The sequence below is a fragment of the Eulemur rufifrons genome, chromosome 15 (genome assembly GCF_041146395.1).
Source record: "Eulemur rufifrons isolate Redbay chromosome 15, OSU_ERuf_1, whole genome shotgun sequence".
Taxonomy (NCBI): Eukaryota; Metazoa; Chordata; class Mammalia; order Primates; family Lemuridae; genus Eulemur; species Eulemur rufifrons.
The window spans coordinates 36,164,996-36,741,711 of NC_090997.1; the positions used below are offsets into that span (position 1 = coordinate 36,164,996).

The 576,716-nt window shown below is 36.5% G+C and overlaps 3 protein-coding genes, 1 non-coding gene and 1 pseudogene across 13 annotated transcripts; 2 read left to right on the plus strand and 3 right to left on the minus strand.

Moving 5' to 3' along the window:
• The first annotated feature begins 37,530 nt into the window (after positions 1-37,530).
• Positions 37,531-142,832, plus strand: SENP6 (SUMO specific peptidase 6). 5 transcript variants are annotated; one of them, XM_069488986.1, is made up of 24 exons: positions 37,531-38,205; positions 54,651-54,744; positions 56,719-56,779; positions 69,388-69,530; positions 70,392-70,496; positions 75,741-75,761; positions 86,625-86,695; positions 98,208-98,353; positions 101,668-101,965; positions 108,578-108,807; positions 112,051-112,215; positions 116,356-116,389; positions 116,763-116,957; positions 117,957-118,183; positions 121,111-121,220; positions 121,338-121,454; positions 128,501-128,620; positions 129,822-129,914; positions 132,920-133,350; positions 137,751-137,854; positions 139,374-139,462; positions 140,735-140,803; positions 140,910-141,060; positions 142,350-142,832. In XM_069488986.1, the coding sequence occupies exons 1-24, from the start codon at positions 38,154-38,156 to the stop codon at positions 142,554-142,556; spliced, it is 3,333 nt and encodes a 1,110-aa protein (XP_069345087.1). In that variant the 5' UTR covers positions 37,531-38,153; the 3' UTR covers positions 142,557-142,832. The 5 variants fall into 5 exon arrangements, with proteins under 5 accessions (XP_069345087.1, XP_069345089.1, XP_069345091.1 ...); XM_069488988.1 differs by lacking the exon at positions 54,651-54,744 and having other exon boundaries at positions 38,146-38,205; XM_069488989.1 differs by lacking the exons at positions 54,651-54,744; positions 56,719-56,779 and having other exon boundaries at positions 38,160-38,205.
• A 17,998-nt stretch (positions 142,833-160,830) lies between these two features.
• Positions 160,831-297,857, plus strand: MYO6 (myosin VI). Of its 5 annotated transcripts, XM_069488911.1 has the most exons (36): positions 160,831-160,997; positions 218,049-218,191; positions 222,397-222,466; positions 228,173-228,246; positions 230,392-230,521; positions 232,453-232,558; positions 234,671-234,726; positions 238,320-238,417; positions 238,944-239,108; positions 242,907-242,987; positions 246,068-246,248; positions 251,401-251,545; positions 253,386-253,543; positions 255,475-255,566; positions 257,471-257,543; positions 259,065-259,192; positions 261,607-261,702; positions 261,993-262,166; positions 265,469-265,507; positions 267,240-267,333; positions 271,202-271,332; positions 271,429-271,506; positions 273,402-273,531; positions 275,789-275,879; positions 276,675-276,825; positions 278,379-278,587; positions 279,230-279,308; positions 280,194-280,354; positions 282,781-282,807; positions 283,201-283,230; positions 286,002-286,040; positions 289,092-289,195; positions 290,177-290,308; positions 293,581-293,607; positions 296,033-296,251; positions 296,793-297,857. In XM_069488911.1, exons 2-36 carry the CDS (start codon positions 218,075-218,077, stop codon positions 296,990-296,992), a joined length of 3,885 nt encoding a protein of 1,294 aa, XP_069345012.1. In that variant the 5' UTR covers positions 160,831-160,997; positions 218,049-218,074; the 3' UTR covers positions 296,993-297,857. The 5 variants fall into 5 exon arrangements, with proteins under 5 accessions (XP_069345012.1, XP_069345010.1, XP_069345013.1 ...); XM_069488909.1 differs by lacking the exons at positions 282,781-282,807; positions 283,201-283,230; XM_069488912.1 differs by lacking the exons at positions 282,781-282,807; positions 283,201-283,230; positions 293,581-293,607.
• Positions 179,161-179,263, minus strand: LOC138396129 (U6 spliceosomal RNA). Its single transcript, XR_011235608.1, has one exon. It is a non-coding gene; the product is annotated as a U6 spliceosomal RNA (small nuclear RNA).
• A 5,644-nt stretch (positions 297,858-303,501) lies between the features above and the next one.
• IMPG1 (interphotoreceptor matrix proteoglycan 1) lies at positions 303,502-431,212 on the minus strand. Of its 2 annotated transcripts, XM_069488551.1 has the most exons (17): positions 431,146-431,212; positions 412,143-412,376; positions 403,243-403,409; positions 402,941-402,969; positions 398,874-398,938; positions 394,981-395,084; positions 390,430-390,579; positions 383,624-383,682; positions 376,603-376,623; positions 374,981-375,228; positions 373,566-373,642; positions 372,603-372,681; positions 331,534-332,066; positions 328,840-329,059; positions 311,541-311,739; positions 305,409-305,481; positions 303,502-303,579 (listed from the first exon to the last, which is right to left on the minus strand). In XM_069488551.1, exons 1-17 carry the CDS (start codon positions 431,210-431,212, stop codon positions 303,502-303,504), a joined length of 2,403 nt encoding a protein of 800 aa, XP_069344652.1. The 2 variants fall into 2 exon arrangements, with proteins under 2 accessions (XP_069344652.1, XP_069344653.1); XM_069488552.1 differs by lacking the exon at positions 412,143-412,376.
• Positions 391,604-392,604, minus strand: LOC138395705 (protein SGT1 homolog pseudogene; annotated as a pseudogene).
• Positions 431,213-576,716: the final 145,504 nt, after the last annotated feature.

A 576,716-nucleotide genomic window follows, 5' to 3' on the forward strand; every position in this document is an offset into this window, starting at 1 on the left:
CAGGATCTAAACTTCTGGTTTAAAGAACAAAGATTAAAATAGGTAATTCCTTCTTCTCCTCCCAGAAAACCACCACTTAAAAACCACCAAGATAATAAGAAAAGAAATGCATAATTCATTTTTTATGAGACTAGAGAAAGCTGATATCCAAGCCATAATAGAGTTGGAAGAGAGAACAAAACCAGAGAAGAGAAAATAAAGTCAAGAGGAAACAGAAAAAGGATGTCTGTTGCTGCAAATCTCAGAAACAATCAACAATGTTCATTTCTCATAGGTAAAGGACACCATTAGTCAGGGTCCTTCAGAGAAACAAAGAATAGGAAATATATATGTACTCATAGACATCCATATATAAATATATACATAGTTTGTATATATTAATATATTACAAATTTATATAGTATCTATTTTATTATATTATAATCTCCTATTGATTCTGTTTAAATGTTATATAAACACAGATTTATTATAAGGAATTGGCTCATGCGATTATGGAGGAAGACAAGTCCCAAGATCTACAGGATGAGTCAGCAAGCTTGAGACCCAGGACAATAATGCATTCTCGGTCCAAAGGCCTGAGACCCAGGAGAACCGATGGTGTAGTTTGCATCCCAACTCTGGCAGGCTCGAAACCTAGGAAGAGTTACTGTTTCAGTTCAAGTCCAGAGGCAATCAGGTAAGAAGAATTCTCTCTTATTTGGAAACTGTCAGCCTTTTTGTTTTATTAAGATTTTTAATTAATTGCATGAGGCCCACCCACACTGGAGAGGGAAAGGTTACATATCTCCATCACTACAGAATTGATCACTGGTATATTATCTAGTTATTTTGGTGAGATCATCGTTTTCTGGATGTTCTTGATGCTTGTGGATGTTCATCGATGTCTGGGCATTGAAAAGTTAGGTATTTATTTTCATCTTCTCAGTCTGGGCTTATTTGAACTTGTCATTCTTGAGAATGCTTTTCAAATATTCAAAGGGAATTAAGTGTTGTGATCTAAGTCTGTGGTCACTACAGCCATATCAGCACTGCGGGTGCCCCAAGATCAGTAATACTGTGACTCTTATAGACTCCTGGTAGACTTGGCTAAGATACAAGAGAATTCCCTGGATTACCATGCAATGTCTCTCACTCTCTTCCCTCACTGTCTGTGCGAGGCTGCTGGAGTTGGGGGAGAAGTGTTGTGGGCACTTCCTGTGGCTACCAGCCCCAGATCACACCTGAAGCCAGCCCCGTCTCACCCAAAGCACATGGTGACCATTGCCTGGCTCCCTCTGGTTTATTCAAAGTCCAAGGGATCTTTAGTCAGTAGGTGGTGAATCCTACCAGGACTGTGTGCTTCCTTTCAGGGCAACATGTTTACTTCTGGCCTAGGATGGGTCTCTAGAAATGCCTTCCAGGAACTAAGACCTGGAATCAGGGGTTTGGGGAGTTTGCTTCGTACTTTATTTTACTGTAGCTGGTACCCAAGTTGCAAAACAAAGTCCTCTGAACTTTTTCCTTTCTTTTTCTTTCCCTGAGCCACACTGTAGTTGTAGGTTGACACAGGCACTGGTTTGGCCACCACCACTTGTGTCTCACTGGGTCATATGCACCCCAAATCCACTTGCTATGAGTCAGCACAGCCACAGGAATTGCCCATGGACTGCAGCATTTGTGGCTTGACCACCTTACAAATCTAGCTCAGGCCCCAGACTGCTTTTTCTCAGTCAGTGGTGGGGCTAGCTGGAACTCGGGTTTCTGTATGGAGGATTTCCCTCGGGCCTGGCTGGTCTAAATGCTCCCTCTGTGGGTACTGGTGGAATTCTGCCCTGTGCTGTGCTCCCCTGTGCCAGGGTGGTCCTGAGTTTCAATGCAAAGTACCACTATCACTCCATTCTCTCTCCCCTGGGCACAGAGATTCTCTCTCCACTTGGCGAGCTGGCATAGCACTGCCAGAGGGGATAAGGGGAGCGATGGTGTAGGCAATGCAAGATTGTCTTTTCTGCTTCTTCAGTGCCTTGTTCCTTGATACAATGTTAATACCAGGTAGTATAATTGCTCCCATGTTTGGTTCTTCTGAAAGTACTTGCTTGTGTGGATAGTTTCTGAATGTGGTATTTGCATGGAGGGACAATTGCTGGAGGTTTCTATTTGGACATCTTGCTCCCAGTCCCAGAAACTATTTATATTTACTTTTTACTAAACTGGTTTTTCATATAATTTGTCTATTTTTTCTATAGGGCTGTTGGGCTTTTTCTTAGTGATTTATAAAAGATGGATTTAGATATAGATATATTAGTAATTTTCCAGTGCTGTGAGTTGCAAATATTTTTGCCAATGTGTCTTTGTTTATGGGTTTTAATGTGTAGATATTTTAGATTTTTAAAAAAGTGATTAAATTTATAAATCTTTTATTCTTTGGTTTTTGAGTTTGTTTCATATTTAGAAAGACTTTCTTTTCTTTTCTTTTTTTTTTTTTTTGAGACAGAGTCTCACTCTGCTCAGGCTAGAGTGCCATGGTGTCAGCCTAGCTCACAGCAACCTCAAACTCCTGGGCTCAAGCGATCCTCCTGCCTCAGCCTCCTGAGTAGCTGGGACTACAGGCATGCGCCACCATGCCTGGCTAATTTTTTCTATGTATATTTTTAGTTGTCCATATAATTTCTTTCTATTTTTTTAGTAGAGACAGGTCTCACTTTTGCTCAGGCTGTTCTCAAACTCCTGAGCTCAAACGATCCACCCGCCTCAGCCTCCCAGAGTAGAAAGACTTTCTGAAGTAGAGATTCATCTTTGAATGCTTGGAATAGACATTTGATCATACTATGTTGTTCCTTTAATGTGCTACTGAGTTCTCTTTGCTAATATTATGTAGAGTATATTTATAAATATGTTTGGCTTATTGTTTTCTTTTGTGTGTGTGTAATCTTTAAATTTCAGCATCAGTGTTGTGTTTCACAAAAAATAATTTGTTAAATTTTCCTTCTGTATGCTCTAGAACATTTAATAATATTAGAATATCTAATCTTTAAATATTTGGTATATTTTAAATAACTTCACATTGATATTCTTCTTTTTTACATTTTATAGCGCTGACTAAAATATGTGCAGAATCATAGTATTTTCATGTTCACCTTTATCTTTTCAGCATTCATTGCATTTTATGTTTGGAGGAACACTTTTGAAAGAGGCTTTTTCACCTCCTCATAAGTGTGTCAAAATTTTCTGGTTTTACAGCTTTGCTTGACTAAGTGAGGGACTGGGATGAAAAATTAGGAGGCCTGTGGTAGGCAGCGGGGCCAGCTTCATGAGCACACAACCTGTGCAAGTCAGCAGGACCCACACTTAGAAGGGTCTAAGACTTGCTTAATGCACTGTTGTCATCATCTTGAAAATATTCATAGTTCTTGCATTGGATTCCACAAGTTATATAGATGGTCATGGTCAGCAGCCTTTAAGACATCCCCTAATTATCCCCACTTCCTGGTATTCACACCCTTGTATAATTCTCTGCCCTTGAGTGTGGGCTGGACCTAGTGACTCACTCAACTGCTAACAGATAGAATACCAACAGTGATGAAAAGTCACCTCCAGTACTAGGTTACAAATAGCCTGTGACTTCCCTTTTGTGTTTTCTTTCTCCCTCTCTCCCTCTCTCTCTCTCTCATTCTAAGGAAGGCAGCTGCCATGTTGTAAGCTGCCCTGTGAGGCCCACATGGTGATGAACTGGCATCTTCAGTGAACAACTAATGACAAACTGAGGCCTGCCAACAACCATGAGAGTGAGTTTGGAAGCAGACCATTCCCCAGTCAAGACTTCAGATGAGACTGCAGTGCTGCCTGATACCTTGTTTGCAGGTTGTGAGAAACCTTGAGACAGAGGTACCCAGATAAGCTGTACCTGGACTCCTAACCCACAGAAGCTATAAGATAATAAATGATTGCTGTTTTAAGCTGCTAGATTTGGGGGTAATGCATTATGCAGCAATAGATAACTATTACAAATCCCTGAGATAAGATCATTACCATATGGAGTTCTTAAACAGATGATAAAAATTTTAAATGTGGATATTACAAAAATATAACATTGTGATAAATTGTTAAGACTCAGAGAATCTGGTCTGTACTTGACTTCTGGTGCAATCTCACTTTTTCCTGAGATTCTTGCCATTTGACAAAACCTCAGCAAAGTAACACCAATGCCCTTCCCTACCTACCCTTTCCAACCACTTCCATTAACGAAGTGTGTACTTTAATGATTTATGTCTCACTTCATTAGGTCCCAAAGCCCACATTAAATTTTGCTTTTCTGGGTGAGTACAGTAGAGTGATCCTTTTCTTGAGCTCTGGGCAATGGAACAGGAGCTACACACTGTTTGCTTTCCTGAAGTTTGTTTCAGGCGATCTTTTGTGGTTTCTATGCCATTAACATTCTATATTTCAGTGCTGGCCTTTCGATTCAAGGAAACTAGTTTGGTTATTCTCCAAAGGATAAACAACATGAAATTGCAAAACCACTAGCAGATGTTAAAATTTAAATGTTTCCAGGATTCCAGGAGAGTAAGCAGTCTGGCAACTGAAGGTATGACCTAGACCTAGTTAAAGCCATAAACTCCAAACTGCATGTTGATCACATTGCTCCCTATTACTTTCCAAATCCAATTATTTCTTTGAGGTTTTCCCAGGTTATCTCTAAGTAAATGACCCAGTATGGCAAAGCAACCCATCTTTTAAAGGAATTCAGCTAATTTGAAACACCAACATAGGTTAAATAAAGATAAACCACAGATGCAAGCATTATATCCTAAAATAGACTTTATCAATCTTGTATCAACACTGGAGTACATTTTCAACTTCTTGTTTTTAATCTCCTACAGTGCCTAATATAGTCCTAAATAAAGTATTTATTTACTGGTAAACAATTGTAGAAGGAAGGAAGGTGAATAGGGAAAGAAGGAAGGGGAATTTTATTGGCTTGAAAGATAAGTATTATCTTAACATTTTGCTTACAATTTGCTAAGTGCTATGGTGTGACTATGTCCCCCAAAATTGATGCGTTGGAAACTGAATCCTCAATGCAACAGTGTTAGGAGATGAAGGCTCCACCTCATGAATGGATTAATGCCATCATAAAAGGGCTTGACAGACGGAATGCACCACTTTTGCCCTCCGCTCTCTGTCATGTTGAAGACACAGTGCTCTTCCCTTCCAGAGGACGCAGTTTTCAAGGCACCATCTTGGAAGCAGAGAGCAGCCCTCACCAAAAAACTGATGTTGCTATGCCTTGATCTTGGAATTCCCAGCCTCCAGAACTGTGAGAAATAAATTTTCTATTCTTTATATATTACCCAGTCTGTGGTATTTTGTTATAGCAGCATGAACAGACTGAGATGCTAAGGAATCCTTATTATTTTATGTATTTCTTGTTTATTCAGCTTTCATATGTCCAAAGGTAATTTGAAGGTTAGACAGAAATTAGTAACATGTTCAAAGACACTGAATGTACTTTTATATGCTTGCATACTGATTAGATTATTTGCATAAAAGTATTTTTAAACTGTTAAAACAATATAGGTGTGGTATTAATTTTATCATGATTGTTATTACTTATCATTATCAAAACTGTGACTTTTCCAGTGACCCACACTGTGTAAAAAAAACCTTAAGATTAACAGCATATAAAGCAAGGAATTCAGAAACACATATTTCCTCTATCAAAATGTTTCATATGTTAAAGTAATCAATCTACAAGAGCAAAGAGTGTCTTTGCATATGCAAATCACTTAATCCTTAGCATGTTCAGTTCTATGGGTTATTAAAAAATTATTACAAATTATTAAAATTATATTTGATGAATAGAAAGTTATAAAATCATTGCTCTGTGGTAAAGTTTTAAAAAATGAAAATAAAAAGATCCTACTGCAGTAAATTAAGGATTGAGTTGAGGCTGTCACAGAAATATTTAGTCCTAATTGTGTGATATTTGTAGATTTAAAATCTTGAACGCAGGCATCCAGTTAAACACAGCAGATTGAAAATATAGAATTTACTGTCTCTCCTCGTAAAACCCCACTAAAATGACAGTAAGCAGATTTTTTTAACCACGAGGAGAAAGAGGATTTGAAAAAAAGATCACAGCAACATTTGGGAGGCTGGAAAGCAGATGGATGAGTGGTAATTAACTTAAACCAGAGAATACTAACACTTAAGCCAGCATAAGGGGAATCCAGAAACAGACTGCAGAATCTCAGAAATGCTTAGAAAATTGAGGCATTAATTACCCTTGAAAGTCAAAGTTGGTACAGATGGATTTTAAAATAGAAGATTAGTTTTAAAAAATTGTATACTTTGACACCTTCCCCTCCCCTAGAAACCTCTCCCAAAACTCAAGTTTCTATTGGTTCCCAACCCTGGAAGAGAAGTAAAGATCTGCTCTCTGGAGAAACTGACCCATAAAGACTTTGAACTCAGGGATAAGATACTGAAACAGAATGATCAAGTGAAAGTTAGCTTCCGGAATAATGAGATCTCTGACACCTGCTCCCTAGGAGAATAGAGGATTTCCCCTAGCCCAAGGAAAATTACCTAAAGATCCTGATATCTGTCTCTGCTAGATGACCCTACAGTAAAGTCCACCTGTTGCCTAGTTCTCCATACACATCTAGAACTTCAGATCAGCCTCACGCTGCCTTATTACTTAATAGGAGCTGATAGCCAAGGATTACCCGATATGTGAGGGAAAATCTCTAAAATGAAGATAGTAAAGAAAAAAAAGAAATAGAATTTGGGACAGAAGAAAATATACACGAAGAAGAATAAAACATTCAAGAATTTTTAAAAAATTCTTAGAAATTAAGTATAAGAGCAAATTCCTCCCCTTCAGCCCACAACAGAGTAATTGGTCCTAGACTAAGCACTCTTAGCATTAAAACAAAAAAAACAAAACTATAAAACTGGGCAAAATGTATGAATTAGTTGTTTTCAAATGTTAGACAACTAGAGCACAGGATGGTGATCACTAAGAAAAGTCAAACGCATGAGGGGAGTGACCCCAAAATTGACTGAACTTTCTCTTTGAAGAACATCCCAGACTATGGCACAGAGGCAGGGAGGCCAAGTTGAATGGAGGTCTCACTGCCTCTGAGAAGGCAGAGATCAGAGTCCTAAGGTTGGAATTTGTGGAGCAGGGGGCTAGAGAAGAGGGAGTTATGTAGGGAATGAGCTCCAGAAATCTATACTACAGACCCCTTAAGATTTTGGCTAAATACTAATAAAACATAAGACAAGGCCTGGCATAGACCAGCTACTGGACAGCTGTGAGGAACTGAGATTGTAGAGGCTGTATGCCTGAGAGATGTTGGAGTTCCAACTGCCAGGGTGGACACACTTAGCCTAGGCATTCAATCGAGACCCCAGAAAGTCTGCACCTTAGAAGTAGAGTTGCTTAAGCTGTAGAGTATAGGCTATGCTAGGCCTGCCTTAACCACATTTAAAAACAAGCCACAAAAATATCAAGACCATTTGGCAAGTAAATTAACCATCTGCAAGAACAAAACTCAATCCTCTTGAAAGGAAAAAAACAATCTGGACTCACAAAAATGTACCAGCCAATGTCCAGTAGAAAATTTTAAAATTCTTACACATATAAAGAAGCATGAAAATGCTATCCATAAGCAAGGAAAAAAAGAGAATTTACAGACTCCGAAATGGCAAAACTTTGGAATTAGCAGACAAGGATTTAAAGCAGCTTTTATACATATATTTATAGATTTAAAGGAAAAGATGGGCCAAACGAATGAACAAATGTAGGAGATATCAATAGAAAAATTGAAACTTCACAAAAGAACCAGTTCTGGAACTGAAAAATGCAATATCTGAAATGAAAATTTTATGGGATAGGTTTAGACAGATTAGACACTGCAGGAGAAAAAAAATCAGTGAACTTGAAAGCAAAGCGGAGGTGTTAGGAATTATCCAAACTGAAGCACAAAAAGAGAAAATGTTGAATGTAATTATGAAATCTTTGGTGACCTGTGGGACAAAGTCAAATTGTCTAAAATGTTGTAATTGTTTTTTTTTTTTTTTTTTTTTTTTTTGAGACAGAGTCTCTCTCTGTTGCCCAGGCTAGAGTGAGTGCCGTGGTGTCAGCCTAGCTCACAGCAACCTCAAACTCCTGAGCTCAAGCGATCCTCCTGTCTCAGCCTCCCGAGTAGCTGGGACTACAGGCATGCACCACCATGCCTGGCTAATTTTTCTATATATATTTTTAACTGTTCATATAATTTCTTTCTATTTTTGGTAGAGATGGGGTCTCGCTCTTGCTCAGGCTGGTCTCGAACTCCTGAGCTCAAACGATCCGCCCACCTCGGCCTCCCAGAGTGCTAGGATTACAGGCATGAGCCACCACGCCCGGCCTAAAATGTTGTAATTGAAGTCCAGAAGAGAGAAAGGAGAAAGGTTGAACCAGAAAAAATATTTAAAGAAATAATGGCCAAAGTTTTTCCAAATTTTTAAAATTTTTTCCCTTAATTGCGAGGCTATATGGGAAATTTTTCCAAATTTGATGAAAACTATCAACCCACAAATCCAAGAAGCTCAATATACTCTGAGCAGTATAAACACAAAGAGAACCACGTGAATCCATAGTAAAACTGTTGAAAACCAAAAATTTTTAAAGAAAATCTTAAAAACAGCAAGAATAAAACAATACATTAAATACAGAGAATAAGAATTATCACTGACTTCTCATAAGAAACAATACAAGCCACAAGACAATGAAGTGATATCTTTAAATTGTTGAAAGGAAAAGAATCCTAGAATTTAGCCTACAATTTTATCTCTAGTGAAAACATCCTTCACAAATAATGATGGAATAAAGATATTTTCAAATAAAACCTGAGAGAATTTGCCACCAGCAAACCTACATTATAAAAAATATTACAGAGAATTCTTCAGGCTGAGGAAAATGATAACAAATGGAAACTCGGATCTACACGAAGAAAAATGAAAAGCACTGGAACAGTAAATGTATTGGAGAACAGTGGCTGGTACTTTCCCAGGCACCTAAAATCTAACAAGACCTAACTGAATTCATCACCTCCTCCCTACTTGTTAACACTTAGAAAAGCAACTTCATCTGGGACTCAAACAAATCCACATATGATGGCAGGCTTTCTAAAAAAAAAAATTCTGCATAAACTATCTTATTGAAGCATTGAAGTTTGTATACACCTTTCAATAGCAGAGGTCCAATCTTTGCTGTGCTCCCAGAGAGTGGACAGTTCCAAATTTGAACAATGTTCATAGAAAAGATGAATTAGATAGACAGCTGTAACATCTTGCCTACAGCCAATGAATAATATTTCCCCTGGAAGTTTATCCTGTTCTGATCCACTTATTAAAGTTCCTCTTTTTTGAAATATTGTGGGGGACAGGTGAGGGTAGGGATAGTAAAATTTAAAAGTTCAGTAGAAGATTTGGAATTTAAAGTTGAAGAAATCTTCCAGAGCATAGAAGGAAAAAAAAAAAGATGGGAAATAGGAGAGAAAAGGTTAAGAAAATTAAAGGATCAATATAGAAAATTCAACAGCGTACAAATAAGAGTTTCAGAAAGAATAGAGAAAAAGAGAAAAGAAAATTTTCAAAGAAATAAAGAAAACTTCCCAGAACTTTCTAAACTGAAAGAGACTAACATATCCCCAGTACAAAAAATGAAAAAGAGATCCATATGAAGATATATCATAATAAAATTTCAAAACCCTAGGAAAAAATGGTCCTAAGAGATTCTGGGGTGGGAGAGGGAAAGAACATATTTAAAAAATCAGGGATCAATATGGCTGGTGACTATTCAACTGCAACTGCAATGCTTTCAAAATTCTAAGGTGAATATTTAATAATTTATATCTTAGAATTATACACCCAGCCAAACTTCCAAACAAACGTGAGGGTAAAACAAAAACATTTTTAAACATTTAAGGTCTCAAAAAACTTATCTACCTTTCACCCTTTGTATTAGTTATCTATTGCTGCACAATAAATGCCTCTAAAACTCAGCAGTTCAAAGTAACAAACATTTGCTATATCCCAATTTCTCTGGGTCAGCAATCAAGGGATGGTTTAACTGTGGGTTCTGGCTGAAGGTCTTTCATGTGATTGCCAGTCAAGCTGTCAGCCAAGGATGCAGTTATCTCAAGGCTCCATTGGGGCTGAAGAAGCTGCTTTCAATATTACTCATGTGGTTGTTGGCAGGTCTCAGTTCCTCCCTGCTTGTTGGTAGGAGACCTCAGTTCTTCAATACATGGGCCTCTCCATAGGGCTGCTCAAAACAAGGCAGCTTGCATCTCACAGAGTGAGCAATCCAAGAGAGGGAGTGTAATTTCCCAAAATAGAAGCTGTAATTTTTCTCATTTAATCTCAGTACTGAGATACCATCACTTCTCTCATATGCTATTGAGAGTGGATTGCACGAGGATGTGAACACCACCAGGCAGGGATCAAAAGGGGCCATCTAGGCGGGCATGGTGGTTCACGGTTGTAATCCTAGCACTCCGCAAGGCTGAGGCAGTCGGGGGTGGTGGGGGGGTGGGATTGCTTGAGCTCAGGAGTTCTTGAGGTCAGGAGTTCGAGACTAGCCAGAGCAAAAGTGAGATTCCATCTCTAACAAAAAGAAAGGTAAAAAACAAACAAACAAACAACAACAACAACAAAAACAGCCAGGCATGGTGGTGTGCACTCGTAGTTCCAGCTACCCGGGAGACTGAAGCAGAAGGATCGCTCAGAACCCAAGGAGTTGGACTCTACCCAGGGCGGCAGAGTGAGGCTCTGTCTCAGCAATAACAAACAAGGCAACTGAACACCCCACAACCTCCCACCCCTTTAAAAAAAAGAAAAAAAAAAGGAAGAAAGAAAGAAAAAAAAGAGGGGGGCCGTCTTGGAGGCTGATTTCCTGGAAGCTACTGAAGGATATATTCCGCCATAACAGGGAGATAAACCAAGAATGAGGAAGATGTAGGGTACAGGAAAAAGAGAAAGAGAATCCCCAAAAAGGTAGTGAATAGAAAACCCAGGCTGACCGTTGAGCACAACTGGTAGGTATTGAAACAGGAAGATGGAGGTCTCCAGGAGGGCTGTCCCTAAGAAAAACATGAATTAATAATATGGAAGGGGTGAGGGAGAAGGGATGAACAGATTGTGCAAAGATTTCTACTTCTAGCAAAATTTGGGAGGTATTAATACATTGTGAAAAATATATTAAAAACGAAGCAACCAAAAACAATTACTAAGTTGAGCAAATAAATTATAAAAGAAAGGAAGTGTAATCCCAGTATGCTGCATGAATAAAGTTGTAATAATTTAAACACTAAAAATAGAGTTTACAGAAATTATTATGTAACTAAACATGGTAGGAGGCTGAAAAGAAGAAATGTTTGTCAACCTGAGGGTGTATTTGGATAAGGAACTAATCATCATCTTTCATAGTTGAGAGTCAGTAGAAAATATCAACTTAAGTTTTAATTAAAAGCTTAAGTATAATGTTTAGATATATGAAGGAAAACATCAAGAAAAAAGAGCTAGAAGATTTGAAAGTACTTGCTTTTGGGGAGTAGAACCTTGGGTAGAAATGGAGAGACATTAGACTGCTGCTTTTCTTTCAACTTATAGAACTATTTGATTTTATTAACTATAATATACACCTGTAACTTAGATTTTTAAAATACAGTGGCCTTATTTTTGCTTATTAAATATAATTTTAAATTCAAGTCAATTTTAAGTACAGCACCAAGTTAGGTAAACATTATTTTTTTCTGTTTTATTCATAGTAAAATAATTTTATTAGACTGTATATTTAATATTCTGAAAATAAAGTTATACACATTGCAAAATATGTGCAAATGGGAAATTATCTTTTTTTTTTTTTTTTCCTTTTTCAGACAGAGTCTCATTCTGTTGCCTGGGCTAGAGTTCTGCGGCATCAGCCTAGCTCACAGCTACCTCAAACTCCTGGGCTTAAGCGATCCTTCTGCCTCAGCGTCCCGAGTACAGGCATGTGCCACCATGCCCGGCTAATTTTTTTACATATATATATATATATATATTTAGCTGTCCAGATCATTTCTTTCTATTTTTTTAGTAGAGACAGGGTCTCGCTCTTGCTCAGGCTGGTCTGGAACTCCTGACCTTGAGTGATCCTCCCACCTCGGCCTCCCAGAGTGCTAGGATTACAGGCATGAGCCACCACGCCCGGCCAGGAAATTATCTTAAGAAACTCAACTATAGTGTTTATGGAGGTAACTAAAATGCAGTGGTACTATATAGGATATACTGTCTTTAAAATCGCTACTTTTCAAAATCCTGTTACAAAACAAGCAAAAAGGGATGCTATCATATTGGTTGTTTGTGTAGAAATTTAGATATTATGAATTTGACCCCAAAGAAGAATTACTCATTGTATTATTAAATTATCACTCAAGCTTTATATTAAACTCCTTCTTAAATGATTATTCATGAAGAAAACCTCAAATATTTATTCCCTCATTTATAACAGATATAATTTTACTGTTTCTAATACTTTGGAATAGTCACACTTTTTGCTCCTCTTGGGTGTAACAGAAGATGATATAAAAAAATAGTTTGTATCATGTATCAAGTAAACTCTTTCTACAGGAAGAAAGGAAGGGAGGGACAGAAAGAGGGAGGGAGGGGAGAAAGGAAAAGAAAATGTTTCAGAGAGTACAGATTCTTGAGCGTAAGTCAGTTCATTCCAAAATAGATTAGAAAAGAAAGCTTCTCTGCCAGCCCAGCCTATTGTTCCCCTTGCTTACTTTCACAATCAAATCTCAATAAATTAGAACCCAAGCAGAAACAACTAGTCAAGATGAACAAAAAGTATGTTCCTTGCCCAAATGTAACCCTCAAACAATAGAATAAATTTGTGTATATCACCAATTTTTACATAGGTTAAACTAAAAGTGCTGCAGTTTCTCTTATTGCTAGAAACTTTGGAGTCTTCAGAAGTCCTGATTATTTATAGATCTAATTACTCACTCTATTGTTTCAGTAAACATCAAATGAAGAGCTTTAAACTCATCTCTTTTGTTTCTCTCCTCCTTTCCCTTCGTATTTCCTTTCTTTCCTATTCACTTCCATTCTAGTTCCTTTTCCTTCTCTTTCTTTTCCTTTCCCTTCTTAGTAGAATGTAATGAAGAGGTGAATGGGGTGTTGTGCAAAGGTATATCGGCTGCCAGGGCCCCAGGCGAGAATGCAAAGTAAGAAGGAAGTCATGATGAGGCTCACCAGCGGTGTGCACACTGGCACTGACAGATGGGGTGGGGAGATTGCACAGAGATGGTGAGTTAAGGATAAGTCAACCAACTGAGACAATGTGTAATGAAAATGAAAGTAAGGAGAACCAGATTTCCCACTGTTGGAGAAGACGTTTACATACATGGAAAGGGGGAAGACCAAAAAGAACTTTGATTTGTTGAATTGGAACTGGAGGTATCATATTAAACATGATTTTAAGATTTTCTTCAATAGAGCTATTTCCAGATGATTCTTTCCTCAGTGAGCAACAAGCTAGTAGGCACTTATGATAATGCCTACAGAGATCTTCATTATAGCAAAAGAGGGGTAAAAAAAATATTTTTCTTCTTGTTTTCTCTTAAAGATCACCAAATAAAATCAAAGACTAAAAGAAAGAGAATATCTTAAGTAAAAATTTAACGAAAAAAGAAAACAAAATGCCAAAACATTAAAATTATCCAGAGAATATAAAAATCAATGCAAATAGAATTTACTTCAGTATAAATGTAATGATTCAGAATATATGCAATATGTGATAAAATATACATGAGTATCTCATACACAAGTGAGACTGACAGTGACTAAAAAAAAAAAAGAAAAAAAAAAATATATATATATCATGCTGTGGCAAAAGCAATAGAAAAAAAAGCCTGCAGATTGAGTGCAAGAAAAAACATCCAGTGAAAGTTGAAAACAACATTCTGGCTGGCAGTAAAATTGCACAGCTGGTGCCATTTGGGGAATAAAAAGGAGAAAATATTTTTAAAGCCTAGTGATTTTTTTAGAAGGCTCTCAAAAAAAAAAAATCCTCCAGCTTCTTAAAAATATTTTTTGTTAACTTGAAACCTCATGCTCTCTGTTTTCCCCTTGGATTTAATAACTTCAATCTCTATTTCAAGGGGATTTTTATTTTAGAACTTGAAAAAATATACTGAAAACCATATAGTATGATTATGTGAGAATAGAAAGCAATGAAGGAAAAAAAAGCCTTATCAATAATTCAAATATATTATAGAATAACAATAATCTGGCCAGGAGTAGTGGCTCATAGCTGTAATCCTAGCACTCTGGGAGGCCAAGGTAGGAGGATCCCTTGAGGTCAGGAGTTCAAGACCAGCCTGAGCAAGAGTAAAACCCCATCTCCACAAAAAAAATAGAAAAATTATCCGGGTGTGCTAGTATACACCTGTAGTCCCAGCTACTCGGGAGGCTGAGACAGGAGGATTGCTTGAGCCCAGGAGTTTGAGGTTGCAGTGAGCTATGATGATTCCACTGCACTCTAGCCAGGGTGACAGAGCAGTACTCTGTCTCCAAAAACAAGAAAAGAAAAGAAAGAATAACAATAATCTTAAAAGCTTGGTGGTAACATTGGAATTAAAGATCATTAACAAAATAAAATGAAGAGTATAGAAATAGACTTTGTTTTAGGATTTAATATAAAATAAAGGAGAAATCACAAATCAATAAAAAGGAGAAAATATTAAATAAATAATGCCAATTTATAAGTTTTAATAAAAAATAAATAAATTAAAAAATCAATTTAAATGTTCACCTCACCCTATATTCCCAATTAAAACCCAGATAAATTGAATATTAGAATCTTAAGGAATTGAAACCAAAGGAAAAAGGGTAAGAAAAGTAAAAAATTGTCAAACATCTGATGAAACTTGTTAAACATATAAGTAACATAATATTGACAATATAAAAATGCTATATGTACACACCTAAGAAAAATTAAAATATAAAAGAATATAACAAACTGGAGAAAGAAAATTAACAGGAAAGATGACCAAAAAGAGGGCTATTACTTTATAGAAAGTTCATACAAATCAACAAGAAAACTGCAAATGAGCAAATGATATCAGGTAGTAATTCTCTAATGAAGAAATAAAAGTAGCCAAAAAAAGTTAGAAAATGTCCTCACAACTATTTAAAGAAATGCTGTAATTTAAATAACAATACTTCTACATCAGAAACTAAGACAAAATTTGTGATAGACACTTACTTTGGAATCCCTCAATGAACATGCCTTCCCATACTCATTCTCTGTGCAGTCCTCTCCTTCATTGACTCTGGCTTCAGCCATGTGACTTGCTTTGGCCAATGAGACATTAGCAACAGTGATGCAAGTAGAGGCTTGATAAGGATTTGAATATCAGGACTTGCTATGATCCTTCCAAAATTCCTATGTTGAAACTTAACCCCTAATGTGATAGTATTAAGAGGTGGGTCTTTTAGGAGCTAGTTAAGTCATGAATGAGATTATGAATGGAATTAATGTCCTTATAGAAGAGATTTGGGCTGGGCGCGGTGGCTCACGCCTGTAATCCTAGCACTCTGGGAGGCCGAGGTGGGCGGATCGTTTGAGCTCAGGAGTTCTAGACCAGCCTGAGCAAGAGCGAGACCCCATCTCTACTAAAAATAGAAAGAAATTATATGGACAGCTAAAAATATATATATATATATAGAAAAAATTAGCCGGGCATGGTGGTGCATGCCTGTAGTCCCAGCTACTCGGGAGGCTGAGGCAGTAGGATCACTTGAGCCCAGGAGTTTGAGGTTGCTGTGAGCTAGGCTGATGCCATGGCACTCTAGCCCAGGCAACAGAGTGAGACTCTGTCTCAAAAAAAAAAAATAAAATAAAATAAAATAAAAGAGATTTGAAGGAGCCCTTAGCCCCTTCCACCATATGAAGACACATAGAAGGTGCCATCTATGAGAAAATGTCCCTACCAAACACTCAATCTGCTGGCCCCTTGGTCTCCAACTTCTGTCTGTAGAACTGTGAGAAATAAATTCTCATTTATAGATTATCCAATCTAAGATATTTTGTTATAGAAGCTCAACCAGACTAAGACAGGACTTGTCTTCTTGGAAGACTCCCTCTTGGGAGTCTACTGGAAAGAAAATGATTAGAGGCTGTGTTGAGAGAGAGACTGGAGAATGAGAGGCCATCTTGAATGTTGTCTCTCTGGGCTAAACTCCCAGATGAATAAAGCTACATGGGGGATCTCAGCTCTATGATATAGAACAGAACCTCCCAGTCAGCTCACAGAATGGTGAGAAATAATAAATCATTGGTTTTTTAAATCACGAAGTTTTGGGATAGTTTGTTACGGAGTAGTAGAATACTAAAACAATATATATTTTTTTGATATCACTAAAGCAAAAAGATACCAAATTCTGGTGGGAGAGTAAATTGGTACAGTAAGACACTTTTAGGAAGTAACCTGGCAATAAGCTTCAACAACTGTTAAAGTTGAACACACTGAACTCAGTAATTTCTCTTCCAAAAATCTATTCAGAGGGAAGAAAACACTAAAATACAAGGAACATATATATGTACAAAAGATATTCATTGCACTATTATATATTGAGAAACAAAAACATCTATTCCCACTTCATTTTACCACTCAACCATTTTAACTAACATGACTTTACTATTCTATGAAATTTTTTTAGAAGATAAAAGTTGGAAATAACTCTATTTCTGCATGTCTTGCAAACACATTGAAAGAAACTTCATATTGTTCAATTTTTCCCTAGACAACACGAAACCGTTTTTCAGTCTCTCCTCAAAGCCCTAGCCTCAAAACCTTTGTCTTGCCTGTCCTGGAATCAATCTTAAACTATAATATTATACTATGATTCTTACCCTGTCTCAGTCAAACCATCTTATTGAAAGATCTGTCTTCAACTAGATCCCCCCAAAGACTTATAAACATGCCCAAATTTGCCCTCATCTTTTCAAGATGTTATTTAGATTTGTCAAGGTGGTGGTCTCCTTTACTGCAACAAGCAATAAATTCAACTTGGCACCAGGTTATGCTGTTGGTATTTCAGGGGAGGCATCATTTAACAATACGAAAGCAAGACTGGAAACAATATTCATACAATGTATAATTAAAGGAAAATTATTAAATAAAATGCAGTACATTACTTCAAAAAAAATAGAGAAATACAGAATAAGTGGGATATGCTTAGGTTATAATGCTAAGGTAAATATAATAAAATAATTTATAACTTCAACTATGGGTGCTATAAAAGTATGGTAAGAAAGAAAGCAAGGAAGAGAGGGAGAGAGGGAGAGAGAGAAGAAGAAAGAGGAGAAAAAGAAACATTCAGTGTTTGTCTTTGAATATTGAAATATAGATGAGATTTTTTCTTTCTTATTTTCAAACTTTCTTTAATGAACAAATTTAATAAAGAAAACATTAGGAATTTAAAAAATAACATTAGCTAAAAATGGGATTTGATCATCTTTCCCAGCTTTGCATGCAAAGGGTACAATGACTACCATGGTATATGAATGAGAAGGACATAATTCATGCAATGCTGTCTCTTCAGGCTATTGAAGCATCCCAGGACCATCAACAATCAAAAGTAAAAGACACTGGTCAGAGCACTAGTGGTGAAGACAAACCCTATACAGTAATTAAGGAAAATGACAGACTATTTATTTAGGTCAGGCAAGTATACATCTTTAAATATAAATAATCATCACATTACCTATTATAAAATCAGGTGGTTTCCATAATCTCCATAAATAATGGGGCTTCTCTTATCTCATAAATGTGCCAAGATTAAAAGAAGCTACACATGGGGGATGTGTAGCTTCTTTCCTTCCCCTTTCCTTCCCTTCAGCTGCTTCCACGAAGCTTTCAGGTACGGCCTACTTAACCTTCTTGCTTTCTCCCTTAGGAGTGGAAAAGAAAGGCCTAAAAAGAACAATAGTCCTCAAAGGACTCCATGTTTCTGAGAGCACATGGCAAGAGGCTCAGGAGCTGGAAGGAGAAGCTGGCAATCAAGGGACTGAGAACATTCTTTTAGGGTAGGGAATGAGTGGACAGGAGCTTTTAATAAGAGTGTCCATGAGCTAGGTAATTGGACCCCCTTAAACATTTGAAAGCAATATACACCAAGATGGGAATTTATTTTGGAGCTGTGCTTTATATGTGACACCGCTCCCATACTGAACCACATGGGCCTCCTTTTGCTTCCTTATTGTTATAACACACTTTAAACTCTAGTAATGTCCATGATTTTTTTTAAAGTATGCATACTGAAAATAGAACATAGAAATGAAAAGCACTACTGGATTTTTATCTAGAATTTACATAAAGAAGGAGAGAAATCTTGCACATAGTAGTTTGGAGAGGTAGGTTTGTTAGTAAAGAAGGGCTCCTTTGTCTGGATCTACACAGCCTGGATGAAAAACCTTTGCAACCACTAAACTCGCTTACTCTGCTTTCTATACTTACCAAACCACATTATTTGGTTTCCCAGTTACTTTAGTACCAAAAAATGGGTGTTAGACAAGATGATCCAGCTGATGGATTATTTGATTTATCAAGTTTCCAATGATGAAAACATTAATCTTTTAAAAAATTATTAATAAAGTGATCCTCCAGCACACACAGACACTCACACAGGCCTATTATGAAATTGGCTAAAGTAAACCAGTTATTTGGAGAGCTGTGATTATTAAAATTCCAGAACTCTGGAGAAGAGAGACCACATCCTGGCCCTGTGGAAATTTACCAGAATGTAGTGCTGATGTGCCTGGGCCAAACATCACTACAGATTTATTGAAACAAAGTAAAACAAAGGAAAAATTCTCCGATGCTTTTATGATCACTAAAAAACTATTGAGTATTGATTTAAACTTCAGAGAATTATTGTGGAATGTTAGTCAACAATAACAATAACAAATCAAATTAATATGTAGCAAAAAGTCAGATTGTTTCTTTGAAGAAATTTCATATGTTGGATGAGGTAATGCTGGTATCTGCCAACCAAAGCACACCCTTCATACATGGAGAGCTGATCCTCTATTGGTCTCACCAGCCATTAATAATTGGGAAAATAATCACATGAATTTTGATCACATTAATCACATTAGTGATAAGTTGTATCAGTATTTCTAGTAATAATCCCATCAACATGAGTCTGAAGAATATTTAGTGTTTGTTTATATATGTATATGTGTATTCTGAATCATCCTCTTCCATAACAAATTATAGCATGGACTAAACCATATAAAAGATCTAACTTTAAATCATCTAAATGGTTTTTTTTTTAAAAGACCTTGTTTCATCACTATGTCATTTCTAATACTTTGGCATAGATCTAGGAAAGTTTCATAAGGGATTTCCTGTGAAATTTTTGTGTGTTTAAAGCTCATGGGCAACATGCATTAAATAAGAAGTAGGGCTGAGTTTTTTTAAAATCAAATATTGAATTATAATAAATACAATATAAGTATATAAATACAAATATACATACAGGAAGGCAAGTAGGCAGGTGGTTAGTATTTAAAGTCAGTGCTATATTGCATCATGATTAAGATTATTCTTAGTTTGTTTCAAGGCTACACCACATATTTAAAATAATTTTGTGGCTAGGAGTTTAATTTTGGTGACTAAAGATTAAAATAACTTAAAAAATATTAGAAATATCTGAAAACTGTAAGAATACTTATTGAATTGTTCTGGTCATGTTTAATAGTAAAGGAAACTTTATTTCAATAGCTGCAGATCAAATGTTACCTTTATTAACAGCTAACGTTACCTAAAAATAAAGTATGTATTTAGCTTCCTGTGGTGTTTCTATGCTACACTCTTTGGTTCATCAAGTCAAATAAACAATTATTAAATATCTTCCATGTTAAAGATACTATACCGCAGAAGGTAAAAAGAAATCTTTAAAAAACAGTCCCAGATATCCTTAAGGAACTTCATTTTAATTGATTCCACATTGTAGTTATTTGATGTTAATCATATCTCAATTATTATTCTTTTAGAATAAAATCTCCAAATTGTAGTTATTCGATGTTAATCATATCTCAATTATTATTCTTTCAGAATAAAAGCTGGATTTTTTAAATAAAATACATTGTCATCATTTTAGTGTCAATTGTCTTTGGCCCATGGTTGAGATGGTGACATTCAAAGATGTTAAATGTAAGTATTCTTGAAGAGTTTACTTTAAATATGGTAGGATTGAGATATAAGAGCTCGTCAAAAACAGAGGCATGAGTATAATTTTGAATGTGAGAATTGATAATGTTTGTGCTTGTTGTTAGTTACAAAAAGAGGGAATGAACATGAATCATTAAAAATCCATTACTACAGACTGACAACTGAAATAAACACCCAGGAGAAATGGCTTGGTAACATCCTTGTCATCATGTATGAAGTGCATCAGTTTAGAAGGAGGTGAGAATCACAAAAGTGTCTGGAGAGTTTTTTAGATGACTACAATAGCATCAATTTAAAATAAGTCTCATAAGGTGTGATGGTGCATGCTTGTAGTCCTAGCTACTTGGAAGACTGAGGCAGGAGAATCACTTGAGCCCTGGAATTTAAGTCCAGCCTGGGCAACCTAATGAGACCCAATCTCAAAAAAATTTTTAAATAATAAATAAAAAAAATTATTTTTATTAGATAACATGCATATATAAGGTACGAATATCAAAAAGTAGAGAAAGACATGCAGTGAAAAGTAAATTTCCCTTCCATCTTAGTTCTCCTTTCAGAAGAAAAGGACTACCACCAGTTTCTTATAGCTAAAACTATCTTCTTTTATGTGATTTTTTTCCCCCAAACTTCTTATTCTTTCTGTACTTCCATTTTAGTTTTCTACAACCTTAATCCACACACTTACTCTACATGGTGTAGTCATAAAGAGGACTATGCTACACTACAAAGTTAACTCTCTGAAACAAGATACTATACTAAGTAGGAAGCTGTTAAAGCCAGCCAACTGTCAAGAAGATGTTGTTAAATGGGCTTTAGATCCTTACCTCAATATGAAAGAGAACTTCTCACTTTTATCAAGGTGTATTTTAAGATTAGATTAGTTTATCCAAACCAATCCTTATGCCAAGGGGAGTGGGATTCACCTGAGTTAGACAAGTCAGGTATGCCCTTTAGAGCTGGGATCAGCCCCAAGCGATAATGGTTACATACTGGAACAAGGTGGAAATGCACCTGTTGAGTCAGCCTCAGTGCCAACACACCCAAAGTCTATTTGTGATGTTGACACAAACTTAAAGAAGTCACAACCTATTTGATTCTTAATTTAGAAGAATAAAAACAAAGTACATGAGCTGCCTACGGTTGCATGGATAAAATAAGTATATTTATCTACACAGGACTAAACAAAGCTCTTCTGTGGATGTAACAGAAAATTATTTAATTGTTATAAAATTACAGTAGTCCACCTTATTTGTGGGAGACACATTCTAAAATCCCCAGTGGATGCCTGAAACCTTGGATAGTACTGAACCCGAATGCTATTGATAACCTACAGGTCATTGGGAAGTTCTTATGATTCAGGGTGACATCTTGTCCCTGAGTAAAGAATCTTATCATAAATTCCTCAAATAATTTACATACTGATTAATGCATAACCTACTGACTCTGAAAAGGACACTGACTTATTTCTGAATCATAAAATTTGCTGCTTGTCTTGCACATAGACATTTTAGCCTGTATGTTGCAATCTGTATGCAATGATTGTAACCTCTCTATTGTACCCTCCAATGAAAAAGGACAACTTCAGTATGGGGAATTTAAAAAAATTCCTCCTTTCTCTTAAACTTTCCTATAAAAGCCTTCCAACTTGTAAGAGACTCCAGAACACTCCCAACTTTGTTGGTGTGTTTGATGAGTTGGTGAGTTGATACCACATTTGGCTTCCATTAGAGCTTTATAAAATTATTTCTATCCCAACAACCTTAATTTTGGTCAACACTATCAATTGGAATACATTTCTGTTCATGTCTTCCACCCACAAATTTAAGGCCTTTTCCATTAAGGTATAGCATGTAGTATCAGCAATAGCACAGATGTTTTCTTATTTAACCAATGGATACTAAAGGATTTCCTAGGTTAGGGTCTGTTAAGTTACCAACAAAAGCTACCGATTGTGAAATTTCAATTATACCGTTATCTTGCCCAGTGAAAAAGGTAGCATTAAGAGAGGTAAGAGACTCATCATGATATGAAGTCTTGTTCCGATGTCTTGGAAAAAGCTGTCTTCAGCATGAAAACATCAACTTCTGCTCCTGCTTTATAATTTGAATGTCTGGTCATGATATCAGGTGGTTTGGTGAAAATTTTGTGTGGCCCAAACACCATCTAAGAGGAGTATTGTAGTTTTTCTTTAGAAACATAGCTTTTTCTCTCTACATTGACCCATATAGGAATCTTGAGTTTAAAAACTTCTTGAGGCTAGAAAGCAAATCAAGGCAGAATTTAGATTTTACCTACCGGCTTAAGGTTCTTGGGCCTGCCAAGAATTGACACTTTTTATTCACTCCCTGTTAGGCTGGGATCTCTTGAAGCCAGGCATTTTATATGCATTCTTAAATAGGACATTTCAGTCAAAGTCATGGTAATATAACCAGTGTTTCCAATTATGTCCTGCATATAAAGAGAGAGAAGATTTTTACTGAACTTGTGTACATAAAATAAGAATACTCAGGAATATTTTCAAAATTTTGGAAGAATTAAGTAGGGAGATAAAGCAAATGCCTCCATCTTTGTTCACAAAAGTATACTTTACCAGATTGCTGTAAACTGTGAGAAACATTTTCTTAAATCTGAAAAACAAAATATTAATGAATATATATTATATAAAATAAAAGTAATAAAAACATTATCTTTATTAATTACTTAATTTCATTTAATTATTTTTTTTTGTTTTGCTTGATTGTGATTATCAGTTTTATGAACCTATCAGTTTCTTTAATAGACTTTTGAAAATTTTGGCCTGGGTGTGGAAGATCATGCCTATGATGCTAGCACTTTGGGAGGCAGAGGCTGGAGGACTACTTGAGGCCAGGAGTTTGAGACCAGCCTGAACAACATAGCAAGACCCTGTCTCTACAAATAAATTTTTAAAATTAGCCTGGTATGGTGGTGTGTGCCTGTCGTCTCAGCTACTTGGGAGGCTGAGGCAGGACGATTACTTAAGCCCAGGAGTTTGAGGTTGCAGTGAGCTATGATGATATCACTGCACTCTAGCCCAGGTGACAGAGAAAGACCCTGCTCAAAAAAAAAAAAAAAAAAAGAGTATTTCAGTATCAGGTCATAATAACAGAGTTGGAACTGAGAAAAAAAAATTACAGGAGTTGACAAAAAGGTTGAAGGAGAGAGTTATCTCACCCTGTCAAGCAAAAAGATACACCTGTTCAGGAGGAGAAAGAACAGAGGGCAGTGATGTTTAAGATGCAAATCACATGCAATGAGGTACAACAAAAGTTAAACTTCTGAGAAGTTTCAAAGAGAAATGAAATTATCATTCTGAATAAAAAAAGACAGTTTATCAACCTGAAACTAGGGAAATTAAATAAATTTCAGGAAGGAATGTGACAGAAATAGAAACTGTCTGCAGTTTAGATGATGAATGTTAAAAAAATAGACTCTGTCTTTAAAAAAAATGAAAAATAGATTTCAGAATTAAAAATCAAAACCTCTTAGCTGGGCACGGTGGCTCACACCTATAATCCTAGCACTCTGGGAGACCAAGGCTGGAGGATCGCTCGAGGTCAGGAGTTCGAGACCAGCTTGAGCAAGAGCGAGACCCCGTCTCTACTAAAAAAAAAAAAATAGAAAGAAATTATCTGGACAACTAAAAATATACATAGAAAAAATTAGCTGAGCATGGTAGCATATGCCTATAGTCCCAGCTACTCGGGAGGCTGAGGCAGAAGGATTGCTTGAGCCCAGGAGTTTGAGGTTGTTGTGAGATAGGCTGATGCCATGGCACTCTAGCCTGGGCAACAGAGCCAGACTCTGTCTCAAAAAAAAAAAAGAAAAAAAAAAAATCAAAACCTCTTATAGTAGAGGACCAAACTTCTTTAGTTTTGTATTAGTGTATTTTTTAATATTAAACCTCAATCTTTAAAAAGACTTGTAAATATTTAAGCATTCCCTTCTATTTATAGCCAACTTGCTCATACATAAAATTCCTTCCGGCTGGGCGCGGTAGCTCATGCCTGTAATCCTAACACTTTGGGAGGCCGAGGTGGGCGGATCCTTTGAGCTCAGGAGTTCGAGACCAGCCTGAGCAAGAGCGAGACCCCATCTCTACTAAAAATAGAAAGAAATGATATGGACAGCTAAAAATATAGAAAAAATGAGCTGGGCATGGTGTAGTCCCAGCTGGCGCATGCCTGTAGTCCCAGCTACTCGGGAGGCTGAGATGGGAGGATTGCTTGAGCTCAGGAGTTTGAGGTTGCTGTGAGCTAGGCTGACGCCACGACACTCACTCTAGCCTGGGCCACAGAGTGAGACTCTGTCTCAAAAAAAAATAATAATAATAATAATAAAATTCCTTCCATAAATTCCCTTTTCACAAACCTTATCACAACTTGCTCAGACCATAGATACATCCTTGGATTTTCTGCTTTGTCTTGCACTTCCTCTTTCTTAAATAATCAGTCATTTTATTCTAGGACAAAAATTTACCACACGAGATTCTTCCTCATACAAAATTATTCTCTTTTCAACTTTCCTTACCAAAAATATATCTTCATATCCATAACTTTCTTCAGTATTAATGTATCTACTTCACTGGTTTAAATAGCTCCAAAGCACTCTGTTAAAAAGAAGTTCCATGATATATTTGATCATTTCTCTGTCCTTGTAATATTAGAAAATAGTCAACATTTGTATTAAACTATGTTCTTCAGAAATAAAAGAACAGAAAAATAAAAGCAATAAGAAATTTACAGGTATATACACATATACACATACAAAGAGGGAGAAAGATAAAGTGATTATCTCACATGTATGTATTTATAATAAAATGATATTAAAAAGAATTAACAAGGAAGCTAGTTATAAAATGAGACTTTTAACCTCATAAGGCAAGGTGTTCAAAGTTCAAAACTCAGAGTGCTAGTTAATCCTTATATTGTTTTACATTCTGAAGACTTAAGTTTGTCGACCTGCAGAAGAGAGGAAGCAGTTCAAATTGTAAAGTGAAGTTAATGAAAAATGCAAAATCCTAATCAGCTTTAGTTTGGAGTCAGCATTAGAGAAGAACACTTTCAGAAAAAAAAAATTTTTTTTTTTTTTTGAGACAGAGTCTCGCTCTGTTGCCCGGGCTAGAGTGCCATGACGTCAGCCTAGCTCACAGCAACCTCAAACTCCTGGGTTAAGCAATCCTCCTGCCTCAGCCTCCCAAGTAGCTGGGACTACAGGCATGTGCCACCATACCCGGCTAATTTTTTTTCTATGTATATTTTTAGCTGTCCAGATAATTTCTTTCTATTTTTTAGTAGAGACGGGGTCTTGCGCTTGCTCAGGCTGGTCTTGAACTCCTGACCTTGAGCAATCCTCCCGCCTCGGCCTCCCAGAGTGCTAGGATTACAGGCATGAACCACCGCACCCAGCCACTTTCAGAAAATTGTGTTACAAGCCATTACTGCATTCATTCTGCTGTTATTAATTAGAGATAAGAAGTGAAGAATAAATAGCCAGAAAGATGAAGGCCATCAGCAGACTACAATAAATAGGGCAAATACAACAATGATGATCTAGGAAAGTACCACTTTTATGCATTAGTTCATGTTTTAAACTTTCTTCTAGGCACACTGATTATATTACCTATCATTACCACATGGTAATGATAATAAGAGCATGAACTTTGGAGTCTAGATGGATCTCCGCTCAAGTTCCAGCTCTACAATTTTCTAGCCGAGTCACCTTTGGCAAAGCTATTTAACCTCTGAGTCTCAGTTTCTACATAAAATAACAGATGTTCATCAAATGTTGATTAGGAGATCTGGATAGTATACCTAGCAAACCATAATGGGAGCATAAAACAGTTATATTACCCTGAAAGTGTGGTTCTCAAACCAGCAGCATTAGTATTACCTTTGAGCTTATCAGAAACGCAAATTCATGGGTCCTACCCAGACCTACTTAACCAGAGGATCTGGGATAGGGCCCAGGAAACTGTTTCATACGCTCTTCTTTTGATTCTTATGCAAGATAAAAATTTGAGAACCACTGCCTCAGAGTTCAGCTAGACATGATTTTCATGTGATCATTTCCATTAACGAACACGAAAGGATCCAGTAGTCATCTGCAGGTCCAATTTATCCATTACACGCAGGAGGCACAGTGCCCAGGGCCAATGATACTTTTAAAGTTTATGAAAATGTTTTCATGTTATTTCTTTTAAAATCAGAAGAAAGACCAGGCATGGTGGCTCATGTCTATAATCCCAGCACTTTGGGAGGCTGAGGGAGGAAGATCATTTGACCTCAGGAGCTCAAAGTTACAGTGAGCTATGATTGTACCACTGTACTCCAGCTTGAGCAACAGAGCAAGACCCTGTCTCTAAAAAAATAAAATAAAATCAGAAGAAAAAAATGAACATAATGATAATAAATATATAACAATGAATCCAGTCATGATTACATTTTGTTTTTATACCAAAGCAGTTGTAAAATTAACTAACTTAAAAATTAAAAATATTATTTTACATATAGCATTTTAAGTCTGGCTAAAAATGTTTGATATATTTCTTATGAAGGAAGGGCCCCACGAAGTCATAGTGTCTAGGGCCCAGGAAAGTCATAATGCAGCCCTGGTCACCTGGAAACTTCCCTGTTCATTTATAAATGTTGACACTGAAGGTGCCTGGTAGGAACTGATTATATATAAGAAATGTGTGTTATTTTGAGGATATTTTCACTCATAATTTTAAAAAAAGATTAGTTTGAGCATCACTTAATTAAAAGTTTAAAATTGTAAGCATTAAAATGGCTAAAAAATTACCTGCTAAAACCCTGGGAAAAAACTGCAACATGGAAAATTGACAGAAAGAATTGACTAAAGAGAAGAACTGGAAATAAAAAAGGAGCATGAAACATGGTAAGATTAAACAAGAACAAAATAAGATAATCAGCAAGTTAAAAGTGAAATGGAATATTATAAAAATTATGTTAAACTGAAACATACTTATTCTATAAAAGAAACTTACTATATAAAAGATACAATTTTCATGTAATGCTCATAATCCTTTTCATCTGACAGAAAATAACTGAGCTCTTTAAAACCATCAACCAGTAACGAATTGCAGAATCTACTATTGTCTTCTGAAACTTGTATTTATTCACAGACTAACTATATCCTGCACATCTCAGTGTAGCATTTAAAAGAATAAGATTAATAGTTGTTTTTCAAAGAAACATATGTATTAAAACTGGATTGCTATTTTATTAATAACTATTAAGTTCTACCAGCATATGTGTCAGCTTGTCCAAGTAGTTTTATATACAGCATTTTAAATTTGGCTAAAATAGAGGAAACATCAGCTATGATACAAAAGAAGAATTTTTAGCTTTAGGGATGCACATATACAGAAAGGAAACTTTGTTATTATATGTCTACCACTAACTCAAGTCTTCCTTCTGTCATTTCCCAGCCTTCTCGAAGCAACCCCAATTATTTCAGCCTTTTAATTTTCAAAACCAAGCCCTAGGTTCACACCTGGACTGCTGATCCATTTTAGAGTATCTTTCCTAGATTTCCACCACAATGTTATTTGGGGCATAGACATTTTCTGCACCTCTGAGAAGACTGTATTACACAGTTTCTATGGAGTCTGGGTTCTAGAATTCTGTGATTCTAAATTTTACTTGGGAAAAATTATTTTAAATGTGTTGTATTTATTTGTTTATTCATTCAGCAGATATGTCTTAATACCTACTGGTGCAAGATTCTATTAAGACAAAAAGTTAATTGCAGATAAAGGGTAAAACATGCTCAAAGACTCTGATATGGAAAAGAAGAACTGAAAGAACCGAAAGTGGTTGGAGCTTAAAGAAGAAGGTGAGAATGCTATATGCTATAAGATGAGCCTAGTAAAGTAGGTAGGGAGGGCCTAGGATTTCGGATTTTATCCTAAGAGCAAGAAGAAACCTTTGAATGGTTTTAAATTGAAAGGTGCTGTGATCTGATTTACTTAAAAAAAAAAAAAAAGATTATTGTGGCTTTTGTGAGAGAAATGGGGAGACAACAAGGAATGACTTGTTTGAATCTATTACCATAGTGTGGCTGAAAGGTTATGATGGCTAAGACTAGGGTGGAGACATTGACAAAGTGGAAAAAATATGAATAGATTCAAGAGATAGGAAGAAGATTTGTTTAAAAAGAAAGAGAGGGGAAGTAAGGGAAAAAGAAAGAGTAAGAAGAGAAGAGAGAGAAGAGGAGAGGAGAGGAGAGGACAGGACAGGACAGGAGAGGACAGGAGAGGAGTGAGTACCAGTTTTCTTGTTTGTGAAACTGGGTAAGTGACAATGCTATTCACTGAGCTAAGAATTCCAGGAAAGCAACAGCTTTGGGGAGGCATCCCGCAAAATCAGTCCTGTCTTCCTGTGAATTGTTTGCATGGAATGTTTAAGATTATTGGCCCCTTTGGTCTTCACCATTGATTATTCTTTCATGTAGGATTTAGACTTCATGGAAGACTGAGTGGGTCCTTAATATGAGGATTCATAAATATATGTATCTTTGAATCAATTTAAGTAGGCTACAACTATGCTGGTGAATTGCCTGCAAAGCTCTCAAATGTATGGTGTGGTGAAACATCTTAAAGGTTATATAAAGAGTAGGACCAACATTTTCTGCTACAAAAGAAGATAAACTCTACTGTGTTGAGGAGAGTGGGGATCTTGATAAGGCACTAGGGTAGGGGACCCATAGGATATGTGACACGATTGAGTTAAAGAAGGAGGAACTCTATTTCTAACAGTAGGAAATAGAATGGGTATGTACAGATGCAGATAGTTTTTGGTAAACTTAAGGAAATACTCATCTTATGCCATGTGTTTCTCTTTAAAGTAGGAAGCAAGGAATTATGCTGAGAATGATGGAGAAATAGTTGAAATAGCATGAAATAGTTGTCATGGACAGTTGGAGATCATATCAATTTGGTAGTAGAGAAATTCCTGCAAGGTGGCAACCATGACATCTTAGTGGAACCAGTCTTCTTTACTGGATGACTTGCTTCAGCCATGCTCACTCTCCTATGTCCCAACAGGGAAGGTGAGTAACAGGATTTACTCAGGGTGAGAGTTTTAAGAGAAGAAAGCCAGGAAATAGCAGAGAAGCAGGAAGTTGAGAATATAATCAAGAAAGTAAATGAAATAATGTACCATGGAGTCTAAACTAGGTAGGGAGAGAAGTAGAGAGAGAAAATGAAGGAGTTAATGGGTTTAGGGATCACAATGAGATTGAAAACGGTCACAGTGGTTGTAGCTGTAGATGGGATGTTTCAATTACAGGCATAACTTGGAGATATTGCAGGTTCAGTTCCAAATCATCACAATAAAAAGAATATTGCAATAAAGCAAGTAATGTGATTTTTTCCCCCAGTGCATATAACAGTTATGTTTATTCTATATGGCAGTCTATTAAGTGTACAGTAGCATTATGAATAAACACACAACGCACATATCTTAATTTTAAAAAGTTTATTCAGCCTGAGCAACATTGAGAGTCCCGTCTCTACAAAAAAATTAAAAATTAGCCAGGTGTGGGGGTATGTGCCTGTAGTCCCAGCTACTTAGGAGGCTGAGGTGAGAGGATCCCTTGAGCCCAAGAGTTCAAGATTATAATGAGTTATGATCATGCCACTGCACTCCAGCCTCGGCAACAGAGTGTGACCCTGTCCTTAAAATAAAATAAAAGTTTATATTTGAGCCTTCAGCAAGTTGTAATCTTTTTGCTGGTAGAGGTTTTGCCTCCATGTTCATGGCTGCTGACTGATCAGGGTGGCGGTTGCTGAAGGTTGGGTTGGCTGTGGCAATTTCTTAAAATAAGACAACAATGAAGTTTGCTGCATAGATCAACTCTTCCTTTTACAAAATATTTCTCTGTAGCATGCAACATTGTTTGATAATGTTTTACCCACAGTACAACTTCTTTCAAAATTGGTGTAAGTAAACCCTTTCAAACTCTGCTGCTGCTTTACCAACTAAGTTTATGGGATATTCTAAATCTTTTGTTGTCATTTCAACAATGTTCACAGAATCCTTACCAAGAGAAGATTCCATCTTAAGAAACCACTTTGCTCATCCATTGAAGCAACTCCTCATCCATTCAACTTTGATCATAAGATTGAATTCAGTCACATTATCAGGCTCCACTTCTATTTCTCTTGCTATTTCCACCACATCTGCAGTTACTTTCTCCATTGAAGTCTTGAACCCCTCAAAGTCATCCATAAGAGTTGGAATCAACTGAAGAACAGGAATTGATAGTAGGAAAATGTGTGCTCTCTTTGATTCTAACTGATGCTATTTGCTTCTGTGACTGTGCTTGCTTTTAGTTGTTTGATAAATATAGTTAATCAGAATGAAAAACAGGTATAAGAGCAAGGGTAACTCCATGATAGGCTAGGCTTCCTGGATGTGAGAAGCTAACAGCCTAGTTCTACTTCTGTATATATGGCTTGCTGGCTTGGTGCTTAGCGTAAGTGGAGCCATGGCAGGCTTCACTAAAATAAAGGAAAACAAGGTCCCGGGGAGTTAACTGCAAGTTACTTCCTGATAAAGGGCTGGAGAGTCCAGGGGCCCTCCAACCAACTAAGTAGATAAGAAGGGCAAGACATGATCAGCACATGAACGGCTTGTGCAGGGCGTGTGTTCCCAGTATTGCTTGTAACCAAAAACTAGAAGGTATGCAACAACAGCCCCCCTTCCCCCGTCGGAGACCCTCCTCTTCCCCTAAATGACGTTAACTACAACTGGCGCCAGCTCGAAAAGCCCGAAGCTTAGAATCAACCAATCAGGAGCCAACGCAATCAGCCACGTCTAAAAGAACAAATAAACTAAAGGAGGATGGAGTACAGACCAGTATGTCGTGTGCAGACTAGTGTGTTGTGTGCAGACTAACGTGTGGTGTGCAGACTAATGTGTCGTGTAAAAACTAGCATACAGAAAAGTATAAAAGCTTAACCTTTACCCCAGGGCGGGGTCCTAGTTCGTGGAGAGGCCAGTGCATTGGCGCTCTGGGACTTGGAACCTAGCTCGAGCTAGCCAATAAACTCCTTTGCCTTTTTGCAGCCTCAATGACTCTGCCTCTCTGTTCCTGGGGCCAAGGGGAACCAGCTCTAACACAACTTCTTCCAAACTCTTGTTAATGTTAACATTTTGACCTCCTCTCATGAATCACAAATATTCTTTTTTTTTTTTTTTTTTGTTACTTGAAAAAATATATATACATATTTATTGGTAAAACATTTTTAGAGATAAGTGATTTTTATTTGTCAAACTCTGAGCTTTAGTTTGTATCAAATAAAATATAAATAAATCAATGGTGTCTAATATTTGATGCATGTTCACAGAATATTAATTGTAAGAGAATATCATTTATTTCACTAGGAAAATTGGAAAGGCATTTGTTGATTCTTGAGCAAAGCAAACATACAGACTATGTGTACACTCAATTTGTACACATTTTTTTTTTCCTTTTTTTTTTTTCAATTTAATTTTACAGAATCAAAGAGTCTAACAGTATATCTTGTTAGATACAGTATGTCCTCATAATGTATACATTATTTCTTGTACAATGATATGAAATAATATGGGAAATATTCATGATAAATTATTAAGTGAACAGTGCAAGTTAAAAACAATAGTTTCATATTTTTTCCCCACCCCCCTTTCCCGAGTCAGCACCTTCAAGTGTTACCACTCCCCAAACGGTGCGCAATGCACTCATTGTGTAGGCATACCCCCATCCCCTCCCCCACCCCCCACCTCAGTCTGATGTCCAATTGGTGTCGTTCCCAGATTTGTATTTAGGTGATGATCAGGGAAACCAATTTTCTGGTGAGTACATGTGATGCTTGTTTTTCCATTCTTGGGATACTTCACTTAATATAATGGGTTCCAACTCTCTCCAGGAGAACCATAGAGATGTCGTATCTTCATCATTCCTTATAGCTGAGTAATATTCCATGGTATACATATACCACAGTTTACTAATCCAATCATGTATTGATGGGCATTTGGGTTGTTTCCACATCTTTGCTATTGTGAATTGTGCTGCTATAAACATTTGGGTACATGTGCCTTTGTTACAGAATGACCTTTTTTCCTTTGGGTATATGCCCAGTAGTGGGATTGCTGGGTCAAATGGCAGGTCTACTTGAATTTGTTTAAGATACCTCCATAATGCTTTCCACAGGGGTTGCACTAGTTTGCAGTCCCACCAGCAGTGTATTAGTGTTCCTGTCTCTCCACACCCACGCCAACATGTGTTGTTTTGGGTTTTTTTGATAAAGGCCATTCTCACTGGGGTTAAGTGATATCTCATTGTGGTTTTGATTTGCATTTCCCTGATGATTAGAGATGTTGAACACTTTTTCATATGTTTGTTAGCCATTTTTATATCTTCTTTTGAAAAATTTCTATTCATGTCCTTTGCCCACTTTTTGATAGGGTTGCTTGATTTTTTCTTGCTGATTTTCCTGAGTTCTAAATAGATTCTTGTTATCAGTCCTTTATCTGATGTGTAGTAGGCAAAAATTTTTTCCCATTCTGTAGGTGGTGTGTTTATTCTCTGGACTGTTTCTTTGGCTGTGCAGAAGCTTTTTAATTTAATCATGTCCCATTCATTTATTTTTGTTGCTGCTGTGATTGCCTTGGGGGTCTTCTTCATAAATTCTTTGCCTAGGCCAATGTCTGTAAGAGTCTTTCCTACATTTTCTTCTAGAATTCTGATTGTATCACGCCTAAGGTTTAAACAAATATTCTTAATGGCATCTAGAACGGTGAATCCTTTCCAGAAGGTTTTCAATTTACTTTGTCCAGAATCATTAGAGGAATCCCTATCTAGGGTAGCTATAGCCTTACAAATGTATTTCTTAAATAATAAAACTTGAAAACTGAAATCACTCCTTGATCCTTGGGCTACAAAATGGATGTTGCATTAGCAAGCATGAAAACAGTATTAATCCCCTTGTACACCACCATCACAGCTCTTGGATGACCAGGTACACTGTCAATGAGCAGTAATATTTTGAAAGGAATCTTTTTTTCTGAGCAGTAGGTCTTAAACAGTAAGCTTAAAATATTCAGTAAACCTTGCTGTAAACAGATGTTCTGTCGTTCAGTCTTTCTTGCTCCATTTATAGAGCAGAGGCAGAGTAAATTTAGTATAATTCTTAAGGGCCGTAGGATTTTGGGAATGGCAAATGAGCATTGTCTTCCACTTAAAGTCCCCAGTTCCATTTGCCCCTACCAAGAGAGTTAGCCTGTCCTTTGAGGCTTTGAAGCAAGATATTGACTTCTCCTGTCTAGCTACGAAAATCCTAGATGGCATCTTTTTCCAGTAGAAGGCTGTTTCATCTACATTGAAAACCTGGTGTTTCATGTAGCTACCTTGGTCAATTATCTTAGCTAGATCTCTGGAGAACTTGCTGCAGCTTCTACATCTCTGCTTCACTTTGGACTTTTATGTAATGGAGATGGCTTCTTTCCTTAAACCTCGAGAACCAACCTCTGCTAGCTCCAAACGTTTCTTCTGCCACTTCTTCACCTGTCTCATAGCTTCATTAAATAGAGTTGGGATCTTGCTCTGGATTAGGCTTTGGGTTAAGGGAATGTTACGGCTGTTTTGACCTTCTATCCAGACCACTAAAATTTACTCCTTATCAGCAGTAAATCTACTTTGCTTTCTTATTATTTGTGTGTGCGCTGGGATAACATTTTTAATTTTCTTCAAGAACTTTTCCTTTGCATTCACAGCTTGGCTAACTTGGCTAAGAGAACTAGCTTTTCAGCCTATCTCAGCTTTCTCCATGTCTTTCTCACTAAGCCTATTTCTAGCTTTTCATTTAAAGTGAGAGACAGGACTCTTCCTTTCACTTGAACACGTAGAGGCCATTGTACAGTTGTTAACTGGTCTGATTTTAATGTCCTTGTGTCTCAGGGAATAAGGAGAAGTGAGGCAAGGGAGAGAGATGGGAGAATGGTCGGTTGGTGGGACAATCAGAATCACTCACAGTATCTGTTAAGTTGTCTGCTTAATTGGTGCGGTTTGTGGCACCCCAAAACAATCATAAGAGTAACCTCAAAGATGACTGATCACAGATTCACAAATCACCATAACAGATATAACAATGAAAAAGTTTGAAATATTGCAAGAATTACCAAAATGTGACACAGAGACACAAAGTGAGCCAATGCTGTTGGAAAAATGGCAAACCTTCAATTTGTAAAAAAAATGCAGTATCTGTGAAGGACAAAAAAGTGCAATGCAATGCAATAAGATACGCCTGTACTGAGTTTGAAAGAGAAGCAGGTTCAGGGTGCGACCTTGGGAGTGGGTGATCAGAGTAAGAGTATTAATAAAAAGACATTGGAGAAGATATGGCATTAGGGTTAGAATCCTGTATGGCAGGACACTGTTCTGGTTTTTTCTTTCTTTTTTCCAAATTTTGTTTATTAGAAAAAATAGAGGCCTGGCGCGGTGGCTCACGCCTGTAATCCTAGCACTCTGGGAGGCCGAGGCGGGTGGATCGCTCAAGGTCAGGAGTTCGAGACCAGCCTGAGCAAGAGCGAGACCCCGTCTCCACTAAAAATAGAAAGAAATTATCTGGCCAACTAAAATATATATAGAAAAAATTAGCCGGGCATGGTGGCGCATGCCTGTAGTCCCAGCTACCCGGGAGGCTGAGGCAGTAGGATCGCTTAAGCCCAGGAGTTTGAGGTTGCTGTGAGCTAGGCTGACGCCACGGCGCTCACTCTAGCCCGGGCAACAGAGCGAGACTCTGTCTCAAAAAAAAAAAAAAAAAAGAAAAAAGAAAGTAGCTTATTATCTACTGTAATTACCCATCTATTCAAATCTAAAAGTCTATTTTTCCATTATATAATATTTATTCTTTATGCCAGAATTAAATTTTCCTTAATATGACAACAAACAACTTAGCTGGCAGCTGAATGGAATTTGCTAAATATAAATGATAAAGATATGCTAGGTTTTTAATAAAAATTGAATAAATAACTCAGAGAACTGGTTTGTAATTAGTCATATTTCTGATATTCAAAGGCATTCACCGTAACATCCCTGAGCTTTGAAAATGTATATATAAAGAAGGGCTAATTGGAGTATTTGTAAATACACTAAATATATATTTATATGTATACCAAATACACCTAAGTTTCAAGAGCATGTCCTAAACCTGAAAATTTCTAGGCCCTCAATACTGGATAACAGATTACATCATACGATCAATTCTCAGTTGATCATACTCATATGGCAGAACATTGAGTTTTAGAAAATATCTTTAATGTATATCTGAATATGGAAACTGGTAATTTCCCTTGTAATTGTAGACTCACAGAACCTGAATAATTGGAAAAGAAGTTACAGATTGTTTAATTTAGTGGTTCTCAGAGTGTGGACTTGTGAGATCAGCAGCTTCTGCATTACCTGGGAACTTGTTAGAAATGCAAATTCTCAGGTCCCACTCCAGAGCCATGGAATCAGAAACTGTGGAGGTGGGGTAAAGCAATCTGTATTAACAAGCCCTCCAAATGATTTTTATGCATGCTAAAGTTTGAGAACCATTGGTTTAATCCATACGTCTCCTTCAAAATTGGAATTATGGAGTCCCATAGAGATTAGCTGAAATTAATAAACACTTAAAACAATGAACTTTGTTTGAAAGATCCTAACTCAGCTTGCTTAAAAGACATCTTTTATACAACACTATCTTGTTTCCTTCTCTATGCGCTGTTATAACAAATTACCACTAATTTAGCAACGTAACCCAAATTTACCCTCTTACAGTTCTCCCTACTGGGCTAAAATCAAAAGGGTGTTTTCCTTTCTGGAAACTCTAGGGGAGAATCAATTTCCTTGCCTTTTCCAGCTCTAGAGGCCACCCACATTCCTTCACTCCCCTCACCTTCCTCCATTTTCAAAGCTAGCATGTGTGCATTTTAAAATGCATTTTAAAATAAATCAAAGATTTATTTCATTTAAACTACACTTTGGAGCCTGATTAAATGACCAGTCACCCACATCTGCCTAGTTATCTAGTCTACACACCTCAGTATTATGCTGTCATTGGCACAGACTATGTCATAGAACATCACAACAGGATTATGCAATGTCCTCAGGCAACAAAAATAACAAATAATAATAAATTATATTCATTACACTACTCTTGCTAGATCAGGAAAGATTACGGGTTCATTTTAGAAAAAGATTTTAAAGTAAGTTTTAAACAATAAGGTTTCCTGCTTAAGCCTTGGTTAACAGGACAAGTGAATTAGAACAATTCATTCCCCAAAGATTGCACTTAATCCTAGTTTTTCTGCATCATTTTAATTGTTGTTAACTTTTCATTAACATATAGCATAGATTTTTGCTCGTTTTTGTTTTTTAAAGACGGATATTGAAGGACTTAAGAAAAATGCTGATTTGAGGACTACATACCTAAAGGAGTTGAGTTTCGGTGGTGAAACTATGAGGTAACTTATGATCATTTTTTGTTTTCTGTAGTTTCATTAATGAGAATGTATTATTTTTATAATAGGAACAATGAAAAAAAAGGAAGAGAAAAGAAAAACCAAAATACAGTCATCTGAAATTGTAAGGTCTGACTTCTAAGACAGGGTATGGTTTTTGAAATCTCAGGCAAATAAATGACAAAGGGCTTTTCTTCCTAACACTGCCATCCAAAGCGTCCCGGTAGAATCTTCCCTGATAAATTGTTTTGAACACTTTTTAAAAAATAAATGTGCACCACAAATCATTTTCTAAACATGTGATTGCCCTACCTCACTACCTTTTTCTCTTCAGTTGGCTGTGGTTTAAATTGAGGCCTCCTCAAAGAAATGAACTTTTAACACTCGTAGGCATTTGTGCTACCACGGGAGCAAACACATCACCGGCCCGGCTTAGAAGCGCTCACACGCCAGGTCTGCCATGGGGCCCTCGGCGGTCGGGATTTTGGAAGTAGCGTGTCTAGGCCTAGCCGGCGCCGTGAAGGGCCGGCCCTGCCAAGAGCCCGGGTGGCGGGCGCCCACACGTCAGGGTTCGGTGCGGCGCCGCAGCCCGCTCTGCCCGCGAGCCGAGTCCGGGCTCCTGAGGGGGAGCCGCACTGGGGGCGGCAGCGTCGGGTCGGGGCGGGGGCGGGAGCCAGGCGGCAGATCCAGTGCCCGTGGGGGAGGAGCGGCAGCAGCGGCGGCTGGAGCTGCTGTGGCGACCGACGCGAGGCGGTGGCAGAGGAGACCCACCCCTGTCCACATGGACAGTCGCAAAGGCCTCCGCTGATGCATTCACGCCTGGGAGGGGTGGGCGGACGGCCGTAGCGGCGGCGGCTGCAGAAGGAGCCAGGGGCCTGCGGGCGGCTGTCGGTCGCGGAGACCTCGCCGCTCCCGCGAGGCGGGTGCGGCCATTTTACGGCCTTGGGACGAAGAGAGGCGTGTTTGTGTGCTCGCCTTCATCCTTCTTTGCTGGGGGCCCGCGGCTCGGAGAAGCTTCTCAGGCTGCCTGGGTGGGCGGTGGATGGGGAGTCGTGGGCCGAGAAGAATCAGGCCCGGGAAGCGCCGCCGCCGTCGTCGCCGCTCGCGTTGCCCCGGAGGGGCTTGAGGAGAAGAAGCCCAGGCCGCGGGCCTCGTCGCCCGCCAGCCCGCGGACAGGCCCGGGCGCGCCTGGCCTGCTTTTGTGTAGGCCTGTCTGGACGTGGGAACGCCGCCCGCCTGACGGCTGAGCCCGAAGCCCGCAACCCTGCGGCGGCTACCCTCCTGCGGCGCGGCCCCTCATCCCGGCGAGCACGGCGGCGGTGTGGGCCATGGATTAAGAAGGCGGCGGCGTGGGAGGAGGAAGATGGCGGCCGGCAAGAGCGGAGGCAGCGCTGGGGAGATTACTTTTCTGGAAGGTATGTCTATTTCTGCCATTACGGGGTAGGGGGAGAAATACAGGAAAATGTGGTCCCTGGAACCTCGGATATTCAGTTATCTGCGCTTGGTGGGTTTGGGGGACAGCGGAGGGACGAGGATGGGCGATGGCAGGGAGGGAATGTGTTGCGAGCGCGCCGGGTTCGAGTCTGCTCGGGCTCGGGGCTCGGCTGTGAGCCGGGAAGGCCGAGGGGGCGCGAGTGGATCGTACTGAGAGCTGCAGTTGGTGGGCATCGTTTGAGAGTGCGCGCTTAAGTGTTTGACATTTTTTAATTTTTTTTTTTTTTTTTTTTTTTTTTTTTGTGGTGGTGGCTTAAGGATGAGAGCAGCCTGCATTCAGATTTTGTTTGGCGTTCGTGGAAAGTTTCAAATTGTTAAGGTTGGGTGCAGCTGGGGGCCAGTCTAAGTAGGAAGGGGATGAGTAGTTGAAGTGAGGTATGTGTTATACCTCCTGGTCTTTCTGTTCCACCGCGCTTCAGGCTCCCTTTTGCAGCCAGTGTTGAGATTGGACCTGGCCTTGTCTGATACTCTTATGGCATGTGTTTTGCTGAAACTATTTTATAAAATAATTTATTTGAAGAAAGAGAACGAGGTTTACAGTGTCAATTTTGGGACCATCACTAAAGCGTATAAACAAAGTTTGGGTGTTTTATTCACTTGTGAGGGGAAAGTAAAACATTTACTGTAAGTGGACTAAGTCAATTTTAAGAAAAGCTGTATGTTTTTGTTGGGAATGGTGGTAATGGGTAACAATATTGGCTTTTTGCCCGTGTTTATATAAAGACTCCAAAAATACAGCTAAATTTTATTGCAGTTCTGGACCAATAACTTAAACGCTCACGTTATGTAATTTGACTGTGGGTTCAGTGTTTGCACTGGCAATTGAGTTTGTAAATATGATGTTTGGGAAAATGAGCCTCTCTGCGCAGTGTTTGTTAAAAAGAATTACTCTTTGCATAATTTTTCAAAGATGATTTTCATTGCAGTATGTCATAAGCAATACTTTTTAAAAAATAACTTTAGAAACATTATCGAATTAAGAATGTACAATTTACCTTAAAATTAAGAAAGAACCTTGGTGGGAACAGGTTCTATAGAAGGGTGTCAAGGGATGGGAATGCCTTGTCTACTGCTTTATTAACCGCACCTCAAACAGTGCCTGGAACACAATAGGTACTCAATGTTAGTCTAGTGGAAGAATAAGAACTAATGGAGTTGGGAGAAAGTAATTTTCTTAATTCTTCCCACTTGAGTATAGTGCAGTGAAAAAAATCTAATCTTGCTGTGCAAGCCAGCCTTTCTCTAAAAGTGATGGGAGCTTTATATGAGATTCCTAGTAAGAAGATAATAAAAGCTTGTGCATTTTTCTGGGTTCATTTCTTATTACTTCCATTCTAGTTTGTGCAGCATAGGTACCTGTCAAGAGGCTGAGTGGTGCAGCTTGTATTACAGGCAGTGCTACCTGAGTTGATTTTGTTTTGGAATTGGAAACTCAGAAGATGACTTACTGGTGCTTATTATATTCAGTATGCTGATGATTATACTTTGAGCTATGGGAAATTTAGGGCTTCTGATTCAGTTTAAGTTCTGATTGGATGAACATAGGAAGAATAAAAAAGCATAAATAAAGCCAGCAGATACAGAGGTAATGTGAGTTTCAAACTATTGCTTTTAGTTTCTTCTAATTTAAGGATCTTTGAATGTACAGTGTAATAAGTTTGAGTTTCACCATGTCTTAAGCATTTTCATAAAGAAAGCAAATGATATTTAGAACGTAAGAATAAGGGAAAGGAAGGATTTTAGTTCTTCATAACCAATTTTCATATATTGTATTGAGTCTTTCCAAATAAACAAATGGTATTTAATACTATACCTCTGTTTTCTGTTTAAATTTCTAAGATTCTTTTGGTTCCTTACACTTCTAATAATAAAATTCTCCACTATAATTTGCCATACATTATGTATTATCACGTTGTAAGTTTTCAAAATGTTTCCCCATAGGCTATCAGGATTTTATATTAAAATATTTACATATTACACTTTCTTTGCTTTCCAGTAAACTTCCCGTCCCCCCCCAGCCGCCAAACTCCTCCAGTAAACTTCTTGAAAAATTGAAATAGGTTTTCATTTATTCATCAAATATTCACAGCAGTCTATGAGTCATTGTGTCAAGGTGAATAGAACAGTGCATGAGATAGTCAACATCCCTGCTTTCATAGAGCTCATGTTTTAGTGGGAGAGACAGTCAATGAGTAAAAGTAATCAATTTAGAATGTTACCCAGTTTTAAAAATTCTTTTTATTGATGCATAATAGGTATACATAGTTTCAGGGTACATGTGATAATTTAATACATTCATATCATTTGTAAAGATCAAATCATTGTACTTGGGGAAAATCCATCGCATTAAATATTTGTCTTTTCTTTGTGCTAAAAACATTTGAATTATTCTCTTCTAGCTATTTTAAAATGTACAATAGATTACTGTAGAATATAGTCACCCTATGATCTAACACTAGGTCTTTTTTCCTTATTCTGTCAAACCGTATGTTACTTCAGGTTTTCATATAGTTCCCTTCTTCACTTTATTCAGGTCTGCTTAGACTTTATATTCTACTTAAAATGTCCTGGTGCCACCAATGTACACACTATTACCTTTTACTGTTTTATTTTTTGTATTAGCAATTATCATATAATTTATTTCTTCATGTTTTTTAATCTTACTAACTCAAGTCTGTCATAAGCTTTGCGAAAGCAATGAGTTTATCTTTTCACTATCATATTTCTTGCACCTGAAACATTTGTTAATGAAATAAATTAGATGACAACAGTATGATAAAGACTATGGAAGAATTAAACAGAGCAATGACAGGGAAGCCATTTTACTTTGTGTTTAAGTCAGGAAAGGCCACTCGAGTTAAGTAAACACCTTAACTAAGAGACACTTGAGAGTATGGTAAAGGAGATGATATGTGTGAAGGTTCAGAGGTGATATATGGTTTCATTTGATAAACAAAAAGGAGATCATTATGGCTGAAATGCACCAAGCAAAGGAGAGAGTGATTTGAGAGATCTGTCATGCAGGATCATGAAGAATTTTTATTTCATTTTTGGTCATGGGAAGTCATTAAAGAGTTTGAGGCAAAGAGGTGTCATGATTTATCTTTTTGAAAAATCACTTTGGCTGCTCTGTGGAATTAATTAGAGAAAATCAACATTAAAAACAAGGAGATAAGTTAGGATAATACTGTAGTAGTCTAGGTAGAAATGATAGTGGCTTGAATTAGGATGGTGGCAGTGGAAATTAGAGAGGAGAAGTGGATAAATCGAGATATATTTGGATGTAGAATTTACAGGTCTTGATGAATTGTACAATGATGATCAGAGAAAGCGAGGAATTGAAGGGTTTTGCCTTGAAATGTTTGGGAGATAATGCCATTTACTGAAATAGAGTAGACTGGCAGAGGAATAAGAAGGAAATTAATAGCACTGCTTGGTTGTATTTTATTTGAGATGCCTATTTGATCTTTGTTCTACAATATATTTTATATCCTTGTAACTAAGTGAAATTCTAATTTTGTTTCCTTTTATAGCTTCTCTAGGGAAAAGGAGACCTATTGGCTACTATTGTACCTTCTTTATTTTGTTTGTATAATATCTATCACAATAAAATTGTATGAATTTCATTAGGTCACAGCTTGTGTTGAATTTTTTACTTTCTCCTCTTTGACTTGTTTCTTTCACTTCTATTCACATACCGTTGTCTCATACCCCTTTTCTACTCGTGATAGATGATTTTGGCAGGTTTCTCTTCTGTGTTTATTCATTTGTTCAACCGGTATTTATTGAGCCCCTACTATGTTGTAGGCATGGCACTGCACTGAGAGGCACGATGGTGAGGGGAAAAAAACATGGTTTCTCCATAAAGTCTTCAGTCAGTCTAGTGAGGAGAATCAATAATCAGATAACTACACTTGTAAATGGAAGATTACAACTGTCAGGTCAAGCATCCCAAATCTAGAAATCTGAAATGCTCCAAAATCCAAAACTTTTTGAGCACCAACATGACACTCAAAGGAAATGCCTGTTTTGGATTTCAGATTTTGGGATTTGGGATGCTCAACTAGTATAATGTAAATATTCCAAAATCTTAAATCTGAAACACTTCTAGTCCCAAGCATTTCAGGGACGAGAATATATATAAGGTATGCTCAACTTGTAATGATGAGAATTGGATCTAATCAGCATAGTTTGAAGGATGTATAGGATAAGGGAAGGTGGGGAGACAGAGCTTTCTAGGCAGAGGGAATAAAATAGGGGAGCATGAGATGTTTGGGGAACTTAAAGGAGTTAGATATGATACCAACATGGAGAGTGGTGCAAGATGAGGCTGGAGGTTGCATCATCAAATTTGTTTCGAAAAAGGTCATTAGCTACCACCCAGATAAAGCTTTAGAAGAGGGCAAAAGATTATCAGGGAGACCACTTAGGAGATGATTGCAGTACAGGGTAAAGGTAATGGTAGTTAACTTTTCTTTTGATGTTCTCTATCTTCTTGTTTCCTCTGTGGGAACTCTAACAAGTCTACTTAGTCTCATTGGTTTCTTCTTTTTCCTACTGCACTTGTTCATATCTAGCTTTCTTTTCCTTTGCCTTTTTTTGTTTCTTTACCAACTGAACTGCTTCACCTATATTTTCTCCTGTTTTTTTTTTTCTGCTTTTCCTTCCTAATGTACATATATTACTACTTTAGTTTGTTTTCCTTTTCATTTTGGGTCTCTCTCGCTTTACGGACCTTGTCCACAATGTGGTTGAAAAGACTGATGTTAAACTATTGCAGTATTGTCTTTCTTACAGGTAGCAGCAAAAATGCTTGTCTCCAAATGAAAAATCTTTTCCATTTCCACTTAGCTATACTTTTATATGTAAACTCAGTTCAGAATCCAATCAATTTTCCAGTTTTACTGGGGACAGTAAATATTTCACGCCATCTGTTGGACGATAGCACAGTTTCTCCTAAATGATTGGCATTCCATGGAGTGTGAGCGAAGTTTTTAGTTTCTGCCAACTCAGGGGAACACACCTCTTTTTCTTTTGATTGCACGACTTTTGGAAATTACATCATAGTGTCATTCCTTATTTACTCCTTAAGTATGTTTACTTACTGGTTTCATGCCATTGAAGTGATAAATTCTGTTTATCAGTGGATTTCATGTACTTGCATGAAACAGTGGAGTAGAACCTCACTTGAAATAAAAGTGATTTTCATTAGGAATGCATTGAGAGCATGAATTTATAAGCCAGAATCCTGAGGTTCAACATCTGACTCTATTACTTATTAGTTGTAGACAGATTATGTAAACTCTGTTTTCTCATCTGTAAAACATGGTTAATAATTGTTACCTTGTAAGATTGCCATGAGAATTAAATGAGTTAATATATATTACATACTCAAAACCATTCAAGGCATGTGTTAAGCCCCTCTGTTAGATGGTATTATTTTATTTCTTCTCTTAGCAGATAGAGAAAAGAAAAAGAACAACTTTTCCTCGCTTCTTTTCTTGCCTTCTCTTTTATTTGAATTTCAGTTTTTATTGTTTTTCTTTTACTTACTACCTTTCTTTTCCTAGATATTAACTAATTTCGATATTCTAGGTTGATTGGTATAATAAGAGAGGCAAGAGAATGAAATTATGTCCTCCATTTACCTAGACTTTCATAAATTGGTTGTTCCTGTTGCCATTATAAAAGTATGTTGGATATTTGAGGAACTCAAGAGGTATAGAATGGTTATGTGACCCAAGTTAGTGGGGAAATCAGAACTGGAGCCTGGGACCTGACTTACAGCTTCAGCTTTCTTCAGCATTTCCTTCCTCCCTTCCTTATCTTTTTGCTTCCCCATTCTTCCTCTTACCTCCTTTCCCTGCACCTCCCCAAAAGGGAGAGGAGATTGAACAAGAGAAGGAAAAATAACAAGTAATTATGGAGAATTATCATTTATTGATGAAGGAGCACTTGAAGAGGGCAAAAAGGGAAAGCCACAGATCTCTTAAGGCCCAACTTCAGAAATCACAGTGTCACCTATGCCACGTTGTTTTGTCCAAAAAGTCACAGAGCCAGCCAAATTCAAGGGCAGGGGAAGTAGACCCACCATTCAGTGAGAGTGGCGCAGAATTTGTAGACATCTTTAATCTATACAGCTGTCCTACCTCTCTCGTACTTACTTGGTATTTTTTTCCCCAATCTTTCAACAGTCATAATATTTCTTAAACCTGAAAATGACAATTCTTACGAAATCCAAAAGTTTCTAAATTTTGGACAGTTTAGGAAGCTAAAGAAAGGAAAAAGAAGGTGGGCAACACAATTTGTAAGCACCCAGGTATGTGTGCAGAAAGAAAAAAATTATAGGAAATTATAAATATTTTAAATTAAACAATTTGTAGTTTGTTTCAAAAGTATAAATAGCAACAGAAACAGTTATTAGTTTAACTTCTAGTTGATTAGGAACTGATTCAGGAATTTCTGAAATAAGGCAAGCATAAGAAAAAAAGAGGAAGTTTGTTAGAACTTTTCCTTCCTTTCCTTTTTTCTGTCAGTGATGTCTGGGTTATGCTGGAGTTGTTATTGTGTACTTTCTCATTTTCATTACCTAAACTCTTAGAAAACATAGCCAAACTTTAACAATATTAAAAATTAAACCATATCTTGATGCAAAACATTGGTTAATCCACAAAGTCAAGGAAAGATTGTTAATGCTCACAATTACAACACACTTTAAGCTGCATTACTTGGAGTGATGAAACAATGCATGATTCATTATTGTCAACTGCAAATTGTGGTTGCTAACATCAGGTAAAAAAAAATGACAGCAATTACAGAAAGTGGTAGATAACCTGTACTATATCCATTTGACAGTAAAAACACAGGAGCACTTTTCTCTCAGTGGTCCTCATAAAAAGGACTGCTGGGTGTGGTGGTTCACCCTATAATCCCAGCACTTTGGGAGGCCAGTGTGGGCGGATCACTTGAGGCCAGAAGTTCGAGACCAGCCTGGGCATCATATCGAGACCCCATCTTTAAATAAATATGAAAAATTAGCTGGATGTAGTGGCATGTGCCTGTAGCCCCAGCTACGTGGGAGACTCACTTGAGCCCAGGAGTTGGAGGCTGCAGTGTGCTATAATCATACCACTGCATTCCAGCCTGAGTGACAGAATGAGACTCTATCTTTGGGGGAAAAATTTTTTTAATTATAATCTTTGTTGTTGTAAAATCTTAACAATGGTAGTTTAAAAATTGTTAGGAAATATTTCATATCTGTGTGAAATATAAAGAATGATATAGCAAACTCTGTGTTCTTCCTAGCCTAAAGAAGAAAACATTACCAACAGTTGAAACTTAAGCTGTGGTACACCCCAACTCCCTGCCCGCCCCTTTGGTTTTTCCGTTTTATTTTTTGGATTTTCTTCCCCTCCAGAGGTAACTACCATTTTTAATTTGGTAGTTAGTAGTTGTTCTCATGCATTTCTTTATACTTTATTCCTTATGTATGTATCTCAGAACCATATATAAGACTATGTATATACAATTATATGTATCATTGTTTTGCATGTTTTAGAATTTATAGCATGCCATAGTGTTTTTGTTCTTTTATAGCGTTGTAGGAGAGATTCAGCAGTGTTGATAAAAATAGTTCCAGTGCTTTCATTTTCATTGTCATTTAGCATTTTATGGTATGACTATAGTAACTTATTTATACATGCTTGTATTTGTGTAAATTTAGATTGTATCCAACTTTCTACTCTTACATACATTGTTACTATGAACATTTCAGTATGTTTCATATTGCTACTATGAACTTTTTTTTTTTTTTAAGATTTGTTTTCTTGTGCACATGTGTGTTTCTCTAGGGCAAAGGATGGCCACCTTTTTCTGTAAAGAGCCAGATAGTAAATATCTTATACTTTGCAGTCCATACAGTCTCTGTTGCAATTACTCAACACTGCCATTTCAGTGAGAAGGCAGAGATAATAGAAATGAGCATTGCTGTTTTTCAATAAAACTTTATGCATAGTGACACTTGAATTTCATGTAATTTTCATGTATCATCGAACATTTTTCTTTTGATTTTTTTCTGCCAGCTATTAAAAATGTAAAAGCCATTTTCTTAGCTCACGAGCCCAATAAAAACAGGCAGCAGGACAGATTTGGCTGGGTCCTAGTTTGCTGACTCCTAACCTAGAGTATCCTGTAGTAATAGAATGATTGAGTCCTAGGGCATGTGCAATTTCAGCTTCAGTAGGTATTGCCAGATTGATCTCCAAAGTGGTTTTAGAAGCAGTTTTTAAGTTTTCTTGTTTCTACACATTGTCACCCACTTGATATTTTAATTTTTGCCAGTCTGATGGGGTTTAGATACACAAATGGTTTGAATTTATAATACTCTGATTTGTAGTGAGGTTGAGTATTTTTGTTGCTGTATTTTTAAAAAAATTATTCATTGTTATTTAACATTAAAAAATATTTATTGAGTGCCAACCTAGTGTTAGTCCCTATTCTGTGTGTTTGTGATACATCCATAAACTAAACAAAATACTCTGAATATCTTTTCTTTATATATATAAAAAGAAAATATGTTTATGCTTTTTCTGAGTTGCTTGTTCGTATCTTCTGCCCATTTTTTTCCCTGTTGGAATATTGATATTCTTTATATATTCTGGATAGTAATTCTTGGTTGGATTATATAGATTGAACATATCTCTTACCAAATTATTACTTGTCTTATTTTTTTTTTTTTTGAGTGGAATAATTTTATAAACATAATTATTTAATGCAGTCATTTGTTTTTCCTTTAATGGCTTGTGGTTTTTTTTTTTTTTAATTTAAGAAATCCTTTGTTCTTATTGGTCTTCTCTGTATTATAATTTTTTTTTTTGTTTTATTAGTTTCTGTCCATTTCTTTAGTTTTTGTGTCAGGGTAGGAGAGTGCCAATTACTATGTAGGCTGGGGGAACAGGATTTGAAAATCTTGTTTTTTTGTGTGTTTTTTAATATATTCTTTATGTTTTCTTTAAATTTTTTAACTTTTTATTTTGAAATAATTTTACATTTACAGGAAGGTTGTAAGAGCAGTACAGAGAATTCCCATTTATCTCTCACTTGTTTCCTCCATATGTTTATTAATGTTTATCATAACTGTTTTATCATAGTCTCTCTTTCAAGTCATGTGTCACTTAACAGGGATATGTTCTGAGAAATTCATCTTAGGTGATTTTGTCATTGTATGAACATTACAGAGGTACTTACACAAACCTAGCAGGCATAGTTTACTACACACCTGGGTTATATGGTATAGCCTATTGCTCCTAGGCTACAAACTTATACAGCATGTTACTGTAGTGAATACCATACGCAGTTGTAACAGAGTGGTTATTATTAATATTTGTATGTCTAAACATATCTAGACATAGAAAAGGTACAGTAAAAATACAGTATTATGATCTTATGGGCCTGCCATCAAATATGCTGCCCATCATTCACCAAAACGTCGTATGTGACACATGACGGTATATATATTTATATAAACATGCACACTTTTTTTTTGAACCATTTGAAAGTAAATCTCAGACATGCTACCCATTTACCCCTACTTACTTTGTCTCAGCCCCTCTACTTTTATTTAGGAACTATAGATTCTCTTAAATTACCGCAGTGCAGTTATGAAAATCAGAAAATTAACATTGATAAAATACCATTATTTAATCAGCTTTCACTGGTTTACCTAAAAATGGTCCTTAATAGTAAAAGAAAAAAATTCTGGTTCAGGATCTGATATAGAATCATGTATTACACTTATTTGTCGTGTCCTTTTTGTCTCCTTTAATCTGCAAATAGCTTTTAAGGCTTTCTTTGTCTTTCTTGACCTTGACATTTTTAAAGTAAAGAGGATGATTATTTTGTAGTTTGGGTTTATCCCAGTTTGGGTTTATCTGATGTTTCCTCATGATTAGATTGAGGTTATACATTTTTTTTTTTAATAAGGAATGTCATAGGAGTGATTCTGTGTTCTTCTCAGTGTGTTGTATCTAGAGGCCCATGGTGTCAGTTTGTTCTACTACTGGTGAGGGTAACTTTGATCACTTAGTTAAGGTGGTGTTTGACAGATTTCTCTACTTAAAGGTACTGTCTTTTCCCTTGTAATTAATAAATACTGTGTGGAGAGATGGTTTGAATCAATGTAAACATATTGTTTCTCATCAGATTTCATCTACTAGTTTTAATAAGCATTGATGATTCTTGCCTGAATCAGATATTAGTATAATTGTTCCCAAATGATGATTTTCTTATAACATCCTTCCTTATACATTTATTAGTTTACAATCTACTAAATATATGTTCCCTTACTGTAACCATGAATTCCTGGGCTCAAGCCATCCTCCTGCCTCAGCCTCCCCAGTAGCTGGGACTACAGGCACATGCCACTGTGCCTGCCTAATTTTTAAATTTTTTTGCAGAGGGTAAAAATTTTGTAAAACTTTTTTGTAGAGATGGGGTCTCATTATGTTGCCCAGGCTGGTCTTGAACTCCTGGCTTAAAGCGATCCTCCTGCCTAGGCCTCCCAAAGTGTTGGGATGACAACAGGTGTGAGCCACCAACCACACCCAGGTGTTACTAAATGTATGTTCTTAAAAAAAAAAAAAAAAGTCCTTCTTTCCATCAGATCTACCTACTGTCTCCAATTTTTGAGCTTTTTTGGGGTTCTGTACATGAATACGTTTTCTTACTTCCCTCACCCTTCATAGGCTTTGCTGTATTGCACCAACTAGGACCTTCACTATGTACTTGAATAGATATGTTGGTAACTTACTGCAGGGGAAAAGTTTGGTGTTTACTGAAGGTTTTTTGAGTTACTTTTTTTCAGATTAAAGAAATTCCTTCCTATTCCTGGTTTGCTGAGTTTTTGTTTTGTTGTGAATGGATATTGTGAATTACATTCATGATTTTCTTTCCTTTTTTTTTTTATTTTTTGAGACAGGGTCTCACTTTGTCGCCTGGGTAGAGTGCAGTGGTGTCATCATAGCTCACTGCAACCTCAAACTCCTAGACTCAGGCCATCCTCCTGGTTAAGTCTCCCACGTAGCTGGGACTACAGGCACGTACCACCGCACCCCGCTAATTTTTTTATTTTTTGTAGACATGGGTCTTGCTCTTGCTCAGGCTGGTCTCAAACTCCTGGCCTCAAGCAATCCTCCCTCCTTGGCCTCCCAAAGTGCTAGGATTAGAGGCATGAGCCATCCAGCCCAGCCACATTCATGATTTTAAATGTTAACTCTTGCTTTTTAGAATAAACCCCATGTAATGTTTTATTCTTTATGTATTATTGGATTTGTTTTGCTCATATTTTATTTAGGCTTTTATATCTGTTTTCATGTGAGATTGATTGCTTGATAATTTTTCTTGAATGTCGTCAATTTTGGGATCAACTAGTCTAACTTCATAAAATGAGCTGCAAAGTGTTCCTTTTTTATTTTCTGGAAAAGGTTAGGTAAGATTGGTGCTATTTCTTAAAAGTTAGAAGAAATTACTGGCAAAGACTTCTGAGCCTTAGTTCGTCTTTGTGGGAAGATTTGTAATAATTCAATTTCTTTTATTACTATAGTAATGTTAAAATCTTTTGCTTTTTGTGTCAGTTTGGTAATTTGTGCCCTCATAGGCATTTAGATGTTTGCTTTCTTTGGTCAACTAAATTAGTTCCTACCCATCTATCAAATTTTCATCTATTACTTTTGTTACATCTCTCATCTACTATTATCTCCTCTCTGGCTTCTTTTTGTTCTTACAGGTTTGTTTTTTCTCGTCTTTCCATTATTGTCATTTTAGCGGAGGATATGGAGAAACATCTGTGTATTTAGTTTGTGATATTTAACTGTGATCTCTTTTTTTTTTTTGAGACAGAATCTTACTCTGTTGCCTGGGCTAGAGTGCCGTGGCATCAGCCTAGCTCACAGCAACCTCAAACTCCTGGGCTCAAGTGATCCTTCTGCCTCAGCCTCCCGAGTAGCTAGGAATACAGGCATGCACCGCCATGCCCGGCTAACTTTTTCTATTTTTAGTTGTTTGGCTAATTTCTATTTTCAGTAGAGACGGGGGTCTCGCTCTTGCTCAGGCTGGTCTCGAACTCCTGAGCTCAAGCAATCCTCCCACCTCAGGCTCCCAGAGTGCTAGGATTACAGGCGTGAGCCACTGCGCCCAGCCTAACTGTGATCTCTTAATCTTTTTCTTTTCTTCCCCTCCTTAATTTTGTAAGTAGAGTACAGTGGACATAATTTTTCACTCTCATAGGTACAAATGTCAACCATAGCAGGATATTGAAATGTGTCCTCTCAAGGACTTTGAGGATTTTAAGTTTTTATCCCTACTCCAAGTTGTCCTAAACTTATGGTTTATAATTTATTTCCTCTCATTGGCATTTATCTCTTCCATGAGATTATTCTTTCACTTACTTGTATCAATAGATTCTAATCTACCAGTTAGGAAATTGTATGATCAGGTTTGTTAGAATTATGTGTGCAGAACCCTAGTTCCTTTAGTGGATAAATATTATAACATCTCTTTTGACTTTTGAAACAGAGGTTCATTTTACATTCAATGTTTTAAACTTATTTGGGAATACTTTTAGATTTACAGAGAAGTTTCAAAGATGGAATAGAGAGTTTCTGTATGACTTTCACCCAGCTTTCACTAATGTTACCACCTAATATAGCCATTGTACCTTTGTCAAAACTAGGAAATTTAACATTGCTATCATACTATTATGTAAACTACAGACTTTATTTGGATTTCACCAGTGATTCCCTTAATGCCCTTTCTGTGTTCGAGAGTCCAATCTAGGAATTTGGATTTGGTTGTCATGTCTCCTTGGTCATCTACTGTGTTCTTTGACAGTTTCTCAATCTTTCCTTGAGAGTTTTAAAGAGTACTGGTCAGGTATATTGTACGGTGTCCCTCAGTTTGGGTTTGTCTGATGTTTTTGTGATTCAACTGGCATTATGAATTTTTGGGAAGAAGACCACAGAGCATACCATTTTCAGCACACCATAAAGTATACATTCCACGAATATGATATATCACTGTTGATGTCACCCTCGATCACTTATCTGAGATGGTGTTTGTCAGATTTCTCCACCATCAATTTGTTTTTTCCCCTTTTTATGGTCTATTCTTTTTAAGTTAGTTACCAAGTCTAGCCCCCATACTCAAGGTAAGGAGAATTCAGTTCTGTCTCTTGGAGAAGGTAGTCTGTGCATACATTATTTGGAATTCTGTAAGGAAGATGTGCCCCTTCTCTCCATTCATTTATTTATTAAATCATTTGTTTTTGTCAGTATGGATTCAGGAATATTTAAAACCCAATGCTACTGCTTATTTTTGCTAAAATTGTTCCAACTTTAGCTATTGGGAATTCTTTCAGCTTGATTTCTGTAACTTTTTGACATGCTTCATCTTTTCTTTTTCAAAAAAGCACTTTCTTGCATTCTGACATTGCACAGTACTCCATCTTCATCCTATATTTTTCCTGCCCCTGCCCTAGACTCAGTCATTTCTCTTAGGAGCGAGCCATGGCTCCTTTTATTGGAGAGAATGGTACTTGGAAACCAAGATCTGGTAGTAGGTATGTTTATTGCTGCTACTGGGGTGTCACTGCTTCTAGACCTTGTCAGAGAACAGAGCCGTAGCTCTATATACTAACCCATGTTACAACACATACATATCTACCTATTATGTGTTAAATAAACATGAGTTCAGTGACTGAGTTCTGACTGTAATCTAGCATCACAGCGTTCCTTCTAGCTTTTCCCTCTTGCTTACTTATAACTTCTTTCTCTGACAGGAAGAAACTTTGTTCTCATTATCTACTATTTATTTGCTTACGTTTTCAACCCCAGTATACATTAAAGAAGTTTCAGATTTGCTATTGACTTGTTTTCTCCTGTTTCTTGATATTGTTTGAAACTCTTTTTTTGAGACTTATATTGAAGTTTTATGTATTTTGGAGAGGATTTATGTTTGCTTCTGTTAGTCATTTTGAAGCTTTTTTTCTTTTTAAAAACATTTTTTATTGTGGTAAAATAGACATAAAATTTACCATGTTAACCATTTTAGGTGTACATTTGTACAATTCATTGGCATTAAGTACATTCACAATGTTGTGCAACCACCACCACTATCCATTTTTGGAACTTTTTCCTCATCTCAAACAAAAACTCTGTATCTATTAAATATAATTCTCCATATCCCCTCCCTCCTACTACCCACCCCCGCCCCCAGTCCCTGGTAACCTGTTTTCTACTTCTGTCTCGATGAATTTGACTATTCTTTTTTTTGAGACAGGATCTCACTCTATTTTCTGGGCTAGAGTGCAGTGAAATGGTTGCTCACTGCAACCTCAAACTCCTGGGCTCAAACCATCCTCCTGCCTCAGCCTCACAAAGTGCTGGGATTATAGGTGTTTGCTCCTGGCCTGATTTGCCTGTTCTCATATAGGTACCTCATGTAAGTGGAATCATACAGTATTTGTCCTTTTGTATGTGGTTTATTTCACCTAGTGTAATGTTTTCAAGGTTCATCCACGTTGTGGCCTGTATCCAAGTTTCATTCCGTTATGGCTGAATATTATTCCATTGTATATGTGGTGTATTTGTGTGTGCACACATACCAGATTACTTATTTTGTTTATCCATTCATCTGTTGATAGACATTTGGGTTGTTTCCACCTTTTGGCTTATCATGAATAATGCTGTTGTGAACATTGGTTTACAAGTGTCTGTTTGAGTTATGCTTTCAGTTTTTTGGGGAACATACTTAGAAATGAAACTGCTGGGTCATATGGTAAATCGATATTTAACTTTTTGAGGAACTACCGCATTGTTTTCCACAGTATCTGCACTGTTTTACATTCCCACCAGCAATGCACAAGAGTTCCAGTTTCTCCAACATCCTAGCTAATACTTGTTACTTCCATTTAAAAAATAATAATAGCTGTCTTAATGGGTGAACAGTAGTATCTCATTAAGATTTTGATTTACATTTCCCTAATTGAGCATCTTTTCTTGTGAAGCCGTTTTAATCATGGACTTTTCTGGGCCACATGGGTTGTGAAAATTCTAGCCACAAACCTTAGTTAATTGTTGGCTTATGATTAGGAATTTCCTAACTATCTTAGTCTGTTTGGGCTACTGTAACAAAATACCAAAGATGGGTAGCTTTTAAACAACAGAAATTTATTTCTCACAGTTTAGGAGGCTGGAAAGTCAGGTCAACATGTCCTGACAGTGTCTGGTAAGGGCCCACTTTCTCACCAGTAGTGCTTTCTGTGATGGAAGGGACAAACAAGCTCCCTTGGGCCTGTCTTATAAGGGTATACTAATGCCATTCATGAGGGCTCTGTCCTCAGGATCTAATCACCTCCCAAAGGCCCCACCTCTTAATACCGTCAAGAGGGGTTGAAATTTCAACATAAATGGGGGAGGACATAAACATTCAGACAGTAGCTCTGATAGGTACAGTTTGTCTTTAGTTCAACTCAAAAAGCCAGAGCCAAGGATAAGATACCATAGTTATCTCCACTCTTTCTTCAGTGAGTTTCTTTTATTTTTCTTAGTTCTCCCAGTCAGATTGTTGGCCTTCAGGTCTTCTGATTTGCAATCTGACCTCTCATCTTGCTGGAGCCCTGAATTTAATCTTAAAGCCCAAGCGCTAAGACATCAGGTTTTTGTTAAATGGCACCAAGAGAAATGCCAGCTTTAGAACTTCATTTGTCTCTCTGGTTCCCACTGTCTATTAATAGTTGTTTATGGTTTCACAGTGTTTCAGCTGTGTACTTATAAAAAAAATTTTAACTCGTGATGAATGTATTTGGTGTTCTGATTTTGAGTTTTTTGGGTCATCAAGTTAACCATCTTGCTAACACAGAAAACCTTGTCTTATTTTTCTTATATTGAAAGGCAGGGATGATTGAGTTTAAGGAAAAGTCCTGTAGTCTAGATATAGCTCTTATAAATAAGGCAAGCAGACTACTTATAGGTCCTGATTTCTAGAATCACTGATCAAAGATTGAGATTTAGGGCTGATTTTATATAATCATATATAGTCAAGTACCCTCCATTTTTATTATTATATCTTATTTATTTGAGCTTCTTTGTGTAGCAAGCACACATATATGGATGCCTATAAATTAGTAAAAATAAATTTTAATGTGTTCTTTTTCTCTTTATTAATAGGATATTAGTATTTATAAGAAATAGACAAAAGGCAAGCAAATTAAAAGAAAATCTAGAATAATCAAAGAGCCTGGGAAATGCTCAAATTTGTTTTATATTGAATAGCTATATTAATGAATACTTATCTCAGTTTGTTTTTATTTCAGCTTTGGCTAGATCAGAATCTAAGAGAGATGGAGGTTTTAAAAATAATTGGAGCTTTGATCATGAAGAAGAAAGTGAAGGAGATACAGATAAAGAGTAAGGATTTTTTTTCCCTCAGATATTTTATAAGAATGAAACTTTTCATAGAAAAACAATTTATATTCCATGGAAAGAGTTTTAAGAGTGTGGTATTCTTTACTTAAGAAAACATTAACTCTTTTATAGTAGCCTTAAGGGAAAGAAAACACAACTCTTTATTGGTAAATAGTTTGAAATGTGTAAATATATACATATAATACACATAACCTTATGATTAAAAATTGACCATACAACAGAAGATTTCAAATTAAGAAAATCGTTTTTCTTTGTTGTTGTTGTTGTTTTTCAAAAAGGCGGTCTGTTTAGACAGTAATTTGAAAAGCTACCATTTATCATGGGTAAGTGAACCCAGATAAGACTCTTGGATTTTGTATGAAAGTTTAAGTACTACAGTATCTTTCTTCCCCAGTTGTGACCACCACATCCATCTTAGATCAGATTCTCACCAGAGAAAGCAGAACCACTATAAATGATAAACACAGGTGTTTACCCAGACAGAAGTTAAGCAAAGTGTTCATTACACTTTGTTAATGTACTTGGAATGACTGCTTTGTAAAAATTTTTAAATAATAGTTTTAATAGACCTTTGTGAATGTCATGAGATTTGTATTACAAATTCAACATTGTTTTTAGTTTTTGATTTATCTGGTTTTCTGCTGGCCAAAAGAAGCAACAAATTCAGAGAAACACAAATAATATATACACAGAGTTCTACCAAAACTATAAATAGTTTTTAGAAATTTTTATACAAGAAGTCATTCAGAGTATATTGGCTAAATATTGTAGGTGCTTCACTTCTGTCTGGGCAACAGCTCCATTCATCATTACCACTTTATGTGCCTTCACCTATGAGATGTTGACCTGAAGTGAAGTTTTATTTGAAGGAGAGCTTTGAACTGGTAAGTTTCTCATTTTAAGTCAGTACTTTATGATCTTCTTTCTTTCATTTCTTTTTTCTTTTTTCTGATTATTTTTTAATATAAAATAATTTTTTATTACATTCAGTATACAGTTTTGAAAAATTAAAATTTTAAATCGGAACTTAAGCTAAATAGAAAGTATACCACTTTTTGAATATTTTTGTACAGTGTTTACAAGAGAGAATTTTTAGCATTAAAAAGTTGGGATACATATAAGCAGTGATAATACAAAACATTTTTATTATAAATAGCTAGCATTTTACTATAAATACTTTAGTAGACTTGTCTTCAAAAAGGTGTATTTGACTTTCTTTGTTGGCAGATTTGCCATAGTTATATTATTAAAAAATTGTCTTTTAAGGTGCTAGCTGTCCTATATATCTCCTTTATGAATTGTACTGTTTGGTTCATCATGGGTCCTAAGGGACTTCAGCTTTTTGAATATGTTGAGATTAACATGAGCTGTTTATAGATATATTAGTCTGATCTTTTAGAATCTCAGTACAATGATTCTCAGTAAAGTGTTGATATTTCTAAGAATGATAGAAGTATAACTAATTTATTATGGTAGTAGCATTGGAATTACTTCCTTTTGATTAGCTAAGGTTTTCTTCCCTTACCAGTTTGTTTCTTCTCCTTTACTTTGTTTCTCTATCTTCTGTTATTGTCAAACCAAGACAGAAAGGAAAAATGAGTGAGAATAAATAAAATCCATAGTTTGAAAAAACAAAAGTATGTGTTCATTTGTGGTAGGGGTCAGCAGACTATGGCCCATGGGCTCGATCTTTCCTACTACCTGATTTTTATTAATAATGTTTGTTGGAACATAGCCACATTTATAGTTTATGGCTGTTTTCATACTACAATGGCAAAGATGAGTAGTTGCTATGGAAACCATATGGCCTGCAAACCTAAACTATTTACTTTCTGGCCTTTTACAGAAAAAGTTTACTGATTCCCTGAATTAGGTGAACATAGATGATAAAACTTCTGAATTTAGTGTATGGACTGTGATTATTACTAAGGTTTTTTCCCTTTATTTTCTATGTAGTGGAGCAAATCTTCTGAGTGTAGATGAAGATGAGGATTCTGAAACCTCAAAAGGAAAAAAGGCAAGTGTTGCTTTAAAATTTTTAGGTTATATACTAAAATTTGTTACCTCAAAGAAGACTTAATATTTTTTAATTGTAAGCCTCAACCACCTACTTCCCTACCCCAGAAGCGAAGGGTATTCCCAGTTTCCTGTTTATCCCTTCAGAAATATTTGATGCATTATAAAGAAAATATATATTCCTCCGCTTACACGATTGGTAATATACTGTGTGCAGTTTTTCTGATCTTACTTTAATTTAATATGTCTTAGAGACTGTGGTGTTACATATATATTGGTTTTTGTCCATGGTTCATGGCTCATAACTCCCATAGTCCTTGTTTAATCTTGGGGCTCTTTAGGCCTCAGGAAACAATCTCTCTGGCTTCCCCTGCCTTTCTGATTGTGAGTCATAAGACCCTCATTCCAGAGAGGGTCCCATGCTATACCCTGAAGGCTAATCACATTTCCACACGATTGTCCGTAAAAACCCTAGAGGACTGGATTCAGAGAGCTTCCAGGGTGGCATGCTCTGTGCCCCTTCCCCCAGACCCCCCCCCATGCATTTCTTCATGTATATCTTTTTGTAATATCCTTTGTGATAAATCAGTAAACATAAATAAATGTTTCCCTGAGTTCTGTGAGCCACTCTAGCAAATTAATTGAACACGGATGGGATTGTGGGAACCCTGTTTTTCAAGCTAGTCAGTCAGAAGTTCTGAAGGCCTGGACTTGGCAAATGGAGGGAAAGAGGGGTTAGTTTTGGTGACTGAGCCCTCACCTGTTGCTATCTTGGGGTAGATAATGTTGGAATTGAATTAGGGGACACCTAGGTGGAATCTGCTGCTGGTGTGTGGGGAAAAACCCCACGTTTGGTCACAGAAGTCTTCTGTGTTGATTGTTGTGGAGTTTGGAGGAAAGCACAGTTTGAGGGGAGTTTTTTCTATCACAGAGACCACTCATAATAGCCTTTAAGAAGCACCCTCATTCTTTTCAATGAGTGCATAGTATTCCATTGTATGAAGTACTGTTAATCAGTACCACCAAACTGACAGATATTTACAGTGTTGCCAATTTTAATTTTTTTCCTAATACAATGTATAAATTAGCCTGCTATATGGGTTCTTTTGCACACATGCAAGCACATCTGTAGGGTGATTTGTTAGAAGTAGGGCTGCTGTGTCAGGACAGGTACATTTCTTATTTTGGTATACCTGATTAACACTTTTTACCAGTAGTATCTGAAAGTACTTGTTTCCCCTCACTTTTGTTAGTGTTATTAACCTTTTAATCTTTGCTAATGAAAAATAGTATCTCAATGTAGTCTTAATTTGCAGTTCTTTTATGAGTGAGATTGAACACCTATTCATATGTATAGTCCATTTCTGTTTCTTTTTTGATAATTGTCAGGTAATATCCTTTGCCCATTTTTCTATTTGGTCTTTAGAATATTATTTATAGCAATCCTTTTTATTTTATTTTTAGAGACAGGGTCTTACTCTGTTGCCCAGACTGGACTGTAGCAGTACGATTGTAGCTCACTGCGGCCTCCAACTTCTGGGCTCAAGCAGCCCTGAGTAGCGGGGATTATAGGCATGAGCCATCATGCCCAGCTGGAATTCTTTTTATATGGAATCTAAGGCACTTTTTTCCCATGTTTTGCCATCTCTGAAATCTAGATGAATCTTATAATGGTAGCATGACATGGTTTAATTATAAAAAATTTTTTTGCACAGTAGTACATACAGCCAGTAATAGTGTATCTTATAATGGTTTTTATAGGTATGAAATACAGTATTTTGTAGTGATATTTGCCGTGACACTAGTAGGTAATATTTTAACCCAGTTTGTCCACTAGTCTTTTTTCTTTGTTTAGGGTAGTTATTGTCTTGGGGAAAATGTATTTTTCTTATGTTGTCAAATATATTATTTTTCTTTTAGGGCTTTTGAGTTAACAGCCTTGGTTCCTAATGATGTTAATTTAATTACTTATTTGCTTTGTCCTATTAGATGTATAAAGTACTTTATAATAGTAATACCTATGTAATTATTAATGAAATGGTTTTCAAATTATTTTGTTTGTTTCCTTGCTGTTTGTTTTTGGTGAAATCACCAGGTGTGTCCCACTAAGAACTTATGTTTAAATTAATGTGATTTTTGTTTTGTTTTGTTTTGTTTTGTTTTAAGAGATAGAGTCTCACTCTGTTGCTCAGGCTGGAATACAGTGGCATGATCATAGTTCACTGCAGCCTTGAACTCCTGGGCTCCAGCCATCCTCCTGCCTCAGCCTCCCAGGTAGCTAGGACTATAGGCACACACCACTATGCCTGGCTAATTTTTCTTATTTTTTGTAGGTAGGGGATCTTGTTATGTTGTTCAGGCTGGTCTTGAACTTCTGGCCTCAAGTGATCCTCCTACCTTGGCCACCAATAAATTACTGTTTTGAAGTCACTAGAAATTATTTATTCCTGGTTGGTATTCTACAACTGGATAGAAAGTTAGGTTTATTATTTATTATTTTAACTTTGTTTTTTATTTTGAGGAATTGCTTTTTCTTTTCTTTTCTTTTCTTTTTTTTTTTTTGACAGAGTCTCACTCTGTTGCCCAGGCTAGAGTGAGTGCCGTGGCGTCAGCCTAGCTCACAGCAACCTCAAACTCCTGAGCTCAAGCGATCCTCCTGTCTCGGCCTCCCGAGTAGCTGGGACTACAGGCATGCGCCACCATGCCCGGCTAATTTTTTCTATATATATTTTTAGCTGTCCATATAATTTCTTTCTATTTTTAGTAGAGGTGGGGTCTCGCTCTTGCTCAGGCTGGTCTCGAACTCCTGAGCTCAAACGATCCGCCTACCTCGGCCTCCCAGAGTGCTAGGATTACAGGCGTGAGCCACCGCGCCCGGCCCGCTTTTTATTTTCATTTGCATTTATTTTATAATTATGTAAAAAAAAATTGTACATGGTTACAATGTCTCATCTACAAAGAAGTTTTATTCAGAAAAATTTTGTTTTTGTCCTGATTCCCTTTTCCTTCCTTTTCCCCTGTAGGCAACCTGTTTTAAAAAATTATGTGGCTTAGTCTTCCATTACTTTTTCTTTTTTTAAAAATACAAGCATGTACCACCCTTTTTGGAGAAACTGTCCACATTGTTTGGCACCTTGATTTTTTTTACTTAACATTATATTCTGTAGATCACTCTACAGCAAAATATTCAGATATCTTTATCATCCCTATTATTGTTACATAGTACTGCATTTGATGGATTTACTACAGATGTTTAGTTAGTCCCCTGTTGATGAAAAGAGAGTTTTCCCAGTCTTTTGCTGTTACACATAGTGCCTTAATAAAAGCCTTGTGGATATATTTTTTTCATATCTGTGCAGTTTGTTTGTGGGATAGATTCCTAGAATTGCACTCACTATTTCAGAGGGTGAATTCACATGTAATTTTGCTAGAAATTGCTAAATTCCCTACTCATAGCAGTGAACATTTGCTGTTCCCACTAGCATTGTATGAGAGTTCCTATTTCCCTATAACCTTGCAGAATATGTCATCAAACTTGAATTTGTGCTGATCTGAACATAGCACCCTCTTCACGTATTTCATAATTTAATAGAATTTTAGGGACTTTTAAATTTACCTTTTTCCCGTCTTTCTGGAGTTTTTTTCCTTTGCAGCAACTCTTTTGTCATAATTTTAGGAATTTATTGAATTTGGTGTTTTTCTCTCAATACTGTAAAGTTTTTCTTTATAAAGTTATTCACACTGAAAATCTATAGAGTTTTTCATGCTACAGGTGTTTCTAACCTTTATTTAACACCTTAGTTCCCTAAAGTGCTGCCTTTTAGGTGTTCTTTAGGTAGACAGAAAAAAAGTGAACTTCATAGGGCAAAATAAAAGATATTTTCTGTCACTAAATTAGGGCATTGGTCTTCATATATATATATATTATATATATTAATACATGTATAATATATATGTATTATACATGTATATAATTTGCTTGCAGATTTCCCATAATATTTTGAGAAAGTATATGGAGGTTTTTTTAGGACATAAATATTGATGTTTTAAAGTAAAACGTACAGGACACTTAGATGTGTCCAGTAATCTCTTCTTTTTTTTCTTTTTGACACAGAGTCTCACTCTGTTGCCGGGGCTAGAGTGCCATGGCGTCAGCCTAGCTCACAGCAACCTCAAACTCCCTGGGCTCAAGCAATCCTCCTGCCTCAGCCTCCCAAGTAGCTGAGACTACAGGCATGCGCCACCATGCCTGGCTAATTTTTTCTATGTATGTTTTTAGTTGTCCAGATAATTTCTTTCTATTTTTAGTAGAGATGGGGTCCCACTCTTTCTCAGGCTGGTCTGGAACTCCTGAGCTTGAGCAATTCTCCTGCCTCGGCCTCTCAGAGTTCTAGGATTACAGGTGTGAGCCATAATGCCCGGCCTTTCCAGTGATCTCTAAAGAGCATTCCGATTTGCTGTTCAGTATCATCTAATTTTAAAAATACATGAACCATCTCTTCTTTAATAGTTGGAAATTTTATATTGTGCCTTTTCCCTCTTAAATTCATATTTCTGTTCAGTTTTCCCACAGAATTTTAACTTAATATGATATATTTTTATGTAATTGAAAATCTTTTTATTGTCCTGTCATACTTTATTGTAATAAAGAGATACACATTCACTGAAATTTAACATTAAATAAGATTTCTGTTGCTGAAAGTTTCTACATTTTTAAAAGCTGGATTGAGTTATTATTAAGAAACACTTGATCTAAAAAGTACATTACAAATATTTATAGTTATTAAGCCTATTGTGTAAACTAATATTGGAAATGTTTCCTTTAAAATGTATGGGGCTGATGTTTTCCCTTTTATTCATTTAGTTCATGTATTCATGATTATATTTATTTATTGCGTGAGTGAAACTTTCAAAGAAATTTTTTTTCTTTTTAATTGACACATAATGTACCTATTTATGGGGGCATTTTCTTTTTAAAATCTTTTTTAGATATAAATGCTGAGAAGTCTTGGTCACATAATAAATAGATAAATATGGAAAGAATTTTCCTATGGTATTATTCAGTTCTGTCCATTTGAATTAAATGCCAAAAGTGACATAGTAACCATACATTTAAAAATTAAAAATAATTTGTAATCCAGTCACTAGAATTACTGGCTTTCTGAGTTATGGAGAAATATACTAAAAAAAAAAAAAAAAAAAAAAAAAACTTCAGCAAGATTTGAGTGGCTAGAGAATTATACTTGTTACTTTTAGGTTCCTTTTTGTTTATTTTTTAACCAGATAGTCCAAATCATTGGCAAAACTGAAATCTTGTTAATTTTCAATATGCTTTTGCCAAAACAATACTTTTGTTTATTGGTTTTTTTGTCCTCTGTAGGCCAGGAACAGTACTTTTTTGTAAAATATATCATATTTTGTGGTTTGTGTATTCTTTTTAAAACACTGAAGCTGCATATTTAGTTCATTTAATCTGTGGAAAATGTCGGTCTTACATATAACTTATTTGACAAGGCCAATTTACATAGTCAAACCAGTCTTTTATCTGTAAAAAGTCTGTTCTCATCTTTCATTTCAAATATGCATATAAATTCCTATCTTCATGACGATTATTTCACGTTATAATTATAAGATAGAAAAATACAACTTTGGTTTTTGAACTGAGTTTGCTAGCTGGTTGTGATAAGGCACAGCAGATTTCAGTCTTTCTCTCTTTTTTTAAAACCTGTACTGTCTTTGAATTGTTCTCCCTTGGTTTTCTCCCAGGAATAATGCTTTTTTTTTTCCCATGATAATTGGAGTAGAAGATACAAAGTCAGTGAATGCAAATTTTCCTCACTTTTATTAGTTTTTCATTTTGCAATGTAACTAAATTAAGGAAATCCCACTTTGGACCAAAATACCCCATTTCTATCCCATGCTTCATCTTTAACAGAAATATATACAAAACAAGGAAAGACACAAGTCCTACCATTGTTTTATATGCCAGAAGAGAGTTCAGATACCAGTATATCAAATAGTTCTTTGCAGGAGGTTTAGACCCTAATACAATAAGAATTATTTCTTTTTTTTGTTAAGTGGGAAAGGGCTATTGTGAAAGGGGAGATGGGAAAGCAGATGCCTTTTCTACAGTTGAGTTTTAAAGTAAATCAATTTTAGAGAAGTATAAAAATGGGGATTGAGGATTTGGAAGTTAATTACCATGGCTAAAGCTAAGCTATCCACGCAAGTTTATCCTTTATACACAGAAAGTCTGTATATCCCAGAGTTTTATGTATACCTGGATTTGGAATGGCTTGTGGGTAATATATATGTTTTTCAACCTAAAGGAAGAAACTGAGGCAAAATTAATAAAAGTAGAGACTTTATTTGGGCCAGGTTTGAGCATAGATTCAAGTTGCCTTCAATATGTGTTCCAATTAGCAGCAGTTACAAGTAGGTTTTTAAAGGAAAAAAGAATATGGTGGCTCATACTTGTAATTCTAACACTTTGGGAGGATGCTGAAGAGGGAGGATTGCTGGAGGCCAGAAATTGGAGAACAGCCTGTACAATGCAACAAGACCCCATCTCCACAAAAAATAGAAAAATTAACCAGGCATGGTTGCACACGCACACCCATAGTCTCAGCTTCTGGAGAGGCCGGAGGCAGGAGAATCACTTGAGCTCTGGAGATTGAGGTTGCAGTGAGGTATGGTGACATCACTATAGTCTAGCCCTGGCAACAACAACAAAAAAAAAGTGGGGGGAGCAGTTCCTAAATTGGTTACCAAAAATTTACATTAAAATAACATAAGCTATTGATTGGCTATTCATTGTTCTTTGTGTCGCAAATTCTAGGAACTTGAAGATAATGGATTAGGGTCACAATTTGCAACTTGGGGTAACATTTTAGATAATTTATCAGTTAGTCAAGAAACTACATGGAAGAAAAGAAAGACCAAAATGCCTTTAAAAATTGTCTCCAAGCAGGGTTGAGGGCATGACTGAAGTCCCATACACAGGTCTCTCTGGGCCTGATAAATTTTGCATACCTTGGTTTAAACTAATATTATGTAAGCCCATATGGATCATTAGCATAGCCCCTTTTCTCCATTTGCAAATGATCCTGGAATTAGGAGATAGCTTTTATTTTGGTTCACAGTGACTTTATATCCTTCCCTTTCTGTTTCACAGAGTAATCTTCTCTCTACCTTTGGGCTTCTGCAGTTTCACTGTGCTTCTTTAGGTAAAGGATTCATGTCTTTTGTTATGAAAATTTTAGCCATTATCTCTGTGGATATTGCTTTTCCACAGTATTCTTTGTGGGCCTCCCGGTAGACATAGGAGGACCATCATTTTTTTCATAGCCTTTTACCTATATTTTATACTTAAAAGCAAAAAGGGGTGGGGGAGAGGATAAAGGAACAAAGAAAGAAAACATCCCTGTACCATATTCTGGGTCATGTCCTCACCTCTGGCTTCCAGTTCACTAACTTTTGTCTTCAGCTGTATATGTATTCTGCTCTTTAATCCATCCATTGATTTTTTTTTCTTTTTTTAAATTCCAATGACATTTATCATTTGTAGAACTTCTTTTGGTTCTCTTTCAAAATTGTGTGTTTCTTGTATGGTGTATCTAGTTTTTTCTTTACTGTTTCAGTTCTCATTTTGTTTTTAAGAATTTACATGCTTTTAATGCACATTGTTAATGCCACTAGTCATTTAATGGATTCTTTTAGGTTCTCTTATTATTTGAAATTTTTAGGTGTTAAACTTGAATATCTTGTGCTTTGTTTAAATTGATATGTGATATGTGATAACTTTGGGTAGAAGATACTATGTATTTGATAATTTTTGCACTTTTAGCAGTCTCAATGAAATATTTTCATTGATGGAGCAAATATGTATTGAGAACTGTGTTCTAGGTGCTAGGGAGCAAAACAGACAGGTTTTTGATTGTTGTTGTTCCTGTGGAACTTAAATTCTATTAACTGGCTATTCATTATTACTTAATGAATACTATAATACAGGGGTTGGCAAACTAAGGCTTACAAGCCAAATCTGGCCTTCAGCCTATGGTCCATAACCTGGAATGATTTTTAAATTTTTAAATGCTTGAAAAAGAAATCAAAAGAATACTATTTCATGACATGTGAAGATTATATGAAACTCAAATTTGTGTCCATGAATAAAGTTTCATTGTAAAATAGCCATACTTATTTGTTTATGTATTGTCTGTGGCTGCTTTTGTGCTACAATAGATTTGAATATTTGAACAGATTTGAATATTTGAACTTTCTCACAGAAAAAGTTTGCTAATCCCTGTGTCTTTGTTTATACTGTATAAATGTACTCTGTAGATTGATGTCCAGTTGAGATATCCCCTTATCCATGGGGGATACATTTCAAGACTCCCAGTGAATGCCTGAAACTTTGGATTAGCATCAAACCCTGTTTACTGGGATGAAACATTGGTGGAACCATACCATAAACAAAATGGCTGTCACCCATGCTTTATGATTTGTAATTTTTGTTTTTGAGAGTATTTGGCTTCTTAGCTCTCTGTACACTACTCCTGGCTTAAATAATATGCCCCAAAGTCTGAAAGTTAATCTGTCCATTCATGTTTTATGCCCTGGTGCGTCCTTTGTACTTCTGTGAATTAGTATGTACTTCCCTTGCGTGACCATTCTCAATCTCTGAAAAATTCAATTATGATATCATAGCAAAACTTTAGAAAAAATCTCAGTATCTGCTAATAGGGGAATGGTTAAATTAAAATATTTTCGGACTCACAGTGTAACTGAAACCAGGGAAAGCAAAACCACAGATAAGGGTGGACTACTATATAACATTTTTGGGTGAGTGGTGTATTATAGTAGTTAATCAGACAGAATATCAGATTCTAGGCCTGCTAATAACTATCCACTTTATAGAATTGTGAGATTTATATAAGACTGTAATTCATACAGTGCACGGCACTAGCAAATTTCCATAAATAGCTATATTTTATCATTATTACACACAGTGTTATTGAACCTTTGTAAATGGGTGTTCACTTGTAAATAATGATATGTTTATAGTTGCAGATCTGATGTCAGTAAGGCCCATGTTTATAGTTGGTTTTCCAGTCATGTGATCTGTTTTCAAACAGATGAGTCATTTTTTCACAGTAGTTCTCCTGATGCTGTGCTTGCATTATTTGGAAAACTGTCTTAGGCTGGTGGGGGGCAGATTAAAGTTTTGCAGGGACCTTCAGACTGCATATATCATCTTGATTTTATTAATAGACATGCTCTAATCTGAGAGGTAATTAGCCATATATATATTTTTTTACTTCATTATACCTTATTTCCTCCCAGTAATTTGATGTAGATTACTAGGATAGGAGCACAAATAAAATGATGGAAAATAAAAACAATTAGAAGAGAAGTAAGTATGCCAGATCTGAAATAACTTATATGTTGTGTTTTACTTCAACAATTGTCTATGAATTTTCTGGCAACTAGAATTGTGTTCTATAATTTTGTAATTGTATGATAAGAGAATTTTTACAGATTTATACCCTAAGATGCTCCTGTGGAATGATTTTTTTTCCCACTCCTGGAGCTATATATCTAAGTATAAAATGGTAGGGAACCTTTTTCTAAGGGAATTTGACAATATAATAAAGACTTTGTTTTCATGAGATACATAGTTATCTGACAAAGTTAGAAATACTGGTTGTATTTTTATGGAGTGAAGTATATATAGCTTTTGATAGCAACCTCTAGACAACAGAATTGGGAAATTTAAGAATTTGACTTAATATAGATCAAATTCTTTCTCTATATAAATTCAATTCTCTATATAAGTTGCTTTGGTGTGATTTGGGTTGTCAATAGCTTTACCCAAATGCTTTCTCAAAAAAAATTTTTGAAAATATATGGTCACTTCAGATACTTGGTTGAATTAGCTATTATATGCCTCTCTATATATTGGGATAGATAATTTTGGCTTAAATAAGTCTTAAGAGGAAGGATTAATTTCCACATTAATATAAAGACATTGATAGTATATATAGTTCTATTGATTTTTGAGATATTCTGTACCTTAATGGTTTTCAGTCTTCATTGGAATAATATTGTTTTTACCTCTTGTTAAGAATCACCATTTATGTTTCTACAAACAGCACTGTAAAAATTCTTCGTGCAGTGTAGTGTGGAAAAGCATAGGCTTTGGAATCAGACCAATCTTTGTTCTAATCCATTTACTTAGTTTGGAAAAGTTACTTTGCTTTTTAAGCTCAATGATCTTTAAAACATAGGGATAGAGTTGTTATAACGTTTAAATGACATATGGTGGGCTTTTTAATTGAAGATATCTGTATTTCTAATTGGGAGCTAATAGTTACTGAATTCCTACCTGTATGCCCATTCTTGGGCTAGGCAATTTGCGTCTGCTATCTTTGTTAATGTTAATGTAATAACTCCATGATTACAAGGAAAGTTACCTGGCTAGAGAGACAGTCCTATCTGAGTTTTTTGTATAAAGAGGTGATCAAATCCAAAAGTGATTATATTCCTTTACTAAGGGTAGTAAAGTAGTATGTTAACCCATTATCTTTATCCCCTATACTTCTGTTCCTATTATCAAATTTTTCTCCTGATTTTTTATTACGTTGTCTTCTTTCCTATGAATGGTAGGTACTGCATATAAAAAATAGAGTTAATTTGTGGCCTAGGATAATCTCTTCCTCTAGAGAGGATATACATTTACTTTAGTAAACGTATATTTACTTTAGTCCTAGTGACTAGGAGCGCTAATGTCAGATTATGTTAGTCCATTGATACTCAAATGTGGTCCCCTGATCAGCATATCAACATCAACTGGGAACTTAGATGTGCAAATTCTCAGGCCCTCCTGAGAACTCCTGAATCAGAAGGAACTGTAGGGGTGGGGCATAACAATTTGTTTTCATAAATCATCCAGATAATTCTTGTCTACTCTAAAATTTGGGAACAACTGCCTTACTCCAACTGGGAGAATTGAGATGATTGGAAGCTGAATTTCAGTCCGTGAGTGCTATAATAGTTCTAATTCACCCTTGTTTTTAGGCTCTAAGCCTAATAATCCAAATTTTTAAATTTTTTAATTAAAAAAAATTTTTTTTTTGAGACAGGGTCTCACTATGTGGCTCAGGCTGGATTTGAACTTCTATGCTCAAGCGATCTTCCAGCCTCAGCTAGGACTACAGGTGCATGTCCCTGCACCTGGCTCCTAATCCAAATTTTGAGGTGTTCCTGAGGCCTTCTGTATTTGGTGGATCTAGGACTCTACTTTTGTCTCCCTAGCTATGTGAGTCTGTTGGAAGTTTAAGCTCAGCTTCTCAACCCCTCAGTTACATCTTCTGGAATCAACAGGTGCCCTCATGGGAAAGTAGCCTCACATCTGGGCTCAGTTCTCTGGGTTTCTTGTTCCTGATAGTCTGTTATCTCATAAGAGATTAGGAAATAAAGAAATGCTCAAGGAGGAGAAAGTGATAAACAGTATGTCAAAAATGGATATTTTTGGATTATGGAATGTAGTTATGCCATAAAATAAGAGTGGTGTTGGCATAATGAACTCTCTCCTCAGGATGGCTTTTTTAATGAGAGATATTTTTATTTGAGCACACTGAGGAGTTTCTATAGAAATAACTGGGGAAAGCTAGGCACAGTGCTTATAGTCCCAGCTACTCTGGTAGGGCGTAAGGATTGCTTGAGGCCACGAGTTGGAAGCTGTAGTGTGCTATGTTTGTGCCAGTGAATAGATAGCCACTGGACTTCATCCAGCCTAGGCAACATAGTGAGACTGTCTCAAAAAAATTTTTTTAATTACATTAATTTTTAAAAAAATATCTGGGGAAAAACTTGTTAACATTCGTAGTATATTTTCTTGCAAAAGAGTAAAAATAATATTAAGGTATTGTTTCAAATATAAAATACATAGATAAAAATGACTTTTTAAGTATTTTGGGGAAATTATCACTAACAACTGAGGAATTTTTTATCTTAAAGATTCTGAAGTTACCTTTTAAATGTCTTGTGCAATGACTGTAACAAAGGCAGGTTTCTTTGTTGAGAAGAGGTCGAGGGGGCATCCTGCTATACTGTGATCTCCCCAAGGTGATGGTTATCATTTGCACCTATGAAAATATAAAGACATTATCTCAGTATCTGGGTTTATCTCAGTTTCTGTGTTTCAATCAAAACATTCATATTAAGGCAAAAGTCCTTATAGAAAAGCACCACGTTAAAATGACATCTGATTGCCATATTTGGTAGTATTGTTTTACAGATAGCAGCAAGGCCTGTTAAACAGAAGAAATACTTATTATTTACTCTCTGGAGAAAGCTGTACTAAGATCTTCTGCCCTTATTTTCTCAAATATCTTTGGAGAGATTTACATGAACTCCATGCTCGTCTTTAGGAAAAAAGTATTACAGTTGAATTGGTCTTAGATCCATGCCAGTGCTGCCCGCCTCCCTCATCCCTGGTAGCTGTACCGTTTTACTACCTTTTTTTAAATGGGTTTTCAAGTAGTTGTTGATAGATTATCTTATTATGGTGTTTATTGACTCTTTAACATTTATGGATCTTTTTTACAGTTAAATCGTCGATCTGGAATTGTTGCTCCTAGTTCTGGTGATTTCTTGAAGACATATGTAAGACGAAACAAGACTGAAAGTTTTAGAACTTTGAAAGGCAACCCAATTGGACTTAACATGTTGAGCAACAATAAGAAATTGAGGTATAGGTGCTTCACCACACATTGCTACAGAAAAGATAAAGAAAGGGTTTGACACCAAAAGCTAACTACCTTTGTGGCCAATAGGCCCAGCCTATACCATTTCTTTTGAATTTGTCAGTAGAGATAAGAGATAGGATGGTTCCAGTATGTGGATTCTTTGCTTTGAATCTTGGGAGTAGGATTGATTGCAATGATTTCTTCATTCTAAATAAAATATATTGCAAGAAACATTTCAGTAGGCTGGGATCTCATGAGTTTGCTTTCATACAGTTAGTAGAATCTCAGTCATAATATGAGAAGTAGATGGCAGCATAGGGTGGGTGGTCATCTTTAGGAGGTGCTAATCAAGATTATGTCCATGAGGAACTTTTTTAAATTTAATTTAAATTTTTTTTAAAGATTTCTATTTCTCTTGTCTTCCAGAAAGAGCCCACCTTTCCTAGTGGTTGACATAGTGAACCACTGCTGATAGGATTGGTCTATCAGTAACAACCCGGGAATAAGGTTCAAAATTATTATTTTATGTGTCAATTTATACATAGACAACTGAGGTGTACATAACGGCTAAGTAACTTTCAAGTCAGTGGCAGAATTAGAAGTAGAATTTAGGACTCCTGATTTCTATTCTTGTATTCTACTTAAAAAAAAAAAAAAACTGGATTAGAAACATTTATTTGAAAGACGAATGCAGGAAGTGGAGAACTCCTAATGGACAATTTAACATGGCCAATTGGGTTTATCTTTAAATAATTTTTTTTAATGGTAAAGGTTTCTCTGTGTGTGCTATTTAAAGGATTTATTTCATAAATGTGTATGTAATTTTTCCCTGTTGAAATTATTTTTTGTTTCTTGAATCTGCAGTGAAAATACACAAAATGCATCATTATGTTCTGGAACTGTAGTTCATGGTAGACGTTTTCAGCATGCTCATGCACAGTCATCAACAGTAAAAACAGCAGCCCAAAGGTAAGGATTCTAATTGTCTTTGTTTAGAATATACATCTATCCTCCTTAATGAAGTTTTTCACTATTTTTTTTAAAAACAATTTTTTTCTTTGTGAAACTTCACTGTTTTCACTGTCTGTAAAGAGATATATTTCTGAAATAATTAATGACCTGGAATTTTATTATTTTATATCTGCTTTTGAATTAATCACATTCTGTAAGAATTTTTAGGTAAGAGCCATTCTATTGCATTACAGTCTAGAAGATCAAAGAAAATATTTAAATTAAATAGATTTTTAACATTGACTTTACAGTGTTTGACTAAGATATCTTCCCCTGGTGGTTTAGCCTGAAAGGCTAAAACTACAACCATTAACTAAATCTTACCTTAGTTTATAAGATTTCATAATAACAAAACAAATCACATTATTAGTTTAAAATGTTTGAGAAAATTTTTATTTTAGTAGCTTTAGTTAGATTCATGAGTTCTCATTGGTCTTGAAAGTACTGCTTGAACCTTGAAATAATGAAAGTTACTGTTGAGGAAAGCTTGGCATTTTAATACTCTTGAGGTTTTTTCAGAACCATTTTTGGAATGTTACATTCCTTTTCAGTTGACTCAAATTCTTAGGCTCCAACAGTTAAATACATAATCTATTTATTGCATTATAAAGAATTTTTTATAATTAGTAAGATTTAAAGATTTGGTATATATTTTAGATGCTGTTCTTCATTATCTTTGAATGTCAATCTAGGCTACTCCTTCAGAAAACGTGTCCTTAACTTTAGGAACCCTTACTATATTTGCTATTTACATAGATTTGCCATAATAAAGATTTTTGACTTAAAAACTTTATATTTCTCTCTCACTTTAACTTTTATTTTGCTTAACTATTTTATAGTTTTCACATAAGATACTTGAAAAATTCAACTAAAAGGATGGAAAGAGAAATTACTATACATACCAAAAATTGGCTTGCTCTATTGCAAGGTACACAAACAAATCAAGCTCTCTGACCTACATGTGGCACAAACATGAGAAAAATAATTAAAGTAATTAGGGGAGGGAGGAAGAAGAGATATTCTTTCTCACATACTGATCATTGAAAATACTAATAGAAACCATTGTTGGTAAAGATATCTTCTTAATATTCTGAAAATGAAAATTGAAATACTAATCAAGTTAAATGATACATTTACAACCAAAATTATTAAATTATTATTGCCTTTAAAGTTATTAGTTAGTTTGAAATTATTTGCACTATGCCCTATTATTCACCATCCCTCATTTCCTTGTTGGTAATGTTAAAAAAAAGATTATAGTCTGGAAATTGGGTTGTGTTCTGTTTTATTCCAGGTCTCCTCACCTATTATACTTTGTGTGTCATTGCTCATCTTCGTCAATGACTATTAACTATTAATAGTTAATAAGAACTATTAATAGTATTTCTAGTGAAATGTTGTTTCTTAAAAAAAAACAATAACCTGAATTCATTTATATTTAAAGAAATGGGCCAGGCGCGGTGTCTCACGCCTGTAATCCCAGCACTTTGAGAGGTCAAGGCGGGAGGATCCCTTGGGCCCAGGAGTTCTAGACCAGCCTGGGCAGCATAGTGAGACCTCGTCTCTACAGAAGATAAGAAAAATTACCTGGGCATGGTGATGTATGCCTATAGTCCCAGCTGCTGGGGAGGCTGAGACAGGATTGCTTGAGCCTAGGAGTTCAAGGCTGTAGTGAGCTATGATCCTGCCAGTGCATTCCAGCCTGAGTGATAGAGTGAAACCCTGTCTCTAAATAAATAAGTAATCAATATGAGTGACATACTTCACAAGAATGATTAGGGGCAGTAAAGAAAACTATAAAGGGTCAAGTCAGCAGAACAGATTTTACTTATATCTGTCTTTTTTTTTATTCTGTATAAGACTAAACATTTCTTATTCCAACTGTGGTGTGGCTGTCATTAAAAAGATTTTGATGTTCAGAAACAAGTTCATTTAGAGTTTTAAAATTTTCTTCCTTCAAAAACATTGAGTGATTTTGTGCTATATACCAGGTATAGATGAGGTGCAGAGTATTCAAAGAGGAATATGACAAAATTCCTGTCCTTGAAGTTCTAGTTTGATTAGGGTAGAGATTGGTTAGGGTACAGAAAGACAAGTAAACAAATGAATATATTGTAAATACAGTAGTAGAGATACACAAAGTATATGTAGTAATATTACAGAGAAGGGAGCAGGGAAGAATTCACATAGGAAGGATTAAAGGAGCTTTTGAGAGTGTCTTAAGTAGAAAAGGACACTCCATGTAGTAGGAATCCCATTTTCAGAGGCACAGAGAAAGACTTTACCTAAGATAGTTGTTACCAAGCAGTTAGCACAATTGTCAGGCCTCAGGTGAGGGTGAACACACTGGCTTTTATGGTTTCTCCTAATTTTTTTTATTTTCTCCAGTCTTAATTTGAAATAAAAAGAATTGCCACCAGTTTGGTAATTCATGCACAGAGTATTTTGGGGGCGAGTGGTATAATTTATCTTTTTAGGTAAATTAGACCTACATTCTATGTAATTTGTACTTCTTTATAGTAAGACATGGAAACAAGTGCTTCACACTTTTTTAATCTATAAAGAATGAGTGAAAATTGTTAAATTATCACATCAGATTAGCTAGTCTTTGGGACATAATTAAAATTCCAATCTGTTTTCTTATTGCTATTCTAAATGTTAATTTAATTGCTATTTAAAAGATACGTTGTTTATATACTAATAGTGATAGAGGAGAATAGTATTAGAATGGAAAAAACAAAATGCAGAAATTTAAAAATCCATATACTATCCCCACGCCTAATTTTAATCAAACTTGCTAAAACAACACATTTTATGAGTTTGTTTTATTTACATTTTTACCTTTTTCGGGGCTTTTTAAGGGTAGATGAAAAGATTTATAACGACCATAGGGGAAGATGAATGTCTGCAATTCATATATAATCCATAAATGGGAAAATGGGTTCCTAGAATAAGCAAGATTATTAATGAAAATCGCCACTTTGAAGGAATTTTTGAAGTCCTAACTCAGGTCATGGATATCAGAATTAATCAGCTTTTTCCTCTTTCTTTCTTTCTTTTTTTTTTTTAATTTTAAGACCACTAGTACAGCACTAGTTCAAGGTAATTTTTCCTTTCCATTTTGTATGAAGTAGTTCAATAGCAATGTGAGCTGATATTTTTTTTACAAAGTCCTACATTACTAATAATGACTTCCTCATTTTTTATGTATTTTTTTAATATGTAAGCCCTTGTAGGACAAGACTTGATAATAAACATATAGAAGATACTTGTAAAATGCTATGACTTACAAATTAGATATTATATCATAAGAAAATTGAGTGTAGGTGTGCATGTATGCCCGTGTGTGTGTGTGTGTGTGTGTGTGTGTCTGTGTGTTTTGGTCTTCCTAACTCCCTTGATTTATTGAGAAGTACCGAAGCTGTTTCTTCTATCTCTTTTCTTTCCTCTGTACAGGTGAGTTTGAAAAACAATAAAAACAAGAGAACTAAACTATTCTCTCTTCTTGGGCCCAACAGTATAGTATTAGAATTGGAAGTGGCTAGATTAGGTATTAATGCCTAACTTCTGGTTTTCATTTTACTTTTCCTAGAAATACAGTTCCATAAGAAATAAATATATAGGATAAGGTAGCTTACATTTAAACTTTTATATTTACATTTTGCTTCGCTTTAAAGCGATGTGATAATATTCCCCCCCCCTTTTTTTGTCAGTTAGCCAACATAGATTTATTTTATATTAGTTTTTCTTTTTTAATCACAAAGGTAAAATTTCACATGGTATTAATGTAAGTTTATGGTTCTTTTCCTTACTGTTGAAATTTTTTTTAAATACATGTTTTTTGTGAATGTTGTTTATGTAAAAAGAAGTTACCATATTTCTTTTTTCTTAATTTGCTAAGATTGAATTGATACAACACATGATAGAAATATATGAGTTAATATGGGAATTTGAGGATTTTTTTAAACTATGCTTTGCTTACAGTTCTGCATATTTAGTTCCCTTTTGCAATAAAGAGGAATAATTTTAGGATGTGAATCTTGTTTTATTCTAAGTTGAGGGCTTATATAATTTTACTCTTGAGTAACTGATATTGATAGCTTTTTGGAGTTTCTATGAACTGTGGAGAAAGGTAGAACTTTATACATTGGACTTGGATAAAAGGCCATGATTTTAAATTGCAGGCCTTTCCTTGTGTCCTAAATCATATACTGTATTTAATCTAAGACTTTTGTACAAAAGTTTCAGCCTTAAAACTTTTTTTCTCCCTCAAAATCAAATAATCATACCTGATACTAGGATTGGAACTACTAAAAAATTTATAGCTTTTAGGAAATGTTATTATTCCTTGAAAACTGTTTATATACTACTATAATAGTCCCTCTTCTCCCTTTAATGGTATTGATTTTTGAAGTTACAGTTACCAGCAGTCATCTATAGCCCAAAGAGCATTTAATTTAACCATTCCCCTATTAGTAGATACTGAGATTGTTTCTAAGTTTGCTGTGATATCAACATTGAATTTTCAGAGATTAAGAATAATGTTCAGGCAAGGGAAATACATACTAATTCATAAAAGTGCAAAGGAGACACCGGGGCGTAAAACATGAATAGACAGATTCATTCTGGTACTAGGTGGTAATGCTGTGGGGCATATAATGAAGCTAGGTGTAATATACAGAGCAAAGAACCCAAATACTTTCAAAAATAAAAATAAAAATTATCTGCCCATGTTCTGGCAACATAAATCAGAAAGCACGGGTGACAGCCATTTTGTTTATGGAATGGTTCCACCAGTGCTTCATTTCCAGTATATAGATTTGGTACTATCCACAGTTTCTGGCACCCACTGGTGTCTTGGAATGTATCCCCTGAGGATAAGGGGGGGACTTAGTACTTATACTTTCAAATGTTTGATAGTTCAGTAAAGCCCTTTCAGGAGTTTTCCATAGTTATGTATATTCATCTTTCTTCCTGTTAAATATTTAAGAAGATTGTTTAGATTAAATTATTGTGTATATTGACAAAAATTGAAAAACAATTTAGACAATATTCAAAACATAGTAAATATATATATAATCTGTTTAAAACAAATTGATCACATAATAGTTTTGCCTTAATTGACTAAGTTACTACAAATACAGTGATATATCAACAATGAGGTCTTGCCTCTTACTTTTTTTTTCTTTTTCATGTTTTAAGCAGTCTGGACCGAAAAGAAAGGTAAGCTTAATATTAATGAAATTAGAGCATGAATAAGTGCTTAAATATCAAACTATTTATATGCTTTGAAAAATATCCATTGAATTAGAATTCATCACTAAAGCTTATTAATTTAAATTTTTTTCCTTTTATTCTTATTTGACACATAATTGTGCATATTTATGGAATACAGAGTTATATTTCAATACGTGTGTACAATGTTTAATGATCAAATCAGGATAATTAGCATATCTATCACCTCAAACATTTGTCGTCTCTTTTGTGTTGGAAACTTCAAAATCCTCTCTTGTAGCTCTTTGAAAATACATAATAAATTATAGTTAACCATATTCACCCAACAGTGCTGCAAAACACCAGAACTCATTTCTACTATCTAGGTGTAATTTCAAATTTATTTGTTAACTAACCTCTCTCTATTCTCCCCTCCCCTCTCCCTCACTATCCTCTAATACCAACAATTCTCTCTATAATAAAAGAAAACTCTTTAAGAGTACAACATGATATTTGGTTTATGTGGGTGATATTTCAGCATCCTTCTCAATATACATTTTTCTATCAATGATTATCATATATTTATGCTGATATGTGACTACTTTCCTTTAAAAATAGAATATTACAATGCCTTAGTAGTAAAGTTGCTTTCAGATACAAAACAGAATATTTGTTCTTATAGTTTAGTGACAACACTCTTGTTTTTACACTTTAGTAGACTTGGGGGGAGTGAGGGAGAAATGGAATTAAAACACCTTAAGCTTGAAGTTAGAACTTTAAACATCAAATGTATGCTATTCTGACCCAAAAATTTGTAACAGAATTTTGTGACCAACCTTCTTCTATCACTATTTGTTCCTCTTGTAAGAATATTGACAGATACATATTCTTTTCGGAGAAATTCGAATAATATAAATGACATGAAAAAGTTTTTAAGAATATACATTTCTTTGAATAGTGAAATAGTTTTAATTGTTTTAAAGCAAGTGTCTGTAAAAGTAGCTTCTCTCCCTAGAGATATGTATGCAGAATTTTTTTGTGCATGTGCATTTTTTTCTTGCTTTGATGAGATTCTCAAAAAGTCCTTTGAGAAAACTCCTCATTCTCCCCTCAAACAGTTTAAGAGCCTTTGTATTAAAGCAATACTTTCATGTAATTTGTGAGTGTCAAAAGAAGGGACATTCCATAATTTTAATTCTTTAACTCTGTAATTTTGTTTAAAGGTATAAAGGAGGTAGAGAGGACAATCTGCAATATTTTATAAAATGCATGTGTTCCACATTACTTCGTGAACACCAAGTTTCTGAAATACAAATTTCAAGGTGATCCTTCCAGCAAAAAATTTAAGCATATTTTATAATTGTCAAATACTTTACAAGTCTTACATGTTTTAAATGAATGGGTTATTCAAATATTTTACTTAACCTATTTCCTAGGAAAAAAGTATTTTCCCATTGTGTCAGTTTTTTCCTTTGAGTAAATCATTATTTCTTGCCAGATATAGATCATTCATTTTATATATTTTTAATTTATAACTCCTAAGTGACTTTTTTTTAAGTAAGTTCATTTGTAAGATATTTTAATAAAATTGCCAGAAATATATATTAAATAATTCTTCATAAAATCACACATATGAAACAGACTTTTGGTTTAGCCAAATAAATACATTCTTTCTGAATGTTATTGTAATTAAAATGTAGGTACAGTTATATTACCAGAATAATAGAAAAATTTTAAATTATTCTTTTTTACAATAGCCTGGGAGGATTTGTGGTTTTTCTACTGTTTTGACTTCTTATGCCTATTTCTGTGGTGGGAATGTATTCATTGATACCTTCAGCAAATATTTAAATGACCGTATGAGCCAAGCACTCTTCTAGAGGCAGACAGATATACCTGCCCTCTTGGAGCTTACATTCTTGTTGGAATAATACTGGAATAGAAATCAGATATACAATTAAATAACCAACATAATCACTAGGCACATTATTTGCTATAAAATGGGAATAATAGTATTTGTCCAATTTTTTTTTTTTCACTTTTTTTTTTTTTTTTTTTTCCTTTTGAGACAGTCTTGCTTTGTTGCCCGGGCCAGAGTGCCGTGGCGTCAGCCTAGCTCACAGCAACCTCAAACTCCTGGGCTTAAGCAATCCTTCTGCCTCAGCCTCCCCAGTAGCTGGGACTACAGGCATGTGCCACCATGCCCGGCTGATTTCCTTCTACATATATTTTTAGTTGTCCAGATCATTTCTATTTTTAGTAGAGATGGGATGTCACTCTTGCTCAGGCTGATCTTGAACTCCTGACCTCGAGCGATCCATCCTCCCGCCTAGGCCTCCCAGAGTGCTAGGATTACATGTGTGAGCCACCGCGACCAGCCGTATTTGTCCAATTTTAAAAGAGTTTTGTGAGGAACAAATGAGATAATTATTTACAACTGACTTATACATTATAACAAATTTGAAATTGCTGAACATTTAATAGTAATAGATATTGAAATTCTTTCAGTCTTTTGTGTTAAGATTACATGAAGGGACTCTAAAGCTCTTGAAAACTAAATGTCAAGCAGCAACTGTTTATAAAAGACCTTGTAACAAATATAACCAAGTGCTTTACTCAGCAACTTAGTTACTGTTAGGCTGAATTTAGCCCATAATCTTTTGGATACCTACCTAAAATTATTTTGTGCTTATCTTTATCAGAGATCAACTGAAAGGAACTTTTGTGTTATCAGCAGATTTTACTTGGTACATTTTTTTTCAAATAGTCTTTTCTTTCTCGTGAATAGTAAGCTACATCTTTTTTCTGATCTTTGAAGAGTAATAGAAGATCTTTTTTCTTTATCTCTTACCACATGAGGGACAATGAATATCTGAAATAAAAGATTTATTTATAGGAGAATGATTTATCTTCAAAAAGCTAGGTAGTTGTAGAAGGTTAATTTCTTCCAGGTTTTTTTCCACTTGTACTATATACTAAGCACATTGAAGTATGTTTTATGCTTAAAACCTAACTAGAATAAATAAATAGCAATATTAAGATGCAGAGCTTGCAGACTTAAAAAAAATTGCTGCCAATTCTGTGTCGTGGGCGACTGACAATTTGGATGACTTAAATTCCTTTCTAACTCATGGCCACATGGGACATAAATACGGTGTGGTAGCACCAGTGACCTAGAATATTTAATCTGGTATTTGAACTGCCTTTTTTCCTCTCCCTGATAAAGAATCTCTTGACCTATTATAAAACTGAAGCACATAGTGGCTTTTGAATTTAAAACATTTTTTAAGTATTTTTTTAATTGCAAAACGTATGTACATGTTGTAGAGAATTTTGAAATAAAAAAGGCAAGAAGGTGAAAAGAATACAATAAAAACATGAAATACTAGAAATGCTTACAGGGTGTGTATGAAAAGACAAGTATGGTTAGAGAATGTATAATTTTTTAAAGTTCTCATAATAGAAAATTACATTGATAGGATTTTGATACATTTCTTTCTGATCTTTTTTTTCCTATGTACTTTTTAATATATCTAACATACGTGAAGTCATAATGAAAATGAAGCTATATATTCTGAATTTTCACCTAACACGTCCTGAGCATTTTTCCTTGTCATTAAGTTGGCTTCTAAAGAATAATTTTTAATGACTATGTAATAACTTCTCCTGGAGATATACATAACTTATTTACCCATTAGCCCATAGCTGGTTGTTTTTTACTGTTATATATATCACACTGATGAAAAATTTTGTTTGCATCTCTTAGAATAAATCTCTGGAAAAGGATTTTTTTTTTGCCAGGAATCCAAATATTTTTAATGCTTTTGGTAAGTCCTGCTAAATTTTTTTTTTTTTTTTTTTGAGATTTGGAACTCATTCTTAATAGCAACATAAATTGCTATCTGAAGTATCTGAAAATAAAATTATATTCAGATGATAACTGTCTTCCTTGGAATAAGAGTTGTCTGAACTCTTAAAAATAATGAGTGGAGCAAGATGACAGGCTACAAGACTAATAATAATAATTTGACCTCTAATCAATTGAGATATATATTGGAGAGGCCACAATATTCACAGTAGCAACTAAAATTAAATAGTAATAAAATTAATGAGTAATCCCTTATAAATGTACCTAAAGAACCTAATCTGTGGCATATATTACGTTCCCTGTTGGTATAAGACTTTGTTATTCGATGCCTGTGTTCCTTAAGATAAAGTGAATTTAATGTAATTCTAGTCAGAATCTCAGTGAGTTTGTTGTTATTTTAAGAAATTTAACAAGTTGATTCCAAAGTTCATTTAGAAGAGTATTTGAGAAGAGTAATAGACTTATCTTTAACTAAGAATAAATGAGGGAAGAGAAGAATAACTCATCTTGCCACATAATAAAACCTACTATAAAGAAAATAGTGATGGCACGTGGAAACTCTAGTAAAAGACTAGATAGTAAGATAGTAAACAAATTAGAAAGTCCAGGTGTATTCAATTTCCAACCAACCTGGCCAATAAATAAGAACAAGTCTATAGTGCCTTTAAGTGCTTGAATTTTGAAATTTGTACATTGGCTGACAAAATTTTGGATTACAATATGATGGTTCTGCATGGTGGCCAGTGATTCAGTTTTGGCAGCAGTACCATCCTTGGTAATGACATTGAATATCTGTGCACTTGTTTGAAATGATAAATACACTTCTCATTACATACTGCTTTTTGGTGTACATTTTTGCTTATTCCAAGTGTTTATTGAGCCTACTGTGTTCTAGACATAATTGATACAGTGATTAACAAAACAGACAAGATCCCTGCACTTCTGTAGTTTATATTCTGATGAGGCAAAGACTAATAATTAACAAGTAAAACATAAAATAATAAGTTCTATGGAGAGAAATATAATTGGATGATGTGATAGAGTGACAATATGGTTTCTTTAGATTGCGTGTTCAGGGAAACTCTTTACTAAGAAGCTAACGTTTAATCAAGGACTAAAAGAGAAGGAGTCTGCAGTGTCCTGATCATAAGAATGGCTTTCCCAGATAGGGAAGAGGTGGTGCTAAGTTACTAATGAAGTGATGAGCTGTCATGTTCAAAGAACAGAAAAAAGGTCACCTGTGGCTGGTGCTTAGAGAGCAAAGGAGAGAATGTTATGAGATGGGTTTGGAGAGATTAGCTGGGATCTCGATCACAGAAGGCTTCGTAAGACGATGTGAAAAGTTTGGACTTTTTATTAGTGCAATAGAAGCTTTCAGAGCATTTTAGATAGGAAAGTGTTGTTACCTGATAAATCTTTGAGATTTTTAAACACAGTCTTCTGTATAGGATTTGTAATTTGGCACAATTAAAAGCTTAAGACAGTGGCAATTCAATTAAATTGGCTGTTAAACATGTTCCCCTTTCTAAATAGAGATGTGCTGCAAAGGAAAATCAGTAATAGTCTATGACTAAGTATTCAAAACTAGCTCAGCAAAATCTAAGAGTAGAGGAAGTAGAAAAGCAGAAGAAAAGCAATCTTCCAATCTTTTTTTGGAGGGGATTGGAAGATTATGGGGGAAAAAATAAAAGGATTTTGAAGGTCTTATGCCATTAAGGATGCAATAGAACTTAGCTTGAGGAAATAGTTTGAATCTTGATAGATGTTAAGGAAACAGAAATATGCAAGTGTAATAAGGGTTGAGAGTGGGAAGGTAACTATTAATTTGTTAAATTAAATGGGGGATGGGGGAAACAAATGAACAGTAAATTGTGCAAGCAATAGTATAAAGTGTTTAAAAATAGAAGAAATGAGAAAACAATGAAACAGTGGTAAACATACAGCTAATGAAGTAAGAGGAAAGGAAAATATGAAGTCTGTCAGCTGTTTTAATAATTGTAATCAAGTTGAATATATTTAACAGGAGACAAATTGGTTGGATTAAACCCAGCTATACTATATTGTTTACAAGAATCAGGCTAAAATAATAATATGAAAGTAAAGGTTTGTTTGGAGCCATTAGAGATGCAAACAAAAAGAAAGCATGAGTGGAATTTTAATAAAAAATGAGATGGAATTAAGAATTAGAAGCACTAGACAAGATAAAGGAGCACATTTTGTTAATATGCTAATTGTGTTAAGGTCCAATTTATAAGAATGTAAGAAGTAAATACATAGAACTCCCATATGGTATTTAAAATGAAAGAAGTTTTTGGTTAGACTACAATTGTGGGAGATTTTAATACATCATCTTAAAAATTAAACTGACTTACCAGTTTAAAATGTTTGGAATAATGGATTGTAACTGTAAAAGGAATACATTTGCTTGATAGAATTTATATCTTTTGACATCTGTTTTGTAATGGAAAAATCAATAAGAAGAGCTATCATTAAAGCAAGGCAAAAAACAAACAAATAAAATACCCAGATCCTGGTAGTTTGTAAATATCATTTTTCTATAAAAAGAACATGGAGAAATGACTGATTCTAGGGACATGATAGGTAAAGCACAAAATGAATGTGATGAGAGAAATCTAGCAAGTACTAAAAAAGAGGGTGCTCACTTTAGTAGCACATATACTAACATTGAAAAGATAGACGATTGGCATGGATGACACACAAATTAGTATAGAATTGAGAGAGAGGTTTGTTTACATATGTTTACACATATTTTTGGAAATTTTGTGTTGTATATATTTTATTAATAGTACAGTAAGAAAACAACAAAAGGATGATAGGGTCACATCAAAGGAATATAGGAGCCAACTGAAAGAGCTCCCAAAAGCTGGAACTGTAACAATTGGTTTATAACCCTAAGTATAAAATATCCGTGAGTCATATTGATGTAAATGTATAAGTAAATCATTTATTTATTGAACTATCCTAGCAATCTTGAAAGTAATACCACTTTGGATACAGTACTGAATTTGCTAATAAGATTTTACAAGCTGCATAAAATGTACTGGGAGAGAACTGTTTCTTACAGAAGAATACCAAAAATATATGTAGATGTTCCCCTCTTCAGGAAGTGAAGCTTAATTATCCCCATTCCTTTTGAGCATGGGCTGGACTTGCTTCCAAGGAGAGTATGGAAAGAGAAAAATAGTAACTTTATAGTGGAGAAATCTGGCAAACACTTAGGCAAGAGATCAAGGTTAATTTAACATCACCAGTGATGTCATACTGATCACATTTACCTTATGATACAATGTGATTAGAAGTGCACTTCACATCTGTGATATTCTCCTAAACCCACAGCTTCAGTCTAATCATGAGAAAACATCAGACTAGACCTAGATTGGAGGGCATTCTATAAAGTACCTTATCAGTTCTCTTCCAAAGTATCATGGTCACGCAAAACAACAAAAAGCTGAGAAACACAGAGGGGAGAATAAGGAGACCTGATGACTTAATGGCAGTGTATCCTGGATTGGCTCTTGGAACAAAAATAGGGTGTTACTAGGATAGCTGGTAAAATTCTAATGAAGTCTTAAGTTAGAAATAGTGTACCAGTGTTGGTTTCTTTTTTGACACATTTGTGATGGTACTGTTAAGGTGTTAACATTACGGTGAGGAATATAAGGGAATTCTGAATTGTCTTTGCAACTTTTCTATAAATCTAAAATTATTTCAAAATTATGTTTACAAAAAATAAGACTTTTTTTTTTTTTTTTTGAGACAGAGTCTCACTCTGTTGCCCAGGCTAGAGTGAGTGCCGTGGCGTCAACCTAGCTCACAGCAACCTCAAACTCCTGAGCTCAAGCGATCCTCCTGTCTCAGCCTCCCGAGTAGCTGGGACTACAGGCATGCACCACCATGCCCGGCTAATTTTTTCTATATATATATTTTTTTAGCTGTCCATATAATTTCTTTCTATTTTTAGTAGAGATGGGGTCTCACTCTTGCTCAGGCTGGTCTCGAACTCCTGAGCTCAAACGATCCGCCCACCTCGGCCTCCCAGAGTGCTAGGATTACAGGCGTGAGCTACCGCGCCCGGCCAAAAAAGAAAAAAAAATAAGACTTTTGCAGCTGATCTTATCTAACCTTTAACAACAAAGCATTTTGATGTTATGTAAAAGGTTTAGGATAGAGAAATAAAGGCTGTCCATCTTATGCAGCTTATAAAATCTTATGTTTATATAGTCAGGTTTCTAGAACTTCTACACAAAACACAAACCCTGAGAAGCAAAAATCCTCCCCACCTACAGATGACAAAGAAGCATCTCTGCCTCTGCTTAGTTTGGGTGGAGAGGAAATATCCGTCGAGATTAAATCCTAGGCTTGAGCTTCATATGAGTTTGGAGTTTGAAATTTGTACCTACAAGAGTAATAAAACCCTCAAATTAAGAAGTTAACATAAATTTTGATTTTGGGTCATCTAGCAAAAATTTGCAAAAACAACTAAATTTTAAAGAAAATAAGATAGCTTATGGCTAGAAAATTATTTTAATTCTCTCATCAAACATACTATTTTTATCTTGAAATTCTTGTATTTAAGGTATGCTTTAATTTCTTCAACTTATTTTTTTGAAAATAAAACTTAATTTATTCTGTTTATGTAAGAAAACATGGGAAATATTGAAAACAGGGTGGACATAAATCTGAAAATATAAGGAAACATATGTAATAGTTTAATATTGCATTATAATAAATAAGGTTGTGTATATTACACGATGTATTTAGCACGTTGTCCCTTATTAACAATGAATAGTTCAATACCCTGTGTTAAACTGCAAAGAATACAGAGAGTTAATGTAGCATTTTCATCACTTTGTATGTTTTGCCATCTCAAATGATTTGTCGGTTCCTTTTATGGAATAAACCTGTACTTTTAGTACCCCAGAAAAGTAATCAAGCAGGTTTGAACTGAAAATAAAATCCATATTTCCAAATTTTGTGTTCACTTATAACTGTCAATTATTTTCCCTATTGATAATCTTCGCTATTTCAAAATATGTATTGTCCACTGTTTTAAATACATATGATATACTCAGTTACTGGGGAGTTTACCACAATAGTATATTTTGCTGCAGATTTATTGCCTCTGTGTTGCATTTTAAAGTTGGAGTTTTAATTTTTCTAAAGTATACAGTTATAAAAATTGGGGGTTAAGAAATCATTTATTCAGTTTGGAGATAAGATACATTATATCCTCTTTAAAACAAAAGTGTGTGGAATATAAAAACATTCATTTTATTTTAATCCTGATAGTTAGGAACTAAAAACCTACCTATCTTCTTTTTCCTTTTTTCAAGAGACGGGTTCTCATTACGTTGCCCAGGCTGGACTCAAATTCCTGGCCTCAAGCGATCCTCCCTCCTCTGCCTCCCTAGTAGTTAGGATTACAGGTGCATGCCAATGCCTGGCACCTACCTTCTTTCTTGTAGGACTGTTACTATTCTCATCTTCATAACTTATATCCTCACAAAGCTTAAAATTTTGGCAAGATGGAAATTGCCCACTTGCTCCAGATATTGCTCTGCTCATCAATATTGATGCAGTTTGTTAGGATTCATACTCTAGCATTGCCATTGAATGTGTGACAATAGGCAACTTAATTAACCTCATTGTGCCTCATTTTCTTCATCTACAAAGTACTAATAACTTTATGAGGTTATCACGAGGATTAAAGGAATTAATAGATACAAAGCACTTAGAACAGTACCTGACACATGACATTTAATATTTGGTAACTGCTATTACAGTGTACTATTATCACCACTCATTATTCTTTTATGTCATTTTCATACTTTGTTTTCCTTTTAAGTGCTGTAACTTTTATAATGTTAAAATATGAAATTCTTATAAGAAAATTTCTTTGGGATTTTTGTTTAATTAAAGTGAATTGCATCACTCTAATAAATAGAAGATACAGATCACTGGTGTGAATAGCATTATAAATAAATAGAATAGCCTCTTTTATTTTTAATTCCCTGGTTAAATAAAATGGGAATATTTTTAGAAGTTTTTATTTAGGGTGGGAAAGTATCTAGCTATTGTAGCTCCCTGGTCTATTGCACTTTTTTTAGGTTCTCCTTATCTATTCCTTTTATCCCACAATTAGCTATAGGGTTTTTGCTTTTTTTTTTGAAAATTAGTGTCTATTTGGATTTATGACATAGTATTTAGGACCCTTAGTTACTAAAGATTATGTTTACAATCATTGAAATCAATTGTATATGAAATTTGACAAAGTAATATTTTAAAACAAATATACTAATATCCCCTACCATAATGTAGTCATAATTTGAGACTAAAATACTTGTTCCATGATTGCTGGTTTTGTACATAACATTTTTTTTGTTCTGATTTTAGAATTATTCTCAAGACAATCTTATTCAACCTTATATTCTTCAACCTTATTCAACCTTATTCAATCTTATATATTTCTTCATTCATTGATTTATTTTTAAATAAGTAAAATACATTTACAGTAAAATTGGACAAATTGAGTATTAAGCTGAGAATTTTTTTATTCAAAATATGATAAATGAATATGAAGTATTAATGAGTTTTTAACATAATTTTTATAAGCCGATTGTGAAGGCAATTCCAAAAGAAAAATTCTAAAGATTTGTGCATTTGAGGAATAAATGTATATAGCTTTTCAAAGTGACTACTTTGAAAGGATAATAATTCGGATTCATTTATTAAATATTTATTCAACAGTCTGACTTACTTGCTCTGATAGATTGACATTCTAAGTAAAATAGAGTCACTACTCTTAGGGAGCTTATAATGTATTCAACATTAGTATATTTGTGTAATACAATTTTATAGTATCATTTTTATATTGCTAAGAAGCTGTGATTTGCTTTTAATAACATATAAGTATGCACTTAACTTTTTAATTTTGAAAACTATATTTTCTGTTAGAATAAAACTATATGAATTTCCTTTTCTAGGAAAGAATACCCACCTCATGTCCAAAAAGTTGAAATTGATCCTGTAAGGTTAAGTCGGCCCCAAGGTGCTGGTAAGTGTGCAGTTTTATTTGTTATATCTGTGAAGGGTTTTGGATTACTGCATGAAAAGTACAGAGATAACATGGGCTTTAGAATATTCCCAGGTATGAGAGAAATATGTAGAAAACCATCTTTTGAAACTGATTTGAGAATTTCTTTAACTGTGATCAGATATCATCAGGGGATGGTTGCACAGTCAGGTGAGTACTGTTTGAAATCTTTTGATCATATTAGCATTTTTGTATTATAAATCTAAATATTAGCTATAGTTAAATTATTAGCTTTGAGATTGGGTTTTATTGAATTATGTTATGATGTTGTATTATGTAATTGTCTTTTCATTTAATGGTTTTGATCCTAAAACTTAGAATACATTAGGGAACTACTTGATTAAAAAGAGACCATACTTGATACAACTGTGTTAATAGTAGATGTTGGAAAACCAGTGTGAGTAGAAATTTATATTTGTATTGAAATAATTTTTAATAAACTGGTATTATGGTAATATAAAAATAAAATAAGGGCACATAACATTTATAAAAAATATTGCCATCAAATCAGTTTTCATTATTTAGAATAATAAATTTTAATATGTGTCTAGCTTGTTTGTCCCATGCCTTTGCTTCTCTGATGCCTCTTAATTCCAAAATCTAATGATTTTACACAGCTGGGTTTTCCTGATAGCTGAAAGTATGTGTTTTAAAACACTCATGTTGTTTTTTCTCCTTTGGTGAAAAATCTTTTGTATGTGTACTGGACATACCTCTATTTTATGAAGAAAATATCCAAACTTAGTTTTATTCTTTGTTAGTTACCTGCAGTCATTATGAATGTGAATTATTGTACTTTGCAATGCATATTTATGCTAAGTTTATTAAGTTTAGCAACAAACAGTGACTCCCCTCTTCAGCATTCATTTTGTTATGCCTTAAATCTTCATTGAACTCTTACTCTGTACTACATGCAGAGTCAAATGCCTTATATTAATTATTTACTTTTATCCTACCTTTCTATCCAAGATCCCTGTAAGCTAAATTCAACATTTACCTGCATTTTGTACAAAGGAGGAAACTGAGGCATGGAAGGATTATATAACTTGCTCAAGAACACAGAGCTAGTAAATAGCAAAGCTGATATTGGAACCCAGGTCTGTTTGATGCCAAATCATATGCTCTTAACCACTGTGCTTTGCTGTTTTCTTGCTCAATCACAAAGAAAGTTATTTCTAATCCTCAGAGAAGAACTAAGTGTACAATAGGTATTATTTCCATTTTATAAATGTATCTCAGAGAGGTTTAAGTGATTTGGCCCGTTAATACAGTTTTAGATGGCAGTTAGCCAGGCTTGTTACAAATAATTTTTAAAATTTATTTAACAGTATTCATTAAGTAGATAAGAGTACTCTTATTTCTGTTAACTTATTTTGAAATAATTTTAGACTTACGGAAAAAATGGCAAAATTAGTACGGAGAGGTTCCCGTTGACCCTTCACCCTGCTTCCCCTAATGTTAACATCTTTTTAATCATAGTACATGTATCAAATTAAGAAATTGGCGTTGCTGTGAGATTCTTGACAAAATTATAGAACTTGTTCAAGTTTCACTAGTTTTTAACTAATGTCCTTTTTCTGTTCTAGGATCCCACGTTGCATTTAATTGTCATGTTTTCTTAGTTTCCTTGAAAATTTTGAAGACTAACTAGTCAGTTGCTTTGTATAATGCTTCTTGATTTGGGTTTGATGATGTTGTCTTATTAGATTTAGGCCATGGATTTTGACAGAAGTGATGTGTCAGGGATTGCAAGATGTTGATACGTCTTATTATTGGTGATGTTAACCATGATCACTTGGTTAAGGTAGTTTCTACTAGGTTTCTTCATTGTAAAATCACCATTTTTTCCTTGGTACTTAATAAAGATCTTGGAAGAAATATTCTGAGACTCAAATATTCTGTTTCTTCTCAAACTTTTACTCACTGATTTTAGCATCCATTGCTGGATCTTGCTCACAACAGTTATAGCTTGATGTTTGTCTAATGGTGATATTTTTATTTTCCTCATTTCTTTAACATTTATTAATTGAAATTCTTCTGTAAGGAAGAGATGTACCTTCCCTATTTGGTTATGTATATCTGTAGACTCATGGTTAATAAATGAGGTTCTTATTTACAGATAAACTTTAGGAGAGGAGTATTGGTATATTTAACTTGTAAACTTTGCATCTTCTTTTATGTTAGGTAGATACATGAATATTGCATTTTATTTTAGGATTTCCTTTAGAGATGGTTTTGAGAACATTGAGATTTCAAAACCAAGATCACTAGTTACTGGCATAGCTCAAAGAATAATTTTCTCCTACAAAGAAATCACTGTCGTTCTATAGTTCTTAACACCCAAGGTGATTTTCTTTATCATTATTTCTGCTCCCTTCATTTTGAATTTAAGAGGCATTTAATATGAATTTTGATAAGTTATAGCCATATTCCAGCACTTACTAACATTAATAGGCAGTTCTTTAGTATAAAATTAAAGGTGTAAACTATTAAGTATAATTTTTGGTCACACTACATGTCCTGTTTGTTATTTGTTATTCTTTTTAAATTTTTCTGAACATATAGAATAACAACTATATGACTGTATTATTAAGATATCTTGGCCTGGGCATGGTGGCCTACGTCTGTAATCCCAGCACTTTGGGTGGCCAAGGCTGGAGGATTGCTTAAGGCCAGGACTTTGAGACCGGCCTGGGCAAAATAGCAAGATTCCATCTCTACAAAAATAAAAAAAATTAGCCAGGTATGATGGCTCTCACCCGTAGTCCCAGCTACTCTGGAGTTTGAGGTGGCAGGATCGCTTGGGCCCAGGACTTTGAGGTTGCAGTGAGCTGATCATGCCTCTGTACTCCATCCAGCCTGGGTGACAGAGCAAGACCCTGTCTCAAAAAAAAAAAAAAACCTCATGTTTTTTCCCTACTTTTTTTTTGTTGTTTCTCAGACTTCCTTTTTGTTTTTCCAACCTGTTTTTTTAATCTTTCACAAAGAGAGTGAATAGACATTTGCTGTCTCTGAATATACATTTAATTACATTCCTGATGTATTATGTGATTATAACTCAGTCCCCTGATTTGGCACTATTTAATTCACATGTACAGAGGATAAATATACCCTCATGCTCAACCAATCAGGGTAGTTGCTATTGGCATTTTAACATATAACTTTCTAGACCTTTTGTATGCATGTATTCATACTCTGTTCTGTAACTTGCTTTTTGACTTTGTTATGATATTTCCTGGTTTCTCTACTCTCATTAAAAGATATTGGAATGTCAGAGTAAAACCAGCATGGAAAACACAATGAAGAACTTTGAAGGAAGTTTAAGAATCAAGTATGGATTAATTCCTTATAAGTAGGAATAACTTCCTTACAACTTAATGTGTCCAAGTCTCTAATCAAATTTTAATGAATGTATAGTGGCACAATATAAATTCTGTTTATTAATATAATTTAGTTTTTAATGTTTCGATATTATAAATAATATGATTGTTATACTAGTACCTGCATTTTGTGTATTTGATCTATTTCTTTAGATCAAATCCCTATAAATGAAATTACAGGGTTGAAAGCTGCATATTTTTTTTTTTTTAAGAGAAATAGGTTCTCGCTTTGTTGGCCAGGCAGTGGTGCGATCATAGCTCATTGCAGCCTCAAAGGGCTCAGGTAATCCTCCTGCCTCAGCCTCCTGGCTAGCTAAGATGATAGGCTGATACCACCATGCCTGGTTAATTATTTGTTTTTATGTAGAGACAAGGTCTTGCTACATAGACCAGAATGGTCTCAAACTCTTGGCTCAAGCAGTCCTCCTGCCTTAGCCTCCCAATGTACTGGTATTACAGACATGAGCCACCATGCCCAGCTGGTACACATTTTTTTTAAGACTTGATATGTTATTGCCAAAATGCCTTGTGTAAAGATTGTTAGCTCCTAACAAACAGTGTTATTTGAGTATGCCTATTTTCTCCTGCTTTTCAGTAACACTAGATATTATCATTCCTTTAGGCTTTGCCAGTCTAATCAAACATGTATTTTTCACATTGCCTTCATTGCTGGTAAGGCATGGGTTGTGGTGTTTTGTTTGTTTTTTTTTTTTTTTTTAGACAAGGATCTTAGTATGTTGCCCAGGTTGGTCTCGAACTCTTAAGCCCAAATGATCCTCCCCTGATCAGTCTCCTGAGTAGCTGGAATTACAGGCATCTTACATGTTTAATGTCCATTTGAATTTCTTTTATTCATGTTTGCCCATTTATTTATTGGGTCTTTTGCCTATTTATCACTTATTTATTAAAGCTTTTTATAAGCTGAAGATAGTAACTCTCTGTTATCTCTGATGTAGATGCCTTTCCATTTTGTGATTTTTCTTTTACTTTTTCTAGTGTTGTCAAATAATACATTTTAATTTTGTTGAGATCAAATCTATTTGTTGTTAAAGTTAGGTTTACTTCTTTAGTCTCATGTTTGGAAAAGCTTTTCCTACCCTGGATTTCTAAAAATATCCACCTTTCTTTTCTTTTTTTAAAATTTTTATTTTAATTAATTAATTTATTTTTTTTGAGGCAGAGTCTTGCTCTGTTGCCCGGGCTAGAGTGCCGTGGTGTCAGCCTAGCTCACAGCAACCTCAAACTCCTGGGCTTAAGTGATTCTACTGCCTCAGCCTGGTCTCAAACTCCTGAGCTCAAACGATCCGCCCGCCTTGGCCTCCTAGAGTTGCTAGGATTACAGGCCACCTTTATTTTCTGAAAGTCCTTTTAGTTTTATTTTTATTTATATACACGTTTTTACATTTAAATTATTTTTATTTTTAAACAACATCCTTTTATTAACTTTATTTCCCTTCAATATATGTGGGTGGATGTTCAGGAGTGCCTAAAAAAGTATTTAATTGCTTTAGGAGTAAATTTCAACTGTATTTTTTCCTCATGCTTTTGGGTTGTCAAACCTTTTTTTACTAGCTTATTTTATAAATATTAATATTAATATATTTGTAAGTTTTCCACTGATACATTAAAGTTAGGTGTGACTTATTAATGCAAGTTTGCCTTGTGCCTCTATACCATGAAAGTGGTGTTCTCAGGAAGTTCAACAGCTAGAGAGACTACAAACTTGTAAGCATGTTGCTATACAATTGAGAAGTACTGTATAGAGGCAAATTCAAAATGTTGTCGTGTCATAAAGGAGTGGTCACTGACCCTTTCTTGAGGTTGAAATAAATCCTCACCAAAAAAAAAAAATGAATAAAGCTGAGTTTTGGCTAATCAGAGTTTGACAGACCAAGTAGAAGGGAAAAAGCATTGCTACTAATGAGAATAGAATGCAGAGGTACAACTGGTGAAAGAGTCTTACCTTATTTGAATAAATAATGTATTAATATTTGATTGGAGACTAGACAGAGGATAGCCAGAATGAAGCCATAGAAGTAGGTAGAGGTAGGTTGTCATGCTAAGGAGTTTTTACTAAATTCCATAGACCAAAAGTATAGTATATAGCCAAAAGTGATTTTTAAAGAGGTTGTAATGAGAATATGATACATGACTTTAATTTTATTTTATATTGAAAATCAGTAGCACCTACATGATAGAGAAAACCAACTGTTTTTCTAGTTTGTCTTTTGAAAGATAGTAAAAAATAATTTAAAAGCAAATGTGTAACTAGAATAAAGATAGTTTATGTTTTGTCACTATTCTCTGGGTATGTATTTTCCAGCATATTGTAATGTCACATCTAAAACCTCAAGAAAGTTAAGGCCTTTCCTTGTCCTACCCCATCTCCAAGTTCTGTTATGAAAATTTTCAAACATGTAGAAAGTTGACTTTTATATAGTCAAAATGCACATATCTACAACATAGATTCTACAGGTAATACTTTTTTATTCTAAACACTTCAGGCATATCATTAACTTAGAATTCAGTATTAGTTTACAGTTTTCTTTTGAAATAAAACTTACATACAATGAAATATACAAATATTGAGTATACTATTCAATAAATTTTTGACAAGTATTTGTCTCTTTCTAATTAAAACCCCTATAAAAACATAGTACAAATAGTATTGTCACCTCAGAAAGTTCCCTCATGTTCTTTCACAGTCCCCACCTGGCCCCCTCAAAGGTAACCACTGTTCTGATTTTTCCCAACATGGATTAATTTTACCCATTCTAGGACTATATATAAATGGAGTAATACAATATATATTCTTTTATGTAAAGCTTCTTTCATTCAGGGTAATTTTTTTTGGGAATCATTCATATCTTTGCATGCATCGGTAGTTTGTTCTTGTTTAGCATTCTATTGTATGGGTGTACCAATTTATCCATTTACCAGTGGATGGATACCTGGGTTGTTTCCAGTTTTTGTCTATTATTAATAAAGCTGCTATGAACATTCTTTTTATGGAGGATTTTTTTTTACTTTGGATTTTAAAATTTGTTCTATCTATATCCAACCTTTATATAGATTACTCTTACTTATCCGATAATATCTTCCATCTTACCTTTCCTGCATATCTGGAAATAGTGTAGTATATTTAAAAAGACATTTTGCCTAGGCACCGTGGCTTACGCCTGTAATCCCAACACTTTCAGAAGCTGAGGCAGAAGAATCATTTGAGCCCAGGAGTTCGAGGATGCCATGATCACACTACTGCACTCAGCCTGGGCAACAGAGTGAGATTCTGGCTCTAAAACATAAAAATAAATTTAAAAGACATTAAGCTACCAGCCTGAGCAAGAGTGAGACCCTGTCTCTACTAAAAAAAAAAAAAAAAGAAAGAAATCAGCTGGACAACTAAAAATATGTATATTTAAAAATTAGTCAGGCATGGTGGCGCATGCCTGTAGTCTCAGCTACTCGGGAGACTGAGGCAGGAGGATTGCTTGAGCCCAGGAGTTTGAAGTTGCTGTGAGCTAGGCTGACGCCACGGCATTCTAGCCCGGGCAACAGAGTGAGACTCTGTCTCAAAAAAAAAAAAAAAAAAAAAAAAGACATTAAGCTAGAAAATCCAGCAGAAAGTATCTTAACCTTGATGTTCCTACTGGGTGATCTTGGGTAAATACTCTCTGTTCTCTTTCTTATCTCTAAAAGAGGGATTCATCTAAAGCAGTAATGTCACATCCATCTCAGGTACCTTCCTGGAGTAATCTGTTAAGGATTTGCTACATCATGGCTTAGCAAAAATCACTTCCATGATCAGTTATCTAGTAAAACTTCCTTGAGCCACCACTTATCAACTGTTTGCCATCCTTGGACCTGTCACGTCTTAAACCTTTTGCCATTTTATATTTGAGACTACCTAATTTTTACCTGAGTTATCATAATCTTCTCAAATGTTTTCCCCTTCTTTCCCTAGAAGATAGAATCCTAAAGGAATTCCTTTTTTAAAATTTTTATTTTAATAGATGTAAGGGGTACAAATGGTTTTTTTGTTACATGGATGAATTGTATAGTGGAGAAGTCTAGGCTTCTAGTATACCCTTCACCTGAACAGTGTATGTTGTACACAGTGGGTAATTTTTCACCCTGTATGCATCCCCGCCTTCTAAGTCTCCAGTGTTCATTATGTCACTCTGTATGGTCATGCATACCCATTCCTTAGCTCCCACCTATTAGTAAGAATATATAGTGTTTGGTATTTTGTTCCTGGGTTACTTCATTTAGGATAATGGCCTCCAGTTCCATCTAAGTTACTGTGAAAGATATTATTTCATTCCTTTTCATGGCTGAGTAGTATGTCACAGTCTATGTACACTACATTTTCTTTATCCGTTCAACAGTTGATGGGCCCTTGTGTTGGTTCCATACCTTTGCAATTGTGAATTGTGCTGTGATAAACTACGAGTGCAGGTGTCTTTTTTAGAAATTGACTTTTCTTTTCCTTTGGGTACTCAGTAGTGAGATTGCTGGATTGAATGGTAGATCTACTTTCAGTTCTTTAAGAAATCTTTATACTGTTTGCCAGAGAGGTTGTATTAATTTACATTCCCACCAACAGTATATAAGCTGTCCCATTTCACTGCATCTGCTCCAGCATCTATTGTTTTTTGATTTTTTAGTAGCCATTCTGAGGGGGGTAAAGTGGTATCTCATTGTGGCTTTCATTTGCATTTCCCTGATGACTAGTGATTTTGAGCATTTTTTAATGTTTGTTGGCCATTTGTTTCTCTTGAAAAATGCTCATGTCCTTTCCCACTTTTTGATATAAGGGTTATTTGTATTGATGGTTTGAGTTCCTTAATAGACTCTGGATATTAGTCCTAAAGGAATTTCTTAACTCTCATACTAACATTTTTATGTCTAATACTTGTCTCTTTGTAGATCTACCCTGGTTTCCTATAACACTGTAGTCATTAGCCATTTCACCACATCACATTGGTTTCAAAAGTTTTATCTTAATATTTTGAATTATGTCATTCCTTGCCATTTTCCTTCCTTCAAAACCTTTTAGATAGCTTTGATTTAGGGATCCATACTTTAATATCATTTATCTCTACCTATTACCAATAAAAATCCTCAGTTATCTCAAAGCTTGGGCCATTTAAATGTTTCCCCCCCTTTGTTAGTTATGATGGTAGGTAGAGAAAACGTGACATAGACATTATATGATAGCTATAGTGGAGAGCAGAGTGTGATTAAATAATCATAAATGAAGTGATACTGTTTTTGTTTTGTGGGAAGGGAGCTGTGGCTGTCCGTTGTGCAGCTGAGCTCCCTGGTACTGATTTTTTAAAATGTCAATCTCTTAAGTAGGATCTGTCAGAAAACTAATTAGATTCATATTTGAGCAAAGTGATGCAAAGATATTGTGTGGCTTACAAAGATTAATTATGTTTGTAAGGATAAAGCTTTCCTTTGTGTAAATTATAGAATTTTGTAAGGCCAAAAAAAACTGGTGGGGGGCGGTAACCCATGTTTTAAGACTGCTCTACAGTAAATTAAATTTTTTGAATAATTGATTTTCACATAACTGTGGTTATGTATTTTCTGAATCCCAAAATGTTATCTGCCTCCTTTTTTCCTTAGAGTGTCACATTATACCTCTTTAATAATCACTTGTATAGAAACTGCTTTATATATCTACACAATCAACAAAGTTTGTTAGCCCTCATAGAAATAATAACTCTGGACTGCATGCTCTGGACTGGAGCAGCTTCTCTGTAACCTTAGGGGAGAGAGGAAAAAAGAAGCACCGTAATAGTAACTCTCCCCAGCTGAAGGCTAAGTCGTTATGCTTCATTATCTCTGTGTGACAAAGGATAAGCCATTTTCAGATATGATGTAGTGATCTCTTCCCCTGACCCCTGTAATTTTATTTTTTATGTGTCATGTGATTTTATCTTTCTCACGTGATAACATTAATCCAAGTAAGCATTTGTTGAGACCTTACCTTGTGCAGTTTCTAGATGCTGGGAAAACACATGACTAAAACATGATGTTTTGCTCTTTCAGAGCTGACAGTATGATGGGGGAAATAGAAGTACAAATAAATGCAATAAAATAAAATTAATGCTATGGAAACTCTGAGGATCACTTAATTGTGCCTGGAGTGGGGCAGAGGCAGCTTCTTGACTAAGAAAGGTTTGAATTCACCAGATAGGTAGGGCTTCACTTGCTTGTGAAGAGAACAGCATTTGTAAGAGGGCTAAACAGAGAACACCCTGGAGAAATGCATTAAGACTGGAACATCACCATGAACCTTTGCTTGTCAAGAGATGGGGTTTAGAGTTTTTTCCTTAACTACTAGAATCATGGAAAACATTTAAGTATTAGAATGACAAAGTCATATTTTTGTATTGCATCATTTCGGCAGTAGCCAGGAAGGATTTGAAGGTAGCAAAATTGGAACAAAGGAGATGAGTTTAGGCAAGAGTTAATGTAGTGGCAGTGGGTTTGGAGAGAAGAGAGTGAATTTAAGAGCTATTAAAAAGTAGAGTTCTCTTGAAAGTGAGGAAGGAGGGATAAGGAGTAGTCATCAATTATTTAAATTTCTAGCTTTGGTGTCTAGCAAAATAGAAGTACGAAGATTGAGAGATGATAATCACTTACTGGAACTTTGTGTGATTACACTAAGCGAGAATGATTATATAGGTTTTTTTTTTTTTTTTTTTTGAGACAGAGTCTTGCTCTGTTGCCCGGGCTAGAGTGAGTGCCATGGCGTCAGCCTAGCTCACAGCAACCTCAAACTCCTGGGCTCAAGCAATCCTTCTGCCTCAGCCTCCCGAGTAGCTGGGACTACAGGCATGCGCCACCATGCCCGGCTCATTTTTTCTATATATATTTTTAGTTGTCCATATAATTTCTTTCTATTTTTAGTAGAGACGGGGTCTCGCTCTTGCTCAGGCTAGTCTCGAACTCCTGACCTCGAGCGATCCACCCGCCTCGGCCTCCCAGAGTGCTAGGATTACAGGCGTGAGCCACCACGCCCGGCCTATATAGGTTTTTAAAGGCAGTATTGTATGTCAAACTAAATATTAGATAATGTTGAATTTTATGTATATATAATCTTATCTAAAAAATAAAAGGAGGAAATAATAAGCAGAAAATAGAAGTATTTAACAAAGCTGGGATTATTCAGATAGGATGTTTTGGTTTGTCAATTCATTAACTTTTGTTTTGGAAACATGTTTGCCTCTTGCATACTTTAACCTTTGCTGATGAAGTTAGAGTGTAGTAAGTTTTAAATTGGCCTGTTTTGGAGTTCATCAAATCATTTAAAATTTTTAATTATAGTCTTATTGAAAATTATTAAATGTACATTGAAAAATAATTGAAAAATTCTTTTTTGTGTATCTTGAACTTAAAAAACTGTTAGTTTGAGGGTTAGTTTAATTTCCTTTAAGCAGTTGTATCTAATTTCAAATTCAGATTTTTCTTATTATTAATCTAAGAAGAGTAACGAACTTGGAAAAAAGATATATGAGTGGTTCAGCAAAATGTGCTTCTGTTGTTACCTTAGTAGTACAAACTAATCTGGAGAGAATATTGGTATATTTGATGAATTGGTCCACACTGTGGATAATCTTAAAAGTTCTGATTATTCATTTTTCTTTTTCTTTTCTTTCTTTTTTTTGAGTCAGTCTCGCTGTGTTGCCCGGGCTAGAGTGCCGTGGCGTCAGCCTAGCTCACAGCAACCTCAAACTCCTGGGCTCAAGCAATCCTCCTGCCTCAGCCTCTCAAGTAGCTGGGACTACAGGGACTTGCCACCATGCCTGGCTAATTTTTTTCTATTTTTAGTAGAGACAGAGTCTTGCTCTTGCTCAGGCTGGTCGAGAACTCCTGACCTCGAGCGATCCTCCCACCTTGGCCTCCCAGAGTGCTAGGATTACAGGCGTGAGCCACTGGGCCCAGCCCTGATTATTCTTTATTGTACCTGTTGAAACACTAGTTTATTTTAACTAAAACTAGTATTTTTTTCATAGCAAAGATCATAAGAAATTTATACAATTTAATTTCATTGCTTTTATTTTTTCTCCTTCCTTTAGAACGTATAATGAAGAAAACAGAAGAGTCTGAATCACACGTGGAGCCCGAAATTAAGAGGAAAGTACAACAGAAACGTCACTGTAGTACATATCAGCCTACTCCTCCTTTGTCTCCTGCTTCAAAAAAATGTTTAACCCATTTAGAGGTAGGTAGAGAAATTACTCTTTATTGCTTAGTCAGACAGTATTTTTATTATTTTTTTAGTACTTACTAAATTCTAGGTGATCTTTTCTTATAGGACCAGAAGAGACCTAGAAATGTTATTTAGGCAGACTTTTCAATAGACCATTTTTTACCTGTCCAAAATATAGAATTTTTTTTTCTGAAAAGAATTTATCAGTGCCTTTCTGTATGTACTCCAGGTTGTAACGCACTCCAAATGATTGCTCTTGACCTGAAATTTTTTGAAATAATTTTAAATTTAAAGAAAATTTAAATAATAGAGTACGTATATGCTTCTCTCCCAGATTTCCTAGTTTTTCACGTTTGCTTTATTGTTCTTTTCTGTGCCTTTCTCCCTCTTCCCTCCCCACCATAAACGTTTGTGTGTATATATTTCTCCATTACCATCTGAGTATAAATTATAGGCACGATGCCCATTTACCACTTAATACTTCAGTGTGTTTCTTTTCTTAAAAAAAAAATTAATAAAAGGTTGGGGGTGGGGGCATCCTCTTATATAACCAGAGTGCAGCTATCAAAATCACAAAATTAACATTGGCTCAAAATTATCATCTAATCCATAAATCCTATTCAAACTTCACCTAAATAATGTTCTTTATGGGTCCAGGATCCAATTCAGGGTCATCTATTAAATTTAATTGCCATGATTTAGTCTTTTTCAGTAAGGAGTAATTTCATAGTCTTCCTTTGTCTTTCGTAGTCTTTATATTTGTGAAGAGTATAGGCCACTTTGTACCTCAGATTAGGTTTGTCTGATGTTTCTTTATGGTTTCCAAGAATACCTCAGAAATGATGCTATAATCTTCTCATTGCATCATATAATATCAGGGGATACACAGTGTTGATTTTCACAGTAATGATATTAACTTTTACTTTAGTTAAAACGTTCTACATTTCTTCACTGCAAAGTTAATTAATATGTATTTCTATGCTCATTTATTAATAGGACTTCTAATGTAAAGTAGAGCTTTTCCTTATTCCACATTTACTTATTCATTTATTTATATCAGCATGGACACATGGGATTCTTACTTTACTGAAAGGGTTATAGTCTGTAACTTTCATTATTTATTTTGATACTAAAATTGTTCCAGACTTGGTCCATGGGAGTCCCTTCAAACTGGCCCATGTTTTTTTTTTTTTTTTTGATGTGTCCCCATCATTCTTTGAGCACTTCTTTACTCTTTGGTGTAACAAGACTTCTATTCCTCTGTCTAAGCCCTAGAGTCATGTATTTCTCCAAGGAGCCATTAATGGTTCCCTCAAGTAGAGGAAAAATATTTCAGCATAAGTGATGTTCATTGATACTGAGTGTCATTGATTCTAGGCCCTCTCAATGGACAGAGCTAGGAAATATATTTATGTGTTAATATTTAATACATATTAAAGTCTGTGAGTTCACATTGGTGACTCTAATTCTAGTCCAACGCCACACTTTGTCTTTCTCACTTTGCATGTTTGTAACTCCCTTCTCTGACAGTAAGAAACCTAACACCCTTCATCCCCAGTATATTTACCTATTTGCTCAGTTTTCCTTTATGTGATCAGTCACCTGGCATGCCAGCTTAAGCTTGTCTCAGGCCATCCTTACAACTCGTACTGCTTGGCCTAGGTTAAGGAGGAAGGAGGAAAGATCCTTCCTAGACACAGCATCCTTCCTCCACTAGGCATGCCAGCTGAAAACCTCAGAATTTTTTTTTTAATGCCTAAAACAAATCTTTCTTCTTTTACTCTTTACTCCCATGCCAATTGTTCTTATTTTTTTCTTAGTGGAGATAAAGAACTGTAGCCAGCCTCTATGTAATCTTTAACTCGTGAACAAGGTTAGTGGTTTTTCTTTCCATGTATAGTTTGTGAAATTCCACACTACGTACTGATTATATAGGAAAACAAGATTTTGAATTTAATGGAATTAAACATTTTTAGGATATGTAATAAAAATGACATTGCCTTAGTGATATCTCATCAATCAGTGATAGGTTCATTCTTTTATTAGTGTAGTTGGTTATTTGTGGGTAGAGACTTGCAGATGGTATGTCATATGTACTTTGGAATTATTTTATTTTGTAAAAGTCTTCCACTGACCAAAAGGGGGAAATGAGATTTTAATCAATTTTTGTTTTCCAAAAGAAATTATACTTAATGTAAAATATTATGAAAATTCACTACTTTATATAAACTCTACTAAAACTAATGGAGCAATGTTGAGATTCTAGTTTTTAGACTGTTAGGTTAATAGAAATCTTAATCTTAGGTTTGGTTTTGTTTTGTTTTGTTTTGTTTTTTTGAGACAGTCTCACTCTGTTGCCCGGGCTAGAGTGCTGTGGTGTCAGCCTAGTTCACAGCAACCTCAAACTCCTGGGCTCAGGCAATCCTACTGCCTCAGCCTCCCGAGTAGCTGGGACTACAGGCATGCGCCACCATGCCCGGCTAATTTTTTATATATATGTATTTAGTTGTCCAGCTAATTTCTTTCTATTTTTTTTAGTAGAGATAGGGTCGCACTGTTGCTCAGGCTGGTCTCGAACTCCTGAGCTCAAATGATCCGCCTGCCTCAGCCTCCCAGAGAGCTAGGATTACAGGTGTGAGCCACCATGCCTGGCCTTAATCTCTAGTTTTTATCGTGAAAAATGTCATATCTTATTTAGTTGAGCTAATCAGCGTATTGTTCCTAATTATTGCAAAAAGTTCCAAGATACGTGTTTCTAAGCTGAGGGAAGGCATATACTAATAGCTCAGGATATATTTTCTTCTATATTTTAATATTGGGAATTTTAATAGTAGGGATATACTTTTTCTGTTTGGCATCAATTTATAAAAGGAAATATCTGGAAGTATCACTTTTCCATGGAGCTCTTTTCATTTAGATATGTCCTATTTATCTTTATTATAAGACAGTAAAGTGTTGGAGCCAGTCAGTACTTAGCTTGATCATATCCTCAGATTCTTAAAGATGGAATTAGTTTATATATAGCTGACTGCTGGGCTAGATGGTCTTGAAAATATCTTCCAGCATTCTGATGCTAAATCCCAGGTAACATCACTTGTTCAGGCAGGGTCTCATGATAGCCATGGTGGTGATGATGAGGAAGAGACTTAATTTTGAGACTTTTGGAGGGGGGAGTTCCTTGATTTTGAAATAAAATGCCAAAATCTTTTATTTCTTTTGTTCTTTTGGAACTTAAAGTTTCTGAACAGCGTGAATATTGTCCAAAATATGGAAAAGAAAAAGAAAATCAGACCAAATGCCAAAGTTGTGGTGTTCTTTTTCCTAAGGATTTGCAAAGAAATTGCAGACAAGCTATAACTTTGAGTGAATCTACTGGACCATTATTAAGGATGTCAATTCATCAGAATTCTGGAGGACAGAAGTCACAAAACACAGGATTAACAACCAAGAAGTTTTATGGCAACAGTGTGGAAAAGGTTCCAATTGATATTATTGTGAATTGTGATGATAGTAGACACAATTACTTACAGACTAATGGAAAAGTCATTTTACCTGGTGCAAAAATACCCAAAATCACAAACTTGAAAGAAAGGAAAACAAGCCTGTCAGATCTAAATGATCCAAGTAAGTATTTTACTCCCTTTAATATTACTTATTTCAATCTAGTATTTTTAATATATATATATTTTTACTGTGAGTGTGACCATAAAGAAAACTTTGTTCTCATCTGGTCCATCTTAAATAGTTAAAAAAGCACAGACGTTGGCCCCAGTCTTAGGTTAAGTGCTGGTTATGCCTACCTTTCTGATTTTGGCCACGGTAATTTAATCTCTCTGATCTGTAAATGGGTGTATTTCCTGCTGATAGTGTTTTTAAAGGAATAAATAAAATTACATATATAAAGTGCTTGGTGTAGCCCAATAAAATATTTGACACATAGAAAGGATTTGGTGAAAATTAGTTTCCTTACCACTTTGTTCCTCCCCTAAATCTTTTCCCTATATTTGGACACATGCGTACATGTTTGGATGTATGTGGAAGGCAATCCAAAATAGCAGAAGATTGGAAATAATTGGAGATTGGTTGAATAGAGAATGCAGCTGTAAAAGGGTGAAAGATCTGACATGGTAATAATAGTATGTAGAGTGATTTCCAAGATATTTAGTGATGGGAATGAAGCAAGCTGTCGGATGGGAGAATGGATATAGTTTCTTTTAAAAAACAGAAGCCAGACACAGTGGTATGCTCCTGTAGTCTTAGCTACTTGGGAGGCTGAGATGGAATTCGAGTCCAGCTAGGGCAATGTAGCAAGACCCCATTTCTTATAAAATAAAATAAAGTAAAATAGAAAGAGTATAAAAAACTAATAGGAAAAATGATTGAAAGGGGAGGAAACAGATATTAAGAAAAGTTGAGGATGTGCCCTAGAAAAACACAAACCACAGACAGACCTGTGGCTGTTTTTCTGAAGGGGAATTTGGAAATTTCAGAATTTTAAAGGCATACAGTAGATAAAAAAAATCAGGGGAGTGGGGATAGTGAGACAAAATGGTTACATTCCTGTGAGACCCAGGAAAATCTACATCTCTGTTCCGCCTGTGAAGATAAACTTGTAATTCATTATTAGTGTGGAATCGAACAGACTTTAGTTTTAGGAGCTACACACAGCCTATGGATTTATAGTTACAATTTACATGTCCTTGCTTATGGGAGGTCAGCAAGGAATTTCCTGAATGATCTGTTGGGCTAGTCCTTCACAAGGTACCTGAGGCCTTCACCTTCCCTCTTGCATATGGGGTTGAGGGGATGGCCCTGAGATTTTTATTTCCTTTTTACAAGGTGTTAGGGGTAGATGACAAATTTTTCCAAATATACCTTCTTTTATAGGTTTGACTTTGGACCTATATAAATGTTTTACATAATTATAAAACAAAATCTTAAAAAATTTTCAAAACAAAATAAAAGAACAAATTCAAAATGAAACAAATGAACTTAATTATATATTTAGTTGGTGGCTTGAACACATGGAATTATTTCAAGTAAATCTAAATTAAAATAATGTTGTGGCTGACATTCCTAATTGTGATATATTTTAAGGTTAAATAGAACTGCAGAAAAATCGTAAGTGTATTCATTAATACTGTTAGTAATATTGGTATTATTTTTAAACACACATATTGATAAAGCAAATAAGTAATTATGTTATTGTATCTAAGAACCAAGATTTTTATAGTTAGAGAGAAGGGATACAAAAGTAAAATCAAGCTGAGCTGGTGGCTAATGCCTGTAACCCTAGCACTTTGGGAGGCAAGGCAAGAGGGTCACTTGGCCCCAGAAGTTTGCGTTTCCAGTGAGCTATGATGATACCACTGTACTTTACCCAGACAACAGAACAAGACCTTGACTCTAAAATAAAAGTAAAATCAAGTAAAAATTCTATAACTTTGAGTTGGAGATAATAGCATGAGCTTACCTATTTTCTCTTAAATATAAATATTTCCTAGCTTTATCTACAGAAAATGCCTAGAAACAGGAAAAAAAAAAAAAAAAAAACCAACAAAAAAAGCCTCCTAGTGCCCATATCTTTGATTTTAAATACCATCTCCCAGTAAAAATAACCAGAGCTCCTCAGAAAAATAGATGAGTCCAGGTCTGGAGCATGAAATATATGAGAAACCTAGATCATCTAGTCATCAGGAAGCTGTTGGAAACTAATGTGGACATGCAAAAAGACATGGAACTAAAGTGAAAGGGCTCACACTAACCACTGAATGGGACTACTTGAGTCACAAAAAGAATCATGGCTACTAGTCATTTAAATATGTCAAATATGTTAAAGTCAAATAGTTCCTTAAGATGCCCTCCTATCCCCTTAAAAAGGAAAAAAGCCCTCCATCGGTTACCTTTGGAGTTGCTTAGGGTTCCAAAGCATTATTTGGAAAACTGGTTAATAAAGGGGAAAATACTAAGAATTTTTTTGAACATCAGAAATATGTCAAGTTATATTTTAATTAATTTCAATATGAAAACCTCAGTCTACACCAGCACATTAGCTTATTTTTCAAAAAGAACTCAGTCAAGTAAAGAATTACTGTATGATAGATATGTAGCTAAGATACTGTGTTAGGATGTTATGATGATGTTTTTTGACAAATATTTTATAATATATTTCCATGTTATACCTATACTATATTAAATATTGTTAACATCCTTTGAATCTTTCTTAATGATGAAGTTTTGTATTTTAAAGTTTAAGACATGGAAAGAACTCTCACTTATTAGGCAGTTTACTGGGTATTATCACTGAGCCAAATTTTGTATAGGAAACTTAAGATCATGAGGTTTGCAGGGTTAGGGGAACTGGATGTTGATAAGGCTAAGTTGGTAAGTGTAACTTTTTAAAAAAAATTAAGTATTATATCTACATTAACCATGCAGGTTGATAATATAGGGAAACAAATTCATGTAGTTCTGAGGTACCTTAAGCAGGCTTACTATTCAGAGCTTAACATAGGACCATATAAACCATGATTTAAAACCATATAAAGCATAAATTTGCTTTCCTGAAAAAAAAAAAAGTTAATTTTCCATTAAAGTATATGGAAAAATATGCTCCATTATAAGAACATATTAGTAATAATAAAAGATGTCATTTATTGCATACTTGTGTGCCCTGCTTTGTAAAAAAAAAACAAAAAAGTGTTGTACACTATCCAGTTTTAATTTAGTTTTCACAATTGTGTGACATAGCTACTGATATACCCATTTTGTAAACGAGGTAACCCAGGCTTACAGGAGATTGAATAAAATCTCAGTATTATATACATTTGGACTATTGGAGTTTGGTTTAAAAAAAAAATAACAGATTTTTCAGATTCCAAAGTCGTGTTTCTTAATATACTTATTCTTAAATGGTTTCCCATTAATGTAATTTATTATGAAGAGGCTTTTATTCTGTTAATAAAATGTATGTCTCAGGTAGTGATGAATTCCATGCAGAAGAGTGAAGCATGTCCAGAAAGTGGAGAGTTAGGTGTCAAGAGGAAGGAGAGTGCTGGGTAGGTGGCAGAATAGGAACTTTTAATAAGGTAACTTTTGAGCAGAGTCCAGAATGAAGTGAGTAGGAAGACGAGCTGTGATATATATGGGAACAAGTTTAGAATCTAAGCACAAAGACACTGTATTAGTCTACTCAGGATGCCCTAATGGAATACCATAGATTGGGTGGCTTAAACAAAATAAATTGTTTTCTCAGAGTTCTGTAGGCAGGAAGTCTAAGATCAAGGTGTTGGTGTCTGGTGAGGTCTCTTCCTGGCTTCATATGTTTGCCTTCTCACTGTGTCCACACATGGCCTTCCTTTTGTGTGACAGCAGAGAGAGAGCTTTGGTATCTTTTCATCTTCTTTATTACCTCTTTAAAGGTGTTATCTCTAAATACAATCACTTCGGGGTTTAGGACTTCAACATGAGAATTTTGAAGGGGGATAGTTCAATTCATTGCAGACCCTAAGGCAGGGTCCTAGATGGATATTTATTTAGCATATGTTCTATTTTTTTAAAATAAAATGAAAGCAGCCATGAGGACAACCTTTTAGCTATATAATATCATCTTTGCATACTCTTCCCATTTGCTTTGCGATTACGGTGATATTAAGCACCACCCTTATTTATTTTAAGTCAATTAAATGAAAACTACATAATATAGTCCTATCTATTGCAGCATTTGGGCTTTAAAATAAATTTTTATTATAGTAGATACAGAAGTTTTAATCCTCTTCAAGCACCATAAAGATAATTGTAAGCCAGGCATGGTGGCACACACCTGTAGGCCCAGCTACTTGGGATGCTGAAGCAGAAGGGTTGCTTGAGCCTAGGAATTCAAGACCAGCCTTGGCAACATTGCAAGACCTTATCTCTAGGCCAGGCGTGGGGGCTCACGCCTGTAATCCTAACTGTCTGGGAGGCCGAGGCAGGCGGATCGTTTGAGCTCAGGAGTTCGAGACCAGCCTGAGCAAGAGCGAGACCCCATCTCTACTAAAAAAAAAATAGAAAGAAATTAGCTGGACAACTAAAAAATATATATATAAAAAATAAGCTGGGCATGGTGGCACATGCCTGTATTCCCAGCTACTCGGGAGGCTGAGGCATTAGAATTGCTTGAGCCCAGGAGTTTGAGGTTGCTGTGAGCTAGGCTGACGCCACGGCACTCTAGCCCAGGCAACAGAGTAAGACTCTGTCTCCAAAAAAAAAGACCTTATCTCTAAAAATAATAAAAGTAATAATTTTATATAGAACACTAGGCTTCCCTTTGAATATAATACATTTTTGTGTGGTTTTTTTATAAACAGTATGAATAGTTCATGGACTTTTTTTAAAAAAAAGATATATATTTATATGTGTATGTGTATAAATATATATACCAAGCATTGTGCTAAGCTTTTTACATATCATTTGCTTCTTACAACAATTCTGTGAAATAGGTACCATTATTGTCCCTAATTTCTCAGAGAAGAGAATATGAGCTAAATAACCAGTAAGTGGCAAAACCCCAACTTTCAAATACTGTATATGTAAATCTCCGTAGACCTTCTAATCTGGCCTGTTAGTTTTTCTGTTAATAAAAGACCAGTTCTGAAAAAGATACAAGCATAGCATTTACTCCTGAGATTGGACAGCAAAATAAAAAAGACAAGTGGAATAATGCTGGGGATGATGCTCCTCTGGGACATGCACATTACTCAGTAAATATTAATTTAGCATTTATGTGTGGAATACTAAAAAGGAAAATTGCTCCTGCAAGTTCATGCACTCTTCAACACTTGATTTTTTAATGTTTTTTTTTGTGTGTGTGTAAGGCACTATTTTAGGCCTGGGAATATAGCTGCAAACAAGACAATGTCTGCGCACTTGTAGTTGATATGTAGTAGGGAGAGACAGATGAGCAAGTAAACATAACAACAAAGAACTGAATCATATAAATCAGTTTATATGACTGAGTACCTGTGTGCTTATTTTAGATTGGGTTGTCAATCAAAAAGTGATATTTAAGCTAATAATTGGTGACAAAAATGCAGTGTTGGGGGGAGCACAATCCAGGCAGGAATAAGCTTGTGGTGTTTGTGGGACAGAAGTATTGGCTAGTGTGCCTGGATCATAAAGAGAAAAAAAAAATGTAGTAGAATGAGAAAATTGGACAGATTTGACAGGGGGCCAGATTATGTAAATTTATAAACCAGAGTAAGGAGTTGGTGTTTAACTCAAGTACAATTGGTGTTTAACTCAAGTACAATATGGGTGGTTCTGGGGAGTTATATAGAGATGGATGTGATAAGATTCAGTAACGAGTACAAAGTATAAGAGCAAATTGCTTTTATAATGACCACGTTAATTTCTTGCCCACGTTAATTTACTCAACAATATGTGTGGAGCATTAGGCACTGGTCCAGATTTTCCCAAGGACCAATTATGATTTTAGTGATTTCCTGTGTAGCCCAAAATTATTTGTTTACACGGAGTTTCACACATATTTAAAATGCATGCTATTTTGTAAATAAGCTGTATGCAAATTATTTTCACACCTTACACTTTTTGAAACTCTGAAACCTATGAATAAACAGTTCTTCTTGTAACTTGCTAATCTTGCTGTATGGGTGAGGGGCAACAGGCTGTAGAAACAATTTTATATTTGTATAGTATTTTTAAAATGATTCCAAGTCTTATGCTTTCTTCAAATTTAACTTTCCATCAGATAAAGTGGATTGTATCTTCAATTTTTTTTTTAAGACATTGTCTTGCTCTGCTGCCTAGGCTAGAGTGCAGTGGCATCATCATAGCTCACTGCATCCTCAAACTCCGGGGCTCAAGCAATCCTCCTGCCTTAGCACCCCCCCCCCAAGTAGTTTGGACTACAGGTGCGTGCCACCACACCTTGGTAATTTTTTCCTATTTTTTGTATAGACAATGTCTCACTATGTTGCTCAGGTTGGTCTTGAACTCCTGGCCTCAAGAGGTCCTCCTGCTTCGGCCTCCTAAAGTGCTAAGATTACAGGCCTGAGCCACCACACCTAGCCCATTTGTTTTTATTCTCAGATCTGGAGGAGATCCAAAAAAAATTTAGTGTATTTCTCACTGTGATAATTTATTTACATTTTTAACTGACAGACATGAAATAAAAAATTATAAGTATAATGTTAATATAAATTTTAATATAAGATGTACATTTTTTTATACTTTTAGTTATTTTGTCCAGTGATGATGATGATGACAATGACAGGTCTCATAGAAGAGAGAGCGTATCTCCTCAACCTGCTGATTCAGCATGTTCTTCCCCAGCACCATCTACTGGCAAAGTAGAAGCAGCACTAAATGAAAATACCTGCAAAGTAGAGCATGAACTAAGAAGCATTCCAGTTGACTCAGAGTTAAATACAGTTACATTGCCAAGAAAAGCAAGAATGAAAGACCAGGTACTTTTCACATTTGTTGACATTTGTTCAGATTAAAGTCTCCCTTTTGGGATGTGAATATTTTTTCAGAGGGCAATTTGGTGGTTTCAACAGGAGAAAAAGATTGATTATGCATTAAGTGGTGCTTAAATACCACGTGGAAGATTATTTGGAAGAACAATAAACCATATACAAAAATAAATTTCAATTAACAATAAGTCTTAAAGTATAAACAATTCAACAACAACAAAAAGTATCAACCTTACAGCAAAATATTAGTATATATAAGGAGATTACTTATAAAATCTAGCAAACAGAGAAGTCATTTTAACTTGGATGCATTTTACTATAATATTATGTTTTATCATATTGTTTCATTTTATAACTTACTGTATGGAAATTTCAAAATGGAAATAGGTAATATAAACAATGTTATAACTAGGCATGGTGGCAAACTGCTGTAGTTCTAGCTACTCAAAAGGCTGAGGCAGGAGGATTGCTTGAGCCCAGGAATTTGATGGCATCACTGTACTTTAGCCTAGGGCGACAGAACAAGACCCTGTGTCAAAAAAATAAAAAAACCACGATGTCAGTAGACAGATCCAGAGAGAATATATGTAATATAGATGACATGCTTTAATATCTATAATGGATTAAGAAGTCTTAAAAGTCAGAGGATAAAAAGAAAATGAACAAAGGGTAGGAATAGACAGAGGAGAAAATTCGTATAGGTAAACTATCACATTAAAAGTGCAAATTAGTAAGGAAGTGCAAATTAAAATGAACTATAACTGTACTTCACAGACTTACAAAATTGATACAAAATCAGCTAATATGTACTGCTGGCAAGAATCTAAAGGAAAAGGTTACTTTCCTAAAGGAAAACATTATTATTATGGCCTCTTGGGAAAGCCATGTGAAAATGACTATTAAAAAATTTTTAAATATGTACTGTTTGACCAAATAGTTACTTTCTTAGACTCCATCTCAAAGGAATATCCCCTCTTCTCCAGTATGTGAGGCTGCATATACAAATATGATTATTGGTAAATAACTGCAAACAAAATCTTTGCCCATTAATATGGATATGGCTGAAGAAGTTATGGTACATCCATACCATGCAGCCGTTGAAAATAAAAACTAGAGCTATATTAATGACTTTTAGCATTTTTACATGGTACTGTTGAATAAGAATGCCATTATACAGAAATATGTGCATATTATTTTAGTAAAGACATTTTATAAAATAATAGACTTATTGTTAAAAATGATGTAGGTGGACTGGGCATGCTGGCTTAGGCACAGCACTTTGGGAGGCCAGGAGTTCAAGACCCTGTCTCTACAACAAAATAAAAAAATTGGCTGAGTGTGGTGATTCATGCCTGGAGTCCTGGCTACTCCGGGGCTGAGGCTGGAGCATTGCTTGAACCCAGGAATTCCAGGCTACAGTGAGATATGATTGCACCGAGGCACTCCAGCCTGGGTGATGGAGCAAGACCCTATGTCTTAAAAAAAGTAAAAAATTATGTATTTGTGTATATATATGTCTGGATTTATAAGAGTACATATGAAAATATGGAAACACACATACTTGGTTAAGATGGGAACCGTACGAAATGAAAAACAACAAAAAGCAACCATAAGGATAATAGAAAAAAATATGGATTAATATTTTTATGTAATCTTAAGGAATGCCTTTCCAAGCATGACAACACAAGCAAAAGTAGTAAATGAAGAGATGAATATATTTGATTAAATGAAAAGTACCAAACAGTGTAGCAAAACACCAGAAGCAAAATTTGATAGGTAAATGCAGTTGGAAAAATTGTGAACTTCGTGACAAAGCATAAATAGATCCTTTATATATTTTTAATTTCCTAAAATCAAGAAATAGAAGCAAACCATAGGAAAATGAATAAAGGAATGAATAGAGTTTCAGAAAAGGTAGTAATCAGAGTAGTAAAAATGAAATTAAAATACCATTTGTTAACTGTCCAAATTACCAAAAATATTTGTAGTATGATAGTGTCTCATCAATGTTTGGGTATCTAAATTGGTATGACTTTGCTGGAGGGCAGTTTGGCAATAATTCTGTATGTGCACCACGGTTGAACTGCAAAAATACTCTTTGACAAATGAATTGTCATGGGGAGAGATCAGAAAGACCTTAGATGTCCAGCATAGAAGAATTTAGTTAAATAGTGGATTTCCGTGTGATGAGGTTTTAAGGTGAGCACTTTTCAGACTGGCATACTGAATCATAAGGGTACCTTGTTCTTCTCAGTGATTCTCCATAAGAGAGTGTGTACCATCCAGATTCTAGCCTCAGTCCCTCTACTGTGGATTCAGCTGAACAGCTCTTAAATGATCTGTTTTATTAGTGAGCTAAATACCCTCTCAAACTCCTGACCTCATGTGATCTTTCTGCTTTACCCTCCCAAAGTGCTAGGATTATAGGCATGACCCACCACACCTGGCTTAAATGATTTCTCATATTAAAATATAACCCTAAAGCTTAAAAAAAAAATCTTTTAAACTTAGTAAGTTGATAATAATCTATGGAGAAGTATTAATGATAAATCTGTTAACAAGCCTGAGAAAGCAGTTTACAAAATCATATATATTATATATATATATATATATATATATAGTATATATGATGATCACATTTTGTTATAAATAAGTATTTTTTCCTGTGACATAGGTCATAGAAATGTCTCTAGAAGGATAATGAGGATGGTGCCTATTTCTATGCAGTGGACTTATCTCTCCTTTTATTTTATGGTCAAGCTCATGTTTTATATTTGTGATGATAATAAAGATAATATAATTACTGTTAATTAAAATTATGTACTTATATAAAATATTATTTATTATGAAACATCTTTTTGTAATACAAAATAACCATTCTCCTAAATTACTTGTTTAAGTTTTACCAGATCAGATCATTAAAAGGTAGTGTGGCTGTTTGAACCCAGGCAGTCTGATTCCCAGAGTACTATTCCTGATGTAGTACTGCTTGAGCTGCAAACTATATATAGATTGCTATGCTACTACTTGAATTTGAAATAATAACTAAGGTATATCTAGATAAAAATAGAAGGGATTTACTATTATATAAAAACCATGAATTTCTATTTTATCTAATGCTATTGAAGGAAAATCAATTTAATGTTGTGATAGTTATTGGATCTTGTTTTCATATGTGTACTTAGTTTGCTTGTTTTAGTAAATTTTAAGTGAAAATTTTCTTTTCCTTTTCAGTTTGGCAATTCTATCATCAACACACCTCTAAAACGTCGTAAAGTGTTTTCTCAAGAAACTTTAGTTGATCCTTTAAGCTGCCAAAAACCCTGTGACAATGTCATTTTAAGTTGTCGAAGTATACGAGTAGGAACTCTTTTCCGGCTATTAATAGAACCTGTAGTTGTAAGTACATTCTTAAGCTCCTTACTGTATCAATTATAAGATTCAAAATTTCATTCCTAAAGCTAATATGTAATATTTAAAATTTATAAATTAAAATATTTAATTTAATAGAATATAAAAATTATTTTAAGATTTCAAATTGCTTTAAGGGTATATAAATAGTAGCTCCTTACCATTAAAAATCAGTGGATAAAAATCTATCATAATGTAATGTTTGAAGTAACAGTATATTCATTTTAGGAAGATACGACTCTCAGTAAGTTAGAAAACCTTCCAATTTGTTGCTTTTCTATTATAATGCTAGCTCAGTGCATGAAAAGAATATATTAAAGAATTACAGAGAGAGAAAGAAGAATTCAAAAGCTTTGGAGTCTGCTGAAAGATGTGTTATAGCATTAAGGATCCTAGAAATAGATTATTGGACTACACTGACTACCCAAGAGGCATTGTGCTTTGGAGTAGTTCATTGTCCATATGCCAAAAGAACTTTCTGTAGTTCCTTTATCTTACCTGTCATACCTATGTACTTCCTATTCTACTGCTGCCAGTCCAATTCAAGTTTTTATTTTCTTTTTGAAATTTTAATAGTCTTCTTAACCAGCCTTCTTAGTCATTATTTTTCTTTCTAATATGTTCCGAACATTGTTGGTTTAAGATTAGTCTTCCTAAAGCACTATATTTATTCCGTGAGCCTTTATTTTGCAGTGCCATAACTTGGTGTCCCTATTTGTTTCCAAACACTGTCTCCTAGTACTGTTTCTTATACATAAAGCAGTATCTTTAAGAGAACATATTTTATCTCAGCAGGAAAGTTAAAAAGTAGTTTTATTATTATTTAAATTATAGTGAACAAATATCTGTTTGTTTTCTGGTAAAGGTTCATAGTTCTAGGATACAATATGATCAAAAGAAAAAAAAATTACAGGTTTGTTTGTAGGAGCAAATGAAATATGAACTTGGTTTCTTACCAGAACAAAGCTCTATGGGAATCCAGCAATTTTTTCTTTTCCTTCAAAAAATTTCAGCTTCCCACAGTTTAAAAACTAGAAAGTTATAGAAGTACTTCAGAAATTTAAAGCAAATTATGTATGAACTGTCCGCCCTTTATTGCTCAATAACATTGTATCATATCTCAAGGTTTTCAGGGATTTCTGAAATTCCTGTTTTGTTACAATCCTCTGTAGTCAGATTATCTTTTCTGGTTTCCTTTAGTTAACAAAAATATCACTCTATGTTACTTTGTACCTCAAAAATTTGCAGGAGTACCCTGAAGGTTTTATGGCTTTCTCCCACATCAAAACAGTTATTTATAACTCTTGTTTGATGAGTTAGATTTTGCTGATGGTTTAGACATTTAATTGAAAGTTGCATGTTTAGTCTCAAAAGTATCAAGAACTACATTAAAATTTGAATGATTTTTTTATAAAAGTTACAGATTAGGTTATATATGCTGCAGTGAAGACAGACTTCGTAAATTTAATTGAAGAAATAAAAGACAATATGTGTATTATAAAAGATGCTGAAACACTTTTTTAAAAAACTAAAGTGCTAAATGAAATATTTAGCCAAAAAATATAATGTGGAAATTTTCAGTGTGGTGTTTACCTTCCTTGTAGCGTGGAATTTTCCCAAAGGATGTTCTTCATTGAAGTACACTTAGTGGATCTGTAATTTCTTTCTTCTTTTTTTTTTTTTTTTTTTTTTGAGACAGAGTCTCACTCTGTTTCCTGGGCTAGAGTGCCACAGCAACCTCAAACTCCTGGGCTCAAGCAATCCTTCTGCCTCAGCCTCCCAAGTAGCTGGGACTACAGGCATGCACCACCATGCCTGGCTAATTTTTTCTGTGTATATTTTTAGTTGTCCATATAATTTCTTTCTATTTTTAGTAGAGACGGGGGTCTCGGTCTTGCTCAGGCTGGTCTCGAACTCCTGAGCTCAAACAATCCACCCGCCTCAGCCTCCCAGAGTGCTAGGATTACAAGTGTGTAATTTCTTCTTATGGTGTAATTAAAAAGACTATTTGATATTTTGTTCTTGAACATAACTTCCTTATGTTTTGTAGTGAAATTATTTATCTGCCAAGTTATGATTAATCTGAGAAACAGATTTTAAATGTTTTACTGTTTTAAATGTTTTATGAAATTCCACATTCTTATTATTAGATAATTTAAATCATTTTAAATTCACTCAGTGATAAATTGGCACTATCTAGAAGTGTTGATTTTACTTAAATACTTTCATTAGAAAGTAATTTGGCTTAACATTAGTAGGAATACTATATACGCTGAAATACAAAGCAGTCCCTCATTTTTCTCAAGAGCAGATACAAAATCAAAGTTTTCAGCCAATTTAAATTTAGAAACATTTGTGATGTAGATGAAATAGCCCGATATCTGTTTACAGTGTTGATGTGTGTGTAATTTAGTTATGCACAAATTTTTAAATGACAAATATTTAGACATAGCTTTCAATTCCTTCATCTCATGCAACAATTTTATTTAAATGCCTTGTGTCATTATTTGTCATTATTGTTGTCACTTTTTAGTCATGTGACACATTTTTCTAAAGCATGTAACTTCAGCTTCTACATGTGCTGAAATGTTTCCAAGCTACAAGTACTCATTCTTGATATCCCCAAATAATGTGTTACTTTCCATTGAAACCAATTAATGTATTACTTTCAAATACAATCTTTAGAAGGTATGTTTAGTGACATTTTAGACTAGGGAATTATTGTAGCAATTATTGGATTTATTTCATATTTCCTTTCTTTTTTTACATTATGAAAATTTTCAAACAAAAGTTGAAAGAATTTTATGGTGAACATTTATATACCTCCAAGCTAACTTCTACCATTAGCATTAGTAAAATTTGCTTTTCATATAGTTATTCATCCCTCTATATATCAGTCTATCTTTTTAAAAATGTAGTTCAAAGCACGTGCTGCCTCTCTTGATTCTCTTCTGTAAACATGAAAAATTATTATTAATTTAGGTTGTATTAGACTTAATGTGTCTTCTCCACATTGAAATAATTAGTTAGAAAATCACCATTTTGTAACCACTAATAATAACTGATTCAGGCAAGGATCTTTAATGGATGCTAAAACCATTGTGTGAAAGATTATTAGGGAAAAGGATATTTACAGGGTTTCAAGTATCTCTACACAGATTTTTCAACTGCAAAGGGAAAATTATATCTTTATAGTGGAAAAACCTGGCAGTCACTGCCTTAGCCAAGTGATTAACCTTGTATCAATGGAAGGACAGTCTGACATGATGTGCCTTCTGATGTGATACAGTGAGAGGTATCAGCACATCACCTATGTGCTGTTTTTGCTGGAAATGTATGGCCTGATTTTTAAAACGAGGAAACGCAAGTCCAGGGTATTGGATGTTTTACAGAACCTAATTCCTTAAATTCCTTAACAGAACCTAGATTCCCTAAAGGCCATGTTACAAAGAACAGAGAGGGGCAAGTTTCTGGTTGAGATTGGAGTAGACAGAAGAGATAAATATAGCCTTGACAGAATTGTGGATTGGGGAAAAATTAAAATAGCAATAAAGGACAATTCTGACTAGTCAGGGAAATTTGAGTATGAATTATATGTTGAATGAAGTTAATCTTGATTTCTTAGATGTGCTAATAATGTTTGGTTGTAAAGGAGAATGTTCTTGTTCTTGTGAGATACACGTAGAACGATTTGGGGATGAAATGTTAGGACATCTGCTGCCTGCTTTGTGATAATTTAGCAAAAGAGAAGTGAGTATATGTATAGAAAGAGTGATAGAGGGGATATGGCATGGTATTAGCAGTGAGTCTAGGTTAGGGGTATTGAGGTGTTCATTGTAATGTTATGTCAACTTCCCTGTGAGATTTTAAGAGATAAACCAGTAATATAAGACATGTTCTAAGTAATATAAGACATGTTCTTCTCTTTTGAAGAAAAAAGGTGAAGGCTGCCTTTCTGAGAGAAGTGGGGAGGGGCAGTAATAATTTCATCTTGTACTTAAGCACATGGTAGATGGCTTAGCTTTTCTGCCCTCTACAGATTTAAGGTCCAAGTAACATGTCATTTGGGCTATGTGTAGCAAAATCTTTATAAGTCTGTGATGAATACTAATCTCTCTTATTTTTTAGTTTTGTTTAGAGTCTATCAAGATACAACTACATGGTAAGCTACTTTCTATCTTTTTATTCACTAAAGCTTTATTTACACTAAAGCACTTTACAGGAATAAAAGATTAATGATATTCATAGAATTCATTAAGATATCTTCTTAAATAAAGAGCATATATCTTGGTGTAATTTCATTATGTAATATCACAAAGCCTAACTTTTTAGAATCCCTTTTTCATATAGGAAAAATGTAGAAGCCTCTTTAAGGTAGTTATAAAGATTTTTCTTCATTTCCCATGAGAGTTATTTATAGAGCATAATAAATACATGCTTAACTTTGAACTTATATTTCCTCACAATTGCCTGCATTCGTGATTTTGCCCTCTTAAGAATTGATTCCTTTTCCATTTCCGTATGTTTTCCTTCAGAACCAGAACGTGATCCTGTAAAGATTACTTTAAATACCTCTGATCTTACTAAATGTGAATGGTGTAATGTCCGAAAATTACCAGTAGTGTTTCTTCAGGCGATACCAACAGTTTATCAAAAGCTGAGTGTGCAACTGCAAATGAATAAGGAGGATAAAGTTTGGAATGATAGTAAAGGAATGAATAAGTTAACAAGTAAGTTATGTAAAACAAATAATAATAATAAATACAATCTGTTGAATAGAAGAATATGAGTGCACTTTGATAGATGGCCTTAGATGTATATTATCTACAGTCCTTGTATTATCTACAGCTACATTGTTAAATGGATATTACTTCCTCCATTTTACAGATGAGGAAAAACCCACAGAAAGTGATAGGGCTGAAGGTAAAACCTAGGTTTACCCATTTAGGAAGTTTTCAAAATGGATTAAAACTCAAAAGATTGGGCAGGGGGGAAGAAGAAAAACTGAAAAGATCTGCAGTCTTTCACACTGTGTAGTCTGAGTAAAATGAATTTTTTTAACTGGTAAGAATATTAACTAAATAAACCATATGAATCTGGAATCCTTGAAACTTGGCCTGAATAGGAAGTTTTTGTGTTCATAGAATGGGGTCTTTAGCCTTTCCAGTACATAGATGCGATTCTCTGGTTTGTTTCCCTTCACCTCTAACATTTATGGCATGGCATACCTGCTTATAAAGTAAATACATTTCAGCAGTAATTGCTGCTGCAGCTTAATGATGAATAAATGTTAGCTACCACTTAAGCTGCAGGAGTTGGCACATTAGTGAACAGCAGTTTTGGAGTTAAATTTTCTAGAGATACTTCTGGTTCACTTGGCAATTTCCTATTTATGTTTGACAAAAATGTTAACCAATATACTTTATGACTGTGAAGAGATTTGGAATTTATTAGGTGAAGTAAATAATTACAATCATGAATAGATTTGTTCTTGAGCTATTGCTAGAGTAATGTATCCTGGTTCCCTTCTCTTAATAACTTAGGGTGACATTGCCAGGTAATATTCACTGGTCTTTATTCTAGCATTTGTTGTGTATCTACTCTGTGCCAAACATTATTGTGGGTATTTATACCAGGTTCCTGGAAATAATTATTTGTTACTCCTTTTTAAGGTATCTATTTACTTATTTTGTTCTTTTAGACTTACAGTTATATTTGTTTCTTTTCAGATTTGGAAGAACGATATATAATTTTAATTTTTCAAAATGGCCTTGATCATCAGGCAAATGTGATATTTGAAAATATCTTTACTGAGATTGGTATAAAGAATAACGTTTCCAATTTTTTTGCAAGAATCACCTTTGACGAAGCCAATAGCAGACTTGTTGCCTGTACAAAAACCTATGAAGAGAGCATCAAAGGAAGTTGTGTGCAAAAAGAAAACAAAATTAAAACTGTAATTATATTTTTAAATGTTTTAAAATAATTTTAAATAATGAGTAATTTTAACAGAAAATATGTTTTATTACAGCACTGCTCATTTCAGTGTTAAATCTTTAAATTCCATTTCAGAATTATTTGCTGTTATGTGATTTGTAAACTATCTTGGGTCAAAACAATGGTGGGTATGTGTAAATTAGTACTTGATACAGGTCTCAGAAATAGTTTTTGTTCTTCACATTCTAATCTTTACTTTTCATCTTTTTTTCCTCTCCTTTTTTCTTTGAACCATGCATATACTTGCATTGCTACATTCAAATTGATTGTTACCCTTTGTCTTGGGTTTGAAGGAATTTTCATCCCTGATGTATTGTATGTTTATATGTAATGTAGGCATACATGGTTGAAAACTTGGGAAATGAAGAATATATAACTGTTTGACCTCAATTGTCAAAATATGTATCCAGTTCTAGAGTTACTATTTGTTATTCATGCAGTTAGGAAACTCTGAAGCTACCTGAACCAAAGGCCATAGTACTACTATAATGCATAGTATAATATTAAATAATAGTACAAATATAACTTAAAAATTCCACATTTATCCCCTACCACGGCAACTGAATTTTTCTGTCCAGATTTATTGGGACTAAATCTCTCAACCTGGTCACAAACTTGGAAATGTGGACGTATGGTAATAGTTGAGCAAGCCCTTACCAGAGAAGAGGTGTTCACACAGTAGGTTGGCAAAAGAGCAGAAGGAGGAAGCGGAATTGTTCTCCTTCTTTTGCAGAGTTGGCTACAAGAGATAATGTCAAGGCCGGGCGCGGTGGCTCACGCCTGTAATCCTGGCACTCTGGGAGACCGAGGCGGGTGGATCGCTCGAGGTCAGGAGTTCGAGACCAGCCTGAGCAAGAGCAAGGCCTCATCTCTACTAAAAATAGAAAGAAATTATCTGGCCAACTAAAAATATATAAGAAAAAATTAGCCGGGCATGGTGGCACATGCCTGTAGTCCCAGCTACTCGGGAGGCTGAGGCAGGAGGATTGCTTGAGCCTGGGAGTTTGAGGTTGCTGTGAGCTAGGCTGATGCCACGGCACTCTAGCCCGGGCAACAGAGTGAGACTCTGTCTCAAACAAAAAAAAAAAAAAGAGATAATGTCAGAGGAAGAAAAAAGCAGCAGAAGCCATAAGGCAACTAGGATTGGACTCAGATTTCAATGGAAGGCTCTTTATTCTAAGGACTGCCTGTTTCATTTGGCCTTGTAGAGGGCCGAAGCTCACTAGGCTGTGTTCCCTGGGCCTCTCCTTCCACACCTTATGGATTGCCTAGCCATTGAACATAAGTAGGCCTCTTCTGCTAGGAGAAAAAAACACTTTGGAATTTTGAAAGGTTTCTCGAATTTTGTTAGCATAATGTTAGGGTAGAAACTTACTAGGTGCTCATGGTGAGTTTGAGAAAGAATTCTCACACAGAATTTAGGGTAGAAAAAAGTACAAAGCTTATGTATTTTCCCAAGGAAGAAAGAGAGAGTGAGAGAGAGAGAGGAGGAGGGAGTGGCCGAGGCACAATGAGAAAGGAGTGAAAATGCCAGGCAGCTGAGGAAAGTTGCTTGTTGCTTTTAAAGTGTAAAAATGGCTTTTCCTCCCCTGCTTCAGCAAGGGGGATAACAGGAGTGGTGAAATGTCAGGGAGTTCTTTATTTTTTATTTTCTCTGTGAGGCCGGGTTATCTGAGTCCTTGAAATCTGGTTTTTTGAGCAGGAACTGAGGCAGAGAGCTGGAGCAGGCAGGTCGTACTCCTACTATCTGCTTCAGGCTCTTCAAGGCTGAGAAAACAAAGTCTTAGAGATAACTAGTTAGACCACAGGTGTTTTAATTATACAAAACAAAGCGGGTAGTTGTGTTGTGAGTTTATTTCGCTTACTTTCTGTTAGATGGGTTATTTTTCCTCTGTTAGATAGGTTGTTAGTAAGGCCATCTTTCACATAAGCTAATTTAATATGGTTAGTTGAGATCTTAAAGAAATAAGTTACTGGAAAACCATTATTATATAAGTTGGGAGAGTATCACTGCTAGAGTGGCCGCTAGTTTTGCCTGTTTCTTGTATTTATTGTTAAATATCATGCATACTTTTTAGATTTATATTTTTAATCCATTTTTTTTGAGACAGAGTCTCGCGCTGTTGCCCGGGCTAGAGTGAGTGCCATGGCGTCAGCCTAGCTCACAGCAACCTCAAACTCCTGGGCTCAAGCGATCCTACTGCCTCAGCCTCCCGAGTAGCTGGGACTACAGGCATGCACCACCATGCCTGGCTAATTTTTTTTTTTCTATATATATTTTTTTTTTTTTTTTTTTTTTTTGAGACAGAGTGTCGCTTTGTTGCCCTGGCTAGAGTGAGTGCCATGGCGTCAGCCTAGCTCATAGCAACCTCAAACTCCTGGGCTTAAGCGATCCTCCTGCCTCAGCCTCCCGAGTAGCTGGGACTACAGGCATGCGCCACCATGCCCGGCTAATTTTTTCTATATATATTTTTTAGTTGTCCATATAATTTCTTTCTATTTTTAGTAGAGACGGGGTCTCGCTCTTGCTCAGGCTGGTCTCGAACTCCTGACCTTGAGCGATCCACCCGCCTCGGCCTCCCAGAGTGCTAGGATTACAGGCGTGAGCCACCGCGCCCGGCCTTCTATATATATTTTTAGTTGGCCAGGTAATTTCTTTCTATTTTTAGTAGAGACGGGGTCTCGCTCTTGCTCAGGCTGGTCTCGAACTCCTAACCTTGAGCAATCCACCCGCCTCGGCCTCCCAGAGTGCTAGGATTACAGGTGTGAGCCACCGCGCCCAGCCAATCCTTTTTAATTGAAAACCATTCTTGCCTACACTTGTTCTTTTTATCGAAAATTTTCCCAGTTGACTTTGTGAATTGCTGATTTGATTTCTTTTACTAGGTATCCTTTGAATCTAAAATACAACTTAGAAACAAACAGGAATTCCAGTTTTTTGATGATGAAGAAGAAACTGGAGAGAGCCACACCGTCTTCATTGGCCCAGTAGAAAAGTGAGAGACTTCCTTTGCATATGCAATGCTCTTACATTTCTTTAACTGTACATTACATTTCAGTTGTATATATCTATATATAGAGATTTATTTGCTTGTTTCTTTATTTTGTTATAGGTTGATAGTATATCCACCACCTCCAGCTAAGGGAGGCATCTCTGTTACTAATGAGGATCTGCACTGTCTAAATGAAGGAGAATTTTTAAATGATGTTATTATCGACTTTTATTTGAAGTAAGTTAATTTTCTGCTTACCTGTTAGCAAATGTTTAACATTCTATCATATGGTTTATTTTTGTTTTCTAGAGTCAGATTGTTTGGGTTTTGAATTTTATCACTGTCACTTCCTGTGTGACATTTGGGAAGTGATTTAATGTGTTTCTACATTTTAAAAATGAGAATAATATCTAAAAGAGTTGTAAGAATTAAATGAGATAATACATGTCAGGCCCTAGGAAAAATGCTTAGCCACATACAAAGTGTTCATAAATAGAAGCTTATTATATCATGTTGTTACTGTTACACTGTTTTAAACATTTAGAAAATTGTTACTACCATAGGTTTGGTAAATGTTGAGCAAGTACAAAAGTATGAATTCACTCATTTCCTTTAATGTATGTTCATGAAGTGCCAGCTGTGTGCCAGGTACTATATTAGAAGTTTGTGGTCTTACAGGAAACATAAATGGGATTAAAGCAATGGTATAGACCACAGCAGATGAGTGAATGCTTCATTCTCTTTGGGGATTGGAAGATATGAAGGACCAGGAAGCTTTCCTAGAAGAGCTTATGTGATGACCCAATGTACACACACATACACACCTGTGTGCAGTGTGTTCACACATATGTAAATGTGTGTGTGTTTACTGGTTTGTGGTATAAAATGGGCATGTATATGAAACAAAACAGAACTTAGCATCAGTATGGCCAGTACTCTCTAATATTTTCTAGTTTCTTATAATGTATTTCATTATAAAAACAAATTTTTAAAAACTAGTGTTGAAATCTGAATTGATTTTATAGCCTCCTAATGGTTGCTGCTCATAATTTGGTGGAAAAAAACCACATTGTTATAAAGAGTGAAGTTTTGGTCAGAGAAGTAATATCATAATTGAATTTCCTTAAGGCCATTTTGATAGGCATGTGCATTGTGGAAGTATAAATGAGAAATTATTTAAAGGAATTAATGTGATTTAAGAAGCCTAATTTAGGCATTTAAGTTGGAGTGGAAGAGGAAATGATGAGATGTTTTATGAGGTAGAGTTGTTTAGGATATAGAATTAGCAGGATTCCAGTACTGATTAAATGGATATTAAGAAGGAGAGAAATGGTACCAGATAAGTCCTAGTTTTCTGGCTTGTAAGACCTGCTAAGTGATGTTGGTACTTACTGAAGTATTGAGTTCAGGAGCAGAGCAGGCTTGAGTGGGGAAGGGATGAGTTCCCTTTTAGATATCTGTGATACAGCAAAAGGGATAGTGCCAACAAGCAGTTGAAATATGATTCTAGAGGTCAGTTGACTTCTGGCCTGGAGATATATAGATTTAGGAAGCTTTGCTTTGTAGGTTTTTGTTTAATTATGAGAAATTGCTTAGGTAGGGATATAGAATGAAAAAAAGTGATACAAGGACAGACCCTGGAGAATAGTTTTAAGAGACAGGGAATAAAAAGGCTCCCATGAATAATTTCTGAAGGCATTTGAGGGGCAAGAAGAGAAATCCAGAGAGTGGTGTCATGAAATCCAAAGGAGGTGAAAGCTTTAAAGGAGGATATATTCAATGAAAACAATATAGCAGAGGTCAGGACAGATAAGGGCTAAGAATAAATTTGAGGTCACAATAACCATAAGGTAATTAAAGTCAAGTGTAGAGCCTACACTGTTTCTAGGGGGTAACAAGTTGCCCCTCCACTCCAATGGAGATGGTATCAGTGGAAGCCTACTGGTGAGGCTCCCACCCCAATAGACTTTACCCATCAAGGGCAAAGAGCCCTCCAATGTCAGTGGAGATCTAGGACAGAACATGTACTTCCAAGCTTGCATGGCAACATTCATCTTTACCCACTAGAGTGTAGTGCCAGAGGAAGCCTGCTAAGACACAAGAATTAAATAAGACCTGTATAGTTCTGTATACTTGCCAGCAATAAATAAGATCCAGAGTCTTATAATACTCACACTGTCCAGATTTCAACTGAAAATCATTGTGTCACCAAGAATCAGGAAGATCTCAAACTAAATAAGAAAAAGAAAATCAGTAGACATCAACACTGAGAAGATGTGAATGTCAGAATTATTTTACAAAGATTTTAAAGCATCCATCATAAAAATTATTTGATGAACATAATGACCATGTGTGAAACAAATGAAAATATCAAACAATATGAAGAAGAAACAAGTGGAAATTTTAGAACTAAAAATACAAAAACTGAAATGACTTCAGTGAATGGGATCAATAGCAGATGGCGAAGACAGAGGAAAGGATCAATGAACTGTCTACGTGAATGTCCTAACAAGAAACTTCAAAGTTAAAGATATACATAGTTTAAAAGGAAAAGGATTTAAAAAGATAGACCATACAAGCATTAGTCAAAAGAAGGCAAGGATAATTATATTAATATCTGAGAAACTTCTGATAAAGGAGTTATCTACCAAGAAAATGTAGCAATCCTAAATATATAGGTACTGAACAATGGAGGTATGAAGTATGTGAAGCAAAAAGTGGTAGATGTGAAAGGAGAAGCATGTAATTCAACTGGATATGTCAGTACCCCTCTCTCAACAACTGATAGAACACCTAGAAAGAAAATCAACAAGGGAATGGAAGAACTCAACAACACCATCAACCAACAGGATCTACTTAACATCAGGATAATATATTCTATTTAGGTTAACTATATCCCCTTTTCAAGGGCACCATTTTTCCTTTTAATGATGGAGTATGTTTCAGTGAGATGAAATGTGTCGTATACTTTGTGGTAAGAGAAACTGCCATAGATTCTAAGTGCCTAACTTTGCAAGACCCCTTAAATCTAACACGCATTCAAGAACAAATTTAAACAAAGTTCTTCATAGTTGAGTCAAAAGATGTTATCTGGCTGGGCACAGTGGCTTATGCATGTAATCCCAGCACTTTTGGGGAAGCTGAGGCAGGAGGATTGCTTGAGCCCAGGAGTTCAAGGCTGTAGCAAGCTATGATCGTGCACTCCAGCCTGAGCAGCAAAGTGACTTTAAAAAAAAAAAAAGTCATCTCCCATAAATGCCCAAGAAGCATGTGAAAAGATACTTGAGGTTGCTAATCATCAGAAAAATGCAAGCAAAAACCACAGTGTGATATCAACTCATATCCATTGGGATGGCTACTATTGAAAAAAAAAAGAAAATGAGTGTTGGTGAGGATATGGAGAAATTGGAACCCTTGTACACTGTTGGTAGGATTGTAAAATGGTGTAGCTGCTATGGAAAACAATATGTAGGTTCCTCAAAAAATTAAAAATAGAAGTACTCCATGATCTAGCAATCCCACTTCTGAGTATACAGTCATGCACCATAACTGACATCTTGGTCAATGATGGACCGCATATGTGACCGCAATCCTGTAAGATTATAATATTGTATTTTTACTGTACCTTTTCTATGTTTAGATACACAGATACTTACCATTGTGGTACAGTTGCCTATAATATTTAGTACAGTAACATGCTGTACAGGTTTTTGTAAGCTGTACCATCTAGGTTTGTGTAAGTACACTCTATGATGTTTGCACTACTACGCCTAACACCTTTCTCATAACATTTCTCTGTCAGTAAGTGATTCATGACAGTATGTCTGAAGAATTGAAAGTAAGGTCCTGAAGAGGTATTTGCACACCCATATTTATAGCAGCATTAATCACAGTAGCAGAGAGGTAGAAATAATAACTGTACATTGATGAATGGACAAACAAAATGTGGTACATACATACAGTGGAATATTATTCATCCTTAAAAAGGATGCTACAACGTGGATGAACCTTGAAGACATTGTGCCAAGTGAAATTACTCACAAAATAATAAGTACTATATGATTCCACTTATATGAGGGCTCTAAAGTAGTCAAATTCATAGAAACAGAAAGTAGAATTGGTGGTTAGGTTACCAGAGACTGGGGGTGAGGGGAGGAGAAAGAGTTGTTATTTATTGGATATAAAGCTTCAGTTTTGCAACATCAGAAAATTCTGGAGATCTGTTTGTAACAATGTGAGTATACTTAAGTATACTACTGTACACTCAAAAATGGTTAAGATGGTTAATTTTATGTTTTTACTACAACTTAAATAGAAAAAGTTTTCTCTCAGTCCTCATGTATATACTTTAACAAACCGAGCTACTGAAAGGCCAGAAGTGAATATGTGGTGTTGGATAGAGTGGTCTATGCATGTCAGTTAGGTCAAGTTGGTTGATAGTGCTGTTCAGGTCATCTTTGTCCTTATTAGTTTTCTGCATACTTGCTCTACCAGCTTAAGAAAGGGTTGTTGAAATCTCCAACTATAATTATGAATTTTTCTGTTTCTCCTTTCAAACCTATATCAGTTTTTGCCACATGTATTTTGAAACTCTTATTAGACATATACACATTCATGTCTTGGAGAATTGACCTCTTTATCATGTAAGGTCTCTCTTTATCCTTGATAATCTTCCTTGTCCTTAAGTCTACTTTGATCAAAATGGATATGGCTATGGCTACTTCAGCTTTCTTTTGATTTGCATTTGCATGGTATATATTTCTTTACCCCTTTATTTTTAACCTATTTAAGTATTTATATTTAAAATGATTTTTTGTTTTTGAAAGCATTTAGCTGAATCTAAAAAGTGAGTTGAACTCCTGTATTTTTTTGCATTGTAGTTTAGTCTATTTCATATTCAAATTATACTTTTTATAGTAGAGATTAGAGTAGAGATTTTATAGTTACTTGTTTATAATCTTGACTATTAATGTTTTCAGGAGGCTGCTTCATATTTTACAGTTACATCTTAAAACAAATTTCACATAATAAACTTAAAATACCTTCAAGGTCCGCCTTCTCTGGTGCAAATCTACATATGAAATAATAAAGAGAGCCTAAAAAAATTCATGATTTTTTAAAATCACATGTGAATTAAAAAGAGGAAACTTTTTTTCCTTAACTAACACCTTGTTCATGGGAGGAAACTTTTTTTAAATTCACTATGAAATGAGTAACTCCTGCTGCCAGGCTCATTCTTCTCCATTTCTAAATCTTACTGTAATAATTAGAAACAAACTTTTAAGCAGAGTTTACCAACGTTGCAAGAAATAGAAGGGCATTGCATCTGGAGAATGTTAATGCAGTGAAGAAAAGGATTATTTTAAAAAATTACTTTCAAAATCACTTTCATAAAGTTGCAGATTAACCTTAAAATCATTTTTTAACTTTGTCTTATAATTACAGAAGTCATGGTGTTGTTACTAGATTTTCCACTTTATGAAATAGCAAGTGAACAGCTTCACCATGACATTCAAAGTTTAAGTTATTTATGCGCTGATAGAAATTAATGCAACCAAATGGAAGAAATTCCCACAAATTTTTGTGATAAACTTGGATTTTTCCTTTAATTCTAAGATAGAGTTAAGATTGTTCTTATTAAAATTAATAGTTGTAACACGTTTACATTTAAAAAATCCAGACCTGTAATCACAGAAATTCTTATGGTTGTATATCAGAAAGACAAAATAGTTACTTTAAAAGGCATAAATTTGTTTACATTATGAAGTAGGCAGTTTCCTTAAAGATATTTTTCCTTTTTTAAATCGAATTATCCCTTTGTTTATTTGGTTCAGTTTTACAAAGTAACCATTGTAGTTTGGGCCAGCAAAAGTAGTATGGTTCATCCATATGGGAGTCCCTGGACTCATAGCTAGTTCACTACACATTCTATTTTGAGGATATTATTATAGAATTCAGCAATTGATTTAATCTGTGAGTGGAGCTGATTTGCTGTATTATAATAGCTCAGTGTGGAGGGGCACACTGAGTTGCCTGAATGCAAGAAATCTTTTAAGTGATGTCCTTTTCATTAGAACTTGAGCTTTGGAACTAACAAATGTTAACGATAAAAGTAACAGGTCTCACTCAAGAATGTGCACTCTGGGAGGACAAATCTCTTAAGCATTTACTGTTTCTGTGTAAGATTTCACAGACTTTCAGACATCTTCACTTTGATAAAATGAATATGGTTATAAGCTTCAATTTGCTTAGCTCCTATGAGAAAGTTTGGAACATAAGCAATTAAATTTAATATATCATAATTTCCTTTTGTGAAATAAGGACCATTGCTATTTGTTTTGATATAATAAGGCAAAGAAAAATTAGAACCAATGTAAGATCACTTTAAAGAGTCATTGTTACAACCTAACCACTGTACATGTTTCTATTTCTTTTCTGTTTTTGTAAAAAGTAGTATATGGCTGGGTCTTCATGGTTTATTAACTGAACTGTTTAAAATGAAATAAACAATACATATCTCTTTATTGAGATATAATCCATGTACCATACAGTTCACCCATTTAAAGTATACAATTCAGTGGTTTTTAGTATATTCAGAAGTTGAATCAATCAATATTAGAACATTTTCATTACCTCAAAAAGAAAACTAGTACCTATTAGCAATCACTCCCCATTTCCCTTCAACCCCACCCCAGCCCTGGGCAACCACCAGTCTCCTCTCTGTCTCTATGGATTTGCATATTCTGGACAATTTATATAGATGGAATTATACAACATGCAGTCCTTTGTGAATGAATAGCTCCTTTCACCTAGCATAATGTTTTCAAAGTTCTTCTGTGTTATCACAAGTATTAGCACTTCATTTATTTTTATTGCTGAATAGTATTCCATTATGGATATAACACAGCTTATTTTTCCATTCATCAATTGATGAGCATTTTTGTTGTTTCTGTTTTTTGGCTATTATGAATAATGCTGCCATGAAAGTTTATGTACAAATTTTTGTGTGGACATTTGCTTACTTCACTCGTGATTTAGATGTGCCCTTGTTTTAAAACATTTCAAATTATAGTGTTACTCTCAAATATCACTTTCCATTGCCTGAAGGTAATCTAGTGGTTATCATTGCCTAGAATATGAAGTAAACTTTGCTAATAACATCTTTCAGTTCTAAGGAATAGCGATTGATGGTAGTGGCTAAATAGATTTGATAATTGATTGACTTTTTAATATAAAGTGAATGGTTACATTCATTATATTTGAATTATGTTTGTATAAAATAGATATTTGGTGCTTGAAAAACTGAAGAAAGAAGAAGCTGACCGAATTCATATATTTAGTTCTTTCTTCTATAAACGCCTTAATCAGAGAGAAAGGAGAAATCATGAAACAACTAATCTGTCGTAAGTCAAACTCTGAAAATATTTAACAGGTGTAGTATGTCACTCAAATTTAACTTAGTAAAAAAAATCACGTATTTGAAAGAAAGCACAAATGTTTGCAATTTACTTTTTTTTTTTTATTCTGTAGCCAGGAAGGGAACATACCAAATCACTCAGGTTCATTTTCATTCTTCGCAGATTCATGTTCTGCTACCTTAAACTAACCTTGTGCTGGTTTGGGGGTAGAATTTTTTTTTAAAATATCACTTATTTACATTGAGACATCATTTAGTTCTATTACTAGTTTCCAAAATTAATATAATTCATAATATTCTAATACTTTCAGAATACCTGGAATTCATAAATGTTTTAGGCCAAATATCTAGATCAGTCTTTACCAAATATGACTGATAGTTTTTTCAAAAAATTACTTACTCACTAAATACAGATTGCTCTGTTTTACCCTGGGTGTTCCATCCTGAATGTCTCAGAGAGGAACCTATGAATCTGTACTCTTAATAAGCTCTTTGGTAGATTCTTCTCAGACAAATTAAGGAAATACTATTATTTCTATATATTACTCCTGAGTTATTTTGTTTATAATTCACCTTCATATAAGTGATGGCATCTGGTTCTGATACTTGCTGGTAATTGGTCGAAAGAGAACACTTTAGAGTTGGTACATTTTTTCATAACTACTGTTAAATGTCTTGAATTGATGGCTGCTGTGCATTATATGAATAATATTTTCTTCTACTTCAGCAATTCCTGATTTTGCATCTTAGGTTGATGGTAATCATTGATTATGACCAGTAATCATAGTCTATTACTGTTCCATCTGCCATCAGATAACGCTTACTTTTCCTACTATCTTCTCCCCAGTTACCATAAGTCATGCTGTGATATACCTCTCAATATGGTTGGTAGTACCAATTCTGCAGTAATAAAAATAGTATAGAAATCTAGGCAAGATAAGCACTGGAACCCTTCAGATGTAGTAGCAGGAGCTAAATATCTCTTTCCTCCAGCTTCAATGATGGGAAGTCCCATGCCTTCCTAGTTCCTATCTAAGATGCTCTGTTTTCTTTCTCCAACTTGTCAAACCATTTTATACAACTGTTAACAGCTGTTATATCTGAATCTTCATAATTTATACATCACTGCATATAAGCTGAAGCACTGGAGATACTTCAGAAGCTTATAGTTTGTCTCTCTCTTACAGCATACAGCAAAAACGACATGGGAGAGTAAAAACATGGACCCGGCATGTAGATATTTTTGAGAAGGATTTTATTTTTGTACCCCTTAATGAAGCGTGAGTATGAATTTCCTTGATGTAAATGTGGTAGCAGTTTTTTTAAAATGCACTTGTGAGGTAAAGAATTCATTCATTTTAAAACTTTCTGAAATTTGTTGTGTATATTCATATTTGTACTGCCTATTTTATGAAAATTCATGCAGCTTCCTAGTGAATCATGTAAGATGTTGAAGTTTGCAAACACTACACTATTAATAGATACCTTTCTAATTTCATTTTATTGGTCAATGTGAAATAATGTCATTTAAAAAAAACCAGTGGTGCTTATGATCTAGCAAATATCCTATAGAAAAGATTACTTTATACAAAAAAGATGATTAGGTTATATAGAGGAATTTGAATGTTTATTTATTTATGAATGAATGACAGGATCTTGCTCTGTTGCCCAGGCTAGAATGCAAAAAACAATTTGCTCTATAGAATAGTCAAACTCTGTTTATTTAAAATCATATTTTAATCATGAAACTTGTGCTCTTTAATTAGACTAATCAAAGGTAGGGTAGGTGAAAACATTGGTTATAGCTATAAAGCACAACTTCTTCAAAGCTATATATTTTTTATATCATAGTAAAATTTAAAATTAATTAATCTTTAGTTTCTTCATTCTCAAAAAAAAATCTTTTTTTTTTTTTTTTTTTGAGACAGGGTGAGTGCAGTGGCATCATCATAGCTCATTACAAACTCAAACTTCTGGGCTTAAGCAATCATCCTCCCTCAGCCTCACAAGTAGCTGAGACTACAAGGGCACGCCACCATGCCCAGCTGATTTTTCCCTTTTTTGTAGAGTCAGAGTCTTGCTATGTTGCTCAGGCTGGTTTCGAACTCAAGTGTTCCTCCTGCCTCAGTCTCCCAAAGTGCTAGGATTACAGGTGTGAGCCACCATGCCTGGCCTAGAAAAAGGTTTCTTAACACTAATTTATCATATAAAGTAACATGTGAGCTGCCTACTGAATGAAAGGAAAGCCATTTATTGGAAATAAATTATAAAAATTTAAAATGGAAATATAATTGAGGTACACATAATTTGGAGATAGAGGTACATCCCTCTTAGTCACTATATCTGTGGATGGAAGTTACTATGAGTGCTTATAGTCATCTTGGTGAGGGGTAGAGAATGATCAAAAATGTAGGGCCAGTAAAAGATTGTGTAAGAGGGCTGTACCATTTGTAGTTGAAAAAAATGGCCTGCAAATCAAGAAGACTTGTTTTGGTTTGTGTTTTGTTGTTGTTGTGTTTTGAAGAGGTGAAGCCACAAATATTTATATACACTAATTATATTAGATAGGCTGCCATATGTTTGTCATGTTTTTAACTTTTCTAGTGATGCTAATTTTTTTAAAACTTAAGTTTCTAAACTATTTGTTTAAAAATTGTCACAGTATTAAGTCCAATAGAGCTTAAAGGGAAAAACAAAAAGTCACAGTATTTGCCAAGGGAGCACAAATTTGATATTTGTATCTAATCCATCTTAAGATAAGGGAAATTGCCTGTTTTTGCCTCTTTTCCACTCTTGATTTAAAGTTAATGTAGCTGCTGTTGAAAGGGATTATAAAAGCAAAACTCTGGCTTTTAGAGGTTAAAAGTGATTATCTGATTCAGCTTTCTCTTTCAGCCAGACCCCCCCCCCACCCCCCCGCCAAAAAAAAAGGATTTTTCATAGTTTTTAGGTGAGGCAACAGAAAATTTGTAGCTTATCCATATTGGCATAGCTACAAAATGTTAGGAACTGTGATAGGTTACAGGTGTAGGTAGAGAATCACCATATTATAGCATATTTCATCAATTTTTAAAGTACATTTTTTCACATCTTAACATTTCTAAAATTGAGATGTGACTTATATTCAGCTGTGTCTTAGAGTTGATGAAATGAGGAAGTTGGCATGCTCTTTCTTTCACCCCAACCTGACCTAATCCATAGGATACTGAGGATTAATAATCAAGAACTAGAGAGAAGCATTCATCCATCTGGACTTTACTAAGGATGAAGCCAGCCTTTATGACCTTTCTATTAGATGCTATCTGATGAAGTCATAGATAGTACTGTTTCTTAGTATTACCTTGGGATACTCTAATATTTTGCAGAAATGAGAATGTGGAATAACTTTTATCCATGCCAAGATATTTATTTTTTCATTCAGCAAATAAGTATTGAACACCCTACCATATGACAGATATTATTGTGCTTGACTAATAAGCTGTCTGACACCTATAGCCTGTTCGTTGTATCCCAGCACATAGCACTGTGCCTAGCAAGTAGTTGGTCTTTAAAAAAAATTGTTAGTTTAACAAATACTAGCTGAGACCATGCAGCTTCTTATTGGTGGCATATAATCCACTGTTGGGAACTGAGATATCTAAATTCAGCTATATCACCAGCACACACTTGAGTCAGAGCTGGAACTCTTTACTAATACTTGAATTTTTGTAACAATGACTAGATTAGATATGTTATTTCCTTTTAATGTATTTACATTTCAATATAGCATGAAACAAAAGATTACTTATATACATATTTTCAATATTAAGCCCCTTCGTACCTTATTAATAATAACCCAAATACAGTAAAAGAAAACTATATATACAATACTTACAAAGTGTTGAAAATTATACAGTTTAATTAGACTTCTGAAGACATTTTAATCTTACGATTAGATAGATTTCTATCCTTTTACATAAAGATGGCAAAGGGAAGGCAAATGGGAACAATGAATTGCAAACTGACATAATTGCTAGAAAAAGCAATGAATTTTTCATTCCACAAACAAGGAAAGGTTCAAAAGATTGTTTGCAATAGTGAATGCAGGCTATGAATAGACATTGTATTTTGTTAATGAATCAATAATCATATATAAACAAGCTGATTAATATGAGAATTGAAAAAATTGGGCAGTCTTAATAAATTTGTTATCAAAAATTTTAGAAAACTATTTCAATTGATATATATTACCAAATATAATAAATTTTCTAATAATATATTTAGTAGTTTCATTTGTTTTTTACAGTGCACACTGGTTTTTGGCTGTTGTTTGTTTCCCTGGTTTGGAAAAACCAAAGTATGAACCTAATCCTCATTACCATGAAAATGCAGTCATACAAAAATGTTCAACTGTAGAGGATAGTTGTATTTCTTCTCCTTCAGCCAGTGAAATGGACAGTTGTTCACAAAACTCTTCTGCCAAGCCTGTAATTAAGAAGATGCTAAACAAAAAGCATTGCATAGCTGTAAGTGATTCAAATGCTGGACAGGAAGAAAGTGACTCTCGTTATCGGAGAAACATATGCAGTGTGAAGTGTAATGTGAAAAAAATAAATCATACTGCAAGTGAAAATGAAGAATCAGATAAAGGAGAATCTGCATGCCCAAAAGTTGCTGATAGGACTAAAAGTGAGAATGGCCTACAGAATGAATGTTTAAGTTCTATGCCCCATACAGGTATGTATCTAAATTTGTTTTTTGTTTGTTTGTTTGTTTTGAGACAGAGTCTGGTTCTGTCACCCTGGCTAGAGTACAGTGGCAGTGGCAGTGGCAGTGGCGTCATTGTAGCCCACTTGCAACCTCAAACTTCTGGGCTCAGGTGATCCTCCTGCCTCGCCCTCCTGAGTAGTTGGGGCTACGGGCACATGCCACCACACCTCGCTGATTTTTCGGGGGGGGGGGGGAGGTTTTTTTTTTTTTTTTGGTAGAGATGGGGTCTTGCTCTTACTCAGGCTGGTCTTGAACTCCTGACCTCAAGGGATCCTCCCGCCTCAGCCTCCCAGCATGCTAGGATTACAGGCGTGAGCTATCACACCCAGTTCCTAAATGTTTTGAAAGAATGAAAGAATTCAGAATAAATGGGATTTTTTAATAAACAGGATTAAGATCTTTTTTTTTTTTTTTTTTTTTGAGACAGAGTCTCACTCTATTGCCCAGGCTAGAGTGAGTGCCGTGGCGTCAGCCTAGCTCACAGCAACGTCAGACTCCTCGGCTTAAGCGATCCTACTGCCTCAGCCTCCCGAGTAGCTGGGACTACAGGCATGCACCACCATGCCCGGCTAATATTTTTTATATATATTTTTAGCTGTCCATATAATTTCTTTCTATTTTTAGTAGAGATGGGGTCTCGCTCTTGCTCAGGCTGGTCTCGAACTCCTGAGGTCAAACGATCCGCCCACCTCGGCCTCCCAGAGTGCTAGGATTACAGGCGTGAGCCACCGCGCCCGGCCCGGATTAAGATCCTTTTTAAAGAATTAAAGTTTTTTTTTAAAAATTGGGTTTATTGAGGTATAATTTACTTAAAATGACATTCACTTATTTAATGAGTATAGCTCAATGAGCTTTCATAAATGTATACAGTCATGTAATCACCTCCACAACCAAAATTTAGAACCTTTTCATCATTCCAAAACAATCTCCTTGTGCCCCCTTTGTAGTCACTCTTTTCCCCTCAGCCCTAGAGAATGCAGTTTTAAAATTATAGTACCAGGTTTACATTTTCCATTTGTAGAAACTTGAATTTATTTTTATTTCATAGGAAATTTATTCACCATAAACAGTTGCACAGTCTTAGATTTATAAGGCAATAATTCAGTCTTTTCAATTTACAGATTGCTAAATTGAGATCAAGTGGCCAAAGGCAGAAATTAAAGCTTTCTCCTCCAAAATAGTTGTTAACGTTCCAATTAAAGCTTGATTCCTCTCATTTCTCACTCTCCACCTTTTTCAGTGAGAAGAGGGCCACTGGTTCAGTCTCTGCTTTTTTATTTTCCTTCGGCTCTAATGAGTTGGTTTTTTTCCTTGAGTCAGTTCCGTATTTCTAGCACCTGTTAAAGAAATGTAAAGTTTCTGTTCAAATTCTTAAATTTAATATCAAGTCAACTGTATTCTTTTAACCCATTAGTAAAATAGGCTACTTCATAAAATTCCACTACATGTTGTAATGTGTGCCTTGCAAACTTAATAAACTGTGAATTAGATATAATACATTCTCTTTGGATAAAAAAAGTTGGTATAAGACATAGAAGAAATAATGTGAATTGTATACTTTAAATGGATGAATTATGTGGTATATGAATTAAATTTCAGTAGAGCTATTTTAAAAAAACGAAGTCTCCCTCTGATCAATAATAATCTTATGTATTTTAAAGTGAATTCAAATAAAAATGAAGCCAGGCACAGTTGCTTGTGCTTGTAATCCTAGCTACTCTGGAGCTTAAGGCAGGAGCATCACTTGAGGCCAGGAGTTAGACCAGCCTGGGTGATGTACTGAGACCCTGCCTCTGAAAAAATAAAATAAAAAATAAGATAATAAAAAATGAATTAAAGTGCTTGACTTAAAGCAATGGGCCAAAGTGCAAAGTGTAGGGCTTCATATACACAAACTCCAGAGATTCCTAGTGCCCTCTGCTACAAATTAATGTTCTGGTCAAGTAATAGCCAGTTAAATTTGAAAAAAATAGCCTCAAAAATCCTAGTGGAGACTAAAGCAAAAACTAATCTGTTTTTTTTAGAGACAAGATCTTGCTCTGTTGCCCTGGCTGGAGTGCAGTGGCATAGTCATAGCTCACTGCAGCCTTGAATTCCTGGCTCAAGCAATCCTCCTGCTTTGGCCTCCCAAGTAGCTGGGACTATAGGCACACACCATCCCACCCGGCTAATTTTTTTTTTTATTTTGTATTTTTTGTAGAGACGGGGTCTCGCTATGTTGACCAAGCTGGTCATGAATTCCTGGCCTAAAGTGATCCTCCCGCCTTGGCTTCCCAAAGTGCTGGGATTATAGGCATGAGCCACCATGCCCAGCCAAAATAATCTGTTTTATGTAGTTTGCCTTCTTTATATCTGTTTATCACATTTATTCATTTTTATCATAGTTTATGCATTTATTTTGTTTTGGTTTTAGTATGTGTATATGATACCAACTAAATCTTCCTTTAAAGGCAAAGCCTCTGAAACAAATGTTTCACAAAATAGGGATTTATCATTATTGTGTGTGTGATATTCTGATATTTTCTGGGGTTTTTTTTTTTTTTTTTAATGCTTGCTTTAATCCAATCCTGATAGTGTCCCACACTTTGAAAAATGTTGCTTTAAAGTAGGTCAGTGCATTTTTCAGTAAGGAGGTCCTATTGGCTTTCATCAGATATTTCTAAGAGATCACTGACCCAAAAGTATTTTAAATAAGAGTACTCTCTAGGTGTACCTTTACTACCTCAAAGAGGATGGGTTAAGCAATATGTACTATGTACAATGATAGCATATTAAAAGTTAGGATAAGAAGAGCTTATAAAAATTTTTGTGATCTGATTAATACCTCCATAATTGAGTTCTATATGGTCTGGGAGTGTAGTTGACAGGATTTAAATGATGTATTTTAGACAGTTTTAACATAATTTTAACTGTCAAACACATATAGTCACAGCTGTTGACTACTAGTATTAGATAACATGCTGTAGTTAGGGGAATTGTATCTTATCCTAGAGATTAGGTTTATAAGGTCAGCTATAGGAAAATAATGTGTGGTATCACTACTTTCACTTGTTTCTTATATCGGTACCTATTAAAAAGTTGACTTGCCATGGTACACGAAAATGTGTATGTTTAAATTTGAGAATGATGCTCAGCATCTTCAAATGGTCTTACTGTATGAGAAGCTCTCAAGAACTGCCACTGAGAGAATAGCTGATTGAGTTATCACTTCTTAATTTACTCAAAGTCATTTGTTTATTGAGTAAAATAATGGAAGGAATTGCCTGCATAATTTGTTTTTCTCCTGTTTTTGAAATGCACACAGGTTAGTTTGTATAAGGTAAATACTCATATGACCACAGTTTCTATAGGCAGGAATGATTTGCTGCTAGAAATAACCTGCTTGTAATTGACTGAATTGTCTGAGGATATGGACAAATTGTATTCAATATAGGTGTTTTAGCTTTAAACAAACATAAAAGTACAGATTTTTGAAGAAGATAAATTGACAAGGTTATTTTTTGTATAATAAAATGATTTACCCTAGTGCTTTATAAGTTATTTTAAAGAGTATATTGTCTGATCACAACATTTAGATTTATATATTTTCAAGAATACATTTTATTTTGCTTCCTTCCCATCTCATCTTATTTATATTAATATTCTTAACCTCTTTTAATAATGTGTACCAAAATAGATTTTATCCTGTGTAAAATACCTAAAAGTCTTTTTTTTTTTTTTTTAATTTTGAAATGGTATTCTTTGTAGTAAACTATATTGATGTATTTGGCATTAAAGTCTTTGACTCTTTTTCACTGTTTTCATGTAAATCTTATGTTTCTTTCAAACATTTTATGTGATTAGCTTTCAGCAAAATAATTGATTTTTATTATTTGTCTAAAAGCAAGGCTGTTAATTTTAATCATGTTTATTTTTTACCCTGTATTGAATAATTTTCCATATTTTCACAATATTAATTATAATTCTGCAATTGTATTCTATTTTATGTTCTATAATTTGCTAACTATTCCTGTTATTTGACATCTAGGTTATTTTTAGACTATTGTAGCTTCCATTATTAGTTAAAGATATCTAGCATACCTAGCACAGGAATATTTATCTGTACATATACATACATATATGTATTTAAGTATACATATATCTAATCGTACTACCTAGTTTTTAAATTTTAATAAATTTTGGGGCCTGAGTAATAGAAACAGGTCCGTAATTGACATGTCAGTCTAAGTAACTTTATATTTGGGATATTACTTACTAAGGCAGATTTTGTACTTTACTATATCAATTACTAGCATTAATTTCAACATCATATACTATGAGTTCTAGGCATGGCCTTTTTTATTATATAATGTTTCTTATTAATACAGATGGCTTAAACAAAATCAAAGTAAACTATGATGAAGAATCAGCTGAAAGTGGTAAAATGCTTGAAGATGAACTCATCGACTTCTCAGAAGATCAGGATGACCAGGTAAAACCTAATGCTTGGCAAAAAGTTCTAATGTTTTATCTAAATAAAAATTTTCCTGTAAAGTTTTATAAGCACTTCCCTTCATCCAGTAACTCACTGTGGCATCTGGATTTGGATCACATCTCAAAATACAAATTCAGTTTTCAAGTCAAAAGTTTCCAGGATAAAAGTATCAATGCTGCTGCTGCTATTGTTGCCGCTATGGTGTGGACTGAACTTCAATATAAATTTAATTATCTCACTCCAACTTAGCCACCACCTTAAACATTTATAGTCCATATATAACTTTGGATTTGACTTGACATTCAAGAGGCAGATGTATAAATTTTTAGTTATGTGCCATACCACAGAGTTATTTTTTTTCCATTTTTCCAGTGATTTTTTTTTCTGTCCAGTTTAGTGTATATCTATCATAGCAGAAGCAGATAATATTTAATTAAAATTAACATAGGTGAATTCTAATATTTCCTTAGATTCTCATTTGCCCTAAAAACATTACTAACAGGAAGAATAAAGTATATTTTTGAAAATGTTTTATAGCTTCAGTTAATGAAGTTTATATCTAGAGAAAAGTTTATAGAAATCTTACAGCATACCATACCTTTAATTCTCTGACTTTTCTTTAGTTTTTAGGACAAACTGGGTCATTTGTCTAATAGTGAAGATAGCTTTATACCGTATCATTTTTCCTTTTTTCGTATTACTCTCTTCATGTGAACAAAAGCTATTTTTTATGATATCCCTTGGTTTACAATGTATGGCTGTAAAATACAGTTTTTCTCTCTAACGTGGAGAGATTACATTCATGGTTTATAATGAGCACTTAATCTTTGGCTCTTTTGGTGGTAGCAGTTACCTATTTTGTGAACTAGCTAATCTAACTGTGCTTTGTTATTGCTATTATTCCTATTGTTGATTATTCCATTCATAAAGTTGCCAGAAGCTGTCTCAAAAAAAGCCTTATTTATTTTACATTCAAGAAAACCTATAGAATAAAGATACAATGTCCTAAAGCTGTCTTCTCTCAAGTGAAGTGAAAGAAAATACTGGTGTCTCAAGGAAAACAATGTTTCCAAAAAACCTTTAAATATTAATATTTCTGATGTGAAAAAATTATTCATGTAAAATAATAGTAAATATAGGTTATTTATGTCCTATTATGAAATAGCTGTCTTAGCTAGCAAACTAAATTTTTGTAAAAATAAACTAAAATCAGAGTAGTAATATTTTGCAGAAGAATCAGTGATAATATATTCAATCTTTAAGATTTCTTCTAGATTGAGTAAATAGATTGTAACAATTTCTTATAAACCTCTGGTTATTTTTTTTTTTTCCACTAAATTGTCATTAGATTTTTTTACAGTATTAGGTAATTGGAATTAAGTGTCTGATCACCTAAACAGAAAATTTTTTTACATATTTGTTACAAAGATGTTTGTCTCCAGTGATGCTATTTTGTTAGGTTATTAGTTATTTAGATTGCATATTTTCAATATTAACAGGAGGCTGTCTTTTATAGGATGATAGCAGTGATGATGGATTCCTTGCTGATGACAACTGCAATTCAGAAATAGGACAGTGGCATTTAAAACCTACTATCTGTAAACAGTAAGCATTAACTGTTTTATCTTCCAGACTACATGATAATTTTTATTTAAGTATATTCATAAAATAAAACATAACTGAACAGTTTTTATTTAAACAAATACTTAAAGCTCACAAATGCTGTCAGGGTCAGTGAGAAAACTTGGGGCATGCTATCCAGGGATTAAGGGAGGAAAAAATAGGTATTCATTTCAGTCCTCCATTTGCCAGTTTTCCTAGCCTCTGCTTGCACTTCTGCGCATACAGTTTTGATCATGAAGCACTATTCCTTTTGATATATAGTGCTTTGGAGCAGAAAACATTATATATCAAAATCATAACTTGGGGTTGGAGTTTACACTGGTTACATAGCTACTACATGAAGGCTGTAGAGTGAATCAAGGCAGTCCTGAGGGACATGTTCCAGATGGGAACCCCAAACAGCAGTGAGTCAGTTTTGGTTTTCAGAAGTACATGATTCTTCTGAAGTCTCTCTAGAGACTCTGAACTTCTTAGATAAAGTATTACCAATTTCTAGGCTTAATCTCCTTTGACAGTTTTGTAGAAAAGTTTAATGGAAACTCCATTAAGAGACTTTGAAAAGCAAACTTCACTTTTAATGGAAAATATAGAGACCTAGGATAGTTAAGGGATCTCCTCCAAATTTCATAAAATTTTAGCTAGGAAGAACCTGGATCTTTAAACATTTTGGGACTTTTGGCACTATATTACACTTCCTCACTTAGTTGAGTTTATAACATAACTTTACAGAATTAAAATGTTGACGGTTGAATGAATCTAAGTTATACAGAGTGTTGTGAAGTGGAATCTTGGAAAAAACACAGCATTCTAAACTAATTCTTTTATGTGATGATGTCTATAATAGGTTTTAGTTAAAATTGGATTATTTTACTTCTACTTTTGTATGGTCTCACTTTTGTTGATTTAGAATATGAGTATGTTCCGAATTTTCAGAATTGTTTTGACTTCCTACTAATTTTGAAGTATTTTTAGGAACCAACTATGGAACTTTAGTGTAAAATATTTATAACTAAGATATGGTTAAATTAATATTCTATAATTTAATATCTAATGTAACCATAATTTAAGTATCATTGGACTATAAGGTTTATATGTGTCTATAAGGTTCGTTTTCCCCCTTCGTGTTTACTGAGAGGCATACAAAGAAAGGAAACTTTTAAGGTTTTAAATTTATTGTAAATATGCCACTTTTAATCTTTTTATGCCTTTGTAATATTATAAAGTTTTTAACTTTTGGTCATTTGTACCCTGCAGACCTTGTATCCTACTTATGGACTCACTCAGAGGCCCTTCTCGGTCAAATGTTGTCAAAATATTAAGAGAGTAAGTTCAAAATCACACCTTGCCCTTTGTTTTATATTCTGGTGGGGATGAGGAACTATGTATATTTAGGTATATGTATATTTTTACTATATATGCATTATTGCAGGTATTTAGAAGTGGAATGGGAAGTTAAAAAAGGAAGCAAAAGAAGTTTTTCCAAAGATGTTATGAAGGGCTCTAATCCAAAAGTACCCCAGCAAAACAACTTCAGTGACTGTGGTGTATACATATTGCAATATGTAGAGAGCTTTTTTGAGGTGGGTTTCAGTTTGTTGGATCTGATAAATAATAAAGTAGTGCATTTGACTATGTTAGTAAAAAACACAATGAGCAAATATTTTAAAGAGTTTGAAAGTTATTATTTCAGAAGTTATTCCAGGGGGCAAAAACTTCCACATTGGAGAACTTTCAAGTCATAAAAACACTATATGTATAGTTCATCAAATGCAAGGTTTATTTAGCTCATTCTGTGACTGATAATCAACTCGCCCTTTCTATTGGCTCTTTCCACCTTAAGAAATCTCTCCCATGAATCAGACTGCCTCTTTTACCCTCTCTTCTCCTCTTCACAGATATATTTCTTGAAGTATTTATATTCACTGTCTCCATTTCTACAAATCCTACTTGCTTCTCAAATACCTAAAATCTGGCTTCATGTGTACCTTTATATTAAAATTGCTATTGAACTCTCAGTACCATTTGACACTTGTTGACCATTTCTTCCTCACTTTCTGGCTTTGACTTCAGAGGGATAGTCCCACACATACCTCCCTTGATTCTTTACAGTTATCGTGACCCCTTACTTCTTCATTGGCCATCCAATGTATGAACCACTAAGTCCTGTGAGTTCTATCATTAATGTCAGATATCATCTGGGGCTGGTAAGCCTTTTTTTTTTTTAATTGTAATTTTTTTTAAAGAGACAGGGTCTTGCTGTGTCACCCAGGCTGGAGTGTAGTGGCACAGTTACAGCTCACTGTAGCCTCAAATTCCTGGGCTTAGGTGATCTTCCTGCCTCACTCTCCTGAGTAGCTAGGACTACAGGCATGTGCCACCATGCCCCACTGATTTTTTTAATTTTTTGTAGAGTTGGGGTCTTGCTATGTTGCTGAGGTTGGTCTTAGCCTGGCAAACATTTTTATAAAGGGCCAGATAGAAAATATTTTAGGCTTTGTGGCCATGTAGTCTCTGTTGTTACTTTCAGTTCTGCTTTTATCTAGTGATAGTATCTATAGACCATATGTAAATATGTTAGTATGGCTATGTTCTAATAAAACTTTATCACAAAAACAGGCAATGGGCAGAATTTGACTCCCTGGCTGTAATTTGCCAGCCCCTGATTTAGACTTTAAGATTTATAGGCGGAAACTGTATCTTACATATCCAGTGCCTAGCATAATGCCTAGCATGTGATAGATATTTATATGTAATTGTAAATACATATTGAATTAGTTATTGATTTCTCCTTTTAACTTTGGAATGCTTTATGTGATTAAAACTAAAATGTTTATCATTTTTAATACGCATTTTATATTTTTATTTTCAGAATCCAGTTCTCAATTTTGAACTACCTATGAATTTGGCAAACTGGTTTCCTCCTCCAAGAATGAGAACAAAAAGAGAAGAAATACGAAACATAATTCTGAAGCTGCAGGAAGATCAGAGCAAAGAGAAAAAAAAACATAAAGACACTTACTCAACAGAAGCATCTTTAGGCGAAGGAACAGAACATGTCAGCAATATCTCAGATTGACCATTTCTGTTGCTTGTCAGTTCTGCCTTCAGAAACTAAATGACTTTCAACTTTGGGTATAGACAGTAAAGAACTGAAGTGCTCACTACTCAGAGTGATTTGGAAATTTTAATGCTTGTAAAAATGTCATATAATTAATTTCCAAAGGAGTATGTATTAAGTAAAAGTCTGTAAATATGTTAATGAGGCCAATTTTTCCAGCATTTATAATTATTTTTTTCACTTGTTAGGAAGCTTTTGTTATGTATTTTCTGTTAATAGTACTTAAGATTGCAACTTCTAAACACAAAATAAAAAGAAAATATTTATAGGAGGAAATGATTAATTTGATATTCTTTAGTGAAGCTTGTATAATTCCTCAGTGGGTGTGACATATTTCATGGGATATTCAAGTATCTATGGTAATCTTTTGACCTTTTACAATATTTTCACAACTCAAAATGTGAAAATAAAATTAAATCTAAGATAGTCTGAACTAAGAAGACATCTTCATATGCTTGTATAGCAAGAAAAAAGTAATAGCTTTTCAATTCATATACTCCTGTGTGTTCAGAAAACACAAGAAATGTAATATTTATAATTTTACACAAATATTTAAGAAGCAGTATTAAGAGCAATCCAAAAAAAACAATCTTGAATTATACCACTAAAATATAACTATACTTGCGTACATTGTTGTCAAATGCATTTCTGAAGACATCAAAGACTCAGGTTAAAACTGTTTTGGTAAGTGCAGCTTGAATTTTAAGTATCCCATGTTACCTTTCTATATTATAGCTTAAAGTATGCAACAATCTGTGTGATATAATTAACTGATGAACATTTTTAATCTGTGTAAACACAGGAATTTAAATAGGAATTTACTATTTTTTGTAATAGCTTTTGCTATTTTTTCATTGCTCATTTTGTTCCTGTTATTTTGATAAAGTATCAGACTTTTTGCTTAAGTTTTTCAGTGTAAATTATTTTTACATGTAAAAGTACTGTATTTAATCGATTGCATAATGCAGCAAAAATCTTCCTTGAATTCTCCTTTAAAAATACTAAAATGTGATGGTTCTAATGACAGATTTACAACTCATAAAAGGATCTTACGTATATCTACAGAAGCTATTCATTATTTTTCAAATGAAATGATATACATTTCTTTCAAATTAACTTTTGAGACTTGAAATATATATTTTAAAAGTCATTTTTTGTTAAATAATGAATTTTTAAATACACATATATCAAAAATAGTTGAGAATAAAAAGAAGGCCATTTTTGTCATCAGCAATTATTTTATTTCTAATTTGGCCATCTCTGGCATTCTGACCAACATTTGAGGCTATTTTCTTGAATAAAGCCCATGGGTGTGTTAGGGGTGGATGGGAGTGTTAACAACAAACAAAAAAAGTCTATTGTGACACACTCAGTAAGTGAAATATTAAAATGTAAGCCTAAGGGTGGTCATCATTAGTGGTACCAACTATAGAATTGTTTCTTTGTTACTTTGAACTATCCTGACAGTTTTTTTAAATTTCTGATTATTTCTTTTTAGTGTTAACTTGGAGCTATTAGCTCAGATAATTAGCTTAGATGTGAAAAAGAAGAGTTTAATTTTATTATTTACTGAATATGGCAAAATGCTTTTGGATCTCTGATCAAACTAAGACAAAAAATGGAAATTGGTTTTTTAAAATACCTAATAGCAATAAGCAAAATTGGCATAGTTAATTTTTTTAAATGAACTGTTTTGTCAGAATTTGAAGATACTGAAAAAAATATTCTAAAATGCTTAATTGTTTTTTAAATTTCTAATGGTTACATTTTGCACTCTTAGATAATTTTTGACAAGATAAAAATAAATTTGTCCCTTGGGCCAATTCAAGTCAATTATGTTTTTACGTGAAAAATATAGATTGATGTATGTCAGCTTTCTAGAGATAGAGTACTCAGCTATTTGATGCTATTTCTCCCACCTCATGTGAAATTTTATTTTTAGAAGTTAAGCTAATGACTTTGCAGTATATATACTGAAAATCTTTGGAGGCTGCCAGGTTGGTATATACGCACATTCACTTGACAGTTGCGTACTCTGGTACTTCTGTGTAGTTTAAAGTGGATATCAACCTTTTAAAATGTGTTATTAGTACTTAGAAGTTGTGAAACTGAACTTTAAAGTCTAGAGGATTGTTACTAGACACTGAAACTGCATGACGAGTATCTGGTGTCTTAACTAATTAGATAGATCTGTTGTATTGGTTTTCTTGTTGGATAGAATAACAGTTAATCATTCTGAGAAGAGTTTTAGATTACTTGCCATAAAATTTGTATGTCTCAGCTCTTGGTAGTTTAGGAGCAGAGGTGGTGGTGTTTAGTCCCTTCCCTTTGATGTTAGTATACCCACTTCAGACAGTATGTTCACGTATGCCTAAAACAGCCTTTCTTTACAGAGTAATCTGTGCCTAAATTCTTAGTCAATTAAATGTAGGAGGTTTTATTTGAAAGCGTAAAATGATTTTCTAAATTATAACTTGTTTTAAGTCACCAAAATGAATTCAGTATTTTTTTCAAAAACTATGATCTCTGAAGACTGTAAGACAATGTAAAAACAGAGTAAGAGTATTAATTTTCCAAAAATCAAAAATTGTACTTAAAGTCTTAGACAATTCACTGAACAGGAATAATAAAGAACATATTTTAGTACATAATATATGGCCAAGATGTGGTGGAGTAAAGCTATTGGAATATAAAAATGGAAGGGAATAACTTGATCCAAAGAAACAGAGCTCTTAAGAGATGAGGCAGTGTAGTGCTTGTCTAGAGGAGATGAGGATAACAAGACTGCTCTGTCGATCACTTTAAGGACAAAGGAGAGGGAGGAGATTATTGTGAGGACATCTTATAGACTGTTTAGCCAAGTGAATGTAAATGAATAGTTTAACAACTATAGACAACCAAGCACACAGAAGCAAGACCAGACTGTCTTGGGAAATGTACTGAAATAGTCTAATAGGGGTTTCTGGTACATTTGTCATTTTCCTACCTTCTGGAAGAAGAAAAAGCGTTATGAAAACTGCTGTTCCAAAACAAATTTATTATTATTTTTCTTTGAGACAGAGCCTTGCTCTGTTTCCCCGGCTAGAGTGCTGTGGCATCAGCCTAGCTCACAGCAACCTCTAACTCCTGGGCTTAAGCAATTCTTCTGCCTCAGCCTCTCAAATTGCTGGGACTTCAGGCATGTGCCACCATGCCCAGCTAATTTTTTCTATATATTTTTAGTTGTCCAGCTAATTTCTTTCTAATTTTTTAGTGGAGACGGGGGTCTTGCTCTTGCTCAGGCTGGTCTCGAACTCCTGACCTTGAGTGATCCTCCCTCCTCAGCCTCCCAGAGTGCTAGGATTACAGGCGTGAGCCACCACGCCTGACCCCAAAACAAATTTAAATGTAGAGGGAGAATTGTTTGATCAAGTGGAAGCAATATGAACTAGAGGGAAAAGTAGCTCTATCATCTTAATTCTGATACTCCAGATTAAGGAATAATGGTAGAGTACTCTAAAACACCATTAAGGAAATCAGGGTGTAATGTACTCAGAGAAAGATGCCATAGACACATGGCCTGAAACACTCAAAAGTTAAAAGCTTAGAGGTCTTTATTGCAAATGATTATGGTTAAATTGTCCTTAGTGCGGATGATTACAGTGAGGAGGATAGTATCTAAAACTAGAATTTTTAGCTAGAAATGTGCATTAAAATCACCTGGGGAGCTTTTGAGAGTACACATACCCAGGGTCTCAACCCCAGTGGTGTCATATATTTTGAAAGTATTTCCCAGATATTTTTTTGTGTACACTTCCTTGTAGCAAGCCACTGATTTAAAGGTTCACTTGTATGTCCTTGATGGTTTTAAAGTTGGTGGTCCCAAAGATAAGGAGCCTTGTCTGCATTTTCGTTCCTGAGATGCTTTAAGATAATACTTTACTTCCTCCCAAATTCCCATTACTAACTTGGGATCACTGAGTTCATTAAATTGCTGTTACTAAGCCTTGAGAAATTACAAGTTGAGTATCCCTTATCTGAAATGCTTGGGACCAGAAGTTTTTTGGATTTTGGAATCTTTGCATTTTACTTGTTGTTGAGCATCCCAAATCCAAAAATCAAAAATGCTTCAGTGAGTATTTCCTTTGAGTATCCTGCTGGCCCTCAAAAAGTTTCGGATTTTGGAGCATTTTGAATTTCAGATTTTTTCATTTGGGATGCTCAGCCTGTATTAAAGTGCTCAGAGATTGGAGATTAGCAAATGTCCTGATTTTCAAAGGAAGAAAGTAGATTCTGCAAATTATATAATAGTATACATCAACTCTTGATAAGATTCTAAGGTGAATTATTAGAAGTCTAATGCATTATCCATTGTGCCACAGAGCCAGCCAGCTCTAAGATGAATTATTAAATGGCTGGTTTGTGAACTTTTAAAGTAGGGGTCACCAGGAGTCAGGCGACCACTAAAAAGCAAGATTGTTTTATATTTTAAATAGGATTCTGGACTAGTTAATCCGTAGAATGCAAGCAGACCAGCAATTCTCCAGTGTGTTTGATAACTTAGTTTTAATAGATAATAGATTCTGTGGTCAAGTAAGTTTAGAAAACAGTTTAAACCCAGTTAGCAGGTTTCTTTATAGGACATCTAGGAGCCTTTAATATGCTAACATGCAGAACATGAGGAAAATATAGAACAGCATACTATAGAATTTGGCCATATCTGCTTTCTCCCCTAGCCTGGCTCTCTAAACTTCCTTGTAAATACTACTCATCAAAAGACATAGAGTTGACTATTGGGGGGTGGCGGGGGGTGGTGTTATCAACTGAACTTTAATAGAAGATGCTTTTGAAATGGATTTAAGGTTGTTTTTTTGTTGTTGTGTACATTAATAGTAGGGTATATGATTTGGAAACTTGAAAATAAGTGACTAGTTTCTTGGAGAAGTGAATTTCCATGAGAAGCATTTTTCTTTAATCATTATGATGAAAATAACCATTGTGATGAAAAAATTACCAATCTGATTCTTTTATACAAGTGGATTCTTGTAGAAAAGTGCATTTGGTGATAATAATCTTTTTTAAGGTCATCAGATCCCCTAAACTTATACCAAGAAATTGTGTAAATATATGAAAGTGAATTGAAAGATTATCTGGAGGCTTTTCCTTCTGTTTATATCTGAACCACTTAACTTCTAGATCAAACCTCCCCCAACTTCCACTCCATAGTCTATTTTAGAATTAAACTACAATAGACAAACTATACCCAGAAACATTTTTTTCTTCTAAAGAAATCTGTGCAAAAAAGTAGTCTTTATAAGCTAGAAAGTATAAATATACTTCCAATGTTTTTAACTCCGCAAATACTGAGAACAAGTTGTTCAAACCTGTTATAAAATGTATTGTTATTATGTTTTTATAATTAGCTTTATACATGGTGCCAGCAGAGGATTTGATCAAATTAGATGAAAAGAGATTAGTCCTCAAATATTGAATAAATGTTTTGAGTACCTACTTTGCACTAGGTGTTGCCGATAAAACAGGAAGCCAAACAGATACCATCTTTCATCCTCATGGAGATTCCTCAAGTATAGTGGGAAAGGCATCTGTTGTTAATCAGCCTCACAAATTAATAATTTCAAGTAAGTGCCGTGCAGGGAAAGTACAGAGTGTAGTAAGATAAAATAGTACAATCTGGAAAGTTAGGGAAGTCTTCCCTGAGGTGTGACATTTGAATTACTGGTTAGATACAGCCGAACAAAGGTTGCAAGTGGAAGAGAGGAAGGAAGCACTTGTAGGCTGTGCAAAGGCCCTGAAGTAGGAAGCTGTGTGATTTGTTTTAAATGGCAATGCACTCATTTATTAAGCATGTACTATATGCCAGACATTGGTCAGCATTTTAAATGAGTGAATTAATTTATTCCTCACAATGACCTTATGAGAAATGTACTATTATTACTCCCAATTTCCAGGACAAACAGGTCCAAAGAAATAGCGTCTCCAGCAAAGCTGGACTTTGAATTTACAATCTTACCTTAGAGGCTAGGTGAACCTGTACTAGATAAAATGAAAATAGATAAGATGTATATGTATTTTTTTAGAGATGCACTGTGGCAGAATCTTGATTATTATTGAAACTGGGTGTAAGGGGGTTGTTGAAGTGTGGTTTGTTTGTTTTTGTTTTTTGTTTCTTTTTTTGAGTCAAGGTCTCACTCTGTTGCCTAGGATAGTGTGCAGTGGCACGATCATAGCTCACTGCAGCCTCAAACTCTTGGCCTGGAGCCATCCCCCTGCCTCAGCCTGCTGAGCAGCTGGGACTACGGGTGTGCATCACCATGCCTGGCTAATTTTTCTATTTTCTGTAGAGACAGGATCTCACTGTTGCCCATGCTGGTCTTGAACTCCTGGGCTCAAGTGATCCTCCTGCCTGGGCCTCCCAAGTGCTAGGATTACAGGTATGAACCACCATGCCCAGCCTTGTTATTTTTTATGTTTAAACATTTTCAAAATTTTTTAAATAAAATTAAAGGAGGCCTGTGTAACTGGAGCTCAGAGTGAGGTAGAAAGGCAGGCTGGGACTTAATCATGCAGGGCCTTGAAGTCATATTCAAGATTTTGGTCATATCCTAAAAAGTCATTGAAGCATTTCAAGCAGAAGAATAATGTGATCAAATGTTGAAAAGATCACAATGGTAATGAAAGCATTACTGGGGGACAAGAATGAGTGTAAGCCTCTAGTATTTTAGACAAATTATGAATTACTATATTTAAAGGATACAATTATGACTGTGATTATAGGAATGTTGAAATAATGAGACATAATTTGGATATTTCATTTGAAATGTTCCCTTTAGAAACATGCAATAAGAACAGGAAAGGGTTTTCCTTTGTCCCAGTCAGAACTAATGTTATTTTTCTTTATGGAGAAAAGATTATGAAAGATACTTAAATGTATACAGCTGAAAATGGACAGAAAACAAGCCAGCATGGTGGCACACACCTGTAGTCCCACCTACTCAGGAGGCTGAGGTGGGAGGATTACTTGAGACCAGGAGTTCGAGGCCGTAGTGCACTATGATCGCACCTGTGAATAGCCACTGCACTCTAGCCTGGGCAACATACTGAGACCCCCAACTCTATGTAAAAAAAAAAAAAAAAAAGGAAAATGACTAATGAAGATATTATTGACAGAAAATTGATTTTGGAAGCAAAATTATAATGCATGTGATACTACCAAAGAAAAAGTATTAAAACTTTTTTAGACACCAAAGTTTTATATTTTTAAATGTAAAAGAAAATATAAAATTAGCATGAAATACCAACATTCCATTGTCTTCACAGGAAAAGTACTTTATTGATGTAAATTTAAACAACTTATTATACTTGACCTAATCAGGCAACATTTCCAAACATGTTTCTTAGGGAAACTGCCCAAAGCACCTGTAACATAGCTAGTTTATGTTTTGTATCTTGCTCTCTTCCATCCTATCCTCTTATCATAGCTAATTGGATTTAAGGTGGACACCTGATCATAAGGAAAGTTAGTGTGTGGTGATATGACCTAGCAAATACAAAGCAAACAAAAATAGGTCAATCAAATCTGATCATTAGGAATTTAGGTTGAAACTAAGGAAAAAAATTGCAAATTGGAAAAAGAGAGAAGAGTGTGTTAAAATGAATCTAATAAATTATCTTATTTCTAAGACAGACATTCCCCCTACACACACATTTTAACCTCTGAAATAAGGCTACATCTTTTCAAACAAGGAAACTTGAATTTGCATCTGAATTACCTGGAAGGCTTGATAAAATAGATTGCTGGGCCCCATATCCAGAGCTTTTGATTCAGGGGGTCTGCAAATTTACATTTCTAAGAAGTTCCTAATGACGTATGGCTTCTTAGTTATGTTTTCAGCCAGGTGTGTAAAAACCTCTTGATGCAGGTAAGACTTAAGAGGTTTCAAAATATCGGGATTCATGAAATACTATATGAAATTATTTCATCATATCTATTCAACAATATTTGTAATTTAAACGTGGATAACCGGCATGTGATCACACCACTGGTTTTTTATTATGGTCTAGATTTTAATTTTCTTTTTAATCTATTTTAACTTTGTATGTATTCTTGAATATTTTTCTCCATATTCAGATAATCTTTTGTATACATCTATATATAATAATATATGTATAAAGATTTTTTGTTAATTGTTTTTCTTATAAAAACTAGGATAATTTATATAAACACATTTCAGAATCTTTCTTTTGTCTCAGCATATCTTGTGGAAATCAATCTAGGTCATCTGGTATAATCAAAGTTCATTTTATGATGGACCATAATTTATTTAGCTATTCTCTTACTCTATCAGACTAGGCTTGGTGGTTGTGCTATAGCAACAATTCCAAAATCTCAGGATTTACCCTCCCCAAAAAGCTTTTTGGGACAGAGTCTCACTCTGTCACCGGGACTAGAGTGCCGTGGCGTGAGCCTAGGTCACAGCAACCTCCAACTCCTGGGCTCAAGCAATCCTCCTGCCTCAGCCTCCCGAGTAGCTGGGACTACAGGGATGAGCCACCACGCCCAGCTACTTTTTTGTACTTTTAGTAGAGACGGGGTGGGGGAGCTGGGAGGGTGGGGAGGAGTGGGGGGGTGCCGAGTCAGGGGTGGGTCTCACCCTTGCTCAGGCTAGTCTCCACTCCTGATCACAAGCAATCCCTCATTGGCCTCCCAGAGTGCTAGGATTACAGGCATGAGCCACTGCCCCCACCCCCAAAAAGTTTTTTTTCTTTGGTGATGCTACCTGTCCAAAAGAGTGAAGTAGGGGAACTCTGTTCTTCAGGTACATACCCAAACTGATGAAGCTCCAGTTGATACAAGCTTCCATAGCCACTCCAGAGTGAGTAGAGAAACTGGTGAGCAGCATGTTGATTTGTAAAGCTACCCCGAAGTGTCACTTCCATTCACACTGCACCAGCCTAAGTCAGTCAGTGGACACTCCTAACTTCAGACGGAACAAAATTTACACTTACGGTATTTCCACAAGGAGAGGAATATATCTATGACTATCACACTACTAATGGGCATTCACTTTGTTTCCATTTTTTTGGCAGCCATGATCATGTAATATATTTCCCTGTTTCTTTTATATGCTGATGGTTTTATTTCTTTGAAAAAGATTCCCAAGAATTGTTGGATCATAGGTCATGTTTATTTTTAATTTTTATAGGTTTTACTAGCTTGTTTTCCAAAAGGATGTAAGAATTTACATTTTCTAGACATTTATTAAAATACAATGTATCCTGCATTCCCACCAATAGGTGTTATAGCTCTTTTTAATTTTGCAAGTCATTTGCATATAAAGCTATTTTTCACTACTACTTGATTTGCATTTCCCTGATCATTAGTTTACATTTGAGGTTTTTTTTTTTTTTCGTGGTGACTGTGCCTATCATCTGACCATTTTCCATTGGATTAGTCTTTTTTTTCCCATTAATATTTAAGGCTTCTGCTTATTACATTGCCATCTCTGCTACAAATGTATTTTCCATAATCTATTATTTGTAGACTTTACGGTATATTTTCCATACCAAAATTTTATTTTTATGTATCCTTTGGGTTTTTAATCTTGGTTAGTAATCTCCTTCTTGACTCTGCATAGTAGATAGAGTTCCATATTTCTTGTAAGATTTTTAAAAATTTAATAAAACTATGAAATTTACTTTATAGGGCAAAAGATACGAATGTTATAGCCTTTAAAATAAACTGATAAATGTAAGTAAATGTTTCGCTGAGTTTTGTGAACCGCTCTAGCAAAGCGTCGAACTCAGGTTCGAAGGGGGTTGTAGGAACCCCTAATTTATAGATGATCAGTCAGAAGTACAGGTGATGACCTGGGACTGGCATCTGAAGTGAGGGCAGCCTTGTGGGACTGAGCCCTATGTTTAGGTATATTGGGTCAGAACTGAACTGAATGTAAGACACCCAGTTGGTGTTGGAAGAGTTGAAGAATTATTGGTGTCAGAAGTATTCTGTCAGTGTACAGGAAAATAGTTTTCCTTTTACATTTTTACACATGCATAAAAAGTGCACAGATCGTGAATGAATGTATAGCTCAATAAACTATCACTAAGTGAACACACCTGTATAGCCCATCACCCAGGTAAAAAATAAAACATTACCAGTGTCTTCAAAGCCTCCACATGCCTCTTCTTAATCTGTCAACCCTTTTTAATATACCATTTTGAATAACTAGTGGAGTGATAGATTAAATTATTTAGATTATTAAGTTATTGTTTAGGAAACATTTATATTACACATTAATAAAACTATTAATAAAACTATTCATCCTGCCCCATTGAGGCTGGGATTGTCCATTTGATTTTTTTGACCAATGGAATGTAGGCAGAAGTAGCACTGTGCCAATTGTGAGCCTGGGCTTTGACTTCTGACAAAAGGAGAACATGCCCGAGGTAGTCATTGCACATTCATTTTGAACCCTAGAATGAGATACATATGCAGACTCAATTGACAAGCAGCCTGAACTAGAGTTGCCCCATGTGACCCATATACTTTCTAGGAAGAAACTGAATGCTTTTAGTATAGGCCATTGAGATTTTGTTGGCTACATAGCAAAGGCTGAGTAATACAGTAATTATTTGGTAAATCTCAAAGCCTAGGTGAATGAACTCAGGTAACCATTCTGTGAATTTATTTGATGCTTTGTTCACTTCAAACTTATGTTTATTATTAACTGTAGGATAATATTTAACTCTGACACATATTTAATTGGGAACTTCCTGGTCAGTGATTACTCAATACTTCCTTGATCTATTTCAGGATACAACTATTTCTAAGGCGAGGAAATCAGCCACTACCACCAGTCTTTTCATTTATTTAACAAACATTTTTCAGAAGAATAATGTTATTACTAATTTCTTTAAATAGTACTCCCCACCCCCAGTCTTTTATTATTTTTTTATATTATATACATAGTGTTTTTTGTATTACATAGTATCAACTTTGAATATTTCATTCATAACCTTGAAAGTACAATTTATTTTTATTTTTATATTTTTTGCAAGATGGCAACATTGTAAAATGTCTTACGCGTGTGAAACTGAAGGATAATTGGTGAAAACAAACATTTCAAGTACTACGAAAATTCATTTTATACAAAAATGAGATACAATGAACAGTACATATATACTTTATAAAGATTGAATCACCTGTGGAATAGTCATTTAAATTTAAATTTCATGTTCCTATGGATAATTGAGCAAAGCCCTCTCCCTCTCATCTACAACAAAGCTCTAAAATGTTCTAAAAAATATTTCTAGGGGGGTGCAGTGATTCACACCTGTAATCCTAGCACTTTATTAGGAAGCCAAGGTGGGAGGATCCCTTGAGGCCAGGAGTTGGAGACCAGCCTGGACAACATATCAAGACCCTATCTCTACAAATAATTAAAAAAAAAATTAGCCACGTGTGGTGGCACGCGCCTGTAGTCCTAGCTACTCAGCGGGCTGAGGCAGGAGGATCACTTGAGCCCAAGAGTTCGAGGCTGCAGTGAGCTATGATCGCACCACTGCACTCTAGCCTGGGCAACAGAGCAAGACCCTGTATCCAAAACAAATTCATTTCTGAAGGACCTCCACAGTCAAGAGTATGAATCTGAAAGAGCTCATTCTGCTCAGCCCATTTCACCAACTTTTACTGGGTGTACACCTTTTATGTCCCAGCTGGCTCTGAATGTCCAAAGAGAAGTGAGACCTCAGTGAGATCACAGACACATAAATAAAACAGTCAATATAATATAAAATGTGCTAAGATAGAAGTTCATACAGATTATTTCCTGTAGGCATTAAATCCAATCTGAGGGTAGAATTATGTTTATATTAATGTTTAAATAAGGATCAAACTGTTATTGAAAATGATTAAATTTTAACCAATTTAGGATTAATTTATAAAACCACAATTTTATAGACTTTAAAAACCATTATTTTTTGGGCATATTTTCTGGACTATATATGTAGACTGTAAAGAACTGACCTTTCAGAGTTGTGCCACTGAATTCTTTTTTATTTTTCTGGTGTTTATCGCTAATATATGCAGATTATCTAAAACAAGTATATATTTATGGTTTCCTTTGTCCAAATTTAATTCAAGCTTGCTTTCCTATTTTCTTAAAGCTTCTTTAAGTCATACATTTGTTTTTTTGTTTTTTTGTTTTTTTTTTGAGATAAAGTCTTGCCCTGTTGCCAGGGATAAAGTGCAGTGGCATCATCATAGCTCACTGCAACCTCAAACTCCTGGGCTTGAGTGATCCTCCTCCCTAAAGCCTCTGGCGTAACTGGGACTATAGGCAAGTACCACCACACCTGGCTCATTTTTTTTTTTTTTTTCTATTTTTTGTGGAGACAGGGTCTTGCTGTTGCTTAGGCTGGTCTCAAACTCCTGGGTGCAAGGAATCCTCCCGCCTTGGCCTCCCAGAGTGCTAGGATTACAGGCATGAGCCACTGCGCCCAGCCTGAGGTGATATAATCTTTAGTACATGTGCTATTGTTTTCAGTTTACTGTAAATTATAATGCTGCTAGAATAGTTCAGGCAAACTAGGTGGGAGTTTAAATTAGAGAAATTATAGTGAAATCTCCAGAAGCTAGAATGTTAAGAAATGTGTGCTAATCTGGTAAAGGATTTTTAAAATTTATCTATTTATAAAAGACTGCTTTAATTTTAGTCCTTTATTTTGGAAATCTTTCTAATATAGTAGCCTATTTTCTTTCCAGAGGAAATTCAGGAGGATAAATATCATTCGGTCTTTCTAATGAAATGATTTATGATTTCACAGTCATTACATTAAACATTAGGTTTATTCCCCATGATAAAGTATGGTGGATGCAGACACTGATGGTATATGAGCATAAGTTAAGACATACTCTGGGGAAAAACCTATAAGATTATCGCTTTAGGGACCTGCTTATTTCCTGCAATTTATTTCCCTATAAATTCCAGATGATTAATATTAGTGCAGATTTGTTAACAACCGAGGAAATAACCAAAATTTATCATAAGTTATAGTATTATATATATCTCACTTATTCATTAAATAAACACTTGAGCACCTACTCGTTCCTCTTTTATAAAATGGGGATGATAATAGAACTTCTCTGTATCTGTCGGGTTCTCGGTTGAAGGCAATGGAGATAAACTCTGGCTCACTTATCCAGAAAGAGAATGTATTGAAAGAATGTCACATAGCACACAGAATCACTGGGAATAGTGGAGAACCAGGGGTGTAAAATGTGCAGGGCCATCTTTAGGATGTCATTGCCAACACTGTCACTAGCAGACCCTGACTGCCACAACCGTCCACACTGCTGGGAATCATTTCTCTCCATCTCTGCATTCTTGCATCACTTTGTTCAGATTCCAACTTTCGGGTGAGAACATCCAGTGGGGTAGGCCACCTGTGGCCATGGGGATCCTTGAGTATGGCCTTTTGACCGAATCCAGCCTTCACAGAACAAACCCCCTTATTAAAAGGATTTGTTCTGTAAAATTTGGATTCAGTCAATGGGCCACTCTTGGGGGTCTGGAGGGCCACATGTGGCCTTGAGGCCAAAGGTTCTCTACCGGGTGGCCCCAGCTACCAGGTAGTGGGGAAAAGGACATTGGCTCAAATCAGTTTCCAAAGTGTGAGGTGGGCTCTTCCTCCACTAAGCGTCAAAATTAAGGATTCTTCAAATAAGAAGGGAGTCCAGAAGGCAGGCAGGCAAAAAGCAAATGCTTACCACATTGCCTCATAGGGCTACGAAGATTTAAGCATGGTTTATGTAAAGTGCTGGCACATGGTAACCGTTCAGTAAGTTGCAGCACTGTTATTTTTACTAAGTAAATGAGGCAGGCAATGTGCCAAAGCAATAATAAGCTAAGAAAATAGGGAAGAATTTTTAATTTAAAAGCTCAGGCTTTTGGAGGGGTATGAGCAGGAGAAACATATTTTTTAAAAAAGTGCAGTAAGTGCTACAACATAGGTATGAAGCAGATGCTCTGGAAAATAGGGAAAATAAAAACTAATTCTGCCAGAAAGTCAGGACGGAGTAAACAATGGTCAGTAAACTAAGTTTTGAACATTGAGAGGAACATCATGAAATGGTATGGCATGTTTGAATTCCTATGACTGTATGGGCTTTTGAGGGTTCTGTATACCATATGAATGGGCTTAAATTTATCTGAAGGGTATTATAGAAAAAATTATCCAATGATTCTTGTTAAAGCATGGTAAAGCAGACATTATTCAGGACCGTCATGTTAGGAATAGAGACCATGGATGGCACTAGGACTTTGCAGTGTGGGGAGAAAGACTAGGCTCAACTCTGAATACAGCATGGACAAGTGGGAATTTACAGCCAAGGAGGAGGATGGGGGTCAGTGGATAGAAAATTACTAAAAGGTAACATCAGAGGTAAAGGGAATTCTGGCTAAACCAACCTAACAGCATTTTTACTGAAGACAGGCCAGAGTCATCAGACATCACCTGTGGGATGGTGGAGGCTGAAGACCCAAATCAGATATTGAGGGTGGTCAGATAATGAGGATGGCGGCTGCTTGCTAAACTGACTCAGCAAGGTTCTTGCTACAGCTGGATGTCATAAGGAAGTGCACAGATGGGCCTAGAAGAAGGTTCAGAAGCCTGACTAAAGTCTGGTCAAGCAAAGAATCTTTGCCAGAGGCACCAGGATTTGGCAAAGGGGATGACATAATCATATTTGGGAGACAGGTGTAACCCTCTAGGAGTGATAGATGGACTAGAGTAAGCAGAAGCAATGTCAAGAGTTTAGATAAAAGATGATGGTCTGTACTAAGGGAAGATGGAGAGTAAAGGCATCAACTTGGAAATACTTTATGACTTAGAATGAGCTGGATTTTGTGACTCCAAAACTAGCGTTGAGGAAGGAAAGGAGTTGTGGGCAATTTAAATACCATAATCTGGTACCTGGTGATACTATATATAGTCATAATAGAGTCTGGTGGCAAGGGAATTGAGACAGTTGGGAGGGGAAAGATAATGAGTTTCTGTGATGTAACCTTTGGTTGTTCAGCCTGCCTCATTTAAGAGTTGGTGACACAGATGCAGTTGAAGCTGTTAAAGTGGGCATCAGCCAGGGAGGGTATAGAGACCCTTTACACACCTATAATACCTATTCTTACAAAAATGAAGAAACAAACCCACAAAATTTTGCCTATAGTTTCAGGAGGATTCATTGAGCTCCCATCTATGATAGGGAACCCATGGATCTCAGCTTAGGAATTTCTGGGGTGGCACCAGAAGACCCAGGGAAGAGTATTACAAATATTTAATGGTTGAGAGAAAAGCCAAAAAATTAATCATGTGCTACTTAACAACATTCGATCAGGTACAGACTACATACAAGCAATGGTCTCATGAGATTATAACACCATGTTTTTATTGTACCTTTTCTGTTTAGATACACAAATACCATTGTGTTACAAATGCCTACAGTATTCAGCATAGTAACACATTGTACGGGTTTGTTGCCTAGGAGTGATAGGCTATCCCATATAGCCTATATATACCACATAGCCTAGTTCTGTAGTAGGCTATACTAAATTTGTCCAAGTATACTCCATGATGTTTATACAACTACAAAATGGCATAATGACGAATTTCTCAGAATGTATTCCTGTCGTTAAGTGATACATGACTGTATAAATATGGAATAAATTGTTAAGATGAGTTTTGGCAACAAGTAAGAGTTGTATCCACGTGCTTAATGACAGTACATGCAATTTCTTAGAATTGTCAACTCTCTTGCCATTTCTCAGATCTCTGGTTATGTTAAAAAAAAAAACTTCTCTTGCCATTTGTTCATTCATTTGTCCCATTTATTCAACAGTAATACTAATAGTAGGCACTGTTTAATGAGTGCCTGCCATGTGAAAATCACTGTGCTTAGCACTAGGGACAGAAAGACAAGTCCACTACTCTGCCTTCAAGGAGCTTTACAGTCTAGTTGGGCGATACTTGTAAGTAAACTTAAGTAGCAATAGTGACATATGGGTTGGAAGAGATATGTGCAATTAGTGTTAATCGAAAGATAGGAAAGAGCACCAAAGTGCACCTAGGATTTGTACCAAGGGGGTTTAGGAAAAGCTTCTTGGAAGGGACAAATATGCTTTGTTCTGCAGAATGAATTAGATTTAGCTTGGCAATGCTCCAATGTAATAAACAACAAAATAGCATAGCTGTCTGTTATGGGACACACAAGTACTTCAGAATGGCTTGAATGTAAAGTACAAGAAATGGAGAAGGACAGTGGGTAGAAATGAGATTGGATGGGTAAGCAGGGCTAGGACAGTGGTCCAAAATGCAAGTGATTCCAAAGGCAGTCAGGTAACAGTGTGAACGAACCTCGTTCAAGACAGCTTTGTGGGGTGTAGCACAGTGAATTGGGGCCCTCATAACCAATGAAAAGGTATTCAAATTCAATTAAAGGAAAAAACAAATCTCCATTTTGCTAGGCAAACCTAAACAGCCAGTTTGTGACTGGTGGCTCAATCAAGGAGGATCTTACAAGACACCTTGAGGGATCTGAACTTTATACCACAGGTGGTGGAATGCCATTATAGGAGTTTAAACAGAGGACTAGATAATCAGATTTTATTTTATAAAAGATGAACTGGTGACATCCTAGAGACTGGATTAGAAGGGGACAAGATTACAGCCTGGGAAACTGGTTAGATAACTAAGGCAGTACGCAAGCCTCGCAAAGATGGTGGCCTGAAACAAGATAATGGCAGTGGCTATAAAGAGGAACTGGATACACTCGACATATGTTATAGAGCTAGAAGAAAAGGGACACAGTAATGGATTGGAAGTGGGGTACAAAAAGAAACAGAAAAAATCACGAGTCACTGGCCACAAAAAACTTAATAGATTGGCTTCTATTGGTTCGCCCTAAATGCTTTTAATATTAAACCCCAAATTAAGTCAAAGCACTGAACTGAAACAGCGATCTTCAACTTCTCCTTTCTTTCAATCCATTTTGAAATTTAGTTTTATATACTTAAGACTTACCTTCTGGCAATCTGGAATTAAACTTCTGAGATTGCTGTAAATTATTTCCTTTCTTGGTTTCGCTTCCTCTTTCTTACTTCCCTATCTTATTCTTTATATTTTATTGTTTTAGTTGAATGCTAAACTATCTTATCAGAACTCAGTCCTTTCACCAAGAGAATTGTGCCGCCTCTGAATATCTGAAACTTGTCTCTTCAGAATCTTCTAGATTTCCGGACATTTCCGAGTTGCTACTTATAAATGTTGCTAAAAAAGGTGTAATTCTCATGGGTCAGTATCCTAGCTTTTTTCAGCGGAGACATTTAGCATTCGTCAGTTATTTCATTGTCTTAAAACAACATGCTTTTCGTCATATAGTTCAAATTTGACCAGGTACTTCATTTTTAATTTTGAAAGATGACTCACAGATATGTCACTTTAAACACCCGTAAAATTTAAACGACCCATAAGACGGGCTCTAAAAAGCAAATGCGGCGGCGGAGGTGGGAAGGGAAAGAAAGCAAAGTGGTGCAGAACTTCCACGCCAGGCCCCCTCCTCCAAAGGCGGAATAGCGAGTTAGCTGCGCAGCAAGGCTACTGCCTACGTAGAGCCCAGCCCCGGCCGCCCCGCACTGGAGCCGAGTTTGCAGTGCTTTTTCCCTCAGCCACCACGCAGCCTCGCTCCCGTCCCGGCGCGGGCTCCTGGTCCCCGGGTCCCCACGCGGCGCGCAGTCCCGCCGGCCCAAGGCGCAGAGCCGCGCGCCCTGCGGTGCCCCGAGCTCCTTGCTCGCTCTCTGGACAACTTTCTCCCTCCTTGAACTGATTCTGGAGGCACAGTCACGGCATCCAGGCGGAGAGGACCTGCTTTGCAAAACCACAGCCAAAGAGGCAGTTTTGCAGTGGGAGGAACAAGAACTCCCTGCTGGACCAGCGGCAGCTTGCCCAGCGCCATACAGCGCCCACCCGCGCCCCCGGGCCGGGGCTGGCGGAGGGGCGGGGCGGCTCCGGGCTTGGAGAGCCCAGGCTCGGAGCGCGCCCCCGCGCCCGCGCGCGCCCGGCCGGCCCGCCCCGGCCCGCGGCGCCCCCGCCCCCTCGGGCGCTCCGTAGCCGTGACGTGCGCGCGGCGGGGCAGGGGACTCGGCGGGGCGCCGGCCGGCGGGCGGAGACGGACCCGGGATCTGTCCGAGCAGGAAGCAAGGAGCAGCCCGGTCGCCGTCGCTGGCCGGTCCGTGTGCTCGTCCGCGTCGTCGCCCGCTTCCCTCACCCTCATTTCTCACCCCTCCCTCCAGCCTCACCGGCGACAGGTAGCCCCGCCGCCGCGCACCTGCCTGCACTCCCGCACCGGTGAGTGTCCCGAACCCCTGCGTTTGTCCCCGGCTCGGCCCTGCTTCGGGCCTCCTGCGGCCGCGCCGGGGGCCGACGGCTCGGCTCACTTCCCGCAGACGCGGGTGGGAGAAGCAGGTGACGAGTGGGCCCTGGGCGGCGGCGGCTCGCGGCCGGGCCGGGGGAGTTCTCTTTTCCGCAGAAAGACAATGAGAGTCTCCTCTCATGGGTTGATCGTCACCGGGATACATTGTGTGTTTCTTCTCTGGCTCCCAGGTAGAAGCAGAGCATTCAGGTGTCCAACTCTGACTTGGATATTCCGTGATAGTTTTATTTTCTCTTTTGTAAACATGCTTAAAATTCAGTGCAAGGAGTCCAGTTTCTTCTGAGATGTGAAGATCAAATGATACCATTAATAGTCTAATCATGTAGGAGACCAGGTTGGGACTTTCTAAAGCTTTATTTTTTAGTCTCTGGTTGGTCCGCTGCCCTGAGTATGTTAATTTACGGATATGCAACTGAACAAGACCTTTCTATATTTATTTCCAAAACTCCTTAAAACGATTAGAATGCTCAACCTCTGGGATTTTAAGTAGGAAATAATTTGATAGGGCTATTACTAGGACATGTGTCTCAGAAGTACTTCCATACAGTTTCAAAAAACGCATTGCATTTTATCTGGCATAAAGTGTGTGATGATGGAGGGATGCTTAAAACCTAATCTACAGATATTAGTGGGGAACCGCTGCCCCAACTTTAATAGACTACTGTATAGGCTAAATAAAAGTTTCATTTGCTGTTGCACTCTGGTGATGTAGATGCAACGTATCTAGATAGAGTCAGTTTGAGAGTTTTAAAAATATTCTTAAGGTTTAGCCGGAACTATTTTCACACCATAAAATGTGAATCTTGAACTTGGACTGGTAGTGGTCATGGTACAAAGGTTGGCAGCCAAACAGCCTTTCTGTACAAATTAACTGAACTTCATAGATGTCTTGGGTTGTAGTTTTCCAACTGGAAAATGTTTAGTGAAAAAATTACCTTTGAGCTAGGAACAGCCACAAATGTTACAAAGTGGGTTATAGCTAGAGCTTGAAACAATGCAGCCGTTTAGAATAGCTCATTGACTTTTAAATATCCAGCTCATTTGGAGTATTTTAAGTTGTGCAGGAATTACATGTACAGTGGTAAGCAGAAGTCATTTTAGTCTTATGCACATTTGCCCATTGCATTTGTATTTTTTTTTGTGTAACACGCTACTTATTCTCTCATCTTTTTAAGTTACATTTTGGTTACAAAAACTAATTGTAAAAGGTAATAACAGATTCAGTCAACATTAACTGCAAGAGAAAATAAAAAAAAATAAAAAAAAAGAAACAAATAGAAAAAAAGGCAGTAACAGAGATGCGAATGACTTTAAGAAAAGATTATCATGATTAAAAATTATGTAATATAGAAAACTATATATATTATACATATATATTCTTTTTAGTGCCTAGAAACATGAGCAAGAAAAATGTAATGAACAGTTACAATATTTAATGTAAGTTAGTGCAAGGTGTTAAAAACAAAGATCATAAATCATAAACCCATGGGGTTTATCTGAAATAGATTTTTTTCCCTGTTTATGTTTATGTGACCGAATTTTAAAATAACAGTGGCCAGGAAATCTGAGAGAGGCTGAAGGCTCTTTTCTCATCCTGTTGTTACTTTGCCTGGAGTCTGTGGTGTATCATGTAGCCCATTGTTTAGACAACTGGGCTGTATCTGAGTTCCAAAATGCGGCCTTCTTTAGAAAGTTTTACAGATTTTGATGTGAGATTTGAATAGATATAAGCACTCAAACATTTTGTTAAAAATTAACCAATTTTAACTTTCTGTTTATAGTTGAGCCACCATCTTTGATATGTAAAATGTCAGTTTTAAAACGTTTTCTGACCTCTGAATTTTTCATTTCTATATGTTAAAGTATCTTATTGAAAAATAAGAGATTAATAAAAGTATTACACTTTTAAGAAATCTCGTAATTTAATTGTGATCTTCATAATGTACTTCATAGTAATTTGTCAACCGGCCCTTTAGTATTGTAAGATTGTTGCTCATTTAGTAGTCATCTGCCATAATTGGATGGAACACATACTGAGGGGTTAGATCTATAAAATAATTTTCCAGGTTAGAGGACTTGTCCTTTTATAGATGAGGGAATTTAGGCTTAGAGAATTAAATAAATACTTGCACTGGGTCACATAGCTCCAGAGGGGCAAAGTCTGGATTCACACCTGAGTCTTCTTACAAGAAGCTGCTATCCTTTCCACCAGAACAAGTGGCCTTGATTTCATTTCACTTGGCGGACTTCAAATAAACCTGCAGAACTGGTATTATTATGTTATAGAATGTAACTCAAGGTTTAAAGAAGACTTTCAGGACTAGATGTGATAGATAGGCTGTGAATGTGGCTCTGGAACTAATTTAGAATTCTGTGTCTGTGTCTTCATTCTCAAGTTGACAGCCTTGCACAGTGATATGGCACTGCTTTATCATTTCTGGTGTAGTTCCAGAGTGTTATACATACTGTGCACTTTTTGTTTTGATAGGTTTATAGGGATTAGCTGTAGGCTGTAATCTAACACTGGCTTTCATTATAGCTAAAACGAATAGTATAATATTCTTGGTTCCTCTAATGGAATAGATTGTTACACATAAATGTAGTAGTTATCTTTTAAATATTACATAATTAACTGTGTAATCTTGGGGGAAAACTTGTCCCCTATATCCTGTTAAGACAAATCTTTTTTTATGGCTTGTTTTTATTTCAGGAATATCTCTTGAATTGTAATAGATGGACATAAAGGAAAAAAATGAGCACATTAAGTCCATTTTTGTAACAAACTAGGAATTAATTATACATTTCAGCAGTGGAATGTAGTTGGGTAAATGAGCAGAAAAGAGATAGGAAGCTTGAGTTGGGGTGACTACCTTTACAGGTGGTTTCTTTATTTGGTTTTAACTATAGGAATTTTGTATCTTAAGTATATCCATATAAATTAGGATTAGAATATAAAAAATATCCTAATATATATTATTAATGGATGATCTATGACACATACATCAAGAACTGTGGTTAAATAAGCTTAAATTCTATTTTTGAGGCATTATATCATATTCAGAGGAACCAAGATCTCTTGCATTTTATTTTGTCTTTTTAAAAAATTTTATTTTTTATATATATTTTTGAGAGAGAGGTTTCACTCTGTCACCAAGGCTGGAGTGCAGTGGTGAGATCATAGGTCACTGCAATCTAAGCTAAGAAAAAATTTGACGAATTTTAGTGGACTGGTAATAATTAAAATATAACTGTTAGGGGGAAAAGAATCCTTAATAAATGGTGATGGGAAAATTGGATAGCCACATGTAGAAGATTGAAACAGGATCCATATTTCTTACCACTCACTAAAATTAATTCAAGATAGATAACTGACTTAAACCTAAGACATGAAACCATAGAATTCTAGAAGAAAATGTTAGAAAAACTCTTCTAGATATCAGTCTAGGCAAAGAATTTATGAAGAAGACCCCAATGGCAATCACAGAAACAACAAAAATAAATAAATGGGATTTGATTAAAGTAAGAAGCTTCTGTACAGCCAAGGAAACAACCAACAGAGCAAATTGACGTCCTACAGAATAGGAGAAAATACTCACATGCTATACATCCGATAAAAGGCTAATAGCCAGAAGAATCTACAAAGAACTCAAGCAAATCAGCAAGAAAAAAATCAAACAACCCCATTAAAAAGTGGGCAAAAGACACGAACAGAAGCTTTTCAAAAGAAAATAGATTAATGGCCAATAAACATGAAAAAATGCTTTTTAATGTCACTAATCATCAGGGAAATGCAAATCAAAACCATAATGAGATATCACCTCACTCCAGTGAGAATGGATTTTATCAAAAAGTCCCAGAACAACAGATGCTGGCGTGGATGTTGAAAGGAAGGAACACTTATACACTGTTGGTGGGACTGCAAACTAGTACAACCTCTACGGAAAATAGTATGGAGATTCCTCAAAGAGCTAAAAGTAGTCCTATCTGATCTAGCAATCCCACTACTGGATATTTACCCAAAGGAAAAAAAAGTCATTTTATCAAAAAGACACTTGCACTGGAATGTTTATTGCAGCACAATTCACAATTGCAAAGATGTGGAATCAACCCAAATGCCCATCAGTTCATGAGTGGATTAATAAAACGTGGTGTATATATATATACCATGGTGTTCTACTCAGCCATAAAAAATGAATTAATACCTTTTGTTACAATCTGGATGAAACTGGACACCATTCTTCTAAGTGAAGTATCACAAGAATGGAAAAACAGACACCACATGTACTCACTATTAAATCGAAACTAGCCAAACAGCACTTGTGCACAGATGGAGGTAAAACTCTATGAAAATCAAGTAAGTGGGAATGGGGAGGAGGGGATGGGTAAAATCAAATCTAACAGGTACAGTGGACAGTATCTGGGTGATGGGCACACTTATAACTTTGTCTCAAGCAGTACAAAATCAATCTATGTAACCAAAACATTTGTACGCCTGTAATATTCTGAAATTAAAATAAAATGAAAGTATTAGAATATCTATTTATAGATTTCAAAAATAAACTTTTTTCGTATTGATTAGAATAATGTTATAATAGTTTGAGAAATGACCATATGTCCACCAAAGTTTTCCCTGTGAGTAGAAAGTAAAACCTAGAGAACAAATCTGGCATCTTTAGAAATCTTGCTGTTGTCAAAGAGAGAGGAAATAATTTTTTAGCGAGAAAGCATGTCTCAAGTGAAACCAAAACACTGAAGCACATTCCTTCAGTGTACATTCCCAAAGGGTAAATATGAATGTTCATGCTGAGTAATATGCACAAAGGAAACTCCGGACAAAACCTGGGCATCTTTTGTGTATGTTAGGTCACTTGTTATTTTACTTGAAAGTAACTTGCTGACTAACCTTTTACAAGGTAAGATATTTCATGTAGCAGAATTTTTTGATTTGTACTATTTATAGATGAGCATCTTTCTCAACAAATATTTACTGAGGGCCCACTGTGTTTGAGATGTGACTGTAGGTGTGAACTTGTTCCTCCTTGTCCTGGCAGATCTTTGGATCTAGAAAATAGAAAGAGTGGCAGAGATATAAAAAGATAAATGGAAACATCCATTTAAAATACAAAGATGTTGGCCGGGCGCGGTGGCTCACGCCTGTAATCCTAGCACTCTGGGAGGCCGAGGTGGGCGGATCGTTTGAGCTCAGGAGTTCGAGACCAGCCTGAGCAAGAGCGAGACCCCACCTCTACTAAAAATAGAAAGAAATTATATGGACAGCTAAAAATATATATAGAAAAAATTAGCCGGGCATGGTGGCGCATGCCTGTAGTCCCAGCTACTCGGGAGGCTGAGACAGGAGGATCGCTTGAGCTCAGGAGTTTGAGGTTGCTGTGAGCTAGGCTGACGCCACGGCACTCACTCTAGCCTGGGCAACAGAGTGAGACTCTGTCTCAAAAAAAAAAAAAAAAACAAAGATGTTCATGTCAAAAATTAATACCTTGTATTTGTATGGCATTTTATTATTTTGGAAACCACCTTATGTGCATTTGGTCCTTAAAACAACTCAATGAAGAAGATAAAGTAAATTTATTCCTATTCTGCAGATGAGACAACGGAGACTCAAACAGTTAAAAATTACTTAAAATTAGGTAACTTGTTCAGGTCATATGACCACTTAGAAGCATCACTGAAAATGGAAACTCTGTGTATTCCCAAAGTAGTAGGTTCTCCCCGTGCCCCCTAATACTTATGTCCCTCCTAGATGTTAGGTTTAGTCTCTTAGTAGTGATTTAATTTCATTTTACAGCTTTAATTCAGGTAGTTCAGGAAATTCTGAAAACTCAGGCTGACTAAAGTGATGATTGTTACAGGGTTTATTTTTTTTTTAATGGAAGGTAGAAGGTGAACATGATGTACCATTATGGTTCTATTAACACTTTTAATAGATTAATGGACTGAGGTTGGTAATTAGCTTTTGTAGTTAGGGAGTTTTTAAAGAAAATCAACAATCAGTTAAAAAAGGAAGAAGAAAAATATTCCAGGGGAACTTTGAAAATAACTTTTATTACTTGGTGCATTGGTATTTATTCGGTAATTATGGCTGCCTTTGTAATGATTCACTAAAGTCCTAAGGTGTGTCTGTGTCAATTCCTGTATGCCTTCATTCATTTCAAACATATTTGAGGCCGGGCGTAGTGGCTCAATGCCTGTAATCCTAGCACTTGGGAGGCCGAGGCAGGCAGATCGTTTGAGTGAGCTCAGGAGTTCGAGATCAGCCTGAGCAAGAGCGAGACCCCATCTCTACTAAAAAATTAGAAAGAAATTAGCTGGACAACTAAAAATATATAGAAAAAAATTAGCCAGGCATGGTGGTACATGCCTGTAGTCCCAGCTACTAGGGAGGCTGAGGCAGGAGGATCACTTGAGCCCAGGAGTTTGAGGTTGCTGTGAGCTAGGCTGACGCAACGGCACTCTAGCCTGGGCAACAGAGTGAGACTCTGTCTCAGAAAAAAAAAAAAACAAAAACACAACATATTTGAGTGTCTACCATGGACCAGGCACTATTGTAAGTGCTGGGAATATACTGATTAAATTAAGACCAACTCCCTGTCCTGAGTAACATTTTATTGTTGTTTTGAATTAAGTTAATTATAGACTCTCATACTAGTATGTAATCAACAGGGTTGACCCTAAAGTTGGGAAATAGACAGTTGTCAAATGGTGCAATTTGAGGGCTACTAAATGACTTATTTGCTCTAAAATGTTCCACTTCTAGCCTTCTGTCTGCTGGAGACTCCCAGTCTGTTGGGTTACAGCACTGTTACCAGCCTGTTCTTGATAAATATAAGTATGTTCCATTATTTATCACAGTTTCAGGAAACAAGGCTGAGAGAAAATAAATGAGACTTTGAGTTGGGTGTGGTGGGATGCGCCTATAGTCCGAGCAACTTGGGAAGCTGAGTTGGGAAGATCATTTTATCCTAGGAGTTTGAGGCCAGCCTGGGTAACAACAATAGTGAGACCTGTCTCAAAAATAAATAAACAAAAAATATGGGAACTAGGACTGATAGGTTGGTGTTATAAGAGAAGAGTTTGGCAAAGTATAGTTTTAATAGCAGTTATTGTTCATTGAACTTTTGCTGAGTGGCAAATACTATGCCAAGTAAGTACTTAATGTACTTTAGCTCAGTTAATCACTGTTGTCACCTCAGTAGGGTTGGCGTTGTGACTCTCATTTTACGGATTAGGAAATTGAGCTACAGAGATGTTAAATTTGCTCATACTCACCTGGTAGTCCTAGAATTTGGCTCTCTCCTAGTACTTAGCATATAGTAGGAACTAACATGGAAAGAGAGCTTATTTATAATATATAGACTTCTGATGTTCTACCGTTCTACCAGTGTGTGTGGCAGATCATGGAGGTGAAGGCCTTGGTGAGGGAGGAATGGGTGAGGAGAGTCAAGAGATCTTGTTGGGTGCAGTGTGGGAATTGGAGGGGTGGGGAAAGATGGAACAGTATTGCTTGCCTAACTGCTTGGCCCTCAGGCTTAATCCTCCTGTGACAGCCCTGGGGCTCCCGAGTTGCATTTAGGCACCTGTAAGTGCTTTCTTGAGCTCATCGGTTAGAGTTTAGGCAGACCAGAGGCCCTGGTTTTCCCACTCACTAACTTGGTCAAATTACTTAGTTTCTCTGGGTTTCAGTTTTCTCTTTTGTAAAATGGAGGCAACAGTATTACCTATCTGGTATGGTTATTGTGAGGATTGAATTAGATAATAATATGTGTAAAGCACATATCACACACTGCCTGGTACATGGTTAGTATACATTATTACTGTTGTTTGTGTGTGTGTGTGTGTGTATGTGTGTGTGTGTTTTGACATGTTTAATGTGGAATTTTCATTCAAAAGGAAAAAAAGCAATGTTAGAGGTCTGGGAAGACTCTTGAAGTTGTCCATTTTGAAGTAGCTGTGAAATTTATACGTGTATCAGAATTACCTGGGGAACTAGTAAAAACACACAGGTTAGGAAGTTTTGGATGGGGCTTGGGCATTAGTATTTTAATAAGCTTCCTTACTGATTTACATGTATACCAAAATTTAAGAACCATTGGTTTAAATCTTTTCTTCATCCTGTGCTTAGGGAAGGCTTCAACAAGAATAACAACAAATTGCTTGGCTTAACCAGACAGTGTGTGGTAGAAGGAAGTGAAATATCAGTTACCAGAATCTCTTTGACTTTTTTTTTTTTTTTAAGCTTATTTGGGGCTTATAGCATTTATGTTGAGATAACCGTGCTGTGTTAAATTTCACACCTAAACTAAATTGTAATGACTGTTTCACCTTTTTAGCCAGCTTCATTTGGAAGTGAGTTATATTTCATTTTTAAGTTATACAGATAGCAAAGATATAAAAATAAATGCTTATATAGACTTTAAGAACTTTAAAAAAGTTTTTAATTGGATTTCTTTAGATGGTGTACTGTTAAATAACCAGACTTGGTATCATTAGTTGTATCAGACAAAGTCCCAGCAGGAAAGAGATTTCATCCTTGATGGTTCAACTGAAGAGACTATTTGCAGAGGTTAGGGAACAAACAAGGGTAGCAAAACACCCAGGGACCAGCAATATCGAGAAGTCCTTAATTCTCCAGAGATTACCAGGGCAGAGGGCTGGCATTGTGGAGGAGGGCTCCTGGGAGCTGTGGTTTTGAAGCAGGCGAGGAGTGAGAGGAGGTTCCCTGACCTCTCCTCCCTCTGCCTTCCGTGACTTCCATTGCTAGAGCCCAGCTGGGAAGCCCACGTGATTATCTTTGCAAGCTCATCCTCCCAGCTCAAGAGCAGAGCAGAGAAGGGATTGAGTGTACAGTGGAACAAATGGAGAATAACTAGGACATTAATTAGAACCTTTGGGAATTTGTAGTATTTCCTTGGTGCATTTTAAATAACTTTTAGCATTGTGATACATCTATAGAATGCTTGGGACTATTTGTCTTATACATGCTTTTAGAAAATAGTTTATCCACTTTCTCATTTAATCAAATAATTATAATTTTTAGGAACTTTGATGATCCATATAATCCAATGAGAAACATAATCTATGTCTGTTAAGATAAAACACTTTTATTAATATATTGTTTTACCTTGATGAGGTTTTCTGAAATTTTCTGCATTCAGTAGTCTTGTTTTGATGGAATAAATGTTTTTTCTTTAAAAATATTTTCATGATTAAATTAAAAAAATTTTGTCAAGAAAAGTCCTTTATCTTCTGGAATTTATGCTTCCTATTCATTGGACTTTTTTGATAGCAGAAACACCAGAACACAGTGTTGTTAATAATGGTTAATAGAATTAAGATTATTGTGAAATAATTGTTCATCTTCCCCAAGTTCTTTTGAAGGCACATTAAATTTCTGTATAAATCTGTTGTAGTTTGCTGTTATTTAGATATCTTTTGCTAATGCCAGTTTTATCTAGTTAATCTTAATTCTGGCCAAAAATTCATGTTCTTTATTTTGGATAGATTCTTTAGGATTAGTAAAGAAAGGGGTTTCTCTCCTTAAAGAGATGGTATGAAGGATGCTGGTATATAAGCAGTACTCCCCCCCAAACAGTTAGATTATGTCTTATATTTTCTTTCATCTCTTGAAGGTTCCAGGGAAAAAGAAGTACAAGATCTTACCCAGATTTAGAAGCAACTAGAGTGGGTCTTGTCTAGGACTTCCTGGACTTGATTGACAAATTAATCAAGTAGCAAACATCTGGCTATGAGGATTTAGGATACAAATAAAGGATACCTCTGGATGTTTATGTTATAACTGAGTTTTTTAACAAAATAAATGTTTCTCAGCTTGTCTCTTTTAAAAAGAGTATGGTGAAAGTAAGAAACAGATTTGGAATCCACTGAATAGTACCTGTACTTGGAAATCATATAGTTAGATATTTTCTCTGTGAGTGGGCTTTTTTTTCTTTTTTTTTTTGAAAAACAGAGTGATTTCAGACTTTTGTGGGATCTTCTAAAATACATATTGTTTATTTTGATTTGACACTGATAGAATTAGTATCCCACAGGAAAGAATTGAGGCTGTTGGTTTTTCCATGTTTTGTTCTTTGAATTTCCCTGATTTGAGGATTGAGTTATTCCAGAGAGAACTTTTCTCCTCTTCCTTGTTATTTTTTTTCTAAAATTAGATGACCCAGCTGTGTTTTGGCTTGCGGGCATGATTTGCTGTCTGTTATCCTTTTGGTCTTAGTATATTTGGGGGAAGAACAAAGAACGTGTGTGTTTTGAAGAGGAATGTATTAGTTTCTCTGCTTTTCCTGTTCATCATGGCTGATCTTAAAGATTAGAAGAACAGAATGATTTGTGTATCTATTATGCTTGTGCTTGAGATTTCAAACCAAACCATGGCTGTGTTGGCCACTGAGATGATGAAGAAAACAGATGGATGTAAAGTGTAAAACTAGTCATCCTGTATTCAGATGGCTAATTGAGGAGGTTTATGTTAGTTTAAGAAAGATTTTCTGTCAGGTGTGGGAGAAGGACGAAGGAAGATGGGAAAGTGAATGAGTTTGACCCAGTGTCACCGAGATGTTTTGGAAACCAGAAAAAATTATTTTGGTCAGAATTTTATATTCTATAGGGATATTTTCTGCTAATGTTTGTTTTTTTAAAAACGAAGGCAGCATAAATTTGGAATTTAATAAACAAGATTTTTAATTTAGTGATTCTGTGAATCATTAGCAAAAATGGAGATAGCTTGGTGACTGCACACAGTGATGTTAGTGTGTCAGAAGTTGGGTTATTAGTTATTAAAGATGTGCTTCTGGAACTGGTCCAGAAAGTACGAGCTATATGGCATATTGTAGGTCAGCATGATTGAACAGTGAAAGGCTTACATCCAGTGGGAGGTGGGAGTATATTCTAATGATGGATTGAAAATCATCATAGAACAGTACAGTTATAACAGTTCTTGAGGGTCAGAGATATGCCACTTTGAGTGTTTTGCAATCACTTTCTCGTTTAATTCTCATGTTGACCCTCTGAGGTGGCTATTCTTATTATCCCATGTGACAGCTGAGAGAGCTGAGGTCTAAGTTGATAAAAGTGGTAAGGGGCAGAGCCAACAGATGCCTTCAGGTGGTCTGGCTCCAGAGTCTATCCCATTTTGATTCTACGTTCCCTTTTTCTGTGTGCTCTTTTATTGTTTTTAGAGACAGGGTCTCTCTATATTGCCTTGGCTGGTCTCCAATTCCTGGGCTCAGTCAATCCTCTGGAGTAGCTGGGATGACAGACGTGAACCTGGCCAGTGTGTTCTTTTAAAGACATAGAACTTTGAAAATCCCTTAAGGATTAATCTATTCTGTCTCTATGTATCTACACAAGGTATGGTAAAATCCTAACACTCATGCGGCTGTTGCCCAATTTCAAGTCCAAGGGAGACAGCTTCTCTGTGGTACCCAGTTTCTTCCTGAGTCTAAATTCCTGCTCTATATGGGGCTCCAGGCTTCCCTGCCAGAGAGGGGAGATCTCCTGGACATGCGGAGTCTAAGCTGTTCCTTACAGCTCTTTTAAACCTCTTAACAGCTTCCAGTTTTACTTACATATTTGATGTATATGCTTTAAGCAAATGTATTTCTATAAAGTTTTGTGTAAATTAAATAATGAATTGCAATTTTTTACTATCTTAGGAAAGCTTCCTATATAGAGGATCCCAATAGTGATTTCTTTTGTAAAGAGAAGAATCTTTTTGCAAAACAAGTGTTTGTTTTCTAGATTGTACTAATAAAATATGGATTTCTCACACATTACTTTTATATAAACATGGGTCCAGCTAAATGTACATCTGATATCAATATGCCAAAATGAAATTTGATCTCATATTGTGGTTCATATTACTAATAAAAAAGGATTCTATAATAGTTTTTTTCTTGAGTAAATATCATTTGTTGAATTTGCACTAAAATGTACTTTAGTAGGCTATCTACAGTAAGAATAATATTCTTTTAAGCAGTAGGTTGAGGTTCACCATATAGCACAATTCTTTATTCTTTTTGTGTTGTAAAATTCATTAGGTAAATGCTAGTGTTCTGCTGTTTAAGTGTTAAAAATCAGTGTTTTATGTGATTCTGAAATAAATTCTCTGAAAATAAAAGATAAATTTTAAAGAGATAACTTACTTAAAAACTGTTATAGTTGAAAACATAACGATTTTTGGAAACAGTTTTAGAAAATGTATTTTCAGCTAGGCATGGGTAAAATATTTATATGCTGTACCTATTACAATGTCATGCTAATGAGGCCTTGATCCCAGATTCTTTGCAATCTGTGTTCTGTTCCTAAACACTTGACAGTGACCACTTTGTAACCTCATTAATAGAACCAGTGGCCTCATTTAGATCATTATTCTTTTCCAACCTCTTCAGCTATTGACCAACCAATTCCCCCCTGGCTTTTGTGGTTTTGTGTCCTCTCAGGTCTCCGACTTTACCTGTTTTGTTTTGCTGTTCATTTTCCTCTCTCCATGCCTTTAATGTTCATGCTTTGAGAAAATCCTATACTTGGTTTTTTGCTCTACTCACTCTGTTCTTACTTATGGTAATTGTATCAGCTCATGGTTCAACTGTCATCTTTATGTAGATTTTTCCAAAGTTTCTTTCCATGTCATCGTCACCAGCATTTCCAAACTAATGCTCTGTAGATATCTTAAAATTTCACATAGTTCCCATCAAATCTGTATCCTTTCAGAAACTTGCTGCTGCTGCTGCTTCTTCTTCTTCTACTTCTTCTTTCTTCTTCTTCTTCGTTTCCCATATGATAACACCATTTTACTCTAGAGGGTTTCAGCTCCGAACCCTCATTCACCTTTCTCCCTTCACTTGCCAGTTTGTTAGTTGTCAAACAGTGTTCTGTCTCTGAGAGACCTCCTCCACTTTCCACCCTCTCTCACCTAGTGCAGGCCTCATTACCTTTCCTTCTAGATATGTCTCCCTGTATTTAGCCCTTACCCACAACATACAGCTCATCCCGTGCATTGTCATTAGAATTATGTTTCAAAGTAGAACTCATTGCAGTATTCTCTTGCTCAGTAAGAATCCCTAGTGGCCCTTCATTAATACATTTTAGGATCCAAACTCTTATTGTGGGATGTGAAACTCTTCGTAACCTAATTGTGGCCTATTTTTTTACTACAGCTCCACCATTCTGTGCTCTAGCCCATTGACCTTTTCCCTGGACATAGCCCCATTCTCCTGTTTCCTTATTCTTGCTCAAACAGACCCTTGGTCTGGAATGTAATTTCCTGTAGTCAATATTACTCATCTTTCAGGATTTGCTTGAATTAAATATTTCAAAGTAGCCTTCCTAAATTTATTATTTGGAATTATACATGTGTTATAATGTCCATCACAGGTTACATATTATATGTGTATCTTCTCATTCTCTTTTATTCTTACTAGATTGTGAATGACTACAAGGTATGAACTGCCTAACAAGAGACTTTGTAAGGTTTTCTATAGATCTCAGGGCTCAGGACTCTTTTAAACTCTTAAAAATTATTGAGAGTTCCATAAAGATTTTGTTTATGTGTGTTATTTCTATCAACATTTACTGTATTAGAAATTTAAAAGTTATTTAATTGATTTAAAATATCAATAATAAATTCATATTAACAGACATAACATTTTATGACAAATAACTATTTCCAAAACAAAAATTAGAAGAATGATACTACTTTACATTGCTGCAAATTTCTTTAATGTATAACAATTGAAGATAACTGGATTGTCGTATTTGCTTATTCATTCAGTTTATTGCAGTGTTTTATTTTGGTTGGAGTACTATATATGAAGAAAACATGGCCTCACACAGATACGTTGTTGGAAAAGGGAAAAGTATTTATTTAACTATTTCAGAGAATTATATGTATTCTTTGTTGATCCTTCACCAAAACTCAGCAAGCAGTAATTTCTTAAAGTTCCAGCGAGGAATCTTAAATGATACCAGTGAACTTTTTGTACTCTGTCACGTTACAAATTCATTGGTCTGTTTGTGCTTTGAATGCATCTTTTACCCATGCATGATTTTATAATGTGATATATTTGTCATTTGGAACATATTGTTCCACTGAGTTATGCAGATCTTCCAAATTTATGTAATATTTAAAAATCATACTCTGATCTTATCAGAAACAAAGTATTGAAAGGCCATTATACTCATGGTGGCAGATATTAAGTTCAACTTTTGTACTTTTCACTTGAAAGTTCAGATTTTATCCTTACCAGCAAATATTGTCAATTACTTTCCTTGAAGGTAACACAGCCTCACTCAAACCAAAGACAACAAAAAAACCTCTGCCAAATTAGTCTGCCAAATACCCAAGTTTGAATAGCCATGTTTGTCAGTTCTTTCTAGTAAAAATGGTGTTTTATGAAAAAAACAACAAAAAAACCCCAGCAATTTCTAAAGATCAGAACTCAAAATATTCACATGAGTATTTTCCATGAAGCAGCCATTTACCTTTAAACAATAGAAGTGTTTAATATGTACTTCCCATTTTATCACACAGAATATTAAAAAATGTATATTTGAAGATCAAGATGTAATAACATTAATAGTTTTTACTGCTTCATTAAGGGCATTCTTGAATGAAACAGCATTTTTCATTGCTCTAAGTACAGTTGACAACTGGTAGGGTTTGGTGCCACTGCTTTGATACTAACTAACACTCTAGAAGTTTTACCTGTCATTGCCTCTGCATCCTTCATGCAAATGAAAGCACAGTGAAAAAGGCATATATCTTAGTATTATGAAAATAGTGTGTGGCCAGGTGCGGTGGCTCACGCCTGTAATCCTAGCACTCTGGGAGGCCGAGGCGGGTGGATCGCTCGAGGTCAGGAGTTCAAGACCAGCCTGAGCAATGAGCGAGACCTCGTCTCTACTAAAAATAGAAAGAAATTATCTGGCCAACTAAAATATATATAGAAAAAAAAAAAAATTAGCCGGGCATGGTGGCGCATGCCTGTAGTCCCAGCTACTCGGGAGGCTGAGGCAGTAGGATTGCTTAAGCCCAGGCGTTTGAGGTTGCTGTGAGCTAAGCTGACGCCACGGCACTCACTCTAGCCTGGGCAACAAAGCGACACTCTGTCTCAAAAAAAAAAAAAAAAGAAAAAATTAGCCGGACGTGGTGGCACATGCCTGTAGTTCCAGCTACTTGGGAGGCTGAGCCAAAAGGATTGCTTGAGCTCAGGAGTTTGAGGTTGCTGTATGCTAGGCTGACACCCTGGCACTCTAGCCTGGGCAACAGAGCAGACTCTGTCTCAAAAAAAAAATAAATAAATAAAAAGGAAAATAATGTGACCTTGTTGACTCTCTGGAAATGTCTCAGGGATCTCCAGGGGTCCACTGACTACAGGTGTAGAGAACTGCTGATCTAGATAATTGTTCTATCAAGTTGTAAATGTGTTCAGGTTTCATGTAGACTAGACATGTAGAAGCCTAGAATGTTAGAAATGGACGTTAACTCAGAGTTAATTTAATTCCAATTCCGTACTAAGAAGTTGAGGAAACTGATGTTTATAGAGGTTAAGAGACTTAATGAAGGTTATTCAGCTAAATTAGTGGCAGAACTAAAAGATAATTCATAAGGCTCTTAGAGTTCATTTTTTTCTGTCAGTATTGTGCAGTTAAAAAGTTTAGAAGTAATTTCAGATACATATAAAGCTATGACTAAAAAGTAGGTATTTCTTTTTGTGCTATAATATGGATACTGTCAAATAAAATAAAGGGTAGAGATTTTTGAACTCTGTTACCCAGAACTCTGCAGTCAGCTTTCATCTATGTTTTTCACCTCTTTTTTTCATTCACTTGATATAAAATTGCTTGCTGTGGTCAGATGGATAATTAAGTGAGAAATTGAGATAATTTGGCATTTAATGCATAGTCATTGCCTTAAAAAGCCTCAAAATATACCCTGATAAAATGTGTCATCAGTTTGACATTTAAGAGAGCAGCATACAATTATATATAAAAGTGAAAAATAGGCCAGACGTGGTGGCTTATGCCTGTAATCCTAGCATTTGGGGAGGCCACGGCTGGAGGATCACTTGAGGCCACAGGAGTTTGAGGTTGCAGTGAACTATGAGCCACTGCACTCCATCCCCTGCATTGGAGCAAGACCCTGTCTCTCCCCCCTACCCCCCAAAAAGAGAAAAATAATTGAGCATGTTTTAGGGAGAGTTTCATTTTTAAAATCATTTATTTGTGAGAAGTTTTAAGCATGTTCAGAAAAGGAGAGAAGAGCATATGAGCCACTGTGTACCCGTTACCCAGATTCTAGTTATCAACTCATAGCTAATCTTATTTTACCTTTTTCTTTGTAGAAATTCTTCTCCCCATGGATGATTTTGAATTCAATCCCAGATACAATTTATTTTCATTATCTATAAACATTTGTAGGAGAGAGTATTTCTGAGAACTTATAATTAGGCATATATAATGAAGTCAGGACTCGATATCTACAATAAGTTTGAATGAACCTTTCAGAAGTCTTTTCTAGCCTAAACAACAAAAATGAGAAACAAACAAAAACTCTTTCTTTTGATCCTGCCATCCTCCTTGTTCCATTGCCTTATTTCGTTGCTCCTAACTTGAAACTTCTGGAAAGAGAAGACTCTATCAGTTATAGTTTCTATGTTTTCTGTTTATTCTTTTACTCACTGCGGTATCATTTTTGCCTCAACTGCTGTACTGAACCTGTTCAAAGATTACCCTTTCCATTTCCAAATCCATTGACTTGTTTTCAGTTGTTAGCCTCTTCGGAACCATTTGATGATGCTGACAACCCCATGTTGAGACTTCTTTCTCCTTCGGCATAGTATTCCCTCGCAAGATACTTTCTACCTTTCTGTCTACTTTTTCTCTGTTGTTCGTCATTCTTCCTTTAAAATGTCAAGTTTTTGACTTTGGTCCTGTTCTGTTTTATTGGTACATAACCAGTTGTCTAATCTGTCAGACCTGCTGCTTCCTCTTCATACTTTTATTTTGTAATACCTCCTTTACCATACTGAAATGAAATTAGTAGACAGTATATTATAACCTACACAGATATATGTGTGTATATTTTATATACATATACAGGTTATATGTAGACATACAAATTTAAAAATTAATATAGTATCCTAACAAAAATTTATTAAATTATTAATTATAGTAATTAAATTAAATATATTATGTATTTCAATATGTGATGGCTCAGGTATCCTTTAATCAAAGGCAGAATAAAGTAATCAGATGCTAATATCCATATGTGGAATAATCATGAATGCAGAGGCTGCAAATTAAACTAATATATAGGTATTATGATTGCTGATTCAAATACCATGATTAACATTGCTCTGTAACATGATGTTTTTCCAGAATAATGAATACCTTTTGATATGGTTCCAAATAAAGGACAATCTTTTTTCAGTTTATGTGATAATTGTATTTCTGGAAAAGTCAATGTATATTAAAACAATGCAAAAATATTTTTAAATTAGATTAGGTTCTGGGCTCACTTATCTTCTCCTCTAAGTTTGTATTCATTTTGCCTTCTATACATCACTAATGGCATAAGAATAATTTGAAAATTCGAAATAAATAGTATTGATAAAAAGCTCTCAGCCCCCTATCCACAGGAGCTGGATCAGCATGGAGCATCCTTACAGACATTTGTTTTGGCTGCAATATTTCTATTGAGTCATTTTCCTCAACTCATTTTTGAGTGTTTTATTACTATCTTTAAGTGAGACACTGAAGCTTTTGCATTCTAAATTGTGAATAGAAAATACAAAGAATAAATGAGATAATAAAAACATGTACACTGATGTAATTTAGAAACTATAATAGTTAAAGTAATATATAGTTTTTAAATACACATGATTTATAAATTCCATTCTTAAATTGATGGAAATTTCTTGCATTTTTAAAATTTTTTTTTTATTTTCCTCCATTTCCTTCATAATTTTCTTGCATTTTTAAAAAATGAATTTCCTACAGAAATCATATTTTTCTTCCCCAAACAATTTACTATCAGCATTTTTTTGAAAAATGGAACATTTCACGAATTTGCATGTCATTCTTCCACAGGGGCCATGCTAATTTTCTCCATATTGTTCCAATTTTGGTATATGTGCTGCTGAAGCTCTCAGCTCTCAGCATTTTTATGGCCATATCTGTTGCAAAATGCATAAGTCACTTTTTTTACCTGTCGTTTTAGAGCATTGAGGTGTCACTAATCTGGCCTATTTTGGATCTGAATTTAAATACAAGAAGTTTTCATTATTTCACAAGAGGGAGTTTTCCCCCAGATATAAATAACCCAATTTTATACCTTCAGGGAATAGTGAATCTGGGAATAAGCAAAGGCTAGAAGCAAATTATTGCTGTAAAATATACAAATTATTTTGTCATAGATTGCCATGGAGATATATAAAAAGATTCTGTATGAAGATTGATTTGAAAATATAGCCAGAAATAATTTTCTCATTTGTTAGTATTAAGTATTTATTGTTCCATACTTAGTATTTCAACTTCTAAACTATCCCTCCCCCACTTTATACATTTAGTTTTGTAGACATTTTCCAGTGAATATTAATATTTGTATAATTGAAAGCTAGATGTCTTTTAATTGATTAATCTTTCCTGATTTCTTGGTGTCAAATTGACAGTTTAGCTGAATCTTGATGGATAACAATATAAGTAAAAATTTTAGTGTTCTTGACAAGGATAGTATAGGTGGCTTTTCCTAAGAAATATATGGAAATGTAAACTTATAAAGACACATATATAAGTTAGCAATGCTTTTCTTTACTGAAGTTTTCTTTATAAAACAATTATGTGAAGGGCCCTTTTACTGGCCTTTGCTAAAGTGTGTATATATTGCCCAGGAGTTGATTAATGAACAAAAAGGAAAGGAATGGAATGTGTATTTTAACTCAAAGTACATTTATTTGTACTAATTCCTCATCAGAGCTGCAGTATTTGTATTTGGATACCACATGTTAAATATATTTCTCTGTAAATAAAATCTGAAGGCAAAAAATCAGATACACAAAGATAAAACCTGAACAATTGAAAGTTCCCTGAGATATAAGACAGTATGAAATCTTTCCCTAATTCCTTTCTGCGATATAAATGAGAATTTGGGGTGACTTTCCAAATAATTCTATCAACACAAAATTGATAGTATTCACATTTGCTACTGTCCGAAGTCAAAGAATACAATTCTGGGGTCAAGATGCCTGTGCTACAGCCTAGACCCCTTTAATCCCAGATCTTGGAGGATGGGACCTAGATGTCAGTACTGTTTCAGAAGTTCCCAGGTCATTCCAATCTGTATTTCAGTTACTTATGTTTTTTTATATTAAATCTATATAAGTAAAACTTTTTGTCAAGTACTGAAGAAACTCTTGGTGGCCAGAATGTTTTAAAAATTTAGTTTTTGTGCATTACTAAAATGTGTAATGTCTTGTGAAGGAATTAAAAAAATAGAACACATTCTGGGATGGAGACCTAAGAATTATTTAAAATTATTAAAATGGTACACCTGATACAAAATTTGAAAGTAGAAGCTAATTCTGTTGAACCCAGTTTTCTATTTCCTGGCAGATCAAATTTAAACCACTCAAAACAGGTCACTCACTGTTTTATCTTTATCATAAAGAGCTCTTTAGATGAAGTTTCTGTAACCTCTTTTTTGTCTCCTATTCATTGTGAAAATTGTTCGTGTCTGACCTAAATTGCTGTATATATTTATATTTTGTCTTCTGGAAATGTAGGCCATTTGATCATTGGTGCACATGCCCTCTCTCTCGCACACATATCTTTAATCTTTTTCATTCACATACTTAAAGACAAATTCTTTTTTTTTTTTTTTAAGTCTAAATAGCCTACTTTAGATAAACATTTTTCATAGTCCAGTTAGAAAACTCTTCATTTTGTCTACCTGTTTAGGTTTCACTATAAGGGGAACATTTTACATTAGGAATCACCACTGTTTTACTAACCTCCTTACCGATAAAGAGAAGTGTTGATGAGGAAATAACTAAAATCAGTTCAGACAGTATAGAACATCCAGATTCAAACTCCTGGGCTCAAGTAATCCTCCCGCCTCAGCCTCCTGAGTAGCTGGAACAACAGGCACACACCACCACGCCCAGCTAATTTTTAAGTTTTTTGTAGAGACAGGGTCTTGCTGTGTTGCCCAGACTGGTCTTGAACTCCTGGCCTCAAGTGATCCTCCTGGTTGGCCTCCCAAAGTGCTGGGATTACAGACTTAGGATGCTGTGCCTAGTCTCTATCTTTGTGGATTTTTGATAGTCAAATTAGGACTAAGTAATTGCCATAATTATGACAGAGAATCCATCAGAAGTGAAATAATATAGTTGGTATAAATACTATGTTAGTGGTAAGTGGTGAATGGTGAGAATGAAACAAGAGTTTTACTAAGTTGAAATTCCATATTCTGGTAGGGCAGGCTGTTTACATTTGAGGGATTTTTTTAAACACTTGATTGGATGTCCCCAAACTTTATATGCAATTATGAATATTTCTTCACTTATGATTAGTAGTAAGTAAAAAATTGGAATGTTTGGCTTACTGCTGAACTCTACAACTGAACCATTATGAGGAAACTAAGATTCAGTATGAGAATCACACAGTTGGAGAAGATTTTAGGAAACTAGAATTAACGTGAAAGGGAGAAGACTACTTAGGTGATTCAACATGTTGTTGAATACAGAAGATGGTAAGATAGTATATCAGTCAGTATTTTTTAGTGAAAACAGAGGAAAGTTTGATCTTCAGCTGTGTTCTGAGGGTTTTTAGACCTGTTTGTTCATGTATTCACTGGAAACCATTTGCCTACCGTGGAGTGGCACTATGCCAAGTTCTAGAGATGGATTTGTGGACAATTCAGACATGATTCCACCATTAAGCTTGTGTTCCAGGAGGGAGACAGACATGAAACAACTATTTATCATATGCCTAGGCTTCAGAGGAGACGTTCTATGGGTGCTATGAGAGCTTTGTGATGAGGGAAAAATGTAAGAAAGAACAGTGTCAGGTGGTGGCAAAACATTAGGATGGGTAAAAGAATACCTTTGTAGACTGTTCAGCCCTCTTTAAACATCCACCCTCCCCGCCAGTACAAAATCAACTCATTTGTTTGTTCATTGACGTGAATAAGAATCTTTGATATTTCTACTAGGTGGAGGTAATCATTAGTTTTTTGGAAGGCCATAAAAATTAGATGTATATTCATCTTTATAAGGTGAAATTTCATTTCTAGGTCTGGAATTTATGATTTTTTTGTATTCTCTATTGTTGTATAAAGAATAGTAATTATCTTTATGATACTGCTGTAACACCTATAGCCCCACTTAATAATTGCTTGCTGAATTATGTATATGAATGTCCATTTATAGTCCAAAGAAAATATGTTTTTATTGAGGTGTTATATATCACAGGTAATATAAATGTTTTCTGTTTTTGAACTTTTAAAAAATGAAATTCATGTATGTTAATACAGTAACCAAATCGTAAGAGTTTAAAGATTGCATTAGTATCCATAAACTTTATGTTTTTTGTTCCTTTGGAGAAAGGTAACTAATGTTCATAATGTATGAAATAAAATCAAATATCAGAAAATATATGTCATAATGTTAAAGGACTATTCACAAGGCTAAAAAGAACAACAAAAACCCCCAAAGTGAATAAATAAATAACTTGTCATTGCTATCACTGAAAGCAGCAAACCCTGAGTATAGCTATGTGCTCACTGCAAACTTGCGGTGTGCTCCCGTTATCCATCCTTTGTATTGGTGACAATAAATTTTAGCTGGATTCTTGGCTTCCAGAAATAAATAGTATACTTCTCAAATGAGACAAGATATAAAGTTCAGAATGAGTAGCCAAATTTAAGTGAGCAAATAAGCTGGGCTGATTATTTAACCTCTGTGGGGGAAACAAAAAATTAAGAAATATTTACTGACTATTTAGTGGTTCTTTGTTATTTAAATTATTTTAGGTATTGCAAAGCTTTATAGGATTCTTTATATTGAGGCATATCTCTAACTTTACTCCTAATTCTGTGTTGTTATTTCTGTTGTGAAAAAGGTATCTTTTTTTCCATTTTCAATCCTTTAAATTGGACACTCTTAATCTGTAATAACAGTTTTGATTAGTTCCTTTTGTTTAAGGTAGAGTCACATCAACTACAACAATATTCTCACCTCTTCCTTACTATGTAGTCTTGATCATTTCAGTTTGATTTAATTGGCAAAGATGTCTGGAATAGTATTAACTAATAACGTGACATTTACCATCTTTATTTTATTCGTGATTTTTTTCTTTTTTTTTTTTTTTTTTGACAGAGTCTTGCTCTGTTGCCCAGGCTAAAGTGCAGTGGCATCAGCGTAGCTTACTACAAGCTTAAACTCCTGGGCTCAAGCAATCCTCCTGCCTCAGCCTCCCCAGTAGCTGGGACTACAGGCACATGCCATGATGCCCAACTAATTTTTCTAATTTTTGTAGAGATGGGGTCTCGCTCATTGTTCAGACTGTTCTCGAACTCCTGAGCTCGAGCAATCTCCCACTTCAGCCTCACAAGTGCTAGGATTACAGGCGTGAGCCACAACACCCTGCTCATTCCTGATTTTAAAGAGAATACCTCTTATTGCTCCTTCATTATGTATAACACTGACTGTTGGTATGAAGCATGAATGAATTATTTAACGTGGTATGAAAGTTTCCTTTCAGTTTCATTTTTAAATGTTTTTATTAGAAATTGTTCAATTTCCCTTTTGCTATCTATTTAAATAAATGACCTTAATGATAATATGTAGTAAATATCAAGCACATTCACTCATTTAGTCTATCCTCACAGCTGGACAACTTGAGTCAAGAATTTTATCAGCGTCATTTTATAGAGGAGAAAAGGCAGACACAGAGAGGTTAAGTAATTTGCCAGAAATCATACAGCTTTAAATTGAAAGAGCCCAATCTGGCTCCAGAACCCACTCTCTTAATCACTATTCTATATTGCCTCCTTGTACCTGCATTTTGCTACTTTTTAAAAATTTCATATTACAGGATACAAATGTTTTGGTTACATGTATCAATTTTGTTATGCTTGAGTCAGGATTATCAGTATGCCCATCACCCAGATAGTGTTCATGGTACCCGTTAGGTAGGTTACATAATAAAATGGTAATGAATTATATACTGACTTTTCTAAGTGTAATATAATTTAAAAGCATGATAGTTAATATTTTTATGCCAAATACGATTAATGAATTTATACTAATTATAACCCTGTACAAATTTAAATAATTGATAGACCTGCCCCCCATAATTCAGTAGTTGGAATAAACTTATCTTTTATTTTTGACATGTTCTTTTCATACACACATGTGTCTTTTTACCACTAAATTGCTGATATCCTTTTATTTTTCATTGGATCTTTTTCGCCACTATTAGAGAATGAATGTAATTTAGTGTTTTATGTGACTGTTTAGCTCTTTAAATATTGAAATATACTGAAGTAACATGTGTGTTTTTACTTTTCATGTAACAGCTGTCTTCTACCTTTTTAAAAATAGCTTCTTAAGTAATAGTTAAAATTTTATGGTATATTTCTTAGAGATTTTCCTTAGTGAAGAAAATCAAGGAAATGAAGTCTTCCCCTTAACTTTTAATCCCTTCCCCCGACTTTTATGAAGTGGTGCTTAAAAACTTAGGCAGTTTAGATGGGGAATTATGTTATTTTACATATACAAGATTAGACTTTGATATTATTGTTTATATACTGTAAAGAAGGTGCTGTTTTTGCAAAACTTAGTAATGTCCCAATAGACCAGTGAGTTCTCTGTGATAAATATGATCCTCCTAGGACTTGGAATCAGTGGTTGCTGTGTTGCCTCTGGTAAGGTTAGAGTCTGCATAGTAACTGAGCTGAGCAAATTTCTTCTGTGGCTATTAGCAGCGATGGAAGAGAGCGTGCAGGTCACCTCTGGGACGGGAACATGTACAAAAGGTACTGCTGCCTTGACTCCTGGCATGGGAGGCTGGGCTGGCCCTTGTCCCTGGATACTTTGAATGAGACGTGTTGGCAGCTGTCCAAATTGGAAATATACCTTCTCAGGTTCCAGGCCTACCTTGGCGCTGAGGACTGTGTATGAGGATAGCAGCACCTGGGGTGGATGCCTGCTTTGCCACAGATCAGTCTCCTGCCCTGAGAGCTGTGCTGCTTATCTGTTGACAGTCTGGGAGCAGATTGCCAAATACAGGTCAGGAGGTATATATGACCTGTAAAAGGAGCCTCTGCTTTTCCAATTAGGCTGTTCAAGTCTTGAGCTTTATTTCAGTTGTTTAATGTTTGGTTAACAGTTTTGATACCTAGTCAAAATTTAGTAATGCGTTTGTTTGAGAGACTATGGCCTGTATCAGAAATTCATAGCGCTACCTGTAAAAAGGAATGGAAAGTTACTTTTTAGTGGACTTGACCAGTGTTTTCCTAATAATATTAATTAGTAACATTTGCAAGGTAGTTTGAATCCTGATATTTAGAGCACATTGTGTTTTTTGTTTTGTTTTCATGGAATGTGTAGCATATCATTGCTTTAAGATTTCATCCTATTTATCTTTTAATACTCAGTTCAGAATGAAATTTTTTTGTCCTGGTCTTTGTCCTTCAACTGATCCCCCCAATACCTGTGACTACTTTGTGTCAATACTTTTAAATACTTCTGTAAATTGCAATGTACTTGTCTTTCTCTTTTAGTAGGTTGTAAACACCCTGTTAATAGATTCTCAATTAATAATAATAGATGCTCAATTGCTGGGTGTGGGGTTGTGCGCCAGTAGTCCTAGCTACTTGGGAGGCTGAGGCCCAGGAGTTGGAGGTTGCAGTGAGCTATGATTGTGCCACTGCACTCTAGCCTGGGTGACAGAGTGAGACCCTGTCTTTGTAAAAAATATAAATAAATATATAAATAAATGCTCAATATAACGTCTATTCAGTAAAAATAATTTTGTCCTAAGTTTGAACTATGAATATATTGTCTACTTTTTTAAAAAATTATTTTCTCTGAATATAAATTCTAGGTCATCCCATTAACATAAAATCTCTTAGAGGTAGTTTGTGAGATTGGCATACTCAAGGGTTTAATGAGCCAGGGCCCTTAGAATATTACTTCTGGGGGGGGGAGGGAAGAACAATTAGCAGCAATGATTAGAAAGGGTGTTTTAGGGAAAGTGAAACAACTGTAGCTGGCACTATTTCCTTAAAAAATTTTAAGCTTCATTTCTTTGCACAACTATTAGGAAGAGAGCAATTGCTTTAAAAAAAATTAGAAAGCTAGTTTTAGTAATTTGTGCACATTCTTCTTTTTTCCTTTTTTATAAAACCTCCATCCTTAGGTTTTGTGTACAATTTTTTTTTTTTTTTTTTTGGCTGGAGGGTTGGACAAGTCTGACTATATAAGAAAGATTGTTATAAACACATGTACATTTATAGCACCAATTTGAGTTTTCATAGAATGTATTATTTTTTGGATGAAAGTTATTTTAAAGGTAGCAGTTTTTTTTCCTGGTTATAAAAGTGATAGATATTCTTTGGGAAATTTGAGAAATATAAAATATATAAAGGAGAAAATAAAAATTTATAATGCCACCACTTAGAAATATTAAGTATTAATATGTTTACATATTCTTTATTTTTAAAAATTGTATCAGTTCTAACTTCTAGACAAATCAAATAAATATGCTCTATTTTTAAGGTTTTTTTTGATAATTAACTGTAATTTATCTGGAATTTTGGATGTGGTTGGAAAGTTATTTTAAAATTGCAATATTTAATCACTTTCCCTTTTCTTACCACTGACAAAGAAAAATAAGACCTTTTGGATTGTTATTAGGGAAGGTTTTTGAAAAAAATTCTTTATATTCTGTATTAAAGCCCCATAAATCTTTTTGAATAATATCTTTTACATTGTGTTTATTTTAAATTAATCAACTAATAAGTGAATACATTCTTTCACCAACAAATCAAAATGATCCAGCTGTTGACATTACCTTAGGTCACCACCTGGTCACACTTCTCTATTCAGAAACTAAGCCCTGCTCTCATTTTGATGTGTATACCTCTGTATCTTTTACTATTATTTACACTTTTAAGCTTGTAGAAATGTGTAGTTTTGTATGTATTTTTTTAACCTGAGAGATCTTGTACTTACACAATATTTGCAACTTCATTTTTTTTCATGTAACAACAGGTCTTAGATGTCCATATTGAAAGGTAAAGGTCCACCTTACTCTTTTTAATTGCTTCATGGTTGTCCATAGTCTAGATATAGCATAATTTATTAAACTATTTTTTTTACTGATAGACATTTGGATTGCAGTTTTTCTCTCTTACTTACAGGGCTACAACAAGTCCTTGTTGTATACTAAGAAATGCTCATTCAGAGGATTTACCAGTTTATAGTTTCACTAACAGTGAGAACAAGTCAGTGTTATAGTTTATAAATTTTTACCACTGTGATGGGTGGAAAAGTATCTCATCATTCTTTTAATTATATATATTACTATCTTCCTTAAGGGGAAATTACCAGAATTTAATGGTAAAGATGGATAAGGTATGGTTTTCTGACATAATTCTTTACACAGGTGTGGCCGGCTGTTTGAATCATAGACTTTTGTGTTTAAATGGTTAAAAAAACGTTGAGTTTGTGATTTTATATGAAGAAACACTTCTCAACTCCCCTAATTCATTTCAATTTAGTTTTTATTTGACTCAACCTGTAAGGCAAAGAAAAAAGTATTTTTTGCTCTTCAGTTTCCAGAATCAGATGTTTTCAAGGCTAAGACCTTGGGAAACATTCTCAAACTTGACAAAACACAGTTTGTTTAATACAATATGAAACCAAGACACCATATAATATTCTGATTTAAAGGAATGGAGAAATAAGCATAAATTTGAAAGTGGTTTGGAAAGTAGGCAAGTAATGAATTAGAATTCAGACACACTGGAGAACAAAAAAGCTTTGGAAATGAACCAGAGTAGAAGCTAATCATTTCCCTAATTATTCCTCCTGCCATTTTTTATTTATAGAGTCGGGATCTTGCTCTGTCACCTATGCTGGAGTTCAGTGGCACAGCTACAGTTCACTACAGCCTTGAACTCCTGGACTCATGTGATTCTCCTGCCTCAGCCTCCTGAGTAGCTGGGACTAGAGGCACATTCCACCATGCAGGGCTAATTTTTAAAATTTTTCGTAGAGATGGGGGTTTTGCTTTGTTGCCCAGTCTGGTCTTGAACTCTTAGTCTCAAGTAATCCTCCTGCCTTGGCCTCCCAAAGTGCTGGGATTACAGCTGTGAGCCACTGCTACTGGCCCCCACTGCCATTTGACTTTGTTTGCTAATTAAATTCTTACTAAAAAATGCTTTTTAAAAATATGTATTTTAAGGAGTATATTTGAATATTTTTATTGAAAGTTATCTTTCATTTTTGATACTTTATTATAATGGGTCGGTTTCACTTTAGGAACTATATATTGTGTTCATTAATATTTTTGGGTAAAGATCATTGTTAAAATAGGACACTAAATATGTGATGTAAAATGCTACTGATGAGCTTTTTGTTCTTTACAGAGACAAGGTAAAGTATATGCTGGATTTGAAGTTTTGTAAAGATGAACGAATAATAGTAACACATTTGTTTCCTTGGAAACTTTAATCTTATTGTGTGAAACTATATTGTTTATACAGGTTCTAACTGAGCATATAGATGTGTTTAGCCATTTGGGTTGAAGAGGGCATTCACTACTCATCTGTTCAATGAACAAATATTTAATAATTCCCTATATATTATGTACTGTGTTAGGTGCTGGCTGTTTATGAATAAGCAGGATGTGGTTCTTGTTTTAAGCTCTAAGGAGAGATTAAAATTTAACAACAGGGCAGAGAGAGACTAAAGCTATGTAAAGTTAAAAACAGGTACAGAGTAAGGAGCACCTAATCCTGAGAAGGAATATGATGGAGACTTCAAGGAGGAGGTGAGACTTGCTTAATTTTTGAAGCAGTGAGTAGAAATGCATATGTGAAGAATAGAGGAGAGGCCTTTCTGGTAGAAGGAATGCAAATTGTGTGCATGGAATGGTGCCTCTTCAGTGCGCTTGGTGCACATGCTAAGTGCAGAGGATACCCTTGGAGAATTTGACCCATTTGGTGCAATGAGAGGGATACTGTCTGAGTGCCTCCATCTCCAACATGGAGTTGACATGTTGATCTCTGCTGGTGATAACTCAGCTTTCCAGGTTTTCAAGATTGCATGTGTTTCCTCTAGTGTCACCTGGCGAAACTGTTTCTATTCAAGATAAGATAAGACAAAGGGATGGGGGGGGAGTGGGGTGTCACCTAAACCGCACATGGACAGATGAGGACCTGTGGTGGAGTTCAGAGTGAAACTAATTGTTCTGAGTCAGTAACCTTACTCCAAATATTAAAGTGAGGTGAGTCTTTTATGTGTGGGCAGGATAATGGAGATGACTTTGGAATGGGTTTCACAGTTCTTTGGCCTAACGGAATTTTCATAAACACACTTCCCTTTGCATTTTGAATCTGAATTTGTATTAGGAATTTTGTCGAAAGTTAGTAATGGGTTGAAATGCAATTACTATTCATTAATTAGCTTACTTTGTATCAGTTTAAAATAGTTTTATGTTGTGGATTTAACTTGGTTCCTGTCCCTTCACTTACGCTTATTATATTCAAGATGATGGTGTCTTACTGCTGCTGCTTCCACAGAATCTTGATTTTTTAAGAAATTCTTTCTCTATAGCTGGTTGAAAAGAAGTTACAAAGAAAAAGATTTATGCTTTATTCACTATGGTGATTATTACGGATCTCCAGTTTCTCCTTTGCTTGCTATTCATTTAGCTTATCATGCTAAATAACATTTTCTTAACCAGTTTGTTGCTCTTGTTACACTTTTCATCCTTGCTCTGATATCCCATCCCTAGATTCAAGTTTCCTTTCTCTTCTTTCCCTTTTTCCTTTTAAGCCTGTTTTCCATCTGTCCTTGTTTTCTTGCCCCATATCTATTATTTTTGTGCTTACTATCTCTTAAGCTGAAAACAGATTCTCTCTGTTTTGTCTGACCAAGTATTCTGACTGTCTTCATGGACCTCTCTGAAATCTACTTGTTGCAAATTTAGCTTTTTCACAAAAGAACAAGTGGTAGTCTTTGATATTCCGACATAGCTTTTTAGTCTCTCTTTCCTCAAAGTGCCTCTAGTTTTCTCCCAAAGTTTTAGTTTTCTCTATCCTTTGGGAAATAGCCTACAGGCACAAGATCTTGTTTTGATTTTTGAATGGGAAATATTTCATGGTTCACATGATTGGGTTCACTGAATGTGTAACCCAACTTGTGGAATTAAGGGCATTGACATAGACTTGTTAAATTGGGTTTCAGCATTTCTCCCTTAGTCTCTTCCTGTATTTTGGTGACAGATCACAAGATGGAAGGCTTTATTTTAATAATGAAAATATTAGAGGGGGCCAGTTCTGCCTCCTAAGATGGCATTTGATATCTCATTTATTATTGCCATTTAAAACATTGTGTTTGTTTCAGTAATACTGGCACATACCATAATTAGGGCCTTGGGCTGTGTGTCTAAAAGGTCAATAAAATCGATTACTTTGAAAATAAAGGCAAGGCTTTTCTGTTTTGATTATCATTTAGTGTTTGCAAGCATTGTTGGTAGAGTTGGAAATTCATGTAGATCAAAACACAATTACATGACTTTTACTTGTATTTGTGAATCTTCTAAGTGGGAAGGAGCAAAACAGTAGGCTGTGTTTTAGGAATAAGTCAAGTTTCTGCCTTAAACTTGAAGGGATGAAGGTAGAAGTTTGAATATAGGTCTTGTTTATCAGAGATTGCCTTCAGGGGGATCATGGTGGAAGGATCTTTTGCATGAGTGGCCTGAGAGATCCTGAATGGGGGAAAATTTATTGAGGGGCTGGGGATTGAGAGGGAAGTTTGAAATAACCAGGATTGGGCCTGGAGAATAGAGGTGAAGTTGAGAGCCAGAATTAATCGTGTAATAGAATGAGGCTGAGGAAAGCCAAGACCATGGGATGTGGCAGTAAGAAGCGGAACAAGTGAAAAGGAGGAGAGCAAGTGAAAAGGAAGTTTGTACCTTAAAGAGGCAAAGACAAAGAAGAGAGTGGAGCGGAGGAATAAAGTATCAGCCTGCTGGAGATTGAGGGGTGTTGCCGTAATTTGAAACTTTGTTATGAAATCCATTTGTTGTTTAATTTGTTAATCCTTGGAATTTGGTACAGGAGGGACAAGTGTAATGATATGAGGAGTTACTTTGTAATTTATTATGTTTTAGTATTCAGTGCACACTTTTAATTGTTCTCCAAATATGGATTTATTATATTTATAATATTTTCATTAAGTAAACATAAATTTTCATTTATTTATCTAGTCATTTATTCAGTAGATATATTATCAAGCACCGACTGCATGCCAGGCTCTTGCAACTCAGGAAAAGGGAGAGAGAGATGTACAGTCTATTCTATTGCTGGGTAAACAGAGGAATGGGTTCGGTATAATGTGGAAGTTGTATTGGTTCATGTGTGGTCTTTCCCAAGTTAAACTTTTGAAATACAGAGTAGCAATTCTTTCTCATATTGAAAAAGAAAATTATGGCAGCATGTAAGCCATAAGAAAAGGTGAAAATTCTCCTGAAGTGTGTTCTTTTAGGGAAAATAATATAGTGTAGTAATTAAGAACATAAGTTCTTAATTTGTCAGATTTATGCATCTTTTCCTTTGTGGTAAATATTGTTTTGGGTCCTTTTTTTTTTTTTTTTCTGGCTGTTCTTTTTTCTTCTTCTTCTTCTTTGTTTTGTTTTGTTTTTTTTCGAGTCACAGTCTCATATAGTTCCTGGGCTGGAGTGCAGTGGCTATTCACAGGCCCCATCATTGTACACTACAGCCCCGAACTCCTGGGCTCAAGCAATCCTCCTGCCTCTGCTTCTCAGGTAGTTGGGACTACAGGCGTGTACCACTCTTGGGTCCTGTTTTAAGTTCTTCCCTTTTCTGAGATCTTGAAATAATATACTATATAAACTTATAGAAGCCTTATTGTTTGCCTTTCACATGTAGATTTATAACCCTCCTGTGTATATTTTTGTGTGTGACATGAGCTAGGGCCCAAGTTTTATTTTTTCCCTCCAGATTGATTTCCAATTGTCCCAGTAGCATTTATTGGGAAGTTTATCTTTCCCCTTTGTTCTGCATTGCCTACTTTTGTTGTAAATCAAGTACATATTCATATTTATGAACCTTTGTTCTATTTCATTTGTCTATTCATATACCGTTATCACACTTATTGTAGCTTTATAGTAAATCTCATTTTCCCATCTAGTCCTTCTTCAGGAATGTTTTGGCTATTCTTGGCCCATATAAATTTTAGAATAACCTTGTCAAGTTCCCTTCCCAAAAAATCTGTTGGAATTTTAATTGGAATTGCATTGAACCTAGAGATCACTTTGGAGAAAATTGACATCTTCAAGTATTGAGTCTTCTCATCAAGGATCATAGTGTATTGCTTAATTTATTAAGATCCTTGTTAATTTCTCTTAATAATGTTGTATAGTTTTCTGTGTAGTGTTTTTATATATTTTTTCTTTTAACTTTTATTTTGCTCTAATTTTATACTTTCAGAAGAGTTGCAAGAACAGTACTATACAATGAATTCCTGCATACCCTTCACCTAGATTCCTCAAATGAATACTTTACCACATTTTCTTTATCTTTCTCTCTTTTTCTATACATATACAAATACACACACACACACACACACACACACGCATCTCACAACTTCTTTCTTGAACTTTTTCAGTGTAAATTGTAGACTTACATGCTGCACTTTTACCCCTAAACACTGCAGTATTTCCTAATAACAGAATTATTCTCCTTCCTGACCACAGGTAACAATTATCAATTCTGTTGTTTAAACTCTGCAGATTTTCCTCAGAGTTTACAGATTGTCCTACATATGTCATTCATAGCAAAGATAAGTCCCAGATTATATATTGCATTCACTTGTCACATGCTTTTGTCTCTGTAATCTGGAGCAGTTCTTTATTTTCCTTTGTGTTTCATGACCTTGAAATTTTGAATAATTCAGTTATTTTGTAAAAATGCCTCTCAGTTTGGATTTGTGTGATATTTGTTCACGATGACATAAAGAGTATGTATTTTCAGCAGGAGTACCACAGAAGTGGTATGATGTCCTTAACAGAACTTTGATCATTTGGTTAAGGTGGTGCCTGTCACCTTACGTGTAAAGTTACTGTTTTCTGCTTTGCAATTAATAAGTATATTTGGGGTGATGCATGTATTTTTAAATTAGATTTATTTATAGATATTTGACATTGATGTTATTGTAAATGATATTTTTGAATTTTTAAATTTTATAACTTTTTATTGTTGGTATACAGAAATGTCATTCATTTCTGTACATTGATCTTATACCCCATAAACTTACTAAGCCAATTTATTGTAATTTATCTGTATATTTAAAGAACATTTTTTTAATACCATCACATCTGCAGATAAGAAAGTTTTATTGCTTCTTTTTCAGTCCTTATATCTCTTTCTTCTTTTTCTTGCTTTACTGCACTAAGCCCTCAAGTAAAGTATTGAATACAAGTGATAGCAGAAATCCTTACCTTGATTCTGTTCTTAAAGAGGCAGTGTTCCATGTTTTACCTATAAAGTCTGATTTTTCTTTTTCCATAGATACCTAGATCAAAGCAAAGAATTTATTTTCTCTTTATAGTTTCCTGAGGGTTTTTTTTAAAAATCACATTTGGCTCCTGAATGTTATCAAACGTTTGTACTGTTAATGTGATGAATTCTAATGATTTTTTTGAAGTCATATTTGTTGAGGTGCATTTTACATACAGTAAAACTCACCTTTTTAGGAGTAAAGTTTGAGATACAGAATAGTTCCATTTCTCTGGAAAGTTCCTTCATGCCCCTTTGTAGTCATTCCATTTCCCTTTTTTAGCTCCTGACCACCACTCATCTAATTTCTGTCATTATAGATTAGTTTTGCCTGTTCTAGAATCTTATATAAATGGAATCTTATACTGTATATTCCTGGTTTCTAATGTGTTTCATTTAGCCTAATGCTTTTGAGATTCATCCATGTTGTGTGGCTATCAGTAGTTTGGTCCTATTTATTGGTAAGCAGTTTTTCATTATATGGGATATTTATCTGTTCATTTGTTGATAAATGTTAGAATTGTTAGGGGCAATTACTAATAAAGGTGTTATAAATATTCACATATAGGCCTTTGCGTGGACATTTTTCTGGGTAAATACGTGGGAGTAGGATTTCTAGTAATGATAAACAGTATATGAGAGTTCCAATTATTATGCATCCTTATGAGCATTCGGTATGGTCAGTTTAAAAAATTTTAGCTTTTCTAGTGGGTGTGTAGTGGTATCTTATTGCTATAATGTCAAACATCTTTTCTTGCCCCTCTTTGACATCCATAATAATTTTGAATAAATGTTAAAACAAGATTGTGTTCCTGGAGTAAACCAAGTTTGGTTGCAACATATTATACTTTTTACCTATTATTGGATTTGTCTTGCTAATACAGTTAACCTGTTTTATCCATGTGTTCCACATCTTTGGATTCAGCCAACTGGATTGAAAATATTTGAAAAAAATCGCATCTTGCCAAACATATACAGGCTTTTTTTCTTGTCATTATTTCCTAAACAATACAACTATTTACATAGTATTTACATTGTAGTAGGTATTATAAGTAATCTAGAGATTATTTAAAATATATGAGAGGGTGTGCATAGGTTATATACAAATGATATGCCATTTTATATGAGGGACTTGAGCATCCACAGAGTTTGGTAGCGGTGGGGGATCCTGAAACCAGTGCCCCATGGATACTGATGGATGACTGTGTTTTGTTTATAATTTTGTATTTGTATTTATGAGTTTTATTATTAACATCAAGGTTACTCTGCCCTCAGAATGAGTTGTGGAATTTTTTGCATGAGAGTTGTATAAGATATGTGTCATTTGGTAGAAGTTGCTGGTGAAGCCATATGGCCCTGGAGTTTTCTTTGTGGGAAGGCTTTTAAATGCAGATTTAAGTTTATGGACTATTAATCTTCTATTTCTTCCTTTGCTAATTTTTACAACTTATTATTTTACTAGGAATTTCTACATTTAATCTAAAATTTAAAATTTTATTAGTGTAAAGTTGCTAAAAATATCTTTATGATTTTTGTTATCTGCAGAGTCTGTTTTCATTCCTGGCATTGGTTATTCCTGCCTTGTATCTCTTTGTTTTAACAGTCTTACTGGTAGTCAAATTATTTTTATTAGTCTTTTTGGTGAATCAAGAACTGCTGTGTTTTATATTGAGTAAGTTAGAGTTAAGCTTGCTAATGAACCCGCAAGGGCAGATGAAGATGTTGTAAAGACATTTCTATATATATTACAAATCTGATTAAAGAAGTCTGGATTAGATTTTGATTTTGATGAAACTCATTTCATTACTATTTTGTAATGTATTTTGCTCTGACACAAAGTTGCAAAGATTTTTAATAGTCTCCCCTTAACCCTGTTTTTTCCATAAGCCTTGTAGGCAGTTTTGCAGAATGTAAAAGCTTTGTTTTATTGTACAACAAAATGCAATAAGATGTTGTTATATAAGAAGAGATACACAGTGAGATACACAGGCATGAATGGCTCATTCTCCTTGTAGGTTTGGATGTAAGAAAAGGCTTCAGAGAAAAGGAGATGAGTGGAGAACTCAGAAATGGTGGGAGCAGGATCACAGAGAGCGCATCTGTGAACACATATGAACCAGTGTGGGTATTTGGCAGTGCCATGGTGTGTGTGTGTGATTAGAGAGGTTTGGTAAAAATGAGGTTGGAGAAAAGGTACAGTCCAAGTCACAGAAAGCCTGATTTGTGCCCTGCTCAAGGCTTTGGACTGTAATCTCCTGGTTTTCTCACTAGGCTGTTCTCAGCGCTGCTGCTGGAATATGGGGAAGCTAGGAGTCTCAGTTCAGGACCACCTAACTTCTGTCATACAGAGCAGCTTCACTGTATCTGGGTACATTTCTGTGTAAGGCAAAGGTTCTGGTTAAAAGAAAGGTGTTTGCAAACTATTATAAACATTGGAGAAACTTTGACACATTTTAAGAAGAGTAGATTTGCAGTTTAGAAATTTTCACTTTGTTGGCACTGTGAAAAATAGCTATTTTCCTATTAAGGTCTTCCCCCCCATCATCCCCTTAAGGCAGACTCTTTGGTAAAAGATAATTTCTTTATGAAAAAACAAAATGAATTTGATTATTTCCCCCACTTTGCTGAATTGTCTTAAGGCTAACTGGGTATTTCTCAGAAAATAATGTATATAGTAGTATAATATTTATTTAAATAAATAGATATTTAATATTTATTTTATTAGATAATTTACTACACAGTAATTAAGATCCTTTTGGCAAATATCCAGTCACAAAGATCCTTTTAGCAAATATGGCTATTACCTTCACAATGGCAAAGAATATTTTAATAGAAATAAAAGGCAATTTTATAACTTAGACTTGAGGAAGTTTCTATTTGCTTCTGTTTATTTTCAGATTATATACAGCACAATGGATGCAAATAATAACATTAATTACTCAACCATTTTCTCTTAGGAAAATATTGGGTAAATAAAATATATAAGAAAAGTTGAATTGTATTCACATTTTATGGAGTAAACATGTAGGACTAAAAATTTGTTTCTGATGCCTATCTGAATATTTGATACAGTGAGTTCAGCAGGTTATCTGTGGTGCACTCTGAACCCCTGGGTCCGTGCAACATTTACGGAGGGTTTTTATGTCCTTAGCTTGAGAATATCAGATATCCCAGTCATCAAGGTTCTTCACTTTAGTGGGAAGAACATGAGTAAATACAAGTAATAACATTTTCTTGAGCTCTGATGGAAGAGTATGTGGGGCATACAGTGGGAATAAAGGTGAAGAAGAGTGGTGGGAAGAGATTGGACTGAGGCAGGAGAAGCTCAGAGAAAGGTGATGCCAGAGCTTGGTTCTGAATGATTTTGTCAGAGGAGACTGTCAGGGTGGCAGTCTGCCCTCCGTTCTTGGTGTGCTCTTGGCGGAAGAATGACCAGACACACTAAAGTGTCAAGTCCAAACTATTATTTTGGAAAAATCACCAGCAGGGCCAATATGACAGGAGTAACCCCAGGCAGGAAGCAGTTTCACACGAGCAGCTCTTTATTGTAGAACAAAATAAACCGACTCACTCTCTGATTGATTGATTGATTGACTGACTCCTCTCTCTCTCTCTGAATTCTCAGATTATTTCCTTTATTGGCCCAGTCTGGGTCAAGACTTTCGGGAGGTGTGGGATATTACCAAATGATCAATAGGTATCCTCAAAATTCCATCTGCACATATGAGCTCCCTCTCTGAAAGCCCACCTGGAGGGGAGGATGAACCACAATGTAGAGATTTAAGCTAATGACATAATAATTACGCTTAGGTTACTCTAGGTCAGTTTCCAAATCCTATCATGCCTGGGCTGGGGAATTCCCAGATTGATAGAACAGTCCCTCCTTCCCCAGGTGTTGCAGTTGCTCGAGATAGGATTAAGGGTGGGGCAGCACCAAAAGGGAGCACTCGCCCTTATCCTTCCTCCCAGGGGGAGTAATTGCTTGAGACAGCACCAAAGCAGGGCACCCTCGTCCCTAGAAGAGCGGGGGATTCTATCTACCTAACAAAACTGTTTGAGCTAGAGTGTGGAGATGGGGTCAGCCTGGAGTACTTGGAGAACTCAGAATAGTTGAGAAGACTGGAGAGTGTGGGCCTGAGGAAGGAGATGAAGAAAAGTAGTTACCTAAAGAAATAAACTAAAAGCAGTAATGAATGCTATTCTATATGCTACAAGTAGTTACAACTGATGAAATGAAGGAAGATGCTGAGAGGTCTCTAGGACTCACTTGCTATCAAGATGACTAGTTTCAGGTCATCAGTCTCAAAGTCCTTTCTGCCTTTGACATTTGTTCTAGACTCTTTAATCCATTATGATACCAGGTTTCACTGAACCCGAAACACTATCAATTCTAAGGTACACAATTATTTCACACACTGCTAAGAAAGAAAAAAACTAAGTAATGACACACCACTGAATGTTAAATTTATCTTAATGTCAAACATGTTAATGTGTGATAAAGTGCATATTAGAATTGTTGAGATATATGGTATTTTGTTTAATCCTCACAGCAATAGCTTTATGTAGGTATTGCCCACTGTATGTAATGGCTTTTTTGAGTAGCTCTTATTGAATAATTAAACCCTGTGGTTGTTGACTTTTCAAATGCTGAATTACACTGTACTATAATTTAGTTAACTCTCCTTTATTGTTAAATATTTAACTTATTTCTAAGTTTTTTCTTGTTTTCTTTTTGTCGTTCTTTCTCCTCTTCCTTCCTATCCTGCTCCTCCTCCTCAACCATCTCCTCCTTCTCCTTTTAACTACCACTTAAGAGAATAGCTTTATAAACTTCTTTTTTAAAATTAATTTTTCATTTATAATTGATATATAATTGTACATATTTATACAGTGTAGTGTGATGTTTAAATGTGTGTATGCATCATATAATGATCAAATCAGGGTAATTACCATCTCTACTTTAAACATTTACCATTTCTTTGTGGTGATAACATTCAAAATATTCTCTTCTAGCTATCTTGAAATATATACTGTGTTGTCATTTGCTATAGTCATCCTAGTGTGTAATAGAACACCAGAACTTATTCTTCCTGTCTGACTGTAACTTTGTACCTGTTGATGAACCTCTCCTGGTCCTCTCTTTCCTCCCCTCCCCAGCCTCTGGTAACCACTATTCTACTCACTACTTCATGACATCAACTTTTTAAGATTCCACGTGAGTAAGGTCTTGCCGTATTTGTCTTTCTGTGCTTGACTTATTTCACTTAACATAATGACCTCCAGTTCCATCCAGGTTGCTGTAAATGACAGGATTTCATTCTTTTTTATGGCTGAATATTATTCCATTGTGTATATATACCACATTTTCTTTATCCATTCATTTGTAAATGGGCATTTAGGTTGATTCTTGTGTAAACTTCTTATTGTTTTCTTAAGGATGGATGCTTAGAAATAAAAATACTAGGTTAGAATGTCCAAATATTCTTGAGACTCTTAATGTATGCATACAGCCATGTTGCTTTTCACAACTATGGTACCAGTTTACATTTTTCATGACAGTGCTTAAAGGTCTAGGTTCCACCGTACCTTCATCAGCACTGAGTAGTACAATAAAATTTTTCTAATTCTGTAGGCAAAAATAGTATCTCAATTTAATTTGTGTTTTTTTTTGGATTGCTGGTTAGATTGAAGACTTGATCCTATTAAATTTTTTTTTTTTTTTTTTTTTTTTTTTTGAGATAGGGTCTTGCCCTGTGTCCCTGGCTGGAGTACAGTGGCATGATCATTGCTCACTGCAACCTCTAACTCCTAGGCTCAACTGATCCTTCTGCCTCAGCCTCCTGAGCAGCTCAGGTTATAGGCTTGTGCCACATCACCTGTTGTTTTTTTGCTTTTTGTAGAGATGACATCTTGCTATGTTGCCCAGGCTGGTATCAAACTCTTGCCCGCAAGTGATCCTTCCACCTTGGCCTCCCAAAGTGCTGGGATTACAGATATGAGCCACTGCACCTGGCCCACATTAATTTTTATAGGAGTTTATTGGTATATACATTTCTGGCATTTTTTGTGATTATAAGTAGATTATAAATTAAGTACAGATATAATTATGCAAGTATAAAGATATTTTTAATTACTAGATTTATTTTTCTCCCACAGTAGCATAATAGCTAAATTTTTAATTGTAAAGAATAATTGATGCAATCAGAAAAGTTTAGAGTTCTGTGAATTTCTCATTTTGATCTCTTGCTCAGTTGTGGGATTTTCTAGGTGAGATTTTATATTTTAGGGAATTATGAACTTAATATGTATAACATTTATGGTCCTGTTAATGCTGGGATAAAATTATAATGATTGCCATGCATTGTAAGGCTGTGAAACCTGATTAAGTATCTGACAATTATTAAAATTGTAATAGTATATGCTAAAAATGTAGTAAGATATGCTATCTCAAATGGTAAAACACTTTGAGTCTTAAGTGATAAAACATAGATTCTGCTACAGTCCTTTCCTCTTGAGTTTATTCCATTAGTAAAAAGTACTTGATCAAGGAAACTTTGATTTTTCAGTTGATTTAAGAAATGAAAAAAATTAGTTCTAACCCAGTTATTCATAAGGATCTATTTAAATGCTTGGAAAGCAGAAGCATTTGGTGTGAACATTTTAAAAGGTTACTTTTGAGCTATACTAATTCTATTTTAAAATGGCTTTCAGCAATATATATTACAGTGTATACTTGAGTACTTTTTTTGGAACAAAAAAATGAGATGTTTGAGTGATATATATTAAAACGAAGAATTTTCCTGTGACAAAATATTTCTGTCAGTGGGCTTTGATAGAAATAGATTTAAAAAAAAAATGTAGAGGGTTTGGCACAGTTTAGTTGACAGCCAGTTGCTGGACAATAGAGAGCCTTGTCCTGGTGCTCTGTATTATGTGGCTATGGATGAGTCATTTAACTTCCCTGTTTGTTTTTGTATTTGGAAATGAAAATAATAACATTGGTTATTGATTGTTTGTATTAGAAAAACAGTCAAATTCTGATATTTTCCTGAAAAGCTGGTATGTCAGTTATAATCACTGTTGTTATTTGGTTCTAAATTTTTGTTTTGTATTAAGATGGATTTATTTCATGGCTTGATCCAATCCAGTGCATTTTAAGTGATTTTCCTTTAAAGATATTAATGAGTTACCCTGGATGATGAGATGGGTTTATCAGTATCTTGTTAGTAAAAGAAGCTATTAGGTTATTCTTGAGAAGATAGGTTGGACTGTGTAATTATTTTCTACAAAGGGAGAAAAGGGGAATTTGTACCACAGAAATTAAGATCCCAAACATTGATTTTTGTTATTATGCCAAAAAATAACAATACTGTTTTCTCTCTGGCTTATTCAGAGTGGTGAAGTTTCTTTGAACTTTCCTATTTCTGTATCTGCTTTTAAAATCCAGTCAGAGAACTCTTCATTTAGAATATAGCATTTGCAAATATTGAAATAAAGTTAAAAAAAAGAAGTTTTTTTTGTGGGATTGTTACCATGTGGTGGGTATAATGTGTGAAGAATGATCAGCAATAGTAATGGTTCTGATAATTTGGGTACTTATATTTTTCCTTTTTTGTGCTTTTTCATTTATTATATATATTTGAGCATTTCTGTAACACTTTCTTTTCATAGTGATTTTAAAATTTAAAAGATCTCATGATTTTACTATACCCTAGGATTAATCCTCTTTTCCCTTAGGGAACATAGTTCCAATTTTAATGAAAATTAGAATACAATACAAGATGAAAGGAGAACCTAAAAACAGAAAATTAGAATACAAGTCAGTGAGAATGTAATTCAGTTACCTGAAATGCATTTTATAGCAAACTTTTAAAGATTAAGTTAAAATTCTTATATGAGAATTAATTAAATATTGAGACTTTAAAAACAATTAAAATGACAAATATGAAATTATCAGATTAATAAACTTTATTAAACTTTCTTAAGGCAATGATGAAAATAATTAAAAGTGAATTATTTTATAAAGATTTTTTTGTTAAACATTGGGATTCTTGTTAAACATAGAGAATTATCTGCATACATTTATATTTGCCTCCTGAAACTTCATTAAGATGACAGTATAGGGATTTAGGAAATAAAAAGTATAACTTTACAAGAGCAAAGAGATTAAAAGAGGCAGCAATAGCAGATGAGAAATTTCAGCAAATCTTTGAAAGATAGCAGGATAGAACAATATTATCTGACTTAGTTAAGCAGAAGAATCTCTGCTTAGAAGAATCTCTGAGTTCTTGCAGAAGGGAAAACCCAGTAAGAAGAGATCAAATCAAACTGAAGAATCCCTGACAGGCTTAGGGTTTGGAGGTTCCAGTTACTGCAGTAAGTGAGGGTGACAACTCAGGGTAAAAAATAGTGTATTTGGTTGAAAGGCTGTAGTGAAGAGGGGTTAGGCCTCCAGGTCTTTGTCTTGCTAGAGACTAGCGGCCCTGTTCCCTGGAAAACTGAACTTTATCAAAGGAAGACCAACAAATAATAGTTGGGAACATCTCTACAAAAAATTTGGGTGGTGTTAGGTTACCCTAGAATAAATTGTCTGTTAGGTCTCCAAATACTTACCTAGAGTTGCTAGTCAGCTATTTAGTGGCTTGTAAATATGAATGGAAAACCAGATAGGCCGAGGAAAGCCTTTCCATGAAAAACGAAAGCAATAGAGAAAAAAAAAAAAGCGAGGAGAAGGAAACAGACAATGAAGGGAAACTAAAAATGTGACTGTAGAAATAAAAATTTTCAGTAGAGGAATTAAAAATTCAAGGGGAGGATGTTACCAAGAAGGTGGAATAAAGGGATAAAGACATAGATAATAGAAGAGAAAAGAGGAGAAAATAAGAGTAGCAATCTCATAGAAACACAACATTAAATTATAGAGCTTTCAGAAAGAAAGCATAGAAAACAGGGGAAAACATTTTTTTTAAAATAGAAATAATATCAGAACATTCCTCAGCATCATATGATTTGTGCTTCCAAATTGAACATGTTCTCAAAATGTGTAGCATAATGAATTCAAGCAACACATACTCAGCCATACTTCTATGGAAGTTTAGAGTACCCAGGATTATGACAAGATCCTTCAAGCTTTGAGTCCTAGGGGAGAGAGGAAGAGGGATACAAATGATTAGGAACCTGAAAGGCATAGCAATTCTGGATGCTAAATATACTGGATTATGCCCTCAAAATACTGAGGAAAAATGACTCTCAACCCAGCACTCAATTGTATGTGTATGTGTGTGTTCAATCCATAATTTAAATATGAAGGTAGAATAGAGATTTTTTTGAACATCAAAGGACTCAAATATATCCCCAGGAGAGAGTAGTGAAGTCCCAGAATGATAGCTGGGCAGCAGCTTTAAAGAGCAACGAAACGGGGACTTGGGGGAGGCACTGCTGTTGGCTATACAAGCCTTTTTGAATAGTATATTTGGCTTTTTAAAAAATAAAATGTATTCTTTTATCACTTTAATAAAATCAACAGTACATCTGGATTTGTGATAAGATTGTAATTGTGAATACTATTTTGATGTGCACAACTAAACTGAAAGAAAAAAGCAGATTCAAGCATTGAGTGCAAAGAAATTCATCCTTCATGAAGAATACTCAGTAGTTCTAACAGACTGTATTCGAGGATGGTAATTCTTGTGAATTGAGACTAAATTGTAGCTGAGTTGAATTTTAATTGTTGAATAATCGCTGTGTAATTAAGTCCAGAGTATGAATGAGATTATAACATAGTAACTGAGTACTTGAACTATTCTGACTTAAAGTTTTTGGATTTATCTGACCGTAATAACTAGGGACTTTAAATAAAGTTGATACTGTAAAGACTAAAAATTGAATTAAGTGTAGGTAGAAGGCAGCAGCTTTAAAGGAAATCATCCACAGCTATGTTGGTGGTTAGGAGTAAAGGCAAAATGCCCAAAGCACAGTAGAGGAGGTTTTTATTGTGAGATCTACTTAAAAAAAAAAGTTTGCTTACTTTTAACTCTGGGGAAACTGAAGCCTTTTGACCCTATAAATAACATTCCTTTGAGATATCTTCATGCTTTATGAGCTGGGAAGACATAAGGAGCTTTGGATCATGTAATCAGTATTTTACATTTTAGGGTGATGGATTATTTTTGTTTGGGAAAATTAACTACTTGGATCATTTTTTAAGTGCCTTGACAAAACCCTTATGGTTTCATCAAACATTTTTTATAAAGGATTGTAGTAGCACATAAATTGTGTTTGTCTCAAGTCCTGCTTTGAAAAATCAAAAATCTAGGAGTATTATTTCACTAAAAGACATTCCTATTATAGTGTTTTATTTATTTGGCTACTTAGTGTAGGTTTATAGAAATCTACTTTAAAAAAACCTAACTCCCACCTAAACTTTGCCAGTTATTTAGTTAAACTTTATATTTTTATCTATGTTTTGAGAATCTATTATATTACTATATTTCCTGAATTTTTATTAATCCAACACATTCATGTGAAATGCTAACGTGGATGGCAAACAAGGAATATATCTGATTTGAGGGATAGTTACAGTACAACAGATTGGAACAATCAGAAAAATCTAGTTGCAGTAATAACATTAAAAGGTGATTACTTTATTGAATTTGCTACTCAGTGGACTTATGACACAAAATCCCAAAAAATTTATGGCCAATTAACAATCTTTATATGTAAAGAATTAAATTTATGATATATGTATTAAATTTTCTTTTAATTTGAAACAATTTGTTTATGCATTCACTAATTATTTGCTACTATCTGGTTCCCTATATTTGTTATTTTTTTCCTCATGATATTGGATTCTTGCATACAGTCTCTTCTGCCATCAGTGGTCTTTCTCATATGCAAATCTAATTAGATGGCTGTCCATTGACTGTAAAATACAGAACCAGATTTAAGGTTGTTTACACTTTGGCATGGATCTGTCTTTATCTATCTTTATCTTCCATTAACCTTTTTTCCTTTTCTCCCTCTTAATGCACCCTCCAGTTACACTTTTATATCTAATATTTGAGCTTTCAGTTTCACATCTTTGAATTTCTGCTATTGCTATTCATTTATCCAAAATACTCTTCCCTGCTTCTTTGTTGAAATACTTAGACCTTCAAGATCCAGCTTAATTTCCTCTGTAAAGCCTAAGTCCTCCTGGGATAACTTCAGTCAGGCAATCAAATTAATCCTGTCATGTTGCTCTCATACATCCTGTATTTTACTTTGGCCCCTTATTTATGTGGAATACCTCACTCAGGGAAGAACAAAGATGTTTGTAGGCAAGAGAGGGACAGGATGATAGATTGGGAAAAGCAATGGTGGAGATAGTGGAATTAGAGACTTATTTTTTTAGTTTATCAATGTTTGAAATTTTAAGATTAATATTAAAGTATTAGTCCTAGGAAGTTAATAAGGCAAACAAATGTAGACTTTTAAAGCAAGAAAACATTTGCTTTGGGTTTTTTCCCTCTAATTTTTATACTAAAAGTTAGTGTAGGGTTCCAGCCTTCATTTCAAGGAATTGGAATAGCCCTCTTTCTTGATTTTTGCCTGTTTTGGGGTCTTAAGTTAGTGTTCTCAAGTGGGGAAAAGATGAGGAAGGAGAAGGCGGACATGAACTAACTTCCCCACTTTACTGTGCTTAGGGATAGTAGCACAGCTATGCTTCTGAGTACTTCCTCTCCGCCCCAAGCATTTGGGTATCTGGGACATTTATCACTTTGGTTATCCCACCTCCCAATTAATTCAGATTCTTTTAATGGCCATGGGAGGTAACTTTGTGATTTTAGGAGGTCCTAGAATCTTATTTCTGTGTGTGTGTGTGTTTTTTTTTTAGTGGGGGAGACAGGGTCTCATTCTGTCTCCCAGGTTGGAGTGCAGTGGCCCGATCATAGCTTACTGCAGCCTTGAATTCTTGGGCTAAAGCGATCCTCCCACCTTAGCATCCTGAATTAGCTGGGACTACAGGCATGTGCCACCATGCCCAGCTAATTTTTTTTTTCTTTTTTGGAGAGACGAGGTCTACTATGTTGCCTAGTTCCTGGCCTCAAGTGATCTCCTGCCTTGGCCTCTCAAAGTCCTGGGATTACAAGCATGAGCCACCATGCTCGGCCTTGTTTTTTGTTTAGAAAATGTGTACTTTTGTCTTTTTGTTTACGATGAGAAATATTAATTTTTTTTTTGATGCTGTGCCTGGCACATAATAGGAATTCAGTAAATGTTTGTAGGATGCATTTGTAATCATTTCACTCCGTGCTTCAAAGCCCTGTCCAGGCTCCACTCTCCCCCAACAGTCCTACCATAAGTGTGTGACATTATGTACTGAAAAGATGATCACATTTTGTAGGAAGACATATTTTTAAAATACTTATACAATCTCCTCATCCTATTGCTACTTTAAACAGTTTTTTATATTTATAATCGCAAAATAAATATAGTTCCTCCAATTATAAAAGTGAGAAGAACTGAAATTAAATGAATCACTCAATATTTTCTGTAGGCACTGTTTCAGAATGAATTTTTCAGAGCCTTAACATTTTAGTGTTCTGATAATTGCCTGTCCTGCTGGTGGTTGGTAGTTGAGAAATAAAAATTGTTCCTGAGGTCCATAAATATTTTTCAGTTTGTCCTTCCAAAAGCCAGTGAAATTACCATTGCCCACAAGGGTTGGGAAATATTATTAAGTTGTATGGCTGTATATAGTTGTATGGCTGACAACTTTTAATCCTGGGACACTCAACTGAGGACTAATTTTGTGAAAAAGAGTTATTGAGTCCATTAAACTTGCTTGCTTTATTTTTTTAAAAACCCAAGTGTCTGGAGGAACCAAGTACCATATTTACTGTTTCTTTCCTAGTTATTAAGACTGTTCTGTCAAAGATCCATTTCAGTAAATAATGAGCCTTTGCAGAGTTCTCCTGTGAAGTGGGAATTCCTAGCTAACCATCAACATTTACCTTCTTTTTCTTGGATTCTTATTTGCTTTACACTGAGTCACACTGAGACATGTTGCTGAGATCTTGCTGGTTCATTTGGCTCATCAGCCCTTACTTTAACCAAAGAAAATTCAAGATTGGCAGGGGGCTGAACAAATATGAATGGATCAACACAATCACTCAGAAACACCGTAAGGTATGTTCTTTAACAAAATCAAGAGGAGACAGGGCCTGGGAGCTACTGAAAAGTACTTAGGTTCCCATCTCAAGGGCCTTCAGGTGCAAGTGGATCTCCTTAATCTATTTTCAATATTTCAAAAAGCGTAATGGAAGGTTTATATTTGATATGATGAAGCTGAAGTAGGCTAAGTAAGGTGTCAAATTTCTTTGCTTTTGGTTCTTTATCTTACTGCAATAACACTACTTATTTTGTAGTTGGCAGGACTATAAAATTAATTTGTTAATTTAACAAATATGTATAATGTGTGCCAAACATTCTTCTGGGTTCTAGATTCATAGCAGTGCACAAAACAAAGCCCCTGGATAGAAGCAGCTTATGATTCTAAATAAATATATAAGTCTGTCAAATGTTAAGTGCTATAGGAAAAACAAAGCAAGGAAGCGTATTTGGGTGTGCTGGGTTTGAGTGGATAAGTGGGGTTGCTATTTTAAAGGGAGTAGTCAAAGAAGCCTCCCTGAGAAGATAGTAATGGAACAAAGACCTGAAGATAATAAGGGAGGAAACCATACTGCTATCTTTCAGGCAGAGAAATCAGATCAGCAAATTCCAGAGTCCTGAAATGGATGCATGTTCAGTGTGTTTAAGACACAGCAAGGCATTATGGGTCAAGGAGAGTGAGAGGGAGAGTAGGAGGGGCCAACATCAGAGAGGTTATGTGCAAGCGGGACAATTTGTGAGGGTCTTGTGGGCCACTGTAAAGAATCAGGCTTTTATGTGAGATGGGAGGCATTTGGTGAGTGTTGAGCAGAGATAGGATAGGACTTACATTATAAGAAGTGCCAGATTGACTGCTATACAGAGAACTAAGTCTGTTTAGGTAAAGGGAGGAAGCAGGAAAACCAATCAGAAGCTACTGTGGTAATCTCAGTGAGAGATGTTGTTGAGGGTCAGGGTGGAATTGGTTGCGTTCGTGAGAACTAGTCAGATTCTGGGTACAATCTGAAGGTAGGACCAACAGGATTTGCTGAAAGATTGAATGTAGAATGTGAGAGAAAGAGGGGAGTCAGGGATGATTTCAGTTTTCGGCATGTGCAACTACTGAGGATGAAATTGTCATTGATTGAGAAGAGGATGACTATGCAAGGAACATATTTAAAAGTGGGGATAGGTGGTCAGTTTAGGATATGAAAAGTTGGAGATGGTTGTTGATTTCCTAAGTAGGGTGTTGAGCAGGCTATGAGCTTTAGATGTCTGGAGTTTAGGGGAGAGGTGTCAGTGGAGATGGGAATTTGGGCATTGTTACATATTAATACCATTGATGCCATTGTTAGACATATGTGTAATGCTTAAAGCCTTAAGACTAGATGAGATAATGTTTAAAGGCAGGAGATGAGAGTTGATAGAGAAAAGGTCCAAGAATTTATCCCCAAGGATCATAAGAAAGATCTAGTTAAAGGAGAACAAAAAAGAGCTTAGGGCAGTACAGGAAGAAAACCAGAAGTAGAAGTAAAAAAGAAAACAACATGCTTCAAGGAAGGAGAGTACTTAAGTGTATCAAATGTTGCTTCATATTCAAGTAAGATGAGGATTAAAAGTTGATTGTGTTAAAGAAAATGTGGTGTACATATATATGCCTTGTAATACTACTCAGCCATTAAAAAAAAAAGAATGAAATCATGCCTTTTGTAGCAACATGGATGGAACTGGAGGCCGTTATCTTAATTGAAAAACTCAATTCAGGTGATGGGTACACGAAAAGCCCAGACTTCAGCACTATGTACTGTATATCCATGTAACAAAACTGCACTTGTATCCCCTAAATCTATAAAAATTTAAAAGATGAAAGAAAAAAAAAAAAGAAAGTTGATCATGTGATTTAGTAATGTCAAAATGTAGAGGTCATTGGTGTTCTTGAGGAGTGGGGGTGTAAGCCTGATAGGAATAGGTTCAAGAGAGGATGAGAGTGAGAAAATAGGGACCATGAGTATAGACAACTAATGGAATTGCAAGAGGGGGAAGCTGATGCAGGAGAGTATGCAGAGTGATGCAGACGGACTGTCCTTGCAGGGCTAGCAGGGGATAGGATCCTGGTGGGTGAATGGAGAGATAGTTTTAGATATGAGTAAGAATACTTTGGCCTTAGTAACAGAACAGAAAAAGGAACATATGGGCACAGGTGCAGATTGGTAAGTAGATGTTGTGGTGAGAGCTTGAGGTGTGGTTAATTATTATTAAAAATGAGAAAAATTTGCCATTTGTGTTTTTAGAGATAGTCTTCAAAGCATGTTGTGGAGTGTGGCTGGAAATAATTAAGTGGCCCTTGAAAACAAATTTGAAAAGATAGTTTAAGTTTCTCATTTTGTAGAATATATGTATATATTTATTGCATATCTATGTTGATATGTCATTTAAGAAAGAAATGATAATATAAAGATATTCATAAGTGATTCAAGAAATGAAAAATTCCAATGGAAAGCTCCAGTCCTTTTCATTCTCTCCCTGATTCTCAGCTCTTTATTTAAATGCAATATTAACTGGAAGACAAAATTAGCTTCCTGCAAAAGGTATATTTACCTTTTATTAATAGCACAGGCCACTCAAGGTAAGAAGTTCTAGTTTGCATTTCCTTATAGTCTACTCATTAAAATATTTAAATACAAACACAAATTAAGACTTTATAAGTAAGAAATAATAAACATGTTAATGTTTACAAAAGACGTAATGAGAGGGTTTTCATAAAGCCTTTATATATCTTTTAAACTATATTTATTTCTTATGCTATTAAAAAATAGGTTAGGAGAACATAGTATTATATAACAGTCTTTTTCCAGATCTAGTGACAAGTATAAACCACTGGTACAGACAGGAGGCTCAATTAGGCAAAGCTGTGTAATGCAGTGATTCCGAGTTTGGACTTGGGATCACACAGGATTCAAATCTGCCTCTGCCCTTGTTTCTTAATTGTCTCTATTTGGGCAAATTGCCTAAACTTTTGAACCTCTGTTTCAAAAACAGGGATGATTTAGCTCCCTCCCAGGGTTGTAAAAATTAAGATTACATAAAAAGTACTTCAGTGCAATGTCTAGTGCATACTGATTGGTTTGTGAAATGTGATTTTGTGTGAGAAGACAATTCAGTTTGTCTTTAATTCCTGGTTTTGTGTGATACGTACATGTGCAAGCACACATACACACATAGCCCAAGTTACTCAAGTTAGCAGAGTTTTAAAAAACTTAGTTTTATGAATTACATGAGGACTTTATTGAATATCCTGGAATTTATTGGCTTATTTATAAAAGAATGATAGAAGTTGCAGTTGAACAGCAACCTCTACTCTTCCTTTTTAATTTGTATACCTCTTGGAGTTTATTCCTCCTGATCATTAGTATTTGAGGTTTTGTTTTGGGATTTTTTTTTTTTTTTTTTCCTGTTCAGGAGAAATATGTTGCCTGGATTGGATTGGACTTGGGACCACTTCTTAAAATGACCTTGCTACTTGTAGGTGAAAATCTTCAACTTCTGTTTGGGGACATTTGGGGAGAGTTAAAATGCCAAGATGTGTTTAAAAGACCAAGGATTGTTCAGACTTCTTATCACCTTCGTTTTGCTCACGTACAGACCTTTTAGTCCTTCAAAAATCTGAGTAACATCGGTCCAAGGCCTGTGATCCAAACTGCAGAATGTTTCAGTTTGAGCAGAATGGGACCGTTTCATGCAGGACCCTTCTGGAGAAGAGGCCTTCCTTTGGTCTGAAAAATACCTTGCTTCCTGGAAATTGGTTGTTCCTTTCATTTACCACTTTTTGGAAGACTAATATTATCCCCTGGGGGAAAAAAATGAGTCAAAGTCTTAACTCTTTTACTAACACCTTTTTTTGAAAGACCAACAAACTTTTAAGTAACTTTCAGATCTAGCACAAATTGCAGCACTGAGTTCAGGTGGGATGTAATCATTGGATAAGAAATAAGATTAGTTGCAGCATATGGAAAATTTAAATCACCTGAGATAAATTAATATCTTGCTACTATATTCTGGTATCTTAACATTTGTGAAATAAATTTGGAGCTTCTGAAGTAACCTGGGATGTTTAGTTTCTGAAGAATTCAGGGATTTTCTAGAATAGTCTTACCTTTTGGCCAGGTTATCTACAAAGATTGTCTTCATGTAGTATTTGAATTATGTCTAAATCCAGATCTGTTTTGTGATAATAATTTATACAAGAGTTTATGTCTGAAGTTTGAAAATCTAGAAGAAAATCATTTAACCAGTTCTCACAGTTCAGATTGTGTGGTATTTTTGGTAATTTTCCTGATAGTGTCAGTTTTCAAAATTTTTTTGAACATGTGTTTCTAATTCTTTTTTAAAAATTATTTATTAATATGAGGGGAGTGATTTTCTTTTCTTTCTTTCTTCTTTTTTTTTTTTTTTTGAGACTGGGTCTCAGTCTGTCACCCTAGGTAGAGTGCAGTGGCATCATTGTAGTTCACCAAAAACTCAAACTCCTGGGCTCAAGCAATTCTCCTGCCTCAGCCTGCTGAGTAGCTAGAACCACAGATATGTGCCACCACACCCGGCTAATTTTTCTATTTTTAGTAGAGACTGGGTCTCGCTTTTGCTCAGGCTGGTCTCAAACTCTTGAGCTCAAGCAATCCTCCGTCAAATCTTCTTTTAAGATGTTTAAAAATACTTAATAACCATATGATAAACTTATTAATGAAATATTTGCTTTTATTTTTTTACCCTCTTTTTTGTTAGCACATTAATCTTAGCTACACCAGTTAAGTTGAAGTTAGCCTTGGTGTTTGCTGTTTTTAAGAACCAAGTGATAATGGACTTAGCTTTAAAAATCAGTTGCTACATAGGAGTTTCTTAGGCTATATTTGGAAGTCACTTTGTAAAAATGGTCAATCAGGACCAGGGCTGTGATCATCTGGGCCTGCAGAAAGGGTGTCATAGCAGGCATAGTCATTTCTCTTTTTTCATGTCTTATACTGAAAAACAATTGATCTCTGTATTTTCTCATCAGTATCTCAGCGTAAAGCAATACCTGGCACATAGTAGGTGTTGAATATATATTCATTGAAAAAATGAACAAATAAATATCAAAATTACATCTTTACTAAATTGAGGTAGTTATTTTTTGGAGGTAATAATCTTGAGATGTTTTCTTATATTTTTGTCCTGAGTTTAGACTTAGTGGTGGGTAATCTCTCCGCATTGTTAATGTTTATTGTTGATAAAGCCAAGATGTTGACAATAAATTTCAATACTAATGTTCAGTTAATTCATAACACAGTATTATAGCAATAAAATAATTCCCATACTTTGCACAACTAGCTGAAGAAGATTAACTAGGATATATTTTCTAAGAAGGCCTTTTCAAAGGTAATTTAGTAACTAAAGGAAACCCTGTTAAAATGTTTTTTGAGAATTTTGGCTTAGAATTTATTTGGTATAAATAAGTTCCTATGGAACTGAAATGCTCAATGAAAGATTGTGCTAGGTACATGCAAAATGCACTAGCCACAGCCAACTGTTACCTGGTGCCCATTTTTCTCACAGTACCTGGACACCAGGGAAGCTTATAGCCTTTCGGGATACACTGATACAGGTAAGGGAAGTCGCCAGTTTACAGTTTGTGTGCCAAAGGTGCACATAACATTGTTTTGATCAGCAAAGCCAGTGCCTGGCCAGATGAAAGAGTAATCTTTTTAAAAGGCAAATTTGATACATCTACCTCACCCCTGCATACCCCCTCGCCCCCACCACCAGAATTTAAGATCTCCAAGGGCAGGGATTTTGCCAATTTCGTTTACCTTTCTATTCCAAGTGATTGTTTTCTTATTAGCTAGAAAGCTCCCTGAAGTCAGACACCATGCCTCCTTTTGTTCACCTTTCTGTCCCCAGCACCTAGCAATATGTGGTACATAGTAGGTAGCTAAATAAGTAACAGTTAACAGAACGAATGTCTCCAAGATAGAAGAGTTCTTTCTACTTGTCGTGTTTAGTGCTTCTCTCTTCCTTTTTGGTATCTTATTCTAGATCTTTCAGCACAAGCCCAAATTACTTGTATCCAGTGCTCAATTTCTGATACCCTAGCTAATAAAATATAAGGTGGTGTTATGTATCACAATTATACTTTTTAAAGGGAAAGAATATGGGTGTGTGTGTATTTGTCACTCTCACCTCCGATAAGTTTGCTCCCAGGGAGGCTCTTGGTGATATGTTTTTCACCTTTCAACAAAGAATAAATGAAAAGTTAGCATAGTACCTCTGAAAGGCTACAGGTTGTCTTCTGTAGATTACCTAGTGCATCTAGGTGGATTACCTGTAGTGCTTCTGGATTACTTCTCTTATAAAACACTGCTCTATTGGCTTACTGCTTTGACTACCATTGAAGCCATTGTGATTCATGAACCTTTGGATATGACCTGCTCTTTTTTTTCCTTTTTTCTCTCATCTCTGTGAAAATGTGTAGTATCTTTTCTTTATTTCTGGTTTTCTGAAATTTGACAGTGGTGTCTTTTTGTGTGTTTGTCTATTTTTCAGTTGCATTGTTGAGGCCTGAGTACACATTTTGGCTAGATGGTAAAAAATCATGTCTTTCAGTTCTGGTGACTTTTTTTTTTTTTTTGATATTTGAAATCTTTCTCCCTCTTTTGGGGATTGGAGGGGTTTTTCTTGGTATTTAGATGCTGAGTCCTTTTACTAATCTTATTTTTGTATCTTTTTTCCCCTAGTTTCTAACTCTTTTTCTTTTTTTCTTGGCTCTCTGAAAGATTGCCTCAGCTTTATCTTCTATATCTTCTAGTGAATATTTCCTTTCTACTATTACATTGTTAAAGAAAAATTATTCTGACATTTGTTAAAACAGTAAGGAACGCTTTATTCAGAACTATTGCTGTCAGGGTATATTAGTCTACTAGAAGTGTATTAGTCTGTTCAAGCTGTCATGACAAAGTACCACAAACATTTACATGAAACAATAGAAATTTATTTCCTCACAGTTCAGGAATCTGGAAATCTGAGATCACCGTGTCCGCATGGTTGGGTTCTGGTAAGAGCTCTTTTCCTGGCTTGCAGATGGCTGGCTTTTTGCTGTGTGCTCATATAGCCTTTCCTTGGTGCATGTGCTTGGGAGAAAGAGAGACCTCACTCTCTCTCTCTCTTCCTCTTTTTATAAAGCCACCAATCCAATCTGATTAGAACCCTACCCTTATGACCTCTTAACCTTAATTACTTCCTAAAAGCCCTGTTGCCAAATGTAGTCACATTGGGGGTTAGGGCTTAAACATAAAAATTTGGGGGGAATAAAATTCAATCCATATCAGACACATACACTCAGTTCATAGCAAGGGGCTGTGGTCCCCAAACCACCCCCCACTGTCCGCAGCCTGTTAGGGACCACTCCTCCCCTACCTGCCTCCCATCCGTGGGAAAATTGTCTTCCATGAATCTGGTCCCTGGTGCCAAAAAGGTTGGGGACCACTGGCAAGGGTATTGCAGTAGAGGAGAGATGGGGCTCAACTCTGAAAAGCAAAGACAGCTGAGGATTTATAGCCAAGGAGCAGAGTGAGGGGGTCAGTGGATGGATGGAAAATTACCAAGAGGAGACATCAAGGGTATGGAGATTCTTGCTAAACTGACTTAACAGGATTCTTCCTGCAGGCAGGTCAGAGGTGGGGGATTGGAACTTGATCAGATATCAAGGGTAGGGGATTCTCTCTAAATTCACTTAGCATAACTCTTGCTAAAACTGGGCTGTGCAGGCGTGGCAAGGGTAGGACAGAGGTGGAAGACTAAGGTCATGGCCTTGTCAAGTAGAGGGCCCTAACTAAAGTTTGGCTCAAGGAGAGAGTCTGTTAGTACATGGCAATTTTTATATGCACACCCTTAATTGTTCCTGATGTTTCTTATTCTAGAGACCCCTCTCTTTGTCTTCCCTGGAGAATAACCTCTAGATTTCTCTTGGTGGACTTGGGGGGTAGGGTATTTGTCCAGCAATGTGGAGTGTGTGTGTGGTTGGTGTAAGGAAATCTCTTTCTCAAACAACTATCACCTAGCCTTCCTTATTTTAGATTCCTTCTTTTTACCATGGTTCTATAACTGTCTTGTACTATAGTATAATCTGGGTTGGTTTTCGTCTTTCTCGTTTCTTGATTTGGGATTTAGCTTTCTTGGGTTTGCCAAGTCAGTTGCCTCTCAGCCATTTGCTTTCCAACTTACAAAATGTTGCTATTAATAGTTTCTTCTTTGGTTCTCCCCACCTTCATGGGCTGATGTCTTTTTAAAGAATCCCTTTACTGTAGACTTAGGGCTTTGATGAAGGAGCAACATTAGATATGTGCTTTTAAATTTGTTAACTGGGAAGCTGCAATAGACAGTTTAAATTGGGAAAGCAATTTGAATAGTTCAAGGGAATTCGGCACTCTTTTTTGGACTTTGGGAGTTTTGCTTTACTGTGATTTTTTTTTTTTCCAGATAATTATTCCTAAATGATCCCTTATGACTATTCTGTAATTTCTCTTTGTATTTAAAACAACCACAACTCCATTGTCTTGAAATTGGTGGCTTCAAATAAGGGATGTGGGGGGAGGAAGGGGGACAGGTGTGACTGGTATCGATTGGGTGCCATTAGAATGGTGATCTCAGTTTTTTGTCACTTAATCCTCATGGCAATTCTGTATAGTAAGCAATATTATCCCACCAAATGGATAAGGATAAAGATAAAAATCAGAGAGATTAAGTAACTTGCTTTAAGGGGTAGCCAGAAAGTCGTAGAGCTCAGTTTCAAGCCTAGGTTTTAAGACCTTTCAACTCTTTCTAGTCTACCCTCTCCTTTTACTCTTCCCAAACTGTGTGAACAATTTGTTCATTCACCTGTGAATATTGGGTAGCCTGCTCTGTTCTGGACCTTAGGGATATAGAGGAATATTCCATGCCCAGATGGAACAGAAATGACATGATCAGATTTACCTTTTAGTGGAATTACGAGTGATCTCTGTGGATTGGCAAGAATAGAAGCAGGCAGCTAAGTTAATTACAGAAGTCCTGGTAAAAAGGTAATGTTGGTTTAGACTTGGATGGCAGAGGAGATGCAGAGAAGTAGGTAGGTAGATTTGAAATGGCCATTGGAGGTAAAGCAAACAAGATTCTGTGGGTGATATGAATTTGAAAGGAGGAATTGAGGATGACTCTGGGTTTGATGTGAACTGAGTGGTGTTAGTGTCTTTACTGATATGGGGAGGAACAGGCTGGGGTGGTGGGCCACAATAATAATATAATAATAATGTTGTATCTATCAGATAAGGAGGTGCAAAGTAGGCAAGTAAACATCTGGGAACTAAACGTGGGTCTGGGCTGGAGAAATAAATTTGGCCATCACTCACATATGAATGGTATTTAAAGCCATGGGACTAGGTTATATAGGGGAAGAGTATAGATGTATGTGTGGTGTAGTGTAAGTCTGAAGCAGTATTATTGATTCACTTCTATGGAGAATCTTCATCTAGTTTGTTAACTTAGAATTATATGTAAACCTAATAGCATTTGCTGGTTAGGGAAAGCAACCTACCCTGTAGCCACTGTATGGAAGATGTTAACCAACAAGCAAATTGCAAACATACCCATAGTTCGCTGCTTTTTGACTGAAGTGTATGTCAAACATCCTAACTGTCATGGGAGGCTATACCTGAGAGCATCCACCTGTGTATCCCAGATTTGAGAATAACACACAAGAGGAGCATTAAAGCACATAAATCAGCTCTTCTTTGAATATAGATAAGTAGTGAAAAAATAAGTTCCCATTGAGATGGCTGAAACTAGAACATCTTGGATCTCTCATTAGCTGATTCACTATTACACAGTAGTAGTCTTATGCCATCCAAGTTCATTAAAACGAGGTATTTTTCCTGTCATGGATTTTTTTTGGCTACTCTCAGTAGGCAGAATTATAAATGTTAAATCTCAGAATGCCAACTATGAAAGAAGAAGAATTGAACAATTAGATTAGAATTCACAATAGGCAAAAACTGGAAACCATTCAAATGTCCATCAGTGGGTAAACAATTGTGGTATAGTCATTCAGTGGACTAATATACACAACAGCAGGGATGGATATGTTGAATACCAAAGACGTTTTGTTGAATGAAAGAAGCCAGACACAAAAGCATACATACTGCATGATGGCATTTATATGAAATCCAAGGACAGGCAGAAACTAACAGAACAGTGGGGATGGCCATGGCTATGGGGATTGATCGAAAGGAGGCATGAGACGACTTTTTGGGACAATGGAAGTGTTCTATGTATTGATTGGGGGTGTTTGTGAAATGGTTATATTCATTCGTCCAAATCCATCAACCTGTATGCTTAGAGTTGTACATTTCACTATATGGAAGTCTTGCCTCAATGAAAAATAACAAGAATAAAAACAGTATGTTGAGCAGTTCTATGATAATGATCGTAGGAAACACATTCCTGCATTCTCAGAGTGTGAGGGAAAGTTTGCCAGGGGAAGTAATCTCCCTATTTATCTTGCTTTTCAGCTCTTAGCTATCTCCACACTATGCCATCCATTCCTATGACTGTTTAACTTATTGTACAAACCAGAATACTTTAGGAAGTAAAAGGAGTGTTATTATAGATTACACTGGGACAACAGGTGAAAACTATGACGGTTTCTACTTCCGTACTAGTCAGCGTGTACCGCTCCACTGCATTGCAACTGCAGGAAGGCAGTAGCAGAGTAGGATTTACCTGAGGGCAGAGCAGCTTCTGCTTGGCCTTATCTACAGGTGATACAGGGGTGGGTGTGGGGGCAGCAGGCAGGAGGGAGGAGGTGGGGATTATCTGTGGCAGGAGTAGATGTGTTTCTGTGAGTTGCAATTTACATATGAACTTTCAAAAAAGATGTTATTTGTTTTATATATCTAAAGTTATTCACTTGCTTTGTTTTCTGAAATAGGAAACAGTCGATAGCCCCCTTCAAAAATGGAGGATGGAAAGCCTGTTTGGGCGCCACACCCTACAGATGGATTTCAAATGGGCAACATTGTGGATATTGGCCCTGACAGCTTAACAATTGAACCCTTGAACCAGAAAGGCAAGGTGAGTTTCTCAGAAAGATGTCAAAATATGATTTCTTTCAAAGATAGTATTTGTTTTTCAAAAGAGATATGTGTCTACCTTATCAATGAAGAAGTAGATATTCCTGGCACTGTATATGGGAAAGCAAATTTCTGGTAAGTGAATCTTAGTTTTCTGCTGGCTTCTTTGATTAGATCAGAAGTACATACCCTAGGGAAAATACGGTGTCCTGTGATAAAATCAGGCAGAAATTTAGTGAGCCTTTCATTCCTTTTTTTTTTTCCTACATTTCTTTGATCATCCAGTTCTTATTGAGCCATATTACCAAAGTTAATAGTTGTGTATATGATGTGCTCAACATGTTACGAAGTAAAAATATAAAAAGTAAATGGGGCTATATTATCAAATTTTGATTTTTGCTTTAGCTTCTAGATAAAGTCTTTTTTAAAAGCTTTTTATCCCCTGCACTTATCAGCATGGGATTTGGGTAAATATATTTCTATTAAGTAAAGGTACTTAAACCTATCTATCTACTGTTATTTTTATGGTAATGATAGTTTTTAAAACTTAAAAATATGCTTTAATTCTGTACACGTGGCATCTATTTCCTTGTATTCTTAAACAAACTAGATAGTATTACAAAATGGAAGTTTGGAGGAAAAGTGACCAGGAGTCGTAAATTGCTCACAGAGAAGGCATCCATTGTAAATATCTCTCTTTCAGTATTCATGGGGGTACTGGTAGGGTCTGTTTTTGTGGGAGAATTTCACAATTTTCAGTTTAATAAGTATTCCTGTTAAACAGTTCTTCTGACTAAATTAAATTTGCGGATGTCATTTCTGTTTACTTTAGACTGCAAATGTTCATGAATAATTTATATTCTACCGATACATGGTTAACTAATGCCATATGACTGCCATCCTTCTCGGAACCTTAGAAAAACAAGGTGGATCTCTCATGAGGTCTTTTCACAGAGAAAACTATTCTATTACTGTAAACAACCCAGGAACTGAAATGCATAATATATAATGTGCCATGTTAGAGGAGGCCAATTAAAGATACCCTCAGGAAAGGAAAGACAAAGTGTTTCTAGTTTTTCCTCTTATTAACAGGTATCTATTTGTACTTACAATGCAGTACATGTTAAAAAAAAGAAAGAATTAAAAAAATAAACCCAGTTACTTTATATATTTGATTTTTATTTAATATATTTTATGAGCATAGTAAATCAAGAGGCCAAAATGAAATGAAGGGTATATTCCCTAGGCATATTCTGTTATGTACATTCTGTTATAGCCACAGATGACAAAATAATTTAGTTCAAGTATAGAAGAAACTTGATTTATGGTGATATGTTTTTTCATATTTCAAATATTTTAATGTGCTTTAGACTGTGCCTTATTAATATTAATCAGATGCATATGTAGAACCAATAAAACAGTTTAAATTATGGAGTCATGTAAATTTTATAGATCTGTAGATAATTCTACAAACTAAAGTGTAAATTTCTTTTCACAGAAATCTTTTTGGAGGATTAACAAATTCTCAGGGCTTACTTTTAATTTTTTCCCTCTACTTTCTGATCAGGGTCTTAATAAACAGTGTCATAATAACCAGATTGCTAAAAAGATCCATAAGAGAAGCAATTTCTTGCCTAGATAAATCATGGTCAGAGGTCATCAGCCTTTAAATGTTATTAAGGAATTAAGTGCATAAAGTGATAGGCCAGTCAAGCGCACCTGTGTGCTAGTAACAGTGGAATGATTGTGAGGAAGGGTGGAATACACCTTTGATAATGACAATGGCTTTTCAAGTTTTTTGTGAGCCATCATAAGAAATAGATTTTACACTGCATTAGATGTGGGGTGTGTGTCTATGCATGTGAATTTATAAGAAATTGGGGAGGAGCTAAGGAAGAGGGGAAAATATAAACGTATGTATTGCCACAGATCTGTACACTTAAAAATGATAAAGATGGCAAATTATTAAAAAAAGACATCAGATTTGCATGTCAATAAGTATGAGTTGTGTGTGTGTGTTTGTGTACTTAAAAATGAAACAGTTGGTCAAATGCAGCATACTTAGCACGTTATGCATTCTGATATTTTTTAATATCTTTTATTCTGTTAAAAATGCTACCTTGACCCCCTAAATTGATTTCATGTTCCATATTTGCAGCAGACTGACCTAAAGGCTGACGCCCTAAATACATGGCATATAAGGGTCTAAATTTTCTTTTCCCTGTCCACTTTGCTGGTCTTACATTTTTGTCAACCAATAGTCTCCCCCTGTATCTTGCCGTATACTTAACTTTTGTGGGCCTGTTTCTCCTTCTCTTCCACAAGTGTTTATCAGGTCCTCACCATGACCCTGGTGATGTTGGGTGCTTTGTGTCATTGCTCACTGTACTTCTTTTGCCCAGAATGCCACACTCTATAGCCCTTTGCTTAGCAAATACTTATTTTTCTTTGAAGACTCTGATTGAGGTCACCTTCTTTTTGAAGTTTTCCGTCTGATACTCTCTCCTTCCTCCCATGCAATAGAATTGATGGTTGATTACTTTTTCCTTTGAGGAGTGGTATAAATTCTTAGCTCTCCTGTAATCTTTATTGGAGTTGATTGTTTACATTTCTCTTCCACTCCCTATGAGACTGTGTTATCTTAAGTTTGGGGCTATTTTATTTGTCTCTTTTGTCATTGGAGCTTGATGAACTTTATTTGATGTGTGGTAGGTGTTTAATAGGGGGATCAATGTGTGCTTTCTTACGTAATTTTCTTTTGATAGGAGAAAAAAGCCCCCTCCTTCTAAGAGGAAACAAATTTTCTCTTGAAGGGAAGAGGAAGATGGGGCTTGTGGTAATTTGGGGGATGAAGGAGAGTGAGAAGCCAGCTTCCAGGACTCATTACTGGCCTTCCCTGCTGCTCTTAACCTTATTCCAGCAACTTTATCATTGCCTTCCCTCGCTCCCCCTCCCTTAGCCCCAATCTTCTAACTTCCTGGAGCCTTTTTTATTTGGGTGACTCCTACAAGGCTGGAACCAACTCCTGGAGTCTAGGGAGTCCTTGCTCTTTTTGCCATGGCTATGAAAAGTAGGCACATAGGTCTATGACATTAGCAGTTATTTCTGAATGCATTTTCCTATAGAATCATTGTTATAAATTATGGATTCTTTTATATTACCATTAATATACTTAATGCACGTTATGGATTAATTTTGCTTTTGTGGTCTATCCTATAAACCTTTCCATTATTTGTAACAGTAAGAACATGTGTAATAGGTTCCAAATAATTAACTACCAGAGTGTTTAGAGCATAATAGTTTTCTAAGTTGGGTCTGACCTTCAATTAAGGTAGTCCCAGCAGCCTATTTTACTCTGTGAACTACAGTGCTAGCCTTGTCTTATACCCTTGCATATATGTACATATATAGAGAGTTCTAAAAGTATTATTTTAAAACAATTGTGCCATTTTTTCCTTAAAGTTTTATTTGATACGGTTGGAAACTTCAACCACAAGAGTAATTGTAATTGTTTGAGAAGTACTGCATAAATTTATAAATAACTATCAGAATGACATGGATTAAAATTTAATTCTCTTTAGATGTAATTTGAGATCATTTGTTCTCTCTTACAAGATGCTATCTTAATTCTGCAGCGTCTACCATAACATTCAAGTGGTAAAATAAATGAAAGGTTATTCATGGATACCTGTAATTTTATGAACCAGGTATTTTTGGATACTACTTATATTTCTGACACATTTTTGTGTAGGAATTTGTGTCAAATATGTTTTACTCAAATAATAGTATTTATTAAATAATACTCTATTCTGTTATATCTGAATGCTACTTTTTCCTTTTTTAAAACAATAAAATTGCTGTATATACAAATATCAAAATTATTTTTAAAAAGTTGTTAAATAGCATATCTGTGTAAAATTTAATATACTTCTTGTTTTGTCCCATTCTAGGGGTTAAGAGCCTAGGATGCTTATTTACTGATTTCCATTATTGATTTCATGTCTATGGTAATAGTAGATAATATTTTTGAGCAAAATTATTATCCTCGTTTTGGATTAATGACTTTTTAAGTAGTAGGATCTGTATTATATTTTAATAAAGAGCATAGTGTTGCCATTATTACAATATATGCAACTAATTAAGCTCCTTTATTTTTCTTGCTATTTATAAGCCTCAAGTTTAATGAGCTTTTGTTTTGTTTGTTAGACATTTTTGGCTCTCATGAACCAAGTGTTCCCTGCAGAAGAGGACAGTAAAAAAGATGTGGAAGATAATTGTAAGTATCAAGTTAAAAATTAGTTCTCAGCACAGAAAAGCAACTGTCCTTCCAAAAATAAATCAGTGTTTATATTACTAGTATAGCATATTGGTTCTGAAAAAAATCTAGCTTTTTGACATGAGGGTTCAAATAAATGGAGGAGCTCAAAGTTCTGAATTTATTATTGTCTCACATTTGCACTTTGGTGAAAGACTCTCTTGAATGTCTTTTTAGTGTTATTTCAGTTGTGCAAATGTGGGAAATGGTAATAATTTACTGTGAGGTTTGAATGAAAGGTCTCTTTTTAACCGTTTTGAAAGTTGTTTTGAATCTTATCTAAAGCCAGGTGATTTTTGTAGTAGTATATGTGATTTAGTAATTTGGAAGTTAAGTCAGTAAGAGTCATTTAACATCATGTTTGAAGCAAACAAACATTTAAAAAAAAATACCATTTAATGGCTGGGCATGATGGATCATGCCTGTAATCCTAGTGCTTTAGGAGGCTGAGGCAGGAGGATCACTTGCGGTCAGGAGTTCAGGACCAGCCTGAACAAGAGCCAGATCCTGTCTCTACTAAAAATAGAAAAATTAGCCAGGCATGGTGGCATGCTGGGAGGCTGAGGCAGGAGGATCGCTTGAGCCCAGAAGTTTGAGGTTGCAGTGAGCTATGATCACGCTGCTGCAGTCTAACTCCATCTAAAAAAAAAAACTCCCAAAACAAAAAAACTGTTTAATAACTACTAATTGAAATATTTGTTTCAGAACATGATATTAAAATACAATATTAACAGGACTTATAAATAACATGTTTGGTAACAAAAACCTTTATCCACTGAATAGACAATGTTTATTCTTACATTTTCAAAATTAAGCAGTCATCTCATTTCAGTTTGGTGGGAGGCAGTATTTAAGAATCATGTACATTGGGCCGGGCGCGGTGGCTCACGCCTGTAATCCTAGCACTCTGGGAGGCCGAGGCGGGTGGATCGCTCAAGGTCAGGAGTTCAAGACCAGCCTGAGCGAGACCCCGTCTCTACTAAAAATAGAAAGACATTATATGGACAACTAAAAATCTATATAGAAAAAATTAGCCGGGCATAGTGGCGCATGCCTGTAGTCCCAGCTACTCGGGAGGCTGAGGCAGTAGGATCGCTTAAGCCGAGGAGTCTGAGGTTGCTGTGAGCTAAGCTGACGCCACGGCACTCACTCTAGCCTGGGCAACAAAGTGAGACTCTGTCTCAACAAAAAAAAAAAAAAAGAATCATGTACAGTTGTCATGGATTTCATTAAAGTTTTCTGACACACAAACTCCATTTGAAGAAAAAAGAGAAAATAATAGATTTGATCATTCTGATTTTCTCTGGTGTTTGCATTTGATTAAGCTTGAAAGAACCCTATATGTAAATGGGATGGCATGGACTAGTAGGAGTAATGGGAGAGCCATGGACTGTGGAGTCAAGCAAGCCTGAATTCTGATTCTGATGGTGCTATTAAGAAGCTGTGTGCTCATGAGCAGTTCATCTCCCTTCTGAAATTCTCATCTGTAAAATGGGAGTAATAGTGTCTATGTTGCGCACGACCTGGGGAACAGACACGTCTGGAGCTCTGGCTTGGGGGGAAAGGCGGAACAGGAGCAACGTATGTAACCTGAAATTCTGTATCCCCCATAACAAGATGAAATAAAAAAAAAAAAAAAGCTTGGCACAGTGCCAGACTTTTAATAGACTCTCAACAAATGGTAGCTGTCATTATTGGGTGCAAGAGATTGAGGAAAAAGATGTGGAGTTCCTTTCTTTTTCAAAATTGTTGGAGAGTTTGTTTGATGAGATTTTCATTTTTATTTTTTGTTGTTTTTTAGAGATGAGGTCTCATTATGTTGCCCACACTGGTCTCGAGTTCCTGGGCTCAGGTGATCCTCCCATCTCAACCTCCCAAGTATCTGGGATTACAGGTGCATGCCGTTGTGCCCAGCTTAGTTAATACATTTTTGGACAGCAATCAGAACAAAATATAAAGAGCAATGAGACTATGCCAAGTTTAAAAAAGGAGAAAATTCTGTTCTGTTAAAACTTGCTAGAGTATGCAGAACTAGAATTAATCTTTTTCATATATTAAGGTGGATATAGCGAAACATAATAAATGGTTTTGAATTATTTTTAATCCATTTCTTAAATTAATATTTTAAAATTAAATATTTAATTTTATTAAATATTTTACTTCATCTTGATATATTTTTCCAACCTTTTAATTTTCCCAGCCTTCTTTTAGGCATTTTCTTTGATGATGCCAGATGGCAGCAATGTCAATGTATGGATGTTAACTATCCTTACCATACAGTAACCCATCCCCACTTAAAGTCCCTTGTCTGAAACCACATCATTCACGCAGCTTTGGATGCTGAGTTTAGAATGTAGGTTTTCCAGGTGAAGTGGTTCCATCACTTAGTTCTTTTGTCTGAGGCTTGCCATGATACCACTGTCCTCTGCCAAATGACACATGGCATTATTTCTTAGAGTCTCACATGCCTATTTCCAAGATCTTTTTCTCTTCTCTATATTATTGTAATAATGTGATGATTAGATGATTGATGTCTGACTGTTCTGAAGTATGTGATAAAGGTTCTATTGAAACAGAGGCATGTGTTGCCTTTGGATAATGCCCTAACGATATAGCAAAATTCATTACCTACTTTTAGCTTTAAGTTTTCTATGTAAAGGATTTTATATGTAGAGATTAGTGTGTTCATTTTGCTTTTTTACTTGACTGTTGGGCATTAGTACCAGAATAGGAAAATGATTCAGGGATGTGAAGTCACTAATTAAAGGGAAAATGATAGCATGTTTTAATGCTAATTTTAAGCTGCAATTACTTATGTACCATATACTATTCTTCATAAATTATCACCTGTTAGATGTTGAGAATAATATAGAATATAAAATTAGAACCCTGAAAGTTGCCTTGTTCCATCTCTTTTTCAGTAATAAAATGACCTATACAACAATATAAATTTAGAATTGGTTGACTTCTGTATTGAAGTTGTTTGTGGGTTCCTTTTTTCTTTCGGTGAATGGGAGCTATGATAATTAAGCAAGATCTTAAATGTTCAGATAACTCTCCAATCAGATCCTTAAATTTAATAGCGAAGCCATATGTAGTCTTCATTAGAAATGTTTATTAATATATATGTTATATATTATACCAAAATGTTTATGAAGAAACAAATTGTGTTATTATTTTATGTCTTATTTAAAATTTTTTTTTTAAATTTTAATATTCTTTTGAGTATAGTTAAATCTATGAATAAATAGGCATAAAAGGTAAACAGTTCACATGAAAGATTGCATATAGATAGCCAAACCAAGTAATCCTAGAGCTGACTACTAGGAGAGGGTGGTAGGAAAGAATCATTAGGTAGAGCAGGAAGCTATATCTGAAACCTTTGTGAACATCCCCTGGTCACACCTTTAGGGAGATGTAGGCAGTTGAGACCTATCATTTTCATTCTGGCAAACCAAGGGTTGCAGATATCTTCCTATCTTTCCTTTTCCATATCCTCATAAAAACAGAATAGCCTGAGTAGCATGATTTAAGGGAAAGACCCTCGTGTCCAAATTTTTATTGACTTTGGAAGATATTTCCAATGACCAAATAGGCAGGTGGTGAGTGTGGAGGTAAAGAAAGGAGACCAAGCAGTCATTCACATGTCAGTATAGGTTTTTATGATTAGCTTTCTCAGGTGTACTGTAGGATTAGGAATTCTTACTTAGAGAAAGCAGAGACAATACCATAGAACCAGGTATATCAGAGGCAGGTGAGAGAGAGAGGAGTGGTTCAGTGGAGTGCTTTGGTTAAAGAAAGAGCAGCATGTAGACTAGGCTCCTGGGAGATGAGAGTAGGAGAGCAGAAATGTTCAAAGGTGGGTGACCAAATACCCAAACCAGATATGCCTCTGCTGCCTAATTCTCTCCAAATCCTTCCTCAATCAAAGGAAAGCTGCCATTCAACTATTAGGAGCCTTTACTCTCTTTTTATTCTCTTTTATTCCACTCCAAGTAGCATTAGAAAGCAGTGAGGCATGTGTCCTTGGAAAGTGAACTAGCTAGCTGCGTTACATGAGTGCAGAAAGCCTGGGCAGTCTTTGTTGAAGTAGGTATAACAAGAAGCTCCTGTTTGACAGCATTGGTTAGTTGTTGAATTGTGTGTTAGGCATACATGCCGTGTAGGCATATGTATAACTTCAGTGAGGAATTATACAAATACAAATAAACAAATGAATCAGGCAGCGTCCTGCCCTCATGGATCTGGTTTAGCAGCCAAAACCAGATGTGTAAAATCATCATCATCATGCTGGCAGTATGTGGCAAGCACCATAAAGGAAGAACCAAGAAGAGTAGTTTTGGTGGTGGTGGTGAGAGTGGGGAAGTATTGTTTGTGAGATAATCTTCGAACTGACCTTAAAGGACAGGTAGATTTTTTGACACCTAGCGATGTAGAGGATATTCTAGGTAGAAGCCAATGCATGAATGATACCTGGGTTTGATAGATAGTTTAGTCGGCCCACAAGTTAGAGCATATTAAAGTGAGTTGTGGAAAATTGTTTGAAAAGGTTATGAACACAGGTTCAGTAAGAGCCTTGATCAGACTTAAATATGGATGTTGATAGTTCATAGAGACCCACTGATGTTTTCATGAAGAGAGAGTTGTAATTAGGGCTTTAGTTTGTTCATGTGCAGAGATGTCTGGATTAGAGAGGAGACAGACTGAGGCAATAGATAAATAAGAGTCTACTGTGACCACAAAAGAGATAATGAGACCTAAATGGGAATTGGGGCAGGAGAAGTGGAAAAAAAAGGCGAGATGTTCAGAGATTCAGATTATGCTAATGTTTGAATGCCTGTATGAGCCTGGCACTATACTGTACTTTTTCACATGGCATAAATACTTGGAAATTGGTTTAGAATAAGGAGGGAGAGAAAAGATGTTTCTGGTGTTGACTAAAGTTTAGGATTTGGGTGATTTGAGAAAATGGTGGTGCCAATAATAGAAACAAGGTCGTCAAGGAGTGGTTTTTGTCTACTCTAGCCTGCGGTTGAAATGGAGCTCAGAAGATTAGAGGGTTTGAAGAATAGATTGGGAGTCAAGTCTGACATCTCAGTAGAACAGACATCAGAAAAACAAGATATGTATTTTGATTCTGCCATTAATTAGCTTCATATCCTGGGTTAAGACATATATAATTTCTCCAGGACTCTTATTTTCTCATGTTGGTTGTGAAGGTCTAACTGAATGAGTTCATGATTCCTCTTCATTCTAGATTTTATCTTCTGTGTTTTATTTGTAAAATTATGAGCATCAGACTGGATTAGTTTCATCACTTTGTTATGTCAGAAGTATATTAATATCAGAGCTATCTATAGCAGTATTTTCCACTTGAATTGTACTTCTGAACCAACCTTCATCAATGTGTACTCACTGGCACTCACTAGTTATACTCCCCTCATTGGAAATTCATTATTTAAAATATCACTGTAACACATAATGTAACCTGGATATATTTTAAATCAGCCTCTGGGGTTTACATGGACCAGGGTATCAAAAAGATGGAATTAAATCTAACCTAAAGGTGAATTTTAGGTTGGATCAAAGTGATTCAGATTAAGATAATATTGTTTTATTTTACTTTTTTCTTCCATTATCTAATGTTTTACAAATTTTATGTTTTAGGTTCACTAATGTATTTAAATGAAGCCACACTCCTCCATAATATCAAAGTTCGATATAGTAAAGACAGAATTTATGTAAGTATTTTACCTATGGTTTGAGTTTTTGTGGGGATAATTATTTTACATAATACTATTTGATTTTGTCAGTCTTGAAATTTTCTAACAGAAAATCATGCCTGATCTGAGTTTGTTGAATAGAGTGTGAGTTCCATGAGGACATGGATTTTTTCTAATATACTGCTCTAACTCCAGAGCTGACAACATGCCTGGTACCTAATAGGCACTTAATAAATATTTTTGGAGTGAAATAATGAATTCAGAACATCATCTAATATCTTTTAAACTTAAAAATATCTGATTTGAGTATTTTAAAAAATACTATAATTATTTTGGCTTTTGATTTCTTATTTTTGGTATATGTAGATCTGTTTAATTAATTCACTTTCCACATTGTTCTGCAGAGAATGTATGGCAACCTATAAAAAATATATATTGAAATTAAAAATTTGAGGAAAGAATGTAAATTAGAATAGAAGGCAGTAACTGAGGAAATATCAAGAACACAGAAATGATGATCATAGGGCCTAAATAGTTATAGTATTTCATTAGACCCTAGAAACCCTATTTTAAAAATCTAGAATATTAAAAAATTAAAGACAGGCCGGGCGCGGTGGCTCACGCCTGTAATCCTAGCACTCTGGGAAGCAGAGGCGGGTGGATCGCTCGAGGTCAGGAGTTCGAGACCAGCCTGAGCAAGAGCGAGACCCCCATCTCTACCTAAAAAAAAATAGAAAGAAATTATCTGACCAACTAAAAATATATAGAGAAAAAATTAGCTGGGCATGGTGGCGCATGCCTGTAGTCCCAGCTACTCGAGAGGCTGAGGCAGTAGGATCGCTTAAGCCCAGGAGTTTGAGGTTGCTGTGAGCTAGGCTGACGCCACGGCACTCACTCTAGCCCGGGCAACAAAACGAGACTCTGTCTCAAAAAAAAAAAAAAAAAATTAAAGACAGTGTTTTCAATGTAAATAGTCGATTTGTACCAAATAATTCAGATGGATGCTTAATTAGGATTTTAAAATTATTAATATAATTATTCATTGGGCATGTATGAGATTTTATTCTAATAAAACCTAGTCATAGGTTCCTTTGTTGGCTGGAGATAAATTACCCCACTTCAGTTCTCCTGTTATAAAGATGGGACTCTTCATTATTTTTGAACGAAGAAAACACATGGCTTCTTTGATACTTGCTAGATCAAATGACAGTCTTAATCTTTTATATCACTATCAGTTTGCCTAATTGTACTTACTTAATTCTGACTAAATTACATTTAGTCTTTGCCATCTGTCTAAGTAGTGACAGCTGGGAAATAGAACTAATGTCTATTCCAAAAGAGTTTACTTGCCATCTTCCGATTATACACAGTATGAAGACTTTACTCTTCTCCTTGATTTAAAAAAAAATCAACTGAAGAGTATATTTAGGTTTAAATGTCTATTCTTGATTAGAAATATATTTAGAAGCAAAATTCACTCAATCAGCTGACTCATGTTGATCATCCTGTGTGTGCTGAATCCCAAACTTAAAAGCAAGCTTAAGTTGCTCATTAAACATTTAATCCGTCAATGTTCTAGGCAATGGTTAGCATATGTTGTTTTGCAGAAATCTAGGACCTAATGGTCACCTCAGAGCTAAATCAGTCCTTGGCAGTCAGTGATGGGGACAGGCCTAGAGGGTCCCACGAGCAATATTAAACTCTTCAGTAGTGGGATGAATAAAGTAGGTGAGGAATATAGTGACCACAACTCAGCTGTCAGAATAGAACTATGGGAGTAGATTTCGTAAGCAGAGTCGACAGAAGCAGCCTCAGTGAGACAGAGGCTAGAGACTCAGATGTCTGTCTGTGGTGACGCCATGCACCTGGGAAAGCACATGGGAGGAGAATATTTTCTTTGAGTCAGAGGTAGGTGGGAAGAGAGAATCTTGGCTTTGGACATACTGAGTTAGAGATGCTTACCAGTGAGAAGATACAAATATTTAAGGGTTGGAGAAATATGGGTCCTGTAGAGATCAGGGAATATTAAGGGCTGATTTGGGAAACCTGGTTATTTAGAGAACTGAAATTTGCTGTATTTTATTTCTTTCTCCTGTAAGCCTTGTTTAGCTTTAAATGAAAATAGTAATTGGAAAATTTTATGTTTATGCTTTTCTTATATAGACATACGTCGCCAACATTCTGATTGCAGTGAACCCATATTTTGACATACCTAAAATATATTCTTCAGAAACAATAAAGTCGTATCAAGGAAAATCACTTGGGACAATGCCACCTCATGTCTTTGCAATTGGTAAATGATTTAGTTGTGTTTTAATTCTTGTCTTTCCTTATATTGTACAAATTTACTTAGTTTTTCTTCTGGATTAATAAAAGATAGCATGAATTGAAAATATATTTTGGAGGACCTGTATGCATCTTGGGTGTATCAACATTGTTAGGAGTAGGTATTTTATACAGGGTGGGGAAAAATTCTTTTGCAACCAACTCATGGGATAGTCATACATCATTATCTTTGTTAATGCCTGTGTCCTCTTAGGTATATTTTCCCACTTGAAAGTAAGATATGATAAAACTTGACCTAATGGTACTTATTGACTCCTCAATGTGAGAGGCTTCATCTTAAAAGTGTCCTCTTTCATGGTTTTGAGGTCCTGGCCTTCCTTTCTTACCAGCTCATCACTTGGGAGCATGTTACATGGGTTAGATGTGAGCTGTAAGAGCAGACTTCTGTGCATCATCTTGCATCAGGGCTTTACAAGATTAAAATTGGTATATGCTTCATGCCACTGGAGAATCTTTGTGGGAAGACAGTAGTGTGTGTCTCTGTCTTTCTCAGCCTCTCTCTCCTCTTGAAGCTCTCCAGCTCTGAGACTCAGAGGGATGGAGTTATTTGATCAGAATTAAAAATTACCCCTCTCCCCACCAAGTACAGAGATGTTAGATAACCCTTTGCATCCAGATGCAACCAGTAGCTAACTGACATGTGTTCATGCTGGTTCTTAGTGCATTCTGTTTCTCGTTGGGCTTTCCTGTCATGCTTGTGTTTTGGCCTAACTGGGGTTCACTTCCAGATTTGTTTGCCCTGTGTTCTGTGTACTACCAGGCAGAGTAAATATATCAGCTACGTGCAGGGCAGCAGCAAATTTACTTCTGGTTCTAAGAAGCTCTGATGGGCATCAGTATGTTTTTTATCAGCTTGCAAAATGGTGCCCAATCCTTAGAACTCAAATGTGAGCAAGCTCATCACTGGAGAGAAGTTATGTATTTGAAATGTAAATAAGCCAGCTTTTACTTTTAGCCTTTTACTGCTAAAAAAAAAAAAAAAAAAAAAAAGAGTGTTTGGAATGATTCTATTAAAGGGGGTAGAACAGGTTGCTGATAAATTGGACAAAGGAATGTGTGTACTCTTGTATATGATTTGCGTTCTCCCCTTAGAGTAAAAGCATTCTTCATTGGTATGGATAACACACAGTCTGAGATGAAAAATAGTCTTATAGAAGCTAAATTGGTCGGATGCTAATTTTAAATTAAGATTGTTTTACTTTGAGACTGCTTTAACAGCATAAAATTGTTTTCAACTTGTTCTCTGTAGTTTTAAAATTTAAGATATTTTATAGCCTAAATTGCTGGAGTGTAATGAAGTTAGTTAAAAATTATATGTATAAATAATGGCAAATATAGGAAATTTAAAGTAGTTAATTTTGCCTATCTTTGAAATGCTGATAAATTCTACAAGCTGTTTAAATTTAATAGTGGTATTACGGGGGAGAAAAACCCCACAGATTTATTTTTTAATTATGTATTTCTTTCTCCAGGAGAAATTTTGGTTGCCAGATTTCTTAATTGGAAGCTTGTTACTGCTTGCTTTTCACTAGGGAATTGATTAGTTATGCATAGTGAGCATTTTTTTATCCCTCTACAGATCTGCTTTGGTATTAGGGAGAGCTGAGCCATAGCTCATAATTATGGAGACATTCTAGCACAAATTTAATAGTTGTTTATTTGGATTTTACATGACTTAGCTGTTAGGGTAAGAAGATAGAACATTGAAAGTAAATACTTTTAGAGATATTTTGAACACTTTTGAATGATTTTATTTTAAAATTTCGTTAACTATGAACACACATTTATATTTTTAAGAGCAGGCGTACCTAAAGTGAACTATCATTTAATAACTTTATATTTAATATATTCATCATTAACATGGTACTTTGACCCTAGCTGATAAGGCTTTTCGAGACATGAAGGTGCTCAAGATGAGTCAGTCTATCATTGTATCTGGAGAATCAGGAGCTGGCAAGACAGAAAATACAAAATTTGTTCTAAGGTATGTATTCAGCTAACCTGAAATATTTTGAACAGATTGACTGTTTTTTGGTAAAAAATGCATAACATAAAATTCATCAACTTAACCATTTCTAAGTGTACAGTTTTGTTATGTATGTTCACATTGTGCACCCAACTCCGGGACTTTTCATCTTGCAAAACTGAAACCTATGCACATTTTAACACTAGCTCTCCATTTCTCCGCTCCCCTAAGTCCCTGACAAACCACCATTCTATTTTCTGTTTCTATGAATTTTACTATCCTGGATACCTCATATAAGTGGAATCATGTAGTATTTGTTTTCCTCTGACTGGCTTATTTCATTTAGTTCAACTTAAGATTTACCCATGTTGTAGCATGTCAAAATTTCCTTCCTTTTAAGGCTGAATACTATTCCACTGTGGGTATATGCCACACTTTGTTTATCCAGGAGTTTGTTGATGGACTCTTGGGTTGCTTTTACCTCTCGGATATTGTAAATAGTGCTGTTATGAACATGGGTGTGCAAATATTTCTTTGAGAATTTGAACAGGTTGACTTGTAATACCTTGGCATATTTCATGACATAGTTTGGAATGGTGGGCTCTATTCATTTTAAGAAACAGACACCTTGTATGGAAGCTAATCTACAGATTGTTGAAAGTGAGCTCTAAAAGCCAGCTCTAACATGTTAATCACATGAGGATCCTGGAGGATACTAGTACTGGTTGGGCAAAGGGAAATCTAGAGCTGTTCCTTCAAAATCCACCATCGACATTCTTCTATTTTCAGCATATCTGCTGTTGGTATGGTTGAAACCATTTTTTACCTTAAACTTTTGATGGTTGTCTGCCTTATTTCTGCTCTACACAGCCCTCCTTTCAGTATGTTGCCTTTTCTGCCATTAAATTGAACTCTACATTTTGTTTAAAATCATAGCATTTTATAAATGGAAGGAATCATAACACTCATTATAGTTTAGTTCTTTTAATTTACATACCCAGGGAAGTTAAGTCCAGTGGTTAAGCTATTCCTAGGACCAGCACATTCACCGGTGTTGTTCCTACTGTATCGCAGTTCTTAGTTGATTTCCATGTAGTAAGACCCTTTTTGAAATTTTACTATCCATTATGTAAATATGTATGCCATTGAGAGTTACTTATTTAAAGCCAGTTGAAGTGCTTCGGGAGGCTGAGGCCAGGAGTTTGAGACCAGCCTGGGCAACACAGCAAGACCCTGACCTCACAGAAAAATTTATAAAAAAATTAGCCAGGCCTGGTGGTGCATGCCTATAAGCTCAGCTACTCAGGGCCTGAGGCAGGAAGATCTCTTGGTTGAGCTCAGGAGTTGAAGGCTGCAGTGAGCCGTGATCATGCCACTGTACTTTAGCCTGTGCAAAAGAGCGAGACCTTGTCTCTAAAAAAGAAAAAACAATTGAAGAGTTTGTTCATGGCTATTATATATATATGCTATTCTGGTTAAATGAATGCTTTCCAATACTCTTAGACTTCTAAGTGGCTCAATTTCTTATTCTTTCTCTCCTATCTGTAATAGTCATATGGTGAGTCTATTGTTAATATATGAAAATGAACAAAAAGTTAAGAAACTGTAAACTTATAAACTTATATTGTAAATCAAAGGTTATTCTTTGTTTTGAAATGTGCCAGGGAAATAGTTGTTCTATTGTGTTTTATCTTTCAGCGTAACAACATGAGATGTGATAACTTCCTAGTTGTTCAGTGGCAAATTGTTTTATTTTCTGTAGCCATAAAGATTGAATTAATAGGCTGTCACAAAAGGCTTTGGAATCTCATGTAGTTGAATATGCGCATGTAGTCCCATATTCCCATATATATATGATATATTTAAGTAGTTGATTAAAATCAGAATATTTGTAAAAACAGTTTTAAAAAACAATGTTGATTTAGATGTTAAAGGTAATCCAGTAGAATTTTAAATAAATTTTAAAAGCTATAAAAAAATAGTTTGTATTTAAACATAAATTTGTAATTTTTCAACAAACAGTTTTAATGGTCATCTAGGTTTCAATTTTACATGTGTTAAATAATATTAAAATTATATTGTGTACAATGTTATTGTCATCTACATTTTTTTATTTTATATTTTAAATAGATACCTGACTGAATCCTATGGAACCGGTCAAGATATTGATGATAGAATTGTTGAAGGTATTGTTAATTTTTACTTTCTATTGTTAGGCATGTACTGAAATTAACTTACAAGAATCCTTTTAGTGGTCTGGAATGTTCTTCTCTCAGGCATATAAAAGACTCTTCTATCTCCTAGAAATCTTTGCTTAGATATCATCTCATTTACTTAATGTCTATGATCTCTTTTCCCACCCCTAACCCATGTAAACACTAAGAAGGCAGGGATTTTTGTTTTATATTCCAAACCCCCAGGGTGGTGTCTGATACATAGTATAAATATCTGTTGAATGAATGAAAGAAATACAGACATCTTTTTGACTTTCTTTTTGTTTTGTGGACTTTGTTTTTTTGTAAAGAAGGAAAGAGGAAGAAGAGTTATTTGGTATTAAGGTATTTTTTTGGAGAAATCATTTTAATGGAAGAGTATACTTGGAAGGCAAGAGTGTGTAAACTGATTTCCTTAAGCTTTGCATTCTGTGTACCCACTTAGAAAGTCGTCTTGTGCCTCAGTTAGGAGACTGCTGGTCCAGGCTACCATACTGTGGAATTTGTACCTCGCCTCCTGCATCATAGACTCTCCACTTATATTCTTGCTTCTCCTTAATCCAGTCTCTGTATGGAAATTGGATTGATCTCTTTTGCTTTAAATCTTTTAATGGCTTCATAATGCTCTCAAGATAATGCCCCAAATCTGTAACTTCACCCACAGTGCTCTTTGTGGTCTGATTCCTGCCTCTCCTGATCTAATCTTCAGTCATGTTTCTTCTGACTACTTATGCTTTAGTCATGTTGGTCTCCTTGTAGTTCTGTGAGCTGTTTTAGGCTTCTCTGGACACTCTTTCTCGTTCCCCCTTCTTCACTTTCCTCCACTAGGTACTCAGTAAATATTTTAGTAATGATGGTGATATTAACATGTGTGGTATAATAGGCATTGTCTGATTTGCTTAAAATCTGTTCTCTAAATCTTTATAGAATGAAGTAGGTATTATTTTATCTCCACTTTAAGGGGAAAAAACTGAGGTGGTAATAAGAGTTTTAGTAACTTGCTGAAGATCATGTAGTTCATCAGTTGAGGAAATGGGATATAAACCTAGGCATCATAACCACATGTAATACTAAATGCATATTTTAACACTATTTAGACATTTTAAAGGAAAATTTTAGTTGAACAAAAATTTATTAGGGAACTTCTATGTTTATGCATTTTGCTAGATCATAGCTAGCACATTTGATGTGTGTTTTCCACAACTCTATAAAATATGCATTAGATGAATCTAAATCCAACTCTAATAAATATTTTTAAAGTTATACATCAATAAAGTTTTTCATGTTTTTTAATATAAAGAATTTTCTAGCTTTATTAACACTTCTCACTGTGATTTTTGTGACACACCCAGGTATGAGGATCTCATAAGTAATGATTTATTCACAGTAAAGTACTTTACTTTAGTGAGGGAATTATCCTTAAAAATGGAATAAATTAATAAAAAGAACAAATTATGGGTTAACTCAATAAAAGACTAATTAGTATTCTGATTTGCTTACTGAGGTACAAACTTGCTTGTGAATTGGATATAAGCCCAGTTTCTTCCATGGTAACATGCTGTGCAGTATATAGTATGTTATAGTTGAGAAAAGTTGGAAATTATTGTTTCAAATGTTTCTGTAGCCCCTTAATGGAGAATCATAGAAGTAACTGAAAGGTCATAGAATCTTTTGATGCCGTCCTTAGTGGAAATTTGGTTGTTGGTTTTGGAATGAGTATTTTATTAATAACATTAATATGATTTTCTGATGGAGAAATTCTTATCCTCTTTTGGAGCATTTCACTTAAATTAAATTCTTCAGCACAAACTGGTCGATCATCAGTAAGGGAGTTGGGAGACCTGCTATTGAGTCCCACTTTGTCAACAGCCAGTTGTGGCCATCTGAGTCAGTTGACCTTGTTGGCATCAGTTTTCTTGCCCATCCAAAAAGTGAGGAATATATGCTAACATTTCTTCTAGTTTTAGTACTTTCTTATTTATTGTGGCAAGTAAAATGGCTGGGGAATGATCTTTAAAAGGGTTTGGAGACTAGTTCCTGTGGATAGAATGAGAAAAATGGACTTCAGAAGGCTTCATAATAAATATTCTAACAAACATTATGAAACAATTTGAGGTTGTTGATGGAGAATATGTCAGGTTAACACTAATCTGGTATATTTATAGTTGAGACTTTGATGAGTACAGGAATAGATTCTATAGAATGGTAGTTATCAGAGCCTGGAAAGGATGTTTGGGGGAGATGGGGAGAGTTAAAGACCGGTTAGTTAATTGGTGCAAACGTGTAGTTAAATAAAAGGAATAGGTTCTAATGTTTAATAGACTAGGGTGACTATGGTTAACAACAATATATTGTACATTTCAAAACAGCTAGAAGTGAGGACTTGAAATGTTTTCAACACATAGAAATGATAAATGCTCATGGTGATGCAATATCATAAATATTCTGATCATTACATGTTCTGTGTATGTAATGAAACATGTGTTTCCCATAAATGTGTACAGGTATTATCAATGAAAATTTTTTTTTTAATTTTTTTTTTTTTTTTTTTTTGAGACAGAGTCTCGCTTTGTTGCCCGGGCTAGAGTGAGTGCCGTGGTGTCAGCCTAGCTCACAGCAACCTCTAACTCCTGGGCTCAAGCGATTCTACTGCCCCAGCCTCCTGAGTAGCTGGGACTACAGGCATGTGCCACCATGCCCGGCTAATTTTTTCTATATATATTTTAGTTGGCCAGATAATTTCTTTCTATTTTTAGTAGAGACGGGGTCTTGCTCTTGCTCAGGCTGGTCTCGAACTCCTGACCTCGAGCAATCTGCCCACCTCGGCCTCCCAGAGTGCTAGGATTACAGGTGTGAGCCACGGCGCCCAGCCCTATCAATGAAAATTTTTTTAATAAAAAGAATAGACTATTAATCCTTATCCAGTCATAAGTGTGTGTGTGCGTGTGTGTATGTGTGTGAGAGAGAGAGAGATTACAAAATAACAATTAAAATGTTACATTCATTGGGATTTTAAAAACTGTTATTCTGAAAGCTTTTCTTAGGTAATTCTGTAAAACTCTTAATTTGTTAAATTTCATTGGCTGTACATGTAAAAATATTAAATCTGGAGATTATGTTAATGTATAATGTATTTTAGAAAAGGAAAGTGGTAACTTTTTTGCTTTTATTTTGCCATAAGAAGTTTATAGTTTTATGTTTTCTCAGTACTCTTGTAGGGCTGATGTACTTGTTAAAACCTTAAAATTCTTAAGGAATAATTTTTAAAGTTGAGTTACAAATTTTGTGACCTAGTGACTTTTTAAAATTTAGTGTTTCTCACAACATTTATATATATTTTGAGTAATTCCTCCATCTTCTACACTTGAATAGTGCCTGGACATAGTGGGTAAATAATAAATATCTGTGGAATTTGACATTACATGTGAATTCTTTCATGTTAATATTTTTATAACATATTTAGCCATATTTGCTTATTAACAAATATGTATTTACTATGAATATTGTTTTATAATTTTCCTTTATGCTAATTTTTTGATGGAATATTTTTGTTTCTTTCTCAATAGCTAACCCGCTCTTAGAAGCCTTTGGAAATGCAAAAACTGTTCGTAACAATAACAGCAGTAGATTTGGAAAATTTGTAGAAATACATTTCAATGAAAAGGTAAGTGAGAGTGAGTTTTGGGATGATAGATTTGGAGAGTATTTGTGAAAAATACAGGGGTCTTGATAGAATTGGTACTGTACTAGAACTTACTGTAAATCCCTATAAGTTTCTCTGTTACTTAGATGGTTAGAATATATATGTTCACTATGACTATCCAAAAGCTCCCCTATAATTTATTACACAAATATTGGATTTGACTTCAGCATTGAGTATTACCGTATATGAAGATCTTCTAACACCTGTACTGAGACATAGTGCAAAGTCAATCCTGATTTTATAAAGGTTCAAAACTTAAAAGTATCTGTGTAGAGACTTAATGAGGATGTTTCAAATGGAGGATGACTGCTACAAATACTCTAAGGTTACATTTAGTTATCTGCTTTTTCCCCTTTATTTGATGAATATTATAACCTCTTTGATAGATAAATGTTTATTAGAAAAGTAAATAATTTAATATTGGTAAGTTATACTTTAAGACTTTAAATGAATACACACATGTATGTTCTCTAATTTTTTTTTCTAGAGTTCAGTTGTTGGAGGATTTGTTTCACATTATCTTCTAGAGAAATCGAGAATCTGTGTTCAAGGCAAAGAGGAAAGGAATTATCATATCTTTTATAGGTTATGTGCTGGTGCTTCTGAAGATACTAGGGAAAAACTTCATTTGAGCTCCCCAGATAATTTTCGGGTAGGTTGGAGAAAAAGAAATTTCATACAATTTTTGCATATTGAATTGCCTTTAATTCTAAAATTTTAGTGAATTTTGTTGTCTAGTTTGTGTATATAACTTACATTAAATCAAGTATAACATGTTAGCATGACTGCTGTACTGAGGAGATCTCTATTAAGGTTTACTGTTGAGTTTATAACATAACACTATATGAGGCAGCACATAATGAGATAGGTAAAAGGATAGATGTTAAACCTCATATTAATTTAAACTAATTGAGAAATTTATAATAATTCTTTAATACTAGCTTTAAAGTCACCTTTGATTTATCTGTAACAAAGTTGGACCACTAAATTAATATTAATAAAGGATATATGATTATATTTTTTAATTCAACAACAAATATTTATTGCTTGGCCATTGGTTACCATGCATTGTGCCAGGATTAAAAATATAAATAAGACACAGTCTCTGTTCATGAGCAACTTAGTATGTTGTGGGAAACACCACACACACACACACACACACACACGCACACGCGCGTGCACACTCTGACTGACATGCCGAATGATAAGAAGGAGATATGCATAGAACGTTGTAGCATCCCAAGGTTTTGGAAAGGTTTACTGGAGGAATTGATTGCTTGATCAGAATCCTGAAGGAGTTTCAAGTGTTAACTAGACCCAGAAAGATGCAAAGGGTATTCCTGGTATATGTAAAAAGATGAAGAAAGGCAGGCAGGAAAACACCTTAAAGGGCAAGGCAGGAAATGGTGGGAGATGAGGCTGGAGAGTGATCTACTTCTGTAAAGAGCTATTGAAGGGCTTTAGATAGGGAGTTAGATATCAGATCTGTGCTTTTCTTTGGCTTTAATATGGAGAATGGCTTTCAGGGGGCGGGGGAGGGGATGGATAGCAATTGAAACCATAGGTTGACTGGTTGGGAACCTGTAGCTATAGTTGAAGTAAGGGTTTCTAAAGTGCCTTTTCAGGTTTAGCAATGGCAGAGTTACAGAGGAAGGAATTTGTAAAATATTAGGAGATAAAATTGGTAGGACTTGGAGACTGAATATGGCAGGGAGAAAAAAGAGTCTAGAATAATTTTCAAAAATTTGACTAGGGTAATTCGCTGGATGTAAATACCATTATTGGGGTGAGATGTAAAGTTTGCGGCATATAGAAGGAGTTCAGTTTTGAGCTTATGGATTATCTAAGTGGAGATGTTCGGAAGACAGTTGGGCATACCAACCTGAGGATCAGCGCCTTGGAGTGTGCTGGAGATAGGGTTTGGGAGGTGTCCGTACTTCAGTGATAGTTAAAACAGTGGCAGTGAAGAGATTGTGGCATAATGCAGAGAAGCATGTGCCAGGATCCAAACTGGAGTTGATGGTGATGAGCAGATGAAGCGGTACCCAAGAAAGAAAACACAGTTGGAGTTGTGAGAGTAGTATAGGGAGCACTAAGAATCACAAGCCAAGGGTGTAGAGTTTCAAAAAATGGTGACTGGGGATGGTTAATATAATTTACAAATTCTCAACAAAAAAAAAAAATAGTGTCCCTGTATGGGTATAGGAATGTAGTTTATATGACGTTCACCAGGTGATTCAGTTAGTCCTCTTTGGGCAGAAATCTTCCATTTGAGAATCATGACATACGTATTTCTCATTGCTCTGTGTGTAAAGCATCTTAAAATGCTTTATAAATTCATCTGTTTATATACTTCTAAAATGTCCAACCTTCTCTAGAACCCTCCAAATTAATTGGAATTTGAAGTTAGTTGCCCATATTCATGAAAGTAGAAGAGGCATTTCTTTATTATGGTTTTAAGAAAGGGAATATAAATTACTATGAATCATATGAAATATAATGACGATGTTGGTTTGTCAAAAATTATTTGATGATAAAGGGATGCGACTATTCTGGTCTTAATCTAGCATTTCTTCGTGCCTGGAATCTTGGGAACATAGTATTTCTGAGTCTCGCAATGTACAGCCTTTCCAGGCACAATGGCAGGCATCCTGAAAGGGCAGCTACTGAAATTTATCAGGTCAGAGGGTTTCCTGCCTCTGGTGTGAACCAGGAGGCATGATTTCCTTTCTCACTGGAGAGTCCTACTGGTGGTAAAAGGGAGAATGGGGAACAGCATTACGTATGTCTGCTGTCTAATTGCATATTACTCTCATATGTATGCACACACACACTCCTATATCCCCCTCCCCAAGTGATTCCGCTTTAAAATGACTTGAAAGGATGTTGGTTAATTTCATCAGCTTTTTCAGTAGTTTACCTCTCCAGTTGACACTGATAGATCAGGTTGTAAAAACAAAGGAGTACCTTATACTAGGCTGAAAATTTCCAAAATTGTTTAATCTTTTGGTCACTACTCTATAGTAATTAGTATGTAAGCAATTATGTAGATATACCTGTTTGAAAACATTTTTATTAACTACACATGTATTTTAGAAAATGAACAGTTTAAAATGCTTGCATTATTTAAACTTTTCAAATATTTTTGCACATGTTTTATGAAAGCATTTGCTATAGTCTTGCAAAGATCCTTCGGTTTAAAGAAAGCTTGGATAGAATGAGAATGGATGGCAGGAATAGCTACAGTGTTCTAATTATATAAAAGTTGGAAGAAGCAAGTATCTTTTCTAGGTTTTAATATTAAGTCCAGCTGACCAAAAGCTAAATATTTGACAAAGCAGTGGGAATGGGGAGATAAAACACTTGGTAGCAAAGAAAATGTTTGTTTTGTCTTCGTATGTGTTAGCTCCTCTTATCCTACTAAGCAAAAGAGCTCTTTTTTGAAACAGTCAATTGAAAATGCTTACCAGCATTATCCCTTTTCCCTTCTCTTTTATTTTTTTCCCAAAGATTGTAGGGTAGAAGAAAAACTCTGCATATCATTATCCAGTTTTACTGTATTTTAGTATTTCATTATAATGGAGGGGGAATGATAGATGTATTGATTATCTCAAATATTAATTTATCCCTTAATATTCAAATTTACTATAAATTTTTTTTCAGTGTATCTATGATGTACTGTATTTAATTTTGGAATTCATGCTATGATGCAGTGGAATCATAGTGACCTGATCTCGAGTTTAAAAAATTTTCCATCCTGTTCTCTGTGTACTTCCTTCCTGACTTCCTCCTAATTGTGGGTACTGGATTCTCTCAGAGACTACTATATTAATTTCTTCTGCTTCCCTTCTGTGTTTTGAAAAGACTTAGCTTTTAGAAGGCTCTGGGAAGCAAAGTAAATCATTGAGATAAGAAAAGCTGAAATTATTTGATTCATAAAGTAAGTATTGTAATTTCTGTTTAGTCATTGTTAACTGTCAGTAAATGTGAAAGGCATGTTTTGAGGAAGTGATTCTAAAAATCAGAAATTAAGAAAATCAAGGATAATGTTTCTTAATTATTCAGAATTTAAAATATTCCTTGAAGTATTAAACCACAGTGTGGGTCCTTATTTGAGGCACTACATATTAAGTAGGAAGGTGAATTTTCATTATCTCCAACACTTATTTTATGGATTATCTTTTAAAAAAGATATTTGATACTGAGAAGATATAAAATTGTTGCCCTTTAAAAAATAGGAAATCTTTATGGTATTGATTTTTATTTTAATCATTTACTCTGCTTTCAGGAATTAGGATTTTTATTATTGTTTTAATTAAGAGATTAAACATTATTCAAGTTGTATTTAGAAATTCTTTATGTTTATCACTATTTGATAAGTAATGTTTTCTTCTGTATTATTTCTCTGTAGATCACATATGTTAATTATATTTTAAATTTTTTGTCGTAGTATTTAAACCGAGGCTGCACTAGATACTTTGCTAACAAAGAAACTGACAAACAGATTTTACAGAACCGCAAAAGTCCTGAGGTATAGTAGACTTTTTTTCTAAAAATCTTTAATGCAAAAAAAAAAAAATCATGCTGAGGGTATATTTTTTATTTTGAAGCCCAAAGATTTCTTGCCTTTGGGTTTGTATTTTAAGTACTCATTCAAGTCTCTCTCTCAGTACAATGCTTAATACCTTTGTTGGTGTCTGGTTTTTCTTAGTTGGGCCTCAATGTACTACTCTCCTCTCATTCTATTTCCAAGTATGAAGGTATTACATTGACTAAAAATTATTCTCTTCTAAGAGCATTTTTAAAACTTAGCTCATATTACTCACTTTGAATTAAGTATATATCTTTTATAATTTAATGTCTACTTCAAGGCTGAAGTAAGCTTTGATGTAGACAATAAATAAATTAAGCATTCTTGTGAAAGGATGTTTATATATTATTGTATTTCTCTTTAAAATATCATATTACTATCATATGAAAAGTTTTGTTTATTGATCCCACTAAATTATATTTCTAGGAGTAATTAGATATAATTATACCATTAAGTATTATTTTAAAAACATTAAATCCTTAATCCAAAATTTTATAACCATTATACATTTTAATGTGCAATGTTTAATAAGTTATATTAAGTTGTATTTATTCAAGATGCTTAAATTATGAAATACCAAATAAAGATTAATGATAGGGACTAGTTAATATTGCCTTTGTTAATTTTATTGAAAGATTTATACTGAGTATTTAATTGAACAAGGTTTTATTGTGGTCAGTTTTTAATGCTCCTACATGAAGAGCCAGATATTTTTGACTCCTCTTAAAATGGGTGAGATGAATTATGTCTTTAATATATTCATATAAAAGAACAGAAAGCAAATAAAATTTCCCATTATTTTGAATTCTGAGCAGGTGAGTCCACAGTTAATTTTTGTTTAATTTGACATTTTAAGTATTATTTTAGATATAGATTTCCAAATTATAAATCATAAAGTTTATGTTACAGTCCTGGTTGGAACTTTAAGAAGCAACATTAATATTTATGGTATCTTCCTTTGTCTTGCTGAGACTATATTTTTCTAAGATGTCAAAATATAAAAGTATTCTTTCCACTAAGATACTGGAGACATTTCCTAGTGGGACATTGCAGCTGTCCTAAAGGAGGAAAAAGAGAATATAAATTTGATCTTTTGGCATAGAAAAAACTGAGTAGAGAAGAAAGAAAACTGGACTTTACTCTCAAAGAGCAGTATGTACTCTCCAAAGAAGAAAATTGTACTCTTTCTGATTCTAGAGTCGGTATACTTTTTCAGGACTTACATTATTGAGAGAGTGTGTGTGTGTGTTTGTATAAGTGAACAATGGATTAATATGTTTAAATTACTTTTTATGTCTTCTTTATCAGGAGGATGAGGTGATCATTTTGACTAATTAAACACTTTACCTAATTACATTTGAGTATCTTTAAGCTGTGTATAATTTTTAGAAGAATGCAGTATTTTTAGTCTGCCATATAGCAAATATGTTCATTAACTTTTGATTATAAACAGTTTTTAAATGAAGCAAGCATTCAATTGCAAGACTAAAAATTCTGCAAAATGTGTGTTTTCTGTTAAATCTGGCTGCATGTGATTGTTTTCTTTGCTTCTTTTAAGAATAAAATTGAATTTCATTATCTAGAGATTTTCCAGAAATTTCATACACACATAATTGAACATTTTAAAGAATTTTGTGGAAGGACAATTACAACTTTAGCTGGAAAGCATTTGTTTACCGTGAGAAAAAAACATCTTCCAAAAGGCATCTTTATTGACCAATTAATTCTGATGCTATGTTACCTAATGTTTTAACTTCACTTCTTCATGCTCAAGTTCTGGAAAATTTCTAGTTAAATCTTTCTGTGTCCAGTAACTTTTATGTTTCTCCTTCTAATTTCTGCAGGCCTGATTTTCTTCTTCTTTTTTTCAGAGTTTGTTATAGGTTCTAACAAATGAATACTTTAGATGCAAGTTCTTCTTTTAGAAGAGAAAACAAATTTCATTTTTTTTGAAATGTTTTAAGTAAATGCATAAATTCTTAGAGTAAGCATAATGCTTACTAATACACTTTACCTCAAATATACTTATATAGGAAGGTTAAAAAAATAATTCTCAGGCCATGAAACCTGTCCACTATTTAATATTGGTGAAATTGATGATACTTAACCTAAAGAAGTATCATGCTAATTGTCAGATTAAATTTTTATTACAATTTTTACCTATTTTTTTCTTTCTTTATTTTTAATTGACAAAAATTATATATATTTATACAACACATTGGGGAACAATGTAATATCTTGATATATGTATATATTATGGAATAATTAAATCAAATTAATTAACATATTCATCACTACCTCAGTTTTTTTTTGTTTTGTTTTGTTTTTTTGAGACAGAGACTCACTCTGTTACCCGGGCTAGAGTGCCGTAGCATCAACCTAGCTCACAGCAACCTCAAACTCCTGGGCTCAAGCAATCCTCCTGCCTCAGCCTCTTGAGTAGCTGGGACTGTAGGCATGTGCCACCATGCCCTGCTAATTTTTTCTATTATAATTGCCCTGCTAATTTATTTTCTATTTTTTTAATAGAGACAGAGTCTGGCTCTTGCTCAGGCTGGTCTTGAACTTCTGACCTCAATTGATCCTCCCACCTTGGCCTCGCAAAGTGCTAGGATTATAAGTGTGAGCCACCACGCCCAGCCCCTCAGTTCTTTTTGATGTGTGTATATTAATTCTTTTCAACTACTGATATTTCCTCCTCATTTTATATCTTTATGTAATATCCTAGTATTATAATACTTTATAGTAAAAAATATAATTTAATTGAAAACATCTGATTTCATTCTTTTAATTGAAAATTTTATTGAGATAATTGTAGATTCACGTGTAGTAAGAAATAGTACAGAGAGATCCTATGAACACTTTACCCAATCATTCAGTTTTTGAATGTTAGAATGCTAAAGTTTTTCCACTGACACATTTTATTTTTGCATGTTATATAGTGCATTAATGGACCTGTTGTAGTGGTTTTAGTCTACTTAACGTAAAGATCAGTTAATTGATGTCTTTTTGTTTTGTAGTATCTTAAGGCAGGTTCCTTGAAAGATCCTCTGTTAGATGACCATGGAGATTTTATTAGAATGTGTACAGCCATGAAAAAAATTGGCTTGGATGATGAAGAAAAGCTTGATCTCTTCCGGGTGGTAGCTGGTGTCCTGCACCTTGGAAATATTGATTTTGAGGAAGCCGGCAGCACTTCAGGTTTTTTTTTTCTTTTTAAGGGGGATAAAATTAGATAGAATTTCTATTCTTTCTTTGTCATATGAAAATTAAATCTGTTTATGTGCAGGTTTGTTAAAATTTTTTAGAGATTTCTAGGACATGCTGTGCTACATGGTGAATCTCCCAAATGAAGGATGCTTCATTCTCAGTTATTAATGAGCTGTTTCAAACAAATCAGTGATAATGATGAGGAATAAACCTTTAATTTTTGAAGGATAAGTAACTGACTACCGGGTTCGTATTTAGTTCAATTTTCAAACTGATATTGTACTTTTTTTTTTTTTGCTTGAGACAGAGTCTCACTCTGTTGCCCAGGCTAGAGTGCCGTGGCGTCAACCCAGCTCACAGCAACCTCAAACTCCTGGGCTCAAGCAATCCTTCTGCTTCAGCCTCCTGAGTAGCTGGGACTACAGGCATGTGCCACCATGCCTGACTAATTTTTTCTATATATTTTTAGTTGTCCAGATAATTTCTTTCTATTTTTTTTTAGTAGAGATGGGGTCTCTCGCTCTTACTCAGGCTGGTCTCGAACTCCTGACCTCAAGTGATCCTCCCGCCTTGGCCTCCCAGAGTGTTAGGATTACAGGCGTGAGCCACCGAGCCCAGCCTGATATTGTACTTTTCTAATACGTGAACAGATTAATTCTCTGTCATCTATTAAAGTGTTTTTGAAATTTTTCTGATTCATGGATCTAAATTTAAATCAGTTAATTAGGGCAGTTTAATATGTAAAAGCCCATATCCTTTATTAATGAGAAATGAAAATAAATTAACATTTTTATTTTTATGCAAATGGAAAAGAATATTTAAATGCCTGATAGCAACTTTTCAGCTCTAGTGTTTCAATCTCTGCGTAACCAGTAAGACTTTGCATAATTCTAAATTTGATCCAGGAATATAAGGATTGGCAAGCTATGGCCCATGGGCTAAATTTGACTCACTGTCTGTTTTTGTAAGTACAATGTCATTGGAACACAGCCACACCCATTCATTTATGTATTGTCTATACCAGCTTTCATGCTACAGTGGCAGAATTGAGTGGTTGTGACAGACACTGTATGTCCTACAAAGCTTAAAATATTTACTCTTTGGCCCTTTAGAGAAAAAGATTGTCAGCTCCTGCATTCAGACATTATTTTAGAATTGTATACCAACGATAAGTTAAGAAAAACCTAAATCACATTTAATATGGCAGTCAACACCATGAGCTTCCTTGTCAGATCCCAGAGGCTCTCTGAGCATTTTCGAAGTGAAATAATCCAAGAGAAGGCCTTATAAGGTACAGTAGCTAGCAATAGTTTGCCTATAGGGAAGGGGCACAAAATGAAGGAAAACAAAGAACGTTAAAAAAAAGCGTCTTATGTGCAAGACCCTTCATATTCTGTATTTTATCATAAACATAACATAATCTAAACATCATAAATATAATGAAAGAGGGGATATTATCTCCGTTTTACCAGAAGTGGAACCGGCGTACAAGTTACGTGATATATGTGATTATTAATGAAGTTGGAGGTGTGAGAGCTGGTTCTACTCTTTTCTGACTAACTCAGGCTTGTGGTAATTGTCCCTTCTTGCCCCCAGGTCACTCAAATTTGTGATCTGTGAATGAGCAGACAAAAAAGTCTTAATGACTTTCAGATTTAATGTTCTGTGATGCTGTCAAAGCAATAACAAGAGATGCAGCACAGTGTAGTGGGTAGGACCACAGGCTCTTGGACCAGACTGCTTCACCCTGTACTGTTTGTGTGACCTTGGGCAAGGAACTTAACCCTTTCCTCACTGTAACCGGGGGCTAATAATAGTCCCTGCCTCATGTTGTGAGAAGTAAATAAGTTAAATATTAGTAAAATGATAGGAATATTTGTGCCTGGCATATAGTAATCATTATAAGTGCTTTCAATGAAAAAATAAAATTAAAATACAAATTCCAGTTTAAAATGAAAAAAATGCAAGTAAAATTAGATATGTTTTTAGTGTGCATAAAAATTTATTAGTTTTTTGGAGGGATCAGAAAATTTATTTTGAAAATATAATGATTGTTAGCATACATTTCATTTGTTCCCTAGCATTGTCATGCCAAGAGAGCATGTGGAAAATTCTAACACAAAGAGATTTTAAGTTTAAAATAATTAACATATGCTTTAGAAATGTTGCTAGAAGTGATAGGTGGCATTTTCACACCTCTTATTATTATCCTGCGGTAGAACATGGAGATGTATGCAGAATGTCCTAAATACTGCATGATCCAGTTGGTTGTTTCCAATTTTTGGCTATTATAAATAATGCTGCTAAGAATATTTTTGTTTAGATACATGTTTTTGTTTCCCTTGAGTATATACTGAGGAGTGAAATTGTTGAATCACATTGTAGCTCTGTTTAACCTTTGAGAAACTGTCAGACTGTCTTTCAAAGTAGCTATTCCATTTTACATTCTTATCAACAGAGTATGAGGGTTCCAGTTTCTCCACATTCTCACCAATAGTATATGTTTATCCCAGTCATAGTGAGTGTAAAGTGTTAGCTTATTGTGTTTTTTCTTTTCATTTTCCTGATGGCTCGTGATGTTGAATATCTTTTCATGTGCTTATTAGGTATTTGTATATCTTTTTTTTAAGAAATGTTTGTTCAAATCTTTTGCTTATTTAATCGGATTGTCTTTTATTACCGAGTTGTAAGGGTGTTTTTTTAATATATTCTAGGTACAAGTATCCTATTAGATATATAATTTACAAATCATTTTTCTCATTCTATGGGTTATATTTTTACTTGTTGTTAGTGTTCTTTGAAACACAAAAGTTTTTGATATCTATAAAGTCCAGTTTATTTATATTTTTCTTTAGTTGCTTGTGCTTTTGATGTTATATTAAAGAAATGAAGATTTACTCCAAGATCATGAAGATTTATACTTATGTTTTCCTCTAAAAGTTTAATAGCTTTAGCTCTTATATTTAGGTCTTTGATTTCATTTTGGATTAATTTTTGAATATAGGTGAGAATAGGGGTCCAACATCATTTTTGTGTGTGTGTAATTGTTCCAGTATCATTTGTTCAAAAAGCTATTCTTTCCTCAATGAATTGTCTTGATAACCAGTTACTATAAGATCTCATTTTTCATGTTTCTTCAGAGACTGGTCTGAAGTTTGTGAATTTGTCATGATAAAATCCTCATTACGATTTTCACACATTCATTGTAGTTTTGAAGTTAGATAATCCTGGAATAAATCATTTATAAACATTAATCTTTGAAAATATTCATAAAATGTTTATTATTTTTAATATTATACTATACTAAATAAAGATAAAGAATGGTAACTTTTTATATGGTGATTACTATGTACCAGGCACTATTCTAAGCACTTCACATATATTACTTTATTATTCTTCATAACCATCATATAAAGTAGGTACAATTATTATGTAAATTTTATGGATGAGGAAAGTGAGCACAGAGTCAATAAGTAACTTGTTCAGAGTTGTAGTTGTGGAGCCAGATCAGCCTAGAGACTAGAGCACTGTCTTTCTATATAATACTTTAAAAACAGCCTCTATAGGGATAAATCTATAGACATGATGTATTTGTTGAGCACCTCTAATCTGAAAATTTGAAACCCGAAATGCTCCAGAATTTGAAACTTTCTGAGCACCAACATGACACCACAAGTGGAAAATTCCACATCTGACCTCACGTGACAGGTCACAGTCAAAACACAGGTGCACAACACAGTTTATTTAGCATTCCCAAGGGAAAAATTACCTTCCCAGTCCCCTTCAGCTGAGATGTATCTTTTCCTCACACCCCCAGATTCCCCCAAGCAAATACAAAAGGTAACAAAATGGCACGTGCACAGGCCGGATGTGTCAATGGCAGGTTCCTCACAGTGCTCCACATGCTGCCAAGACCTGCGTGCATCACTCATTGTGCGTTTTTGCTTATTCTCTGCTCTGTGGTGTAAAGATATTGTTGTAAATGTCAAGGAGGCCTGCAGATACCCCTTGGGTAACAGTGATAAGAAAAAGGAAGCATTTTTGTTTATCTGTAGCACAGAAAGTCAAGCTGTTGGAGAAACTGGACAGCAGTATAAGTGTGTATAAGGTGTGTATGAACATAAATGAATTTCATGTTTAGACTTGGGTCCCCTCCCATGATATCTCATTATGTATATGCAGGTGTTCCAAAATCTGAAAAAAATCCAAAGTCTGAAATACTTTTGGTCCCAATCATTTAAGATAAGGAATATTTAAACTGTACAGGTAATAGCAATTGCCTCTTCACCCTCTCCTTCCATACCCAAGCAACATGAACACATGCATATGTACACATATACACGTGTACATTGACATCTATATCCGAATTGGCCTGCTAAAGTGCCTTACAACATTAGCACTAAAATTACTGCTTAAAGTTTCCTGGAGTCATATGAATTTTAATGATAAGGCACTATATTTCTCTAGAGATTTAATATTATAAAGGATTATAACCCATCATTAATGTGTTTTACTTACAAAGGCATAGAAAATGAAACAGTAGCAGTTTAATATTGATGAGCTGAAAGGATTATGCTGTGGACTGCCCAGAGTGAGTGAGAGTCTTCTGTTGACCTTAGCAGTATGGGTGTCTGTCAAGGATGGTAAAAATGTAAGGTAGATTTAAGAGTTACAAATAAGGCCGGGCGTGGTGGCTCACGCCTGTAATCCTAGCACTCTGAGAGGCCGAGGTGGGCGGATCGTTTGAGCTCAGGAGTTCGAGACCAGCCTGAGCAAGAGCGAGACCCCATCTCTACTAAAAATAGAAAGAAATTATATGGACAGCTAAATATATATATAGAAAAAATTAGCCGGGCATGGTGGTGCATGCCTGTAGTCCCAGCTACTCGGGAGGCTGAGACAGGAGGATCGCTTGAGCTCAGGAGTTTGAGGTTGCTGTGAGCTAGGCTGACGCCACGGCACTCACTCTAGCCTGGGCAACAGAGAGAGACTCTGTCTCAAAAAAAAAAAAAAAAAAGAGTTACAAATAAGACTTGTCTATTCCATAGTTTTATATAAGTGAAGTATAATTCAAAGAAATGGGTCTTGAAAATCTGGTTTACATAACGTTCATTAATTTCAAATTAAAATATATTTTCATTAGGTGGTTGTAATCTGAAGAATAAATCTGCTCAGTCTTTGGAATATTGTGCTGAGTTGTTGGGTTTGGACCAAGATGATCTTCGAGTAAGTTTAACCACACGAGTCATGCTGACAACAGCAGGGGGCACCAAAGGAACAGTTATAAAGTAAGTTCCTTAACTCATTGCTCTGCAAAAATTCTGCCTTGCAGTTTGTCAAGGAAAAATCTTTTTTTTTTTGAGAACACTAAGATTTAAAGTTAATCTTTATGTGTAATTCATTCTTTTCATTATAATGTTCTAAAACCTGTGCTTGATAGATCAAAATTCTTGCATCTTACTGTAGTAATCCACCATATAAATAGGGTTTAGCATAGCTCTTAGAATTTTTCCTTACAGATATTCTAGATGGCACAAATTTGGAATTTATAAGGTGAGAGAGAGATTTAACTTTTGTACAGCTATGAAAATAGGAGCTGTTAATGTAAATCAATATCTGACTGTTTTAGGCCACAGATCATTTTACTTTAAAGTGATTTTCCATGCAAATGGTGTATACTAAAACTTTTATTAAACAGAACTCACTTAAGCAAAATACTCAGCAAATAAAACTTCCATTATCTTTAGGATTCTTGAGTTAAAAGAATCTTGCACACGACAAGAAAATTAGGCCCTAGCCAAGATTTTTAAAATTGGTAGCTAAGAACTTCTAGATTGTACCTGGGTATATGTATACTTTTGGCTTAATATCCTGTATTTTATGTATTTCTGGTTTTGGTACTATAGAATAAAATTGATATTCAGGCTTTTCATTCTGAGGCACTGAAAGATCTTCATTTGTGGGGGGAAAAGAGTCAGATCCTCTATACCTTGCTAAATAAGATAGCCAGTGAGCTCTAGTGACATGTATCAGAAAAATTTTCAACAAATTAAAGCGAAGATTTTTTTGAAAAGCTTTTAGCCACTCAGAAAATTGGCTACCTCTTACACTTTTGGAAACATTAGCAAGATATGCTTAACCAGATTCTTTGCTAATTCAAAATTATTCTTATTACAAAGAAAAACTCTGGAAGGCGTTTGTAGAGCAGTGTCCTATCATTGCTTGGTTCCTTAGAGATATGTCTGGTGCCCAAGGGAAGGTCCATAAAGGTACAGGTGGGTGGTCCTCAGATATTGTTTTCTCCATTTCCCTATTTCTGCTTTGTTGCAAAGTGTTTGTTTTATGCATTCAATGGACAGGGTGCCTGCATAAAATTCACTTCAAGAAAGGATTCCATTATAGGAAATAAAAGTTGGAAATGCACTATTTAGGGGGAATTCAAGTATCAGGCTGACCTGAATGGCTTTCAAAGCTACTTCCAAATTTGATTTTTTTTTTTTTTTTAGGGGGGTGCTTTCACAGTGCTCCATGCTTATCTTTGTGGTAGCATTTAGCATGGTGTTTAGAAATTCTCTTTTATGCCAGTCTCTCTTCATCAGAGTGTAATTTTCTTGAGTACAGTGGCTATGTATCTACCTGCAACATCTACTACTGTTACACTATGCAGTTATTTATATTAAAAAGTAGAGTTGGGTAGTTCAAATTTTAAGATGTAAACATTTTTTCCTAAACAATCTAAAGAAGTTACCAAACTTTAAAGTTATTCTGAATTAAACAAAGCTGCTTTTGGATTTAAATAAAATAAAAAAGATTATTATTCCCCTGAGTGATTTTTATATATTCAGCATATAAAGTGAAGCATAAATTAAGGTTAAAATGATTGTTTAATCCTAAAGTTCTTTTACCTAATAATAGATTTTCTATCTAATTTTAGTTAACTCCTTTAGTTCTTCTCTGGTAGTTTTCTACTTAGCTGCGTTTATATGTGTCTGTTCACACATGACCCTGGGTAGCTATTTTTTTTTCTTTTTCACAGTGAATGTGTGCAGGTATACTTTGACCTTGGGGTCTGGCGTTATTTTTACAGCATACTATCATAGTTTTTATTGGCATAATCTTCTCTTACAGGGTACCTCTGAAAGTGGAGCAAGCAAACAATGCTCGTGATGCCTTGGCAAAGACAGTCTACAGCCATCTTTTTGATCATGTGGTAAACAGAGTAAATCAGTGTTTTCCTTTTGAAACATCATCCTACTTTATTGGAGTCCTAGATATTGCTGGTTTTGGTAAGTATAGTTTCCTTTGTGAGTTTATATTAGTTTGATGTTTTTTCACGCATATTAAATTAAAAAAAACCCTTTTCACCCTGTAATACCTTTCACTTGTTGTATTGTCAATTGCATGTCCATACCTGCATTTCATAATATGACTTAAATAGGAAGCCAATGCTTTAAAAACACAAAGGAAGGACTCATGGGGGTTAGTCTTAGTCACGCTAATGCTAAAATTTAAACATGTTGATTGAAAGTATTATGGTTAAGGGTATCACTATACTCTTAAATGGGTTCACCTAAATACAGGTAAGCTCTTGAGTGCTACCAATAAAGATAATAAGGTTGCCAGGTATGGTGGCCCACACCTGTAATTCTAGTTACTCAGAAGGTTGAGGTGGGATGATTGCTTAAGCCCAGGAGTTTTAGGCTGCAGTGAACTATGATCATACCACTGCACTCCAGCCTGGGTGGCAGAGTGAGACCTGGTCTCTTAAAAAAAGATGATAAGGTCAATAACTAAATAAAGATAATAAATAAGGATAATAAAGTCACTAAAACCATCGACTGACATGTAGAGCTGGATATAGATTGACCTAACCCATAGGCCAAACTTCATGACTGTGTAAAAATTCTTCGCTAGTGTTGTCAGCAAATAGCTATTTTCAATTAATTTTCCATCAAATGAATAAGATATCAAGGTAAGTAATTGAGAACAACTGTAGGGGTGTTCAACCAGAAATGAAATGGGTCACCAGCATCTTAATGTTGCTTTGTTCTGAATGGACTGTGTTGTAAAAATCTTGAAGTAAATTCAATGGATTTTGTATCGGGCTTTATCGATGTGTGCGTTCTTTCTGGCTGTGAAGAAGTGGTATCTTCCTCCTTCCTGGTTTGTTTGCCTTTCCCAAGGGAAGGTATGAGTGTTTATGTTTTGGGGGGGACAGAGTTTTTCTTTTGATGTGATATATATTTTATTTTATTTTATTTTATTTTTATTTTTTATTTATTTATTTTTTTTAAGACAGAGTGTCGCTTTGTTGCCCTGGCTAGAGTGAGTGCCGTGGCGTCAGCCTAGCTCACAGCAACCTCAAACACCTGGGCTCAAGCAATCCTACTGCCTCAGCCTCCCGAGTAGCTGGGACTACAGGCATGTGCCACCATGCCCGGCTAATTTTTTCTATATATATTTTAGTTGTCCAGATAATTTCTTTCTATTTTTAGTAGAGACGGGGTCTCGCTCTTGCTCAGGCTGGTCTCGAACTCCTGACCTTGAGCGATCCACCCGCCTCGGCCTCCCAGAGTGCTAGGATTACAGGCGTGAGCCACCGCGCCCGGCCGATGTGATATATATTTTAAAATTTGTAATAAATCATTACCTTTGGTTCAAAGATAGAGAAACACTCATCACTAACTTAAGATTTTACAGTCTATACTAGTTTTAGCATAACATACATATATACAGAACCATAAAATTTTAGAGCTATATAGATCTTATATAGCATGTAATATAATCTCTTGATTTTAGAAATGAATTAGTATCCATAGCAGTTTTGAAAACTGTAATTTTACAGATGATGTGGAAAAAAGTTTTCTAAAGCACTTGCATTGTAAGTCATCTTTGTGCCTTAATTTAGATTGCTTTAATACCTGTGCTTTAAAAGGTTATTATAAGTAGCTTACATTTTATAGCTTTTGCTATATAACATTTATCTCATCTGACAAACACCTTTTTTGTCAATTGAAGCAGGATATTCTTAATACTTAATTTTAATACCCCTCAAATTTTATGTCTTGAAATAAGAGCATTTGGGAAGCATAGAACAATTATATGCTCTTTAACCTAATTTAAAAAATAATATATTAATATAATAACATTTTATTGTATGATAAAGTTATATGAAGTTGATCTGATGATGACTCTTGGTTCTGGTTTATATTTTCAGAGTACTTTGAACATAACAGTTTTGAACAATTTTGCATCAACTATTGCAATGAAAAACTTCAACAATTTTTTAACGAAAGAATTCTGAAGGAGGTAATTGTCATTATACTTTAAACTTAAGATCTGTATTAGGCTATTTTAAATTTCCAGGAGGAGAGACATGCTGCAGTTACCCTGATTGATGGGTTTTGATGGGGTATAAGGGATGGTGGCCCGGGGAACTTGGGAAGCCCAGAAGAGGCCCCTGGGCACATCAGAAGTGTTAATGGTTCAGCTGAAGCTTAAGACCTGATAAAAATGATAATAGGTGCCTCCTCATAAGTGAACATCTATTGTTTCTTACTGGTGGTTTTTACTAGACTAGAAGTTCTCTTTGTTTCTTTTTCTAATTCTGTTGTCTCTACTTCTGCCACTGCCAAACAGCTTTCTACTTTCTTCCTTGTCCTTGGGGGTCTCCTGCCCTTCTTCCAAGTCCCTTCTACTGCCTACTTGCCTTTTCTCTATGCACAGTGGCAAAGGCACCAGGGCAGGAGAGTCCATGGAGCCATTGGCCTGAAGTGCCTCTGGGCTGTACTTTCCCTGCAACGGTCCCTTGTGGGCTGTACTTTGTAAACAGCCAGCCTGCAAATGGCTTGCCTTTGGCCAGGCACCACCTCTGGTCCAGTAAGGAACTTCCTGCCACTATTCGTGGTAAATAACTGTGGATGTGGCAGACATTCAGAATACCAAGTCTAGGAAAGTTGCTTTCTAATTCTTTAGAGTGCCGAAAGTAAAGGTAGCTTTGAATCAGTTTATTTATGAGTAGGCTCACAATTTTTTCCCTGAATTTGGATCCTCCACTATTTCCTACCAATACCTTTGACTTTCTTTTCATAGTACTATTTGAGATATGTTTTATTGAATGAGAGAGTAGAAGTAAAAGGACCTGAGAGGTCATCTAGTCCAGCCCCTTATTTTACGGATAAAGAAACTAATTCCCAGAGCATTCTAGTAACTTCTGCAGGTCTGAGCCCCCCTTTTCTGTTTGCTGTCCTACGATACTGTATTTTCTTCATATTAGCACTGCTATATTCTAAGTTATTTCCTCCACTGTATCTGGGCTGAAATGTGCAATATTTATTTTCCTGTTCCCATCCCATCTATCTTTTCCCATATTTTTATTATGTCTATGTCTTTACGGGCTTCCCAGCACATTCCAGCTTTTGTGTATTTTACTTATATGCTACAGTTAAATGAATTCTGGCATAAACAAACAGATAAAACAAGTACTTATCAGTAAGATAGTTTATTTGAAAGTGTTTTATCCAACCACATTAGTTCTTCTATTATCATGTGAAGTTTTACTTGCATATCTTTCATTTAACATGACTTAATCCTTCCCTTCCACACCAGCTCAGCAAGAAGCTTTATCTAGAAACTTTATAAAGAGGAGACAGTACCTTGATTTATGTTTACTTTTATGACATCTTTTAAAATGTGAATTTCAAATTCAGACTGAGATAAAGTGGACAGTGCCTTCTAGAATGTTGGAAACCTTTTTTAATGTATTTCATAGGAAAAAGTATTTAAACATTCAGGAAACAATGTTAAAACAAATTACCTTAAGCTCATGGCATAGTGTACTCATCTGTGATAAAAATTGTTTAAAAATTTTTTAAGAACATACTAGACTTACATCTAAAGACTCAACTTTGATTTATATGTTCTTCTAAATTATACTTATTTTCCCCATTTGATGTATACTTCATATATATTATATCACTATGTAGGTATTGGAGCCCATTTGTAGTTAATTGCTATGTCCTTGATTTTAGTGCCCGTCTGCAAATGTTCAAAATCTGTTCCATCTCTAGAAAACTATTTAGGACTATACTAGCTGTTATATACCTTTGCATTCTAAATAATAAATGTTATGATCAGAAACAGCACAAAACATTGAGTCTATTTCATATCACACAGTATTTCCATATCTATGATTATGATTATTTCATTTTTAGGAACAAGAACTCTATCAAAAAGAAGGTTTAGGTGTTAATGAAGTGCATTATGTGGATAATCAGGACTGTATAGGTATGTATTTTTTAACTCTATCTTTGAGAAATAAGGAAAGATATAGTGAGTACATTTACTAGTGTTTTTTCTGTGTCTATGATTGACATTACTAGTAATAGGACTTGAAACTCATATTTGAAAGAGCTTTACTTGTCTGGTACTGCTTAGAAGTTATTTTTCCTACCAAGACATCAAATTTAGTTTTGTTGAAAGTTTTTTAAAGTCTTCTCTATTTATCGTGATGGGGGTTTTTCTACTTAGTAGATAACGTGTGAATTATTTAAGAGGGAAACTCAATTGCTTAGGCAGCAAAGGGATTTATCATCTCACACGAGGAAGTCCATAGTTAGGCCAGGCTCCAGGCGAGGTGTGTCAGGGTTCGGCTCTGTTTTTCTGCAGTTCTCTTGGTTCTGCTCTCCTCTGTGCGTTGGCAGCACCCTCTGGCTGGTTGCAGGTTGGCTCGGAAGTTCCACGTGTCACATCCAGATAATACTGTGCAGCAGGAGAACAGGGCTCTTTTCTCTATTTTAGCAGGGAAGAAAGCTTTCCCTGAAACTCACCCTCTCCCCAACCCCTGCTAGCTTTCAGTCTTATTTTTCTTTCCGTCCCATCTCAAAAATAAACTGTTGGACAAGGCTTGTTTTGAAAACTCAATTTGACAATCTAGTTAGTAACTCGTGCTAGATTTGGACAAGATAATATGATAATGATATTACTTTACATCAGTATAACTTTTCAAAGCACTTTCACATCCCACTTAGTCTACTCAGCATTCCCTTAACATGCTGTACCCTTTCTTGCTTGTGTCTTTGACTGTGCGGTTTGATATCTTGTCTGGAACTTCTCCCCTTCCATTTATCTTTTAGTCTACCTATACCTCCTTCAGAATACTCGAGTTTATAGCTTTAATTCAACATGCCCCTCCATCACTATCACTACTTGCCCAAGAAGCATCAATTTCTGACCAGTGCAATTAGAATCTCCATTTCTCTTCCTATAGTGCTGTCTCACTCAACAATTCTTATATATTGTGTGTAAGCAGTTTACATTTTACATATATTTTGAATAGGCAGGAAATTCAAATGAATGAATGGAAGGAGCATAAAGATATGCTGTTATTGAAAAGTTTTGCTTGAAAGCATTTAGATCAGTTTCTAAAAGTATTACTAAAAAGCTATGCCTGCAAAAGCTTCTATATTTTTACTTCACTTTGCATACAGATGTCATCTGGAAAAGGAGAATTTTCTGGTTCCTTAGCTGCTTATCCTAGCTTACAAATGGAATGGTTATTACATTAGTGCCTTCTTTACGGGCTTGTTTTTCTAAGACCTATATTAAATATATGGTATTACTTTCTAATAAAAGGCCGGATTTGAAATAAAAATCCTTCTGTTCTCTATAGCTTTTGAGAGAATACTTACAGAATTATCTGTTATGTTGTTTTTGATCAGTCCTTGAAATTTGCAATCAGTAAATTGTTCACATATCTGTAAAATGTTGTTTTTACCCTACTATGAGTATTTCCATTGTTTGAAATAGATTTAATTGAAGCAAAATTAGTGGGAATACTGGATATTTTGGATGAAGAAAATCGCCTTCCCCAGCCAAGTGATCAACATTTTACATCTGCAGTTCACCAAAAGCACAAGGATCATTTCCGACTCACAGTGAGTTTGCCATTCTAAAACTGAGACTCTGTGGTGGGAAAAGAAATCATTAAAAAGATGCACTAGATATTAGATATTATTAGATAATTAGAATCATAAATTTTATAGGATTTAGAGCAACTATATTATATGCAGCACAGCATCTTATATAGATGGGCATTTAGTTTATATATGCTTTTGGTGATAATGATCTGTGTAATTAAGGCCCTTTTCTCTGGATGAAAAGTACATTTCACCTGTCTAAGATTAACAAAGAGATTTACCTGCTGTCTTCATGGTCTCCCTTTTGAGCTAAGTGACTATGAATTGCTTTGTTTTGTATGATGTGACTTTGATCATGTTCCAGGGGTTAGCACCTAAAGTTGCAAGCAACCATTTGCACATTTGTAAGACCAGCAGTGAAGGTTGTGGCTTAGAACTCTTGACTGGTGGAAGCAATGCGTATTAGATAGTGGTCAGCCAATTCACTTTAATCCTCTTTCCTAGGGAGTTTTGAATGGAAAATATACTCAGAGAAGGAAATAGAAGCTGAAACAATAGAAGGATTAGGTGGAGTAAAGGGAAAAACAGACACACAGAACAGTAGAAATAAATGAGCGGTGCACTCTAAAAGGGCCAGGAGACCTGGTTCCTGAACCGCTTGAATCCTTGTAGCAGTGAAAAGTCAAGCTGTTCACCAGGAGGCTGGACTGTGTGGCTACTGAGGTGTTCCCTGTGTTCACCTAATTCTGTTTGTCTTTTCATTCAGCCATTATCAGCTGAGGTAATACAAGCACACCTCCATCTTTGGGTCCAGAAAAAGCCTGACTAGCACAGAGAAATATGGATGTTACTTTCAACCACAAAGATAGTACAACCTCATCTTAAAGATGACAACAATGAAAAAAAAAAAGAGAGAGAGAGAAAGTAAAGCTGTTTAGTTGCTTAGTGGAATTAGGGAGCTATCAGGCATCCCATACTGTATATTATTTTGAGATTGTAACATAGCATAACGATCATTGCTTTGATGGCTCCAGGAGCTTGAGTGAATGGTAACAAATATTTTTGTTTCCATTCATCCTTCACAAAAGCAGTGGTAAATAGGGTAAATGTATTTACTTGACTAGCTGATGTAATTGTGTTAACCTTCCCTAGGGACTGAAATCCCACAACCAACTGCCACATTGACTTGAAGTTCTTCTGTGTCTTTAATTATTTCTTGTAATATGGAGCCTGTTTCTGTTACCTCAGTGGAGATAAAAATAAAAAAATACGTATCCTCAACAAAACTTGCTAAAATTGAAGCTGGGTATACCGTCCTATTTATTCACAGCTCACTGGTCTTTGTTATGACCACCCTGTGAATGCACAGTTACCTTTACCAAGGGTACTGATCGCTAGTCAACAAAATTGTGACCAGGATCTCAGAGGCATGTAACTCAAAGATTAGCAAACTGAAGCGTCAGAAATGGGCTTTGGCTGCTTTTCTCAAATGAGAACTAGAGTAAAGCAGTAAGTCCTGATTTATATAGGGAATTCTTATTATTGTATGTTTTTGAAAATAAATGTAATAACTATTTATTGAACACTTATATGTGCCAGGCACTGTTCTAATACTTTTACTTGAATTATTTCATTTAATTCTATTAGTCTCCCCATGCTCCAGATGAGGAAACATACAAGGAGAGGTTGAGTGACCTACCCAGTATGGCATGCAAAAATGGGTGGGTTTGGCTGCAGAGTCCGTATCTGACTCGTTTTCTTAGTTTAGTTTCCTCATTTTTGAATGAGATTATCTCGCTTAACCTTTGATTATTTTGAGAGTCAGATAGGGGCTTGTATGTGAAAGCATTTTGGAAACGTTAAATATGACACAAATAGTAAGATAATTAAATGGTACAACCAACCCTAAAATGGTTTAGTTTTCTTGAAATAGATTCACGCTCATTGTGTAAATATGTTAGGACGTATGGTGTGAAAAAGTGGGAGAGGCTCTATGCTGATTTCAGGTGTTTACATGGCTGCACATGGGAATTGCCTGATAGAAATGGTGTGGACTTTGGGAGATTTAAAAGTCCTCCAGGTAATTCTAATACAGCACCAAGGTCAGAACCACTACTTTAGAAATAGGAGGGTAACTTTATAAAATACCAACTATGTTTTGCATGTGCTTCTAAATAGTGGGCTTTTGGGGTTTGTGTGTGTGTGTGTTTTGTCTTAACGCCTATTTTCCCTCCTAAGAGATTACACCAAATATTTGCTAGATTTCACTGATACTTTAAGGCATTCTAGATGTTTAAAAAGCAGTACAATTGTGGAATATGTTAAAATTTCCTTTATACTTTTAAGTATTTTATATCTCAGATGTTTTCTAAAGGAAGATTATGTAATATATTTTTGATACCTTAATAACTCACGTATATGTTGTTTTTCAGATTCCCAGAAAATCTAAACTGGCAGTTCATAGAAACATCAGAGATGATGAAGGCTTCATTATCAGGCATTTTGCAGGGGCAGTGTGCTATGAAACAGTGAGTATAATTTTTACAAGGAGAAAACCATTTAACGTTGAAGCTGCACTGTACAATATGATAGCTTGTAGCCTCATGTGGCTATTTAAATTTAAATTAAATGAAATTAAAAATTCAGTTCTCCAATACACTAACCATACTTAAAGTGCTCAATATCCACATTGACTAATGGCAACTGAATTGGACAGTGCAGATATAGAACATTTCTATCATCACAGAAAGTTCTGTTGGACATTAAGGGATATTATTGTAAGATGTACTGAAACATTCATGTCTAACTTATTTTTCAGACCCAGTTTGTGGAGAAAAACAATGATGCTTTACATATGTCTCTTGAATCCTTGATATGTGAATCCCGGGATAAGTTTATACGGGAATTATTTGAATCATCCACCAATAACAACAAAGATACTAAACAAAAAGCAGGGAAACTTAGCTTCATCAGCGTGGGAAACAAGTTTAAGGTATTTGTGTTAGATAAATTATTTGAATTTTTTACTGCATTTAAAATGAAATATATTGTTTTATTTTCTAAAGTGGATAAAGTAGATCACTGTCAGAAATCCCACAAGTGAAGTTCAATAGCAGACCCTGCATTGTTGATATTTGTATGTAAAATATCATAATGTAGGCCTAATAATTGAACATACAGAAAAGCTTGCAGTTTTCTGAATGTGTTCTTTCTTGGTTCTTAACATATCTGGTTGCTTCTCCTAATGTTCTTGCTTCTGCATACTGTCTGGTTGACCTTCAAACCTTCTCTTTCCCATGTGTTTTCTGTTTCCTTCCTCATTCAGCAGTTTTGTTTTGGCTGGAGTAGTCCAGCTCGGGATGGCTAGAGAGGACTAGTTGAGTTGAGAGGAAAAGCAGGCACAGCCAGGGGCTTCAGGTAAATGATCACCTTCATGGACTCCTGTTTATAAAGTGGCTGCCATGCTAAAAAGGGCCCATCTCAAGTTAATGATTCAGTTTGTAATTTGTTTTCAATGTGTTTTCTCTCACAGTGGCATTATGGGTGCGCATATCACACTAAAATTTGATTAAAGCTTTTAATAACTTCTGTAAAAAAATACGTGCTTCAGTGTGGCAAACTCTTTAAATTGCTTGTTTAACATTGAAGAATATTTCATTTGTTTTATTATTTTTGGATCAGGGTTTTATTCTTTGAGCTCTGGCAAGGAATGTCAACAAGGTGTGTCTTAGAAATGGAACACTACTAATTGTTTCTAATTGTTGAATATTTAACATAGGAAAAATAATTCAAAAAATTACAAGTTTAATGAACAACAAACTATAATACATAGAACAAAGAAATAGAATTAATTGATCTCATATACATTTCCACAATTTATTATTATTATATTTATAATACAACTCTACATTTGCCCTTCATTGTATGTATATAAATATTGAAAATGATATAATTAGGACCAATATTTAAGTATCAGGATATTGTGATACTGACTGATAGTATGAGCCTCCTCAAATCCTTTTGGATTGAAATGGGCTCTAAATAATTAACTTGATAAAATTGTGTTTATCAGAGTTAGATTTTTTTTAATGCTTAAACATAAATAAAAAGGAAAGCTCATAATACATTTTTAGGTAACTGAATAAAAAGCCTTGAATTTTGTTATAAGCTATATTAATTGTGAGTTCCTGATTCTCTCAGTGAGCAGTTTTTTCCCCTTATTTGGGTATTCTTTAATTTCTGAATAGGCATTTGATAACATTGGTTTTAAAATAGTATATTAGACTATATGAAATGCCTATCATTCATGAAGTATTTTCCTACTGCAGTATTATAGTAGGATTGTTGATAAGAACAATACTTGAAGTTTTAGACAATAAAAACATTCCTAAAATTCTTCTTTGGTTTAAATAATCTTTTATGTTGAGCCCTGAAATGCCTTATAATTGCTTATATATAATAAGATGTATTTTTTACCTTAGACTACTAAAAGCTATAACTCAGTGATACTAAAAATATTTCACATATGTTTTTCTCTGAGATACTTTGAAATGAAATATTAATGATGTTCTTAATTTTAAATATGGCAGAATAGCTCATTAAATTAAGCTCGAATTATGTAAGGCAGTAAGAACAAAACTGGCTATCATTTATAAGCAATACTTCAGTTATCCAGCAGCATTGCAGACGAAAAATTTTCCACTGAAAAGTACTTTTTCAGGTTATTGAAACATAAACCTTTTACTGTTTTAGAAAAGGTCATCCCTTTTGATGGAAGTCTTATCCTATTATAAACATGAATATTTGTATGCTTTAAGATAAAAAAATACCAATAAAGCATAAGTTGCATAAGGCGGTTTACCCTTATGCCTTATGATCCTTGACTGCTGTTTTTTGATAATTGAGTTTCTTTCCTTTTTTCTCAGCTGCTATTAGTTTACTTTTGCTGCTTCTATTCTTTTGACTTTATCTCTTTTTTTTTTTTGGAGAACACTGTGCTTATTAATCTGTGGATTAAGGAGCATGGACTGTGTGATAGTTGTTTTCTTTCCAAATCAGTGGCTCTTAACTTGCTTTTCAGTTATGTGGTGGTCTAGATTGATTGTCAGAACTCTGTTAACCAGATAAGTAGGGTATGGCTGTATTTCTTTAATTCAATGACAGATTTATTCCATTTTAATAACTTAAGCCTCTCAGTATATATGAAGGATACTGTAGTGGTATTACAGATAGAAGAATGAAACTTGGTGTCAGGCTTATGTTGAAATCATGGCTTTGCCATTAGTAGCTCCAATAATCTTGGGCAAGTTATTTATCTCCTTGGACCTCAGTGGTTTCATTTGTAAAATGCAGCTAATATATCCTTAATCAGGATTAGTTTGTTTTATCGTTAATTAGGATTAAACATGATAATGCCCGTGAAAAGCTTTGAGTAGTGCTTAACTCATAGAAAGCGTTCAGTAAAGTATGCCTGTTATTAATTATAGCTATGATTAATACAATATGTTAATTTAAGAATTAACATTTTAATTTGTCTTTTCTAAGTAGTATAATCATCTCACTATAAAATCCAGGCATAAGAATTTTACATAATTAATTTACTTTGCAGAGTATTAAAGTGAATAAATGAATTTAAGTACCAAACCAGAATAAAATTATGATCAATATTATAAAAACAGAAAAGCATAGTAACTTGTAATGTTCATTGTCAATTTTTTTTAGAAAATTGTCCAAGTTTTTAAAAATAATTGAAATGTGAAATGTTTTAAAATAATAAAGAGAGTATCTGTAGCTAGACAGGGCAATTTAGTTTATGCTAAGTGTTCCATAAGACAATTCTAATATGTCTACCATTAGTGTATATTTTAAACGTCTTCCTTCTTAATGGTGTGTGACACACACTACACCTAGTTTGCCACATTTCAGATACTGTACTATTGATCTCTTATTAAATGCATCCCCACTATTTTCATTTTCATTGCCTATACATTTTTTCCTCATTCATCCCACCTACAAATGTGTGTATATTTTTTTAGTATAGCTAATTTTTAGTTTTTTAATTACACAAGTTCTGTGTAAGAAACTAGTGAGTTCTTTTCCTTGACATTACATTAGCCATTTTGCATGATGCTGTGTCTCGTAAAGAGTTTGTGTACTAGGACTTTGCTAAATCATAATGTGTTATATGTGGATGTTATTGCATGTTGTTTTATTCTAATAGTGGAGCGCTAATATTAACTCATGACACTGTATACTTTCGCTTTTCAAAATAAACTGATTTCCTTTCTTTCACAGACACAGTTAAATTTGCTTCTGGATAAACTTCGAAGTACTGTGAGTACTCCTAAAAAGAAAACAGAGTTTTTTAAAAACGGTCCTCTAAAATTATGATTACTAATTATACAACTAAGCATAGTAACCTGGAATAATTAGAAATACCTTTTAAAGCGTATTCCCTTTATTAAAAAAAATGAACTTTTAAAATGGTTATCATTTGATTAGGTTTGTTCTGAAGAAAGGTCACATATGTACGTGAAGCCAAATTATTTTAGAAATATGTAGAACTCTTTGAATATTATTAAATTAAGATTATCCTGTAGTTTCAGGCAGGTGTTAATCATCAGTAATTATAGAGAAGGAGAATGTATTTTTTTAGGATTAAAGATTAAGCATGTAATTCACCCTCGTTTTATTACTCTCATAGTAATATTCTCCAGACATACAATGTTGATGTGGAAAAAATGAACCTAATATTTTTATGCCCTATTATGGAGGCAAAATTTGTTAGGAGCCTATTTTTTAACTATACATTTTAGTGAACCACCCTGTTTTTTGAAATCAAAAAAACACCATAGAAAGAAATTTAATATGTGGTTTATATAAATGAAGCATGATTCCAAGGTAGTCATTTTACACACATCCAAGTGCTTGACTGAGTACGCTTTGTTTTCAAGTAGTCATTTTGAAAAGAAGGCATTTCTAAAATGTGTTCTAGAAGTGTTTGCAGTGAGCATCATTGTTGAAATAATTATTCAGTTTTGCAAGGTAACTACTCTGAAGAGAAGCAGTTATTTGGATGTCTAGTATATTAGCATCAGCACTCAGCAGTCTCATTGTATACATAATCAGTGTGCTTTCTGCCTCATTCAGCATAATCTGATATAATTGATTCAAAATGCCTTTAAGCTTTTAAAAATATTATTTAATAAACAAAACTTTAAAATGTGCAGGGGTGCAGCTTAGGGACCTCTGGGTATTTTTGAAGTAGAATTATTAAAAGGATTTTTTTTTAACACTTTAGCCTAAGTTTTAAGGGGCATAATTTTATTTATTCCTCTTTTCCTAGGGCAATTTTCTTATCACAGAAATATTGCATACAAATACATTTAAGTATAGAATCAAATCACATGTGTTGTTCAAATATTGTTAAAAATATTTTACAGTGGCCGGGCGCGGTGGCTCACGCCTGTAATCCTAGCACTCTGGGAGGCCGAGGCGGGTGGATTGCTCAAGGTCAGGAGTTCGAGACCAGCCTGAGCGAGACCCCGTCTCTACTAAAAATGGAAAGACATTATATGGACAACTAAAAATCTATATAGAAAAAAAAAAATTAGCCGGGCATAGTGGCGCATGCCTGTAGTCCCAGCTACTCGGGAGGCTGAGGCAGTAGGATCGCTTAAGCCGAGGAGTCTGAGGTTGCTGTGAGCTAAGCTGACGCCACGGCACTCACTCTAGCCTGGGCAACAAAGTGAGACTCTGTCTCAACAAAAAAAAAAAAAAAAAAAAAAAAAAAAAAAAAATATTTTACAGTGAGAGACTTTCCTTTTTGCAGTTTTTGGCGTTCAGATCTAAAATATTTTTCTAGTACTATTAATTTATAATGCAAAAATTCATTCTAAGCTTAGAAATTATAAAGTATGCTGATAAACGTTTTAATTCCTTAAGTAATTATTTCAAAAATTTCATATGTTAACATTAATTTGCTTTGAAAGTTGCTGGTATTCATAGAAATAGAAAAATAAGGATGCTGTATTTGTTGTTTCAAAAAGTACCTTTATTTTCGTAGGGAGCAAGCTTTATTCGTTGCATCAAACCTAACTTAAAGATGACAAGCCACCACTTTGAGGGTGCTCAAATTCTGTCTCAACTTCAATGTTCAGGTATTTCCACATTTTCATAATGTGTGTCAGTGTGTGTCAGTAGTTGCAGCTCAAATGCAATTTAATAGGTCCAGTGTTTTCAAATAATTCGTCATTATCTTGATTATTTTAAAGTGCAATGAGATTTTCATCTTATATTTTCTTTAATTATAAGAAAAGTGTTAATGGCAAATTACATGAGCAATATTGGGTTATAGTTTATTGTGAAATAAACTATTTTACATCATTGACGTAACATTTATGAGAACTCTTTAATGGCAAACCTGGATCTCTTATTTTAAGTCAGCTGCTCTCCTATGGCCTTCTCAGTCCGCAGCAGTTCATTTCTCATTCCCCACACAACTAACTGCATGAGGAGGTGGGCTTTAGTGTCCTTGCTTCCTGCTCCACCACTGTGAAAAAATGAAAACGGCACAATGCCCTCCTCGGCTTCTGTGACACTTCTATGCACTTGGTTAAACTGTCACTTCCTCACCTGCCTGCCATGTCTGACTTTGCTCCCCTGATTTCCCTGAGCGCCATGCCCAACCTCCGTCCCCACCCGGACTACCCCTGCTTCCTCCCAAGGCACCAGCCTTCTCCTTTATTTACCTTTAGATGCAGCTAGGGCCCTGACACTTCCTTAGACTCCCTTGCCTGTCAGACTCCTTATTTTGTTCCTCTCACAGACAGATTTACCATGAAGCTGAGGTCACTCAAGCTTCAGGGTCCTTCATTTATATAAATCCCTTCCAAAGCCCTGCACTTAATTTTGTATTATTTTTGTAATTTGCGATTTTGTGTTCTTTTCTTAATGGGCCCCACCCCCAGATCTGGACCTGCCCCTGACCCTTCTTACAGCAGCCTAGATATTGATGAATCTAATTCTGTCCCTCCTCCTTGTCTGCGCAGGGTTGGTAGGAAAGACAAATTGGTGCCAATTAAATTCATGATCCCTGGCTTTCAAAAGGCTTTCAAACTTGTTCTGTCATGTTTCCCTGGTCGGCGTGTTGTGTTTCTCTACAGAGACCAGTCAGGCCCATGTTGTTGTCCTCAAATCTCTGAGCCTTCCCTCTTTAATAAAAAACCTTAAGCTTTACCTGTTTGCTGTTAAGCACTTCTGCCTACTTACATAACCTTCCCTCCTATTAAGAAAGCTCCCACCTCTCTTCCTAGCTGAGGCTTATTATTCCTTGAAATCCATCTCTTCTCATGACTCTTCAGTACTGATTATGTATATTGAACAATTCCCTTTGAGTTGGATCTCTCCTGTTACCATTTAAACATGCTAAAATCTCATTTCTGACCCACATTTCCTTTCAGCAACCTCCCTATCTTCTTCCTCGCTGTTTTTCTCCATTTGTTCCTTTTCTCTACAAGAATATTCTTGCTTTCTCAGTCTCCTGCCTTCCACTCACTCTTTAACACCAAGAGAATTTAGCCCCCACCTTGACAAGGTCACCAGAGATTGGCTTGATCCTAAATCAAATGTCCATTTTGCAGTTCTTATCTTAGTGGACTTCACAGCCACATTTGACTCCTGCCAATCCCTTTAACATATCCCTTGGCTTCTGAAACAGCATATGTCCCTGCTTTGCTTTTGAATTCTCTGGTCTTTCCTGATTTCTCTGTAGGCTCATTCTCTTCTACCTGGATATTATTTGTTAGAGTTGTTTAGTTTTGGGGTCAGGCCTGTTTTTCTTCTCATTCTATATCAGTGCTGTCCGGTAGAATTTTGTATGGCAGTGAAAATATTCTGTATGTGTGTTATCCAATATAGTAGCCACTGGACACTTTTGGCTATTGAGTACTTGAAGTGTGGCTAGTATGACTTAGGTACTAAATTTTTAATTTTATTTAATTTTAATTTTTTAAAATTTAAATTTAATAGTCATGTGTGGCCAGTGCAGCTACAGGACATGTGGCTAGTGACTGTCATGTTGAAAAGCACAGGTGTCTATTCTCTATCTAAGGCTCTCCGAGTCCCATTGATCATAACCTCCTAAACAGTGAGTCCTAGTACTCCCATCCAAACTGCACCATATCTGACCTGGGTTTTTGCTGTAGCTTCCTAAGTATCTTCCTTGCATCTGCTCCGCCTGTTTTTCTCATGCATTCAATGATCAGCTTATCTCTAATCATCTTATCTTTTTACTGCTTAAAATGTTCTAATGGCTCCATTGATATTAGGGCGAAGAGCAAAATCCTAGTAGCATATGAGGTCCCATATGGCCTGGCCCACGTGTCCGTAGCTTCATCTCTTACCACTCTCTCTGTCTTCTCTGTGCTCCAGCCACACTAACTTTCATTTTACTTCCTTAAATGTTCCATATTCCCTCCCATCTCAAGCCTGTGCACTGCGACAGTACCAACCAAACTTTACTTCTATTTCTCCAAGCAGAGCCTAGAACTAAATTGAGTTCTGGAGATTTTCTCCTATAGGAATGATTTCCTTTATGTGTTTCATTAATTAAAAATTATAATAGTTTATATGTTCATAGTAATAAAAATTAAATAGTACAGAATATTATAAGTAAAAAGAAGTCTTACTTCTCAGGCTTGACCATTTAACTCTATGTCTTGGATGTATTTTTTATACTGGTTAGATAAAACTCTTTTCTATTCTTTTTAATTAATATATTCTATCATATGGTTGGTGGTACCATAATTTAATCAATTCATATTTAAGTTATTTCTGTTTTTTTTCTATTATCACAATGACCCCGAGGACATCTGAACATTATCTACACATATCTTTGCCCACAAGTATAAAAAGTTGTAGGATAGATTTACTGAGCCTTTGAATATTTGGATAAATACTTCCAAATTGCTATCCAAAGTTTTTACACAGCTTTACTGTTCCACTAAGAATGCACGTGTGTGTTTGCCTATGCTGTTATCAATTCTTGAGTGCTACTGATATTTTATACCTTTGCAGTCAAATAGATTAAAATTCAAGCTGACTAGAAAGGCCACCTTTCCTATGAGATTATTTTAAAGTAAAAATTCACTCATTTAAAACATTTTTATAGTTTCATTTGTTTAATTTAAATTTTTGACTGCAAGAATTTGGTATGTAAGGAGTGAGATAAGGATCTCCTGTTATTTTTGTTTTCCAAATGGCTGGCCATTTGTCATAACACTTTTTATTGTATAATCTTTTCTCCATTGATTTGAATAGTCCCAGAGACTGAAATTCAGTTCTTATTATAAACAAAATTTCTGGCATTACTTATAGCTATTGAGCCTTTCCTGTCTGTTTTACACTTTTTCTCATCTGAAAAGCTTACATTGATTCAAGGCTCATATTAAACACTTTCTAGAGTTACACTGAAAATAGATATTCATCCGATAGACTCATCATCGCAGTAGACCAGTTTCTTTGAGAAGTGAGTGAAAGGGGGTCTTTATGGTGAAATAATGAGCTCTTCTTGCTTTTCCATTTGTTCTGTTTAAGCTCTGGTGAGAATTTGGGAATGTATTTGACTACTTTTTATAGACTGCATTAGAAATCTTATTCTAAAATTAACCTCAGGGACTTGGAAAGTGGTCTAATGCAGGGCTTTGCTTTATATACTGTGTTTATGACACAGACTTCTAGCAGAAAAAAAGATGCAAACTAAATTTGAGCTTTCTAGAGACTAATAGTTTGCCTCTAGGAAATGGTTAGTCTTACTGGTGTTAGATGAAATTCAACTGCAGTAGTTTTAGGTGGTGGGTAAGTTGGGACATATTGAGTATAAAGATAATATTTCTTATGTAATATTTCATTGCTGATAATTCCTGTAAATCATCCATTTCTAAATAATTTATGAAATTGCTCATTCAAATGTGATCGTAGACTTCCCTATGGTGATTGGTAGTGATTTGTGTTTGTTTATGAATCCAGGCATGGTCTCTGTTTTGGACTTGATGCAAGGTGGTTTTCCATCCCGAGCTTCATTTCATGAACTCTATAACATGTATAAAAAGTATATGCCAGATAAACTTGCAAGATTGGATCCAAGACTATTTTGTAAGGTACAAATGCCACTCAAATTGAAATGTCTTAGCTATAAACTTGTCTTTCCTACTAATTACTAGTTGGCATTTAACTTTTTAACTTTTATTTTTCAGGCTCTTTTTAAAGCTTTGGGCTTAAACGAAGTTGACTACAAATTTGGGTTAACAAAAGTGTTTTTTAGACCTGGCAAGGTAAATATATATTTTTATTTTAAACTTTAACATGATGAATATGGATAGTTGGGATTAGTGAATATTTTTAAGTATTTAATGATTTGTGGTGTTCTTGAATGATATGGTCGCTAACATCATGAAATACATATGTGTATATGTGTGGACACATACACATACACAATTTCCCTGCTTGTGAGAAGTTTATAATGTGTAATGCTCTGTATATGATTTTTACAGCTTTATTCAGCTTTTGAAGTATTGGAATTGGAGCACTATTTACTTGACTTTTTTTTTTTTTTTTTTTTTACTTAACTAAGGATTAAATACATAAGTAAGTATTGGAAGAAAATACTTGCATTTTAAACATCAGAAGCTTTTCTAAAACATATTAATTCAGTCCTCAGTGGTTTGAGATTTTCACAGTACTTTTGAGTTTTCATTGTGAGAAGAAGCTCCACTAAAGTATGGTAGATGAATAAGGAGAAGAAAGTTGGATTGGAGTTTGTGCTGACCTCTCTCAAGCTCTAGAATGAATGAATGTATAAATACTTTTGAATGTAACATGATTTTTTTAGGCCAATACATAGTCCTATATAGTTTTAGTATTCATAAGTTCTCATACTAAATTATGAGGCTGAGTTACAGAATGCTTCATAACTTTGTTGTGAATACTTCATAACAAATATATTCAGTACAGAAATATCTAAATGCTATTTACAATCTGTTAGTAATACTATTTTGACCATTCCTAACTTATTTAATATTGATTGGATAATTGCATCCTCATGATTTTTAACATGATTATTACTATATTTAAATAGCCAACCATACTTGCTTGATTTAGCAGAATCATTTAATACCTCTAGTGTCTTGAAAGATAAATTAATCATTGTAAATAAATGTGATTTTTCATTTTTAAACAGGAGATGAAAGGTATGTGTGCATTACCAATGTATGTACTTCCCTGTGAATATTTTTAGTGCAGAGGACCCACACCATTTCCTAAACAAGAAGAAAAACTAAGAGAAAAAGAATATATAAATGTTCATAGTTGGCTTAACTTTAAACATACATATTTATCATAAACTCAACATTTCTCTTATTTCAGAACTACAGTAATTATTTAAGAATAGCCTGATAGAGAAAGCACTTGGTCTTGTTTCCTTCCAGAAAAATTAGAAGGATTTCTTGAAAGCCTAAGGCAAACATTCAAAGATCTTTAATCTCATTATGTTACCTTTAATTTAATTTTGACTGTAAGAAGCTGTTATGTTGATTGGTGTGTGACATCCTTAATATTGTAGTGGGAAATTTGGTAAAGGGTAGAAATCAGTATGGAATTTGGTGTAAATAGTGGAAATAATGCATTTTATTTTATTAAGAACCTAATGGCTGTTTTATTTTTGTTGTCTGGCTTTTAATAGCAATTTCTTATCTCTATCCAAAACGGGGATGAGGATTGGGAGGAACAGAATAGTGTTGGTGTGGTACCTGATACTCTATAGCTGACCTTCACTTGTCAAGAGTTACATAAGCATATCTGAAAACGTGGGTGGGCCAATTCAGAGATATATTAGTCCTTTTTCATTCTTTTCTCAGTAAAGCCTTGCCAACCATCTATAATTAAGTCATTTGAGATTTTTTTTCTACTCTTATTATTGAATCTGCTACCTAGCAATGAGTAGCCTCTCTTACCTCCAAAAAAAGCTCATGAAGGAAGGAGGAAAGGAGAAGCACAATGTGGCCAAGTGTGTTTGGGTTTGCTATATGCTCTAAGACGTGTCTGTGTAATTGGCATGCGACCATTTTCAGAAAGTTAGATTTTGGACCTGAATTCTGTTTACTTTGTGTCTTTCTGTATGCTTAAACACATTTCTCTTTTAATACTGATACTAAGTTATTTTACTTCCTAGTTTGCAGAATTTGATCAGATTATGAAGTCTGACCCTGACCACTTAGCAGAGTTGGTTAAAAGAGTTAATCACTGGCTAGTCTGCAGTCGCTGGAAGAAAGTTCAGTGGTGCTCACTCTCAGTCATCAAATGTAGGTGTATTCCTTCACACCAAGATCTTCTGTTATTTTAGAAGTGAGATGGTTTGTGGAATGTTGTAAAGTTGTCCCAGAGCTGAATGTTGGGCAACAGGGACTGACTTTTGTTCACACTATGTCCCTGGATCCTTAAGCAATACCTCATGCATAGTATGTGATAAGCTGGTATTTGTAGAGTTTTAAAAAAAATTTTGGGGGGTGTATGATACTTCCTTTATCTGTTTTTTGGGTTTTTTTTTGTTTTTTTTTGTTTTTGTTTTTTTGAGACAGAGTCTCACTCTGTTGCCCAGGCTAGAGTGAGTGCCATGGCGTCAGCCTAGCTCATAGCAACCTCAAACTCCTGAGCTCAAGCGATCCTCCTGTCTCAGCCTCCCGAGTAGCTGGGACTACAGGCACGCACCACCATGCCCGGCTAATTTTTTCTATATATATTTTTAACTGTCCATATAATTTCTTTCTATTTTTTTTAGTAGAGATGGGGTCTCGCTCTTGCTCAGGCTGGTCTCGAACTCCTGAGCTCAAACGATCTGCCCACCTCGGGCTCCCAGAGTGCTAGGATTACAGGCGTGAGCCACCGCACCCGGCCACTTCCTTTATCTGAATGTGTTATGGGATATCGATTTCATTGTACCTTACACAAAACAGAGCTCACTAACTGGATTCTTTTCTCCCTCTCTCCGCCCACCCCTCAACACCATCCACTCATCTCAGAGACTTAAACCAGAACTTTTCTCTTTCCACCTATATGGCATCTAATACCCATGTCAAAAATTTCAAGATTGTAGCTGTCTTTCCTTTTTTATCCCTGAAATCTTGTCAGTCACCAAATCCTACTGATTCCTCCTCCAAACATTGACATTCCTTCCTTTTTATTGCCAATGCCTCAGTGGAGCCCCTTTCCCCCTCTTGCATAATAATTTCAGTAGCTCCCAAACTGATTTTCCTGGCTTCCCAGAGTTCTGTCTCTAAACTAAAAGCCTTTTATGTCTCTCCTTTAGTAGAAGGCAAAGTCTAAATTCTTAGAATGTCTTTCAGGGTCGTGGGGTTTCAGTTTTTCATGTTAGCCTCTTCTCCTACATTCCCTTCTTAGATCCTGTTCTTTGACAGGGAGCCAATCAGAATCCTGAAAGACACAATCCCAAATACCATAATCCCGAATGTTGGAATCCCAAAAGATCAAAATTCTGAAAATATAGTTCTGGAAAAAAATAATTAGAAAATTATTTAAAGGATATTTACTTAAATGTTTAAAAGGGAATTTAAGAAACATAAAAACACAACAGAACACTTCATAGGCCACTTTACACAATAAAATAGGCAATAATGACATATTTTTGCAAGAGTAAACACTCAGGGATGCATGTGTATAGCAGTTATGAGCAAATGAACTGTATTCATAAAGAAATAGGTCAAAAAGGGAAATATATAAATGCATATCACTATAGTTGGTAATGCGCTTGAGGCCAGAAGTTTAAGACCAGCCTGAGCAACATAGTGAGACCCCTTCTGTACAAAAAATTTTTTAAACATAATAAATAGATAGGTAGACAAAAAGCCCAACCAGCCAGTCAGCCAGCCGGGCATGGTGGTGCCCATCTGTATTCTCAGCTACTCGGGAGGCTGAGGCAGGAGGATCGCTTGAGCCCAGGAGTTTGAGGTTGCAGTGAACTATGATGATGCCATTGCACTCTAACCCAGGCAAGAGGGTGAGACACTGCCTCCAAAAGAAAAATTTTCAAGTTCAGGTCATCCTAGAAAATTCTGGGTAGCTGAAGTTAAGTAGATTCTTTTACTGTAGGATTCTCAGAGGCTTCACTCTGTATGTTCGTTGCAAATCTTCAAAAGGAGATAGAGTGTGTGGCTTTTCCTAAACTCATTTGATGGATAAATCCTTTTTCAATACATCTGTTCATATTTCATAGAACAAGTGTTGCCTAGGACAGTTGGAGAAACATAGGGTAGCACAGTAGGGAAATAATGCATTTAAAATGTAAACCTGGCCACGTACATGATATGCTTTTTATTTTTAAGAAGTACAAGAAATTTTGAGCTTCAGGTTAGTGACAAGTTAAAAAACAGTATAAGAAATTAAAGAAATGTTAAACTTCCTTATTTTGATGTCTGATATAGTATATTCATCGAAATTTTATATTTCTTGAGAATTGCTTTGTGGCAATGTAATTTTTATGTATATTATATGTCCAATTTAAACTGAATAATTTTCTGTCACTTTATTTACTCTTACACATAGTGAAAAACAAAATAAACTATCGAGCAGAAGCCTGCATTAAAATACAAAAAACGGTTCGAATGTGGCTTTGCAAAAGGAGACACAAACCCCGGTAAGATGAAGAGTGCCTAAAAATAACCCTATAAAACCTAATTACTCTAATATAAACTGGCAATAAAGTCATAATGAAAGACAGTTTGGATACTCAAGGAGTTTTCTCATGCTTTACAATTCATGCTATATCATTCTTTATAAAATATATTAATCTGTTATTTGTAATATATATTTGAAATTAATTGATTCATTACTTCATTACTTGCCTCATTCTACAAAAGGATATGAAGTGGCTTACAAAAATGTAAACACTATAACAGGCTAAAATAAATGGTTGAGAGAAGCTCTTTTATTCTGTTTATCTTAGTTATTTGAGTTTCTTGATGATATCAAGTTGACGTTGTTTTTAAAAACATCTCATTAATATTTTGACCATATTTTTCAAGATCATCTGTAGGGATTATATTGTCTCACTGTAAATTTAGTCATTATTTCTTATTCGAATCTTTCATTATTAATTTAGACTTTTTAAAGTTGGAGGTCTGAATATCTATCGATCCATCATACCTTTTCAAAGAGATTAGATAACTCTTTTAAGTTCTATAATTTAATTCTCAAAGTCTATAATCTAAACATAGAAGGCTTTAATCCTATTGGCAAGCATCAATGTCATTCACACCCACATTTAATTCTTTTAACGCTCAAAAAGAGATCTGAAAAAGAGAATACTAAATAATATTGAAAACAAATGAAATATCCTACTTGGCACTATCTGTTTAGTATTTATAAATGAAAAATCAACCCAAAGCATTAAATGGTGAAATTAAACTCTGATGAAATGTTCTGTGTCCAGCATTGATGGCCTGGTTAAGGTGGGCACACTGAAAAAACGACTTGATGAATTTAATGAAGTTGTAAGTGCATTGAAAGATGGAAAACCAGAGATGAATAAACAGATCAAGAATCTTGAAATTTCTATTGATGCTTTGATGGCCAAAATTAAGGTATATAATTTTAACTCAAATGACTTTGACTTCTTACTATCATTTCATATCTTCTGTTATTGGTATTGAAATTGTATAGAAAATGCCCTTATTTTTTCAAAGTAGAATATGTTAACAAGTGTCAAGTCTCAATGATGACAAGTGGATACTCATTCTATTATTACCTGTACTCTTCCCTATGTTTGAAAAATTCATAGCAAAATTTTAAAGAAGACAGTTTTTATGCAGTTTTATCTGTTGCTAGGAAAGATACGTCTTCCCCCAAACGAGTAACTAAAATACTCTTTGTTGGTAAACTTTGTTGGTAAGTGTTTGTATAATCATGATTTAGGATTAATGCAAATAATTTTAATTTGTTTCATGCTTTTCTATTTTCAGAAACTAATTTTTAAATTATAAAAGTAATGTAATATTATTGAAAATTTAGAGAAAACCACCAAAACTCCCAATACTCTCACACTAACAGCCAACTAGAATATTTTTGTATATACCCCTTACAGTCTTATTTTAGATGCATACATTTTTACATAGTTCTTTTCACAATATACATTTGTATCTCTACCATTATGTTATATGCCTTGTTCCTGATAACACATTATCTTCATAGAGGCTATAACATAATTTACTTACCCGTTATGATTGTAGCAATTAGTTTCCTCCCCAATTTTGTAGGAAAAAAATGGGGCCTCTTTTTTGTTTTGATTTTTATTTATTTGATTACTAGTGGGATTGAAAATTTTTCTGTATGCTTATTTGTTAATCTTATTTCATCTATCTCTTCCTATCTTTTCCTCAATTATATTTTAGGGTCTTACTGCTTTTCTCAGCTACTTTCATAGGTCAGTGCAGTTATGTAGGCTATAATGAGTATCTTAAAGTGAGCTTTTCATATTTTCTCTGCAGATATTTTATGTAGATGGTAGTAAATCTTGGAGTAGAAAGGAGAAAAAAGATCAGTAGAGGAATGAAAATGCTATAGACAGACTTGGCTGATTTTACAAACCTGTCAAGGACCATCCTGTTTTATATGGTGGCATTAGCGATGAAAATTAACTCCGCCACGTTTTTTGAAGGCTGATTTAGGAAATCATCTAACAATCTTGGATGTATTTAGTAATTTCTTAAATATTCTTTAGGTACTATTTGAACAATATTATTAAAGATTAGTAACCTTTGGCTAAATTAGCAAACCATTCCTTAAAAAATAATTTTTAGCTACAGTATATTACCTTGTTTGTAGTACACCTGTAGATATTGATTACTTGATTTATAGAAAATAGAGTGAAATATTTGTGTGCAGAGATAGCTTTTAAAAATTTTTCCGATAGTTCTTAGTGTACTTTTGTAAAAGGGGCTTGTTGCTTACCAACTTTCCCAGTTTTTGCTGTATACGTGCATATTGGAGTAGTTTTTTAATAATTGTGGTAAAAAACACATAACATTAAAATTTATTATCTTAACCATTTTTAAGTGTTCAGTTTAGTATTAAGTATATTCACATTGTTGTTCAAAGAAGAGATAATTTTAAGTACCTGTTTATTTTTCTTTTTAAGTCCACTATGATGACAAGACAACAAATACAGGCTGAATATGATGCACTAGTCAAAAGCTCAGAGGATCTTCTCAGTGCATTGCAGAAAAAAAAGCAGCAGGAAGAGGAAGCAGAAAGGCTGAGGCGTATTCAAGAGGAAATGGAAAAAGAAAGAAAAAGACGTGAAGAAGATGAACAACGTCGAAGAAAGGAAGAAGAGGAAAGGCGGATGTAAGGCATTTATATTGTTTTGAATTAGAAACTCAATAGAGCAGTGAATTCTTAATAGTGGATGGTAGTTAATGACCATTCTTAAAACTGTATTCTGATTTTAATGAACTAATTTTGAAATAAGTTTGAAAGCTGAAAAAATAAGCTCATTTTATAATAATAACATAAAATGATTTTAACTATAATCTGAATTTTGGTTAGGTTTTTAAACCTGAGGATTTCTTCTTTTTAAAGCTATGACCTGTACGTTAATTTACAAGCTAGATAAAAGGCACTTCTACTTTTCTGCAGTTTTAAAATTGATCACATTTTGGGAGACTACCATAGTAGGATAGAGAGAAGGAATGTGAGTTGTTTAGCTGGAGAGAGAGTAGAGGGAAGCTCATGTAATTAGGGCCCTACAGCCAGGCTTTGTAACCAGGTTAATCTAGAGATGTTAAAGGTTATAGAATGTAACTGTACTTGTTTTATATAAGAATTACTGTCAGAGTAGATTTTGTTTTATTCAGAATAAGTCGATGATGTATGTGGCTAGGAGGTTAATTTGAGTTCCCAATCTGTTGTCTAGTAATAGTTAAATTGCCTTCTGAAGGATTCTTTATTTTTTATTAAGTTTTTGAAGAGTTTTCTATTTTTTGTTAGGAAACTTGAGATGGAAGCAAAGAGAAAACAAGAAGAAGAAGAGAGAAAGAAAAGGGAAGATGATGAAAAACGCATTCAGGTATATCCTTACTGGACTGAATTTTTATCAAAATAGAATCTACAAAGTTATCCAAGAAGTGAAAACAAGATGTTTATTTGCTAGATATGCTGTCACTGATTTATCTCAGAGACGAAAGGCAGTTTCTGAAGTGGTTATGGGATGGGACTTTGGAGCTTGGGAAGTGGGTTCAAACCCAGGCTCTGTCACTGACAGAAATTGTGACACTGCACACATCATAATGCATAACTATGGGCCACAGTTTTCTCTCTGTAGAGTCGGGTAAATAATCATCGTGAGCATTAAATGAGTTAGCACATGTTAGAGCATTTAGAATAGTGCCTAGTTCAATAAATATTAATATTGGTATTATTATACCTAGGGGAAAGTCAAATGAATATTCACTTTTAAAATATTATCATATAAATTTATAGATACTGGTATTAATAAATAAGGATTAAGATATCCTCTACACCCCCAGTTTTCAGAAAGTCTCGTGTCTGAGAATAATTGATCATGTATTTGAGTTTCTGTTTGTCACGGCTTTCGTAATGTATCCTACGCATAACCAACAATGAGACAGAAGTTACCAGGAATTTAAAGTGTTAGTCCTAGGATACTCATGTGATGTTTGGGATACTGATATCATAGTCATAGACTTGTGAAGCTATGGTTCTCCTACCTCCTCTTAGATTTGGAAATGAGGAAAGATGGGGATGTGTTTGAAGCATTAATCACAATATAGAAGAAAACAGACTGAAGAGATTTGTGTTCAAACGATATCTATTCCTTAGTAAAGAACTTGTATGGAACAGTTATACTTTCTCTGTATTTTAAGTAGTAACGGGAGTCATCGAGTAGACCAGTGGAGAAGTCTTGGTGAAATGACTTTTCTGACATTGGCAGGCTGAAGTGGAGGCCCAGCTGGCCAGACAGCGGGAGGAGGAATCCCAGCAGCAGGCAGTGCTGGAGCAGGAGCGCAGGGACCGGGAGCTGGCCCTGAGGATTGCCCAGAGCGAAGCCGAGCTCATCAGCGACGAGGCCCAGGGTGACCTGGCGCTCCGGAGGTACTGGGACCCTGGGCGGGGTGTACCACCCTCTCCTTTGCTCTCTTCACCTCTCTGCTTCTCATTTCCATGTGAAAGGGATAAGAGAAAACCATATTCCATAGGTTCTGATATATTTGAAGTAAAATCATTTTAAAATTCTGTGTATCCACTTTTATACCTAAGTAAGTGAAGTAATTAATTTTCCATAAAATTGTTAAACCATTAAAAAATATTAATGAAACTGTAGGCCAGGTGCAGTGGCTCATGCCTGTAATCCCAGTACTTTGGAAGGCCAAGGCAGGAGGATTGCTTGAGGCCAGGAGTTCGAGACCAGCCTGAGTAAGAGGGAAACTCCCATCTCTACAAGAAAATGGAAAAAAATTAGCTGGGCATGGTGGTGTGTGCTTGTAGTTCCAGCTACTAGGGAGGCTGAGGTAGAAGGACAGCTTGAGCCCAGGAGTTTGAGGTTGCATTGATCTATGAAGACACCACTGCACTCTAGCCTGGGCAACAGAGCGAGTCCCTGTCTCAAAAAGAAAAAATAAACTAAAATTTCATTAATGAGTACTCTGTTAAGAAAATATTTCAACTTTTACTCTGAAATTTTCTAAGAGTATTGTATATGAGGTAGACATCTAACTTCTAAATAGCTGTCCTCAAACACTGACATAGAAATAAGTGACTATTAAAATGCAGTTTATTATATTTGAGGTTGAGATTTTTTATTTTCCTAATGTAAAACATTTTTTTAAAATATTTCATACACCTTCACACTTGAAATGAGGAGAAATTTACCCTGCTATGTCTCAGAATAAATGAGTTTCCCTTTCCAAGAAAGGAGGTAAAATACATTGAAATATATTGCTGTCTCAGGTTTCCAGATTATCCCTGAATACTGCATTATTTGTATCCACAGTGGAGTATGGAGGAATATGGAAGTTCTTATTAAAAGTTGCAGGAAGGTTTAATATAACAGATTTATTTTTTAAAAATTTAGAATATAGAAACATTAGTTATTTTAATTTATTTACTTCTAAAAACAAAACTAGTTTGCGAGGTTCATTTATATGTCAGTATATCTGTTGTGCACATACTGAGAGGCACATAGGTATAATAAGCCACCATGCCTTTTTGAACTTCAGAGCACCGTTTATGACAAAATATAATTAAAGTACAACCACTGGACGGAGCTATTTTCTTGTGAGAGGCTCAAATTGCAAGGCAGTGGTTAGATTTTATTTAGTTAAAAACAAAGATGGAGGAGGAAAAGGGCATATTAAGTTGCCTTCACACTTTTTTTCGTAAGTGAATACATTGGGGAATGCTAGGGTCTCATTGTGTATGAAAGTATATCATATTGTAAATGAACTGAATAAGGCTATCCAAGCAAAAGATATTATAATAATTATTAATCTCTTGGGTTTGAGTCCAATATTTGGGCTCTTTATTAACATTTTACTGTAATTAAAATATTTTAGCCTAGCGATGGCTTTTGTAAATGCAGAGTCAGCTCAGCTTCTGTTCCGTTCCTTCCACTTGTGTTATGTCAGAATGGCTGGGAGCCTTTGTGTGTAACTGACTAGCAGCTAGATCAGGCTTTTAAAAGAACCAAGCTCTCCCCCCTGCTATCCATAATGTCTGTGAGTTGACAGAGCTGGCTTTATTATGGCTGAAGTTCATGTCTAAGGGACTCGTTAATGGAGTCATTATTGGTACTCATTGCCAAGCTTTATGTTTATGCATTTGAAATATTAAGCTATATCCAGAGCCATTCTGTGTACTTTGTACAAGATATTGAGTCATATAGGCAGACTCCTTCCTATCTTCAGAAAGGTGTGTTTCTTCCAGGGTGAGTAGTCTCCAAGAAAGAGCAGACCATTTAGGACTGTTAATGTAAATGACACGTTACCTATGATTTAAGTTAAGCAGAATTAGCTAGTAATGGGTCCACTGTTAAGTAATGAGGAGATATTCAAGCCATTAGGACTTGGAAGGCAGAGGGTTAGTTTTGGTTCTCCCATGGAACAGGCCTAGGGATGGTGTCCCCTCCTCTGGAATGCCCTTCAAATCCTTTCTGTCAGCTCTCTTCCAGGAAGCTTTCCCTGACCCTCAGGTCCTCATGAGCACCTTCCCTTCTGAACTTCGTGGTTATTTTATATTCTGTACCACAAGCATTAGCACTTTATTACGGTTGATATGCTATACTGATATTTGATGTTTGGTAGTTTACTCTTACTCTGTGGACTGTAACTAAATGTTTTTGAATGTTTATTTTACCTTTGTTAGCACTGGATTTTTCTCTATAAGAAATTTATGAGTGAGCACTCTCTAACTAAACCTGTTCTTAATATATTGCATAAAGATGTTCTTGGTTTCTATGATGTGTTAAAAAATATATGTAGATTGATTCTGCTGCAATTTATAATTTTAAGTTACTTTTTCAGCGTGGATTCCTATCCAGTGACTTCTAAGTAAGAATTATTCTCCACATATGTAGTATGTTTTAAAATACAATCTTAATCAATTACACATGTGATCCTTGATGCAGTGATGGTTTCAAATTACCTGAAATTATAAAGCAGTATCCAAATTCTATTAAAAACACACCTCACAATGTATGAATTTTCTAATCTAAATGTGATATACTTGCTCTTTAATTTTCACTGGATGCTTTTATTTTTTCTAATCATTTTTAATGAAGATTTAAAAATATATTAAAATTCTGAGTGATCTTATCTGTAGATTAAAGATGATTGAGTTTTTTTAATCAATGAATAAAGTGATTGAAACACAAGTTTGCACCATCCAGATTATCAAAGTTCAGATCACTTATGATATTAACTAAAATATATTCTTTTTCACAGAAATGATGGAACAAGACTCCAAATGACACCGTATGTCATTTCCCTTTACCTTTTTTTTTTTTAGTAGGTTGGGGGTACTTTTTGGGAGAAGTCATTTCCTCATTGGAGTACATTTCAAATTATTTTATTAAAAGAATGAAATAACACTTTTTTTCATTTCTTTTCATGCCCAGGAAAAACGTTTAATGCTGTTTGGTGCTCAGTCACAGTAGCGCATGGTGTCGTTTCCTTCTTTGTATTATGTTTGTTTAAATTATAGAACCCATTTTGTTTTCTGTGTTTTTAACTGTTTCTTACCTTACATCTTTATAGAATCAGGTGTAGAGGTATAAATAAGAATAATTAAAATATTTCGTTTTTAATATAATAGTTCATTCTATTGTATCTAAAATGGTCATAAGCTGAAGTTATATTGATAATGTTAATTTTGGTGCTAATGTATCTTTTTTTGGAAACCTCCCCACATAGAGAGAATCCAAGTAACATTTGGAATATAAATTAAATATATTTTGTATATATTTTATATATGCTGTGTGTGTATATATAAATTTTGGAACGCATATAAAATCTGAATTTTGACAGCTTTAAAGACTCCACCCGTAACCTTTATAGTGATGGTTCTCAACTCTATCAGACTCTAATACCAATACCAATAACAACTGTTTTATAAATGATACAACCTACATGAAAGGAGAAATGATAGTCATTTATAATAAAACATATTAATTTATTTAATATGAAAGTACTTGCACATAACTACAGTAGAAATAATCAAGTAATCAGATATTTTTACTGATATTTAGAATCACCATGAATGCTGGCTACACTACAAATGCAAATTGATATAGGAATGTTGTGTTGGGCACTCAAATGCCATGAACTTGTAAACAATCCTTTGTCAAGTTCTGAACAGAGCTAACTACAGTCTCCTCTCAATTACACAATATTTGCATCCCTAGAAAAAAATTGTGAATATTAAAACCATGCAAAAATATGTTGTTTGCATGTAAAACTTTCCTTACATGTAAAATATGTATTTGTGTATGTGTTTCACCTCTGTATGTCTGATGGACATGTTAAAGTTACACAGGGCATGGGACAGTTACTTCTTCCTTGTGCAGTGCATTTGGCATTCCTGACCTTGTACCTCAACAAATACCAGGAGTGCACTACCACAACATCACTGTTACCATAGTGCCACCAAAAATTTTGCAGATACCTGTGAGCCAGGCACTGTTGCCCTCCATTATTAGATAGCTGCTTTGTAGTTAGCATTTGAGCTTGAATTAAATGAGCATCACAACCAATGTCTAAGGTGAAGTTGTGAATATTTACATATAGTTTGATAAAATCAGAAAAAAAGCACCTGGCTGCAGGAACCATTACTATCTGGTGAATTTGGTGTGTATTTGGTGTAGGCCAGGCATGTCTTGGTGTAGGGTCAGGTAGGATAATGAATCAGTAGGGACTGCCATCCATTGTAGTGTCAAGGCATACAGAGAAGTCTCTGTGTGATCAGCAGACCAAGTGGTAATGAGCTTTGAAAGGCCATGAAATTCCTTGATTGAAACCTGCTGTGGGAAAAGAAATGGAGGAAGCATTAGGAGAAAGAGATGGTAAAAACAGAGAGATGCTCTTGAATACTGAGACAGAAACCATGAGATGGGATGATAATAGAATTAAAAATACTTGTCAAAATCATGCTGAATTTGAAAGTTAAAAAATTCTGAGAAACTACTAGCATAAAGAGATGAGTGTATTGCTGAAAATATAATTTTTATTAGATTATATTGGTATATTTTATTTTATGTTTGCTGTCCTCCATTGTCAATTTTGAAAGATTACTTTTTCGCTGACTGTGCTTGCTGGGACAGACCTCCACCAGTGCATAATTGTAGCCAGTGTTTATCACAAGGAAAGAGGAATACAGGAGTCCTCCTCTCCTTTAGTCAGAGTCCCAGCTCTCGGCAGGCATCCAGGAAATTGTGCCTTCTTTTCTTATGATTTTTTACTGATTTGTAAGGTTTTCAAATTATCAGAGTCTTATGAGTAGAATGAATGAGAAAGTAATTATGAAAGAAAAGAACAGGGAAATAAAATAATGAAGTTAACGAAGTGTTGATGAACACAATGAAACTTCATTCCATTCTACAGAATTAAACAAATATTAAGAAAAGTTACTCTCTTTTGGGCACTAAAAGAAGAAAGTTTTTGCCTTTGGGAAATGTTTATCCTTAGAAGGTCAGAATGCTTCAGATCTTTCACTTAATAAGAACTTGTATTGATATTCTCTTCTTTAAAAGAGCATGATTTGGTTTAGAATTTTAGAGCTTTGAATACATCAGATTATTTTTAAAACTCTGACACTATAAAATATATCAGCTTAGTTTACCACCATTCTTTGTCTAATTAATATTTACTAAGCAACTCTGGAGCAAAAATCCTCATATAGCATCTAAATCCTGCCAAGTTTCCTGTATGCGTTTAGAACATGCTATTTGTATTCTGTACATAAAAAATACCACAGAAGCATGGCTTTCATGAGACTTTATCTAAAAGTTGCTACTACAAAAATGGAGATGTGTTTAAATAACTGTAACTGGATTTAAACAAAAATTTTGCTGTGTTTTATGGCTAGATTTGGTGAAAAGTATATATAGAGGTTTACAAAGTAAAATAAATGTGAATGGTTAATAAATCAATCACATTGAAAATATTAATTTTAATTATACTTTTAGATCTTATAAGTAATTTATATAGTATGTCTTTTATGTAACCATATTATATTATTTTTCTTATAGGGAACAAATGGCCCAGGAAATGTCAGAAATTTTGAGTAGGTTAGTGCAGTGTAATTTGGAGAAATGAGTGTTCACATCAAAATCATATTTTTAAATTACTTTTGATTATTTGGACCAGAACCTGCTACATGAGTAGCCCGCTCTTTTCATGTAAATTTTCTGTGCAAGATATATCACTTCTCCCTTACCCGACCCAATACAGAAAAAGGTAAAAAGCAATATTTCTCTAAATTGGTATTTTTCACTGGGGAGACCATTGGCAGTTTGGATGGCACAATTCCTTGTTGGTGGTACTGTCCTTATCTCTGGCCTCCACCAACTCAGTCTCAGTAGGGGGATCCTTCCCCTTATCATCGTGACAGACTATGGTGCCGCCCCTAGATTGGGAACCACTGTGCCTAGCTGAAGGGGAAGTAGCGGAAGAGCGTGGCTCCTGAGGGGCTCCGAACCATGGCGCATCTCTCAAAAACCATAGATATATTCTTTGAGCCACAAAAGAATATATCTTCCCGGCAGGATCTGGTCCATTATGAGTTGATAGGAATCTAACATGTTAATTCTCATTTTTGAAGTTACAAAGTTAATTAAAAGTGTTAATATATTTTTAAAAATCAAGTCAGTTTTGCTACTACCTTACTGTATTATTTGCATGATTGTCTTTATAGCAAGTATAAATAATCAGTAAATTATTCCTTTATTTTACTATTTTAATAATCCAGAGGTGGGAGTGGAGAAGCATTTAAATGTATTGCATTCATGTACTACTTTGTATGCTGTGGTTTTTTTTTTTAGCAGATGTATTATTGTTTGAGGTAATATGAATGAAAAGTTAGTGCTATTAAGACCATATTTTAAGCAATAATCATTTGAACTTAATGTTATTTTTTCAAAAGTATCAAAACACACCTTATGTGTATTCTAACACCTTAGGTACATTTTTACAATCTATAAGACTGTAAATTTACTTTCTCTTTAAAAAGAAAAGAAAGCAACAGCAACAAAATACATAATCATTTTCAGCTGCCCTCCTAGAAAAGACTCCTGGAAGAGCTGGAAAGAAAAAAAAATAATTTTCTTTTTTGTTGTTGTTGTTTACTGAATGGTGGTTTAGGGATGTAGAAAAGAAAAAAAATATTTGAATAAATGTTAAAGCATAATTTTTTTGTTAAGGACAATAGACCTTGCTGACACACAGCTGTCTCTTTTTGAGCAAAGCAGTTAAGAACAAAAAGCTACATGGAAAATTGCCACACAGCTTATGAAAAGTATAGATTCTACAACAAACCTAAAACAGATTTTATTTATTTTTTTTTCTGTTTAAAATTCAGTATTTTTTTTTTTATTTCATCTTATTGTTATGGGGGATACAGAATTGCAGGTTACATACGTTGCCCATGTACCACCTTTCCCCCCAAGTCAGAGCTCCAGGCGTGTCCGTTCCCCAGGTCTAAAACAGATTTTAAATCATAAAAATACAGGAAAGACTAAATGGGCACACATTATTCTTTAGCCAGTCTTATATGTAACTAACAATCACCATGTCAAACAATTTTAAGTATGTAGGGTGAAGTGGACTATTTTTTATTCTCTAAAATGAAAGCATATATAGGCCCTTTTAAAAAGGCAAGGTACCTTATTTCATTGTTAAGCTTCATATTGAAAGAATAATTTCCTTTATTTCAAGAAGAAGGTAACACTTTCAAACGTCATTTTTCAGTAACATCAGTCTTACTTACTGAGTGTCTGTGTGTCTTGACTGCTTGCCAGGATTGCCGTTATCTTTCAAAATGTAAAATGATGAGAAAGTATGTGCTTATTTTGGGTACTATATCTTGATCATCCCTCTGTCAGAGGAAATATGTTCCAAGTAGTAGATGATAAAGGTGAATTTTCTTCTGTGATACCTGAGAAACAGTATTTTAGTTCTTTAATATTTAGTTATTTTAGTATCTGTGCCACCTTCTTTACATGTCTTGAAATGTGATGTTTAAACTCCCTTTGTTACATCGAGCTTAAAAGTCTTACAGCTTATTCTGAGAGTCCACTATGTGCTAGTGCAATTTTTTGCTGAAAAATAGCATTCATTATTACAGAAAATAAATTGTTCCAATATTTTCTGATCAATGATCTCAAATTATGTGCATAAACACAAGTCTTAAGCCCTGAGTAGCACTATTTTGAAAAAGCTGAATTTATCCCATTTTATTGAGTACTTTAGATCTTTTTTCCCCGTTTCCCATACAATATTCCTACTAAATTGGGCATGATACAACAGTTATACCCATTGACATCTCTGTTGTCTACCTCATGAGCTAAAACCTCTTCCTATAATTTGCTAGGAGTCATATTATTACTCATTAAATACAAGAGTGTGGTTTTGTCTGCTTATAGAGCTTTTCTAGGTGTTCTTATAACAGTGAAGCCTAAAAAGTCAGAAGTTTTCCAGGCTCCCCCAGTTCTTTTAGCCAACTTTAATGACTGTAATGCAGTGGGTTGCAGTTTGGCCATTCACCTATGTACCCTGTAAATACCCCGATGCCCAGGGAGATTCAGAGAAAATGGGTGGGAATGGAGTTTGGCCATCTGTAGCTTTCAATGGTCTCTGCAGGTGATTGTATTGCATGGCCTAATGGCTCCGAAACCAACCATTAATGTGCTTCTAATGATCTTTTAAGTATGTTGAGGATTTCTTTTTTGATTTTGAGGAATATATATGTGTATTTTTTAACTTCAGATGGTCATATATCTATTAGTAAGAACATTTAAACTGAAGTCCATGGTTCTAGAATATTGGAATCAAAAGTTCTAATTTAAAATCTAATACGGCTATCCATGGTTTTAGAATATTAGAATCAAATGTTCTAATTTAAAATCTAGTATGACTATCAAGTGGCATGCTGGAAAATTTTAATTTACTTGACCATCTTTTAGTACACTATTCTTAATCTCATCTGCCAACGATACAAAAATTATGTTTTTCTAGTAGTTGTTTCCAGTTCTCAACTTATACATACTTTCTTGTCTCTCTTTAGTCAATGTTTCTTTCATGTTTCTCATATTTAAATAAGCAAAAATATATCATAATTACAGAGGTCCTGCTGTACAAGCTACCAAAGCAGCTGCTGGTACCAAGAAACATGATCTCAGTAAGTGGAAATATGCAGAACTACGTGATACCATCAATACTTCTTGTGGTAAGTGTATGTAAAGGATGAAAAATAGGAAGGGTCCCTAGTGATAGGTAATCAAATAAATACCTAGATTGGGGCGGGAGATATATACATATATATCTAGAGAGATTGCACTCATGCTCATGAGCATGCCATGTGAATTAGCTTTTGCTAGTCTCTCTGTTACTCTCCACTTGCTGTGAAGACCTAATTTATTCACAAAGCTAAAAAAAAGACATTATTAAATTAAATCCATTTTGCCTATTCTTGCTCAGTGAGAGGAAGAGCAAAGACAAATTATGGTTTGGGCTGTATGAATGACTGGACCTTCTAATGTTACTCATAATAGTTAAATATCTATATATCTGAATCTTTAGGTTCACGAATGCAAAGTAACAAAAGCAGGTTTTTCTTTTTAAAGCTATTTTTCTTCCAACAGAACAGTTAAAGTAAAATACTATATCCAAAGGATCCCACATAGTTATGTTCTTGTTTAAATCACAGTGTTTGAATTCTAGACACTATGACTAGGAACAAAAGCATCATAGTTGTACAGAATTCTCATTATGTTCTTTTCCTCCATACAGAGTTTATCTGTATAACCATAAACATTAAAAAAATGTTGCATATCAATCTGCTTGTATTTGAATACAATGACTTTTTTTTTCCTATTGTCAAGGCTTGTGGCCTTGGACAAGTGACTTAACCTCTCTGATTCAGTTTCTTCATGTATAAAAGACCTGTTTTAGTCCAGAGTTCTTGTGCAGATATAAGATAATAATAGTGTATAAGAAAATGCTCTCTAAATATAAAAGATAATATAAAATGCTCATCTTTATGAATAATTAGCTTATTTTTGATTTTGTACTATTAATTTAAAAATGAAAAAATATAAATACGTGTTTATGCCACAGAATAGTTATATAATTATGTTAGATGAATAAATTAGGATGTTAATTCTTTTTTTTTTTTTTTTTTTTTTGGCTCTTTCTATGTAATCAATAGATATTGAGCTCCTGGCAGCTTGCAGAGAAGAATTTCATAGAAGACTAAAAGTGTATCATGCTTGGAAATCCAAGAACAAGAAGAGAAATACTGAAACAGAGCAACGTGCTCCAAAGTCTGTTACTGATTATGGTAAAAACAAATCTGTACTTTTGAATGTTCCAAAGTGTGTGTATATAAATGCATGTAGCTATACATAAGGCATTTGGGTAAAACATCCAATATAAATTTTCTCTTAGTGTAGAACTGTGATCCTTTGAACCAAATATAGCCACAATGGCCTGTCTTTTCCAGGATTATTTCTATTATGTCTTTAAAGTCATATTTGTTCAGCTATATTGAATTTGCTTCTTAAAATGAGTTATAGTAACAACAGTTTTCTTGTCTATACTGGAGATTGTGCATACATAGTTTTCCCACATGTATATCAAGATTACATGTGAAAATGTAAAGATTACCGTGAATCTTATACTGTACATGTGAAATGAGTTTTACATATGAAAATGAGTATGTTTATACTTGCTAGAAGGATCATGTTTAATTTTTATTCTTAATTTTTTTTATTTTTAATTTAATGTAGCTCAATTTTTAGGGATATTTCTCTAAAATACCCAATATTGTTATCCTTTTTATATGTAGGCATAAGTACTCTCTTGTTTTTCCCAGAATATGACTGTAGCCTGGAAAAAGAAAGGAATTGGTTCGTGTATTGTCCATTAACACTTTAATTCCTTTGTTTAAAGAAGAATATTTACTGCAAACATTATTTTATAACACTGGAAATCTAAGAGTGAAAAATATTACCTTGGTTCAGACCAGAGTTTTGCCTAGATCAAAACTGGATTTTTTCACTGGGATCCTAAAAATGGATTTTGTTACTTTGTTGTGCAAAAGGCCAAATTGTATACTTGAAATTGGAAAACAGAGTAGGATAGATATAGCCTAGTTAAAAGCACACATGAGGTTTAATATTAACTTAAAATTCCTGTAATATGTGAGTTGTAATTTCAATCTTTAAAGCAATATGTGGAATTTCATTTGTTCTACTTGCTGCTTTTAAACTGGCACAATTTATTAGCTTAATTCTGGTTAATGTCTAAGTGACAGCAGATATTTAATGTCTTTTTTCTTAAGGAGTATATTCCTAACACTATGGTGTAGTTTAGCAATGCATGATCCCAGTTGACTTAGAAAATGAGCCCTTGGTTATATTTTGCTTCCCTCACCACCTTCCGAGTAAATGAAAGCGATGTTTAAGTAAAGTCAATTTAATGGTAGAATTTTAGTGTTTCTGAGTTGTGGCAAAGAGTAGATTGAGCGAGGGCAATATTGTTATTAATAAGGGAGATACTAGTGCCAGAGATTGTCTAAGGGCTGTTATCAGTCAGAATATAACACTATGAAGGGCAGTGAGAGGTCACTTGTAACTAGGAAATGGCAGATGGAAGCCCCACTAAACATTGTGGTACCACTCTCTTCTCCAGTTTAAAACTTTTTTTCTTTGATTTAAAAATGACAGGATGATGGCCGGGCGTGGTGGCTCACGCCTGTAATGCTAGCACTCTGGGAGGCCAAGGTGGGCGGATCGTTTGAGCTCAGGAGTTCGAGACCAGCCTGAGCAAGAGCGAGACCCCATCTCTACTAAAAATAGAAAAAAATTATATAGACAGCTAAAAATATATATAGACAAAATTAGCCGGGCATGGTGGCACATGCCTGTAGTCCCAGCTACTCGGGAGGCTGAGACAGGAGGATCCCTTGAGCTCAGGAGTTTGAGGTTGCTGTGAGCTAGGCTGACGCCACGGCACTCACTCTAGCCTGGGCAACAGAGTGAGACTCTGTCTCAAAAAAAAAAAAAAAAAAATGACAGGATGATTACATTACCTATTCACTGTATGCTAAGTTTGTGACCACAGGTTACCTTTGTTCTGTAAAAAATGGCAATGAACTGTTCTTTTTAGTTGTAATACATTTTGCTATAAATATTCCAGTCACTACCTTTAGCTTAACAGACTTTTATTATGTGTATTTCAAAACTTATATATCTGAATGATTGCACTTCTCAAAACAAAAAGAAATTAATGTTGTAATATTTGGCACACACATTTACATGAATGTATAAATATTTCTTGTATTTTTAAACCACACTTTGATACCTTACTCATCTCCTCTAGCTTTGCCCAAAAGGGTGCAAATAATGCATGGCTCGCCTTACTGGTTCAAGTGCTGTTTCCATTCATAACATAGTATTTGAGAGGACAAAAGAGTAGCTTAGGAAAATTTCCTAAGAGTCCTAATCAGGTATATTAACACATATTTAGGAATTTTATGTGAACACAATCCACATATATTTAGCCTTTGGGGAATTTGATTATGAGCCATTTTCTGGATGAAATGTAACTTCTGCCCTTAAAAGTACTTATCTTGATTTTCTTTTTATTTTTTTCTCATATAAAATTCATTCTTACACAGGAGCATAGCTAAAAGGAAAGGTGAAGGGCACCAAGATGCCTAACAGCTCAGTTGAGAGAATTCTGTACTTAGATGGTTTCCTAATGGGGCAGCTAAATTTTCAGCCTTTAAAAAGATCTGCTGTATACTCTGATATTTAGAAGGATTAGAATTCATTAAGGGAAAATGATGCCAACTTATGATTAACAAAAATGTAACTTGATACTGTTGACTTAAAGGGTAATACATTGACAAAAAATAGTGAATTTTTATGATAGTGAGTAAGGAGCATCAGACCCTTTTCCTGGTGATGAGCATGCTCTCATCTCATTTGCTACAGAAAGATTTTTCAGAAATAATTTTTGGGTCAGTGGCAAATTACCCAGTAAATATTTATAATATCAATTGCTTCAAACAATGATTTTAGAGGACAGTTTCATTTTATAGTTCCTAAAATAAAAATGACATGGGCTTAAAATTTAAACAGTTTGAGAAAAGTAAAATATACTGAGTATATGAAAAAATAGCAATGCTTTTTTTCCTCCTCTAATGCATATAATTTTCTGATTAATTTATTAGTTATTCTGTGTTTTCCTGGGAAAATTCTAGTAATGTGTAAAAGGTGCCATAATATATATTACGTCATCATGTTAGGTTTTTGTTTGGAAATTACTGTGTCCCAAAATTACAAATTAAGTATAATTATTAAATTTTGGTCCTCTTCGTATATGCCTCAATCAGAATTTCCTAAAACATAATCAAAATAGCTGTTTTTTAAAAAAAATCAGAAATCAGCACTTATAGGTAATTCTGAGAGGATTTGGCTTGTAGATGGGGTATTTACTTGTTAGTCACCACCTCAATTGATGGGAAGGCTTTAAAAATTAGAAAAATGCTCATTTAACAGTTTTGGCATTTTTATCTTTTCTTCAATATAAAATATTTGTTCACAGATTTTGCACCATTTTTGAACAATTCACGTAAGTCAATGGGTGGTAACTCATAAGCTAACTGGAAAATGGGTTAAAGTACTTTATAAAGCACTAACTTATATTAAATATAGTTTTGTTACAATTTTGAGTAGAATTTTAGCACATTAAAGTTGGCATATTTGTACTAAGATTTTAATCTGAGATGATGCTTTTATTTGGATCACTCCAAAATACATATGCAAAACAAAATCTAATTAATGTTTTTTTAATAAAATTACTTCCATTTAAAAAAATAACTAGTATTTTAAACTGGGAGTATATGCAATTTATTGTAGCAAAACTATCTTAAAATAACAGCTGATCTTTTAGAATAAAGACTAACTTTTAGGTGCTGGTTTCAAACACTGTGATGGTATCTGCATTTCTGTCTGAAGAGGTTTGAGTTTTGATAATGTGCACAGGTTTAATAATGATACCTTCCAATAGGAAGAAGAGATTATTCTGTTACTTTTGTAGCTTTCTATGATATATATTCTTTGATAATTTAAAAGCTTTTGGTCACCTCAGTGTATAGTAAATCTCTTCTAGAATCAGCTGAACAATATGATTCAGATATAATGTCATATTCATTTGTCAACTAGTTGGGCCTGAGTTTTTAAGTGCTTCTTATACTTTATAGAGCTCCATTTGAAACTTAGTTTATACTTTTGAAGATAATGCAATTGGATATGAAATAAAGTTGTTTAGAAGATGAGTTTCAAGCTTTTTAATGTCTATATCTTTGCACTTTTCCAGATAGATAATAGTTTCCAGCCCTCCCCAACAAAATTTCAGTTCTCCCAGAGCAGGAAAAGCTATCAAAAACTTTCTGTTCAGTTTTTTAATTTTATACAATATATTAAGTTACAGAAGACTATTTTTTAAAAGAATAAAGTAGGTTGATTAATGTATGACTGTCAGTATCATAGTAAATTTCCTATCAACTGGACATTAAATTGCAATTTACTACTTAAGATGGAGAGAAGGTTTTTTTTTTCTCCCCTTTTTAAATATTTTAGTTTTGAGTCAGTGTATTTTCCACAAAGTAGGTAACTTTTAAAACTTAAAGTGGAAACACTGAACTGTAAGTTGCTTTGGGGGAACAGGAACAAAAGAAAAAATAAGCACATCTCTCTTATGCTAAAGATGATGCAGCTTTTAAAGTCACTAACAAAACTGGGCTTCTCATTCTTTCATAGGCATATATAGCTTTGCTAAATACATTTTGCTTTCTTTGTTTTACAAATAAATATATTCACCTTCTGTAAAGCCTTTGCTACTTCTTGGTGTAAAAAATAGAATAAGAGTATTTTCATCCTTTCAGTATTTGCAAATTCTTACAAAGCCATGTGGCTGTTCTTGACTTTTATATCATATATATATATATATATATATATTATGTATTTTTCTTTGGCATACTTAGATTTTCACAATGAAATGCTTAATTGAGCCACAGTAAATGGTTGATCCACTTTTAAAGTTGTGAGTATAAACCATATTAAACAGGCTAACCGAAATTATTCTGCTAAAGATGTAAAGTCATTCCCCCAGGGAAATGTTTACATTTGCAGATAAAATAAAAACCTAATTGTTCAGTAATGAAAATTGAGCAAGGGAAGAAAGATTGATATGAATGCGATGCTCAGTACTGGCAGAAAAGCAAGGATTTTTCTTTTCTATTGCTGAGAAGAATCAAATGTTACATACTTCCCCCTTACTTCATTGGATTTTATTCCAAGAGAAATCTGATTTCAGAGTAAGTAAATACCTTTGAGGGAAGGTTCATGCTTACTCTTATAGGGGATTTTGAAGGGGAATCGGTAGTTTTTTCGTTTTTTTGTTTGTTTTGGTCGTGAGGTTGTATAAGTATTATTATCTGTTATCTTGGCCATTTTAAATTCCAAAATCATTTGGCAAAACAAAGTTTTGATATGGCTTCTACTTTTTGTAGAAATTATGATTAAATAGACAAATGTATTCTTCAGATTTCTAAAAATCCTATTCATTTTTTTAATTGTAAATAGTCCAATAAAAGTTATTCTGCAACCTTCATTTGAACTCTTTGGAGGAAAAATGTAAATCTAGTAAGTAATACTAGTTTGTTTTCCTGTCTCTCGAGTTTATTTTAGGTTACTGATTTCCATTTGTGGAAATCTGCTAGGGGGTTATCGCTGCTGGTGGTGGTGGCGGTGACGGTGGGCCGTGTGTGTATGCGCTTGCAACGCCAAGGAACGCCTTTAGGGAATGGCAGTTCTGGGAAATCATACTCTGAATTGTATTCATTTATAGGCAATTAATATTCATATTTTGTTTTAAATTTACTATTAGAAACCTTTCTTCTCCCTTAAAAAAAAAATGTGGTGCATTTTAGGATTAAAAGCTGTTTTCCTTTCCCTTGAGTTGCTGGTGTAACTTTCCTTGTTTTGTGTAATAGCTCAGCAGAACCCAGCAGCTCAGCTCCCTGCCAGGCAGCAGGAGATCGAAATGAACCGACAGCAGCGCTTCTTCCGCATCCCATTCATCCGCCCTGCCGACCAGTACAAAGACCCTCAGAGTAAGAAAAAAGGCTGGTGGTATGCCCACTTTGATGGGCCGTGGATTGCCCGGCAAATGGAACTCCATCCTGACAAGCCACCCATCCTTCTCGTGGCTGGTGTGTATGATTGACCTGAAAAAAAATTTCTATTAAAAAAAAGATTGTAAACCCTCTGAATCAAACATTCCAGTATATAATGTAATAATTCATTAAATTTCAGAGTTGAGGTCCGGAGTTTTGCAATTAAATCACATTTCCAGTTCGTTGAGGATTAACCCATTTATAATGTGAACCTGCTGAGATTAATTATGTCCTTGTAGAGCAAGCACACAGAAACTTGTCTGTGTCCTAAAAACCTTTTCATTGGTGTTTAATTATGTCCATTGATTTGTAGTAGCTTCAGGAAATGTGGCATTTCTATTAACCCTGACAACTTGTTTGATCAACTGCAGTGTTTATATATTTTGAAAGAGTCCTTGGTGGGGGACAAATTTAGGTTGCTTTTGGTGAATTTATTAAGCAGATTTCCCTCTTAGAGGGGGAAAATACAGTCTTAAAAAGTGCTCAGATCTGTGAGAATTGATAGGTATTTCAGGAATTGATAAGAAATGGTCCTTAAAGAGACTGTTGTTAATTTTCTGCCATCCCATGGTTGCAGGTAAGGATGACATGGAGATGTGTGAGCTAAATCTCGAGGAGACTGGCCTGACTCGGAAGCGTGGAGCCGAGATCTTGCCGAGACAGTTTGAAGAAATCTGGGAACGCTGTGGAGGCATCCAGTATCTTCAGAATGCGATTGAGAGCAGGCAGGCGCGGCCCACCTACGCAACCGCCATGCTGCAGAATCTGCTAAAGTAGATGTTGCACACCAGCCTTCGAGCTGGAAGCCCTTGCCACGGCGCTAGGTAGGGTGTGTGCCCAAAGATTTTAACCATTCCGGGATCATGTTAGAGTTACTTCTACAAAGTGACCAGATTTTGTTAATCATGGCTTTTTGTAAATTTGTTTAAGGTTAATTATGGTAGTGAATTTGGGACCTAAAACTTATTTTCCCACATCCAACTGTAACTCTGAAACTTTCATATTCGTTACACTTGGACAGATTCTGACATTTCTTATCTTTTGCCAACAGACTACCTTGTATCCATCATAATTGTCCTCTAGGAAAAGAGAATCTTTCTAAAAATTCAAAATACTTGCTTTTTAAGTATGGCATAGTACCATAAAACTGGAGTAATGAAACCTTAGTTTAAATTTCTTACAAGAATTAGGGCATTTAAAATGATTCAGGCACTGATGTTTTGTTCTGAAAAGTGGTGTACTTTCTCTACAAACTTTTGTCAGAAATTTGTAGAAATTTTCTCAGAGGTGGGAAATTCTATTTTCTTTTTCTCCTTTGCAGTGTGTCTTAGTTTGAGTGAAGCAATTCTCGCTAAGTTCTAGAATTCTAGAAAGAGCCTTAATGTATTTGATGTATTCTGTGATAAAGGAGGTACTAACAGTATCCAGCACAGATTTGTTTTCTTGCTATGAGAATATTCTTTTTATATTCCATGGACAAATAAAGGAAACTCAGGCTGTTTAAATGGCTGAAAGTTTTCAGATATGTTTTATCTCATTTAGAAAAGGAAATGAGTTTTAGGTGCACTGTGGCTTAAACTGGACTGAATTCAAATATTCTTTCAACTTCATCTCAGTTACAATTTTTGTATCAGAATCTTGTCCAAGTTGTTTAATAGGATTTAAGATATTCTGCTTCAAACATCTTTTTAAAAAATTTCTAGTGTCTTTTTTGGTCTTTGAGATTTTGGTAATTGTAGAACTGTTTCGTATGCTTTGTAATTCAAAAGCCCTTGTATTTAGCAGTTGCTTGATTCATGTAACAGATTAATTTAAAAGTTTTCTTTGTGTGCTGTTAGTTTTGATCAAATGTCAGCAGTTTTAAGCCTAATATTTATGACTTTCATCTTAGGAATTTAGAGACAAAAATACATCAAGGAGTTATGTTGGCATAACTCCTCGAGAGTCTTGTTTGTATACTAGAATAAAATTAGAAAGCAAAATTATTCTCTGCACATTTCCCCCCCAATTTTTAGAGACCCTAACCTTTAAAATGTAATTCCAGTGATTTTCTTTTCCTAGAAAGATTACCTCAGTTAGGAAAATATTTCCCAGCTGACTAGGTTTACTGTTTGAGAGCCACAGACACTGTCTTCATAATTGCTTCTTTCATGATGTTTGTCTTAATTCAGACATATTTATTTATTATAATACTGTGCAAATGATTTTCTTGTGTTAAAGAAATTAAATGGTCCTGTCTGTGCTATTAATTGAGAATGTGAATGTGATTATCTTTTGGAAGATGCATTACTGCATAGACTCTCCCACCCTTGAGTCATTTGGTCCCTGTGATTGGTGACAGAAGGTGTAGTATCTGAAATAAACAACCTGTTCTCTCTCTTCTATCTCTCGCCTTTAATTGGTGTTTTTATTTGTGCAGGATAGGAAATGATAAGCCTTGTTTCCTATCCAGTAGCAAGAAAATTTCTTGACCAAAATTTAGTAACCAAGTGGATTTTTAATGACTTATCCCTTTAGTACTGTTTTCAGAAATAGTTTTATGTATCTTTTAAATATGCTAATAGGCACTAGATGGAAAATTAATCAGAGATTAAAATTATTAAAACGAGAACTTAACACTTTGAAGAATTTGTAAGAAATATATCACAGCAAAGCATTGTTACAAGTCTTCAATTTTCAACTCTAATGGTTAATAAAATTATAGTTAATCTTAAGCCATTTTATTTCTAATTATGTCACACAGTTGTCCTAGAACTTATCTATTTAAAATAGTCTCTTGAGTTAATTTTGGCTACCAGGAGAACTGCCCTAATTCTGATAGACGTAGCGTAGCCTACATACAAGAGATGTGCATACACATAGACTCCCCTTTGCTGGAGAAACTTAGGACCCTGTCAGCGTTTTAAGGGAAACAGCAGAAATGGTGTTCTAAAAGATGTTGATGCAGCTGCCTTACCAGGTTCATGATCAAACATTCTAGGTTAAAACCATAGAAATCAAAAGTAAATTAATTCATCTTTTAATCATTTTAATTAAGATTTAAAATTAGAAGGTTAAGCCACTGTACTGTATATAAAGAACTAATCTTACTCAAGTTCCTTCCATAGTATATGCTTTGCAAAGGTAGGCATATGTAAAATATTAAAAATGAGAAGATAAAATGTTTTCATACTCAATTCAGTTATAATGTAATTCCTAATTCCGCTAACACAGTTGAGATTTGTGTGGTGAGCTATGCGTACTCATTGAGAAAAGGAAGTTTCTCTAATCCACATATGTTAAAACAATACTGAGTTTTCTTAGTTGTAAAGTTGGGGAGATGGCACCTTCTCAGAGGATTATACGAGGAAGAAATAAAATAATGCACGTAGCATCACAAGCCCACACAAAGACATTCTGTTGTTACATTCTGCTTCTACGCATTTTTATCGGTCATTCTTTCCGGTAACACAGTGAACCCTTTTGTTTTGCAAGAAACCAAGAAAAGATCATCTTAAGTGGAATATAGGTGGTATTTGTGGAAGCTTAGGGAATAGAAACCCACAGGCAAGAATAATAATGAATATTTATTATTTGTAGAGCTTTATTAATTGGATATTTCTAAAAAGGTATCTTCATTCACAGGTTATTACTATGGTTCTCAGGGAACCCAAATACATAGATCTTGGATTTCTTTACCTGAAATAGTTTAAGAGTACTTGGGATCAACAGAATAGTCATTGAATCAGTCAGCCAGTTAATGTGATGTTAGTGATCAACCTTTTATGGAAGAGATAACAGAGATCCAGAAAGGTCAAGTAAGTTAGTTCTAGACTGTGAGAAAGATATAAATGCCTTTGCTCCAATTATGTGTGGCCAAAAGACTCATAACGAACATGTTTTAGCAGCCTCCTGAGGATTTACAAGGAGTTGCCCCACTGTCATTTCCACATCTTCAGGTGTGACAGGTTTTCCCTATTTATCATTACCAATAATAACAAATATTAAGAGTTTTAAAATTTCTCCTAGAAGATAGACTCACAAGTGGGGAGGAGGGAGCAGAGGGTATCTGACAATGAGAATAAGGACAAATTGTGGGGAACCGTGGTAACAATAGGGAAGAGAAAAGCAGCAGTGGAAGAGACGAAAAGGTAGCGTGCTCCTGAGGACTCTGCACCCTCAGGATGAAACCACTGATAACATTTTAACACAGCAGTCCTAGGTCTTTGCTAAGTTTTAGAATGAATTATGGGTAACATAAGAGCAGAACCTATGGCTACTAAGACTTAGATCAAGGTACGCCTGGTGCATAAATTCTTAGCATACGGGGATCGCAGTATCACACTGGAAAAGGTCAGCAATAAGTAGACATTCTGTGCATAAGCCTCATGGAAAGTTAAAAATAGACTTTCAGAGGCAGAGCCTACCCCATGCCAGGACCACATCTTTGAATACAGTTAAGTTCAATTCAAGTCAATGTATTCTTTCCACATCATTAACCTAATACATGAAAGAAGTTTAGTTGTCTAAGAAGGTTCTCAAGAGATAATCAGGAGAAATTAATGCACTTTCAAAAGGAGAATCTTTCATCCTAATTTGTACAAATGCAGAATCTCACCTTTAAACCACAAATAGGCTTATTAACTGGCCCTTTTCTTTTCACTTTTAAAAATTCATTTAGTTGCAACTGTTACTTTTCCTCATTTCATTAAAAATGTATATCTAATGCTTTCCTAAAATACTGATGTACTGGAAATACAAATAAATGCTTTCTATGTAGAACTTCGCCTTGCATCTTGTGCTTTTAATAGAGTTATGGGGTGTCATGAATGAAGTTGTAAATGTTGTACTTGTTGGCCATGTCTCAGATGGAATAAGTTGGAGAAGTCTGGGATCCTGAAGCTTCTGCAAGGAACTCAAAGTGATTCAAATTTCTTTGAACTCTGGCCCCAGACTTCTATGTGATCTCTATCCAAGGAACAGGTAGGACTGTGTGTGAGCTGCTACTACTCATTTTGCCTAGATTAGAGGCAAACCAAATCTTGGCTGCCTTTCCCCAGCACTTACTGATCTGTTTTGAGAAGACACAGGATCTAAAAACCAGGGACCCAAAGAAGAGTCCTTCTCCCTAAGGCTTCGAACATAGCTGGTCTGTATAGCCTACTCCATACCCTTGTTTGGAACCTACCATGATCCTGGTGGATCTTCTGAGAGTGGAAGGAGACTCTGGCCATTTTATCTCATCAGCTTTTCTCTGGCTGATTGAAAAGACCAGTCCAAAAGATGGGTGATCTGAAGGGTGAGAGGCACTTAAACCACAAAAGGGGACCCCTCCCCACACAATATAGAGTTTCTACTTCTCTTTCCGCATCAAAAACTATATTCCCTATACTAGTTAGAGCACAACTGAAATGTAGGGAGTAATAGTGGTAAAGACTTCTCTTTCTTTTATTTTTTATTTATTTATTTATTTATTTATTTATTTTTGAGACAGAGTCTCACTCTGTTGCCCAGGCTAGAGTGCTGTGGCATCAGCCTAGCTCACAGCAACCTCAAACTCCTGGGCTCAACCAATCCTCCTGCCTCAGCGTCCCGAGTAGCTGGGACTACAGGCATGTGCCACCATGCCCGGCTAATTTTTGCTATATATTTTTAGTTGTCCAGCTAATTTCTTTCTATTTTTAGTAGAGATGGGGGGGGTCTCGCTCTTGCTCAGACTGGTCTCGAACTCCTGAGCTCAAACGATCCACCTGCCTCAGCCCTCCCAGAGTGCTAGGATTATAGGCATGAGCCACTGCGCCCGGCTGCCTTTTCTTTCTTCATGGAATCTTTTCATGTGCTTTTGGTTGGCCTGTCATGCTTCTATTAAGTTTGTTTTCCCTCTGGGAAGTTACAGGGATATGGAAATGGGTGGGCATACCTCCTGCCACCATTCTTTGTGCTGTGGCACCTTGTCATCATATTCCAGTTTGAAGTCCTTTTCTCATATTATAGATCTTCACTTTTGGGGAGGATTGAGATGGAAATGGTGACGGAAGCTACACATTTGTGAGACAACAGGAATGAATTTTCAAGAGTGTATGACCCTTCCCCATGTAGGATTACCACTTCCCAAAAAATTGTCTCTATTATTAGGAAACATTTTGTTTTTATTTTTGAAGATTACTGTTAAATGCTATCAGTGTTTACTATTTTGCTGTCTTCTGGCAACATTAAAATCTGCATGTTTAAAATCATTTATTGAATCCATAAAGCAAATCCAGGAAATAGTAAAACACAGACTCATTATAAATCTAAGAATATGGTGCTTTTATTTTATTGAAATTAAGGTTTACAAATATATTTGATAATGGAACAACTGAAAGAGACACAGAAGGATTCATTTTCATTAAGTAGCACATTAAAAGCTGACTGAACTGGGTTACATTGATTCCAATCTGGGTATACACACACCAGAGTTAGTGTGAGGAATTAGTCAGTGAACTTACTGTAGAAAGACACTGTGTAGAAAACAGGAATTGGTTATGTCATGTAGTACAACCTCACCTCCACCTCCCCACCCCCAATATAGTGTTTTCCTTTAAAATAGCTTTGTGTAGTAACAAGAAAAGCAAGATTTTTCACGGTATGTATATCTGAACCTCAGCTCCTCTTTCTTCTAGAGAATTATTCAAAAATGATTGGCAATGAAACAACCTACTGTGTAAGTAGTAATGGCTTATATAAAACTAGTGTGCTTAAAAACTGAAGTCTACAGAGTGTGTGTATAAATCAGACATTGTAGTGTGGGGCATATATACACTCACCACAGTGCTTACGTACTATGTTCATTCTTGGATTTACAGAGACTGGCATCTCCTTTCGTAAATAATCATCTTTTAAATGTACATTCTAGCATACGAAGAGCTTGCTTCTTGATATATTGTTAACCCCCAAAACAGTAAGTTGCACTTGTTACAAATGATCTGTGAGTAATATTTTAAGAGCAACTAGAAGCAAAACGGGTTTACTATCATTTTGACTAGCATCCAAGAATAGGCAAAATATGTTTCTCTGATTATGTCTGCAATTTTGATAATAAGCATCTTTTTCTTCAGAATGTATCAGTTATCAAGTGCACGACTCCTCTATACTTGAAACATGGTGTGTGCTGGTTCTCAGTGTTGACTGTACGCCTGGATTCTTATGACCAGTGAATATACCTGCCTCTGTTTGCAGAACATGGACAGAGTGGATACAATTTTCCTTGAGAAAGCAAATCATCTCTCTTGGGATAGCTTAAATGATCCTTTGTGCATTTTCAATTGTTAATTTCCTTCCCAATCTTGATGGTTTAATTCTTCATATCCCACAGTCAGTAATTCAGAATGTCTTTTCCTGGTTACCTAAAAAAGAAATAGTTTTAAGAACTTAAGAAATGCTACCCAAGGTCACACCAGTGGTTCACTCCAATATTACCTCCACTGGTGGAGGAAAGGATATGCTTGCCATTTAGAATATTTCCTTTGAAAGGCTGAAGATGCTCTCCAAATATTCTTAGCTTTATAACCTTCTAGAAATCTATTCCATCTCTCATTAAACCTATTTAGATTCTCAGGCTGACCCACCTCTTGGAGCAGGGGTGGCAAATAGTATGTGAATGAGTCACCTATTCCTTCCCAACCAGACATTATTAGTCTATTACAGCACTCTTCCTCATGGAACTCAAATGTGTCCTGAATCTCTCTCTCCGCAGCAATCTACATGGCCACATATAAGTAGCATTGGCACTTAATGTTTGTCATTCCTGCCATGAAGTAAGATGTAGTTCTTCAAGTTTACTTCCTACTGTGAAACTTATCACTTCCTTTTATTCATTTGAAATGTCCTTAGTTCTAGCTGGTACTTCAAGATTTAGCTGGTATTTCCTTCATCCTGGACATTTTATCAATGTCATATCCTGTGTCTTATTGTCATTTTATGGCCTTATTCTGAACTTTTTCTGTTCTTTTAATTTTCTTGGTTTCAAGAAATTAAAGTGGCACACATTCCAAATGTGTACTTAGATACATAAAATTATGATTCGCATTTGATGTGATTGCCCCAGTGTCCCTGATTGTATATTCATTGTGCTTTGAGGCATTTGTTTTCACCCAGCAGTATAGATCTGGCTGATTATCCATTGTTACCATCAAAGACTGCAATTTTTGAAAATAGTTACATTTAGGCTAAAAATCATCCAAGGCATTTTCCCCAAAGATATATATATATATATATATATATATATGTATATATATATATATAAAATATCTATGTAGGCTATATATAATCTGGTTAAAGACAAATCATTTTCCTTTGTAAAACAAAATTATTTTAGCAAAATTAGTGGATTAAATGAATATCTTAAAGGAGACATCTAGGACACCAGAAGAAACGTTTATCTGAAAATGAACTTTTAGGAATTTTTGAAGTTACTGCTTACAAATCATATTTCTTCTACATATTTTTCTACATATTTTTGGTTTAGCTGATTATTTTAAATCAAAAGATTTTAAAATTATATAAAATTCTTCAATGCCAGGACTATAAATTATTATTGTAAAATTTCAACCTTGTTGAAATGCATTTGATAAATTACATGTGTACTTTTACAAGAAAAGGTTGAGAATATCATAAAATATTGAGTTTGTTTTTTTTTTTTTTTTTGAGACAGGGTCTTAACTCTGTTGCCTGGGCTAGAATGCAGTGGCCTCATCATAGCTCACTGCAACTTAAAACTCCTGGGCTCAAGTGATCTTCCTGCCTCAGCCTCCCGAATAGTTGGGACTACAGGTGCATGTCACCAGGCCCGAATAATTTTTCTATTCTTCATAGAGATGGGGTCTCGCTCTTGCTCAGGCTGGTCTTGAACTACTGACCTTGAGTGATCCTCCTGCTTTGGCCTCCCAAAGTGCTAGGATTACAGGTGTGAGCCACCATGCCTGGCCTTGGATTGCTTTTGTTATTCTATTGTTTTGTCTACATATTTCAGTTAACACTAGCCTTCTGCATCTGCCCTTTCTGCATGAGGAAATATATATTTTTTCTCTCCTTAGTAAATTAAAAAGCCGGCAAATAAAGGAAAAGTGCTTTACTTATTTCTATTTAAAACAAGAGTCAAGTATAGAAATGTTTTAAATTTCCTTCAAAATTCAAATTCAGTAATTAAAACCAACATATAAAAGTATGAATTTACCTTGTTATTTTGTTGATGTTGGAATTTTTTAATACGGGTTTTGTACGCTTGATTTTTAGAGTGATTTGGTGACCTACAAAAGAAAGCAAAAATATGATACCTATTTCCTGGGCTTATCAACAGCTTTCTTCAATTTTAGTTTTGAAATTATGACAAGTGAAAACGGATAGCATATTTTTGCAGATGTCTTCCATTTGAGTTGGAGGAAGTATGCTTTCTGCATTCCCCTTGAGTTTTGCCTTTCAGTTGCGTTATTATTTCTTAGGCAGTGGTCTCAGAAGGATTGAAGGAAGCTCATGGGAAAGTTGAGGGGTAAGTTCATCTTGCAAAAAGTGGAGTTATTTTTCAAGTCAAGTTCTGAGTTGTGGTGGCTGAAAAACAACACTATAATAGCATCTTGTTCATAAACTGTAAAGCACAATAAGATATCAACCTTACTTCATTTAGTATATCTATTAAAAAGACAAAAGATAAATATTCATGAAGATGGAGAGAAAAGGGGACAGTGTGTAAACAGGGTTCATGGGAATGTAAATTAGTACAGCCATTATGGAAAACAGTATGTATGTTCTTCAAAAAATTCAACATAGAGCTACCATATATGATCCAGCAGTCCCACCACGGGTATATATCCAAAGGAAACGAAATCAGTACATCAAAGCGGTATCTGCACTCTCATGCATATTGCAACACTATTCATAATACTCAAGCTGTAGAATCAACCCAAGTGTCCATCAACAAATGAATGGATAAAGAAAATGTGTGATATATACACAGTGGAATACAATTCAGCCATAAAAATGAATGAAATCCTGTCATTTGCGACAACATAGATGAACCTGGAAAACACTATGTTAAGTGAAATTAGCCCAGACTCAGAAAGACACATACCACACTCATATGTGGAGTCTAAAAAGTTGATCTCTTAGAAATAGAAAATAGAATAGCAGTTACCACAGACTGGGGATAGGATGGTGGGGGCAGGGGGGAATGGGGAGAGATTGGTCAATGGGTACAAAGTTACAATTAGGTAGGAAGATTAAGTTCTGGTGTCATCTCCTACAGTAGGGTGACTATAGTTTACAATAATGTGTATTTCAAAATAGCTAGAAGAGAGGATTTTGAATGTTCTCACTGGAAAGAAATAAATATTTGAGGTAACATATTCTAAATTACCCTGATTTTTATCATTACACAATGTATACATGTATCAAAACATCACATTGTACCCCATAAATATGTTCAGTATGTGTCAATTAAATTTTTTTAAAAATTAAAATGTATTTTTAAATTTGATGTATATTATTTCCAGACTTTTCTTTCTTTCTTTTTTTTTTTTTTTTTTTTTTTTTGAGACAGAGTCTCACTCTGTTGCCCAGGCTAGAGTGCCGTGGTGTCAGCCTAGCTCACAGCAACCTCAAACTCCTGGGCTTAAGCGATCCTACTGCCTCAGCCTCCCAAGTGGCTGGGACTACAGGCACATACCACCATGCCCAGCTAATTTTTTCTATGTATATTTTTTTAGTTGGCCAGATAATTTCTTTCTATTTTTAGTAGAGACGGGGTCTCGCCCTTGCTCAGGCTGGTCTCACACTCCTGACCTTGAGCGATCCACCCGCCTGGGCCTCCCAGAGTGCTAGGATTACAGGCGTGAGCCACCGCGCCCAGCCTATTTCCAGACTTTTCTACATAGATGTTTTATAATTTCTGTTGATAAGTGTATACACATTTTGCACTTCATGTTTTTCCTCTTTACATTATAAAATGGGTCTAATATTTGGGGGATACCTTCCTATACATGTTCCCTTATCAGTAGACTGTTTTCTTTCTCCCAACATTCTGTCTTATTTTAGTTTCAGGGAAAGGGGGAAGGAGGGAAAATCCTATCTCAGTCCCAGTGCTTGACGGGAAGAAGGCAGGGGAGAGGGGAGAGAGGGATAGTTGAAGGAGGTTGAGGAACAAGTTTCTTTTTTCTCCCTCCCACCCGCTAAGGCAGCATTTTGGTTCCTATATTCGTCCTGTTTGGGAGATACGGAGGCTCTGAGACGACAGGGGAAGGCGCAGATAGCTGGGATCAGAGCTCAGAGGTCACAGGTGAGGGGACTATGGGACTAGAAACTTTCCAAAGAACCTGGTGAGGCCTGGAAAGCCACACTCCCTCTATATTCCAAGGGAACTGTGTTGCTGAAAGTGATTGCTCAAATTATTAATCAGATGAAGTTTAAAGAACTGGATTAGACTATATTAAACTCCAACCCCACCGCAACCTCCCAAGGGAATTAGTTAATAGTCATCTGCAGGGAAAAAATGGACCCACTTTCCCCATCTAGGTTAGCACGTAAGTGACCTCGTGACCTGTAGTTATAACAAGTCCTTCCATGTTATTAAAATATCCTCATAAATGTCACTTTGTACGATCATTTAATCTGGCCCCTATATGTAGAAATGATTTTCATTATTATCAATAACGTCACAGAGAACACATTAGGGCTATTAAGTTAAAGGACAAAAGTGTAAATTTTTAGATCTGAAGAGGAAAAGTCATAAATAATTTACTGTTAGATCTAGATTTGCATTTTTTGTGTATGTGTAATGATAATTGTGATTAATAAAAGTCAAACTCATTACACCAAAAAGACAAGTTCCAAGTAAGTTCCTGGTACAACAGAATCTATGTATAGAACATCTAAAATGGAGGAAAATGAAAAACATATGAAGTATAGTCATAAATATTGAACGGAGGAAAAGAATAGAATGAAAATGTAATGAACGACAATGACTTCACAGCAGAACGGCAAATAACTGAATCAGCTGAAGCTGCTCTTTGTGTGTCAGTGGACTAATCTCAGTAAGGCACTTGCCCTCACTATCATTTTCCCATCTCCTCACTTGCAGGCAGAGTAACAGAAATGCAGCCAAGTATATGGTGCTTTAGAGAATGCTGTTTTCAAAGTTACAACACTTAGTGTTGCAACAGATTTGCTTCTGAGTTTAGGTTTAAGTGCCAGGGAGGGAATCTCAGTTTTTCCTCACTGGGCTGCCCTTTGTTGATATAAACAGCTCCAATACGCTAGTAGCTAAATAGTTGACACTGAGGGGTATCTAATTTATTCCTTCCGTAAACTCATGAATTTATTCCCATTATCCCCATTATATAAAGGAGAAATTTGAAGCTTAAAGCCGGGGTAGGGAAATATGGCTCAAAGTCACACCTGGTTAGGGGCAGAGCTCTAACTTGAACTTGGGTCTAATTTAAAGCCTCTAATTTTAACTGGTGTCTAATCTATGGTTAATTACGTTTTAAGTTATCAGCTGATCCTCATATAAGCAAAGTGTCATCACAAATGATGGCTTCTTGTGAGGAACTGAAATAACTGATTGGAGAGGGATCCCAGAGGGACCTTCAGAGCACCACCGAGCTCCTGTTTCTTCTCCACCGAGAGTGTCTGAAGTATTATAGCTCCTGGGGGCAACAGGGGTTTGTCCTCATCCTGAGGGTATCAGGGCTTAACACTTAACATATAAAAAAGAACATTTAGTCAGGCAATTGAAAAGGGCAGAATTGGGGTGGTATGGGGATTTCTCTGTTTCCCCTGAAAAGCAACTGAGAATCTTCCCTTCACTTGCCCACTTCCCTCCCTTCCTCCCTTCTCTCCTACCTTCCTTCCTAGTCTCCACTGATTGTTTACAGTCAGTTACAGATCCAACTCCTTGTACTACTCTTCCCCCTTCTCACTGCTGCACTTGACTAGTCTAAAGAAAACCGTTAAAAAATTACGCAAATGATATGTGAACATATTCTCTTTATTAAAAAACCTGGACCCAATTCCACTCCTTTCCATTGTTAACTGGAATGACAGTTATGTGTATCTATTATTTCACATGTTTACTATGTATTTACTTACATATTAGACTGAACCATACAAAACTGCCCATATTTGATGATTTGTGACTGACAAAATGTCAATGCCATATGGTCGAACCTAATATAAGTACATAGTTTTTTATTAATTTATTACATACACAGGATCTATTATATTGCAATTTGCTTTCTCACTTAATGTGTCTTGTTTCCCCTCCCATGGCAGCTGCAGTAGAGCTGTATTATTGCTTCTAGCTACTGTGTTCCATAGTAATATTAATATATTACACTCTAGATTATTTAACTATTCCCCTATTGACGGGCTATACAATTGTTTCATGATTCAAAGGAGTGATGCTGTGAAGATTTTTGTGCACGTATCTTAGTGCACAGGTGCAACTGTTTTTATAGGAATAATTGTCTAAAAGTAGAGTACCTCAGTCAAATTTAAAATTTTATTCTATAGATATTAACAAATTTCTCTTGAAAAAAGTCTTTTCCAATTTGTGCATCCACCAGAAATGCTTGATAGAATAGTTTTCCTCTGTGTTATCCACACTGAATATCATCAACCTTCTTTTGCCAAACTCTCAAGCAACAAATGTTATCTCCTTATTGATTTTGAGTTTCCCCGAGTTATAGTGAGATTGAGCATATCTACATCTTGTTGATCATTTGGGTTTCTTCTATGAATTGCACCTCTGTATCTTTTGCTCATTTTAGTATTAGGATATTTGTCTTTACTGAAACATAGGCACTGTTATTATTATAGATGTTCATCCTTTGTCAATAATATAGGTTGTATTTTATAGAAACCTTCCTGTTCCCTGTTTGTTCATAAGGCCACCTACACCCTGAAGTCTGGTTTGTGAATAGAAAGCAAATTATATATTGCCTCCTTTGCCTCCTTCTAAAGAACTTCTCTTGGTTGGGTGTGGCTCATGCTGTAATCCTAGCATCTGGGAGGCCAAGGCAAGAGGATTGCTTGAGGCCAGAAGTTCAAGACCAGCCTGGGCAAGATCAAGCCCCCGTCTCTACAAAAAATAGAAAAATTAGCTGGTCATGGTGGCACGTGCCTGTAGTCCCAGCTACTCAGGAGGGTGAGGCAGGAGAATTGCTTGAGCCCAGGAGTTTGAGGTTGCAGTGAGCTATGATAAGACCACTGCACTCTAGCCCAGGTGACAGAGCTAGACTCTGTCAAAAAAAAAAAAACTCTTAACCTATCTGTGTCTGGAAATGAAGAATTGATTAAACACATCATAACACATCTAGAGAATGGACTAATATGTAATCATTAAAAATGATACTACAGAAAATATTTCATGACATGAGGAAATGTTCAAAGCAGAAAAAGCTGACTATAAAACAAGAAGTTGGTCTGATTCTATTGTGCTTTAGAAAATTCTATATAAATCAATTCTGTATAAACATGGACACCAAAAGATAATAGTTAATGTGATGAATTGAACAGGATTTTTTTCTTTCTTTCTCATAATCTATATTTTCTAGCTTTCTTATGATGAAAGCTATTATGTTTGCAAACAGGTGAAAAAAATCAAATTTTATTCTCTCCCCATTAAGGTAGTAGACCAAGTATTCTGTCTCTTTTTTTGGAAGCAGAGTCTCACTCTGTTGCCCGGACTAGAGTGCCGTGGCATCAGCCTAGCTCACAGCAACCTCAAGCTCCTGGGCTCAAGCAATCCTCCTGCCTCAGCCTCCCGAGTAGCTAGGACGACTACAGGCATGTGCCACCATGCCTGGCTAATTTTTTTCTACATATTTTTAGTTGTCCGGTTAATTTCTTTCTGTTTTTTAGTAGAGACAGGGTCTCACTCTTGCTCAGGCTGGTCTCGAACTCCTGAGCTCAGACCATCTGCCTGTCTCGGCCTCTCAGAGGGCTAGGATTACAGGCCTGAGCCACCGCGCCCGGCTATATGCTGTCTTTGAAAGCTGATATGGGTTCATTCTTCCTCTCCTGTTGTTCTTAAGGAAATGCTGCTGAAAAGCCTAGAGCAGGCTCTCAAAGTGTGGTCCTTGGGCCTGCAGCATCAGCCTCACCTGAGCCCTACCCAGACCTACTGAATCAGAGACAGAGCATAGCAGGGCCCAGCTATGTTGTTTTAGCAAGCCCTCTTCTGGATGATTCTGATGCTCACTGAAGTTTGAGAACCACGGTTTTAAAGAACCATATGAATTTATTCTAATGATCGTTTCTCGGAAGTACAAGTAATGACCTTTTTGGGTCTGTGAAGTCAGTGTGCTTGACCTACCTGCATGGAGCTCCCTTTCCCTGGATGACCTCGCATTCCTCTGTGCCAGGGGCACAAAGGCCTGGGTCCAGGCCATCTCGGTGCCCCTGGCTCTCATACCCCGGTCTGCAGCGACACTCCGCTTCCTCAGTCCGCTCATTCTTTACACACTGGGCAAATTCACCACAGGCCAAGAATTTGCAGGGATCTGCTTGATCAGCTGTAAGAGATGGGGCAGATTTTAATGAGTGCATGGACATCTAAGCAGTGAAACTCGCAGCTGTCAAAGGCAAGACACCAGGTACATCTACCATCGCCCCATTTTGGAGTAGGTTATACGGTAGTAATATCAGACAGAAGAGAAAAGAGAATGACACTCTGTATCTTTGAAAAAAAAAAAAAAATGGGTGTATAGACACAGGTGATATATTTAGTTCTAAATGCAATTATGTGCAAACTTTAGTGTTCCTCACAATCACCTGGAGGCCTTGTTAAAACAGACTCCTGAGCCACACCCTCGGAGTTCCTGATGCAGGAGGAATGGGGTCTGAGAATTTATATTTCTAAAGAGATTCTAGGTGATGCTGATGCATCTGATACAGGAAACCATTTTGATAACCATAGCATTAGAGAATTAAATTATTTTTGTTTGTTGGTTTTTTTTTTAAGTAAGCATTTATAAAGTAGGAAAGTAGTCAGTCATTTATGTGGACAGTATTGAGAACTCAGAATGATTTCCTAATTAAAAAAAAAGTAAATTCCTCTTAGTCTGTTGCTAAGATCCTAATGTTAGAGATTCATTCTCTTATATTAACTGTTTCTTCCCTATTAAAAAGTACCTTCTCTTCTTTCTTGTCATTAATTTTTCTATTTTATTCTGTCTTAATCCTACAGGGTTGTCTCAAATTCTTTGGGAAGTAGATCAGAAATCAAGAAAATCTCAGAATATTTAGCTCTGGAAGGCCAGTGGCCCCTGTCTGCCCTTCCTTGTCCTTGTCGAGCTGAGCACATTCAGCTCTCAGCAGAGAAACAAATGGCTGGAGTCCCCAAGTGCTAATGGCAGAACCAGCACAGTCCTCTTGTCATCAGACCATTGTTCTTTCTGCCCTGGGGTGGTTTCCTGTTTAATCACATCAGCCATTTACACTTCAGATTGATCTTTTAATAAGCATCTATTATGTGCAAGGAACTAGAGAATAGCCAACCATATATAAGACCATTTTTTCTAAGAAGTTTAGGGGAAGTAAGATATGTATACAGATAATTCTATATAAGAAGCCCGATAACTTGTCCAGTACAAGAGCTCTAAATAAGTTCTAAAGAAGATAAATTTAGAGAAGAGATCATGGAGGGGATTGCTTTGAACTGAGCATTTAAAGTGGGTTGCATTTGTACATGCGAAGACTGGGCAAAGCATTCCAACTGCGGACAGCAGCGTGAGCAGAAGCACAGAGGTGGGAAAACAACAGAAATATGAGGCAGGAACAGGGGAAACCCAGTTAGGAAGGAGCAGAGACTTGTGGGTGGGAAGGAAGGGAACTAAGTAAGACTGGAAAGGTAAGTTAAAGCCAATATCTGAATGCCATGCTAAGGAATTTGGACTTTACAGGCAGGTGGGAGCCACAGAGGATTTTTGAGCAAAGGAAGGGTATGATCAGAATTGTGCTTTAGAAGATATGTAAATAGAACTTAGAATTTTTAGAAATAGGATGACTTCAGAGATCATCTGTTCTAATATTTCCCTAGTGGGAACATTTGCTGAACTCTAATTCAGCACGATTGAATAAGTTTTATAATAAAAAGTTCAGTAGCTAAATATGTTTTTAAAAACACTGTGTGAAATAAATATAACAGGTTTCTTCTCTCTCTTTCCCTTGCCCTCTTTCTCCCTCCAACCGCATCCTCTTCTCTTTCTACTTTTAAACCTTTTAGGGTCATTAATACACTAATGTCTATTGTGAATCTTCAAGCAGAGAAAGTAGTCAGCTGCTTTGCTAAATATACTGACCACAGAAACTTGTGTGTGAGGATGGGTGGAATTTCAAGGAACCACTTTGTTCACTGTTCTGATCCAGCGCCTCCTTGTGGTGGAAGATGGTAAAGTGAGGGAGGTCGGTGGGACCAGTGCAAATGTTTGGCCACGAGCAGGTCCTTGAAAAATACATTTTGGGGTCTCTCAGCAAGGTAGGTCTGCCAAAATACAACTTATGTGAAATTGTATTTTCTGCCACTTGTGGATCCCTTTTGGACAATCAGGCCTGGATAATGTGAACTGGCTTTCCCCGCCTCACAGTTCCCAAAGCTGGCATGTTAGTTAAGGGATCCTTGTCACTGTTTAGGAAATAACTCAAATTCTCATTGACAACCCAGGTGATTTCACGTCCAGGGCCTGGTTTAGTAAATAACAGCTGTCAGCAAGTTTACACTGAGAACTGTAGTCTTGAAAACCGAAGCTGAGAGGGAATAGTCAGAGGTTCCATTTCCTTTTCCCTGCAATGGAGAAATATATTTAACTTGGAAAGCTGATGAATGCACAGATTCTGCGGCTCTGAGGAGGAATAGGAAATATGTGATAACCAAAAGAGTTTCTCCATGAAAGTATATATTTATATTTTACCATAATTTCCTTTAGTCCAGCCAGGAATAGTCTATGCATCAGTAAAGCTGCATAGTACACAGTAAGACATCGTTGGAGAAATGAATTTATCCAAATTTGGGGGTCCTGAATTATGTATATTTGAAGAATAAATGCAACCAGCTAATGAAATACTTGCTTTCCCCATGTTATTTATTTAGGACCAGTCTACAGAGAAGCAGGAAACTTTAAACCACTGAGCTTACGTTTTGTTTGCTGTCTATGACTTCATGGGTTACTAAGACAACTAAGACAACATTCATTCATTCAACAAATATCAACTTGGTCTTTCAAAACCTTCAGTACTAAGAATTTCAGACCAGCTCATTGTTTTAGATTTTTATTTTATCCATATTTAAAATTTTACATTTCAGATAGAATTTTAGAGCTAGGAGGTATTTTAGAGACTTTCTCGACCCATTTGCTCACTTTACAGATGAGGAGTAAAGTGAGCAAATTAGAGCTGAAAGCCAGTGAGGCTCATAGTTGCCCACATCATGCCTCCTTGTGCTCAAGTCCTTCGACGGGTCTCACTCTTACCACTTTGTGGACTGTGTGAGAAGTTCCAGGGAAGGGAAGAGCCCCAAGGGAGAACTGTTGGACTGTCTCCTAATATGGCAAGTGAAGGCAATTGCAGATAAAGTCAAAACAGAGGGGACCATATTTACAACATTAATTTGAGAAGCAATTCTTATTACCCTAAAAATATTTCCCCTACGTATTTGGATGACCCTCTTTATTTACATGTCATTTTTCAAGGGACAACTGAAAGTTTGGGCTTTAGGCAAGGACTGAGAATTGGATGAGGGTTAATTCTGGGGAGGAAGAGCCATGAAAGAGACAGAAGAGAAAAGATTGGTTCTATTAATATGATGAATGAATGTTTACCTTGCAGGACCTTCTTAAGCAAAGCTTTCCCGATGTGATTATCATTTTGTTTCTTTGTCATATCCCAAAGACATTTCTCCTGAGAATGATGGACTCATTCCTGGATAGGCCATACAAATATTTGTCTCTTCCTTGACATACCCCCAAGCATTTGTATAGAACAAATTAGTCTGAAATTCCCACTTTTTGCTCTTGATTTGGTCAATAATCTACACATTATGTAGACTTGAGTGAACAAATTAGGAAGGAGAAAAGTAGATGCCATTTTCTAGGAGAATATTTTCAAGCAATAATCAAATTTGTTAGTGGATCTGAAGAAGTGAAATCCTCATGATTGGTGTGTAGACTAATTGGTCTATAATTGCTTTAGCTTTCTGGACTTGCTTAAATCCCCTTTAAACAGATTATTTTTATGGTTGACACTATAGAGAGGTTTTACCATGAGCCTGTATGGGCCACATTCAATAAATACCTAGTATGGTTTGGGGTATCCTCTGGGCTTACTATAATTGCTGACAAATTTACTTAATTTTCTATTCTTCATCCATGTGGACAGCTCTTCTGCAGAGCAGATTTGACAATCTCTCCACAGAGTCAGCCCAGGGCACTTGGCCTTGGCCAGTCAAGCAGTGTCGGTAGCTTCTAGTTGGTAGAAAAGGTCCACATCCATCCTGGCACCTAGAGGTCCTGGCCTGGTTCTTAGCATCCCATGTGGATTCTGGCTGTGGTCAGAGCATGCATGTCATTCCAGTTCAGGCCTTGTACCTGAAGTGTCCCCAGGAGGGACCATGAGCCTGAATCTCCAGCTTCACCAGGAGTAGCAAGGGCAATTATTTTTATAGACAGGGAGCTCACCTTTACCAGGGGTCATTTTGTGTTTGGCACTGTGCCAGGCACGTTAAATATGTGTCTTCATTAACATTCACAACCATCTCCCAAATCCGTATAGATATTTCTGACATCATTTTCATAGGCGAGAAAATTGAAGCCCATTTTAGCTAGTATGACCCAAGGTTAACATTCATACCTGTCTGTTTACAATGTTTGGCTTTTTACATCATTCTAGTGGTTTTCAAATAAGAGGTTTTCAGGAGACACCTCAGGGCTCCAAGGGGCCAATAGGGGGTGGGGAAAAGTGAGGCCCCCTCCACACCAGCATCTCCACTTTGATCAGCTGACAGATCAGACGTCTATGAGTGCTTTCCTTTGAATAACTAAACAGAAGCTCAAAACCACTGTCTGCCACCACCCTGTCATGAGGCAGAGGCAGAATGTTTCTTGTAGAAAGTACAGTCTGACAGCACGGTGGCTCCAAATCATTTTTTCTGGTGTTCAAATGTGACAGCCACGAACATGGTTTGAAATATGCGAGCTGCCATGTAGGGCTTGGAAATATTTGTATCATTCTGAGATTTTCAGTGTAAGTGCATTTTATCTATCAGTTTCTCCCCTGGATTTGCTTATATAATGTCTCCTTTATGCATTTCAAAGGAGCTGAAAAGCATTCCCAGTTGGCTGACTGAGGAAGGATGTTTCTCAGCTCTTCATCATGTGATCAAAAAGCATTTAAATCAATGTCCCCTGGCTGCAGGGAACACATTGAGGCATTTTACAGTTAAAGTTAAAAAGATTATGGTCTTGTCATCAAGAAGTTTATAAATTCCTGGAGGTCAGAAGTCCCTGATGGTACAAGTCTGCCTCTTTTTCAAACATCCCATTTCTGGTCCCAAATGCACTTATGCTTGTCAGGCCTGAAAATAGGGCCGCAGGTCTGCCAGACTTCTGAGTGAGGATCTCAGACTGGAATTTCTCTAACTCAAGTTCATGCCCCACTCCCCACCCCCACATCGTCCCCATGAGCTTGCCCAGTCCCCTAGTGGCTGGGTACTGATTGCCTTTCTCTCCCTAACCTTTATCATTTCATCATCTCCTTCTCTTGCGCTGTCATCATCTCGCTCACGTGTTGGACAGAAAGCGACACATCTCCCCTGTCTGGGTCCAGCCAAGGGCGGGCTTTCAGCTCAGCTTGTCTAAAATTCAGGCTCCACCTGGGCTGAGGGCCCTTTGGTTCTCTTTTGTGGGCGTTTTGTTGTTTTCCCCCATGCGATGAAACCTAGTGTTCGCTAGATGGCGCTCCACTGCAAAAGAAGTAGCACGAGACTCAGCGAATGCGATTTTAAGTGCCCGAACTGATTTCTGACGCCTTAAAACCCACTGTGCCGTGCGCCTCGGCGGAGCGAAGCGAGGTCTGGAAGGAATGCGAGCGGGAGCGGGAGCGGGAGCAGCTCCGGGGGACGGCTGATAGAGCCATTATTGCTCCGCGATTGCAGCGGCAGCTCGGGCCTGCACAGCTGGGCTAATGTGGCGGAAACTCCTGGGTCATCTGTTCCCGTTTCAAAAAGGCAGAGCTGCGGCCCTGGAGTCCGGAGTCGCGCGGCCCCGCGGCACAAAGTGGCCAGAGCGCTCCCGCCCGCAGCAGGGGCAGCTGTCGGGCCGCCTCGCCCTCCTCTCTCTAACTCGAAACCGAGGCTTTGTGGTCAGGGTTTTGTTAGTGGCGAGGAGGAGGTGACGGGTCATTCCTTCACCTGGGGCATCAGAGAATGGCAAAGTGACTCATCACAACCAATAGCAACGTGCAGGGACGCACAGCTTTAGGGCCCACCATACTTTTAGGGGCCTATGAAAATGTTTCCTTTAAAATCGGCAGAAAAAAAATTAATACAATCCAACCTGGATTATATTTGTCTTTATAGTCACGCAGCTTTAAAATATAATTTTAAAATATTCTTAATTAGTATTGCTAACTCGTTATTAACATTCATGAAGGCAAAAGGGCCTAGAGTCCAGGAAGTCTTAATGTGGCCTTGGCAGCCTGTTCTCAATGTCCAATTGTCATTTTTCCGTAGTGCCTGGGGCTTGGCGCTTAGTAATTTGAATACATATGTCCCTCTACTGAGGGTTCATCCGAGATGCAACACAGGGACCTCACCTTCCACACGGGCCCATCGGGTTTATTGCCCCACATCCTGAGAACACTGTGGGGGTGGCTGTACCTTGAGAGGGAGGGGACCCGCACATCCATTCTGTCAATAAACAGGCCTCAGGAAAGCACCCTGGGTGGGAAGGCCTGGTTCCCAGAAATTGTTTGTGGTCCTGGGAACATAGGTTAGCATCTTCGGATCTCGCCTTGCTCTTCTATAAAATGGAGTGTTTAAAATCAAGTGATCACTACTGTCTCTCCAACTCAAATGTAAGTCTCCCATTCTGGGTGTTCTACCAGGATAAAGACAACAGGAGTGCTTCGTGACACCTCCAAAACTGCTGATGCAATTCAATGATTAAAAGAAAATTAAAAAAAATACATTTAACTTATTGTTTCATTGCTTCCTTATTTTATTGTTATTGGCCAAAATGTTTTGCTTATGGCTTATTGCTGAAGGGTAGGATTAGAGTGAGAATATTCAATGATAAATAGCCATAGCCCAGCACCACACCCATCAGCTTAATGCACATTTTCGGAAATGGGAGTTCTTTCTGGTTTAGAGGGACAAGCGATGTGAGGCACTTTGAATTCCATTTTAATTCTCTACCACTCTCAAGAACAACCACCACCAATAGTTTATAGTAGGCTCTCAGTAATCCTTTCTTGTAGGAGTGGATGTGTGACTACCCATATACATTTGCCCTGGACGTGAGGTTGAAGAATTATCTCAGCTCTCAGCTATTATCCGTATCTGCCAAACAGAGGTGTTCTGGGTGAATTGGTGTTAGGGTGAGGGTCTAAATGTCCCAGGATCAGAGGGTGGAGAGAGAGCTCTGACATCAGGGGATGTGGGAGGTGGCCCTGCAGCTGGGCTAACGTCCAGACTTGTGTGGAGGGGTTTGCATTAAGGATTTGGATAGAGGGCTCCGGGAGTATCTTAAGGAAGCTGGAAGGGGTGGTTGAGGTGGGAATGAGGGCACAGGTTGATACCGTGGAGAGGGGTGAAATGTATCTGGCAGTCCAGCTAGTGTTGAGGTTCTCTAGTGGAAACAGGCATTAAACAGAAACTCTGTAGTGATGGGCATCACAAGAGGCCAAGGGCCAGCAGTATAACCCCAGGAGACAGGGCGAGGGATGCAGGAGATGAGGGGTCAGGGAGAGGGGAGAGGCTGGGGATAATCACCTGGAAGGATAATTCTTATGACTGCTCCAGCATATCAAAGGGCCATTTGACATTTGGGACTTTTGTTTGTGGGAGTGAACTTTTTTTTTTTTTTTTGCATTTTAAGAATATGACAAAATATTATAGGAAATTTCATTTGGTGAAGTGTAGAAACTAACAGAATTCATTTAGGATTAATTAAATTGAACTGTGTTATGACATTTTCTACTTTAACAGCCTCTGTCTATCCAGTTTGGAGGGTTTGTAAGACTTTTTTTTTTTTTTTTTTTTTTTGAGACAGAGTCTCACTCTGTTGCCCAGGCTAGAGTGCCATGGCGTCAGCCTAGCTCACAGCAACCTCAAACTCCTGGGCTCAAGAGATCCTCCTGCCTCAGCCTCCCGAGTAGCTGGGACTACAGGCATGCGCCAGCATGCCCGGCTCATTTCTTCCATATATATATTTTTAGATGTCCATATAATTTCTTTCTATTTTTAGTAGAGACGGGGTCTCGCTCTTGCTCAGGCTGGTCTTGAACTCCTGAGCTAAACGATCTGCCCACCTCGGCCTCCCAGAGTGCTAGGATTACAGGCGTGAGCCACCGCGCCCGGCCAAGACTTCTTTTTGTAAAGAGGCTATAGGGTAGGGTTGAAAGAGGCACCCAAACCTGGCTTTGAATTCCAGCTACAGCACTTGTGTGACCAGTAAAAGGTAAATTACTTATAACTCTTTGAAACACAGTTTCTCCATCTATATAATGGGGAGAAAAATACATACATTGCATATTTACTAAGATTAAAAATACTGTCATTTAATAGTAGCTATTATCATTGTTTTATTGTCAATATTGTGATGAGTGACATCTACTATTTCTGAGCTGGTGATTAAATGGGAGTCTTGGAAATTACGCATTTTCTAGAGAAAATGAGTTTGTTGATCCACATTTTTGCAAAAGCATCCTGGTGCCAGACTGTAATTAATTTTAATGTTTACCATTTCCCAGCCTCGAGGGCTGCCCATTTTTGAGGAGGCTTCTTAGGAATTCAAGGAGAGAATAAGTTATATGTGGTTTTGCATTTTTGAAATCTTCAACCTGCACAACTAACTGGCACAAAAGCCCTACATGCTTCTGAAGAATTTTCATAGCAGCCTAAATGAAAGACGCCTCTAGTTGCCGGAGATGCTGGCAGAATACCGAGCAAGCTGTGATTTATTCGGTTTTTCAGTTGATAAATCACAGAAAGTTCTAACACTGGTTTATACTTTTTATATCACAGATTCATTTATTCAGGGGGTTTTCAAAAGGTAAATGGCAAACCAAATGCAGTAATAACAGCGTGTAGCTTCTCCTACGTGCCTGCACCTCTGCAGGTGTTATTTGGCCTAACGGATTGCTAGCCCTCATTTAGAGGACACACCCAGGAATTCAGATGCTGATCTGAATGGGAAATGATATTCACCAGGAAATCTCATAAGATTTTTCAAATTCTCTCTTCTCTTTAGTTGAAAAGTGGTGATAGAATAACATTTCCCCCTCCCAGCACGGCTACCACAAGCTCCTTTCCCACTCTGACGTTAGGCAAAAGAAAAAGAAAAGAGAAAGACTTGATTGGAATTTGTGTCAAATTTTGCAAATGAAACCAAATAAATAGTCTGTCCGGGCACTGCCTGTAAATATAATAAAATTGGGGGCATAGACAAGAAATACTACTCTGTCCAAGAGAGGCTTCCTGTTCCCCTGGCTTCACTAAACTTCAGATCGGCTCTATCCTGACTCCAGGCCCTGGACCTCCCTTTTCTTAGAGCAGTTAGTTAAGAAAACCGATAATTTCAAATTCTTACTGTGCACCTTTGAGATGTAAATGTTTTAAAAAGCCTCTTGCCACTTTACAATTTGAGAAGAAGGAATGTTATTCTTAAGGGCCTCCAGCCATCCCTTTGAAATGTAACCATCTGGTTTCTGGAAAGGAAGGAGGCTAACATCTGAGGGCTCCTTGGTCTAAGTTCTAAGGCAGGAGGTGACCAGAGCTTGTTGACTTTCTCATTTTCCATTTCCAACCTCACTGTAGGGTTCTAAAGACGATTAACGGTCCACTTACACCACCTCCACCCTTTGTTCACTCGCAGCTGCTGAAATCGTGGACCCGGCTTCTGCTGCTTCTCTTTTGTGGCTTTCTGCAGAGTCATCCTCCCCCCGCTTTCCCTCCATCCGCACTGCTCTTTCGTGACTGCCCTTACTGACAATCCTCTGTCTCTCCATTAAACGATGGAGTTTCTCAGAGTTCCATTCCCAGCTCTCTTTACCTCTTGCCCTGCACATTGCCCTGGCCATTTTTTTTTTTTTACTTGTTCTCTGGCTTCAGCTGAGGTTTCCCAAATGTATACTTTCAGCCCTGGCCTCTCCCTGGCCTCCAGACACTGACTTCATAGGATACAGGTCAATCAATCCAACTCATGTCAATTTCCTTAGAACTGGTTTTCCCCAAAATATGTTTGCAGTCTTTTTAAATCCTTAAGGGATCTTATTAACTTTTGCCTTATTTTTTGTATTTAAATAAAAAAACCCAAATTAATCTATGTTCTACCCTTTGTACCTAGTTATATATTTTTACTAAGTATTTTCCAGACTTGCAATACTTTATGAATGATAAGCTGTGTTTTTATTTTATAAACTTGAGAGCACTTTAAGGCTTGTCTAGTACTTAACTTTGAAAACTTTTCAAGCTTTCCAAAATTTTATTAAAGTTTAATTTTAAAAAACCATAATTCATGGGGGGCAAAAAGAAAGAGAAATAGGACACCAAAGTGGATGCCAGTAGATTTGACAGGGGTTTTTAGACAACCTGGCTTTGATGGAGCCGGCTCAGTCTGGCTTTCCCTTTCTTCCAATCTGAGCTCCCTTCGCTCCCTACTCCGTATCCAAAGCTGTAATCACAGTGGAATAACTGAAGACCCCGGATATTCCCAGAAATGGCTGCATTTCCCTCCTGCCTCTCCTGGAATACCCCCTCGCTGCCCTTCTCTGCCTGGGCCCACCACCATCATACACCAAAGCCCAGCCCAGTGGCACTGCCTATCTGCAAAGCCTGCCATGAAACCCCCTCACCTCTGTAGAATTAATCGCTCCCTCCTCTGTGCTCCATAACATTTCTGTTCACAGTTCTGATTACAGTATTTAACAGACCCTATTATAGATTTTTCTATGTGCTTCTATTTTGCTTCTTAGGCGTTTAGCTCCTTGAGGGCAGAGAGGAGGTTGATTCCTCTTTGGGTCCTGGTGGCCATCACAGTGTCTGACTTGCGGCAGATAATCCATAACTGCTTACTGTGTGTATGAATGAAGAGGGATCCAAATCACGATTGTATTATCATTTACTTGTCTAACTTTTCTGTAACAGCAAAGGCCAGAGAGAGAGGCTGGGCAATCATTGATGGTTTAAGAAAAATTATCCAATGTTTGGAAAGAAGGAGAAAAGTTGACTGCATGACCTTCAATGTCATGTCAGAATAGTAACAATCCCACCTGGTAGACAGGGACCTCCTGTGGGCCAATCCGACCAGCCACTTGCTTTTGTACAGCCTGCAAGCTAAGAATACTTTTTACATTTTTGAACGGTTAACTTTTAAATGGTTATATAATTACTATATATAACTTTGATTTTGCCTTTTGGCTTGCAACGCCTAAAACATTTACTATCTGGCCCTTTAAAAAAAGTTTGCTGACGCATAGAAGGCAGTAACTTTGTTTGACTCACTATTTACTATTGATTATGGCCCAGACATTTTACAACTCTATAAAGTTAGAATTTAATATATAAAAAAATTGATGATACAAGGATTGTATTTTCTGTTTTATATGTACCAATCTTACTTCATCATTCTCTTTTGTTCTCTGGCTATATACTAATATAATAAAATCCCAGTTTCCATATCCTCTTTAAACCATCTTTGTCATCCTAATGATTCCTTTATTAACAAGTTAAACAAAACTTTGACATGTGCTCACTCTCTAGCTGCGACGATTATGGTTTCCACATTTTGAGGGTGCTTTTTTGATAAGGGTTGGGGTGGCAGGGGTGGGCAGGGCCGTGACTCTGGAGGCTGCAGGGACACTGGCCTTGCGGAGGGGGGACCTTGCTCACCCACCAACGTTGTGCAATGCAGCATCAGCGAGACTCTCCTAGTTCTACCGAGAAGGTGGTCCGGGAAGGGTGAAAGGGTAAGAAATCCAGTAACTCAGTTTTACTGTATTTGGTCATCCTGGCTGGGAAAAAGGTTAAAATTATAGCATGCCTTCTCCATTTTCCAAGTATAGATTCTTGGGGTTCTTTCCCAGAGACAAAGCTAAGTATTTATTCCCGACATGCAGTATTTCCAGCAGCTGCCCTTTTTCTCTTTACAGATTTCTGCCTTTGACTTTTCTTTCAAGGAGAATTTCCGCAGCAGATGGGACCAGCATCAGTGAGTTCAAGCAAATACTTGATCAAAACCTGAATCAGGGGCCCTTCTTGTGTTTGCTAATGTGACCTTCTGGTGTCATCAGGGATTGTGATGGTCAGTGCCCCTCGAGCCTTTCCTCCCACGTGCTGGAGGACGGGTCCTGCCGTGCACTAGCCTGAGCCTTCAACACCCGAAAAACCACCCCAGCAATAGAGCCAAGAGCTGTGTATATCGGAATTTGGGTCCTTGTTCTCCGGGAACCTGAAGTAATTATCTTCATTCAGGGTCCCGTGACCTGAGAGGCAGCACGATCAGTTGGCTGCCCTGGTTGGTTGTACTCGGAGGACACTGTAATCAGCTCGTCTGTCGGTCGCCGTGACAGCTTACACTCAAATATACCACCCAAAGGAGAAAATCTGGATCAGCCAGTCACACTGAAAAACTAGGAGCAAAATAGCTGTCATAGTGCTAGATTTAAAAAAACAAAATGATTAAAAATCACATTCTGCACATTTGCAGCTAGTTTGTTTTAAAATTTAGACACCTACTTCTCTTATAATAAAAAAACTTTTTGTATATATTTCCCCAAACTAAAATTGTATAGGAGTACTGATGCTACAAATACTTTACTATAATTGTACAGGCCATTTTTTTTACAACAGTGTTTTAAATTGCATGTTCAAGAGGTTTTATAAGATACGTAGATTCATAGAATTAAGAAATTAATTAACTGTGTTCAGAAACAATGGTGGTGAGTTTTAATGGGTTTTGGTGCTGTCTCTTCCCTGGATTGGAACTAGGCTGCAATTGGGAGGCGGAGGGATGAATGAGGGTGGCGTTTGCGAGTCTGTGCTAGAACGTGACCACCACACACCTCCTTCCCCTCTGCAGCCACCTCCCTCCAGTGGCAGCTGGGACTGCTGTGTACCCTGCACAGTCGTGTCCTGCCTGCTCAGCTCCGGCCCTTGGTAGCTGCCACCACCTGCTCAGCCCTGGCCATCGCCAACCATCAAGGCTGTCTCACTGACCCACCCCAAGGGACTAGAATTCTTTACATTTATTTCTACTCCCACATCCTCCCTTCTGTTTAGAAATGAGATTTAAAAGAAAACTCAGTGCTGTCTTCATCATGGGACCATCCCTTAGTGATTCCCAAGCCCACAGGAATTTACAGGCAGCCTGGCACATGAGAAAGTGGTCAGCAAAAAGTCTTTTGGAATGAAAAAGACATAGTTTTGATCCCAGCGTAGTTCTAAGATGTCCCTTTCCCACCACACTGCAAATTCCTTTGTGCAAGGACTGGCTTTCCCACGTTAACACGTTGCACCGTGGTGGACGAATGCTACTGTTTTGGATTCATGTAGAAGACAGCCAAGGTCCCGATCACCAGCTCTAGTGCCCACTTGCTTTAGTTGCATGGGGGAATCTACCCTTCGCCTTTGGTGAAGTAACTAAAGTAGGACCCCCAGCTGTGAGTGAGGAAGCCCACCCGATCAGTGACTACCCCCTGCGCCCACTGCCACTCCTTGCCTGTCCCTCCCTGCCTGCTCATACCTTCTTCTTTCCACCTCACTGTGGATCAGGAGGAAAACCTTTGGGGTCACTTTGGCACAGTGGCTTCTCACCTATGGGCAGCACAGTGTAAATAGGACCCATTTTGAATACTGGATTTATTCATTTTAATTTACATAGATGAATTCATATAGTTCATTGTTTAACTTTTACAAAATCAATATTTGACTTTCTAATTCTGCTGTCCTCAAACCCTTTGGCTGAAGCATTATTCACGTCCTAACTGGCTCACCACAGCCATTGCTTGGCAGACCTCTTCCACTCATTCATAAATGTATTTAAAATTTAGGTGTTGTCACTTTCCAGGTATCTGGTAAGGAATAGAGTTCACTGAAAAGCTGACTGTAACATTTCAGTGGCTTCTGCACAGTATCTCCCTTGCAGATACCGTGAGTGGTCATTCATTCATTCAACAGCTTTCATTCAGATTCACTGCTTCACCTGGTTTTAGCATGTCTATTTCTCTGGAGGTTTCTGTGCTGATTCAGGCTCAGGGTTGAGACACCTCTGAAAAGCAAGCAAGTAATTCCTCAGGTCTCCCAGTGTGCACTGGCTTTCCCCTATTGTTCCATCATTAAAAGTAAGAATTGGGCCTGTACCCCAGAGTACACTGGGTAGTCTGAAGGCATTCTTAGCTCAGCATATATTTGGCGCCAGCAAAGACTGAAACTGACATTAGCACCGTCTCATTTTTACTGCCATTGACTTCTTAGAGGAAAGGTTGCATAGAACTGTTCACAAGAAATTAGTGAAAACAATTTCGGTTGCAACCCTCACATAAAATACCTTGTCATGCTACTTTTTATTGTTTTTGCTGGTTCCCTACGCAGGCCACCTATGAATAGTTCATTGTGACCATGTTGCAATAATAACTGCTAACATTTATTAGGCAACTGTTGGGGTTCAGAAAACAGCACCCCAAAATGAAAGCCTCAGAAGCAAACGTTTTTCTCTGAACTTCTGCCCTCCTGTCTCTGGCCCCTCACTCTCCCCTGGGGCTAGCCATAGAAGCCAGAATCCCTCTTCCCCAATGCAGGTCATAGAAACCTGAAGCCCTTTTCTCCCAAAGCCAGCCACAAAACCTAAAACTATTGCTCTAACTTTCCCTCTGCCCTGTCTGTGTAAAAACTAGGCATGAAGAAATTATCCGACCTACTTTGTTTGACTATAGGTCAATAAGATCCCCATTCCAGGGTGGGTCCTGCCCCATACCCAGAAGGAAGAAATACATGCTCAGAGAGGTGGAGAAGAATCTAGACAGACAGGCTTTGCTGGGTTTCTTCACTCAGTCTGTTAGCATTAGATCATGCCCTCTTTGTCCATTCATATTTCTACACAGCTGTCTGTACTTTGTTGAACCTAAGCATTACAATGGACAATGTCTCTTGTATCTTTGGGTTTTCATTCCGAAGGCTCCTGTGTATACACATTAAATACATTTGCATGCCTTCTCTCCAATTAATCCTCCTTTTGCAAGTTGATTTTTCAGCGAACCTTCAGAGGGCCAAGGGGCACCCAGCCCTTGGTCCCTACGCAATTACAGTTTGTCAAACCCTATGCTAAGTACTGTAAATATTCTTTCGGTTACTCCTCACAAATGTTACCATCTCCACCTTCCAACTGTGGAAATCGAGTGCTGCCGTTAGCACCCAGGACTCACATTCGGGGCTGGGCACCAAGGCCATTGCTGGGCTGTGCTTCCTTCCCACATTGCCAGTGTCCCTTACACAACCCTGGCAGTGCACGAACGCCTTCCTGCCCTCTTTTGAAGGCACTGCTTGAGAGGCACCTACACTGAGAAGCCGGTCCCCACAGCGGAACACCTAACTTGGCTCCTTATACTGTGGGCTGCTGGTTGGGTCCCTAAGTCGTGTCGGCGCCCTGAGGGCGGAAGGAAGGGCGGGAGGGGCCTGGGCTCTCACCTCCCTTATGCCTTCCAAGGTGTCCCCACGTACTTCCTGTTATCTTTATTGACTGGCTGAAGAAATTCGCCTTCAGCTCTGAACTGGCAAGGACCCCCTGGCTTTTTCACAGTTCTGAGGCGGTTTTCCGGGAAAGAGGCAAAATCTCCCTAGCATTTAGAGGGTCTTTGATTTCTTAGGGGGTCCAGCGGGCTTACTTAGCGGCTCCTGTTCGGAGGTAAGTACTGCAGGCTCTGTGCCCACCGGGCCTTCTGTCTTTTTAATGATCCTGTTTACTAAGGTACTGCGGCAATTTTCTTAAAGTTGCTGAAAGCCCTGCTCTGTCAAAGATAAACGTCTCCCACTGAGCCTCTTGGTTTGCATTTTGCCCAAGGCCGTTTCCCTCGGCTTCCATCGTTAGTCCACAGAGAGCCAGAGAGGGTGTTAAAGATTCACTCCACTAATTCATAGCCAATTAGGAAGCTTTGTTTTGAATCTGACTGGGAGGTAGCCTTGGCAGGAAGTCTGGAGCCCTCCTCCCCTTGCCCTCCAGGGAATAAACAGTTTCCTTCAATTGGTTGGAAAACAGAATTTTGAAACTAATGGTGAAAACAGTTCCCAATTTGGGTGTAGCTGGTTAGAATGGTACACACACTCCGCTTTATTGTCAGAACAGACGTGTGCTTTCTGTTACGTAGCTTTGGGCTAAGCCCCCTGTCTTTAGAGTTTTCTCCAAGTTTAAGTCTTCTTTGCTTTAATCTGCACCTGGAAGCCGATGTAGAGCACACAACTGGGAAGCGAAATTATTTTCTTCTTTCTTTGTTGATGGTGAAGTGACTTTCTCCAAGTTTGAATTTTGTGTCTAATGATTATTTTTCTTTCCTTAGGATACTATCTCAGTTTCATCCTGAATTATGTCGTGAAGAGGCTATTCTGATAGTTAACTGTGATTGAAAGCTTTCTTAGGTAGGAGCTCTCCAGGCTGTGGCAGAGCACTGAGAAAGTGCTTTTGACTTCTAGCAGAATGTAAATTAGCTTGGCTGTGGGCTACATAAAAAAAAAAAAAAAAAAATCGCTTAAACACAGAAAAAGTTTTGTTCTGAGGGGAAATTAAAACTCTCAGATTGTGAAGCAAGAGGCGGGCTTGTTCTTTGCTTTATTTGTTTATTGTGCAGGAAAACTATTTTTTTATTTTATAAAAAAATTTTAATAATTTTTTTTTTTTTTTTGAGACAGAGTCTCACTCTGTTGCCTGGGCTAGAGTGGCGTGGCGTCAGCCTAGCTCACAGCAACCTCAAACTCCTGAGCTCAAGCAATCCTCCTGCCTCAGCTTCCCGAGTAGCTGGGACTACAGGCATGTGCCACCATGCCCGGTTCATTTTTTCTATATATATTTTTAGTTGTCCATATAATTTCTTTCTATTTTTAGTAGAGACAGGGTCTCGCTCTTGCTCAGGCTGGTCTCGAACTCCTGAGCTCAAATGATCCTCCCATCTCGGCCTCCCAGAGTGCTAGGATTATAGGCGTGAGCCACCAGGTCCGGCTGTGCAGGAAAACTTTAACCTGTATGTCTTAGGACTCTACTTTTCTAAGAATATGATCTGTAGCTTCCAAAAGGTTATCTTATCAAGTGTGATTTTAGCTTGATTTTTGTGGCCTAAAGGTCGAACTGTGTGCTGAAAAACAAAGCAAACAAAATGAACACAAAATTTCCACAACTTTCTGGGTTGGATTCTCTTACCTGGTTCAATGTTGAGAGAGTAGCTGTCTATTTCCAGATCGAGTTGTTGGGCTGCGGCAGAACGAAAATCCTCCAAGACCCCGTGCACTGCCTTGGTGAGGTTATACGGCACCGACTTAGCAAACCTCATTTTGCTATTCACGATCACACTCCCATTTCTGAAGTTAAGTATTTCTAGTTGCTTAAATCCTGTAAGATTGGATCGTAGATATGGAACCAGCTGCAAAATAAAAGATGGTTTGCTCTTAGTTGTGTTCTAAGTGCTCAGCTGCTACTAATTCTATTTATATTCACTTTTCATTAACTGAGGCATACATTTTAGTTCCTTTTTATTGTTTATATTTTTGTTTTTGGATTTAATGTGAGACCAGAACACCACTATTTAATGATCTATTTGCAGTAATTATGCTCCACTTTCCCACCTTTCTATCTGTGTATTGAGATGGATGGGCAGTGATTTTCTTCATGATGAACTGTGAGAATAGATGACTGTTTAAAAATCCAGGCCAATGCTATCAGCAAAGCTGGAATGCCAGGTTCAGTTAGTTATTTAAAAAAAAAAAAAAAAAATCCAAGTAAATAGAGCCACATTCCAAACTGAGCCCAGGAGCAGACTGGTTTATGCCTGTGTAAATGGGACATTTATTTGGAAGCAACCAATTTCAAATGATCCGTTGAAACAAACAACAGCTTAAACATCAGCATGTCTGTCTATGCAGTAAATGTCTCATGGTCAACACAAATGTTGCACAGTAGAAACAGCAGGAAACTGGCAGCCAGGAGACTTGGGTGCCAGTCCTGGAGCTGTCCTCAACTAGCTGTGTGACCTTCATCAAGCCACGCAGTCACTCCACTGTGTTGTACCACCATGCGCTTATCTGCACCGTGAGGGAGAACAGAAAGTGGTCCCATAGTGACCCCTTTCCAAACGAAAGTTTAATAATCTCAAAAGCATGTTCCAGGGCATTCTGCTTCAGGTTCTCACACCTGCCTCTTGTGAGCCACAGCCATCCTTGAGATCATTTTCCAGAAATGTTTGAGACTCAGCGATGTCTGCCTTGCCTTTGGCCCCAAAAGTGAGCGCCCTCGTTCATGAACCGCACACCAGTGAACCCAGACAGCACAAAGATGCCAGCTGCAATCTGCCAGGCTTGGCCCAGACCTGCCTTTTTTTTTTTATCCCTATCCCCGCCCCACCAGAATTTGGAATCTGACCCTGACCCACGTTCTGGTACCTCCCTCACAAGGTTATTGTGTAAATAAAATAAAAGTTTATACAAGGTGTAGGACTTCTTTTTTCAATCTCTTCTCTCCTGATTTCTCCTACTTACTTTGACTGGACTCATTCTTCATGTCTTAGCATTGCTTTGGCCTCTGGTAGGGACTCCCTGTCTTTACTGGTATGCAGATGGCCAGCTGCCCCTTCGCTCAAACCCGTTCTCCTCTTCTTCATAGGAGAGAAGCTGCCTAACTGGAGATCACATTTTCCAGCCTCCCTTGCAGCAAGGTGTGGCCACAGGATTAGTTCCTGCTGCTAGAATATGAGTGGAAGTGATGTGGGCATCTTTGGTGTCACCTGCTTACAAGGAAATTGCTTTCCCTTGTCTTCCCCTCTTTCTACTTCTCACAAGTGGAAGCAAGGATGTACCAGTGACCCAGCTTTGACCATGCAAAGGAGGAAACACCTTTGGGGTTGGCAGACCTACAAGACAGAAGAAATGTGGGTCCTTGAATGCCACCATAGAGCAGAGCTGTCCCACCCATCACATGAAACAGAAATAAATTTGTATCTAATTAAAGTCACCATATTCTTAATCTCTTCATTATGGCAGCTTAGCATGAACCCTAATGAATGAGGCAAGGCTAGGTTCACGGGGACTCTGTTCCCTGAGACTCTCCCAATATCTACTCAGCTCATTGTGGGGGGTGGGAGGTGGAGGGGATGGTACAAATAGTCTTACTTTAAAGCAGATATTTACTTGCGAGATTGGGTTTTATGTGGATTTTAATTTATATAATGATTTAACTTCTATGAAACATATAAATATTTTTTCTATTGTCAGAATTCTGCAATCTATGTGACATGCATTATATAATTTACTTTTAATTGGCATGACTGTGTAGAGGTATCACACAGTTCAACATTTCTTATTGGATATGTATTTCTCATTATACGTGTAGAAACAAAATAAACATGTGAGTTTAGGGGTGTTTTATTATCAAAGATATATGTCATCATGATTGTCTTCTCATTTTCTTTTAGGGACCGGAGATGATAAGCCACGTAGTCATTTTCTAAGTTGACAAGAACTTAAGGGGAACTGAAAAAGGAGCCCTTACACCTGAACTCAGCCTCATCGGTGCTGGCTCATCCTGCCTCTGTGCCCTTTTGTCAGATGGCTACAACTTACATTGTTTTTAGATTCCAAGTTCAGTACTTGAGGGGCTATGTATTATTCCTGGATAAACTAAGTTAGGGAGAACTATAATGAAAAGATTTTAAGGATAAATTTGTTCTTATAAGGCTGGGTGGCAGTATCTTCCCCATTTGTCTACCACAGAACGTCCCTGATTAGATCTGAATGCATTTCTCTAGCTGCATTGCTCAAGACAGCCAATGATTACATTATAAAACAGAACAATAACAGAAAGAAAATCACAGAGAATTGAGAACTGTGGGCGGTGCCCACTCACCAGCTGTGTGAATTGTTGCTCCAGAGCTCGGTACTCCGGAGAGCTCTTGTTGAACAGGTCATCGGAGAAGGGCATGTTAGCGACACGCAGACTGAAGAACACTACCAGCTCTTGGCCCTTGGTGGCAATGGTCATAGAGCTAGTGGTGATATACTGTCCAGCTGGGACAGGTGTGGTATCCTCCAAGGAATGATCTGGGGTAGAAACATATCCACTGAGTCCTGGTATCTCAGACGAGGCAGGAGTGTCGGACAGACCCATTCCATCTAGGTCTCCGACCATATCTTGGCTGTCGATACTTGAGCTGCTGTCATCTGAAGATGCAGGTGGATGTGAAATTTCCAGGGCCAGTTGGCTGATGGCGGAATAATCACTGGTGGGGATGGTGAGACCTGGGATTAGTACTGTCTGGTCAATGGGCATTATGTCCGTGGCACTCTCATCAGTTAGAGAGAAGATGCTTGATGCAGTGAAGAAAGGTAGAGTTTCTGATAGGGAGGTAGAGGCCACAGCAGGTGGAGACCAAGAACTGTCTGTGGAGGAAGCTCCTGAGATCAATTTCATTGTGTCCAAGTATTCCCCAAATAATAGAAAACGAAAGAGGAAATCCAAAGTTAGGCCTAATTTTAAAAAAGATATAGCATTTGCATTGATCATTTCCATGGTTGTATTTAAAAAGAGAGAGAGAAAGTGGTACAGAAAGGGCAGACAGCCCTGCGTCTCAACCTAGGGAGATGAACAGTGGGTCTCTGTACCCATTTTATTCAGGCCCAATACTTCTGTACATATGAGACTAAAAGAGCACCCGTTATCTAGAATTTCTGAAATTACTGCTCAGACACAACACACCTGGAAACAAGGTGATACAAACTGACTAAGTCACCAACTGGTGCCAAACCCCAGCTGGTGTTGGAACAGATTGAGGTCCCACATCCCCATCTAGAACTCCTAGACAACTAGCTGTGCAGTTTTGACTTAGAAACTTTTTTCACCTTCCAATAACATAAGCCTGCATTTTAAGCAATTGAATTTTTTGGATTCCAGTTATCACATTTTGGTAGTTTTACCACTTAAAATTTAAATTATGCATCTCCAAATTTGGGTAATCTGATTTAGATAATCTTGTCAATTTGGGTAATCTTGTCAATTTGTAAAATAGTACTGGGAGTCCAAAGGTGTGGGTGACATATATAATTTGAACGTTATAGTGATCATACAACTTGCTAAATATTTAATAATATTTAAAACCTTTGCCACTGTTACATTATTATACCCTGATAATTTCCACCACTTGGCATTGTTTCTGGGCTAAGTACACATTGAACTACTAAAGTCCACTCTGTTTTTGCTACAAAATTAAAATCAAGAAGTATTTATAAACTAAGAAAGTGGTTATGTGAAACTTTCAGATAAAGAGATTGATGGATGATTAAAATAGTCTAATAAACTTAAATCCAGAGCCACTGATGATATTTAAGGCATTAGGTGATCAAAACAGGAGCTTTCTGTGATTACTTCAGTGTCATTTTGGCAAATAAGCGGGAAAGCTGTGTTGAAATCCAAATGCTAAGCATGATAAATGGACTGTCTGGATGCAGATATAATCTTTGGACTCTCAGTCAGCTAATTTACTACAGTGAAATCACCAAAACCAAAACTCCAAGTGATAAACAGCTCTGAAAGGTGGAATCATATTAGTTTTATTACTTTCTTAAAATAAAACCTATTTGTGAGTTATGCCCGGATTTCTCTCACCTGGGGAGGGGACCTAGGTGTGTCTACCCATAACTCACTACCCATAATATTTCCTAACATCCAAGATCTCTCTAGATGTACACTTAAAGTTTTATTCAAACCTCCATTGCTATGGGCTGAATATATCCACTCAAAATCTGTTGAAGCCCTAATTCCCAATGTGATGGTATTTGGAGACCTTTGGGAAGCTATTAAGTCCTGAGGGTGGCGTCCTTGTGAATGAGATTAGTGCCCTTATAAGAGGAGACATGAGAAACGTGATGTCTCCTTCTGCCATGTAAGGATATAGCAGGAAGGCATCCACCTGCAAACCAGGAGGAGAGCCCTCATCAGGAATCCAGTGTGCCTGCACCTTGATCTTGGAATTCCTGGCCACAAGAATGGTGAGAAATAAATTTCTGTTGTTCAAGCCACCTGGTCTATGATATTTTGTTATGGGGCAGCCTGAGTTGACTAATATATCCATGAAGGATCTGAGATGAGTAAATGGAAAGGCTTCAAGTGCTATCCTTGATTTGATTTGACTTGGTGCCATGGGAAATGCATTTGAATCTGTGTTCCTATGATGTGATCTCTGTTCTCTTACAGATAATAAGGGTTGGGGAAATGTGAAGCAGGAAGCACAGTGATGGATGTCTTCATTCTGCTCCTGGGCGAGCACTTCATTACTCACGTCTTTCTTACCACGTAGACTTTAACCAACTTCAAATAGGCTGCTGCATTATGTCATCAATCAATAAAAATGAATTTCTGACCACTTCCCTTTGTGGCATCTTAATATTAGTCCTTCACATCTACAATAAACCTAACCAAGCTGTTTCACTGATGAAACAGGTGGCAATTTAAAGGTAGGGCTGCTCGATAAAATGCAGTATGCCCATGGGAATATACTTTTACTAAAAAATTATTTTTTGTTTATCTGAAATTCAAATTTAACTAGACATCTTGTATTTTTTTTCGCTGAATCTGGCAGTCCTATTTAAATGGGATTCTAAAAGACTCCTATTCTCTTTGGGCTTGAGATTGAAGCTACTAGGGCTATATAGTCAATTTCCTTGGAAAAATATATCTGAACTTTGTCACCATTCATGAGTGTATTTAAATAATTATGTTTTCATCTAATTCTTATGTAAAAATTAGACCTAGCAGTGACATAGGCCATTCCAACATTAAGTTTTTTATACTACAATAGGAAAGCCAAGGCCATTCATTTTGTCATGAACAATGCAAAATAAAAAGACTCAAAATAACTGTCATGCTAGAGTGTGTGTGGTTCCTGTGAAGGTGTGCAGTGTGTTTATTTGTATGTGTACATGACAGGGACACTAGTTATAAGCCTGGCTGCTGGATGTACAGTAAATGGCTATTTTGGTCACTTTCGATGCAGGGGATATGTCCAAAGGCAAGGCCACAGATGAAACGGTCTGACCCAAAGTAGATGAACTCAGGTCCAGCTGAAGCCCAAGGTGAGATAAGTCAGCAGAAGAAAGTGGGCATAAGGGGGTGGGGTGGAGAGTGCCAGAAGCCCTACTGGTAACCAGAAGACAAAGCAGATGAGCAGCTGGGGGCCGGGGGGTGGCGGGGGGTGGGTGGAGAAGTGCAGACAAATGGCTATTTCAAATGCTACCAGAAAGGGTCACACATATACACTAAACCATAAGCATCAAGTGGTTGCCTATTCATCTTAAAAAAAAAAAAAATCTAAAAAGGAAGAGATTCCATAATCTCCTTTAGATCTTCAAGTAGTATAACCAGCAAGTTCTTAACAAATCTATTCTTATTTATCATGACAAAAATTATTATCTTCCTTTTTGGCATATTGTAGAGAAAAAAATGTTTATTATTCATTCACTCAACAAATAGATACTGGGCTGGACGAGGTAGCTCACACCTGTAAACCCAACACTCTGGGAGGCCGAGGCGGGAGGACCCTTTGAGCTCAGGAGTTTGAGACTTGCCTGAGCAAGAGCGAGACCCCGTCTCTACTAAAAATAGAAAAATTAGCCGGGCACAGTGGCATATGCCTGTAGTCCCAGCTGCTTGGGAGGCTGAGGCAGGAGGATCACTCGAGTCCAGGAGTTTGAGGTTGCTGTGAGCTAGGCTGATGCCACGACACTCTAGCCAGGGCAACAGAGTGAGCCTCTGTCTCAAAAACAAACAAACAACAACAACAACAACAAAAACCCAAATAGATATTGATATCCTATTATGTGCCAGGCATTGTTCCAGGTGCTGAGATACATAAGTGAACAAAAAGGTAAAGTTTCTGGCCCCAAGGAGCTTACTGTCTAGGGGAGGAAGACAAAAACAAAACCAAAGGAAAATACATAGTATGCCAGGTGGTGACAGTGCTGTGGAAATAAAATGAAACCGAAAAGGAGATGGGGGTGCAGGCTTTGTGATTTTATATAGGGTGCTCACGGAGAATATAACATTTGAGCAAAGACCTGAAGGAGGTGAGAGTTAGCCATGCAGCAAACGCAAATGGGAAGGGCAGAAGAAGTCGGGTGCCTGCCGCGTTCAGGGAACAGGTAGCTGGGAGAACAGCAAGGCTGCAATGCAATTCTTTGCTATCAATCAAGTGTCAGAGTGGCTAAAGACGTTTTCAAACACACAGTCTCAAAAATTTTTCCTGGGCTCCCTTTCTGAGGGTGTGTTTACCTAAAATGAGATGGTAGGAAACTTAGAAAGACAAAGAAATGGGATACTAAGAAGAGTTAGGGAAATCTCCAGGAAGATGGTGAAGGATCTCTCAGATAGGTGCTCCAGGTGTAAAAGGCAACCAGTTAAAACTGGATTCATTGCAAGAGACAGGTATGTGAACTGCTTATATCACCGAGCCCTCTGCCATTGTACCAGTTTTTCAAAAATTATTTTTCAGCTTTATTAAGGCATAATTGACAAATAAAAATTGTGTACCAAATTTTTTAACCTGACAAAACTACTGGAGGATATGCTCCACAGAGGAAGAGAGTCAACACAGAGGGAGAAGGGATCAGGGAATCCAAACTAGGAGAAAGGCCAAGGAAATTCTAAGGGTGACAGTGAAGGGAAGACCCAGGTGACGCTGTCCAAAAGTCCTAGAGAGCAGAAGTCTAGAGAGAAAGAGAAGGAAGTATCAAAAACAGAAAGGAAACAGAGTAGATAGGTCAGATGTAGATATTTAATATAAGCACTGACTATTAATTTATTAATAGTATAATATCACTATATTGGGAGGATCGGGGAAGAGAGAGGGGTTGTATTGTAAGAAGCATAAATTATTATCTACGATAGTAGAAAGTGAATAAATGGTACATGAAACTGATGACTCAAAAATGTATATTATTTTAAAATAGGGAGAAAAATAAATGCCATAAGAAACAGCTGAGTTAAAAGGAACTGTTTTTGGTGAGTAGGACCACACAGTTAGGAAACGTGAGATCCCAAAATGTTGTATTTGTCAGAACACTCCAATATGATTTGACTTGAAAAAAAAATAACCTTTTTATTCTGAGATAATTGTAGATTCAAATGCAGTTCTAATAAATAATACAGACAGTGACATCCATGAAAATTGCAGAGTAAGAAACTCCAAAAGTCTGTCCTTCCCTGCCAGCAACAAAAAGCTAGTGAAAAGTGTCAGAATTGACTTTTTCAGACCTCTGGAAACTAACCCAGAGAATGCAGCAACCAAGGGAATGCCTAATTAAGAACAAACAGTTGAATCTCCTAAGAACAGTGAACTTTGCATTTTTAACTTACCCTGTTCTTACCCCACACTCCCAGCTCAGTGGTAGCCTTGAAAATAATAGCTCTTATTCTCAGTACCAGTACCCCAGGGAGCATAAAGGATCTCATTCACAAAGAATTGTAATTATTTGTTTCAACCTGTCTTTGTTTCAACCTGTCTCTGACTCCCTGGAAGACCAACTCAAAAGGCCTGCCTTTATCTTTCCTAACTAGGAATTCTCCTGATTAGAAAGTGGCTACCTGGGGGGAGTCTGTTGAAAAACACAGGCAAATGCACTAATTACCCCTGTGTGAGGCAATGGGTAACAGCTCCGCAAACAATAGACTAAACAAAAATTTGGGAGGAAAGGCTGGGGAATGAGATGCTTTGGGGAACAAGTGCTTTCAAAAGCTTTGACACATCCTGGGAATCTAGAAAGTCACCCACATGCCCAGGGCTGTGCACGGGCTTAGAAAAGATCTGAGAAGGACCTAAACTCTCATCCCTGCCAGCCCTTCAGGCTTCTGCAAAAGCAGGAAGTAAAAGCTAATGGGGAGTGGTTGCTTCATGTTTATGGGGTTTCTTTTTGAGGTGATGAAAGATTTCTGGAATTAGATAGTGGTGAGAGTTTCACAATATTGTGAGTATACTAAAAACCACTGAACCATCTGCTTAAAAATGATTAAAATGGTGAATTTTATGTTTTTTGAATTTTATCTAAATAAAGAAAAAATAATACAGAGATCCTGTGTACCCTTTACCGAGTTTCTCCTAATGATAATATCTTGCAAAACCGTAGTATAATTATCAACCAGGATGTTGACATTGATAGTCTAGAGACCATTCCCCCGTCACACAAATTCCCTCCTGTAGCCCTTTTATAGTCACCCCCACTTTTCTCCCACCCCACCCTCTCTTTAACATCTAGGGACCACTGATCTGTTTTCTATGTGTATAACTTTGTCATTTCAAGAATGCTCTGTAAACGAACAATACAGTATGTATCTTTTGGGATTGGCTTTTCTCACTCAGCATAACTCTCTGGAAATTCATCCAAATTGTCATGTACATCGGTAATTTGTTCCTTTTTATTGCTGAGTAGTATTACATTATATGGACGTACCCCACATGGTTTAAACATTTACCCACTGAAGGACATCTGGGTTGTTTCTAGTTTTTGGCTATTATGAATAAAGCTACTATAAATATTCATATACAGGTTTTTATGTGAACATAAGTTTTCTTTCTCTACAATATATGAACAGGTGTGCAATTGCTTACATGGTAGTTGCATGTTTAATTTGTGAAGAAACTGTCCAACCATTTTATAGAGGGGCTGTACCATTTTACATTTCCACCAGCAGTGTAGAAGTGATCCACTTTCTCTGCATTCTCCAGCATTTGATATTGTCACCATTTTTTTGTTTTAGCCATTGTGATTGGTATGTAATGATACTTCATTTTGGCTTTAATTTGCATTTCCCTAATAAATCATGATGTGAAAATCTTTTCATGTGCTTACATACCATCTGTATATTCTATTTGGCAAAATGTTCCTTCTTGTCTTTTGTTCATTTTCTAATTGGATTTTTTAATTTTTAGTTTTGAGAGTTATTAACATATTCTAGATACTTGTCCTTCGTCACATATGTGGTTTGCAAATATTTCCCCCCAGCCTGTATCTTTTCTTCTCATTCTCTCAACAGTGTCCTTTGCAAAGCCATTATTTATTCAAGCACTTTTTCAGTATAGGATATGTGAGGAGAAAAAAAAACTCAGGAATATCACGTCACACCTTAGGCCCTAACATCTCTAGCCAGTGCACCTTACTCTCTCTAACTTTCAGAGTCTTCTCACGTTGTTTTGTATACAATGTCCAGGTTGTTTAGTTGAATTATAATAGCAGGAGGAAAAGAGTAAAGGACATTTATTTCATCTTCCTGGAGATGGAAATCTTTTTGACTTTTGAAATGGTGTCCTTATTTTATTTATTAAAAAATTAATAAAAATATGGAATAAATATGTGCTATGATTTGAATGTCCCCTTCAAAACTCATGTTTAAATTTAATTGCCACTGTTACTAAGAGGTGGAACAGTTAAAAGGTGATTAGGCCATGATGACGCTGCCCATATGAATAGATTAATGTCATTATCGGGGAAGTGGATTGTTATAAAAGGCCAGTCTGACCCTCTCTTGCTTTCTTGCTCTCGCCTTCTCCTGCCGTTCTGCCTCCTACCATGAGATGACGCAGCATGAAGACCCTCCCCAGATGAGGGCCACTTGACCATGGACAGCCTCCAGAACTGTAAGGAGTTAATTTCTTTTCATTATAAATTACCCCATCTGTAGTATTCTGTTATAGTAACACAGAACAGTCTAAGATAATTTGACTGAAGAGAGTCGGGCCAATATTGACAGGCTTTAGGAAATTATTAAAAACTGATATAAAAAAAGTTCATAAACTGATCATAGAAGAGATGATAAATGTAGAAGAATGATGAAAGAGAGCCAACATCTATATAAGTTGTGTCCTTAAGAGAATAACAGAACAAATGAATTAGGAAGTTTTCAAACTTATGATAGAAGAAAAGTTTTTTTATATGTTAAAACAGACAAACTTGTATTTAGAGGTCCAAACAATATCAAGAAATGAACCTAAATGGAACTAGCCATGGCAAGTTATCCTTTGCTATGGTCTGAATGTTCGTGTCTCTCCCAAACTTGTATGTTTAAATCCTAACTGCTAAGATGATGTTATTAAGAGATTAGGGGTAGGGGATTAGAACATGAGGGTGAAGCCCTCATGACTGGCATCAGTGCCTTTATAAAAGAGATCCAGAGAGCTAGCTAGCCCCTTTCACCAGCAAGGACACAGTGAGACAGTGCTGTCTATGAGGAATTGCTCCTCCCTACACACTGAATCTGTCAGCTCCTTGATCTTGGACTTACCAGCCTCCAGAACTGTGGCAAATTAACTTCTCTTGTTTATAAGTTGCCCAATAGAAGGTATTTTGTTATAGCAGCCTAAATAGAGTGAGACTGTGGTTCCCAACCCCCGTGCTACAGCCAGGTACTGGTCCGTGGCCTGTTAGGAACTGGACATGCATCACTGCCTGAGTTCTGTGCTCTCCCCACCTGCCCCCAACCAAATCCATGGAAAAATTGTCTTCCATGAAACTTAGGAACTGAGCCACTCACCAGCGGGTGAGCAAGTGAGGTTTCATCTGTATTTATAGCTACTATAGCTGCTTCCCATCAGTCACAACTCTGCTGAGCTCTGCCTCTCCACCCACTTCCATGGAAAAATTGTCTTCCATGAAACTGGTCCCTGGTGCCAGAAAGTCTGGGGATTGCTGGACTAAGACATCCCTCGGGAAAAAAGTATTGAATCCCTAGGATTGAAACAAAGCAAAGCAAGCTAAACAGAAAACAAGACATGCAGATATCTAGTTAAAAGTAGGAAATCACATAGAAATAGCCAAAAAAGTCATGGTGGTGTTAGCTGATCACATAACTGAAGACAATGGAGCAAAGTTGTAAGTGAAAGAAAGGGTGATTCAAGAATTTTATATTTAGCCAAATTATCCTTCACATTTGAAAGTTATAAGCAGTGAGTAGCTGAGCCCTCAGAAGCTATGGCCCCCATGAGCTCTTTCTGAAGCAAATACCTGATGATATATTCCAGCCAACCAAAAGATAACTCAAAACAGAGAACTCAGGAATGGAGAAGCTGTGGTAGGTTTGAGGGTGAGACCTAATACATTTAATATGGAAATCTGTCCATGAAGCTGTGGGAGTTGTGGCTGTAGAACCAATTCTAAATTTATAAACCTTGACGATGGTAAAACATTCACCTAGTTACCAGGACTTGGGTTATGGAGGAGTGAAGATGGTGGACTATCAGTGTTCTGATAATTCTGTCTGTTATAGTATTACATCAAGAATTCTGTCTAATATTGAAATGTGTAGTGTAAATGATAATAATGCCAAATTAATATTTTAGGTAATCTTTTTAACCTTTGAGGATCTTTTAAGAATAATTATTTCATGATACAAGAAAATATTTATCTTAAATCTACCAATTTCTTGATTATAGAAAAATTCCATTTTTGAAAAAGCACTTCCATCCTTTTATCTTTTTAAACATTAAATATTTCTATCTTTCTAGACTGAGAGAGAGCTAGAATTATAGATATCATTTCTAGATTGAGAGAGAGCTAGAATTATAGATATCATTTAGTTATTTCTAAGTAGCGACACTTTAGCTTCATTATTTTATGCTTTTGGGTATTCTTCTCCACCATTTAATATTTTAAATAACAAACATGTATTACTTTTTGGGGAAATAATGATAATTATTGTTTTTAAAAATCCTATTATGTAGTCACTCAACATGTTACATTTTCCTCACAGTTATTATTTTTAGATTTTATAAACTTCAGTGCTCCATATATGTTTATTGTAGCTCATAGCCAAGATATGGAATCAACCTAAGTGTTCACAAATGGATGAATGGATAAAGAAAATGTAGCATATATACACAATAGAATCCTAGTCAACCTTAGAAAAGAAAGAACTTCTGTCATTTATGACAAAATGGATGAACCTAAGGGACATTATGTTAAGTGAAATACACCAGGCACTGAAAGACAAATGCTGCATGATCTCACTTATATGTGGAATCTAAAAAAGGTAAAACTCATGCAAGTACATAGTAGAATGGTGGTTACTTGGCAGGGGAAGGCTTGGGGAGATGTCGACCAAAGGATACAAAATTTCAGTTAGCTAGGAGGAATAAGTTCAAAAGATCTATTGTACAACATGGTAACTGTAGTTAATAACACTGTACTATATTTAGAAAATCTCCAAAAAGCAAATTTTGAGTGTTCTTATCATAAAAATACATTAAGTATGTGAGATAATGCGTATGTTAATTAGCAGGATTGAACCTTTCAAAAATTGAATATGTATACATACTTCAAAACATCATGTTGTACACAACAAATATATACAATTTTTGTCAATTATAAAATAGCTTCTTGATTACTTGGGATAACTGAAATTTCAAATGTGTATATATATTAATACTAAATAAAGGTCTTGAGCAAAGCCACTACAGAGGAACAATATTTTACTACTATTTTTTTCTTATGAATAATAACATGAAAATAACATCTGGAGTAAAACTGAAACTAGTAAAAAATTTAATTCCAAAACCCTAGGAAACTATATTGTGCTTTCTTACTATTTTAGTTAGCTGTTTCTATGAGGTTATGGCCGTAAAATCCACTCTTAGAATCTTGGGGAGCAGGACAGATAATGGGATGAGAGAAAACTCATATTTATTTGGTATGTGTTTTTCTAGATACTACACAAAGGAAATTTTAAATAATTCTCCTTTTACCCTAAGCCATTTTATAAACTTCCAACTGATTATATACTCTTTACTTTCTACTTGATGTGACTTTTTGGAGCCCTTGAAGTATCTGTCTAGTTCTATCTTTTCCAGGTGATTAAAATGAGTAATTAAGAGAGGAAGTCCAAGACTACAAAGATGAGCATCAACCAGTGGTTCTGATTAGAATGAAATATACATGTCTATTTGTTTTTAATATGCTGCTTTCCTCTTCCTAAAGCATCAAGGAACATTTTTTCCAGTCTAGTTTATTACATTATTTCCCTCACTAAACAAAATTGCTAAATCTGTGAAACCTTATTAGACTTAAGCGCTACCTCATATAATATAAAAACTATAATGCTCAGAGCCATATCATACCTTATTACTTTCTGTCTTCACTTTGAAAAACATGGTCTCTAATTGTTTTCAATTTAGAATCAGCCCCTATATGAAGAAATTGTGAGTATGCATTTAAAAAAAGAGACTATGTCTTTCCCTGGTTTCTTGGTGGCCTTAACTAAATTTGTGACTGTCTTCTCCGAAGAAATGAACATTTTGCGACAAATGAAGTAATTATGCCGTGAATCTGACATGCAGTGATGTCATGGCTTTTAATAGCATGGTCAGAGTTCAACTGTGGGTGGCTTCTGAATTATTTATTCCAATAATATTGAAAAGATTGTATTTTACCAGGTCTGATTTGCAAAAGCAAAATAATCAACATATTCTTCTATTAATAACTTCATATGTGCCTGAGAAAATAATAAAGATTAAAATAAAACATAAATTTGGGACTATGCAAGACACACAAAACATTATGTGGTTTGGTAGTCAGCCTCTAAGGTGGTCATTCCTGATCCTCACCTCCTGTTGTTCTCTTCCCCAAATAGCCCTTCCCACATTGCATAGGGCTATGCCATAGAATGCTATGGAAGGGATGATGTACGGTTCCGAGGCTAGATTATAAAAGGTATTACTTTTTCCACCTTGCTCTCTTGAATCAATTGTTCTGGAGGAAGTCAGCTGCCATTTTGTAAGGAAACTCCAGCAACTGTATGAAGAGGCCCACATGAGGAAGGATTGAGGCCTTCTAACCAACTTGCTGGCTATGTAAGTCACCTTGGAAGTGTATCCATCAGACCCTGTGAAGTCTTATGAACACTGTAGCCTTGTTTAATATCTCTAGAGTAACCTCATGAGAGATTAAGCCAGAACCACCCAACTAAGTCACTCCTAGATTTCCAACCTACAGACTATGGGAGTGATAAATGTTTATTGTTGCTTTAAGCCACTAAGTTTTGGGGTCACTTTATTTTATTTTATTTTTTTTTTTGAGACAGAGTCTCACTCTGTTACCCAGTCTAGAGTGAGTGCCGTGGCATCAGCCTAGCTCACAGCAACCTCAAACTCCTGAGCTCAAGCGATCCTCCTGTCTCAGCCTCCCGAGTAGCTGGGACTACAGGCATGCACCACCATGCCCGGCTAATTTTTTCTATATATATTTTTAGCTGTCCATATAATTTCTTTCTATTTTTAGTAGAGGTGGGGTCTCGCTCTTGCTCAGGCTGGTCTCGAACTCCTGAGCTCAAACGATCCGCCCACCTCGGCCTCCCAGAGTGCTAGGATTACAGGCGTGAGCCACCACGCCCTGCCTGGGGTCACTTTATATGCAGCAATAAGATAACCAATACACATAGAAACCCTTAAAAGCCTGGCATTACAGAGTCTTGAGTCTGCCAGTCTCTGATTCTGGCTTTTATCAAAATATTATAAAGAATCTTTCTTTGGTTTAGAAAAGTTATTTTAAAGCATATCTTTCTGTATTTTATAAGAATGCATCATAATTTACGTAAAATGTGCTGAGATGAATGTCATATCAGTACTCTGATCTTTAATGGGGACATTGGACATCAACTTCCTATTTACTGGGAAGCTTTTAGAACCGGGCACATGTTTGTATTTACGGCAGGAAGGAGAAGAGTAGGTAGTAAGAAGGACGGGGAGACAGACACGGATTATACATTCACCAATGTGGTTTCTAGTATTGGTTTTCCACTCTGACTTGAGTTTAACTAATCTAGTTTGTAATAGGCAATCTCCATGCCGGGAGTTCCCACCCCAATCACTCCAATACCCCTTTTTTATAACAAATATTTTGTAATGCCCACTTTATGATCCTGAAATGAGCTTAATCAAGAATATAACCTAGACAATACCCAATTTCAAAATAATCAATGCATTGTTCCAGCTGCAACATCAAGTAGAAATAAAAGGAAAATAATTTATAATAACATAATATGGATTTCAAAAGGCATTACACCATAATACATAATAAAGTAGTTAGATGCTTGTACTTATCTGTAAACATCTAAAAATACCACTGTGGATTTCATAGCTACAAATGCAGACTGATTCAGATGTTGTATTGGCAACATAAATACCATCATCTCCACCGTCATAAGAGAAGCAAGTGATTTTCTGAAATTATGATTAACTTTTAGTTAAATTCAAAAATCTAATCTCCCCTTAATTTATGAGTTAGTTGCAGCATAGAAAATTAAGGTTTAATTAATATTTTGCAAAATATACTTTGTGAATTATGCTTATGTGAAAAAAAGAGTGCTGGGGAAAAAATGTGAAAGACTTGCGTCCTCACTGTCACACCCTCTAGGTTATCCAATTTATGACCTATGCCTTTTATTGTCTTTGCACGCTCTTAGTTGTAGAATACTCATAGTAATGCAAATTATTCTTGTCCATAGACATACAAAGGATTTTCATCAGGTGCAATATAATTGATTATTTCTCTGAGGATACTGACCAATTTTGTATCTGTTTGCACATTTGTTTCCTCATTTCTGATTGCTGATTTTGTGTTGTTTAAATTCTCCTTCACACTAGTCATCACATCTTACTTGTTTGTTCATTAATTAATTTGTTAAATATAATCTTTGGCACATATTCATCTTATAATTATATGAGAGTCATTATTTTACCTTTTAAAAAAGTTTCACTTCGGCCGGGCGCGGTGGCTCACACGCCTGTAATCCTAGCACTCTGGGAGGCCGAGGCGGGTGGATCGCTCGAGGTCAGGAGTTCGAGACCAGCCTGAGCAAGAGCAAGACCCCCCGTCTCTACTATAAATAGAAAGAAATTATCTGGCCAACTAAAATATATATAGAAAAAATAAGCTGGGCATGGTGGTGCATGCCTGTAGTCCCAGCTACTCGGGAGGCTGAGGCAGGAGGATCGCTTAAGCCCAGGAGTTAGAGGTTGCTGTGAGCTAGGCTGACGCCACGGCACTCACTCTAGCCCGGGCAACAAAGCAAGACTCTGTCTCAAAAAAAAAAAAAAAAAAAAAGTTTCACTTCAATAGGAGTTAAGGTCTAGGCTTAACTTGTAGTTTTTATTTTTGTACACGTGAATGTCACGCAATATACATAAAAGTCTTGTTGGAAGCAGATGAACTCTTTGCTGTGCAGTACTGTCCTGCATATTGCAGAATCAACTCTTTCAACTATGTATTAGCGGTGCCCTCCCATTATTGTATCAATAGCAACCAAAAAGTGCCCTCCTCCCCCTGCCAATTTGGAAAATGCATACATCCAATAGGCAAGTATCACTCCCATTGAGAATTGCTGCTGACAACATTGAACTTTACCTGTGTGCGCTTGAGAATAGCTACAATTAAGAACCCCACCCCCCTAAGCCTTTTGTTTTCTGAAATCGTCTCACCTTTTTTTTTGTTCTGGGAAGGAAAGGGCTAACTGCAAAGAACCACCTTTCTTCAAATGGCTTAAGACTTGCTGTCCACTCTTTCTCATGACTCCTGTAGGACTCACGCATAGCTCCCTTGTTTACCTGCCTCTATGAAACCCACTACTTTGAGACATTCCTCTTCAATGAACATTCTCACGAAGGAAAAACATTAAATTCCCTACCACACAAAGAGAAATACTGAGCTATGCCAGTTTAGGGTGCTCAAGAAAATTGTTACAAAATAGATGAAGCAAACGTCAAAGGATGGTGACGAGGCACAAGGGATGTGCCTCAGCACTTTCTTGAGCAGAGGCAACCAGTGTAAACCAGCCCTGACTGCTTTAGAACTGCCTTAGTCTCATACAGTGCCCTTTACTAATTGTAATACCAAAATCTCCGCCTAGTGGATAATTATAATGTCATTAACATAACATGGGTTGTATGAAGGCTCATGATGATGGCACATAGCATGCTTGATTTGTTTCACTGTGAAGAAACAATGAAAACAATGTAAAAGCTGTGTGTCATTCACTGGGAGGCGATTTAAGGCAACAGGACGGGTGGGCAGATGTGAATTTTGATAGCAAGAAAGCTCCTGTGGAAGAAGTTTCTGTGTCGTCCAGGAGCAAGCGCCCTTGTAAGTAACTCTAATAAACTCATATAACTCATCATGGACTAGTCTGAGTCATCCTTTGGTCTCTCCATTCCATCTCCGTATGGGGGGCGGTTTTCTATACTGTCCCTAGATTTTCCCAAAACACTCGCTATTTCACTAGTCTGAATAAAATTCTGTCCTTCCTTAATTGTCTGGTACATTTTGTTTTTCACATTGTTCTGAACTCTAACTCTACCAAATTATATGTACATTCTTCATTCATTCTGTAAATCAATCATTCTTCAAAAATTTATTGAACACCTCCTATGTGCCAGCATAAAATGGTAATTTAAATCAATTGCTAGAGTTGGATTTAGGGTTGTTTTATAGGTACCTAGGCTTAAAGCCAGGAACTAAAGAGATGAGAAAATTTTTTGTTAATCCAATGATCATTTTTATAGAGAATCAGTGGAATCAGTGTTTAATAGTTTGCTAGAATCCTTCTTTTTTCTAAAATTAAGCTTTCTGTATATTCAAGAGAGCACAGAAGGAGAGAAAAATGGCATTGGATTTGGAATATTGAATATTTGATAATTCTGCTTTTATTTCACTTAATTATTCATTCATTTAAGAAATATTTATTGCATGTTGACTTTGTGCTAGAAATTTTGCTAGGTTATAATAACAGCTCTGATTTTTTGAGTCCTTGGTACATGCCAGGCACAGCTGTAAGCATTGTATATATTAACTCAATCTCCACAAGAACCCTGAGATAAATACTGTGATGACCCTTTCACAAATGAAAAACTGAGGCACAGAGAGAGGATAAGTAATTTGCCCAAAGTTGCAAGTAGTTGGGCTGGGATTTCAAAATGAATCAGGGTACACAGTAGATTCCAAAACCTACTTCACTATACTGCTGAGGCTAGAGTGGTGAACACAACAGACCTGTCTTTGTTTTTAGGGAACTTTCAGTCTTCAAGTGTTACCTGTCTAATTGCAAGAACGCCAAGTGATGAGAGAGAGGACTCCTAGGGTGCTTTGGGAGGCATAAAAGGGAGACTTAACTCTCATTAGCTGATGGATCTGCATTTCTGAAAGAAGGCTGGTAAGACCTGCCCTGCCTGTTTTAGGGATGTGGTGAGGAGCAAAGCCAAATATGATAAAAGAAAGCAAAAATTAGCAAGTGTAATTGTGTGTCTTTTGGAGAACCACAAGCTGTGATTATTTGTAGAAATCAAAGTGGTGTATGTTGGAGATGCAGTCTGGCTTCAAGGTCTTCTCTTCAGAGAGTGACCTTAAAAGATTTTGACTGTGAACTGCAAAGATCAAAACAAGGGCTGTTTTTGAGATAATACAAACACTATAGTACAAATTAGAAAAATTGTTTACTTTACCAAACATTTTCACAAGAATATCATAAAAACACTAAAGGTATGTTTAATGAGAAATTTTCTTAATTGCAACAAATATTCAAAAGTTTAAATGAAAATGAGGTTGATTTAAAAGTCAAAGATCATCTCACCCCAGTTAAAATGCCTTTTACCAAAAAGACAGGCAATAATGAATGCCGGCAGAAGATGTGGAGAAGGGGGAACTCTCATACACTGTTGGTGGGAGTGTAAATTGGTGCAACCATTATGGAAAACAGTATGGAGGTTCCTCAAAAAACTAAAAATAGAACTCCCAGCCTGAGCAAGAGTGAGACCCCGTCTCTACTAAAAATAGAAAGAAATTATATGGACAACTAAAATATATATATACAAAAAATTAGTCGGGCATGGCGGCACATGCCTGTAGTCCCAGCTACTCGGGAGGCTGAGGCAGTAGGATTGCTTAAGCCCAGGAGTTTGAGGTTGCTGTGAGCTAGACTGACGCCATGGCACTCACTCTAGCCCGGGCAACAGAGCGAGACTCTGTCTCAAAAAAAAAAAAAAAAAAGAACTCCCGTTGCTAGGTATATATCCAAAGGAGGGGGATTCAGTATATCAAAAAGATATCTGCACTCTCATGTTTATTGTAACACTATTCACAATAACCAAGATACGGGATCAACCTAAGTGTCCATCAACGGGTGACTGGATAAAGAAATTGTGGTAAATATACACAATGGAATATTATATAGCCATAAAAATGAATGAAATTCTGCCATTTCCAACAACATGAATGGAATTAGAGAACATTATGTTAAGTGAAATAAGCCAAGCACAGAAAGACAAGTCTCTCATGTTCTCACTCTCATGTGGAAGCTAAATACTAAAATCAACTGATCTCATGGAGATAGAGAGTAGAATGATGGTTACCAGAGGGTGGGAAGGGTAGTGGGGAGGGGGAGATAAAATGGGGATGGTTAATGGATGCAAAAATATAGATCGATGGAATGAACAATATTTGATAGCAAAACAAAGTAACTATAATCAACAATAAGGGTATACTTTAAAATAACTAAAAGAGTGGAATTGGAATGTTCCTAACACAAAGAAATGGTAAATGCCTGAGGATAGCCTAATAACCCTGATTTGATTAATTTACATTGTATGACTGTATCGAAATATCACATGTACCCTATAAAGATATACAACTATTATATACCCATAATAATTAAAAATTAAAAAAGTCAAAGGTGCATTTTGGAGGATGTTAAGAGGCTTGGTTTTTATGCAGACTTATTTTTTTACCAGTAAATGAAAGAAATAGAGTATGGATAAGAATTTTAGAGGAATGATGCATTTTCTTTTGGGAAGGTAGGAAGTTATAACATCACAGGTGAATCATACCTAAAATAAAGTATCTCTATTGACTTGGATGTGCCTGTGACAGGAACATATGCTCCCTGAGGGCAGAGCCTGGGTCTACACCTGGGCAGCACCTTGCATAGAGTACTTTGTAACATGTCCAAGAAGGATTTGTGTTTGGTGTGTGAATGAGAAGCTCACAATCAGGGGTCAGTTAGTGGTGGTCAGTCACTGGTGTGTGCCAAGCTGCTAGAGCAGGCAGAGAAGATGTGTTTTGAAATAGACAAGGGGTTGGGTCACGCCCCAAGCATACCTGGATTGTATCTCTGATGTCCTGAAAAAGTTACTGTAGTTTAGTTTGTGTCAGGAAAAATGGTGAAAGACTTTGAAATGGGTTTAAAAGATGACTGGGCATCTTTCCAATAGAATGCTGAGTATCACCTAGCAGACCTTTGGGGGTTATTTAATTTTAGAGGATTCTGTGCTTTTCATTGTCTCTGACTGAGCTATTTTTAGGACTCCATAAGCTATAGAAAACTAATGGTAATGCAAATAATTCTAGTCCACATAGATGCAAGCGAATTTTGTCAGAGGGAGATGCCATTAATTTTCCTTCTGTGGAAGAGATGATTCCAACATTACATTTTATTGCCAGGTAGATTTTGACCAGTTTGCATCAATTTGCAAATTTGCATCACCATTCCTGATTGCTTATATCAGGAGCTGGCAAACTTTTTCTAAAAACAGCCAAATAGTAAATATTTATAACTGTATAGGCCAGATGGTCTCCATCACAACTACTCAACTATGTTGTCATAGCTAGAGTAGCCACAGACTATATGAAAATGAATGCACATGGCTGTGCACCAATAAAACTTTATTTATGGGCAATGAAATTGAATTAAATATAATTTTCACACGTCACAAAATATTATAATTCTTTTGATTTTTTTCAACCATTTAGAAACATAAAAACCTTGCTTAGGCCGGGCACGGTGGCTCACGCCTGTAATCCTAGCACTCTGGGAGGCCGAGGCGGGTGGATCGCTCAAGGTCAGGAGTTCGAGACCAGCCTGAGCAAGAGCGAGACCCCCATCTCTACTAAAAATAGAAACAAATTATATGGACAACTAAAATATATATAGAAAAAATTAGCTGGGCATGGTGGCACATGCCTGTAGTCCCAGCTACTCGGGAGGCTGAGGCAATAGGTTTGCTTAAGCCCAGGAGTTTGAGGTTGCTGTGAGCTAGGCTGACTCCATGGCACTCACTCTAGCCTGGGCAACAGAGCAAGACTCTGTCTCAAAAAAACAAAACAAACAAACAAAAAAAAACCTTGCTTAGCTTGCAGGTTACACAAAAACAAGTGTTAGGCTGGATTTGGGCTACAGGATTGTAGTGTGCCTATCCGTGGCTCATATTTGGTCTGTTCTTTGGATTCTTTTTTTTTTTTTTCCTTTTTTCTTTCAGAATTTTACGGGGGTACAAACATTTTGGTTACGTAAATTGCTTTTGTACCATTTGAGTCAAAGTTATCCCCCAGATAGTGTGCATTTTACCTGATAGGTGTGAATTTACCCATCCTCTCTTCCCCACTCCCACCTGCTTGATTTCCCATGAATGTTTTTTCCATATGTGCACATAAGTGTTGCTCGCTTAGTTTCAATTTAACGGTGAGTACATGTGGTGTTTGTTTTTCCGTTCTTGTAATACTTCACTTGGTTTCCTCATTAACTAATGAGGTAAATAAAATCTTCAACATATGTTCATTTTATATTTGAACGAGAGTCATGATTTTACCCCTTAAAATTTTTTTCCTTAGTGTTTGCCAAAGGCAGTTAATGGAATTCAATTGAAGTATTTGGAGACCATGAATCCAAAGGCTGAGAGATTCTTTGCCCTAGGTGAATATTAGAATCCCGGGGAGTTTTCAGAACCTTATCAATACCTGGGCCTTTCTGCAAAGAAATCGACGTAGGACCTCAAGAGAGGGCCCCTGAATGGGTATGTTTGAAAAACTTTCCAGGTAATTCTAATGTGTAGCCAGGATAGAGAATCAGTAAATTTGAGGAAATGGTACTTAAAAAAATTTCTTGGTATATCAAAGGCAAGCTGTTACTTTAAGATATAAAACATACAATAAATAGTGGCTAGAACTCCTGTGGTATTATTAATAATGTGTGTAATATTCTTTTAGTTTAAAGCATAATAGAGCCAATTATATGAAAGAGAAGATTATAAATTGCTTTAATTAATCTCTTCTTACAGTTTTTCTAATTGCTAGGAACTTGGAAAATAAGATTGCTGCTAAAGACTTAAGCGTTCATTTTATTTATTCAAACCTTATTTCATTCCATAAAGAATTCAAGGTAGACTAAAGCTTAGCAGTGTTAATAAAAAACTGTGAAGTATTATGGTTTTCCATTTTCCTCAGAGTGTTTTTAGTTTTTTGGATTAGAAAACTTGGAGTCTTTGGGAACTCTAAATTCTTCAGATCTCAAAGTTGTGAGTGACTTCACGTTATTCTCACTAAATGTGTTGGTTTAGTTACAAATTACCAAGGAATTTTACTCTTGCAAAGGAATAAAATTTTATGCCTTACAAAGTTCTTCCATATATTTTATCCACTATGATCCTTAAAGGTTTTAATAAATATTATAAAAGATATTTACATTGCATACAAATTTGTAATTTATTTCACATAACAAACCAAAACTTTTCTCATTATTTGATTCAATATCAGTTACCTAAATACTCAATGCATGCAAATTTTTCTTTGGCTTTTTGTCTTGGTTCTCCCTTCTCTATTTTATGTGTTATATGTGTCTGGTCCCATTTTTCCTGACTTTCTTATATTCACATGCACTGCAGCTTTGCTGCTTCAGGGAGACTTTGCATCCGAGATTATACATTTGTTGTGCTTTCTCCATCTTTCCTTTTCATAAGTCCCAGTATACTTCTTTGTTGCTGACATATTTTGCTATTTTTTTTTTCTATATGCTCAGTCTTTATTTCACTTATATCTATTAACACTCCTGTGAGAAAGTCGAGGTGGGTATTGTTGCCCATTTACAAGTGAAGCATCTGAGGCTCAGAAAAATTAAAAGTCTACTCAAAATTAACTGATGACAGGATCAGCACTAAAGTTCAGTTTTCGTAACCTATCCATTTTATTTCCACAAGAAAGTAACAAAAGCTGTTTTCCTCTTTGCCAGAACTTCATTCATGCGTTCATTCATGTATGCATTCTTGTATTCATTCAACAGAAATTATTGAATACCATCTTCCAGGTATTTGCAAGGCACTGGGGCAATAGCAACAAACAAGATAAATACATTCTCTTCCTGCGGTGTGTTAACTGAAAATACTGCAATAACTCCAATTTATTGAGCATCTTCTGTGTATGTTATCATACCTAAAGGTCACAACCAATTTATAACAGTTATCACCCCCACTGTGCATATAAAGAAACTGAGGCATAGAAAGATTAATAAACTCTTAATATAATATCAATGATGAGATCCTTAATAAGGCTGATATTGGGGTGATATACCCATGGTCTCAAAGAACAATTGGTAGGTTAGCAAGGTGCTAGAGGTAATATGGGTTGTGAAGAGTTGGATGGAAAGGGGGTAGGGATGGGGGACATCCAAGGAAGGGACAATGCTGAACCTTTGTGAATTAATGCTACTTATAGCGCAGAACAATGACCTGCCAAATCAGGGGCACATGGGTGTACTAACACATCATATAAAACAGAAGGTTAGCCTTTTCCATAATGAATCTTCAAACCACTTAAATCCCATTTTCCAGGTGGTACAACTATTTTCAAGTGCTGGGAAAGGCAAGTCTACCCGGCTATCATCTTGGTTAGGGAAAGTCGGAAAGCTGAGATTTCAGTAATTGCCAAGGAAGGAGTCCAGAGAATCCTTTTGACACAGGCTGTAGAAAACACAGGCTGTAGAAACCTTGAGTTAAAGAAAATTACATCAGGGTACTTTGACAATAGTGAGCCTGGCAACTTAGCAAAAGCCTTGTTTTTTATTCCTCATAAAATTTCACAACAAAAGAGTAATTGTATTTATTAGCAATAAACTTTTTCTTACAAAGAGCAGCTCACCCTGTAAAACCCCAGGCCTTGGTGAGGCCAGGGCTGAAATTAATGAGCCAAAGGGACAAACTGAAAGCCTGGAGAGTCAAAATGCTTGTGATAAGAAAAAGCAGACTGAGTCAAGTATGAGAAATGGGGGTCTGATTCCACATGGTACTGGGGGATTAGCTACTCGTGTTCCCACCTGAAGAGCAGGGCTTGCTCGCCATGCCTAACATGCTTCAAGCAAGACAGTTTCAGACACAATCACACACTTATGGCGTGGTGAATATTTAAAAAGATGTGCCACAAAATGTGCAAACTTGAAGGAGAAATCGAATTCATGAATACTAAAAAGAGTACAAAATATTATTAGATATGTATAAAAGGTAATCCACCCTGATTTAATATATATTAAACTGTATGAAACATTTTTCTAGAAAAATTTAACCATGAGGCATATAGGTCTAACAGGAAGAGAAAACAGTGTATGCAAAGGCACAGCAGTGGATGAGAGTGGTATACCCATAATACAGAAGGTAAAATCAACATGACTTGGACCATGCCTGGTTGTGAGTGGAGTGAGGAGCCTTGGGAATTTCCAGGTCTCCGGCTTGGGCACTTTCATTGATGGTGGTTGCGTTCATTGAGACAGAAAACACAGGAGGAGAAGCCTCCATGTTTCTCATTTATAATCTCAGAGAAGAAAAGCTGTCCGGTGCATCTTACGGGATGGCTTAGAAATAAATTAATTAAATGAAAAGGCATGGAAGAGCTTTAAAAAATGTTAAAGCCCAAATTAAATTATATGTTACAGCTCTTACTGTGAAGCAATGATTCTCCAAGATTTCTCCCACCGAATCAGAGTCCCTGGTGAGTTTGTCAGGAGGGCAAATTGGCCCCACCTCAGACCTACTGAATCAGTAACAGCTGCGTTTAGGGCGCTGCAATCAGTGTTTTAGGAAGTTCTCTGAGAGATTCTGATTTGTGGAAAAGTTTGAGAACACTGGAAGGGGAAAGGGTCCACAATTTGTTATGGGAACATTTTGGGGTGAAGCACTGTGATGCAGCCCCAGCCCTGCCCTGCCCTTGAGGAGGATGGAAAACGTTTTTCTCCTGCCCTCAGGCCTCTTAGTTCCTGTTCATCCTCAGGTTCCTTTTCCTTATATTTTGCTGGTGAAGAGTTGGGGCAAGATGAGCTACACAAACATTTACGTCTAACATCAAAATCTAGTAAAGTCTACCGAGGGGGAACTCTGCTTTAGAACTAGTTTAATTAAAGGCAAGAAAATTCAACTTTAGGCAGTAGCTTTGAACTCTGATGAGTGAAAAATGTGCAATGTGATCGCATTGAAGTTCCTTTAGAAATGTTCTTGTGCGTAACATTTAAAATTCCTTTTATATCAATGAGTGTCATTTTGGGAAAATAGATGACTTTTTCTGTTAAAGGACTTGTTGAAAAGCAAATACACGTTAAAAAGCATGTTTGAATTTCCAGGTTGTTGTCAATCTAAGCTGGTCAACATAGTTTTTGGTTACATTTTAATGGAATATAAATCTCTCATGGGAAGAGAACTGGTATTATAGTTTTTAGTGACTTTTGCCAAGTTATAGTCATAGAAGATATTTGTATCTAAGCCACTTAAAATAATCACTGATGCCTCGAAGCATTTTGTCAGTTGGTTCTGTAAATACATATTTTGAAGATATTACTACAGTACATTACATTCTATCAGCTAGAGGGAATCGTTATGTGCAAAGAAGGGAAGAACGCAAGAGACTGGTTCTAAATTTCTAGTTTTAAAAGATAGTTTAGAAACATTACCTTTTTAAGGGATACTTTAATAGTTCCAGTTGGAGATATTTCAAACTCAAATTTGTAAGTATTACTTATCTCCAAGTGATCTACAAAAGGCACTTGAGTTGCCTTTAATGCATCAGATGCCTTATTAATTTCATGCACTTGGTATTGACAGTTGTACTTAAAACATGGTATTTCTTCTGCTTTTATTTTACAAAAGATTTTGAAGAATTTGTAAGATTTATTAAGGTAAATAAATTATGTTTGAAGAAATCATAGCCTAATCATGTATTAACCTAACATTAAGTCATAAAAAATTCAGCTCTATAAGACATATTGGAGAGTGAAAATTGTGGTGCGGGGGAGGATTTACAGCATCCTGCAAAGACCGAATGCAGAGGGAATTTGAACATTAAGAAGAAAATTTGAATAATTCAGGTAACAGATTGTTATTTACTATGAAAATAAAGAAAATATGTTCAAACAACCCTCCTCACCTGCAATGAAAATAATGTCCAAATGACGACTATCTTTCTGAGCAAATCACCTCTTTCTACTTTTAATTTAACATTTTAACTATGGTTTTAAGACAAAATGTTACATTGAGGAGGTTCACGTTTTGCATCTGTGACTCTGCATCAACCATAGCACTTTACACTTGATTTTAGCCTAAAGGCCTAACCATAGCACTTTATAGTTCCCACTGCCACCAAAAGAAAGACTGGGGGACATCCCCATATTTAAAATCCAGGGACATCATCATTATCATTAACATCCATCCATCTTCTATCACCCATCCCTTATCCATTCATCCATTTGTCTAGAGAGTGTGCCTGGGGCAGAGGAAAACAAGAAAATGGATAAGAGTTAGCATAAAGAGATAGAATGAAATTGCTTCAATTCAAGAGTAGCTAACATGGGTAACTGCATCAAAGAGATTGTCAGCGCTAATTGGAAACTATCCCAAGTGATTATGCTGTTTAGTACTTTATTGAAACTGATAGATTTGGGTGCACAAGGAGATATTTCCCTGGTGCACCCAAATCTATCAGTTTCAATAAAGTACTAAGCAGCATAATGAATAAGCAATCTTATAGCAACCTTAGAATTATTTAGCACATAAGGAGAGAATCTCCTGCTTTCAATTAAGTACAAACCAGGAGACAGTTTTGAAGTACAATGGCCTGTGTCTTTGTGGGACCCACGATATTGGCAATGGAGTAACTAGATAGAAAGAGCTTTCAGCTAATGCTGGCTGAGCAACGTTTAATGATGTTACTGTAAGTGATATATTGCTACTCCATAATGGGACCCCTTAATTGGACTCTGAGTTGATCCTAGGCCTGGTTTCTCTCAGAGTCATTCCTTGCTGGTCCCTCACTCTGCTCTGTTTCAGGGAGGTAGAAATGGGGTGCTGACCCCTGTTGGTTGCATTTCAAAGGCCTCTGTAGAGTCTGGTTTCTGGCTGGGTTTGGCCAATGTGGGGCAATGGCAGGCAGGCACTCCTCTTCCCTCTGTGCATCAAGTGGCTGCTCCAGCAACAATTCTTTCTCCTCTGTAGCTATGGCTTCCACTGGATCAGCATTCCAGGCTTCCAACTTCCTTCAGGTGAGCTGGCTCCTGGATTCTAGTGATACCACCTCCTCCCTTTGTCTTTCTAGCCCAAGGGCAGTAGAAGAGCCCCACTCTTCCTAATCTCTGGGTAACCTCTCTTTCCTTTTTGGCTTCGGGCTCTTTCTCCACTTGAGTATCATGTTCCCTACATTAAATTCCTTGTCTCAAAATCAACACACAAACATCAGCACTGTTTCTATACACTAAAAACAAACTATCCAAAGAAGAAATCAAGAAAACAATTCCATTTGTAATAGCTAAAAAAAAAAAAAAATACTTAGGAATAAATTTAACCAAGGAGTTGAAAGTCTTATGCACTGAAAACTATGAAACATGGATGAAAGACATTTTTTTTTTTTTCTTTGAGACAGAGTCTCACTCTGTTGCCCAGGCTAGAGTGCTGTGGTGTCAGCCTAGTTCACAGCAACCTCACACTCCTGGGCTTGAGCAATCCTCCTGCCTCAGCCTCCCAAGTAGCTGGGACTGCAGGCATGTAGCCATGCCTGGCTAATTTTTTCTATACATTTTTAGTTGTCCAGTTAATTTCTTTCTGTTTTTAGTAGAGACGGGGTCTCAGTCTTGCTCAGGCTGGTCTTGAACTCCTGACCTTGAGCGATCCTCCCACCTTTGCTTCCCAGAGTGCTAGGATTATAGGCGTGAGCCACTGCACCCAGCCGCTAATACTTCTTTATCTGGCCAGGCAGGACAAAGCTTGGAAAGCAGTTCCACTTACAGAACTCAGTTTTAGTGAGACTTAGTTCTGTTTGTGTTGAGCCATACTTGATCCTGGGGCAAAAGGGAAAATGTGTGCCCCTATATACATTTATCAAAATATTCTCCCATATTTTGAACTGAGAAGAAAAAGTTAATAAAAGTGCCATAATAAGAATATGTGACACCATATGAAGCCCCACGTTGCCCAATCTGTTTGCGCCCGTGTCAACCTTCATAACCCTGCATGAAGAGGGCTGCAAGGGCCTCACAGGCCAGGAGCTGGGCAGGTTGGAAATGACCATTCCTGTCACACAGTAAGGCCACAAATAATGCCATAAAACAAATGATAGTGCATCTTCATTTAAAATTTTGATATTTGTTCATTGTGAGTTTTTTGCACTAATTTTGATTTTTTGAAAGATTGCATTGAAATATTATCTTGATTCCTGAGTTTTTGGCTCCCCTTAAGTTTTGCACCTGAGGCTAGTACCTCACTCACTGCACCCTAATCCTGGCCCCACCTGGGTGCTGCACGTTACACGTGCACAGAGGGTGCCTTGAGATCAAGTGAAGAGGAAGAACAAAGAGAGTGAGGAAGATTTGTGCAGGAATTCATGAAGAAAGATTCTAAGGAGTTGAAAAAAAAAATCCCAGTGTGGATTAAAAGTCTTAATTATTATTACAATAAAGTATGAAGGAAGAAACCAGGATCATGAAATCTTGGGCAAATTGGCCTTGAATTGGAGGTGAGGCCACTTGAAGGCTCAGGTCTCCATGGCGATCTACATAATGATACCTTACTGCAAATCATGAGTTTGGGAAGAAAATTTGACATTGAGAAAATAGCCTTAGAGAAGAATGATGCTTGTAATATAACTTGTCCTTATCAAGCAGAGTAGTTACCAATAATGAAGACTGAAAGATACCATTACAGTGATATTGCTATAACCTGTATGAAATGTCAAATTGGATCTCTTGGCCAGCCCGTGTTTCATGGGAGGAAGCAGAAAAAGTTAACAATGAGAATAGAAAATGAGACTCCCCAGGGGAGAAATAAATTGAGAAATACATTAGTTTGTGTATGAAGGCTGCAAACTTAAATACAAATAAAACAAGCAGACAAAGAAGCAAAAAAAAACCCTCAGATGATTCTAATGAACAGGAGAATTTCATACTTTTTGTATCTAATGAAACAATGGATAAAATTGGTCCACAAATGAGAGTTTTAACATATAATTGAATCACAGAAGGTTTTCTTATGATCTTTTTTTCTTTTGTTTTTAGCCCCAAATTAAGGGCACCCACAGAGGAGTCTTTGCCATGCAGCAGGTTCTATTTTCTATATTGAACATTAAGGCAGTCGAAGCCTAGGTACTGCAGTACTAGTTTCCTGCTTTTCTTAGACTGTGCCTAAATTCCTCTTTGCCTAAGAAAGAAAGAAGCCTCACTGGGACGGATGTTCAGTGAAAAGATTCACCCGGGATGAAATTCAGCAAGGGCTTCCTATGAATCTTCACCCTTTGCCATCGCCCAGGAGGAGGGGGAGATCTTTCTACTTTCAGCCTGATGCTGAAAGTCTTGGTGCTTAAGTCTTGTCGCTCTCATTTTCATGGGAAGCCACTCAAAATATGCAGCCCCTTAGAGCAATGCGGGAATCACGAGTAAAACTTAAAAGAAAGTTAGCAGATTAAAGTACACTGCACGGTAGCAGTCTGGCTTTGCCAAGCTTAAAAGATGAGCTTGCTTCCTTTAATTAGGTCTGTTTTTCTCCTTTTCCTGAGCTAATGGGTCCTCTTTCCCACCCCAGGTCCTTGATGAAACGTTACTCTTTTAAATCGGCTTTTCCAGGAAAATGTCCAAGTGGCAGCCCCAGCTTCCCTTCCAGGGAGCCCCTGTGTCCTCAGCGTTGCTGTGTCCACCTGTCTGGGGTGTCGGGTTCAGTATCACTCACTCCTGGTCTACTTCCAAGGTCTCCAACTCCTCTTCAACTCCACTTCTTTCTGTCTCACTTTCCTTCCTCTGGCCTTCTTCCTCCTCACCTCCGCCCAATTCTCCCAGCTGTAACATTTCTTGCATTGTTTTATGAATACTGTAAAGCATCGCGTACAACTACCTCTCTTTACAGTTAACACCCATAAGGTGCTTCAAATAAAAAGGGGTGCACAGCATTTGCTGAGTACCCTTGAGTCACTTTCGCTTTCAAAGTTAAAAAAAATTTACTGAAAGATCGATCATTCAGTAATGTCACAGATATACAGTCTGACTAAAATTATTGCAAACTCTCATGCAAAGCTGCCAAATCAGTGGGAAATTTGCCATCCTACAGAATGAAGATTGATTGGAGAATCTAAAGAGAGATACATTTTCTTAAACATATGCAGATCTCGTGTTCTCACCACACACACAAAACAGGTAACTCAGTGAAGAGATAGAATGTTAATTAGCTTGACTGGAGTAATCAGTTTGCTATGTACATGTATATCAATACATTATGTTGCATACCTTAAATATATACAATTTTTATAACCCCCCAAACAATAAACATGTGTTTATTCAAAACAAACAAACATAAATACAAATAAATAGACATATTCTTTTACCTCCATTAACCTCTCTATAAATGCTTTAATTTGTTCCAGCTCTATCAATGAAGTTCAGCAAGTTTTGGAAATACTGACTTTGGACGGTATTTAGTAAGCATAAGCATATTATTAAAATTCTGTGGATTAGCACTGGTTTCAGCATCTCAAATAGCATAAAACCCTTCTTAAAACACATGATCTGGCACAGATTTTACTTAACCTGACAATACAGAGAACTTGCCAACTAGTGACGGAGAGTTGTTATTTTTCTATCTCATTCATTGCCAAGGAAGAAAATTAGAGGAAGAAGAAACTAAAAATCCTCTTATCTATTGGTTTACTCAGTGGTCAAAACATGTTAAATTTTCTCTGAGATTAATGGGATCTATTTAAAGATGAAAATCTCATTTTCCTGACTTACATATTTAAGGTCAGCTGTGTCCTGTCACTTTGAGCACAAGCGCATGACAATTTCAGAAGGTTGCTCAGTTGCTTGTGTAGACTCCCCTTCTAAAAAGTGACAACTGCATGCAGTTTGTAATCTACTGACACCTTTACAAATGCAGTTTCATTTTTTAAAACCTAAAAACTGAAGGAAAGTATTCATGGGAGTTTGTATCCATGTCTCCCAATCCATTTATAAATGCTCTGGTTATTTGTGCCTTAGGACTGCTAAGATGTCACTTTCCCTCAGTGCAAGAGCTGCCTCTTTGATTAAAATGCTGATCATATTATATACCTGTACTAATGCAATTCTCCACTACAGGACCCAAGGTGACATTCCTTCCTCACAGTCTCATATGGCCTTGTCTGCTCTTGGTCACTCTCTGGCCTCAAATCATTTGCATAAGTGCCACCTACTCTTTGTAAAAATGCACAAAAGAGGGACAGAAACGCTTGCCTTCCCACTCTAATTCTGATATTATCTCACGTGGGTGAAGATAAGGGAACTTCAGACATAATCCTCGTAGTTATAAATACACCATGTCCCAGTGATTGAGAAGTGGTAAGTGGGGGGCTGGAAAACCATGGAACTGGTTAGATGGCACTTTGACCACCTGACCTCCGCCAGCCCTGTGCCTCTCTCTTCACCTTTCCTCAGAACAACTTTCTATTCTCATCCCACTGTTAAGTGCATATTTCCTGACCTTTCTTCTACTATGAATTCTTTTTAATCTTATAAATAGTTACTACCTATTATCACTAATGGCAAACACATCTTTTTCCTTATGATTAAGAAGTTCCATCAGGCAAGCCCACTTTCTCTTTGCAGCAGATGAATTGTTGAATTATTATCTGATTTTGTCTGTATAAGTTCTGGCTTTGCATCTTTCTGCTGATGTAATGTGTAAAGCATTCTATGCTTTTTTCCTGCTGTGCTGAGCTCATTCAAGACATACTGTGATTAATTTTATGTATCAAATTGACTAGGCCAGTGTACCCAGATATTTGGACAAACATTACTGTAGATATTTCTATTAAGGTATTTTAAAGATGAGATTAACATTTAAATTAGTGGACTTTAAGTAAAGCAGATTACCCTCCATAATGTGGGTGGGCCTCATCCAATTAGTTGCAGGCCTCAGTAGAAAAAAGACTGAGCTCCCCAGAGGAAAGGGAAATTCTTCCAGCAAATGGCATTCTGACCATTAGGGGTAACATAAACTGCATTGAACTGTAACTCTTCCCTGAGTCTCCAGCCTGCTGTCTACCCTGCAGATTTTGGATTTGCTAGCCTCCACAATCATGTGAGCCAATTGCTTAAAATAAACCCCTCTCTCTCTGGAGGGAGAGAGAAAATGTTGTTTATCGTGTTCCATTAGGTTTTCAACTCCAGGTTGGAAAGAAATTTGGGTCTCATGTGTTACATAGGTGATCATGGGGGTGTTCATGTTCATGGTGATCCAGACTCTTTGACCCATCCTTTCTCTCCATCCATCATTATCGAAATAGTCTCTGGTTTATTTTACTTTGTTTTATTTTATTTTAATTGTTTTGAGACAGGGTCTTGCTCTGTCACCCAGGGTAGAGTGCAGTGGCATTATCATACCTCCCTGCAACCTCAAGCTCCTGGGCTCAAGCAATCCTTCTTCCTCAGCCTCCTGAGTAGCTAGGACTACAGGCATGTGCCACCTGGCTAATCTTTCTATTTTTTGTAGAGATGGGGTCTTACTGTGTCACTCAGGCTGGTCTCAAACTCCTGGCCTTAAGTGATCCTTCTGCCTTGGCCTCCCAAACTGCTAGGATAACAGGTGTGATCCACCACACCTGGCCTTATTTCATTTTTTTAAAAAATTAAATGCCTCATATCTGTTCTTTCCTCCATTCCTTATCCATGCCTCCAAAGCTTCACACCAAATATAGGACAAAGTCCTCCACTGTGCTACTTTTCCCCCACCAAGCTGCAGCCAGACTAACTTTCCTAAGCCCCCTTTTTATCACTCCCCTTCATTGTCTGAAAACCCAGAACAAACTCCCTTTTCTGACTTTTGATGTGTATCCTTCTTCTACTTATTGCTTTGCATTCTTCCCCGAAACTCACTTCAACTTCTGCAACTTTGCTCATGAAACTTGTTCAACTTGGAGGGTCCTCTCCCCTCTCTTCAGCAAAGTCTTGTGCTCCCTTCCCCACCCACTTAAGGCTCTGTGAGTGCCTTCTTTGATATGTGTGCATCTCACTGATTTTCCTCTCTTCTGACCTAAAACAGTTATGTACATACGTTTAGTCTATATAAAGTCCTTTAAGTCATCTTTTATTTTATACACAAAATCTTACATATGTGTAGGTCTTGAATAAAGAAAATAGATGAAAAGCTCTTCATTTTCAGAGATGTTCTCTGTGCTTGCTGAAAAATTATGTTGAAATTTTGTTCTTTTTATAATTAAGAGTTATCCAACATGAAATTTTAATTTATCCCAAATCTAGGCCTTGGAAACATCACAGACATATGTACTAATAACAGAGCATTGTTATCTGAAGATGGGATTGCATCTTTGACAGCTGCCATAACAGGATACCACAGACTGGATGGCTCAGAAATGGAAATTTATTTCTCACAACTCTGGAGACTGGGAAGTCCAAAGTCCAAGATCAAGGCACCAGCAAACCCAGTGTCTAGCAAGGGCACCTTTCCTAGTTTGCAGGCAGCTGTCCTCTAGTTGTAGTCCCACATGGGGGGGGTGTGTGTGGGCGGGGGGACAGAGAGAGAGAGAGAGAGAGAGAGATCATCTCTCTCCCTGTCTCTTCTTATAAATGCTCTGCTCCCATGACCTAACTACCTGGCAAAGGCCCAACCTCCAAATACCATCACATTAGGGATTTAGGTTTTTCTTCCTTACGTCTTACAGTAAACTTTTTTCCTGAAAACATTCTCAATTTTCCACATGGGATAACTGAGTGATATGTTTTTAAGTTAAGATTTCTGTTAAAATTGTCTTAATGGCTTATTTCTGAAATGCATTTAAGGGTTTATTCACGCAGAGATGTTCTCCTTGTCACTGGAGCTGTTTACCAGTGAGGGATGATCAGGGAATAGAGCTCACCAGGTTTATTCTATTGTCTCAGTGCCACCAAGTGTGCAAGGAATCAGAACTGAGCCGGCTTCCAGACAACCTGCAAGGGGACTGCAGAGCTCCGTGGTGTGGCGTGAGCCTCTAGCCCAGTCCAGAGCTGCCGCGTGCTGGTATTTCAGCTACAGTTAGTAAGATACAAATCCAACTCCTGCAGTGTGTTAGGGGCCACTCCGAGAAACAAGAAGGGATAGACTGTGGATGCTAAACCAAAAGTGAAAAACATGACAGACACCCAGAACAAACAAAACAAAAAAACACTGGGTTGTTGAAATGAAACCTGTCAATCGGGGTGTGTAGGAGGAGAAAGCACTCACAGCTGCCACCAGCGCTATAGATTTAAAATAACCTTGACGACAGTTTCCTAAAGAAGGTCATACAGAGAAATCCCGAGGCCCTGGGAATCGTTCTATTTACCTCTTTAGTTTCCTGTATTTACGGGCCTCTGCTTTTCTCTTCTCTGTGAAATACCGGCTAGATCAATAAAAAGCATTACTCATGATGGATACTTATCAATCTTTCTCTTTGTGTACATGTAAGCCAACAGAACTGATGAAAGTGATAAAAGTGACCAGGCCGAGGACCTGAGAGCCAGCAAAGGCTGGAATCTTCTTGGATGTGCTCACCAGTCACATGACTATATAGAGGCAACAGGAAGGTAACATTTGGACATTTGAGAGCAGAGCCAAAACCACCAGTTCACTGGCCCGATTCAGAATCGCAGACGTGTGCGTTCCCACTAATGAGCCCGAGGCAGGCACTGCTCACCCATCAGGCCAGCCTCTCCTGCTGAACCCGTTGGTGAATTCAGAATTCTTCATGTTGGTTTTCCCTCTTAAGTACCACTCGAATCAGTTTCCTTCTGTCCATTTCCCCTTCCATCACTCAAGTCCCAGCTATTAACATTTCTAGCCTGGATTACTGTTAAGGCTACTCTAATTGATTACCTGCATTTGTCCACCTGTAGCCAATTCTTCACAACACAGGCAGAAGGATGTATTTAAACTCAAATTTGATGCATCATTCTTTTGCTTACAACATTTTAATGATTCTTAACAGGACTTGTAAAGCTCTACATTTCTAAAACTTCATCATTTTCTCTCTAAATCGCTATGCTCTAGCTCCACTGGCTTTTGTCACTTTCTTTCAATATGCCATGGTACTTCCAGCTTCAGTTACTTCCCTCTGCTCAAAACACTCTCTACCACTCCTCCTCAGTTTTTTTTTGTGCCTTCCTGTCATTCAGATCTCAGTTTAAACATTACTTCCTTAAGAAAATCAATTGGCTATATAGACTTGATAATAAAGAATATTGTATATTTTATTATTTGTAAATTGTGTGCTATGTATCCTTTGTATCAGCAAAATCTTATAACAAACTTCTCCATGAATATATATATATACACCACTATTTTTTTTTTTTTTTTTTTTGAGATTGGTTGTTAAACATTTACCAACACACCACTGATGAGTGTCAGGGGTCACAGGGGTAACTGGCTGTATTGGTTTTCTTCTCTTCCCTGTTTCACTTCTTTACTTTCTTTCTGGGTTTCCTGGGATCATCCCTGAAATAAGCTCCTTGTAATTGAATTCTTATTTCAGGGTCTATTTTGGGGGGAACTCAAACCATGGCAGTCGTGGAGTGCATCTGCTTTGTTCACGGATTTATTCCCTGTCCCTAATAAGCACAACATAAATATTTGTTGAATATGTAAGTGAATGAGCACAACCTACAAGATAGCCACTACTAATTAAGGTAATTCACTGAAATCCTTTTAACTCTGTGGTCCATTGGCACACAAAGAATTTGCTTGGATCTGTGGCCTACAGCACCCCTGGATGGACCTGTGATGGACCAGTTTCCCACTGAAAGATATGCAGAGAAGCTACCTGGGTCCCTGGGGAAATCAGTGTACACTGGTGCCATATGGGGTAAAACCAGAGAACGGGCTTGCATGATATGGAAGAGGAGAAAGAGGACTCCCCAGAGGAAGGAAGAAGGAGAAACAATGGCATTAAGGTGAGACGAAGTTGCCAAGAGTTACTGAAAACCACTTGGTACACAGTATCATCTGAATACCTACCTGCATTACCTGTATTCATGTGAAGGAGTTTCAACATGGAAGGAAGGGAAAAATGTATTTCTAACTACAACCACCTCTAACTGCTTTTGCCCCTGCAGAAGTGGCAGAATTTATTTTAGAAACATGTGGTCTCTGTTCAGTAAAATATTGGAAAGAGATTAAACAGACCTTACTACTCCGCATAAAAATTGGAGAAGAATTTGGGGAGGGAGCTGGGAACAGCATGGGGAAAAGGTGATCATGAGGAGAGTTTTGAGAGAATAAGGGCTTAACAGCATAGCGCAGCAGAGAACAACCAAGGTAGTATTGGCCAGTAAGAATTTTCCAGCGGAGGATGTAACTGACATGTTAAGATGGGGATGTCTGTATCTAACCAGAGAGTGTGTGCTGGGTGGTGCTGCAGTGTGACTTCCTTCTTTCCTTATTGCCTCAACCTGCAGTAAAGTTGGATCTACCCACAGAAGTATCATCTCTGAATGGTGATGAGGGATAATCACAGAAATCTAGATTATTCATCCTCAGAATGGGGAAGGGAGAGAGAAGAGAACAGATTCAGGCAAGGAGATGGAGTAATATTAGTTCAGTAGAGGGCAGAAAGTCAGAAGATGAATTTTCTTGGGAATTGCCAAAACTTGGGTTAGGGCATTGAATTTCCCAAACTGAAACCTTGAAGGACAGTATTAACTCATCTGACATCTAGACGAAATCTTCAAGTACCAAATTTGAGAGTTGGAAGAACTTCAATTTCCTTTTCATCTTTTCCTGGGCACTGTGAAGATTGTATCTAGGGATGGAATATAATTGCAAGTCTCTGCTGAATGGCCATTATTTCCTTCCTTTAGATGACATTTTTCTCATGGAGAGAACAATTTTTATGAGCAGTATACTGCTAGGAAAACTTTCCCCTCTGGTAAGGAAGAATAGGCAAAAATATTGACCGTAGTTGCTTAAAGTTCAGCTGAGTTGTTCTTAGAAATCTTTACAAGTCTTACTATTATTTTTTTCATCCTAAAGTGGACCAATTTAAATAATATCTTTGCCAGGCCTTCCTGATTGAGAGTTAGGAAATGTAATTTTGTTGTTGTTGTTGTTGTTTTTGGCTAGGAGAGTGGCCTATTGCAACTTTCTTTCACTGAATGCTTACATTTAATCAGCATGGTAGTTGTTACATCACATGAGGTGGAGCTGATTAAAGTTCTCTCATTTTGACAGAAGTATTTACCAATAAGGAAGGTTGTTTTACACATGAGGTTGTCTATGGGGCTATGTGGGGACTAACACAGGGAGGAGCCGTATCCTCTGGGATTTTACTATCTGAGACTGATAATGCTGACAGTTCCAATAAGGTTGACAGCAGTGACAAATAGTTATGAAACTACAGTTTTGCAGCAGACACTGTACTTAGCACAGGAATTCTTAAAAAAGGAATAAGAACACATCCTTTTACTTCAGGAATTCAGTCTTGGAGAGATCCCAGACATGCATATCAATACTTTTAATACTACATGGTAAATGGTTGATGGAAGCATATATGATTTTTTGCTATGAAATCAATAAACAGATGGCAATTATGAATCCTTTTTCAGGAAGCAGTTGGGGAAAGCTTCATAGAGGAAGTGTTAGCTGAAACTTAAAGTATGAAATGGAGGTCAACAGGCCAGAAGAATGGGAGGGTATTACAGGCACTAGAAAAAGTAACTTGTGCAAAGGCACAAAATCATGATGATAGATGACGTATTTTGGCAATGGTGAATGGTGTGACTAGAACTGATAGCAGAATATTGCTTCTGGATCATTGATTTGGCTTTGAGCTTCTTAGTAGACAGATTAAAAAGGGAACTAGATTAATCACATCAACTCTGACTTTCATGGATATATTATAATATAAATTCATTCATTTATTCTTTCAATTCATTCAACATATATTAACTGCCTGTTAGTATAGCATCTGGCTGGATGCTGACAATATAGCAATGAACAGAGACAGACCATACTCCCTGATCTCGTGGAATATTAGCAGCTGGGTTTTATATTGAGTTCATTCAATTTAGTTTATTTCACTGATTCCTTTTGATGGAATCAGAGGCTGGGATGAGATAAAGAAAAGTTGGAAATGTGCTGATTATAACATATGGCCAAGAGAGGAAATAAAAGACACATATTGATGTCCAATGGTAGAGTAGTTCTGCCTAAAGTTTGCTTCTTCACTTAAAATACTGCAATTTATTAAGAAACCTGGCTTACATTTTAAATGAAATGTCTTATAAGTGAAAAAGTCTATAATCCGAGAGGGAGAACAGTAAAGAGCTTCTCTCTTGACAGATCAGATGATCATTCTAATAAGCTAAAAGTAATATATTGCCACCTACACACGCCTAACCCAAACCAAAACACACCAAACTTTCTACTCTGATGACTTGACAATATTTTTGAACAAGTTGGATACATGTTGTGTGGAAAACAGAATGTTGAGTATCTTCTACATGTTTATGACTCTCATTTTTATGAAATAGGAGTGATTTAACAGATAATGCTGCAAAAGAATAGCTCTGCAAAAAAGAATGGCTTGGAATCAACTACTCCAAAAAATATTAATAATAGAAGACCTCACAATTCTGTACCACTACCAATCATTTAGTGTTCTAGAGGCATATTTTCAAAGTACTTTATCTCAGAGAATTAACTACTAAATTAAACTGCTTAAGTTGAAAGATTTCTATGAATGCTTTACTGAGATTTTAATGGCTTGGTGGGCGTTTGGTGACACCTTAAAAATTTTCCAGGCTAAAATTATCTCTGTAATACCATGGCACAGAACTTTGGAGCCCTAATTTTCATTTTACCTGTACATGGGAGAGACCCAGAATTGTTTTAGGAGGGAGGCAGCCTTTGTCTTGTCCAGAGCACTCGTTTTGCTTTTTTCCATGTATAAATGAGATGCCTTTTTATCAGGAATGTTTCCTAGTTAGGGTCTTGATTTTTCATTAAAATATGTCATTTCTATTCCCAGCTGGGATGATTATGAAAGCATATGGAACTGCCATTAATTGGCAATATAGAATATTTCCACTCTAGGCCCATGTCAGCAAATCTAACTCTTCTTGCTCAATACTAATCAGAAGCTCAGTTATGAGATATAATTTTTACTTACAGAGCATTGACTGGAGGTTATGCAGCACATTCATTCCTCTAAATACTCTAAAATCAATCCTTGAGTTAAGGCAGACTGTCAGAACCTAGCCCCTCCTAGAACTGCTGTAATGAACTGGGCTTTGGCATTGCACATATCCAGTAAGGGCCTTAAAAGAAACACCTGACCTTGGTTTTACACAGTAGGAAGGTTCATGTGGAAGAACATGGTCTACCATAACCCAAACTGTCCTCCTTATGAGAACTCACCAGAGAAATTTTTCTCCTAAGCAATTGCAACATGTAAGCATGCAGATCTAAATTACGTGACTGGGCCAGGCAGGGTGGCTCACACCTATAATCCCACTACTTTGGTAACCTGAGTTGGGAGTATTGCTTGAGGCCTGGAGTTCAAAACGAGCTTGAGCAACATAGTGAGACCCTGTATCCACAAAACATAGAAAAATAGCTGGACATGGTGGTGCATGCCTGTAGCCCTGGCTACTTGGGAGGCTGAGGCAGGAGGATGAGCCCAGGAGTTTGAGGTTGCAGTGAGCTATAATCATGCCACTGCCCTCTAGTCCAGAAAGACCCTGTATCAAAATGAAAAAAAGAAAAATCACATGATTGATTGTGTTTTCCTCCTTCCACAGCCTGCTAAGAAGCTTAGAGTCAAATCAAGAACCACCTAAAGCAAACTTACAGAATGTTATGACTTTTTTGTATACAATTTTCCCTACAGCATTATCTGATTAAAAAAAATTTATTGAGGAGAAATTCACACAACATAAAATTAACCATTTTACAGTAAATGATTCAGTGGCATTTAGAACATTCACAACACTGTGTCATCACCACCTCTATCTAATTACAAACCATTTTTATTTCACCGAAAGAGATCTTTGTTTTATTTTCTCTTCCATTTTTCTTTCAATTCTTTAAAATAAAAATAAAATCTTACTGTATTACATCCATGTCTGTAAATCACCACAAATCTTTTTTCTTTCTTTCCTTTTTTTTAGAGATAGAGTCTCACTTTGTTGCCCAGGCTGGAGTGCACTGGTGTGATCATAGCTCACTGCAGCTCACAAATCTTATTTTTAAAATGAGGTAGAATTTTAACAAACAAAATTTTAAAAATCTGATAATAAGCCACACTGCAGGAAATTGAGAAGCAGTAGTCAGGGAATATGAAACAAGAAGGAATCATTCTGTGCAAGCCAGATGAAGGGGTTTCAAGAAGGGAGCAGTTGCCACATGCCAGAAATGTCAAATAAAATGAAGATGGAAATGAGGCTGCTAAATTGAACAATGAGGAGTTTGTCTGTGACTTTTGTGAAAGCCGTGTTCCTCTACCGTGTGTTAAGAGGTGAAAACTTGTGATTAGCAGGTGAGATAGTGGAGACTCAGAAGCCCAAACTATTAATATTTAGAAAAATAGACAGAGTAGTGAAATAGAGAAGAGGCTGTGGTTTTAGGGCAAAGCAAGTTTTGAGTACATATATGTATATTTTTTTAAATAAAGGATGGAGCTACTTAAGCCAAACATACTATAAAACATGGAGAAAACTTGAATAATGGTCCTGGCTCTGCAGCCAGCTATAATGTGACCTTGAGCAAAGCACTTCACATCTCTAGCCTTGGTTTTCTCATCTGTGAAACACAGCGGGTTCACTAAATTATCTCTAAGATTTCTTCCAGCTCTAGTATTTTATGGTGTATTCATAAACAGAAGGAATGTACAAATAAAATGAAAACAGTAAAGCAATCTGAAAATCCAATAATGCTTTCATCATTATATAGTAGATGTACTATTATTTTTACTAATCTACCTGAAATGCTGATCTTATAGGAAAGTTTATTATAATACAATGAAAGAAAAGAATCCAGAAAACATTTCATATCAACCATTTCACCAAAAGTTTTGTTTTGTCCAGCCAACTCTAAAATGATTTGGAAGTCAAGATAATGGGTGCTGTGGATTGTGGTTAATTATAAGTGGCAATAAATTCTTTGATACTTCTATTCAGATATAAGTTTCCCTCCTTTTGAATCTAGGTGAGCTCTATAACTACCCAGCCATTAGGATGTGAGCAAATGATGCTGTTTCTAGGCCCTTAAGAGATTAGACTACTGACTCTTTGAACTCGGCTGTCATGCGTGATGAAGCCCAAGTAACCCTGTGGAGAGACCTGTGTAGAGAAGAAATGAGGTCCTCAGCCAAGAGCTCTGGGTGAGCACTGATGAGCCAGCCATGTGAGTGAACCATCTTGGAAATGGATCTTCAACACCAGTTGAGATATTTCAGCTTACACAACAATATGGAACAAAGAAGAGCTGTCCTCACTGATCCCTGCCCAAATTTCAGATGTATGGGCAAAATAAGTGATTGTTGTTTTAAGTCACAAACTTTAAGTAGGGTTTGTAATACAGCAATAAGTAACTATGTCAAGAAGTTAACATTTATTCACTGATAATCACATAAACCAAATCCAATTTGTATAGATAGTTCTTTTACCATGCCATATATACATTCCTGAAAAACCTGGAATTCTCTAAAATTGCATGCTAATTGCACACAGGGTTTATTAGGAAAACAGAGTTGAGGTGGACTGCTCAAAACCTGTAGAGTCTGTAAAGAGAGCCCTAACTGAAGCAATAACAATCCTATTAAAATACTAGCCATCACAAATCTCCACTGGCATTTGCACTTAGAATCACCAGGCATCCTTAACAGCCTTCTATCCTGGGACTCATGTTTCTTTAAAGACATTTTTACTTGTAGTTTTTCCAGAGTATAAGGGTTCTTGGAGTCACTAAATCAGCTACTTTTTGCACTAAAAAAGGCTCTTTGGTAGGATTTTTAGTCCTCCCCCCCCCCAAAGTCTTCATATATTGCTAAATATTTCCCTTTAACTATGAGAAAGCTTGATTCTATTGCCTCCAGAATTAATCTTCTTGGAAATTCAAAAGTAAATCAACAATACTACAGTGTTTACGGACATTCTTCATATTTTTCAATTACACATGTGCTAATGTGGACTAAAGAAACACCTGCAGCAGAACAGACAGTATCGATGGTCAGCCCGTAAGAGGCATATGGGAATACATACACCAATTGTAAAGGCCTGATCCACTGTTGTCACAGCCCCTTGTCATGGACTTGGGTCTTATGACCTACCCTGTCCTGATGGATTCTCAGTTTTGAAGCCCAGAAGAGACTGTTGTTCTGGGTGGACAGCAGTTGGTGCTGCTTTGGTTTCAGCTTCCTTTATCAGATCTACCAGGAAAGGGCTGCCAGTGCTGGCCGTGGGAATGAGAACTAGAGCTGAAGGAAGGATGCTGGGGATGTCCTCCTCTTCAGAAGGAGGTGGTTCAATGGCCTGCGCTTCTGTTGGAAATGCTGGCGAGAGCAAACCTTCTCCTGGGTTGAAGATGGCTTTGTCATTGGTCTTTGAGGTAGTGTCATAAATGGATTCCTCAAAGAGGATGTTGTCATTTAGCATAGATTTTGTGGGAATAAACTCACCAGGTAGACCATGCTCTGCTCTGTCCACTGTCTCAAGCCCGGGCTCACCCAGAGTAAGTTCAGGACTCAAAGTAGCACCCTGAAAAATGAGTTTAAAAAGACAGATATTGAGATGGGACATTTCTCTCTATATGAGAAAGGCTATACTCTGTAGTTTTTATTTTTGCTTAAATTTTAACAAATCATCTTTTTTTTGTAGTTGACTTGAATCTACTATGGAGGAAGGTTCTGATATAGAAATATGTTCTAAAAGGAAAGCATGTATTGATAAAGTGGTAAAATATGATCTATTGGCTTCTTGGATAACTGAGTCCGCCCAAATAGGCTTAATAATAACTAAAATACTTTGAATTGTGTTAATCATGTTAGAATTTGTGATTTCTTTCATTTCAAGAGGGAATAGAGCATAGTCAGCACTTCTGTTTATGAAAACCCCAGTTACAACTTATATAAGTTAAACAACAATTTAAATTGAGTACAAAAATTATTACTGAATTTATTATTTTACTTTCTAAGGCATTAATTTGTATTTATCCATCTCCATAAATAAATATGTAGATAAGAACTTAAGACTTAAAAACTAACTTAAAAGGTATGATTATGTTTATATTTATTTCTGAAAGTTAAAGTTAAATAATATATTCTACTTTATTCTTTTCAGTTCATGAAAATGTGTTTGCTTTATCCAAAATGGAGCACATCCTGATTATAATTGAAGCAAAGATCTAACTAAAGGAAACCTTGAATTTTAGGATATTTGAAATGCAAGTTGTATTATATTTTATTAATACAGATACTGAAAGTGGGTTAACCAAGTACTGCCTGTAAAAACAGAAAAGAATTATAATTAGCAATGAACAGGGGATTTTGCTCTGTTCAGTCCTTAAGCTGATTTGTTTTTTAATGAAAGATTTTCAGACTTTATTTCTATTTGAAGAACAAAAGGACAACAAACTTGCTTACCTTTGTGATATCAGCAAGGGGCGTAGGCAGCTCTGATTGGGTGTCAGGACCAGAAACTGGCAGTGACCCAACAATTTCTGTAGGCAAAAAATCATAAGGTATGGGTGTATCTTTCCTTTTTCTTTTGTGGTTGGGGCAATAAAACAGTCAAGGTTGAAAAACATGTCAATAACCAATCCTTAGGGAGCAGTACAACCAAAAAAGTTCATGGGTCTGAATAATATATTGAAGGACAGATGCAAAGGGTGCATCTTGCATGTTTTTGTGATAAGAATAACTGTTACAGTGGATTTTTAGGGTGTTCAGTCTCATTCTACAGATTTGGACCAAGCAGCCTGGCTAATTGGCTAGACCTGTGGGGATAAAAATATGACCAAGTTGATAAAAAAGAAATGGCCAGAATAAATACCAGAATCAATGACCATTGTGAATACCCACTTCTATCCTAACACCTGATTCTTAGAACACCTGAGAGGGCTCAAAATATACAAATCCATAGTATCAGACGGTGTCTGAGATAAGTCTCAGGTTGACCTTTTCTTGCCTAGTGTTCCTCTGTCCCTTCATCTTGTCCCAAGAGACCTATGTGAAGTTTTCTAATGTTAAGAGTTTGTCTACTAAACCAGAAAAACAGAACTGGCAAACAGAGAATGACTATTTCATGCTATGTCATACTAAAATGGCATTTTCAATGTCCATCTGTTTTGCCATTTACTGAGCCTACTGAGGACTTCCAGGCTCCTGGGTCCCTCCAGACACCCTCTGAGGATGCTGAATAGGCCTGATTATCTTGTTGATTTCTTTACATCCACTCTCCCATCCCCTCCCTGCTACTTTCTGCCCCAGAAGGTTGACTTGTATGGACTATATCAATGGTTCTTTGCCCTCTGTCTATGCAATGGCTTAGATTATTAGGCAACCTTTCAGGCCTCATGTAGCAATGAGGCTTTGCTGCTTCTAGCCCAGGGAATTGCCCTAATCCTTTAGGTACAGGCAAACCTTTATAAATAGTCCTTTATCAGACTTTCCTCAGATTATTCTAATTTGAACGTGCCATCTGTTTCCTGCTGGGACCTGACCAACTTACCAGACAAGTGAATCTGTTTAGGTTGTGCCAGGGGAACTGAACTGTCCATGGGTCTCTCTACTTGGATCCCCTGGCTGGCCAGGGTTGATCTGGACTGAACTGAAACCCCTGAATCCTCCTAGAGCTTTCCTGTTATGAAGTGGCTACCAAAGGCTCATCAAAGGAGACAGGAGGGAATGAGAAAAGACAGATACGCGATGTGCCTGTCGCAGTAATGATTGACTTTAAAAGGCCCAAGTTAAAACGACGGCTTCCATGAGACATTCACATTGTCTAGTCTCTTTGTCAAAATGAGAATCAAGTCAGAACTATGAAATCACCAACTGACCATCAGTGAACTGAATTGTCCCCATGTCCAAGGATTGTTCTTCCTCTAGTACTTTGCTGATCAGCTTTTTGAGGTCTATTGCTGTGAGATAGATTTCAGGTTGCTTGTCCTCTTCCACGGTTCCACGAGGGACTCCCTCATGTTCAATTTTATTGGAATCAAAAGACAGGAGGCCACTGGCGGGGCTTTTTGCTTCTGTGCTTTCTCTCCTAAAGGTGGCTGTAAATCGCATCTCTGTGGAGCTTGAACTGTAGACAGCAGAGAACACATCACACCCCCCACCCAAAGCCAATGTTACAGGCCTTGTAAAAAGAGTCACTACATTGCTACAAAGCTTCAGGACAGTTTCCACCTCTTTCCTGATGAGCCCTTAAAGAATATCACACTTTAAACATTTCAATATTTATCAGACATTTGAAATGTGAAAAAATAATTGACATATATTTTAATTCTGAAATAGAACGCCAGCAGGGAGTTAGGTCCAGCTTGTAGAAGGATTATTAACTGAATCAACTGACCATAGATTTTTACTTTAGGTCTTTTCAAAAAAGTGTAGTTGTCAAGAGTTGCTGGTATTGACCAATGGTTTTCTTGGTCGTTTAAGTCACACAGTGCCAATCAGGAAGAAGGATGAATTGTCCTTTCTTCTATAAATAGCCTCCTCTAGTCTAGGATATAGCAGTGGGACAATGGTATATACATGTTGTAACCAAGTCAAAGCTTCAGTTCTTAAAGCTATTTCTCTTCTACTTTTGTTCCAAGAAGTATTTTTTAATTAAAAAATAAAACTCTAAATGAAACATAACACTCTCTCTCCTTAGCTGCTTTTAAAATAACATCTTAGAAGGAAGGTGTGAGAAAAGAGAGAGGGAAGTAGTACACACTTAACTGTATTTATTATCATATTTATTAATTCAATGCCTTTTAGCATGTAGAAATGAAACAGGATTCTCTATACCTCTGTCCTTGAGAATCTGGTTTTACCTTTTAGTTCATGTCATAAATCCACAAAAAGGGATACAGAAGTGTTTTAAAGACCATAGGAACTGATAATGTATGTTTTTGGCAGTTCTTCAGACCATACAATCATTCAGAGCCTACAGCTTTTTAATTTTAGTAGCCAATTATGGAGCCAAAGCTGGACTCCTATTACTGAGCTCTCCAAGGTATATTGGGTCCTTTTTCCAATTCACAACGATCTTGGAACCAAGGAGTAAATTAGATTCTCTGCTTTACTCCAGACTTTAGGTTGGTTGCATGTGTGTGTGCGCATTCAGACACACAACTTTCCATTACAAGTGACATTTAAGAAATAGTTAAAGCACGCTTGCATCACAGACATGTGCTCTGATGCTTTCCTAATGAGACCCTGAGTTTTATAGAATCCTCTTCAGCCGACCAAGTCAATGTTCACCTGCATATCAAATAGTGACTTTGACTAGAGAGTTTTTTTTAAACTACTGAGTAATTGATCAATGACTTCCATTTAAATAAGAAACCATCAAAAAGTCATTGGCTTATCCCAGATATTATATATAAAAATTATCTGTATAAAACTAGCATTTAAATTTGTGGGGGAAAATATACCGTATTTCAAAACATAAAAAATAAGTCCAAATTACCCATCTCTTTCTTTCTTTGGTCTTCATTTCGTTGTGCACAATGGGAGCATGAAAGGGAGAAAGAATTTGTATGACATTTATTGAGACATTCAATGAATTATTTTACATACAAAAAAGACATAGTCCCTTCCATTGTTTCTTTTGTTTGCCCAGAGCTTTGAAGGGAACGTATAAACTGCCATCAGAATTTAAATGGAAATTTTGAGAGCCATATGAATCTCAGAAGTTAAACATCATTATATAATGTTTTTGATTAGGATTTCAGCCTTAGTTCAAAGATTACATGCACTTTTGGTCTTCTTCGCAAACTTCTTGATTTCTTCATATTCTTCCTGAAGAGGCTGCAAATATATCCTAGACATCTTACATTTTGGATGGTGCTGGTGCCAGGAATTTTTTAAAAAGTATTTTGTAAATGGATTTCTCACTGCTGAATGACATTAAATGATTAGTTTAGGTAATTTTCTGAGGAGGAACTCTGGACCTGGTGTTTTGTTGGCTGATTATTTTTTGAACAGTTGTAATCAGTAAGCTTTGAGGGATTGGTCCAATTCACCATGGGACAGCTTTCAAGAAAAACACCCACCTGTTTACTGAGTGGGGGTGTGCACCAGGCAGTTTATATGCATTCTCATTTAAACTTTTCAACAACATAATCCCTACTTCATAGATAATGAAACAGGCACAGAGAGGGAAAGTGACAGTTGCAAAGTGGCATAGCCAGGATTAAAACCCTGTCCTGCCTAACCTGAAGCCTGGGCTCATTTCGCCATGCCACCACCTGCTTGTGCCTGAAAAAAGGTCATTTGGTCACCAAACTGATGAATACATTTTGCACTCCTTTGGGCATATATATGGGTGTAGTTTAGAAGCTATATCCAGTTTTTTTCCCTTTATATTTCAAATGATAGTTGCTGCCAAAGACACTCTACACATGTGATGGGATTAGTGTCATTGCTTTTTCTGACTGGGTTGTCAATTTATCCAACTTTCATCCCTTGACGTAACATGACTAAAGTGTACATGCTACAGGCATGCTACAACTTTCCTTCTGTGGAGGCAAGAAAGAATCTATGACTAACTAGTGCTGCTCTGTGCGGAGGGACTTCCTAGTTAGACAGTCAGATTCTCTCTTTCAGTCATGACATATCTACTGGTCTATTTTCTCTTTTAAAAATTATTATTTCAATAGATTTAGGGGGTATAAGTGTTTTTTTTTTTTGCATGGATGAATTGTATAGTGGGGAACTCAGGACTTTTAGTGTACCTGTCACCAGAATAATGTATATTGTTCCCAACAGGTAATTTTTGATCCCTCACCCTCCTCCTACCCTCCTCTTTTCTTAGTTTTCAATGTTCATTATACCATGTTATGTCCATATATACCTATTGTTTAGCTCTCACTTGTAAGTGAGAATACGTGGTATTTGTTTTTCCATTCCTAGGATAGTTCACTTAGGATAATGGTCTCCAGTTCCATCTAAGTTGCTGCAAAAGACATTATTTCATTCCTTTTTATAGCTGAGTAGTACTCCATGGAATATATATACCACATTTTCTTTATCCACTCATTAACCGATGGGCACTTAGGTTGATTCCATGTCTTTGAAATTGTGAGTTGTGCTGTGATAAACATTCAGGTGCAAGTGTCTTTCTGATATAGTGATTTCTTTTCCTTTGGGTAGATATCCAGTAGTGGGATTGCTGAGTGGGATTGCTGGATCAAATAGTAGGTCTACTTTTAGTTCTTTGAGGAATCTCCATATTGTTTTCTATAGAGGTTGTGCAAATTTACATTCCCATTAACAGTATATAAGCATTCCCTTTCTCTGCATCCATGCCAACATCTATTGCTTTTTGACTTTTTAATAATGGCCGTTCTGGTAGGGGTAAGGTTCTATCTCATTGTGGTTTTAATTTGCATCTCCCTGATGATTAGTGATGTTAACCATTTTTTCTCTTGTTGGCTGTTTGTTTCTCCTACTTTTTCTTTTTTAAGAATATTACGGGGGTACAAACACTTCAGTTACGTATTTTGCCTCTGCACCGCCCAAGTCAGAGCTATAAGTGTGCCCATCCCCCAGAAAGTGCACACTGCACCCATCAGGTATGAATGTTTCTCTTCTTTTAAAAAAATTTATTCATGTATTCTGCCCATTTTATGATGAGGTTATTTCTTTTGTTCTTGCTGATTTGTTTGAGTTCTTCATAGATTCTGGATACTAGTCCTTTGTTGGATGTGAAGTTTACAAATATTTTCTCCTATTCTATATGCTGTCTGTTTGCTGTTGTTCCTTTGTTGTGCAGAAATGTTCTAGTTTAATTAAGTCCCATTTATTTATTTTTGTTGTTGTTGTATTTGCTTTTGGGGTTTTAGTCATAAATTCTTTGCCTAGGCCAATGTTCAGAGACTTTTTATTATGTTTTCTTCTAGAATTTTTATGTTGTCAGGTCTTACATTTAAGTCTTTAATTTATCTATAGTTAATTTTTGTATATAATAAGAGATAGGGATCCAGTTTCATTCTTCTGCATATGGCTACCCAATTTTCCCAGCACCATTTATTGAATAGGGTGTTCTTTCCCCAGTATATGTTTTTGTCTGCTTTGTTTAAGATCAGTTGGTTATAGCCATATGGTTTTATTCCTGGATTCTTTATTCCGTTCCATTGATCTACATGTCTACTTTTATACCAGTACTATGCAGTTTTGGTTACTATGGCCTTGTAGTGTAATTTAAAGTCAGGTAATGTGATGCCTCCAGATTTATTCTTTTTATTTAGGATTGCTAGGTGATTTTGGGCTCTTTTTTGGTTCCATATGAAATTTAGGATTGTTTTTTCTAGTGCTGTGAAAAATGATGTTGGTTGTTTGATGGGAATTGCATTAAATCTGTATATCACTTTGGGCACTATGAACATTTTAACAATATTGACTCTTCTAATTCATGAGCATAGGATGTTTTTCCATTTGTTTGTGTCATCTGTGATTTCTTTCATCAGTGTTTTGTAGTTTTCCTTATGGATACTTTTTACCTCTATGATTAAGTATATTCCCAGGTATTTTATTTTCTTAACAGGTATTGAAAACGGTATTGAGTTCTTGATTTGACACTCAGCTTGACTGTTATTAATGTATAGAAATGCTACTGATTTGTGTACCTTAATTTTGTAACCTAAGACTTTACTAAGTTTATTTATCAATTCTAGGAGTCTTTTGGAGGAGTCTTTAGGATTTTCTAGCTATAAGATCATACCGTCAGCAAATAGGAATAGTTTGACCTCCTCTTTTATGATTTGTGTGTCCTTTACTTCTTTCTCTTGCCTGATTGCTCTGGCTAGGACTTCTAGTACTATGTTGAATAGAAGTGGTGACAGTGGACATCCTTGTCTTGTTCCAGTTCTTAGATGGAATTCTTTAAAATTTTCCCAATTCAGTATGATGTTGGTTGTGTGTTTGTCATATATGGCTTTTGTTATTTTGAGGTATGTTCCTTCTATGCTTAGTTTGTTGAGGGTTTTAATCATAAGGGTGCTGGATTTTATCAAATGCTTTTTTGCATCTACTGAGATAATCATATGGTTTTTGTTTTCAATTCTGCTTATGTGGTGAGTTATTTATTGATCTGCATATGTTGAACCATCCTGGCATGCCTGGAATGAAACCCACTTGAGCATGGTGAATTACCTCTTTGGTGTGCCATTGGATTTAATTTGCTTGTATTTTGCTGAGAATTTTTGCATCTATGTTCATGAGGGATATTGGTCTATAGTTTTCTTTTTTTGTTGTGTCCTTTCTTGGTTTTGGTATCAAGGTGATACTGGCTTTGTAGAATGAGTTAGGGAGGATTCCTTTCTTCTGGATGTTATGGAACAGTTTCAGTAGGTTAGGTGCTAGTCCTTCTTGATACGTCTGTGGAATTCAGCTATGAATCTATCTGGTCTTAGGTATTTTTTTTATTGGGAGATTTTTTATTACTTTTTCAATCTCACTACTCATTATTGGTCTGTTCAGGATTTCTATTTCTTCCTGATTCAAGCTTGGGAAATTGTTTGTTCCCTCAAATATATCCATTTCCTCTAGATCTTCTAGTTTGTGTGCATAGAGGTTTTCAAAGTAGTCTCAGATGATATTTGTATTTTTGTGGTATCAGTTGTAATGTCTCCTTTTTCATTTCTGATTGAACTTATTTGAATCCTTTCTCTTCTATTCCTCATTAATCTAGCTAGTGGTTAATCGATTTTGCTTATCTTTTCAAAAAACCAACTTTCTGTTTCATTTGTCCTTTGTATTTTTTGTTCAATTTTGTCTAGTTCTGCTCTGATCTCTGCTATTTCTTTTCTTCTGCTATCTTTGGATTTGGTTTGTTCTTATTTTTCTAGATCCTTGATGTATGACGTTAGGTTGTTAATCTATGATCTTTCTGTGCTTTTGATCTAGGCATTTAATGCTATGAAATTCCCTCTTAGCATTGCTTTTTCTGTATCCCAGAGATTTTGGTAGCTTGCATCACTTTTGTCATTGTATTCGAAAAAGTTTTTGATTTCCATCTTGATTTCATCATTGACCCAAGGATCATTTAGCAGCAGGTTGTTTAATTTCCATGTCTTTGTGTAGTTTTAATAGTTCTCCTTGGAATTGATGTCTAGTTTTATTCCACTGTGGTCTGAGAAGGTACATGGCATTTCAATTTTTAAGAATTTGCTGAGACTTGTTTTGTGGCCTAACATATGAACTAGCTTGGAAAATGTTCCATGTATTGATGAGAAGAATGTATATTATGCAGTTTTTGGGTAGTGTGTTCTGTAAATGTCTGGTTACTGATTCGTTTTCTTTCACTATACATGAGTTTGCATTTTCTACAATTTATCATAAATGAAATCATACTTTTGTTCAGCTTCTTTCACGCAACATAGATACTTTGAGATGAACCTATCTTGTTGTGTATTCCAATATTTCATTCCTTTGTTGAGAAGCAGTCTATGGTAAGAACGTGCTACAATTTCTTTGTCTGTTCACTCTTGATGGACATTTGAGTTGTTTCCAGTTCTTGGCTATTGGAAATAAAACTGCTATGAAAATTTGTGCAGAAGTCATTGAAGGAGTATACCCTCCAGCTAGATTGAATGATTGTTACTAGTTTTCTACTTTTGCTGTAAAAGATAAAGTAACATTTAAAGTGGATCTTTCACTGTTCATCTTCATAATTTTATTAAGCATAGATATCCCAACTTCTTCTCAGTTATGTTGAGAGAATCAAATGAGGTCACTGATATAAAACTGCTTGTTAAATTGTAAATCAACCTTTGTGGAAATGAGCTGGAGGAAAGACAGTACCAGGAGATTGATAGGGTTTTAGGTCTTCTACTGGTATCTGGCCCCACAAGAAAGCAATTCCTTTCAAAATAACTTTATTTTATAATATTCTGAGCATTATGATTAATGATTAAAAGTTTGCATATCACTTACTGTATTCAGGGGTCAAGATATTTTTTGGTGGACTAAGTCTTCATGTCCTAATGAAAATCATTTGGAAAATGTGATCAAACTTACTTTATAAGCATCTTTGGCAAAAATATTAATAATATTAAATCCTAATGGAGATAAGCACTTGGGAAAGGATCAGCTTCAAGACATATATCTTTAAAATTTTAACCTTGCAAAATTTCATCACCTAACATTTTGTTTTACTTCTGAAATAGACTTTTTTAAAATTAGATTTTCATTTATTAAAGAGAGGGAGTAATGAGCATTTGAATATTCACCAAGAGAACTGTGCCTATTATTTCCTTCAGTTTTAGATTAGAAATTTGTTCTTCAACTACAGGGGTTTATTCAGAAGGCCTTGCCACCTATGCAAAATATTTTCCTATCAACATTTATTTTTCTCTAATCCATCTTATTTCACATGGAATACTTCAGAGCAACATCTTGAAATAAAGAAAAATGAGTCTGCTTTGGTAAATATTAAGGGTTTCATCTCTTATAAGTTTCACTTTTTAGTGTGTACTTTCTCTGGAGTTACACAACTCAAAGCTTTGGAAGAAACAAATGGGGAGAGCTCTCCAAAAGCTATTCTTTTTGAATCTGTGGAGCCCTTGTTCTGTGCACCTTCTTGCCTTAAGACAACAGACAGTGAAGGAGCCGGGAGGACTTCTGGTGAGACCTACTCTCCCTGATTTACAAACCCCTCTCAAGGTGTGGAATCTCATTCAGCTCATACCAGGGCTGATATTTACCCTGTGGCATGTTTAAAAAAATACCGTATTATGACCCCATCTGCAGACAAATGTAAAAATTTTTGCCCAAAATCACGAACCCACATTAGCATTGGGATACTACTGTATATAGGCCTGCTTGGGCCAAAGCCACAGGAATATGATCAGTCCCTCCTTTAGTGTGGCACTATTTTATGGTTTTATTTCTTTTATTTAAAATTTTAATGTAATAATCTTTGAGTGGTGATGCATTATCATGGTTCAGATGTCAATATAAAAGGTATATTTTGGGGAGTCTTGTTTCCATTCTTGCTTCTGTCCACCCTATTTTTTCAGCTCCCCTACCCCATAGAGACCATTTTTTATTAGGTTCACCTGTCTCCCTTTGGGCAGCATGATTTGTTTAAATGGTGATGATATTTAACATTTGATAGGAAACCAGGCAATCAGACACCAAGGCAATTAATTGCTACTTTTTTTGATCTGTCTCTACTGTGGTATTTTTCTAAGAGGTTCGTTAATAACAACATTGCCAAGGACAGCAGATGAGCTCTCTGTTCAGAGCAGTATTTCTGACTCCTGTAAGGAGGAAGGAATACAGCTTCTGTGCTACTCCTTAAAAATCACCTAGAGTTATGTTCTAATTAGACAATTCCATTATCTGGAATGTATTTAGTTTCCAGGATTTGGCAGAGCCAAACAACTGGGGAAAAGGGACCTTATAATCCTCATGACATTGCTTTTAAGAAGAGGGTAGGGAGAAAGTAATTTAAAAATTGGGAAGTGTTTGATTCTCTTACTTACCTAAATCCTAACACATGGATCTTTTTGAATCCTGGAAGTTTCTTGAATATCTTTTGCATCTGCAGAGAGAAAGAAATTTATGAAATACTCTTTGGTTCTGATGGGCCAGATCTTACCCAACTGAAAAAGCCTGAACAATTTTGATGAGTTAGGGGAAAAACTGCAAATGGAAAATTGAAACAATGAATGAGGTCAAAATCTTTGTTTTCAATTATTTCTGAAACCCACAGGAAAGTATTTTGCTACTTATTTAAAAGCTATAATTGGGTAGTTCTGACCTGCTTTGATGGTTACATAAAATATGAAATAACCTTAAGGTGGCATTTGGAGGAAAATGTTTTAGCTATAGGATTTTCATTTATACACACAGAAAATAATATTTTCTGACCATAACTAACTATAGTTGACTATAATATTTTAATCACAATATTTTATGAATTAATTATATGATTCAGAAAATATAATTTTAAAGGAATTATTACATTCAAAATGCCTGCTGCACCTAAATTAAATGGTAATCTAATAGATTAGAATTGTTCTTAGATTCATGTGGGCTTCACAATAAATCTTAATTAATTTGACCTTGCTACGGAGGCCTGTTACAATTGCTATACCCAACAACTTCCCAGCCCACCACAGCCTGGCTTCTGCCGCTGGTTCTCTCCAAGCCACTGTCTCTCCAAATCTAGCAGCATTTTTCGTTCCTCCTCCACAGTGTCCCTGCTCTTTCCTGGTCCTTCTTCCATCCCTCTGACCACTCTCTCAGTCTTCTTTGCTCCACCTGATTCCTGTCTCCACTCTATACTTTAAACATTAGGAGTCTGCAGGCTCCCATCCTCAGCTTCCTCGCCTCACCCACTCCCATTTATTCCCTAAGCTTGACTGTGGGCACTGTGCGAGGCCCTGGGGACACTGTCACATAGACCTGTATGGCCCCATCCAGCTTCCCTTTTGGAAGGTTGAGAGGCAGGAGTGACTAAGAAGAAGGGATGGTGGTTTGCTGGTGAAGCTTGGGAGGGAGAGCAGGGTGAAGAGTGAGGCTGAACAGGTGAGCAGACACCCACCCCTGTCCTCTCTTCCTTGTCCCCTCTGCCCTCTCCCTCTTGCTGGGGGATCTTATTTTCTTCTGTGGCTTCAATAATCACCTAACATACAGCTTTCAGTTCTTTGCAGAAATATCTCAACATTTGCCACTAACTAAATCTGCCCTGACCAGAGTCATTCTTTTCCTCTCAAATCTGCCTTTCCCCCCAGCCTCTCTACGTCAGTCGGGGTGATGAGCACCCATCATCTTCCATCCCCCAAAGCCCAGTATCCCTAGGTACCTTCTCTTTATGCCTCTCACATGCAGCCACCAGCTCCCATTGATTCAAATCTCACAACATCTTTGTTTCGTCATGTGCTTTTTTTTTTGTTGAGACAGAGTCTCACTTTGTTGCCCGGGCTAGAGTGAGTGCCGTGGCGTCAGCTTAGCTCACAGCAACCTCAAACTCCTCGGCTTAAGCGATCCTCCTGCCTCAGCCTCCCGAGTAGCTGGGACTACAGGCATGCACCACTATGCCCGGCTAATTTTTTCTATATAGATTTTTAGTTGTCCATATAATGTCTTTCTATTTTTAGTAGAGATGGGGGTCTCGCTCTTGCTCAGGCTGGTCTTGAACTCCTGACCTCGAGCGATCCACCCGCCTCGGCATCCCAGAGTGCTAGGATTACAGGCGTGAGCCACCGCGCCCGGCCATGTGCTTCTTATTCTCAGGGTTGGCACAGCCTCCCTGTCTCTGTTCCTGCACAGCTGAAACGAGTTTGTGTGTGTGTGGTGGAGGAGGGAAGAAGAAATGGTTTTCTGGGTGTGTTGGGAGTGGGGAAAGGAGGAAGTATCTCCCTAACTATAATTATTTTCCAAGTTAATCGTTCTATACCTGTTGCTCTTTGCTAAAAATCCCTTGCTGGGCTGCACTGCCTATTGAATAAAGTCCAATTCTTTAGAGTGGCATTTAAGACCTGCCAAAATCTGCACACTCGCCCCCCTCTGCAGGTACCTTAACATTGCATTTACACTTCCTTGTTATCATTATTCCCTTGGCCAATATCATGTCCTCTATTGACACTAAACTGTCCCCTGTCCCTCCCCACAGACAACATGCACTTCTCTTTCTCCAGGCTCCCATGAATTATTTTCCCTTGGTGTAAGATGCAATTGCTCATTGACTGCTTCTCCCCACGCCCATTTTCAAAGCCAGCTCAAACATCTCTATTGAAAAGCATTTGTAGGGACCCAAAGTCAGTTATTTCAATTATTTCTTCTCTCTACTGTTCTAAAAATTATTACGGTATGCCCCATAAAGGTCTGTGAGGTACATGTCAGTTTCCCTCCCTAAGATTGTCTTGTTTACTCATCTTTATCCCACTTCCCCAGTATCTAGCAGATTGTCATTCACATGGCAGGGACTCAGCAAATTTTGTTTGATTGAGTTGAGTGCATCTCTTTATTCTCTAAACGCATCAACTGCCACTGTGTTGTCACTGTATCTAAAGTTACTGCCAGTTCTGCTTTACCATGCCAAGGACTAGAGCAGTGATGCACAGATAATCCCCAAATCACTTACATTGGGCTTTGGAGTACATAGTGAACTTTTTTCCCCAGCTGACTGATTCACCTTCTAATTATATTTTCTTGTGCCAATACTAAAACTAGTTTTCATTGCTTATAGGAACTTCAGTGATGAAGGCAGCTCAGCTTTAGGGGGAAGAGGAGACACTGGTGTAGGCCTGGGTTTAAATATCAGCTTTGCTACTTTCTACTTGACTCTGAGTTTATTGTTTAATCTCTCTGAATCTTGGTCTCCTTAGCCAAAATGGCATAACGATACATACATTGTAAGATTGCTGTAAGGGATAACTGACGAGTAACAAATACCTGTCATACAGGTGGGCAGGGAAGTGGTGATATTGTGTATTTACTTGCTTATTCTCTACCTCTCCTACCGGATTACTAGCTACTGAAGGCCCAGTTTTTTCTTATTTCCCCAGTGACCACACAGCATAGAGCCTGGCAAGGGCAGATCAAGCATTCAGATGGTCGTTTCTGAAAGACTCAGTGGAGGGAAGGACAAGATGAAGGCGTTATAGAGGAACCTGGGTAGGAAGTTTCCATGCCTCCACCCACACCCTGTCATGGGCTCAACAGGGAAGAACTAGAAGGTTAGGTTCTGCAGAGCTGGTCTTTATTCTGCGGGCAGGAAGCAAAGGCTGTGTACATGCTTCAGGTCTGCCCTGGCCTCCTGGGACAAACAGCTCTGGGGCCACAGGGAATTTGTCATGCCATTTCATTGACAGCACCAGGAACTGAATGCTTAAATATGAACTGCAAATTATGCAGCATGAGATTCAGATGCTAAATCATCCCTCTCTCTTGTTTAGGATTCTAAAAGCACTGTTATATGTATGAAAACAGTCAATCAAGCACAGAATTGCCTCTGTAGAGGTCCACAGCTTCAGCATCTGCAACTGGGTGCACTGCTGGGGAGAGCTGCTCTCCTCTCCAGGAGTGCTCCATGCATTGGCTCAGGCGGAGGGGAGTTATTGCTTGTGTCCATGCCCGCTTTGTGAACCTGTCTGCGATTGATTAAGAATCGGTTCTGCTTAGGAGTGTGTAGAAGGCATCTAGGGAGGAGATGACAAAAGCCTCAGTTAATTTTGCTAAATAATCTTCTAGGGACCTTCCAATCATGGAGCACTAACCACTAAAGTGCTAATTAAGTACCCAGTTAACCTTATTAATAATGCTAAATGCACAGGGAACTCCCCGATTCTGCTGTAATGTAAGTTAACAGGGCTATAAAAAGGCAGCCAGTGTTGAGTTCTCACAAATGTTTGCACGGGAGAAAGCATTCAGACAACAAGTAAAGTGATTCCTTTTGACATTTGTATTAAATTGCTCATTAGGTTTATTGTGGAAATTAAATTACCACTAAGCACTGTCCATTAATTCCTGATTAGTCCCGAATGGCTGTGCTAATGCAGGCCTGAGGCTGTGGTGGGGCTGACTGACTATCCGAGGGCAGGCTGTGGGGTAGTCGGGCCCTGCTCGGGAGCTGGGAAGGGAATAGATGCTGTGAGCAGGGGAGCTCCGTCTTGGAGAAATAGTGACTGTGCAAATGGAACCAGCAGGAATGATACGATGGGTCTCTGGAACAAACTGGGCAAGACATACTCTTCTTTGGCTAACAAGTTTTTCAGAGTCCATTTTATTCATGCCCGCTTAAGTTCTGGTGCCAGGCTGCCTGGGTTGGAATCTTGGCTCTGCCAGATAATAGGTGTGTCATCTGGGCATATTAATCTTCTTGTGCCTCAGTTTCCTCTCTTAAAAAACGGGAATAATATTACTTATAGGATTGCATGAAAAATTAAATGAGTTTATATACATACGTAAAGCATCAAGAACAGTACTAGCTATTATTTCTATACACAGCAGTTTAGACTTAGAAAAGGATTGTGAGGTCATCTGTAATTTCTAAGTGAGAAAATGAAGGCCAAGGAAAATTAGTGTGCCCCAAATTCTCAGAGCTAATTTTTGGCAGAAACAGGACTAGAATTCAGATTTTTTAAAAATCTCAATGTATTTGCATTATCATATATCAGGTTGCTTTAGGTGCTTAGAAAACTGATAACAGGTCAGTGAAGAGTCAATTATCCAACTTTGAAGATATTTTGACTACACTAAGGATTTGCTGAAAAGAATGTTTCAAGGAAAAAATGGAAAAGTTGACCAACTCGTCTTTAATTCATTCTATCTAATAATCCATGTCTAAGTACTTCTCTGGTTCATAAATACCCCATGCTGATTCTTTCTTTTTAAAGTTGGTAGAAAGGATTCTTTACATTTTATTGACTAAATGCTGATGCGAGGAGAGGTTGGAGGTTAAGAATGTTTCACTTATTCATTTCCTCTCCAGGTGAGAGGAGGTAAGCGTTGAATTCACCATGAGAAGTGAGGCCCCATTTGTTCCCTGGCCATGTTAAGATTCATGTGCACCCAGGCTGTCCATAAGCGTAGTTCATTTACAGTTGATTTGGTTATGTCATCTCATGGATGCTTCGATTTTCAGTTGCATTTATACAAATAATTACTGAGTAGTGACTGCATCTCAAGCTTGTATTAGGAGGTTAGGCTTCAGAGCTGAAAGGATCAGTTTCTGCTCTCAAGGGGAAGCTCACAGCCTGGTAGTGCTGAGGGTGGCAGGTGAGGAGAGAGGACAAGAGATGGCGAGATGGCAAAGGCCATAGACACGTGAACAAGCGATCTCGAGACAGGCTGATTAGTGTTGCGCCAGCAGTGGGCACCAAGTATGAGCAAGCCCAGGAGAGAGGAACTGAACCCAGGATGGGTAGACGGAACTTTCCATGATGGAGTACCTAAAATGAGACTTGGGGAAGGGCATTCTAGATAGAAAAGGCAGCACACCTAAAGGGTAAATGTCAGGAAAATTTACAAACAGTTTGTATCTCTGAAAACTAGAGTGCAAGGGAAGGGAGTGATAAGGAACTAGTGTAAAATGAGGCTGGAAAGGAAGGCAGGGATCTTATCATGGTATACAGATGCCACGCTCAGCATAGCAGTTGGATTCATTTAATATCTTTCAGGGACTTGAAGAGCATTTGAATTTAATCAAGGACAGACATACCATGATGGTCAGAGATGGAAGAGACATCATGGAAAGGCTGCTCAGTTTAGTAATTGACAACATGGACAATAAAATTGCCTTCCACTTATCACCTAGAAAAAATACCATGTCTTTTAATTGCACCAAACTGCAAAAATGGAAATATTATGTAAGGAAAAAATATTATGAATTAAAATTCATATTTCAACACAGTATGTTCTTTACTTGGTGCCTATGTGGTTATTTTATTTTATTTTAATCCTTTATTGAAGTATGATTGAGAGATAAAAAGCTGTACGTATTTAATATATACATCTTGATGAATTTGTCTATAAATATCTATCCATGAAACCATCACCATAATGGTCATTTGGACATATAAAATATCTGCATAGCATCTTTTGGTTGAATGAGATTTAAAAACCTACTAACATTTAAAGAAAATCTATGTGAAAATACAGTAGTCTTCCCTTATCTGGGGGAGATACATTCTAAGACTTCCAGTGGATGCCTGAAACCTCAGATAGAACCTAACCCTATATATACTATGTTTTTTCCTATACATACATGCCTATCATAAAGTTTAATTTATAAATTAAGTACAGTAAGATATTAACAATAACCAATAATAAAATAGAACAATTATAACAATATACTGTAATAAAAGTTATGCGAATGTGGTCTCTCTCTTTCAAAATATATTATTGTACTGTGCTCACCCTTCTTGTGAAGATGGGAGATGATACAGAGTCTATGTGATGAGATGAAGTGAGGTGAATGATGTAGACATTGTGGCGTAGTGTTAGGCCACTCTTAACCTTCTGATGAATTGTCTATTTCTGGAATTTTTCATTTAATATTTTGGACCAGAGTGGACCATGAGTAACTGAAGGTGTGGAAAGCAAAATTGTGAATAAGGGGGGACTACTTAAGAATGGAGAAGCTGGAATGAAAAGCTTCCTTGGAGATCCTTTTGTCCTAAGATTTTGAGACCCACTGTAGTTTCTGTTTTCTTTTTGATGGTTAGAAATGAATGCCTGGCCACAGGAAGTTGGAACTGTTGGCCAAAAGTGTTTATGTCCTGTTGGCTCCCAGATTCTCAGTCATGACTTAAATGTGGTCGTGCGGGCTGGGTCCACTCACCTGAAGCTGGGACTTTACTGCTAGCTCCTGGTAATATGGGGACTGGGAGTCAGCAAGCTCTGCCTTGAACCTCTGGTTCACCAGAGAGACGCTCAGCTCCACTTTCTGATCCGGAGGGCCCTCGGACGCAGTGAATTCTGTTTCTCTTTCCTGAATCAAAAAAAAGGACTTCCATTTATATAAACCACAAACAAATAGCTATATTATATAACACATATTGATATTGTCTCAAGAAGTGAATTATGAAGGCTCAAGTGCTTTTTGAATAAAAGTCCTATTAACTAGAAGTGGCCTCTGAATTTCAGTGAGAGACAAAGTATCAAAGCTCCAACAAACTATTTGGAGTCTTTGAGAACACTGTCATTTTATGACTGTGTAATCTTCATGAAAGCATTTACTTACATGCATACACATACATTCCCTACATAGACACACACATATTTACATATATATTGCTGGTGCATCACTAGTATTGTTCCATATCATTGTGTTACCTTATAAATACTCTTTGGTGAGGATTAGATTAGACAAAATAACCTGCAGATGTTGAGATATTATTTAATATACTCTCTTTTGGAGAAGAGTCTAGACTAGTTTAATGAGAACATTGGAGCTTAAACTTCACATTGAAACTAGTTAGAAAGTACTGTCAAGCCAAGAGAGAGTTTGAAATTTCTCTCAGAAGGAATGGCACATTTGGGTCACCTTTGGATGCATGTGGCTAAGAACAGAAGCACTGTTATGATGCTCTGGATTTGGCCTTGATCACAAAGGGCCAGGGGTCATCCTTCTTGCCCGTTGGCCTGGAAACCAGCAGGTGGCTTTCACTGCTCTGAATTCACATGGGCTTCCAGGGCCCACAGCAAGCCTGCAGCTGGGTTTCAAACTTGGGTTTCATAGATTTTCAGCATTGGGTACCCAGATGATACTGAGATCTGCACAGCTTGCCCTCAAAAGAAAGAAATATGTCTGTGGAAAATTGAATGCCTCTGGTTATATACATAGTCTCTTATAGTGAAAATGAGAGTTAAGGAAGCCGAAAGAAGAGAATGACCAATTGGAAACTGCCATGAAGGACAGAGTTCAACTGAATGGTAGAAGATGTATTTCTTCCTCTTTCCTTTCCTTTTCTTTTCTTTTCTTTTTCTTTTACAGTGAAAGCAAATTAATTTATTTAGTACTTTTTCCATTCCATATCATCGGGAGGGTTGATTTCAACTTTTCTTTTACCTACATCAGACCGGTTGGTACTCAAAACTGTACCACCAGACTCCATAAATGATTTGTTCATGGCACGTTTAACTTCATCAGAACCATCTGCTGAAATAATTTGTTTATAGCTACATCGCCCTCCAACTTCTCATTCTTTTCTTCTTCTTTGATCTCGCCAACCAATTTATCCCAATTTCTTGTATAATGAGATGATGATGGGTATAGAGTCTTTATATCTGCTATGAACTGTTTTGGCTTAGACACATCTCCTTGCCCTCCCAGTGTTTCCCATCTCACAGCCTCTGGTTTTTTCATTTTAATTTCAATCTCTGTAAAAAGTACTTTAAATGTGCTCTGTTCTGCTATTACAGGATAAAGAAGTCTCAGTTTCATATTGTAATCCTCTCCAGATGGAAGTTTCACCAAAGCAGACAGCTCTTTTTCTGAAAATTCCACATTTACATCATTCTTCTGAACATTCTTGATCATAAGTGTAATGATGACTTGAGATTCTGTTTGATACCAGTCATACTTGATTTTTGACTGATGAGTCTGCTGGGGTGTAGACACCTCAGATTCTGATCCATTCTGAGCTTCTTGACACCTTTTAATCTAGACACTGAAATCAACATCTGCACTCTCTAATTTTTATCCTTCTGTAAAAGTTTCTAGAGCAGCAGCATAGTTTTTTTCGTGGTATTCACATATCCCTTTTCTCAGCATAGCAGTAGAATAATTTGGATTGAGTTAGAGAGATTTCTTTGCATTAGCAACCGCATCACTGTAATTCCCAGGAAGAATATGACAATAAGCTCTTTGACAATAACATTGTGTATCTGGTTTCTGTTCCAAAGCCTTAGTCAGCTTCTCTAATGCTGCCTGGCGGTCCTTGACAATCAGAGCATCTGAGAAGCTCTGGAAAAACCTCTGGGCTGTTGTTGCAGGGCCTGCTGCAGCCGCCATCCCCTCTAGTCACAATTGCTGCCCCTGGAGCTGCTACTACCGCGAGTGTCAGCTCCGCCACCACCCAAGGGGGAAACTTCTGCCTCCTCCTCATTTCTAGTACAGCCTCCAACTTTGTAGGACACAAGGAGGATGTGGATTCACACTTAACAGACTTCTGATGTTTGTTTAAAAGAGCTTCATTCGTTCAAAAAATATATACTGAGTTTCCGTACGAGTGTAGCACAGTGCTAGGATCAATGGGCCATTAAAAGAAAAGTATGGCATATGGTATTATTCTCTAGAAACTTACCAGTTCATTAGGCAGATTTGAAGTTTATGTGAGACATTTAAATAAATTCTTTAAATGTGTTAGTGAGAAGGGTCTTAACTTACCCTCAGCCACCAGATTAATTTTTCATGCCTCTCACCTGGCACCTTCAGAGACTCGCTTATTACCTATGGGTTAAAACTCAAACGCTTTTTCCTGATGTTCGAGGTTCTCCATAGTCTGATTCCAACTTGTTTGAATAATTTTAGTCTCAGTTTCTCCTCTGCCCTGACTGCCAGACTGCTCTGTTCACGGCTGCTCAGACACCACATTGCTTATGCTAGTCTCCTACTGGAGCTCTTCCTCATTAGAACCCACGCTCTACCTCCAGCAACACACACACACACACACACACACACACACGCACACGCACACACGTTTTCCTCCTCTTACCATCTGGGGTAGAAGAAATCTTTGCCTCCTCTGAACTCCTTCCTGTAGCATTGATAACATTGGAACCACTCATTTGGTGTCTATCATATACTCTCCTAGAGTCTTCTTTTTATATGCAAACCTTGCCCCCCCCCACATAATCCCCTTGATCCAGCATGATTCTTACTCTTCAATGAACCTCAAAGCAAAAAACATGGGGCCATTTATACCCCAAACTCTCAGTAAATATACATGACTATGGGTGGCATCCCCTGAAACCTGTCCTGGTTTATCATTTCGTCCCAGTTACCTGCCATCTTCAGTCATAGCTCTTAGACTATTTTACGGTACGTGATCACATTATAAATTCCTTGGAAGCAGGGATTGTGTCTTTGTTCATTTTAGGATCTTTGGTGCATAGCCTAATGCCTGGCACATCAGCAGATTTTTGTAATGTTTGCTGAATGAAAGAATCAGGGATAGATGCAGGTGGTAAAAAGGATATTAGGAGAAAGATGCAATGAATGTGAAATGAAATATTAGATGGGACATGGGGGATGTAAGAAAAGAGAGAAGACAGACTAGTTGCCTTAGAAATTTTATAGGGAATGTATATTGAATTATGGTCAATAATTTTTTTTTCTAACAGCAATTTTCACTGTGGATGGAGCAGCATTTTTCAGAAAAATACAATATTTTCCTTTTTTGTTTATGCCAATAGTTCAATCAAACCTTCAGCCATGTGGCTTAAAAGGCAGATAGAGTGGCCAATTGGATCCAATCCCTGCTTTCTCATGTAGAGCTGCTGAGACTACACTTTGTGCCTTTGCCCAGCAGCTTTGAACAAGTGGTGTCTAAGCAACCATGAACAGAGTAGTCTGTGCCTTGGAGAGAGGTTGACAGAAAGGGGAAAGGACCAGGGGAGCCATCTTACAAGCGCTGGGGATAGGGATGAGAAGAGCCAGGTTCTTGTCCACCACTCCTTATCCTGCTGCCCCCTTTGGGGTCTTTAGTACTCATGACTAATGAGAACAGTGGTTCCCTGCTTTGGCACTGAGTGTCTGGGCTCAAGACTGGTTAGGGAGGTTAAAATTTCCCCCCCTTTTTTTGATAACCACCATTAAATTCTGTAACAATTCTCTCATCCTGCACACCTTTCACTCAAGAGTGGTGACAAGTGGTCCTCTTGGCCTTAGAACACAATTTATTTTTCCCCAGATTGACAAACAGGATCTTGATCATTTGATATCTGACCTATTCATGCTGTATATGATTGCGAACAAAAATTTCACTCTTGCTGTCAAGCGTGAATGGGATTACACTTCAGTGGGGAAAGGCCCTAGTGACTGATTGATTCATTCATTCATTCTAACACTTAATAAGCACCAACAATATATAATGTTCTGTTAAGTACTGGGGGGGGGGAAAGGCCCCTGCCCTCCAGAGCTTACAATTAAGTTGTTTCTTGTAATTCCTCCCACCTTATCCTAGTCCTCAATTTATTACATTTTCCCCCCTTTCAGTTGCCAGGAAGAAGTGAGAATAGTGAATAGAACAAAGTCACTGACTGTTAATTAGATAAAAATGCAGCACTAATATTACTGAATGGCCAGGTCATCCATTCTCTTTTTCTGTTTTGCTAAAAGAACAAAAACAAGCATGTGAAGAACTAGATCAACTCTTGAACTTCTTACTGTTGTGGGCATCTTGGTGTCGTTGAGGGTATCATTGAGAATTTCATTGAGGAATGTGTCATCAGGAGTGGGAAGGAAGGGCTTGAATGAGACATCGGCAGCATCTGTGGAAATTAAAAAAAATTACAGACACAAAAATGAGACTGGAGGAGTTTAAATTAGAACAAGGGCAAAATCCCATACGCTTTTTCTGTCACTCTGGAACTTACAGATGTTAGGTGGCTTCTGAACTCATATTTTTAAGATCACATAAATATGTCCTTGAAAAAATATGACTCATACTTTTTTTTAATCTGAGTTAAATTCTTCATTCTTCCTCTTTAGGACCCAAGGTTGATGCTACCCTAGATGTGTTAAAGTTAAATGCTTTTGCATGATAAGATATGATTAATTTTTCTTTTTGAGACTATATAAAGGATGCAGACAGATATTTACCTTGAATTTGTTCTTGAGAGTTTTCTTAGAATACTACACAAGTCCTTAAAATTTAGATTGCTTTCGCAATCACCGAGGCATAGGATTTTAACTAGAAATTCCAAGAGATGAAAGACCTTGGAATTAAGATGCCATCAGTTTCACTCCTTTTAGAACAGACCACCGTAAACTATTTCAGATATGTGGCAAATGTTTGGATATATTTAAAGATCTCCATAGAATGGAAATCTAAGTTTTATGCAAGTAAAAAAAAAAAAAAGAGGCATCATTGTAATACAAATGCATTTCTATTTATGAATAATTATTTTAAAAATACTCAGAGAAAATAGTGTTATAATTAATTGGTTTATATTTAGTCAGAAATACCTTTCCATTTCAATCTTAATTAGGCAAACACATAGAATATATTACTTTATTTTTGTGTTTTAGGAAACAAGATATATCAAAAAATGAATTGATCTTTTCTTGCCCCCTGAGGAGTATGTGGTATCTGGGAATCAGTAGTCACAAAGGGTCACTTGTAACTGTGAGGTTCTGTGAAGTCATCGTTCTGGGAATGGAATTGTGGTTCCTAGTGGGGGAAGTGTAAGGGTGGGTATCAAAATCATCTGGAGAAGGCTTTTTTTTTTTTTTGCTAATAAAATACATATCCTGTGGCATATCAGAATCTCAAAGGATGTGGTCCCTGTCACCTTCCCCTTCAGCCCTAGTTGAAAAACCCTGCTGTAAGCAACTGGGATGGATGTGTTTCTGTATCCTGAACTTCACCAGACTGTTACCAATTTAAAGTGTCTTCAAGCTGTACAATTCCATAAAAATTCTGTTTATACCACATTTTTTTGTTACAATAAAAAGATGCTTAGCTAGTATACTGGAAGAACAAACTTTTTGTTGTCATTTGGGTATCCTTCCATTTTATTGCCTTGAAAAGAGAAATTACCCACACTATGAAAACTAAGAACAAATATTAGGTAGCCTGGGTTTATCTTCTAATGCATTCAGCCTGTTTTGGAGATATTTCACTCTTCACACCTAAGACACCTGCTAACATTTCCCTATCAAAATCTAGTCTCAGGAAACTTTATTATAACTGAAAAATGCGGTTACAATCAGTGTCTGAACCCACTTAATGTCCTCCTTTCCCAGGGAGTGTTGCATTTACATTTTAAGGTTTCAGGTTAAAGATAAGGAAAATTTAATTTTTGAATCGCAAACTTATATATCCAAATTCCACTACACTTGCAAGTTTTATCAGTAATTGTAATGGAGGGGTTAGGGTGGACAGTGAAAGTTGGGAGAAGAGAGAGTTTTCTTTTGAGTAAAGTCTTCAAGGTGTCCCCAGGTTCACACTGTTAGAAGATTTTCAACTCTCTTTCTGCATTAGATCATCACTGATGCTGTGTCCGAGAAGTATGATGAGAACTGCTTTCGTTGCAGTTAGGATCTGGCAGTTTTTTTGTAGGTGCATTTTGGAAATAATCTCAACAGTAGAAGTATCTGTGTGTGAACCTCAATCTTAGATGCCCAGGAGCACTGGGAAAATGATGCCAACACATTTGCTGCTGGAACTGAAATATATAGTGCATGTTGCATCATATCATTTGTCCACCATTCTCTCAAAGTTTTTGTAGATAAAAAATAATTTATAATAAAGAGTTCATTTTAACTTATTGTTTTGTTTATCTTACTAAATTTAATCTTGTCTTACAAGATTACTTCTTTTCAGCTAAAAACTTCTTTCAGCTAAAATATACTAACTTCAAATTTAAAAAATAGAAATACAAATTTCAATTCTCACATTAATTTTGGTTATTTTTCAACCTTAAAAATGAAGTCAGTGAAAAGCATCTTTCAATATTATTTCTCCTGTAAGTAATACTTTCTTGAATAAGATGTTATTAAGGGTTGCATGTCAAATTTGAGCTGTTTATAAGGGGAATTAACAAATATGTAGCTCTTCTTTTATAGTTAAAAAAATGTGTTTTACCACTAATATTTTTAATAATTGAAATTGTCCTAGCGTTCTTGTATTATTAGCTACAAGTCAGCGCAGAAATGGTAAAATACCTGAATTTATGAAAAATACTAAAATATAGTCACAGCTTTCTGAAATACTAAAATACAGCTTTCTCTGTATGTCAGTAAATAAAGAAATGGGAAAATAATATTATTTGTTTAAAAAATCTCTATTTTCTCATTTCTAGATTTAAAGTCATCAAAATTTGATTTCTTAAAGCATTATTAACATAACTAAAAATCAAATATACTGAGGAAAACATTGCTTAGAGGACAGTTTTATATTGTATATTTAAAAGTATTCTTAAATTATATGAGAAAATGGAAAGACTGTAATAGAAAAATACATGAAAGAGAAATTTCAAACATCTAATAAAAATAGGAAAAATTATTTTCCCTTTCCTTTTGGCAAACATTAAAACAAATAGTAATATTTAGCATTAGCAAGTGTGCAATAAGATAGGCTCTTTTGACCTATCTTATTGTGTTATTTAAATTATAACAAAATTTCTGGAAAACAAATTTGGCAAAAATCTATCAAAAGCCTTAAGATTCATAGTCTTTGATTCACTAGTCTATTTTGAGAAGTCAGTGATTTGACAAAGATTTGTGTTTAAATATGTTAATTAAAGCATTATTTGTGGCTGAGCATGGTAGTCCACACCTGTAATTCCAGCACCTTGGGAAGCTGAGGCAGGAGGATTGCTTGAGGCCAGAAGTTCAAGATCAGCCTGAGCAAAGTAGTGAGACCTCGTCTCTACAAAACGTAAAAAAAAAAATTAGCCAGGCATGGTGGTGTGTGCCTGTAGTACTAGCTACTCAAGAGGCTGAGGCAAGAGGGTCACTTGAGCCCAAGAGTTTCCGGCTGCAGTGAGCTATGAGTCCAGGAGTTTGAGGCTGCAGTGAGCTCTGATCATGCTACTGCACTCCAGCTTGTCTCAAAAAAAAAAAAAAAAAAAAAGAAGAGAAAAGCATTATTTGTAATAGCTTATAAACACAACAATGATGGAATGGTCTCATTGATTACATTTGTATAGCTACAACAGAATGTTGGAAGTCATCAAAATGATTATTGAAGTTTTAGTGGAACTAATGTTCTTTACATTATGTTAAGTAAAAAAAGTGATACTAACTCTTAAGTATGATCTCAGTAATACATACATGTAATAGGAGAAAGATGGCAGAAAATAGGCAAAAATGATGACGGTTGCCCCTAAATTGTAGATAATAGATGATTTGGTTTAACCTTTATTCTTTCCTATATTTTCTACGTTTTATACAATAAAATTTAAATTATTTTATAAGGTTAGGAATATGAGTTAGTTTGAGAAAGTACATTATAAACTTTGTTAACTTCAGTTAAGGATTGCTTTGTAGATAACATGGTTTCATGATGATTTGAATTAAAGTTTGGAGGCAGATGAAATGAGATCTAAGCTTACCTGTTGAAAACACAGGGGCTTCACCAGGCTCTTCCAACGTCTCTTCTGTAGATATTTCATCTTTTCTATTAGCACAACAGAAAAGAAAACAGAGGTGGTGACAAGAAACTTGCTGACAGTAGGGGACATACATTTAAATTTGCCTATACTGAATAGACCTAAAAATTAGAGAAAAAGTATAGTTTAAAACTGGATTTACCTATGTTTTCTTTTATTACAGAAGTAATATTTGAATGTATTCTCATTGAAGAAAAATTTAACAGCCTCTTAAAATGGCTATGTTTGACTCCAGGGCTTTCCATCAGTTTTGTGTGGTCCTGGGGAGGATTTCCATAGTAGGCAATGCTGATCTTTAGGGCTTGATGTTTTACAGTCCCATTGTGCTCACTCTGGGTTCTTGATAATTGATGACATGCTCTGTGACTGAAATATTCCTCCTAAAATCCCAGACCCTCAAGTCTGCATATCCAGAGTCATTAAGCTTATCTAATAACGCAACTCTTGTGGTTACAGTAATGGGAGAGAAGCTGCTTTATATGTAATGCAGGTGTATTACATCTGTATTCTGGACACAATCATTGTCTGCCATGGTGACCAGCCAGGAAACTGGGGATAGGTTTGCAGTGCCAAGGGATGACAGTGTGGAAGATGTTCTAGGGGCAGACACAAGGGCATGGTGGTAAAGCTGTCTGCAGATAATGTTGGTTCATCTTAGCAAGCATTATTTAGAGAGGAATACTGATAGTGATATATTTTTGAAGCTCACTGAAAGATCTGTTGCTGTCAGCTATTAAGTACCACAGGATTGTGTCTGTGTTAGTATAATATAACAGTATTTGATCAATATATTTGATCTAATTATCTGTGGCTCATGATGGTGGTAAGATCAAAGGGAACAGCTAGAAGTTCTGTTGTTTCAGAGTCATCTAGATTGGTTATAGCCAATAGTACCATCTACATATTTCTGCTACACCCAATTCTGCCAAAGTGCTAATAAGTGTAATATACAAAATATTATCAATCAGTCAGGCACAGGTTCTAACCAGTCAGAATGGATGTCAGTTGTAAACATGGATAACTACAGTGGTCCACAGAGGCCAAATATAAACTCAGATTCACAGTAGAATTTGGAACCAGCTCTTCTTGTTATTTTTTTTTCTGGTATTATACAGTGTACTTAATAAGTAGTTTTTAATGGAGATTATATTTAATAAACTCTCATATCAAACATTATATATAGTGTTTATGACTTAGACAGTTTTTTAAATTTTATAGATCTTTGTTTATATTACTAGTAAGCTCTCCAGGAGCAGAGAGGAGGGGATGGGTATATTCACACCTAACGGGTGTGGAGGGCACTGTCTGGGGATGGACACGCTTGAAACTCTGACTCAGGCAGGGCAAAGACAATATACATAACCTAAACATTTGTACCCCCGTAATATGCTGAAATAAAAAATTAAAGAAAATAGTAAGATCTCCCTTCCTTCTAATTACTTGTCTCCTTGTTTTGCCTTGTTGTAAGAAAGAAAATAGCCAAGAAGAATAGTTAGTGAAAGGCTGGCTATTGCATTAGTTACAAGTTAACAGCTCACTTGTGCAAGACTCTGTGTGGGATGCTGTTTCCTTGTCCTTTACTAAAAGGTGTGATTCTACCACTAAACTGCCAATCTATCCTGTCACCGAGAAGCTGTAAATTGGGAAGCTGGGCCACACAGTTCTTACAGTAGCCTTTATTTCAAAATCACTTGAAATTGGCAGATTTATGGGCTAGTCAGGTGAGAAAATTTTCTGTTTTGTCTTCTTGGAAAGGTTCAAAATAAAAGAGAATTTCTTTCCTTTTTCTTTTTTTAAACAACTTGGTAATCACAGTTAATGTAAAATGTTTGTTTCATGCTCCTTCTTTCTTTCCAGCAATGCTGGCAGGCACAGGAGTGGATAGAATGATTTTCTTCTTTCTCTTTCTGGCGTGATAATTGTTTCTTATAATTAACGTTTCTCTATAAAGATTTGGTACATTCTTTTGCTTTCTTTCTTTCTTTCTTTCTTTTTTTCTTTCTTTCTTTCTTTTTTTTGAAAATGGAGAAGTCAGTAAAGTATTTAAATCAGAGAAGCCAATATGTCTCTGTCTTGTGAACAAAGGTAATACCCTAGTATTAAGATTTTCCTAAGTCACATTATTTCTCTTGGAAATCACTTTTTACAATTCTTAAAAGAGTGGCTTGATAGGCATAACTGATTGACAAAATAGGACTTTGCTCAGTTTTGTGTAGTAGGTGGAAAGGTGTGAAATAGTTCCTGCTCTTGAGGGGTTTACACTGTCACAGGGAAACAGGAGAAAGCCAGGAAATGTGAAGTAGAAATGTAAGTGCCAAACAGAGTGCAAGGTTCAAAGCAGGGAAAATTGCTGCAGGCTCAAATAGGCCATTAAGACAACATGGGGAGGTGGGACTCCACCTGGAGCTTGAACAGGAGTAGGGCTTGGATAGGTGGGGTGGACAAGGGAGGTTCTTCCAGGCAAGAGGGAAAGGCTTGGGTCTGAGTCCGGGGTGAGTGGGGTGTGGTCTGTGCTCACTGGTATGGTGGCAGCAGTTGGATTATGGGTAATGTGAAGCCAAGGTGGAAAGGTCAGGGGGTGGAAGGTCTTCACTAATTAGTTCGGCCTCTGCCTCAGTGGAGGTCCTAGCAGAAAACAGATAACTCATTCATAGTGAGGTAATTTGAACAAAGTTTAATGAAAGGATTATTTACTAAGTTGTGGGAAGAGTGTGGGCACAACCACAGGGGAGAGTGAGGGGCCACAGGGCAAGTAACAGCAGAGTGCTAAAACTACCCCGAGGCCAGGAGGGTGGGAGGATAGCAGGAGCCAGAGACTAGAGAAGGCTCTGTGGAAAGAGCTGCCTGGCAGGAGGTGAGATGAAGTTGAAGAAGGCCATGAGAAGGCTCAAAGACTCTGCAGGTGTGTGTGTGGTGAACTCCATGCCCTCACGTCCTCTTTCCCTCTGACCTCTTCCTCCCCACTGGCTGGCCCTAATCAGAAGCCAGAGGGCAAGTGATGCTACTGATGCAGTTCTTACCAGCAGCCTCCTGAGCACAGAGGTGAGCTGGAGAAGGGTGGGGAGTGGATATTCAGAAGGGCAAGGGGAAGGTGTAGGAATCTTTTGAAAGTCATTGAGCAGGGCTCAATGTAACAAAAAGAATATTTCAGACTTATTAATCCAGCAGCAGTTATGCAAATTAAGGAGAAGAGATTAGAGACAGGGACATCTGTTAGGGAGGTCAGATTTGAGATTTTGACATTTTTCACAGAGGTAATTAATAAGTTAATTAATAAGGTCCACCAATCTGGACTAGGTTGGTGGCAAAGGGAGTAGACACAAAGGAACAAATGTGAAAGGCATTATAAAGTTTCTCCAGTAAGTGATATGGCCACATTTGTGTCTCTCTTTGTAGTTTTATCTTCAGATTTAGATTTCTAAAAGTTATAAACCATAGGTATTTTGTGAGTTTAGAGTTTGGCAACATCTCTCTTCTTTAATCATTTTATCTAATACACGTTCCTTTCCTTTTCCTTTTTTTTGCTTTGTGATTTTCTTATTTAATATTCAATTCTTGATGATATAGTTTCCAGTGCTTTAGTACTTTAGTTTGAGAAATACTAACACTTTAAAGAATACCAAATGAGAGTTCAAAATTCAGGTAGCTCTCTGATTATATTAAGTATTTTCCAGATGTAACTAACTAATAGTTTACCATAAATTCTAAAAATCAAACTGTTTTAATGGCTTCATATAAGTGAAGATACACATTAAATACATATCACATAGTGCTGAATTCATTTTATCTGAAAACAATGCAAACATCTATCTCCATCTATAAGGTCTATACATTTTTCTTTTCTATTCCATGTATCTTCAGCACAATATATGCATAAATTGTCTGTCAGAATAACCTACACAGATCTTAGTGGCTGACATAAAGTTATAAAGGTACAATAGCTTAATTTCACTCTATTATATGATCTTTCTAAAGTCAAGAGCACGCAGCACTCTATTTTGGATACTTACCTCTCAGGAAAGCTGCTCTGTTTTATTCTCTGAAAAAAGAAAAAGGTAATTTTACCAGGAGATAATGCTAATGGAAGAGCTAAAGTCTATTTTCATTCCCTTCTCTCTTCAACTACACTTCTACCTGCCAGTGCAATATTATTTTGCAGTAATAAAATTCCTGTTGGCCTTTATCAGATATCTGCAAGCATTTCTTCAACTAACCCTCATGCTGGGGGAAACTAATTCAAAAGGGGCGGGGGCTGGAGGCCTGGGAGCTGTTCGGTTAGTGTTCCAAACAACCATACGGTGTTTAGGCTCACCTGCTGAAGAAGATCCAGGTGCTCCTGGGAGTTGCTGAAGTTTTGGCCAATGTCAAAGAGGCAGAAGGTCTCCTGCTGGCAGATGCTGACCCAGTCCTGGTATTCTCCTATGTCAGGGATGCGATCCAGAAAGATCCGATATGCTTCCCACACCACTTCCTGACACACTGCAATATAGAGCCATCGGGGGTGGAAAATGGCCGTGTCCTTACCCCAACCCAGGTTCAATCTCATAGCATGGAAAGTTCTTTCACGGCTTATGTCGACACACTAATTTACAGCCCCTAGAAATTAGGTCATTTAGTAAATATTTATTGAACACCTACTATATGCTATGGAGAAAAAGAAAAGAAAGAAAATAGGGATTGCACATTTATCCAAACGAAGAGAAATCAGTTTATTGAAGAGTCGTCTGCACCCCCATGTTTATTGCAGCACTATTCACAACAGCCAAAATACGGAATCAACCCAAGTGTGCAACAACAGATGAATGGATAAAGAAAATGTGGTTTATGTACACAGTAGAATACTATTCAGCCTTAAAAACAAGGTTGAAATACTGTCATCTGTGGCAACATGGATGGAACTAGAGGATGTTATGTTGAGGGAAATAAGCCAGGAACAGAAATTAAACACCATGTGTTCTCACTCATATGCTGAAACTACAAAAAGTTGATCTCATAGAAGTAAAAAGGAGAACAGAGGATATTTGAGGCTGAGAAAGGTAGGGGGAAGGGAGGGCCAGGGAGAGATTTATTAAAGGATACAAAATTACAATTAGATAAAAGCAGTAAATTCTAGTCACCTAGAGCTGGGGTCCCCAAACCCCAGGCCATGAACTGGTACCTGTGGCCTGTTAGGAACCAGGTCGCGCAGAGGGGTGAGCCACGGGTGATTCGTCTGTATTTATAGTGCTCCCCATCGCTTGCATCACCACATAAGCCCTGCCTCCTGGCAGATCAGCCGGGCATTAGATTCTCATAGGAGTGTGAATCCTACTGTAAACTGTGAATGAGAGGGATCTACGAGGTTGTGGGATCCTTTTGAGAATCTAATGCCTGATGATCTGAGGTGGAGCTGAGGCAGTGATGCTAGCGCTGGGTAGTGGCTGCAAATACAGATTATCATTAGCAGAGAGGTTTGACTGTAGGATAAATGTAATGCACTTGAATCATCCCGAAACCATGCCCTACCCTGGTCTGTGGGAAAATTGTCTTCCATGAAACTTGTCCCTGGTGCCAAAAAGGTTGGGGACCACTGATCTAGAGTATGGTATGGTGACTATAGTTAATAATATATATTTCAAATAGCTAGAAGAGAGGATATTGAATCCTCTCAGAGGATCCTTTCCCAACACAGAGAAATGATAAAAGTTTGAGATAATGGATATGCTAATTACCCTCATCTGATCACTATGCATGGTATGTATAGAAACATAATTATGTACTCCATAAATATATACAATTATTTTGTGTCAATTAAAAATGTAAAAAAAGGAGATAGGGAATATAGTATACGTGTGTGTGTGTGTTGGGGGGGAGTTTAAGACTGCAATTTGAAATAGGATGGTTGAGGAAGACTTCACTATAAAGGTGACTTTTGAACATTTTGAGAAAAGTAAAGGTCCCTAGGCTGGGGACTGCCAGGAGCATTGAAAGAAGAGCAATGACGTCAGTGTGGCCAGAGCAAGGTTGAGAGTAATAGAGAATGAAGACAGAAAGATGCAGTGAGGCAGACACAGACTGTGTAGGGCATGGTAGACCAGCAGTCTCCAAACTGGGGTACAGCTACCCTGGCTGTACTTGAAGACTTTGCAAGTGCTGGGCAGGCACACAGACATTTAAAAGGAATTACTTTCCAGGTCTCAGCTTCCCTGTGCATGCTTCACTAAAATCGGTCTCCCTGAGGACACACCTCTCCCTTTTCACTTCACCTTAGGTCACAATCCTTCCCCATTCATCCATCCCAATCGCACTGGGGCACAGCACCTCTGGGTTGCCGCACAAAGAGACAATTTGAGGGAACAATACTGAGATTGAGAGAGTGAACCTAGTGGAGGGATAACACACATTTTGACAACTCAGGTGATTTCTGATTCCTTGCTTTCAACAAATTAGAAGGAATCCTTAGGGAGTTGTCAGCTGATAGATCACTAAAAATGATCATGAAAGTTTATGATGTGATTATTGGCGTATAATGCCAAAGGCATTTGAAAAATAAGCACATTACTGTAAGAAAAATCCATCATTTCCCATCTATTTATTTATGTAAACAAGTTTTCTCAGCACTTAACTGAAACTAAGTAAAATAATAGGGATAAAATTGATATAAACTCTGTCTCCTTTTAGGAATACTCAATATAAATAATGACTAATTGTACATAAATTAACAGAGAAGCAAAACCAAAACAATCTCATCAATCAAAAGGCAGAAGCTTAGGAAGCTTAAGCTGTGAATCCTTTATTTACACTGATTCCTTCCAAAGCCCTGTTTTTAATTTTGCATTTCCAATTTTGTATTTATAAATATTAATACTCACAAAATGTGTACCTCATCCTACTTCCATCTGTCAATAAAAACTTAAAGAAATTTGTCAAATTTATTATATAGATTTATTTTAATCAATTGTATATTAAAATTATTAAAACTGAATCCAAAAGAAATTTATTTTTACACATAAAGCCTGTAGTCATAGGAAATAAAAAATGTAATTTCACTTTATATACTTTATTTATATTTTTGTTACTAAGAAGTATTTTAGAGCAATCAATAACAGATTTCCAAGTATTAATATAAATTACATTAAAATAAGACCCTCAGAGGGAAGTGGAAAGGAAATATGGATGTATGGAGAAAAAGGAACCATGTGACATTCCCTACTGTTTGGAAGTGTTTGCTCATGTATTTGTTAAGAGAATTTGATGGTAGGTATTGAATGGCCATGGTAGATTCCACTGGATATGTAAGAATGATACAATTCTTGTTCTATTTTAAGTATCAATATTTGCAACTCATTGAAAATTACATCCTATCTTATTAAACATGATGAAAAATTTTCGATATCAACTGAAAAGTGTACAAGTGCATATATAGCATAAAAATTACTTTAGGGGTTTAAGTGAGCAAAAACTGTTGGAAGACTCTCTTAAAAGCAGTTGTAGTATGCTGATTTTTACCTCTCAGGGGAAGGGAAGCAATTGGAGCCTTTGTGGCAGAGGCTGACACCACCTAACATTCTAAAGAAACACTTAAAGAACACTGCTGTGCTGAGAAAAAGGGCTGTGGGAAAGACAAAGGGAGATAAGACCAGTTTGGAAACTCTTATGCCTCTGCCTCATCTCCCTGGTGCCCACTTGATCTATGTCTGGATTTCTGTTTTATGAGGCAGAGAGAATTCCAGATCAATAGAAGCTCAGGTCATTTATGAGCAGCCACCTGGCCAGAACCTTCAAGGTAATTGATCTTTTATAATTAGTAGCACACACAGACAGAAGAGGGCGCAGTCCCTACCACCTCAAATGTGCCATCTAGTTTCCCACGTTTGGGAAAATAACAGGGGTCAACACATGTGGGAAGCAATGGAATAGGCTTGCCCTAGAGAACTCACTTTTGTGAACATGACCTGTCTCTTTCCAGGTAAGGATCAGGGCATTTTAATGCTTTTCCTGATACCAACCATCATGCAGTCTCTGGGCCTTCATCTCTAGTCAGGAGTCTACATACCATGCAAGAAGGAAACAACGCTTGGATGTTTTCAGCTTTGTCCAAACCCTAAGAGTTGTGTGTTTAGTCTGAGCAAATCAGCTGTCCTTGCTATCCTTGTTGCCTACATTCTGCACACTCTCTTTGGGGATGTTATTTTGCCTTTCCATCTTTTCCCAGTGTACCTGCTAGTTTAGTTCAAAATCCATTTAAGTGCCAGAGATACAATAATGCATAAAAAATAAACTAACACTGCCTTTGAGGGCCTAGGGTTGGTGACTTTCACGGACAGTATCTGTGTAACAAGCATCTGGGAAGACATAATGTAATAATCTCCTGCCTGTTAGGCATGACCTTGGGTGTGTTGTTTTTGGTCACAGATGAAGATTTCCTTAAAAGGAAAGTAAACTTCAGTCCAATTTAAGGCTAATTTTGTTCTCAGTTGAGCCTAGCAGTTCCTAGTTGAGCCCAAACTCACACTTGCAAGCATCATGCCTGATGTAGACAGATGTATATACAAGTTCATTTTCCTGCGTGCTTTGTAGCCTGAGGACGTATCACCAGTTATGCAGAGTTTCTGCAGGCAGCGCCCTCTCATATGGTTGGGGAGATTGAGGCTGAGCTGTCAAGTAGGAGGTGCTTGTTTTTGGTGATTGCATCTTCTTAATCAGGCTCTTTCCCTGCTGTCCTTCCTCCTACTGCCGGACACAGAGCTCCCCAGATCCCTGCTCCTCCCCCAAAAAGTTTCATAAAAGCTTTGAGAAAACTTTCTCTCTGAAGCACAACGTCTGAAGCTGCTTGAAGAGTTATTTCCCTAGGGCCACAGTAGTTTACAGGGAACATAATGTGAAGGGTGAAGTCTCAGACTCTTCTTTCTTGTGGCTCCTCTGATGTAATTTTCTGGCCTCTTAGAAGCTTCCCGCAAACCAGAAGGTACAGAATCCTTCTGTGATTGGGAGTACCAGCCCACAACCCACCAGGATAGTGCCCCATCCTTACTGAGAAGTATAAAAAAAATCCTTGAAAGTTGAGGCATCAAAGGATCTCAGAGTTGGGAGGGATTCAGAAACTTCTCAAAGTTGGATTTTTCTCATTCTTTGATTTACCTGTTTTGTACCATCCTCTTCTGAGCCTACGGGGCCGGGATTGCCACAGGGATTCTAGAGAAATCCAACACCTTGCCTCCCTGGTCTTCCTATGGTTGCTGGCCAATGCCTTAAATCTGGCCACAGGACGTTAGCCTTTCTGCTGAAGGTCATACCCTGGGCTGTTTGATGATGTAGGTAAACCCCAGGGAACACGTACCCTGGAGGCCAGGCATGCATGTCTGTAACTGGAGGGCCAGAACTGCAGATAGTTATTCACAATTGGGAAGTATCATGTTAGGCCAATGGCATATGAAAATGCCCAGTGCAGGGTTGGGTGCACAGTAGATGGAGAGATAACACACCGGAATGCGAGTCAGGATGCTGGGTTCTATCCCTGCTCTGCCGCCAACTGTGCCCCTGAGCGTGCCACTTTACTGCATCAGATCTCAGTTTTCTTATGGGTACAATGGGACTGTTGGCTAGGTGTTCTCTATATCAGTGCTTCTAGAACTTTAGAGTGCAAATGAATTACCTGGGGATCTCCTTAAAATGCAAGTCCTGGCAGTAGGTCTGGGATGGGATGTGAGATTCTGCCTTTCCAACAAGTTCCAGGTGGTGGTGCTGCTGTTGGTCTGCAGACAGCGCTTGGGGTAGCAAGAAGAGGGACCCTGTCTCTAACCTTCTCTAAGTCACACGTCAATGTGGAAGTAAGATCTAGCTTTTGACATCGGGGTTGAGGGAAAAAGAGAGAGAGGGAGTGGGAGGGAGAGACATGGTGGGATGAGGTGGAGGCCTGAGGAGGGGTGTCCCTAAGGCAGGGAGTTGGGCTGGGGAGAAGCAGACTTCAGTCTGGAGACGACCAGAAACAAATTTGCCTCTTTTGCATTTGTGCTTTGGGATGAGCATATCAATGATTCTACCACAAATCTCAGAGCATTTTCACGGTGTTGCTTTAAGCACTGGGAAAAGAAATAACTCAATGTTCCATTTGATTTAGGAATATGGGAGCTTTCTCCCCTAAGTTTGAAAGATGTCAACAAATAATTTTGTAAAAGTAGCACAAGAATAGTGGGTTCCTCTGTCAAAGGAACACGCTTTGTAGTTGGCTCTTGTTTCTTTGTGAACCAATTTGTTAGACTTAAGAAACCCACACTGATGAATAGTAAAATTTCATATCACCCAGGGGCAGCCATAAAGATAATGGACTGTCATTGCTGTGGGGAGAAAAACAACGGTTTGCTTTATCCAGGGAAACAGAATGAAAGAGGCAACCTAATCAAGAAAAAACAGCTAAGAATAAAAACTCAGAGCTATGAATTTGGTTGCAGCAATAAGTAGTCTATTCTACAAATACCCGCAGTGACTCCTCTTTGAGAATGTTGTAAAGAATTAGAAATCATATGAAAATAGTTAGGAATAGTTGTGTTCATATTCAAGGTGATGCAAATACTACATGTTTATGCTTCTATCCCTGAAGAAACAAAGATGGAATTTACCAGTGTCATTATCTGATCAATGTGTAGGCACACTCAAAATGAGGAATTTACACGTCACAGTCTTTTCTTTACAGTCCCAATGGGCTCTTTGTCTTCTGTGCCCATCAACAAGTGTTTACTGAGAACATGCTTTGTGGTGGTGCTCTGCCAGGACCTCAGAGTATTAATACACTGCACTTGATTGTCTATAATTAGAGCCCTCCTGACTATGATCCAGTTCTTTTCATTTTTCTGTGGGTGTGGCTTCTGTCAGAAAGCAAATATCTTTTTACTTCCATATAAAATGAGACATATGAGGAACATAAGGCTTGATATTTTTGAGACTGTTAATTATACCTCCAATAAGAACACCTCAGATTAATTTAACCCATGCACAAGGACTTCGTTGGATGTTAGTAGCGTGAAATGGGTTCTCAGTTGTCATAATGTGCAACACATCACAGGCTAGAATTGAACCAGCTTGCTCTAGGCATTGGGCTTTAAATAGAGCAGGGTGGCTCTGCTTTTTGGAATGGAAGCAAACATCTAGTGTTGGTAGGTAGATAGATAGCGAGAGATTCCTAGTCTCGTAGGGATGAAAGTGGGCCCCCGTCCTGGTGCCACCCCACCTTAGTCCCTTCCCAAATGACTGCCATACCTGGGGGAGAAGGGAATACCCTACCAGTCTACCAATCAGAACTTATCGTGCCAACTGCAAAAGAATGTAGAGGACTCTCTAGCCCACGGGCCAAGCAGCACAGGTACGACAGGGTTTGGAAAGTGACCTAGAACAACCAGCTTTCAGAGAGGATCATGGGAGATCCACATGTGCAGTCAGACTCAGGCCATATAACTCCCAATTGTCCAATCAAAGTGGTTCCATGGTGACGTCTGAGCTACGAGGGAGGCCCCAATCCCGACACTATAAAACAAGACTGAGACCATAACCAACACCTCTTTTGCTATCACAATGGATGCGGTCATCACCCATGGCGTATGTATCTCGCTCTGTATACCTGTATCTTGTTCTTGCCCTATAATCCTATCTTTCTCCTCTCCATAAACCTCATTTTCGTGCTTGCCTTACTTTGGTGCGTCTGGTCATTCTTTGGCCATGAGCGCACCAAGAACCAAGAACACAGAACCGACATTTCAACCTGAAACTCGACAGTCTGAGTAAGGTGGGATCCGTAAAGCCCCTCAACTTTCACCTGTAAGATGAATTGAATTTCGGCCTTAGATAGACAAGATACTTTGCATGATTTGCAGTTACCTGGGGAATTTTAATAGTAGCTACCAAAGATTTGTTTTTCTTTTAAAGAAGCAGCCATGGGAATTTTTTCATCCATGGTGAATGAAGGAGCTCAGGAAATTTCCACCCAAAATATGACTCTTGATATAAAGACTATTTTGAACTACAGGCCCTTAGAAATCCACAGGCCCTAGGAAGGGGCTTTCCCTCTATCTGAGTAACCAGATGAACCCATGCAAAGAACAATCGACTTCCTTTCCCCTCCCTGTTAACTCAATATATTACAGGAAAGAAGATGAAGAATGCAACCATACCTGGCCCAAATCATTTTAAACATAATATCTGTCTCTCAGGTTAATTTACAAGTCAATCTATTCCGCCCCCCTCCCCACATCCATTCATTCTCCCAGGCATCTATGCATCCTCTCCAGCAACCATTTAGCAACCCCTAACCAGAATTGCCTAGATTCCTCATCGCCCTCTCCCTGCTAAAAGGAAGGTATAAAAATCTCTGAATCCTGTTGGGATATTGGGTAATCATTCTGTCATTCTCCCTGTGCACATGGTAAATAAACCTCTTTCTTTTATTAATCTGCCTTAATTGTGAGTTAATCTTTCAGTGAACTTTCGAGGGAAAGGGCAAGTTTCCCTTCACCCCCACATCAGTAAACGAAAAGGACAATCACTGATGGCCGTGCTGTGATTTAACTCCTCAATGATTTCCAGGGAATGCTATCAGAATCCTGCTAATGCTGTCTCAGGGTAAAAACTGCGCTGTAACTCTGCTAGAAACCATAGTAATTGTGCTGTAAATTCTGTTAACACACCTGCATTATATCTTGGTAACCACTCTTAATCTGTGTGTCCTCTGCACTCCAATGTGCCTGCAGGTTTCCAAACTTCAGAAGTTTTTGCTGGGTCAGCAACAAACAACTTGAACTTATCAAGAAGGGAGAGAGGACCTGGAGTGTAATGTTGCTTTTGAAAAATGAAATCTTAGGTCATAAATCAATTTGCTCAGGTTCCTGACATTGCAATCATCCTGTGCTTGTTCCTCATAAGAAGGATATTAAAATCCATTATTGAGCTTTGGCAAAAATAAAAATAATGAAGTAAAATCTGGATGCTAAGGCTTTCTGGTGACTTGTAAATGCCCTAATGGTTCTATGTTGCACAGACGTTATTTTAAACCATAAGAGCTGATAGCTACCATAGTTTTTAAAGTTTATTATTCATTACTATCAGATATAGTGGGCTGATTTTTATAACTCTTGTGGCTAAATGAGAGACCCTGGAATTTTGGGGCTGAAGACAACCTACAGATGAATGAAAGGGAAGGGATGAAAATAACAAAGGGCTAAACAGGTTTCATCTCCTCCTTACCTCTCAATCTATAATAAGCTTGAAGACTGGCTAAAATCTGTTTCATGGATTCCTGCGGACAGACTTTAACCCCCGTTGGGAAAAATGCTGATCTTTTTGTTCGATGCTTTGTCAAATCGTACATTCGTCTCATGGTTGACACTTTGTACATGTTTTCAGTACTTTCAGTTGTTTCAATTCTTGGGGCATTGTCTATGTCTTTAGTTTCAGAATGGTTTATTTTAATGGAGATATCTGTAAAAGAAAGATTGATATCCTGGTGAATATACACATTTATGTGATATATGTGACATACATGGATAATTGAATGAGATACACTAAAAATTAATATTCTAAGGTTTATGAAATTTATACCTTGGTGCAACTGCCAGATGTAATATTACAAATCACGAAGCGTTTTCAGAAATAAGAGAATAGTATAATGAGGTGATCAAGAGTATTTTTAAAAAGCCAACGTCTCAAATCATCTTGCCTTCAGGAACTGCCAAATATTGAAACCATTTCCCACACACGTCTCTGAAAATCACTCCCCACTTAGCACTCAAGCTTCCCGAGAGATGCCTCTTTTGATAGACATATTCATAATACACTTCAAGTGGGGAATGATACAGCGTTGTGGTGCCCAGAGGTGTACTCTTGATGAGGAAGTAGAGCGCTTCTAAAAACCTAGGGGGAAAAAATGCAACAAAATAACCTTCCTGCTATTAGTGGCAGTTCTAGGATTTCTATATTGACAGGGCTCAGAGGGTGGTAATCTGGCTGAAAGTGAGTTGGCCAAGGATGTGTCTTAGAGTTGCATTTACACAACAAGCTTACAGTTTTATGGGGCGGGGGGGATGTGGGGAGGTGGGAGGAAGAATGAAGGGGAGGACCCAGGGAAGAGGCTGGCAGAGAATGTAACTCCCTACGCCATTTTATCCTGCTGACATGCCAGGTCTATTAGGGTTAGGTCTAGACTTCATTTATAACTCTCTGGACCTCTTATAATAACAACTTACATTCATTGAGCGCCTTCTTATTTTGAATTTTTTTTAATGTATTATATCATATCATTCTCACAAAAGCTTTATTGTACAGATAAAACAGATATTATTTTTTCTCAGTTTACTATGCAGTAGCACACTGAAGCTTAGAGGTGGCAAAGCATGTTAACAGTAGAGTCAGACCTTAATTCCTCCTCTTCTACTCCATCTCTTTCCTTTTATCCATTCTACCATTTAAGAAAGGAATTATTGATGAACAGTTGGGACCACTTACTATGTATGGCCCCCTGAGATTCCAAATGTGGTTTACAGAGATTTATATTTGCATTTTACCAGGGAAGGCTCTAAACACCCAGATCTTCTCGGTACAGACAGGGGAAATCAAGCAGAAATCCAAGCAGGGTAGCTAGCTGGAGAGCAATTCAAATCTTGTCAAACAGCGTAAAAGTCTCTCTACATTACAGGAGTGGAGAGAGTACTGGTGGGAGCACATATTCTCCGCCACCTTGGGGCGTCTCAGAGTGCTCTATCAGTCTTGGGTAGTGGTAAATTCTTAGGAAAGAATCTCCAGGAAGGAAGGGAATTTAAAGATCAACTGGCTCACCCAAGGACACACTAGGTCAATAAATCATAATCTTTGGGTTAGAACACAGGCACCAGCAATATTTGAAGATCCTCAGGTAATTACAATAGGCAGACAGGTTTGGTAACGTCTGCTTTATAGATCTGTAAGGATGCTTCCAGCTGAAGAATCAAGATTGTCCATCTCAATCTGGTTTATACAGTAAGGAGGTTATCACTTCCAAAGGAAAGCCAGAGGTAGGGGATGCGTGGTGAAAATGGAGCTCTGGCTCTGCCTTTCTGCCATTCCCTGGGCTGTGTTTCCTCACTTGGGGACTTCACCTTTGGGTGGGCTTCCATTAAATTCCCCTTTTGGAGGCCAGCAGCAACTGGAGCAACACATTTCCTCTCATTCCTGTTGAAAAGCAGCCTTTTTGTTAGATCTGGCTGACTTAGGCCATGTGCCTGACCCAAGACCAGTTGCCAAGGGATGCCCCAGTGCTATTGGCTTATGGGGTAATCACAGGGCAGGGGACTGGGATTACAAATGGCTCATCGTGACTGTGGAGTTGGAGTCAGTTTTTCCTGAGTCATACTGGCTGCGTGGCAAAGTGAAGGTGCCCATTCAACATCGGGGCAAAGCACAAGAGGGGGGTAGAAGTCACACACCCAGCTGTTAGTGCCCACTGCAGTTAGTAAAATGTGAATTTTTGTGTAGGAACATCAATTTTAATAACCCTTTCAAACAGTTTTAGATTGTAATACAGGTGTCATAGTAAAGAGTAAGCTTTGGTAATTATATTTTAATTGCTGTTTAGACTAGAAGAAGCAGCTGTGTCATTGGGTAATTCTAGGCCTATCTGGTGTAGCACGGACCATGCTGAGGGGGACTGTGCCCCCCATGCCCTGCCCGTCTCCATTCTTCTCACAGTGCCTGCTGCAATGTGGGGGGTCCCGCTATTGTGCTGGTCCTTTCTCCACCTTGTCACCCCCACAATCTTCAGTCCTTTGGGGTTGGTCCTGTTTTTATGTTTTATGTTATGCTCTGTAGAATGATCTGAATAACTTGGCTCGGGAAGAGTATTTAGTCCACCCCGACTCTGGGAACAACGTAGATTGTATATTTTAAAATAGCTAGAAGAGTGGATGTGGAATGTTCCCAACACAAAGAAATGATAAGTGATTGAGGTGATGGATATCTTAATTATCCAGATTTGGTCATTAAACATTGTATGCTTATATCAAAATATCACACGTACTCCATAAATACATATGATGACTATGTAGCTATAAAAATTACAAACAAAAATATTTTTTAAAAAGCATCCACTAGCACAATGTAAACATGCAGTAAGAACAACTCCACAGTAGGATGACCATAGTTAGCAATAATAGATAGTTTCAAATTGCTGGAAGGAGGATGAATATTCCCAACACAAAGAAATGATAAATGTTTGAGATGACGGATATGCTAATTTACCTGATCTGAGTGCTACATATGTATCAAAACTTCACTATGTACCTCATGAATATGTACAATTATTACATAGTGCCAACTAAACAAATTAAAAAAACAGTCAGAGCCTGACAAATAGTAAGCACTCACATGTAAGATATTATTATTAAAATTTTAATCATCCTGAAAGAAAAACTCTTTTATCAGATAATCTAGGCACCCCACTTCCCGGTGTCTCTCTTCCGTCTTCCATCCTAACGTGACTTTCACCATACTGCTCCTCAGTCCTCAGATGAGACTATGCCTGTGCCCTGAAGCCTTCCCGCGCTTCCGCACTGCAGTATTCACCTCAGTTTGTCTGCCCTTTCATACCTGAGGGCCTCTCTCTTCCTTCTCTGTTTGCAGTATTCCTGCCTCTTTATAAGGGTCAGCTGAAATGCCACCTTCTCTTCTGAGCTTTCTCAGGTCTCACATTCAGAATTCCCTCCTTGCTCCCTCTTGTTCCTGCAGCGTGGCATTCATTCTCTGTGGCATTCACTGATTCTCCAGTATTCACTGAGTGACGACTATGTGCCAGGCCCACTATGGTACCTAGCTGTAAACTTGATGAACGAATGTCACGGAACTTGTGTTGTAGTGCTTGCTTTGTCCCGCCTTGAACAATAATTTGTTGTAAATATATAAGTTTCTTTCTTTAGACTGCAGACACCTTGAGGATTTGTATTGCAATCCTGTCCTCCCCTCCCAAGTTCACCTGGTACACTGTTTTGTATGTGACAGATAGGCAATACATATTAATTAAGTGACAATGAAAAATGGCCTGTGGAAAGAGTTATGGTTTTTTTTTACAATATATGTATGAATTAGATTTGTTTTAAAAAAACATTAGACTATGAAAAATAGCTTCATATGTCCTGTCCGCCTACATTGTCACAACTTCCCTTTTCAGTTTCTGTCCCTTCTCTGGTGTCTAATATCAGAGGCTTAGGACACAGTCTTCTTATTGAAGATAATATCCTAAGTGAAAAGACAAATAAAAATTCTTCTGTGAGTGAATACCAAAAGAACAGAAAAGAGATTTATGGTTTATGTACAAAGTATGCTTTAGTAAAATCTGTATTCCTAGGCCCTTTCAATTTATCCATAAATAAATAATCAAGAGAACCAATTAAGAATGTGGGTATCAATGAGGAAGAATATCAGTATTGCCTGACTGTTTAAGGCTTCAGTGACCTTGCTTCTCGATTATTGAACCTGATCGGTAAAACCACACTTATGGTTAACTCCAACCCTCTGCCCACTCCTTATCTGAGTCCTTGTAGCTGAGCACGGCTGGAGGAAAACAAGCTTCAGGACTCACTTTAAATGTATGATCCTTAAATAAAATCATACTACATTTCCCTGGTCCATTCGGTTTCCCACTCTCCTGGAGAACTAAACACAAGTTCTCTTGGATTTCCTATACCTTCCTTCCGATTCTCACTCTCAGCTGATGACTTTGCTTCACATTTTACTGATAGCAAGAGAAGCCAAAAGAGAACTCCACGAACTTCCAGCGCTGCATCTGCTCACTGGCAGCATCTCTGCTCTTGTACTCTGCTTTCTGTGACTATGTGATCCTTGGTCTCAGCTCCTACCTAAGACCAACTCCCTTACTTAGGCCCTGCATCTCATCCTTTCTTAGACCATGACTCAAAGAATGTCTCAAAGACATTCTTCCAGAAACTCTCTCTCATCTCCCTATGTCATTATTTTCCCCTTTTCTACTGGATTATTCCTAAAAGCATAGAAGCACATAAACATGCTATTACTTTTCCTTCTATTGAAAAACCCTCTTTTGATACTACATCCCCTCCAGCTACTGACCCATTTTTCCCTTTATACTTATAGCAAAACTTTTTTTTTCTTTTTTTTTTTTTTGAGACAGAGTCTCACTCTGTTGCCCAGGCTAGAGTGAGTGCCGTGGCGTCAGCCTAGCTCACAGCAACCTCAAACTCCTGGGCTCAAGGGATCCTCCTGTCTCAGCCTCCCGAGTAGCTGGGACTAGGCATGCACCACCATGCCCGGCTAATTTTTTCTATATATATTTTTAGCTGTCCATATAATTTCTTTCTATTTTTAGTAGAGATGGGGTCTCGCTCTTGCTCAGGCTGGTCTCGAACTCCTGAGCTCAAACGATCCGCCCACCTCGGCCTCCCAGAGTGCTAGGATTACAGGCATGAGCCACCGCGCCCGGCCAATATAGCAAAACTTTTTAAAAGATTTTTCTCTTCTTTTCCAGAAAAAACCAAGGTCCTACATGAATGAGAATCCCCGGACAAGGCATGCACAGCTACTAGCATCCCCTCTTCATTTTCTCTCTCTCTCCCCTTTTCTTTCATTTTCTCTTTATTTCAATATATTTAATGTGCTCGTAGAGCCTGGTGTGCTAATGTGACACTCCACCAGAAGGTGTCGCTATCTAACATGTAATATACTGAAATTGACCATAAACTATAACTCCAATGATCACCTCTGTGAATTTGGGCATTAACATTTGTTGATGGGGGCGGTGGTGAGAGTGATGATTTTGTAGCAAAATAGACCATTTGAGGAAGGGCTGAGATTTATCTTGGTAGTACGGGCTCCCCTTGAGCTGGGAGGTTCTCATGAAAGGCCTGGAAAATATTTAGGTGGGCAGGAAGGAGGATAACACGGCCATGGGTAGGGAATCTTCCAGAAGGCTAAGGACAGTGGCCAACACTGAAGGTTAAAGTTGAGGAGGATGGTTTTATTTAGTTTTGTTTTGTTCCTTTATTCTATTCCAGAGCTGACCCAGATTCTGCAACCCAGTGTTAACTATGATAAGTTTGAAAATTTCCAAATATATAGAAAGGAAAATTAAAAGAACAACCACTGGATTCACACACTGAGTTCAAACATTACTTTATCCTAAGAAACAGTCAAATCTGGCCAAGGATGGGAGTGGCAGTTCTGAAATACTGTGCTTTTGACCCTTCATTTATTGTTTAAAAATTAGATTTGGATTGCTGAAGCACGTCTGTTAGCTAAGGTGAATGCCAGCTCTTTAGTCAAAGCATCTTTTCCACTCTGGGCTGGAGGCTGGTGGCCATGAGGCCCCAGTGTTGATGGGCACCCTTGAAGCCATTATAGACCATATCATCTCCCTGTCATGTCAGAGAAGAATTTATTCATTCATTGTTAAAATGTGCGTGTGTGTGTGTGTGTGTGTGTGTGTGTTTTAATTTATGTAACAAGCTTCTTCCCTCCATTTTTTTCTGTTTTCTTTTGTTTCCTGTTTTCCTTCTTGTTCTTTTTCCTCTTGGGGAATTTCTTCCACTTTATTTCCTACCTGTTTTCCTTTTCTTTCTCTCTCTCCCTCTCTCTCTCTCTCTCTCTCTCTCTTTCTTTCTTTCTTTCTGAGCAGAGGTCTCACTATGTTGCTCAGGCTGGTCATGAACTCCTGGATTCTCCTGCCTCAGTCTCCCAAAGGGCTGGGATTACAGGTGTGAGCCACTGTGTCTGGCCAAGAGTTTATTGTTTTCTGTTGGGTACCAAAGTTGGCCTCCAAGCATAAACTGCTTACAAAATTTCCATTTCAGGCTCAGCTTTGAGCTTTGCCCATGAACCAGTTTCTTTTTTGGTTTATATTCAAGTAGATAATTACCAATCTGTTTGGACCACTCCTCACCAAACTCTCTCTTCTAGCCATCCAACCCTACAGGCTTACAATATAGGCTTACTGTATACATATAGTGACAATTATAGACAACAGGAATAGGAGAATAGGGCTTTCTCGGCAGCATTGCTATGAAAGCCACAGCCATTGGCACTTAGTGAAGCCATTATGTCATCCTAGGGGAAAAAGCCTTGATGTCTTAATGAATGAATTAATGGGAGCAGAGACAAAATTTACTGGAATTCCTACAGAATGAAATCTCCATTTGAAGAACAGAACTCCATAGAGAGTAAGTGGATAACATTTCAGGACCAAATCAATGACTGGAAGTTTTCAAAAATAATAACTTAATTTTGCACAAACTTTTCTAACTTTCCTAAAAAAAGTGAGGAGCTATGGCCTTTCTGCAAATGTTCCTCTTGTTTGTGACTCATTATATCCTGGTCCTCCCCCTACGTTAGTAGATTCTCAATTATACACCTGAGAAATGTTTTCCCAAGAGCAAAGGCAATTAAATACACATCGTGCTTAACATACTGAGTATGTACCAGCAAATTATGCAGATTTACTGAATACTTTGTTCAGTCTATTCTAGAAGAGTGCATAGATTTTAAGCGTGATGTTTTCTGGATAATGAAGTGGAGATCACAGAAGCTTCTGCAACTTGCTTTCCCACCTGTCTTCCTACATGCAGTTCCCAATAAACACACACAATGCCGACACCAGGCATTGGCCTAGAGGCAAAACTTGTTGGAATAAATGATGCAGAAGAGGATCGCAGAAAGTAAGGAAGCTTGCAGTTATTTGCTTTAATGGATCATGAAGTAACTAAGCTTTTAAAATAGTCAGTATGCAGACCGATTATCAATGGTGGGGTATCTGCTACGTCTTTTCCCTCTCTCAAACTTTTGAAAATCAGATGCCATTGCTGCCTTCTTTACCTTCCAAACTGGCATTTGTTCTGCAACAGTAGTCCCTACTGAGAATGGAATCAGTGGTCCCTTCTCTCAAATAATTACAGTGGTTGCATTATCTTTCTTTTCATTGCAAAAATCTGGTTAGACATTACAGTTGCTATGTCAGAAGAAAATGGGTTAGGACCTTGGCAAACAATTATAAGAAATGAGAGGTTGTTAATGCCTACTTTCTATTCCATGCATATATATGTCATTGAGGCCCAACTCATTGCACAAAAAAAAAAAAAAAGAAAGAAAGAAAGAAAAGGAAGAACCAAATCTATAGGTGAGATGCTGAGGTACAAAATAGCACTGTTTGTTGAGGGCATAGGCAGCTTGGTGAGTGGGCAGGAACAGAGCCGAAGTTGAAGGGAGAGGTAGAAAAAAGGAAGGAGATTGCCTCTTTTATGTTCAAAGATGATCCTCTGAGCAGGTGGAGTTGCTAGTTCTTCAGGTTTGGGAAATGTCAGGGAGTAAAGAGGCTGGAGTCTAGCAGGGTTGTGTCCTCAACTATACCCGGAACTGCATGCCCACCTCTGCAGGGAGCAGGAGTAGGGCACAGAGAGAAGGGGAGGAGTGTTCTCAAAGCTGGCTGGCCTCTCTGTGTTCTGGGAAAGGAGAGAAACACATCCAAGGTCTTTGTTATGGGATGGTGAGGAGTAGTACACACTTCCTTCATCTAAAGCATGAAATCACTTGATAGGCAGCCCCTTGGCTGAGGTTCTCTCACACCCAGCTGCCAGCTCCAAAGGTGCTGCTCCTGCTTCAAGTCCAGAACTAAACCTATAGCAATAGGGAATGCCTTTGACTCTCAAACAGGGGTCCAGGTGCCCTCCGGGCATGCAGTGTTGTGCCAGGGATTGTGAGAAACCTCGGGATCAACACACTGCTTCTTCATGGAATGCTAAATTTACTGGGAATTTTAGCAAAAAATTTAAAATGTTAAGGATCATGTCAATACACAAGCAAAATCAACAAAATCCATTATCCTCACACATACATAAGCCAGTCTTGAAAGCTAGCAGAGTAGGATATTTTTATAAGCTGTGATTAATTGTAAAATGTGGTATTGCTTTGGAAAAATGGCAAATGGAGTTGGGTTAATGCTGAGGTCGAGATGAAGGAAACAGGATGTGAAACTGAGGTGAGAGAAATTATGTTAAAGTTGTTAGCCAGCCTAGCTAAGGGTTTGCACATGGCCGCCTCATTTTCAGGAGCTGACAAAAAGAAACCAGTGCTTTCCCCAACTGTTGGACTTTTTAGTACCCCTCAAATCATCCTGATACCTTCTCATATATGTAGGTCCAGCCCCATTAAGCCACTCACAATCATCTCTTTATATTAACTTAAATTCCACTAATCTTTTTCATTGCTTTGCTTCCCAGTTATTAACCCATTGTGTGTGCTTTTTTGATCCTGTCTCCACAGGTTCAGAATATGGAGTTTAAATAAGCACACAGGTCTCTGATAAGGGAATTGAATGACATTTTACAAGTAATTTGACTGGCTTAACAACAAAAGAAATTTTACAAGTAAATCTGAGCTATATGAATGATAAATTCTCATTGTACCTCACAGATGTATGAAACATTATACTTCTCAGAGCACTCTCATAGCCTAGCTTGACACAAAGGTTGGAAATCAAGGGGTTATACCAGAAGGTACTGGGTAATTCATGAGCAGGAGGCAGATTCCACCTCCTGATCTGTGAGGCTGACTTGGAGGTGGGTGGGGATGAGACTCACTAAGAGCCTATAAAATAAATTCTAAAAAATCTGGGAGCAAACTAATTTCAAAAGCTGGGGTGCACTGAGGAAATAGCAGGGTACAAGAATGTGGATTTGCTTATGGAAGTCAAAGATTTCTGCCAAATACCCACTTTCCTTCTGGTTCCAGCTATGCTGGGATGCTGGAACACAGGGCATCTTTCTCCCTGTCGCTGCTAGGGTTGCTACATATTTAAATGGGGCATACTTCATCTCATTAGAATCTTAGCGTATCTCAAGTAGTTATATCAGAATCAGCTCTAATTTAGCCCAGTGTCTCTGTTTCTTGGAACTTTGCGCTATCCATGGTTATAATATTACAGTCCACACACTACCCTTTAGTTTTACTGCTCTTTCATGTAAACCTGATCTTGAAGTGTCTTGGGAATTCTGAGTAAAGAGAATTGCATATACATAGCATTGTTTGTTGCATATATTGCCACAAAAGAATGATAGTCTACTCAAGGAGAGCAGAATTGGAAGAGATTAAACAGAAACAGCTGTTCATCTCTGCTTGTTAACTTTCTGATGCGTAAAACCTATCACAGTTCCTGCAGAAAAGTAAAGTGAACTTCATATTGAGTAGCTGGGGCACTGAGGTTACAGCAGGATAGCTCTGCCACTCCCCGAGTCAATTCCTGAATTTGGGCAAACAATTAATTTCCATATGCTCTGGCTTTTAACCTGAAAAGGAGAGAGTAATAATTCCAACACCGTAATTTTTGATTAGTGCTTGCCTATTATGTAGTCTTGTTTTGTTTCAAAAATTAAATGAGAAAATAGATGTTAAGCATTTTGCAGCTTTGGCACATCATTAGCTGTTATTATGATCTAGTGCCACTCTCTTGAGATTCAGGGCTAGGCCTGGTGGGAATAGGATTGCCTGATTTAGCAAATAAAAATATAGGGCCCAGTCAAATTTGAATTTCAGATAAACAACAAATTTTCTTTCGTAAAATTTTTATGTACTATGCAATATTTGGGACCTCTTAGATGTATATGGACAAAATGCCCCCATTAAAAGGCAGAGATTGTAAGACTACATTTAAAACAAGTCCCACTAAATGCTGCTTTAAGAGACACATTTAAATCAAAAGATATAGAGAAGTTAAAATCAAAAGAATGGAAAAAAGTTATAACATGCAAACACTAATCAAAAGGAAGCTGGTATAGTCATACTAACATCAAATGAAGTCAAAACATTGCTGGTAAATGTATAATAACCAGCTTTGGGGTGTGGGTGAGATTTGCAGCATCTGATGATTTCCATGTGTTACTACTCTGCCATGACTGATTTTAAGCCACCAATGTGACATAACTGAACACTGAGTTGGGAAGAGGTGGGCATAGTTGGCTCTTGTTAGCAAGCCAGTTCTAGCACACCAGTGGACAAAGTTCATTATTAGGCAGAAAACATTACAAAGATGAAAACAGATGAAGACACATCAAAATGATAAGAGTTTAAAAGTCATCATTAAAAATTTATGCACTTAATAATATATAAATATATGAAACAAAAGCCGACAGACAATAAAAAAATAAAATCCAGAATAGTAGATACATTTTAAGATATCCTTCTTAATTGATAGAACAAGCAAATAAAAATCAGTAAGGATAGAGAAGATTTGAAAAACATGCTCAGACTCAACCTAATGGACACCTATAAAGCATTATATTTCCAACTGTAGCATATACCTTCTTTTCAAGCACAGGGAAAAATGCTGGACTAAAATGCAAATCTGGATAAATTTAAAAGGACTGATACTATGTACATTATATTCTCAGACTAACAGGGAAGAAAGCTAGACATCAGTTAAAAAAACAGTGGGAAAATCTTCATATATTTGAAATTTAAAAAATTCCTTCCAAGTAAGCCGTAAGTCAAAGAAGAAATCATATGTTATTAAAATATTTTTATTAAATGATAAAATTGCTATATAATAACACTTGTGTAATGAAACTACAGCAGTTCCTAAAAGTAAAATTGTATCATTAAACTACCTATCTTAGAAAAATAAAAGAGCTACATATTAATGCCCTATGCCTATAACCAAGAGGTTAGCATAAAAAAACAAAATAAATCCAAAGAAAATACAAGGAAAAAATTAACAAAGATAAGAACAGAGAGTAATAAAATATAAAAGAGATCATAAAATAAATGAAAAAGAAAGAAATATAAAAGCCAAACACTTTTCCTTTGAAAATATTAATAACAAAAACAAACAAACAGGTGAGATTGATCAAATAAAGAAGACAAAATTAACCAATATCAGAATTGGACATTATGCTTTTCACAAACTTTCTATAAACATAAAAAAGATAAGAAGATATTATGAATAATCTTTTGTCAATAAATTTGAAATTTCATATGAAATGAATGAATTTCTAGAAATATACAACTTATCATAACTAAAAAGATAGGATAATTATTTATAACTTTAAAAAAATTGAGAGGTCAAATATCTTTTCACAACTATCTTTCTCTATTTTAACAATGGGTTCTACCAGACATTCAAGAAAAAGATAATTCCATTTTAATACAAACTCTTACAAAACCTGATAAAGAAGTATGAGAAAAAATTTTATGGTCCAAGCTCACTTACAAATATGAGTGTAACAATTAGAAATAAAATATTAGCACATAGAATCCAGCAATATATAAACAATGTATGACCAAGCTGGATTTATCTCCGGAATGTAAGATTGATTTAATATTTGAAAATTGATAAAGGTAATTTATCACATTAATGAAATAAAAGAGATAAAAATTTGGCAATCTTAACAGATATAGAAGAAACAAGAAATTTCTACATTTATAATTAAAAACTCTTAGTAAATTAGAATTAGAAAGAAACTTTCTTTACTTGGTAAAGAGCATTTGCAAGAACAAAACAAGCAAAAAAAGATAAACTAAGCATCACACTTAACAATGAAATGTAAAAGCAGTTGATGGAAACTTGGGTTCTTTCCATATTTTGGCTATTGTGAATAATGCTTCAATAAGCATGGAAACACAGATATCTCTATGAGGTGTTGATTTCATTTCCTTTGGGTATATACCCAGCAGAGGAATTATTGGATGGGGATTGTGGGATATGTAATTCTATTTTTAATTTTTTGAGGAACCTCCATACTGTTCTCCATAATGGCTGTACCAATTTATATTCCCACCAACAATGTACAAGGGGTACCCTTTTCTCAACACCTTTACTAACACTTATCTCTTGTCTTTTTGATAACTGCCATCCTAACAGGTGTGAGGTGATAGTTCATTGTGGTTTTGATTTGCATTTCCCTGATGATTAGAGCACCTTTTCATACTCATTAGCTATTTTTATGTCTTCCTTGGAAAAATGTCTACTTAAGTCCCTTGCCCATTTTCAAACTGGTCTGTGGTATTTTGTTTCTTTTTTTTCTCTATTTTTTTTGCTACTGAGTTGCGTGAGTTCTTTTTATATTTTGAATATTATTCTCTTATGAGATATATGCTTTGCAAATATATTCCCCCAATCCATAGGCTGCCTTTTCAAATTGGGAAGGTCTTATGGGGAATTGGTTGTAAATAGAATTAAAGTCACAGGTAGGTAGAAATAACATTAACAAAGACATGAAATCACTTTATTCTCTGAAACAAAAGAGAATAAGAAGAGTTTAGATAAATTCAGAGAAAACTTTGAAGTAGAAAAAAGATGTCAAATGAGGTCAAATGATTTCAATCTTCTCAGTAAGTAGGAGGCGGTGATAATAGCAACAATGGTAGCTGTCATAGCCATCTTAGCAGTTATTGAGCATTTTTGTAGCAGATGCCTCACCAAAAGCTTTACTCTGTGAGGCAGACACTGCTATTATTATTTTTATTTTACAGACAAGGAAACCATAAGAGTGAGTAATGTTTGAGATTGAGCAATTTGCCAAGGTCACGTAGTAAGCGACAGAGCTGTTCTGTGCAGAATGATGTTCAGTACCAGCCTCAGAACCTTTTGCTTCTGTGAATGAGGGGAAATGAGGCTGTAGCTCAAGGTGAGAGGGAAGGTTTGGAAATGTGGCTGGGGGACTAGGTCAGGGAGTCAGAGATGAGTATGACCGTGGCATAGCTTGTAGGGCCCAGCTAAGGTGACAGTGCATGGATTTGTTTCGTGAAAGCACTCCGTTTATTTGGGTTTCTCTAATAACATTTGGCAGTTCAGGAATGAGAGTAGAAAAAGTGAAAGCTAAGTTTTCCCAGGGTGGGGTTAATAAAGCAGATGGCACAGAAGCCAAGGAGTAAAGTTTCTGTTATATTACCAGGAAGACTGTTGGTCAGCAGCGGGCTACGGGCACCTAGGATAAACGTGTAGCACCCTGAGGCCTGGACAGGCTGAAGAATTGGAGAACCTGAGGGAGGCTGGGGGACTGGGATGTTCCGATGAGAATAACACCAGATCCAATAGAAGGAAGGCAGAGAAATTATGAACAAGGGGTGTTTCAGAATTTGTTATCTCCAGAGGCTGAAACTACTACAAACCTGGAGGTGAAGTTTCAGTGTTTTGATCGGGTGGGAGGTAGTTTTGGTTTAAAAGAGGCTTTCCCATCATGTCTAATAGCACCCATTAGCAAGATCCTGCCTTTAGATACACAGCACAATCTTGAATAAGTCACTTACTACTGAACTTAGGCTCTAGTAGTGGGCATTTAGAATGACACCATGAATAAACAACTCCAGTTCTTTGAGGAGTTCAAAACATCGCACCTCTTTCTTAATGAGTAACAGAAGTCCTGTGTTAGGTGCTTCCATTTCCAGGGTAGAGCTGAAGGATATGATCAGCTAGTCTGAGATCAGTCATGAAAACAGATATTACACATGGCCCAGAACCAGCAATCATCTGGTGGTGGTAGCAGAAGAAAGTTGGCTTTTGACTAAACAGTAAAAGCCATATTAATTCCACTCATCATATTATATCGGACTGATTAGATTAAGTAGATGTAAGGTAAAAATGGATACAGCTCACATCCCACCTCACATGATTTTAGGAATATTACTTAGCACTCTCTGCCTTAGAATCCCAACCACCAATGAGCACAAATTAGCTTGAGCTTTTATAAAAAAAAATTAAGCTAAGTGATTATTAGCATAATTACTGTCTGCAAAGTGTTTTGATCAGTTCTGAACTGATCTAAGTACAATGAATTAATAATAGTGTCATCATGTTTCCTAGTTCAGCTTAATTGAATGCAACTTTTGTTTGTTTATAAATGCAGCAAGAACTTTTAAGACAGACAAATTAGCCCTACACGTGTTATTTTCTGTATAGAGTTATGCAGAGATTCCCAACCTTTTTGGCACCAGGGACCAGTTACATGGAAGACAATTTTCCCACGCACGGGATAGGGGGTTGGTGCGGTGGAGCTCTGCGACCCGGTCCCCAATAGAACGCGGACCCAGGATTGGGGACCGCAGAGTTAAAGTATTTCTGAAGCAGAAACTTTTCATTAATTTCAAAGTCCTGATTTTTTTTTCCCACCAGATTCCTTTTGGTTTCGTTTCCCTTTTCTCCTGGGGGCAATTATGAAAATAGATGCCGGCTGTGGTGAAGAGCCTTGGGATGCCTGAATGAAGAAAACGAAGTCGGAATGAATGAAGATGACTTTAGGGAGGCACAGAAAGACGTTGTTTCCTCAAGAATGACTGACTGTAAATGGGAAAATATTTATCTACTGAATACAACCGTATGCTGCAGCGTCACTGGTCTGTATGGCTCTTTCCTAGTCGTCTAACACTGACTGTGGCCGGAAGAGAGAGGCAGCGGGCGGAGAACATTCTCCATAAATAATTATAGCGGTGCATGCTGCAGTTCAGCGCTTGCCAGCAGCATTTCCATCCATGAATTCTCGTTACCAGGGCCATGCCAGTTAGCTCATACACTCATTCTCAGATAAGCGGGGGCACGTGGGTGGCCTTGGATCCAGAGCAAAGAGTGCACCCTCCTCCCTTATTAAAATGGTTTCATCTGCGTGGTGCTCTTGTTGTGAGGCTGAAATTCTATCCTTTGATGAAAATATCTCAGTGAGCTCAGGCCTAATGGTTGCTGAAAACTGTCCACTTTGGGAGATTAAAACTCACATCTTGGTAAGAGGCTTTCCTTTCTTTCAACAAACTGTTCTGTGTTATTCTTGGAGTTGGCACAATTTCCTTCCCCACAATTGCAGGAGTGTCTTTCCTACCTTTAAGCAAGAAGAGGTGGTGTAGATGGAGACCTCAGTCACCCTGGAGTCTGATGTTTCACAACATAGTGATGAGGTCAGGACATTTCTTATGATTGTTACAACATATATACTGAAGTATAATATAAACCTAGAAACTATTATGAAAAACAAACTTTGTTGCCTCAGATGGATTATTTTAAGACAGCCTAAAATCTGTGAAAATTATTGTGGCGCCAAAAGTATATAGGATCTGAATTTCCAGAGGTAATTAGCATGCAAATGCAGTTGATGTTCAAGGTGGTTGTACTCTCATGATTGACAGAAATGGCCAAAAAGCAGTAGGTCATGTCAGCCCTGTCTAATTAGCTCACACATACGATAGTCCTTTAGCATGATCAGAGGCACAAGCATGAAGGGGCCACAGGCAGCAGTGGCTTTTATTTTTAAAGCAAGTATATAATCTAATAAATGGTTTCAGGTGTGCCGCACAGCTTGTTCATTTGGACGCAAAGTATTTTCAATTTACACAGCTTCGATTTTAGAGACATCTTCTCAGATATAATTGAATAAAATAATCTGCCTTGGACCTTTTGAATTACACTGTTTTGAGACTAGCACAGACGAACAAAGCAGAGGAGCTGCTACCTATTTCAGGTACACAAAGGAAGCCACGTTCTCTGTTAATGGAGCCACAGTGAAGGAAAATACCTCTCTGGGTAATTTTATGAAATGAGAGCATTACCCTAGTAGTAAAAGATTAGCAAGAAGTGGAGCGTCTTCAAATGCAAATTTCCTGACATTTCACAGCTACTAAAATAATTATCCTGCCTTGGCGAACTAATAATAACTTAGTAAAAGGTTTCATTTAGGATAACCAAAAGCCACATACAAAGATAAGCACTATTTCCATTTTAGGACTTGCCAAGGGTAGATTTTTCTCTTTTCTCTTTTTTCTACACATTGAATGTCACAAGGAATTAAATAAAATTATTTATGTGAATTGGAAAGTAAGAGCATAAAGCCATGCTGTGCAAATCAGATGCAACTGGTATTCCCATTATGAATCCCAAAGAAGGGAGCTTTGGTGTCTTGATGAAGTAATTTTTCTTTGAAACCCTTGAACTACTTTTGTTGTGCTGAAACAAATTTATTTAATGAATCTTTTGAAATCAAAGCCACTTCACCTTTATGTGTCTATGAAAAAACTACATTCGGAATCTGCAACGCTTAAAGGAAATCTTTTGAAATACTGGCATTTCTTTGAATCTCTTTATATTCTATATCTAGCACTGTATTAAGGACATGGAAAGCATTCTCTGGGGTCAAACTGGGAAAAATCACCTAAGGGCAAATGAAAACTTTTGAGAAGCAATTTGACAATATGAACCAAATACCACAAAACTGTTTATGGTGCTTTGATCCAATAATTTTACTTTAGTGAATTTATTCTGAGTCTTAAATACAGAGAAAGACTTATGCACAAAGCTTTTCATTGCAATGTTATTTGCAATAACAAAATAATTAGAAACAATTAGTTCTCTCTTGTTGAATATTTAGGTAAAGCAAATCTTGATACATCTACTGAATGAAACATTATGCAGCCAATAAAATGATGCTTGTCAAAATTGGATATCAATGTAGAACATTCATATGCTGTATTAGAATTACTAAAAGCTTGATATAAAATTGTATGTGTGGTAGAGCTGCAATCATGTAAAAATAAATATAACTAGAAAAAAGACTGAGGAAATATCGGAAGATGCTAGCGTAGGTTGTATCTGGATGGAAGTATTACTAGAAATTTTTTCATCTCTTTGATTTTTTAGATTTATAAATTTTTTAAAAAGAAACTAAATTTAGGTAAATACCTAACTGTTATGTTTAACAGGTAGTTGTATTGAACTGAACTCTCCCCTAACCATTTTCTACATATACTCATTTTCTAAATATACTCATGTTGGTTAGTCACAAGTGAGAAACCAGTCTGGCTGAGCTACCTAAACTCTAACTAATGTAGACCTCATTAACTGAAGATTAACATATATTCACATATCTGAGATTCTTATGAAATAAAAAGGCCCAAACAAGTAGCATATTAGGATTTTTAAAATGCAATTATAGCACATTGTTTCACAGAAGTAGGCAAATAACAAATTGTAGTTTTTTGGTGAGCTTATTTCATTTAACTTGCTGTATATAAGTATGCTATTCATAATTGTGTCTAATGGCTGAAATATAATAGATGAAAATAGAAAAAATAGTTAATTAACACAATTATACAAAAAACAAAGTTGAATTGTCTAGTCAACTTTATGAAATAGACAAAAGAAATACTTCATCAGATTGAGCTCAGAATATACTGAAATCACATCATTTGTTTCTAATTAAATGTTTGTGTAAAAGTAAACATTTATATATAATTGACAGTTGAAAGAAAAGGTAAGTAAACTTTGCTTCATCCACTATATCATCTACAGGTAACAAAACATGAAGAAAACTTTATTACATCCCTTTCCAGAAACTTTCTTCTCCTTCCAAGTGCAACCACTGAGAAGTTACATATAAAAAAACTGATGGAATCACAGTTATTTTGTGACTTACACATGCAATAACTGTTTGTTTTACTTTTCCATGGACATTTCAAACCAGTACTTCAATTAATATATTCATTGTCTGAAGCTATATCATCCTTAAAGAACTGAACATGACTGATTTTAAATGTCTTAAAAAGATTGAGCATGTCCTAAAAATACTTAAAAAAAAGTTGAGCTTTATTCAACAGGTTTTTTAAGAAATAAACTACATTATTTTTCTTAAAAATACCTGTTTTGTGGCTTGCTTTAATTTCAGATTCAGTTGATTTATTGTAAGAACATATACTGCCTAGTTTTCTTATGCATGCAACTTGAAAAACAACCGAGTTTCTGAGTTGGTTGTCATCATGAACCCTGAAGATGAAGTACGTTTCCTATTTTCTAAGGGAAAACAACTCATGATTTTGTTGTGAGAATATAAGAAATACATTTTTTTGTCTGATCACAAATGACTTAAAGCATTGTTTTTAGATTTTATTTGTCAAGTTTAGGTGGATAAATGGCATTTGTTTCATGGACCTACTAATGTTGTTGATATTAATGATATGAATTGTATTGAATATTTTATAACAGCAAATAGGATGCATTCATCTTTCCAACTTTGTTAACATACGTTGCACTTAAGATTATGTAGTAAATATTAAATCAAGTGAAAACCATTTCAGATAATCAGTCATTCATTCAATTAACCAATCAGTATTTATTAAGGGCCTACCATATACCAGGCCCCTGAGATAAAGTCATGACCTTTTGATTCTGAATGTTCACTTCTACAAATAGATTTTATAGATAAGAAATTTAAAAATAAATATTTAAATAACTTACCTTTGGTTCCCTGAACTTGGAGAAAAATCCAAAAGACAAAAATAGCCCTTCTACTTTCCAAATACATTCTGGCCTTTGTGCATTGGTAATTCTGACAACAATCACAGAACAACCTCAAATCACATATAAAAAAAAAATGACAGAACTATGAAAAATAATTAAATATTGATGCCAGCTGATTGAGGATAACCTTCTTGGTCTACCTTTATGAAGGTGCTAATTTATGAAGCAGTGTCTGCTTCTGGAATAATCTGCTTATCTTTCCCTCAGGTGTAATCTCTGCTTAAGGGCCAGCTGGAGGAACCTTTATCTCATTAACCTTCTGGAAGAGCATCTGTCAGCCTAGCTCCAGGACCCTGAATGCCTTTATAAACAAGTGTCCACAGACATACTTTTTTCTTAGCTACTCACCAGTTACAGTGACACAGAGAGCCAGGGGAAGTCCTGCCAAATGCAGAAGAAGGATGACAGGGTCAGATGTATTCCAAAATGACATGCGCAAGAACTAGCCATTGAAAGAACTTAATTGCTATCCCTGGAAGTATATGGTTATTCAATATGTGTCAGTCTCCACAGGTAGCAAAGCTGTCTCCATTCTCTTTTATGTACTGCTTTGTAAATCACTTTCTATCTGGCATTACATACAGATGGCTTTTTGATTTAAGTGTTATTTAGTTTTTAAAATCTGTATTCATGCACAGAGTTTAAGGAGTCAAATACTTTTTTCTGTAAGGTTTGTGAAAAATAACTGTGCCTGCTTTCTACTCACACCCTCATTCAAAGGGCAACCATTTTTAATTTATTAGGCTAATTTTTCTAGTATTCTCATTTGTTCTTCTAAATAGTATGCTTCTATTACTATTCTGGGGCTTTCACTTTTAGCTATTATCAAATAATGGATATTGAGAATATCTTTCCTTCCACACACACTCTTTCCACTTACCATAAACTTGTACTCTTCTCATTCCTTCATCCTTCTGCCTCAGTATTATTGTATTTTCAGATTATTGAATATTTGGTCTTATATCATTTTTACTGTATACATGCTATGTATAGATGAGCGATGAAACATACCACAATTACTACCACGTATTATTATTATTTTTTTTTTGAGACAGTCCCTTGCTCCGTCACTAGGTCTAGAGTGCCGTGGCATCAGCCTAGTTCACAGCAACCTCAAACTCCTGGGCTCAAGTGATCCTCCTGCCTCTGCCTCCCGAGTACCTGGGACTACAGGTGTGTACCACCAAACCTGGCTAATTTTTTTTTCTATTTTTAGTAGAGACAGGATCTCGCACCTTGCTCAGGCTGGTCTTGAAGTCCTGACCTCAAGCAATCCTCCCGCTTTGGCTTCCCAGAGTGCTAGGATTACAGGTGTGAGCCATTGTGCCCCGCCTACTACTATGTATTGAGCATAGTAGTGTGTGGATAAACATTGTCTTTAGAGATTTCCATATATTATCCATGTATTTCTCAATATAATATTATGAGATAGGTACTGTTACCTCTGTTTTACACTTGAGGAAAAGAAGGTATATATGGCAAAAGCCAGGATTTGAACCCAAAGAGTTTAGTTGAAGAGCCTACACTCTTAACCACTATCTCCCGTGATACTTTTTGCAATTGTCTCATATTTATTTTTTTTTTTGAATTTTCTTAGTTTTCTAAATATAAAACAGTAAATTATCCCCAAATGTTACCCTGGATGTGTAAATTTCCTCTTTATATAGTTAAACACTTTAGATAGTCTTTCACAAGGCTTTCCAACCCCTTCCAGTCTGTGTTGTTTAATCTCCTGTCATTGTTCACAGTAGTGATCTGGGAATCTCACATCAGAACCCTCCTGAGCGTTCCTTTCCACCTCTCTCTTGTGTTGGAACCTGTGATTTCTAGATCCTGTGTTGTCTTCTTCCTGAACTTCTTTCCTTGTCTTAGCAGGCACATAATCCAGGAGATTACTGACAGTTCATGGCAGATAAGTTTGAGATCTTACATGTTTGAAAATGGTTTCCATCCCACTCTCATACTTGGTTGATAGTTTGGCTGGATATAGAGTTCTAGGTCAGAAATAACATTCACTTAGAATATTGAAGACATCTGCTGCAGAAATTCTAAAACTTTATTACTGTTGTCTCCTTTCTTATTTTTTGTTGTGGCTGCATACTTAAAAATTCCTTTAACATTATTTTCTTGGAGTATCCAGTGGTAGCAGAGGGTAATGGATTTTTAGCTCTCATCTTTAAATGTACATTATTTTGGTAATATTTAAAGAATATTATCAAAGTGGTGTAAATCCTCCTTATAACAGTGTATGTTAAAATGAGAAATGAAGTAAGTGGAAAGTAAATCTATTTTTAGGTAATTATCTCCAGAAAAAATGATAAGAAAATGCAATAGAATAGATATTAATACATATTTACATGTAAATATTTCTATCATATATTCATATGGGTTGAAAAGCTGGTTGATGCTAATAAAATACTTCTCTCTTGATTTTCTATATAGCCCTGTGTTATGCTTATATTTCTAACCCTGTTGTGAAACATCAGTGCTGTTTCTCCAGGAGAGAAAGCAACAATTCCAAGTTATGAAAATAATCTGCACTTAATAGCCTTCTTAATGAAATGGGTTACTTAAAGAAAAATGTGGTATAGACTAATTTGTGTTCTTAAACATATCTTCTATCATAGATATGAATATAAAGGTAATTAATTTATTCTAAAATAACAAATATTGAAAAGTTTCTCTTGATGGGGCAGTACCTTATGCATTTCACCGCGCTCCTGTGTTTTTTTTTTTTTTTTTTGAGACAGGGTCTCACTCTGTTGCCCAGGCTAGGGTACAGTGGCACGATTATAGCTCACTACAACCTGGAACTCCTGGGCTCAAGAGATTCTCCCACCTCAGCCTTCCAAGCAGCTAGGACTACAGGTGTGTGCCACCATACCTGGCTATTTAAAAACTTTTTTTGGTAATGATAGGGCTTGCTATGTTGCCCAGGCTGGTTTTGAACTCCTAGGCTAAAGCAATCCTCCTGCTTAGACCTCCCAAAATTGCTGGGATTATAGGTGTGAGCCACCACACCTGGCCATTTTCCCCATTTATGGTTAATCTGTGTAACTAATATTGATAACTTCCACTTAGAAAGCAAACAAGAATGATAAACATTCATTATTCCTGAGATAATGCTTTCTGGGACCATGAGGTCTTTCTCTAAGTACTGTTGTGTTTAATTATGGGTCACTGTTTAATCCCGAAGTGTTTTTCAAGGTGGTTGACTGTGAATAATTATATATTCTTAAAGAGGCAAACTTTCCCCTTTATTTTCTGGCAGAGTTTCAGTGGTACACTTAAAATGTACAAGGCAGGGTGGAAAGGGCAGTGTCTTTGCAGATGTCTTCCTTCATCTGAAATCAGTAGATATAAATGAGCAGTGTTTATTTATTTATTTATTTTTTTATTTCATCTTATTGTTATGGGGGATACAGAATTGCAGGTTACATACGTTGCCCATGTACCGCCTTTCCCCCCAAGTCAGAGCTCCAGGTGTGTCTGTTCCCCAGGTAGTGCGCGTTGCACCCATCATGTAGGTATATATCCCTCCCTTCCCCACCCCCACCTTCCCGAGTCAGCACCTTCAATTGTTACCATTCCCCAAATGGTGCGCAATGCACTCATTGTGTAGGCATACCCCCAGCCCCTCCCCCACCCCCCACCTCAGTCTGATATCCGATTGGCTGCAAAGAGAATCAAGAAGACCAGTGCTGAGGGAACGCTGTTGGATCTGTGATGGGGAGGAATCCATGACCTTTGGGGGACCATTTCAGTGGCACAGTAGGAAGGAAGTCAATTTGCAGTCCATTACAGAGTAATTGGGTAGTGACATAGAAACAGTGAGTGAGGCTTCTCATTATGTACTATAACAGCAAAAGATGAGAGAGAATTTGTTTGATAAGCTAATTGGGCCGAAGCACTCTGTTTTTTTTTTTTTTTAAAGGATTGTTTAGAGGCAGAGCAGGAGGCCTGGGAGACGTGTGTGTTTGTAGCATAGTTGGGGAAGGGGACAGAAAGAGAGAGTGAGAGAGTGGGAGAGAGAGAAAGAGAGAGAGAGAGAGAGAGGGAGAGAGAGCTGCTAGCATAAGATTTTGTATGTTTAACAAGCATTTGCCTAAAAGGAAGTTCCTGAATTGCCTCATTTTTGTAGGACTCAAAGGAGTGTTAGAGCATGAAACACAGACATTTGCCCTGCAGGGGCTTATGATCTAAAGTAATATGATGCACACAGAGATAATGAAATAGAGTTACCAGTTCAGCACCTTTCAAAGTGATGCCAGACAAAAGATGTTAATTAACCAAACAATTTAACCATAATAACAAACATTTTTGAGTACTCATTAAAGTGTCAGGATCTATTCTAAGCACTTTAGATGACTTACTTCAATTTCTATATTAACCACATTAGGTGTGTACCATTATCATATTGAGTATGAGGAAACTAAAGCTTAAGCGGGCTAAGGAAGTTCTCAATGTCTCAAGCTAATAGGTGCTTTAAGTCTAGTCTCTGATCACAAGCTAGAACCCCACACCTAGTAACTGGCAGTAAAAACAATGAGTGAAACTCATGACCAAAAGTTTCAAATAGGAATTCAGCAATGTCTATATCTCACTTTATGTAACATAGTGACTGCCTATTACTTTAAAGTATTTTGGCATGTGCACATGTATTTATGTGAATGTTTGCCTATGTGGATTTGAGCCACACTATAGATTTAGTCAATTTCCTGGTCATCGATACAAACTCTAGGAGTGGGGAGGGGATGGTCAGCATTTGATCAAAAAGGCCACACTGCAGAGATGGCTACTACAATCTCCAACAACCTGTAATTCCAATTAACACCAGAGTGTTTAATATTAGCATAATGACAGGTAGAGCTGAGCATTCATTGGTGAAATTAGTGGCTTGTTAATTGATAATGGATGCTGGAAATGGGCACTCAGTGAGATTAATGATAGTTAAAATTTGCAAATTGATTAAAATATTTTAGAAACACTTCCTGTCCTGGCATGAGTCCAGGATGTCACCCTTTACTTTTAGGATGAAGTTGGAAGGTTGATTCTCACCAGTCTTGTTGTCCAGTCACATCTTTGGAGGATTCTGGCTCACTGACAATGACTGTAAGGCCTTTGGAATGTTCTCATGTTTGTTGTAAAGGAAACTTCGATGCAAGGTGTGTTTGCAGGGATTTCAGTCTCTTTTTTGAACCCAAGATGGATTTCACTGGGTTTATAAAACAGGCTGTGTGGTCTATTTGAGGTCTACTTATTAATACATGCTCATTTAATAAAAGTTTTTGTATATGTGGAAAATTTTTGTCTGATTCTTTCTTTTACCAAAACCTGGTAATAAGGTTGTAGAAGAGTAGTTACCTATCACCCACTTTCAACTATTAGTGCCCACTGTAATCTACTAAAATCAACCCATTTGTGTTTAGCCAAATTGGCTTAGATCAGTTCAACACATAATTTTGTGAATTTTCCCTGTAAATTCACTGTCCCACTCTGACAAAAAATGATTCCTCACCTTCTCTTTAATGTTCCCATCCTGATGATTTCCTCCCCAGCCTCCACCTGTCTGCCTTCTAGTTTTACTGAGAAAATAGATATAGTCAGACGAGCACTTCTTCAGCTCTCCTCATCTTCCACCATCAACCATAAACTGTTAACCATCTACCATTTACTGAATTTGGTGTTCATCATGTCCATGCATGTTTTTATATACCACTGCACAAATATATATCCAACTGATATATAGCATTGTTTTTATAAGTATTCAAATATTATATAAATAATATATCATATATGTCATTTTAAAACTTACATCTTTGGTCAGCATTATGTTCTTGAGATTCGTTTGTATTAATATATTTATTTACTTATTTCAATTCTGTAGAATATTCCATTAAATAAGTGCTGTCTACTTTATCTTCTGTTGATGGCTATTGTACCAATTTCCATCCCTACCAACAGTAAATGAGAGATTCCTATTTATCCATATTCATGCCGACACTTAAATTGTTAGACTTTTCAACTTTGTCAAATTGATGAGTTTGAAATGATATCTCACTGTGAGTTTAACTTTGATTTCCCTGATATCTGGTAAGATAGAGCACATTTTCACATGTTAATTGGCCACTGGTGTTTCTTCTTTTTGAATTGCCCATCCATACCTTTTGCCCTTTTGTGGTAGCATTTTGAATGACTAGCTCGTCAGTGCTCCACTGCTTTGCAATGCCACCTCTATCTTATATTCCTGGATTTCTATGTTGTTTCATTGGTTCCGTATTTTACTGGTATAATTCTGCATCAAGAGCAAATAATCTTATTAGCTACAGTTTTATAAGTTTTGATAACTGACACAAATATCTCCCAGTGTGTTCTTCAAAGTTATTTGTAGAAATTTCTAGTTCTTTGTACTTTCATATTAATTTTAGGAAAATTATGGTAAGATCTTGAAAACTCTGGAGAGATTTTCACTGGATTTTGTCTTAAATTTGGACAAAACAGGGTAGAATTAAAATGTTTTATCTTGAGTCTTCTTATCCCCAAACATGGCATATATCTCATGTCTCTCTAACTTATTCTAATCAGGCTTCTTTCCCAAACACTCCATTGAATCTAGTTGGATTGTCAAGATCGTGAACAACCTCAACTTGTTAGGTCCAGTGGCCACTTCTCTGTCCTTTTCCTGCTTGACTCTTCAGGCCTTTGCTCCAGCTCAGCCTCTCCATACTCTCAGTTTAGATGCAACCTCCTTAGAAAGTCCTTCTTCCCATTACCCAGTTTAAAGTAGCCACACCGTTAACTTCCTCCACATCACTCTGTTTCAGTTCTTTGCATAGCCCTTATCTCTCTCTAATATGGCTTCTGCCAACCTCCTGATTTGTCTTAAACCACTTTCCCCTTGCTAATTACGTTTTCTTTGCTTCCTTGAATATCTCAAGCTATTTCTCACATTAGGGACTTCACACTTATTTTCTCTATGTCTAGAGATATCTTCACTTAAAGATATTTACATGAGTCTCTTCTTGACATCTAAATGTTCAGGAAATCCCTAGTAACCTAGTCAGAAGTATTCTTCAATCATCATCACACCAACCCATTGTATTGCTTTAAAAGTTGGCTTCTGTTTGGAAATTACCCTGTTTATGTGTTTGTTTGTTTATTGTTAATTTCCCCTATACCCCTCCCCACCAGAATATATACTACAAGGTAGTAACCTTATTATGTTGTATACATTAATATCTAGAGCACTGCCTGGCACAGAGTTGATACTCAATAAACATTTGGTGAATAAAACAAGCCACTCTATAGCCTAAGACTTACGAAATTCATGATTGTTTATGAAATTAAAGTACTATTACCTGTGAATTTATACAATGAAAGGATGTAAGACTCAGGTCTAAAAAAATAAATTATTATAGTTGACATATGGCCTTGACAAGTTAATAAATAATGATAAATTAATTATTATTAATTTAAAATAATTAATTAAAACAGCATTTGAACAAATGACATATAAATCATAACACATATCAAATAAATTTAAAATAAAATGAAATGTGTATATATATATATATACACACACAGAGGTAAATTTTATATTTAATATTAATAAAAACAAGTGAGAAAATTAGAGAGGAACAAAATTAAGATAAGGGCCGAATACCTGCAATAAATATAGTACCCAAAATTCAAGTAAAGTGGTTGAAAAATTTGTTTCTAAACATTCCAACGGCCACTCCAAAAAGAAACTATGATCAGTTACATGATTCATGTTGTCTGTGAGATAAAACAGGAGAGTAGATCGGGGAGGCCTGAATATATCTGGAGCTGAGCCCAGAGAGACTTCTTCCATGGGTTGTTACAAAATAGTCTTCATCAATAATATTTGCACAGCTAATAAGATGTGGAGGGCCATAGAGCTCTTCCTTATAATGTTCTTTAATGAATGTTAAAGATACAATGCCCAAGGGCAAGTGAGTAATTGGTGGTATAAAATGAAACAATCACATGGCTTGGTTCTGTGATCTGGCTTAGCACAGAGCCTAGTAAGAAGGATGGATGCAAAATCCTTCAGGAAACTCTCTGTGTCATTTTCACAAAAGATCACATGATAGCTGTTAGGCGGAAGAAAATCTGAAGTTATATTCCTTGACAAGTACCTAGAGTGCAGACATTTGTGTTATTGGATAAGAGCAACCCATGTGCAGTAGCTATTGGCTGATCTGGGAATAAGGTTAACATCCTTTTATGAAAGCCGAAGCAACTAATGAGGATATATGCCTGATTAGAAAGCTGCCTCCAGAAAGAGCAAGGTCAGAATTCCTCTTACAAAGCAGTCCTGGTTCTGTTCCGACACAAGAATAAATGGGTAACTTACCCCAGAGTTCTGCACCACAGGGCATGCCTACATACTCATAACCTTATATTCTAGATGCATTCTTCACTGAACCTGAAGAATGAGCCTGAAGCTAAGGTACAGATTGGACATTTCTCCACAGGTTCAGACTTAACCATTTCAGGTACCTCAGCTCTAGTTAGGCCTACAAGTACCTGGACCCTGGCCAGAGGTGTCCCATTCTGGAGTCAGGCCTTCCTCAGTGATGTCAGCCGCTCCTGGTTTCTGCAGGCTCAGAGATCTTTCTCCCTTTTTACAGACTCTTTGAATACCGCTTGGGCTGCACAGGCATTTCTCTGGCTATTACTAACATTGGTTTGTTCATTCATACAACAGATATTTATTATGCTTCTTGAGGGTGTCATATCTACCCTTGAGGGTATCACATCTTGAGCCACAAGATGGATGTGTTAATTTTGATATTTCCGTTAGACAACCAACTTGTTTCTTTTGGCTACCTGTGATAGGAAAAAGCAAAACACTAATTAAGAATGTAACTCTGAGATCCAGAATGATGGGTCCAAACATTGGCCCCCAGCCCTAGCAATTATGGGACCTGGGCTAGTTATTACCTGTTTTTTTAATCTGAAAATGGAGAAAACTATAGTCATCTGCATCATGGGGCTGTCATGAGAATAAATCAGTAGTTCTCAATCTAGTACCCTCTCTCTATTACAAAAACAAAAGCAGAGTTCTAGACCGGCCTTAAGAGTTAGGGGGTGAATGGTTTTAAAAATGCAAACCCATGCAGAGTCTCCATGTAGAGTCACTTGTACCAGGACTGCCAAGGGCAACTGAGAGACCTCCTGGGGTCCCAGGTAAGGGCAACTTGGCCTTCTGATGCTCATTCCAAGTAAGTAACAACAGTAGAGCTGAGTAGACTGCTAAAAATAGTCCCCTCAAGAAAAAGGATGATAGCTTTGAACTCACACAAGTGTTCCTGCCATACCCCTAGTGGAATCTATGATATTATTCAATGTTACATTCAACATTCAGTTTTTATGAAGCATGTAGCATGGCTCTGTGTCAGACACTTGAAAGGTTAAAGAAAAACTTTGATGAAGTTCCCTCACAATTTCTTAAGCATGTTTTAAAAATCAGACCAGCAAATAGCTTTGAGTTTTTTTCAGTCTATCTACAGATTTTTTCATATGTTAATATTAGTATGCTGAATTTCTTCTTTGTTGGTTGGGAATGTCTCTTAAACATAGGTTACTGAATCTTCAAAATCAATTCATGTTTTCATGTGGGAATATATACACCTTTAACAACCTTTTTAACCTTTTTTTAAAACAATGGGTCAGTGTGGCTGGCCTTTGCCAATGAAGATTAGAAGAGATGGATTTTAAAAATCTGCCTGTCTGGATTTATTTCATGTGGGCCTCAATTGCCCTGCTTGACTTTACATTTTTTCTAGGAGGTGAGATAGTGATGAGCTCAGTTCTAATGAGCTGGAACCTTCTTCTTTAGCTACTGTTTTGACAGGTTGTTTGTGTCTACCTTGAAAGACTCTCATTGAGGTTAAACAGGAGAGATGCAGCGTTCAGAGAAATCCGTGGATTAGTATATTAAAAGGATTCTGCCTCATAGCAGTTCTCGGCTTATTTGTTGACAAATTGTTCCAGAATGCCTTAGACAGGGAGCAGTAGCATGTGCACTTTAGCTGGCTGCTCTTGCCTCAAAAAATTTATCAAAAACTTTCCATTGGTTCATTGCTATTAGCCTCGCATTGCTATAAATCTCTTCTTAATGCATTTGACTTTGTAGGCATATCAAAAACCATGGAATAGATAATAAGCTAAATAAAAACATTGTTATGTATCTGTAGGATTAAAAAGGCGAGAGAAAAAGAAAGGAGTGGATTTCAAATTGAGGCAGCATGGTACTGACAACTTTATTTGAGATATTTTTTCCTTTTGCCTATATGAAGAATACGAGCAAGGCATTTCATTCCTGTTCCTTGTTTATAACGTGTGGTCAGGTGCTGTGCCCTGGCACCAGTCCAAGGGCTGGTGAAGGTTATGAAGTTTTATGCACAAGTGATTACCAAGCATTTATCTTACTTTAAAAATGGAAGTACTAAAACTCTCTTACAGTCTGTTCCCAACTTACAGATGGCTGGTATTTCCTCCAATAATCCTTAAGTTAGCTATTTGGAACTTGGAAATCAGTTCTTCATAATATTGTGTGATTTGTTTCTCATGCGTCTAAAAGCAGCTACGATATACACCCGAGGTTGACAAACTTTTCCTGTAAAGGACCAGATAGTATGTTAGGCTTTGCATATCACACTGTCTGTGTCATAGCTACTCATGCTGCAGTATGAAAGCAGCCATAGGAAAGCATAAACAAATGCGAATGGGCTGTATTCTAACATATCTGTTTAGTTTCAACTTATTTAGGGATGCTGCAATTGAAATTTCATATAATTTTCACATATCACAAAATATTATTTTAATTTTTTCAACTATTTACAATTGTAAAAACTATTTTTAGCTCACCAGCTGTACAAAAACAGGTAGCAGGTCATATTTGACCCAAAGCAGTAGTTTGCAGACCTCTGTATGTATGTACGTAACTCCCTGTATGTTAAAAGACTTGCCGAACTTGAGAATTCTGTAGGAACAAGACTTTTATATCTAATCGAAAATGTCAGGGATACATCTGTTGCAAAATGATCTAAGCCAAGTTGGCAGTGCACAATGAATAGGTTTTTATTGGTAGAACGGAGAGCTATTATTATTTTGATGTAGATAAGGGCTGTAAGTCTTCCTCAACTCCACCTTCATATGTAGTATGTGAGTTGAAGGATAAGCAAGTTTCCCACCGGATTCTGCACGTACATAAACATCAAAAAGCAAGTGACACAAATGTGGTTATGCAACTTCCTATAGTCTCAGCAAAGTCTCATTCTTAGGCGCCCCTGATACCATGCGTGAAATGTATACTGGAGGAAGACCATATTCTGTAGTCAGGACTCAGATAACCTACGAATCAGGTGACAGAGTTCTCTGTTAATGGCAAAACCTAGGACATAAGAGAGCCCTAGGCCAAGAATGTCACTCCCAGAGGGTAAGCTGCTAGGTCACCAGATTTACACAAATGTAATCTCCAAGTTACTCATATGATATTTCTAACCAATCTATATGTCTCAAATACCTCCCACTTCACCAGTGAAAGGTCATTTATATTATCTTTTATACTAATTAACAAACGCTCTAGTGCTGATGTGAGATTAAAATAGTTAAAAATGCTATGGTAGCTGCCTCTGGAATATGGGCTTCCTCCGATTAGCATCATTCAAATACTAACCAACCACCCATAAAATGAGCCTGATTAGGGCCCATCAAATATAAGTTAATATTTAGGTATAGATTAAAACTAACATATATACACACGTTCTATCCTCATGTATTTTAAAATAAATTACAGACATTATGATATTCTTCTAGGGCACAGCTAGCTCAGCAAGATGAAGGATTCCTTTTCCCCATTCCATTCTATCTACTAAGAACTGAGAAAGGGGACTCTTTGCAAATCATTGGTTTGTCCATTAGAAGGAGCAGGTAAAGGCTTGGGTAGGAAGAAGGACAGAAGTTTTAAGAAATTGGAGCTGAGAAATCTTTGAGGACAAGGGATTCTGTAAGTGGAAACCTATGGAGACATACGTTGGCCCCAGGCCAATTCCCTATCCTCTTTTTTCTCTTCTTTAGACCACTGAAGGCCCACTGTCCCTGCTGTCGCATCCAAGGCTTTGCTTTGCACCAGTGTGCCTCTGTGGAATAGATCTGTTTTCCTGCACCCTTTTTTTTCCTTTTCTGACTCTGAAACGCTACTGAGGTTTGTAAAAAATTTTTGAAAGCTTAATAAAGTGGAAAAGAAACAGTGGATGAAAATAAACAAAAGGATTATTGTTAAATTCTCTAAATCACAATAAAACCGACACTATGATGGAATTGAGGTTTTTTTTCCATTTCCATATTTTAAATGTTTTTTTGCCTCTGTAATATAGCATTAATTAGACTGTTACCAGACTGTGATCCTTCTTAGTTCTTCCTTTCTCTACAACCACATCTTTACAAGTTTATTTATATTTTAAAATTATGGAATATGTAAAACATATCCAGAAATAAAATGGAACTCATGGCCAATCTTGTGTCAGCTATGTCCTCACCTACTTCCCCCAGTCCCATATTATTTTCAAGCAAATTCCATATGTTTTTTTAATCTACAAATATTTTCATTTGTATCTCTAGAAGATATGGACTCACTTAAAAAAGAACCATAATTCTGATACCACACCAACCAAATTAACAATAATTCTTTAATCTCATCAAATATCTAGTCATTGTTCATATTTTTAATTATGTCATAAGAGACACAAATTGCAACTGGTTAATATGTCATTTAAGGCTCTTTTGATCTATAATCTCTTTCTTCTCCTTTCCTCTCTCTCTTACAATTTGCTAAGTGAAGATACTTTCGTATTTCTAGTTTTCCTAGTATCTGGGTTTTGCTGATTCATACTTAATTTTGAGAATTCTCCTTTATTTCTTAATATTGTAATTGTAAATGTAATACATACTTACTGAAGGATATTTTGACTCTTCCACTGTTAGGATAGTTCTTTTTCAATCGACCTTTTTCAATTGTGACTAATGCTATTGGATCTTCTCATGGGAACAAAGCTTGTCCCTTCTGTGCACCAACAAATATCTTCCCTCCCTCCACCTCCGCATTCATTAAACCAGCTATTCTTAGTGAGATAGTATTGTCCCCAAAAGCTGTTTTGGAAATTTGTTGTGTTGTTTTAGTTGCCAAATGACTGAGGAGGCTGTTGGTGGGAGGGGGGCAGTTCATGGATTTAGCAGAGAATTGTTTCACATTTCACATATTGTACTGCCTTTGACTGTTACCCTCAAATTCACGTAGGTGAAAAACTGTTTAAAATTATCCCAGACTGACCTCAATTCCGTTTTACATATAATCACAAAGTACTTGTTTATATGTTTTTACTATACACTGACTTTTCTAGCAATAGAGGTACTGAGTACATTGAGAAAAGATGGAGCTCTGTTTTGTGTGGAAGTTTCCATTTCAGAATACCACTAGCAGTATTGCCATGCGCAGTATTTGAGTTGCTAAAACAACATGGCTGCATGAGTGCTCTTTGTGCTTTTTGGCTGTGGCCTTCACAGGGCTGCCTCTAAGTACAAGCACTTAATCACTTCATCATGTCTTTTCATCCAGACAGGCCTCCCCAATTTTAATGTGATGGTGCTATTGTAGTCTGCCCAAGAATTCTTGTGAAGTACATATTATTTTATTATAATTTTTAATATTGCCTACTTATTACAATTAGGGCATTATATTAATTATTTTCAAGTTATGTATTAATACATAGGTAGGCTATCTATGGATTTTATTTCAAGATGGTAACTGTGAGACTGCAAGATATTTCTTATTAATGAGGATGCTGGCTCTGGTGGTGTTGAGCCTCACAGACTTACACCAGTGGGGAAAGTCAAGCTTGTCCTGACCCGTGGCAACTGACCACTGAATAAGTGAAACATTTTAACAGCGGAGTTTGCATCATAATAGCTGACACTTTTGTAGTGCTTGCTTAATATGATAGGAACTCTTTCTTTCTAAGTGCTTTACCTAAATCAACTTCAATCCTCATGACAGCTCTAGGAGTTCAATAGGAGCTATTTCACTTTTCCCATCTCATAAATGAGAAAACAGAGGGACCCAGAGGTGACTGTAATGACCCAAGTCCCACAGCTAATAAGTGCCACAGCTGGGACAAACCCGGGAAGTGGGGGTACAAAGTCCGCTCTCTTAACCACTGCATCCGATTGCTTTTCTTTTGAAGCATAATTCACTGAGCACAAAGGAAGGAAAATCAAGTGTATAGGCTCGGAAAATAGTGGTGATGTCAAATTCAAAGGAAAAATGAATATGCAAATTGGTGCCTTTTAGAGATTAAGTGAGCTGAGTGGGTGATAGGGTGGGAAGTAAACATTTAAAATGCATTATGACCCCTAGGAGGGACTCCAGAAATATTTGAGTGAGTAAATGAAGTGCTTTGGGGAGTTTCCAGCTGCAGTTACTTTAAAGTAGGCCTTTGTAATGGAGAGTCCTTTGAATGTCTTCTTAGTTATGCAAATAAGTGACAAATAGATCCCCTGGTCCTGGGGGTGGGGTGAAAGGAATTCTCCCAAGACCTCGCAGAACTGGGTAAAGACTAGAGTTAGATAACAGTGTATAAGAAAGCTAAAGCCTTCCGGAGAAGAAAGAAGAATCATGGCCCTTGTCCTCCGCACTACTAATCTAGAGGACACCACCGCGGTAGGCCAGGTAGCTTTGACTTGCTTGCAGGAAAGGGTACTAGAGCCCCAAGGAGTCCCACTGGAAGAAAGCAAGAGGGAGTCTGTGCTGATGAGTTCTCACATGGACAAGGACCTTTGGAGAATAGAGAATGAAGTTATGGAAGAATTTTAAAGTTAACGAAGAGAGCAAAACAAACATTTGGGCATCTGTACTACACAAGGGACTGTACCGGGTGTGTTCGTGAAGCGTAGCACACCTAGACAGGAGGCCTTAGCGAGAAGAATTCCACAATGGGAGTTGTTAATTTGCCCACTCCAGACCACAGACTCCTAACTGCAATTGTTAGTTAGGATATATCTGGATCAAGTAACCATTTTGACACTTTATGACTGGGGCTAGGTTGGAGGGAGGTGTTTTGAACAGAAATTTTTATATAAATTGACAGAATTCACATTATGTAATGAACCATATATATGTTACTGAAGAGTTAACTCAAACGTGGAAACAGATTTACTCCATTCCCTCCTGAACAAGGATTTGGCAGCTGTTATTTAGGAACAGCTCCAGGAATTGCCTTTGTTCTGGTCATATTTGGAGTCCTCTTCGTTCATCCTTTGATCCTCGGCAGTGTCCTTCGCAAGTCTGGGTCCTACACCAGCCTTGTCTGAATGATCATCTCCCTTTGCCTGCTTCTGTCTGGAACTGGCCAGTGTTTCAAAGTTCAGACTGTAATTAAATCTGTTCTTTGCATATATCTGTTAGGAAACAGAGGTTGGTTGAGTTTAAAAAGCATCCTCTTTTGAAATGAACATTTGTTTAGAAAGGCCTAGAGAAAAGCATGTGACCATTCATACCTCTGTTTAGTGTTTCCCAACTGGAGGTTCCTAGGAGTCTGTAAGATGGGTAGTGTGATCCTTGAGCTATTTCAGTATTTGAATAAGTCTAATGGAAATCACACTTTACCCTGTAATGGAGCTGGGAGGCTAACTAAAATGTCAAGTTTCTTTATTTTTGTTTGTAATTATATTAACTCTGTAACAATAGCATTAATTTCTTAGCCTAGGATTGTTTGGTAGCAAGTGACAGAATATACTACATGAATTTTTTAAAAAAGGGAAATTTAATATAATGGTGTCGGAGTATCTTAGACAAGCCCAAAGTAGGAAGCATAGCTAGGTATTACAAAAAATTGAAGCCAGTGTAAGGGAAATCACCAAAACTCAAGGTGACTATTTTGAGAGCCTCCCGGTCTCCCCCTTCTGCTTCTGTCTACATCAGTTTCATTCTCCCCTCTGCAGACTGGGTACTTGGGCTTTGCTAGCACATGGCTGTTATAATATCTGTAAATTGTTCTAAAACACTTTAGGGAAGACATTATGTATATATATGTGTATACATGTATATATATATATATATATATAAACACATATTTGTATATATACACACACACATGTAGGTATGTGTACATATACATATATCTCTATATACATAGTTGATTCATACTTGAAGGGCTATTAGTTAAGATTTGAAGTACCCAAGTAGGTACTCGTCTTGGGGAGGTGGTAGTTGGCAATATACACTAGTCTGTTAACATTTGAAAGAACTTAACCAGAAATCCACATTCCAAAAACAGTTACCACAAGTTTCAATCACGTTACCTCAGATTAGCTGTAGACGATTTTAACATTACCACAAATGACAAATTAAAAGCAACTTTTCATTAATGAAATGTGTGATATTCAGGATATGGGATTGGCTGGAAATGTACCTTTTCTTTTCTAGAGAAGGTATAAGATTACATTTTGGGGAGGGTGTTTCTTGTGTTAAGACTCAGTTTGGCTCTGCTTATGGATTCTGTCATCCAGTTGTGATGAGAAATATTTCTGTGCTAAAATATTGTTGCTTCCGCCTTTAGTGAAAGCACCTAATAGTTGTAAATAATTAACTTATTTTAGGCCAGGTTTTGCAATGAGGATGTACCATGGTGACTACAAAACTGGTGCCATCTCAGCCTTTAGGTCTATATAAGAATACAGGCCCTTACACTCCAGTTGACTGGCATCTCCCAGTTCTAGTCCCAGTTTCTCTGGAAAGAGCATTGATTGGCCTGGCATGGATAAGGTATCCTGGTTCAATCAGCTGCAGTGGCCAAGGAAGTTTCTAGGTTGTGTAGTAGTCAGCAGTGCCAAAAAAAAAAAAAAAAAAAAGCCTCTCAGCAGGAGGTTAAGGTGTATACCTTCTGAAAATGGGGTCCAGGCTAGATTGTGGGTGAAGAGTAGATTTCATAAAAAGGTCTATTAACAAGGTCAGTGCTTTGAGAACTCATGTTGATTGATTCAAAGCTCTAAGTGTCTTTGATCCAGAAAAGGATATAAAATTCTTAAAAATTCAGCATTTTTAAAGTAGGTTAAATTTTACAGACAACAGGGTTGATTGGCAAAATAATAAATTGGTTCTTGATATGCAATTACTTTTCTTTTTTTATTTTATTCATCAAATATGTATTGAATCCCAACCACAGCCATGGCACAATGCTAGGCATCTTTTCCTTTTAATAGTTTCATTAATGAGCTGAATTTTCCAGTGGGATGGGGGCTGATCATTGGAAAAAGGAGCCACTTCCATGAAGGCAGGGAAATGGGCCACTTGTTCCCACGACTAGGGGGTCCTGTGGGTTAGAAGAAGGGAGAAGGGTAACAAAAGGTGAGTGCAAGACTTGGTTTTCAGACTTAGACTGTTTTCATATTTATACCTAAAGCCAAGTCTGCCTGCTTACAGGGCAAAAAGGAAGCAATATCCAATTAAAACTTTGTTGTGCAGAATTTGTTTTGTCTGGGCCAACAAGGGTGTTTCTATGGGCCATCTGCTGAGACCTATAGCTTTGTTACTCAGAATCCTTGTTTAACCTGCATCTATGAAAAAGGAGCTGCTAAGTAAATTAATAGAGTAAACAAGGGACATGTTATGCTGATTAAGAGTGAAGGCTTTCAGCTGAAACATTTGCACTCAAACAGTGAATGCACTAATTATAAATATGCTATCGGGTAAAGCACCTTCACAGCTTGCCTTTTGTGACAGTGGTTTCATTGCTTTTTCCTGGAACGTTTTGAAACCTGGTTCCTTTAAGAAATGTTTTCTTCCTCAAAATTTTCATTAAGTGAAAATGGTCTTTTTTTCCTCCTAATTATGATGAATTATAGATATTTTATTGTACTAAACAACCTGAATCCAAATGTCAGCAAGTTTCAGAGAGTCAGTATGGTGCCTGGAGGGAAGGGGGTGGGGGGAGGCTTAGGTAGAAGCAGATGAAGGGAGCAGCTTGCCCAAGTGGGGGAGATGGGAAGGTGGAGAGAGGGAGGTGGAAGTATTAGAAAAAATGATGGACAGAGAGAAAGTGGGATAAAGGGAAGCAAGGAAGAAAGAACTGGGAGGTGCTGAGAAGGAAGAGGAAGAGAGGATAGAATTGGAAGAAAGGGCATGTGTGCAGGGCATGAGGAGTTTGTTGAAAATGATTGACTTTTGATATTTGTTAATCATGTGGAGGTTAAGTCAAAATAGACTTAGCAGTGGACTCAGCGGGAAGAAAACCTTTCAAAGTTGGGTTTCTCCTTTTAGTACTGTAGGAAGCGTCAGAATGGTACTGAAAGAGATACCTGCACAAAGGCTGCCCTTTGCTCCGTCTTTACCAGCTAATTGGGTTAGCTATTTCTGCTGAGACCTAGAGATCCAGCCCAGACTTCTGTTAAACAGGCTTCCTCCGAGAGAGATGGCAAGTACTGGCTGATTTGGAATATATAGAAAATTATACAACCTTGAGCAGAGGGCACATGTTTATGAGCAAACCATCTCTCCTAATGCCATTTCCTTATTTTCTCTGCTGCTTCTCTCTCTTTCTCTCTCTCTCTCACACACACACACACACACACACACACACTAGATGCAGACAGTACACAGTTGCACTGGGAGAAGCATGTGCTTGATGGGAATAGGGAAGTCTCTGCATCCTACGGCTTATGAAAAAAATTCTCTCTTAACCTGGCTTCAAAGTTAAGGCTGACTAGGCAGAGGGTGAGTTCTCTTTGCCCATTAGATTGATTTTCTGGTCATGAGTTTTCCAGGGAAACTTCTGCCCTTGAAGAGGTCATTTGGAAGCATGAAATTAATGACAACCTCTCTTATTTTTCTTGGCAACTCTGGGAATGCAGACTCTTTGGTGGATCGGGGCTGTATTAGTAGCTCCTTTTAAATCTACTGTACATTCCATGCTCGTTGCATTGTACCTGGACTCTGGGACTCATTATGCTAATGGATGCTTGTTTTCTCACCTCACTTTCCTGTCAAAGATTTTCTCTGAAGCTGGTTTCATTATAATTTTAAAAATACCATCTGTCTGTGTAAGAGTTTTTCCTCTTTCTTTTGGACAGATTCGTATCTGATTTCTTTCAAGCGATTCTATTGAACTTCTCCAGGTGCAGAGAGTAGCCACTGTACGGCTTCTGTCCAAAGTCATCTCTTTTCACATTATTGCTGTGCAGCTGTTGCTGGAGTTTGTCACTATTAACCCTTGGCTTTTGTTGCAGCGATTAAGCTCCTTTATTGGTTTATCCAGTTTGACACCAGAATAATTTGAATCACTCCTTTGTCTGTGTACAGTTCATTGCTTTCACCCCATATCTGCAGCACAGCTTAGGGGTTCCCGCCCCCCAGTAGCACCTTAGAGAGGTGTCCTTGGGTCCTTTGTGTTTTGCACCTGTATATTTTTCTGCTTGCGGTCTTCTTTATTTGTGCATTCCATGCACTCCAGTGAACTATGCACTACTTTGTTGGTTCTAGCCAATGCCTATAATGGCTCTTTATGTGTTGTTTAACTGCCTTTTCAGCTGTAAACATTTTTGGTAGTGACATTGTGAAAATAAAACACCAAAAATTGTGGGTTTTCTGGGTCACCATTTATTCTGTTTTTCTTTTGTAATTTCCTCTGAAGATTTTCCCTTGTCCACAATCATCATCTTCTTTTTGTAATAGACGTTGCTTCCTTCTAATAATTTCGGTCATTTCCATATTGTAGGGTTCCCCGGGTCCCCCTGATTTCTTTCTGTGTCATGACTGAAAACCACAGAATGTGTTGACTGCTCTATGATCCAGTCAGCTGCAGGTTTTGTCTCAGCAGGCTTGAACCCAAATAGGGGCCTTGAAAATTCCCAGGCGCTGATAAACATATCTGGGTTGTTGCCCAAAACACTAAAAGAAACTGGCCAACCCTGAACCAAATTCCTTAAGCCCTCATATAAACTCCCTACCCTTAGCCCCTTGCTGCAGACAAGCCTAGGACATCTCCTTTGTCTCACTGACCACAGGGAGGATTGCTGCAGTACTCTGCGAGTGAGGTCTCCTAGAAAATATCCCGGACTGATCACCCTAGAGTTTAGTGCTTCTTTCTTTGGAATCCCAGTTGGTTCTATCCGTGATGAGTTGAGGCACTTCCCTGCCTGTAAGTGCTCCCCACGGGCCGTTCGGACTATAACTAGGCTAGCTGAAGGGAACCCATTTTGCTTCCAGTATGCTTTCAGCTTGTTCTGTCTTAAAAGTTTAGAATTGACGTGCTGCTTGCTTACACAGCTGCGGGCACAAGGTTAGAAAATGGCCTTGTGGAAAAACAGATCGAGAATCAGGAAGAGGCCAACCACAGATTGCCAATGACAAGATCCACCAGACGACCTATTGTGTGATGTTAACCATCAAGCAAGTCATGGTCATTTGCACAAAGCTTGCTTTCTGCCACCAACGGCCTTTACCTCTTCTCTTTATAAGTTACTTAGTATGCAGAGAAAGAGGAGATGGTCTTTGAGATAATATTCCCCCATCTCCTCAGGCTGCCGGCACTTCAATAAACCGTCCTTCCTTCACCAACACTCTCCTCTGGGTTTGGTTTTCGGGTGGTGGGAAGCCGAACCGCACTTGGCAACATGCTCCCCCCTTAGGGGTGATTCTAGATGCTGATTTGGTGGGAGGAAACACATATCCTTGATTCTTCTAGCCTTTTCCATAATTTGCAACTCACCTATAAAGTGTGTTTTTATGGTTTTTTTTTTAAATAAAAAGCACATACCTTAGTTTTGTTTTGTCTTCTTGCTCTGTCTTTTCACTATTCTGATTTTAGAAGTCAGAATATTTATAGCTCAATGACTTACAGACAGACCCATTTTTTTTTTTAATTTTAATTTTTAACTGTAAATTGACAAGTTATAGTTGTATATATTTGTGGGGTACAAAGTGATGTTATGATTTATGAATATAATGTGGAATAAATAAATCGAGCTAATTAACATCCATCATCTCAAATACTTATCTTTTTTTGTGGTGAGAACATTTGAAATGTATTCTCTTAGTGATTTTGAAATGTACAACACGTTATCATTTACTGTATTCACCTATTCACCACACTGTGCAATGTATCTTAAAGTTTTAAAAAAAGTATTCCTACTGTCTGAGACTTTGTACCCTTTGACCCTCATGCATTTCTAATATTTCTTTTTTCCCAGCTTTTTGAGGTATAATGGACAAATAAAAGACCTATTTCTTTTCTTGCTTTAAACAAAGCAAAGTCAGTGTCACTATTTGTGGATGGATGACTATCCAGAGGTCATAATGTAGATGTACTATCATTCATTCACTCATCAAAATTTTTTTTGGAGTCCTTTTATATCCCTAGCATTTGTTGTAGAAAATAAAAGCCACAAAATTCATAACAAGGGTTCCCTGTTTATACAACTGTTTTTCTGGAAGGAGAGAGCTCACCAGTTGGGGAACATCACACCCTGTTCCTTAATATGGAAAAATGACAGGCTTTCTTTGGTACTGAGGATAGCAAAGACCACCTCCAAGATTTGCTTTATGGTCAGAAGGGGAGAAGGGGTCTTTGCGACACAAGTAGGGAAGATGCTCAGCAGGGCAGAGCAAAGTGGAGCTTGTCACATTATCATCCTTCAATAAGGCTCTTTGAAAGCATTTGATGGCAATATTGAATTAAGGTTACAGTATTTGTCTGGCCAGATATTTAGGATCTGTTAAACAGATCATACCATTTGTCAAGAGAAGTAAGAAAAAATCTCTTTGTTAGTTGGGGAGCCCTAGGTAGAAGACATGAGGTTCTTCTGATTATGGAAGGGTTGATTTTTCATCCCATCATACTAGGTGCTGGGGGTATGCTGGCAAGCAGAATGCATGGTCATGCCCTCGTGAGCTTTACCTCATGGGATAAAATGTAAAATTATAAAATAAAAGTGTATCATGGTTGTACCTTTGAAAAGTGATACATTAAATCTTAGCATTAAATTGCTTGTTGCCAAATCCAGGAGCCTTCTACCTAATTATCTTTCTTCTTATTGAATATCTTGGAAACATCTGCCAGTATAGGATGTTTAAAAGTTTTTGCCTCTCTTTGTTCTTTTGTCTCTCTTACCCTTCTCCTGTATTTGTTTCCCTGTTTCAATAATTTTCCCAGGAGCTGAATATAAACCCTGCCCAAGGATTTGCATTAGTTCCTCAATCTTTCTCTTTTTATTTTAATCTGGATTCCCCATTGTTCACCAAAAATTCTGGAGATGATTTAACAAAACAAACACGCCTCTCACGTTCTTGCTTTAATTTCAACGCTCACTGGCATCCTTGTAGATGATCGCAACATTCTCCTAGCTGGTTTTCTTTACTTCATATTTCCCACCCCAGACCAAAATGCAAAAATTTGTGAAACAAGGCTTCAAAGAAGACTGCACTTGTTACTTTATTCTAATGCTCAGAGTCTATCTTGATTCTCTATTACCTATCTCTTGAACTCTTGTTTTCAAGTTTCCTCTGAATCTGCCTCTTTCCTTCAATCCTCATTCAAAGACATTCTCTCTGTTGTTCCATGTACACGCTGCACTACACTTAACCTTAGCACGTGGTATGCCAATTCTGTATTTCTTCTTTGGGGAAAAAAGTCTTGATTCTCTTTATAGACATATTGTCCTGATAAACACCATATTCACCCATGTAAACAAAGAGGATGGCAAGCCCTAACTCTTCCATGACATTCCCCCCATTACTCTAGATCTTTTCTTCCTTGTCTGAGAGATTAAAAGCATGAAGTAAGAACAGATTAAAGGGCTACACCAAAGAAGAATTTTGTCCTGGTTGTGAGAGGTTGAATGGCTGATTTTTCTCCTTATTTTGAATCTCTTAGTATAATTCAATAGTTGATGTTATTAATAATTGATTTGTTTCTTCCTCTCTGTGATATTATTTGATTTCTTTTGGAAGCTTCCTGCCCATTCTGCTGAATTAGGACTCCTCTGAATAGGTGGACCGTGTGATCTTGACCCACTCAGGCAGGATCAGCTAAATAATTTGCAAGACTTAGTGAAGAATGAAACTGCAGGGGCCCTTGTTGGCCCTCCCTCAGGCCTGAGAATATTTGACTGGTTCTTTCCCTATCAGTAGAATGTATCTTTCTCATGGTTAAAGGCTCCAAATCAATGCAGATGTTAAATATATTTATTTTATTGTGTTCCTAAATCTGTAACTTTGAGCTAGTGAACTACATTGTTATGAATATTTTAAAAATTTTATTCATTCATTCATTTGCCTTTTAGAAAAGTTTATTGCTTTCTTTTTCTTTCTTTTTTTGTTCCCTCCAGCTTTTTGCTGTATAATTGACAAATAAAAATCATATATATTTATGGTGTACAATGTGATGTTTTGATATATATGTACATTGTGAAATGATTACCACAATCAAGCTAATTAACATATCCATCACCTCACATAGTTACCGTGCTTTGTGTGTTGAGAACATTTAAGATCTATTCTCTTAGTAAATTTCAAGTGTACAGCACAGTGTTAGTAACTATAGTCATCCTGTTATACATTAGATGTCCCAAACTGATTCATCCTAACAGAAACTTTGTACTCTTTGACCAATATCTCCTGAAATGAGCATTTTAAATTCCAAAAGTGATTGCGAGAGATCATAAAGTCTTGGAGAGCACAGGTAAAGTGGATTGTGTCTTTGAAATTTCAATAGCAAGTTCAACCTTTTACATGATAAGGCAGAATAAATATTTGTGGAGAGGTCGGAACCGTGATCCACACCAGTGTGCCAGAGGCTTCTACAGGAAATCAGCTGGAAATATTGGCATATCAAAGCCTTTTGACTGAAGGAATCCATCCCAGTTGAAGGATAAGGTTTGGGGAGACTAGGAAGATACCCTGATGCATAATTCAGATTATTTCAGTGGGCAAAGCAGTGGCAGTATCTGGACATTGTGGTCAAGGGTTGGAGGTGTGTGCAGGGGAGAACACCCAAGGTACAAGGTGAGCAGGCCTCTGGGGTGACTGTTGAGAAGAGAAGTGGGATTCAGGAATGGAGGCAGGGACTTGGAGGATCCGTCAACCAAAAGATTTGAGTGATGTTGGAAGAAAAAAGTGGGAGGTTGTATGACGACAAAATGCTGCCTCCACTGCAATTTCTACTTTCACGCCTACCACCATTACCACCTATGTGGTCATCAACGTTACCTTTATGCCTGAGGTTCCAGGTCTTTTTCTGGCCCTGTACTGTGGCAGCTGTGCTTGAGGTGTTGCAAGTGGTTTTGTGCCCTCCACACGGGAGTGGCTGGGATAATGACCTGTTCTGTCCTAACATGGCCTGGAACTATTGTTTGCTCCTTCTAAAAATACTTATTATTATTTTTTAAGATTCCTGGCACCTCATTGGCTGGGGGGCGAGGAGGGTCCTCTTCTGCCTCCCCATCTACTGACATTGTGGTAGGAAGTTCTCCCTGAGCCTTTGCTCTTTGCCCCTCATCTCCCAAAGGCCATCTGCCCCAAACCCCAGCACAAAAGTAGTCATGACCATGTAGACGGTGGCAGTAAAAGTGGAAATTGCAGTGGCTTCTTGGGCAGATTTAGACATCCCTGTATTTGGGCTTTTTCTACATGGAAAATTTAGGAGAGCCACTGGTCAAATTAACTCTACAGGGAAGCTGTGAGGCTAACCTCAAAGATGGTTCTGAATGAATTGGAACAATGCTGTGACCTTATTTCCAGGACAATTCAGAACCTTCATGGGCGATTTGTGCTTTGAAATTCATGATTGCTGACTGAGGCCAATTACACTGAGTGCCCCTTATCACAGACAGAGAAGGAAATAATTGTGGAACTTTACCTAGGAAGAGATCTATAATTCAATTTCCTAGGACTGACGCTGGAGAACATCCAGGTAGTTTTGAACATTCTTCCAAAACTTTTTTTGAGAAGGTCATAATCACTGGTACCTTTTATTATATTGATCTACTTCCAGAATAAACTTGAGCAAATTGATTTTCCTCTCTCCAAAGCATGGATTCAAAATTTCCTTGTGTTTTGATTTTGATATAGTCAGCTCTCTTCCATTTATGAACTCAGCCTCATTTATTTTATTATTATTTTGTTTTGTCTTCCTTAGTGCAATGAAAGCTTCATGAAGGCTTGTATAATACTCATCTTTTTTACCACTGCATCCCTATCATCTAGCATAGTCCTGGTAAACATCTGTTTGATAAATATTTATTGAATGAATAGATAAGTAATGATAACCAGAAGTGCTTTGGATTCAGACAGAATTGGGTATGTCTAGAGGACTGAAGACAGGGCTACCTTATTCACCATAGGGAAAGAGAAACTTCTTTGGAGGGAACTCAATCCAAGAAAAGAAGAAAAATCAAGACACACTTCAATGTTAGTAAAAAGAGTGTGGACTAGTGTCTAAAGGGAGGAGGGATTTGGGGGATGGCAAAGTATTATCATTCAGGTTGTACTCTGTTGCAGCCTCTTTGGGCTAAGCTTTGGGGTAAGTAAGGTCCTATTAAGCCTGAGTGAAAATTAAAATAACTATAAATCAAATATTAGCTACATTGACACCAGTAGCTTTTACAGTGACAGCAGTTAGCATCGGTGTCTGCAGGGATGGCTGATGGCACCCTTGTGACATAGCACAGTTAGCAGATTCGCACTGTCAGCACTTGGGTGGGCAGCGCGTGCATGGATGTTAAGGGCACTGACAGGGTGAGCAGAGCAGCACAGGTGCTCCAATAACATGATTGCGGAACAGGCGGCATGAAATGAGAGAAGAAGAAATGGGAAACGCCAGGGACAGCTGAGACAATGCCCCACCCTCTGCCATGAAATGCCCAATCCACACCACTGGGGATGTTCAGAATGTTTATGGAGAATTTGAGGGGGAGTAAATGTTTTCAGGTTAGCTCTGGAGGCGGGCGGCGGGGGAATTGTGATTTTGGATGGTTATTCTTCTCCTTGCCTACTGCTCTTCCCTCTTTTCCCTTCCCCCTGGATTAGTGTATCCTGGAAAACATGAATTAATAAGGAGAAGCTAATTAAGGCTGGCATTTTTTCCATCTGGAGTTTTAGTACTGAGGGCTTTACATACCAGTTCTGGGATCTGCAATGTCTTGAAATCAGGGAACCTAATTTACTCCCTCACTCCAAAAAAATACAACCTTTTAATGAAAAAACAAAATACCCTGTTTATCACAACTAGTAAAAAAGTCTCCTGAAGACTTCCCTTGTCCACGTGGAGAAAATTGAACAGCCTTTTTGCTTAGGCAAAACATACATATACAAACAAAACATATGTACATCAGGCAAGTGTGTAATGTTGGGGCTCCACATTCTAGCAGGAAATCATTTATTCTAACAAGCTAACAATCTCAATTTCCCATCTTCTTTTCTGCCTGAATTTATTTGCTGTGCATTTGGATTCTAATGTATAGAGAGTCTGCTCCCCAAGCCCCATTGAGAATCTCATTCAATTGATCTCCTTCATATCCACCACACTACCCATTTTTCTACCTGAATGTGATCCCCCTACAAGTTTTAATTTTATATTCCCTGGGCCCAGTGTTTAGCCTCATGCACATCCAGTTCCATTCTCATCAATGTTAGTGCACTCAGCCTGTGGAGCAGGCTGACTTCTCCCAGGTGCCCTTTTCCTTGGGCATGTTAGCTGAAAAAGTCTATAAATTCTCTTACCCCAGAAATCGGTCAGGTGCACTGTATTCACCAAGCTTGTCAAGCCCTGTCAGCGATGGCAAATCAGAAACTGTAGACACATTCAACTTCAAGTTACAAAAGGCAAACAGCTGCAATATTCCCTGATCCTGCCAGCTCTGAATGTTTCTGGAAACAAACAAAAACAGAATTTTATCTTGAAATTTGGCAGGGCAAGGAAATTAACACACTATTGTTCACCTGAAATTTCTCTCTTCCCTTCTAAGGGGAGTTAACATGCTCTGCCTACGAGTGACCTAAATTTTAAATAATACATTACCTTCTATTCAAAGTCTTAAATTTCTCCTTCATAATTTTTCTATCGGACGATGAAGCCAATGACTCAAGGGGATCATTGTTATTAATTATTATTAGTTTGTTGTATTGACACTCTAGAACACTGGTTGAAAATGATGGATCTTCTTTCATTCTAATACATTGCTCTGCATTATTAACCCCTTTGGGTTTGACAGCATGCAGAATTAGAATGCTGTGCTGGGAGGTTCAGGAAGCTCGAGAGAGAGTAGAAGCCTTTGGTTCTACTGGACAACCCCTGTGGTTCACGGAATAGACTACCATTTGCTATGGCTGCTTTTTGTGTGATACTTCATTTTTTACCTGCTAAAAAAATAAGCACAAACTGGTATCAGAAAGGTGTGTGTGTGTGTGTGTGTGTGTACATGAGAGAGAGAGAGAGAGAGAGATCATCAAATTTGGTTTTTAGTATTTTGTGGCATGGTTCCTAGTAGAAATTATAGATATTTCTAATAAAGTTGCTGGCAGGGAAACAGTGTATGCTAGGTGACTAGAAAGGTCATTCTGCATTGTTAAAGCTGGATTACATGTATGCTTATAGAATAAGCCAAAATGTTGAAGTGGCTCTGTTCATTCTGATTAGACTCTATATTCAAGGATGAGTCAAAATAAAAAGTATAAAATGAGATGAATGTGATGAGGTGTAGGGCTGCATGTATCAGCTGATGGCTTTATGGCCCTCTTATCTAGGGGAATGTGTTTAACAACACTTCCTAGCAGAGAGTTCCTTAAATTGAACTCTGATTTTCCTTCTAACCATATATTCTTCTAGTCACATGTATGGGTTTATAAAGCTAGCTGCATAACAAATAACTTCAAATGTGTAAGATCGAAGATGCTAGAAGTTTATTTCTTGTTTGTTAGGGGCTGATCCTGATTGGCAGGTGGTGCTCTCCTAAGCAGAGACTCAGGGATCCACGTACCTTCCAGGGATGAAGCCCAGGTAAATGTAGTTTGAAAAGCTCTAAAGATAAATCTGCTGTTCAACCCCACTTGGCTAAGAAAAAGAACTAACAACGTGTCCAGGGAAGAGCATTTTATGTAAGAGATCTTGAAACTCTTTTCTTACTATGAATTCAATTTCTTGCAATATCAGTTATTCTAATTTACTTCTCCAATATAAACTCCATAAGCAGAATACAAAGTGTGGTCTTTCTTGTCTTCAAACATGCCAATCACTCACGTCCAATATTACATGTGCATTAAGATTCTGAATGGCTTCTCAGATACTCACAAGAACTTTTTTCTGAGGATGACGTTGGTTTGTATAATTTGTCTTCTTGCCAGAGGAACAGGGATGATTTAGGTTTAACTCTTCTGTAATTGATGATCATTTTAGTGTTCTCTTTCACCTTAATACGAACAATTATAGTTTTTATAGTTTTAATGACTTATTACTGACATTTAATTTCATAGGCAAATATAGTTTATAGATTGAGTTATATGATCTCTATATGTATCAAAGATTTTTCAGATACTTTCAGAGAGTCTTGATGGCAAAAATAGTTCCAGGGTCAAATCAGGCAGGAATAACCTCTGCTAAGGAAAATTCTTATTTTAAATGTAGTAAAACAGTGCTGTCTCCTGCCTTAGCCTTATAAACTTGTTACTGGATAATTTTAGATGCCATGTGCAAAATACCTCCTACAAATAGGATTGCAGATTGTTTCTGTGCTGATGACATGGGCTGCCTTTCACACTGCAGCAGCAATTTCAAGAATTAGCTTAATCTTTTCAGAAAGAACATCTAAATATTAATTATTTCAAAAGCAAAATCAACATTTTTGGCATAGGTTTTAACATAGAGATTATATTTTACATTATATTTTATGATATTATGCAACAGGCGATTTTATTTTACTAACTGGGGGTCCATTTGTGATTAATATCTTGTCGGATTTGGGGATTCAACATTGTTCAAAATTGTTTCATCTGGGTAGGTCAAAGTTCCATAATTGTAAAGGTAGTAACTTTACCTTTCAAAATCCTCCAGGTCGCTGCCATTTCATCCACATTTTATGGAGCGATATTCATGTTGGTACACCTTGGGATATTTGACCAGCATTGGAGCTTGAGAAAAGGCTTGAATCCCACTTGTGGGTATTCCCTTTTAGATTTACAATTTGTTAATACTATACATCAGACTCAGCAAAGCAGTGTCTTTTTTATATCCACTCCAGCTGTCCAAAGCCAAGGGCGGGATATTCTTTGAGTCAACATCATGGAATACTGACTCTTCAGGAATCATTAGTTTCTACAGTTCTAATCATCTATTAGTAACATCAATCCTTTTCAAAAGCCTGGCTGGGATAACTAAGGGATAGTGAGGGATAAGTTAAGCAGTCACCCTGTAAGCTTCTTTGAACTTTACTTATTATGCCAAATCATCAGAATGCTGCACACCTAGATGATATCAACATGCTCTGCCTTTCATTTGAATTTCTTTTAAAAAACAATTTGTTTTTCCTTTTTTAAGAAATTTACCTTTTACAAAATTTAAATAGGTTTAGGAGGTACACGAGGTTTTTTTGTTACATGGCTGAATTGCATAATGGAGAAGTCTAGGCTTTTAAATACCTGTCACCTGAATAGTGTACATTGTACCCAAAAGGTAATTTTTCATCCCATAGCCATTCCCGTGCCTTTCTCTGAGTCTCTGGAGTCTATTAAATCACTCCGTATCACTATGCATCCCCGCTGCTCAGCTCCCACCTATAAGTGAGAACATGCGGTATTTGGTTCTTTGTTCCTGGGTTATTTCACTTAGAAAAATGGTTTCCAATTCCATCCAAGTTGCTGTAAAAGACATTATCTCATTCTTTGTTTATGGTATTCCATGGTATATATGTGTGTGTGTGTGTACATATATACATATATATGTATATATGTATGACATTTTCTTTATCCAGTCATCGGTTGGTGGGCACATAGGTTGGTTCCGTATCTTTGCATTTGTGAACTGTGCTATGATAAACATATAGGTACAGGTGTCTTTTTTTATAAAATTACTTCTTTTCCTTTGGGTAGATATTCCATAGTGGGATTGCTGGATTGAATTGTAGATCTATTTTTAGTTCTTTTAGAAATCTTCATACTGTTTTCCATAGAGGTTGTAGGAGTTTACATTCCCACCAACAGTGTATGAATGTTCCCTTTTCACTGCATCCCTGCCAGCAACTATTATCATTATGTAATGACATCTTTGTCTTCTTTTTTTTAAATGTTGTTGATTTAAAGTCTGTTTTATCTAATATGAGATTAGCTAGTCCTGCTCATTTTTGGTTTCTATTTGCATGGAACTTTTTTTTCTACTCCTTTACCTTGAGTCTATGCAACTCTATGACTTAAATGGGTTTCTTGGTGAGAACAGATATTTGAATCTTGTTCTTTTATTCATTCTGCCAATGTACATCTTTTAAACGGGCATTTAGACCATTTGCGTTCAATGTTATTATAAGTGAGATACCTTTCCAGCCATGATATTGACTGTTAACAAAAATTTAACCTTCCATCCTCAGCTTTCACAAAGGTCTGATGTAAGATACAACAAGTTTTGGAAGTTCTTTGCAAAGTATTTTGTTAAATGGCTTCTGAGTACATGTCCATCATATTGCTCATAGTCTCGTATATAAATATCCTTGAGACAAAGCCTTCTTAGAAATTGATGAACAGCCATTCATTTTTCTATGAGACTATGCTGCTGTTAAACTCATTTTTATAAAATATTTACTTTGGCTTCTAGGAATTTCAGCTTTTAGTCAATTCTTGCAGATTTTCTCAGTTATGTTCTTCATATTATGTCTTTCTTTCACATTCCCCCAATTCTTTTGATTTGATATGTCATTTACTAATCCAAATGTTGAATTTGGTCAGGATTTTTGTCTTTGTGTTATTTATTCCTCATTAATTATTAATAAAAATGGTTTTTGAGGTCCTACTAAGTTCCAGGCCCAGTGCTAAGCTTGGGGGCAGGGTAGTGCTTAAAGAATTGAATAAGAAGACATTCTTCCTGTCTTAAATACTTAAAGAATTTGCAATCTTTAATTTTATTGTGAGCTGTCTCAAAATATTTTGGAAGAATTTAAGTGTAAATCTGTACCCCATCTTTACCTGCCATTGTGATGCCTTCAGCTCTCCCATCTCCTGCAAAAAGTCTCTCTCATTAGATCTCAAAGTCTGCAGAGTATGTGTGATAATTGCTTCTGGGCATGTGGTCTCAAGTCTTTGTGTCTTTTGTCATTTTTTTTTCCTTCTCTGGCTTTCTTTGCAAATTGGTCCTCAGAGCCTCTTGAAGTGTTCCCCTGCTGCTGGGGTTCTCTCCTCTGCTACTGTTGCTTCCTGTTCCTGGCTGTGCTTTTCTCTAAATTATCCTGCACCAAGGCATCCCTGAACAAAACTGCTCTGCCAATATGGGTGGAATCTCTTTCCCTCTATTCCCATCTCTCCCACCTCATTCTGTCATGATAAATCTCAAAATGATGCTTGCATGCTCGTGTTGTCCTTCCACAATGCCCACCTCCATAGTTTTTATTTGCAGCTCACCCTTTGAGACTCTGACTTGAGTCCTTGCTTCCAAATCCCCCAGGGCTCCTAGCAATTCCAGGTTTGTATTTTATGTTGAATGTATTCACTGTATACTATTAACTGAATATATTGAATGAAGATAAACTGATGTGGTATTTCAGAATTTTTTCTCTACTGTTGTCAAATGTCTTTTTATTAGCCTTATCCCTGGAGGTTAGCACTTCAAATAGTTTGGATGATGACATTTTCTATCACAGTTACTGAAACCATAGAGGAAAATTACACTTAATGGTTTAGTGACTCACAGAAAAGAACACATGATTATCTTTCCAAAGCCCTTATTCATTTTTTTTTTCTGTGGATCAAGAAGGTGACTACTGGTTTTTATTGATGAATTGGCTTTTGCTAAATCTATTTTATATTCTTTGGTAATTATCATAACAGCACAAGAAAAAATAGTTAATATTCTCTGTTTATAATGCATGGTTAATAGGACAATTAATTACCTGCAAGCAAATTGAGAAGACTTGTCATGTTAGCATTTTAGTACAGGGAATTAAGCATTACACTAGGAAAGTGAGAAAAACTCAACTAATGTAAGCAATGAAGGAAAGAAACTTATTTTATAGATAGAAAGATATAGAAGCATCTCAGATCATTTTTTAGTTATTTATTTTTTTCAGTAATCCATTTGGTCCTCCTTGAAGACTTGCCAGAAACATTTTGCTGAATTATTCATACCTTTAATGTCAGTGGTACAACTAGACTTTGAATTTTGTAGCCATATCAGAGTACTGTGCTGATGATTGAGAGAGGAATACATTGAGAGGTGGATATTTCTTAGACATATGAGAAATCACCATGAAATATGCTTAAGAAATGATTTAGTATAGCATGGAGCAGTTCTTTCGAAGATTCTGAAATACTGCTTATTTTTAGAAATACCAAAGGGACTCTACTTACTTTTATCAGTCAGGATAATAGGGTTACTTTGAGTTTATGAGATAAGAGATTTTAAAATAGGAACTAGACTGTACATAATTTTGGGAGGACTGGGAAGTGAAGGTCTGTAAGGGACGATCAGAGGAGTCACTAACCAGTCTGCCTGGTAAAACAGCCTTAGTGGACAAGTCAGAGCTTGCAGGGAAATCTGCAAAGCCAAGCACATCCAGCTGCTGAAATGGGGCTGAGATGGGGCAGCTCAGGGTGTAGTCCATGGGCAGCAGCTGCCTCTGTATAATTACTGCCTCCATGTAGCCAAATGTTAGGCGGCCAGCAGAATCAATGATTAGGAAGACAAGCTGGTTTTACATTGGAAGAGAGTTGAGTCTCAGCATGTACTTCTGTGTCTGCCCATAACAATATCTTATCACAAAGACTTCTGAAAATAATATTTCAGCTTCACTTCTGCCTTCCAATCTTGTGCAAATTCTTCTTTTGGAATCTCTAACACAGAAATATACAGAGAAGAGAACACTGGGAAATGTAGCTCCCAGCTTAACCATGTTGACACGGCAAGATCCAATAGTCTTTCAAGCATGAAAGAAGCTCTCAGCTCTGTCCAGTGGATGGACTGTAATGGAAAGAGTTCCGGTAGGCATTTCTACTACACTGTAAACTCCACAAGTCCATGACCAGGTATAGCTATTTTTCAATGGTAGCCCCTGACCAACAGCTGTCATAGTGCCTGGCTCAGCGTAGTTGCACAAACACATGTCCAATGAAAATAATTGGCTCTAATTCAGAAACCCTGAGTTCACTTCTGTTTCTGCTACTTTCTCAAGATTTTTGGCTCTGAGATTCATACTTGGCCTTCTAAATTCTCGTCTGTATTGCACATGGATGGAAGTCTGAAAGATATATTTCCTAGAGATCCTTGACCCAGCCAATGGGAAAACTTACATAAGATCATAAGGTAGGAGCAAAAGAGGAGCTGTATTTTTTTCTGCTTTTGGCTTCAGCAGTTACAGGAACAGTGGCAAGTAACTGTGGGCTCCAGTAGTGAAAGAAACTAGTCCAGAAGCTTCAACAGAACTGCTGGCTCATAGTTTCCTATTAGGAAACATGTGGCTCTCATATTCCTGCTCAATGGTGCAGTGCTCATTAGCTCTGGATAACACCACTTTCTTTTCTGTTCCTCAAGCTCTAGGGATGGTTGTGGTTCCCTGTCATTATCGATCACCTTCTTCTTTTCTCTTCACTAGCTCTTCCAACACTTTGGTAACCAATCCCTTGCATTAAATGACCTTTAATTGAATTAATGAGTGTGGTTGCTGTTTCTCTGGCTGAATCAGTATTGATACAACCTTCTACTAGCTTTGGAAACTTGAGCTTTGACTTTTAGTTACCTCAACTGGAAAATGATGGTGGCATTTCCCATGTCATTGTAAAGGTCCAAAGCAATAATGTTTGTAAAGGAATTCTAAATGCTATAAACTACTTTGTATGTGTAAGTTATTATTAGACAGCATATAGTTTTTCTAGAGGGAGAGTAATATAATGTTTGAATATGAACTGCCTGGGTTCATAGTCACTTCAGCTATGGACCAGCTGAGATAGTTTGGGTAAATAGTGTACTTCTACAAGCCCAAGTTTTCTTGTGTATAAATAGGGTAATAATTTACTTTATTTCATGAAATACAGGGTGCTAAATGGGATGTTATATATAAAGTGATCAGCTTAGTGTCTGGCAAATTTTAAGTGCCTAATATTTTTATTATTGTTATTCTATACGATTGGAGAGAGTAGTAGGTAGTATATTATGGAGGAGAGCTGTGAGATAGATCGAAGAGAGAACTAGCAGTGAATCTGAACAAATTATATAGAACAGATTAACATAAAAGCAATTTACTTCTGTAATCTAATAGACAAAACAAAAGTATATAAGATTAGTCGGGTGTCAGGCAGATGTGGGGGGAGAGGGGATGGGTGTATACATACCTAATGAGTGTGATGCGCATTGTCTAGGGGATGGACACGCTTGAAGCTCTGATTTGGGGGGCAAGGGCAATATACATAACCTAAACTTTTGTACCCCCATAAAATGCTGAAATAAAATATATATATATATAAGCTTATGTGGCTTTGAGAAAAGAAAAAGTGAAAAATACTTCTTCAAATCTTGGAATGTCAACATATTGATTTGCATTTATCCTTAAAAATATCTATAATATATTCATTATTAAGAATGTAATAATTGTTCATTGTAGGTAAATTTAAAAATACACAAGCATAAAAAGAAAAGAATAAAATACCATAACTCTAGTTCATGGATATGACTATGTTAATATCTTGTTATAGGTCATTCTAGTATAGACCCTGTTTAGTGACAGACACACATACAAGACAGATGTATTTTCCAGCAACTTTTGTTTTGGGTATTGTATGAGGTGCTTGTTTCTTTAAAAATAAGTAGAGAACTTGAGAAAAATTATTTAAATACCCACTGCAGACATGGCTCTGTATTTAATGTACTATCTTGCCTTCTGATTAAAGCTCATATCTAAACCATTTCATTCAACTAGAGTTTTAAAAATTTAATATCTGTGTTGAAATTTGAACCATTGATGTTATATCTCTTCTGAGGCAGGGATGGCTAGCTGTTCCCTAGATTCCTGCTCTCAATGTTAGCAAGAAGTGGCTGCCCAGGTTAGGACTACATTTATCATCCCCTCGTCCATCTAAGGTAGAACCAACTGTATGAATGGTTCTTACCAATGGAAGATAGGTGGAGTGATGTGTGTTGCTTTTGTTTCAATGTAATTGAGAAGTGAGTTTGCTTCCTCTATCTGTTCTCTTCTGTCTGAACCCTAGTGGGTGGTGGAGCCATAAGACAGGACATACCTGGATCCCTAAATCATCACATGGAGGACATCTTTTGGCAGACCAATAACACATGAATTAGATTTACATTAGTAAGAAATACATTTCTATTGGGTTAAACCACTGAAATAGGCATTATCCTAATCACAAATCCAAACCCATATTAAATGTCACTCCTTATCTGCCTTCTTCTCTTCAGTCTCTCTTTTTTATAAATTCATCTTTACATTTTCCAAATCCCTTATTACACAGTGTCTTGTACATAGCAGGCACTTAATTAATGTTAATTAAAATTAGACATGGCTTTTGGACTAATATGAATCCTTAAAATGAGCTTAAAAACAATTTCAAGGCAGCATATGGAGAAATGCAATAATCTTAAGATGTAGTGTAGACTGATTAGAAGAAAACTTTTATTATAACTAGCAAAAGATTCATATAAAAATAAGCTCACATGGAAGATTTATTCCCTATTTCTAAAGGCACTTAAAATAGAACATTGAAAAAGGTGGCATTTGTGTCTGTGTGTGTCTCTGTGTGTGTGTGTGTGTGTGTGTGGCAGGGCACGTCTTAAAACTGAGATTGCCTTCTCTTTTCATTATCTTTCTTACTGACCCCTTTCTTTCTTGCATTTCTCCAAACTGTTTATGCTGTTTTAAATAGCAGAACACCAGAGAACTCTCTTCAATTAATCCTAATGCATTTGACAGCCATCTCGAGCGTTTGTTCCTGTGTTGGCTAGGTAAACCATAGTGGCGAGTATTTAAGACCCAGGGGAAGGCAGTGTCATGCCTGGTCTATCTGGTTGTACTTTTCACCTGATGGGTCTGTTGGCATCACTTATATCACTCCAAGGAGGCACCTACTCTGTGAATATGCAAAGATGTCACTCCCAGACATAAAAGGTCCTGTCTAAACCAATCACGCTTCAAATCTCAGAGTGGAGATTCTGTCAGAATTAATCCCAAGTTTGAAACTAATCTTCAACAAGAAGAGAAACTGTGCTTTCTGTTTTTGTTTCCATAAATAACATTCAACAGCTTTAAGTTCTAATACTTTATATTTGCTCCAGTACAGTTGGCCCTCCATGTCCATAGATTCCACATCTGTGCATTCAACCAACCTCAAATCGAAAATGTTTTTTTGAAAAGATAGTTTTGTCTGTACAAAACATGTACAGACTTTGCTTGTCATTATTCCCTAAACAATACAGTATAATAAAAATTTACATAGCATTTACATTTTATTAGGTATTATAAGTAATGTAGGGAGAATGTGTATTGATTCTATGCAAATTCTATGCATTTTATACAAGGGACTTGAGCATCCATAAATTTTGGTATCCACAGGGGTCCTGGAACCAATCCCCCACAGATACTGAGGGAAAACTGCAGTGACTTCAAATAAAATATATTTGTTTTTCCTCCTGAAAAAAATCCAGACAGCTATTGAATTGAACTGATGACATAAAGAGTTTACTAGAGAACATTATCATTTCTGTGACTTTATACAATGCTTTAATAAGTGATAATCATCTAAATGGCACTTAAGCAATTTAGAATTAGGATAATCTCAGAACTTTTGCCTGCCCAATCAAGTTCTACAGATTCAAAAGAGCTTGGAAATTATGATTGCTAATTATATAGTCTTTAAAAACTGCAGTTTTGCTTTGTGTGTCTTTTCCTGTCTAATGGTTTATTTAGTTAAGGTGAAGAAAAGTTCAAGATATCACCACCAGGTGTACAGCTAAATGTGTAAGTCAGAAAGGCAAAGGCTGGCTCCTGTGTGCAGGGAAGTCTGAGCAATTGCACTGAGCCAGGAAGATAGTATTTCAAATAATATGTCTAATAGCGTTAAAATAATTGACTTTCTTGAGGCCTGACAGCATGTGCATATTTGTCTTGGAGGGCGTGAATAATGCCTTATTCAACTCTGTCTCCAGTGCTTCATAGTGAACTTAGAAAACATTTATAGTAATGGTGTTCCACAAACGTCTGTTATGTAAAGACCTTGGATTCAGAAATTTTCGGGTTTAAGTTCTCGTCTACTGCTTATCACCTGTGTACGTTATTTCATTTATTCATTCTTTTATTTTTCCTTCCATCTTATCAATATAGATGGTGTGTGTATCTTGTGTCAGACATTGTGTAAAATGCTGGGAATAGTGAGATGAATGAGAAATAGTTATTGGTGCTCATGCAGCATCTAAATGGAGGGGCAAGCTTAATGCCCGTGATAAAATTTGTAAAAGAGTGAGCAAAGAAGGAGGCAAGCTGTCCCTGGAGAGGGTGGGGAAGGAACAATCAGAGATGGTTTCTTTAAGGAGCAATGATGTTTGAACTGAGTCTGGAAAAATGAGTAGGAGTCTACCAAGTGGGTAAGAGTTGGACTAGAGGGAAGGTGTTTTGTGAAGAAATCACCGATGCAAAGAAATGATGTGTTGGAAGAAAGGGGTGTGATGTGGTGAAGGGCGTGTGTACAGCCACAGCAAGAGTTACCCTGGGGAAATTGATGGGATAGATCGTGAGATGCCTTTTATGCCACACTAAAGGGACTGAACTTTATCTTCAAGATGAAAAATGAAACAATTTACAGTGTGTGTGTGGTGTCATGAAATTTATGTTACATAGCCTGATAAGACTTTTTGTGTATATGTAAAATGTAGAAAGTATTAGTTGACTCTGAAAATCACCGTGAAAATTTGATGGGATGCTAAGCTTGAGAGTATCTTACAACATGTGACAGAAATGTTAACCACTATTATTAATGCTAACAGCCTACGTTTATCATGCACTTATTTCTCTAAGTGCTCTGTGGGGATTATGTAATTTAATTCTCACAACAATCCAATTAACCATGAATCTTTAAGTAGGACATTTGCTTTGAGTTGTTTTCTTAGTAGCAATGCTAGATTTGACATGACATATTCTCTTAAAAATCCATTTCTCTTGAAGATGATTCTAGAAGCCCTCTAAGTGAACCAGAGTAACTAAAGACGGGGAAAGTGATTTATTTTACTTCTCTCCAAAACAACCAAAATGAGCTTTCTGGTGGCTATGTACTTTTTCAAAAGGTGGGCTGGGGTAAGAACCCATTTACTGCGTGGATAAGATAACAAAATAAGTGCTGTCAGCCAATATCTTCTCCTATTTCAAGACTGGACATTCCTACAGTTTATGGCTGCTTCTTGAGATGGATGTGGTTGGCAGCAGACATGGCTTCTTTTGAATCATGACTTGGCTGTGAGAGGGCTCTGCCCAAGCTCCTGTTCATAGATGATTGCAAGAGTTGGGTCAGGTCTCAGACCATCATCTGAACAGGAAGGATCTGTCCATCAAATAAGACCAAACTTGTTCCTGGACTCTGGCCTGTGGTAGTGTTTCCCACCTATTAATCCAAAGCAGATCTCCTCGTTGTTTTATCTCCCTTAAAGTTGATCTATTAGAAGTAGTTGATTATGTACCATCAGGTTATTTCTTGTGCTAGTCCAGAGAAATAAAGTCTAATTGGCTCAACAGCTTTGTCAGAAGTAGAATTAGAATCCAAAAGAAAACTATTCTAAGTTTGAATGTTCCCTAATACTCTTATTTTCCTTTTACCCAAACTCCAATTATTATAATAATATTCCTTATGGAATTCTATAAAGAGCAAACAGCATTTTCTAAGTGACCACTTTTGTTTAGGTAATATCTGTATATTAAATACACACTTTTATTCAAGGTGATGCTTATTAACAGTTAGAAGAATTAAACTTTTAATCTTAGCTCCAACAGCACAAACCAAAAACACTTTCAAAACCTGCACCAATTAATTAGGATAGAAAAAAGAAAAAGAGTAGTGAGGCCAAATTTTCTTTTATCTTAGAATACCTGCCCAGAGCTCAGCATTATCAAATAATGTATAGTACACTACCTACCTTAATCCTTAAAAAAATTGTGGTCAGTTAACTTGTAATTCATTCTGAACGATGATAATTATTTGTCAACAATATCCATAGTTTATGAAAGCACACAAAGATTTTAAAACAAAATTATAATTTTTGGTTGCATTTGGTATACATAAGTGGCAACTTCAAAGGTTCCAACAAATTGTAGGTCTTCAATAAAAATATTTTAATGAGAGAATTACATTTGTAATAAAAACTGTTATTGGTGATGGGTTTCTATGTAAGGAAATTAGGATGTGGAGTGGAGTGCTACTCTGTATTTTGCTACAATTTTTCAAGGTAGTTATTAAATTACTTATGGCCACTTAAAAATTTCAGAACTTTATTGGATTAATAGTAAATACAGATAATGAAAGTAATACTTGTCATCTATCATGCTTTTCCATGTCTCGGTTTGCATCCTTCAGCAGTATAATGAAGTTTGATTATCTTTCTTTTGAAGAGTACATTGAAATTTTTACAGAGATTTCAAGATGGTAGAATTAAAAATTACTTTCTCTGGTACTTTTCTGCAGTCACTATGTATGCTTTGAAATTTCTCATCCAAGAGTTTGAAACAGAAACTGTTTAACAGAGGTGACAAATTTACATATAACAGTATAAAATAACTTTTGATGAAGAGAAATGGACTGCACATGAAAGGCTGCTAAAGAACTGGCCTTGTCGCTTCATCTACAAACCTCATTGAACAAGAGTATTCGCCAAGCCATGAATAATCATGTAGACTATTTATCTCAGCAATGCCACAGGGAAACAAAAAGTAAAGCAACAAAGCCTTTTGAAGTCTAGACCATCTGATAGGAACCACTGATCTCTTTATGACATATAGCTCCTGTGCAAATACGTGTTCAACCCTTTACTGACAGATAATTTGCAGCAAGAATACGAACTTGCTGACTTTATTAAGATGTGAGCTTTTGAAGGTGAATAAGCAAAATGACACTTGGTTTTATACATAAACATGTAGTCATGTGCTCCCCCCCTCCACATCGTGTATTATATACAGGCAGTAAAGTTTTATTCTGAGCTAAGCTCTCTCTTAGAATCCAGCACACTTTCAAAAACTTAACACTCTTTTTCAAGTTGATGCAAACATATTTTAACATTAGTGCAAGTAAGGCAATTCAAACAATTGTATCTATTAAAAATCGGAACTTCTATTCAGGATATTCATACCCTGCATTGCTTCATCAGAACAGATAATCAAAAGTTTACTATTATATAATTGTGAACGTCATTTATAAACCTGGAGGACAGAACTGTATGCAGTTGAATAAGCCTAAATCTATGTGAGATGATTCAACGAATGTTAGTGCAAAAAACTGGAAATTTCCCTACAAAGTATACAGGAGTTTATAGGAAAGTGAAGTCAGATCTTGTTAAGGACAAAGTGCTAATTTGAATGCATTCATTAATTTGTTTATCCATTCACCTCTTCTGAGTGTCTACTGTGTGGGGTTGGGTGCTATTTAGGCTATCCAAAATAAAAATGATTTTTTATTTGAGAAGCTTCTAGTTTGCTATGAGTTTTGCAGGTTTAGATAATATATATAGGAAGAGGTCCCATTAAAGAAATATTAATGTGATAATGAGAAGGTAAAAATTGTCTCCAAGCTAGGCTAGTTCTAGAAACGTGAAATTTACTGGGGAAGGGGTGGCATGAAATCAAATATAAATAAGCACTTTTGTAAGTGTGACACAAAGAGTATGATCAAAATCAGAGAAAACTATCTATAAGACACCACAAAAATAAAGCATTGAAAAAGGCAGCTTAATTACTTTTTAAAAAAAATTAGAAAGCTAAGTCACCAGTTGTCCTGGTTATTCTTGTTGAATTTCCTGATTTCTCAGGAAGCTCACCCACTCCTGGCTGAAGATAGATGGCTGGGAAACGTGGATTCTCCTCACAATGTGTGGGAAGTGTGTGTTTGCCGGTCAAGCACTACAGAGGAAATCTTTGTAAAATTTTGTTTGGAGACTCAGAATTTAACAGTCATTTTGACTTCTTGTAGATACATAAAAATATTTGCAAAATAGGAAGATAAGAAAATAGTTTGATTTTTAAACAGGTTGAAAGTATAGAATACAGCTTTAAAAAAGTCTCGCCTAGAAAGAGGGCAGCGGAAGCAGTTTTTCCAATTTATATGAAAATCTAAGGTGTCTTACTGGCCTTATCAGTTAGAATTCAAATCGCTTCTGCAAAACGATAACCCATTCATTTAAATTATGGTCAGAAGGAATATAAAGGCAGTCTGATAATAAGCCGTGTTTTGGAAACTGCATAAAATTCTATAAAAATTTTGAAACTTAGCTTTTGGATATGTGGATGATTCAGTGTGACATCTGAAATGATGGCAATAAAACAGACATATTATTTATTTATTATTTATTTATTTATTATAAAACAGGCATATTATTTATTTTTCTGACTTTCTGTGGCTGATGGCTTGAATTTTCTGAGCTGTGAAGAGCAGGTAAGCAAATATTTTCTTGTGTCTTGGTGCATGTGTAGCATACCTAGGCAGAAATACGTCTGACCATGCAGTGCTCTATGATCAGGGTTCAGGGCCTGGTTTGTCTGTTCTGATGACTTATCTGAGTTCTGACTGCAAGAATCAGGAAGGATTTTTTAGCTTTCTGTCTGTGGTTATACCTGGAGGGATGTTTTTAACTGGGGAAATTTATGGGGTTGATAGAAAAGCCTAGAAGAGAATGCCTAAATTCTTACTATAGGATGAGAATTGTGTTTATGTAGTTAATTGAATAATAATGTTTTCACAGCAGCATGATTCCAAGTTCCTTTTCCTAAGAAAATGTTAGACACCCAACCAACCAAACAAACAAACACAAAACAAAATAAAACAAAGACACCCCCAACACCCCCAAACCACTTTTAGCCAGTTTCTTTAATCTTGTTTCTCTTTCTTCTTATACTACCAACAAGTTCTGAATTTTTCTTATGTTCATGGTGTCTGATCCATACCATTTGGAGCTATGTTGTCAGCTTCCTTATATCAGAGACTGTGTTCATTGCCCAGTGCTGCCATAACAAAGTACCACAGGCTGAGTGGCAGAGCAGAAATTTATTTTCTCATAGTTCTGAAGGCCAGAAGTCCAAGGTCAAGGTGTTGGGAGGGTTGATTTCTTCTGAGGCCTCTCTCTTTAACTTGTCTTCTCTCTGTATTTTCACATGGTCTTCCCTCTGCATGTGTCTGTATCCTAATTTCCCTCCCCTCTCTTTTTATTTCCAAATATTTATTGAACTCTTTCTTTCATACATTGTTCTAAACCTGGGCATACAAGAGGAAACAAAACTTAATCCCTGTCTTCATAGGGCTCACATTCTAGAGGGGGAGACAGACAAGAAACACCCAATACGTTCTCAGAGAGGCATAAGTGTAGTTAGAACATAAAGCACGGTAGAGAGTGACTAACAGAGCAGGTGCTAGAGAGGGTGGTTAGGGATAGCTGTTTTGAAGAAGTGGTATTTTAGCAGAGAATTTAATGTCCATGAGTTAGCTCAGGGAAGGTCATGGGGAGGATCTTTGAGGCAGAGGGAGCATCAAGTATAAATGCCCCAAGGTGGAAGCAAGCTTGGTCCCAAAAAGGCCCAAAAAGGCCCAAAAAGAAGGCCAGAGTGACTACAGACTAATAGTGAGAGAACCTGGGGCCAGAGAAGTGGGTGAAAGCAAGACTGTGTGGGCCTGGTAGGGTATGGTAAGAAGTTTGGGTTTCATTTTGAATTTATTAGGAAGCCACTTAAGGTTTTAAGTGAGGGAGTGATGTGATATGTCTTCTCACTAAGTCAAAACTAAATCTACTCAGAAACACCCTAATAGAGGACCTCAGAATACATGCATGTATTTGGATTATTACCCTGGGAATAAATTATTTCCCCAAAAACCCATGTTGTAAAGACAGAAAGGGCTCTTTATATTTTCAACTAGCAGAGACTAAGGGAGCTTTTAGCGAAAATTTTGCTTGGGGCTCCGGATTTCAATTTTGTCAAAATTGATAATAAGCATAGTCATTTTAGGGAGAATGTTGGGACTAATATGACAATAATGTTGCTTCTCATTCATTTACTGTTTGTATGTATCTTATGTGCAAGGCATTACTTTGTATTTTGACACTGTATTAGGATAATCACAGACCTTACCCCACAGGACCTTTGGTCTACTTATGTGAAGATCATGGCCCTAATCTATCAGCAGAAACAAATAGTTGTTTGGCAACAGATATGGGTTTTTGCTAACTTGTCAGCACCCTTCCTCCTGGTTCCCAGGGTGGATAGTGACATGCAGTAAAATGACTGTTCAGGGATAGCCTGTGGCCAGGGAACACAGGGAAGTGACAGGTCACAGAGAGCAAACCAGTGACCTTGGAATCATGAGAAGAAAGTCCAAACCAACCGAGCCACAGAAGAATGAATTTCTGAATGCCTTAAATGCCAACAGCTTAGCTAAGATTCAACTCTCCGTTAGTATGTGCCATAGTCATCTCACATTGCAGTGACACTTTTTAAACTGCAAAAAGTTCACATGTGATATTCAAGCCATATGATATTACGGGGAAAACTTTTAGATCTTTGAAGTTTTGGGAGTTCAAAGGCTCAGGTCGTCTCTGAGCTCTGTCATCAACTGACTTATGATCATGGCTAGAACATTCATATCTCTGGATTCACTTTCTCCCATCTGTCAAATAAGGTCATCATTGGGCTTATCTTTAAGGGCCCTTCCAGCACTAATATTCGATGATTTGATAAGTCTAAGAACTTCCTTTTTTTGGATAGACCTGTAGGATAGAAATGATAGTAAAACTGAGTAAAAATTAAACCAAAACCCTCTGCCATTTTTAGCCTGATAAGAATTAGTGACTTGCACAAAGAGAGCAAATCAAGCTTAACTGGAGCTCTTGATCCTGAGTGGATCTACTGCATCACGTTTTTGCCTCTGACATTTATCTCTAATGAGATTAAAAAGAACAGGATGAATCTGTGGTGACACAGAGCCAGGAATATAAAGATTTATCCACATGGAGGGCTAAGGAAAGTGGGTCTAACCAAGATTAAAGGGACATTTAAAAAAAACAGCAAACTATTTTTTGGCTTGTTCTACTGATAATGGTGGTAAGGTAATCTTTGGCTTGTTGAAATCATTGTCCATTTAGCTATTAAGCCCTGATTTATGTCCTATATAAAATAAATCTCCTCTTAGGAGTTCTATTTGGTACACGTGGAGGGGTTTGTCCTCCTAGTTTTAAGCCACCGTAGCCATTCACTACATAAGGGATTGGTTCTATAAGCTGCATTTGTCAGTCTTCCAAATACCAACATGTAAAGCTTGATCTTTTTGAGATTGTTTATGCTAGCAACTGCCAATTCATCTCCCACTTGTGTACAGCATCCATACAAAGCCACTGGTCTTTTCAATTCTACTGGAGTGAGAAAAGCGTGAAGAGAATGGAACCAGCAGAAAAAATAATACAGCTTCAAATACAGGGCTTGTGATTATGGAGCTGAGAAGTCCCATGACAGGCCATCTGCAAGCTGGAGACCCTAGGATGCCAGTAGAGTGGCTTAGTCCAAGTCAGAAAGCCTCAAAATCAGGGAAACTGATGATGTAATTCTTAGTCTGAGGCCAAAGGTCTGAGCCAGGGGGCTGCTGGTGTAGGTCTGAGTCTCAAGGCCAGAGAGCTTGGAGTTCTAATGTCCAAGGTCAGGTGGAGGAGGAGGAGGAGGAGGAGGAGGAGGAGAGAGAGGAAATCCTTTTCTCTCCAGGAGAAAGAGTGAAGAAATCCTTTTCTGTCCTTTTTTGTTCTATCCTGGCTTCCAGGCCAACTGAATAGTTAATTTCCTTTTTCTATAAGGACACCAGTCATACATGATTAGGACCCACTTCAACGAACTCATTTAATAATAATTACCTTTTTAAAGACCTTACATCTGAATACAGCCACATTTTGAGGTAAAGGGTGTTAGGTCTTCAACTTACAAAATTTGTGGGCATGTAATTCAACCCATAACAGGGATCTTTTGTGGATGTAGTAGAAAATGGTCAAGTTCATATGTGATTGCTGACAATTTACTTTAAATACCTTGACTTTGTAAGAAAGCATTGTCTGCTATTAATTACTAGTGGCCTTTGTTCTTTTTTTGTTTTCTAAAACAGTATTTTCAAATATATTTTTTATTTATTTATTTTTTTTTTTTTGAGACAGAGTCTCACTTTGTTGCCCGGGCTAGAGTGAGTGCCGTGGCGTCAGTCTAGCTCACAGCAACCTCAAACTCCTGGACTTAAGCGATCCTACTGCCTCAGCCTCCCGAGTAGCTGGGACTACAGGCATGCGCCACCATGCCCGGCTAATTTTTTGTATATATATATATTTTAGTTGTCCATATAATTTCTTTCTATTTTTAGTAGAGACGGGGTCTCACTCTTGCTCAGGCTAGTCTCGAACTCCTGACCTCGAGCGATCCACCCGCCTCGGCCTCCCAGAGTGCTAGGATTACAGGCGTGAGCCACCGCGCCCGGCCTTCAAATATATTTTTTATTGTGAATCACACCAAGAAATACATTTTGCACTGTGATCTATTATACAATGTATGTACTATTTAAAAAAATTTTTTTTTTATTTCAGCATATTACGGGGCTACAAATGTTTAGGTTATGTATATTGCTTTTGCCCCACCTGAATCAGAGCTTCAAGTGTATCCAACCCCCAGACGGTGCACACAGCACCCATTAGGTGTGCCTATGCCCATCCCCTCCTCCCCACTCCCATCTGCCCAATACCCTATGAATGTTATTACTATATGTGCACTGAAGTGTTGATCAGTTAAAACTAATTGGATGGTGAGTACATGTGGTGCTGGTTTTTCCATCTTTGTGATTCTTCACTTAGTAGAATGGGTTCCAGCTCTATCCAGGATAATACATATATTAATGAAACAAAAGTGAGTTCATGAGATAGTACTTTCATCATTGTCACGTACAATGCACTCATTTATTTTTCTATTATAGTCTCATCTATTTTATTAAAAAATCATAGTGTGGATCCACAAAATTGATTTTATGACCCATTGTAGATCAAAAGCCTCAATTCATAGGAAAGTACTTATTCACAGAAACACATCTTTGCCTTGAGCTCTCTGTGCTCATGAGCTCTCTAATCTCGACCGGCCATGATGAAGGAGTGTCATGAGTTCCTTTCTTTAGGTAGTAAGAGCAACTTCTAGAGTTGGGTCTGAGTTGAAAAATTTTCACTCTTGCCATGATACCTGCTGTGAAATCTGCCATGTATCCCTCCTGGGAAGTGCTTTAATATTCTCAACAGTTCAAAGTTTATTTTGAACCATTTCTCCCCATCCATTGTTGTACAGGCTCCACATGAACTCTGTGACGTATTTTCCCATTTTCTGACAATGTCTGGCTATGCCCCTGTTGAGTCAGGGATATACAAAGGACAAGGTACGTTAATGTGCTCTAGATCCCATTCTGACTTTTAAACCTCAAGCCACAATAGATGACACCAGGGAAGAAATTTATATTTCTTAAAATTAGCATAGTCTAGTGCTTACCTTTAGGATTCCTTGTCCAGCTCACAATGACTATGGAATTTCTCCGAGTTCATAGTGGTGGCTCCTCATATCCAGTACAGACATTAAGATCCTGCTTCTCTCCTCCTTCCTTCATCTCCACTAGTCACAGAGTGGTCATCTAATCCAAGGTGGGAGCTGCATGAACATTTGAAATTAGGGCTGGGAGAGAGCAAAGAGAAATTAGAAAGACTGCAGGAAGGCCAGTGTGGCTGGAGTATGGAAAGTGAGGAGAGCAAATGTCAGATAAAGCTTAACAGGCTATGTTAAGGGTTTTGGCTTTTATTCACAGAGTGATGGAAAGCCATTGGGAGTTTTAAGGGGATAGGGCTGGAAAGGGTGTGTGTGTATCACCCATTTTGCATGGTGGATAGGTCAGTTGGCCTGCAGTGTGGTAACTATTGGGGGAGGCCAGAGTATGTGGTAGTAGACCTTGCAGAAGGGTATTTCAATAGTCCAGACAAGCTATGATGACAGGATTAAGGAGATGTTGGTGGAAATGGAAACAGATATCTTGGTAGATTTTTAAAAAGATCAATAGCATCATCATCATCACAAATTTCTCTGAGTTGATTGAGCTATTTTTTTCCCCCTTTTTTTCTGAAAAGGCTTGTTAATGCTCATGGTGGGAGAAATTCTCCCAACAGAAGACAATGATTAGGTTTAATTTGGTAATTGTGACCAAGACAATAAAGTGGATATTTTACCTAAGGTGTAGAAGTTGCTATAAACATGATTAACTAATCTGTGTATTTATATTTAACAGGATAGTCAGAGGAAGAAATAGGATTTATTTTAACAAGAATAAGGTCATTTAAATGCTGACTAGCAATATGTTAAAAAGATAACCCCAAGAATATATAGTTTTTTTCCTTTAAATGGAGGACTCTTTCATAGGTCATGTATGACTCTTAAATTATGATAACATTGAAATATGTATTTTTCTGCTTTGTCATCTTGGTATTTGTAATATCAATAGAATAAAAATCATAAAAATGAATATGATACACACATACATTTAACCAGAGTGATTACTGTTAAATGGTAGGGTTGTCTGCTCTGATACTTAATTTTCACTTTCAATATAACAAGAAATAGATTTTTTTCTTTTTAGTGGAGGGAAGACTTTCTAGGAAAACCCAAAAGAGTAATGCAAATTCATTACTATAAGAAGAAGACATCTCACTCAGGGTCTGTTAGGCTCTTATCAGAAAAAGTTCCTAGAATATTTAAAGATAAAATGCTAAAATTAACAGATTTATCATTTTCTTTCCACCTGAGTTTAATGACTAGCTAATTGATACATCTTTATACCTTTCACTGCCCAAACTTTAGTGATCAATTTTTTTTGTTATTAATGAAAATGATTGGATGAAACAATCCATTGCAGTTCTTTCTGTGGTATGTAAGCCATTCCCTCAAATATTCTAAAAATTTCTATTTTGTCTAATAGCAGACATTAAAAAAATGACTCTCTTGGGAAACAAAAACTCAGAGCTCCATATTGTACCATCTCTATGCTTAACCATCACTTAACAAGAGATTATGTCTTTGGAAATCACCAGCAACTGTTTTTATAGAGAACAATATATCCTTGTCCACAGTGATTAATAAAAAAGTGAATGAGCAAAATTGTGCTACAGAGAATAAAACATATTTCTTAAAATGTTATTTACTTGGAATTACTTTTGGTATTTCATGCTCATTTTCAATTCTCTTGAAAAAATTTTAAATCTTTTTCATACTTAACTTTTGAAACAAAACAGTGAATACTTTTTTTTTTTAATAACATTCATGCTAAAATTTTTTTCTTGGTACCTTCTAATGTCTGATCTTGTTTTTTAAAGAATAAACACTACATTTGTACTTTCAATGCATTTATGGCCTAGTGCCTATTTAGTAGCTAAAGTGTGACAAAAATTGGTGATATTAGTTTAAATTTCAGGGAAAAATTTCCTATATCATGAACAGCGAACTTTTTCATCATTCGACACTGAGCTTATATTTTAAGGGATGAGGTAATCAAGTGATCAGTGATCATAACCCCAGAGAATAACTGACCATTGCTATGCTAAAGGCTTGCGAGGGTATAATGGGAGTAGTTGGAGGGGGCAAATCTGGACCAACGGGTGTGTAGGTGGAGCAGGGGCTAAGGAAACCATATGGAAAAAGTGTGGATTCCAGACAGAATGCACAGCAGGTGAGAGGGAACTTGTGGCCATGCCCCACAATTGGCACAAAGAGCACAGAGCATGGATATCTGAGTGATGGCACGGCTCAGGGAGCAGTGGTTAGCTGCCACAGGTCTTATATACCGTACCAAGAAATTAGAACTAAGAAAGATTTAGGTAGGTGAGTGAAATGACTAAATTTATACTTTAGAAAGATGTATTTCTATACTGCCTGAATAATGATGATCATCATTACAGCAGAGACGCTTTTATTGAGTACTTACTGTGTCCCTGACTCTGTTATTTTATGTAAAGTTTAAGGCAACATTAGCCCATTTTGCAGCCTAGAACACTCATAATTGTGTTACAACTTTCAGAAGGAGTGATAACAATACATACACAACTGTTTATTACCCAACGGTAAATAGATCATAAGACGAGAGTGACTTTTTATTGTAGTATGTCTATGAGGATTAACACATTTATCATTTTGAGACATAGGAAAAAAATCCCATGAGTGAGGTTACCTATTGAAGAGTGAAAGAATAAAATAAAGTGCTAAAGAGGTGGCAGATAAAGTAATTACAATTGTAAAACTGGTAGAACCAATGGGAAGAGAATAGCAGGCTGTGGAATTATGAGAGTTTAAATATGGGTTAACAAAGTGGTAGTGGAAACCACGGAAAAGAACTCAAGACAAGAACATGATCTAACACTCTGTGGCAGATGTGCAGTTCCTGTATTTATGCAGTTTTGCTTAATTGATGCAACCCATCAAGCAGAGTTATAATGGGGTTTTGCTAGGCATGCAATTCCTTTGGGTTGGAATTTTTTGTAGGGGCATTTGGTTGTATTGCTTTAACTAAAATTGTTGGTAGCTCTGGGGATTAGAGTTGGTATATTTAGATCAATCAATGTTTTTCTCCAGGCACAATGCTGTAATTGCTTTATGGGGAACCAAAGAAGCCAGATGGAAAGAGGAAGTGGGCAGATGAAGCACCACATGGACAGACTGTGAGTGTGGCCCAAGGCCCTGTGTGACCAAGAGGATGAGATCCAGTTGAAGGCTTACATCCCAGACTGCCTCTGGAGAATAATTCAGTCTGGGGGATGACACTTACCTATGAGCCACAAATACTAAACTGCAAACAGCCACTGGTCCTTTAGACAGAAACTGGAAATTAGGATTTTATTTGTAGATTTTTTTTTTTTTAAAACAGCATTGGATATGACTTTTGGGTATCAAAATGACAAAGCAGAGTTTTCCATCATATGCCAAGTCTTATGAATGAATCACTCCATTCCTATTTCTCTCATCCTCCTCTAAACACATTTAATTCAACTATGTAAAAATTAATAATTTACTGCCCATAATGTGTTGTTTATTAACACATTTTTGTTTAGATTAAAGAAACATTGATTGACTGTTACGTCTGCTTTTCTAGTTCTACCAAATAGATTATTAGTTCTCCAGGGCAAGAATTAGGTCTTACTGCTCTTTGAGTCTCTAAAGCTCCTAGCACCGTGGCCTCTAGGTCTTTATTTTTTTAAGTTAAAGAAAATGATTTTATTTTTAATTGACAAATAAAAATTATATGCATTTATCTTGTACCATATGATGTTTTGAAATATGTATATGTATTGTGGAATAGCTAAATTGAGCTAATTAACAGGCATTACCACTGATACTTATTTTTTGTGGTAAGAACACTTAAAACCTATTCTGTTAGCATTTTTCAAGAAACAATACATTGTTATTAACTGTAGTCACCATGTTGTACAACACATGACCTGCAGTTCTTAATACTTGTCGATTAACTGAAATTAGGGTGGTTGACCTTCAAGCTGCAACTCAAATACAAGTAAGCGAAACTTTTGAAACAAGTAAATTCCAAATGGTTAAAAACTGGGTGTAAGAATACACGTAAATTTTCAGCTGCATTTTTTTAAGATTGAGATATGGGAATCCTGAATAAGCTGTTGCAGTATATATTCATTTATTATCATTTTTAACCAACAAATACTATGTGCAAGGCACTGTAATGGGATTTCAAATTGTTCCCAAACTAGATTCTTGTTCTCGCACAATACAAGGCAAATTATGCAAATGCTTACTGAATTTTCCCTTTTTAAATCAATCCTTGTTGAATTGTCTCCAGCGATGGAGCAAGTTTCTGATCTTTATGACTGAAAGATTTTAACTAAAACAACATCTTGTTCGGCTCCATAAATTACAGTGGTGCTGTAGGGAAGGTGTTGAAGATGGAGACAGAACATTAAACAACAGAAACTTATTGTAGAGCGACATCTTAAAGGTAATGTCAAATACTATCCTTAAGGGGAAAATGGGTTTTATCAGGGAAAAAATGTTTTTTTCTCTCTTTGGAACAAGAGTCTATTTCTGCATTTCTTTGGGGTTAGCAGTTGCAGTTTGGCTTAGAGCAGCTTGAACTATCAGTACCTCCTAACTATTGTTACTCATTAGGGAGGGCAATGACACATGCTCAAAGTACCATCTTGGTTAATCAGCACTGCCTAGTCCTTTGCAATAGCCTCTTAATTGGTCCCCCTGCCTCTCTTCTCACTACATTCAGATCCATTCTTCACATGTCAGCTAGAATCCTCTTTCTAAGGGGATAAATACTGCATTAATTGTCTTACTTTTCTGCTTACACATACGTAGCAGCATCTTAGCACAACATCTGAAGCCCTGGCTACTCCTCTGGGCTCATCTCTTGCTACACTCTGCCTCACACTTTATGCTTCAGTGGTCCTCAACTACTTACATGCCCAAGTACAGCAACCTGATATATGCTGCAATGTCTTTGAGTCTCTTGTCTGTCTGGATGCTATGCCATTTCCAATTCCTTCTTTTCCTGTTGAATGTATTTCAAAACACTGCTTATATATGTAGGTTAAATGTCAATAAATTTTTTACTTAGAAAAAAACACTGCTCAAGTGTTACTTCTTTTCAGAAACCTTCCTGACCTTCGCCACAGATGTAATCACTGCTGGCTCTCTACTTCTGTTGTTTGTATATATTTACCCCCCTTCTTTTAAAAGTTATTATCAATGTCATATTGCATTTCAAGGGTATGTGAGAAATCTGAGGGCTGGAATTGCTTTGTTCTTCTGATAGGGGCAGGAGTGGGGCGGGGTGATTATACAACCCATGGAAGGACTCTATGGAAGCTACTCATTCTGAACCGAATATCAAGGAATCATGGGCTACTAGATTTGCAAGGGATTTGAGTTGGAGCAATGAAAAAATAGGGGTTCAGGGAAAGGCTGAAGCCAGTTACAAGTTTGTTTTTTTCTTGGTAGTAGATTTAGCTGTCTCATCATTTGTGATTTGTCTTTTCAAAAAAATTTCTTTATTTTAATTTTAAAAAATGACAAAATTGTGTATATTTATTGTTTATGACATGATGTGTTAAAATATATATACCTTTAGAAGTGGCTAAATCGAGCTATTAATAATTAACATTTTACCTCACCTAGTTGTCATTTTTGTGGTGAGAACTCTCAAAATCTACTCTCTTAGCATTTTTTAAGAATATAATTTATTGTTATTAATTATAGTCAACATTTTGTACAATAGATCTCTTGAACTTATTTCTTCTATCAAACTGAAATTTTGTTTCCTTTGACTAACATCTCCCTAGGTTCATCTACATTGTTACAAATGACAGGATTTACTTTTTTTTTTTTTGTAAGACTGAATAGTATTCCATTGTGTATATATACCACATTTTCTTTATCAGTTCATCTGTGTGATTTAAGTTAAAATTACCATGCCTTTTTGAATGGCACTAAATAATGGTAAAAGGAAATTATCCAAACATGTGCTTATACATGTGTCTGCCTGCTAAACAAAAAAAATTGATTCAACAAAAGTTACAAGGTAGATAAGTAGAGGTTGATGAATAAAATGTGACTATGGGCCTACTGAGAGATATTTTGCTCAACAAATATTTGTGCAATGCCTACTGGCTGCCAGGCACTCAGGGAGATACCGGAGATAGCAGAGATAAAAGCCTGACATGGTCTCTGACTTCCCAGAGTGTGGGGCCAGTGGGGATTTCAGAAGGTACACAGGAACTTGTGATGTGCTGAGAAAGGAGCTGTCATATGGGAGATGCAGGTTTTTATAAGATGGAAGCCCCTGTGGGGATACCTCATGTGGACTTGGGGTCAGGGTAGGCTTTTCTGAAGAAATAAAGAAAGCCAAGGATTCTATTAGGCAAGACTTGGGGGCGTGGCATAGGAAAAGTGATAGAAGTGCATTTATCTCCCTCATCACATTACATCAGAAATATTTGTTAAAATTGCTAGCTGGCATACATTCTGTTGTAGAAATTATCCTAAGTTTGGTGTCTTACTCTAGGTAATTATCATTTGTAGTATATGTATGTACTAGAAGGTAGTAAGTAGACTTGCACCATCCATACTTTGGGTACCTCATTCAAAACAATTTTCAAAGCATGATTTTCCTTTATGAATATTTGATTAAATTATAAATCATCATTTAAATAATAAGAATACTAATTCACTCTTTCCCTGTCCTGTCACAAAACATTAAGGGTAGCAAAGAAGAAGGGGGTTAGTTACTGCCGTGGTCATTTGCTATGTGAAATTGAAATGAAAAAATTCACCATGCAACACTCAGAATTAAATTTTTGTCTTTTTTCCTAGTTAGTTTCTTGTCTCCTACACATATGGAAATCATAAACTGACTTCAATTTTAATATTACAGTCACATTCCAGCTATAAACTATGCTAATATATGTTTTATATTATTCTATTAATGTAATAAATGATTCATTGGCCATGATTTCAGATGATGCATTTTACATGAAGAAAATAAAAAGTAAAGTTAGAAGAAAAATGGTCATGCCAACTTTGGAAGGGACCTGAGGAAGCACAATTTGTACAAGTCTAACTTTCTGTGGTCAGCATCTCTTCTGCTCCAATTAGCTAGGGTTTCTCTGTCTCCAGCCACAATATTATTAGCTAAAACATTATAGCAAAAAAGTCATGTTGAGTCTGTTTCAGTTATTGTGGTTGAATTATGCCTGTGGCTGCTAATTGCCAAGTCTGTGGCAATACAAATTACGTATTTAAACTAACCTATCCTTGGTATGTTTCTTGTCTTAAAGGGATTGAAGAAGCTGTATTATAGTTTTCCTTATGTTGACATTCAAGGTCTCCTTGCTGTCTGCTTTCCACGTCCACTTTGCTATTATAGGTGGCTAACTTAGGACATAAGATGGCAGCCTAGATCTGCATACAGATGCAAGTATGGGCGAGAACTAGGCGAAAATTCTGGATGATTGCTGGCTCATAGGGCAGGCTCATTTAGGACCCGAGGTCTCTTCTGCTTTTTCAGCATTCTGAAGTGTGACTACTCTGCAGTGTTCGGGCCCTTCATAAAAGGAACATTTTAACCCTTTGTATTTTTATATTTCTCTCCCCTAAAATGCTAATAGACCTTTAAAAAGATTATTTTATTAAGCGTAACTCACCTGGGAAATAAGTTGACGGCAACAATGTATTGCTATTTGGTTTTTCTCCAAATGGCAGTTCCCTTTCTCCTTATTCTTCTAAAAAATTTATCAGGGAACAAATAACACTTCCCTTAAGATTTATCGAGAGGCTCTTGTTGGTGCTGTGAGTGTGCTTGTAAAGTATTACAGAAAATAATCCCCTAGTGTGAGAGGCGAGAAGCAACAATTTATTTCACTGGATGCCTTTGGATATTAAATGAGGGTTAACTCTTATTTCTCAGACCTATACCAGCTATGTGGGAAGAAAAATCAAGAGCCCTGAATGAAATGGCAGAGGTATTTTTCTCCATTCTTTGCCTAATTTCTCTCCTAAAAATCCAATTTTCCAGTTCTCTGGTGTCAACTTTGACTTCCTTTTTGTGGGCATGGTTCTATGAAGGTAGAGGGGGCATTCTATTCCTGAGACTCTAGGTGGTCCCTACTGTTCCTCAGGACCCTCATGACATCTGTGAGTCCCAGAACAAGAGTATAGGCAGATACATACTGTGTGTCTAATCAAAATTATTTAAAGCTGGAGTCTTTAGATTAATTTAAATATGTTTTTTAAATTTTATTCAATATTTACTAGCCTATTTGTAATTCTATTCAATATCCATTCAGTTGGCAGTAGAAAAGGTGACTATGTCATTTTATGGAGGCCAACCTTGAAATCTCAGAATTCATGAAATGGGCATGTTATGTTTACCATGATAAAGCATATAAATAAATACTTTGAAAAATATTTCATGCTAGAACAGGTAAAGTAGCATTATTGTGTAGGTATGAAATCTGACAGCTCATGTCTGACTATAGGAAGTTGGTAATATGATTGCAAAGTTTATCTCAAACTATCTTATATTTAATAATACTATAGTTCTCTAATATTATAATTATAAATTTATAGTTCTTTTGGAGATTAAGCAAAATTCTCTATTCCTACAAATCATATCATGATTATGAATTAAATTTTAACTTAAACATAGTTACAACTATCAACAAGGGAATTCAACTTTTCTGCATTTGGCATGAAAGTGGAAAGGAAAAATAAGGAAATATTGACATAAAAATAGTGTCTCAGGTTAGACCTTGAGACGTGAATTTGAGTGTGGGTAGTTTTATTTGAGTGGTGATCCCAGAGAACATGGTTAGGAGGATGTGATGGTTAATTTTATGTGCTGACTTGACTGGGGTAAGGGATGCCCAGATAGGTGGTAAAACATTATTTCTGGGTGTATCTATGAGCGTGTTTCAGAAAGAGATTAGCATTTGAATCAACAGACCGAGTAAAGAAAACTGCCCTCACCAATGTGGTTGGGCATTATCAAATCTGTTGAAGGCCTGAATAGAACAAAAAGGCAGAGGAAAGGCCACTTGGTTTCCTATTTGAGCTGGGACATCTGTCTTCTTCTGCCTTGTGGTACTGTAATTCATCCTCAGATATACCTGTTGTTCTACACAAGCAATAACAAAAAGAGAGGTTATGTGAGTCTGTGTGTAAAGAGAAACAAATCAGAATTTTAAAAAGTAATTGCCTTATTTTATAAGGTTAGTTTATTTATTATTTATTGAAGTCTGGATTGTCTGTGATAGTCTAATTATTGACCATGTACCAAAGTAGATCAAATTACACATTTTGAATGCCGTGTTCTTGATTTTGGAAAAATTATGGTAATGTTTCAACTTGAACACTATTATTTTTGAAAGAGATACCATTGCAATGACAGAATACAATTCCCACTACTTAGGGCAAAATTTTGGCATTTTCTTTTCAACTGCAGAAGTCTGAATATGGCCTAAGAAAAGGGCAAATCTGCATGATGAAGTTTAGCAGTGCCATTAAAATGCTGCAAGTCTACTAAATAGTTTGTTCCTTTTTACTGTTGAGCCTTTCTAATAAAAAATTTCAAAGAAAATTATAAGGATGATTAAAAATTAGAGAATATGACCCATCAGGGAAAAGTAAAAGAACAGACATTATTTGGCCTTAAGACGAAAGGTCATTCCATAATTGTCTTCAAGTATTTGCATAGCATTTACCCAAAATATGATACTCCACATACATATCTTCACTAAGGAATTGTAGTAGAATGAATTTAATTAGATTGTAAGGAAGAATTTTGGGAGGGACAGTAAAGGAACTTAAACATTGTAATTATCAGTAAAGGAACTTAAGAATTGTAATTATCAACCAAGGGAAGTTTTGGGTCTTATATTGAGGGCTTTAAAATATAGGAGAGAACTATACTTGATGCTATTAGGGAAGAGGAATGAATTCTATCCATATTTGTGACTCGTAAAATCCACCCGGCCATTTTCAATCTTGACAAAAAAAATCATTTCAATATCTACATTGCATGCTACAGGGTACTTTTTCCTGTGTGTTTCTAGTCATTTTATTTTATTATTTTTTTTTAAAAAACTTTTATTTTGTTTTTATTTTCTAGATTTTAGATTATTTAAAATAATTTTATATTTACAAAAAAGTTGCAAAGTGTACAGAGAGTTCTCATATACTCCATACCTCATTTCCCCTACTGTGAAACTTAACATTAATATGTACATTGCATTACATGAATATGGTTCATTTGTCCCAACTAATGAAACAATATTGAAACATTATTATTGACTAAAGTCCATATTTTATTCAGATTTTTGTATATTTTACCTCCTGTCCTTTATCTCTGCAGTCCCCAACACTCAGGCCATGGCCCGGCACCAGTCCTAGGCCTTTCAGGAACCGGGCTGCGCATCACCGCCTGAGCTCTGACTCCATCCTTCCCCTGGGCCCCCGTGGAAATATTGTCTTCCATGAAACTGGTCCCTGTTGCCAAAAAGGTTGGGGACCGCTGCTTTATCTATTCCAGGATCCCATTCAATATACCATATTCCATTTAGATGTTATGTCTTTTTAGATATGTTTTGGTTGTGACAGAGGCTCAAACCCTTCCCCACCCCTTTTTTGATGACCTTAACTGTTCTGAAAAGTATTGATCAGGTATTTTATAGAATATGATTGAAGACTTTCAAATGTGACCCATAGGGGAAATGGAAAAAGAACAGATATTATTTGGACTCAAGACTAAAGACCATTTAGTCCTTTAGTTTGTCAAAAGGGATTTGCCTGGTTGGCATGCAGGGCCACGGGCACATGGCCTGCATGTTGGCACGCTGATCTGTGGGGTGTGGATATCCACTCACCCCTGAGTCCAGGGGAACATGGGCCTTGGCATGGTGGCACATGAAGTTTGGTGGGCTTGTTCCACTGGTTGGCACTTCGGGCTATGGGGGCTGGGCTGCTGGATGGCTGGGGCTCTGTCCTCACACAGGTCCCACTGAAGCTGCTACTGTGGGACCCCTTGAGCTCTGCTCAAATTCCGTGGTGGGGGAGGGCACCCAGCTCCTAGACACGGGCATGTGAGAGTGTCTGCTCTCCCTACTCCCACCCTGGCTTGGCAAGGGGTCATGTTGGGGCAGATGCAGCCAAGCTGATCCCTGTGTACAGTGTGAGCTCTGGACCTGAGAGCTCAGAGTGGCAGCAGTTGCAGCAACGTAGGAACTGAAGCCAGTGTGACCCTGCCAAGCCTGGTCTCTGATGCAGCTTCACTATACAGTCTCCAAGCAGTTCCCCAATTAGCATGAAGGGCTGTGGTGGTGATGGAGGGCCACTCACAGCTAGTCGCAGTGTCTGCACAGAGAGCATTGGGACCCTGGGGTTCTCTCCTTTATCCCTTCCCCACATGTAGGGGGCTCCTCCAGGAACCTTCTGATCTTGGCGAGTGGACCTCCCCATCCACATCTCCTTCACTCCGAGTTTCTCCTGTTGGTTCTCTGATGATCTACAATGCTCTCTCCAAGAGGGTCCATCCATAGGTGAGCAGTTTTCGACCCTCTCCTAGAAAGCAGCATGTGCGGGCTGCTTCTAGTTTGCCATCTTGGCCCCAAGAATAGTAAAGCTATATTTTAAAATGTATACATTTAATAAATTAAATATTAATCAAAATATAGAAAATAACAGAGAATTTCTTTCCATACTTGAAAGCCTGGGACCCTCTTCCTCCAGATGTTAAAAGACCACCAAAAACCATCTTCTATTGCAGATGATATTCAATATTGCATTGCAATAGTGAAGAGATGGAAAAAAGAAATATAAATATTGAAAAGTATAAAGCAAATCATATTGTTTGAGAAAAATTTGATTATCTACATATGAATACATGATAATAAAAAGAAAAGCTATTGGAACAGAGACAATATAATTAACGTACAAAAGTTAAGGCAGAGCAGACTAGTTCTGCAGGTTTGCAGTAGTTTGGGAGTGAAATGAGGTTGGAATGGACTGTAGTGTGAACAGAAGAGCAGAGAAAAGTGATGGAGGAACATTTTTGAGAAGAGTTAGTCTGGGTTACAGGCAGGATATGGAACATAAGAAAAAGAAACTTTCACAGTTGACTCCAAGGTTTCTGGCCTAAGCAAATGTTGGGGTGGCAGTGTGCTTTACTAAGATCAGGAAAACTGGAGGAAGACTAGATTGACTGTGGTTTGGAGCTGGCCCTTAAGAGTGCAATTGCCGAAATATTTTTTTAGAAACCTGTTGGACATCTAAATGAAAATATCAAGTAGGACGATATAGATATCGAGCTCAGACAAATGGTCTGGGCTGGCAATAGCTACTATTTTAGATCTTGTGGGGAGCAAGATTTGTGAGCTCCATCAGCAAAAAAGGAAAGCAGAGTGGGAGGAAAAGGAAGCCTCCGTACGGTTTGTCACACATGACGGTAAGTTAGCTTATAGTCTGTAAAACCTGCAAAAGTGTTTAACCTTGTAGAATGGATTTAAACTGTCTTTTCAATTTATTGGACAATATAGATTATTTTTATATATTGGAAACGTTTTTATTTAGAGACCATTACGCCACTTGTGAATATAGCACTATGCTATTAATCTGCCGTATAAATTAATTTAAACAGACGTAGTTTGTACCTTCTGTTAGATTTAAAACACTCTCCCCCTTCCTCTTCACACATGAAATTAAAAAGCCAGAAGGGACCTCGAGTCCATTTGGCTCCAGCCTTTGTCTTTTGCCAGGATTTCGTGTGTAGTATTTCTGACAAGTGGTGGTTGACATTTTGCCTGAGCACTGCAGTGACAGAACTCACATTCATAAGAAAGTTCATACAATTTTTGTAAATCTTTAATTGTTTTAAAGTTTTCCTTTACTGATCCAGAATATTCTTTCCTGTATCTTCCAACCATGATTCTTATTTTGTTTTAAGGGTCACCAGAATAGAAGTCCTTTAAGTATTTCATGACCATTAGTGTGAGTTTTCTGATACACTGTTATAGCTTCAGCTTGTGATGTGGCAGGTTTCTGAGTTCTGTCCAGTAATCTGCTTACTTCTGTCATAATTTCTCTAAAATGAGACTCCTTGAGTGAAGCCCAGTACTTTGGATGTGATCTGAACAGTGGAAATTTAGTCCCACTGTGGCCCATCTGGTTTGGACACTGAATTTTTATTAATATAGCCCAAGATTACTTTAAGTTTTTTTTTCAAGGTAGCTACATTACAATATCATCTCACATTGGAGCTTGCAATCCATTAAAATCTTTTTATGTACCAGCTGCTAACCATGGCTGCTCCCTTTGGAACTGGTACATTTGATTTTTTAAACTTAATTATATGGTCTTGCTGTTACCCTGTGAAATTTGATCTTGTTAATTTGGCCAATCCTTTTTGCTAGTCAAGAATGTTTTAGAGCTTGATTTTGTCCTCTAGCACAGTAGCTGGTATTACTTGAAATTCTGTAAGCAAAGCTGACATTTGTGTTGAAGGCATTTTCATATATGTTCTTTCACTTAGCACTCACGACGCCAGGTGTGGCATTTACGACAGGTCTTTTCGATCCCTGCAGCCAGTGTGGCACATGATGAAGAGGAAGGTGGGATTGAAATTCCAGCTCAACCACATTAACTGCGCAGTCTTGACAAGTTCCATTACTCTCTTTGCTTCTTTTTCCTTATCTGTAAGACAGGAATAATAAGGAGTGCATTGTAGATTTGTTGTGAGGAGAAAATGGAGTAATTCCCATAAACCACTTAGGACAGAGCCTGAACATGCTATGTCTTCAATAAGTGTTAGCTTTTGGTTTTAGCAATTCCTTTCCATTGAGAGAACTGCGATCTGGCGGGTTTAACTCACTTTTTCAAGGTCACAGACCAGTCAGAGAATGAATCAGAGCTCGATGGTTGATCTCTGTCAGCATGGAATTTAGTCCACAGGCACTGGGGTTAGAAATCATTGGATTTGGACTTTGCTCTTGCCTTTTGCTACTTAGATGACTTTAGATCAGTTACTTAAAACTACCTAACTTCAGTTTTGTATAAAGCATGTATAGAGAACTTAGTATCTCTATCAAAAATTCTTAGGAGAATTCAATGAATAACATGCATAAAACTTATAATGTCTGGCTCCACAAATGATAATCCTTTTTCCTTTTTCCCCCATAAGCTACCTCTTTTTCTTCCACTAAAGCCATGGGGTTTAAATGAGGTAAAATATAAGAAGCACTTAGTTTACAGAATGACAAATAGAATATATGTGCTAAATAAGAGCTAATTTTATAACATTGGAATTTGAGGAAATCAGAAAATATTTGAGTGTTTTTCCTGTTGTGTGATTTAATATTAAATATTAATATAAACTAAGGTATTATCCTACCTTTGATATTAATATAATTTCAAATTTATTTAATTTTAATTTTTATGTTTTAAAACTTAAATGTTTCAGATTAAAAATATGTAACAATCTGGCATAGTAGAATCAAGTGATATTCAAACTATATGGGTCCTATAAAAGTTGAGGAGAGTGAAGGGAAAAAGTTGAATGGTATAGTCAGAAAAGATGTATGAAGACAGTTCCACTCAGGATGGGCTGTAAAAGATGGGTAGGATTTGAAGACTTGTACCAGAATATGAACCCATGAAAAATAAGAAAGAAAACTGCTTCGCTTCTGACACATAGAGGCAGTTGCCAAAGGAATGGGTTGATGAAGAGAAATAGACCTGAAAGGGAATTTGAACTTTATTGATTACATATGTACCTGAAAAAGACTGATTTACATGGATTTTAACGAAAATATTAAATGAAGTTACATTTCTGCACACATTCATGTGGAAATACATTTCAACCCTGTTTCAGTTTGAACCCCAGTAGAGTAAAGAGGTTTAAGAAAGCATCTTCAGTTTCTGTTTCAGGTGTTAAGCTTTCATGGAGGCAGGGAGAGATTATTATCACCTATACTACAATTAATGAATATTTACAGCATGCTGGGCACCATCCTGTGTGTACATTTAATGCTCACAAGAACCCTATGAGGGAGGTACCATTATTATTTTCATTTTACATATGAGAAACAGAGGCTCAGAGAGACTAATTTACTCACGTTCACATTATGAGTACATTATGGAGCTTAGATTGACAAGGATAGTTGTATTTGAGAGATTGTGTGTCTGTTATGTGTCTGTGAGAAAGATTCACACCCACTGAGACAGCCAGGGAGGAGAGATCACAGAGAGAAAACAAGATTTGAGACACTGTTGGGGTTGACTGAAGGTCAGTATCTGACCAGTTCTCTGTTTTGGGCAGTCTTGAATCCAATAGTGATGGTATAATTCTTTTAACATAAGTATCAAGTGTCCCTTTGGGATTTTTGCCATTTATGATGTATCTCCTGTGTTTGGTTTTGTATAGTACTTCAGATAGGAGAAAGGACAAGACATTTACAGATAGTAGTTATCCTGAATTTTTGTGCATGACTCTTAAAGCTCTTCTATTTGTAGTTGACTCCCCTCTAGAATGTAATTCAGTCCGCTCATTTTGACATTCCTTGAGGTTTTTTACTTTTGTGCTAATTTCCTTGCTTTCCCTTTCTGCCTTGCTGAGTCTTGGGCAGCAGGTTGAGAATTTGAGTTAGCACTGTGCAGGACTCAACCAGGTTGCTTATAGACAGCCTGTCATTAGGGTGCCTTGAAAAAGGGCCTCATAGAGTTAGAAAAATCTATGTGGGTATAAAATGTGTTGCCTGGCACCAGGTGTAATCAAGATTTTAAAAAAGCAAGAGTTAAGGGAAAGGCGAACTTTCCCCTTGAACTAAACTCACTGCTTAATCAATGCCACACAGCACCTGTCTTCAACCTCATTTCATGTGATATAAAATGAAAACCAACAAGACCAGAACAAACAAAGCAAAAAAGTAAGCAAGCAAATACAAAACCTATCTCTTCTCCGCTCTGTACTGAAGAGACATTGTGAACAAAGGAATCATTACCATTAACCCATATGAATAAAAACATAAAGACTAACCTTTACTCATAAAACTAGCATTTTTGGTTTGTAAGATTGCCTTGCTCCTTCTTGTAATGCTTTTCTGCATTGGTATTCTTGATGGGAAGATATGCCAACAGTAATTTTCAGAGCACTGTTTGACAAAAATAGCATACTATAATAACTTTATTGGCCCACAGAAATCTGCAACAATTAATGAGCTTACAATGAATTTACTAATTTATAACACCTTAAAGTTTTTACAAAGAATTGAATTATTATTGATCACGTAGTAATGTAAATAGTAATAGTTTTTTGTTGATACCACATTACTTTAAGAAAGTATTAGTTTTATAACCTAGTTTCATTGGTAACTATTAATAATTAAGGTAACAAGCTGTGAAGAAGTATTTATATACCTCATCAGCTAGGATCTTTAATATCTGATGGGGCAAGATTTTGATGAAACAGCTGGTGTTTAAGCAATAATTTTCCTGATAAAAATATTTCACATATATGATAAAAAAGTCTCACATATAATTCTTATAAGGGACTCATAGCTTTTGTATAGTCAGAATATAGAGAAGAAAAATAGTATGCAGAATTAGCAAGGGTGTGGAGAAAAGGGAACCTTTGTATACTGTTTATGGGAATGTAAATTGATAAAGTTATTATGGAGTTTCCTCAAAAAATTAAAAATAGAACTACCATATGGTCCAGTAACCTTACTTCTGGGTATATATCCAAAGAAAATGAAATCAGCATGTTGAAGAGATAGCTGAATTCTCATGTTCATTGCAGCATTATTCACTATAGCCAAGATATGGAATCAACCTAAGCATCTACTGACAGCTGAATGGATAAGGAAAATATGGTACATATATACAGTGGAATATTATTCAGTTATAAAAAAGAAGGTAATCCTGCCATTTGTGATAACATGGATGAAACTGGAGGCCATTTTACTAAGTGAGATGAGCCAGACACAGAGAAAATATTGTATGATTTCACTTATATGTGGAATCTAAAAAAACTGAACTCAGTACCAGAGAGTAGAACAGTGGTTGCCAGGGGTGGGGGTGGGGATGTGGATGTGTTGCTCAGAGTACAAAATTTCAGTTATAAGATGAACAAGTTCTGGGGCTCTCATATATAGCATGGCGACTACAGTTAATAATACTATACTGTTTACCTGAAATTTGATAAAAGCAAATTTTAAGTGTCCTCCCCCCGCACACATAGACATAAAAAAGGGTAATTATGGGTGGCAGTCGATGTGTTAATTTGACTATCATAATCAGTACACAATGTATACACATATCAAATCATCACATTGTACACCTTGAACAATTATTATTGGTCAGTTAAATATTTAAAAAATAAATAACACAAATAGTATACAATTTAAAAGCATGCATTAATAGTAAAATATATTTTATAACAATAATGTATGCTCATTGAAGAAATTTGGAAAAAAGACAGAAAGCCCAAGAAAATAAAAAGTCACTGATAATCCCCCCACTCAGAAATAAGATTTGTAATTTTTGTTATTTTTGAAAATAATCTTTTCATATAATCTTCCAGTCCTCTTTTATTCTCAGAGCCATGTATTTTGTTCTCTACAAAATACATAGCTGAGTAACATGATAGATATGCCTTGTTTTGAAGGAGGCCTGTACTACTAGAAGTAGTGAAATATAGAATGAGGGCAATATTCATTAGGGCTCCTCTAAATCAGAGCTATCAGGTCATAAGTAATTTCTATTTCTGTTAAACTTAAAGAAAAAAGTTAGTTTCTAGTCACCTATCTAAAAAATAAATCCCTCTCCTAAACAACCTTGTTGTATATACTTGATTATATAACACAGATCCATTTTTATGAGTGAAGCAAGGGGGCCCCAATGGCCTGTGAGATAACCAAAGGGAAAAACTGTTTTTGCAGGAGTTAGGTTCCTTTAGCAGCTACTATGATTCATACATCTTAATTCAAGCATTAGCATCTGGATGACAAATGAAGTCATTTGAACGTGCTATTCAGAACGGCAGACCCAAAAGGGTAACAGAGAGCTTGTTTTAGTATAGTTTGTGACTTTGAACAAGCTAATCTTCAGTATTGGGGAACTTAATTTCCATATGTGGAAAAAATAGTGTTAATTAGTGTTAATTGCATGTACAAATTGAAAGAATCAAGGAAAGATATTTTGTAAAGTGCTTTTGCTTATCTGCCACCTCCTTGGAGTTTGTCTTGTCTGAAATGTATAATTTGTAGAACCATATTGTCTAAAACAGAGACTTTGTTTAATGTTAAGTGGAATAAAAATATAGTAAATCATTCCTGAGACAGCTTAAAAATATTGAGGTGGTCTAATTACATTATATGAATAATTTAAGTGCGGCCTTTTCTCTTTAAACAGTATACCTTTGGCCAGAAGCATAAATAAGTATCCTATAATGTAAGTGGGTCTTATATAATAGATGAATTCTGAAGATTAAAAAGTAATACCTAGAATGGAGTAGCTTCTTTCACCCTGTCCTTTCTTTTTCCTTTCATTGGTGAACTAGGGTCTTGGAGTAATTAAAAAAAGCATGGGATTGAGTTCTTATTGTGTAAATTCAAAACAAGAATAAATGTAATCTTTCCCAGCATCCATTTTAACTGGCCTTTTGTCAAATTACAGTCAGAAAACAAACTCTTTTGGACAGAATTTCAGGAAAAGTAACAAAATTGTGTACCTACAGTTCTTACTCTTTCCAAAAAAATCTATTCTCTGAAGTTAAATTATGGTACAAAAGAAGAACTTTACATATGTTCTTCATATTTTAGTGTGATGTGTCTAGAAGTTATTGCAACAACACTAATTACAGGATTGCAGGGGGCTTTTTGGCAGTGAAGAGTTACATTTGCAAAAATAGGCCAAACTCGCTTTGTCAGTCCTATTCCTTGAAAAGAGACTTAGCCTGATTATGTTAAAATAATAACTTTTCTAAAATAAGTTCCAAAATGTCATTTATTTAGACAGAAAAAGGTTTATGCCTTGGAATGTATGGCCGTATATATATATATATATATATATAGTCATGTGTCTCTTAACAGGGATACGTTCTGAGAAATGTGTTAGGTGATTTCATCCTTGTGTAAACATCACAGTGTATACTTACTTATACAAACCTAAATGGTATAGCCTACCACATGCCTAAGCTATATGGTATAACCTATTGCTCCTGGCTACAAACCTGCATGGTATATTACTGTACTGAATACCATAGGCAATTATAACACCATGGTAAGCATTTGTGTATCTAAACACTTCTAAACATAGAAAAGGTATAGTGAAAACACAGTATTATATTCTTATGTTGTATACATGATCTCTCATTGACTGAAATGTCATTATGCTGCGTATGATGGCATATACATATCATATACACACACATATATATACACAATGTGTACATAAGTATATGTTAATATATGTGTTCAGATTATATGTATCTGAAATTAAAATCATGATTAACAGTGTCATATGAGGATCCAATAGAATCTTTTTCAAGTTTATCTCTTCCTATTTCTTGGGTGAGATTGCTAATACATCTACACCTGCCTATCTCGTACATCTACAGATGCCTTGATTTACCTCCTTCTAGAACAGTCTGAACTGTGTCTCCACCTATCTTCCCACGTGCCTCTTTTCCTTCTTTTTAGTGTAAGTTTCTTGCTTCACCCAGATGGCTGCTCTGCTTTCCTTCAGGGAAACATTTCTGCTGTCTAAATTTTCTCTCTTTCCAAATGCCCTTCTCTTCTCCTTCAGATCAAAGTTAAACCTCTTTTTAAAAGCTTTCCCAGGGATTTTATTGTTCTCTGCATTTTATAACACACATTATTTGTGTCATATTATAATGCAGTAGAAATATGTTTTAGTTAGTAGATAACTGGTGTGTAAGAACTTGAAGGCATCAGGACACAATATTGTGTATATAGCACCATTACAACGATGTATAGAAAAATGCATAAAAAAGGGAACTGAGAAAAGGATTATGATTGATTTAATTTTTGTATGTATATGAGTGTGTGCATGTTTGTGTATATATATATATGCACACATGTATATATGTATGTGCATGCATATATGTGTATAGATAAAGTTTTCTACAATGAGCATGTATATTCAAAGAAAAAGGAAACTCCCTGAAGAAAGTTTAATCACTCGATTATGTTATTTTATACAATAGGAGTAGGCAGTGTATTTTTTTTTAAAACTTAATGCAAAAATGAAATACTTTTTGATGAACTTTCAAGAAAGCAAGTTGGATGTTTTCATTAATATTGTTTCATTTTGGTGAAATTAGGAAGCTTAATTTCTACAAAGATGATTCTATCTACTTTAAAGAGACAATGTTTTGTTTCCATAACCTGTGACTAGTTGGGTAAAAAACAGTTCACTTTAATCTTACGTTGACTCTTTCCGGGGACTTCAGGTGACGGGAAGCCTGAAATCCTAGTCTCTGCCAGCTCCTCCCTGCTATGAAGCTGGGGACATGGAGGGACTTTGGCAAAGCATACTGATGAAGCTTTGGGTATGTATGGGCAGCTCTGTAAATGAGTAGCAGGTGAAATGTAAATTGTTCTGCATAATGAAGTGAGAAGATGGAGCTTCTGGAAGGGAATTCAGAAAACAGAGGAGCTGGGAGATGTGGGGGAGAGTCTGGAGGCTCATTGCTTTAGTTGACAAATATACACTGAGTTCCTAAAATGGACTAGACACTGTTCTAGGTACTAGAGATTCATTGGTACACAAAATGAATAAAAATCTCTGCCCTAGTGGTGTTATTATTCTAGTAGGCAGGAGGCTGGAGCTTCTGTGAGATTTTTTTTGTGAGATTGGGGGCACTAGAGGACTTTTAAGAAAAGAGATGTCTACTATTCACTGTTGTTTGATTCATTGCTGTCATGTAACCCCACGTTGCCCCTAAATTTCCAGCAAAGATGCAATGCTTACAAATGCCACGTGTTAAAGGCTAGGGGTTATGTTTGGGGTTGAGACTAACCAAGGAAGAAAAGAGATGAGGCAAGGGTGCTGGGAGCTCAGCCAAACACCCCACGGAGTGTGACCAATCCTAGTGCTTACCAGTAGCAGTCCCCTCCACCATGCCCCACATTCCCCTGCTGCAGTGATGTGCTGAGCCCTCCGGGGGACAAAGCTACATGGCCCATGTGTCTCACAAAGCAGGGAAAAGACAGCCCTCTCCATCTTTTATGTTCTAATCTGCTGGAGAATTGCCCAACCACCTTGCCTATACAGAGATATTTTTCGGGGCTTACAAAACACAGCTGTTTCAATTTTAATTTATAACTTCTGCTCCTTTATCTCTTCTACTTAAAACTTTTCAATGGCTTTCCAGTGCCCTCAGGATACAGGCCCAAATCCTTAAAACAGGATATAGGAGCCACATAATGCAACACCCACTGACCCCCACGTTGGCCTTACTGGAGATGAGTCTCTCAAATGGATCGTCATGGGCTTTGCACGATTTAATCTCCATCCCTTGCTCCCAGCTCCTGCTTGGTTAAATCTCAGTTTATTTGTCTCTTCCCCAGAAAAACTTCTTTCGACTTCTTTAGGTTAGGTCTCTGTCTTAGTCACTTTGGGCTGATATAACAGAGTAACTTAGGGTAATTTATAAACAGCAGAATTTATTGCTCATAGTTCTGTAGGCTGGGAAGTCCAAGATCAAGACACCAACAGATTTGGTGTCTGGTGAGGGCTTGCTCTCTGCTTCAAAGATGGCACATTGTTGCTGTGTCTTCACATGGCCCAAGGGGCCACGAACCTCCCTCGAGCCTCTTTTATAAGGACAATAATCTCATCTATGAAGGTGGAGCCCTCATGACTTAATCACTTCCCAAAGGCCTCAGCTCTTGATACTATTGCATTGGGTATTAGGTTCCAGTATATGAATTTTGGCAGGACAGCAACATTCAGACCATACCAGCCTCCCTGTAGAATGCTCTTCCAGCACACTGAATGTGTGGCTTGCTGTGTAGTGCCTAGCTTCTGTGTCAGATCTGAAGTTTCCATAGGTCAGTAACCATCCTCTTGCTTATCTCTGTATCCTTAGAGATAAGCCTAGTACATAATAGGAGCTTAACCGTGCAGACAGGAGTCTCCAGGGGCCTGGAGACCAGTTAGAATGACATACTCCAGGCTGTCCTCAGAATCTACTTCCTTTCCTAGTGACCAAGGGGCTTTGTGCTGGGCAAGCTTATCTCCCCTGAGACAGGTACACTCCCCAGAGGTCCCTCACTGCTGCAAGGTTATAGATTTTCATCTGGCTTGTTTGGGCTGGGAATGGACCTTGGTTTAGAGCAATCCATTTCTTAACATTCAGTAGCACCCCACACACAGGATGCCAAAGAAGATATACAGATAGCAAATAAGCATATGAAAAGATGCTCCGCATCATATGTCATCAGGGAGATGAAAATTAAAACAACGAGATACCACTCCACACCTATTAGAATGGCCAAAATCCAGAAAGCTAACAACATAAAATAAAATGCTGACGAGGATGTGGGACAACAGAAACTTTCATTCATTGCTGATGGGAATGCAAAATGGTACAGCAACTTTGGAAAACAGTTTAGCAATTTCATAAAAAACTAAACATACTCTTACCATAAGAACCAAAAATCATGTTCCTGGTATTTACCCAAAGTATTTGAAAACTTATGTCCACACAAAAATCTGGACATGAATGTTTATAACAGCCTTTTTCATAACTGCCCAAACACGGATAAATAAACTGTGGTATATTCAGACAATGGAATATTATTCGGGACTAAAAATATGAGTTTATCAAGCCATAAAAAGACATGAAAGAAACTTAGATACATATTGCTAAGTGAAAGAAGCCAGTCTGAAAAGGTTACACACTATATAAGTCTGACATATGACATTATGGAAAAGGCAAAACTACAGAAACTGTAAAAAATCCATGATTATCAGGAATTGGGGGAGGGAGGAATGAATAGTTACAGCACAGATGATTCTTAGGGCAGTGAAACTACTTTGTATAGTGCTATAATTGTGGATATATGTCATTATATATTTGTCCAAACCCATAGAATGTACCACACCCAGAGTGAACTCTAATGTAAAACTATAAACTTTGGGTGATAACGATGCATTGATGTCGTTTCATGGATGGTAACACATGGACCACTCTGGTGGGGGATGTCAATCGTGGGGGAGGTATGCGTGTGTAGAGGGGTAGATATATATGGGAAATCTCTGTATTTTCTGCTAAATTTTGCCATAAACCTAAAACTGTTCCAGAAAACAAAGTTTACAAAACAAACAAGCAAATAAACAAAAAAAACACCAACCCCAAACAATTCAGGATGTACACAGGGAGATAGAAGCTAACCACAGGAGACCAATAGCTCCAGGAGACGTAGCTTCTGACGCTAACTGACTTGTTTTTACTCTTCTTAGGGCAAGGAAAGTCAATGTTTGATTGTGACAACTCTTATAATTTTGGCCTTGGGACTTTGAGATTGATTGTTAGTGTGTGAATGAAAATTACTTATAGTCAACTGAGGCCCCGAGTTGTGTCACCTGTGCAGCTTCCTTTACCTGCTTTATTTTCCTCAAATTATAGTGCTCAGTTGGATACATGCTGTTCTGTTTATTCTTTGCAGAACGGACTTCAAGGGTGTCAAACACCTCTGCTCCTCCTTACAGCTCACAACTGCGCCTTCCCCTCGATTTCTACATCTCTTTTTTTCCTTGCTTATTGCCTCTGCCTCTCCGCCAGAGCTCAGTCACACGTCCCTGGGTCTTTTATTTTCATTTATTCTTTTTGATTTTTATCAGCCCACATTCCCACAGAGAGCTTGTTGTCGTTTTCATTTAGATTCTGGCCTTGACTCTTATCTAGTTTCCTATCAAAGGCTTCGGTATCCTTGGGGACCTAAGAGGCAGAGTGAGGAAAAGCCAACTGCTGGGGTGTTGCTTAGGCTGCACAGTGAAGGGCCCTTGTCTGTGAGCCTAGTGAGATCTCCAAACCCACCTTTTCAGTTTTACCGACACACACCCTGGAACTCATGCTGGGCTCTAATTTTGTGGGCAGTACATGCTGACAAGTAGAAAAACACATGTACACCAAATCCTTCCTTCTTGTCATCTCATAAATTTCAACAAAATGTGTGAATAGGTTCTGGTTACCAAACAGTGATTTGGATTAGTCTCTTTTGACCAAACACTCACATCCAACGTTATATCACTTCTTTTTTATATTCACTATCAGGCCATGATACGTATGCCAATTAAGCTTGTAAAAATTGAATTTAAATTGAATTATTTGATCTGGTAGAGAGATAGTTTCCTGGAGCAATTAACCTATAGGAGAGAAAAAAATTGGGAAAGTTATACACTTCTTTCTCTTTTCTAGAAATGGATCATGAAATCTAATTTGAATAACAACTTTAAGAAATTACATGCTGTTCTACTTGATGTTATACAAAAGCTTTGCCTCTTCTCCTTATTGGCCACCTCTGTTGTCATGGCAACAAACGTGATTTTTCACAGATGCAGCAGTGCATTTTCTGAACAGGAAGATCAGGCCATTGTTTATGAGAATAAGTAATTAAAAACAGGTGTCATGAACATACGACTCATTGTCAAACTCACTAGAAAAAGAGCAAAATGAAATATTGCTATCACATGTGATTGGGAAAACGTTAGAAGAAAAATAGTATACGTATATATGACACTTGAGCATACAGAGCTTTTTTTGTGGGCTAATGCAGTATATAAATATGAAAATGCATAGAATATAAACATAGGGTCATTGAAATTTAGCACTGGAATGGACCTTACAAATAACCTAGTGTAAACTCTTAAGTTGTTCTAACAAAAAAAACCAGATAGGATTAGTTTTTAGCAAGCTGCCTGTGTAATTTCTTATGGGAAATCAATGAACACTAGAAATTTATGTTGCTATCAGGAGAAATGCAGAGCTAATGTAAGTGGACATCATATGATTTCAAACTCACCTCCTTATTAATGAAATAAATATATTTTCTCTTAATATCAGAGAAGCTTGATTGGAGCACATGGTTTTATGGTAATGCACCGTTACATCTAGGGAAGTAATCCCAATTGAGCAAAGTAATTGAGTTTTTAATACAATTTTTCCTGGCATTTGTGAGATAACCAATTATTTCTCACTGAAAATGAAAGTGAATTTGAGTTAAATTATGTTATTCTTTAAGGTGTAAAGAATGACTCTGAGCCAAAGAGAAGTTGCTGATAACCATTTAAATTCTCTTATTCATCATTAAAAATCATTTTGTAAAATGCTCCTTTTGGAATTACTTGACAATAAATGGGCAGGGTAAGGGTCTTCCAATTTCAAGAGAACTCAGGATTTAGGTGAAGTGCTAATGAATAGTTTGTGAACCAGTACTAAATCTGCCCACAGCATTGATAATGCCCCTGGAATCCTGTGGCATTTCTCTTCTCACTGTGTGATTATTATAAGGTTGCTCTTTCAGCGACTTCTCCAAGGTTTAATCTTTTCCTTCTCTAACATTTATAAGACATTTTTCAACATACCAGGCCCTAGTAGATTTGTCAGTTTCAGAAAGTAAATGATATTTTCCTGTCAATTGCTGTTGCAGAATTCTAGCAGCTGTTTTGGCATTATTTCCAAGAAAACTTTTTCATTCTAAATGTGTAGAATTTCCTCTTACTAATAAAGATAGGGACAAAATTGATATATTGATTGTAGGATCAGATTAATTTAAATAACAGGATCCAATTTTTAGATATATAAACCAACAGGAATATATGTTTAGGAGCTTTTTATATTGATTTGGATCAATGGAAAAGCTTAATTTAAAAGAAATTTATTTAGTATATGGAGTCATTGGCACCAACTGAAATTTTATTGTGGAAGGTAAAGTTGACGTGAAAGGTGGAGAAAATTTTGAACTGTGATATAATTATATAATGAAGAAGTTTGTATGATTTAATATTGTGTCAATTTTGACACCAAATATTTAGTTGCTGGGCAAATTAAAATGAATAACTCAATTTAGTATAAACTCTAAAAAGGCATCAACATAAATGAACTATGACTCTATATCAGTCATGGGCATGGCAATAATTATATGGTTAGCTTAGCACACAATTCTGAAGATTTTAAGCTGGTGAAAAGAAACAGTCGTGTGTGCCTGAGTACATGACAACCATGTATGCAGAAAAGGCGATACAATGTAGTGGTTAAAAGAATGAGCTTTGGAGTTAGAGTTCTATTTCCAGCTTGCACACTTGCCTATCTAAAATTTTAGTAAGTTACTTAAACTCCCTAGGCCTCAGTTTCGCTGCTGTAAAATGGAAATAATAATTTCTAACTCATTTAGTAGAGTATCAATGTGATAAAAAGTACCTTGTACATAGTGGATACTCAACAGTACTGATAATGATTACTATTTTGGTAGGTTTAGTGAATCTTTTTGTGGTGAGGGTAAAATATCATTACTTATGTTCATTTTAATAAAAATACTTTTGTTCTAGGAAATAAACACAGAAGAAATATAACTAAGATGTTGAAATTTTTTAAAATAGACTTTTGGATTATCATACAGATGCTTATTGTAACCCTTATAAAATGAGTACATTATCTCCTTTATTGTCTAACAAACTTTAATGTTTCATTTGTAAATTTACCTAGACAGTGGCTAAGAAAGTATTTTGGGTGGGTCAAGTGAGTTACCCAGAGTAGTCCGGGATAAAAGGCCCCTGCTATAGTGTGGTGTCATTTCTTTGAAGTAACTGCAGTCTTGGCTTCTGGACTAGAATATTCCTGTCTGGATTGCTGACTACACGCAGTGGTGTGCTGGTGAACTGTCTCTCTCAATGATCACAGCAACCGTAACAATGACAGCAACAAAAGACCACACTTGGAGGATTTGCCCATTTTCATAGCATAAGTACTTCCAGCCTGGCTGATTTCAACTGTAATTCCTAAATATTTAACAATCAGCTCTTCAATACAAACCAACTTCTGCATACCACTGCACAAATTCTATTCTGTCCACACCAGTTACAGATTTCTTGACCACTCTAGTGAGCCTATTCCTGTCTGCTATCACAAACTTGTTGCCCTACTCTGCCTGTGAGGTGGTGAGAGACAGGCTTACTGTGCCATAATGTCTTTCAATTTGAGAAGCAAATTAGATCTTTCTTTCCAAATTTAAGGTCCATGGAAAAAATTAGTAACATTCCTCTTATTGGAATGATAAAGTGAGTACAAATGCTTGGACACAAGCTAGATGGACCCATGTAAAAGAAACAGTCAATTGATTACTTTTTTGGACCTTACATGATCATGGGTATGCTTGAAAATATAAAGGCAAAAACATGATTATACATAAAACGTTTCCTTTGGATATTTATGGTTCAGGGAAGAAAGCAATTTGTATATATAACTAGACTCTCTACCCACAGGCACACACACAATATCTATCTGTCTATCTATCTATCATCTAACTATCTATCTATCCATCTCTTTCTCTCTCTCTCTCCATGATGTCCTTGACAATAATTGGATTAACTATAAAGACAGAACTTTGCCAATTAGGTAGGTTTATAATTCTTTATTTTTATTTTTTAACTTTATTTATCTCAGAATATTACAGAGTACAAATGTTTTGGTTACATGAATTGCTTTTGTACAGTCTGAGTCAAAGTTATAAGTACATCTATCACCCAGATAGAGTGCATTTTACCCATCAGGAGTGAATTTACCCATCACCTCCTCCCCTCTCCCACCTGCTTGAATTCCATTGAATTTTAGTACCATATGTGCACATGAGTATTGATAAATTAGTTCCAATTTAATAGTGAGTACATGTAGTGTTTGTTTTTCCATTTTTGTAATACTTCAGTTAGAAGGGTGGTCTCCAGTTCCATCCAGATTGTTACAAAAGGTATTATTAGGTCACCATTTTTTTATGGCTAATACTCCATAGTGTACTTATGACACATTTTATTAATCCACTTGTATATTCATGGGCACTTGGGTTATTTCTACATCTTTGTGATTATGAGTTGTGCTGCTATAAACATTCAAGTGCAAGTGCCTCTTTTATAAAATGTCTTTTTTCCTTTGGGTAAATATCCAGTGGTGGGATTGCTGGATAAAATGGTAGTTCCACTTTTAGTTCTTTGAGGTATCTCCATACTGCTTTCCATAGAGATTGTGCTAGTTGGCAGTCCCACCAGCTATGTATAAGTGTTCCTTTCTCTCTGCATCCACGCTGGCATCTGTTGTTTTGGGACTTTTTGATAAAAGCCATTCTCATTGGAGTTAGGTGATATCTCATTGTGATTTTGATTTGCACTTCCCTGATGATTAAAGACGTTGAGCATTTTTTCATATGTTTATTGGCCATTTAGTCTATCTTCTTTTGAAAAGCTTCTGTTCATGTCTTTTGCCCATTTTTAATGGGGTTGTTTAATGTTTTCTTGCTGATTTTCTTGAGTTCTTTGTAGATTCTCTTTATTAGCCCTTTATCAGATATATACTATGAAAATATTTTCTCCCATTTTGTAGGTAGTCTATTCGGTCTATTGATTGTTTCCTTGGCTATGCAGAAGCTTTTTAATTTAATCAGGTCCCATATATTTATTTTTGTTTTTACTGTGATTGCCTTTCAGGTCTTCTTCATAAATTTTTTGCCTAGGCCAATATCTATAAGAGTTTTCCCAACCTCTTCTTTCAGAATTCTTATAGTTTCACGCCTTAGGTTTAAGTCTGTTATCCATCATGAATTAATTTTTATGAGTGGTGAGAGGCACAGATCCTGTTTCAGTCTTCCACATGTGGCTATGTGATTTACCAGCACCATTTACTGCACAGGGCTTCTTTTCCCCATTGTATGTTTTTGCCTACTTTATCAAAGATCAGATAATAGTATGAAGATAGTTTTAATCTGGGTTCTCTTCTGATCTATTGGTCTATGTCTCTGTTCTTGTGCCAGTACCATGCTGTTTTAGTTACTATAGCCTTGTAGTATAGCTTTCAAGTCTGGTAAGGAGATGCTTCCTAATTTGTTCTTTTTGCTTACGGTTGCTTTGGCTATTTAGGGTCTTTTCTGGTTCCATACGAATACAATTATTTTTCCCAGATATGCAAAAAATGACATTGGTATTTTAATGGGTATTGCATTGAATCTGTAAATCACTTTGGGTAGTACAGACAGTTTAACAATGTTGATTCTGCCAATCCATTAACAAGATATGTTTTTCCATTTGTTTATATTCTGTGCAATTTCCTTCTTCAGAGTTCTCCCTGTAGAGGTCTTTTACCTCCTTAGTTAAATATATTCCTAGGTATTTTATTGTCTTTGTTGCTATTGTGAAGGATATTGAGTCTTTGATTTGGTTCTCAGTTTCACTGTTGTTTTCGTATAGGAATGCTACTGATTTCTGTACATTGATTTTATAACCTGAGACTTTGCTGAATTTGTTTATCAATACCAGTAGTCTCATGACAGAATCTTTGGGGTTTTCTAGATATAAGATCATATTGTAAGCAAAGAGCGATAGTTTGATCTCTTCTGCCCCCATTTGGATGCCCTTGATTTCCTTCTCTTACCTGATTGCTCTGGCCAGGACTTCCAGTACTAAGTTGAATAGAAGCGGTGATAGAGGGCAACCTTGTCTGGTTCCAGTTCTAAGTGGGAATGCTTTCAATTTTTCCCCATTCGAGATGATGTTGGCTGTGAATTTGTCATATATGACTTTTATAATATTGAGGTATGTTCCATCTATGCCTATTTTATTAATCATTCTTATCATAAAAGGGTGCTGAATTTACTCAAATGCTTTTTCTGCATCTATTGAGAAGATTATAAGGTCTTCATTTTTGCTTCTATATATGTGGTGAATCTCATTTATAGATTTGAGTATGTTGAGCCATCCTTGCATCTCTGGGATGAAGCCCATTTGACCATGTTGGATTATTTTTTTGATATGCAGCTGAATTTGGGTTGCTGGAATTTTATTGAGAATTTTTGCATCTATATTCATAAGGGATATAAGTCCGTAGTTTTCTTTTTCTGTTGTGTCTGATCCTGGCTTTGGTATGTAGGTGATATTGGCTTCTCAGAACAAGTAGGGGAGGATTCTGATGGGTTTTCCTTTGTAAGTTACCTGATGCTTTCATCTTATGGCTTGTAGGAGTGCCTCTTTTGTGTTTCCTTTGGCCAGTCTGATGACTATATTTCATGGTTCTTTGCTTCTTTGAAATGAATCGCCCAGGGCTCCTTTGAACTTCTTGTACCTGGATATCTAGATTTCTAGCAAGGCCAGGAAAATTTTCCTTAATTATTCCCTCAAATAGGTATTCCAAATCTTGTGTATTTTCTTCTTCACCCTCAAGGATGCCTATGATTCTTATGTTAGGCCTCTTTACATAATCCCATATTTCTTGTAGGGTTTGTTCATTCCTCTTATTTCTCTGTTCTTTCTCTTTAACTTGTTTAACTCAAACGTTTTGTCTTCAAGCTCTGAGATTCTTTCTTCTGCCTGATCTAACCTATTCTTAAGGCTTTCCACTGTGTTTTGCATTTCCTTGAATGAATTTTTCATTTCCAGAAGTTCTGTTTGATTTTTTTTTAATAATTTGATTTCCTTAGTAAATTTTTCATTCATTTCCTGCATTTTTTTTGGTGGTTTCTTTGTGTTGGGTTTCTATTTTCTCTTGCATTTCATTGTGTTTCCCTATGATCCATATTCAAAATTCTTCATCTGTCATTTTGATCTTTCCATTTTGGATGATATCCATTGGTATGGAGTTATTGTTTTCTTTTGGGGATGCCCTTTGGCTCTGATTTTTAATGTTTCTGGAATTCTTTCACTAATTTCTTCTCATGTGCCCTCTTGATCGAGATCTGGGGTTGCTAGGCCTGGCTTACAGGCCTGTCTCCGGTTCCCCACAGATCAATCCCTGAGCTCGCCAGGCAGAGGAATGCTGGTCCTGAGTTGCCTATGGGGTATTCTAGCAGGTTAGATGTACCCCTCAGGTTACTTCTGACCTGCTGTCTTCCCTTTTCCCAGCAGTGTGCAGTGAGTTAGGTCCCCCAGCTTAGTCTCAGGGCTGGTGGGCGCTAATTAGGAGTATTACCACTTCCAGCTGCTTCCTGTTTGCTTGAGTTGGAAGGCACTAGTTTAGCTACCGGGTTGTTCTCCCTGTCATCGATTGTTATTTGCTTGGAAGAGGCAGCTGCGGAGATTGTCTTTGTACCTGTGGTAAACTCTGTTCCCCCCAGCTCGTGCATAGGAATGCCCAAGCTTTAGAAGGGATCCAGAGATTTGCTTGATGTCTATTCCGCATAATGTGTGGGGAGAAGCAAGACAAATGTCCTATTCAGCCACTAGGGGGAGTCGCTTGTATGAAATTCAGGGTAATCTCTCGAAGCCAGGTAGGCTGTTCATGTCTTGCGGGGCACCAGTTCTGGCTCACCTGTGTAAGCCACCAGCATGTGATCCTGTGAAATGCCTGTGGGCAGAAAGCTTGCAAATTGCGGCGACCCTGCTCTCAGTGGTGGGCCCGGCCAGGAATACGCACCCACCATGGAGATGTAGCCGTTTGTATGCTACTTAGTTCAGAGTATTCTGGCGGTTGCAATGGGGCAGAGGGGCCACGGCTACTAGCGGGCGGAAAGCTAAAATTACTCTCTCTAATGCCGGGATTGGATGGGGTACAGGGAGTAAGTAAGTTTAGATGTAAGATAGCCAGCACTCCAATCTGTCATGGCACTTTCCTGAAAAGTGTCCCTCGCAAACACTTGAACTCCTGTGGATCACTGGTTCACCTCCCTATTCCTATTTAACTGTCATGCCTGGGCTCATAGAGGGTGGAAGGGCCTCCAAAATGTTTTATGTTCTGATGGTCACTGAAGGTATATGTGGCGGAGGGGAAGCCCTCTTTACTCTGTCACTGGATTCCGAGACTCTCTGGGTTTGGATTTGCCACTGTCTTCTCTTCTCTATCTTCTTCTTTCTTAGCTTTGCAGTTTTTCTCAGTTGGGTCTCCAGACATCTCTGTTGTCTTTCCCTATGATCCACACTTGAGCTGCAACTACTCTTTACTTTCCTCAGTCCAATATTGCACCTCCAACTGGGATGATCCAAAAAGAGATGTCTGTAGTTGGCCATCTTGGCTTCCCTTATAATTCTTAAATTTGCAAATACCATTAAATAATTTGTGAATGTATTTTATCTTTTTTTTTTTGGTTAAAGTATTATAATTGGGGCTATTTTGAGGAGCAAATTAGTACTAAATTACATATGTCTGATGTAAAATAATGTTCATTTTGAAAAGAGATGAAATTGAAATAATTGAACCTTTTATTGTAGTTGAACTTTCCTCTTCTCTCTTTCCTTTCAGCAGTAACGATAGAGTACAGAATTAATTTCTTTTACATGTTGTGGTTTGATTAAATCCCCTTAAAATATAAAAAGACAATCCCCAAACCACAGTTTCTTTACAGTCCTGGAATTGACTTTCTTACAATGCTTTCGTCATAGGTTGGCTTATGATAAGGAAAGGTAAGAGTATGGATTTGAATTGCTGCTAGCAAAAAAGCTTAGCCTATACTCTTCATGCAGTCATAGAATCAGGAATTATTTTAAACATCATCCTCAAACCTGTGTTAAACACCTACATAATGCAGAGCACTGGACTGGAATTTGGAAGTGGATATCATCAGCGGTGTTTGGCTCTGTTTGCTGCTCCTCAAGAAGTCCTGAGCTATGTAGAATAGCCACGCACTCAGATTTGTGGCTGTTGTCTTTGAATCCTGCAATTACTGTTGGAGAACTTCACCATATGTCAAAACTTCCTTACTCTGCTAGGTTTGGCTATGCCAAGTTATTTTAAGGAACAGATTGATGATTAATAGCAGAACTTTTTGGTGAGTCTTTAGGAAGAAAAAACTTTGTGTCCAGGCATTTATCCCAGGGACATATGTGAAACATAGAGGAAATTAGAACTGAACTCAGTATGGAGAGCGGTCTCAGACTCTGATGTGTGTTGTGTGCTTCCTGTATCAGCTTCCCTATCTCTGTAGTACTGCAGAGACTTGCGGCTTTAAAGAAGGAAGATGAGAGTTAGAAATGTGCATCATGAAATAGCCAGAACACAGGACTTCAAGATGAATTTAGGTTAATCTTCCCCGGGAAGGAGCAGTTTCCACAACTTGGTGCAGGTCTCAGTGTAGGTTGAGAAATAAAACATTCCAAAAGAGGGAGAAAGAGAATCATTGATTTAGTGGGGCCGTTAATAGCCAGGGTAAATGAGTTTCCTTTGAAGTAAGAGGCTCTGCCACAGGAAAGAAAGGCAGCATCTCTGCAAATAGAAGTGAGAAGGATTCAAGTATAAAAAGAAAGCAAAGATTCTAGGGTATTTTTAATTTGATTTTTGGGAGTCTGGATATCTGTAACTCTTGCAGATACAGTTTCAGTTAAGTGACAGGAAAGAAAAACAGAGAAAGAAACTGGATGTCTATTATTAAACCCTTTTCAAATATTAAGTTATTTTTTCCTACAGCATCATTCTTTGGTCTATAGATTTTCATTCTTTTTTGTCATTAAATTCAAGAGCATAGCTATGTATGGCTTATAATGCAATATCCTACGTGAACTTCAAACTGTAGATGAATTTTAAGGTGAAATGAATTATTTCAACTAATACATTACAGATTTAAACTTGGGTGTGGTAATTCACAAGGCAATAAAAAAAAGTTAACGCTGTGCTTAGGGCTCTATGGAAAAACAGCAGGAGCCCAGTGCAATTTCAATCAGGTCACTTACTAAGATATTTTTGAAGCCATTGATCCAACCTAGGGAACATTTACTGAGAACTTATTAGATTCTAGACACTGGTAAGCACTAATATTTTAGAACAACAATGCTATGAAGAAGATTGGGAAATCACAATTACAGAAAGGAGGAATTCATGATCAGAGAAGTGGAGTAGTATACGACATATTGCACAGCTAAAAATGACAGACCCATATGGTCCTTAATGCAAATGCCAGCGCTGCCCGCTGGAGGATGCTGCCCTAGTAGCAGAGAAGCACAGTCCAGGTGTGAATTAATGGGATTACAAAGCTCTTTTATATACATTATTTTATTAGGTTCTCATAGTAATCCTGGGAAGTAGGTATTGTTACTTTTATTTTTTTGAGTGAGTAAAGTAAAGCTGGCTGTGATTATATAACTCATTATAAGCTCCAAGTGGCAGAGATAGGTGCTTAGATTCTGATTATTAATAATTGTTTGGTCACTGCCATATTTATGAATCTACAGGTGCTTCTTAACTGCACACATCATCCAAAGCCAAAATCACAAGATTTCCTGCCCATTAAAAATCTCAGGGTTAATTTATTTACTAAAATGGCTTTTCATCACTTTCTATCTCTCCCTTTACCTTTTCTTTCCCCAGTTCTTAAAGAATGTCACTGATGTAGTTTTCATTTTAAGCCACCACTATGCTCCATCTATCTTTTTTTTTTTTTGATTGTTTCAGGAGCCACTGTGGAACTAAACACTAGCTTTTTCCTGGCCTTCAAAATTAACACTCAAACATCTTTTTATCTTTATAGAAAATTTCCTATTAGTATCCTAAAAATAAAAAGGAAATACTGGTTAATTAAAAAATGGCAAACACCAAGGAAAGTATATGGTTCAAGATATCTTTAAAAGCAGAAGCCTAGTTAGGACTGGCCTTAGTTCTCTGTGAAATGTGAATAGTAGTACTATGTCTACTACTCTTGAACTCCCTTCTGTGATTCTCTTTCTAGATAGTTCCCTAGAAGTCTTCAATCTTTCATCATTTGTCATTTCTCTAATTGTTGACCTCTAACACTCAGTGCTTCCCTTCATTTCAGTTCTTGTAGTTTTCCCAGGAGTTCTGTTAGTCCCCAGATGCCAGGAGCTCCATTTGTGTAATCAGGCAAGTGCAGTAAGGCAGTAAACCAGGCCCACATTTCAGCCACGTCTTTGTGACTGGTACTCCAGAAAGAAAGGGTGGCTGATTATTTTGAGAAATGGAGAAAGTAGAAAAACGTGGGGATGCCATGGGAATGGAGATATTTATTTTGACCATTCTCAACCCCTTTCTCTAAATCAGTGGCTGTCACCAAAATCCTGAGGTTGAGGCCAGATGAAGGCTGGATTCTGGAGGGGACAATGCAAAACACTCAGAATTTCCTGAGGAGAAGAACTGTGACCATGACAAATACATCCTAGAGACAGGATGCCTTAGAATGGGAAAACTGGAACAGGAAAGCTCTTTGTCTCTCCAGTCATTATGTGTTAAGGATAGAGGTTGAAAGATTGATCTTTTACAGGATTTAGTTTCCCTTTGCAATATTTAGGCTTAATGTTTATTATTTATATATTCTGTTTATAAGCTAGTTGTCAGTTGAGGCCTCCCTCACTCAAAGATGTATAAACTTGACTTGAACTACTAATACCATGGCTTGTGGAAGCCCCACGTCTTTCAAAATGTCAGAGACATCTCAGGTTTTATGCATTATGGTCTGTTTTCTGTATTTATGAAGGCTTTATAGTTATGTGTGCTCTGTTTTATTTCATATCAAATGGACGTAAATGTTTGCTAGTTTCCAAAAAGAACCCTTGCTATAGTCTGAATGTGTCCCCTCCAAAATTCATGTATTGCGCAGGTATTCAGGTATTACTAAGAGGTGGGGCCTTTAAGGAGTGATTAGGCCATGAGGGCTCCTTTCTCATGAATGGGATTAAACACCATTACAAAAGGCTGGATGGAGAGAATTCATCTCTCTTGCCCTTCAGTCTTCCACCATGTGAGGACATAGCATTTTCCCTTCAGAGGTTGCAGCACTCACCAGACAAGCGAACCTGCTGGGACCTTGACCTGGGATTTCTCAGCCCCTAAAAGTATGAGAAAATAAGTTTCTGTTCTTCGTAAATCACCTAGTCTCAGCTATTTTGTTACAGAAGCACGGAAGACTAAGACAGTCCTTTATGAACTCTTTGGCTTCCGCTTTATCTCTTTTTCATTTCTATCATTTTCTCTCTTTCCTACTTTCTCCTTTTCTGGATGCCCCAAATTCCTTCTTGTCCAAAATATTTGCATTGGCAAGTAGTCGGTCTTTGTAGACAATCTTACCCCAAAATAGCTTAAAGTCTTTTTTCAACAAAAGTGAGTTTCTGCTTAAGAAGATTCTTGTACCTACTTGTAGCTGCTAGACAAATAATATTTTCTCTATATCTTAATAAAGTTAAATTACTTTTTAAATTTCATCTTTAGAAATCACAAGTCAGAATGGTCTAGTTTAACCAATTATTTCTTTACAGGTGATAGTGACCTCTCTATTATTTTGCCTCCAAGTTGTAAAGGTTTTTTTTGTGAATATATTTGTCATGACATGGGGAAAAACTCCATGAATACTGGGAAACTTTTCTAACTCTTCTGCCCCAAAAGAGAGTTATGGTAGATTTACACAAAGAGGACTTCAGGACAGAAGCTAGTAGAATTTAGCAGGATACACAGTTTTCTCATTTCTGTTACATACTTAAATATGTCATATTCTTCTTTTTCTTCCCTGAGTAAAGTTTTGATGTTGCAGCAGTCACCTTCTAGCTGGAGCCAGCATACTAGGAAAAATGTTCTGTAACCAGGCTTGAATATTTTTCCTTCTCAGACAACTCTTCATAGGGAACTCCACTGATGATCCTATGAATATGACTTCCACTTGTCATTGGAATGCTATTGATTTTCCCTGAATTTGTAGGTTGTTGGATCAGACATTACTAAATTCATGAAAGGTTCTCAAGTTCTATGGATCCTGGTATCCCATAGTCAGGCATTCAGTGTCAGTAGGTGCCAGTAATGATCCAAGACTATTTCTTAAACGAATGATTAAAATAGAGGATAGTTAGTTGCTGAAGAGGACCTTTCTTATGATTTTTTGACCAGAGTCAAGCACAGGATTCATACAGTATCTTGACCTGCCATAGACATTATAGCCGCCATTGAATCTGTTGGGTCTTAGAGACCAAGTGACATATGGACTTCTACAGAAGACTGGACCAGCTAGAAAAATCATCTTTTGCTCCCTGAATCTGAGAAATCTTATGGTTTACTTAGTAGTGTCCAGATATGTTACATGCCGCCTTTAAAATCTGAAGAGGTCTACCAAGTGCCCTATCTTGGTTGTAGGAGGTACAAATTTGGCTTCTTATTTATTTATTTTTTTGAGGCAGAGTCTCAGTCTGTTGCCCGGGCTAGAGTGCCGTGGTGTCAGCCTAGTTCACAGCAACCTCAAACTCCTGGGCTCAAGCAATCCTTCTGCCTCAGCCTCCCGAGTAGCTGGGACTATGCTCGGCTAATTTTTCTATATATTTTTTTAGCTGTCCATATAATTTCTTTCTATTTTTAGTAGAGATGGGGTCTCGCTCTTGCTCAGGCTGGTCTCGAACTCCTGAGAGCAAACGATCCGCCTGCCTCAGCCTCCCAGAGTGCTAGGATTACAGGCATGAGCCACTGCACCCAGCCCAAATTTGGCTTCTTTTATTTCACTTTGGAGATGATATATTGCTATGTTTCACATGACTGGACCTCCAGAAATGCCAAGAAGCTCACAGGTTCTTGGATTTTGTGGAATTTTTGCTTCAATATGTACGAAAATATTTTCCCAGGGCATCTAGAGTACCTTCTCCTTCCTACTCACCAGGTCCTGCCAGGAGAATGTCATCAGTGTAGTTGAACTGAATATTGATGTCCTCTGGGATGGTGAGAAGACCAAAGGGACTGAGAATAAATTATGAAATAGAGATGGAGAGCATATATAGCCATGCCAAGTAAAAATAAATTGACTCTGTATTTTCTGTTTATTGCAAAAAGAAAAGAAAGGATATGCCAGATCAATAGTTGTACACCTTGCTCCAGGGGCTAGGTGGGGTTGTTTTAGCAAAGGCACCACCTCTGAGAAAGTAACTGAAACTGAAGCAGTTAATATTAAATACCAAAGAAAACTTGTTCCACAAAGCCCATCTGTCCTTTGTACCAACATTAATTGGGGATGTGGTAGGGTTCGTCGTCCCTACGTTTTTCAAGTCTTTGTTGGCGGCTCTATACTTATGACTCCACTTGATGTTGGAGTGCTATAATTCCCTCAGGGATATGGTATCGCTTTTGGTTCAATATTTTAGCAGAACATGAGGGAGGAGCAACAGGGGCTTCTACTGGCCATTTCAACCATAAGAGTTCTCTACCTGTAGGTCAGAGAACCATTATGGTGATCACTTCCAACTGTACTCTTGGAAAATAAGGAAAAAACACAGTTTGGGCTCACAGATCCAATGGGCATATCATGAAGTGGACTCAGGCCAAAACTCTGTCTGTCACCTAATCCCCATAGCCCCCTAGCCCCAACCTCTACTAGAAAACTTTAGAAGCATTTTAGGTCCGTATTAACTCAGACCAGTTTCTGAAAATTTATTATACGTATTTGGGTATTTACCTTCTTCCAGTACTCATTTACCCTGGTCTGCCTGTCTGTTTGGAGAATGCCAACAGGAGGATTTATAATATGTATCTGTGGTGCTATAATAAGATCCTTCATTGACTTATTAATCCTTCTCTGTAATCAAGGGGTTCTGGAACTGACTCAGGTCTAGGACTTTGTTTAGGGGCCATGACTATTTATTATGATGACTCAAATATGGTCTCATTCACCCAATCTAATTTTTTTGGTTGTTATTGGTATAATGATCAAGTAGGATATTAGCTACCTGTTTATTTTGCTCCTAGATACCTCGTGATCAATATGCAAATACCAAAGATTTCTACAGGACAATTCATTTTTATTGCACTCTGGCCCTGATGCCTATAACACTAACCACGTGCACCTCATCTCAGTGGTTCCCAGGCTCCTTTTTGGTCTCTGCCACCTTAGGATCCCATCATACCTGTTCAGATCAAGTTCCATTTCAAAGGCAGCATGCTTCATCCTTCTCCTTGGCCTACCAAGGACAGACATTAGTGTACTTTTTGGTGATACTGGTGCTTTTCACATCCACATATTTCAGAAATTCTTTGAATCTTTTACTATGCCTGAAACTGGGAATTTAAAAAGTTCAACTTATTGCTTAACCTTTTAATATCCTGCATATTTACAAACAGCCAGCCTAATTTCTAGTTTCTGTGCTTTTTGTGACCCTCTTAATAAAATTTCAAAGAAGCCATTTGGTCTGCCAAATGCTTTCCTTCAATAGTCACTTTATTACTGGTTACCAAATTGCTATTTTAAGCAATATTTGCCACTGTATCCTATGCCAAGGATTAGTAGTGTGCCATCCTCTAATGTTAACCATATCTTTATTGGCTTCAAATTCAATTAGGTAAGACAATCAATCTCATTTCCCTGAGGAGTTTTTACCCTCAAACACTTAAGGTAAAAACAATATACAGACCAGTTTCTTGAGTTGCAGACAACAGAATCCACTCCAGCCAATTTCAACAGATTTATTAAGGGACATAGAAAGCTCAGGATGAACAAACAGACTACAGGCTGTGTGATGGTTACTTTCCCCTAGCTATCTACCTGTTCCCCATTCCCCAGGTCATTCTTTGTCCTGCTGCACCTCAGGACATGGACTTCCATGGACTGCATTAGCTGGGCTCTTTGCACCTTGGCTTGCAGTTGGGTCCATCCAATGGGAAGCATCAGTATAAAGATCAGAATCAAGAATAAGGAAAGGTTAGGTATTTTTTCCTTCTTTTCTTTTTTCCCCTATGCCATGGTTCTGGCAGTGGCCAGATTCCTCTAAGGCTATATCTTCTGTCAGGTGGGCTTTCTTTTCTGCCATTAACTTTCCTTGAGATTCAGGAACACCATTACCTTTCTTGTCCCTTTAAGCCTAAGGGAGGTTAGTCTCTGGCTATATAACCATCCACTTTTTGTTCCCTTGAATTTTTCTATATTTCTGCAATTGTCCATTTAATAAATTCTTTACAGCTATACCTTTCTGAATATATTAGCTATTTCCTATTGGGAGCCTGATTGATATAGGTTGAGTTTCTGAGACTGACAGCAGCATCTGCTACCTCTGCAAAGACTAGGCAGTTCTCAATTATGAAGGTGCCACCCTAGCTACCAGGTCCAGAAGGATGTCATGCCTTTCACGATCAGTAAGCTGCTGAATCAGGAGCTTCTGCCATACCTAGGGACTCCAGAACAACACTGACACTGCTATTTTCCACCCAGATAGATGTTGTTCTCATCTGGTATTGCAATTCAGTTCTGAATTAAAGTCTTGCCCAAGTGCATCTGATGGTGGGATTTAAATCACCTGTCATCACTTAAGCAGCAAGGGAAGATGGATGAAAGTGTTTGAATTTTTATGTTTGGGAGGAAGAATTTATACCTATTTCCAAATGTGAGAGGTATTTAGAAAATTTGGGGCATGTGTGAATGACAGATGTTCACTTCTTCTTATATCTTTCATTCTCTTTTATCCTTTATTGATCATAATCACTCAACTGACTTCCATTCGTGTTTAATCATAAGTTTTCCAATGTCTTCTATCATTATTTCCCATTTTTTGGTCCTATTTCTCATCCTTCATTACTTTTCTTTTGCTTTAGAATAGTCTCAGAGTGTCTTCTACCAACCACAATTTAAAAACTTTTCTTCAAACTAGTGATAAGAGCCCCGGTATGGTTAAGGCTGGCCTCTTCCCTTATTGAGGACTCAGAACTGCTTTTTCCTGGTCAAGTAAAGCTTGGATTCCTTTGAAGATACAGGGATAATGCACAGATCCAAGGCCCAGAGAAATTGTAGAGCAGTGGTTCTCAAAGTGTTTGAGCACTCCTGTGAGTCAACAAGATCCTTTCAGGAGGCCCATGAGATTCTCCCTTTTCCACTTACTTGCAAAGATGAATTTTCTTCATCTACTTCTATAAAAATAATATACCATAACAGGTTGAATGCTAAAGCCAATATGAGAATTCAGCTGCCTTCTCTTAAGCCAGATATTAAAGAATTTTGTGAAGGGCAGCCAAGACGGCCAATTAGAGACATTGTTTATTTGGATCATCCTGGCTGGAAGGTAGAATATTGGACTGATGAAATTGGAAAGCAATTGAAGCTCAGGTGTGAATCACAGGAAGAAACAACACAGACATCTAGAGACCCAAATGAGAAAAACTGCGAAGTTGAGAAAGAAGAAGACAGAGGAGAGAAGATAGTGGTGTGGTCCAAACCCAGAGAAGCTCAGAGCCCAGTGAAATGGTAAGAGGGACTTCCCTCCCCTACATAGATACCTTCAGTGAGCATCATAATGTAAAACATTTTGGAGGCACTTCCATCTTCCATGAGCCCAGGCATGGTGGCCAAATAGGAACAGTGGGGTGAACCCGTGATCCTCAGGAGTTTGGGTGTTCAAAATGGACGCTTTTCAGGAGAGTGCCATGAGAGATTGGAGTGCTGGCTATCTTACACCTAGACACTTCTTCCTCTGTACCTCCTCCAATCCTGGCATTAGAGAGAGCAATTTTAGCTCTTAAGCCAGCTGGTAGCCATGGCCTGTCACCCCCATTGCAACTGTGAGAATACTCTGCCGAGCTGCACATGAACAGCTGCATCTACACAGTGGGTGCATATTCCCGGCTGAGCCTGCCACTGAGAGCAGGGCCACCATAATTTATGAGCTTCCTGCCTGCAATAGTTTCATGGGATTGTGTGTTGGTGGCTTAGACAGGTGTGTGGGAACCAGTGCCCCCCAAGATAAGAGAGTGGGGCAGGGAGACATAGGGGAGAGGTTTCAGTCCCGGACACAGGTGGCAAAAAAGCCCTCAGGGATATATCCAACAGTAGAGTGTGGAAGGGTGGCAAGGAATGGGGATATATGAGCATGCCCATTCCACACCCCTGCTGGAAAATCACCATATTGGATAGGGGTGAAGCACTTGGAGTGAATTAGCTTAACCCCTTGTTCCCATGACACCTGAATGCCTTGGTTGTGCCAGCTGAACCAGAGCAGCGGCTGGTACCCCCACTCCTTACAATATGGAGGGCAGACTGAGCCAAGAAACTCATGAGCCTCTGTTTCTTCCAGGTGAGAGCATGCCCCTGCAAATGAATAGGTTTGTCTCTCTCCCCTTGGGGTCTTATGGTGGAAAAGGTGTGCACAATTGGGGACCTCCCCATCTACCAGCATCCCATGGAGATGCACCCTAGGGAGTCAGACACATGGACTGAGGGGTAGTTTGAGAGCTGGTCTCTGGCAGTGAGGGAACTCACATGAATTGATCTGATGGGAGAGTGCTGTAGAGTTACAGGGAGTGAATAGGGAGGGCACCCATACCACCTTGCAGAGAAACTGCACTAGTGGACAGGAAGGAAAGAACCTGCCTGAAGCCTTAGCTCTCAAGCATCTAGGCACCTCCCTCAGGAACAACCTAGCTGGCTTGGAGAGATTTCCCTCAACTTCACACCAGTGGCGTCCCCTACTCGCTGGATAAGCAACCGCTGAGACCCACTGAGGCATTGCAAAACCTCTCTCTGCTCTCACAATCCAGCCATGATTTGTCTTGTTACTCCCTCAGCCTTAGGGGGAGTAGAGATCAAACAAAACCCCTGGGAGATACAGGGTCCCTTCTAAAGCTTGGGGCATTCATATGCCACACCCTGAGGAATGAGAGCTTACCATGGGCACAAAAGACCATCTCAGCAGCTGACTCTTCCATGCAAATATCAATCAATGACAGGGAGAACAACCCTGTAATTAAACATAGCACCTTCCAACTAAAGCAAACAAGGAGCAGCTGATTCATACTCAAAAATACCACCCATCATCACAGAAATTAAGCTGGGGGAACTAATTCACTACACACTGCTGGGAAGAGGTGAAAACAGCAGGTCAGAGGTAACCCACATATTACTCAGCCATAAAAAAATGAACTAATATCTTTTATATATCAGAATTCAAGCTATACTACAAAACTATAGTAACCTAAACAATATGGTATTCACACAAGAACAGAAATGTAGACTAATGGATCAGAACAGAGAACCTAGATATAAAACCATTCTCACTCATACTGCCATCTGATCTTTGACAAAGCAGGCAAAAACATACAACAGGGAAAAAAATCAGTATTCAATAAATGGTGCTGGGAAAATTAGATAGCCGCAAGTACAAGACTGAAACAGGATCTGCACCTCTCACTACTCACAAAAATTAATTCACAATGGATAACAGACTTAAACCTAAGGCATGAAAGGATAAGAATTCTGGAAGAATAGGTTGGAAAAACTCTTGTAGATGTTGGCCTAGGCAAAGAATTTATGAGGCGGACCCCAATGGCAATTACAGCAGCAACAAAAACCAATAAATGGGACCTGATTAAATTAAAAAGCTTCTGTATAGCCAAGGAGACAATCAATAGAGTAAATAGACTACCTACAGAATGGGAGAAAATATTTGCATGCTATCCATCCAATAAAGGGCTAGTAACCAGAATCTACAAAGAACTCAAGCAAATCAGCAAGAAAAATTAAACAACCCCATTATAAAGTGGGCAAAAGACATGAACAGAAACTTTTTAAAAGAAGGTAGACTAATGGCCAATAAACACATGAAAAATGTTCATCATCTCTAATCATCAGGGAAATGCAAATCAAAACCACAATGAGATGTCACCTAATTCCTGTGAGAATGGCTTTTATCAAAAAGTCCCAAAACAATAGATGCTGGCATAGATGTGGAGAAAAGGGAACACTTATACACTGTTGGTGGGACTGCAAACTAGTACAACCTCTATGGAAAGAAGTATGGGGATACCTCAAAGAACTGAAAGTAGACCTACCATGTATTCACCAATCCCACTACTGGGTATTCAGTATTAAATTGGAACTAATTGATCAACATTCATGTGTACATATGGTAGTACAATTCAAGGGAATTCATGTAGGTGGGAAGGTGGACGAGGGGATGGATAAATTCATTCCTAACAGGTACAATGCACTCTAGCTGGGTGATGGACACCCTTATAACTTTGACTCAAACTGTACAAAAGCAATTCATGGAACCAAAACATTTGTATGCCTGTTAATATTCTGAAATAAAAAAATAAAGATATATTTCAGATATACAAAGAAAAAAAGGAATTTTGTAAAACATAAACCAATGCTATTCTTCTCAAATTATTTCATTTTGGAAATAATAGTAATTTCTGTATTTATTTTAAATAAAGAAATATTTAATAATTTATTTTATATTAAACAATTATATTAAATAAAAATGTTTAATAATAAATATTTAAATAAATATTTTAAATCTTGTTAGTTTTACTTTTCAATACTGTAAATATTAATAGATAGGATCCACATAAACAAAAGCTTTTTGGGTCTTCAACTTTTAAGAGTTTAAATGGATCTTAAGACCAAATATTTGAGAACCTCTGATACAAAGTGTTGTTTCTGTGGGTTGACTGGGTTACAAACCAAGGCACAGTTGAGATAAAATAGGCCTTGCTATGACTACTACAATTTGAAGGCCCATCCATCATTTAATATCTAATTTTATTTTCATCAGTGACCCATGTGGCCTAATTTTTATCTAATTTACTCTTCCAAATCTTCATGAAAGTAACCAGTCAAGAAATTTCAGAATTCTCAAGTTTCCTAATGAATCAAATCAAATATACCATTACAAATAATCATAGAAAAATGCCAGACCTTCATTTTAACTGTTTAATTGGATAATTCTTTAAAGTATATGTAACCTTAATAATATAACTTTGGTCTCTATAAATCAGATCATATATCTCAGTTAAAATCAAATCTAAAATCCATCATGTATTTATAGCTTTAATTTACTTGATATATCTCCTCTCTTGTTGAATAGTCTATGTAACTGCTATAAGAGTTGTTCACTAATGCCTTTATAATTACATCCAATAATTCTTGACAAAGTTCCAAAATATTTTAACAATAAAAATGCAGAATCATGTCGTAAATTTAGAGTAACACTCCTTTATCCTTTCTTTCTAAGTTTCGCTGCAGACCAGCTACAATGTCCCTAAACTGTTTGCATGGATTAAATAGCCATGTCAGTGTTACTAACTTTACATGCTGTGGAATTGCATATCCAGAGTATCAGATAATGGTAGAGGAAGGAGGTTTTAAAATTCTAAAATAATAAGCAGATTGGCCCAAATAATTCTGTGGTAGAGGCTGCCAATCATGGCTGGCACATGATTGCTTAGCAAGAGATATATTAGCCCCCCCACCTTGCAGCTATGCATGCTCATGTGACTAAGTGATCACCAATGGAATGTGAATTAAAGGCAAATTAGAATCCACGAGGATGGAGGGGCCAACCCATTGTTTTGAGTCCCTGAATAGCTTTGTGTAGTAGAGTCCAACTGTTCATTCTCAATTATTACATGAGGAAGAAATAAACTTTTATCTTGGTTAGGCTATTGCATTTTGGTCTTTCTTTTTTTTACAGTAGCTTAGCTTTCATCCTAACTAATGCAATTCCAAAATAAAAATATAAGATTTTGATGTAATATCTCCAGGCTAAAGAATGGAGCCAATTAAAATTAAATTAAAATTTAATTTAAATATAATCAGCAGGCTTGATTAATTTAATAATTAAAATATTTTTTCTTTCATCTTTATTTTTTTATTTATACACATTTATGGGGTACATGTGCAATGTTCACCAACAGGGTTTAATATTAAAAGTATTAGTAATTGTAAACATGTCCATTCTGGAGCTACACCAAAATAGATATTTAGCTTCCCAGTTTCTAGCAACACCTGAGTACATTTTAGACTTCTTAAACTGAATTTAATTCTCTATGTCTATTTTGCAGGGTTACTTTAATTCACCTTGGGAAGAAAATCTTAAGTGAAATTTTTCCAGAATCTCCCTGAACCTCTCTTATCTCAATGCATCCACAAAGATGGAATTGCTGTTCTCATCACTCATACTGGATGTTAAGGATTCATTCTGCTAGTGGCCCCTTACTCCTTGGGGATAGCCTGGTTTGTTGAACTTTCAGTCTGCCTATAGAACAAGAGCATTCAGGAAAATAGACTCATGATGGGCAAGTCTTCAGTTCCTGGAAATATTTAAGGACAAGAAGGTAGAGTCCTTGGCAGGAAGGGCAATATATCAGCGGTAGTTAGGACAGAGGTCCTCAACAGTTTAACCTAGGACATACTTGGTATTCTCATGTCTGACACTCTTATGGGCTCATTTACCAGTGCCATTACCAGTTTGTTACTCATAACCTTGTTTCTTTCTCCCTCTTTCATTAAAGCTATCAGAATGCAAGTGAGTGAGAGTAATTTTATTATATCAATAATATTGCATGTACTTTAATTTTTTGTAAAACTGAAATATTTAAATTTTAATGTTTTTATTATTAGATCCAAGTTATTTTTTTATTTCCATTAAATGAAGTAACCATTATGTTGCCAAATTCTGTAACTTACAGTTCCAGACTAGATAGATTTTTAAAATAGATTATTTTAAATAGATAATAGATATTTTAAAAATAGATTAATGGAATTTCCAGCTAATTCACTCTCAATATTAGCACAGTGCTGCACTCTTTAGGTCTTAAAACTCCTTATAAATGAAAACATAATAATACAAATTCTGCTATGAGATATGGTATACAAAATAGATTTATATTGTTTACACATAAAATGATCTTTGGTTTCAATAATAGTGTGACTCAGTTTCTTTCAAACAGTGATTGGTGGGACATAAATTATGAAGCTCCAGAAAATAATAGTAGTGAGGGAATTAATTAAATGTTGAACAAGGGGCTGTCTTCAATGAGTGTTCAAATCCTGATAGACCGTAATTCTTATGATACTTCAGTTCTCTGTGTTATCTGATTTTAAAATGTTAACCTTTCAAAAACGGCATTATACTTTAAACCTCAAATCAAAATGAGTTTGTATCTGCCTTCTATAAATAAAAACCTATGACGTATACTTACATGGGTAGGGCTAGTCCAGATTTGATGTTGTTTTTTTGTGCTACCCATCGCATTTTATGTAATACTTTCTGTTTTCTAACACATCGCAACAGTCATAACTTCTTTAAAGCCTGCCTTCCACCCCGACCCCTTAGGTGCCTGGGAAGTAGTGACTGTATTGGTCTCGCTCACTCCCCTACCCCAGGCCCATGAGGGTAGTCACTGTGTGGGTCTAGCTCACTCCTTTCTTCTCAGCATTTAGCACAATGGATGCCCTACAGGCAATTCTCATTAAACACTTAACCAGAATACATTGAATTGATTAGAATTAGGTTCTTAACAAATACCTCTTGAATGATTAAAACTCAATTATCTGGGCCAGAGCTCATTGTTTGATAAAAGAAATATAAGGCTGGTCTGAAGGTAGTGAGTTAACTCACTCGATTGTTCACAGTTAGTTACAGATTGAACTCCTTATTCTACTACTTACTTCCCTTCTCACTACTGCACTTGACCAGCATTTAAAAAAAAAGAAATATAAAACTCAGATTCAAAAGAGTAATTTCAGTTGTGCTCCAACTGAAGATCTAACTGTATTCTTTCCTTGAACTTCCACCAACCGAGTCCTCAGGCGCTCACGTCTGCTTCCTATTTCCCCCCATATGCTGGTGCTAGCTGGAAAAACAAATTTAGGTTTTTATTTCTGTGGCTGACAAATTGGATATTTAGAACCAAAGAATTTAGTTAAGCTAATCATTATTGTTTTCTGCATCTTAATTTCCCTTCTCTAAGATTAGGGAATTATATAGCATCTGTCTGTCACTTGTGGAGGGGAAACTGTTGTTGGTCACTTGAGCTTTCGCTGTTCAGCCTCTGTGGGGCTCCATTTGGCAGGGGAAGGTGCTAAATATAGACTTCTTCAGATTCTAACCTCTCCATTTTCAATGCAGTGGGTTTAGAACTTGTAGTCATGACTCAGGTATGCAGACATATAACTTTCTTTATTTCTCTGTGAGCTCAACTTACCCCTGAGACCCATTTTGTGTGGCACATGTGATTAATCTCGCTCTTTGAAAGTAACAGTCCTTCCAGTTTCCTCAGTTTTGTCCAGATTACCTCAGAATCTTTTGAGTAAAATACTCAAGCTTTGGGGTTTCTTTCCTCCTCCTTTTCCTTCTCTCCTTCCTGTTGAATCTGGGTGCAGGGTGTCTTTACTCAACCCATTACATTTTTATTTAACTTCATAGCATTAGGAGAGGAGCCCCTGGTTCATTTGCTGTCCTCGGACCCTTGTGACCACCGCTGAAGGGGGTCTCCTCTTACTTGGCGTGTGCTTATCTACCTCTGCCCTGGCTGTATCTGTTGTCACCATGTTGCTCCTGCAGCGTTGGTGCTGCTGGCTGGCGGGGGTTTGTTCTCTTAGCACTGTCAGTATGCAATGGTTCCTTCCCACTGGCTTTCCCTAGACAGCCGCCTGAGATCTTGCTGCGACTCGTATTCGGCCCCTGCTATGGTTTCAACGTGTGCTTTCCAAAATTCAGGTGTTGCCAATGTGATGCTATTAGGGGGTGGGGCCTTTAAGAGGTGATTACGTCACGCAGGCTCCTCCCCAGATGAAGGCGATTAAGGCCCTTCTAGAAGGATTCACACAGCATTTGGCTAGTTTGCCTTTCTGCCTTTGCCGTGTAAGGGCACAGCGTTTCTTCCCTCCAGAGGATGCATTCCTCATCAGGAAACTGAACCTCCTGGCGTCTTGATCTTGGAATTCCCGGTCTCCAGAACGGTAAGAAAATAAATTTCTGTTTTTTATAAATTACAGTCTTAGGTATTCTGCTTATAGCAGCCCAAATGGCCTAAGACAGCCCCTAGTTGGGGAAGCTCTTATCCTCTTTTTCAGGGCCACTTCACCTGCAGTGACGAGCGTAATAGGTTATACTCTGGTCCCCACGTGGAGGTGCAGAGAAACTGCAGGAATGTTTGTGATATCCCAGGCCCTCTCCCTACCTCCATCTTTCCTGCTACCATTGTTCCTCTACTGTGGCCGCCTTATGCAAGTTTGGGATTTATGGGAAGACTGCCTTATAATAAATATGTTATAAAGTAAATGGCGGGTGGTGAAGTAGTAACAATGAGTACGGATAACTGGATAAAATTCTCTGTAAGGGAGTGTAGAAAAATGAAACATTGAGTGGAGGGAAATTGGTTAATAGAGTTTGGTTTGCTAGTGGGATGGAGAGAGTGAACATGCTGTCCCTGGAATCACCCATTCACTTCCTTTCTTGTTTTGTGTTATCTGTGGATCTCTTCTGTGATTATGTTGGTTTACATTTCATTTATGCAATTCAACAAATATTTATTGTAACCCTGACCCATGCCAAACCCAAATCTTCCATATTTTTACTTTTTTGAGGTATTTAACTTGTTTTTAATGTGAGTTTTAAAAATAATATAAAATTGATCATATAGTAAATGACTTCCCCCATGCGTGTTGATTTTTCACTTTAATCTCCACATAAGAATTGGATTTTTTTACACCCCCCCCTCCACATCACCAATAGTCATATGGTTGTTAATTTAACTGGAATATAACTGGAGTCTGTGTGGAAAGCGATGGATCCAAATTATGTCCAGGCATAAAGGAAATTTAAAAAGAGCTGCTATCTTAATGCTTATGGGAGTATTCTCTGGTAGAGTTTGCTAGCAATCATGAAAAAAGAGGTGGTTAAAGTTTGCCAATATCAACATTGGTCCATTCACACTTACTCTTGACCTAGAAATTTCTCTTCCAAATAGATTCAGTCTCTCCAGGGGAAAATGGCTCTTCACAACCTTTGGGAAGGCTAAATGAATGCACATCTAAACTAAAGGTATGGTGTCTATGGTACTGACAGTTGAGAGGAAGTGAAAACCTTTAATTAAATAGATTTTTCAAAGAGTTTTCTTTTTGTGATATAAAAATGATTTTGCTAGTAAATTTTAAAAAATCTGGACATTATGTTTAAAAAAGAGAGTTATTTTTAAGATACCTAGGAAATCCTATTTAAAACATAGCAAGCTGGGGCCAGTAGAACACCAAAGCCTTTATTTTACATAATACCAGAACCATTAAAACATTCTAAATAACTATTTTATATTTGGTTAATAACAAAATATAAAAATAAGAGCAGTAGGAAGTCTAAAGTAATGTTTTATTAAGTCATCAAGATTCTAAAAGCAGTTTTCAATACTTGGATACAGAAAATTATGTAAAAATGCTTGAATTAAACACATTTAATATATTAATGGGTTCTATACTCTGAAATCTACTTAAAACACTTATAATAAATACCTTATACAAGTGCAGTGGAAGTGTAGGGAGATAATCTATACCTTATTTTCTTCCCACTACCTCAGGTGGAAGCTTTTTTTCGTCTATTATCTCAAGCATTGTCCTTAGAGGGTAGAACAACAAAAGGTTTATATGAGAAATAAGGTAGAAAAAAAGAGGATTCCATCATTTTTATGAAGGGATAATAGGATGAAATTTATTGAGGACAAGGAAGGATACTAACTCTAAAGAAAAGAGAGGATTATATGCTTCTTAAAAATTTGCTAACTTTCAGAAAACAAACTTTTATCTCTAGTGTTCTCCAGTTCTCATCTTCAGTCAGTAGAACTCACTCAATATTGCAATAGTTCTTAGAATTGTGGTCTTAGGTAATGGCATTTTAGATAATAGGATATGAATTTTCAAATGGTCTAGATTCTATATTAAATGGTCTAGATCCTGTTAAACTATATTCCAGTTGCTCAGATGCAGATGAGGGAAAAATTCAAAGATGAAGTCAAAAGGGAAACTGGAAAATATCTTGAGACAGATAAAAATGAAAACACAACATACCAAAACCTGTGGGATGCAGCAAAAGTAGTACTGAGGGAGAAGTTTACAGCAATAAACTCCTACATTAAAAAAGAAAGATCTCAAATAAATGCACTTCAAGGAACTAGCAAAATAAAAACAAAGGCTAAAATTAGCAGAAGAAAAATAATAAAAGATCAGAGCAGAAATAAATGAAATAGAGAAGAAAAACAACAGAAAAAATAAGCTAAGAGTTCGTTTTTGAAAATACTAACAAAATTGACAAGACCTTACTTAGCTGGACTAACTAATAAAGAGATAAGACTCAAATAAAATCAGAAATGAAAAAGGAAACATTACAACTGATGCCACAGGAATAGAAAAGATAATAGACTACTATGGTTAGGCAGGGATCAAATCTGCAGGTAGCAGATACAGGTTAGGAGGATGGTTTCTAGGAGTGGAGAAGCTGGGGGTGGATCAGGGGAAGGGACTGCAGGAAAACACAGAACACCTGACAATCATGTATATCAATCATTTGGTAATATCCTGCACCTTCTGTAAGCCCTCCCCCAGACCAGGCCAATAAAAGAAAATCACCTGGGAGTCCTTAACATCTTTCTCCACTTGTGGAGACTGACCTGTTCCTCTTTCTGGAACGTATTTTCATTTGAGTAGCTTCCTTCTTTTCTACAATTGTGTAACTTTCTTCTTTTTTCCTTTTCTACGATGAAAGCTGTTTGTGTGGAATTGCTTCCTGTGTTCATCTGTCTCACCAGCCCTGCTTGAGATCTTCCAAGCAAGGAGCCAAAGAACCAGGGCAACATTTCTCTTTCAAAAACCCAACCCTGACACTGTGAACAAATTACATACCAACAAATTGGATAAACTAGAAAAAAAATGGATAAATTCTTAGATACAAATGACTTACCAAAGCTAAATTATGAAGAAATAGAAAATCTGAACAGACTTATTACTAATAAGGAGATAGAATTATTAATCAAAAACCTCCCAATAAAGAAATGCCCAGATGAGATAGCTTTGCTGGTAAATTCTGCCAAACATGCCAAGAGTTAATGACAAACCTTAAACTCTTCCAAAAAACTGAATAGGAAGGAACACTTCTAAACTCATTTTACAAGGCCATAATTACCCTGATCTCAAAACCAGGCAAAGACACTACAAGAAAAGAAAATTACAAGCCAGTATCCCTGATGAACATAAATGCATGCAAGAGATACAAGGATGGTTTGACATACAATAATCAATTAACATGATACACCACATTAATATAATGAAGGATAAAAAATCATGTGATTATCTCAATAGATGCAGAAAAAGCATTTGACAAAATTCAACACTCTTCAACGATAACAAACTAGGAGTAGAAGGAACTTACATCAACATAATTAAGGCCATATATGAAAAACCCACAGCTAACATCATATTCAATGGTGACAAACTGAAAACATTTGATTTGCAAGGATGCCCACTTTCACCACTTCTATACAGCATACTACTAGAAGTCCTAGCCAAAGCAATTAAGGGAAAAAAGCCATCTGAATTGGAAATTAAAAAGTTATATGGTCTCTGTTTGTCTGTGGCATGATCTTCTATGTAGAAAACCCTAGAAACTCCACAAAAATCCTTGTTAGAACAAATAAACAAATTCAGTACAGTTGCAGGTTAAAAACCAATATAAATCAGTTATGTGTTTATACACTAAAAAGAATTTATCCAAAAAGGAAATTAAGAAAACAGTCCCTTTTACAATAGCACCAAAAAGAACAAAATACTGAGGAATAAACTTAACTAAGCAGGTAAAAGACTGCACACTGAAAATTACAAAATTTCTTTTTTTGAGGCAGGCTTACTCTGTCACACCAGGTAGAGTGCAGTGGCATCATTGTAGCTCACTGCAACCTCAAACTCCTGGGCTCAAGTGATCTTTTTGTCTCAGCCTCCGAGTAGCTGGGACTACAGGCACCCACCACAATACGCAGCTGATTTTTCTATTTTTAATAGGGACAGGATCTCCCTTTTGCTCAGGCTGGTCTTGAACTCCTGAGCTCAAGCAATCCTCCCATCTCAGCCTCCCAGAGGGCTAGGATTACAGGCGTGAGCCATTGCACCCAGCCTGAAAATTATACAACTTTGATGAAAGAAATTAAAGAAGATACAACTAAATGGAAAGATTTTGAGTTCATGGATTGAAAGACAGTACTGTTAAAATATGTGTACTACCTAAAGTGATCTACAAATTCCATGCAATCCCTATGAAAATTGCAATGGCATTTTTTAGAGAAAATCTTAATATATGGAACCACAAAGGAGCTTCAACAGTTAAAGCAAGAAAACATAAAATATCATTATCTAATATCACGTAAAATGTAATCTGAAGAAATTTTAATTTTGTGTCTTCTAAATGTGAAAAATTTGTCTTTACTCCTATAAATTCAACACTTTAGATAATATACACAAAAGCAGATTCATAACTTCTTGTTCTAAGTTACTTTCTTCAACCAGGAAATTCTTCTACCTTATGCTTATATTAAATCTTATGTATTCTTCAAACTTCAGCAAAAGTGTTATCTTCCAAAAAAGGCCTTCCTAACAACACAAAGTTTTAGAGTTTCAGGTCTTACGTTTGTCCTTAATCCATTTTGAGGTTTGCTTTTGTGTAGATTTCTTTTGTACTTCATCTGTCTATTTTAGCTAAGTTCTCTAATTTATGAATTTGTATTTGCCTTGGGGTTTCTACTCTTATCTCAATGTTCTAATATATCCACTTCACCTCAGCATGGGATATATCACATCTATGTATAAATACTTGTTATTTACCAGTATTGCAAAGGTTAGCCTCCTTAGCACTTCTCTTTGGCTTTTCTCACCAGAGTTCTGGTTAACCTCTCATCTGCTCTAACAGGTAGGGCGTTGGATATATTAAACTATGAAAAAGTGTAAAACTACATGATATAAAATGTCTTAGCTGAGGGATAGACACAGACACAGTATATTTATATCTTCAGTTTTAATTCTACTTCATTCAATAATACTTTCTTTCAGAAAGACTTAAGTACAATTGAGAAACATGATCAAGCTCTGCACATATTTATTTTTATTATTCAAGGATCTGAATTTGTCAGTGGTAAATTCACAACCCTCTAAAATCTGAAGAGCTGTAGGATTGCAAAGTAGTTGGGAGAAAGGGTTAAAATTTCATGAAACTTTCTATTTATTTTCTTCATTTCTCCTTGACTTTAGTTGAAGATTATTCAAGTGGAAGAAATGAATGACAATAGCTGAAAATGTTCAGAAATATTATCCACACCTACACTTGGTATAAATTAAACTGTAATAGTTTCAAATCTGCTTTTTTTGTCTGTAATGATCTGGATGTGTATATATACACCTTGGTCTTTCTTTTCTGATACTTATTGCATTTTCTGGAAAGCATAGAATAAGTTTTACACAAACAATAGCATTAGAGGATAGAAACTCAATCTCACTGTCTTCCATAGCAAATAAAACTACATTTTCATCCACCCTAATAACATAATACTATGAAAATTTTGAGGGTCTGTGAGGATGGCAATATTAACTCTTATGATCACCTCCTTCTTTTGTTGCTTTTTCCTACAGTGATTCTGAAAGTTGTCCCTACATTCAAGTTTACCCCTTTATCAGGTATTTATATGTGGAGACTAGACACACAATTCATGAAACACTCAGATAGTAGCAAAAGGCAAAAATGAGGGACGCAAACAGGACTCCAAGTGTTGGTAAATGACATTGGCTTGGATAGCTAGAGAAGTATTCAAAGAAGGCAGATCTTTATAGTGAACGTTAAGGATGGGTAGAATTTGAATAGGTAGAGAGAAGGAATTACACGTGGCACTGGGAAGGGAATGGACGTGAGTATTAACTAGTACAGGTGCTGTTGGGGTATTAGGAGATGATGTGTCTGTATTGTGACAATCCTTGTAAGGCTGCCTGAGCCACTTGGACTTCATTTTATAGTCAGCAAGAAGACACTGGAAGTTTTGAGCAGCAGAGTGACAAGGTGAAAGCAATATTTTAGGGAGGTAAATTTTGAGCTTATAATAATTGCCTTAACTTTTCTATTCTGGTTGCTTATGAAATACATAATGCTAGGGAGTGAGGAGTGAGTTGCAAGAAGACTTAATCCTTATTCAAAGAGTTTTTATTTAAAGAGGAGGAAAGTGAATCTGAGCCCACCTGCTTAGGGAATTCAAGGCCAGAAAGTTATGACTAAAGTTTAAAGTCACAGAGAGAATAGGTTGCCTGGTGAGGGCCCCAAGGTAGTGCTGTGAATTCTGCCCAGTGCTACTTTTACTCTGTTAGGTTTGGTTCATTTGTATCCTCAATAGTAACCTACATGATCTTAAGCAATTAATTAACCAATCCTATCATGTTCAAGGCCTTTATGCCCCACACCTGCATTTTTATCAGATAGTCAAAAAATTTAATCTACCAAAAATACTTAGTTCTAGAATTTAATAATAAAGACTGGAAGCTTCTGTTTTCCTGAAAAACCAAAATAATGTATAATGCTCCTTGCCCAAATAGTAATAATAAAGCAACTAAAACACTGAGTGTTTTAAAGCACATGAGCTCATTTGTTTCTCAGCGTGGCAGTCTGAGGCAGGCAGGGCAAGTGTTGGAGACACTAGGAGGAAACAAACCCAGAGCAGCTGTGAAGAGGAGTGGAATGAGGACCTTTGGTTCCTAATTTTATGTGTGTCAGATTATTCTACAAGTAGTCTATTAGTTATATATTTGGCTTTGTCAGTTCAAGTTGTACATAATCTTTCCTTCCTTAATTATAAAACTGAGGTTATATTTATTTTCTTGATTTCAAGTGTTGCATAAAACATAAACATTACATGATTAATGTAATTCTCTGTAGATAAGTCTCACAGTTAATAGCAATTTTCCAATCAGATAATTTTAAAAGAGAATTCCAAAGGAGAGTTTCTTGAAGCAAGTAGCTTTTTTTGGAAAGTGGAAAGGATAGATTTTTCTGGGAACCTGTCATAGAGGCAAAGACAACAGAAAGGGACCTTAGAATGAGGATGGCTACAATTATGAACAATTTTAAGGTCCAAAACCAATTTAAGAAATCATTTTTACCTAAGCTTTTAAAAAAGACACAAGTTTGCGGTGCAAGAATCACTTTGCAGAGGTCTTATCTATTGTTTGATGTTTTATTTGGTTCAGGGAGAAAATGGTTGTTTCATCTTATGGCTGACCTCACATGGAACAGACTAGCAGATTGTGTAAAGTAGTGTGATTTAAACGTTATCCTCCCCAAATAGAAACATACACAGACATAAACATGCACAGACATATGCGCATTTAATTTTTGGCTGCTTAGCTATCATTTATCTGTATTTATCTGGTAACCCATCTATTTTTTATCATTATGTATATTTTGCACTTAGACTATCACAATCAGTAAAAGCTACTACTAGAGTGTTGGCATTTTAAGTTTAAAAGTTATTTAATTACCTATATGTAAGTGTAAATGTTCAAAATATTAATGGAGATAGCTTTCTTGTGTTTGTATGAGAATTGCTATAATTACAAGGCAGTTAAGTGGTGCTAAACGAGCTATGTTCAAAAGGAGATGGATAGAGATGTTTGTAACATTTAGGGAGCATCAGGGTAGGGCTGTGCGGGTGATTATCTGGGAAACTAGAGAATAGCATCAAAGCACTGTGAGGGAAGAAAGTCAGAGAAGTGTCCAAGAATGGAAAGGGTCAAAGAGAAAGTTTAATTTCATCTTTTCGTTAAAGTTAGTCTTGCTTCCAATGTCTTCTGTACTTATAGACCAACAGTGAGTCCTTTCTTTCAACTATTAAGATTTTGGTCATTATTGAAAACCACTGCTTTCTGGTCTCAGCCTATATTCAGTAACTAGATAATCTGATTAACTTTAATTCCTCAGGTATAGGTGTGTTTTGTATTGTGATTGATATGTAAATATAAACAAGATCTATCTAGCCTGAGAACTTAGCCCCCATCACTATAAGTGGATGTGGTTTGATATTAATATAAGAAGAATACAGAGAGAGTTATATTAATTATTGGGAAATAAAGAATGTGCCACTGGCTTTCTATTCTCAAAAGGCCATAAAAGAAAGGAAAGATGTTGCCATATGATAGAAGAGATAATTTAGAAAGAAAGAAATTAAAATTTTCTTCTTCCTCTCTTGGAAGATTATAGCTGGTGATCTATAGATTTTAGTGATCCATCGATATTATAGTGCATCTGCTGATCTCAATAAATGCATCTTCTATAGTGGTTTTGTGAGAAATGAATATTTTAATTTCATATTTTTGTCTCCTTAAGTACTGAAACCTAGCAGTACTTCTTGCCTTAAAATTGCTCAGTTTCACCTTAATATCACCTAAGTCCCATTTTAGCTCAGTTTTCTTCAAAGTTATACAGCTGTTAGACAATCAAAGTGCACTTGCTTTTCAGCTTCATACAGAGACACGAGGAACTAGATGTCTTTCAACCTGAGAAATATCAGTTTCACTGAGGTGTCAACTTTATCCCAAGTAGGAAGCAGGGACAGAAATGTGACCTGAAGAATCTGGTTATGCTAAGAAGAGATTTTTCTGAAGCCTCATAAAAAACAAACATGCCTCGTATTTGTGTATTGCTTTACAGTTTCACAAAAAGATGGTCACATGTATCGCCTCACTTTTTACCTGCGCTGCAACTATCACCTGAGAGAATCATTACCTCAGTTTTGCAGCTGAGGAAACTGAAGGTCAAGGAGGATATACATCATGCAGAGAGTTTTTTAGCTGAAAAGTGGCAGTGTTAAGGTTCACATTGGGTCTTCTGACTCCATGTCCAGTGTTTGCTCTGTGGACCTTTACCGGTTGGCTCACCAGTGCTTGTCAAAACTGTTACTGTAAAATGATTCCTTTCAGGTCAACATGCTATGTGTGATGTGTAAGCTTTACATATATTAGGAAGTCAACAAAAAAACCGCTGAATGTTAATTAAGAATTGGGGTCCAAGAAAGACTTCTTTGGGTGCTATGAAAGCAAAGTATGTTTCTGTCATGCCCAGCTGCACAGTGTTGGGAACCAGCTCTGCTAAGAAAGCAGCTGTGGACCCACCCCTGCTAGGCTCAAGCCTAGAGTCAGGAATGTGAGGACTGACACATCACTGGTGGAGCTGAAAGTGCCCTGGGAAGCGTGAAAGAATGAGCATGTGCAGTGCGAGAAAATGGATCGATCGGTTCACTCACCTTTCTCTGTTTTAGTCTTATGTCAGGCAGAAAAAGGTGAACATGTTGCTTTTGGTGATTTTTTTTTTTTTTCTTGTCCAATTTTCTGAACTTTCACATTGTTTAAAATGTGTTTAAATTTTGGTATAGTATTTGATACAGACTGATGGGATTAGCTGACATTCTGTAGAATTACTTTACATTTAGTAGATTTCTAGCTCATAAAATTATTGGTGACTTTATCAATGATTTTATGTCTAAATTTATAGACTAAATCATAAAATATTGCTGATCAAATAAACAATATTTGATTAGTAGGTAATTGTAAGCACAAAAGTACACCTCATGGCACATCCCTACATACATGCATTATGTTAAATAAAATAAGCCAGACACAGAAGGACAAGCACTTTGTGATCTCACTTATCTGTGGAGTCTTCAGTCCCCCCCCCCCCCCTTTTTTTTTCCTTGTTGAGACAGAGTCTTGCTCTGTCGCCCTGGATAGAGTGCAGCGGTATCATCGTAGCTTGCTGCAACCTCAAATTCCTGCTTCAGCCTCCGGAGTAGCTGGGACTATAGGTACTCATCACGACGTACCACTAATTTTTCTATTTTTAGTAGAGACTGGGTCTTGTTCTTGCTCAGGTTGGTCTTGAACTCCTGAGCTCAAGCAGTCCTCCTGCCTTGGCCTCCCAGAGTGCTAGAATTAGAGGTGTGAGCTGCCATGCCTGGCCTATGGAGTCTGAAAAAGTTGGCATAGAAGCAGAAAGTAGAATGGTGGTTACTACGGGGGTGGGGAGAGGGATGAGGTTGGGGAGATGTTTGTCCAAGGATACAAAATTTCAGTTAAATAGGAGGAATAAGTTCAAGAAATCTGTTATTCAACATAGAGACTATAGTTAATAATAGTGTATTGCATTCTTGAAAATTGCTAAAAGCATTTAAGCATTCTCATCACCAAAAAAACTATGTGAAGTAATGCATATGTTAGCTTGATCTAGGCATTTCATAATTTATAAGTATTTCAAAATATGTATCCAATAAATACAGTTATTTATCAATTAAATTAAGAAATAAAAATTTTATTTTCATTAGAAAATGAAAAAGGATGAATTGCAAATTACCTACATCATTATTACCCCAGACAAAGCCAAAAAGCAAAGCTTTGCATTTGTCTGAATGATGGGAAGCCCATCCTCTTGCAGATAAATAATAATTAAATGTGCTAATGGAAGATCTGTTATTTAAAGCCATCTCTTGTTCAAAAATTGAGACTTAGGGATCAGTTTTTTGGGGGGGGTTGTTTGCATTTGAACTCAGCTGAGATGAATTATCTGATCATTAATCAGAGGCCAAACAGCTACCTTATTGGTAATGAATATAAAACGCACTGAGTTCACTCAAAAGCAGGCACTGAATCAAGAAGGCTGGGCCTTTTTTGTGAGGTTGTTAAATGATGTGGCATCTAAGTACAAATCAGTTAATGGAGGAAAGGAATGGAATGTCAGAATAAAAGGTTTGGACTTTATTTTGTAATGAGAAGTTGTTGAAGGCTTTCTAAGGATGTTGTAGAAGATTCTGGCTTTGTGTATAAAACAGAATGTAGAGGGAGAAATATAGAGGCAGGGAGACAATTTGGAGCCAACAGCAATGGAACACGAGGATGAGAAATCATGTGGGCCTAAAGTAAGATAGTGGTGGTGTGAGCAAAGGGGGGGGGGAATAGATGTGGTAGCTGTTAGGAAGGCAGAATGAATATTGATTACATGTTGGCAATCAAGGGAAAGTGAAGTGTTAAGGGTCTGAAAATGTTTTCAGCTTAGAGACTCAGGAGGATGGTTTCCCCATGAAAAAGGAAATATATTGAGTTCAGTTAAAATGTGGGGCTGATCTTGATAGAAAAATAAGAGCTGTAAATAGATATGTAAAAATTGTCAACATCCAGGAGATATTTGAAGTCATGAGCCTAGATGACACTGATGAGGGAGAAAGCACTGGGAGAAAAGAAATCCATAGACTATATTTAGGTTGGTGCGAAGAGACAGAGAAGATAGGTGAGGATGGGAGCGGAAGAGCCTGTGGTGAACCCAAAGTGAGAGTTTTGATAAGAAAAGGCTGTTGACACAATAGAATGCCAGGGAAAGATGAAAATGAGAAAAAGGCAATCAATGGATTTGATGGCTCGCAGATCATTGCTGGCCTTGGGAGAGCAGTTTTATTAACAGTGAAGCAGATGAGAATATGCGTTGGATTTTAGTAAATGGAGAGAAAAGTATAGGAAGTCCCTAGTGTATTTTCTTTATAAAGTTTGGCAGAGAAAGAAAAGGAGCAGATAAGATTATAGTTGATAAGGTAAGAAAGGTAAGGAAAGGTTGTTGTTAAGAAGAGTACATACGCACATGTTTATAGGCTAAGAGGAAAAGTCCAGTGAGAGGTAGAGAGATTATTCACAAGCAAGTTCTTAGAGAAGGGGGGACAAGGTGACACTAAGGGCACATTTTAAAGTATTATTTTTTTTCTCTGAAGTGGAGGACAATAGACAAGATTGGATTCAGTAAGGAAATGTTCTTGCCTGATGATCTCAAGCTTCACAGTAAAAATGTGTAATAAATGGAAAATGGATTTTATGCATTCTGATTTTACTCTTTATAAATATTCTTCAATGATGTGAGGTAAAATGTTATTACTAGAATGAATAGTTCATTTAATTGAATAATATGAAAATTTTCCTAAATTTTAAGAAGCATATATGTTCTTTAAAAGTCATACATTAGAAAAAAACATGACTAATAATATAAAATAAAGTGAAAGTAGATCAACTTTTATCTAAATGTTTGGTGAGATTTCAAGCACACGTAAATGTTCCCTTAGCCTGTCTTCATTTGCTTGAGTTGCCCTCACCACTGCCTCCTTGACTTTTCCCTTTGCATATTTCAAAGGCCCCTCAGAATTAACCTGTCCTTTGCTGAACTCACATAGGCTCCCTGTGGTGGCCAGCCTCCAGATGACTCTCAAATCCCTACCTCTTGGTGTTCACACACTTGTATGGGCCCCTCCCATATTGTACAAGTGTTGGTCTGTGTGACCAACACCATATGGCAGACGTGATGGTATGTCACTTCTAATATCAGTTTTGAAATTCTGCAGCTTCCATCTTGAATGCTTTCCCTTGCTTGCACTGTCTCTCTTTTGGATATCCTGCTTGAGGGGAAGCAAGCTGCTGTGTTATGAGCGATCCTCTGGAGAGGCTTATATTGCAAGGAACAGAAGCCTCAAGCCAGTAACTTATGGGGAACTGGGACCTGCCAACAATCACATTAGTGAGCTTACAAGTGGATTCTTTGGTTACAATAGAACTTTGAGATGACTGCAGCCCTGACTGGCAGCTTGGTTGCAACCTTTTGAGATTCCCTTTGCCAAAACCACCCCACTAACCTGCTTTTGTATTTCTGACCCTCAGTTAATAACTGTGTGGTTATTGTTTTAAACTGTTAACTTTTGGAGTAATTAGATATGCAGCAATAGAGAACTAATATACCCCTGACCCAGTTCTCTTCTCAGATTCCTAATCTCAGTGAAATTGCACCATCCTCTGGCCACTTTCACAAGCCAAGATCCTAAGAGTCATCCAGGATGTTGCTTTCTCCTGTATTCTGCCAATTGATTACAGTCATCCCTCAGTATCCCTGGGAGATTCCAGGACCTCCCACAGATACCAAAGTGTGCAGACACTCAAGTCCCTGATATAAAATGGTGTAGTATTTGTGTATAACCTATGCAATCCTCTTGCATATTTTAAATAATCTCTAGATTACTTATGATAACTAATACAATGTACATACTATGTAAATAGTTGTTATACTATATTGTTTAGGGGATAATGACAAGAAAAACTGTACATGTTTAGTATAGAGGCAATTTTAGGGGGAATATTTTCTATCTGTAGTTGGTTGAATCCATGGATAAGGACCCCATGAATATGGAATACCAACTGTATAAAGTTCTGTTAAGCACCTAATAATGTGTACTGAGGACTGATTTAGGTACTGGGATACAATGAAAAAATAAAAAAAGTTCTGCTATGGAATTTAAATTTTAGTGGGGAAACTGGACAGTAAACAGTGAATAATTAAACAGATTTATCTGGGGCTGGTGATATGTTCCATGAAGAAAAAAACAGGATGAGATAGAAAGTGGTACTGGCAAGGGCTCATTTATGCAGCAGGATCAGGGAAGACATCTCTGGTAAAGTGTTATTTGAAGGTAATATGAAGAAATTGTGAAAGAATTAATGACATCTATGTGAATGTCATGGAGAAGAGTGGTCCAGATAACGGGTATCATGAGTGCAAAGACCATGAAGTAGAAAATGCTTGATGTGTTTGAGGAAGAGCAAGGAGGTCCTTGTGGTTGCGGCAGAGAGAATAAAGAGGACTGACTGTCGGAAATGGTAGGAAGTAGTGGGTGACCTGGTAGAAAACATTTTTGGATTTTACATTAGTTGGGAAGCCATTAGAATGTCTTGATTACAGGTGACAAGATCATGTTTAGATTTCAATTGGATCACTATGGCTATGGTGCTGAAAACAGATTTTGAGAGAGGACTGGAAGTGTAAGAGAGAACAGGAAAAAATGATGGTGATGTAGACTAGAGTGGTGGAATTAGAGGTGGTCTGACATGGCCAAATTTTAGATATATTTTGAAGATAGCACTGACAGTTAACTGATGGGTTGGATGTGGGTGTGGTAGAAAATGAGAAACCAATCATCTGAGTGTCTTCAGATGATGTTGAGGTGTTTTCAGATGGTGTGGGACTGAGGGAAGGCTTGTGTCAATCTACTTTGGTCCTCCCAATTTGTACATCCCTAGCTCAACACCCTTCCCCACAACCCACCACCCCATCCATATCTTCCCTACTCCAAATAACTCCCTAGAACTCCTGAGTGGATTCTTAGAAGCCCTTCAAAAACTGTTCTCATAATAGTGGTCAGGAATTCTGACAATATTGGTTTTTGAGATTATGCTGAATTGACTCATATCCCAAGTTGTGTTAGACACTATATTCTTTCTAATATACTGCTAAATGCATTTTAATGTATAAATGATGAGATTATGGTAACTCACGTGTATCTAGCACTTGATATGAGTTATTTCTTGACTCCTTACAGCAACCCTCTAAAGTAGGTGCTGTTATTATGACAATTTTACAGTCAAGAAAACTGAGAGTTCAAAAAATTAAAGTAGTCCAGGTTCACACAGCTAGTAAGTGATGGAGACAGAAATTGTATGTAATTCTGAGTCCAAAACCCTGTCCAGTAAAACCAAATTCCAATGAACTATTCTGTCTCTATAGTCTTGTCTTTAACGTGATCAGTTATACTGATAGATTACATATGTTTTACTTTCAAATAATTTTGTTAAAATTATACATTTGAGGACTAATATACTTATCGATTGACAAGAATTAGGATAAGGTGCTAATAGAGCCTCGGACAGATATCATTACTATCCATACACTAAATGAGTTCAAGATCTGGAGTGATGGTTGGCAGAAATGTAGGTTAGTACAGCCATTATGGAAAACAGTATCGAAGTTCCTCAAGAAATTAAAAACTGAGCTACCATATGATCTAGCAATTCCTTTTCTGGATTTACATCGAAAGAAACTGAAATCAGCATGTCAAAGAAATAATCTACACTTCCCTGTTCATTGTAGTAGGATTTACAATAGCCAAGTTACGGAATCAATCTAAGTGTCCATAAACAGATGAATGGATAAGAAATGTGGTGTATGTTAAAAATGGAATACTCTTCAGCCTTAAGAAAGAAGGGAATCCTGTCATTTGTGACACCATGGTTAAACCTTGATGTTATGTTTTGTGAAATAAGCCAGACACAGAAAAATACCACATAATCTCACTTATATGTGGAACCTGAAAAAGTTGAACTCACAGAAGTAGAGAGTGGAGAATGGTGGTTACCAGGGTCTTGAGGGGGAAGGGGACAGGTTGGTCAAAGGATACAAAATTTCAGTTAAAAGGAACAAGTTCAGATATATATTATACAACATGGTGATTATAATTAATAACAATGTATTTTATTTAAAATTGATAAGAGTAGATTTTATGTATTCTCAGCATAAAAAGGGTATGTGAGGTAATACATATGCTAATTAGCTCAATTTAGCCATTTTACAATGTATATATTTCAAAACATGTACATGATGAATATTTATAATTTTTATTTGTCAATTAAAAATAAATTAATAAAAATCCTGAATATTAAAATAGACATATATACAAAGAAATACACATATACACAAATTACAGTTTAAAAAAGAATTACAAAACTAATGACTGTACCTACCACTTGGTTTAAAAAATAAAACATTGCTTGTTTTTTTTAAAAAGATCCATAATGATGAACTAATAACTGACTAATAAAAATTGCTCTACTGCCTAAATGTTCATTTCCCCAATATAATTTGCATGAAGAACTGGTATAATCATGGATGCCAATATTGAAGAGCTGCTCCATTTGTGAGTCAAGAACATTGAGTAATGTGACATTTCCCATTTGGCTGCCTATTTTCTAAATTGCTATATCATCTTAAACTCATGCTGGTGTAATTTATATTATGAGCTATCAAAACCCAATCACTCAGACATTTTTATAGAGAAAATGAAGTTCAAAGGTCAAAATGAGAGAAGTGTCTGTATGTTATTATATTTCTTAGATGTTTGATTTTTCTCAACTATTTTAAAATTCACTACAGGTGCTATTACATTATCCAAATAATGATAGTAATGCTACTAGTCTAATAGTCCATTTTCCTTCTTTCCATTATAAGATGATATTTAACAAGTACTTTAAGTTCCTTGGAAGAAAATCACTATTACTGGGATGACGATGATGATGATGATTATTGCTATTTTTTGGTATTATTTTCCTTTCTAGGATATGTAGAAAATGTCTGGGAAAGTGGAACTGTCTATCCTATTTATCACATAAAATCAAATGATGCTGTTACCTTTCAAAGATCCCTTGATAGAATATTTAAAATCATTTTCTTCTCCTAAAGAAATTGGGGAATTTCAGTGATGATTCTATAGTCACTTCCTTCTTCTTTTTTTTTCTTTTTTTTACTAGCAAACTGGTTCTTCTGTTTTAGTCCTAATATTTCCCCAATGTGATGAAGTGTCAATTACAGACAGAAGATATTTTAAAATATCAGTTTAGGCATAATGAATTCTAATGTTTTTATTCTGGGTTCAAGTACTTGCTCCTCCATAATTTCTTTGGAAGGGCGTTCTAGGAACCGAAATGGCCTTAGGGCCATGCCCCAGTATTGAGGATTTTTGCTCCTTTGACTCTTCTCCCCCCAGTTTAATAGAGATAGGAAGATTCTCTTTAATTGGGTCTGGATTGATTTTCATTACTCTTTTTTCAAAGGTCTTTTCTTGATAGATTTTAGTATTTAACTCTTTCTAAGAATGAAGTTTGACTAGTGCATTTTAGGCAGTTCATCGTCTTCACAAGTTCTTGAAGGAGCTGCAATACAGATTCTACTTTTACTTTCTCTTCCTTTGCGTTATCCCAAGAGGGATTGACATGGAAAGGGAAGGACGTTCAATTAAACTAGAAGATGTCAGTGGAAGGGGTGTGGTAAAGAATAAAAGACGCAAAAGATGAGGAATTTTTGTACATTCTTTTTTATTATACTATCCTAGTCAATTGTGCTGCTATAAAATATAATACCTGATACTAGAACATTTATAAGAACAGAAATTTAATTCTCATGGTTCTAGAGGTTGGGAAGTCCAAGATCAAGGTACCAGCAGGTTTAGTGTCTAACGAGAACCCAATCTCTGCTTCCAAGATGGTGTTTTGTTCTTGTATCCTCCAGAGGGGATGATCACTGCGTCTTCACATGGCAGAAGAGCAGAGAGCAACAGGGCCTAATCTAGTTCTCTCCAGTCCTTTTATAAGATCACTAATCCCATTTATGATGGCTCTGCCTTCATGATGTAATCACTTCCTAAAGGTCACACTCTTTATACTATCACATTGGTGATTAAGCTTCAACACATAAATTTTGTGGGACATTCAGACCATAGCATATATTAATATTTGTGTTATAAAATTAGGATTTGGAAGACATGACTTAATTTAAAAAGAACTCTAGAGTCTCATGCAATATCTGTTGTTGTTATACATATCTATATATTGCACACTTACATAATGCTTACTATATGGCAGACACTATTCTAATTGTTTTACATATATTGCCTCATTTAATTCTCATACCAACCCTATGAGGGGTTTATTATCCTCAGGGCAGAAAACTAAGGCCAAGACTGATTTCATGGGCCAGGAACCTGTGCAATTGCATAGGACCTCAGTGAGACCCTGCAGTTGGTCTAATGCTCTATTGTCACTTTCTTAAAGTTTTTGAAAAATTTGAACAAGAACCTCTGCATTTTCACTTTGCACTAGGCACTGAAAATCATGTAGCTGACTGAGGCACCAAGAGGTTAAATAATTTCCACATGATCACACAGCAAATAGTCTGATTCCAGAGTCCATGTCCTTAAGCCTACATTACACAGGTGATCAAGAATGATGATTTATATTCCACAACCATCCACTGAATGTTAACTGTATGTTTTCTCATTAAACCCACATAATGATACTTTAAGGTAAAATTATTATTAGTTTTGTTAAACAGATGAAGAAACTGAGGAACTAGGAAGTTAAGGGACTGCAGGAAAGCCAAACTTCCAGCTCAGTACTAATGCCAAGGAAGATGTCTTATTGATCTTTCATTTTTCTTGGAAAACCCTATTAAGCCTGAATTCTGTTGTATAAGATTAATAGAATAAATGAAGAGAGATATAATGAGAAAATATCTTTTGCTTTGAGCAATAGATATTTGCTTTGAGCAATTATAGGATACTTATTTATTTTTATTGTGTGCTTTGAGCAGGGTTGAAATGATCTTGCAATGCACACTTTTGAGTTCTGAGAAAGCCTTGCCATTTTCTGCTATGCCAAAATCCTAGATTTAAGCCTTGAGCACTTTAAAAGTGTAAACTTCTTAGTAAGAAATTTTTGGTCTGTCTTCTGCTTTATTTAAATGGTACCATGAGTAACATTATCAAAAGCTTGGAGACTCTTGGGTCTCAGTGAGTGGTTGGAACTGCAACATGGACTTAGCCCTGGACAGTGGACAACTTGTCTTTCCTAAGCCAAATAGCACTTTGAAAAAATGATCAGTGTCTTTAAGATTGTTAAAGTAACTGCATTTACAGGAATACAATAGTTTATTTTTTTCCATGATTCAGAAAATATGAGGTAGTTTTTCCATGTTTAACAAAACAACCAATTTTATCATATTATACCACATTAAGATTGATCAACGTAATTCCATTCAATAGGCATTTACATTTCTTCCCATGGTAGGCCTTATCCCAGGAGTTAGAGACTCAGAGATGAATTAGACCCTGATTTTAAGGAGTTCATTGCAGATCAACAAGTGAGCAAAGAGGAAGGAGTGACCTAATAAGGAGATCATGAAAACTTCCAGAAAGAGCAGTAGAGTGTTCTGAATGTGGACACTTGACACTTAGGGGAAAATGAAAGGGGCACATCACCTAGGCACAAGGAAAGCATGGGAAGCAGTATATGCACTTGCTGCTCAATCATGCCCTGTTGTGTGGGTGTGGCACGAGAGAGGCTGGAAGAATATGCAGCCTAGGGTTTAGGTTTCATTTATAGGTGATGATGGGGCCAGTAGGATTTAAGTCATGGAACAGAAATGTGTAACTAGGCTGCAAATGCTTCCCACATTAACACACCGTTAAGTATGGTATAGATTCATAGTGGACTGATAAACATTTGTTAATGACAATTTTGCTGAACTCATGAATAATACAGGGAAAGCACATGAACAAAAAACAAGTATTGCTACATCCTCAGATGGAATCTTTTATCTAAATGCTGAGTACACAGAACCACAACACTGAGGTTCTTTTTTTTTAAATTAATTTTTCACTTCAATCTATTAGAATACAGACCAGAGAAACTGGTTACTGACTGAAATATAATGGAAAAAATATTAGAAATGAAATTATTCTCCCACGGGATGGAACTTACTTGACTTTAGAGAATTTAATAGTGTGTTCTCCATGAACTAAGATAAAAAAGCTTTTCCTAGGTGATCATATCCAATGCCATCTCTTTATATACTTGCTATCTGTGCCTGGAACTCCCAAATTCACACCCTGATTCAGAGTTCACTACTGCATTGGAGATTGGAATATCAAGCATCTCTGTTAGGCTGACTCTCAGATACTAACAGTGACCAAGTCCAAAGCGGTCCTTGATTATCCTCTCCTGAGGCCCTTCCTTCTCCAATCTGCTCACCTTAGAACACTGCAGCCTCTGCCATCCTCGCAGTTGGTCATGCCAGTGATTCATCTTTCACACTCACTTCTTCCTCATTCTCTACATCCAACCCATCACCAATTCCTTTGACTCTGTATTTGTTTCCTATTTCTGTTGCTGTCACTTCCCACCAAGCCACCATCATTTCTCATCTGGACCATTGCACTAGCGTCTATAATAGTCTCCCTGTCTTGTTTTCCTGCAATACTTCTCCATAGTGTAGGCAGAGTGACCTTATTGAGACACAAATTGACTCATGCCTCATTAAAGCCCACCAATATTTCCCCAGTTCAATTAAAGCCCAAATTTCTGGAGGAGGTTGAAGGGCTGTGTCCCCAGCATGTCCTCACCCTTATCTCATGTCCCTTTTCCCAGCTCACCAAGTTACAGCTACAGGAATGTGCCAGACTGTCCTGCCTTGGGCCTGGGTACAGGCTGAGCTCCTTCCCTGAATGCATTCCTGCAGAGACATCCTAATTCCTATTATCTTTCAGAACTCTGGAAGATATCACTTTTTTAGAGAAGTCCTCTTTCATGCTTTGATCTAAAATAGATCCCCTTGCTATCTTTTCTCCAGGCATCCAGGGAATTTCAATCATTGTTTATTTGTGTAATGTCTTTCTCTTCTGATGAACTATAAATTTCATGAGGGCAAGGTGATGTCTCTTGTTTGTCCCTCTCCCTCGGGCCAAGCACAATGCCTGTTGTACAGAAGTGCTCAGTATTTAATAAGTGAGACAAGCGGGGCTGTAATGTTGTTGCCTTGCATACATTGTGTGCTTTGTAGCTTGCCTTTGGAGGACTCTACTGAACATCTTTACCTTCCTTTAGATGTCTTTTTTCTTTTCTCTCCTATCCCGGTTCAACCCCCACAATGTTTTCTCCTTAGCACTCTTACTCATCTCTGATGAACCGCGTGATGCTCAGGGTCTGAAGTATTTAGAAAAAAGTCTACCCACTATTGGTGAGGGGTGAGAGGTGAAAGGTATGTGGGAATGTGTAGATGGAGCTCTGCTGACATGCCCGAGATGCATGCCATGCACATGGAATTTCTTTGAATCTCTTATCTTAAAGTTAAAGTAAATTTGCATCCTACTTCATAATTATTCCATACTTGTTCTACTATAAAAAGTAGATGCTTAGCTCTAACTTAGGTGTTTTTAAATATTAGGGGGCTGCTGTGTCTGAGCCAGCTGAGTTTTCTAAACAGTTCCTTCCCCTCTACTAGCAGAGACCTTCTGAGTACTATAAGATGTCCAAGTCCTCCCTACTTTTCTGATTTCCTTGCTCTGATTTCTAGTGTGTGTTTTTTTTTCCCAACTCCACTAACACCCCATTTCTGCTTCTAGTAATTCTTGATGGGCTGCTGTTTGCATACTTGATGGATAATTGTTTATCATGCTGGACTGTCCTGTAATAGTTTGATTCACCTCCATCAATATTGTAGAAAGTTTAGCATCCTTGGACTCCACCTACTGACTGCCCATAGCACCCACAGTCATAGTGCCAAGCCAACCTCTCATCATATTTCCAAATGAGAACAGCTTTTTTGACCATTGACCCCTTATGTAAAATTCAGAACCTTCTGCTGTATAATAGGTTTAGAGGTAAACAATTTTTTCATTCATTCAGAACTCAGACAACTATTCATCAAATGCCTGCTGTGTGCCAGGCACTGTCCTAGGCAATGGGGTACAGCAGTCAACGGACCAATCCTCTGAGGTTTATCATGTGTTTCTTTCTACCCACCAATTCACTTTTTATGCTTATTTCTGAAAGGAACAAAGTTGTTGTCATCCAATACAACATTAAATTGTCTTATGTTCTGATGATTTCTTATTCAAAAGTTTTAAGGACATTGACATTTACCAAGGACAGAAGAAAATATTGACCAAAATAATATATAAAATTAATTTTGAAAATCCCCCAATCTGAGTGGCCTGTGCCTAATAAGCAAAGCATTAGCAGAATATTAATATTGTAAACATACTGTACATTTTAATGGTGAATAATGTAATTTCTATAAGAATTTCTGCAGCAATTTTCCTTCTTTTCTTTTTGGCATATGTAATTCATTTTGGCAACAGTGACTTCATTTGCTATATGCAATTATTTAATTTTACTCACGTTATATCATTCGAACATGTTTATGTATTCATTCATGTGTAGCTGTACAATATTTAAAGAAGCTGCTTAATGCTATCAGAAGCAACAGAGAAAGACCCCGAACGTAACAAATGAAGTAGCCTGGCAAGATAAAGAGAGCAGGGAGTGCTGGGCAGGTGTGATACTGCTCTGTGGGAGAACAACTGGCATAGATGTTTTCAAAGAAAGAAAGGTGACACATGACCGGTATCTGCTGGGCGGGTAATAAAAACAGGTACCATTTGTTCTCCTACCTTCTAACATTACTTGGAGATTTCAGAACATGAAGTGACTAGAAAATACAATGGCAACACTTTTATATTCCTTTCTATGTGTCAAACACTGTTGTAAACACTTTATATATGTTATTTTGTTTAATATTCACACCAAACACGTGAGGTCAGTTTTTCATTATCATCTCTATTTTCCAAATGAGGACACTGAGGTACTGGGAGATTAAGTGACAGGTAGCATCAGAAATGGGCTCTAAACCCAGACAGTGGTGTCTAAGGTATGGGTGGTTAACTCCTACACTGTACCACCTCTAGTGGGGCCAGTGATATGGAAAGCTGAGCGGCATGACACTGTTTTTACTAATAAAGTACATATTGAACCCCCAATCTTGGGCTTGATAAACCTATGTATGTGGTTTGCCATTTTTAAAATTGGAATTTAATATTTTTAAAATTTTAATTTAACTCCTTTTCTGTGTGTGGAGGAGAGAATGCCTCAGTTTTAGTACAGTTAAATATTTTACTGTTTTTTTAAAAAGGCATTATATTGTACAAAAATACCTATACAGTGACATAATAATTAGATTTTATTTTTCTCAACTTTACTTTCCCAAAAAGAAAAATTCAGTTGAAGTAAAAACATAATTCATTTCACAAGGAAATTATTAAATCCAAAATAGGGTAAAAATCATCTATTAACTATTATCCGAATAAAGACTGCCAAAATGTAAACACTGAGGTGTTTCTTTTTCTTTTCTTCTACTTTGTCATGTTTTGTTTTTACTTTTGAATTTGAGTCGATAATGTTTTGCATGTATTTTCCCTTTGTAGTTTCACTTACTCTTAGCCAAACTGACAGTTACCTTAGAGAACTAAAGCATAGAAACCATGGTAAAGTTACAGCTGAATGACCCTAGACTTGCCCCATCCAATAAAGTGTTTTCTTTCTGAGGCAATTAGGTCAGCATGGAATACCCTGGGATACAATACCTATGTGAGCTGCTTTTAACTAGTTTACATACTTACTTACTTGCTATTTGCCAAACACAAAACATCAATTGTTAGACCTCAACTGCAGTGTTCTTTTTGTTCATCCGAAAGCAGCTGGTTCACCCTTCTTTCATTCATTCATTTCTGTCCTTTCATTTCTAAGTTTATTCTCTCCTCCGGCCACCACTGCCATTCTAATGGTTGTTTACACAGATAAGAGACCATCTGCTTGTCTTTCATGCCTGAGGGAAGGGAATAGAACTGTATTTCCATGCTTTAGAGAGTATTTTGTTTTGCTTATTAACTAAAAGCATCAAGGAAATGTATCTTTTTGGCTTAAAATTTTTGAGAACTAAAAATGAGATTAGAAAAATATACTAGCATTTGTAATAATAAAATCCTTTCTATTAATTAAACATTCATATTTATGGAGATAACGAAATGATTTTTTTAGCATATCACCACAAGTATCCAGGGACATGAGTGATTCAGGGAGATGGTTCAATTAATTTCAGCAATTCTGGGTCACTGAAATGTGAATTGCTATGCATATGTTCAGTGAATGTAATCAAATTTGAATGGAACCACATAGAAATGTAAGTTGTCTGCCTATCCACTAAAAGTGGCCTTTTGTAGTGGACACTATGGGGGGCCCATGAGCAGCCCTCCTTCTTTGAGAACTATCCCATAGTTTCTCGGCTGTGTTTACATTACTTGACTCTGCATCCCTCCCTATCCCATTCCCCTACCTTAGAAGATACGGTAAGAGAGAGGGTAGGTACCAGTTTTCATCCGGGTCAGTGATTAGAAATTCCTCCCCCTTGAAATTCTCACTTGAGAGATCAAGTCAATAACTAAATAAAAAATAAATAAAAATAAAATTTTCTCCCAACCCAGAAAACATCTCCACAAAGGTAGTAAGTATAGAAAACAATTTTATCGTTAAATAAGCATTAAACCAGGATGTGATGTGTATCACAGGCAGTCTGCTACGAGCTTGCAGGGCCAGAAAGAAATCTCACCCTCACATATAGCCAAGGAATGTAAGCCATTGCATACATTCCATATATGTTCTCATGATAAACAGTAGCCAGTCCCCAAGTAAGGACTTGACAGCACCATTTGTCACACATAGTTCATCCAGAATTCACCTGGTAATTGAAGTGACCATCTGTGTTAGCTAATTGGCTTTATACAAGGGGAAAAAAAACCTTCTCATATCTTTAATGATAAGAGGTAGTGTGGTCACCTGGAGCAAGGTGTCCACCAATGTCAGACTCCTATTTTCCCACTGAAACTGGGAGCTAGGGGCTCTATCTCCCTTAATATTTACATTTCATAGAGAAGCCTCCTGGGTTCTTGAGAAAGAGCTTAGCAGGTCAGAAAGCTGACAGAATGCCAATCTAGTCTTAATCTTCAAAAGGATTTATTAATAAATACATTTCAAAGAGATGAGAAAGTACTTACAATGAATCGTTTTCTAAAGTAAATGCTCTAAGAAAAAGGAGGAGAGGGAAATTTCTTTCCTTGTTTTCAACAGGGAGAATTGTCTCTTTTTTAAAAATTTGTATTTATACTTATAATTAGGATACTTTATATTTTATAGCACTTTCTAGTTTACAAAGCAGGTTCATACTGGTCATTTTCTTCACATTTTCTCTGGGAGCGGAATAAGAATTATTATCTTAATTTTGCAGATAAATTGAGGCTCAAAGTTTTGTGACTGGTTAAGGAGGATATTTGGGACTATATCCAGGTCTTCTAGATCTAGTCCATTGATCTTTCTAATATATTGCTTCTCAGAAATTATTATTTTTGCATAAGGATGCATCTGAAAGGTCACCCTGAAGGTTGAAACAGAATGATTAATTCAGAGTCTGGAGTCCTTTACAATAGGCAAGGTCCTTAAGGAACAGTCTTGTGTGCTGCGCTGCTTTCCTTTCTCTCCCCACTTGATCTGTAGCCTTTGCAGCTTGGCTTTCCTCTCTGCTAAAATTGCTCTTTCAGCAATTGACAACCCTTTAAAAAACAGATCCAGCGATCTTTTCTCTATTCTCATCTTTATATTATTTATTTATGTTATTGTGGCACATCACATAGACCTTACCATTTTAACCATTTTTGTGTGCATAGTTGAGTGGCATTAAGTATATTCATTCATACTGTTTGCTGTGCAACTATCACCGTCTACCTACAGAACTTTTTCTTCTCCCCAAACTGAAACCCTGCACCTATTTAACAGAAAGTTCCTACTCCTCCCTGCCCCCAGCTCCAGGCAACCACTATTCTACGTTCTGTATCTATGAATTTGACTAAGTACCACTTACAAGTGGAGTCATACAGTGTTTGTCCTTTTGTGTCTGGCTTATTTTGATTAATGTCTTCAAAGTTCATCATGTTGTAACATGTGTCAGAATTCCATTACTTTTTAAGACCTGAATGATATTCCATTGTATGTATATATCACATTTTGTTTATCCATTCATCTGTTGATGGATACTTGGGTTGCTTCCACTTTTTGGCTATTGTGAGTAATGTTGCTATGAATGTTGGTATGCAAATAATCTCTTCAAGACCCTGCTTTAAATTCATTTGTGTATATATCCAGAAATAGAATTGCTGAATCATATGGTAATTCGGTGTTTAACTTTTTGTGAGAAACTGCCATACTGTTTTCCACAGTGGCTGCAACCCTTTTTTATTCTCACAAACAATGCACGAGTGTTCCAATTTCTCCATATATTCGCAAATAGCAACTCTGTTATTTTCTTTATTATTTCTTCTTCTTCTTTTTGCTTTCTTCTTCTTCTTTCTCCTCCTCCTCCTCCATCCCAATGGGTGTGAAGTGGTATCTCTTTGGTTTTGATTTGAATGCATTTCCCAAGTGATTAGTATCTTGTCATATACTTATTGACCATTATTGGCAGATTTTTTTAAGGAATGCCAGGAATCAGCGCTTTTCTGATATATTTTCAAGTTTAGTCTGTTCAACTTGTTCTTGTATTTCCAAAGAATCTTTAGTATCCCTCCACTGCCCTTTTTGTTTAAACTAACTCAGCTTGATTTCTGTTGCTTGTAACCAATACTTCTAATTCAGCTTTCAATAGGAAACTATATTCCTACTTCCCTCCACTAACTTTGCAACTAACTACAGCATTTTATTCACCCCACTATCTTTGTAAAACATTTTTGCTACATTCCTGCCATTTTCTGCTTATGTATGAGTAGGGAAAATTATTAGCTATGGCAAAGAAAAACCCTCAAAGTGTTCCTTTTTTAGTTTAGTGTAATCAATATGGGAGCTATACATTTAGATTGTACTTTCCTCTCCATGTGAGTCCTAGACATGCATGATTATTATTGTCTCATATGCTTGTGTTCTCTTTTATGCAGGGATGTCAGGGTGATGGTAGTCTATGCTGTAGCAGCCAGTCGAGCAAAGCTTGTATGGTAGAGGAGAAGCAACCTTGGAGGAAGAGGCTGGAGTGATTGGGTTGGAGGGTGGAGAGCTTGGGGTGGGGGTAGAGTTTGCTTGGGTCTCCACGTTTCTAGTAATGTCAATCCCTAGTATTCCTGTTTTAGAATACCATTAGGTAGAGTGAAGATTAACTGACATGATTTATGTGCAGCACTTCACCCAAAGTTTGGAATTTAGTAAGAACTCAGTAAAGGTTAGCTATCTCTCCTACCAAAAGGAATATTTTTATATCAAAATTTTAAAATTCCCTTTATTTCTAGTGTGATTTTCTCCTAGCTGGTATTTAGGGAACATGGGATATAGACATTTTATCTCTTTTTAAATTAATGTCTTGCATTTAATGTAACAAGATGGCTTTCTAATTGTGCAGACATTAAACTTAAAACAAATGTCACAATGGGAAAGGGGCACTGATCATGTCATCATTTAAATGAGGAATGAGGATAAGATCAATGCCTTGATTTTCTATAATCATTAGAAGGGTCACATAAAATGCCATTTTTTTCTACATTCATTCTACTGTCAGGACTCTGAAGCAAGAAACAGGAAAAAAAATAAAGTTATACTGTATTTCACCGACACCTTAGAAGATTTGAATTAATGGTCTTTAGGGATCTATAGAGTTTTACTAAATAATAGTTGAGCTCAAATTAAAATGGAAATTGCAGTAATATTTTTCCCTTGAGAAAGAACTCCTTTGTCTGATTTGTCACTGTATCGTCATTTATTCTTCTGTTATTGGGATGATCATTTAATCATATTTTCTTCTTTTAGGGTTAATTACAAGCTTAAGGACTTGTCATCAACTCTCTCCCCAATGCCATGGCTATATCCTGGAACATTTTGTCAGGATTCTGACAAAGCAGGATCTAGGACCCGTATCTGTCTTTTCTGTCCTGATTTTGGAAGATAAGTGAGTTAAAATGATCGCGTAATTTATCTGTAGTAAGAAACCACCATATTTGGACTTTTTAAAGAAGACTTATGTCTTCTTTTTGTAAAGAATTTTACCTTGTGTTTTTCCTGAACCACCAGTACAGATCTGGAAAAACTGTGGGGTTGCCCTCAGTCAGTGGAAATGGCAGGGCTCAGGCTTAATATGGTGTAGTACTTACATACTCTGTCAGACATGATTATGGTTTCTGTTCATAACCATTCAATTTCTTAAACTGCAGCCATGCTCCGCTATCTCTCTGTTTGAAAAATGTGTGTGTTCTCTATTCCCTTAACACAGGGGTCAGACTTCGTGAGAAGATAATGATTCTTCAAGGCTTCAATGTCCTTGTTTCCCCTGCCCTCAGATATATCAAAATGTTTTGTTTATGGTTGTTACCGAGCCACTGGCAAACCTCCATGCAATAGCATCTGAACCCATGATACAATTCCAGTTAATGCTGTGAGAATTTGATATGGTGTTTTTATTTGCCACCCTGGTAAATGGATATGTTCTTTTTCTAATCTGCAGTGTGTAGCGTTCTCAGTGGTAAGGAGGCTCCTGTAGATATCTTTGATTATAGAAATGGTATTTTAAAATTAGATACATGACTTCACACAGAACACAAAACAGACCTGTCTCTATTGGAAAGAAATGATTCCTGGACACCAGTATTAAAAACAATAGAAGCTTAATGATACAGAGTGCTAAGAAGTGTTAAGGCTAGCATTGTATCGTACTAAATGCAGTCACAAAATAAAAAAATAGTGCCATTCTTGAAACTCAGGCATTCGCCTCAAGTTTTGTTTCTATTAGAGGTTGTAATCTTTACAACTTAAAGATGTGACATATTTTCATACCAGCTTCATCACTTATTAACACTTTTATTTTACCTGAGAAAAAGCTGTGATGGTGATTGCTCTCAGGACAGGGTGATGCCTTATTTGTTGGTGTTTCTTCAGCATGCTACGGAGCGCCTGACCCTTAGTAGAACTCAACAAATAATTGCTGAATGAAAGACGAGTTTTCCCTTATTTTATGCTTTTCCATAGCTTGAACTTCCTTTGGCAGACACCATTGCCTGATGACATTTGACAATTTGGTGCAGTGTTTTTGATAGCGCAGGAGCCCCACGCCTGATCTAAGAGGAATAAGAGGGCTCCATTCCTTGAGTAAAAGTTGATATTTTTTTAAAAAAATTCTGTGAGTGCTTTTGTCTTCCTATGGTCTTTGGAAGTCTCCCAAGTTGTAGGAACATCTATTCTCACACTTTTCTAACGGCCTGCCCAGCCACTCTACCTATATGTCGCACAGATACCTAAAACTCATATGTCTTAAGCTGAACCCATCTTTTCTTTATTTGATCTTTCTCTTTCTATTAATATCATCACACTTATTCCAATTACTTTAGTAACTTGGCATTGTGCTTGACTTCTGCCCTTTCCTGCACCTGATCCATATAACTTCTGATATTTCTGGGCCAGTACTGCCAATTCTGCCTTCCCGACATCACCTCCATCTGTCTCCTGCGCTGCACACCCAACTGTCACTTGCTTCATTACATTGTCTGTGCTTTTCTTTTTTCTTCTTTCTACCTCTAGTCCCTTCCTTTTAAATCAAGATATATCATCTTGAAGCAGATTTCTAAGTATGTCACCCAGCCATTCACCCTTTGTCCTAAAGCCCCTACCTAATTGCTTACAGAACAAAGTGTGAACATCTTACCTGTTGGTTTTAGAGCAGCATTGTGCAATAGAATACAATGCAAATTGCAATCTGGGGGACAGTATGCTAAGTGAAATTAACCAGGCACAGGAAGGCAAATACTGCATGATATCTCTTGGATGTGGAATCTGAAAAAGTCAAACTTAGAGAAGTAGAGAGTAGAATGGTGGTTATCAGGGGCTGGGGTAGGGTGGAAAACGGGGATATGGTGGCCAAAGGGTACAATGTTTCAGATAGACAGGCAGTATAAGTTCTGAGGATTTATTGTACAGCATGGCGACTATAGTGAATAATGATGTATTGAATACTTAAGAATTGTTAAGAGAATAGATTTTCAAAGTTCTCATCACAAAAAAGTATGAGGTAATAAATATGTCAATTAACTTGATTTAATCATTCTATGAATATATATATCAAAAGACATATATCAAAACATCACATTATACTCTATAAATATATAACTTTTATTTCTCAATGAAAAATAAATATTAAATTAATAGAAGTTGTAGTAGCCATTTTAAAAAAGTCAAGTGAAAATAATGTATTTTCTTTAAGCCAATATATTTAAAATATTATTTCAACATGTCATCAATATAAAAATCATTAATGAGATATTTTACATTCTTTTTTTCCTACTAAGTCTTTGAAATATGTTTTTGGCTACATTTCAAATGGCCAATGGCCATTGGTGGCTAATGGCCCTTATTTTAGTGCAGTTCTAGCATTTCACTAACTTTTACAAACCTGCTCCTGACTCTAATTTTCTTTCTTCTGTATATACTCCATGCAACAGTCAGTTTGAACTCTATTTTAACATTGGTAAATAATCCAAGTTATTTTGCTTCCCTATCTTTGTCTTGTTTCATATCCATAGGATGCTATTCCCCCTTCTACATTTCCAAATCTTGCAAGTGCTTTAGGGCTTTGTTCAAATGCCTCCTGACCCACAAGGTCTTATCTTCCCTAACGTAAATAAACTACCCCCCCTCTGAATTTTCATAGCCTATTTTCTGTGATGTTGCTTAGCAATCTTAATTTTTCTACACATCCATCATATCTCCTTTATTAAGTCATAAACTTCTTGAAAGCGAGCACTATATTTTCTTCATTGTGTCACACATGATGCTTAACCCTATGCCTTGCTCATAAAAGCATTTACTGCATGCTTAATGAATCATAAGTTAAACTCCATATGAAGGTGATTTTATTAACTGGGCCAAGAAATGATTACAAGTAGTCAAAAATGAAAAAAATGTACCTGCATGTATATTTAATTATTTTTGGATTTATGTAATATTGAAAACAGTGCTATTAAGTTAGAAAATATACCTTTACCAAACATGACATACTTATATGGCATATGTAAAGAATTTATAAGGACATCTTTTCACTTAGAAAGTGCCAGAAGAATACTTTGATAGGTTACTTTACATCTTGATTAGCCACTCTTTGAAAGAGGATGCTGCAGGAGGTTGCTTTTACTTATCAATTCCTTGCTAAGGACCACAGGGAATCGGAAAGAACCTCTCTGCCTGTTTAGACTGGTTTCTGGGCCATAAAACTATGCTTTCTCTTTTGTCTGTTTTATATTCTTATTTCCTTCAGGGTGATTGAATCAAACAATTGACCGTCTCTAAGGAAGCTTGATATCAGTGAAGCTAATTCCTTCATGATGACGTCTCTTCTTAAATTTACCTTGGACCAATTCCCGTCATTGTAAAATAGATTCTTCCAATAGAAAAGCCTAAAATATGTTAATTGATATACCAAGAACATGGAAAGTTTTCATATTCTAAACCAGCTTCTCTTTTTCTTGACTATAACTCAGTGGAAATTTCCCTCTGGTCACTGAGTGTGGCAGATGCTGTCAGTGCTTCATCCTTCTCGCCTGGAATATTTTCACCCATGCCGGCCTGCTTCCATCATCCAGGATGTTTGCACAGCAGGATGGAAATACCTGAGATTTAAAGCATTCCTGGGGGCAACCCCTAACCAATGACTGAAGGATGTGGGGTAAAATACACTTCACTCCCTCAACCCCTGGCTGTGTTTTATACCGTCTTCCAGAGCTTTCCCCTCACCCATTTCAGTCAAGTAGTGTGCTTGCTGCCTTAATAATGCATCCTTTATTGTTTGCCTTCCCTTTCTTTTCCTGCCCTAATGTGGGCGTCCCTGCCTTAATTAAATCTAGATACACTCAATCCTTGACTCAGCATCTGTTTCCTGGAGAACTCAGCTAAGACACTGAGCTAATCAAAGATTTAAGGCTGTTAGTATGGTTTCTATTCTCCCTATCCCTCTTTCCTTCTTCCCGACTCTTTTCTCCTTCCCTCTCTCTTTCCTGTGACTTTCTTTTCCTTTTCTTTTTTTATCCAATATTTATGGAGGGTCTGTTGTATGCAAGTCACTGAATAATAGAGACGAAAGGAAGTGTCCTTGTCCTGAAGAATCTCGAAGTCTAGCCAGGGAGACAGAGCTGTAAAAAGAACATTATAATACAGAGTGGTAAGTATATAAGATAGAGAGAAATACAGAAAAACAAAACAGAACAGAACAAAAACAAAAAAAAACAGGACATCAGAAAAGGCTTGCCATGGGAGTTGATGCCCAGACTGTTTTTAAGTAGTTGTTCTTAAACTGTGCTTTCTATACCAGCATCAGCATCACCTGGGAACTTCGTAGAAATGCATATTTTTCAGAGCTAACTCAGATCTACTGAATAAGAAACTCTAGGGGTGGAACATAGCAAACTGTGTTTTGACAAGCTCTGAAAGTGATTCTGAATCATTTATCTCACTTCACCAGTGGCTTTTGAAGTCACCTACCAAATAACACTTGCATTGTCTCAGTCAGTTTCTGGAAGTACTCAAATTATTATAGTGCTCTTGAACTACCAAATGTTTTGATTACCTGGGGCCATTTGGAATGATGGCAGTCTAGTTACATAATAGGTTTTCTCATTAAATTATGTGGAATTATATTCCACTGAATGTAGCATGATTGGTTTGGCTTTTTTTTTCTGTAACATTTTCTTTTTAACTTCTAAAAAAGACTGTTTCAGCCTATTGCTGATTTTGATAACTGGTTTTTGTTTTTGGACCTTTTTGGAGGAACAAAAGATTCTATCCAAATTTATTTCAATTTATCCCTACAAATATCCTCATCTGACTGAATGGAGAAAATGGTGTTTGTTTTGATAAAACACCAAGAAGAGCCATCAAGAGAAAATTACTTGTTCTAAACACTTAATTCTAAATTACTAAAGCTCAAGCACAGGTTTAGTCATGTTGATACTAGGAGATTAATTTCTGCATGGACCATTATTGGGTATCCTTCTGCCAGGTGTCTGAGAGCCACCCTATATAACATGAATCCAGTGGGAGAAAAAAAATTAATCTTGAAGATTTTGTGTGATATCAGAACAATATCTGGCTGACTACTTAAAAAAAAAAACTTTTAGAAAGTGATTGTTTTAACACTTTAAGTTTGGTAATGAAAACAACCTTCTTGGTTTGAATGGTTATTAAATGGTTTCCACTTCATTATATGCACTGGCAGGTCATAGTAAAAAAATAAAAATCTAAGCAATTTGAGCATAATACTGTAAATCCTGGTGGTAAAATTGTTTGACAAGCTCATTACTAACATCATTAGAGAAGAATAAATAGAAACATGCACTCAAACATAAACCAGTAGCAGAGAGTTCTGAATGATTTTTTATTTTCTTAGTTTTGCTAATCCTATTTTCTCAAATGTAAAATCATTGTGTGTGTGATCATCCTATGGAAACATACTCATGTATTTCTCAGTTTATACTCAATTACTTTTTTAAATTATATATAAGACATGTAGTCCCATTTGATTTGCATATCATAGGGGCAGATAAAGTTGACCTAAATTAGGTGGATTTAGATTGGTCTCTCCCCAATCTAGATGTCCTCCTTACCTTCCCATTCATGAACCATTACCATTTTCCTATGAATCCAGATTGAAAATCTGAGTTTTATCTTTGACTCCACCTATCTTATTCAACTCTGGCTGCCATAACAAAACACCAGAGACTGAGTGGCTTAAACAACACAAATTTATTTCCCACAGTTCTACAGGCTGGGAAGTCAAAGGTCACAATTCTGTCAATGTAGGTTTCATTCTGAGGCCTCATTGCTTGGCTTGTAGGTATTAATAGTTGCTGTCTCACTGTGTGCTCACATGGCCTCTTCCTTATGACTGCTTGGGGGCGGGGAGGAGAGCGAGTCAGCACTCCTATGTCTCTTCCTCTAAGGGGACTAAATCTCATTATCAGGACTCTGTCCTCATGACCTCATCTAACCATAATTGCCACCCAAATGTCCCATCTCCAAATATCATCACCTTGGGGGCTAGGCCTTCAACATATAAATTTTGGGGGAACAAAAACATTCAGTCCATAACAGCTGCTGCTTCTCAGTCACCAAGTTTTGTCAAATCTTTCTTTGTGAACATGCATCCATCTGTCTCTTCCTTTCCAATCTGATTATGAACATTTGGATTTAGTACCCTTATTACATTGTGGCTGGGCTGCTGCACTAGCGTTTACATAACACCTCTAATTTAAAAAAAATATTTGTCCATCACCCAGTTCCCAGATCAATCTTCCTAAAATGCTCATATTGTGTCTGTGCCTAGCTGAAAAACATGAATGGTTCACCATTGTCTATAAGATAAGATAAAACTGCTTGGCCTGGCAGAGGTCTACAATCAGTCTGTATATCTTTCCAGACTCATTCCCTCTGTTTTCACTTTTCTGCAGAAAGACTAATGTCCCATAACACTAAAGGTCCTGTGCTCACGCAAGCTGGCCTTCCCAGCTTCATGTCCTTCACACTTGGTGTCTTCTCACTTCCCTCCCCACCTGTCTAAATTGCACTTGAACTTCTATATCACTGGGACTCTTCCAAGAATTACTGCACTCTTAGGCCAATGTGTTTTTTACTTGTCATTTGGCATTTTTTTAGCTCTATTTGGTAAATATGAATGCATCCGTAAACAATATATAATATCTCTGTGTATTTCTTAATTTAAGTAAATGAACTCATCTCATTCCTATCCTCTTACAAGAGGGTGTTTTTTTTAATGTTATAAATATACACAGTTATTTGTCATTATTTTTCTTTATTTTTTTATTTCAGTAGATTTAGGGTGTACTGTGTTTTTTGTTACATGGATGAATTGTATAATGCTAAAGTCAGGGCTTTCAGTATACTCATTATGAGAATAGTGTACAATGTAAATGACAGGTTGATTTTTATCCCTCTCCCACTGCCACCCTCCCTGCTTCTTAGTTTTCAATGTCTATTATACCATTTTTGTTTTATTTATGTATACATTTTATATATATTGCTTTTGTCTCATCCCACAAGTCAGAGCTTCAAGTGTGTCCATCCTCCAGATTGTGCACACCATACCCATTAGGTGTGAATATACCCATCCCCTCCTCACCCTCCTACCTGCCCAATACGAGATGAATGTTACTACTATATGTGCCCATAAGTGTTGATCAGTTAAAACCAATTTGATGGTGAGTACATGTGGTGCTTGTTTTTCCATTCTTGTGATACTTCACTTAGTTGAATGTGCTCCAGCTCTATCCAGGATAATACAAGAGGTGCTAGATCACCATTGTTTTTTGTGGCTGAGTAGAACTCCATGGCATACATATACCACATTTTATTAATCCATTAGTATTGATGGGCACTTGGGTTGTTTCCACATCTTTGCAATTGTGAATTGTGCTGCTATATAAACATTCTACTGCAGATGTCTTTTTTATAGCATGTCTTTTGCTCCTTTGGGAAGATGCCCAGTAATGGGATTGCTAGATCACATGGTAGTTCTACTTGTAGCTCATTGAGGTATCTCCATATTACTTTCCACAGGGGTTGTACTAGTTTGCTGTCCCACCAGCAGTATATGAGTGTTCCTGTGTCTCCACATCCATGCCAACATTTATTGTTTTGGGACTTTTTGATAAAAGGCCATTCTCACTAGAGATAAGTGATCTCTCATTGTGGTTTTGATTTGCATTTCCTTGATGATTAGAGATGTTGAGCATTTTTCATGTGTTTGTTGGCGATTAGTCTATCTTCTTTTGAAAAGTTTCTGTTCATGTTCTTTGACCAGTTTTTGATAGGGTTGTTTGATTTTTTTCTTGCTGATTTGCTTGAGTTCTTTTGTGGATTCTGGTTATCAGCCCTTTATTGGAGATACAGCATGCAAAAATTTTCTCCCATTCTGTAGGTTTTCTGTTTGCTCTCACGATAGTTTCCTTGGCTGTGCAGAAGCTTTTTAATTTGACCAGGTCTCATTTTATTTTTGTTGTTGCTGTGATTGCCTTTGGGGTCTTCTTCATAAATTCTTTGCTTAGGCCAATGTCTATAAGAGTTTTCCCAACATTTTCTTCTAGAATTCTTATAGTTTCATGCCTTAGGTTTAAGTCTGTTATCCACTGTGAATTGATTTTTGTCAGAGGTGAAAGGAGTGGATCCTGTTTTAGTCTTCTGCATGTTGCTATCCAATTTTCCCAGCACCATTTACTGAATAAGGATTCTTTTATTATTGGAAAGAACTTATATCAAGTAAAAATATGTCACTAGCAATTTTTTTAAAAATGATTTATTTTCAGCAATTTTATTTGCCATAAATAAATTGCTGATTGCTGTTTCCCAAGATTCTATAGTGCTAATAGCCCCTTCCCAAATATACTGTTCTCCTCATATAGTTTTTCTTCATTGGTCTGTGAATGTGGTGAATTACATTATTAGAATCCATTTATTTTTGGGATAAATCCTGCTCATGATTGGATCATTTAAAATTTCCTGCTGGATTTGATTTGATATGTTTTATTTGGAACCCAATCAACATCATGTCATCAATACTGAAAATAGTTTTTCTTACCATCATAGCTACCTTCTCAGTCAAAGACTAAATTGTTTACCATTATCCCATTGTTTGTGTGGTTAGAACACCTGACTACTAGAGAATCATTATTTTCTTACATATATCCAGAACACATGTCTTCATTCTTCTTTATTCATCAGTGTTACAACTTCACTGAAAAGCTATCAACTTGGTCTGATTTATTCCTTCAGTGCCTTTGCTACTTTTGCTAATGGTTCTTGGTGTTCTCTATTTTGTTTTTTGTAAATGCTTGTTTCATTATTTTTACTTAAAGAGGCTTTCATGAATGTAATTTTCAGGCTTATTGTAAGTATTTGAAAGATCTATGCCAATTTCTCTTTTAATCTTCACTTCTCTATTTTCTGAAACAATGGCAAATGATTTAGATGTGTATGTACTCTAAAGACTCTATCAGAAGCTAATCTCCAGTGGTGAATAAAGCTATGCCAATTTTGCTTTTGAACCAAATGAAATAAAGAGGAGAAGCAAGATGTTTAAAGTGGATTTAATGGCTTTGGGGGTGGACATATGTTAAATGAACTTTTTTTGTAACTTGTGGGCTCTTTCTGTGAGTCACATTAGAACCAATCAACACTCATATGCATGTTATTTAGATATTGGTGCTTAGTAACACTTGCCATTGTTTCCTCTGAGAGAAGCTTCTGTGATCAAATCTCATGTTGAAATTTGATCCCAGTGTTCAATGTAGGGCCTGGTGGGAGATGTTTGGGTCATGAGTGTGGACCACTCATGAACGGCTTGGTGCCCTCCCTGGCATGATGAAGTGAGTTCTTGCTGTATTAGTTCACACGAGAGTGGGTTGTTTAAAGGAGCCTGGCACCACCTTCCCCTCTCTTCTTCTGTTACCATGTGACAGACCTGCTCTTCCTCACCTTCCATCTTGACTGGAAGCTCCCTGTAGTCCTCACCAGAAGCAGATGCTAGTGTCATGCTTGTATAGTTTGCAGAGCCACGAGCCAAATAAAGCTCTTCTCTTTATAAATTCTCCAGCCTCAGATATTCCTTTATAGCAGTGTAAAATGGACTAATACAGTTTGTATAGTGAACAGCCTTGGAGGATAGAGATACTATCTCCTTATGGGGCAGAAGGTAGATTTGTTTTTGTCCAGGGAAATAAAGATAATATCTCCTTCTGAAGCAAAGGTTAAGCACGTTTGCTTGTAGTACCCTTATAGAAGATTAGATTTTTCTAAGTTCAGAGTTTCTCAATTGTGATCCAAACCCACTGTGTAAGCAGCATCTACCTGGACTTCTTCCTCCACATTTCCCTCTTGGAACTTAGAGGCTTATGAGAACTAGTGCAAACATGGAACTCATGCTTCCTCATGTGCCGTGAGTAATTAAGTCCTTTGTCTCTGACCCAGGTTTCTCTTGTCTTCTGTCATCACTAATGAAACTGTAGCAGGCTAACTTGTTAGGTTCCAAGCTGGGAAAATCTCAGACCCTTCGTAGTTCTTGACATTATCTGTTTTGAACTTCACATAGTACATAAAATACTTTATGAAAATTGTATGGGATTCTGAGTTTTTCAGGGACAGAGTTATGAGAGAATCTGTTTATTCCTTCTGAAATGTGTCTTACTCATGAGAATCTATATGTTGGTCTCTTATGAATTCAATTATTAGATTCATTAAAAATTTCATCTAAGAAGAAAGAGTTTTTAAATTACAGTTATAATTATATATTTGAATAAATAGAACATAATAATGACTATTAATTTCTTCTAGAACAGTGTATGCTATGCTGTAGTTTGTTTTTAATAATTATTTAATATCCTTTTATTTTTATCACATTATATTTTCTATTTTTGTATAGTTGCGATTTCTCTGTCCCTTGTCTCTTTTTTTCAATTAATCATGCCAGTGGTTTATTTAATTTATTATTTCATGTTCCAGAAAGAAACTCAACTATTGGGTTTATTTATTGGTTCTACTCTTTTTCTGATTTAGAGTTAATAAATTTCTGACTTGTTAATCCTTTCCTTCTGCTTTCCTTAAGGTATTTTTTTCCTTCTCATAGCCTTTTGAGATAAAATGATTAATTCACTTATTTTCACTTTTATTTGATGCTTGGTATTACAAACCTTGCTATATTTTAAAAGCTCAGGTATGTGGTATTTTCTTCTTATTTTCCAGTTCTGGTTGTAACTTTTTTCCTTAAACTACAGAATTATGAAGATAGACCTTCACTTTTAGATTTATTTATTTATTTATTTTGCATTCCTGGAGTTAGCACATTGTGACCAGAGACTAGAATTTGTATGAGTTGTAATTTTTAGAGCCTAATGTAAATTTCAAGACTAATTTTTGAAACTGTTATAAAGGCCCTTTCAATTAGGTATTTTCTTTGTCTTCAGTGTAAAGTTTTTAAATTCAGGGTCTTACATGAGCTAGGACTTGAATACAAAGACAAATGGTAAGGAAATATCAAGAATGCATACTAGGTTTTTGACTTGTGGAAACGGTGAAATGCTCAAAATGGCAAGAATGATCTTTGAATTTTCCCATTAACAGCTGGGACATTGAACAACTTTAATATCATTTGCTTAAAAATCTTAACTCATAAAAATCTTAGATTGGTGATTATATTATTCATTTGGAATACATCATTAGATAAGAAAACTGTTTAAAATATATAATTTCTTCTAGGGACACTAAAAGAGTTTGAAATTTTTTTTTTTTTTAACTTCACATCACTTGTTAACTTCTAATTGTTTTCTGTGGTCATAACTAAATATCAACCTGTCACAGTTACTCTTCAGAACTTGGAATCTACCAACATTCTATGTCATTTGGGCTGTAACAACACTGTGAGCTGGGAGTGAATCCTAGAATAAGAATCAGTCTTATCATGACTTCTGCTGCCTATAATGAGTGTTTCCAGAGGAAATGGTATGTAATACATTTATAAAGTGATGATAATGCATATGCTCTCGGCATTGTGCTATTTCCATGCTTTATTGACATCATCTTTCATAACAACCTTATGAACCAGGCATTATTTTAAAGAAAGAGAGAGCTGAATATTGGAGAGATTAATTACTATGGCCAATGTCACACGGCTGAAACAATGAAACAGAAATTTGGAACCAGATGTCGAGGCCCCAGAGTCCATATTTATGCCATTACCCAGAATTGTCATACAGTGTGCTACCATTAAACAAGGACACCAATGTCCTGGCCCAAGACCCACCTCAAAACTAGATTTCTCTCTAGTTACTTGGAACCAGAGAGATCTGGATTTGAATTCCAGCTTTACCCTCTATTATCTGTGTGTCCTTGAGTAAGTTACACCCTCAGTGTTATTTTGAAGATTAAACAATATGTATGCAAGGTGGGCCATTGGCTTATGCACAATGTCATCTCTTCTTTGAATTTAGGCCTTTTGAGTAGACACTCTGGGGAGTGGGACCTGAATTTTGATAATTTAACTTCATCAGAAAACCAAAGTCCCTTACCTAATTATCAGTTTTGGGCTTTTGAGTCCAGGAACAGGGTCTGCTGTTTTAATCATCGCACAGAAACATTAGTGTCCTTGTTTGTTTGTAGCACATTGTATGGAAGTTCTGTGTAGTGGTGTGGATATGGAACCCAGGGCCTCAATAGCTGAGGCCAGGTCCCTGCTTCATTGTTCCAGTTGTGTGACATTGGCCAAAACAATTAATGTGCCCAAGCCTCAGTTCTCTTTTCCTTTAAAACTGGAATAATATTAATGCCTGACTCATCAGGCTGTTGGGAGGGATAAAGTCAATAAAGTGTGAAAGCAGTTAGCACAGTGCCAAGAGCATATGCATTGTCATCACTTCATAAGTGTATTACATGTAATTTTCTCTGCAAACTCTCATTATTAAAGGCTAAAAATAGCCTGAGTTAGACTTAAGGAGTAATGGTAGAGGATGGTCTGGAGATTGTTTCTTCTTCTATGCTCAGATTTTGACGATTAATATTTAAGGTAAAAAATTTTAAATGCAGAAATGAAATACTTGATTAAACTATCACATCGGTCTTTCATAATGAGGAGGATGACACTGAGGCTTCAAAGGAGCGATTATGGTTGTCCTGCTATTAAAAAATACAGATTTGTTCTATAAAATCTAAGTGTTTATAGAAAAGGCTAGGAAAAGGGTAGAAAAATTAGGATAATGAAGAAAAAAAATGGCAACTCATTTGTAGCTGGTTGTTGACAATAACTGACCCTTGCAGGGCATTCTTCTAACTGTTGCTGGGTAGTGCTGGGTTACTTTTCAGCAAACTGCAGGGAACTTCTGACTTGAATTAGAACCTGTAAGTGTTAGCATTGGGGCTTTCTCTTAAAGGGCTCTTTGGGTTCCAGCTGTTATAAACTCTAGATGCCTCAGGCTATTTGAATGACACCTCACAGGGAACAGCTCCTCTTTCCAAAGATTACAAAAACTCACTTCTTTCTTTAAATAGAAGTAGCAGATTTATGTGCAGCCATTTATCAAAGCCTCCTGAACTATGAACACCAGGGTTGCTGTGTGTCAATGCTGTGAAAGAATCCTGTGAATGCTGGAGGATAAAAGTCCCCTTTCACAGTGAGACTTCTCAGCATGACCCAAATCCTGGTGTTCCATTCTTTCTTATGTATTAGATCATAAAAACAAAAATGAAGGAAGGGGTGATGCAGGACATCACACTAGCGTACAGAACACCCCACATTTTATCTCTCTAAAGAATGTAGCGTTGTCTTTAAAGTGCAATTCCTAAGGTCTAGGGAGACAGCTGGGAATTTAGCACCATATGTGTAGAGGACAATTTTTGGTGTCAGTTTCATGACTTAATTCATTTCATTTACAATTAGGTGTTGACAGAAAACAGGGCAGACGTGAACAACCTGTGTAAGGTCAAATCTTTCTTCCTACTTTCATATCCTAGTTTTTTTTTCTTTTTTAAATAAGTTACAAATATAACATTTTTCCTAACTGAACTTTATCCCCATGGAATCTGCCAATAAACTCTTGGGCTGCAAAGTTCCTTGATTTAGGATAAACCTACTGACATTCTGCAAGAGGGCCACATTGAACTGATATGGCAAGGACTTAATATCCAAGGAAGCATTTTCTATTTATTCTGGCAGGCAGTGAGGGAGAGGAAAACACCTAAGCCTTGGGTCTTGGCTATTGGGACTTGCAATCTAGCTTCACCAGGTCTGAGTAGTTTAGATTCTTTTGGGAATGTGATGAAAGTTATGTTCCCTCTTTTCAAAATAAGTGTTTAGTTCAATCTTTGCATCAATGTATCTATCTATGTTTTCTCCTTCCTCTCATACCTTTAGTCCTTTTCTCCAATCATAATCCCTCAGCAAAAGATAAAGGACCTACTATGAAAGAGTTCTGGGGTTAGTGCTGGATGGTAGAAGAAAGTATAAGATTTGGACATTCAGTAAATTTGAGAAGTAGTCTTTGTTGAGAAAGAAGCCCCCAAAGAAAGAACAATACAAATCAGCTTTGGTAACTGCTCACAATGAGAAACTCTCAGCACTTTGGAGGGAAGAGAAGTCATGGATCAGAAGGACTGTTGGGGACAATCACACTGTGCTTGCTGGACCCCACACACATGGGGCAGGTACATCCTCAGGCCACAAATTCAGCTGAGCAGTGAATTTAATTTTTTTCTACAACTAAATGTAATTTATATTTTGAGCTTTTATTTTTCCGGTTAGTGGATGTTTAATCTCAATCATTTTGGATTTTGCTTTCTTCCTCCCTAAGTTGGTGCTTATAGAGTGTGAAAGGTAGTAGTAGATGTGACAGGAGCACCTGTTCCTAGGTGTCCACACCTGAGTGGGGTGGGGACATGGATGGTGATGGGTTGGTGAGCAGAGCGAAGCTGCTCCACCAGAAATTACCAAGAATGCAAAGCACGTAAGTTAATTTGTCAGAGTGTTATCTCATTACACATTAACAGTTTAAAATCATTTAATCATGAAAGGCTTTGGTATGAAAATCTAGATTTCTGACTTCTCTTGAAAAATCAAAATGGCAATACTGGTTCCATATTCCTACTACACTCATTAATTTCTGAATCTACTAATTTCTGTTAGTGACCAGACTCTGAGGTTTGATTTTGCAACACTTGATGTAAAAGAAGAGTCTTGGATTGAGTCTTGAGAGAAAGGTAGGATACTTAAAACAATAATGGAATAACGTAAAAAACCTTTAAGCGAGGCAGAGGAGGAGGAGGACACAGCAAGTATTTGATGTACAATGGCAGTCAAATTTAACTATAGGGCAAGTTTAGGCAAAAGTGGGTAGAACATGAAATTGTAGATATTTAAGTAAAGGTCAGATTGGTAATTGGAGATTTTCTCTTGTGAACCATGGAAAATTATTGATGAATTTTAATTGATATGTTAACTAATGCTTTTGTAAGCTTATTATGAACATGGTGTGTAGACTAGATGAGATGGGAGAGGGAAAAAAGGCAGAAAAATGAGTTAAAAATTGAATTAGACGATTCTGTCTTAACTAGTTTAGCTGCTTTTGTGAGCAGCTAAGAGGACAGAAATTTTACCTCAATTTTATGTCTAAAATAATATTTAGAACATTAGAGACTTTTAGGTTAAGCATTTTTGCTGCTTTTGGAGGGGGTGGGCTAACATTCATTAGGTAGCTGGTCAATATTTGCCATCAACTTTTGCATACATTATTTGGTTCTGATTTTTTAAACCTTACCATTTCATTTTGCTGAATGCACAAGGCTTGAGTTTAGTGACTATGTAATACAAAGAGCAGAGTAGACTGCAAACTCTGGTGAAACTCTGCTGTTTCCATCAAGGTCAACTTTCAAACAGTATAACCCACAGTGTGGCGTGGAGGTCCACTGAGCGCCAATGGTCTTGAACCCTACTCTGGCTTGGACTATCATCTTCTATTGATGTAAAATTAACTATTGTGGAGTTGCCATTTAGGCAACACGGAAACAGCATGTTCCTTAGCTTCTTTTACTACTTGCTGTGCATGCATGTCTAGAACTGAGTTAGTTTTAAATAGATTCTTTTTTATCTGAACTGCACAAAGTGTTATTTAACAATGGTATTTTTTTTTAAGCCAACATTTATTCTTTTACCAGTTGCTTGGTGCATCTGATCTGTTAGAAAAAGTTAAGAATATTTTATTAACAATCCAATGGTCACTATCAATTATAAAATGCTGAAATTAATTATAATAGCTATGATTTACTGAGCAATGTATTGTGTGTCACATACTATTGCTATGGATTTTGTCTAGTCCTTTCAAAAACTCTAAAGCAATACTACAAGAAAGATATACTTATTCCTATTTTACAAATGAGAAAATGAAGTAAGGTCCGGAGAGATTGAGAAATTTATTCAAGATAACTCAAACAGCAGATAGCAGAACTGTTTAAGTAATTACTTTGTGTCCTAATAATGTCACAGATATGAAAGCAATCTAAGAATTAGAGTATGTAATAAAACAAAAACTACAATGACAATGAACTGTACTTTATTTAATGACAAATGAGGATACCACACAGTATCACATCAGACAGTATGAAATCTAATTCTGGGCAAATATCTTTTAAGGATAAACTGTAGAAATACTTGCTTTGTTTTCTGGAAAGATGATTCTACTAGCCCAATATTAGCAGGCCAGGCATGAATTAAGTTACTTTTTTGAAGTGGTGATAGATTTTTACTGACTCAGCCACACTCTCTCTTAGGATTCACTTTGCAACAGACGAGTACACATCATTGAGGTGGCTATTTTTTCCTGAGATTCCATGGTTGCAAGATCTTTGCATTACCTTGTTAACCTGAATTGTTGAAATATCATCCTTATATTAATAGTGGCCAAGGTTTAAAATCTTTATGGAATTTTTACTTAATTTATTTGAAATTATTACACGCTTTGCTAAGACAAATGTTATCTTTTTTATATCAATTAGCTATTAGTGATTAGGAGAAGGATTTTCTCCTCAAGGATTTAGAACACATTTTTGTCTGACAATTTGTGGACTCTGACAAGTGTCTGTAGGTCAGAAGAATTTTTTTTTTTTTTTTTTTTTTTTTTTGAGACAGAGTGTTGCTCTGTTGCCTGGGCTAGAGTCTAGCTCACAGCAACCTCCAACTCCTGGCCTCAGGCGATCCTCCTGTCTCAGACTCCTGAGTAGCTGGGACAACAGGCACGTGCCTCCATACCCGGCTAATTTTTCTATTTTTAGTGGAGACAGGGTCTCACTCTTGCTCAGGCTGGTCTCAAACTCCCGAGCTCAGGCAATCCTCCTGCCTTGGCCTCCCAGAGTGCTAGGATTATAGGCATGAGCCACCACTTCTGGCCACTTTTGTTTTTTTTTTTTTTAATTTCAGAATATTATGGGGGTATAGACATTTTATATAGTGTGCACTGTGCCCATTAGGTATGAATTTACCCACCCCCTCCTCCTATCAATACATGAGTGGATTCTTAAAATCCAACCATAAAAAAAAACCGGTGAACTAATAATACCTCTTGTATTAATCTGGATAGAAATGGGAGACCATTCTAAGTGAAGTGTCACAAGAATGGAAAAACAAACACTGCATGTACTCACCATTAAATTGGAACTAATTGATCAACACTTATGTGCACACATGGAAATAACAGTAGAATTTTCAAACATTCAAGGACTTTCTGAGGAGTTCAACCCAATGTTTATAAAATCAATAAGTAATCTTAATTTAGGACAGTTTGAATAATTTTAGTAGACTGCTTGATATCAAGGATACTTTTATAAACATTTTAATCAAAGAATCTCTTCATAAAAGACACTAAAATATTTCTTAGTTCAGGCTGCTATAACAAAAATACTATAGATTGGGTGGATTAAACAACAAGCATTTATTTCTCACAATTCTAAAGGGTGATGTCCAAAATCAAGGCACTGGCAGATCTAGCATCTGGTGAAAGCCACTTCCTGGTTTACAGGAGGCCATCTTGGCTCTCACATGGCTGAGAGAAGAAACAGATCTAGTTTCCTCCTCCCCTTATAAATGCACTAGTGCCATTCATGAGGGTTCCACCTTCATAACCTTCCAGAGGCTCCAACTTTAAATGCCATCATATTGAAGAGTTAGGTTTCAACATATAAATTTTGGGGAAACACATTCAGTCCATAGCAATTTCCTTTATACTATAAGGCTTTGATATGACATAGACCCAATAACTGATATTTAGAAATGTAAGGAATTGAAAGCAACTATTTTATTTTATGGAGTAATATAGAAGAGCTTTTGTGTAATGAGACATTTGTTAAGCTGTTGGTTTTATGCGTTTAAGGAAAAAGTTTCTGTGATATGTGAATACGCTAGGAGCAATATAATGTCTTAAATTATTAAATTACAGTACTTTTCAAATGTGAGATGTGTTGTCACTAATAACATTATCAGAAATATGTGTTACTTTCTTGAGTCTTGGTTGATAATGTGCTCCAGCATTTGCTCTTATAAAAATATTACGAATGAATTTTTAAAGTAATGTGATTGGAATATGCTTCATTACCTTTTAAAGGTTCTAGTTTGACACTTTGGGTGCTATGATTTGAAGGCCTTCTTGTAACACTGTTTATTTTCAAACACAGTTAACAGCACACAAAGATTGACATGAAAGTACATCATTGGTTACATTTATCAAATTACATCTGTTCAAATCTCAGTTATGCAAAGCTTTTGTGTAAACTTGGCTGGTAAATTTCTATGTTTCCTTATATCAGTCAGTTTTTTAAAAAATATACACAATAAAGCTTATTTAAAACAGCCAAACAACCCACTCAATTGCTGAGGTCTTTTCAGTTTGAACGGCCTATTCTTCTACAAGAAGTCACAAGAAAGCAAGATTAATTGTCTTGTCTTGACCACAGCAATGAGAAATCATAAGTCCTTAGCACAAGGACACACGTTTACTAAGTGCTAAATAAACAACGTATGGTTTTTGCAAACAAATTGGAAGGGAAGTGGGTTGTATGTGGGAGAATAAATTGATGCAAACTTCCTGGATTTTTTTTTTTTGTTACATGCATTAAAAATCCAAAAATAGTTACATCCTTTGACATAGCCATTACGCTCATATGGATTTATGCTTAGGAAATAGAGGGATATATGCATTGACATTCATCTGAAGATGTTTATGGTCTTTTTCTTTATAATACTCAAATAGCGGAAATAAAAATTACATAGAGCCATTCCATGATGTACAACACTAATAGTAATGACTGTATTTATTGAATATTTACTATGTAACATTTAATGCACTTAAAATATAATTTTAAATTTAATCCTTATAACAACCTAATGCCTTACAGATATTATACAGCACCCGAAAGCCACATATCTAGTAAATAATTGAAATTAGATTCAGACCTAGGTGTGACTGTCTGTAAGACTCAAGCATATTGGACTTTATGAATATTTAGTTATATAGAGAAATGCACATCATTGTTAAGGGAAAGGATGGAAAGGACAATATATAGTATTATCCCATTAAAAATTCTTTAAATACATAAAAAAAAAATCTGGAAGGACATTACCAAAGGGAAAATAGTTACTTCGGGGTGGTGGGATTACAGGAGTTTTTTTTCTTTTACAACACTTGATCTTAACCAAAAGTTGAGAAGCAATAATGACTTTTTTCTTTTATTATTTTATCTTTTTTCCCAACTTTCATGCAGTGAACATGTGTTGATTATATAATTAGAAAAACAAGGTGTTTTTTTCCTTCCCCAAATTTCCCTTCCTCAAAATGTTAATTGCAGCATTATTTACAATATAATTTGGAACTTAAATGTCTGACAGTAGATGAATTATTTAATGAAATATTGTTCATCAATTCAATGGAGTAACACAAAACAAAATGATTGCTATTAAGTAGAGGCAATAAGCTGTGATAATATTTATTTAATAATCTGTGAAATAAGGGAGAATAGAAAATATTAATATTTACACCAAGATTACTATGATTTATACTATGATTAGGATGCAAATTCTGTATGCACACAGTAGAAAACTAGACTGTATAGAATAACAAAAGTATGATGTTGGCAGTGTGAAGGAGTGATACCAGTATTTCCTTGCTTGTTTTAACTATGAATAATAATGTTAAAATAATCTCTGATTTGGTAAAAAGCTGGATATATAAAAGGGAAGGCATCTAGATAAAAAGCTTGATGTATTTTGCTACTACATAAAAATTTACTTCTCAGAGGGCAATATAATTAGACAGGTATGGTTTGACTTCAAAGTATCAATTCTCTTAACATTTTTCGGTATCATCAGAAATGATATAGCTACAGAGCAATCTCTGTTTTTTTTCCTCCTCTACACTTAGCAGAGCTATTTCTACAGATTGCTGCCACCTCAAATTAGAAAGCAATCTGAATAAAAGCTCCCCAGACAGGTTGTCTCAGCTGCTTTGACAAATGCCATGTACTCTATCCCTGAGGTCACAGCAAATGACAGGATGTGAAAAGTGAATAGAAAATGCTTCCCTGGCACTCTCTCATCCATGGTTTGCTGAGTAAGATGGGCAGTGCAGAAAGCCAGCAGCTTATAGCCCGGTACTTCCGTGAGGGAGAGGACATTCACAAAGGCAAAAATGTCTCTCCTGCCTGGAAGTGAATGTGTGAGCTCAGCATGTGTCTTGCCTCTGGGGTGGGGAATAAAAGGAGGCTGTTTGCCTGATTTTCTTTCAACACCCAAGTACAGAGGAAGCCAAATGTCAAGCTGCCTGTTTCTGATCCAAGTTACTTACCTGTCTCCTTCCCCCCTCTTCAGGCTGCTTCCTGTACAAAGGTTGTCACTGGTAGATAAAATGCATCATTCCAGTTACTCAGTTGGGTGCCAGAGACAGAGAGGTTAGCCACAATAATTCAATGTCAGCCAGTACTATAAAGTTTAGCTTTTTTTTTTTGGTAACATTTTAACATTCCATTGATTTTTTTTTTTTTTTTTTTTTTTTTTGGTGAATTATAATTGTGTTGTAGAAGTGTGGACTCTTAGGCTGCTGTGACAGGTCAGGAATTGATTTTGATGATTCATGGGATGTCCTGGAGAAAGAACGAGATATATGCTGCACAAACTTAGTATTGCTTGTTGGGACATGGAAGTCCCAAGTTCAAAACATTTTTAGAACTAGAAGTTACTCAAGTGATCATGATTTTCATTGCCTTCAATTTAGGATGTTTGAACTGGAAATATGATTTCTACAATAATTTTGCAGACTTTTCTTTTTACTAAAAACATCTTGAGGAACTCTGATCTAAACAAGAGTCAAAGGGCATGGTGCCTGAGGAAACAGGTAAAGTTTGTGAATTTATATGAGACACTTTTTGGTATGCCTAACAGGAATTTTTAATACAGTCAGTTCAGAGTAAAATAGAAATGCTGGTATCTGAGGTTTTGGATTGACAAATTTGAGAAGGATTATAAATTGAGGAAATATGAATGGATTCCATCACTGAAAAATCATTTAATCCTTTAAAATAACATAGTAATAGCCTTCAATAGACTGCATGGCTCTTAACCAGTAAAAAAAAGCTAATGGCTGCAGTTATACAGAAAATCCAAACCAATTCATAATGGGCTTTTGTTGCGTGCCTTATCATTCCTATTTCCTTACTGTGCTATAATGGCACCCTGCCTTTCCAAGATATTTCCTTTGGTGGAACCATTCTCTTCCATTCTTGGCCATTTTTTCGGGGGGATAGAATTTACTAATTCCTACCTTCAGGCTTGAGTTCTGATAATCTTAAATCAAGTGGCTTATCCCATTTTTCCAGTTATAGTAACAGGTTCAGAGATGGACACATAAACCAATCAAAGTCTCTAACATGTGAGGAGATATTTGCGAAAGTTTCTGGAAAAGAGAAGCTTCCATTTTCTTCTATAACAGTTACTGAAAGATGCATGTGAATCTCTCAAACTTATAACTATGGCATCGATTTGGCTATCACTACAGGTCGTGTTTGTGTGTGTGCTGGTGGGAGAGGTCATAGGACACTGTGCAGGGCCTGTATATGAAGCAGATACTGTAGCAGGCAGTACATAGACATAGAAACTGGGTCCTGGACAACATTTTTTTAATTGGATGATCAGCCACTGCCTGAACTAAGATACTAAGAACTACTTCTGATTACAAAGTACCTTTATTAAGCTCTTTTGATTTGTGTTTTTGATCTCTTACAATAAATAGTCCTAACTAATACAGAATCCCAAGATTTTTGTAACAGGAAGTTCAGCCATATGTTCAAAGAGATCATAATTCATTTTCTTAACCAGGAGCAATCTGTTTGTTAGAAAGTGGCACAAAGTTAAATTATTATTTATCTTAACTCATTACATTCTGGAAA

Excerpts from the sequence above, each read along its gene's own strand:
- SENP6 (XM_069488986.1), top strand. The coding sequence starts at position 38,154 with ATGGCGGCCGGCAAGAGCGGAGGCAGCGCTGGGGAGATTACTTTTCTG. Across the intron at positions 56,780-69,387 it reads AAACCTCAAAAGGAAAAAAG|TTAAATCGTCGATCTGGAAT; the intron begins GCAAGTGTTGCT and ends TCTTTTTTACAG. Across the intron at positions 118,184-121,110 it reads AAGAAAACAAAATTAAAACT|GTATCCTTTGAATCTAAAAT; the intron begins GTAATTATATTT and ends TTCTTTTACTAG.
- MYO6 (XM_069488911.1), top strand. The coding sequence starts at position 218,075 with ATGGAGGATGGAAAGCCTGTTTGGGCGCCACACCCTACAGATGGATTT. Across the intron at positions 232,559-234,670 it reads AATACAAAATTTGTTCTAAG|ATACCTGACTGAATCCTATG; the intron begins GTATGTATTCAG and ends TATTTTAAATAG. Across the intron at positions 257,544-259,064 it reads GGATAATCAGGACTGTATAG|ATTTAATTGAAGCAAAATTA; the intron begins GTATGTATTTTT and ends TGTTTGAAATAG.
- IMPG1 (XM_069488551.1), bottom strand. The coding sequence starts at position 431,212 with ATGTATTTGGAAAGTAGAAGGGCTATTTTTGTCTTTTGGATTTTTCTC. Across the intron at positions 329,060-331,533 it reads AGCAACAATTCACACAGCTG|CTGGTTCCATATCTACGATC; the intron begins GTGAGTGGGCAC and ends TTTATTTTGCAG. Across the intron at positions 311,740-328,839 it reads CTCTCTCAACATTGAACCAG|CTGATCAAGCAGATCCCTGC; the intron begins GTAAGAGAATCC and ends CATCTCTTACAG.